General features: G+C 44.0%; 1 protein-coding gene and 1 pseudogene across 1 annotated transcript; both read right to left on the bottom strand.

Annotated features, from left to right (window-relative positions):
* Positions 1–19,270: 19,270 nt before the first annotated feature.
* On the bottom strand, positions 19,271–444,510 carry GALNT17 (polypeptide N-acetylgalactosaminyltransferase 17). The gene is made up of 11 exons (XM_053929821.2): positions 442,725–444,510; positions 291,894–292,077; positions 247,101–247,267; positions 222,995–223,169; positions 220,521–220,718; positions 126,284–126,401; positions 52,956–53,141; positions 50,431–50,568; positions 44,887–44,982; positions 21,738–21,905; positions 19,271–20,908 (listed from the first exon to the last, which is right to left on the bottom strand). The coding sequence occupies exons 1-11, from the start codon at positions 442,960–442,962 to the stop codon at positions 20,780–20,782; spliced, it is 1,797 nt and encodes a 598-aa protein (XP_053785796.1). The 5' UTR covers positions 442,963–444,510; the 3' UTR covers positions 19,271–20,779.
* On the bottom strand, positions 24,435–25,397 carry LOC112314702 (ubiquitin thioesterase OTUB1 pseudogene; annotated as a pseudogene).
* Positions 444,511–494,093: the final 49,583 nt, after the last annotated feature.

Raw genomic sequence — 494,093 nt, forward strand, 5'->3', positions numbered from 1 at the left:
AAATGAAAACCTACCATGCGATGCAGCAATTCCATTGTGGGGAATATGTCCAAAGGAAACACGTCACTGCCTCAGAGAGATATTGGCACCCCATATTCACTGCAGAATTATGCCTAGTAGCCAAGACACGGAAACAACCTAAGGGGTCATCGGTGGACGACTGGATAAAGAAGATGTAGTACATATGTGCGATGGAATATTACTCAGCCGTGACAAAGGGTAGATCTTATGCAAAGTGAAATAAGTCAGACAGAGAAAGGTAAATATGTGAAATCAAACAAAACAAAACAAAACAACAACTGAATTCAAAGATACAGAGAACAGCTTCGTGGTTTGCAGGGATTAGGAGTGGGGGAAATGAGTGAAGAGGGTCAAAAGGCGCAACTTTCCAGCCGTAAGATAAGTCCTAGGGATACGATATTCAGTATGGTGACTATTAACAATGCCACATGCGTGTCTGAAAGTTGCTGAGAGAGTGGGTCTTAAACGTTCTCCCGACGAGAAAACATTGGAACCACGTGAGGGCTGGATGCTAATGAGACTGACTGTGACCCTCTCGCAGTGCACAGGCATCAAATGGTTACGTCGCGCACCTTGGACAAATGCAATGTTCTATGTCAGTTATAGCTCAGTGACTGGAAGGAAAAACTGAGAGAGGAAGTTTAAATTCTGAATGACCCATTTACCTAAAAAGATTGTAAAGAGGACCCTGTCACTGTGAACTGTCAGGTTTCTTGTCACCTGTCCAGCCAGCCCTCGTGTGGGCCCAGAGCCCCAGGGGAAAGGGAGGTTGAGTAGAGGAAATAGTGTGCACCTGCACTCCCAAGACCTCTCGTCTCCAGTCCACCCTGTGTTTGCACAATCGCAGCTCATTCCCCCTGCAGACGCAGGCAAACTATGGAAAGCCTTGAAGTCATAGCACCCTGCCTCACACAGGAGATCTGAGGTGCATGTGGAGAGACAAATAATTTTCTTGACCCAAACATCCTCCCAGTCAAAGCCACCCCCTCCCAAATGCGCCCAAAGGTTTCACTCCTAAAACTTGGAATGAATAAAACTCAGGTCCATGTGCAGCTGAATCGGACCTGGCCCAGCTGGCTGTGCCTCGGCTCTCACCGTTGCCCAGATAGCAATTCTCTCGGCTCCGTTTGTAGAGGGGGTCCAGACAGCGCCCCTCCTCTAACTTCTCCGTGGTCACAGCACCACAGGTCGACCACCAAGGTGAAAGAAATGCTGTAGAATATTTGAAGAAATTAGAAATGGCTCTTCAGGCAACTGTCAACTTCCTAATCCTCTGAATTACTACTTCTGATTGACCTGACAGACTGTGGGGCATGAAGCCTGAAGCTGCAGACTGGGGGTGAATGATACTTTTACAGTGAGGCGGTGGGGGTGGGCAACGCCCCAGCCAGGGGACCGCAGCTCCTGGAGTAGACTGCTGTGGAAAGGGGGTCCTGCGGAACAGGTGAAGTCCTCACTGAGTCTTTTTTTTTTTTTAACATCTGATATCAGCATGTATTTATTTGTGAGGCTGTTCAAGCACAGCTTTGAGGATTAGCGAGTATCTCAGTGTTCACAAAATTGCTGCTAGGTAGGGCAAAGCACGGCGATTCTTCTCAGCTGTGAAGGGAATGGCTCTAGGAGAGCGATTTTCAACCCACGTGCAGTGGCACACTGGCATGCCACAAGAATTTTAAAAACACGCGATACTTGCCGCGGCTGGGTGGCTCGGCTGGTTGGAGAGTCGTCCTGTGCACCAAAAGTTTGCAGGGGTTCAATCCCCAGTCAGGGCCTGTATGGGAGGCAACCAGTCAATGCTTCTCTTTCACATCGACGTCTCTCTCTCTCCCCTCCCTTCCTCTTTGTCTAGAAAATCAGTAAGACATATCCTCAAGTGAGGGTTAAAAAACAAACAAAACAAACAAACAGCAACAACAAAACCAACACGCAACACTTGACTGTTTGGTCAGGGGCACTGACCTCTTTTCCCCTAGATTGTCAAATAAAACATGACAGCAGCCAACACAATAGACGTCTGTATGTGTGAATCAAAATTATACCTGTTTTTTTGTCATATGGCCAAAAAATGTACTTAACGGTGTGTCACAGAATTTTAGTGATCAGGTTGTGATTGCCATGAGATGAAAAAGCCTGCAGATCGCTGCTCTAGAGAAGCCGAGTGGCTTGTCCGGTTACAAAGCACAGACCCTGGTCCAGAGGGTGCTCTGGGCTCCTCATTGCCATCCTGGTGTGGTGATCTGTCTGTCATGGGTTGCCGGGTTTTTGTTAAGAACTATAAAACCCAATGCAAAAAGTAAAGTGCAAACTTGTTTGGTTAAATCCAAAGCCTCTGAACCCGGAAAATCCACTGTGGTTAAGAGGTAGAGTCAACTCATGAAGTAAACTTGAATACATGAAGGTTTTGTGCTAGGTTTGTAGGTTTAGACAGAAAATCTTGCTCCTTTCCTTTTATGTTTTCCTCATCTTCTTGCAGCACTGGGTGAAATCAGGGGAGGACCCCACGAGGCTGTCAGCCGAGTGGGAGCTGTGGCTGCTGTCGGAGTCACAGGGCTGCAGGGGATCCCGGTATGGGCTCCTGGAAGACATCACTCCTCAGCACACTGGGCCCAGACACAATCCCCTTCCTCACTTTTTTGAGGCTCCATTTCACACGGGCTAGATTCCAAGAAGGGAAGCACTTACCTCTGCCCTTGAAGCCTGTAGCAAACAAAGCTTTGCCCTCCAGGTTATATAGGAAGCACTCACTCTGAGCCCCAAGGACTCCCATGGGCAGTTGAAAAGGGGAAAGAAACAAAAAGACTCAATAAGGAGATAGGCAATGAAAGCTTCTCCCAGAGCAGCCTATAAGCTCCGTTTGTGACTTGCATGCCCTGGGGGGAAAAGGTTTCCCTGCCAGGCAGTGGCCTGAGTTGGGGCAGGGGGATGGGTAGGAGAAGCCTAGGAGAGCCAGGTGTGGACAGAATGTCTATCCTGATGGATGGGAGGAGAGTGGGGCTCTGCTGCTTCTGAAACATCCTAGAGCTGCTTGGGGCTCAGTACAGGCCCTAGGAGGGGGCCTCAGAAGAGCCGCGTCAAAGAAAAATTGTATCAGACAAAGCGGAACCGGCAGGGATGACTTTGCTCAAGACTATTGCAGTAGGAGAGAGAGGTTGAACTCAACTCTGCTGAAACAAAAGCTGGGAGAGTTTGAGTGCTGGGGTGAGCTGGTGGAAGAGTACGGCAGGGGAGGGGCATGGGGAGGTTGATCAATGGGATGTGTTTAGCACATTGAGTTAGTCCTGATTTTGCAAATGGTTTACTCTGTGATCGGGCCATCTGTGTTTGCTAATGGGCAGCCATCTGTTAGGCTCCTAACCCCTGCCCTGGAAACTGGGCCCTGAGGGCACACTGCCTTCCATGATGACTACGATTGATTCAAAGGGAAGGCTCCCGGCTCCTTGAGAAAGATTTCCCTGTGTTGTAAAATTGGCAAAAGGCTGGAGATCTCTATACATTTCAAAGCGGAAGAGGAAGGATTTCTAATGACAGGTTTTTAAAGTAAATGCTCTGTGAGAAAGGAAGCCAGGGGCCTGGAGTCAGGAGGAAGGCCGTTTGAAGTTGAGCTGAGGGGAATGCGAAGGGGGGGCTTGTCAGCCATTTCCCACCCCTGAAGCAAGAGGGTTCTCACCCAATCTGAGGATCCTCTCGATTGTGACACTTTGTCTCTTGCTCACTAGGTGGCACCACTGCAGTGTTTGCTCCTGAAACTTTTGGGAAGGATGCTCTCAGACCCAGACAGGGCCTGGAAGGCAAAGTTATCAAACCTCTCACCCAGTGGTTTGCTCCCAGAGGTTCTCTGTGGCATCCGTGGGGCCTCGAATTCTGCATATACTTACCACTAGAGCTCTTCTGGAGCACTTTCCCCGATCCTAACAGAAATCTTAGGAAGGTCAAGTGTTTTCCTGGCTATGCCTACCTGTGAGCCTTGGGTACAGTAAGTGGGCTCTGGCAGGTCCCCTGGAGGACAGAATTAACCAGCCCTGGATTCCTAGGGACCTTGAGACTCTGGCTATAGCCATAAGAGTTGATCCTTGCTCTGTGGCCTGAAGATAGAGCGGTTGTATCTAAAGGATATATGATCTCAGATGTGGACATCGTTTGCCTGGCTGGCCCCAGCCCTCCCCTGTAGTTTCTGGCAGGTGAGCTACAGCTTTGCCTTAGGGGAGAATTAGGACTGGTCATTACCTGAATTGCTAGAAGCTAGATGCTGTTATCCTTCCTAAAACCCTAAACTCAAGGAGGGGTCTTCACTGGCTATCCTGCAGGGAGAACTTGGAGCAATGTCTCTGAAGACATGGAGGTGGAGAGAGATTCTTAGCCCAGACTTGGAGAAGGCGTAAGTATGAGGAACCCTCTTCCTGACCCATAGATACACCCACAGTGTCCTCGGCTGATGACCACACACATAGAAGCTTTAGAAAGATCCCAACAAAGAGCTGACCCCTCGCAGTGTCTACAAAGGGCTGTCAGGGCCTGGGTTTGGGGTCCGAGGGTGGAGCCCGCTAACTGATTTCTCCTTCTCAAATAGCCAAGCGTTCTGAACTAGACCACAGTCCTTCCCCCAAATACAAGCCTTCCGGATGGGGGTATGGCCCCGTTTCTCTCCGAAACAGATGCTGAGACAAAGATTCAAGAACAGGTTGTTTATTTGGCATGGTCAAGAAACAAAAAGGAAGTGATAAAGGGATAAGGAAGGCAACAGATAAAGCTACCTACCACTGTGGGCAACTGGAGTTTAATCCCATGAGGGAGATTCAGAGAAATGGCCTGGATGGCCTCCAGAAATTATGTTGTCTCATATTTTTCCCACCTGAGCAGTGAGGGAGCTGGATGTTTATATATTTCTCTTGTCAGGCCTTGTTTGGTGGCTGTTGTGGCCTCCAGCAGAAAGATGGCAGTATTGCGTGTGGAAGCCGGCCCACGCTTCCTGACGTGCAACACCTGAGGGATAGAGGTGGGCCACCCACAGCATCTGTTACTCTCACAGTCTTCCTCCGCCAGCAGGAGGGCCTGAGCGGAAAGGCTTCCCCAGGTCCCGTGTGTCCAAGAGAAGGAACAAATGTTTCCTATCTAAAGGATGGAGAGACACTAGGGGGCAAGTGCTCAATCAGAGGCCAAACCAGAGAAACCAGGTTGAAATTAGGTCATCAGAAGACTAACATAGACAAGCACCTTTGGCCCAAGGAAACGTAGAGCAAAGAGCAGCAGGGGAGAATCAGTTCCCAGAACAAATTCCAGACTGAGAGTATCCTGAAGAGGCTTTCCAGGGCAGGCTGAGAGGCAGGTGCCCAGACCTCTTTCTGACCTGCCCCTCCAGGGACCTGTGTATGGGTGCTGGCTGTGGTGACCCTGGAAATCAGCACCATTCTGAGCTGTTGCAGGTCATCCGGGCTGGTTCTGGGGTTTGGGGTGGACAGCTTGAAGGAGGTAAAGCCCTTTGCATGGTGTAAGGTCATAGGCCCTTTGGGCCACCATTCTTTTTCTGAAGTGTATTGCTGCCACTGTTATCACTGATCGCCACGAGATCCTTTCTTTGGATTGCCACGTGCCTTTAACCCTCTTGGGATGTCCGCTCCAAGAACCCAGCCTGGCATCAGGCTGTGCCTTGGCAAGGTAAGACCCAGGAGAGGACTCCACCTCTGCAGCGTCTTAGCCTCAGGTCCATGGGCTCCTAAAGCCTCCGTCTGTGAAATTCAAGGAGCCCGTGACCTTGGATGGAAAAAAGTTATGCCCTTAGTTTCACCCCTAAATGAAATCTAGCATTTCCTACAAGTATCACAGTAGACAACAAACCCCAGTAGATGAAAAGTAACTGTACTGTACCTTCGTCACCAGTAGAAGTAACAGTTAAGTTTCATGTCAAATCCAATTGCAGCAGAAATTTTGTAATATTATCTATACTCATACAACTTTGAAGTAAAGTCATTAAACCATCACTTATATCTTATTTAATGCAATAACTAAAAGGTATATGTATATATTTCTAAATAATAAAATCTGCGTATTTCTATATAACTGGGTTTATTTGTAATCCTATGTACTTTGTTTTACACATTTCTAAAATGTTATTCTAAGAAGGGGTCCACAGGCTTCCACAGACTTCCCAAAGTTTCCGTGGCCTAGAAAAAGTTCAAAACCCTCCGCAGGCCCTCAGATGCCAGGAGGTAATAGATTAGCCCAGGCGGGGTGCCCCGGGGCAGGCACCATGCATCTCAGGTTTCTCCTGACCACTGGCTCCTCCTCCCCATCCCTGAGGAATCACTCCAGTGTACACAACCTGAGTTTTCTCTGAACTCATTTCAGAGGAAAGGAGCAGCAGAAATCAGAGTCAGGAGCCGGCAGAGGGTGCAGCCACACCGCTCTGAGCCGCCTTCAGGGGGCCTGACCCCCACCGAGCACCACGGCATCTTTTCACACATCCAATCATCAACACCCCACCTCACTGCACACCCTGCCACCGTCCTTGGCAATCACAAGTACCACTCCACACACTTGGGACAAATCTAGCTGTGGGCAACCCGGGATGGCTCACAGTTCTCTCTTTTCAAACCCCACAGTTTACTGTGTTTTCTACAGGTACCCAGATGCGGTGCTCATGCCATTGAGGAATACAATTCAAATTTCCACCAGGGGGCGCTGGGTATGCAGGTGTCAGGAACGCCCACCTGCGTTTCTCCTTCTCTGAAAAGATTCGCCTGGTGACCAGTCTGTTGACCCCACTCTCAGCTCTCTCCTTCCCTTCTCTTTCTTTTTTCCTTTCTCTTTTTGCTGCTTTTTCTGTCTTTTTGCCTTTCTCTCCTAATGTCTTTCCCCTATCTTCCTCTATTTTAAATTATCTTTATTTCTCCGGGTAGTTCTGTGCTTCTTTCTCTTTTTTCTCTTGTCATATGTGTCTCTTTCCCTGTCCCTTTCTGCCTCCCTTTTCCATGTTGTCTTACACACACCCTAATAATTCCCTCCTAACGCTGCAGGCAGCTCTTTGGGGTGGGGGGGGGGGAACTCCGCAGGTGATTGCAGTGGGTGGGCCCTGCTCTGGCAGGCTGTCACGTGATCGGTTGCTCCTCCAGGCAGCCTCACTGCCCAAAGGATGCACCTGCTGCCTGGACGGAGTTGTGGCAAGACAAGCACAGGTGCTGGCACCACACCAGCCACCTTCATCTACCACTGATGACCTGAGTGACTCTGGACAAGCCATTTGACCTCCCTGGGTCTTAGTTTCCTTGTACAAATGGGCCTAATCCAATCGGATTAAATATTGGATTTAAATGGGGTTCCTGTGAGGCCTAACTATGTGTAGTAGGCAGCCTTTGAATGGTTCCCAGTGACTGCTGCCTCTGGGCATCCAGGCCTTGGTGTACTTCCTCCCTGAGCGTGGCCAGACCTAGTGACCTGCTTCTAACAAATGGAATGTGGCAAAAGTGGTGGGATTTCACTTCTGAGGTTAGGTTACACGGGACTGGAATTTCCTTCTGGGAGTGCTTGCAAGCTCTGATATTCTCGCTTGCTTGCTCTGATGAGGTAGCCATGTTACCAGCTGCCCTATATAGAAGGCCACGTGGCAAAGAACTGAGGCCCTCAGTCTAACAGAATCGTCCCAACAACTTTGGATCTTGGAAGCAGATTGTCTCCCAGTCGAGCTTTGAAATGACTCAGCCATAGCCAATGTCTTAATTGCAACCTGTGGGAGGCCCTGGAGCAGAGGAGCCAGCTAAGTTGCCTTCAGAAGCTGACCACAGAAGCTGTGAGCTCATAAATGTGGTTTTATGTCACTCAGCTTTGGGGTCGTTTCTTGTGCACAAATAGATAACTAACACAACATGTAAATAATCTTAATTCGCTAGGTTTGGCTAAAGTGCAGTAACAAATAGACCCAAACATGGGCTGGCTCCACAAAACAGTCTTGGTTTGGTTTTCAGGTCAATGAGAGGGGTCTCTTTCATGCAATCATTCAGGCACTGAGAATGATTCTCCTTATGGCTCCAGTACCCCCTAAGGCCCCGCTGTTGTCCGCACCCAGCCCAGAAGCAGAAAGGGAGCATGGTGGAGGCAATCCCACTTCTGAAAAATCACAGCCCCAAAGAGATACTCATCACACATGCTCACACTCTCTGGGGGAAAATTTAGTCACATGGCCCCACTTCTTTTCAAAAGAGACCAGGAACTGCAATATATCTAGTCATGGTGGCTAGAATCTTAGAGAGAATGGACATAGGTGGCATAGGCCCAGCCTAAAACACTTAGTATATACTTACTGGTCAGTGAGAGCCTGGCCCTGGACTCTTCTTCAGGTCACCGTTCCTGACACTGGAATTGTCAGGGAATTATCTTGGAGAGGCTCTTGCCTTTCTCATCCCTGGTCCATGTGTCCTAACGTTGCCTAACCAAGTCTCTTCTTAACCAAGTTCCCCCTGCAGGGACACCCCCCCACCCTGCCTCTGGATGGGAATAAGTCTACCAAGACTTGATCTGCTTAGGGAGGAAAGGTGGCCAATCTCTCAAAGAAGGGCCAAGAGCCTTTTCCTCAATGGGCTTTTTTTGGGTTCAATTTACACAGGAATACAGGTAAAGCTCATCAATCATTGTCAGGCAGTAAGGATCAAACAATAGATAACAAACAAGAACTCTGAGGGCTTATTCTGAGTCAGGGTCAGTTAGCTAAAGGGCTATAAGACTTTGGGAAACAAACTCATTTCAGTCTTGGACCCTTATCATTTAAATTGAGGGTATTAGCAAAGCAGGTTTCACAGGATTTTATGCATTCTTTCTTAGGCCTGATTGCCCCAGGGAATCTGTCCTTTCCAGCACCGGACTGCACTGCCCCCTGTCATTGTTTCAGGCTTAAATGGAGGAAAGTAAGTAAGGCAGCCAAGAGATTAGGAGACTTCTTGCAGACAGAATGAGGACTCGGGCTATGTCAAAGCCAAGAGGCGAGGGTCCATCACCCCCTTTTTCTATAGCCCCCCCCCCAAGTCCTTTCCTATAGGCCTCTTCGTGACCATGCCTGACTTAGGTCACCCCTCCCTTGAGGATTCTCACCCGTCATTGGCTAACTGGTCAGGCTGAGGGCCAAGCAGGGTAAAGTAAAGTGGGCAGGGGAAGCGCCCCTGCCAGGGAGATAAGCTTTGTCTCCTTAGTGGCTTATGGTCCCAAGGTCTCTCACTCAGCCTTAGCCATGGGGGTTTACAGCTTCTGAAACCAGGCAGGGTGGTTCCCAACATCTTCTATGGTCTATTTCTATTCAGATTGTGAATTCTATAGAATATTTGGGTTGCTTCAGGGATCGGCCTTTGTATTATGCAGTGGTTGATTTATTCCTAACTCACCTGCAAAATTCTAAGCTCCGGAAGTTTCCCATACCACACCACATCTTCACCTTCTGGGTTTAACCATTGCTCCAAACATTGTAGACCATGGAATTTCCTTAATCAGGAGAAATTTTGTTTCCGAATCAGTCTTAACTAACTAATGGCATATATAAAGAAACTCAAGCAAAACTAAAAAACAAACAAACAAACCCAGCACTAAAGGTTTATTTTTCAGTTTACTTATCTCTCATGTAAAGAAACTCTTTAAGTAGCTGGCTCAGAGTTGGTATGGTTGCTTCATCAGGAGCCCAGGGTACCTTTGTTTTCTGCTGTAGTCATCAAGGTCACCCTGTAATGGCAGTGTGGTCATTGCAATCCTATCCTTCTTCCAGGCAGCAAGAAAGGAGGGGCAGGCATCAAAGGGGCCTCTTCAAAGACCATTCCCAGAGGCTCCACCCAGTGACTTCCACTTTCATCAGCTACCCTTATCTGCAAAGGAGCTGGGAAATCTAGTTTCCTAGCTGGGCACCTGGCTGTATACAGCATCACTGAGGTCCTCTTACCAAAGAAGAGGGCGATATTTGGTAGGCAGGGAGCAGAGATGTAGATTCTCCCAGATCCAAATCCCAATTGGCTTTTCCATAGTAGCCATTAATGAATGGTGTCAACTAAACTGTCTGTATCACTGTAATTTATGGCTCCAGCTGAAGAACGCCCCCAGGCCATGGCTCCATTGTTACTGCTAACGGCTGAGTGCAAGAGAGCGGCAGTGCTACTGCCTGGGCAGGTGGACAGTCCCTTCCCGGATCCTGGCATCCAGCACTGGCCAGGGCTGCCTGAGATGGCTGGGTGAGATGATGCCCCCTGGAGTGCTTTATCATCATTAGTAGTAGTAGTAGTAGTAGTCTTAGTAGTAGAGTTATTTTAGAACAGTTTTAGATTTACCAAAAAACTGAACAGGTAGTGCAGAGAGTTCTTATAATACACTCCCCCCAGTTCCCCTATTATTATCTTACATTAGTATGATACGCTTTTACCCAATGTTCTTTTTTTCTATTTGAGGGCCTCATCCAGGATCACTACATCCAGTTGTCCGGTTCCCTTAGACACCTCTTGGCTGTGATGTCTTCTCTGACGTTTCTTATTTCTGATGACCTTCACAGTGAGGAATTCTGCTTGTGTAGGTTGCCCATCTGTTACCTTTGTCTGATGTTTTCCTAATGATGCAGCGGGGGCTATGGGTTTTGGGGAGGAGGACCACAGAGGGGAGTTGCCATTGTCATTACATCATATCGGTGCGACACCCCATCGACATGATTTATGGCTGCTCTGCTGAACCTGACCCCTGGCTAAGGCAGTGTTCGTCCGGTGTCTCCACTGTGCAGTGACTCTCTCCCCTTTGCACATTCTGTGCTTCGGAAGTTATTCACAGTTAGGAAGTGGGGAGTTACGTCCCCTATTTAAAGTGAAGTATTTGCATAATTTATTTGCAATTCTTCTGAACAAATTTGCCCCTTCCCACAGAAACATTTTAAAAGTGTAAGTCAATGGGAGTTCCTTCTTTTCCTCTCCTTGCTAGACCTAACAGAAGCCTGTTGCAAAAACTCAGGGATGTGCATTTGGACTTTGCCTGTGATTAAATAATAAGCACTTAAATTTTTTTTTATTTATTGATTTCAGAGGAGAGAGAGAGAGAGAGAGAGAGAGAGAGAGAGAGAGAGAGACTGATTTGTAGTTCCACTTATAAATGCACTCATTGGTTGCTTCTTGTATGTGTCCTGACTGGAGATCGAACCCGCAACCTTGGTGTATCAGGACGATGCTCTAACCACCTGAGCTAAACTAGGAACTGTCAAGCCTGGTCCCCCCCTTCAAAGGTGACATGTAACAAGTGGAACTTTCATCTCCCAACTGGCATGTGCATCTCCACAAAGAGAGCTCCCGAGACCCACTCGTGCTACCCCAGCACACAGCTCACATTCTCACCAGTGCCGGAAGCCGGGGCGGGAACCATCAGGAGGTTCACCTAAAAACAGCCGAGTCGCATAGCGCAGGACCAGCAGTAACACTGAAGGGCACCCACTCTGCTGGCGCCTCTCCAGGAACAGAACTCAGCTCCTCCTGAGACCTCCACCCCAGCTTGGGCAGGATGGTTCTATTAGAAAGCAGATTCTTACGCGGAGCTCCGAGCCATAGGCCAGCTTCCATCCATGTGGCCCCGTTCTCTCTGAGTCATAAAGAACAGATCCAAACTTGGGCTTTTCTCCCATGGATGCTCTCCAACCCCCACCCCCACCCCCGCCATAGCCCACTGAATCTTTAAGGCAGTGACCATCTCCTCCATGCTCAACACACTTGGTTTCTTCCTTGAGAAGATGTAATTTCCAGGTTCATTACCACCCAGCTGTCCTCCGTTGTGGAAATCCAAGGGAGCAGGACAATTGCTTCATCCAGCATTTTCCACCCCAAGATCCGACTGGCTTCTCTTGGAAACTGCTGACCCCTGCCAAGGCGACTATTGAATAAAGCCCATTTCATTTTATACTCCCCTAGCGTACATTAGTGTGGCTGGCTTTCCAGACCAAAGTGCAGGAACCTCCATTTACCCCATTACATTAGGCATGCCAGGACCCCGTCATGTAGTATATGTGTGAAGTCATAGGGATTGATGTGCAAGGAAGAAATGGGGAAGGGTGTTCATAAATGTCTCTGGGTGGCTGGGTTGCTCGTGCTATTTTCCTGCTGTTATTACTTACTTCTACTTACCATCTGTTAATTTGTAAATGACCGACAGAAAGGGTTTTTTTTGTTTGTTTGTTTGTTTTGCTCTTGCTCTTGTTTGAGCGACACTGTTTTCTTAGCCTGCTGAGGACACATTGAACTGCTTCAGACAGAACTGGCCATTCTTTCTTGTGAGTCTTCCAAGTATGTACATTTGTAGGCACTTCAATCCCACCAGGGGGAGCAGATGTCTGGGGCAGGAGGCCAGGGCCTCAGACAGCACTGGCTGTTCCGCATCAGCTGCTGTCTCCCTGGGACAAGGTCCTCCCAGGGTCCGGGAGGTGCTAATGAAGTCAGCATGCTAAATGAATCTGCTCCTCTGGGCTCTAAGGTGCATGGCAGGGAACCTAGACGTAGCCCCGCTCCTCCCCTCGTACCTGAGGCTTTCCTGTTAGAACACAGACCCTGCCGCAGAGCCGCCGGTTAAGTTGTGAGGTCCGTTGGTCATGGACAAGCGGTTCTGAGTGACAGGGACTGAGTGTGAAACCCACACCTGCCGCTTACAGACTCCGTGATATTGGGACAGGTACTTGATCTCCCTGAGCCTCCGTGCCCTCATCCGTAAAGGAAAACAGCTGTAACTGCTGGGAACTTGCTGGGAGAATTGGGAGAGCGGATGCTGCAAACACCTTTGTGTGGTGCCTGGAACACTGTATGTGCTCATATAATGGAGGCGGTTACAGTTCTGGTGGCAATGACACTTTCCTTCCCCAGTCCCCCAGGCATGGTGCTGGCTCTGTACTACCAGCGTATACCACCGGCGCTGGCAGTGAGCACCCAAGGAAGGAACCAGCCCACCAACAACAGAAATTCCAGGAAAGCAAAAAACACAACAGAAAATGAAAATACCAAAACAAAACACAAATAACAAACCTGTAGCTGCTGATGTCAACCTCCTTACCTCTCTGAATAATTTTTCTGGGGTAAGAAAGATTTTTAAGAAGCTGAAAATTAAAAATAAAAAAAGAGCCCCAAAACAACAAATACATTCCCACCACAACAACCCAAAGCATGGACTTTCCTCCTTGGGCAGAGGTGGCAGCTTTCTTCCACCAGGCTGTCCTCACTCATGTTCTTCTCACAGACGTCAAGAGCTGGGCCCTGTCTGATAGGACAGCTCTTGGAGATGGTCACTCGCACTGGGAGCGCCTAGGAGAGTGCAGGCCCTCCAGCAGGGTCGGGGGCAGGTCAGGGGCAGGCTGCCGATGGCCTGAGCACAGTGTTGCTGGAAGCAGGGGTTTCTGGCCTTCTCTTTCCCCGGGCTCCCGCAAAGCCGATTTCCTCTGCTGTCTCCTACTCTGAGCCCAGCACTGGGCTGGCCACTGCCTAGAACCTCACAGAAACTCTCCAGGAAGAAATGCAGCTTCACTCCAGAGGTCCAGATCAGCGACTCCATCCTCTAAAAAAATTCTAGAAGCAGCCCGGAGACAAGCTTGGCATATCATTAATTTGGGTAAATTCATGGTAGGTTAGGGTTGGGTTTTGGAGGGCAAAAGGAAGCTAAATTATAAACTGGTGGTGAGCAAACACAGTTTCGGGGCACACGGGACCAGAACTTCCCTCTGCTTTCTACCCTGGCACCACGTGGGGGATCTTCTGTCCTTCCTTCCTCCCTCCCTCCCTTCTTTTCATCCTCATCTGAATATATATTTATTGATTTTAGAAATAAAGAAAAGAAGATTGATGTGTGAAAGAAACATTGATCAGTTGCCTCCCATACACGCCCCGATTGGGAACCAAACCCACAACCTTTGGAAGATGTTCTAACCAACTTAGCCACCTGGCCAGGGTTCTTCAGGGAGACCCTCGAAAGAACATCTAAGGAGTGGTACAAATATCAGAGTGGTATAATGTCAAGGGGGTTCTCTGAGACACATAGGAGCCATGCAGTTAGTAAATAGCTTTGTGTTTAAATCCTTCACTTTCTAAGCTTAGCTCGTTTGAGCAAAGGTACAGGTACCTTAACTCAATGATCAGGAATTCTGAATTGGAGAAGTTGCAGCTCATAATGACGCAGAGAAAGTCAAGTATGTGAACTTAGGCACCAGAAACATGTTTGGTTTTCTTGGGTCAGGACAGGGGAGTATCATTTCCCCTTGTGTGTTTTCAAGGGCAAAAGAGTCTGGAGAAAATGTAAAATCTGGGCAGTGTGTATTCTCCTTTTTGTTATTTTCATGTCCGGATTACGAACTCCATTTCTTTCTTTCTTTAATCCTCACCCAAGAATATATTTATTCATTTTAGATAGAGAAGTGTGTGTGTGGGGGAGAGAGAGAGAGAGAGAGGGAAAGAAGGCAACATCGATGTGAGAAAGAAACATTGATTGGTTGCCTCCTATATGTGCCCTGACTGGGATCGAGATTAAAACCACAACATTTTGGTGTATGGGATGATGTTCCAACCAACTGAGCCACCTGCCTGGGGCTCAATGCCATTTCTTATGAGGTTTCTGTAGACACCTCACCATCTGGAGTTCATGTGATGCTCACCAGTGCTTCCTATGATGTGCCCACTGGAAGCCCCATTTTTCCTGCCTTCCTAAGCTGGATTTCATGCCAGGTGAGAGCTCAGATTCCTGGGATAGTGGGAGGGTTCATAATGTTAGCTACCAATGAACTGATAACCTCACTCTGTCCAATGCTTTCCAAAATCCTTCCCAATGAGATTTTGCTTCACATTGAAACTGAAGAAAAAATCTCTGATTTTCACTTAGGACATCTGTTCTTTTCCAAGCATTCTAACAAGCTTGAGAATGACCCAAAGGTGAGCAACAGAAGCAAAGCAAGAAGTGAAAATAAGCCCTGGTTGGAATAACTGTTTTCTCATGGGGATGAGGGCTGTCATCAGCCCGCTGGTGCCGTGTCCTTATCAAACTCTGAAACAAGTTCCAGTTTCTGAGTCACATGGATTTGGTGACTCAGGCGGGGCTTCTGCATTAGGCGCTTCGCCAGCACCTGGGAGGCTCTCTGACTCCTGAGGTTGCAAGATATCAAGACAATTTTCAAATTTTGTGTCTTCATTTTGACAGTTATCTGAAAACTAACATAAGCATTTTCTGAATCGTCCGGATAACCAGGTTGGCACGGACGGTGAGTCTGGGACATGGGTTTATGGATGTGTCACACAGCACGAGCACAAGGTAATTGTACAACGATTGTCACAGATGGAAGAGAAGAGCGGTGTGGAGAGTGGAATCCAAATGCATTCACCCCTCAGGAAAGTTGGGGGAATACAGATTCCCGGAGAGCTGGGTTTCTGTCTGCTTTGCTCACTACTCCATCATTAGCCACGCCTTACTAGGCAGGTAGTAAGTAGTCAGTAAATAAACACTTTAAAAATACCTGGAGTTCAGAAAAGTATGTGGGAGGATCAGGTCCTCAGCAGGCACGGAAGAGCCTCAGTGAGAAGGTGGTGCCATCACCACGTCCAACACAGCAGCCACTCCCTTTCAGGAAACAGTGCTGCCACCAGATTAAATCCATGTTGTTAACTCACGTTTTATTGACTTTGGAGACAGATTTCTTTGTATTGACTTGTAAATTTATTTTATGTTATAGTCGTAATGGGCCTATGAGCAAAGCCATTTTATGTTTATACATATTTGAGAAACACTAAAATGAAAAATAAATTAGGTCAGCCGTAAAGGTCTGTGAGGAAGGCTTTTTTTTTTTTTTCCTTCAGAAGGATTCCATCTATTACTTTTCCTAAGAAATAGTGGATAAGCATTTTCTACAATATATGCCCAATCCTGTGGCAGATTGGGGTGTGGCTTCCCTAGCCAAGAAAGGTAACTGTTTCTCCGGCAATGTACTCTGTCCACCGATAAAGTTGCTGCCTGTGGAATACAGGTTGTTTCTCTCAGTTACATGCAACAGTGTTAACGCTTCAAGGAGGAGCTCTGACTTCGATGTGGGCAGTAGATTTGAACGGGCAGTTGATCTTGTTCTCAGAGCTCCAGAGGGCAGGACTGTGGAGAGAGGTTATGAGATTTGGGCTTGGCTTGGCTCACTGTGAGAAAGTTTTCTGCCCTAGAACAAACAAGCTGTCTCTAGACTTTATCAAGCAGTTATGGGGTGATTACCTCGATAGTGCGTGGGCATCCAGTGGGAGAGTAGATTACATGTATTGATCCTGCTGATAATAACCGCCTCCGCCTGGCAGTGTCCCGTGTTCTGCGACCATCAGCAGCATCAATGACCCCTGCCTGGCTTTCTTAGTTTCTCAACGTGGCTTTTTGTGCTTCAGCTGTGCTGGACGTCCACGGCGATACGCAGTAGTCAAGCTGGGAGCCACGCTGCAAGATCCAGCCACCAGCTAGAGCCTCTTGGGCAAAAGAACTCTAAAATCTGCAAATATGCCAAGACCCCCTATTCATGCCAATAGATGTAGACCCCCTTTCATGACTGCCCAAGCTCCAGGGTCCAGGGTGGGGAGGCCAAGTACATCATGTCTCCTTTCTTCTCTCAGTATAAGCTTTAAAGGCTAAAGGTCATGACATTCATCGTGTGCTTGCTTAATGTGCGTTAGCTCCTTCCTCCTCCCTTTCTCCCTTCCTTCCAAGAAGTCTTAAAGAGCAAACCACAGGACATGTGCCCACATATATTTGTTGAACTAAAATGAGCCTCTAGAGTTTGAGGCCCACCGCCGATCCCTCTACTCAGGTCTAAGAAACTTGCCCGATAAGTGAGTAAACAGAGTGGCCAAGAGACTGGGATTTGTGGTTCAGGAGAGGAAGGGGCAGCTGAGTAGGAGCGGATGATCGGCCAGCCCAACTGCCGATCGGAGCTCAGATCAAAACAAGAAGCCGCAACACTGGCAGTGAGCAGGGATCGGAACCTGATCGGGAACAGCCAGCTGGCAGTTCCTGGATTTCAAGGGCCACCTGGTTCCTGAGCAGGCTCCAGGCCCCCCGGCAAGCCCACTGCGCTCCAGCCAGCTGTCCCTCTGCCTTTCTCAGACCAGCAAAGTGGAAGGAGGAGAAACAGCATGCAAATCAGGGACAACTCCCTCATTCCCAGCCCTGGCAGAGTCGCCAGCTCTGCCCAGGCCTGACTTTTGCCCTTTGTGAAGTGGGGGGCAGGAGGAGATGTTTTTCAAGAATGGTGGGGAAATGTCAGCTGAGTAAAAAATGGCTTCAGAAGCTGAAGTAAAAAGGGTTGGAATGGCTGATGACGACGGCTTCAGGCCCAAATTGTGCTTTCCCAGTCCTTTCTATTCCTTCCCCTTTCCCAGCCACCAGAATAAGTATAAAGAACACATTAGAGAAATCACATACATAGATTCAAAGACATCAGCTTTGATGGCTTGGACATGTATCAGGAAAACCATCTGTGACATTTTTTTGCCATATAAATTGAGGGAGGGAAAATAGAGAAAGGAGAAAGAAATAGCGTCCAGACAGGAGCGGGGAGCAGCAAGGTGAGGGGACTGGGAGATTAGCACACGTTGTCAGAATTCAGCTGCCTCTGCAGCGTCCACCTCTGCTGCCTGAGTGGGGATTCGTCACTTCTCGAAGTACAGATGGTGCTGACTTCCACCAAAGGAGCGTAAGACTCCCCTTCAGCCGATGCGTAGAGTCTGCTGCCCACAGTCCCGTGCAGGGATGTGGGTCTCTGGAATTCCAAATTCCCCCAAAGGACCAGGGACTCCAGGCTCCCCCAGGGCCCTGCTTCTTTTCTCTCCACCATCTCTGGCTTTCTTAATTCTTCCCCTCTGCCTTGGCCCTTGTTGGCCTGCCACCCCCTGGCCTTCAGGCATCTGAGACCCTGCAGGGCAAAGAAGGTGCCGACAGGGGATGCTGGCCTCGCACTCTGGCCAGTCTCCCCAGGTAGCCTCTCACCTTTGGGAGGAAGTCCAGGTGAGTGCTGACAGCCCGTGCTGACAGGAATGGACAGCCCAGGGCTGCGGAACGCTGAACCAAGAGCAGGAGCTCACCTAGTCGTGTCTGGAGGCAGAAAGCCTCCCGGGGCTCTGAGCCAGCTCCCGCACTCCAGCCCCCCAAACAGGGAAACCACCTGAACATCCTGTGCTGCTGCTGGTGACACTCAGGAAGAGCGGGGTTCACCTTGCGAGTTCCAGGGCACTTCCTTCTGTTGTGTTTTAGGGGTGCAGCAGGAGTACAGGTGAGCCAAAGGGCCATGAGCATGCTGAGTGCGTTGGCTGGGACCTAGGTGTGGACTTTCGGGGAGAACAGAGCACGTCGTTCGGCTGCTGTGGTGTCAGGTGGTTTAGGCCCGTTTCCTGCAGGAGGGAGGATCTGACAGAGACCCACTGAGAACCTCACCAGGATTTGGGCTCAGTCTCAGCTAACGGTAAAAGAGGGTGTTGGTTTCTTTGAACTTCTACGCTAAGACCCGCACAGGAGAGAGAATGGCTCAGTCAAGGCAGGAGTCCTCCTGGAAGCGCCACCTTGTGATGTGATCTCAGCATCTCCCTGGACCCCACATGGGAACCCACAGACCTTCAGCTCTTTTCACTTCACAGTTACCCTCAGGCTCTAATATTTAAGGTTGATGAACTCATTACCAAGTAGCAGCATTTTCCATCAATGTGCTTGTAGACCCCGACTCTTGCAGAACCCAGCAGAAAAATGGCAACTGGGAAGCGTGTGTGTGTGTGTTGTGACACCAGACAAGATGGGAAAGAGGCATGGGGCTGTCACAGCCTAGGGGACCCCCACTCCGATTTCTTCCATGAGCATTTCTGTGATAGAAGGCCTGGAGTCCTTTCGGATTTCACTCTTCCATGAACCGAAGGGGCAGATGCTTCCACCACAGGCTCCATGGTCCCCAGAGTGGAAATGGGTGCCTGGCAGCAGGAGGGGGCAGGTCTGGATGGCTCAGCCAGGTCACTCCCAACCCTCCTCTTCCTTAGAAGTTGCTGCACCGGCCTGACCCTCCTAATCAATAGGGGTAAAGTACCAAATGTCAGCTCGTCCTGCTTTGGGGTTGGGGCAAAGGCGAGTGCAAGGACAGGCTGGATTTGTCTCAGCCCCAAGCTGTGAGGGCTTTTGCCTGTAATAAGACCAAACCCTCCAAACCAAAGGAGCCCTCTGCCATACCCTAGGAACTTCCCCAGCTCCAGCTTCTGGAGAAATCAAGAAGCAAACAAGGCTGCTTTGGGAAGTGCTCACATGTGTTTATTTCACAAGGGGGGATATGGGGGAGGCGGGCTGATCACCAACAAGATGCCACCAAATGAGACATATGAACCCCAAACTGGGCAACTATAGGGTTTGGTTCTGGGCAGGGCTTGGCCTTTGGGGACAGCATGAGGGAGAGAGATGGGAACTGGCAGAAGCACAGCCTTCTGTCTGGGGTACCACACAGGGCAAGGCCCAGCCACATCCTTCTGTCCAGACGTATGGCCACCCCCCAGCCCCCCAAGCTTCTCAGCAGCCTTGTGCTGATCCAGGCAAGCAGTGAAGCGGCAAGCCCGAAGCCACACTTCCACACCTGCTCTACCACACACTCAGACACACACCCAGACACACATGCCACGTGGTGTCACGCATGCATGCACGCACATGCTGCCACACACACCCTGCCACGCACACACCAGCACACATACTCGTATGCATGCACACACACCCATATATTAACTCTGATTTATCAGTGCACCCTAACCAGAGGGCAATCGAAAAAAAATTATTACTCTTCAGAGAGGAATCGACTGCCTTCTCCCCTGTCAGCCAACAGAGCATGGGCTGAAATGAGATGAGCACAGAGCATCCTCGAGGGCCCTGGCTCCCTTTGCTGTGCTGGTTCCAGTCCCTAGGCTCCAGGCGGAGGCCCCTTGCTGCGCCCCCTGGGCGGCCTCTGTGAGTCAGGGCTCCCTGGTCCTCGGCAGGCAGAGCTGCACCAGCTGACTCCAGCCTGGGGGCCCCACACAGGCCCCACACAGGGGGGCCACCTGGTGTGCTCCACCTATGTCTGTCTCAGCTCCCTCCAGACCCAGGCAGAAGAGCTGTCCCGGGAGCATAGGAGCTTCCTTAATGCCCAGGCAACCATGAAGTGTCAGCTCCTTACAGGCCAGCTCAGGGAGAGTCCAGAAAAACCCGGAGCTGTAGCTGCATGCCACCTAATGGGAAGGTTTGGAGTGGAGGCTGCCTTGGTTGTGAATGGACATCTGGACAGAAGCAACTTGAGGGGAAACTGAGTCTCAGGGCCTCACTGCCTCCTCTGAAATGGGGGGAGCTAGGATGTGGCTGAGACCTGCAGACCCCAACTTTGTTGAGGGTTGGGGTGGAATTCAGAAGCTGCTGCTGTGAGAGGTGAGAAAGAGGAGAGGCCCCTGCCAGGCCAGTCCTGATGGTGGGTGGGAAGATGACAAAGGAGATGTGAATGTTTCGCTCCTTGGTACCAGGTTCACATCTGGGCTGCAGAAGACACAGCTCCTGGGTTCCCAGAGAAGGGGGTTTGGGGGTGCTGTTCCAGGGTCCAGGAGCCTCATGGAAGCTGAGTGCCTGATGTGGACACGTCTCCATCTGGGGCCCCCATGCTGCCCTGGAGAAGCCCCAGACGCCCACAAGCACCTGCTGGCTCCCAGCTGTCTCTCCACCAGTGTGGCTGGTCCAGAACACGGGCAGACACTGTCCCAGCAAGCCAGGCTCCGGGGTCCCTGGCTCTTTCCCACTACTTGATGGAATTCTTAATCGTCCACCTCTGTCCTGTGCAGCTGCGGAGGATGAGGTCAATGCCAGCCAGGCCACGGTTCTCCACCTCCAGACAGCGCCCAGTGCCCTTGTTCATAATGGCTCCATTCTGGGAGGAGATGGGGGGTAAATGGATGAAAGAGAGAGAGAGGGAGGGAGAGGGAAGGAGGAAGAGAGAGGCTTAACCACCATAGTGCCTAGCACCCGGCTTCTCATGGGGTACAATCTCCAAATTCTTTGTACATGGGGAGGGATCACTGGGGCTTCCTCTGGAAATTCTAAAGCAGGGGTGTCAAACTCATTTTCACTGGGAGCCACCTCAGCCTCATGGTTACCTTCAAAGGGCTGAATGTACTTTAGGACTGTATAAATGTAACTACTCCTTAACAGTTAAGCGAGAGCTCGGCGCTGCCTCCGATTACAAACAAGGTGCCTGGCTGGATAAAACAAGGTGGAGGGCTGGATAAAACAAGGTGGAGGGCTGGATTCGGCCTGCAGGCCTTGTGTTTGCCACCTGTGTTCTAAAGTCAGAAAATAAATAAGCTTCATCAGGTTTGAGTGGCTGAACCAGGTAATGAGCATCGGTGGAGAATGGTGTCGGAATGAGGACTTTCCAGGGATATGTGAGGTCTGACTTTCTCAATCCTACTGGCTGTAGGTACTTAGCAGAATTCAGGAAAATCACCCTCCCATTCCCCCCGCCCCAAGACTAATCAGAGCCAACCCAGCCTGGTGCTGCTACAGGGATCCGGAAGGCTGTCTCCCATGGAAATCCTCCACCGATTCCCCCCAAATGTGCTTTGGGTCCAGGTGCCTGCCCCAGGGTTGGGAGACCTTCGATGCACTTTGCTGGGTGCCCTTGGGCAAATCAGGTTGCCCTGTGGTCAGCAGCACCCCTTCCTGCTCTGGGGTGTTGGCCCTGACCATGGAGCACTCACCTGGATGAAGGTCCACCGCTTGTACAGGCTACTCTTGACCTTGTCACAGTCAAGCAGCTGGGGCAAGCGACTCTTGGAGTTGTCTACTAGGCAGCGAGTGTCAGGGAGGAGCGTGGTGGTCCCCAGGGCTCCCAAGTGCAGAAAGCCTTCCTTGGTATAGCGGGCGAGCTGTGGAGAGAGCAGTGTGCCCGGAGAGCAGGGCCGGGCGGAAGGAAAACAGGGCTCAGGCCCGCAGGCCTCACCCATACCTCTGTCAGTGCTGCAGCCCTGGCCCCCCCTTTCAGGCCTGTCCCACCCACCGACACACACACCCAACTCACAGGTGAGCGCTGCCGGGAAGCCCCCTGGTTTGTAAAGACTGGGTATAGATTCCCCTGGGTTGCTCTCTGATATTTTTTTCTAAGCATGTTCTCGTCAATGTGTCAGGAATCTAGCCTTCTGTCCAGCAACACGGGGAGCAGGAGTAAGTGAAAGAGCAGGACAGCTGATTTCTGAGGCCTAGCTCTGCCTCCAGCTGGCTGGGCCACCTTGAATAATTCACTTAACCTTTCTGAGTCTCCACTTCCTCCTCAATTATAATCAGGGATTGACTAAATCTGCTCTGCTGCAAAGGGCCCACAGAGGCAGTACACGAAAGAAGACACAGACATTATTAAAAGACATTCCACCTCATAGATTTAAAAATAAATAAAATAGCAACAAGATACCATATTTTTAAAAAGGCCTTATTCCCATCTTGTCAAGGTTTGCATAAGACGGGCTGATGAGAGGGTAAAAAATGGATTTCAGAATATACACTTTGTGCTTTTAAAATGTTCCTCTCCTTTAACTCAATACATCCACTTTTAGAAATCTATCCCAAGGAAATGCTCAGAACTGTGAACATGTTTATGTATAGGGTACATACTGCAATATTTTTAATAGCATCCTGAATGTGCAACACAGGCCTGGTACTTGCTTTCGGCTCTGCGTACCGCAAGGAGTGCTGGGAGATGGTGGGAGATTGGAAAAATGCTCACATCCTTCACTCTTCCTTCTGTACACCACTGGTAACGTCAGTCAAATGGAGTCTAACTCCCCATGCCTTGAATATTGGTGACTTGCTTTGACCAACAGAATACAGCAGAAGTGTGGATGTGCCTATTCCTTGATTAGACCTTGCATGCTTCCACCCTCTGGAAACCCTGCTGCCACCATGGCAGTAAGCTCAGGATGGTCTGCTAGAGGGTGAGAGATGACCACCAGACAAGGGGATGAGGTTACTGGAGATCAGGTGGCCCTCAGCCAACCTGCTAGCTGATAGGAGATCCATGAATGAATCCCATCAAAATCTGCTGAGCCTGGTCCAGATCACAGAACCATCCAGCTGGCCTATGGACTCATGAGCAATAATAAATGCATATGATTTTAAGCCACCAAGTTTGGGATAGTTGTGATGCAGCAATAGCTAACTGATACAAAAATGGTGTTGCTTGCCAACCCTCCCACCCCCCCCAGCAGGGCTCATATGACTTCAGTGGCCTCCCCTCTCCTGCCTGACAATATTGTTTAAAGCTCTGTATTCCAGCTTTTGAACAAATGCTTTCACCTGCCATTCATACTTCTTTAGGGACAGGGACTGAGTATAATGCATTTCATTCCTTGCTAGGGGAACAATCACAGAGCAAGAAATGTGTTTGTGAATGAGCACATTGTAAATGTGCTGAACATCCTCATTTAAAAAAAAATGAAGCCCCATGTCTCCAAGCATGTTCTGAAGAATCCTCTGTGTGCCCAGCCTGGGGACAGGCTTCTGGAAATGTGAGGCTGGGGCTGTGTTCCCACTGGGATGATCCCAGTGCAGGCTGGGTGGGGGGTGTGGTCAGAGAGGCAAGCATGCTCTTCCTGTTTGTCCTTACAATCCTAACAGGTGCCTAGGGGTGGAGTGATGATCCCTAATATACAGCTAGCTCCTAGTAAAATAAAATAAAATAAAATTACCAGCTTGTACGCAGTGAAGGCATATTCTGTATCATTTCCGAGATGGTACAGAGGATAAATGTTGGAATTCTCATAAACCCCAGTGAAGCAGGTGCTACTGCCCACCCCATTTTATTTATTTATTTAATTTTGGGGTGGCAGCACTTCACATTTATTGAGGGCCTGCTCCCAAGGAGCTCATAGTCTAGGGGCTGAGCCCCACATGTACTGGGTGGGGGAGGAAAGGTGAAGGAAGAAAGGCAGTTCATACAGATACCGTGGCCCAAGCAAAGGGATTGTGAAGCAGGCACAGGCAGGGGTCCTAGGGTGGCAGGGGGGTGGCAGCCTGGCAAGTCCTGCCTAGACTGGGGGACTGGACCAAGCAGAGGCATGAAGGCTGCCCCTCTCCCACTCGGGTGGGCTCACCTAGGGGTGCACTGGAGGTGGCCCAGCCCCTCCAGCTGTGTGTTGGCCCTCTCTACCCCGTACTCGTTGAGCATGCAGACCCCTGAGGGAAAGCAGGTAGCCAGGGTCTGGGACCCTGGCCAAGACAGCAGGGTGGAGGTGGGTTCCTGAGTGAGAAGGTTGAAACTATGATGTTCCTAGGTCCCTGGGTAAGTCCCCAAGGAACTTCCAAATTTCCACGGCAGCCCTTGGGCCAGCTAAGGAGGGAAGGAGGAAGGAGCAAAGGAAGCAGAGCCCCAATAACCAGGGGCAGGCTGCAAGAGGCCTAGTCCCTCAAAACTGCTGCTGGTAGGGAGGTTTGGGGGTGCACAGGTGGAAAGCTGCGAGGAACCTACCTGAGGGGAAAGGGGACAGCCAGACACACAGCAGCCAGGAGGGCAGCAGCAGAGCAGAAACACGCATACATGGAAGGTTGTGTGACGGAAGTGGGGAGGGGAAATGTGATCACATACAACCACACAAAACCTCCATACTTGTCTAGCGCCTGGCAGAGGGGAGGGCAGCAGGGCAGTGGTGGGCGGGGCCAGCATGATTTGGAGAGGATGTCATAGTGTCCAGAGCACTCAGAGAGGTGCGGGTTGGTGGTATGGCCCTCACCATGGTGCATGTACTCCACATGTATGGGGATGCTGAGGGCTTGGGGCAGAGCGACAGTGTGGATGTGGTACTCTCCTTGTACAAGGGCTTCCACTTCCTGCTGGCAGAACTCCTTGACAGTCTGCCCACCCACTGCAGGTAGCCAGAGTTGAGCCATCGCAGGTAGACCACCAGGTAGTCCGAGGTGCTCTGGTTGTTGAAGAAGGCCAGCAGGTCGGCTACTGAGGTCTTCTGCACCAGCTCCATCCAGTCTGTGAACCGGTTGTGGAAATCCTCAACTGTGAACTCAGTGGAGCCCTGGACAGCAGGTCTTCTTTGTTCTTGGCAGACACAGCCTTGAACCCTCTGCTATTCCTTGCTATATCACCTAGCAGTGCCTCCAGTGGGGAGAACCCAAAAGCTCGACAGGAGCAGTTCCCATTGGGCTGGATCTTGCAGATGTACAAGTACGGTACTTTTTGTGGAGGTCCTTGATCTTCGGTTGATGTTATCATTCTCATCACACTCCTTGTACAAGACAGTGAGCTCTGTCTGCTCCGAGGCCAGAGGGTTCTGCATGGCAATCTCTTGCTGAATTTGGTCCTTCTGAGCCATGATGACTTCATCATAAGCAAGACTGTTGACACCAGAAACACACATGGCAGTCCTCAGGGACACTCACACCCCTGGCCACCTGCAGCATCCCCAGAGGCCCCGCCCAGTCCTTTGTGCTCTGCACCTGGTGTAACTTGATGCCCTCCTGGCACAACTGGAGAGGCAGGGCAGGGGACGTCACTCCATTTTAAAGATGAGGAAACCAAGCCATGAAGACATCTGGTCATCTGGATGGATCTTGGCCTCTCTTGGGTCCATAGAGACCTTGTGGTTGGTGGCCCAGGCCCAGCAGCTAAGGAGCAGAGGGGCCCCCTCCCAGATGACCCTCTCCTCCCCCTGAGAACCTGGGCATTTCTGGACAGAAATGGAGTAAGAAGACAGCTCTGCTGAGGGACATGGCTGCCTCTTCTCCAGGGGATAAGATTCTCCTCAAGAGCTCTAAGCTCCTGGTGGAAGCCTCTCAGAAGCCCTCTGCTTTGACCCTGAAAGGGGAGCCTACCAGATCCCCCCAAAACAAGTCACAGGGAGTTAATTAAGTGCCCTTGAGAGAGATGCAGTTAACATGTGCTTTCAACCCAAATTAGTTCCAAATCAGAGTAATTGTTAGAGGCAAAACGATAAGAAAATCAGAAACTCTCACCCATCCCTCCCTAAACAGTGTCTCTGAATATATTTAAATGCACTGAATGCAAAGTGATGAATGACAGCAAGCTGTCTTTATGTTCAGGGGAAAGATATACACAGCTGCTTATTGAAATTATGAATCAATCTATTATCCAGCAGGCAAATGAGTAGCGCCAAGAAAATTAATTAACTAAACATATCTGTGACCCAGATGTTTAAAGAGTGAAGCTAAGTGCCACTGGGAGTTAGAGTCTCTTCTTTCTGAGGCCTGTTAGGACATGAAAACAATGAGACCCAGGCTTCTAGGACCTGCCCCACACCATGCAGGCCTCAGGATGGGCAGGGTGGCCGAGGAGGGCCAGCAGGATTTTCGTTCTGGGGGAAGGCTGGTTCTCACACCAAAAGTACCAGGCCAGGTGCATAGGCTCTGTTGGCCTGGCCCAGGGGCCTGGGTCAGGGGAAGGGCACTGGTCTGAAAGAACCACGGGGTTTCACAAGGCAGGAGGGTGGTGAGTGCTGAGACCTGACATCAACGTTATCTCCCTTTTTGCTCTGCTCCTGGAGTGGGAGTCTGCCTAGTCCACCGCCCGCCACTTCCCATCCCTACACTCTGCCCCTGTCTTCCGCATGTCCAACGGGCTTTCCTGTCTTCAGGGCTTTGCTCCGCTGTTTGTCTGCTGGAAATGCTATTTGTTGGCCCTATTCTAGGACTCTCTGGCTTCAGCCTTCCGACACCTTAGTGCAATTCTCTCCACTCCACAATGTCTGTCTAACCCAGGCCCTCGTCTCCTGTCAAGTCTTGGGTGCAACCTGGGTTCATACGCTGAGGGTGTCCCACCTCCTCTGACCACTCCGCACCTCCATTCACCAGGTAATGAATGTCTGGTTGTTTCTAGTTTGGGCTATTATGAAATATGCTGCTATGAACACAAGTGTATTTTTTGTGTGAATGTATTTTCAGTTCTCTTAGGTATATATCTCGGAGTAGAATTGCCAATTGTTGGGTCATCCAGTAAATCTATGTTTAACTTTTTGAGAAACTGTCAAACTGTTTTCAAAGCAGCTGTACCATTTTCCATTCCCACCAGCAATGAGCCAGGGTTCCAGTGTCTCCACATTCCAGTCAACTCTGGTTATTGTGGTTTAAAAACATTTTTTAAAATTCTAGCCATCCTAGTGGGTGTGAAATGGTATCCTATTGCGATTTTGACTCATATTTACTTAGTAACTAATGACAGTAAGCATCTTTTCATGTGCTTATTGGCCATTTGTGTATCTTCTTTGCAGAAATGTCTATTCTGATCTTTTGCTTATTTTAAAATTGGGTTATTGTTTTTTATTGTTGAGTTATAAGAATTCTTTACACTTCTTGATGTTAGACCTATTTCAGACATACGATTTGTTAATATTTTCTCCCATTTTGATGGTTGTTTTTTCACTTTCTTGGTAGAATCCTTTGAAGCACAGAAGGTTAAAATTTTGATGAAATCCAATTAACCTTTTTTTTTTTTTTTTGGTTATTTGTGCTTTCGGTGTCATAGTTAAGAAACCATTGCCAAATCCGAGGTCATGAAGGTTTACCCCTATGTGTTCTAAAAATTGTATAGTTTTAGCTCTGACATTTAGGTCTTTGATCCATTCGAATTAATTTTTATAGTATATGGTGTGAAATATGGGTCCAAATTCATTGTCTCGCTGTATGAATATCTGGTTGTACCAGCACCGTTGGTTAAAAGCACCGTTCTTCCCCTATTGGATTGTCTTGTCATCCTTGTCAAAAACCACTTGCCTCTCGATGGGAGGTTTGTGCCTGCACTTGCAGTGCTGTTCCATCGGTCTGCGCTGTCCTCTGCCGTTCCCACACTGTCTTGATTATTAGAGCCTTGCGGTAAGTTTTGGAACTTTTTCTTCTTTCTCAATATTGTTCTGGCTATTCTGGGTCCCTTGCATTTCTTTCTTTTTGTCCCTTTTATTGAATTTATTAGGGTGACCCTGGTTAACAAAATTATACAGGTTTCAGGTGCACAATTCCACAGCACATCATCTGTACATGGAACTGTGTGTTCACCACCCCAAGTCAAGTGTCTGTCCTTCACCATTTATCCCCTTTATACCTTCCTCCATCTCTCCCCGACCCTCCCCCCGACAGTCACTACACTGCTGTCTGTGTCCAGGAGTTTCTTTTTATTTATTTATTTTTTGGCTTATATGAATTTTAAGATCAGCTTTTCCATTTCTGCAAAAAAGGCAGTTGGAATTTTGATGGTGACGGCATTGCATCTGTAGAGTAACTCGGGGGCACTGCCACCTTAACAACGGTGAGCCTTCCAATCCATGAACACAGCGGCCTTTCATTTCTTTCAACAGTGCTTTGTAGTTTTTGATATACAGGTCTTTGGTTACATTTATTCCAAAGTATTTTACCTTTTTTGATGGTATTGTAATGGTATTGTTTTCTTAATTTCCTTTTTGGAATATTCATCACTTGTGCAAGAAGTGTTGTCTTCTGGGAACCACTATTTTGGTGCCTCATGGTCACTCAGAACTGTGGGCTCTGCAAGTCCCCTCGGTTCCTGCTTCCATGCAGCCAGGGCCAGGTGCCGACTGCCAGCACCCACTGCAGACCATCGGTAGTCCACTGTGCCTGGGACTCGCCCCAGCTTCCTTGTCCTTTCATTCACCTCTTGTTACTCTGTCAGCCAAAATATTTTCCACCCCTTCAAGGTTTATATTTTAAAAATGTGTCTTTCCTTGCCCGGGCTAGTATGACTCAATTGGTTGGAGCATTGTCCTATAAACTGAAAGGCTGCAGGTTCAATTCCTGGTCAGGGCACATGCCTAGGTTGTTGGTTTGGTCCCTGGTCAGGGCACATATGAGAGGCAGCTCATTGATGTTTCTCTCCTTCTCTCTCTCCCACCCTTCCCCTTCTCTAAAATCAATAACCCTTTCCTCAGGTGAGGATTAAAAAAACATGTGTCCTTCCTCCTCAAGGTCCCTCACCTGGTATCCTGGGCCTTCCTTACCCTCAGAGGATCTTATGTCCCACTTTGGAAGTTATCTCTCCAACCCCTTAAACCCTGAGTCCCTTCACATTTCCTCACTTCCTTTCAGTCTCTGTCCTCTCCTCACTCAGCAGGTACCTTAACTCATTATTTCGCCTGTCTCTTTCATTTCTTTTAAGCTACAAACACAGCCAAATCTTTATGTCCAGAAAATCTTTGCCAGCCACAGTTCTTATTACCTCTTAATTTTGTCCTTGGATTTCCTCTCTCTAATTCCCTAGTGACTTGCAATTTGGTTTCTACCATGACTATGAGTGGCAATTGATCTCTTGAAGGTCAACAAGATCCATTAATTATCAACTTCAATTGCTTTTTCTTAGTTTTTATATGGGGCACCAACTGTGGGCCAGGTGCTATGCTGGGTGCAGGTGATACCGCCTCTTCTCTCTGGACCCATTCTCTTGGAGAACTTGCCATTCCCAGAGCTTTTATCTATGTGGTAACATTGCTAATTGTGCCAAATCTCTATCTCCAAACTAAACTTTCCCCTCAGTTCCAGACTTGTATACCTAACTCCCTACTTGACATACCACTTGGATGCCTAATAAGCATTTCAAATGTACACAACCCAAACCAAATTCCTCCTTCCCTTTTTTCCCTCCCCATACCCATCCAACATCTGTTCCATCTTGGTAAGGACAACTCCATCCTTCCAGTTGCTTAGGGCAAAACATGTTGGCTTCACTCTTTATTTGCCTCTTCCCCTGACCCACCATATTCAATCTGTGAGCAAAGCATATCCAGATCTCACCTCTATTACTACTGTCCTGCTTCAAGCCACCTTAATCTCTGGATTAGATTAGTACAATGGCCTCCTCATTTGTCTCCCAATTCCTACCCTGGCCTCCCTTGGTCATTTTCAATATGACACCCAGAATGATTGCTATTAAAACATATTATTTAAAATTATATTTCTTTAAATTGGATTCAGACTATTCAATGCCTCTGCTCAGCATCCTCCAAAGGCTCCCCATCCCACTCAGAATACAAGTCCAAACTCCTTCCTATGGACTACAAGGCCAACACAATCTAATAATAGCTCCCTGAGCTCGACTCCCACCACTCAGCCCCTTGCTCGCTCCACTCCAGCCACACTGGCCTCCTTCTTGGTCTGTTAACAGGATAGCTTTGCTCCTGCTCAGACCTTTGGCACTTGCTCTTCCTTCTCTCTGGAATGTTCTTCTCTCAGATATATGAATGGTTTATTCCTCACCTCTGTCAAGTTTCTACCAAAAAGCCATTTTCTTGGTGGTTCTTTCTCTTGACCATCTTATTTAAAATTACACCCCCACCACTTGCTCCTTATCCCTTCCCTTGCTTTATTTCTCTCCAAGAATACATTATGTTCTAATAGATTATGTATTTTCCTTATTTATAGAGCTTGTTGTCTGGCTCCCGCCCTCCAAGGTATTTGTTCATCTTATTTTGTTGTTGTCACATCCCTGTCCCTAGCTCTTAGGAGGGTGCCTGACACACAAGAGGTGCTCGATAAATTACCATTGACATCATGAATGAATGGCACAGTACCTGCCTTCAAGGAGCTCACACTTTACTTAGGTAGGCAGGGAAGCAAAGAGGCAAGAATGACAAAGTGTGAGGTAATGCTATGAAATATATTAAATGTCTTCTTAGAACCAGAACAGAAGGGGCCCCAACCCAGGGAGGGAGAGCAGAGAAGGCTTCCCAGAGGAGGAAGCACTTAGGCCAACCAGATGAGCAGGAGAAGGCAGACCAGACCAGATAAAGGCAGGAGAATGTCCCAAGGCCTGGACACCAGAGGAGATGATGGAGTATAACAGCTGTGATGGGGCAGAAGTAGGAAGGGGTGGGTACAGCTCAGCTGAGGCTGCACTATTCGGACAGAACATGCCTAGGAATCGGGGCTTTATCATGAGGGGCCATCTGAATTATAAGATGACCAGACTGGCTGTTAAGTGGAGGGTGAACCGTGGTAGGGCATGATGAAAGTCCAGGGCCTGGTGAAGGACTGAACTCAAGTGACAACACTAAAGAGGGAGAGAACATGACAGATGTGAGAGATGCATCCAAGTTAAGAAAGGCTTTGTCTTCCTGGGGAGTTGAATCTTCTATCATCATGAAATGACACACTTCGTCTTTAATAACGCGTTGTGTGTGGAAGGCCACTTTGTTTGACATTACTGTAGTCATCCCAGCCTTCTGCTCTTTAGAATTAGCCTGTCATTCCCTTCCCCATCCTTCTACTTTCAACATTTCTCTTTGTGTTTTAAACGTGTCTCTTGAAAACAGAATACCCTTGGAATTAAAAAATTTTAAGGTGACAGTCTCTGTCTCTTAACCAGAAAGATGAGTTCATTTGTTTTTATCCTGATAAATGATAAACTTGGACTTTTTCTAGTATCTTTCTTTGTACTTTCAGTGTATCTAGCCTTCTCTGTTTCCTCTTCCTCATCTATTCGCCTTTGCTTGGGTTAGTTGTATTTTAGGTGATTTGTTGAAATGTTATCATGTTTTATTGTTTCCCTCTACAAATTTGGAAGTTATATTTCGTTTCTATTTTTTATGGTTCACTCTCAAAATTTAGCCATTAACAATTTAGTAAAATGTAATGTTATTCAATATTTTAACAGCCACTTCTATTTAATAAAATTCATGGAAATTAGGATACAAAATCTGGTCACCTCCTTCTAACTGTTCAGTCTTTTGGATATATTTCCCAGAGGAACAAATAGACATTATTCTTATGATTTTATATAAAAATTTTTGTTTAGATTTACTTATATGTTTATAAATTTCTTTATTTGGAGTTCATTCTTGCTTCAAGACATTCTTCTGGTCTCATTTTCCTTCTTCTTGAAGTACATTCCTTAGAAGTTCCTTTGGTGACTGTCTGTTGTGATAAACCCATTCAGATTTTGTTTATCTGAAAATGTGTTGGGTTGATTTGTTACTCAGCAAAATCTAATGGCTACAATCACTCTTGTGCACCTAGAAAGGTGTTGTTTTTTTTTTAATTGGATTTATTGTAGATGATGTAGAATCTAATTATACAGTACCAGGGAGAGCCTTCAAAGCATCTAACCTGCTCTATTGTTGGAACCTATAAAATTATGGCCAAACCATTCTCTGTGGAATTTGTCACTTCAGTAGGATGCTCACTGTTGCCAAGTAACCCTGAAGCACATGTTCACACTTCATGTGCAACTGAGGGGCCCATGGGTGGAGTTTCCTCCTGAGTCAATGACTGCCTGAAACGTGTTGACTCTGACTCTTGCAGTTACGGTCAACAGACAACTGGCTCCCACAGCCCTGATCTTTCCTAGGCTCTGGGTTTGTAAGCTTGAATCACCTTTGCTCCCTCCTCCTCCCTCTTCAATAACGTTAAAGTCATAGTTTCTGCCTCCATATGCCTCTTTCATACATTTCTTCCTAATAGCCCAGATGAGACTCTTCTGGGACCTGAACTACCACAGTAGCTTTGTAACTGGTCCTCCTACCCCCAGGCCTTCCCAGTTCCCTTCTGTTCTGCCCAATCCTGCAGCTTCAAATCATATCATTCCTTGTCTCAGCCTTCAGTTGCTCCCACACTGCCCACTGATTTAAGAGGAAAGTTTTTACCACGACATTGCACTGCAGGGCTCCAATTTACCTTTTCAAGCTTAACTCTTAGCTTCTTGGCTTAATCTGACAGATGACTTGAGATTTCTCAAAAATAGCCAACAATCTTCCCTATGTAGTGGATATCCCCACCCTACCTTTAGCATCTCCACAAAGCTCTCACACGGACGTGATCTCTTTGACTTACATAATTGTGTATTTTATGAATGTTTCTTTCCTTGCTACAGGTTTTTCTTGTGACTGTTTTAGGGCATCGGCATCCTACCTACTTTTATATAGCATAAAGACCAAAAGTATCTTGCAAAAAGCTAATGCTCTATTAATGTCTTCTAAATTGAACGGAATTATTCTAGGTTTGGCTGCTGGGCCCAAGAGGAGAAATGAGTGTTATTATCCACACTAGCACATGAGGGGGAAAAAAACCCCCTCTGAGCTCAAATATAGTTACTTTAGGAAAAAAATTTTCTCTATTTGAGATGATCTAAGAGGCACACACAAGCATTAGCCCAGATTTAACAGACTTGAGGGAAAACTAAAACAGTCAGAGTATAGCCAGATAAACAAAAACCAGCCAAATAATTGTAGAATGACTCTGGAACATAGCAAAATCCATCGGAATGTCAATAAAAGCATGGTTTGCAATTACTTTCACGTGAAGAGTCTTTCTCATCTCTTTAAAATCAGGTTTAGTCGATGTAGAAAACCATGGCTACATGAAAAATGCAGGTTAGCCAGCTTCTACTCAGGCGACAGAGAGATGGGTTCTATTGACTCAGGCCTGCGTTGGGGTGAATTTCTTTGTTGCCTGGCTGAAGCCACAAGAATGGTTTCTGCATGTGTGCATGTATATTCTCAAAACCAAATAGCCTTTCTCTGTCACTGTCCAGGGGCATGCCAGATCCCAAACTAAATGCAGAAAAAAATGTATCCAGAGTGTATCTCAGAGTCGTCGAGTGGTGGCTGCCTAGGTGCTGGGGGTGGAGAAAGGGGTCAGAAGGAGTCTCTGTGGGAGGACAGAATGGAAATGTTCTGTGTCATGACTGGGGAGGCAGTTGCCAGATGTGCATACCTATCAAAACTCATCAAATTTAGCCCTGGCTGGTGTGGCTCAGTGGATTGAGTGCTGGCCTGCAAACAAAGAGTCTCTGGTCCCATTCCCTGTCAGGGCACATACTTGGGTTGCAGGCCAGGTCCCCAGTTGGGGGCGCATGACAGGAAACCACACATTGATGTTTCTCTCTCTCTCTTTCTCCCTCTCTTCCTTCTCTAAAAATAAATAAATAAAATATTTTTAAAAACTCATCAAATTTATACTTTAAGTAGATGCACTTCATTGTATTTATCTTATACTTCTATAGGTTAATTAAAATATATATCTGGGAGCTTAGAAGGCATGTTAGAGAACCAGTTGCTTTTTGCAGAGAGCCAGTTCCTGGAGGTGGGAGGGTCCCAACGGCCTCCTTCCTCAGTCTTCTCCCTTCTGTCCCTAATGACTCATCATGCTGGATTAAAGCATTATGGTTCTAGGAAATGCACTTGCTAGTTAGAACGAATGGGGAGAGATGTTTGTGCCACAGAACCTTGGGTTAATTTTCCTGCAGAGAAAGGTGCAGGTGAAGGTGGAGCAGGGGCAGTGCCAATGGAGGTGGGGTGGTGGCAGGGTCTGGCCCACATAACTTTATGGAGAAAGCCTGGGCCTCTTGGAGAGGAGGCATACATGTGGGGAGCACCAGCACGAGGGTCCGAAGAGCCACGTGGGAGAGGGGATGGATGGTGAGCAGTGGAGCTGACTCCAACTTCCCAGAGGTCAGGAGCAAATTCCTAAGCGTGCCTTCCAAGCTCACTCAGACTGCTAAATCATTTGGAGGGGCAAAGACTCTATTTTTCAATAAACAGATGCATTTCTTTCTTGTTTCTATGTGAAATAGGAAGGTAAGATTGTATCCTGGGTACATCGTGGAAGTGCTGGCAAACACTTTGCTCCTTTTTAAATGTGATCTTAGTTAAATCTGTCTCACTTGCTCATTTTGCCAGTTGAAACAGCATCCCTGGCTTTGTGCTGTGCCATCAAAGGGGCAGAATATGATATGGTTAAGGACTCAGACTCTGAAGCCTGCTTATGAAACCCAAGTTCTGCTACTTAATGGTTTTATGACCCTGGGCCAGTTATGTTAGCCCTTTGGGACTCTGTTTCCTTATCTTCAAGATGGGGATAATCATAGGATTTGCTGCATAGGGTAGTTATAGAACTAAGTGACTAATTGAGAAGGGGGAGTGGTGCATAGTAAGTCCTGTATGTTTGTTACTCATATTTCCCTGACCTTGTGCACCACCAATGGAAGATGGGCCTTGCTTCAGCTTCCTGCAGACTTCTGTTCTTCCCTACAGACGCCTATGTGGCCTCACACGGCCAGCATTTCCTATCCCTAGCGCCTTCCTAGCACTCAGCCACTCTAGGCTTCCTGTCCCCTCTCAGAGCCATTTGATCCCAAGGACAGGGGCTGCTGCCCCAAGTGCTTCTACAATACTGTTGGGCAGCAGAGCATCCCCTGCTGGCTGCCCAGCCCATCAGGCTCTCTTGGGCTCGTTCAGTGGGTTTCTTGTGTTGGGCTCCTGACCAGGGAAGGCTGGGGGGCCACCGCTTGTTCTGATCCTGCCCTTCTCCATCCCTGCTCTACTTCACTTCCCTGGTTTGATCCAGATCCTACGTGCCCTTGCCTGGAATGGTCCAGATTCCTGGAAGGCTCAGGACTTGCATTGGACTGGTGGTGCTCAGCTCTGTAGCCACTGTGCCACCCTGTTGCCCCCAGGTCCTTGGCTCTCATGACCTGTCGTCTCTGACTTGCACCCCTCCCTCACACTCCTGCAGTGGAGACAGAAGGGCTGTGCTTGTTTTCTGCCCCTGGCACATTTCCTGAGGAGTCTCGGGCAAACCATCTACTTGGTCAGCCTCAACCACCTAGGAATTCAGAGCCTTAACAGAGGAGTTAGACGCGGGCCTGGGAATGATGTTCATGCGTGAGTGGAGGTGAAGATGCTCTGAAATGGAACCAGCCCCTGAGACTCAGGCCCAGGTTTCCAATGTCACCAAACAGCCTTTACACTCTAGGCCTTGTTCTGTGTCTGTTCATTTGCATAATGTTATTTCAGCAAATAACAAGGGCCCTAAAAAAGTGGGGGCACATCCCCTTTTACACTCTTTACTGAAGAGACTATATCTTTTTTTCTTTATTCTAGAAGTCAGAACTCCCTCTTCATTTTGTGAACCTCTCCAACTGGACTGGTCTCTCTCATGCTGCTGTCCCCGCCTTCACACCTGAGCCCAGGAGCTTATTCTGGAGCTGTGCCAGGCTGTGGCCACCCTGGGCTCACCTCATGGCCATACCACAGGCCTGGCCAAAGCATCTGGGCCCTTCTCCACCAGTGCTACTACACCATTTGTGTGTCATCACTCAGCACTAAACATGATTGCTTGCCATGTGCCTCAGCCTCCTCAGTCGGAGAGAATACTTCCCTGGCATTTGTGGCTTATAGCTAAGAATTGTGGTTCTCAGAGGGGTAAGTCTGGGCTAGCAGGTCAGTTGATTCCCATATTTCTGTCAAGATAAATTCATATATTTTTCTCATAAAAGAAAAGGCTTACATTTCTGCTCCTATATCCCATAATTTGACCCGGGGGAAATTTAGTTTGCTCAAATTAAGATTACAGGACATCTACTTTCTCAACATTAATCCTCAGTGTTCTCTACATCTTCCACTAATGTTTTAGAAATGTAATTAGTTCCTTTGTGTTTAGTTTCCCTCTCCCCTCCACTCTGTCTTCAGCATGCCCTCTAGTTCCGGCCCCCCACAGCCACACCACCTGTCTTCTTGTTTTCCCTGAAAGTCAAGCTTCCAGAGAGCTCTCTCCAACATGTCTCTACCTCCTTGCCTCCCTTTATTCCCTACACCCACTCCAGGCTGGATGCCACTCCACGCTTCATGGAGAGTCTTCTCACCCTCAGTTCCTCTGCGACATCTAACATGCAGTGTGGTCTAGCTTACTCTGGGCAGCAGCCTTTGATGCTACTGCGTCTTTGGTGGTGTGACACCCATCTTTCCGGTGTCAACTGCTCTGCCTCTGTTGCTCACTAGATGTGGAGTTGCTCTAGGGTCTGTTCTAGGACCGTTGTACTGTGTCCCTTGGTACACACCCTGGATCCCCAACTGTCCTCAGCACTGGGTTGGAATGTTTGGCTGGAAGATGGCACTACTGGAATTCCCAAAGCCCACTCTCCCCACAATTCACATTGCCCCAGACAGAACTCATCTTCCCCCATGAAACGTTGTTCTGTTCACGGCAAAACCAACTATTTATGTGCCAGATACTGAGGTTGAGCTGAAGAGAACTCATCCCTGTGCACAAATTCTTCTTGTGAGGCTTCTTGGGATTCACCTTCAAGATTTGGCTGCTTGACACTTCAGTCTCCATGGAGGGGCACAGACTCAGGCCCTGCAGGAATTTTATAGACACAAACCTAGTCTTCTGAGAGCAGTATATGGCCATCAAGATGTTTGATAGGAGTCCCTTGAAAGCAGAGCAGAGCCCATTGCCTGTAATAAGCAGCCCTCTAAAGCTACAGGAGGAAGCCATAAGGAGGCATGCACCCTCGGTGGTCCCCATGTGGGTGAGGTTCTAGTGCATCGTCTGACCCATGGCACTTTCCATAACCCCTAGCTCCTGAGCCAGGCAAGTGGCATGATGAGGATAAGACACTCTGCTACCCACTCTGGCCTTCCTCTGGCCTCCTCCGGTGGGAACCCAGACTCCTGAGGCCCCGGCGCCCTGTACCAGTGGTCTGACCTCCACTAACCCTAAATTCTTCCAGATCCCCCCTTAATTCTGATTGGTTATCCTCTCAGACCTCCTCCATTCCAAAAAGCAACATATTTCAAAATGATCATTCAATGGACACTACTGATCTGGAGAAAAATCAAAACTCTGAACTAAATGGCTGACTAACTCCATGCACTAACTCTGCTGCACCTTGCAGTGCAAAAGCCCTAATACCTTCCCGCCGCAGCCTTCGCCTCCCGCTTTGTACCTTCAGAAGCAGTGGTATTGTTTCTTTACTAATTCGGTGATATAAAACCACCTGAAAAACAAAGGTATTTCTTGAAAAAAAAAAAGACTAAAAGCAAGCCTCCAAAATGATAATAGCTTTTTCAGGGTGGTAGGATTATGAATGATTTAGATTTGTATTTTTTAAACTCACTGTAATGTTGTTTGTCTTTAGTAAAATAGAAAAAGATTAGCAGTGACTTTCTTTGAATTTAACAGCTCTGGGCAAGGTAGGAACGTTCAGGTGATAATAAAGCCGCCACCACGTTGTTTAGTCTGAGTTCCTTATTCCAAGCCTAACATGAACACAAAACTTGCCTGTGTCACTTTTTGTGTTCGGAGAAAAGTCAACTAGAATCTAAGGAGATATAAAACTTTTAACTAAGGTTCTTGAAAACAATTTATGATTAAAATTCTGATTTTCTGGAAAGAGAAGCTCACCAGCCCATTCCGGCAAGAAAGAAATAGCGTAGTAATTCCTCCTTAATCTGAGTTCTCCTCAAGCAAGGCCAGCTTCACATGCATTTCCTTGTGTGTGCACTTTGGAAACCAAGCATTCCAGCTCTCTGTATGTGGATTGCATGACCACTTCCAGGGATAATTAGAAGGAGGGAACTGGAAACTGGAACCAGAAAGGTGGTGAAAGAGGCTTGGGTTCCCGGAAGCTTCCACAAGGCCTCTGGAAGCAGAAAGGCTAGCCCAGCACTCCATGGGGGTCTGTGAAGAGCGCGGGCACTAGGGAGGTGCACGAGGGCTGGATGGAGGCAGGCCCAGGAGGCAGGAACTAACAACCTAAACTAATAAAATCAGAAACGTTTTGAATATTTTTAGAGAAGATGAGGCAGAGGAACAAAAAGAGGCTCTTAAATATTCCCGCTATCTGCAACTAGGCAGAATGAACTTATGAGTGTCTCACTGGAAGGCAGGGGGAGGGCTTTTAAAATATTGCATAAGGGAATAGAAGTGAGCCGTACAGAAACTCCATGGAGTGGAGAACAGCACCAGCGTTTTCTTTCTCGTCTTCCCTGTCTCTCCTTTGTGCATGTGGTTGGTTTCCCTAACACAGAAGTTCCTGCCCTCACTCCTCCAACCCTGTTTGCCCACAAGTTCTAGGTTCCCTGCTACAAGTTCACCTCATGGTGCTTTCCAGGAATTGGAAGGATTACTGGGTTTGCTTCCTGCCAAATGTGGGAAGCCCTTTCCCAGAATCACAGGCTTGTTTTGTGGGGCAAAGCATCTTCCCTTGGGTGTTAACTCCAATGTGCTCTTAATGGCTCCATCCCTAAGCCCCAACACTTACATGACTTTGTTTGGAAGCCAAGAGGTTGCTGATGTCATTAACTTCTGTGTTTTCAAACATCTTCTACATGCTAATAGCTCACCAGAGCCCTGTCACTCCAGCGGGGCGCTGTGACTTATCGGCACAATACATCATCATGACAAGGTGTTGGATGATGTATCACTTGAAAGATGAAGCCATCACAGAGTAAGACCAAGATCAGATTAAATTTAATTATGGGATAAAAGAATTCTCATCTGTCATCCTGGTGATGAATTAACTGAGAGGAGGAATGTGAGCTTCACAGAAAAGAGGGGAGAGAAAGAATAAAAGGCATTGACAGAAGGACAAACAGAAGGGGCCCTGTAGTACCCTCCCCATAGTCCACTGAATCAGAAAGGTCCTCAGCACAGAGGCTGACACCCCTCAATTCCTCTCCGTGGTGCACACCACTACAGAGAGTAGCTGTTTTCAGAGTGCTCCTGGAAGTCCCCAGGGCCACTTCATTTAGACCCTGTGCTGGCCATGCCCTGTCCACAGCATGGGCTGCTGGGAGTTGTGGTCCTCAACTGATAAGAACCAACCTCAGAATCAGAGGGGACGTTTTGTGTTTGTGCATACGCGGCCATCCTATTAGCAGGGAACCTATTAGTAGGGGGTTCCCATGCACACTCCCAGTTAAGCTGGTCCTCAAATTTCATGTGTACAGAGCACTTGGGGCAGGGGCAGGGGTAACTACAAAGAAGCCCAGGGGATGTAGAAGGTGGCAAAATTGCTTTATAGCTTGATTGTGGTGGGGTTACTTGACCATGTGTTTGTTAAAACTCATGAAAGTATACATTATGAAGAGTAAACTTTACCTTAAAACCCCAAATATATAAAAACAAATAATATTATAAATTTAAAAAATTAGTCTGGGACATTAAGCATCACCTGGACCTGCCCTGAGCAAACAGAGACACACCATCACTGTTATGTCAAACACATAGCTTTGCCCATAATAGATGATCAATATTTGTGTTGACTGGAAAAAAATCACTTGGAGATGACTGAGATGAAAAAACACAGGCAGATTCCTGGGCCCCACTTTTAGCATGTCCGGGTAGGACTCAGGGATCATCACTTGTAATGAGTTCCTGGTGGCCAGCAGGCCCATGGACCATGCCTGAGATGCTGGGTAGGAAGCCCAGGACTCTCAGTACTCTGCTCCTGTTGGCCACTCTCAACCACTTTCACTGGCCAATTGCTTTATTGTCCTCCAGACATGGTGTATGCCCCTCCTACCTCCTCATGTTTGCCCTGATATACCACTTGCCTAATGTTGGCTCTGTGCTTGCTCAGTTCTTTCTACAATTGCCTTCTATGGCCTAAAGAACATTTGAGGGTGCAAGGACTTAAAACATGCCCCCCAGATGGCACAGCAGGGTATCCAAGTAAAGGAGTGACAAGACTTGAGTTTGAAGAGTGAGATAGTACTGCCTGAGTCTCAATTTTCTCATCAGTAAAAGGGGAGGTCACTACCCACCTGATTGGATTGAACATGTTACTAAAATAGAAATGGGTTTATTATCATCAGCATTTTGGTTTTCTGCCTCAACCCAGCCATGCCTGGCCTGGGCGCTCAGAGCTGTCTTATAGGCAGGGCTGGAACCCGTGACTCTGAACCACAGGCTTTGCAGCCTGTTACACTACTGGGCCCTCAGGCAAACGGCTCCCTTAGAACAGCCCCAGAGTCATCAGAAGACTTAAGGGGTGAGGAAGATGCTACAAGCTCCTGAGCTCCTCAGGACAGCACTGCCCACTCCCTTTTCTCCTCTTGACCTTTGCTGTCAGGGAAATAAGAAGCAGTGCTTGGGGAGGGTTGACGGGGTAGGCTGGAAGAGAAGGCAGGAAGGAGCTGGCAGAAGAGGCCATTCCTGCAGCCCGGACCCCTGTGGGGTGACCTTGGCTGCTCCAGCTTGGGGACCCACCTGACCTGGGCCCAGGATGGCAGTAGCCCGGAATGGGGTGGGGAGCTGTGGCATCCTTAGACTAGACTAGACGCTGCTCTAAATGGGGTCAAGCTGACACCAAATGCTGATGCTGTGTCCTTGACATCCTATTTTTAAATATAACTTAGGCTCAAAAAAGAAATGGATGTTTTTCTAATCCAAATTAGTAACCAGAAAAAAACAAGGCTGGTCATGAGCTCTTTGACACACACTCATGAGCAGGCAGGCGCTCTGAGTGGCTGAGAACTGTTTCCATCTTGTTAACAAACACATGTTGCAAGACAGGAAATTACCCTCCTCAGTGCCTATTTTAGCTCTGTTTAATTGCTGTTTGATAATAAATTACAACAGAGTCCATTAATTAAGCTAACAATGTCCATGAAACATCAATTCCTTCTTTTGGGAGTTGTCTTATTACAGAGCCTCGATTTCGTCTCCGTTAACCCACAGCGCTTTGTGAAACAGTTTGAAAAGACACACAGATAGGTGACTGGTGGGTACCACCTCCCAGCGCAGAGGGGGCTGTTTAGGAGGAAAGGAAGAAACTTTGATGAGTGGGGGTAGGGGCAGCCTGGTGGCTGGAAGGCAGTACCAAGAATGCACTCTAATTCTGAACATGTGGTAGAACGAAAAAACAACATTGATTTACTTTAACAAATTAGCTGATGGGCCCTGGCCAGATGGCTCAGTTGGTTGGAATGCCATACCATACACAAAAGTTTGCGAGTTTGATCCCTGGTCAGGGTGTGTATGGGAGGCAACCAATTGATGTTCCCTTCTCTCTCTCTCTCTCTCTCTCTCTCTCTCTCTCTCTCTCTCTCTCTCCCTCCCTCCCTCCCTCCCTCCCTCTCTCTCTAAAATCGATAAACATATCCTTGGGTAAGGCTTAAAAATGATCAGTTGACAGAAGACAACCATGGCCGACTTACAGGTGTGCATCCTGGACCTGGAGGGAGCAACGAGCAGTCTAATCTGTTCTGCCATTCTATAATGAGCCACATGGCAAGAGCATGCACTACCGAGAGTTCTGCATGCAGGTGGAACTGGTACAAGATAAACTCCAGTTATTTCCCATTAAAAGCCTGGGTCCTGGGCTATGAATGCCACTAAGCTCCCAGCAGGAGAGAGTATGTTTGGAGCTGTGAGCATCATAAGGGCATTAAAGGGTGTTCTAAGTAGCCAGGACAGATAGGAAGGGCAGGAGGCCTTGGAAGAGATAGCTACAGGGCACAGAAGACACACACAGCCACCTCAATGCACTGGTCATCAGGTTTAGCCAAGAGCTTCCCCAAGGCTTAGAAAACTTTCCCCTGAAACTCTCAAGCCCAGAGCCACCTGAAGAAGCCCTCAGAGCACTGGGAGACATTCATTTGACCATTCTTACTCCCTTTCTTATTCATAGGAGTTGGCTTTGCAGGCCAGTTTTTGATTATGCAAATATTGAAACGCAATAGTGTCTATGTCATAGATAATGAGTACTCAGTTCAAATGTCACCTACTTAGAAGATTGGACAAAGAAGCCTGGGAATTAAATGTTCTTCTAAAGCTATTCCTGGTGTATCCCCAAATGACGGTCATATACAGCAATGTGGCCCAGAAGTAGATATCCCCAAGGCTCGGTGTCCAGGTTCCTGCTGCCTTCCTGGCCCAATACCACTGTGTCCCCATCTTGCCCAAAACAAACTGTGGTCCATCGTTGGCTTGTCATTTGGTGTATCCCAAGATGCAGCCTCTTAAATGACTTTCTTGACCATTCCTTGCAGGCCACAGCTCCCCACCACACCCATATCTCCTGTCACCAAGGCTTTCTGGGCACTTCACTCCTTAGTCCCCAGGAGGACAAAACAGTATGTAGTCAGTAGCAGCCAAAGGCAAGGATAGCTCCACAGCATCCATCCTCCCTGAGCTCCTCTGGGGCTCTCTGTGCATGGTCTAAACCTATCATTCCCCTAAGGGAACCCCTCAGTGACTCTCCATTGCCCTCAGGGTCAAGTCCCAGCATCACTGGCATCATCTGGGAACTTGTTAGAAATACAAAATCTCAGGCCCGATCCCATCCTCCTAACTTGGAAACTCTGGGGTGGGGCCCAGCAGTGGGTGCTTTCACGAGCATTCCAGGTGATTCTGATGTACACTGGAGTGTGGGCACACGTGCCGTGGAGCACGCCCTTTCAGGCTGTTGCAGATCTGCCTCTCCATCTCACTTCTCTCTCAGCACTTCCTTCCCTCTTGCATTCTAAGCTCCTGACAAACAGGGCCACCTCTCTCTTCTGGCACCCAGCACCCCAAGCTAGCTTGTTCCTTCCACACTTACTATGCTGTAGGTTTCCTTCCTCTTTACTTGTCTCTGCCTCTCAAGTGTAAACCACTTGAGAGCAGGTGGTTTACACTTGAGAGCAGGGTGGATATCTCATCAGCTGCCATATACATTTGTGACTAGCATCTGCAGAAGGTGATCAAGATGTACTGTTGAGAGAATGAGTGAATGAATGAATGAAGACACTCACTGGATTCTTTAGTCCATGCTGCCTTTGATGCTAATGCCCCACTTCCCAATGTGCAGGAGCTAGTCTTCCTGGTCATTCTCCTGCTCCCCACGGGCAGTTTTAGCCAATTGTAAATGGTGGTGGGGCTCAGTAAATAATCTTAACTTAAATAGATTAGATTTGAATTTAAAATGCTTTGCTTGTGCTAGAGGGCCTGAGTTCTAGTCTGCTTTGTTAACAGGCACTTGCTCCTCCATGCCTCAGTTTCCTTAGGCTGCCTGCCACCTCCCAGAGATTTTACCTGTCTGGCATTAGTCCTTCAAATGACTCATCACCGTGAAGGGAGGCCAAAGGTCTGGACTATGAGAACTACCTGCGGTGATAGTAGAAGGATACACCTCTTCTCTTTCTAGGTACTGGCTTAATAGGAAAGCAAAGTTCTATGAGCAGAGAAAACCTGTGAGCCTTTATGAATGCATACACAAACATGTGTGTATACGTGTGAATCTGCATGTGAACATGTATGTTCATAGGACATGAGAGAGACACTGAGAGCTTACAGGCTGTTTTTTCCAGTGTCTTCCTTTCACAGGAGAATCTGTGAGACTGGCTCTGCACCAATCGTCTAATGCTCCTCTGGAATTGGATAATAAATGTTTTCCTAATTTGTAGCTTGCCTTCTATTACTGTTGATCGACATGAAAATGTTTTACATTTTCATGAATGTCAAGTGGAATGACATTTTTGGATACATTTATTCCTAATCTTAGAGAATTTCTGCTAAGCTCTGTGTGCACACACATGCGCGTTGGCTAGCACAAAGTTGTCAAAGGAAATTAATTTACCAGGCTGTTTTCACTTCGTTGGTTGATCATTTTGTCCTTTTTGAATTATCCTGTATGTTCTCCTGAGAGATCAGAGAACACATGTCCTTGGAAATGTACCACAAGCACCTTCCTCCTTCCCAGTCGGTGCCTGGCTTTTGTACCGGTGCTTACAGACCAGGTCATACTTACCACCAAACTTGAAGGCCTTTCAGGGTGAACATGTCAATCAGGTTTTCATGAGGGCATCTGCTATCTCTTTCTTTGAAGTTGTAGCAGGCGTATTTGGTTATAATTGCAACACAATTTTACTTGCCTGTAATTATATGTGTTGCAAAAGACCCTCAAGTTTATTCACACTTTCCTTTCAGTATGACACATGCCCACTGACCCTCTTAATGTCTGTGCTGATGTAACCACTTGTGAGCCTTTTCTCTGACTCACAGAGAAACAACCAGAAAGTCTCCACAGCACAGGTAACAATTACCCAAGTACAGGACAAAAGAAGTTAGCAGAAGTCCCACAAATCCCCTGAATTTACTCTTTCCCTGGTCAGAGATGGCTCCTACCTGGGGCCCCCAGCCATGGCATGGGTACAGTATTGCTGTGTGGTTCTCCAGCGGGCCCTGGTCCAAGCAGACGTCTTTTGCCTTGTTGTTGCGAAGCTGCAGGGATAGGTAAAAATATCACCCATGAGAACTCATCTGGTGGAGCTGCTGCTGCCCAACCACTGTTCCACCATGTCTTGGTCCCAACCACTCAATGGGAAGGCCGAATGACACCCCACCTGAGGACATAGGCCTGAGTCTGTGAGGCGATCCCTCTAATAGAGTCCTTCAGTGGATGCCGTGGGCACCAACCCTCTGCCTGTGGCCCTCACCCACACAGCTCCCCTGTCTCCAGCAAAAGATGTCAGGAAGCTTTGGACGTGGAAACACTGGTTATCAAAGTGGGCGTCAGCACCAACACTGGTTATAATAACCCTGGGAATCAGAGGTCAGCTTCTCAGGTCATTACCAGCGGTATGAAAAATAGTAATCAAAAAAGCAAACAAAAGCATCGCCATCATACAGAGTGCTGGCAATGTTTATTTATATATTCAAGAAATGTTTACTGAATGCCTACGCTGTGCCAGGTCTATCCTAGGTGTTCGGAATGCACCTGCGGAGGAACAGACGAAGGTCCCCAAGACAAAGCTCACTAATTTGGATCTCCAGGCGCACTGTGTTCTATGTGGGTGCCTGTCCCACCCAGCATCCTGCAATCTCAACCCGTGGGAAAACGGCAATGCTCTTCTTCCCCACATACACACGGTCCCCTCCAGATTACGCTCTCCATGGAAACCAAACTAACCGGGGATAAATCAAGAAGAGCAGTTCAGAGACTATGGGGAGGTGGCTCCTGAGCTAAATGGTGAGAAGGATAAGTGGAAATCATGCCAGAAGTGTTCTGTTTTTCAGCCAGGTGGTGGTTACATGGATTTTTGCTTTATATTATTACGCTACATGTGCGCTTTATGCACATTGTATATGTGTTGTGTTTTGTATAAATAATGTTCAAAGGAAAAAAAAAACAGCAAAAGTGAACTAGGGGCCGGGGCAGTTCAGGCTGTAAGGGGAGTGTGGGCCGACCATGAAATTTTGAGCAAAGGAGTTGGTGGCCCAGCGGTCCTGTGCACACTGCGGTGCCCTTGCGTGTGGAGGGCATCTCTCATACCTGTAAGAGTCAGGACGTAAAGCACACACATACCTTTCTTTAAAAATTATTTTAAGACATTCCAGCTAAGAGAGGTAAATAAAATTTTAAAAGTCAACAAAGAGTGAATTATTTAGTATCTAAGTCAGCCTCGGCACTGCCACTGGATGTCCTGTGAGGCAGAGATGCCAGGGCTGACTCCTGCTCAGAGGCATGTGTCTCCCCTTGTCACCGTGCTGCGGTCTGGTGCGGTGGCAAGAACTGGTAGGAGTGAGTGTCAAAGCACCACTGTCTTAACGCTGGTGACTGTTGTCACTAAACCGAATTTGACTACAAAGTTATTCTTAAAGAAGGTACAACATGCAAATAAACTGTAATAATGTTTGGGTCTGTCATCCCAGATAAGGTTAACAAAGCCTGAGAAGTTGATGAAGAGGTCGGGAGAAAGTGTGTCAAGGTTCTGGTGTTATATTACATATAATTTGACCTTTCATTTCGGAAGATCAGAGGTTTTGGGTTAGAGGTTATAATGTTATCAAGAGCAAGACATGAACAATTCAAATGACTAGAAAGATTTAAAAGACAAAAAACAAGCCAGGTTAAAAAAAAAAGAAATTAGGATAGAGAAAGGAGCATAAAACCCAGAAACGTTCATTGGCTTGGTGACAGCCTCTCAGACAGAACAGTACAGGAGAAACGAAGGGCGTGACCTGGGTGTACAGCACGGAGTTGTGCTGCCTCCTCCTCACCGCTGCTCAGGGGTCTGCTGCGGTGAAAAGAACCAGCAGGAGCTCAGTGTTAAAAATAAGAGTTGTCTAGATAATGGTGGATTTTGTTACAAACAGAATTTGATTAGTTTGATTTCTTGCATTTAATGCTATAGTCCATCTGAAATATACTTCAGTTTATGGTGAGCTCAGCAAACGGAGGAGTAATAGCAAATGCCTGAAATGTTAACGCTGATCATGCCTGGGAATTGGGAATTGGAGTAAGTTTTGTTTTCATCTTTATAGTTTTTATAGAAGGTGTGCTTTGAATTTATTACTTGAAAGAGATAGAAAATTTTGACCCTGGCTGGTGTGGCTCAGTGGATTGAGTGCTGGACTGCGAACCAAAAGGTCACCAGTTCAATTCCCAGTCAGGGCACATGTCTGGGTTGCGGGCCAGGTCCCCAGCTGGGGGGCATGCAAGAGGCAACAGATCGAGAAAGATAATTTTGCAAAGACAAGACTTCCACCTCCAAAAATCAGCTTTGCGCTCTATGTCACCTCCAAAGCCCCCACCGCTCAGCTCCAGAGACACCATTTGCACTGTGCGTCCGAGAGTGCCAGCCCTGGACTGTGCAATGCGCAGCCTGGGGAGTCTACCCTGGCCCCCTCCTAGCCTTTTCAGTTTAATTCTTCCCTTGTGAATACTACTTTTTCTTCTAATTACAGTATTATCACATAAACACTAGTGATAACTGGGAAACGTGTCAAAGTACCCACACAAAACTGCCTGTCCCGCTACCCAGAGGGAACTGTTAAAACTATCATTTCCATTTCCCAAGGCTATCCTCTCAGTTGATCCATCTAAAATAGTAGCGGATCCAATTTCACTATCCCCGACTTTTTGCTTTTAAGAATGATATCATCAATACTTTTCTCTTGTCATTAAACTTTGTGGCATAAATATTTCAAAAGGTTTGTACAAAATATTTCAAACCATTAAGATAGTATACAGATTAAACTAACTTTTAAGTTAGAGTCAAAATTTTTGATCCAAAAAGAAAGGCACTGAGAGAAACAACTCTTCTCTCAAATCTTTGTCCTCATTTCAGATTGTTTGCTTAGAACAAGAGTTGAATGACTATCATTAAGCCTTTTAATACATGCAGTTTAAATTACTTTTTAAAAACCTTATTTAAATTTGTGCTCTCACCAGAGGATATGTGGTTTTTCATATTACCAAGACCTTGCTGGCGAAGCACAAGCATATATTCTAAAAATGAATAGTTGTTCACTTGGTAGTAGGAGAAAAGCTATTGCAATGCACTTTAAAGTTGTTTATGTGTTCTTTAACTATTTGTATTTTCTTTTGGGATTTTTTATTTTCTTATTTAGATTTTTTAATTTAAATCAATTTTCAGGGCTCATTATATATTAATGGTATTATGCATTCATCTATAATATTTATGTCGCACTTATTTCCAGTTTGGTATATTATTTCTCTATTTGGTTGATGTATATACTACTTTAATATTTATGAGCTCAGATCCATTATCCTTTTCCTTTGCATTTTTTTTTCACGGCTTTGATTCTTAGAAAGCCCTTCCTCCTTCTTTCAGAGATCAGATTCATATCTGTTTCCGAATACTTCTATTATGTTTTTTTTTTCTTTCATTTAATGCTAGAGATCATCTGAAATTCACTTTGGGATATGGTGAGCTGTAAGACTCTAAATCGTTTTTGTTTTTTTTTCCCAAAGAGCTAAGCAATTTACCCAATTGTCTTGCAAGTAATCCATTCACTGCTCATCATCTTCCAATGTTTCCATTACATTTGATCTTACTTTGATAACAAAAACCAAACAAACAAACCAAACAACCCAAACCATGCTTCTACTTTGAGGAAGAAAAGACAAGCAGCTCGGACCTGTGAGTAGTTACTGCTGTGTGCCAGGCACTGCTGAAAGAACTCCACACGTCACCGTCCTTTCACCTTTCCAGCAACCCCATGCTGTAAGCCTGTTCCTCCCCCCGTTTCACAGATGAGGGAATGAAGCTGAGAGGGGCCACTCCGGTGGTGGACTCACCCAGCAGGCTGACTCCAGGCTTCACGTGCCCCTAACCAGGATCCAGACTGCCCCTGCAAGAAGCAAGCTTCCCATTCCAAACCCCTCAGGAGGGACACCTTGCCCAGACCCTGATGGTTTAATCTAGAGCTGATTTACAAAAGCCACAGTTTGGAAGCAGCCCAAGAGTAGATAAAAAAAGCTGTGGTACATTTACACAATGAAATACAAGTTGGCCAGAAAAAAGAAGGAAATCTTACCCTTTGTGACAGCATGGATGGACCTAGGGAGTATTACGCTATGTGAGATAAGCCAGTCAGAGAAAGACAAGTACCATATGATTTCATTCATACGCGGAATCTAATGAACAAAACAAACTAACAAACGAAGTAGAGACAGATTCATAGATACAGAGAATGGACTGACAGCTGTCAGAGGAAAGGGGGGTTGGGGAGCTGGATGAAAATGGTGGAGGGATTAAGCAAAAAAAAAACAAACCCAAACAAAACAAACTTCACAGACACAGACAATAGTCTGGTGATTCCCAGAGGCAGAGGGGTGGGGGAGGTAGAAGAGGACGAAGTGGGTTAAATAGTGACTGAAGGAAACTTGACTTGGAGTGATATATTACAGAATTATACTCCTGAAACCTATACAATTTTATTAACCAATGTCACTCCAAAAATTCAATAAAAAATAAAAGGCATCAGGCATCACATAGGAAAACTCACAATTGTAGAAAAAGTAAACACTTTAAGTCAAAGAGAGCTCTGCTAGCATCAGCTTAGATCTATAGATATTGATATGTGTGTATAAAAAGCATATATGTATGTATATAAAATAATTCTAGTAAAAAGATATACACACACATAGTAAAGAAGACCACACATCAAAATGCACACATTATCTATGGAATGAGAGTGCCTGTGTCCAACCCCTGCTTCAGGACTAATAGGCTCTGAAACCTGAGGCAATTTATTTAACTTCTCTAAGTCTTCGTTTCCTTATCAGCAAAATGGAAATAATACAGCTACCTCATAAGGTGACAGTGAAAAGCACTTAGAAAATGCGAGGCATTTTGAAACTGCTCAGTAAGTGTTCATTGCTATCAACGTTATTTTCAAATTTTTCTAAAATGCATATTTATGGTATTTGTAATAAGAGAAAAGCCAGGCTGTTTCACTGTATAGAAAGGTGATGTTATCTCATCACAGGGAGTTTGAGAAGAGCATCTGCACCCTTTCTTTGGTGGCAAACTGCTCCGGTCCACAGCACTGGACAAGGGGGTATTCCAGCCCCCTCCTCGTTTTGTACTCAACTTCCTAGTTAATGTCCCATTCACAGGTCCCAGGGTACCTCAAAATCAAAATGTCCCAAAGAGAACTCATCGTTGACTCCATGCCCCAGGCAGAAGGATGGCCCAGGACACATTATATTGAATAGCATTGCATTTGTCCCTCTACCAGTTGGTGAAAGTCTTGCTGTCAGGGACTGCATCAAGAACCACTTACTGACTGAATGAATGAATGAACGAATGAATTAATGAATGAACCAGCAAATGACTCTGGTCCTCATTTCCCCTGTCAAAGCAGTATACAGCCCATTGCATAGCCATCCAAGCTGAGAACATGCATGGTCTTAGTTACCTCCCCATATGCAATGGTGTTATTGTATCTTCTCATTTCTGGGTAAACGTGGTCCAGGTACCACTGGAAATTCTTACACTTTAAACTTTTCCTTAAGGCTCTTCTTTCAGAGACATCACCTATGTCAATTCCTGGATTCTGAAAGTAGAGAGAGGGCATTAGTGACTGGGGAGCTCTGGCCGAACAGCACAGGTGGCATCACCCTCGGAAAAACCATCAGAGAGAAATCTTCATTTCTCCGCGTGCTCACTCAGAGGTCAGATCAAGGGCACCTTTTTGATGACCTAGCCCCAAGAGAGACACTGCCGTCCCCTGAGCTCAGCACGCTGCTCTGATCATTGCTGTATGTAAGGAATCCGGGACACACTGATGTGGCAACCTATGTTCCCAGCCCCGTCTCTCCCACATTTCCTGAGTGACTATCCGAGCCAATTATTAGAGGAATTATTTGATTAAGACAAGAAAATAGGTGCCTATAAACCACCTCCTGTCTTTCTTTTCTATCCCTGTGTAATTTCCCCTTTTGTTGGCTCTTTGTGAAGTTCATTTATGCACAAGTGAAAATAATTTTCCATTGCAAAGCTTGTAATGATGTTCTAATGAATTATTCACTCTGCTTTTACAGAAATGAACCTGTAATGGGTGGCTGTGTGCTGACAGGGAGAAATAAAGTGGCTGAAATATGACTCCACAGACTCTGCCACAAGATGGCCGTGAACTGGCGGAGACGGGATGCTCTCTCCACAAAGGGGCGCAGCCAGGCAGCACCTGGAGGCCCCGGGGAAGAGTTCAAATTATTTCATTAAGATTTTTTCTTTGGCAGTCAAACAATGATTTCAAAGGAACATCCCTTTAAATGTCAAACATTAAAATTCAAAGGCAAACCCGGGCAGCAATATCGAACTCTTTGTTGTAATATACTCAGCATGGTTAATGAGAACAGTCATCTGTGGGAAGTGTGGGAGGGACACTGGCATTGGGGACCAGGGGTGGTTTGTAATGACAGAGGAAGCATTGGGATAGAGTCGGCAGCTCTGAGTTCTGAGAACTCTAAGTCACATCACTGTTCCAGGTCACAGATCCTTGTCTGCAAAACAGGAAAAATAACACCTATTCCACTGACATCACAGAGCTGTGGGCAGAGGCGAAGGAAGACTCGACTTCACATCCCTGCCCTGCCATGTGCTGTGCACAGGACCTTGGTTAAACAAGTCACTTTTAACCTCCAGAGCTTTGGTTTACTCACCTGCAAAATGGACACCACACTAGGGTCATATCAACCTAGCATTCATTGAGCACTTACTATTTGCTATGCTCTGTCTTAAGCCTCATTTCTAGCTTCACAGGAGCCCTAGGAGATAAATGTTGACAAACCCTTTGGTACAAGTGAGGAAACCAAGGCAGATGGTTCCTAAGTCATGAGGCTGTGATGAGTGGTAAATGAAGCTGCAAATAAGGAACTTGTCTAGTGCTTGGGACACAGTAAGGGCTCAACAAATGGTGCCCAGCTTTATATCATAACATGTAAAATCACTTATAGTGTAACAGCTCGAAAGTGTACCTTGCCATTGGGCATTTTCAATACTTTAGAACCTTGTTTCTATAATTGTAAGAGCAAGGATACAAATTCTTCACTTTTGTCTTCTTTATCCACAGACCTTGCACATATTCACCTGCATTTCTGCTGTCCTGGACTCCAGCCTCCTGAAACACAGGGGCTGTATTTCTCAGTAGGACCAATTCTAGGCAACTCTCTGAAGGGCGTGACTCAGATACCTGGCTGAGCAGATAAAACCAACTGTGGCTAATGTTCAGGTCGCCCTGCTGTGCTGTGGAGGACAACAAACACTCACCAACACTCCCGTATCCCACGCCAGGCACTGCTCTAAGTATGTCACACGTACTTAGATTTAGCACTTTTGATTTAGTTCTCACAACTGCCCAAGGAAGGAGGGCCTGCGAATACACCCATTTTATAGCTGAGGAACCTAAGGTACAAAGGCAATATAAATGGATTTATTCAAGATCTGGTAAGTACTAAGTGTTAGAGCTGGGACTCAAAGGGCTGTAGTAACACAGGACTTTTTAGGTGACATTCTGGGTGGAATCTGGAGGAGAGCTAAAGAGCCATGGAAACAAGGGATTCAGCACACAGGGATGTACATCATCCTGGAGGCAGCAGAAGCGCCAGAGGAGGGCACACAGAGCAGATGACAGGGTCTGGTGCCAGAAACTTCAGGCAAGAATCTTCTGGACACAATGTATGTTCAGGAGCAGGGCATCCAGATTAATGTAATAAGACTGGGACTAACATAATACGACCCTTCCAATCTTTGTAAATGGATTTTGAGATTTCTGTTGTCACCGTCCCCACCTGGAGTTATGTGGACTCCCTCAAAATGCATTCATAATTTTCCAAGTGTGAGCATCTTTCTGGGGAGGAAGCATCATCTTATTAAAGGGAGTGACCTGTCAAACACAAGGATGACATTTTTAGGGAGACGGGGAGGGCTGTTGGGCCATACCTCCAGCGGCAGGTTCCACGCTATGTATACATGAGACTTGTAATCATCCATCCAGACCTCAGCCACCCGGAGAGCATTCCTCTTAGTGTAGAAGCCAATGTTGCTGTTGTAGGGCTTCTTCTTCCGCTCAATGTGGGCCACCCGTGAGCAAGGCAGGACCTCCATGCTGCCTCCGCAGAGCCATACCTGGAGGAACAAGGACATCATCAGCCTGACAGAGAAATTCTTAGAGGTCACTGCCCTTCCCTGAGGCTCTAAGGTAATGGCTCAGGAGACTTAGCATGAGTGAGAAATAACAGTTTAATACATAAAGCCACTGAGATTTCAGGATTGGTTTGTTACTGCAGCACTGCCTAACCTAACCTGACTAAAATGGGTAGAAAAGAAGATTTGGGGACTTTTTATAGATATAATAGTTTAGGATATTAAAATCTAGTTCTGGATAAGAGAGGCCTATATACCTAAAATGCTCCTGATGACATATGGTTTTCTTAGTTCTCAGTAATACATTGGAATCCATGAAGGTCCCCCCCATCCCCAGCAGCCTAGTTGAAGCTCTGCCTTGCAGACATAGACTGGAAAATTCAAACTAAAAAAACAGGCTGTCTTTATTCAAATCAGCACAAAGTACACAGTGGTCTAGTTCTGCATTGTTAATATGTTCTATTTTAGCGTCCCAGCCTTCTGGAAGCATCCACCCCAACATGATCATGTGCAGGTGTCACTTGTTGCTGGAATATTCAGGTGGAAGGCTGAAATGGTAGTTGCCTGTGAGAGATGCAAAAGCCCAAGGAAGCAACACTTGCCATCCTTTGCCTGAGCCTGGCAGGCATCCAGGCTCCCAGGCCCTGCTCCCTGGGGAGGGCTACACCAGTCCCCTACTCTCAGTCCCAGGCAGGGAAAATCAAAGTATTTGTGATCATCCGGAAGGACTAATTTGTGAAAGAGAATGTCCTGGTACTGGTGGGGAGAAGAGGAAGAAGTCACAGAGAAGTTTTGGGGACCTCTGAGACTGTCCTGCTGTGAGGCTCCTGCACACTCTCCATGCATGACAGCGCGCTGGTGAGCTGACTCAGGTCGGCACAATGTGTGCTCGTCCAAACTGGGTCGTTTCCAGCCTTTCCACCTCTGGTTTCCCAGAAACCCTCACCTTGAGCATGCTGGGACGTTCTTAAGTATTTGTCCACCTTTCCTGGTTCTTTATTGATTACATTTAGTGGCACAATTCAAGTGTATGTGTGACCTATGTTTCTATTTCCCAACTCTGTTTATAGCGCAGGGAATCAGACAGCTGGAAAATTCTCCCATCACCAAGAATCCTCTCTCACTTTTCTCGTTTCTTCAATGAGGAGACTGTGAGCTCAGAGACTGGTAGACAGTGGGTGGTTTACACTAGTGTAATTTGGTACCTGAAAATTAGGTGCCCCCATGGGCTGGGGCAGACCCACTAGAAGGAAGCAAGTCAGGGGGGCAAAAAATTGCAAGAGGCCTATGGGAAATAAGAGCAAGAGACCTTATAGGGTAAAACGAGGTGGCTGAATTTTCAGGGGTGGGTAAAGACACAGAGTTCCACAGTTATGTGACAATTGAGAGTTTCAACATTCATGGAATGAATGGAAAAACACTATGTTCACTGATTAGAAAAGTTAACATTGTTGAGTATTGCCATCTTAAAAAAGATTGGGAAAGGCCCTTAACAAAGGCCCAAACTAATGCAAAGGTTCGGCTTTCAAAAAGGGTGCCAAGACAATTCAGTGGGGAAAAGAATATTCTTTTCAACAAGTTGTGCTGCAACAACATGCAAAAGAATGCATTTGGACCACAACCTCACAACATATACAAAAATTAACTGGAAATGGATCAAAGACCTAAATGTAAGAGCTTAAACTATAGAACTCTTAGAAGAAAACACAAGAGCAAATTTTCATGAAGGAAGTAACAAACAAAGGAATGAAGAAAAAAATGGAGGGAGAGAGGGAAGAGGGGAGGTAGAGAAAGAAAAAGAAAACATAAGCACTCAGTAAGTGTGGGAGGCAAACTGAGCTCCATCCCTTGGGTCCTGAGTGGAACTCCAGTGCTGGGATGGGTCCAGGAAGCTTCTCTCCACTCTATCCTTCTCCATCCTCCACTTCTGCAGTCACATCTCCTCAGAGGGGTAAGTGGCCCCATTCTGCCTTCTCCAGACCAAACACCAACTGCTCCATGAAATCTTCACAGATAAGGGGGTTGAGTAAATTGTCAATAATCCCCAATCAGTAAGTGGGGGAGCCAAAAACCATAACCTCAGCCACATGCCATATAACAGGCCAGCCCTTATGTAGTGGGCACTACAACTCTGATCCCTGCAATGCAGGGCAAGTTGACCTGTGGCCCTGGGCCCTCAAAGTTTTCTTCCTCAGCCACAGCTTGCACCGCACTCAGGGTGCCCGGCCGGCCCTCTAACCTGTGTTGCAGCCGGGGTGAGTGAGGGGAACAGGTGTGTGTGCACATGGCCTGAGGATGCTCATTGGATGTGAGGTGGCACCAACAACACCTCAAGGCGAGGGGTGTCATTGTCAGGGGGGTCAAGGTTAGGCTACTGCTGCACAAAGCAACCTGGCTGGGTGGTACTGTGAAGGCAACTGGAAGGAGCCAAGGAGTCAGCAAGTCCTAAGTCCCAGCAGGCTGTACTTCTAGTTGGTCAGAGATCATGGGCTGGCCACAGGTAGTGATGAGTTGATGTGAAGCCTGTCCATGGTCAAGTGACTGAGCCTGGACAGAAGAAGTGAAGTAATTCCAGAAAGCAGACTGAATACTTGAGAAAAAAGCAACAGGGTAGCTAAAACAGCAGCCAAAGGTATTCCAGAAGGAATGGTAGTCACCTCACCTCCGACTCTACCCGAGAGGTATGAAAGCAAAAGGGGAGCTCCTAAAACAGGATGTAGTCCAGGTTATTCTTCTGCCCAACATGAGGACTAGGTACATGAGTCCCAAGTACAGATGATCCCTAGCGAGGCTCCCAAGGATCTTTTCTCCATATCACTATTTATCAGCCAACATGGCAAGGTCCTATGGCGCCTGGAAGAAATGACACCAAAGAGAAACCAATAGAAAGTTTGGAGTGAAAGAGTGATTGGCATATCTTTGATGCCAAGGAGAAAAAAGAGAGGGAACTACACCCCTGGGAAAGCACTCCAGACTCAGGGCTCCTCCACAGAGGAGGGAGTAGGCCCTTCAGACTGGCCAAAATAGGCCATGAAAATGCACATTCTAAGCTCTGGGACCAGTTTCGAGGGCAGGGAATCTATGGCACTACTCTTGGTGACCCGCTACTAGGGAAGTGGGAAGGGAGCCATGCATAAATACCAATGGGCCATCAGGTGTAATCATTCCAGAAATAGGTATTAAATAATTTATTAACCCAGAAAATACCCACTTGGAGCCCACTTGCTAGCATGGGAATGAAGTGGACAACATCAAGACAGGTCCTTGATTTCATGAAGCTGATGATCTTGCAAGGGGAACACATTGATTAAATTAAGGTTAATCAATAAACCAATATTAATTGATTTTTATTAATTAAATAATCACTGAGTATCAGAAATGAAGCTAATTTCCATGAAAGAAAGCAATACACTGTTAGAAAAACTAGCATTCAACAAAGGGATGTAGCCAACAGGCTCAGAGAAAGCATCCATAAGGGGATACTCAAGGGGAAATCCGAAGGGCTGGACTAAGCTACCTCAGTCAAAGAAATAGAAAAAGTGCACACGAGCCCCAAGCACAGAGGCAGCCAGTACAGCCGCAATGACCTTGTGTAAGAAAACACATGGTGCCGTGGATGTCATTCAAAGACGGTAGCAACAATTCCTCCCATGCTTCTTTGTAATGTGAAGTTTTTGCTCCTCCTATCAAAAGGTTATATCTATTTTCCTTCCTCTTGGATCTGGGCTGGTCTTATGAATTGCACTGATCAACAGAATGCAGTAAAAGTGATGTTTTGCACTGTCCAAGACCAGGCCTTAGGAGGCTTTGCAGCTTCCAGTTTCTCCCACTTGTATCCCTGAGTCCCCCATGCTGTGGAGGAGATAGGGATGAAAGACCGTGGAACCAGGGAGGTCCAGCTGCTGCAGTCATCCTGGCTGAGAATCCAGAAGCATATGAGTCAGGCCAGGAGGGACCAGACACCCCCAGCCTACGCCACTGAGAGAAGACCCCAGCTCAAACTGCCAAACTCCAGAACTGTAAGCAAATCGGTATTTTAAGCTGCTAAATTTGGGTTTACACAAACTTTGCTGATACACACAGGATATTCAAAGGACTAAAAGAACAGCCATGTGGCTGGAACTCAGGGGTGGAAGAGAGGAGAGTAGTGTGAAAGGAAGGTGGGGGGCAGGTGGGGTTTGCACCAGCAGGGCCTGTAGGGCACATTAAGGAAATTGGTCTTTGTTCTCAGTGAGAAGCTGCTGAAAGATTTGGATTCAAAAAGATCAAGTGTGGGGAGCCTATTAGCAGCAGGGAGACGGGGCAGAGAAAACAGGAGGGGCTCACTGTCATCCAGGGGAGAAATGTCAGTAGCTGTGGCTAGGGCAGCAAGACACAGAGATACGGACAGACTGGTGGGTTAAAAGGCAAAATCACCAGGAACTGATTGTATGTGGCAAGGAGGGAGAAAAAGGGTCAGGAATGACTCCCAGGTTTCTTGTTTGTGCAGCTTAATTTCCAGTGGTAGTATTATTCACTGGACCAAAAAGCCTGCCCAAACCCACCCAGGCCTCTGGAAGCAGAAGATGTTAAGGTGAGTTGAAAGCAAGATGCTGCCTTGGGCTGACATGCTGGTCTTCCTCACTCACTGTGGGACACCCAGCTCCATCAGTCTTTCCTGCTGAGGTACACACAGGCCAAGATGACCATGACAGAATGTGTCAGTGTTCAGTGTCACTCATGAGAAAAGAAGCTGACATTTGCCTGTTTAACTGTCAAATGTGTGTTTCTTTGGTTTGGGAGATATGGACTTTTCTTGATCTGTGAAAGTCAGTTAATTAAGAAAGAAATTATATAATAAAATTAATTTTGTTTTGAACCCTCATCTAGCCCAGACCAAGGTCAATGTCATGTCCCTGCCCTGATCAGGATACTATGTGAGCCAGTGGGCCTGACTACTGCCCTTGAGCAGGAGCTTTGGGGAGCAGAAGCAAGCTGTTGCGGCATTATTGGACTTGTCTGAAGATGCCCCACAGAGAGCAGAAGGGGAATCAAAGTCACTGCTGGATATTGTCGGTGAGATCCAAGTCTGAACGAGGGTAGGAGATGCTGCAGAGTGTTTGTAGCAAATTGCCAAGCAGAACAAGGAGGAGATGCAAAGTATGGAGTGAGTTAACTCAGAGGACCACAGGCTGGAGGTCATCAGGTCTGCTGAAGAGGCAGTCTTAGCAAGTTAAGGTGTTTGTTCTTTTGTTTTTTTCTAAATATATAATGGATTTATTGAGATATAATCCACAAACTATAAAATTCACCTATTTGGTGGTACAGCCATCATGACAATCAATTTTAAAACATTTTCATCATCCACCTAGAAACCCCAGACCCACTGGCAGTCCCCCCAATACCCACCACCCTCCCCCAGCTCTAGGCAACAACTACTCTACTTTCTGTCTCTATGGGTTTGCCTATTCTGGGCATTTCCTGTAAGTGGAATCATATGCTGTGTGCTCCTTTGTGGCTGACTGCTTTCACTTAGCATAACGTTTTCAAGGTTTATCCATGTTGTAGCATGTATCAGTGTTTCATTCCTGTTGATGACCAAGTAACATTCCATTGTATAGATATACTATGTTTTGTTTATCACATGATAGAGATGTGGGTTGTTTCTATTTTGGCTACTATGAATAATGCTGCTAAAGCACTGGCTGGTGTGGCTCAGTGGACTGAGCATGGGCCTGTGAACCAAAGGGTCGCTGGTTCTATTCCCAGTCAGGGCAATGTCTGGGTTGCAGGCCAGGTCGCCAGTAGGGGGCACTCGAGAGACAACCACACATTAATGTTTCTCTCCCTCTCTTTCTCCCTCCCTTCCCCCCCTACAAATAAATAAATAAAATAGTTTTTAAAAAAATAATGCTGTTATGGACATTCATATAAAACATTTTTATATGGGTATATGCCTTCATTTCTCTTGGGTATATACCTTAGAACTGGAATTTCTGGGTCATATGTTAACTTACTGTTTCACCTTTGGAAGGACTGCCAGACTTTAGCAAAGGGGTGGCACCACTTCACATCCCCCCAGCAGTGTAATGAGGGTTCTAACATCTCCCCATCCTCACTAACCCTTGTCCCTGTCCATGTTATTGCTTATAGCCATCTCGGCGGGTATGAATAGCATGCTGTGTGGTTTGGATTTGCATTTCCCCGATGGCTAATGATGTTGTGCATATTTTCATGTGCTTATTTGTGTATCTTTTTTTTGAGAAATGTTTACTCAGATTCTTTGCCTAATTTTTGCTTGGGTTGTTTGTCTTTTTATTACTAGCTGGGGCCTTAATGCAGAAAATGAAGTTGGCTGCCAGTGACTTTTTTCTCTGCCTCCTCACTTTTCATCATCACTCTTCAGGCTCCATTGTTCAAGGTCTCTCAAATTATTCCTTACCAGTAATGTCTTCCCCGGCTCTGGGCAGAGCTGGCATGAAGGTGGCCACAAGGTGCACTGGAATGAACGGTGCCGCAGGGCTGATATTCCTGTTCTACCCCCACCAAAGTCCTGCTGTGTGGTGGTAAGCAAGTCACTTTCTCCCTCTTCTCCCAGGCCTCAGTTCTTCTTCAGCTCTAAGTTGGAGTTATACTACCACCTTATACCCGCCCACCTCACTGAGCTGTTGTGAGGGTCACTTGAGCGGGTGGGTACAAAAATGTTACACCATATAGTCCTCCAGCCCTTCAAAGGTAGATCAGAAACATGGTTCCTGGACTTGGACCTGGTTCCAGACTCCCTGCTGGCAACCCTGGCTCCACTGTTTATTAGTTGACCTGGGGACACTTAGCCCTTCTGTGTCCCAATGTCCTCACCTGTACACTAAAGAATAATAATAGTCCCTATCTCCCAGGATTGCTGGGAGGCTTAAATGAGATGTGCTGTACGTCAAGTGCTTAGAGCAGTGGTTGGTTCCGAGTAAGCACTCCGTACACATCACCATCACTACCATTACTCCCAGGCTAGATTTCTGACCCCACATTCTCATGTTCTCCTTATGCTTCCAGCACCACCTGAGAAGAGGAAGGTTCCCTGCCCCCGCCTCCCCCATCAAGCACTGAGTACATGGGCAGGACTGGCATGCTAAAGAGCTGCGCTGGCTTGTTGAGACTCAGCCTCCCGTCACGTGTCCAAGCCTGTGTCCAAGTGCACATGTGGACTGTGTCCTTCAGAGAGCTGGGATGCTCTCCCTCAGACACCCCTCCTTGCTCCCTTATCCTGCCTCTCCCCACTCAGGCCCCAGTCACGGCCACTGGAGACCAGAATATGCTCTTCCAAAATGTGCCTCTTTGGCATAAGGACTATTTTGATGTGACTATTTCGATAAACAGTAGGACACAGGAAGAGCTCTGACAACACAGTAGAAGTTCCCCTTTTGTAAGGGAAATTAACATTTATAAAGGAATCTCCATTGTGAGGGAGTCTCACCCTCTGTACCTGGAAGAGAAGGAGGATTCTAATTTTAGGCTTTTGTCCATGTAGAAGGCCTTGAATTACATCTGCATGACAAACCTTACTCTTGTTTACTGTATTTTCCTGGTCCCCTTCCCATGACTGGTCCTCCACACTCCTCTTCCTTTGTTTTAGTTGAAGATGGTACGTGAGCCCCTGTTCTAAGCTACCCTTTTGAGTTACTCATCCCTGAGTTTCTCCCAAGTATGTATGAGATATACGTGTTCTTAAGCATCTGTTTTATTTTCTCTTGTTAACCTGTCTTTTGTTATGGGGGCCCCAGGCAAGAACCTAGAAGGGTAGAGGAAAGATTTTTTCATTTTTGTCTTCTATACCACCCTCACCCACAAGATCTGGAACTGCTCCAGAGGTAACCATGGGCACCCCACACTGGCCATTCAGGTCTGTCAGCCAAACCTAGCAAAGCAACTCTGCAGTCCCCAGGCTAACCAGTAATGATGCAGCATCCTACTCTGCTGTCTCATAAGCTGTCACTGCCCACAAGCTATGTTAGCTTCTCAAGTTTTGTTTAGCTTTTCTCTTATGAACGTAAAAGGGACCACACAGCAGACCCTATAAGCTTAGGGGGGCCACATGATAGGCCTGACAAGCTCAGTGACAGAGAGTAACCACACAGGATGGTGTGATCACAAATTCCTAATTGGGCAGGTCACGCGGGGTAGTTACATCTATATCTTCCTAAACAAATGTCAATCTTTGCCCTAAGTGACTGAGCTCTGTTACGCATGTAGGATGACATACCCTTGAAACACAAAAGTAATCTTTTCTTCCAGACCCCTCTGAGGCACAGCGGCAGGCACCAGAGCACAAGCACCGTCTCACTGTTATCTTGTTGCTTGCCCCTCGCCTCTATGTGCTGCCAACGTTAGCTCTCCAGTGCCTAGCAAGGGAAGGAAGCATGCGTTTCTCCATCTTACTTTGTAATCCAGTCCTAAAGATTTCCCCTCTCTACTTTCTCCTGCCTCAACCTATCACCCACGGATTTCATGTAACCCTCCTCATATTTTCTCCCTTGATTCTGATGTATAAAATAATCGCAAAACTGCCATTCTCCAGAGCCTGTTCTCAATCCACTGAGATCTTGCTTCCTGAGCTGTCCTCAGACTTGGCTTGAATAAACTCTTATGAAGTTTCTCTATGGGTTTGAACTTTCTGTCATTGATAATACAAAAGAATAACAAATACTGAGACTCAAATGGGAGAATGCCAAGGGAGTTAAAACAGGTCCGGTGACCAGAAAGGGGTACGGGAAATAAAGCTTCTCCTTGAAGATCTCCAGTCTATGTGCAGTAAGCTTTCTTCCCAACCCACATACCTGATGGAACAGGAAATTTCACTGACACCTCTCAGGAGAGAAGAAAACATAATTTTCTCCGTACAGGTATTTTGTCATGGAGATTTGGAAGTCAAAGAGTCCGGAATTAAATGAACACTGTGATAGCTTCCTGTGGTTTGTGACCAGCACCTCCTGACATTCTGGATAATCAGGGGTTCTGGGGCCACACAGACTCCTGGACCCCTGTGGCCATCCCCTGAGGCAAGGTAGAGGTACCTGGCCTTCGGCTCCAGGATCCTCACTCTCAGGACCTCCTTTCCCTACCTCTTATGCACTCCTTTCAAGGCCTGACCTATGTATCTGACCCCACAGAACCTGGAAGTCCTATACTGGGGCCTCTCCTACTCTTCCCCTTAGTGAGAGAAGCCCTGTGCCTCTGGGGTCTCTCAGATGTCTCCTTCCCAGGGACAGGAATTCTTCCTGGTATCAGATTGAAGTCACTTCAGAAGCCATTTGAACCTATTTACATTGTTAAAAACAACAGCAGAGGAACATTCAACACAGAAATTACATGAATAACCCCATTCAGTAATAGAAGTGCAGGCAAATTTTAGCCTTTTGTCTGCAAGTAAAATCTGTTCAAAACAGTAGTGATTTCTGGCTACGAGAAAGTTTAATTTGTTACTCCCATCCCACCCATCTTTTTGGTATCTACCTGGTAACCCACTTCCCAGAGGCCTGGGCTCACCCCCTGAAAATCAGGGCTCCCAGAGATAGCCCTGGCCATCAGCACCCTCCCCCCTGACATCCTGGGGATGGTGAGCTGGCTTTTCCCAGTTTAAATGCACATTCCATCCCACAAAATTGGATGGCCACATGATGGCTTTGCTCCTAAAGTCCTTTTCTGAGAATTCAATTTCAATCTTCTACTTTATTTATTACTGTTTCTCACAAATAGGATTTATAAATATAGACCTCAAGACATATCTCAATTTAACTACCACAGTGACAAGAACCCCTAAATACCTGGATTCTATTGCCAGTCGATGCAAGTCATTTCTCTTAATACCAGATGAGGAATTAAAATGCAGCTTGTAAATGACATGTGATTCCGAGGAGGAAAGAAATGCACACTGAGAGCAGCTTGATTTATCGAGCATGGAATAGGTGTTGGGAGAGCTTGTTCCTTCTGATTGTTGTTGCTATTCCTTATGTACCTTAAAAGTATAATATTGGAGGGGGGAATGACAGAGGGTCCGTGCTCACCCATGTACAATTTACCCCAGCCTTGCAGCATATTATTGTTAGAGAGGGTCTGGGCTTCTATGGCAGAAATATAGACCCAAGTAGCCTCAATAAGGAACTTGTAGGTTGCGGGCCCTGTCTTCCCCTCATTTCTTTGCCTTCTTCTCTCTTTCCCCCCACCCCCTCTTTCCCTACCTCTTATGTATTTCCCATATCAGCTTTCTCTGCTCCTGTTCCTGTCCTCCTGTCTCTGCCCTGTTCACAGATTCCTTCCTTTGGACAGTCCCTCCTTTTGCAAGAGCAGCTCCAACTAAGCAGGTATTAATCACGTTGTCCTTCTTTGCACCCAGCCTGGCTGATGTCTTTAACTTGTAAATAATGTACCTGCCTGAGTCATTCAATTCAATACCATACACATGTTTACTAAGACCAGAGCTCAGAGCTAAGTGCTGCCAGGAATATAAAGATAATTTAGACAGGGATCCTACTCATAGTCTTTGCTCTTTCCTTAGAGCTTAAAACTGGAATTCTAGGCAAGTGTTGACTGCTTTAGAACCTTGGTGTGAAAGCAGGCGGAAGAGGGGCCTTCATTCCTACACCTGTGCACCCATGTTTTCCTGTCATTTAGTTTTCATTTTGTCTGAGATTAAAGAGGAGTTGGTAGGGTACAGTTACAGATAAACTGTGCTTAACCACAGCAGGAAAATGAATGATATTTAATTGTGTTTTTAACACCAAAGGGCCAAAGCTTTGTGATTTGGAAGGAAACTGGAATGTCCATGTGCTTCAGGGTGCATCCTATCCCCAGGGACCTGAAGGCCCTCAAAGGCAATCGCTCCCTCACTGGGACCACCTTGGTCAGGGCTAAATAAAAGGCCTTGCCAGTGATCACTCCCAGAAATCTGCAGAAGGGTACAGTGGCTGTAGGGATGCCAGCAATTTGGAACTAGGACTAGGGTAAAGCCAGAACGGATCAGCCTGCTATAGATCCACCAGATGAAACATCTGTCCATTGGATATCATCTACTAACGACCTTCCATTCATTATAATGCAGCCAAGAGGGCCTTCCTGAGACACGCCCTGGAAAGAAGCTTGGCTGGCTACTTATTTAACCCTTCTCTCTGAGGCCCAGCCTCCCTCCTTATTAGGGATAGAGATGTGAGAACCCTGTACTCAAGGTCACAAAAGTTGGATTTAGAAGGTGCGTACCAAAGTCTGGATCAGTGGAGATATCCTGATCAAGGCAGAATATGAGAAGTCCCACTTGACCTTGACTTGAACAAGCAGAAGTTCAGGTACCCAAGACCAGGATCTTAGGCCAAGACAGAGCCGATGGCAGTGAGAGAGCTGGGAAGTCCAAAGAGAAGCACAGTGGTGACAGCGGGCAAAGGGAAGGCAGGGACCACCTTTGCAGACACAGGAAGTAAACATGAGTAACCTGAATGACACCCCCAGAATGGAGTGCCATGTCCTGTGAGTCCACTGGCTCTGTGCTTCCCACAAGCAATTTCTGGGCAACTGTAGGGCATGCAATCATGAAAAGTCAGAGCTAGACTGTAAGCACTAGGCTCACCTAGCTCTGCTACATAGCAGCCTGGCTACTCTCATCCATGAGCTTTGGTGTCTCAGCCATAAAGGGCAGCTGAACTCAGAGCACCTGATCTGAGGGTTGTTGTGAGAAGGGAATGGGGTAATGTATTGAAAACTCTTAAGCATGATGGTGGCTCATAGTAAATGCTAAAGGAAAAAACCAGTTAGCTATTACTTGCTGACCACAATGCAGCTAGGAAGAGTTGTGTCCTGAGCAGTGACGATACAGTGACTTCTTGTGGTGCCCATGGGAAGGGCAGGTTGGAGATGACCTGATGACCATGCTGGTTCTACGGCAGGGCTGCAGGCCTCACCACCCAGACTCCATGAGTCCCTTTGAGCATATTCTAGCTTTTGTCCATGGCAGAGACCCACTACCTGATGGAGGCTCTCTGGTGGGTGGGGCCCCACCCTTCCTGACTGGGCAGACCCGCAACCCTCTTGTTCTCCCCTGAGGGTGAGGCCTGAGGATTTCCTAGAATGGAACTGTCGTAAAGTGGTGCTGGGCATTCATGGAGGCTCAGAGACTAAGGACATGCACTTAGGAGAAACGCAGAGGGATCCTGGGTACCACTTGCAAATCCAAGGTGACGTGAGGATGGTTCTGAGACTGTGCCACAGACACCTCCTGCGAGGTTCACACAGGGCAGCACTTGGGGTGAGTTGCTTACAGAAAGAGGAGGTGTGGGTTTCCAGGGCCTGCCCCTGTTCGGCTGCCCTAACCCTCTAACTAAGGCAGAAGAAGGCATCAACAGAGGATGTGAGAAGTTGTCACTCAAGCTCTTCCTCTCCAGTTCCCATCACCATCTATAAGTAGCATATTTGGACATCCCTGTCAGAAGAGCATCACCAAACACACAGGCCTTTGCGACAGGAGATCGTGAAGAAGCATTAGGTATAGGGAGGTTTTAATTTCTTCTGCAGCCGAGATGAGGAGCATGATCAATTCCCTTTCCCTGTGAATTGGTACCTATAGGGAACCACACTGATAAATACACACATATTCATGTTCCCAGGCTCAGCAAAGAAAAGAGAGAGAAAAATAATTATCACTTAAATTTAAAGAGAAGCTGAGTCTACCTCCCATTCCACTTAATAGATACAAAGACACTGTGTCCCTTCCAGGCAGCTGATTACAGAGAAGGTCCGTGGCTGAGGCTGCTGATGTGTTGGGAGCACTCTGGTCCTGCCTTCCTGAGTTGGGTCACCACTGCTTCCGTCAAGGCTGGAGCCACTCAGAGTCCTTCTAATGATTCTATACCAGCCTTTTCTTTTTGCATAAAATGCTAAGAACATCAACTCATTTTTAAAATCTTAGGCTAGTAATTGGGTTAAATGCCATGGATGTGGGGTAATGTGGGATTTCTGAAACTGATGATGAGGTGTAGGCCAGCAAAGGGAAAGAGCAGATGTTCTGTGTCACAGGTTGGAGCAGGGACAGGGACTTGGGACAAAAAGTGGTTGACCTTGAATTGAAACCTGGGTGGGGGTATTGTGGGTAAGCAAGCTCCCCCATAGGAGAGTCTGAAGACCAGAAATTCTTGGCCTTCATTTGATTCAGTCCCCTTGGGGATGTTGGATAATTTAAAACAGGAGAAATGCAAACACAAGTCCTGGTTTGCTTGGGTCTTGGCATAAAATGAAACTTCAGAACCATTAAATGAGCCTCCTAAGTGAATCTAGGCCAGCAGCTGGTGGCTTGCAGCTTGAAGAGTTACAACAGCAGTAGGTTTCACAATCTCTTCAATTTTTTAATGCAAACATTAGGGCTATGATTAGCAAAGGATCCTAACAACTGAAGGGAATACTCACATGCTAGGAAAATGACAAATCTCAGTCCCTGTCATTGAATTCTAACTGCTATTTTGGTCCCCCAAAGACAAATGAATCATGTGATGCTCTGTTTGGGCCATAATCATCTGTGGACAAACCTAACCCAAACATGAAAGAGATCTGGGCCAACTGCTCTGGGGCACAGGTTGCAATGTGGGCACCCACATGCCAGCCTCCCTTGCAGCTACATATGCTGGAAGATTCCTTCTCACCAGTGCATGTGAGCCTAGGGTAGGTGCACCACCCCAGGTCTGATGTGCTTGAGAAGCTGGTGTGCCTTCTCTACCCTCTCTCCCACTGCGCAGGAACCTTGTTGAAGGTGGAAGAACCACACATGGAAGAAACGGGGGGCCCGAATAACCACAAGGAAGGCTACCCGCCAACCATAAATATCTACAATGGGTTTTTTACTAAAATCCCAGTTAAGTCACTGAGATTTGGAGGTTTGTTTGTTCCAGTGGCCAGAGTGACTTGCCTGAGATACTCTCCATCCTGTATTTTGACTTTTAAGTGTATAGAATTTTAAAATGTACACAGGAACCCCATGCTTTGGATGGATTAGATGTTCTGAAGCAAGTGGCCTCTCTGAGGTTCATTCCAATCCAATAATCCTATTTCTGTTTTGCTCTCAGAAAACAATTCATTCCTCAGCTTGTGTGGAGGCTGGTTATTGCACCTGGATATTGAAAATGTCACTGATATGCCCCATTTCATTCTATTCTCTGCCCTGCTTGGGGCCAATTTCATGTTCTGGAAATTGCTGGAATAGTAGGCAGCAGCAGAGCTGATAAAGAGACCTGGTCTTTTAAATTTTTAAACAGTTCTTTCTGGCGCTGCTTTGTCGTGCTCTCTTAACACTATGTCCGACATCTCTTCCAGGCCTGCGGTCTATTTGAACAATGCTAAAATGTCATCTCCTGCCTGCTGACTGCTGCTGCTGCAAGCAGCTGGCGGCCTGGCTCCCACAGAGCCTGTGAGGCAGAATGCATATGCACGCTACCCATTCACAGAAAACGCAGTCAAAACGAGAGCGAGCTTGACCAAAATATGTCTATCTACTGTCTAGCTCAGAGACAACATAGGAAAAACATTGTACTATCTTGAACACACGCTCTTTTTTCCCTTTTGAAAGACCCTGGGTTTTGTGGGGTTGGGTTTTACTAGTTCTTAGACAGAGTACCATTGAATAGCATTGATCTTGAAAGCATAAAGAACCACCAGCTTAGGGCTCCTTCAGAGGCCACCCCGGGCCTTTGTCCTGGAGAATATGAAGCACAATCCAACCTGTGATTGAATTTCATCATGTCTGATGTTCCAAACAGATGCTTTGTGCTCCTATATTTTCTTGCCACTGCTGCATCCTGTGAGAAGTGCTTAGGGAGCAGAAAGAAATCATGTCTGTTGTGGGCTCAATTGTGTATTTCCCAAATTCATATGTTGAAGTTTTAACCCCCAGCACTTTAGAATGTGACCACTGTACTTAGAGACAGGGCCTTTACGGAGGGAATTAAGGTTAACTGAGGTCATGAGGGTGGGCCCTAACTAACATGACCAGTGAGTGTCCTTATAAGAAGAGACTAAGACGGAGATACACACAGAGGGAAGACCATGTGAGGACAAAGAAAGAAGATGGCCATCTGCAAGTGAAGGAGAGACATGTCAGAGAAAACCAAATCTAATCTTGGACTTCTAGCCTCCAGAACTGTGAGGAAATAAATTTCCTTTGTTTAAGCCACCCAGCCCTAGCTGACTAATGCAATATCCTCCCTGCATTTTCCCTCGATTTCATGACAGAATACTGCCTTGGGGAACCCAGCTAGGACTGACCAAGAGAAGGTTCTAGAGAATCTAGGAGAGGGTCTATAAAGGGAAACCTTCCTTCAAAGGATTTAACCTTTTAGGACTTGAGGCAGTCAGCTGCTCATGAAACTACAGTGCCTTCTGTTATTATCCGGGAGGCCCACTTTAGAAACACATTCTAAATTTCCTCTCAGAAACAGAAGAGATTGAAAGTGCTTCCACATGGAGAAAAAAATGTTAGCTTCTGGCCTGCAGACTGAAAGGGGCTTTCTTGGCAAAATGAGACACTTCGTTCCATGCAAAGAGTGGGGTCAGCCAGGAGTGACGCTGTACTCTGAGGACTGCAGAAGGGGCATCTGCAGACAGCCCCGTAAGCCTGGTGGCACGTGAGCGCCACCCCATGGGGCAGGGCACAGCCAGTGCTGGGGACCCTGGGAGCAGCTGCTCTAACCTAGCTGTGCTGTCACCTGCAGGAGAAATGTCTGAGCAAGCTCTGGAAGCCAGTCTTGCTGTCTGTCATTCTGTAACCACTGCTTCCCTTCTCAGCCTTGGAATTGCTGCCAGCTCACAAACAAGAGTAACATCGACAGTGGCAAGTGAAACTTGCTATGTGTCAGTCATTCTGCAAAGTGCTCTATGATATTTTATTTCATTCTCACAACAGGCCCCGTGAGGCAGGTCCTCTCCAGGTTATAGGTGAGGAAGCTGAGGCTCCGGGAGGTTTGACCATGCCCCAGGCACACACACAGTAACTGAGGGGCCCAAATGCCAACTTGACTCCCTTTAGCCCCCTGCACTCCTTCCCACCACACATACTTCCCGGAGTCTCTCTGCAGTGGAGGCTCTGCACAGTGCCACCAACCCCCAATTCTGAGGTCCTGGTTATTGGAACACAGGTGATCTAAGTCAGAGGTTTTCTCTGACCTGGGCTCACTGCATCCCCCAGATGTGGGAGGCTTTTGAAAAACATACACATCCCAGGTCCCAGTCCCTGAGGTCCTGATTTCTCAGGTTTGGGAAGGGGCCTGGACATCAGCATTTTAATGGGCTTTAGGAGTCTTCTTGTCTGGGGCTAAGCAGAGATCCTTACACGTTTGTGCCAGGGACATTTGTTCCATCTGGTCCAGGCCAATGGATCCCTTCTCATAATGAAAACACTTCACATACAACAAAATGCACAGAATTACAGGAGCCAAATTATGTCAAAATACAGTTATCAAATTTGTAAAAAGTCATGATACAGTAACATGTGCTTCTTTAACACGTTAAATAACAAGATATAAGGTGGGTTTAATAACCATCATAAATTTGAAAGCAGACAGAAGGATACCTAAGTATATTTCACAATACCCCCAAGAACTAGGATGTGATGTGTGTGTGTCTGTGATTAATTAGTACCGGAGATCTATGGTACTACATTCATAAGAGAAACAATCGCTAATACCAGTTGAGATGAATGAATATCAGCATGCATTTTATAATCCCGACCAAGTTTACAGACCCCTGGGCTCTATCACGGATTCCTTGCAAGTGCATGGACCCTTGTTTGGGGACTATGGCCATACATTTTTTTAAAAAATTAAAATATGGATTTCAAGAGATATTTGTCATGTCTCCATAAACAGGTTTTCCAAGAGGTAAAACCAAGCTGAAAAGGTGCTTGATTTTCATTGGCAATGTGAAGTCCGTGTGGATATTTCGATCTTTTCTTCCAGGCAGAGGGACTATATTAAATGATTGATTTGAAAATTAAGCACCACAAGTGGAACAGTAACCATGAGAAATCACATTTATGCAAATCTCACAGGGGGAAATGTTGCACGATTTATCTTTTTGTCTGCACTCTGGCATTCTGAGATGGAAGTTATTTTTCCCCCACTCTTGCTTTATTTTGCACTTATCTTAATTTTCTAAAAAACATGGTTTCTAGGTTGTGAGAAATGATTATCCTCATTCAGAGCAAATGGTGCCAAAGATACATTCATGAAAAAGGCTGAGCTCTTCCTGTAATCAACCACCATCTCCTTGGCCTTGATGAGATGACCTGAAGGGTCAGCTGGATAAAGCAGTAATGAAAAGCTCCGCGTCGCAGCTAGGAGCAATGCTCTCTGAGCACCAGGAAGTTTGCCTGCTTAGTTTTTCGGTAGATACTGGGGTAATAGGATTTGTGCATGCTCACCAAGCATTTAATAGCTGGAAGCATTTCTTGCTGGACACTTTCCATTGTGCTATAGTTTAGGCGACTTTCATGGTTCCCAGGGTGCACACAATGACTCATCTCCATGGCAGAGGTAACAGGGAGGTCAGCATTTCCTGCTGGAGCGAGCAAGCTGTCCCCAAGGCCCTCCTGGTGGTGGATTAGAGCCAGCCTGTTGAGGATGATGGAAAGCTGTCACCTCCAGGGCACTGGTGGGCACAGCCCAGACCACCTGGGAGATAGGTGTGCGAATTGGAGGCAAGAGTGTAGTTGACTCAGGCATATGTTCATCCATGGGAGGGTCTTACCAAAGAACCCAGTGTCATTTGAGTCTCCTCAAATCTTTGTTCTATTGATTCCTTTTAAAGCGATGTTCATCCCTCACAGAACACCACAGGCCAGTCCAGACTTCCAGGCCTCACCTAGACACTGAGGGTAGCACCAAAGCCAGGATATCAGAAGGTCTGTTTCATTGTGTCCACCTGTCACTCTGGCCTAAGCCTCCACTCACAGATTTATATCCCCACCATCCCTGTTAGACTTCCTGTTCATTCTAACCTCAGAGACTGTCCACGCTGTACCCACACGGAGACTGTCCAAGCCTCCCTCTCCTGTCCTCTCTGCCTGTCCAAATCCCATTCACCTTTCCAGGCCCAGGGACCCTCCCTAGAAAGCATTTTCCTAACCCTCCAAGGAAGGGGCAGCCTCCTTTCTTTATCTATTACAACACTCCCTATTTGTGCCACTGTTTCACAGATGGAGCAGATGGTCTAAAATGCCGGCTAGGCACGGGGACATTGTGCGTGATTCTAATTCGTGAGCTGCATACTGAGCCGGTGCTGAGAAATGTCCCAACCTTCTTATCTCCACTGACACTCATCCTCCACAGCAACCCCCTGTTCCCATAGTTACACCTTGGCCACTCTGACCTCAGACTCCTTTTCTTTTCTGCTGGGCCTCTCATTCATTTACTCCCACTAAACCTGTTCAGAAGGAGAGTCTCAGGCCACATAATGACTGTAAAAATATATAAAATAATAATAACAAAGTAATAAGAGCTAACAGTTAACTGTGTTTTAAGCACTTTACATTTACTAACTCAATCACATAATGAGATAATCACATTATGGGAAGTGTGCTAATATCCTCTTCATTTTAGAAACAAGGAAATTGAGGAAAAGAGAGTTTAAGCAAATTGCCCAAAGACACCCAGTGTCCTATGTTTCTTGGGTTCTGTATCTGTTTGGCAGCCATTAATCACAAGGCCAAACTAACGACCAAAGTCGTTTACAGCTCCCCTGTGACACAGAGCTCACTCTGAACCACCTCCTTATCTAAGTCCCACACTCCAAGCCAACACTCCCCCTGCCCTAAATCACCCAGCACCTGGGACCTGACAGGCGGGATGCTTGACAAGCACACTGGAATTCTTCAAACCAGTCCGTCCCAAGCCGTTTACCTGTCCTGCTTTGCCTTCCCTACAGGAACCGCTAGGCATTCCCCTTATTCCTCTGCCTCCTCACCAACCCTGATGTTTCTCCTGTGGCCAGGCGCCACGTGTCACACCTCTCATTTTTAGGGGAACTAGAGGCACATTAAGCTTTTCTTTCTATGGCATTGACCTCTGTGTGCCATCACTCAGCCATCTTTATAAATAAAGGCCCCAGCACAAACCACCCAGCTAGGTGGTGACTGAGCTGGGGTTTGAACCCTAGCAGTCTGCATATGCTGCCCCTCCTGCTGTGCGATGCCAAGCTCTTCCTTCCTCCTCAGCGGGCAGCCCGTTCTCCATCACTTTCAATACTTCTCATCCTCTCTCTGCATCACCGCCCTTCCACTGCACTCTCTTGGCGAAACCACAAGGTTCAATTGGACCAAATCTGCATTTTCAGAACCAATATCCAAACTACTCAATCAACTGGAATAAATCTTATAATCATTAGTTGTCATCATAAATGTATGTCCCTAAAACTCAAGAGGGCCCTTCATATGCCTAAGTGTCCCTGGAAAGCTCCGTCTTTGGATCTCACTGAAGCTGTTTTGGCCTTCCTGGTTCTTGTCAAATCTCTAGCTATAACTGAATGCAGGTCTGGCTGTCTGCTGCTACGAAAGCCAGTATTCTGGAGGCAGGTGCCGAGGTAAAGGAAAGTAGTTTATTTTCAGGTGCCAGCCACTTGGAAGATGGGAGACTCATCTCAAAACCCATCTTCTGAGAAGATGGGGGATTCATGTCTCAAAGCCCATCTCCCCCTCTCAATGGAAGCACAGGTTTTTTACAAGGATGGGAAGGAAACAGAACAAAGATCTAGGGAGGGGACTGAAAAGTTCTCCCTGTGCAGACGAGCACAGTCCACTCCAACAAGGCAAGTGATGGTCCAGTGTGCGTCATCCTGGTTTAGTCATTGTGGTGTCACGTTGTCCTGGCTCCATTGTTGAAGGTCAGCAAATATCCTGGAGTTTGGATGCCTCAAGTTCTGAGCCTGTATCTTTTGAAGTTACTTCCTAGAATTCTTATATAAACATGATGTTCATCTATAAGCTACACATTAGTCAGAGTCAGCACTTACAGAAACACCATCAAAAAATTGTGGGGTGGGTTACAATTTCCCATGGTTAAAATTTTCCGCTGTTACACAACCACCCTCACCTTCAGCTGATGACATGGCCTGCAGGTAACCAAGCAGAGAGAAGCCACCAGGCTGACTTGCCCCCAACCTGGCCAGCTCCCACCTCCCTCCAGTTATAGGGGAGATACAGTCTCCATACCGTGAGAGATGGCACTTTGCTTCTAAACCCAAGGGCACTTGTAACCCCTTGTATGATTGCAGTTCTTGGCCCCGTTGACCCATTCCATTCATTCACCTATTGAGCACTAACTATGTATTTGTCAGACACCAGTGAAAAAAACAGAAGATCCTTGCCCCCATGGAGCTGATATTTTAGCAAGGGCACGTAGATATTAAATAGTATGTGTAGTAAGTGATAAATTGTGTAGTACTTTGGAAGGTGGTAAGTCTATGGAGAAAAGTAAAGCAGTGTGGGGGACTCTGCAGGCCTGGGGTGTGGACAGGGGGAGAGGGAGGCAGAGTAGTATGAGATGAAGTCAGTTCCTGGAGGGTCTGCTGGGGACTGAACAGACTTTAGCTTTTATTTCAAGTGAATTGGGGAGCCATTGAAGGTTTTAGAGCAGAGGAGTGCCATGGTCTGACTTAAGGATTAAGAGCATCAGTCTGACTGCTGTGTTGAGATGGACTCTGGGGGGTGGAGAAGATGCAGGGAGACCTGTGAAGGGGCTCCTGTAGTGATCCAGGCAAGAGTAAAGGTGAATTAGGCAAGAAGGGAGGTAGTAGACATGGTTGGATTCTTGGGACTCTCCCATTCCTTGCCTCTCCCTTGGTGCTCCTACAAGCTACAAGCTTCTTCTACAAGCTGCTCTTTGTCAGCCTCCTTGGGGGGCATTTTCTCTGGACTTTACAACTTGGGGCTCCACAGGGCTCCTCTGACAAGCTCTCTCTGGCCCGTTGCTATCTGCACGCTGGTGACACCAAGTCTCCAGGTTGCATTTCTCTGTTGAGCGTCAAACCTGTGAATCCAGCAGTCTACTCATCCCTCTGGACGGGCTGCAGACATCAGACACTTAGCCCAAACTCACCACACATCTGTGCACCCTGTCCCTGTGGTGGGGGGCACCCTGGACCTCACCCTCTTGACCACAGAAGAAACCTAGGAAATGTTACTCTCCTTTAATAGCAAAGCCAACATATCACCAGGATCTGATCTTCCCTCTGAAATGGTGTTAGGAAAGCATCTGCTTCTCTCTAACCCTGCAGCCACTTTCCCAGTCCATCATCTTCCTGGGAGGGCTGTGGTGGCCTCCTAACATCCCTCTGCTGGAGTGAGCTTTCTAAAAGGCAAATCGCACCTGGGCACTCCCCACCTTCCATCTTCGTGGCTCCACATCATCCTTTAGTAAAGGTCTCAACTTTACCTGGAAGGCCCAGGAGACCAGGGCCCTGCTGATCTGCTCCCATCTCCCCCACTGATTCCTCATGATCCAGGCACAGTGAGAGTCTCTCCATTCCCCCGGAACCACCCTCCCTGGCCCATGGGCCCTGCTGTCTGCTGTCCATCTAAGGACAACACTCCTCAGGAGCCTCCACCTCTCCCACTCATCCACAGGTCCTATCTTACCATAACATTCTCTAGAAGCTGCCCTATCCCTCAGTTAGAGCTGGGAGCCCCACAGGTGCGACCTGCACCTCTCCAGCCAGAGCCTGCCAATCCTGCCTGCTTGACACAGGGTGCAGCCAGGGAGGCCCCAAATAGGGATTTGTAATGGGGTCCAGAACTCAGGGTGTCCAGGAAATATTAAATATATATATATATACATGTATATATATATGATGTCCTCACCCCTATAAGTCGGAGCTGGGGGATGGGATGCATGGAGCAGGGACATTGAGAGCTGTTTTGTGTAGCAACACTTTTGCAGATAACCAATAGAACAGCCATTTAACATATCTATAACCTTTAACTGGTTTCATGGATATGTTAAATAGCTGTGGCCATGCTTTGAGCCAGGGAGCTGGGAGAAACTTCAACCCAGGAGGGAACTGGGAGGGAACTCCCTCTGGTTATTGTACCTGCGGGAGAGAGAAAAGAAGGAAGGTTGGGGCCCACAGGACTTTGGAGTGAGTTGGGACCATGCGACTTTGGCAAGAGTCAGGACCACGTGGCTTTGGGGTGGTCCCTTTTGCCACGTGTCTTAGGAAGAAGGAGACACCTTGCTGGGAAGAAAAAGGGTGAAAGGACTCTTGCTGGTGGGCCATGAAAAGGTGCCACATGGTTTTGGATTCACTGGAGATCATGACAGCAACACAACTGATGGTGCTGGAACTGAGGACCTGAGCCACGGACTTCTACTTCTTTACCTGAGATATGGTACCCCGGATTGGGCAGAGGGAGAAAGAAGGACTGTATGGGTTTGTAGGTAACTTTTTAAATAAATAATTCCTTTCCTTTTCACCAATCTCTGCCATTGAGAGACTGCGGGCAAGGCGAACCTAGTATGGGGGCCCCCGGAGCACAAGGAAGGGGGGTCCTTTGGGTAATAGTATGTCGTTCACCCCTGTCTGTTCTGTAACATGCTGTTGACTTGTTTGTGGCCCCATCAAGGTGTCAGGTGACTGAGGACTGCCCTGCCACCCCTGCCCTCCCTCGCTGATTCCTCCTCAGAGTCCCAGCACAGAGGGAGGTCTCAGACATGGTCAGTGGGGGCAGGCTTCTCAGGGAGTCTGGTCTCTGAATATAAAAGGGGTTCCCTGAGCCAATCTTGTGATCCTTGAGGCCTAAGAAGTGACACCCAGGGGTCCTTCATGACCGTGACCATGACAGTCATCTGGAGAATGATAACTACATCTCCAATGTGCAAGACCCAGGTGTAGGCATCTTGTGGATCATTTCATTTAATTTTCACAGTTACTCTACCAAATTAGTTTTATAATTTCCATTTTATAAATGAAACCCCAAAGCTGTGAGAAAAAGAACTTTGGCTGTGTGGCAAATAAGTGGCAGAATGTGGATTGCCACTTTGGAGTTGGGTGTCATTATTATCGTTCATGACAGGGTCCCCAAAACACATAGAAAATAATTGTTTTCCCAATAATTATCTCTTATCCTCCTACCACGCCCAAATTTCTCAAATCCCCTTTCTTGAATACATCCTATTTCTAGCTTGCACAGCTTCAAGTTCCATGGTCTACAGACAGGTGTAAGGAAATACAGTCTCTGATTTGTGTCCCATCTCCTCTTTGTTTTAAGGTGAGGCTTCTCATCTGGGGAGGTTGGACCTATGGCATCTGGTCCAGGTGAGGCCTCATGGGGCCAGGCATCACCTGCCTCCAGCCCCAGCCTCCTGAGAGGGTTCTAACTAGGCAATAGGTCTCTCCATCAGCAGCTCCTGCAGTGGCTCTCCTCTAGGCCTGCCCAGCTTCCTTCTACCTTTCTCACATAAAGTGGCCCAAACTGGGCACCAGAAATAGCAGGCTGGCCAGTGGACTTCAGACCACAGAGGTTCAGCCTCAGGGCAGAGAGCAGACCTGCACCTCACCCCAACCCCTGGGATGGCGGCTGGGCAAGAAATGGACCCTGTTGGAAATAGTATTTGAGGGAGAAAATAGAATTTTGTGAAACTATGCTATTTATTTATACATGGGCAATGAACATTGGAAGGTTGAAGACACCCGAGTCTGGCTGCTTTGGCGACTGTGCCCAGGACAGTCCTCCAGAGAAAGCATGAAGAAGGGGAGTGCCACAGGAACAAAGACATCTGCAAACAACCCTGCCTGCAGCCTATGAAGTGTAATGAGGTGTCAGTGCTGAGAGTGCAGCCAAAGTGGTGGGCACATCCAGGCCAGAAGGCTGAGGGGAGGTACAGGAAATGCAGGGGCCAGCGCACGGGCTCTCCAGGAATCCCCAGCCCTCCACACAGCCATGCTGGCCAATGCCTCCTTGCCCACTGCTCAAGGCATCATATCCCTGGGGAGCTTGTCCTCTCTGCTAAGGCCTGTGTTAAAACATGTTCACTTGAAGGGGATGGGCATCTCATGGGCTCTTCCTGGGGGCACAATTCTAGGAGAGTCTAGGACAAGGGTGGGGTCTAGACTGGGGCAGAGACTAGCACTGGGGGAAGCCTAGGACTGGGCGGGGTCTAGGACTGGGGTGGTGTCTAGGACTAAAATGGTGGGCCTGGCAGCCTCACACCTAGGCAGAGAGTGGAAGGGACCTTCTAAGGGAGAGCTCCACTGGATGCTAATGTGCCCTCCAGACAGGGGCCAGGCCCGCTCCTCCTTTGTCTCTGCCTTGCATAGGGCTGTCACCCTCCCAATTCTTGATGTTGCTGAGCACAGGGCTCCGTTCAAGTGAAAAGTAAAAATGGGCTTTTTCCTTGGGTCCTTACCTGCACATGCCAATTATGCCTTGGATTTGCCACCAGCTGGCTTGCCTCTAATGTGTCGCACTTCCACTCTGGTATTTCCAGAGGAGCGATTAACCAGCAACCAGATTTCAAGAACAAATTCAACTAAACAAATGCTACAAGCAACCTCTCCAGGGTCTTCAGAGAGCAATGAGGCATGTTATATGAAGATTAGCGAAGAGAACAGCCAATCCCCCTTAATAAATAAGTAATGAGGTGGCACATACCGACGGTGTATTCATTTCCTCCCTGTAGGGGAAAAGTGTTTTCCTCCTGGTTCAGAGGGATTCTGGGGCGCCCTCCCCAAATGCATCTGCTGACAGCAGGACTATCCCACCCTCAAGATAAGCTGCCTAGACTCAGTCTGCCCTTTGCAAAGTGCCCTTTGCAAAGTGTCGGGGTAGGCGGGCCATGATTCTAAGGCCCTTCCTATGATTTTATGATGTAAATCTCCCATGTTGCTACCAAAAGCTCCACATTGGGAAACCTCTCCAACCCAGCATGAGGTGAGTAAGGCACTCCCTGCCCACAACATTTAAGGCGTACCACAAAAACTCAGGAATCAAGATAAATACTATGATGCAATATTTTAAAAAATAAAAAAATAATGCAAAAAAGTCCACAATGAGCAAAATGTCAAAATTTTAAGTAAAGATGGGTTCCCACCCTGGCCATACTCAGCTCACCTTGTGTACCTCCCCCTGGTCCTGGCTCCAGAGAACTTGTATATCTATGATATGGTGGCATTTTCTCCATCCCCACTGCTCCTCCTCGCTCACCACACTCCAGCCATATTTTTCATGTCGAGGAAGGTGCCAGGTTCTGTCCTCACCCCCTTACCCCCAGTGCACTCAGACTCACAGAAGCATCTAGGGTGGCTATTAGTGCTTGTGCTTCCAAGCTACTGTTCTCTTCCTCCTAAGCCTGGATGGGAGCCCCTTTAGGAACTCTCTCACCCCTCAGAGAACTCAACACTGTCTCCCCTCTCTGAGGACGGAGACTGGATCTTGTTCAATATTCAAACCCCAGCAGCTGGCAAGGGAACCCCACACATATCAGAGGGATAAATAAGTCCACAGGTGACTATGGTATGGGGTGGCTCCCAGTTTCAGGGGGCCTCACTTCTGGTGCCAGGAGCTCACCTTCGCTGAAGCAGCCTGTTCCGTGGTAGGAGAGATGGGCTGATAGATACCTTTCCATATCTAGAGCCAGAACAATCCTTCCTGTAAGGGCATCTCTTCAGGCATCTGAAGAAAGGGCTCATGGCCCCCAGTCCTTTCTATTCCTCTGTTTAGGCTCAACATCTCTGGCTCCTTGAAAGGACCCCCGTTTGCTGTTGCTCTCAGGCACTGCCAAGGGTGTTGAGGGTTACTTCAGGTCCTCAGAGACTTAGACTGGTAATTGACTAATCTTTCTCTTCTTCGGTTTGCTATCAGCTTCACACACCTACACTTACTTGCCCACCTGAGTTGATGCCACCTGGTGAGCTCTCACCAGGATTACTACCACCTTAACTGCCTCACCTGGCCCTTGTTTCTGCTCCTGTCCCAGCATGGTAGAATCCTCATATAGCCAGGAGGGATCCTTTTAAGGCATGAGTCGCACGTGTCACTCCTCTGCTCAAAACCCGCCATGCTTCCCACCTTACTCAGAGTACACACCCAAAACCAAACCAGGGATGACGGGCTGTCCTGTCATCTCCTCTCACCCTCACACCCATGTTCATGGTGCTCCACACACACTGGCCTCCTGCTGTTCCCTAGCTAGGCCAAACTTGTTCTAGCCCCAGGGCCCTTGACCTTGCTATTCCTTCTACATGGGATATTTCTAGGGATATTTCCCCTAGAAATTCACACAGCATGTGCTTTTGAAGCAGGGTGCAGCCAAGAGGAGGGCCCCAAGAAGGGATTTGTGATGGGGTCCAGGACCCGGGGTGTCCAGGAAATATTAGAAAAATGTATGTAGGATGTCCTCACCCCCACAAGCCTGAGCCAGGGGGGGATGGGACACATGGAACAGGGCCATTCAGAGCTGTTTTGGGTAGCAAGAGCTTTGCAGCTAACCCCTGGCACAGTCATTTAACATATCTATAACCTTTAACTGGTTTCATAGATATGTTAAATAGCTGTGGCCCTGCTTTGAGCCAGGGAGATGGGAGTGACTTCCACCCAAGATGGGTCTGGGAGGCAACTCCCCCTCGTTACAGGGCCTGCGTGAGAGCATGGAGATGATTGGCTCCATGCCATGGGGCCACACCTGCCCAGGCTTACTATGGCAGCCCAGTAAAGCTGGAAGAATACCAGGATGCTGGCAGGTGTAACTGACTGTAGGAGGAGTCAGAAATGGGGCTGCAAAGGAAGGTGGGCACTGGGATTTAAAACCTAGGTGCGGCAGCCATAGAAGGAGAACCACAAGGTTCTGAAGCAAGTAGATAGAGGTCCACATGGTTCTGATGAAGGGAAAGAGGACCACAAGGTTTTGGAGGAGAAGGGAGAGGATCAGGCAGCTTTGGTGAAGTGAAGAGAGGACCATGCAGTTCTGAAGGGAAAGGAAGAGGACCACGAGGTTTTGGAGTGCTTCTTTTTGCCACGTGGCTTAGGCAGCAGGAGAGACTTTGCCGGGAAGAAAAGGGGAGGAAGGACTCTTGCTGGTGGGCCATGAGAAGGTGCCGCATGGCTTTGGATTAACTGGAGATTGCAGCAGCCACACAGCTGATGGTGCCGGGAGCCTGAATCACAGACTTCTACTTCTTTTCCTGAGACACGGTACCCCGGACTGGGCACAGGGAGAGGGAAGGACTGTGCATCTGTGGGTATTCTAGAGGACTTTAGTATCTTATTGAAGACATTAAGTCATTACTCTAAGTTTGTGTAACTTTTAAATAAACAATTCCTTTCCTTTTCACCAGTCTCTGGCATTGAGAGACGTCTTTCCTCTGGCGGCGGGCATTTCGAACCTAGCAGGTGGGCGTGGGGGGAGGAACCTCCAGAGACAGAAAGGGGGAATCCTTTCTGTAATAATTTATCGTGAACCCCCCCCCCTTGCTCTGTAACACTTTTACTTCAGTCTGGTCTGTTTAAATACTTCCTTATCCCCCAAACATTCCCTGCCTGCACTATTCTAAACAGTCTCTCCCTCAACACCCAGCTTCTGTCCTCTTACTTCATTATAAGTATTTATTTGTTTACCATCTTCTCCATGAGGGAGGGAATACATCTGTTTTGTTCACTGCTACATTCTCAGTGCCAGAACAAGGCCTGGTATACAGAAAGTTCTCAGTGAATACTTATTTAATGAATAAATGAATTAAAGAATCTGTACCTGATTTTACAGTCCCAGCATCAACAAATAGTAGTCTTAGGTATGATTTCAGCAATGTGGCCTATGTCAGATTTTCTTTCTTCTCTCGCTCTTTCTCTCTTTCCTTCCTTCCTTCCTTCCTTCCTTCCTTCCTTCCTTCCTTCCTTCCTAATCCTCACCCAAGGATACGTATATTGATTTGAGAGAGAGAGAGAGAGAAGCTTTGATGTCCGAGAGAAACATCAGTTGGGTGCCCTGATTCGGACTTGTACCCACAACCTAGGTATATACCTTGACCGGGAATCAAACCCACAACCTTTTGGTGTATAGGACAATGCTCCAACCAACAGAGCAACCTGGCCAGGGCTGCTTTATTTCTTTACATCCGAAATTGCACCTCTCTCCTGAGTCCTCAATCTCAGACTCCATGATTTCAGGATTGCATTAGAATACCCAAACATTTTGTCCTTGCCATTTTCCACCCTTGCTGAGTAGAGTCCCTGCCCTGTCTTTTTCAGTGTTGCCCTGGTATTTTTAGAAGAACACTTCTTGTATGTTTGTGAGGGCCAATTATCCCAGATGCCTCTCTGGGTACATTTTCACTTGCTAGTTCATTTTTATATTCCGTACAAACACTGATGAAATTGCCCACTAAATATGTGCCAATCCTAACAAAACTCAATGACATTCTGGTCCTAGTGGTTTTGGCCACGATAGCTCATCCGGCGGAAGCTCACAGTAAGCCCACAAAAGGGATTAAAGTGCAGAGCTGGTATGACATGGGAAGTCGGGGAAGGGAGGACCAGATGGCACTGGGGGGTTGTCGGCATGCTAGGAGAATGCTGAGCACCTCGTCCTCACAGGATGTCTTTGGTTTAGCCTCTGCTCCTCCGGCATGGTGCTCAGCCAAGGGAAGGGTCTGGCTTTGCCCCAGCTCCCTGGGTTCTCAGCCACTCTGGGTGGTGACTGTCCCCTGTATATCTGACAGGCCTGATAGGACTGGGGTCAGCACACTGTTGGGAATCCATAAACACAGCTGCCTCAGTGAATGAGCACACAAGGAGTGTTCAGAGGGATTAGCTTGGAATATGGGAACTTTGGATGGACTTATGTGAAACTATCCCCTCAGACTGTTCATACAATGTGTCGAGTTTGTTCAATATTTGGGGAGGGGTCCATCAGTGCCACAAGAATCTCAAAGTGGCCACTGACCCCCAAAATGTTTAGTGCGACTTGGTTAGAACAGGGTGTGAATGTGGCCCAAAGGGCTGGAGGTCCTATCTCTGCTTGGGGCCATGTGCTCTGCCTTCCTACCTGGCCTCCCTTCCTCCTCTGGCCCTCACCTTCTGCTCGAGCCTTACCTTGCCACTGCCACCTTCACAGTTGGCAAGTGATTCCCACTTGGTTCCTTTGTCCAAGCTGTTCCTTCTGTTGAAACACTCTTCCCTTCTTCCCCACCAGCCAACTCCCATGGTGTTTCTAGACCCCTCTGGGTATCTTCCTCAAGGTCTGTCCCAAGCATCCCTGCTTCTCTCCTGCCCCAGGATCCCAGATCAGGACCACTCAACATGTAGCCCAAAGATTGCTCCCTGTCCTCTAGTGGGCTGCAAAAACAATTCATGTGGAAATTGTCATAAGCTTTAAAAGCAATTTGACTGAGCAATTTTGTGTCAGTTGAATCCCATAATAAAAACTTGGGTCTTGTGTTGTTTCTTTTTTCCCCATTTATTTTTCTAGTAATTTATTTTTATTGTGTTTTATAAAAGTATCAATCTGTGATGGACTGGAAATAAAAAATGTATCCCATCTTCCACTGTACATCAGTGTTTCTCAACCTTTTATTAGCCCCCCATGGAGCATTTTAGATACCCCCTCTCTCCCATTGCCATCCACTCTGCTCCCACCATGAAATTTTAATACCATAGATACTCTGTAAATTTGTTTGTGTGCTCTTTGTATATTTGTGCTTTATACATAAAAAGTAATACTCTTTTGCACCCCCCTCCAAGATCCAATTTCCACCCCGTTGGGGACCATGCAGATGAGAAGTCATGCCATAGAGGGTTGAGGCATGGCTGCAGTCCTGAGCTAGGCCAGCGCTGCCTGGAGGAGGGGTTTGGAAACCTGTGGAGTGTTCTTGTCGGCTAGTAGTTGTGCCACAGAATTGAAATATACATATTACTATAAATCACCTTTCTTTTTCCCTTTGTACATTATAGTTAGGGCATTACACTGATTTTGTTTTAACTGTGGATGTTGATAAGTTTGATTATCTATTATCTTCCTGTTGGATCTTATTACACTTTGACAGATGAGGAGGAGGAGAGTCATGCTTCCAGTTGGTCGTCTCCAACGTGCTTGCTCCTCTGGCCATTTGCCTGGTGACCACTCACTGATTGTAATTTGGACATCTCAGGGCAGCCACGGGGTGCCCTGCAAGCCATCTGGTGAGGCCGTTTCCTGTGTGTGGGCAGCCAGTGCAGCAAGCAGCTCTGCAGGAAACACCAGTCTGGGGATTGCTCCTCCTGGATACACCTGCATGGTAAAGAGCTGGGGAGCCATGGCTACTCAGCAGCCACGCCCACTTGTCTCTAAGTCAAAGGCTTCTAAAGTGTCACTACTTTTACTTTCACTCAACTCCTTTACATTTTGCAGGAGACCTACAACAACCCAGGGGGCTAACATTTCAAGGGACATACTTTGGAAAAAACTGAGCCTGAGGTTCATTTCCTGGTCCATTGCCCCAAGGTCACAGGTCACTGGAAATCAATCAGTAAGAATCAGAACATCTTCCTTGTCTGGGCTGATGCAGAAAAGCTGGAGGTTCCTGAGGTACCTGCACTTGTGCATTCAGACCCTATCACCCATCATGGGCCCTGGAACAAGTCTGAGGAACATCATAGGTCCTGAAATTACCATGCTCTGGGCTATGGTCATTCTCTCTCCCCAAGGATTAGCCCAGACTTGGCAGACACTGGAGATTCAAATTCATTACTTGATTTCTCTTGAACCAAAGGTGAATTCACTGTACTTGAAGATACTGAGAGTTTCTTCTGCTCTCTCCACTTGGGAGACAAGACAAAGTGTGGGTACACCACAATTACACCCAGATACCCCAAGCACTCGCTGGAGCTGCCCAGATGGATGATGTATTTCTCCAGAAATTGTGGTCATTCATCCTCTCCCAGAGGAATTGTTTCAAAAACAAAGAAGTCAGTCTGAGTTCAAAGTTACAGTCTGTTGAACTGTTGGACGCAGGCTTACAGAACACAATGGATGGTGCATTAGGCTGCTAGGGCTGCTATCAAAAAGTACCACAGATGGGGTGGTTTAAACAAGAGGAATTTATTGTCTCACAGTTCTGGTGGCTGTATCAGCAGATTGGGTTCCTTTTGAGGCCTCTCTCCTTGGCTTGCAGATGGCCATCTTCTTCCTGTGTCTCCACATGGTCTTCCCTCTGTGTGTCTCGGTGTCCCAATCACCTCTTCTTATAAAGGCACCAGTCATACTGGACTACAGTCTACTTTAATCACCTCATTGTAACTTAATTACTTCTGTAAAAACCCTACCTCCAAATACAGTCACATTCTGAGCTACTGGGAGCTAAGGCTTGAGCATATATATTTGGGGAGGGAGGAATAATTTAGCCCATAACAAGTTTAAGTCGCAGAGAAATGCAGACTGTGGGAGCTTTGGAAACTATTGAACTCATTCATTTTATTAAATGGAAAAATGAGGGCCAAGTAGTAACTGCACCCAGTTACCCAGCTCTGGAGACCTGGGTGAAGACCTAAGGTCTCCCAGGGCTGTCAATCCAATAACTTTCCCAGGTATCTTTCTTCCCTGCACTGCCACTGCTGCCCCCACCCCTGCAAAAAACAAAACACGAAAACACCAAAAAATTATAAGCAATTTAAAAAGAAAGAAGGCAAATAAATCTCTAAGGGCAAGGCTAATACTTTGACAGGGATTCTTTGCTTGACCAAACTTTAGTCAGGCTCTTGAACCTCCTCCTAGGCCCATCTGTGTACTTGCCTGCAAAATCCAATTTCAGCAGGAACCCTGCTGAAGTCAGTTTGCTGAGAACCCCTTGATCAGCTTCCTCCTTCTCCACCTTTCCCTGGTCATATGTGACATTCTAGCCTATCTTAGTGAGAGTCCTGTTAGGTCTCTTTACCCCTGAAGTTTCCTCTTAGGAATTTTCCATCCACTGATCCCCACCCTTCTCCTTGGCTATAAATCCCCACTTGCCCACGCTGGATTCAGAGTTGATCCAATCTCTTTCCCCCACTGCAAAATCCCAGTGCATAGGTCCCTACACCTATGGTGATGGTCCTCAATAAATTCTGCCTTTTATTTGACAACGTTTATAAAGGCTGGATACCGCAAAAGCAACACTGACTCAGGTTCTTCAGCTGTAGTTTTCAAAGTATGGTCCACAGGACCCTTTGGGGAGTCCCTGAGACCTTTCTAGGGGTCCACAAGGTCAAAACTATTTTAGCAGTTATGTCATTTACTTTTTTCACTTTCATTATCTCACCAGTGTGAGAGTTTTCCAGTGTGGTTTTCCAGAGGCTATATCACACAGGATGATGTCATTGCTCTGACAACGAATGGAATGCATGAAGCAGATATGAGAAAACAACTATTGTTTAAGCCAACCATCAAGAGATTTGTAATCTCTTAAGACAGGTAATAAGCACAGAGAGGGACAGTGGCTGACCTCACAAAGCCAGAGCATTTCTATGTGGCTTTGTGAGGTCAGCCACTGTCCCTGCTAAGGCAAATCACACTTCATGTGGTCAGCACTTGCACAGTAGTTCACACTCTGTGGTTGGGGTTGATTCTCAGTCAGCCAACCTGAAGGTCGACCCCACATGCAAACAATCCAATAGCAATCAAGAACAATTACAATAGGGGGGCACATAATCCACACAATGGACATTCCTGGGGCACCCAGCTCAGATGATCATGAAAACTGTGCCACTGGGTTCCACAGGACGCCTACTACACAAAGCCACATTACCAAGACTGGGAGTCATAGCAAATCTACCTAATACATAGAAACAAATACAAAGAAACAGCCAAAATGGGGAGACAAAGAAAAATTCCCCAAACAAAAGAACATAACTCTCCAGGAAAAGAACTAAAGGAAATGGAGGCAAGAAATTTATCAGACATAGAGTTCAAAAAAGGGTTATAAGGATGCTCAAGAAAATAAGAACTACAACTACATAAAAGGAACCAGTCAGAAATGAAGAATGCAATATTTGAATGAAGAATACAGCCCAAGGAATAAACAGTAGGCTCGATGAAGCAGAGGAATGAATAAGTGATTTGGAAGAAAAGGTACCAGAAAACACCCATTCAGAGCAGCAAACAAAAAAAAATTTTTTTAATGAGGATAGTTTAAGGGACCTTTGGGACAACATGAAGTGTAACTACATCTAAATCAAAGGGGTACCAGAAGGAGAAGAGAGAGAGCAAAGGATTGACATCCTATTTAAGAAATAATGACTGAAAGTGTCTCTAACCTGGTAAAGGAAAAAGACACTCAGGTCCAGAAAGTGCAGACTGTCCTGGAGTCCCACACCCAGACAAATCATAATTAAAATGCCAAATGTTAAAGACCAAGAGAGAATCTTAAAGTAGCAAGAGAAATACAATTAGTTACCTACAAGGGAACTCCCATAAGACTGTTAGCTGATTTCTCAACAAAAACATTTCAGGCCACAAGGGATTGGCATGAAATATTCAAAGTGATAAAAAGGAAGAACCTACAACCAAGACTACTTTGTCCATCGAGTCTATCACTTAAAATTGAAGGAGAAATAAAGAGCTTCTCAGACAAGAAAAAGCTAAGGAAGTTCATTACCACCAACCAGAATTACAAGAAACATTAAAGGGTCTTTTTTTAAGAAGAAGAAGAAGAAAACATAGAAGAACATATTTAAAAGAATAAAATGGCAATAAATACATACCTATTAATAATCACTTACATGTAAGTGGTTTAAATGTTCTAATCAAAAGACATGGGGTGCTTTAATGGATAAGAAAACAGGAACTATATATAAGTTGTCTAAAAGAGACACACATCAGAACAAAAGATACACACACACTAAAAGTAAAGGGGTGGAAAAGATATTTCATGCAAATAGAAATGAAAAAAAACTGGGCTAGCAATACTTATAACTGACAAAATAGGCTTTAAAACCAAGGTTGTAGTAAGAAACGCTATATAATGACAAAGGAAACAATCCAACAAGAGGATATAATCCTTGTAAACACTTATGTACCCAATGTAGCAGCACCTAAAGATGTGAAGTAAATCTTGATGGACATAAGGGCAAATATCAACAGTAATAGTCATGGTAGGGGATTTTAACACCCCATTATTATTTACAAACAAAATAAAGGATGAACATCACATGATCAGATCAATAGATGCAGAAAAAGCATTTGAAAAACACAGCACCCACTTATGATAAAAACTTTCAGCAAAGTGGGAATAGAGGGAACATACCTCAACATAATGAAGGCCATATATGGCAAACCCACAGACCACATCATACTGAACAGGTGAAAACTAAAAGCATTTTCCTTAAGATCAGGAGCAAGACAGGGATGCCCACTTTCACCACTCTTATTCAGTGTAGTACTGGAAGTCCAAGTCATAGCAATCAGAGACGAAATAAAAGGCATCCAATTGGAAAGGAAGAAGTAAAACATTAATTACTTGTAGATGACATGATATTGTATATAGAGAACACTAAAGATTCTACCAAAAAACTACCAGGACTGATAAATAAATTAAAGTAGCAGGATGCAAAATAAATGTCCAGAATTCAATTGCATTTTTATGTACTAATAATGAATTGTCAGAAAGGGAAACTAAGAAAATAATCCCATTTACAATTGTATTAAGAAAAATAAAATACCTAGGAATAAATTTAACCAAGGATGTAGAAGGCCTGTAAATTATAAGAAAATTATAAGAAACTGGAGAAAGAAATTAAAGAAGATACAAATAAGTGGAAGCATATTGACATCATTAAAATGTCCATACTACCCAAAGCAATCTATAGATTCAACACAATTCCTATCAAGATACCAATGGCATATTTCGTAGAACTAGAACAAATACTCCAAAAATTTATATGGAACCTGGAATAGCCATAGCAATCTTGAGAAAGAACAACAAGGTTGGAGGTATCATGCTACCTATTATCAAACTATAGTGCAAAGCCATAGTAATCCAAACATCATGGTACTGGCATAAAAACAGACATATAGATCAATGGAACAAAATAGAGAGCCCAGAAATACTTTTATGGTCAATCAACTTTTGACAAAGGAGGAAAAAAGCATATAATGGGGTAAAGATAGTCTATTCAATAAATGGTATTGGGAAAATTAGACAGATACGTGCAAAAAAAAATGAAACTAGACCATCTCCTTATACCATACACAAGAATAAACTCAAAATGGATTAAAGATTTAAATGTTGGACTTGAAACTATAAATATCCTAGAAGAAAACATAAGCAGTAAAATCTCAGACATTTCTCATAGCAATATTTTTTCAGATATATCTCCTTGGGCAAGGGAAACAAAAGAAAAAATAAACAAGTGAGACTAAATCAAACTAAAGATTTTATACAGCAAAGGAAACCATCAACAAAATGAAAAGACAACCCACTGAATAGAATATATTTGCTAAAGATACATCTGATAAGGGGTTAATATCCAAAATGTATAAAGAACTTATACAAGTAAACACCAAATAAACCATCCAATTAAAAAATGGACAAAGGATCTGAACAGACACTTCTCCAAAGTGGACATACAGATGGCCAACAGACACACAAAAAGATGCTCAATGTCACTAAACATGAGAGAAGTGTAAGTTAAAACCACAACGAGATATCATCTCACACCTGTCAGAAGAGTCATCATCAATAAACACAACAAGCCCTGGCTGGTGTAGCTCAGTGGATTGAGTGCAGGCCTGTGAACCAAAGGGTCGCGGGTTCGATTCCCAGCAGTAGGGAGAGTGTGAGAGGCAACCACACATTGATGTTTTTCTCCCTTTCTTTCTGCTTCCCTTCCCCTCTCTCTAAAAAGTCTAAAAAAAATTAACACATGGCAAGTGTTGGCGAGGATGTGGAGAAATGGAAACCCTCGTGCACTGTTGGTGGGAATGCAGATTTGTACAGCCACTGTGGAAAGCAGAATGGAGTTGCCTCAAAAAATTAAAAATGGAACTACCTTATGACCCAGCTATTCCACTTCTGGAAGTATGCCCTAAGAATACTGAAACATCAATTCAAAAGAATATATTCACCCCTGTGTTCACTGTAGCATTATTTACAATAGCTATGATTTGAAAGCAGCCCAAGTGCCCATCAGTAAGTGAGTGGATAAAAAAGCCATGGTACATGTGCACAATAGGATACTACTCAGCCATAAAAAAGGAAGGGAATCTTACCTTTTGCAACACCATGGATGGACCTGGAGATTATTATGCTAAGTGAAATAAGCCAGTCAGATAAAGACATGTACCATATGACCTCACTTACATGTGGACTCTAATGAACAAAATAAACTTAACAAAAGAGAAACAGACCCATATATACAGAGAACAGACTGACAGCTGTCAGAGGAGAGGGGTTTTGGGGGCTGGGTGAAAAAAAGTGAAGGGATTAGGGAAAAAGAAAAAACATGTCATAGACACAGACAACAGTATGGTGGTTACCAGGGGAAAGGGGGATGTGGGAGGTAGAAGAGGGTGAAGGAAGGATATTGGTGATGGAAGGAGACTTGACTTGGTGTGGTGAACACACAATATAATATATAGATGAACGATTATAGACTTGTACACCTGAAACCTATAGAATTTTATCAACTGAAGTCACCCGAATAAATTCAATTAAAAAAAAAAAGAGAGAAAGAAATGTCCTGGTGGGTGTGTCTTCCCTTCATCTGTGACAGGTCCTCTCTTGCCTGGCTTTCTTGATGTCCCCAGAGACATTCTGAGCTCTTGTTCTGATGATGGTTTGGGGAACCTATTGGTTCACTGCAGATTCATCGTTTGGGTCTTTCAGCAACCTAAGTTTTTGTCCTTCCTTTGCCATTGCCTGATGATAGGAGAAGGGAGGAGGGAGACAGTGGCAATGAGGCAAAAAGGTAAAAGGCTGATCACCCAGAGTGCTCAGTTTCCCAGGGATCTCAGCGCTAGGAGGTTTTATTGCTGATAGTAGTGACAAGAGCTTCCAGGCACCAGCATTTCCTCTGTGCTAGGCACTGTTTGGTCATTTGCATGTATTTATTTATTTAATACTCACAACCATGGGAAGTAGGTACTATTGTTATTCACATTTTGCTGATGAGGAAAAGGAGGCACAAAGAAGTTAAGCAACCTGCCTAAGGCCACGCAGCAGAAAAAGGGTTTGCATTTCAAAAGCCTGGTGCCAGCAGTAAAGAGTCTATGCTTTTCAGCTCTATGCTGTACAGAGAAAATGTGTTTGATATCCTTTGTCAGATGGCTGAGGAGCTTACATTCTGAAAGGAAGGATGAGGTCCAGACCTAGGAAATCGAGAAGGGGCAGATAAATGGTACTGCATGTCAAATACCACACTCATTCAAAAGAGAGAACTTGGCCTTGAATAAGGAATAAAAGGCAGACAGGAGATGTTGAGGAAAGGGAAGGGGCAGGTTGTTATGAACCGATGAGCCAGTGAGGAAAATCTGGGCATGAAGACCTTGGCTCATTTCCCTGGAAGTCCCTCTATGTTTGCAATGCTTTGTAAGAGACATTCCAAACGTTACCAAAGAGCCTACTGTCAACTCCCTGCTGTCACAGTGGCTCAGAACTCAGCTGGGAGAATCCACATTTATGGAGTATCATCTCAAGTCCTTCTCCCTCCTCCTGTCTCCAACCAAACCTGAAGGGCAGTCTCCCAGCCTATGAACAGGAGTGATGAAGTCCAAACCAGACAGAGTCCTGAAGATGCCACATCTAGAAAGTGTCAGATCCTGAAGTGACATGGAGAGAAACTTCAAATTGTAGTGGTCAAGGCAGGAGTCAGGGTGAGTGGATGCATTCAAGAACAAAGCCTGCAGAAACTAAGAGAGACGTGGTATGGTGAGAGCAGGCCTACAGAGGGCACGCAGACAAGGGCCACGGGTCCTGGAAACAACAGGACTGCTTCTGAGCTCCCAGGGTTCCAGCTGCTCTCAGTAAGTTTTAATGACCTCAGTGTCCAGTGTTTAAACTGATGTTCCTACCACTTGGGAAAGCGGGCTCCCATTTTCTATTCTAATATATAGTGAGACCATCATTTTGTGCTCAGAAAGCCCCAGGAAAAGAATGCCTAGGACAATTTAATTAATACAATGGAGCAATTTCATAATGTGAGCAGCAGAACAAGCCTTCTACATGCCCAATGATAAGGCCATCATGTCGTACACTCCAGGGGCTCCTGTCACGTAGATTCTATGTGGGGCCCTGCTCCCCCCATATGGTACATTGTTCCAAAGCTGTGAAGCCTGTGGTCCTGCCCAGCATGCTCTTTTGTTGCAGGACCCTCACTCCAAAGTACCAAGTGTCAGAAAATCCCTTGTAGTAAAGGTGCTGGGAAGATGGCAATGTGGACTCTACTGATGTCTCATCTCCAAAGGGTGTAAAACAAACACATTTCCAGGCATTGATCCAGGAAGAACATTCTCTTTTTCTTGTTGACGGATGAAAAAACTGAGCTCCAGAGACTATGATCAAAGAAAAATATTTTGCTGAACTTTACTAAAAAAAAGGACAAAAGTCCTTTCTTAGGAACACAGCATGTGGCCAATTTAGAGGAGAAATCAAAGGAATCCTTTAATGAAAAATGAAGGTTCTATTTCCAGCCTAGGATGCTATGATCTTATCAAAAATAGAAGACAGAAAAAATAAATATTTTTATCCACTGCCTGCACATCCATCCATCCATCCTTCCATCCTTCCACCCCTCCATCCATCCATTTATCTGCCCATTCATCCTACACATATTTATTTCTCAAGAGCCAACAACATTCCAGGCATGTTGTTGGTTATCAGAGGATACATTGATGAATAAAACAGACATAGATCTTCTTCTTTGGGATTTTACAGTCTTACAGATGAGGGAGCTAATGAAGCAGTTATAAGTTTCTCCAGTACACCAAGAAGGAAAGGAGATGTTCTGGGTGCCACGAGAGCACAAATGTATGGCAAGGGAGAAAAGAAAAAAGAAAAAGAAAGCCAGGCATTAAAAAGGAAGTCCGTTCACAGGGGGTTGTTCATACTGAATTAAAACCAGGCTCAAACCTTCTTTACCTAAGGATCCAATTAAAATGTGGCGATGCTGCATCTCTCTGCTGCATCTCTCGTGTCTGCATCTGAATATATGACTGAAGCCTATAATTAACAGAGTTTTTAAAAAATGCAACACAGTGAAACTCTTGGGCTATTTACTAACTCCCTGATTAGCACTCAGACAAAGGCCATTGTCCCACAGGCAGTAATTTGGTCTTCAGTGTGATTTGAATTTGCAAGCCTATGTGAATTGAGAATGAGAATAAACCTGATATTTATCCAAAGGGGGAGAAACAGTTGCTGATGCCAGGAAAGAATGAACCAGAATAGCTGAAGAGGTCAGCAGAAATTTGACATTGAAAAGGCTTTATACTTCTGACAAGTATCCCTTTTTGTCAGAAAGGTTTGGTGCCCTTTCCTATCAATTCTCTCCACCTTGTTTCAAAGTTCCTGTCTGGGTGATAAGAATGGTCTCAAAAAATGTTCACAAATTACGAAGCATGAGCAATGTGTTGATGAAAGAAGAAAACAGAAAGGTTCACATTTCTCCACATAAAACCCCAAGACAAAAGTGCACACTTCCACCTAATTTTAGGATTAAAGAGGGAAGAATGATGGTCCACTCGCTTGTTATGAATCTCATTCATAATTATGAATGACAACATCACTAGGGCCTCACCTCAGGCCCCTGTTGGAGTTCCTGGGCACAAGTGGCTCCAGAGCTGGCGGCGTTCTTGGTTGACAGCAGCAACCTTCCTGACCCACTCTCCAGAGAGTGATGCTTGTGACCGAATACATGCTTGAAGCATCTGACCCATGGGTGCAGTCTCACCCTAGAGCAAAAAGTCTAGTGAACAGGGTGTCAGCAGTCCTTTCTCCCCTGGGTCACTGAGTGTGGACACATGGGGACTCTACAGTCTATAGACCACCTGTGAAGGGGCTCTCCAAGGCTGCCCTGAGTGTAAGAATCAAGTGTTGCGCGCACAGCACAGATAGCACCCCTGAAGCCATCCCCCGTCGTGGTGGATGGGGGATGAAACTTGGGTGATCAGTAGGAGGGGGTGAGCTCCCATTCTTAAAGGAGACATGCCCTCTTCCTTCCCGTAGGAAATCCAGGTTTTTTACTTCTGGACCTTTAACCACCTCTCATAAAAGCTCAAGAACAGAACGTCTTTAAATTAATAGAGAAGGATGATTGAGCCCAACTCCTTTTGGCTGTTCTTGAACTAAAAAGCAGATTCCCTTGGGAGAAGAAGGAGAATGATGGGGTAGAGACGGAGGGGAGTAGGAAAAGGAAAAGGCCAGGGTGGCTCAGTGGGATAGGGACTCAAGATGTTCATACAAAGTCTCTGGTGACTGTAGAGAAAGCAGTTCCAGAAGAGTTACCCAGCAGAGACAGATGGAGGAACATTGAAGGTGGAGGAGGTATGTGGGGACCACCTTTTATTTCCAGGAGCCTGGGCCAGCACAGGAGGAGAGAAGACCACAGCTAGACAGGGAGGAGATCAGTGTGTTTATACAATGAAAAAAGGGGCCAAGAGAAGGAAAGGTTGAGGAAAAGGGGGGACAAGAGAAGCAAACAAGTTCCTGAGGAGATGGGAAGGGCAGGAGTCTTGGATTTAGTTGACTTCAAGCTTAGCCCTGAGGCACCACTGTGAACCGCCCACCTCAGGCTGCAGGAACAGTTTGATTCTAATAAGAGCCCCATTCTCTTCTGCTTGAGGCATAAGCTGGAGACCACCTGCCAGGCACACCCTGTGCAGACCTTGACAATTTACATGGTGCCCTGCAAGAATATCATCTCAGGGCATCTTGCCACCTCCACCTGCGAGGTCAACTGGACACTCACTTAATTTGATGCAGGCACCATCTTGCCCATCAAAACACCACGCTCGGAGCCAGAATCTAGCTTTCTGACCCGAAGCACCTGCTGCTTTCTGCTGCACCTACCCGTGTCAGAGGTGGGAGAGATTGGGGCAATGCCTCCTCCACCTGGAATCATCTGAGAGAATCTCTTGGCTTTCCTTCTGCCAAGCTGAGTGGAGGCTGTGCCTCTTCCCATGGCCTCATTCATTCTGAGTCCTTCAGAGAGGAAAGACGCTGATGCAGAATGAGGGAATAAGGAAGCAGAAAATACTATGATTCTAAAGAGCAGACAAAAATGGAAGCTAGGCTGCTTTAGTCTACTCTAAAGGCTAGAAAAGCTCCACCTGAGGCCAATAACCTAGGCGGTGGTGGCGGCAGAGGGTTGGGGTGGGAGTGGGCAGGGTGGGGGGACTAGCCAGTGGATGGAGGGCTGGGAAAGTAACAGAGTAATGGAGCCTGGGACAAGGGGATAGAGCAGGCTAGCAGGTTAGAAGCCACTCTGGATAAGGTCCTGATTGAACAATTACATCTAAAATTAAACATGACAAACAGCCTGTTCAGTTACACATAGTACTGGCAGTGAGATGAGCCTCTCACGTTTTGTCCTGATGCTCTGGCCTCATCAGACCCCCACCCCCTGCTGGCACCTTCTCTTCCAGGGCAATGTTATTCCCCACCAGAAACCACCATGGTGATGCTAGAAGATTCTTGCCAGTCACACAGGTCTTGAAACAGGCTGTCTTGGCAGGAAACAGCTGTCCATTTCCTCCCTAAAGAAAACTAGAAGCGTGAGGTTGGGAATGGTGCCAGGTGTAATCTCTCGGCCTTCTGCAGAAGAAATATTTGGGTTGGTCCAACGTAATACGATCATAAGAAACTGGAGCTTAAGGGACATTTTTTGTCTTGAAATACTGACTTTATAGGTGATGAGGTGGAATGGTCTTACTGTAAAATCATTAACTAGTAAGTCTAAAATTAAGTAAGCTAGTTGCAACTACCAATGAATGCCCACAGAGGTTCAATGACTTGCCCCAGGTCTAAAAGTGAGTAAGTTAGCCCTAAAATACTCAGGATTCTTGACTCTCGGTTTTACAACTTTTCTGAGATTATACATCTTTGAGCCAAACAAGATAGAGAGGGTTATTAAAAAATACCTATCCATGAGCATTGGACCAGTGGAGGAGACTGAAGGCAATGATCTGAAATGCCTCCTCAACTCTGTGTCCTGATTGGTCCTCCCAGGAAGCAGAGCCTGCTCCTAGGGAGACAGACGCTGTTTCTGCGCTGCGCCTGCAGCATGACTCTGCTTCCCAGCGCTGGTTAATGCTGACCCTTAACATTTTTTGCCTTTGATTTCCATAATATGATTGCTGTGTTTCCTTGCTGCCTGACAAAGGTCAATACCTATTTGTCCTCTAATAAATGGGCTGCTTAATGTTGAGGGGAAAGAAAAGGCCAACAGAAAACCTTCATGGCTGTCTATAAATAACTCCAAAGTCAATCATCTACTTTTGGTTTCTTCTTTGAACTTAAACATTTTTATCACATACAAATGTACCATCATTAGCCTTCCCTGGCAGCATCCAGCCCTTTATGGAGTAATTGCCTCTCAAAAAACATCATGCTTTTCTGAACATGCTATATTTTTGGCCACAGCCTTGAACTGCTGGGAATGCAATTGCTTTTTAATTGGAACCAACAACCAGTGTTGGCTTGGATTCAGAGCTGAGCCTCCCCACATCAAAAGTGTCTGCTGGATCAGGAAGCAGGTGGCCAAGCCATCCCCCTTCAGGTTCTGACTCCCAGGGAAAGCTGTTTGTGCCTGGGGACTGTGCTGTCTCAGAAAACAGAATTTCCCTTCTTACCAGAAAAAGAAGTACTTGTCATCCATGGGGACCACAAACAGAGACTGAGTGGTCCAAGTGGGAAGTGTCCCCTTGCCCAGCAGATTCTGTAAATGTGTGAATAAAACAGAAGCTCAAAGGAAAGGAAACAAAAGAATCACCAAGAAAATATTCAGCGTTTCCCATCAATATGCCAGACCAAACTGTCCTTTCCTTTCAAAAGGGAAGCGATTGTAGGAACAGGTTCTCTTGCCTTCTGTCACTGAGGGGGATAATCAGCATTCTGGAAACCCATCGCTTTAGGTTTTCATTCTATCAGGCAATTATTTAGCATTTACAGCTTATTAATACAGCAGTGCATCTCATTGACACGGTATGCTAAAAAGCTTACACTTAATCAGAATATCAGCACAATGCTTTGCTAAACACAATCTCTTCTCCACGCATTCCTTTGATTTAACTACTTTTAACAGCACATGAAGGGCGTGAGCTGACGGCGGGTCATCCACATTGAAATGCTGGCACAGTAATTATGCAGAATGTGAAGTGCCTGATCCTAAGTGTCTAAAGGACTATTTCCATATGCAAGCACTCAGATGGGTTATGTGTTGTGCCAGATTAAGCCGCTGTGCAATGTGGGATGAAAACCAACATAGGGGAAAAATACAAACAACTCAGTAAAATTCTTGCTTCGTGCATTCACACAAATTCAGATCTGACCTCAAATGTCTTTACTCTCTTAGTCTAAGATTGCAAACTTTAGACAAAGTCTTCTACATTGTGGGAACATTCCGTTTAAATTTATAGACATTATTAATTCTGGCTGAGCAAGGTTTCCAAGAACAAGGAAACCTACATTGGTCCAAATGATACCACTCGATTGCTTCAATCATCGGTGCTCTAGAGATGTGAGACGAAGCCAACTCTCACCCCCATGGTGACTGGAGGGTGGGTGTGTGGTCTGTCCCAACTCATCTCCTGTGCCCCTCACTGAGTACTGACCCCTACAGCTAAGGTGGCCCCTCCCCATGCCCGCACTCACTCCCTCTATCTGCTTTAGGTATTATTACTCTAACCACCAGCCCCAGGCCATGAACTCCTTCACTGTTCTAAAGTTTACCCTTCTGCAAAGCCAGCAACATATCAGGGCATCCTGAGTTATTCCACATGATGACCTCCCACTTTCCCTGAATTCCCTTAGCACCTTAATATGCTACTGCTTAATATACAGTTTTCCCCTTTTCCTGAGTTTAGTATATTAACTCCAGTGAGAAGTCGATTTGTTTTTGACTGCTGAAGACTGCTCTAGGCCCTGAGAAGAATTCTCTGTCATCTAGCAAACACGTGTTTTATATTTCTATGTTGATAGCATTGTGCTGGGGTTCAGTAAGGATGAAGAAGGACAAAGAGGTTTGTGAAGATGGTAGGACATGGGAAAGAAATGTAAGCTACTGGGGAGAAAAATAAGTCAACAGATGTGTATTTGTCTACAATATAATAGTGTTACAACTATGAGCAAGAGGGGAATGTTGGGCTGGAAGGAATGATTACTCATAAGTAGAGGTCAACTGGCCCTTGAGCTAGATCTTGAAATCAAGTACATTGGACTGAGGACCTTGAGTGCCCACCCACAGAGGACACATTTCAATCTGACAGCAGTAGGGATGTGTCTGATGTGGCAAATGTTTCTGATTTAGAAATAGGAGACTGCTGACAAGTCCCATGGGAGTGGAAATAATGTTGTAAATGAGGGTAGGCAATGGGCATAGACAATCTGTGGGTGCTCAGAGAGAATTCCTGGATGAACTGGAGGTGGAACAAAACACAGAAGTGCGACACAGGGTTAGAGACCGTGTGGCCACCAGCCAACAGAATTTTTGACTGAGATTGAATATTCATGATTCCCCCACCTCTGCATGTAATTCTAATGACTTCAGTGAAAGCTGTTAATTTGTCTTTGAGCTTTACTTTGTCAACATACTTTGGGTCTAATAGTGCTGTTTGCATTTATATATATTTTTAGTAGCTTGTTAGGATTTTCTTGGTGTTCTCCTTTGCCCAACAATGCTGTATTTAGAAAGATCTTTAAATGTCCAGGTTGTCTTTCACCAAAGGAGTCCTTTCATTCAATCCTACATTATTAATTTTGGTTTAGTTACACTGTGATCAGAGAATAAAATCCGTAAAATTTTTGTTTTTTACGATCCGTGAAAATTTTGCAGGTTAGGACATAATCAACTTTTGTGCCTGATCCATGGACATTTGAAAAGAAGTTATGTTCTACTTCTGAAAGACATTCAAGTTCAAATATATACCAAATATATACCATAATATTAATTATGTGTGCTCAATCATTCGTTCATCATATAATTGATAAATGTTAAATATGACTAAGTCAAATTAATTATATTCTTTATATTTGCTATGTAATTTATTTCTATTTTGTTCTCATTTTGCTGTGTGTTAAAAATCATGCACTAGCAATTTCTACTTTCTTGTGGCATCTCTGATTCACCTGATGTTTTGTACCTGGATCCTTCTTCATCTCCACAGCGGTTGGTCCTCTGCCCTCTTCCTCAAGCTCTCACTACTCACAAAGGAACGTTTGTGGCCCCACTCGTCCTATTTCAGGCTACTGTACTGGTACCTCACTATACTTCAAATGCTCATTCATTCTGAATCCGTACTCTCCACAGCTAAGCCCAGCCAAAAGACGCAGAATAAGTGAACCAATACCAGGGAAGTGGAATAAGGCACATCCTTCAGTATAGACATCAAGGCCGTAACGAAGGTTCTGGAGAACAGTTAGACAGGTGTACATCCTCTGTTGGCTTTGATGAGGAAGAATAAAGGGTATCCATGCAGCTATATGTGTGGATCAAAATACGAGCTGTTTGGTGTGGACCTGGGCAGGGAGTGGAGCAAACCAGGCAGAGTTCAGGTCTCAAATGCGGTTACTATACAGGAGCTAAAAATTATATGATGGTACTTGAATATTTCATTATTTTGATACTGCTTTTATTTATGTAACTATTGTCCTTTAATTTCATTTTTTCACTAAGGTTATTGTGACAGTGATATTTGTTTCCTACTGAGATTTTTGACTGAAATTTAATATCCCTGGTTCAATCTCAACGCACATGCCCTGGCCTCCCTGTGACTCCAATCAGTGGTGAGTGGAAATAAAGTACATCACACCTGGGCCAAAGCATTTAAGAACAAAAGTGGTACATGAGTCTCCAGTTTCTCTTTCCTGCTATGGTGACCTGGAAGCCAGTTCCAGGTGGTGTAACTGTAAGACGACTGAAGGATTGTTACTCACATGAACATTTTGAGGAACACGAGAGGCACTTGTCATCATCATGCCAGGACAACAGGGTCTTCCTGGACAAACAGAACTGTGGGCGCCCTATGTTATGCAAGTTGAAAGCAGATTGGCTCCCTGAACTACCACTTGGAAAGGAACTACTCTGAGGAGTCATCCAACTTCCACTGAACTTTACATAAGTGGCATATAAGTTTTGTGTGGTAAGCAAGAAAATTCAGGGTAAACTTGTTACCACAGCATAGCTTATCCAATCCTGACTCATATAGTTCTTTAGAAAATGTCATTGTGACCAAATGTGTGGACCACGAACAAAAAATGAAGAGGGTTTGGTTCACATTTAGTCTGTTCTGTTGAGAAATCACCAAAGGAAGAGTGAAAATCAAGAGACAAGGAGATTCTTCTTATCCCCTTTTAGTCTGAGGGCTTATTTTCTATTTTTCTTTGGGAATTTCTGTTATTCATAGATTATATCTCTGTGTTATATTACTATGTCAGTCATCTTCTCTCACATTCCTTTGGAAATATGTATTGTTTATCTGTTTATCTTCTTCAGTTTTCATTTTACTTTTCAGTGCAGCAACAAGAAAAACAGTACGTGGTTTCTTAGCTTTGTGATCCCACTTTCTTATTAGCTGCCACACTGTTCACGATTAATAGATATAAAGCCCTCCTCTGTCTTGCTGAGAATCTTTAATAGTTTTTTCCAAACTTTTCTGTGGGTTTTGGGTAAATAATAATTTAGGTGTACCTTTAAGCTCTTATGACTTTATTCTTTTGTGTTACAAAATGTTTTCACAGGCTTTAGATTTTTTTTTTTCTGTTTGTTCATATACTTTCCTGACATTGATGAACTGATGATATAACTTTTATTTCTCAGGCAGTATTAGAAACATTTGAATGAATTAGAAACATTCTAGCACCATCTTGGATGATATGAATTTGTATTTTAACAAGACATCCAGCTGATCCCTGGCCAGGTGGCTCAGTTGGTTGGAGCATTGTCCCATAAGCCAAAAGGTTGAGGGTTTGCTTCCTGGTCAGGGCACATACCTAGGTTGCTGATTCGATCCCCGATCAGGGTGCTTATGGGAGGCAACCAATCAATGTTTCTCTCCACATCGATGTTCTCTCTCTTTCTCCACCTCTCTTCTTTTCTATCTAAAATCAATAAACATATCTTTGGGTGAAGATAAAAAAAATTCAGTTGAAGAGAAGCTTCCATGGAGACAGGTCATTTATTTCTGACCACCCAAAATTTTTGTAGCTTTGCCTTTCCCCCACACTTCCCCACCTCTTTCAGATACACTGTCTGCTCTGTTAACACTTGTGCTTGTGCCTTCTTGAATGTATCAGTCTGTCTCATCCTGTTGTACAGACCTGTAGTTCAAGATTGTGAGCAAGATAAATAAAAACGGGACTTACACATGTGTACATGTGAGCATGTGTGTGGGTATGAATGAAAGCGAACAGTAATGGCTAAAGCTGACAGAAGTAAACTCAGCAAAACCAAGTACCTCCTAAGAAATAGTCACTAATCATATGACCATATACATACTGAAAGAGCAGCAGGTGGTAAGGGTTGGTATCAGGACACCTGAGAGTTGAGACACTGTAATCAGACCACCAGGATACCACAAGTAAGAACCTTTAGATCCTCTATGAAAGCAGAGATGTACTATTACTGCTGTGGGGTAAGATCAGGTGCTACAAAAAAATCAGTAAGAATAAAGCATCCCTAAGGTGGAAAAAGATAGGAGGAAGGACAATTTCACAAAAAGATAATGCTGCCAAGAGCTGTGGAGCCTCCCTTACACTCTTCATACCAGGCACTGACCATCTGCGCACCCCGGCCACGGGTGATGGCAGATTTGGAACACACAGAATGACATAGGAAAGAGTGTACACATTAGTTGCAGTCCATTAACATTTAAATTCAGCTAGCTTCTTCCAATATGATTTATACCAACTTACCACCCTTGATCTTGGGAAGTTTCCCTTAGGCTAAATGAATTTCTCTTTCCTCTGCACATGCTCTCCCCTTCCCTGGAACACCATTACTACTGCATGTCTTTAAGGTACAATCAGAAGTGATTCTGGGCCCAGGACCTATGAGTTCTTCAGGCTTATATCCCCAAAACCTAGTGCTCTGCTTGAAACCTAGTAGGCTCTCCTTTGCTCTCTAAGTATTGAATAATGAATGGGTGAGAGAATGAATACACAGAATGCTAGCACAAAAGCAAGTCTTCCCTAAGTTTAACTATATTATATTGAAGACTGGGGCAAGTCTGAGGGTGAAAAATGGGGACAGCTTTCTAAATATCCCTGAGCCATGTCTCCCCAGTGCAGCTTTAGTGATTAGTTTTGAAGGGAATTGCCAAGAACATTTCTTTGTGGGAAAACAGGTGGGTTTATTCATTCTGTATCCACAGTGTGATATGGTCTTCAGTTTTAAGCACAACTTCTAGAATAAGAAACAGGACATGTCCCTTACCCCCCACTCTACTGTTTGCCATATATGAAGACTTGTTCTTTTCTGGGCAACACAAGAGAAGGCCCAGGCAGTGGGAGGGAGACTTGAAGCATGAGATTAGAGGAACCAGGGAGCAACTAAGTACGTTCATCCTACAGAAGAGAGAACTGGGTGGAGGGAGGGGTAGTAGCACAGGACAGGCTCCACTACTGGGGTCAATTACCTGAAGGAATTTTGTGCAGAAGACCCGGTATCCCTGTATGAGAGCCACAAGGAGACACTGCATGAAAGCTACAGTATAATAAATTACAAGACAATATTGCACGGTGGATCATTATGCCTCCGAGTCAGACATCTTACGTTTGCAAGCTCTGAGACTCAACTTTCCTGTCTATGCAATGGTGATAATAAGACTCGTTGGCTGGGCAGTTCTCAGAATTAAATGATGAGGACTTAGTACAGTACCTGGCTTATGGTCAGCACTATAAAATGCAAGCTGCTGAAAACACTGCCTATTTCCAGTGGTGTAGGTAGTCCAGTGATAGAAGGGGTGTTAGGTGGTGAGTGCCTTGCACCAAGGTTTAAGCACAGGCTGGCTGACAACTGGCCCATGAACTTTCATGGGTCAGAGCAATTTACTGTAGACCTCCTGACAGACCTCTACAGTAAATCAGGGAGCCTGAAAAAAACCTGGTGGGCACCTCCCATACAACATGGCTGCAGGCACTCTGGACTCCTCCGCAGCTGCAGACAGAGACAGAGACAGAGTGCTTCCTAATCTGTGTGCAAGAACCACCTTGGAGAGAGCAACACACAGACTCAATTATCATAATGCCATTCCTAATTTGAAATGCTCCAATTACTGTACATTAAAGCAAGTTTTTCAAAGTTGAAACATCAAAGATACAGCAAAGGAGAGTCAATCTGTTTTGGGTGCACACCGGGGGATGGGATCTGCCTCTCAAGCAACAGGCCCTGTGGACAGGAACTTAAAACATTTCCTCAGCACAGATTGAAGATAAAAATAGCTAAAATTTTGAGTCTGAGAAGAGAGCAATAGTTGCCCCCAAAATGGCATGAAATAGTGTTATTTCTCTTTGTAGATATATGGCTTGGGTGGAAAATACTCTGCATTTCTTTTTTAAAATTGGATGCTCGCAAAATTCTTTCCTTAAAAGATGATGAGCTTAGGACAAGAAAGGAGTCAGCTGAGATAAGCCCAGAGGGAGGTCAGGTAGCATACTGATTTACTTAGCAAGTGTGAAAGAATATGGCAAAGGCCAGCCTTGCATGGGTCGGTTGGAAAGAATCCATTTGCAGCTGCCCAGCAAGCCTGCTTCAGTCCCGCTCTGCAGCCACTGTGGAGGAAGGAGCCTGCAGAGGCACCAGGAGAAGATTATATTAAGGATCTCGCCAAACCCATTGTCTCTGGAGCTCAAGGCATTATCTGTCCTGCTCTCTGTCTGGAGCACTCTGGCTGTTCTTTGCTGTTTCCTTCCCCCTTGATGTCATGCTTCAATATCATTCCCTCAAAAGGTTCTTCCTGACTACAATGTCCGCAGCCCACCACCCAATCCTTCTATTCTTTTTCCTAGCACTCAGTACTCTTTCTTCATATCACTTATTCCAATGCATTACTGTTCATTTGTGTGTGCGTAGTTACTTAACATCCGAACTCCCAACCAGATTGTTACATCTATAATGTTAGAGACCCCTGAATACCCCAGGCCTTGCAGAATGCCAACATACAGTAGATGCTTAATAAGTATTTTTTCAAAAACTCACTGGAGGATATGTTTTTTCATGATTTGAGAGAGAGAGAGAGAGATGAGAGAGAAACATCAATCCTGATTGGCGATTGAACCCACAACCCAGGTACGTTCCCTGACCAGGAATCAAACCTGCAACATTTTGGTGTACAGGGTGACACTCCCACCAAATGAGGCACCCATCCAGGGGTTACTAAGTATTTGTCAACTGACTGAACTCTAGGCATTGCCATAGGATTCTTTACACCTTTAATTACATGCTGAAATATCTCTAGAATGTTGGTTGAGAATCTCATTCCTATAGATGTACCTGTTAGGTCTTTCTATCTTAAATCTACACTAAGTTAAAAAGAGGGGAAAAATACTCCAAACAAACTGGAAAGTCACATAGGAAAGAAAAAACTATAATCAAATGCAGATTAGAGAAATGATACATACATTTCTCTGCTGCGTCTTCATGGGTGTGAGCTCAACACCCCCACTGCGTATTAGCCGTATGCCTGCTGACCCAGAAAGCCAATTGTTGGCCATGATGTGTAACGGACACACTTTGCTGCTTCTGAGGAGTCAGCCAGTACTATGAGAGAGACAGTTCCTTTTTAGAATGGGAGATGTTCCTGCCTTCAGGAACATCTGAAGTTAGGGTTAGGGTTAGGGTACATGTCCCCCCTCAGAGTTAGAGATGAGGCTGTGGTGTTGTTACAGTAGAGCATGGGGGGTCATGAGAAAAGATGATCACCAAGACAAGGAAAACAAGGATTTGGAGGGGCACAGAGAATAGTGGGGGTCAGAAGACCCACCATCCCTCCTTGTCAAGCCAGGCATCATGTGTTACTGGCACAGGGGTCCCTGAAATGGAGCCTACTGCCCCCAGGACTTCCTCCAGGAAACTGCATTTGGTCTCTAGGGTCCCTAGCACTTTCTTCCACCTGCTGTGCTGATCACACTTGGCCTTGCACTAGAGTCGGCTGCTTGTCTGTCATCATCCTCCATTGCTGCACCTCCTCTAGGCCAGGAACTTCACCTGCCTGCCAACACAGGGCCTGGCACAGTATTTAGATCACTTTCTTGCACTCAGGACTCAGAAAATGTTTACTAAACAGAATTTAATTCCTCCTTGGGGGAGACCAGACCGAGGATATGAGGACTGCATGTAGCAGCACAGACAGCCCATAAAGCCGATGGCAGAGTTGAAAGGGGAAAGGAGGGAGGACAGTCTGTTTCACCCTCGTTCCTTTGATGGGTATTTAATCCACCCAGCTGGGGGTGGGGTGCATTCTCCAATATGCAGACTGTATTGTCCCAAAATTGCCACAACTATCTCTCCCATTTAATGTGAGGCTCTGACATTCTGCCCATCAAGAAGTGGAGTCTATGTCCCTCCTCTTCAATTGTGACTACAGTAGACCCCCTTATTCAAGGTTTCACTGTCAGTGGTTTCAGTTACCCATGGTCAACTGCAGTCCAAAAATATTCAATAGAAAATTCCAGAAATAAACAATTCATACATTTTAAGTTGCACACTGTCCTGAGTAACATGATGAAATCTAGTGATATCCTGTTCCATCTGCCTGAATATGAATCATCCCTTTGTCCAGCGCTGTCATGCTGTAGACGCTCCGTGCCCATTAGTCACTTAGTAGTCGTCTTGGTTCTCAGATTGACTATCATGGGACCATCACGATGCTTGTGTTCAAGATCCCTTCTTTTACTTTATAATGGACCCAAAGCACAAGGTTACTAATGATAGCAATTCAGATATGCCACTTTGTTATGGAGCTAGGGCTGGAACATCAACCAACTCCCACAAACCTGTCAAACTCTTTCATCGTCTGGTCTCCAAGTGCCTACCACTTTCCTGTCCGAATGGGGACCTCTTCCTACCTTGGCTTTACTGGAATGTCCTAGCTGCTGGTTCTTTAAGTAGCCTAAGCATCCTGAGAACCCACTCCACCATCTCCCAGAGTAAGCCCCACAGGGGGCCCTGTGCTCTTAGGCTCAGGCCCGCCACCGTAAATTGTCCCAGACCCCTGCCATGCCTCTGGGATAATTTTCCTCTGATAACTTTCCAAAAAAGAGCTCCAAGGTTCCCCATAACCATTCTAAGCCCAAAGAACTGGCTAATTTTCTGGGTAAGCAAAAAAAGAGAACTTGGTGTAAGTGTCAATGGGGACAAAAACATAAAACAGAAAATGATAGCTTTTTCACTGCAATCTGCATATTCTTTTGGCCTCTTTTGCAACAATAGAATGGACCTTTGTAATTTCCTGCATGATTGTTCTTATAGGAGGAGTGAAATTGGTCTCAAAAAGGTTAAAGAGAGTATAAAATGCAAGTTTCAAAAACATGTGAGGCTCTAATTCTTCCCATTTCTGTCACACAGAGGAAACACACGGTTGTATTTCATAGCTTGAGCACTTTCAAACTTATGAAGTTGTCAAATGCACAATATATTTTCATTTTAGACTTTCAGATGGGGAGGGAATCAATTACAAAGTAGCCCAACGGGGTGCCATTTCATGCTCCGTGAAGCAGACAGTGGCTACATGTGGCTGTCAACTGGAAGAAGTCCCCAGACACAGCATTTTGCATGTGTATGGACAGCAGCTTCAAAGCTGAGGGTCACAACTGGCAGATCCATCCACCATACTTCCACTTAGACTTCTTTTCCCAAAACACACTGTTTTGAATAAGAGCTTCCAAAATAAGAAAGGCCATTAGCACAAAAAAAGATTTTTCGTGCTGAGCTAGGCTGATATGTAATACTTAGGAAATGACCTTCAAGGACAAATGGTTCCAATTAGGTAGAGCCCCAGGACAAACCTTGCAGATTCAGAACATGACAGTGATGTCAGACACACTTCTGCACTTGAATCCAGATTCCTCAGTGGGGACTGCAACCAATGATAGGTGGTACTATTCTGAGGGCCTTTGACTGCAGCCGGCCCACGCAAGCATCAGGAGGAACAATGGGTGGCAAAGCCATCTGTGGGCAGCAGATCTGGCCTGTTCCAGGTACCCCCCCCAGGATGTCTCTCCTCATTGATTGCTGAGCCCATCATTTCTCTCTCAGGTCTTATTGGCTCTCCAATTCCTTGGCTACCTATCCCAGCCTCAATTCCTGCTCATGCCCTTTACTTCCTGTTTTAGTGATTATTCAGGCCCTCTTTCCATTGCCCATTTCCCTGACCCTGGAAGCATCCAGGTTTGCGGGCCCAAACAGGACCCCAGACAGCTGCAAAAGGATATCTCCCGCCTTGACATCTTAGCAAAGTAAGGGGAGATGAAACACACTGATACTTCCCAGACAAGCCCTTGTGCAATGGGCCAAAGATTGGGGTGCCAAGAGGGATAACCTAGACCTGCTGTGGGCTATGCACAGGATGACAAGAATATGAGAGGCCCCCAGCCATGTGGCTACTTTCCTGTTGGGGCCCTGAAAATTTTGCAGTGGCCATTCCTGAAGGCTGAGCACACCCCAGGGCCTATGGAATGTCTGCAGACATCCACCCAACTACTGGATCCAGGGCTGAACAGAGCTGCTCAGGACCCTCGGGCTGTTCTTTGTGGCATGGTATCCAACAGGCCTACATACTACAGAAAATACAGCAGTTTCGACCCAAATAGAATAGCAGCAGGTTGATTCCTACCCCCTTCCTGTGGAAATAATGGAAAGTGGCAACAAACATACAAGGCCAGGATGCCACCTTCTAGAACCCTGCCCCAGAAACAGCTATAAATCACCCACATCACTACAGTTCCAATTGGAGAAGATGGTGTAAATTCAGGTTCACAATTATAGAGAATCAAATTATTGCTTTATTCCCAGGGAGATGAATGGGAGTGACAGACTTTTCTGAGTAGTAAAAATAGATGGATGCTTCTATAAAATAACTCACAGACGCCTACAGTAATTTACAATGGATCTGGCAGTCTGGGAGCAGGCAAATGAAATTCCAGCTGGAATACCACACTATTTTCTAGTGGTAGAGTAAATGGTTTGGTTATTATGATAATACATTTCAGCACAACATTTCTCCCCTTAATAGAAATACATTAGACACCATTTATAAAGATATCAGCATTGCAGTTCTGTTTCTTGAACTATAAGTTAGACATAAATATAACACAATTTATGGATGAGGAAATCCAATTTCATGCCGTTTCAAGTGCATTTTTGTTTATTACATAACTACAGTTCTCTCTATATGAGATAGTGTATTACATGAAATAGATGTTTGCCAATGATATCTATCTGTGTCTACATAGGAATTACCAACATTGGATCCATTACAAGTGGAATTATTTTAGGATATGTATTATGTACAAGCAACATCACAAGTGCCTACTACACAATGACATCACTGCACAAGCAGGCTATTGTTTTAGCTATTCCAAGGGTACAGGAATGAGGTGCTCTGGATGAATAAATACTCTAAAGCTGCAGAGAGCTTTAGAGTCAGATTTTGGTTGAGTTCTGGCTCTTCTATTTATTAGTTGCAAGATCTTGGACAAATATCTTGACTTCCGTCAAGCCCAACATCATCATCTGTAAAATGGAATCAATACTGATTAATTCTCATGAGGACTGAATAATATAATCTTTATATAGTGCCTAGCATAGTGTCTGGCACAGTGTTAGTGCCAATCAAAATAGATATTTTTAAGTACTTCTCTCTCCTATTTAAATGTAATGACACTTACAGGAACCCAATCTCAAACTTAATACCCACTTGCTTATCTTTTTTCAATCCTCACCCGAGGATATGTTTATTGATTTTAGAGAGAGGGAAAAGGAAAGAGAGAGAGAGAGATCAATGTGAGAAAGAAACATTGATCAGTTGCTTCCTGTATGCACCTGAATGAGGGGTCAAACCTGCAACCTATGTATGTGCCCTGACCAGGCATTAAACCGGCACCTGTTTGGTTTATGGGAAGATGCTGCAATCCATTGAGCCACCTGGCCAGGGCGTGCTTATCTTCTTAAGCCCCAAACATAGACTAATGGAATGCAGACTAACACAGTGGGACACAAAGAAGGCCTGAGGGCTCTTAGCACTGTTGTTTTTCTTCTCGTCTCCTTGGCGGCCATTCTATACTCTCTCCATCACTGAGGGCAGTATAGGTTTTTCTTGACGATTTTTTCCCACTTTTAGCATTCTGAAGCCTTTCTATGACCTTTACCCCTATTTCTTCTCTCTGGCTTACCTCTCTGGTATGCAAGGACTGAATTTAGCTTTGATAATAAGACACCTTTGGAGGGGGGTGGGTGTTTTTCTTATGCCTGGCAATTCTTGGATTTTTTTCCAATGCTCTGGCAATAATAAATATAGAACCCCCAGCTAATCAGATACACGAGCTTAGCCACAGCGAAGGTGGACTGGGACAGATTTACACGCACAGTACATCCATGTGAAGCCTCAGTCCAAACGTGCAGCTTCTCTGGTTGTGTGGGTTGCTGGACACCAAACCAAAGGCCTGAGGGGGTTCTGAGAAGAAATCAGCCCGAGTACGGTGTTTGGTACCCACTGCTACGACTATACAGCACAGCCATGGCAGTGTTTTTCACAATCGCCAAAGCGTGGAAGCAACTCTCCTTCGGTAGGTGAATGGACAAGTGAACTGTGATATATTTGGACAATGAAATAGTATCCAGCACTAAAGAGGAATGAGCTATCAAGTCATGAAACTCCATGGAGAAACCTTAAATGCACATCACTGAAAGAAATAAGCCAATCTGAAGAGGCTACATACTCTACAATTCCAACTATATAACATTTTGGAAAAGGCAAAACTACAGAGACAGTAAAATGACCAATGGTTGTCAGGGACGGGGGGTGTGGGGGTGAGTAGAGAGAGCACAGAAGAATTTAGAGTAGTAAAAATGCTCTGTGAGATACTATTATAACAAGTACATGTCATTTCACATTTGTCTAAACTCAGAGAGACAGAAAGAGAAATCTCACAGAATTTTGAGAACATGCAGTGGGTACTGAACGTTACAAAGTGTAATTTTATGTTAAGCCTATGTGTTAAAAAGTCCTTCTCTGGTAGCAGTGCACTCTGAAGTGTTTATAGGTAAAATGACGTGCTGTCTGGGAATTTGTTTTTAAAAAGCTGAGGGACAGTAGCTGAAAAAAACATAAAATGTTGATATTTGTTGAAGCTGAATGATTATGAGATTGGATTCATTAGACTGTTCTATTTTTGTGTGTGTTTTAATTTTCCATAATTAAATGTTAAATTAAAATAAAAGAAATTAACATAAAATATAATGACTAAATTCTTCATTCTCCAGTATGTTTCAAAGGGAAAAAATGACAAGAAAGAAAATAATCTAAACCCCTCATCCACTCAGGGTGGAATTCCCAGCCTTTATAAAATCAGCATTAAGGTTTCTTAGAAACTCTGTGGAAGCCATTTTATTCCACGACTGACGTCATATTGCTGACTGTCCTCCCCGGGTCTCCTGAGGGAGATCTCCTGAGGAAGATGTGTGCGTACATGCATATGTGTGTGTTTTCTGCTTTCTACACACAGTCTACTTTTCTTGTTTAAGAGGTTGACAATTCATCTCAATCAAGACAGCAAAACGGCCCTGATATCTAATGCCAGAAACTCTGGTTAAATTACCTTTCTCCTCTTCTTTCCATGTCCCATAAAGCACTGTTTTGCACGTGGGATGTCATGTAGCAGTGAAAGCAAGATGTCACTAACGATTTTCAAAATTTACAGGGAGGTGACTCATCAGCTGCAGCTCTAGAGGGGGCCTCACCATCTCCTTTTGGGAGGAGCCACAGAAACAAACAGGCGAACACAGTAGGACTGGACGAGCAGCTAGGAAATCCATGTGCTTGCACGAGGTGTGAAAGTTCTAAATATCTTTAAAAACTAAGATCTTCTCCCCAAAAAATTTCATCAAAGATGACAAAGACTCCTCAATTTAAAAACACACACTATTTTCCTAATTCTTTAATTCCTTAGGCAATTACCTGCTGTAAGCTGCTGGTCCGAGTCATAAAAGGGATCCCCACGTCCTAGCTCCTTTAAATCAGTCCAAACCCTAGGCACTGCGGTCTGCAGACACCAGTGTGGAATGGTGAACGCGCCATACTTGTCCTGGAACCTCTCTGCTAATTCCTACTCTTGGTTGGGACCCCATCCTACAACTACATTCCCTTGACCTCTCCCTGCCAGGTCACGGAGGACCTCTACTCTGAAACCCCAAAGTTTCTGAAATGGAACTTCTCCTGTCTCCACTGAAGACCTTCTCTTCCAGTGTTCTCTGAGTGAATCCTCCCTGGTGCTAAGAAACCTGGAGGTTTTCTTCCCACTCTCCTCTCATTCATTCCTCACGTTTAATCACCCACCAGGTCCTATTGGTCATGTCTCTTAAGTGGCATTCACTATCACCCCTGCTCTCCATGCCTATTGTTTCCACGTGCAACTTTGGGCACTTAATTCACTCTTCTCTCAGCTGCCACATGCTCACTCTTCAGGTCACTTCTTCCCAGTCTCCCTTCCAGCTGCTCCTCCCATGCCTTAAAGGTACTTTTTTTTCTGTCCCATCCCTTCTTCTCATTTCTTTAGGCAACCATTTCCCTCTCATAATTTCAGGTATGACCTATGACCATCCATGGCCAAGTCTATCTCAGGCCAAGTTCTCTCTCCTTAACCTGGTCCCCACACAGCCAACTGCTTGCTGGATGAACTGGAGTGTTTCAGAAACGGTAGAGTCACCATCTCTAAAACAGAAAACATCATCGCACTGCCTTCCCCCAAACCCCTTCCAGTGGTGTTCCTTATCTCGGAGAATAACACCAGTATCTCCCGGTTGCTCAAGCTAGCAACTTGGGGTCAGCCTTGATCTCACTTACCTTCAAAATTCTATTTCTGAATGTAACCATTTCTCTCCCACTGCCTCAGCCACAGTCCAAGCTCTCTCAATGCCCTTCTGAGCCTACTCTGTTTTATAATCCACTCTCCACATGGCAGTCATAATGATCCTTTAAAAAAAAGCCTGATCTTAAATCTCAATCCCCTTAAATCTTTTCAAAGAAACTGGTAATGGGTATATGAGACCCACACATGTAACCATACATAGTTATGTCATGCAACCACACACACATGTGTATATATGTGTGTGCATATATAGCACATGCATGTATACACACATGTATATACATACACATTAACGTGTGTGCGTGCAGTCACACACATGTGTACACGCATATACATTAACATATATATGTGTGCATATTTTCTTTTCAAAATGTTTTCATTGGTCCCTAAGAAAAAGTCAATTCTTGTTTACAAGTCCTAATCTAGGCCCCACCACATTGCCGCCACTACATCTAACATGTTTTCCTCTTCCTTTTTTGTCCAGCCATATGGAATACCCTCTAGTTCCCTGACACATTTTCCTCTTAGAATTATAAATATTTGCCATTTTTCTCTTTGACTAAAATATTATTTTTCTTTTTAAAACCACTTTATTGAGCTATGATCAACACAGAAAGAGCTGTACCATATGATCTACATAACCTGGTGAGTTCGGAAATAAGTAAACACACGTGAAACAATCATCACAATCTACACTGGCAATATACCATCACCCCCAAAAGTTTCCTCCTGCATTCTTTATTTAGTTTTACTTTATTATTTTTATTACTATCATATTATTATTATTTTGTGATAATACTTAAATCATATAATCATCTCAGTAAATGCAGAAAAAGCATTTAACAAAATTCAACATCCATTCATGATAAAACTGTTAACAAGTTAGGTATGAAAGAAACATACCTCAACATTATGAAGCCCATATATGATAAATCCATAGCTAATATACTCAATGGTGAAAGGTTGAAAGCTTTTCCTCAAAGATTAGGAGTAAAGCAAGAATACCTACCTTCACCAATCCTATTTAATATAGTACTGAAACTTCTGGCCAGAGCAAGGAAAAAAATGAACGGCATCACAATAGGAAAGAAAGAAGTAAAATTGTCTCTTTTTGCAGATTACATGATTATATATATATATATATATATACTCTAGAGACTCCACCAAGAAACTGTTAGCTTTAATCATGAATTCAGTAAATCGCAGGATATAAAATCAGCACATAAAAATCAGTAGTGTTTCTACACACTAACAATAACAAATTATCTGAAAAAGAAATAAAGAAAATGATCTCACTTACAATAGCATCAAAAATAATAAAATACTTAGGAGTAAATTTTACCAAAAAGGTGAAAAATTTCTATTCTGATAATGATAAGACATTGATTTAAAAAATTGAAGGCACAAATAAATGGAAAGTTATTGAATGTTCATTGGTTGGAAAAAATTAATATTGTTAAAATGTCCATACTACCAAAATCCATCTATAGATTCAATGCAATCCCTACCAAGATTCCAGTGATATTTTTTACAGAAGTAGGAAAAAATCCCTAAAATTTACATGGTACCACAAAAGACCCCAAACAGTAAAAGCAATCTTGAGAAAGAAGAACAAAGTGGGAGGTATCACACCTGCTTTCAAAACTGTAATATAAGACCCTAATAATTGCCCTTCCTGCTGTGGCTCAGTTGGTTGGACCATCCTCTCATACATCAGAAGGTTGGGGGCTTGATTCCCAGTCAGGCCACATCACAGATGGCAGGTATGATCCCCAGTTGGGGCGTATATGGGAGGCCACCAGTCAATACTTCTTTCTCACAAAAACTAAGGTAATACTAATCAAAACAGTATAGTACTGGCACAAAAACAGACAAATAGATCTATGGTACAGAATCGAGAACCCAGAAATAATCTCAAGCATATGTGGTCAACTAATATTTGACTAGGGAGCCAAAAATACTCAATGTAGAAAAGATAGTCTCTTTGATAAATGGTGCTGGGACGACTGGATATTCACATGTAAAAAAATAAAACTGAACCCCTGTCTTATACCACTCACAAAAAAATAAACTTGAAATGGATCGCATGCCTAAATATAAGTCCTGAAACCATGAAACTAGTAGAAGAAAACATAAGGAAAAAATAGCTCTTTGACATGGATCTTGGCAATGACATTTTTTTGGATATGACACCTAAATCACAAGCAACAAACTAAAAAATAAAAAGCTTATGCACAGCAAAGAAACAATCAACAAAGTGAATACACAACCTAAGGAATTAGAAAAATATTTGCAAAACATATATCTGATAAGAGGTTAATATCCAAAATGTATTAAAAAACTCATATAGCCCTGGCTGGTGTGGCTCAGTGGATTGAGTACTGGCCTGCAAAAGAATGGGTCACAGGTTCAATTCCTAGTCAGGGCACATGCCTGGGTTGCTGGCCTGGTTCCCAGTAGGGGGTGCACAAGAACAACCACACATTTATGTTTCTCTCCCTCTCTTTCTCCCTCCCTTCCCCTCTCTCTAGAAATAAATAAATAAAATCTTTAAAAAAAAGAAGTAAAGAATCCTTAAAAAAATCATATAATTCAATAGAAAAAACAAATAATCTAATTTTTAAAACTGGACAAAAGAACCAAATAGACATTTTTCCAAAGAAATACAAATGGCCAGTAGGTACATGAGAAGATGCTCAATAGTTATTAGGGAAATGCAAACCAAAACCACAATGAGATGTCACCTCACACCTCTAAAATGGTTGTCATTATGAAGACAAAAATAATAAATCCTGGCAAAAATAATAAATGTAGAAAAAAGGGACCCCTGGTACATATTGTTGGTAGGGTTGTAAATTGGTACAGCCACAATAAAAACAGTATGAAGGATCCTCAAAAAATTAAAAATAGAATTACCGCACGATCCAGCAATTCTACTTCTGGGAATATGTCCAAGGAGAATGAAAACACTAACTCAAAAAGATGTCTGCACCCCTCATGTTCATAACAACATTACATACAAAAGCTTAGACATGGAAACAATCTAAGTGCTCAGTGATGGATGAATAGACACACACACACACACACACACACACAGAATGATTTGTTATTCATCCATAAAAAAACGAGGAAATCTTGCCATTTGTGACGATATGGATGAACCTTGAGGATATTATACTAAGTGAAATAAGTCAGAGAAAGACAAATACTGTATCATCTCGCTTTTATATGGAATCTTAAAAAATGCCCCAAATTCATCAAAATAGAGATCAGATTTGTTACCAGAGGCAGGAGGTGAGAGGAGAGGAAATTGGAGAAAAGTAGTCAAAAGGTATAAATTTCCAGTTAGAAGATAAATATTTACTAGGGATAGAATGTACAGCATGATGACTATAGTTATCGCTGTATGATATGTATGAAAGTTGTTAAGAGAGTAAAGCCAAAGAGTTCTCACACAAAGAAAAATATATTTTTGATTTCTCCTTTTATTGTATCTATATGAAATGGGTGCTAAATAAACTTATTGAAGTAATCATTTCATAATATATGTAAATCAAACCATTATGCTGTATACCTTAAACTTACACAGTGATGTATGTCAATTATATCTCAAAATAAACAAAGAAATATTTTTAAAAGAATACAACATGTAAACCTTCTTAGCAAATTTTTAAGTATAGAATAAGCATTAACAGCAGGCATGAGGCCATGCAGTAGATCTCTAGGACTTAACTCATCTTGCGGGAGTGTAACCACCTGGAATATTCATACTCCCACACTCTACTCCCATTCTCTTCTTGTCTATCTAAAGTCAAATCATTTCTAAAGTATTAAACATCATTTCCTCAGGGAGGCTCATCCCAACTCCCTAGACTAGGTTATTTTCCTTTGATATATTCTTCTATAGCATCCCCCATCCTATCTTTTCATACTCATCACATTGGTAATTAATTGTTAAATGAATGGATTTTCTGCCTGATCATAAATTTCATGGAGCTAGAGACCATGTCTGTCTACAGGCATGCCCAGTGCAAGTGCCTGCTGGAGTAGAGAAGGCTCTCAGCATGTCTCCGTTCTATTCAAAAGCATTCAATCCAACTGTGGGCCACCTATAATGCATGCATCCAGATTAAAGTCCAGTCTGCGAAACCCAAAGGCCTACTCTATCCCCAGATGAGACCAGGAACTTTGCTCTAAATTTAATCATAGATATACTCTAACCCTGCACTATGAAGACATTCATGTACCCAGATCAATGCCAGCAGCTAAGGGAGAACCAAGAATCTAGAGTTTAGTAAAACTAAGCAGAACTTATGGTCTTGTCCCCTCCAGGCGGGGGTAGGGGGCATGGGGGGGGGTGGGGCATTTTCCAAATCATGACATTCAACGGATGTAGCAGACTTGAGCCCAAGGGGTCCAAATGGGAGACAAAGGTCACAAGAGGCTTCTGGATATTGGGATGTTGAATTCAGGGGTTTCAGAGAGGACAGGGGGAATCCACCCTGATTAAGACGGATGGATGCTGGATGACAAGTCCCAGACTCAGATAGAGGAGTGGCTGGGCGGGGATCAGAGCATCAGTCTCACGTTTCTGCTTGAGCTAAGACATCCATCTTCTCTTGCCCTCAGACATCAGCACTTCTGGTTCTTGGACTTTTAGACTCAGAATGGGACTGTATATACCCCTTGATTCTCAGGCCTTCAGACTCAGACTGAATTACACCACCCAATTCCCAGAGATAAGAGACAAGGTGGCAGCAAAACTATAAACAAGAGATGGGACAAAAGAGACCAGTGTGAGTGGCAGATTCCATGTTTGTTTGGGGGTCTGGGGCTTTAGCCACCCTAGGCAGCCCATACTTTCTAAACGACCCCTCTGAAGGAAGAAATTCTTCAAATTTATTGACGATGTTATCCTGGTTGACTTGGGACTATGCGTGACCCTGCAGATCTTCAATAACTTGAGCTCAAGTGAAATGGGCTAGGCAAAGTGGCAAGGATGCTAATCTTGGGCCTACCTGAGTCATAAGAATGGCATCCCAGATCTTCAGAAAAAAGGTATGGCCCAGGGCATCATGAACTATGCAACCAGCAATTGCAGCACCCAGGCCAAACTCCACTTTTTAAGATTACTGTTACCATGTGCAAACTAAAATACAGAAGTCCTTTGCCCATCATTCACCAGGACATGAGTCTAAGTACATTACCTGGGACTGTTGTGGAGCTCCTGGCAAAAGTTGTTCCCAGGGGAAGAACCCAGGGCTGGGATAGGCCCGGTAAGAAGGTTATCACATTTGTGGTCCCCACACCCACTTGTGTACTTCCCTTCATCATGGGTCCTTGGTCTCACAAATACTTTTAACAACAATGTACACACATATGAATCCTGTCTTTTACTCAGTCCTTGAGGGTCCTATTCGAGTCAAGATATTTTCTAATAGTTTGAGGGTCTGACAGTGTCTTTCTAGTGTCTTTCTTCAGGAATGGCTGTCTGACAGGAGTCAGCAGTCCGGTGTATCACTCTTTTCTGTGAGGGTTCAGAATAAGTAGTGCCTTTTCTTCCCAAAGAAGACTGACATACTGGAGGAACCTGAAGCCATCTGATTTTACTCCACTTCAAAGTGATCTATCTGCTCTTCTCTCTTTAGAGATTTGTTTCCTCTTAAAATTTAGATATGTTACAGTAATATTTCTTGTTAGAAGTTTCTAATTAATGCTACTCAGAACAAGACAAAACTTTTCCATTTCTAATCTTGTTCATTTTCTTGGCCCTGGGAAGCTCCTCCCACCCCCTTTACTGTTTTGTATTGATTGTTTTGGCCACAGGCAAGCCGTCTTTCATCTGAGCAGCAGCCCTGGATCAGCCCTGAACCACAGTAAGACTATCTATTCTTCCTATTCTTATGACACTTCTTTACTTACTGAGGAATTAAAAAGTAATAGTTACTTTTGGAGAATAGTTAGAAAGACTGCAGGTAGACCTATTTCTTGGTGAAAAAAATCCCAAAGAAAAAATGGTGTTCTCATATTGAAAACGTTCTATTTAACTAAACCACAGGATTTTGAATAATTTCTTCTAGGTTAATTTATATAAATGTATGGGTGTCCACAGTATTAAAATTATATATGTGTGTATATATTACACAGAGCTCAGTTTTTTCCAAGCAGTGGATATGGATTACTTAAAAATGTATTTATTATTCACTTAATTTGTGCTCTAAGCAGTATAAAATAGCATAAAATGAAAGGAGAAACAATATTATTTGTAACACAAAGCACCTTACATAGATTATCCCAGGTAAAAGGGAACCCTGTCTAGGAACCCTGTCCAGGAACCTTGCAGTCACCTGGTCCAGACACCTGCACATAAAGGAGAAAGTAGGTTCTGTTACCTAAGGGGAGGGGGGCCATACTGTGCGGGCTGAGAGTGAGGAGAAAGGACTCACTGTGGGCCTGCAATGGCCATGAGGACACCTGGAGGAAGGCCTTGAAACCTGGGCTCCTTTCTGAGATAAGCAAGTATTTGCCAGGAAGTTGGCTAAGGTCAGGGTATAGACCCAATGGCTCTTAAACTTGACCATGGAAATCTTATTAAAACACAGGTTACAAAGATGATAGAGGAGTAAGCAGGACTGTTGTGGAGCTACACTAACCTCCTCCCAGAACCAACCTGGAATTACAACTAAATTGTGGAGAAATCATCCAGATTAACCAACTGAACACTAGCTGGAGTAAGCCTTACAACCAAGGTCAGACAAAAGAAATCACTTTACCACAACGATACTGGTAGGCAGGTGAAGGTGGCACGAGAGAGCTGGTTGGGCTCCCACAGTTGGCAGCTGAAGTTCCAGAGGGATATTTCAGTGGCCAGCAGGGTTCCTCTTGAGAAGTGTGGGTTCTAAACCCTAAGCTGGGCTACTCAGCCTAAAGCATCAGACAGAAAGGAACCTAGACAACATCCAGCTGTAAAAAGCAGCAGGGTTTCTGTCTGCCAGGGAGAGACAGGTGGAGATGCAGAGACCTCTTAAAGGGTCAATGCACAAAATTTCATTTGCAGCCACATACCCTGGGCCTTGGTAGAGGAAAGGCAGAGTGGATTAGAGATGCTGAGGAGAGTCTGGTGCTGGTGGCTCTGGGAAGAGAACTAAAGGAACAGCTACCAAGATCCCTGTGCTGAGTCATTCCCCATACTGCAGGAACTATCTTTCTCAGGCAAAGCACTCCTTTCCCCCTGTCAGCCTGAAGGGAAGCAATAGCACTGCCTGCAGGAATTACTCTGCCCCACCCTGTGGAGTTTAAGCTCTGCTGCTAACCATGGCTTGATTAGATTAACAAACTGATCAGTTTAGCAACTGATTAGTTTAGTTGCTAGGGCAGAAAATACAAAGAAGCTCCAAAATGAGAATACAAAGAAACAGACCCCAATTGAAAGAATAAGAAAATTCTCCAGAACTATATAACATGGAGGGAAGCAATTTATCAGATAGAGAGTTTAGAGCAATGATTATAAAGATACTCAACAGCATGAAAAAAGACATAGTAATCATTAAAAAGGACCAGTCAGAAATAAAGAATGCAATATCTGAAACAGAGAATACACTGGAAGGAATAAACAGTAGGTTAGATAAAGAAAAGGATCCAATCAGTGTTTTGGAAGACAAGGTAGAAAAAAAAAAAAAAACCCAACCAGGCAGAGCAGCAAAAAGAAAAAAGAATTTGAAGAAATGAGGAGAGCTTAAGAAACATTTGGGCAATATGAAGCATAACAACATTCACATAATGAGAATACCAGAAAGAGAAGAGAGCAAGCAAGGGATCGAGAACCTATTTGAAGAAATAATGATTGAAAACTTTTTTAATCTGGTGAAGGAAAAAGTTGCACATGTCCAGGAAGGTCAGAGAGTCCCAAACAAGTTGGACCCAAAGAGGTGTACACTGAGGCATGCCATAATTAAAATGATGAGGCTTAAAGACAAGAAAAGAATCCTAAAAGCCACATGAGAAAAGCAGGTAGTCCTTAAATACAAGGAAGGACCAATTAGACTGTCATCTGATTTCTCAACAGAAACATTTCAGGCCAGAAGCGAGTGGCGTGAAATATTCAAGGTGAGGAAAAGCAACCAAGGCTACATTACCCAGCAAGGCTAGCATTTAAATTGAAGGAGAAATAAGGAGCTTCCCAGATGAGAAAAAACTAAAGGAGGTTGTTAACACTAAACCAGTACTGCAACAAATGTTGAAGGGCTTGCTTTAAGAAGAAGACAAAAAAGAGAAAGAAAATAAAACAGAGGAAAATAGTCTACCAATAAAATAGCACTACATATGTATCTATCAGTAATCACCTTCAATGTAAATGGCTTAAGTGCTCCAACTAAAAGACATAGGGTAGCTGAATGGATGAGAAAGCAAGACCTACATATATGCTGCCTCCAAGAAACCCACATCAGATCGAAAAATACACACAGACTAAAAGTAAAGGAATGGAAAAAGACATTTCATACAAAAGGAATAGGAAAAAAAGCTGAGGTAGCAGCAATTATATCTAACAAAATAGACTTTAAAACCAAGGCTGTAGTAAGAGAAAAAAAAAAGGACACTACATAATGATAAAGGAAACAATCCAACAAGAGGATATAACCATAGTAAACATTTATATACCCAACATTGGAGCAACTAAATATGTGATGCACATCTTGATGGACATAAAGGGAAAGATTGACAGAAATACAGTCATAGTCAGGGATTTTAACACCCCATTGACTTCAATGGGTAGATCTTCCAGGCAGAAAATCAACAAGGAGACACCAGTCTTAAATTACGCACTAGATCATATGGATTTAATTGATATCTTCAGAGCATTTCACCCCAAAGCCGCAGAATAAACATTCTTTTTCAAGTGCACGTGGAACATTTTCTAGGATTGACCACATGTTAGGACACAAAGCAAGCCTCAATAAATTTAAGAAGATTGAAATCATATCAAGCATCTTCTCTGACTACAATGCTATGAACCTAGAAATCAATCATAAGAAGAACACTGAAAAACACACAGAGACATGGAAGCTAAATAACATGTGATGTAAACAATGAATGGGTCAGCAATGAGATCAAGGAAGAAATCTAAAGATACCTTGAAACAAATGAAAATGAGAACATGACAACCCAAAATTTGTGGGACCCTGGGAAAGCAATCCTAAGAGGGAAATTCATAGCATTACAGGCCTATCTCAAAAAACAAGAAAAAGCTCAATTAAACAATCTAACTTCACAATTAAAGGAACTTGAAAAAGAACAACAAGCAAAGCCCAAAGTGATTAGATGGAAGGAAATAATAAAGATCAGAACAGAAATAAATGAAATGGTATCTGAAAAATGATACAAAAGATCAATGAATCCAAGAGCTGCTTCTTTGAAAATATAAACAAGATTGACAAACCTTTAACTAGACACATAAATAAAAAAAAGAGGAAAGACCCAAATAAATAAAATCAGAAATGAAAGAGGAGAAATAACGATTGACACCAAAGAAATACAAAGGACTGTAAGAAAAAATAATGAACAATTATATGCCAACAAACTAGACAATCTGGATGAAATGGATAAATTCCTAGAAACATACAATTTTCCAAAAATAAATCACGAAGAATCAGAGAATCTGAGTAGACAGGTTACACCTAACGAAACTGAAGCAGTAATCAAAAAAACTCCCAACAAACAAAAGCCCTGGGCCAGATGGCTTCACAGGTGAATTTTACCAAACATTCCAGGAAGAACTAACACTTCTCTCAAGTTATTTCATAAAATTCAACAGGATGGAAGGCTCCCAAACTCATTCTAGGACAGCATTATCCTACTTCCAAAATCAGATAAAGATACTACAAAGAAAGAAAATTACAGGCCAATGTCCCTGATGAACATAGATGCTAAAATCCTCAACAAAATATTAGCAAACCAAATATGGCAATGCATCAAAAAGATCATACACCATGATCAAGTGGGATTTATACCAGGAAGCAAGGTTAGTACATTTGCAAATCAAAAAATGTGATTCACCACATTAAAAAAATGAAGGGTAAAATAGTACATGATCATATCAATGGATGCAGAAAAAGCTTTTGATAAAATTCATCACCCATTTATGTTAAAAACTCTCAGCAGTGGGATTAGAAGGAACATACTTAAACATAATAAAGGCCATATATGACAAACCCACTGCCAGCATCATACTCAATGGGTAAAAACTACAAGTATTCCCCTTAAGATCAGGAACAAGACAGGGATGTCCACCTTCACTTCTCTTATTCAATATAATACTGGAAGCCCTAGCCACAGCAATCAGACAATAAGAAGAAATAAAAGGCATACAAATTGGAAAGGAGGAAGTAAAACTGTCTTTATTTGCAGGTGACATGATGCTGTATATAGAGAACCCCAAAGATTCTACCCAGAAACTACTAAAATTTATAAATGAATTCAGCAAAGTAGCAGGATACAAAATTAATATCCAGAAATCTGTTGCACTTTTATATGCCAGTAATGAACTAACAGAAAGGGAAATTAAGAAAACAATCCATTCACAATTGCTTCAAAAAGAAGCAAATAAGTAGGAATAAACATAACCAAGGATGTAAAAGACCTGTATGCAGAAAATTATGACTTTGAAGAAAGGAATTGAAGAAGATACAAATAAGTGGAATCACATACTCTGTACATGGATATGAAGAGTTAATATCATTAAAATGTCCATACTACCCAAAGCAATCTATAGATTCAATGCAATTCCTATCAAGATTCCAATGATGTATTTCACAGAACTAAAACAAATATTTCCAAAATTTATATGGAACTACAAAATGCCCCATGTAGCAACACGATCCTGAGAAAGAAGAACAAACTGGGAGGAATCATGCTACCTAGTATCAAACTATACTACAAAGCCATAGTAATCCAAACATCATGGTACTGGCATAAAAACAGACATATAGATCAATGGAACAAAATAGAGAGCCCAGAAATAAACTCACTTTTATGGTCAATTAACTTTTGACAAAGGAGGAAAAAAGCATACAATGTGGTAAAGATAGTCTATTCAATAAATGGTGTTGGGAAAATTAGACAGATACGTGCAAAAAAAATATAAAACTAGACCACCTCCTTATACCATACACAAGAATAAACTCAAAATGGATTAATGATTTAAATGTTAGACTTGAAACTATAAATATCCTGGAAGAAAACATAGGCAGTAAAATCTCAGACATTTCTCATAGCAATATTTTTTCAGATATATCTCCTTGGGCAAGGGAAATAAAAGAAAAAATAAACAAGTGAGACTAAATCAAACTAAAGATTTTATACAGCAAAGAAAACCATCAACAAAATGAAAAGACAACCCACTGAATAGAATATATTTGCTAATGATACATCTGATAAAGGGTTAACATCCAAAATTCATAAAGAACTTATACAAGTAAACACCAAATAAACCATCCAATTAAAAAATGGACAAAGGATCTGAACAGACACTTCTCCAAAGTGGACATACAGATGGCCAACAGACACATGAAAAGATGCTCAATGTCACTAAACATGAGAGAAGTGTAAATTAAAACCACAACGAGATATCATCTCACACCTGTCAGAAGAGCCATCATCAATAAACACAACAAGCCCTGGCTGGTGTAGCTCAGTGGATTGAGTGTGGGCCTATGAACCAAAAGGTCGCTGGTTTGATTCCCAGTCAGCACACATGCCTGGGTTGTGGGCCAGGTCCCCAGTTGGGGGTGTGTGAGAGGCACTGATTTTTCCCCCTCTCTCTTTCTCCTTTCCTTCCCCTCTCTCTAAAAATAAATAAATCAATTTTTTTAAAAAAGAGTATTTTGCCTTTGCAACAGTATGAATGGGCCTGGAGAACATTATGCTAAGTGAGATAAACCAATCAGATAAAGACAAATACCATATGATTTCGCTTATATGTGGAATCTAATGAACAAACTGAACTAATAAGCAGAACAGAGATAGACTCATAGATGGGGAGCAGGCTAACAGCTAGTGGTGGCAGGGGGTAGGTTAGGGGGCAGAGGGATTGAGCAAAGGAAAAAGGGCTCATAGACATAGATAACAGTGTGTGATAGCTGGGGGGTGGGGGGTATAAGGCGACTAAATGGTAAGAGAAAAAATGCAATAAAGATTAATTTTTTTAAAAAAACCCACAGGTTGTTGGTCCTCATCCTAGAGTGTCTGATTTAGGAGGTCTAGAACTGGACCTGAGCATCTGCATCTTTAACAAGTTTCCAGATGAGGTCAATGCTGCTGGTTAGGGACCACACCTGTGAACCACAGAATGGTGTGTAGATGGTGGCTAAGAGGACCCTAACCCAGGCCTTGGTCTTTATGACACCAATAGCACTCAACTCTTGCTTTAAGAATTGACAGAAACCCAAGGCCTTCCATGGAGTCAGCTTGTAGCTCACAGGAGGACATGGTCAATGGGAAGTAAGAGGCATAAACCTTCTCCTTCTCCATCATGGATACTGGATATGCCTGGATGTACAATAAGAGACAGGTAATTGCACGTGAGGGTGGTCTCCACATCTGATGCACCCACTACTCTCATAAAGGAGAGCAGGTAGCAGAGCTGAATTGCTGGGGAGAAGGCTAGTCAGAGGGCAGGCTCTGAGGCTGTTCAGCCCAACCTGTTCACAAGATGTGTTTGGAATAGAATTCACTAGCTCCTCAGCTGGTGCCATAGAAGCTTTGGTGTACTGGACTGTGCTTTGAGGTAAAAACAGATGCCCCCTCCTCCCCTTCTTCAGAAATGGGGACAGCAACACAGGACTTGGTCACCACCATCATCATGGAGTCTGACCTTTGCCGGGTCTAGGCTGATGCAAAGCAAATGGCTCACAAGTGTGGGGAGACCATCATCTCAGCAAGCCTTATCAGTGAGTTCCACTGTCGCATCCTCTGTCTCCCCACAAAACAGCCTATGGTGGCAACCAAATCTTGGAGTCCCCCCTGTCCCCATAACTCCCACCTGTGACCCTGACTCCATAGGAACAGCGCTCTACCCATTATCCTGTTCTCCTCTCTGTTGGTAATGAGGTCTTACCCTTCACTGGCTCACAGCATGTAGAGACATGCAAATCTCTCTTATCTGAAAAAAGAAATTTAAAAGTCTCAACTATCGCAGTGTAGGGCTTCCTTCAGCTCCTTCCTTTCACAGATAGGTGCCTGGAACCAGTTATCACCTCCCATTAAGCCATCAACTCATTCCAATCAGGTTTGTTTCCACCACTCCAGTGCTTCTACTCATGTTAAATTCCCAACAGGCATTTATTCAGCCATTAGTCTAACAGACGTCTATTGAACCATGTACCAAGCATGATTCTGAATGCCTGGGATGCGATGATCTGTGCCCCACAGGACTTACCACCCAGTAAGGGGAAGGTACAGAAAAACAATACACGTGGTAAGTAAATGCCATGGCGTGCTAGATGGGAGCTGAGGAAGAGAACAGCAGAGCAGCACAGAGAAGGATAAAAAGCTGGGAGAAGGGCCAATTCAACATGCTGAGTCCAGATCTTTGTCTTCAATTAAATTCAAAACTGATGAAAGAACGTGTATTAGCTATGATAACATATTTATGGACTTTAATTGCTGGGCGTGACCATGAAACCCCATGCAAATTCCCTTGAGGGAAGAACCCAGCCTGGAAATGAAAGCACAGAAAGAATTCTGTGGTCTCCAAAGGAAGGGATTTTAGAATCCAGAGAAGGTTCCCACCATTTCCTTCGTTCATGTAGCCTGGCCATTCATTACATCATGTGGGCACAAATCCTTTCATTCCACAAAGGGGGCCCAATTGTAGATGAGGGGCCGATGGGGTGTCTTAAAGGTATTGAGCAGCAAGGGATAAGCCAGTGAAATCATAAACAGAGCAGGCTTTGATTAGGGGTAGGAATTCTGCACTGAGTACCTGCCTGTTAGAACAAAATCAAGAATACAACAGAGGAAGGTGGAAGAAATTCAATAAACTTTAAGCCTTACAATTGTGTCCTGAGTCATTTTCAACAAGCTGACTTTTAGGGGCCTAGGTATGCAAAGGTTTGAGACAGGGGGCAACAGCTACAGAGACTCCAGCAAGGCATCCTCCCAACACTAACTGTTTGTAACATGGAGGAAGACTTGCACTCGGCAGGAGAAGCAAGTCTACTTGTTAAGTGGTTGCCAGGGCCTAAAGGAGTCCCCTTACCTGTTGGTGGAGTTTGCTTACCCGTTTAGCTCTAAAAAAAAGAGGTTGGAATACATCAATGTGTCCAACTTTTTTTAACAATGGAATTTTTTTTTCAAACAAAACCTTAAGCAAAACCCAGTGTATAAAATGTCTACCAGTGGAAGTGATCTGTGCCAGAGGCCTGGCAAGAGGCCCATTCTGCATCTTCCTCACTCCCCTCCCCTATCGTTCTCCTTAAAGGAATTTCTGAGACAAGGGAGGGTCCCGCAGAATGTGGTTCTTCTCTCCCCTGGCATCTTATGGTTCTATAATGTACATGAACCATTAAAATTCATAGAATGGCAATACTAATTTAAGGAAATAATTTAATTTTAAGAAAAATTTAAGGAGAGAATGATACTGGAAGAGAATGGGAAACAAATTCTCTGGCTAATGTCCAGAGTCACCTAGGTCTGAAGAAATTGTTCTACAGAGGGGGAAAGCCCAGGATTCCCTGTCTAAGGAGGGGTGACAATCTTGCTGGAACATCCCCAGGGACAGGGGTAGGACAGAGGAGTCTGTCATTCACCAGCTAAAGAAGCTTTAAGTACACATTAAGATGACCAGGCAGCTTTGCTCACAAATGTGAACGAATCAAGAGTAAAGGAGACTCCATGTCACAAACCTTGATTCCAAGTTCAATATTTTCTCCTCCGTACACATCCATCCCAGGGTCCAGAAGACCAATTTCACCAAAGAACTTCCTGTTGACCACGAAGGAGCAGCCAATCATGGCTGGTGTCCTGCGGAAGAGAGAGAGAAGCTAAAGTCATTAAAGACATGTGATACATACATGCACACGCACACACAAGAGAACTTTACTCAGCTGCTGGAATGAAGGAAATCACGCCATTCACAACATGGGTGGGCCTTGAGGGAATTATGCAAAGTGAGGTAAGTTAGACAGAGAAAGACAAATGTTCTCACTTACATGTGGCATCTAAAAAAGCCCAACAGTAGTAGAAATAGAGAGAATGGTGGTTACCAGGGACTGTGCAGATCTGGGAAGTAAGGGGATGTTGGTCGAAGGGTCTAAACTTGCAGTTAGAAGATGAACAAGTTCTGGAAATCTGATGTACAGCATAGCGATTGTAGTCAACAATTACTACATTATAAACTTCAAAGTTGTTAGGAGACAAGATCTTAAATCTTCTCACCACAAATGAAATGGTAATTAGGTGACGTGATGGAGGTGCTAGCTAATGCTATGGTGGTACGCACTGCAGTATACAGATGAACCAAATCAACATGTTGTGTACCTTGGACGTACATAAGGTTCCAGGTCAATTATATCTCTAGCAAACAAAATGGAGCTAACGTCATTAAGTATCAGTAAAGGCAATAGTACCAGAAGCCCTTCACAGATAGCGTCATAACAGGTGCTGAGTTCCACTCTGGCCAATCCAGTAACTTCCTGAAGCCCTCAATTCTCACATCGCCATTCTCCATAAAGCTGTGTTTTGGCTTCAGGCAAACTATGGTACCCAAAGCATCTAGGGATAACTGGCACCTTTGTCTCTAAAACAAGAATAGGTCTCACATATCATGTGAACTCTGCAAACATGTGGACTGGTTCTCACTGCATGTCTGGTGACAGCTGTGTGGCAGGATGAGCATCCATGGGCAGTCTCAGAGAAGCTCAGAGGGGAGGAACAGGATGTGTCTGTCTCCTGTTCCAAGAAGAACTTTATAAGTTGGGGGCATGAAGGAAAACTGGAGAAGGGAATGTCAACAGGAAGAGGTGTAGACTGCACATTCTGGTAGGAGACAGTGGAGCAGGATGCTGGTTCTTTCAGTGGGGAGAAGACTCAGGGGAGATCCCTGGTGCCCAAAGGGGTCAATAATAAACCACAGAGAGATTGCCTCAGCCCATAGAGAAAGGGTGCTGAATGGGAGAGGTGGAAGGTACCTACAATGTGGCCATTGGCCGTAAAGTCTAGAAACAAAGATTAACATTTTATTTTGTACATATTAATCCTCCTGATTAGTTTTTGTGAAGCAGGATAAAGGCACAAGTTGAACTCCATGGAAATCTGAGACAAGAGCCACCTGAGGCAGTACATCATGGGTGCATGTGCAAGAATCGATGGAAAAGCAGCATTAACCTACCACACTCCTTGCAATTTTGCATGAAGCATGGGACCATGTATTGCTAATCAGGGACAACCCACTAATACATTTTACACGTTACATTGTATTATATTATATTACATCCTGTACTGTAGTGAATATCAACAAATCCTTTATGTCTTTTTATCTCTGTTTCCAGCCTTTACAGGTACCCTTGTATAATAAATCCATTCAGCAAATATTTGCTCAGCACCTACCATATCTAAGGCATGTTACTGGTGCTGGAAGGGATAGAGAAACACACAGTATACTTCATTCAAGGAACTAAGAGTTGTTTTCATTATTACTATATTATTATTATTATTATTATTATTATTATTATTATTATTATTATTATATTGCAGCTATTTATTGAGTAACTACTATGTCTCAGGCACAATGCAAAGCACTTTCCTGCACTGTCTCATTTAAAAACTTCCACAGCCTTGTGAAGGAGGTAGGACCATCTCCATTTAAAAGCCAAGCCCCATGGGGATTTAGTGACCTGTCCCTGAGTCACACAGTAGAGCTCCGAAACCATCCAGCTTCAAAGCCCTTGAACACACTCTCTCAGTGGGGTGGCTTTGGGCACTGCCTCAGGGGTGAGAACACTGTTTCTCAGAGATTGGCTCAGGGCCCACCTGGGCCCACCTGCACCAGCATCACCCCATGGCTGCTTAGAAAATGCAGACTCCTGGGTGTGGCCCAGAACCACAAAACCAGATTACAGAGGTGACACTTGGGAATGTGTGTTTGTACCAGCCCTTGTGATCTGCGGCACTCTCCAGGAAAGGCTTCATGGAAGAGCTGGCAAACCCCAAACTGCCGAAGGCCACACATGTCATCAAGATGCTTTCCTGGGCAAAAGACGCATCTCATTCTGGAGGCCCAGAGAAACTCCCCTGGAGCCACTGGGAAGGCACTAGGTGGCGTTCTCTGGAGCTGAACTATATAGACATCAGTCTCAGGTCTTCTAAGCTCAAAATCTTTCTTCTAAGCTCAAAATCAGAAAGATTTCGAGCTTGCCTTTGACCTCAGTGTCCAGATTTCTGACTTCATGGAATGCCTGTTGCCACCCAGGAGATGGGGCAGCAGTGTGGCACACTAGGAAAAGCAGAGTTGAGAGGTGAAAGAACCTAGTGGGAACGCTGGCACCGCCACTGAAAACTCACTTGGGTTACGTTAACTGAGCACTCTGGATCCCAGCTAAGTCTCCACAGCATGCTGCTGCGAAAAGCTGTGAGATGAGCCCTATGTAAAGGGCAGGAGCTCAGGAAATAACGTTCCTTTGCCCTGCTCATCCACATTTTTCCAGAAATCTCATATGGATCATAACTATGCACACGGGATGCTGCCCTCTGCTGGTGCAGCTGTGCCACCCCAGCCACACCAGGGACAGCACCTGCTTCAAGTTGGCAATCATTTCCTCCAGCCCTAGGACCCCAGAGAGAAGCAGCAGAGCCCCAGCCTGGAAAAGCCCTGTGTGAGCCCATCCCCCCACCTCAGTTAACCAAACCTAAACAGTCAATCAAATTATGTTTTTCCTGAAATTTGGAATTGAGGCAGTGGTGGGAGCTAGAACTAGATGGTCTCATCCATATGTGGAGCACAGGCCACTCTGTGGGGCAGCTCTGGTGCATGTGGGTGATGGGACATAGAGAGGAGGCAGGTGGACAGTGGAGGAGACGGGGTTTGGAGCTGACTGGTGACTTCAGCTTCCCATCTGCTGAGAGGTGTGGCTCTGTTCTCTGCCTGGGGTCACGTGAGAATCCCCTGTGTCTTTGTGGTCTCTCCTCTTTGACTTAAACCCTGTTTTATAGGGGTCTGTTCTTTGCAACTGAACTGTGCTAATGACACATGTTATCCTCTCCTACTCAGGACCCAAGGGCAGGGTGAAGGGAGGTTATTCCACAGCCAGAAGAGGCAAACTTCAGGGACGATTCATTCTGGGAGAGCTAAATGCCAGGGTCCACCCTTGTGATGGAGAAATGCCAGAGACACGTGTGCTTGGAGACCAGAGGTGCAGCCTGGGAGTGTGGGAATCTGCAGAAAAGGGGGGCAGGAGGCAGCCTGGTGTTAACTATTTTCTATGGAGAAATTGCTGGGCACATCAAGAAATTCTAAAAAAAAAAATTCTGATAAGTCACCACAATCTCCTGTAAAAGCTTGTGCCTGGTGTCTGATGTCAACACCCCTGTGAAGTTAAGAGCCTGCTGCATGTTCCTATACTTTCTAATCTCTTACAGGCAAGAAGGACAGTTAAAAATCACAGGGCACAGTCAACACACTCTCTCAGCAGGGTGGCTTTGGGCACTGCCTCAGGGGTGAGAACACTGTTTCTCTGAGATTGGCCCAGGGCCCACCTGGGCCCACCTGCACCAGCATCACCCCATGGCTGCTTAGAAAATGCAGACTCCTGGGTGTGGCCCAGAACCACAAAACCAGATTACAGAGGTGACACTTGGGAATGTGTGTTTTTACCAGCAGATCCATCCTGTGAAGCTATCTTCCCCTGCAAACTGTCAGGCCCCCTAGAGCAGAGAGGCTAGCCCTGTAATTTCTCATCGTAGTCCCAGGGTTAGGGTCTTGCCTGACACAGACAAGCACTCACTAGATCCCGTTAAATAAGTGAATGACTGCAACAACCTGGGTGACTGCCCCAGGTGGGGAAGGGCTCTGTGAAAGCATCCACGTGCACCAGAGCTGCCCCACACAGCGGCCTGTGCTCCACATATGGATGAGACCACCTAGTTCTAGCCCCCCAGCACTGTCTCAGTTCCACACTGGCTGAACTGAACCAGAACCCAAGGACAGCAGAGCATGTGCTGTAGCTAGGGCCGGAAGGGATGGGGAAGGGAGAGAGATGAAAGATGGGAAGAAAAGGAAAGAGGGGGGAGAGGTAGAGGATGGAGGGGAGGAAGAGGAAAGAAAGGGGAAGGAGGTGCTGGAGGGAGGAAGAGGAGGAGAGGTGGGAGGGAAGGGTCCAAAGCATGTAACTTTCACAGTCATGGTGGGTAGACAGGATTCTTGTCCTTCCAGATCCTTTCAGATTGCCCTTTGGGAAACATCTTCCTTTGTTAATTGGACTGATAATTTAATATAATTGGCTTTATCTGGATGCTATTTTTGGTTGTGGTGGTGAGGAGAGAATTCCCAGTACAAGTCGCCATGGGTCCCCTGTTGGCTGGGCACTGCTCTCTCTGTTCAGCATATTTGACCAGGCTCTACCTCAGAAGCCCTGGGGTTCCTCAGGACAGAACTGAGAGGTCCGCTGGTGCCTCCTCATTAAAATCAGGTCACTGCAGGTGCCCAGGCCTATGCAAGAGCCCACAGGAGCCCCTGGCGAAGCAGGCCTCTGTCTGCATCTGGGCTGGTGTCAAAACCCAAAGACGGAGGGCAGGAGGCAGCTCCCCAGCAATGAAAACATGGAATGAACGTTATGACTGGCATTGCTATACGGCTGGCCTGTGAAATGATCCCTAAAAGCCACAGTCAAAAATCTGCCACAGTGTCGAGAAGAATGCAGCAGCATTGTTCCATGTCTCAGCTCCAGCAAGGCTGCCCCTGATGGGGATGGTGGAAAAGAAGAGGCTGGCAGTGGCCTGGAAACCAGCCCTTGAGAGGGAAGCAGCCTCCCCACTAAGCCAAGACCCCAGTTCTGCAAGCAGCGTGGCTCCAAGACCTGCTCCACTGTGCAGGCAGCTAGTGCATGGTTGGTGAATGCGGAGACTAAATAATTGAGAGACACATCCTCACCCACAGGGAAGCCAATTCTGGAACTACCTGACTGGACTGATGATGACTAGCTGTCCTCTCTGTATAGGGAGAAACAGGGCTCCAACAGAAAGCTACCACTGAGCCCTACCTGGGACCTGCCACGCCAGTTAGCTAGACTTGTCCTTACAATCAGTCAGCCCAAAGCCAAATGTGCCCACCTTCCCCTCCAAGGCTCCCTCGCCACCTGCCCAGCCACATAAGGTGCAGTCAATGGCACTTGAGGGCTGATGAAGTTCTGGAATGTGAGCCTACAGCCTCATTCTCCAAACACAATGGTGGCAACGCCACCATTCATGCAACCATTTCCAGTCAAAATCATTCAAAAATGCTAATCATATCAAAGGATCAGCCAAAGTCTAATAACTCTATTAGATAGGAGAAGAACAGAAATGAAAAACAATCACTCGTATTGTTGCTGGCGCACAGAATATATGCAACATACACAACTCTTGCAACTAAGATGAGGAATGAGGGACACGAGTGAGGAGAGGGTGGCAGTCCCGGGGGCGTTCACCAAGAAATGCAAAACTTTCTCAATGTCAATGCTTCCTCTTCTCATTGGTGACAAAGGCCCATCGGTGTTCCAGATATTTCTCCTCCTCAAAACCCTTCAGTGGCTCTTCATTCTTGCCTGAATTAAGTACAGGCTCTTCCTTGGGATGCCTGCCCTCCTCAGTACCTCCCCAGCCATTGCCCCATGACGCCATGGCCTGGCTACCCTGGGCTACGTGTGGTCCAGGAAATGTGTCCAGTCTGTGCTTGTACCTCCTTCTCCGGAACTGTCCTCCATGAAACCCCTGCGTCTATCCAAGTCCTAGCCACACTTCAAAACACACTTCTTTCTTTTTTTGAAAAAAAATTTTATGTTCAAAAACTAATTCATAGCTCTTAAGAAAATATACCTCAACAAGAATAAGATAATAATTTTAACAGATTTTTATACATAGTGCAAATATAATCTGTATTCTCTGACCATAGCACTCAACTCTGTGATTAACATCCATTCCCTATCACACAGCTTACCTCCTCAAGTATCTGGGACCTCCAGTCCACAGGCCCTCCCACCTCACAGTGCACACCCTCCCCTGTGCCCTCTGTCCCCTCCCCACCCAGCTCAAGGCTGGGGCCCATTGTTGGATGGTACCCTGGCACCCTCCTCTCACTCTGCTGTTCCGGCAAAACGGTAAAGCTGATCAATACAGCACTTCGCCTACTCTACACCTGTACCACACAGTTGCACGTGGTTAGAGAAAGATGTAACCATGTGGGCTGATTTCACTTTAAATTCAGGGCCACGAGTCTCCAGGGGGTCCTCAGGGTTGCCCTTCACTCCTGCCACAGGCCCCAAGCTGCTGCTCCTCTCCCACTCTCCTAGAAGATTCTGTGCAGGCCTGCTCCCTCTCAAACCTCCAACACCTCCTCCTCCTTCCTCATTCTCAACTGATGAACTTGCCTCCTACTTCCCTAAGCAAGGAGCAAAAAAGAGAGAATGTCTCACCTCCCACATCTACCCAATTACAAGTATCTGTCACCCACTTCCCTTCCTTTCCCTTTGCTATAATTGACTGTCCTTGCTCTTAGCTGAGGCCAACCTATTCTCTCTTGCTATGAAAGGATCTCCTCACTCCAGCAACCCCCTTCCCCTAAATGTACATGTATTAAGTATCTTTCCTTATTTCGTGTATTCTCAATGCTTTGGTACTTGGGGCCATGGTGCCCCTCCTAGGGAAGCCCAGTCTTAGAGAGACCAAAGACCCACTGGGGAGCATGACTTTCTGATGCAAACCCACCGGTCCAAAGCCCACAGCCCTAGCTACTTCTTCCATCTGGCTGTTACCCCCCAGGAAGCAATCTTCCTCTGCCCTAGTCACCACAGGGCCAGGCACCAGATAACTGGAGATAGCCCACCCAAAGTATTCCAACTAGCCAATCCTAAGCCTGATGAGCTGCGTTCCCTGCCTCGGTCATTTCTTCTTGCAATAAAGACTCAGGCCCCTGCCTTCCCCTCCTTCTGCCACCTGACTGACCCAGGCGCTTCCCCATATCGCCCTGTGAGGACTGGCAGGCCTCTTCCTCATGGGAACTGTGAGTAACAAACTATTTTTTTATGGCAATCACCTCCTGACCTGTTGTCCTCCACATACCTGAGTAAAATAATTATTGTAGCAAACATTTTAGAACAAACTGTACATCAGCAGCTCCCCTCCTGAGAAGTTCATTCCTAGTAGCTTACACAGCTTATCAGTCCCCATCATGGCCACCTGCCTTATAACTGCCCTCTCTCTTTGTGCTCCCTTTATAGCAAAGCCCTTTGAAAGAGCTGTCTACACCTGGTGCCTCTGATTCCTCCCTCTATTGTTCTTCTAAACCTGCTCAACTAGGCTTTACCCTCACCATTCCATGCAAGTACATTTGTCAACGTCAGAGGTGACTGACTCGTCCTTCGAAATCCAACAGTCAAGTCACAGTCCTCGTCATTTGCACCATACTAGCTGCACTGGACACAGTGGATCATTCCCTTTTTCTGGGAGCAGGATCCCCATTGGCCTTCAGGGCCCCACACATGCCTGGCTGTCTTCCCAGGTGCTCTTTTTGATCTCCTTGCTGCTTCTCCCCTTTCTCCCTGATATTTAAGGTAGGAGGACACCAGCGCAGAGTCGTCAGATTGCTTCTCCATCTACACTCACTCCTTGGTGATCTCATGGTTTTCAATAACATGTATATTCCAATAGCTTCCAAATTTACACTCCAGTCTGAATCCTTCCTCTAAATTCCAAACTGGCATATCCAGCTGCCTACTCAATGTCAGCATTATATGTAAGAGATCCCTCAGACATGGTTGAAATGGAATTTTTAACCTTCCTTCCACTCAAACCCGTCCCACCCAGTCTTTCCTATCTTAGGTAATGTCAACTCCGAATGCTGAGGTTAAAACCTCGGTATTTGCCTTGGTGCTAATTGGTTACAAAATATATCTACCTTCAAACTATATCTGGGCTCTGACAACCCCTCAACACTTTCACCACCTCAGAATACATGAATTTGCCTGAATTACCACAATATCCTCCAAACTGCCTTCTGCTTCCACCCTTGCTCTCCTTCAGTCAACTCTAAACACAGCACCCAGAATGATCTATTGAAACGCAGACCAGACTGTGCCTCTGCTAGAAAGGCTCTCCATTTCCTTCAGGGTGGGAGCCAGAGCTTCACAATGGCCCACGAGCCTTCATCTAGACAGTCTGTCCTTGGAGCTTCTCTGACATCCTCTCTACTTTCTCCCTGCTCCAGCCACATTTTTAGGTACACACCTAAAATAACTGGGAACAGGTGTTCTGACGCCAGCTTGTACTTGTACACTCATGTTCATAGCACCATAATTCACAATAGCCAAAAGGTTTAAACAACCCAAATGTCCATCAATGGATGAATGGATGGATAAACAAACTGTAGAACATCCACACAATGGAATATCACTCAGCCATTAAAAGGAATAGAGACTGTTACATGCTACGACACGGATAAACCGCAAGAAACACCATTCTAAGTGATAGAAACCAGAAACAGAGTTGCATATTTTTTATTCCATATGATGTCCAGAATAGGCAAATCCATAGAGATAGAAAGGAGATTGGTGGTAGTCAGAGGCAGGGGAGAGTGGGGGGAAGGTAGGTAGTAGGGAAGTTACTGCCTCATGAATATGGGCTTTCCACTCTGGGTGATGAAATATTCTGGGAGTAGATAGTGCCCATGGTTGCACAACCCTGTGAATGTACTTAATGCCACTGAGTTGTAGGCTTAAAATGGTTAAAATGATAAATTTCATGTGTATTTTAACAGAATAAAAATACTGAGCTGGTGATAACCATCCTCAAAATTGCTTTGACTGGCATATTACATTATAAATGTGCAAACAAAATTTCCAATTGCCATTAGAACAGAGGGCAGGAGACTGGAGGGTTGGTTCTATCTCCATTCTTACCTTCCATTCACAAAGACAGATTGTCCAGTACTCCGAAGATTAAGTCCCAGAATGTTTCAAATCTTAGCCCCAACACCATATTTTCACTCTGGAGTGAAGAGCACAGGCACCCGGTCCTCCCTCTAGGATGGTGGGGACAGTGGCCCCCCGGGCCCAGGGAAGGCACACTAATCTATAAGGCCTGCCCACTCTGGGCAGTCATACAAACACATGTGGCTCAGTCTCATCATTAGTGAACTAGGCAAGAGACTCTCCCCTGATGATCTAAGAGGGTTGTGGTGAGAGCCTGATGAGATGGTGAAGACAGATGCGCTCTGTGCATGACAATGTGCTCAACACATGAGTCGAGAACTTTAAAAAAATGTGGGCGATGAAGGACAGAAGGATGGGTGGGCAGAGTGGGGCGGGGGAGTGTGGACAGGGAGGGAGAAGCTGGTGAAAATACTGGCAAATGGTGTCACTCTAGGAAACAGTTCAGGTCTAGACAGAGACAAGCAGAGATGAAGTTCTAGGAGGAAAGAGGCAAGAAAGTCAGGTACAACGTGGCACAGAGGTGTGAAACCTGAGGTGAGTATTGAGAACAGGTGTGTGAGAACACCCTAGGGAACTGAGTGAGGCAGTCAAAGAAATGCCTGTCCCCCCTTCAGTGATAGGGTGGGGGACATCTGCTCAGCAGATGGCCAAGCCTGACCCAAGGTCATCTTCTCTCAGCTCCATGACTGAGTGTAGTCAGTGCCTGTGCATGAGGAGTCCAAGAGAACATGTGTGAAATCCACCTCCCCATTCCCCCAGGACCTGTTCAATTCTGAACACCTCCTCATTTGCAAGGAGGGGTTCTGAGTCAAGATCAAGTGAATTGCTCATTTGTGCATTTGTTCATCTGGTCAACCAGCATTGTGAGACCATGGAGATGCCTTTGCGGGACTAAGTCCCAAATACTTGAGGATACAAAATCACGTTATACCTTCCTAGTGACCAGGCAGACACTATTTTTTGTTGTTGTTCCTTGGTAAAAATGATTTCTGGTTGAAGCTATGGTACCCCCTGTTATTTTTTGGTGAGCAAGGCCGTGGGAAGGGGAAGAGCAGGCTTCACTAGTGGAGAAGAAAGAAGGAGCTAGAAAATGGAGGACTGGGTGATAAGCTGTCCTCAGAATGAGGCTTCCTTTGGGAAGGGTCTCCCCTCTGCTCCCACTCAGTGACTGCTCCTACTAGGGTATGTGCGTGTCATTGTGTGGCTGGCAAAGTATCGGGTCCAGGGTGTCTGTGTTTTGCTTTGCCCGCCTGCCTTTCACCTTCTGCTGCTCTTGTAGGTCCCAACCCACATTGATGGTACTGTCTACTTCTTCAGCAATACTCATAGGTAGCTTGGTTAATCAAAATGGACTTAATTTCAGCGCACTTGGTTACAATACTGTACACCACAAATTCTTTCATACTACTTCCTAGTCAACAGAATGAGTGCCTGATGTGGATGTTGCCCTTCCTCAGTCTCCTTCTAGCACAGACACTGATATGCTCAAGCGACCAAAAGACAGGCTAGGGAGGGAGAGGAAAGTGAGTGGGTACCGCATCACCCAGCCCAGCAACACCCAGTACCGAGCAAACGGATGTATCAGGTGCTGCATTGGGGCAATTCATATTTATTTCTAACCCTCAAAGCAGCTCTACTTGGTATTATTAGCCTCACCTTCCAGCTGAGAAAACTGAGGCTAACTAAGGGTTGGGTGAACTGCCCAAGGGCAGACACATGCCACTAAGTGCAGAGCTAGGAGCAGCCAGTGGTGTCTGACCCCACAGTCTCCTAAGTATCCTGCAGCCTCCCCAATGAAATCATTGAAAATTGTCAGCAGTTAAGAGCTTCACACCAAGTAGAATAAGTGGTCCCGCTCTGAAGATTTCTGGGAACTTGCAGCTGCTAAACAGTAAAAATACAATCTTGAGGCAGGAGTTTGTTGCTTGCATACAATCCTCAGCTGGCACAGTACAGTAATTTAATACTCAGAGTTCCATTTGCCTCTGCTATACATATAAACAACAACTGGTAAGTCCTGCTGCCTTTTTAAAAATCAAATGCCGTCTCCAGCACACAAATATCTCACAAGAAAATAGGACCCAGAGGCCGGTGCTTCACCTGTTAAATGCAGGTAGCATTTTCCCCTTTGTTGCTGAAAAGATAATTCACACTGAAACAACATCTTCCTCCAGATGGGGAAGTGAACCGTCTGGGTACGAAGAGCCTTTCCCTGAGGAGGATAAAGGAAATGCTCATCCCTCTGGAGTGTGATTTTTCAAGGATGCAGAAAGCACGGGTGGGGATTGAAGTTGCCAGTCCCAAACGCACTTCCTTGGCTGACTGTACAACAAAGACCATATAGAAACTCTCTAGTAAATGTTTTCTAAAGGTAATTTTCTCAGCATAGCACTTTGCTCTTTGCTAATTATATTTTCTTTGGGAAATTGATTTGCAAATAATCCTTTGAAGGCGATTTTTGTAAAAGCACAAACTTTCTAAAGAAGAGGCAACACATGGAGTTATTATCAGCCATGGGCACTGTGTGTGTGTGTGTGTGTGTTTGTGTGTGTGTGTGTGTGTCTGGTGAGCTTCCATATGAGATGAAACATATCTGTGTGGATGTTCGGGAGACAGAAAAAGAGGAAGGGTCTAGAACCTAAGTCAGCAAACGACACCACCTGCTTTTTGTCCAGCCAGACAGCTAGGAATGTTTGTTGGGGTTTTTTTTACATTTACAATCAATTTAAAGGTGGGAACACTAGCTTTGAACCTCAGTGAAGCAAAATGTCACCCCCACCCCAAACCAAATTCAATTTTCATCATTCATAGACCTGAACTCCAAAAAATTACATGCGTTATTATTACATTTTGGAATTCATCAGGAAAATATTTTTGGAAATTTGTTTTTGCCCTTGTTTATAAATACCTATATAACAGCCTTGATTTTGTCTTGGATCATAAATCCTAAAATATTTATTATTTGGCCCTTTACAGAAAAATGTTGTTGAAATCACGAAGGGGATCGAAGTCTCCACACGGAACAACTCGGTCCTCGGTGACTGGCAGGAAGGTAACTTTGAAAAGGCTAGATAAGGGACTCAGAGGGAGAGGCAGACTTGAAAGATGGATGAGCCTCCTTTTCATCAGTGAAGGAGGTAATAATCTCTTGGCTTCCAGGGCTGATGTAAGAACAAGTTTGATAAAGGCTTTGGGCCGTACACCCGAAAATGGTGTCAGGCTAGCAAAACACATGTTATTCTATAAAGAAAGGAAGAGCACTGAGATTTGTGCAAGTGAACAATTTTTTCCGAGAAAGTTTTAGAACATCCTATATTACAGGTGGCAAACACAGGGCCTGAGGGCCGAATCCAGCCCTGCACCTTGTTTCCACCTGGTGGCAGTGCCAAGCTCCTTGCCCCGAGTTAAGGAGTAGTTACATTTATACAGTTCTAAAATTACATTCGGCCCTTTGAAGGCAACTGCGAGGCTGATGTGGCCCCCAGTGAAAATGAGTTTTACAGCCCTGTCCTATATAAATGCAGGCACTCTGAGATAAAATAAAATTAAAAATAAGTAAATGAGAACAAGAAAACAAAGGGGGGAGTGAGCAGGATAAGATGATGCCAAGGGTGAGCTCAGTGTGCAAAATGTCCACTTAATAAAGGTGGGCCACAAACTCAGCTCCACACGTTCTGCAGGTAGAATCACTGGAATGCTCTGTAGTGTCTGAAAGATTTTTTAAGAGAAGTACAGTATAGCTACTTGGCCACAAAAACCCAAAAGAAATTTCTCTACTGAGTAACTTGGTGAACAGTCTCCCTGCCACACTGCTTTAGTAATAATACAACAAGCTTCACAAATTTGTTTTTTAAGTTATTCCTTGGCATTGGCTCATAGCATTCCCCCAATTATGCGATGAGAATAGTTGTTTCCAAAGCCAAAATGAGGCCATAACTTTCTGATGGCCTTGCTTATTTAGGGGCTAAATTCATAGAAAGATAGATCTAAGAGAGTAGCCAAATAAAATAACAATATATTTTGAAATATATGACTTGTCTATTCCACATTTGCTGTGTCATTCAGTGGCAACTTCACCTCTGAGGTAGTTAAATCTGTCAGAGCTGGGATGAAGGGGAACAAAGATGTTAGTTTTTGGTTGTGATTATAAAACCAAAACTGGAAGCTAACTTCTGAAACAGTCTTGAACCTAGGATTTCAAGTGCACAAGCCATACCTTGAATGAAAACATTTCTTAAATTCTGAACCTCCATTGAAATATCAGGGACAGCAGAAATATCGAGGCAAAGCCAGAAGATGGAAGTCGTGACACAGCTGGCCGTGGGTCTCAGTGCTGGCTCGCCTTAGGGTAGCCTGGAGAGCTTTAAAAAGTTACCTGTGCTCAGGCTCATTCCCAGGCACTCTGATTCAATTGGTCTACATTCATAATTGATTCAAAAGTGCAACCAGGGTTGAGAACCACTGACAGATGGAGCGTTTCCAATCCCCAAAGAAGGCTAGTTCTTCCTGACTTGGGGGCAAAGTCTGAAGAGAAAGTGGAGGAGGGGAGACAGACCTGCAGGAAGGCTGTTAGCTTAGTCTTACTGCTCAGAGGGAATTCGGGGTGTGGAGAGAAAAATTCTGCAAATAGATTGAGGCTAGGACAGCAGCAGAGATGACGCTGTGCTTGCTGCCTAGCCCTCTGTGGGAGGGAGAGTCTTGCAGAGTGCCCGCTGTGGGCAGTGGGGCAGGCATGGCAGAGTGATGTTCAGGCAGAGGACCCACAACAGTGCTCCCAGTACCCAAAGCCAGCTCCCGGCGTGCAGGAAATCCTGGCATTTCTGCACTCCCCAGGGAAGGGGTGGCAAAAAGCTAAACAGCCTGGATCACAAGAGGAGTTAGAGGATCAGAGGGCACAGGATAAGTGGATTTTGCATCCAGAGGTCAGTGAAGACAAAGGGGAAAAAACTCTGAAGTTGGCGCAGTGTGAGATGTCAGTAAGGGCCAGGAAGGTTCCAGAGGACAGTCTGCAGCCCAGGCCCCTCTCCCCGTCTCCACAGTGCAGTGCCTGCTTCCCCTTGCTTCTAGGTGCTATTCAAGAGGGGCCATGGGAAAGAGAGACCTTTTGAAGTGGAAGAGAGGCCATTACAAAGAATAGCCTGTTTTAATCCCAATTTCACTGAACAATTCACTTCAGAGAGATGGAGTTTTAAATTAGAAGAAACTCAGTTACCTTGAAATGACAAGATTTGTTTTCTTTTCCATCAGCAGTGAAATGGGGGCTAGAAACCAAGTTGAATTCAAATGTGGGGGAAAAAGTCAGCATTTTTTTACATCTGGCTTGCAACTACAAGTTAAACCTGCTCCATGTTTTAGAGTACTTAGGGACTCTAAGACACCAGCAGAAACTAGGAGGGAAAAAGAACAAAGGATTCATGAAGTAAACAAGTTTTTTGGAATTTGGGGGGCAATATGGCTCACGAGTCTTAAAAATGTACATGCCTCATACCTATAAATTCCATTGAGAGAATAATAATGATTTCCACCACTGAGAATGTCAGATTATGTGATGTGGACAAGTCTACAGCTGAAAACAATGAAAGAAACCAGGTAAAAAAAAATTAACTCTTAATAAAGCCATTAAAAGTGAAGAAAGTGGAAATGATTGAGTTGAAATCTGGCTGAGACTGGCTGAGAAAGAGAAACCCAGCACTGGGTTTGCTTCTACCCAGAGGAAAGTACCAGTCCAGGAAGGGTGCTGAGAGGCTGAGCCCCCTTTTGACATTGTATTTCTGGAAAGCTCAGAGGACCAGGGAGTTAAAAGTTAGACTTCAGTGCCTACCAATGATGGGCAACCTGACAAACCACCGTCCATTTTCACCTGGGATACTGAAAGGCTGTCCCTAAGGCCAACTCTCCACTCAAAATCAACCTGCCCTCCCACAGGCTGGAGGTCTGCTTAATTTCACCTGGGTGGCCCAGAGAACCTCAAATCTTTAATTTTAATTAAGGGATCAGGGCTGCTAGCATTCCTGTGTGCTTGACAAAAGGAAACAAAAGTTCTCAGGGGAGGCAGATAATATCGTCCTAGGTTTCAAATTAATTCCATAAATAAGTTTTCAAATATGATCTCTAGCACATCATCAAAGGAAATCAGAGACATCAGGAGTCAAGACACCAACAGTCAGACCCGTGGAAACGACAGACAACCGGCACATACCCTGCAGATGGCGGAGCTATCAGACACTGACTGCAGAATATCTGCTTACTGTGTTCGAGGAGGTGAAGCGTGAGCTTAACATTTCCATCAGAAAAATACAAACTGTAAAAAGTGACACAGAAGGTTTGAAAAAGAAAAAAGAGAACAATCTGGAATTGAAAAGTTGAATAAAATTAAAAACCCACTGGGTAGTTAAATAGCAGATTAGACACAACTGAAGAGAGTATTATTGAAGTAGAAGGTAGGCAGGTCAGAAGAAACTTTCCAGAATGAAGCGCAGAGAGGGAAAAAGATGGAAAACACAGAAAGAAGAGTGGATGACACAGAGAATACAGTAAGTCCTGATTCAGGTTTGTGAGACACCAGCGGACGAGAAACAGGGCAGAAGCAGTGCTTGAAGACAAAATGCCTGAGAATGTCCCAAACTGCAGAAAGACATCAACCTACAGGTTTAAGAAGCCAAACAAATATCAAGCACAATAAATAAAAAAGAATACATTTCTAGACACATCATAATAAAATTTAAATATCAGAGACGAAATCTTATAAGCAGCCAGAGGGGAAAAGAAAAAGAAACAGAGATTTTAAAAAATGTTTTTGTGTAACAAAACATTAGTTATCATAGAAAAAACTAAAAACCTTCTGAATTTCCATCAATAGACATAGTCAAATGTATTTTGGCCTATCCTCATGAAAAAATTTATGCATTACTAAAACATGTTTTTAAAAAAGTAATGAATGATACAGGAAATATTTATACTACAATGCTAATGAAAAATGTCAAAGTACTATTGTATCTATGTATGATCCCTTTATTTAAATATATATGTTATAACAAAAGGTAACATGCTAAAAATGTTGCCAATCATTATTTCTAGGTTGTGAGGTTGTGGGTTATTTTTATTTTCTTCTTTAAACTTCTTTTCATGTTTATACTGTGACCCCGCTGGCTTTTATAATCAGAAAAGAAAATGTGCTTTTGCTTAGTTTCAATTAAATACACAACACTAACAATCATGTTGTTCTCAATTTCGAATTGGGGCAGGACCCATTTGTGCTAGCAATTACTTTGCATATGTCACATTGTAATTATTCCACTTTGAGTACGCACTGAGAGACAGGCAGGGGATGGTTGTATGTTCAAACATGGTATTACTTGAACTGAGAAAGTCACATTTTTTTCCAGATGCCTCTGTGTACATTCTACCAAGATTATTTCCCTCTAAAACTTTTTTGTTGCCATCCTCGTAGGAGACCCACATGACAGGATAGAATTCTTTTCTCCCAAAATTCTTCCAGGGGTTTGGCATGTCCCCACCCGCTCCTGGGTCTGGCACATACCGAGCTGGGCTTTTTCTAACACAACTCAAGGAGAAAAAAAAAGTGCTCTTTTAGTGTGAGACATACTAAGTCTTACAACATATTATAGTAAGGTTTATATTAACATCTCTTTAGATGCTTGACCAAGAAGCTCATGGAGAGCTCCCTTCTATCACCACTTCAACCACATGGGTCTAAAAGCCTCTGAAATTCCACTCAGGAATCACACCAACAAAGGAGCAGATGCCCAGGACTGAAACCAAGTCCATGTAGAATTGGAGTGTGGGAGACTTATTGGAATAACACTAAGACCATGTTAAACGTGAACTGTGCTGTTCCTCTCCCAGAAATGAGAGCATGAGGAAGGGGCTATACATGGAGGCCACGTGGTTACGAGGGTCCAGAGACTGCTGAGGGACTTTACCCAGAACCCCCAGAAACTTGGACAGAAAGTGGTTTCTCGTTTGCTTCCTGGCTCAGTGAAATAAATTGCAAGCACAGTGAGTTGTTTCCTTAGAATAATACTTAGTTAATAATTACAGGGAGATATAACACATAGAATTAAGCAAAACTCTACAGGAATAGGGCTTTTGCTGCTTTTTTTCCTTAATGACAACATTCCTTTCTAAATGTCTCCGTTCTGAGGAGGAAGAGACAGGACACCAATTCTACTCACAGTGACACCAGTTGGCTCTGCCTCAAAACACTCTCCAATGCCTGAAACGTTTTCTCTCATCTGCCTCCAAGTGTAAAGACCATAAATAGCCTTTCAAAGGTCACTCCCATGCTCACTTCCAAGGTAGCCCCAACATCTGATGGATCCCAATCTCCTAGGCAACATTCAAGGCTCACTGAGATCTGACCCCTTCCTTTCCGAAGTTCTTTTCTTCATTCCTCTCTATGAATTCTCTGCTCCTTATGCCAAGAGCATTTGTGCTTCTTCCCCAGGTTTAGGCCATCCTCTGCTATCTCCTATTCAATCCTTATATGTATGGGGTTCGCTTCAGCCCAGCTGGCTGCATGAATCATTCCCCTAGCTCAGCACAGTGGCTCTCGACCTCCAAAGTACCTATTGTCTGTAGCACTCGTTTGGCAAGTGCATTGTTTAGTTTTTCATTCTTCCTGTGTCTCCCCACCCCTACCCCAGGCCCCAAGACTGGAAAATGGCCATCTTGATTTCTTCCCAGTAGTGGGCATTGGACACAGAGCTTTCAGTGAGAATGTGGGCACCACGAATGAGCAGTAGAGCACACTTCAGCCTTTAATGGATATGATGACTGCATTGTATCCCTGCCATCCACACTCATCAAATTGAGTCTGAAAGAGCAGAACAATTCTGTCATGAAGGGCTTTGAGAGGAGGCCAGGAGGAGATGAGCTAGCAAGAACAGCTTTGACTCATGATGTATTGGGAGCAGCTGGGTTGGAGGAGGGAGCTTGGCAGCAGTGGAGCATGAGCCTGGGTTGTGCCTGGCAGCCCTGCTGGTTCAGACTGTAGAGGATGGGGCTCCAAACGTTTACTAGTGAGGAGGCCAGAAAAATCCAAGTTCAGGGTCAGAGTCAAGTCTAGACTCAGAGGGAGGAGTCCCAGAGTGAAAATTAGAGCAGACGTGTGCATTCCCAAAGGGCTGACTGAGCAGCTGCGGTTTTGGCTGGTGTTTATGGGCCCGGAGGTGCTCTCCTCACTTGTCCACTGTGAGGGGCCTCTGCTGCCGGCTCGGACAGCAGGAATTTCTGGGCCACTAAATGCTGCTTTGCCACTGACACCATCATAACTGAGGTTTATCAAGTGCTTGTTAAATCCTAGGTATTTACATTCATTATTTCACTTAATCCTCCCAATAACCTATAAGTTAGCTACTATTAATATCCCGAATTTAAAGATAAGGAAACTGAGGCACAAAGGAGGTTAATCATCTCCACAGCATAAAACCACGAGTAGGTGGTATAGCCATGATCTGAACCCAGGCTCTCTCCAGGGCCTGTGGAGCTTCCTCTCACCTGACCACTCCACCAGTTTGCCTCACCTTTGGTGGGTGCTGGCCCTTGCCTCAGGAGAGAACCACATAGTGGGAGTGGTCCCTGGAGCCTCAGTGGATCCTCCCCTGGCACAGGCACTCCTTCAGGCAGATTATCCCTGCCCTGCCTCAACTCCAGCACCTCCCTGTTCTTCTAGAATCCAGACACTTATTCGCAGAGAATGTGTATCTCCCCAGCTCTTCCAGCCTGCATCCCTCCTGCTTCATTCAGCTGGGCCACTGCCCCTGTTCTTTCTCTAAGACACAGCCTGGTGAGGGTCACAGCCTGCACCCTGAGCCCTGTGTAGTCAGGACACTGGGTGCTGGGAGAAGGATAGCAGCCTGAAGTGTTTAGGGGGAGCCCTTTTGAGATTTGTTACTCAAGTCTCAGTTAATGACATTTGTGTCAGTGTCCCCAATATCACCCCAGATTTGATCATTTACTAAGAAGATTCACAGAACTCAAAATATGGATATACTCAGGGCTATGATTTATTATAGCAAAAGGGTATTTAAAAGAATCGTGAAGGGAAAGTGCATGGAACAAAGAGACCAGGCACAAGCTTTCAAGATCCTCTCCTAGTGTAGTCACATGGCACATACTTAATTCTCCCAGTAATGAGTTGTGGCAACACGTGTGACATGTTATCTTCTAGGAAGGCTCATTGGGGACTGAGTACCCCGGGTTTTTATTGGGAGGGTGACCGTGAAGAAACCCTCTACCTGGCATGTACCAAAACTCCATTCTCCTTGAAGGAAAGCAGGCATTTAGCATAAACTGCATTGTTTGTTCCAATAGTTTAGGTGCAGGGAGCTATTCTTACCAGAAATCCAAGTTCCTAGAGGCCAGCTGAGGGCCAGCCCTGTAAGCAGGCCTTTTTAAAAATAAGCACTTAGGCCTGCTATGTTGGCCCTTTCTGCACACAGTCCTACATAGACAATATAATAATACCACAGCAGACCATCTTTCCCTTCCCATTTGTGCCAGATTCCACCCTTCCTACGCTTGCCTACTTTATTGGAGCCTCATAATAATCTTGTACAGGAGACAGGCAGGAATTGGTCCCCTTGCAGATAAGCAGGCCAAAGGCTGAGAAGATGCTTGGTTCTAAGTCACTGAGGAAATGGCTGGGAAAGCCGGACCCTAAAGCCAGCCAGTCTCCTCCCTTCTGGCAAAGAAAGGAGGGAGACATGGCCCATGGCACAGGGCTGAATGAACCTGGATAACCCCCGTGAGCAAGGGCATAAGAAAAGGTTGCTGTCCTTGTTGTCATGTGGGGGTGGAGTGAGACAGGAATGTGTCTCCACCACTCAAGGAAACAAAAAGATGAACAGAGCTCCCAGTGCCCATGAACTTTTAACTCTTCCACACGGCCCTGAGCTCAACCTATTCACAGAATATTAGTGCTGGAAGTGTCCTTTAAAAATCATTGTGAACAACTCATTTTTTTATTTGAAAAATATGGAAAACAATTAGCTTCAGCCCTTATTGCATATAGCTAATAACTTATTGTTTAGAAAAGACTAGAGAATGGGTAATGAAAGCCATTATGTGAGATATCTTTTATTGTGCTTTCTTTAAAAGAAAAACCTTCATATTTTTAGGGAGAGGGGAAGGGAAGGAGAAAGATCAGCATAGAAACATCAATGTGAGAGAGAAACATCAATCAGCTGCCCCTCATATGTGTCCCAATGAGGACTGAACCAGAAACCTCGTGTTTTGCGGGATGATGCCCAACCAACTGAGCCACACTGCTCAGGCCTTACTGAGCTTTCTTCACCATTGGAGAACTGCCTTCATCATCAATGAACAGTGACAGTCCCTTCTCTGTCATCTCGGGTTTCTCTCCAGATGCAGGCTGAAGCCAGGGACCCAGTTCTAAGTTTGAGACAGAATTTAAGAAAGCAAAGACAAAAATAAAATCTTGGCTCTTCTACTATGTAAAGGCAGGCAAATTTACCCAAATGTGGTCAAGTGGGCCCATGAGAGGGTTTCTGAGAGGACGATAGGGCCCGCACATGAGGCAAGGACAGTACCCTGCCTAGTGGTGCCACAGCTGAGTCTTTCTGGACCTGAACTTCCCCACTTCTGAAGCAGGGAGACCAAGAGCAGCTACCCATAAACTGCTTCCTCTATGAAGGTCTGAGGCCCTGAGCTCCATATATATGTGATCCCATCTGATTCTCCCAGCAACACATTTAAGCAAACTAGCACCTGCTTTTGAGACTCAAGCACGCTGGAGCACTGAAGTTCAGAGATGAGAGCTTGCCTCTAACACGGCAAAGGATATGCCGACCTGCTCTTCCTTATGCCCAGCATAGTGATTACATCAGCTGTCAGCATTCAGAAAATCCGCTCCAGATATAAGTCACAAAGAAACACAAGGAAATCTGTCTGTCTCCTCTTGGGCTCTGGGCACCAAAAAAAAAAAAAAAAAACAAAGAGTGTCCCCTGAGAATTCTTCATGATTTGCCCATGATAGAGTTTGAGATTTTAATTTTCATTTAGCTACATAGTCAGGAAACAAGCAGCTTAGAAATTTACATGAAATGTAGTTCTCACTGATGACACCCAGGAGTGACTGGCAAAAGCCTCAATGGAGAGATACAGTTCAACCGAGATCCAGACAAAATAGAAGTCCAACCCGGGAGCTCCAGTGAAGGCCAGTTCATAATCTAAAATTACAAACATATGAGGAAACAATGCACCATGAGTGAGAGTCAGAAAAAACTTATTTGAAAACATAATGAAGGAGAACTTTCCCAATCTGGCAAAGGAAATAGACTTCTAGGGAGTCCAGGAAACCCAGAGAGTCCCATAGAAGTTGGATCCAAGGAGGAACACACCAAGACACATCATAATTACATTACCCAAGATTAAAGTTAAGGAGAAAATCTTAAAAGCAGCAAGAGAAAAGGAGACAGTTACCTCCAAAGGAGTTCCCATAAGACCATCAGTTGATTTCTCAAAAGAAACCTTGCAGGCAAGAAGGGGCTGCAAACAAGTGTTCAAAGTCAGGAAAGGTAAGGACCTACATCCAAGATTACTCTATCCTGTAAAGCTTTCATTTAGAATGGAAGGGCAGATAAAGTGCTTCCGAGATAAGGTCAAGTTAAAGGAATTCATCATCACCAAGCCCTTATTATATAAAATGTTAAAGGGACTTATCAAAGAAAAAGAAGAAGATCAAAACTATGAACAGTAAAATGACAATAAAAACAACTATCAACAACTGAATCTAAAAACAAAAGACAAAAACAAAAACAAAATAAGCAAACAGCTAGAACAGGAACAGAATCACAGAGAAGGAGACCACATGGAGGGTTATAAGCAGGAGGGTGAGGGGGGAGAATGGGGTGAAAAAGTACAGGGAATAAGAAGCACAATTGGTAGGTACAAAAGAGACAGGGGGAGGTAAGAATAATATGGGAAATGGAGGAGCCAAAGAACTTATATGTATGACCCATAGACATGAACTAACAGGGGGGGATGCTATTGGGAGGGGGGACTCAGGGCAGAGGGGAATAAAGGGGAAAAAAATGGACAACTATCATAGTATAACCATTAAAATATACTTTAAAATAAATAAATAAAAAGAAGATAATAAAGAATAAGTAAAGAGCTGAAGGCAGCACACCTTCAGGGCTCTGGGGGGAAAAAGATCAGAGCCCCCAAGAGCTTGAGATAATAGAACTATCAAATGCCATAAAATAAAAATGTTCAAAATGATTAAAAACATAAAAATAGGGGTCAAAAACATAAAAATAAGAGCCCATGAAAACTAAATGAGCAGATGTGAAAAATAACCAAACATAACTCCTAGAAATGAAAAATAGAGTCTTTGAAACTTAAAACACAGCAGGCAGGCCAAATAGCAGATGACACAGAACTGAAGAACGAAATAGAGTGAACAAAGGGCTATGCTAATGAAATTACCCTCAGAGCATATAAACAGAGAGCAAATGTAAAAAAGGGATGAAGAGATACTGAAGGTGGACCCTGCCATGCAAACACTAGCCAGCAAGCTCCTGGAACCTGGGCAGTGTCTCCCGGTTATCAACAATAGTGGAAATTACTAAATTACTAAATTGAAATACAGCTTTATAATTTATAAATCAAGCTTTTGAGGTTAATTCATATAATTTGCTTCATCCTCAAACAATCCATGTCAGGTATTAAATTACTTATCGTAGAGATGAAGAAATGGAAACTCAGAAAGATTTAAGGAACTTGCACAGATACGGCTCATCAAAGAGGAAGATGAAAATCAAAGGGAATCTTCAAAAGGGCCTTCCCTATCTACTCATCCCCTCTTGGTGAATATTTCCAATGAAAGAGATGTTGCCTTCATCCTTTTGCGCTGCTGTAACAAAAATACTACAGGCTGGGTAGCTTATAAACAACAGAAATTCATTTCTCACAGTTTTGGAGGCTAGAATTCTAAGATCTGGGTGCCAGCATGGTCCATGGAAGAACCTCTTCCAGGCTGCAAACTTCTCATTGTGTCCTCATTTGGTGGAAAAAGAAAGAGCACTCTTTCAGACTCTTTTCTAAGGACATCGGTGTCATTCATGAGGGCCCTGCCTTTATTGCTTAATCACCATCCAAAGGTAACACAACTTTCCTTCATTGGCTTTGAGAGCTACCCCTATCTGCTTAGGGGGAACCAGGCTGCAGCTGTAGAGGATAACAGACAGAAAGGATGGGGTGTCTCGCATATAGGTGAATTGCTGGCTGCAGCCAGTTCTCAGAATAAACTCCTATCACCTTGGACTTCACCATTTTGGGTGGAAGGAAGAAAATGCACCATTCATTTCCTCCCTATTTTAGGGGGAAATAAACTGGATGGTAACTATATTAGGGTCAACTTCATAGGCAAGGCACAGGATGAGAAATACATCCTCAGCCATGGCTTACTGAAACTCTTTGACCAAAGGACAAGGAAAAATGAAGTTCTTTTAGACAATGGACTTTCTTTTGAAAAGGTCAAGCATCTCCCTCCAATGACACTATAAAACAAATTGCTTGGGAGTCTTGTTCCTGTGAAACCCTCCTATAACAAACAGGCTTCATTTCTACACTCCAATAGCTCAAATTTGTAAGTTATTGGGACTCAACACATCTGCCAGGTGGGATCTTAAATCTGATGAGGCTCTGGATTCATTAACCTTGGCAGAAGGAGTCTGGGTAAATCTGCTTGTGAAAGATCTGCCGTATATTTTAGTTCTCAAAAGGGCAAGGAAAGTAGACTACAGGTCTATGTATATGGCTTCAGTGACATCCTTGGCGGTTTTAATAACCTTCTCAAGATTATCATTACCTTTCATTAAGGAGGAGCGGCTTCTCCTAGAGTTAGAACATCAACTGCGAAGTGGAGTGATGCTGCCTCCTCTGGACCGATCAAGCTCAGCCCCTCACCATTCTTAGGCTTGTATTTCTTTCCACCTGAAACTGCAGTTGTTCACCTACGTGGTCTAGTTCTCCTGCTCTACAGATATGCTCATGTTTCAGTCCTCTTGCCTCTCATCAACAGCATTTAACATAAAGTCTTTCATTTAGTAAGTGTTCTATAAATATTTGTTGGGTAGCAAATGAATGAATGGGCCTGATTGGGACACGCTTTCTTCAGTAACTCTTCTGCTTAAAGAAGTCTTCTCTGAAAAGGACCTCCATGCGTATTCATGAGAGAGCAGCTGTAAGTCAGAAAGAAATGATGTGCAAGTCAATAAGCGGTCATATTTATAATTAAGTTGTTCTTTCGGTTCTTGTTTCAGATTTGCAGTATGATCCCATTGGGTTCTCAGGAAGAATTCGTAAGAAGGTGCTCCAGCTTCAACTCAGATCTCCTTATGTTGGCAGGGGTTGGAAAAGAGCAGAACAGGTTGTACACAGAGTACACAGGGTACACAGCTAGAAGGGGGGTTGTGGATGGGAACTGGATGGGACGGGAGATTGAAGAATTAATTCTCTCGCCTCCATACCATTCGGTAGCAATGGCCACTGTTCTTTCAGCTGAGCACTGTGCTGTAGCTGAAAGAATCCGGGGCAGGCAAGTGCAGCGTAGGGGTTCAGGGCAGGAGAAGTGGACCTAATGCAGCTGTTGAGGGTAACTAGCCTTGTGTTAGAGAAGAAAATGGCGCATTGGCGAATGCTGCCATCACGGGCAGTTCAAACTTCCCGTTCTGGTTTGTGAATTATAACACTGTCACGCTCACCTGACTGAACAGATTACTTCTGCTTCTAGGAAACGGGCCCAGAAATACATCTGTGCAGTGAACTATAAATATACATTTAAGGTTATTAACCGTTGCATTTATTGTAATAGAAAAAAAAACAGAAATAACCCAGTGTGCATCAATGGGTCTTGATTAAAATGCTGCACAGGGCAGATGGACTCCTGTCTGTCCTGTGTACTGCTATAAGGCCAGGACCTGGAATACTGCATGGCATACACTAGGTGCTCAATAAATATTGGTTTATGAGACGAATGGATGGCATTCACCTGTAAAGAAGACTGAGGTAGCACTAAATTCCAGATATGGATATGGGCCTCTGGTGTATTTAGTGGAAAAAAAAAAAGTAAGTTGCAGGATAATAGGAGAGATGTACTCAGAATTTGGCATGTCATAGGTGCTATCAAAATATTTTTTGAAAAAAGTTTGTTGAATTTATGTAGAATGGGAGTCGTGTATGTTTATGAGCACATGCAATGCACATGCACACACACGCGTGTTGGTAACTGCATAAAGAAAAGGGTCTGGAAGCCCAGATACCCACCTGTTCAAAGGAAGGGACTGAGATAAGGAACTCTTGGCTTATATCATTCTCAATGGGGTCAACTTTTTTACAAGAAATATATTTTTATACATTTTTATAGTTCAAATGATATTTAAAAAATTTCAACCTCCAGGAACCACCACCCCACCCTCCATGCAAAGGGCCTGGCACAGTGGGTTATGTAAGAGACAATCCGTAACCACAGTTGCCCCTGCGCTGCCCCCTCCCACCCCCCATAGAATGTGAAGAACAAGTTCCTGGGTCAGCTCCTGAGCCCATAGAGAGAGCAGGGAAGAGGCTACAGAAACCTTTCAAAAATGAGGGTTAATTTGACAGCAGAGAAGCTATTCCCGCTGCCACATTACCAAAAAAAGGGAGGTTGATAAGGGCGATTGATCATTTTATTTCATCACTTCAAGGGACTAGAAAGATCTTTCACAGGCACTGAACTCACTCCCAAGTTTAAAGGCCTTTAAATCAATTTTATTAGGTTAATTGATGATGTCTTCCGTGCACTTTTGCTCTGCAATCTGCCATGTCCTATCAGGTTGACTGGAAAGCTCAAAGTGCAGTGCTTGGTCCTTCATCCCTGCTGAAAACTGGAAACGGAGGGATGAAGCTGCGCTCCATGTGCCGCTGGCCTGTGGGCTAAAGCGCTAAGAGGCCACTTCATCCTTCACGGAGGAGCACAGTGCTTGAAACAGCATTGGTGAGCTCTGATTTCCAGGGTTTCGAGTGGACTCATAAAATGCGATTGGGGTGGAAGACACATTGAGAATTTTCTCTTTCATTTGAAACATGCTTTCTCTTTCCTTTTAAATATCTTTAACCACTTCGTGTTCTAAGTTCAAACTTATCACTGTTTATTCATTTAACAGCGAACCCCTGACTTTGTAATAGTCACTCTACCTAGAGATAGGTAGGTAGGTAGGTAGATTGATTTAAGTTTCCTAGGGCTGCTCTAACAAATTACCACAAACTGGTGACTTACATCCCCAATTTTTCCTCTCAGCATTCTATAGGCCGGAAGTCGAAAACAAGGCAGAGAGGCAGGCTGTACTCCTTCCAGAGGCTCCAGGGAAGAATCTGTCCTTGCTTCTTTCAGCTGCCGGTGGCCCCAGGATCTCCTAGGCCTGTGACTGCAGAACTCCCATCCCATCCCTTTCCTCTGTGTCTGGGACTTCTCCTCCTCTGTCTCTTATGAGGACTTTTGCCATCAGACTTAGGGCCCACCTGGACAACCCAGTACTGTCTCATCTCAAGATTCTTAACCCAATTGCACCTACAAAGAACCACCCACCCCCCTCATTCCACACAAGGTCACAGTCACAGGTTCCAGGGGTAGGATGTAGATAGATCTTTGGTGGGGGAAGGCACTATTAAATCCTGTACCCTATACTAAGCACTGAAGATCCAAAGATACATACCCACAATTCTTTCCATAGAAGAGTTTGTTATATGTAATCAAATAACAGTGATACAATGCAATATGAAATCTAAAGGGTGGATGGAAACAACACCCTTAAAGCAGAGAGACAGAATTAGGGAGAAGAGTAAAGGTGGAGAGGGTGTTTGGGCTGAGCCTTAAAGAATGAATAGGCCCCACCAGGCAGACAGACGCAGTGGGATGAGAATGGACATCCAGACAGCAGAGAGATCGATCGCAGGCTCATGGAGGAAGAAATGGGAGCTTGAACATGCATGGTGTGTTCAGGGCATGCAAAGGAACCTGAGGGGACAGAAGCATAGGGTCCTTGTGCAGATACCTCAGGAGAGGAAAAACCAGGACATGAGACTGACCATGTGGGGTCAGGATGTGAAGGATCTTGTTCTTCCAAGTTCATGAGTGACACGCACTTGCCATCATTCAACCCTTAGAGGGCAAACTTTTAGTCGCCTCAAACTTAATGTGTCTGTGTGCTCGCCATTACACAAGAAGATCTTCACAGCTGAAGGCCCATTTCTTTGTTCTGCCTGAGCAATGAACAGTGTTCAGGCCACAGCTGTGTCCAGGGCTCAGGCATCTGTACAAGGCCGCTCTAGCTGCTGCTGAAAAAAGGTGAGGCCCAGATGTAGGAGGCTCCCAAAAGCAGAGTATTGAGTGTAATCAGAAACCTGGGGGAACGTGCTTGCTGACCAGCCTTCTTAGTGATCTCTGGGAAAAGGGGCTTACTGAGAAGAGCAGTGACTAGACTTAACAAACAGCCTATCCTTATATTTGGTCTTTAATCTTTGATAGCTAAATGCCCAAATAGACTGACTGTTAAAATAGTCAGCTGGATTATAAAGTGAATTGTTAGACTGAGTTCATTGATTTTTATTACTAAACAAGCTCCAGTAACAGCCTGGCTGGGTGTTATACAGACACGGCTTCAGTGGTACCAGTACACAGAGTCACAAATTCCAACTGTTGGAAATTAAATGAATTTCTTTCTACAAATTCAATTGCCTTAGGAAATCAGCCTCAGGTGCAGAAATACTCACTGCTTACCAAGTAGTGTTCCATTTGCTAAAGTGCCCTGTTGGGTCTTGACACGAGTCCCAGAAATGACAGCTGTCATTCTGATGAGCAGATTAAATGAAATCATGGCCACACCCCACCACTTTTCCTACACAGATGCTTGATGCAAACTGTAGAGACAAAGGCAGTGCAGTCATTATCAGACCATATGTGAGAAGGAAGCATCACAAAGTGGAATGACTCACTGTACAGTCATCTGTTGAGAGCAAAACTTAATGGTCCCCAAATAGAATTTTGACATTGTTTTACATCACAGGTAAAAATACATAGAAATGATTTTACTCAACTACCCTTCTTCCATACAGATCTCATCTTGTGTCCTCATCTGTCAGGCAGCATGGACCTGGGTAACATTTCAGAAGAAGGAGACAGAAGAATAAGAATAGAATGAGCCAGATTCAGATGTCAGTGAGCATCTGGCTAGCACCCCCTCATGCTCCATTCTCAACAGGTGGCAAGATGTATGACAAGCAAAATAAAATAAAAATTTCTAATTATTCTAAAGCTTGGATTCAGGCAACCTACTGCTAGAAGCTGGCAGAAATATCTGTTAAGCACAGGTCAGTGGGGCTGGCTACAGAAACACAACTGTGGCTTCCTTCTCAAACAGCATTCTTGCCCTCTCGTAGGATGATATGAAAACTGTATGGCCCTTCCTCACCACCTCCCCACTGGACCAAAGGCTCAGAAACGGAAAGAAACAGAACACTGGGCAGGTTGGCTCCCACTACTTTGAGGGACAAGATACTGGGTTTGTACCACTCTCCTTTGGGAGTCTGAAACTCCTGGAAAACAGTAGGCTGGAAATGGGGCTGGAGGGAACGTGACACACATATCCCCAAAGTGCAGTTCTCAGAAGTGAGCCGGGAAGGGAGGAGGTAGCACTGATTGTGTCTATGTGCAAAATGCCCACAAAGAAACCCAAAATGAACATGTAGGAGCAAACCTACAGAGCCTCAGAGACCCCATGGGTGGGGTAAAGAAACGATGCCACCTCAGCCCAGCAGAGATGTGTGAATGAAGCTTCCAGAGGTACACCTGTGTGCGTCCTTCTGCCCCCAGCTGTAAGGATGGAAACAGGCTCTGACTGGCAACTCAAGCCTAGATAATCAACCACCTTGCCCAGCATCTCTTCAGAGGGTGAGAGTCTGTGGAAAGAGAACACCTTCCTGAAGTCTCCAAGAAGGAGTATAGCTCTGAAATTATTTGCTACAGGAATCAGAATATTTTTTTTAAGTTTATCATCATCACCGGCAATATGTAAAATACGTGGTCTCATGATCTTCCCTAATCTGTTTCTAAGGCATCATACTTCATATTTACTTTGTGGATTCTGGCAGGGAAGATGGACATATTTTTGTTCCCCTCCAGTTTAATAAATTCATGAGCTAATCACTCATATTACTAACTCATGTTGGTTCCTGCCCTAATTCCTTAGCTTGGCTTCCATGTGAGGGTATTTGAGCCATGTGATGAAGATATGTTCCCTTAGATAATTCAAATTTTTGTAAGAAAGATATTTATAAATATCAAGTGATGGGTAAGAGAGAAACTTGAGTATCAATTACTCTCCTCTCTACCACAGTATCATGGGTGGAGATGGGGCACACAGTCTGCCCCACCCAGCTGCAGAGGTGAAGAGATCCGCACACCCCAGGCCACAAGGGGGAGACACAGAGGCCCTACTAAGGGGACAGAGCTTTTACTGGAAGAAGCAGAGAACCTGTAAACAGGTGTAGCAAAGGCATCTGCCCTTCCATGTATTTGTTATTTCTTTCTTCCTCCCTACTTGGGAGCAGTGAGCTTTGGACAGGAGAGGACAGGGTTGTCTCTAGAACTTGAAGTTCGGCACAAGGCTCATCAGAGAGGAGGCCAGTTAGCAAAATAGGGGTGGAAATTGACCATTTGTCAAAATGTGGTCCTCTAGACCCAGGCCATTTCAGGAGGCCTTGTCTGACCTGTGTTACTGAGCTTGGAAAGCACTGACATCATTCATACATTTAGACATGTGTAAGTTTAAGAGAAGTGCTAATCAAAAGACTCCATGCAGGTGGTTTGTCGTTTCTCGCCCAGCAACGCCACACTGTGATACTGGGGCAGGGAGTCCCCCAAACGACATTTTGCCTGATTATATTCTGATTAAATTTCTGATTAGATTCTGATTAGATTAGGTTATACAGATTATATGTGCCGTAAAATTAGATTCTGCCAATTGGAGTTACTGCCAGGAGGCTTAAAGTCTGGGAGAAGGAAACGAGATTCATTCCTTGTGTTCAGCTTGGGTCCACAGCTCTCGAGGAGCAAAGGGAGGCAAGAGCTCCAAACTCCAGTGAACCTCCGAATTCCTGGCACTACCCGCGCAGACCCCAGGTGAACAGAGCACCTGCCATTAACACACAAGCTAGGCTCGAAACACCTAGTTTGGCTTCTGTGTTCTTGACTGGATTAACTGATCCATTACCTTTAGGAAATATCCTGTAATTTTGTGAGGTTTACATGTTATATGGAAAATACTGAGAATAGGGTCTGGCACACAGTAAACTTGAAAAGCCCCAAAGTCAAGTCATATACAAGTATTGACTATGGTTACTCCTATTATTCCATCTGCTACTGTTGTTGAATTATCATTTAACTCTGCACCATCCAATACAGTAGCCACTAGCCACTCATCATTATTTACATTTTTTAGTTTTATTTTATTAAAATATTTTAGTGTGTGATCCAAATTTTTTTATTGTTGCTCAAGTACAGTTGTCTCCATCCCCCCACCCCCATCACTCTCCCTCACTCACCCATCCCCACCTCCCACCCTTGATCCTACCCCCTTTGGCTTTGTCCAGGGGTCCTTTATACACGTTCCTTAATTACCCTTCCCCCTTCTCCCCCATTATCCCCTCCCCACTCCTCTCTGGTTACTATCAATTTGTTCTTTATTTCAATGTCTCTAGTTATATTTTGCTTGCTTGTTTGTTTTGTTGATTATGTTCCACTTACAGGTGAGATCATATGTTATTTGTCTTTCACCACCTGGCTTATTTCACTTATCATAATGCTCGCCAGTTCCATCCACACTGTCACAAAGGGTAGGAGTTCCTTCTTTCTTTCTGCTGCGTAGTATTCCATTTACTCCATTGCACTGGTTACATTCGAAGTGCTCATGGGGCCACATGGGGCTGCACTACCAGTCAGGGCAGATACGGAATATTCCATCTGCACAGAAAACTCTGTTGGACAATGCCTATCTAGCTCACTGCGTACCTAAGAATCAACTGGAGAGCTTGTTAAAAGTAAGACCCCCGTGCTCCTCCAAAACATGCTGATTTGGAGGGTTTGTGCAATCAGTGTTGATAACAGTGCCCCACAGGGGCTTCTGGGTTCCCCAACCACACTTTGAGAGCAACTAGATAAGTAATGGGGTATTTATTTCCTGGCATTTCTCCTAAAAGTCTTTAAGAGAAGAGTGTGCGTGTATGTCATATTGATGAACACAAATACTTTTAATTCACGATTAACCAGAAATCTATATTTTTGGATGAGTCTAACTCAAAACAAAACCCCAGTCAACCCAGATGATCAGGATCTTACTGCCTGTGCTGAAGGGACATCGGGGGCCCAGACTCACCACCTTCTAACCAGGAGGGCAGGAAAAAGGATGAGCAGAGCGACAGTGCCTGAGCCACAGACTGGTTAATTATTTGCTCCTGTTCACCTTTCTAATCACAAAGCCACAAAGCTCGTTGTCTATTAAATGCTTCTACTTTATCACAATTAATCTTTATTTTTCATTAAGAAGTTTGTTTACCTGTATAGGTATTTATACTTCAAAAGCTTTTCCAAAGAAAATCCCAGGAGTCAAACTTATTAGCAACACTTTCATAACAATGAATTCTTGATTGCATAATTGCCACTGCAAGTACTAGGGTAAATATACCTAAAATTCATGGCTTATTAATTACGTAGCTGTGCTCTAACACATGTACCCAACCTTCCCCTCTGACAGAGGAGGTGCAGGTGGAACGCATGATCTGCTACTGAGGGTGTTATTCAACTAACTGGCAATCCCTTTATGCAAAGACCCAAATAACAAATGGTTCTTGAAACGCAGGGCGGGGAAAGTCTCTCAGAATGTGCTTCTGTGTATCTCACTGCCACCAAAGGGGAGGGAGGTGGTCCATCCTCCTCTCTTTGCCCTGACTGCTGGGTGGGCCATTTCCATCACTGATGCATTCTATTTCCATTTTATGTGTAAATTTACTTTTTATTTTACAGTCAATCTTTTTTTTTTTACATTTAATCTCATGTCCTATGGTTTAAGTCTTTTATATCTGTTCTTTTACCTCAAGTTTTCTTGCATTTTTTTCCCTGCAAATAGATGATTATTAATTTATCCATCCCTCCACACATTCAGTGACACTATTCTTCCTTGCTGTGGGTGACAGCTATAACTCAGTAACTAATTTCATTAGGATTTCCAACCCCCCCCCTGAACATGCTGGAGTTATAAAGGGAGATGGACTGTATTAATGGAACATATTTGTGTTCTCCTTGCTCTGACCATGCTTTCCTGGGTACTTCCTGACTCACTGACCATTAGCTTGGTTGTATGACTTGATTGGTCCAGTGGCATGTGACAGGAGGTGATGCAGGCCATATTCAAAGAAAACTTCACGTGCCTTTGTTGTAGTTGGCTCCGATTGCCCCCTCCAGAAGAACAGCAGGTCCCACATCAGTACTATCCTTTGTCCTGGGTCCCCAAATGAGAAGACATGGAACAGACACCCAGTCAACCCATAGCCTGGAGAAGAGTTGATGGATTGTCTCCAACCTATAAATGACACAGGACATGAGCAACAATTGGTGAAGCCACCAATATTTGGGGTCACTGGTTGTGCCACCTAACAGTGTAGAAGCACTCTCCTTAATTTTCCTGCTGCTGACGTGGAGGGATGGACTGGAGCACTGGTCACACCTGGTGGGGCACTACCCGCTAGGGTCAGCTCACAGGACACCAGGCCTGACATATGGTCAGAGACACACAGGTTACATGTGTTAGGCTGGTCTAAAATCTTCCAGCAAAGAACACAGAAGTATGTGAAACAGAAAGGATCCCTGGACAGTGAGGGGATACCAAAAACCACAACAATGAAATTCAAGGGTGCGAGGTAATCCTTGCCCTGGACTGCAAGGGGAGGGGAGAGCCCCTATCTTGTTATGGGTCCTTTTCAGGCTCTCGGCCTATTTAATGTCACTCCCGCAGAGACCCTCTGGGTTTGGCACACTGGCCTTGATGACTTGGCCCCTCAAGCTGAAGGGAATTTTGGAAAAACCTTCATTCAACAGTCACATTTCAAAAGTGAAGAGAAGATGGATAAATACAGAAAGGGGATTGCAGTGGGGGTAGTAGTGGTGGTGTGTATTTAAGGAGAAAATTCTCTTCTTAAGAATTGCCAGGTTCCTTCTCTTGCTTTTACTGTAGACATTTAAAGATTTTTTACATTTTGAGATTTGCTACAGATGGCAAATATTTATTAACAAACCAACTGTAAAGTGAGCACAGTAAGAAGATAGTTAAAGGTTTATGCAAGCTTTGATGTCGAGACTCAAGTGAGCCTTCATTGTCAGCCTGAGGAGAACTGGATAACAATCAGGCCAGAAAGGAGGGAAATGGATCTCCATGTCCCTGCAGGTTTTTTTCAATGAGTTACCAACCTAATGACATTCTTGCAGGGCTGACCTCACATAATCAGGGGTCAAACAGTAGTTCTTCACACTTAAACGGTTCTGGTACATGAGGACTTTTCTTTTCTATGAATTTGTATTGCCTAATGACCTGTATAATGGTTTTTCTGCCTGATTTTTATAAATCATACTTATCTATCTTTAGACCTCCCTTCCCTTTTAATATTTTACTGAAGGAATGTCTTTAAATATGCTAAATTAACTTTATTCACTCAGAATTTAACAGATATCTCTGTGAACAATCATAATTTTTGCAACCACAATGGATGAAATGCCTTTTATTTGTAATCCATTGTGTTAGATACAAGCTGAACACAAAAATATTGTAAATAGGACCAGATTCCATCATAAAATTCTAATGAAAGAATCTAATAGAGCCCAGAGGCTGATGGAAGTGACAAGGATATGAAATTTAATAACTAATAAGGCAAAGAAAATGCTCATTGCCAGAGTGGGGGGCAGATCCAGGGGCTGTGGGGAGATGACCTTGAGTGTGGAGGTGGCAGCCGGCTGCATGGAGGTGGCACCCGCAGGGCTGAGGCTGCTTCTGGGCATTGGTGGATGAAAAGGTCACTTGAACCAGATGTAACCATGTCAGTGAAGCACTGGAAGCAGGCGGGTGTCTGGAAACGTGGACAGCGTGGTGTGGCTCCAGCATGCAGAAGCATGTATTTTGCAGTTCAGTGTGAGAAGCCTTGCCTGGCCCCTTGACTTAGGCTCAGCCAGTTTGTGGGGAATTAGCTGAAGATTGCAGAAAATATGTTGGAGGGAGGAGTGGAGTTGTGGGGGGGTGGGTGAGAGAGAGAGAGAGAGAGCGAGAACGAGAGCAAGAGAGAGAGAAGAGGACAGAGAGAGAGAGGAGGAAATTGAAATCCCCTAGGTCCTATCCCCCTGGCACTGTATGTAAGCAGCAGTCACATCAACTCTTTTCGTTTTTTTCTATTTTCTTTTTTTAATACTTTTTTATTCTTGTTCTATTACAGTTGTTCAAATCCCCCCCCCCCCCCCCCCCCCGGTTGTTCTCCCCTGCCCCCCCCCAGTCAATCCCCACCCTGTTGTCCACGTCCATGGGTCATTTGTAGTTGTTCTTTAACCAGGCCCTTCCCCTTTTTTCCTCCCTTATCTCCCTTCCCACTCCCCTCGGGCCCCTGTCAGTCTGTTCCTTGTTTCCATGCCTCTGGTTCTCTTTTGCTTGAGAAAAGTTTAACATCCCATTAAGAGAAGAATCAAAATGAAGAAGGAAAACTGGGAACGTTTTGGATTAAGAAAACTTATGGTTGGCACTTAAAACATCTAAGCAGGTAAGTGTAATAATTAACATACATGTGGTCACAAAAGTAAATGTGACTGTCCAATAGTTGTCAAGAGAAGGTAGGTGATGTAAAAATTAATAACCTGATAATAATATAGGCCTTGACCTTAGATTTTATTAACAGAGAGCAGGAGAGGAGGGAAGAAGAAGGCAAATTTTATATGAGTTCAATGCTTTGCCCTGGTCAGGTAGCTCAGCTGGTTAGAATGTCGTCCTGTTATGCCAGGGTTGCGGGTTTGATCCCCGGTCAGGGCACAGGCAAGAGTCAACAGTGTATGGGTTGCTGGAGGGAGGTATAAGAGGACTAAATGGTAATGGAAAAAAATACAATAAAGATTAAATTTTAAAAAAAACACAAGAATCAACCAATGAATGCATGGAACAACAAATCATTGTTTCTCTCTCGTCCTCACTTTCTAAAAATAATCAATAGATAAATGAGTTAAATGCCTTTTCTCACTTAGAGAGAAGTCAACCAATGGAGATTTCTTTTTGACTCTGATCATTTAAAAACAGTTGCCAGCTGCGAGGGGGTTGGGGGATGGGTGGAAAAGGTGAAGGGATTAAGAAGGACAAATTGGTAGTTACAAAATAGTCACAGGGATGTAAATTATAGCATAGAGAATACAGTCAGTAATATTGTAATGACTATGTGTGAGGCCAGGCAGGTACTGGAAATATCAGGGGGAACACTTGTAAAGCATATAATTCTCTCACCACTATGCTGTACACCTGGAACGCATACAGAATAATACTGAACATAAACTACAATGTTAAAAATTAAAAAGATGATTTAGGAATACAAAAAAAAGTTAAGTCCATTTATGGATGGGCTTCCTAGGACCACGCATCTGCCACTCCACTAACATCTATGCACTTACGAGGCACACTCAGAGAAGCCTTTGGTAGAGATAAATAAATAAGCATGTATTGTTTTAAAAATATATAGGCTTTAAGCATTAAAAAAATGAAAGTGATAGAACTAAAAACAACAACAACAATAAAAACCAAAACATGTACTTTCCAAATCACCAGAGAAGATAAAAACAAAGAAAACATATATTGGAGAAAAAGAAAACCAAGGCCAAGGCCAAGGAAGCTTTTAAATAGAAGGTACAAACCCAAACACAGAGTGAGGGCAATGGCATTGATTCTAGCGATAGTCACGTGCAGTTCAGACTGCTGTACCAAGGTGAAAAGACTGTACTGAGTTTAAAAATAAATTCCATCCATGTACTACTGTCAAGCAACATGCTGAAAAAAAAACAAAGCAACACAGAAGGATTAAAAAGGATGACAGAAGTAGCCCATGGCACCACTTTCAAGAGAAAACAAAACTACAGTTTACATATTCCTGTTTCAAAGTGTCGATGTGCTCCTTTCCAGAGAAAAGCTGGTAGTACTGGGGGCGGTGCCTTGGCAGCGCCACATTCCACTCTGGGACCTGGTACAGTGACTGATTTTTTTGGTAGTTTTTGCTTCCCATGATGGGAAAGTGAGAAGCTCAGTCGCGTGGGCAGAGAGCCCTTCCACAGTGCAGCCTCTGGGCTTCATGTTTCTGGCTGTCGAGCCCAAGATGGAATGTGAATGCGACCACAGGCCCATTGTTGCTGGACAAATAGAGAATTAAGGATACCAAAAAAAAAAAAAAAAAAAAAGGCACAGGTTGATTGGGCAAAAGCAAACAAAAAGAAAGCAAGGGTGCAGTGTTGATTTCAGAGCGATGAGAGTCCATGCTTGCCACCCCCTATACACCAGAGACCTGTGCTGAGAAGGGTCACTCAGCAATTTTCATAAGACGAAAACAGAGAAGTTATATACTCAGGAACAAAAAGACTTCACTTTTGTGAACATCTTTCTCTGAGGGCAATTACCAAGTGTTTTAGGAAATGCCATCTGCTCAGCCAGTTAGAGACTGAGGTCATGCGTAGACTTTGGGTAGTTCTGTCATAGCTCCGCCACTGAGGACAGCCCAGACCAGTGGCCCTCAGGTGTGGGGGACAGACTTGTTGGACCCACCTTTAGAGTTTCTTAGTCAGTTGGTCTGGGGGGCCTGGTTATCAGCATTTCTAATATGTTCCCAGGGGATACGGATGCTGCTGGTCCAAGGAGCAAAGTTTGAGGACCACTGGCTTAATGACGTATTGCCCTACTGATCCAAACATCCCCACTGGATTGAGAAACAACCCCAGGGGAAACGGATTCCTCCAGGTAGGAGGCCCTGGCTTTTTGGCCACCTCACTGGCCTGAAAAGCAGGGCTGGTGGGTGTGGTCAGTCCCTGCCTGCCGAGGTCCCAGGGATCACCTGCATCAGCTGAGAAAGGGCCAGCCAGGCTCATGGTGGGGGGGGTGAGTGAGGACTGACTGCAGCCCAGGGCTGACGTGGTGCCAGAGTCCTATCAACCCCATGGCCTTCTGCTTTCTTCTTCAAGAGAAGACAAAGCCAGGATCCAGAAGTCCCACTGTGCTGCACAAAGAATATTGGAATGAATGTTAGGGACCCAAGTTTTATTCTCAGCTACATCACTAACAGGCTCAGTGACCTTGGGCAAATCACTCATTGTCCCTGTACTTTGGCTTCTTTTCAAATGAGACATTTGGATGAGAAGCTTTCCAGGAGCCATAACAGCCTAATGTTCTATGATTCCTTCTAGAATCAAAACTTTGGGGGGCAAAGTCTCTATGATTATGGGAATACTCACTCGACAGTTACACTTTTAATACAGGCCATCTGTTACTGCTTCAGCTGTGCCTTGAACGCAACAATGGCATCAGCTGGTAATCTCTGTTCTTTCCTTGCAGCATGATTGATGGCATTGAACCTGCCACCAAAGGTATCAGGAAGAAATCATTTTCCAAGAAAGCTAGTGTGGCGAAACATGCTGGGCTGTGAGCCTGGGTGTGAGAAGTCCAAGAAGAACAGAGTGGAGCTGCCTTAGTCGGCAGCAGGCCCAGACTTGGGTTCAGCCACACTGATAGGATTACACTGCCACCCTCATCCGCTGGGGGCAGAAAGGCTGGCATGTGGGGTTCCCAGGACTTACATGGAGAAGGCATGGGTAGCCGCAGTTAATACAATGATGCGTTCCTAGGTAGGCCCTGGAAATCTGTGGTCTAGATCCCCAGGAAAGATGAGCAAGGGCTGGTGGAGATTCTCTGGCAGATGATTAAGAACGGGGAAGAAGGCAGCCTTTATATTGGGCAGGCCTGGCTGCTCTGACGACCGGGCACAGGTGTGCTAAGGCTGGCTGTTGACTGTTGTAGCCCATAAACGCACAAATGCATGCCAGCCCTAGAACCTGCTTTCAGAGAGAGAGCTAGCATGTATCTGAGCACCCACAGTCACAGCTCTGTTGTGCTACAAAGTGTGACATTCTGGACCCCAGCACCTACTATGCGTGCACACACATGCGTGTGCACACATATCCAGAATCTTCAGTTGCTCCCCATGGCCCTCAGGAATGTCCCACAGGCAGCTTTTGCTCTTCCCCTGCCCCACTTCCCTGGATACCAATCAGCTTTGCCTTCAGAGAGTGCCAAAGGTCAAACTGACCCCTTAGCAGATGTTACTGTAGGTGCTGTGGTGAAGCAGAGGGGAGTGACACCGTGTGCCACTCGGCCAAACCGTCCAGGCTATCTAGTGACTGCTCCTGCTGGTTCTCTCCGAGTCTCTCTTCCTGACGGTCCTCTTGCTGGGTCCCTGCGTCCCCTGCCCCATCTTCTCCCACCATGCTTCCTCCAGACTCCTAGCCCCGCTCCCTGCCCAGTAATCCTCCCGGATACACACTGACCAAGAATAACATGGTCAGCCTACTGGCATCAGGATCCAGGGCAAGGCAGGCTCGCCCTCCATCGATCTGCCTTTCCCGCCATCCACTTCACGTGTGTGTTTGCAGCTTCCACACACACCCTCCTGCTGCCCACTCCCTGCTCTTGCCCCTGTGGATCCTACTGCTGGGTTCCGTCCACCTCCTGTAACAGGGAATTCCAGCACCACTCTCTTCAGGAGGAGTCCTGGACAGGCCAGGTAGGACCAGAAGGCCCCTGTGCAGAAATTAGCCATAGTTCAACCCCGCTATATTATAACTACCTATTTAAATAATGTCTTCCCCTTGACTGTGAATACTTTGAGGGCCAGGACCACAGCTTACAGACTTCTCAGAGCCTCATACAAAGCTGAGCACACAGTAAGTGCTCAGTAAATGTTCACTGAATGAACGACTATGCTGCCTTCTGGTTGAACAATGGCCCCAGTTCATTTCTGCCCTTTGTCCTCCTTGCTGTCCTGCATCCTGAATTCACATGGTGATTATACACACCCCTTAGAGAACTGCTGTACCCACTTATAGACCACACTTCTCTACTTCTCATACTCCCTGGGGCAGCTGGACTCACACCTGGTCCCTTCTGGCTGCTTCTGCTCTGAAGCCACCCAACCTGATGCTGACACAGTCACCTGGCAATCAGAAATATGCCTAAACGGTTGTCAGCCACGACGCAGAAGAATCCTTGCTTGTTCCTGAAGGGAAGAAACAATGTCTTTCTCCCCTCAGTGCTGCCCAGGACATTTGGCAGAGTGTGTGGTTACAAAATGAATCAATGGGAGAATAAATTACTGAATTGGCCAACATTTGCTGATTAAACCATTCACTTAATCTAAGCAAGAGACAGGGAGAAATAGGCATGGAACCACTCTCTGGAACCCAGAGAATCTTCTAGCTTGATTCCAGACAAAGGTTTTAATCTGTCTGGCGGTGGCTTGGAGAAATACGTGTTGTTCAGAGCATCACCTGTACGTTCCCCACCCGAGGCGCAGTGTGACAGTGCATGCACGTCGCGTGTGGAGAGAGCTGCAGCTGTCGGAGCTCTCCCGCTCTTCCAAAGCTTCCTGGCGACTCACGGAGTGAGGAGGCATTCTGGAAATAATAGTCTCAGGCCATCCTGATTTTAGTAACACATGCTGGCCTGTGTCTTTTGGGTGATTAATGCTATTCTGGCTAAATCCCACAGCTTATCCAGGGCTTTCAGAAACACCACATTCAAATCACAGCAGGTTATGATGCCTTTAAGGGATGGCACCCAGTCCGGGAGCCTTGGAAAAGTGATTTCTGGTTAGAACTTGGATCCCACAGGAAAAAACCAGTGAACACTACAATGTGAAGATCCATCATTGTCTTCTCCAGAAATCAAGAACACAGGAAATGTGGAGATTCAGTAGAAAATAAGGAAGAAGGTGCATACATGAGGGGGCAGTTACCGATGAGCATCCTCACACATCATTTTTATTTTTATAAACTAATGCCATGGCTCTGCTTAAAGCCCTCTAAAGGCTTCTGCTTGAGCTAAGAATAAAACACTACCTGCTTGCCTGGCAGAGAAGGCTTGTACAGGCTGGCCCGACCACCTTCTCTGTTCCCGTCACACACAGGCTCCAGCCTCCCTGCCGTCATTGCAGATGAGAACTGCTGGCCCCAGTCCCTTCCCTGGGACCGGTCCTTCCTGTCCTTCACACCGGCAGCAGTCTGCATATCACAGTCCCATCATCCTATTCCGTTTCCTACATAGCATTTATCACAGGCTTAGGTTTCTGTGTGTACTTACTTGGGAGCTGGTTGGTCCCCTGTTTTTCCCAACTGTAGTCTGTAAGTGGCATGAAAAGAGGGGCCTTCTCTGTACTACTCACCACTGAATTCCCTAAACCCAGAATGAGCCCTGGCACATAGCTGCACTTAATGAATATTTTTTTATTAAGTGATTGATTTTCATGATCCTATATTTATCCTGAAGTCTTATGTAATGTCTAATCTAATAGGAAAAACAACCACAAAACTAAAAAGTGAGTAAAAAGAAATAAAGTAGCTAAAAGATACTCTAAAGCTGTGTCATTTCTTAAAATGCTGCACATGGAAATCAATAAATGGAGCAAAAAAGCAGGGGAATGGAAGTTCCCTACTGAGGTCTGTGGCATCCCTGTGTTAACTGTCAGCAGCCCCTGGGGTAACTTCAGGCTCTGAAGAATGGGAACACCAGAGAGAATATAAATACATTGGCCAAGTCGACACACATCCCCGGTGGCCAAGGAAAGCCACACAGGGCGCTGTGCTCCAAGCCTGGACACTTGGCCAAGCATGAGGCTGGGGGGCTGTGGCTGCTTGAAGCTAGGACAACACAGCATGTTCAGCCCCAAAGGACAGAAGCAGTTCTCCTGGGGGGGAGCCTGGGATGAAACGGGGACTCTGCCATGGATGGGAGCTGCAGGCAGAACAGGAGGAATGCGTTCAATCCCTGGTGGGAGCCTGGAGGTAGAGCTGCTCTGTCAAGCACATGGGCTGACCTCAGGTAATTCCTGCACTTTTCCATCTCCCCCGAGGAATGCTACAGAGCTGAGGTGTATCCCGCACCCGTCTGCTCTATGACAGAGGCTCTGGATCTAAAGCAAGCTACCCAGGGGCAGGCACGATGAAGAGGACGGGCCATTTCTTCCCCCCTCAGATGGCCGATCCCACAGCCCTGTGAACACATGCTAAGAATTGCTTCACCTCACCTCTAAAACCATGAGACCTGAGTCCCAGTCCTTCTCTGCTACTACTCACTGTAGATTCTGTGCTATTACTAAATTCCTCCATTATCAGAATGAGAAAGGTAATAGCTCTCTTCTCCCCATGGGGAAAGCAAAGGAGAAGAACAAAAGATGAGCCAATTTAAAGAGGGCTTATAGCCATGAATGAGAACAGAGCACCGTCAGGGGCCTTGTCGCAACCTCAGGGAGTGTTCCTAAGAAGCCCAACCTCAAAAGGCCCTGCTGCCAGCCCTGATAAAATCCTTTCTAGACAATGAAGCCCACAAGTGGGGAAACAAAAGACAGACAGGAACATGGGTGATGGATGTAGCTTGTTTTACAACGGACACGCTTCAGTAGGAGGTGAGTAGTAACATCTACACAGCACTGTCCCTTCACCCCAGTCTGCCTGCATTCTGCTGGCAAGAGTCTCTTGGCTGCACAGTCCAGAGGATTCAGGGGGAGGGAAGATGTGCACTCCTGGGGGATGCCAACCCCAGACGCTCACAGGCTCCTAGGGCAATTCTCTCTTCACATCCTTTGCAAATGGACCAGAGGGTAGTCAGATTCTAATGGGAGGGTTCTTACTGCCCCACTGAAACTGATCAAAGCAAGGAATTTTGTGCCTGTAAACCGAGGAACTTAGATTTATATCGGTGGAGAAAGGGGAGTTGCTGGAGGCAGAGCAAGGCTGGGCAAGGGAATGACAGAATTAGAGCATGTTTCCGAAAGATTAATTTGACATCCTGGGTGGAGGTTGGACAGGTGTGAGACTAAAGGTGGTGAGACAGCTAGATTTTAGCAAAAGAGAGGGACCACATGAGCATCTAATGAGGGTGGGGGTGGAGGAGAAAGGGCAGACGGTAGAGATGGACAATGGCAGATCCCCAGCTCTCAAGGAAGGCAGACCTGACAGCAAGGGCCCAGGTCCAGCAAAGGAAGGGACACTGTATTCAGCTTCCCCGATCACACCGTGGCTGGTTGGGGACCATTCATTCCCTTGTGCTTCTATAACGCCTTTCAGGGGAAATAGCAGCGACCACATCCTGGGTTTTTCTATTTGACTCATCTGATTTCCTAACCAGACTTTAAACTCCTCAGTTCATGGGCGCCGCTTACCTTAGTCATCTCTGCACCCACAGTCCTGGGATACAGAAAGTTTTTAGTCCATGCTGATTCCTCTTACCAGAATTTTCCTACATGTTTTTTTCTCTTTAGTAAAATAAATAAATAACCCAGGGCACATAGCCCATGAGTTGGTATTTGTTGAAAATGGGTGATGGTGGTGGAGGGGTGTTATACTAGTCTTTCGACTTTTGGATATGCTTGACATTTTCCATAATAAAGAGAAAAAACAAAAAAAATAAATGGCAATTGCCAAGGGAAGAATAAACGATTTAGAATTCAGGGTCCCTTGCCTTCATGGAACGGCTCAATGTGTAAAAAGACAACTCAGCCTTTAGTTACAACAGTCATCCTTGAAAAACAACACAAACAGCCTAATCAACCCGGGAACATAGAGAAGGCTGTTTGTGAGACTTAATTGCCATTTTAATGTGCTTTAATTGCACAGAAATGCTATTTAATGTAGTGTTTCAGTTGCCGTTTGCCATTTGGGAAGATGGCAGCACTCAAAAAGAGGAGGCCAGGCTGTAGCAAAAAGCACTGTGGCCCATTTGACAACAATAAAGTATTTCCCTCGGCCGGTGACCTGAGGCTTGGCCTGCTTCTCCCCGTGGCCCCCCACCCCGATCGCACCTCACCCCTGACACAGGGAGTCCAGTCCGTGCCTGGCTGTCAGAGGGAGAGAGAACAGTGCTCCGGGCAACGCTTGGGCGCAGTCACTACCAGAATAAATAGGTCACAGCCAAAGTCGGCCACCTCCCAGGTGGTGGAGCTGAGAGTCTCAAAAACCTCCCCAGCCTCAAAGGTCTCTCACATCAGTCTGCAAAGGGGCCCCAGAACAGGGCGAAAGGAGCTGCACAGCAAAGCTGCCCTCTGAACACTTGTGCTGATGACCCAGGCAGACACATTTCTCACAGGGCACCTTCCTAAATGCTGGTGAGCCTGCAGGCCTTGTGTGAGGCCCAGGCAGCCAGACTGACTGACACGCTGGAAGGCAGAGGCTGTCCACACAGGTGACTAGATGAGAGCCACCCGAAACTACTTCTCACTGTCACATCTCATAACACAGCTGCACAGGGAGGGCAACCTCAGTGAGGCCAGGAGGCTGGATCCCAAATTAGCTGCACATTGACGAACAGTCAACGGTGGAGAACAAACTCCAGTGCAGATAAGTGAAGATGTGATTACATTTTTAAAAATGCAATATACAGACGATGTAGGGTACATTGTACACTTGAAACTTCTATAATGTTGTTAACTGATAAATTTCATTTAAAATGTCAATTATACCTCAATAAAAATAAATAAAAAACAGAAAAGAAAGAATTCTTTCCATCCAGGCAGATGGGACATGGATCCTAAGAGAGTGGTGTGTGGCGGTGACGCCAGAGAGGTCTAACAGAAGCAGGACTCTGGGATGTCAGACAAGAGAAGGGGACCCTGGCTGATCTGGGTCACAGCACCAGAGCAGCCTGTCATGGGTGGCAGGCAGGACCGCCACGGGTGGTTGTGCAGGTTGGGCACTGTCCCCTGCTCATCGTGCACATTAATTATGACGGCTTTCCAGCAGATGGCAGTAAAGTGTCTTGTGCCTTCTAATTTGCACAAAGTGCTGCTTGGGCCAGCAAGGGTGCTGGAGTCGGTGCCTGTGTTGCAGCCTGGGGTGTCATGGCCAGATGCAGGCCAGCTGGGGGTGGAAAGGGCCAACAGAAACCCAGTGCCAAAGTCCTAGGCAAACAGGCACAGTCTAAGCAGGAAATCAGATCAGGTCGCCTTCCTGCTCACCATGCTTCAGGGTTTCCCATTGCTTTAGAATGAAAGGAACAAACTCCTTACAAAGTCACCAACAGCCAGTGTGCAGGATCTGCGGCTCCACACTCTTGTCCCACTTCATCCCGCCCTTACCCCGCGCTACCCCCATTTCAGGCCCCCACCCTGTTTCCTGTCTGATCCTTGCAAGCTCCTTGCTGATTCCTGCTTCCCCAACTTTGCAAGTGGGTGCTCCTCCTCAGAACTCTGCTCAGTTCAGTCTCCTGCTTCAGGTCTCAGCGTAGAGAGGCATGCATGCCCTGCCTATCCTCCCCGAAAGCGCGTTACCCTCCCACCTGGGAAGAAGATGCAATAAAAGAAATGAGTGGGATAAGGAGAGACTGTTCACAACAGCTTTCCTGGATCTTGGAAGAAGAGAGGTGTGTGATTTAATGGAGGGAAGCTAAGAAGAGGGTAAGAAGAGGACCACAGGCGGCACAGGGAAGCAGCATGATCAGTAGATGCTGTCAGAGCTGGCCCATGCGCCACACACCCACCACGGCCTTCAGCTTCCGGGCCTGCCTGCCGGGGTGTGTTCTATGTTCTCTGTGGGGACGTGGACTTGGCCTGTGAGCCTACACCCTGGGCAGGCTGGACGTGCCAGGGAATCAGCACCAGGAGGGACCCAACTGATGGAGGACAGGATTTTGGTGGACAAAAACCCCAATGTAGGGCCAATCTATATAGAGAGAAAGCAGAGTGGCGGTCATCTGGGGCTGTGGGTGGAGGGGCTGGGGGACGATGGCTAACAAGTACCAAGTTTCTTTTGGGGATGATGAAAATGTTCTAAAATTGACTGTGGTGATGGGTATACAACACTAAAAGCCCTTGATTTGTACACTTGAAATGGGAGAACTGTGTGGCATATGAATTAAATTTCAATAAAGCTATTAAAAAAAAAAGATCCCAAGTCCTCACCTCTCCTGGGAAAATGCTATGTCCCACTCTGGGTCTGGAGGGTCCCCCAAGGCTGAACCCAGCAATGGCTTGCTCATGAAAGCCCCCTTCACTGCCTTGGCTCCCCCTTTCGTAGTGCTTTCTAGGGCCATCCCCCCAGTAGACTGCTTGCCCCAGATCTTAGCCTTGGGGTCTGAGGGTCTTGGTGGCCTCCCACACTGAGATGCAGGCTCTGGTTTGCATCCTGGCTCTGCCACTGACTTACAAGCTTTAGGCAAGTTTAAGGCACAAGGAAGCCAAGTGTTTCCTTAACCACAAAATGGAGATAATTAGACCCACTTCATAAACATTCTTGTGAGGATTAAATAAGACAGCAAATATAAACACCCCGAACAGTGCTGAGCACAAGAACTAACAGAGGTGGGAGTTAGTAGAGTGGGTAGGCGAGTGGCTGGAAGGTAACTCAGATAAGGGACTGTGCACACACACACACACATACTCATGAACACGCACACACAAAGGTGCTCAGGGCCCCTTCCCGGGTCTGACACTCCAGAAGCAGGCAAAAGACTCAGAGCAGAGAACTGGAAGGCAGCGACCCTGTCACATGCTAGCCCCTGGGAGTGAGGGTTGTAACTTGGGAGGGACCAGTCCCCTGGGGGAAGTAAAGCAGGGAGTCTGTAAAACCAGGGCTACAGGACGTGGGCAGCCATGGGCCGGGGACAGTCACCTAAACCAGCAAGCACAGCAGCTCCAGCAAAACACCAGGGCTCAGCTGCCGTGCTGGGGCAGAGCTGCCTGCGTTCATCTCTCTGGTTTTTAATTAATGCCTGCTCTAGCTTCTAAGGAGCCTGGGAAGAGGGCAGACAGTATCCCTGTTTATGTGATGAGAGCCAGGTTTCTGTCTGAAAAAGTCCACTGGAAACTACACAGTGTCATAGATGCAAATACAGGACCGGCAGTTTTGCGTCCTGGAATCCTGAAGCTGAACTGCCCCAGCATTTCCAAGTTGCCAAAGCCCAGATCCAGGATTAGCTGGCTTAACATAATTGCAACAGAGACTTAAAATGACTTTTTAAACTATGCTGATGGATGTCACATCCCTGTGGTCTTCATTGAGGTTTCATTTCTTTCTTTCGTTACCTGGGAACAAGGTCCCCAGCTCTGCAAATCACCCCAGGGAAAGGAGCAAAGCCGGAGGTGAAGCCTGCGCGGACCTGTCAGAGGCTGCAGACTTGCAAACCTGGGCCCCCAGCCCGCAGCTCAGCCCCGTCTCATTAAGATAAGGGAGCCCAGTACAATTAGAATGAGGCAGCTTAATTTCTTTGGGGTGGACTAGTGCAGCTTAAAATAGTTAATATTTTGTTTTATCTTCATTGACTTGTCTAATAATGCAGAAAATATCCTCCTCGGGCACTGAACAAAGGAGATTATCCTGTCACACAAGCTTAGGAAAGCCTGTGAGCTGAATGCTGATCCCAGGTGTGTGCAACTTGAAATCCCCTGCTTAAAACAATTAGGCTCATCATGGAGGGAGATGCTTCCTTTTTTTTCCTCCTCACTGGTTCAAACACTTCCCAGCCCCGCAGCCCTGCACCTCGGCTCCTTGCCTTCCGGGGGGAACCTGTGCAGTGTTCTAGATCACTCTTTCATCTGACAGGTAATAAACAGGTAATCAGAAGATGCAAATGACGACTGTGGGAAAGGGACACAGCTCAAAGATTAAGCAACACATTGGCTCGGGGCCCAGCTGTGTGCACAGTTGTGAGCCGGTTTCATTGTCTTGGTGTGTCAAGGCTGGCCCACGAAAAACTCAGACTCAAGGATCGGAAGGGACTGTGAGTGTCTACTTCCAGACAGCAGTTTCAGCAGGACCATCTCAAAATATTCTGGACCTACAACAAGGTTCCCCTCCTGCCCCCCAGAAATCACCTAGGTTGTATGCATAAACATCAAGTAAGTGTTTTCATCATTTGAGCTGAATTTAACTTTCATTGTATACAAAAGTAAGTGACCAAGTAAGTTCAGGATCGAAATGTGTGTGCTGGCAGGGGAGGGCGGGGCACACAAGGAGGGAGGACGGAGACCTAACCTCAGACCTTCTGGGGCACAGAGCATGCCTTTTAGAGCCTTCCTTCTCGGCCCCAGCTGGTGTCCTCCTGTTTGGCTTTGATTCTTGGGTTTGCCTTAGCCACGGGGTAGAAAGAGAGAAACTAGAGCCACAGAGCTTGTGGCTTCCACATTCTAGGTGTGTATACATGGTGTGTGTTAAGGAGCTGAGAGCAATGTTGGGTTGCACAATCAGAGAGATAAATATTCAATGCCACAAAAACATAAGTAATCACTTTCTGTCCTCACATTTTTTGCCAATTTCTTTAAGGGTAGGCACCTATGGCGAGTCTTCAAGGAGCTTACATTGGGACAGGGGGTGGATGGGCAGCAGATGGGATCAAAAATAATCACACAATTAACTGCAATTGAACACTTAGAAGGAGAAGCACATGCTAGAAGCATATAAATGGAGGAATCTGATCTGTCAAGAATGCCCTGGGGGTTCTCTAGAAGAGAGATGAGAAGGAATTAACGGGTGGAAGAGGGAGCAGAGGACATCCCCGCAGGGGGACCAGTATGTGCAAAGACCCTGGGGCAGGAGGTGATGTTGTAGGAAGAAGAGGAGGGCTGGTGTGGTGGGAAAAAATAAAGCAAGGGTTGAGACTGTTCCAGCTGGGGCTGGAAAGATGAAGATAAGAGCACCCAGCTCTGTGGGCCAAGTAAACAATTAGACTCCTAATCCTAAAAGCCAAGGGAGGCCACTGCATTATGTAGTGTGTGAGCAGCTCAAGCCTGTGGGATGTGATCCAATTTGTATTTTGACAAAAAGCCTGGGATTGCATTTCGGGATAGGAAGGAGAGAATGTCAGGAGAGGATGGAGGTAAACTGCCATGAAGACTACAGCAGAGGCGCAAGTGAGAGATGCAGTAACTTAGTCCATGGTGGCTACCACAGAGTGGCAGAGGGGCAGAGAGGTTGGGGAGATACTCAGGACAAAGCATCAGTGGCTGAAGGGGACGTGGAGGGTAAGGGACATGTTTAGAATGATGTTTCTGGCCGAGTAGCTGGCTGGGCAGCAGGACCACCCACTTTTCCTTTGATCAAAGGTATCTTGCACTTTCCTCTTCGCTCTCAGGCTGCTCCTCTACCTGTCGCTGTCCCCAAGGCTCTGTGTGGTGTCTCCTTTTATCTGTATGTAACTGCCCATTTTCCTTCCGTGAACTCTTCAGCCCCTTGGGTTTAAATAACAACACTGAGCTGCCAAATCTCTGACATCAGCCCTGATTTCTGCAGACCCATATATCCAGCCAAATACTCAGCATTTCCATGTGAATGGCCAATAGGTTTCTCAGATTTAATATAACCAAATAAAACTCTTAAATCATCCCCCAACATATATCCCCCAGTCTCTGCCATTTCAAGAAATGACACTGTCATCCTCCACCCCACTACTCAAGCTAAGGGTGTGGGGATCACCCTCATATTTAATACCCACAGACTCTGTTGACAAAAGCTCCAAAACACGTCCCAAATCTACCCAATTCTTCCCATCACCATCATTCCCACTGTAATCCGACCACCACCGTGTCCTGCCTGCCCACTTGCAGCAGCCTCTGCAGTCTCCCTGCCTCCACGTGTCCTCTACAGCCCACTGTCCGCCCGGCAGCTGGAGGGATCTTTTCAAACCAGATCGTGCCACTACCGGTTTAGATCACACCATGGGTTTCCTCCCATTTAGGACACAATTCAAGTCCCATTTCTGGCTTTCCTGCGTGACCTGGCTGCTGTCTCCCTCTTTGTTCATCTCAGACCACCACTCCCTTCACTCTCTAGCGTGCACCATGGAATTCATTAAGCTCCCTCTGAATTCCGAGATTTTGTTTCCATCTCAAGTTTCTCTCTGCCATGAAGGCTCTTGCCACCTAATCTCTACATTTTGGCTCAGTTTTATTTTTACAAAAGCTTTATTGAGATAGAATTCACATACCTTACCATTCCCTCATTCAAAGTGAATAACTCAGTGGTCACTAGTGTTTTCAGAGTTGAGCAATTATGACCACAACTGAGTTCAGAACATTTCCATCACTCCAAAAATAAACCCCACACCCATTAGCAGTCACTCCGTATTTCTGCTCAGCCCCTTAGCCCAAGGCAAATCACAGCCTACTTTCTCTCTGTATAGATTTACCTCTTCTGAACATTTCCTATAAATGGGATCATGTAATATGTGGTCTCTTGTGTCTGGTTTCTTTCACTGGCTTCATGTTTTCAAGGTTCATCTACCTTTTGGCATGTACCAGTACTTCATTCTTTTTCATTGCAAGGTGGCTCTTTTTGTCACTCACATCTCAGCTTTGTCACTCATGTCCCCTCTTCATGACCACTCAGACCTTCCAGCACTCTATCGTTGTGAAAGCTGCCATCTGATGTTTGCAACTATCTTTTAGTTTGCTTATTTATTACCATGTTTACCATATTTGATTGTCTGCCCCAAGCATCTAGAAAAAAAAGCTCCATGAAGGCAGGAACTTTATCTGTCTTACTCAAATACTAGGTAGAAATGGCACCCCCATAATGACCAAGTCTCACCAACCCCAAGGCAGTGCCGGTGTGGGGAGAAGCAGATCATGAGAATGGTTTTGAAATCTTGGTCATGTTGAATTTCAGGGGTCTTTGACAGTCCCAGGAGGGAATGACTAGTAACGGGTCAGGAGCTCAGATGAGTGACGTGCATTTGACTCATGTGCACAGAAGCGGTCACTGAAATGTGACCATGGAAGAACTGCCTAGGAGAGGGCACAGAGTTAGAAGAGAAGAAAGTCTGGGCTTGAGTTTTAAAGAATTTCAGTATTTAATAGTTAGGGAAAGAATGATATAAGAAAAGGAGGTGGAAGAAGCCTGAGAAGTAGAGAGAAATATAAGAGTCCAGAAGAGAATTATACAATTGATACCAAGAGAACCCAGCATGTCAAGGTGGGAGAGGTCAACAGTATAGATGGCTAATTGCCTGGAAAGTGGAAGTCTGAACCATATTTGTTAGACTTAGCAATGTGGTGAGATATATCAAGCATATGACAAGGCAAAGGTGGTTTTGAGTAGGTTTGGGAGTTGACTTGGTTAGCTAATGCTGTGTGACAAATCACCCTAAAACTTAGTGGCTTAAAACCAATACTTTTGCTCACAAATTTAGTTCACAAATCTATATTTTGGGCAGAGTTCAGTGGAGATGCTTTGTTTCTGCTCTGCTCATTGTGAGCTGGGGCAGTTCAAAGGCTGGGGACCTGGAATCATCCAAAGCCTTCCTCATGGCTATGTCTAGTGTTTGATACTGGGAAGACTTGAACAGCTGGGCTGGAACAGCAGGTGTTCTTGGGCATCTCTCCCAGTGTCCATGTGGTCCCTCCACATGGTCTATCCCGCATGGTGGCTTTGGAGAACCCAGACTTCTTACATGTTGGTCAAGGCTCCCAAGATGTGTGTTGAGACAGACAGATAGAAAGAGGCACCATATTGTCTGTTATGACCAAATCTCAAAGGTCAGGCTGCAATACTCCACCACATTCTATTGACTGAGACAGTTGTGAAGGTCCTCCCAGGCCCCCATGTCTCCATGCAAGAGTCAACAGTACAATATAAGAAGAGCATGAAAGATGGGATTTATCCTGGGGTTATCTTTGGAAAAGACAGTCTGCCACAGGAATGAATGGGAAGTGAGGCAATAGTGAGCAAAAATTTAGAGGATTCATCCTGCGGAGTAAGAGGGAGTACATGTCCACAATATGACATTAATTGTTTTGTTTTTTTTTTTTAATGTGAGAGCTCAGCATGTTTAAAGGCAAATGGGAGAGACCCATTTAAGGGCAGAAGGTTAATAAATAAATAGGAGAGCAAAAGGCTCATCAGTTCACATGCAAAGTGTCTGCAAAGATGGGGGTTGAACCCCAAGTGTATGTGAAGGAGCCTAGTTGTGGACAGATTTCCAAAAGTGTGTACTTGCAATCCTGAGGATGAGGATGGCTCCTGCTTCCTCTGTGCAACAGAAAATGTGCTCACTTGCTGGGAGCACATGGGAGAAGGGAGGTCACAGACTTGGGAGGGTGACTAAACTGAAACACTACCTCTGGGGAGTTGGAATGGCTCTCACACTGTGGCAGAGGGAGGTCTGCATGGGGTTGGTGATCAGGAGCCCACATGCCCTGTGGTAAGGATCCTTAACACCACTTAGGGCATGAGTTCACATAGGAGGAGACCCATCCAGGGTTGAGGCTTGGCCATATGTTTATAAAAAGACACCGGAAGAAGAGCATTTCATGTGTAGTGAGGGTGTGATTGAAAAAATGAGTCCTGGAATCTAAACTAGATAAGGAGGAAGTGATGAAAAAAGAGTGCCCCGGAAGGAAGAAGAAGGGGAAGTGCTGCAGGTTCTGATGCTATCAAAGGACACTCAGAGTGGTGAGCCAGGGCAGCAAGCCACGAGGTGGTGGAGTTACTGCTTTGTTAAGTTACGACGAGTTCTGGAATTATGGCCATGGGAGTGGATGGCTAAGGTCAAGTGCAGGAGATCAACAGAGAGAAGGAAGTTGAGAGTCAGACAAGTCAGCATACGAAAAGGGGTGTCTCTTAGGTGCTGGTAGTGTGGAGGGGTGAGGAAGACACCATCAGGGTCTGCCTCAGCTGAGTATAAAATCATTGTGCAGTAAACACTTACTGCTTACAATAATAGTGGCTTTCCAAACAAATCAGAGAATCTTTACTGAATGCCAATTGTTTTCACAGCATTTTACTAAACACTATGAGGAGACATTAGCATGCAAAAATGTTTAATAGAGGTTCAAGACTATAAAAGACAGCACGAAGCGGTGCAATCAATTGTCAATAATTGCTCTAGGAAATTTACAGAAGAAAGCAATCAATTGGGAAGGATGAGGCAGAATTGGGTTTATAGAGGAAGAATATAGATTTGAAATGGTTCTGGAGGAGTAGATAAAATGTGAGTAGGTGAAGAGAAATTGGGAGAGCATTTCAGGCAGATGGAAGCTAGAGCAAACACCCCTTTTCATGATTTGTCTGATTTTTAAAGATGTTTTTCCTTAGAATCTTTAAAGCACTCATAAAATGATTATACCATTAATGCAAATGATGCTATATGCAGTACCTTCTCCTACTAGTGATCTGAGCCTACAGTCTGTGAGCAAGTTTGAGTTACAGTCCATCTCTCCCACTTACAACACTGTCTATAAATCCACCTCATTCAAGATAAAAAATGTTATAGGTTCATGCAAAATACCGGTAAATGATAAGCCCGCCCCCAGAGCCTGCCAACACTGGGGCCCAACTACAGGTAATGGTACAGTATTTAGATGCAGGGAAAGGGAAAATCTGAGAAAGAAATTCCATTTCATTAAATGAACATGAGGTTCAGACATGAACAAATAACAGCACACTGTCTTTCTGCCGTTGCATTCTCCTAAGAATATACTTCTGCCAAAAGAGTTACTGTGGAGATTAACAGAGTATTCCAACATCCTGTAGGTCATCCTTACCGGTAGAGTTGGCACAGTGTAGATTTCAAAGAAAATATCAACAACTGCTCTTTAGTATCAAATGTCAACCTGTCCTCAAAGATAGCTTAACTCATGGGTTTTCGTTTTCACAGAACCATAGAATCTCAGGGTTAGAGGGGACCTTAAATGTCATCTGTTTCAACCTTATGCATCTCTTGGATGCAGGTATCTGACTGGAACATCCATCCCCAGGGTTTTGTGAGGTGGCTCAATCCTTCGTTTGTTGCTGCTTCACAGCTGTACAGAAGGGTCCTCTACTCCTACTCTCCACCATATCCCCATCCTCTGCTTCCGGCCATTGTAACTCTGGGTAATGGCCAAAGTCCACACCCCATTCTCTCTGTGCCCCCAAGCCCATGACTCTGACATCTGTTAAAATTAAATACAAAATAGAGACCAGACTCGAAAATTCCCTGAGCACACAAAACCACTTACACCACAGAAGCAAAACTAAATCTAGCTTATTTCATGAATATGAGCCAAATTTAACTTATTTATTGTAATTGCTTCTGATAACCATAAGAGAAAGCAGTCACACTTGTAAAAATGGTATAACAACTTCAGCCACTCCTCAGTCCTCTGGAAACCCGCATTGTGATAACCAGTCAACCAGTCTTTGTAAAGGTTAAACAACTAACGTTTTCACTTTGGAAGCCATCCTGTAACCTCATGCCTCTGAGCTCCGCATCAGTTTTGGTTTTGGAAGCTCCAAGTTTGCAAACTATTGTTATATATACAATCGATTCTTATTAAATACTATTTTATTGATCTGGTGGTTTTCATTTTGCTATTTCTGGATATTTGACACCATTTTAAGTCCTGACTCAGAAATCCAAATTCTATTCACTGACCTCAACTCTGAAGCCAGGTATTCACTTCTCCAAATCTGCCTTCTTTGTTTCTTTGTTATGTAGCCCTTTCTCCCTTTTATATTACCAAGGTAATATATAAATTCGTTGCAGAAAATTTGACATATATAGGTAAGAATTTTTAAAAATGGCAATCCCCCCCTTCCCACCCCACTGTGGGCTGTCACATCAGACTCTTTGCTGGCAAGGACTGGAACACGCTCACAGGTGCATGTGCGCACACACGTCCTTGTCAAGTAGAATCGTGCGGTACCGTCTGCTTTACAAAACTGCCTTTTCCAAAGTATGTTGTGAACGTTCTTCTTCCCCGAAGTCCCAGCCATCTGTGGGACGAATTGCTGCAAAGAGCACCTGGGTTGCCCACGCGAGCTATTCCCGCTGGAGTCCCACAGGTGGTATTCCTGTCACTCTGGCCCTGCTGTTCCTCAGCAGCCAAGACAGCAGGCCTGGGCGGCAGCAGTGATGCAACTGACCTTGGCAGGCAGTCCTTTGAGTGTGTGCTCTCCAGGAAGTCAACGCACTTCCCAAAGGACACGGCACATGCACATATAATAGAATGTTATGAACTGTGTCCTCTCTCCAGAAAAACTCATATTTTTTGACTCCTTGCCCAAGCATACCTTTATTGATTTCTTTTTTTTGAGAGAGAGAGAAACATTGATCAGTTGCCTCACTTATGTGCCTCAACTGGGGTCCAAACCCACAATCTAGGCAAGCTCCCTGACTGGGAATCAAACCCAGACCATTTGGTTCGGGGGATGAAGCTCCAACCAACTGAGTCACCCAGCTAGGGCCAGAAAAACTTGTATGTTTAAATCCTCAGTACCTCAGTGAGAATGAACTTGGAGATAGGGCCTTTAAAGAGATAATTAAGTTAAAATAGGTCATTAGGGTGGGCCCTCATCCAATGTGGCTGGTGTTCTTATCAGAAAAGGAAACTCGGACACGCACACACACACAGAGGCCACACCACACAGAGAAGACGGCCATCTACAAGCCAAGAAAAGAGGCCTCAGAAGGAACTAACCCTGCCAACACCTTATTCTCAAATTTGCAGCCTCCAGAACTGTGAGACAATAAATTTCTGTTGTTTAAGCCGCCCTGCTTGTGGTAAATTGTTATGGCGACCTGAGCGAACTAATGTGCAGCAGAAGGTCAACTCCTTGGAGACAGAACATTAAATGATTTATTTATCCAGTCTCTGCTCCCTGCTCAACAACAGGGATCCAAATTCCCCTCCCAGGGAAAGATTTCTTCACTTCAGGCCATTTTCATTTAGGGACATTTAGATCAGTCCAGTGGAGAACATGGATCCCATTCTGCTTCAGTCCTCTGCGCTATCCCAGGACGGCTGGAAGGGTCTGGGACTAGGATGAGGGCATGTCAGGCTCTGAAGTACCTCTGTCCTCATCCTCCGTGGCCTAACTCCTTAACCCTCTGAGGTTGGGCCTTGGGGACAGAAAGGCAGGATGGGGTGTGCTGGGAGAGGAGGCAGAGATTGTCTTGTGTCACTGGAGGATGTCAGTGCTGGAAGAGGGCCCTCTCCTCATTTTGGGTCCCTTGGATCAAGCTGTGGCCAGTGGCCTCACCGATGTGGTGGCCACTAAACAGGCTGTTTGCCATGCAGTTTTCCTAGGGAAATGCCCCCTCCGATGCTAAGGACCTCCTCACCCCCCCGAGAGGGCCAGCCCTGTCTCCCACTGGCTCCACCAGGTCTCTGTGCCTACGAACACTCTGGCCAACTTACCTTTTAAATCCAGGTCCCCCAGTCACCAAAACCTGTCTCCTCTGCCCTGCCAGGGAAGAACCACCCATCAGATATTATCCAGGGGTGTCCAACCTGCAGCCCACAGGCCTCATACAGCCCAGGATGGCTATGAATGTGGCCCAACACAAAATCATAAATTTACTTAAAACAGTATGAGTTTTTTTGTGATTATATGTCTCAATATATTTAATGTATTACCCAAGACAACTTTTCTTCTTCCAGTGTGGCCCGGAACACCAAAAGGTTGGACTCCTCTGCCAGAGGATTAGGATGCTGGCTCCGGGCAAGGCTCTGAGAATAAGAGCCAAAGAACTGAGGCTTTCTACAGGTAGCAGGATTGGAAAGTTCTGGCACACGAAGCATTAAGGAAGGTGTGTATAAGTGAGAGGCCCCTGGAAGCTCTGTGGGTGGGAAAGAGGACCTAAAACAGGCCCTGTTATTCCCAAAGCATGGACACAGAATCTGGTTCATGCTTACAGAAGAGAGAACTTAGCATAGGTTTCCCAGGTCAGTGCTTCTCAAAATGCCTCCTGACCAGCAATATTGGGAAACTTATTGGAAATGCCAACCCCCAGGTTGCCCCAGGCCTTATGAATCAGAAAAGCTGCATGGGGCTCAGCAGTTTCTGTGTGAACAGGTCCTCTGCACAGCTGCTCCAGGGATCTTCCCCCGGCTGCGCCAACATGGTGCTGGGTCTGCTCCTAAGACCACTCTGCTAGGCCAACCTGCCTGGGCTGCTAATGGCACTCTGCCTCTCTCCACAGGCACAGAGAATGGATTAATATACTGGGGTGTGTGGGCGCTCTAAATCTTCCCAGAGCAAGGCAGAGAACAAACATATAAATAAGACTTCGTGCTTCTCTGCCACGATGGCCCTCACTACAAATCATTGGCTGTGAAATGCAACTAGTGGAGAAATGTTGTTTTGACAGCTTCTTACATTCCCTGCCTAAGGAAAAATACTGAAACACCTGTACCACCGCCCTTCCCCTACTCCCACCACCATCCCCCTTTCCCCAACTACTTAGCAGTACCATGAAGGCCAGGCAGAAAGAGCTTGACACAGAGCCCAGGGCTCCAGAAGGCCAATGTTTTGAAGGGTCTAACTCCCCTTGCCCGTGACACTCAAGTTGCTGTTCCCCTGACTACATCCCCCATGGGCCCTACAAACACTTTCTGGGACCTTGCTATCATGCCACCATTCTACCATTCTACTGAGTTATCTTTCTTTCTACCTAGTTATTCCATCTGGCTGTCATTCCATCTAGTGAGAGCTTTTTCTGGCCAGACATCATGCCAGCACCTTCTGTACTTTATCTCTGTCACTTCTCACAACAACCCTATGTGATAGCTGGTATCATCTCCCTCTTTACAGGCTCAGAGCAGTTGCGTCACTTCCCATAGTGAGTATCTGTCTCCAGAGTCTGTTGATTATAGCAGGTTGTCTATTTTGTCTGAATCTCCTGACCTTATTTCAGGCTTCTGGGCCTAATTCTCTCTTTGTCTAGAATAGGTGGGTGTGAATGAGGTATTTTAGGGCTAGATTTAGGTGTCTCTGTCAAGCTGACCTATCTTCTGGTCTTGCTCTCTGCCAAGGTTCTCAGGGCATGGCCCCAGACCACCACATCAGCATCGCCTGGGAACTTGTCAAAAATGCAAATCACCCTTGACCTGCTGAATGAGAAAATCTGGGGGTGACACTGAGAACTGTCCCATGTAATCCTGGTGCTGATCAAGTTCAAGAATCTGGGCTCCAGGTTGCATTCCTATGAGTAACATTGACAGGTCTCAATTGCCTAAGAAATCATGAAAATGATGTCTCTGCCACTACAGGGACAGTCAAGACCAGGAGAAAATATATTAAATTCACCGTAAGTCATTCAGATCTGTTGAAAATTGGTAGCTTAGCTAGAGCTTTATTTGTTCTATTACTGTAAAATTGGGGTCAGTGAAACATGATTTTGCTCCAACCAGGAATGGGCAACAATTAGATTATTAATTTCTAAGAGGAAGTACTATGCCCTATTGTAGCTGGAGTCAGCAGATGAGCGGCAACGAGTGTGAGCTACAAAATGGCTACTGCCTCACCTCCAGCTGCCACATTTCCCATACAAAGAGGTTTCTCTTTGGTCCATCCTACGGGAAAACATCTAGGGGAGGGAATACCAGGAAGTGTAGTTCAGCTGGGCCATGGCAAAATATCACCAAGTCATTACACCCAGCTTTCAAGTAAGCTGAGTCTGTTAGGACTCATCAGGTGAGCTTTTATAAGGGACTCACAGCTACCTACTGAACAAGTACACAAGTTTGGTACAAAGCTGGGGGCCACACTCAAAGGGAAGAGGTAACTGCAAGCTCAGGATGTGGGTGTATGTCTCATGAGCTTCACAGGCAAGCTGCAAAGGCTTCTTCCCTTGAGCTCTGTGCTGACTGGGCTGCAGTGAAAGGGATCATTCAGGAAAATCCCCACTGGGTTTTGAAAGCACAACGTCTCAGTGGAGTAGCACCAGCCCCTTCTGCAATGATGAGAGACACAGTGGTGATCCTTGACATCAGATACCAGTGGCGGGCAACATGTGTCCCCAAAGCAGCCTGGCCAAGTGTGGACAGCTGTGCCTGTGGTGGGCACTGTGCCACCCACGATGCTGGCATTTTGTGTGCCACAGCAATAGGAGACTTCCCATGGGAGCAGAAGAGGCCATGGAGGGCATTGTGCTGGTAGCCCAGAGGACTGGCAGCAGAGATCCTACCTGGGAGGGGCACAGTCAGGACCATGGACAAGTCCTCAGAAGGGTTTCCCAAGAGCCACAACCTGTGACTGACACCAGGGACCAAGTTTCAACCATTGGACCAACTGGTGTTACGATGGCCTAGAAAACATGAGTTAGGGTCACTAAAAGATGGAAGCACACCAGGCAGCAAAATCATCTGCAAGGACAGGCCTGCCTGGTTAAAAAGGGATTCACTTCAAAGGAGAAAGAATATATATGGCTCCATCAGCATTAAGGAAGATGTGACACCGCTCATAAAAGCAGCTCTGTTATAGTGTTTCTGTTTGAACGCTTTCTAGAAAAATAGCAGGAGTGGCCACGAAGTGGGTCCTGTTGCCTGAGAACGTCAGAGCAACCCTCGACTCAGACACCATTAGCAGCTCTTCAAGCCAGGCCCACTCAAAAGCAATTATGTTATTCATCTGAACACGAGCTTGATGCCATCTCTGCAAACATAATCTTAGATTATACAATCTCTGGACATTTCTACTGATGTTTAAACAACTTCCTATTTGCAAATAAATGAGTTCCAGCAAGAAAAAGTCATCCTCTAAGACTGAATTAGGAAGACTGCTTTCTCACTAACCAGCTGAAAAGAAAAGGTCTGTTCTGTTTATCAGTCACCAATTCTCTCGTCTGAATCATCAGTTAACTACTTGAGTGTCATTTGAAGCTGGGCTGAGCTGTAATCAAGGCAGCTTTCTCAGCCTATCATGGCCCTTTTCTCGGTGGCACCTTCCGAGAATCTATTAAGACTGAGCCCACTTGAAGCCATGTGTGCTGAGCAACATGGTGAAAAACTGGGTGAAAAAAAAAAACTTGTTGCTTTTACCTTACTTGAAACATTTTTTTTTTAATTGAAGTACAGTCAGTCATGTAAATGGTTACCCTAGGCAGTGCAAAGCCCCTCTCATAAAACCACTGGTCTTGAACTCAACTGTAAAAGACAACTTCTAGTCTATGGACAAGATGCTGCTGTTAGTGAGTTCTTCCAAAATCTGCCCAATTAGTGAGGGCAGCATAGAGGAGGTAGGAACAGTGAAGGTTTATCTAATGATTACAATGCATATTTCAGGAAAATATGCAGAAATGGTAAGTGATTTGGTCTCTGAGATGCTTCTATTGTACCATTTCTCCTTCCTCATCAGGCAGAGTTCTGAGTTGCGACACACAGACCCTAGCAGTTTAGCAGAACAGGAATGTATTAAAGAAGGTCCTAATCCAGGAGCCATTTGGTCATGCTAGAAACAAAATGCCTTTCAGGGTTTTCTCCTCCCTGACACCGAAATGGATTTCCTGTGGTACCACCTTCTCCCTGCCCCAACCTTCGCACAGGTGAGCCTGATTGGAGAAGCTGGCTCTCATGGCTGACCTTAGTTTCACGGGAGGTGGGCAGGTGGGTTTCTGTGTGACCTTAGAAAGACAGGATGCATGGTGGAAACTCCCCCAAACACAGTGCCAGGCAGCCACCAAGCAGGAAGACAGCAGGACACCCTGTGTGTCCTTACCTTTCCTGGCCCTTACCACTCTATGTTTGGAGGAGGCAAAATATAGGCTGTGGTTATTTAAATCTCCAACTTCTAGAATATGTACTGGAATTGGGTAATTTCAGCTGTAAATCCTATTCCCTCTAAATGTTCAGAGACAACTGCAGGGTAGGCGCAGTAAGTACCTCTGTAAATAGTCTCCATACGATTCTCAATAAATGAAGATCTCTTTTATTGTATCCAGTTATATGTGTTCATTATGGTCTTTCACACTTCTGCTGAGCAGCAATAACACCCAGCTGAAATGTTTGGTCGCTCACCCCACACAAGAGCAGAGGGAAGGAGGGCCTGTCGTCTGGTGACGTCTGGAGACCCCCCTTCCCCACTGCTCCCACTGGATCTCCCAGGGCCTCCTCACTCCACTCTGTGGAATCTGAAGGATGTCACTCAAAAACCACATAACTTTATGATCTCTATGGTCCCCTCTGGGGCTCTGATTCTATGAGCCTCGAACTCTCACCCTAGATGCAAACTTCTCAGCCTCAGCACTATTGACATTTTGGGCTGCATAATTCTTCACTGCGGGGCCATCCTGTGCATTGTAGGAGGCTTAACTGCAACCTTGCCCTCTAACCACTGCATGCCAGCAGTATCCCTAGTTGTGATGACCAAAAATGTCACCATACATTACCACATGTCCCCTGGGGGACAAAATTCCCTCCCACCCCCTTGAGAACCACAGTACTAGATTAATTCAAACTTCTATTAAATGTCACACTCCATTTCTTCAGCATTCTCATCAGCCTATGGCTTTTCCTCATTTATTAAAAAAAAATACAGTCTCCTTTTAAGCTAGCAATAAAGCACTTGCTTCTGCTATTCAGGTGGTTTGCAAGCCAGCATTTTTATATTCTATTGGCACTCTCCATAATTTTTGTTCATTGAAAGCCATGCATCTTTCCATTAATTGTCCTTTTTGCTATCTGTATATCCCCAGGAGCTCAGGACCTCAAGCTGGGAAGCTTGGGTAATACAAAGCCCATCACTGCCAACACCTCGCTCTGTTCCACTCCCACAGCTAAAACCTGAAACACTAATCTCCAACTAGAGCAACCTTCCTTTCGCTCATATTCTCATTATTCTCTTCCACTGGGACATAAACCCCAATCAGTCAAGTGACTCATTGGTTCCCAATCAACACAGACCATTAAGTGAAAAGGACCAACCAGGACATGAAAGAAAATTATGATGATAACTATGATGATGAAAATGCTGATAACTAATTATTAGTACCAGTATTAGAGCTAACACTTACACAGTAATGCTTACTATGAACTGGATGCTTTGCATATTTCCCAAGCACTTTAGACTTTATATATATCCCAAGACCATTGGGAAGACTTGTCCAAATGTGGGAATGGATAGGAAGTTCCTGTGCATGCAGTGCTGGGTCCAGTCCAGCACTTGAGAATTAATTAATTAATTCAAAATTAATCTAGGACTGTGCCTACAAGGAGCATGCGCCTTTGAGCGGCTCTCTGTTGAGAAGACTATTTTACAACTCTGTAGCCAACTCCTGTGGCTGCTATAACAAATCACCACAAACTTGGTAACACCAGTGCTTAAAACAACGGAAATTTGTTTTATGTCAGGTCTGGAGACCAGAAGTCTGAGATCAGTTTCACTGGGCTGAACCTGTGGCACCTGCAGGGCTGCACTCCCTCCCCACTGCAGCGAAGAATCTGTTCCCTGCCTCTGCCGGCATCTGGTGGCGGCCAGCATTCCTTGGTGGGTGGTCACGTCACTCTGCTCTCTGCCTCTGCGGTCACACTGCCTCCTTGTGTGTGTGCACACACCTGTGCATGCCCGCCAGACCTCCCCTGCTTCTGTCTTATAAGGATACACATAAATGGTGATGGAAAGTGACTTGACTTGGGGCAGTAAACACACAATACAGTAGATGATGTGTTATAGAATTGTATACCTCAAACCTACAGAATTTTATTAACCAATGTCACCCCAATAAATTCAATAAAAAAATGATTCCATTTAGAGCCCAGCAGGATAATCCAGGATAGTATTTCATCTCAAAATCTTTAATTTAATGACATCTACAAAGCCCTCCTTTGCCATATAAAATAACAGTGACAGGTTCCAGCAATTAGAATGTGAATACCTTTGTGTGAATGTGAGGTTAGGGGTGAGAGGCATTATTCAGTCTCCCATCTTAGGGGCAGCTGTTGCATTGCAGAAAGCTGAGAATAGTGGAAAGGCTATCTGTAATGAATTATTTATAGTAAAGAATATAAATTCCTGTAAATCAAACTTTCATTTGACTAGACTTAACATTTTATTGATTCTTCCATGATTTAATAACTTGAATAAAATGTTATGTTTTCACTTTATATTCTTATGCAAAACATGATTTTACCTTTTTGAAAATCCTACTTTAGTGATATTAACTCATTAATCTTCACAAGTCCATGAGCGAGGTGCTGTGATAAATCTCCATTTTAAAGATTATAAAACTGAGTTCCAGAGAGGATAAGAGAATTGTCCAAGGCCATACAGCTAGGAAGGGTGGTCTGGCTGGTGGGCCCACTGTACTGTATTGTCCTAACGAGATGGCCGAACTAAGTGACCTGTAATGCACCGTTAGGCTGGCTTTGCCATGAGTCCATTAAAGCTTCTGTTTGCTTTGGGAGCTCAGCAAACATCTTCCACAGCAATCACGTGGAGTATGAAGCATGGGTCAGTCTCTCTGAGCGCAGACTCAACAACGAGCCCGGTTGAGGACAATTGGGTTGTTTTGCTCCTACTTCAGAACACAATCATAAAATGCAAATATTAGGACTGAGCCAACACACATATGCAAACTGAAAAATAAATATCTGTGATGGGAAAGCGTTATTTGTTGTTTACAATACCCAACTGCAAAAGGTGGAGCACTGGAAGTGTCCTGTGTTTGCTGAAAGAAAAAATGGGTTTGAGCAAATCCGATAGGAAAAGCAGAGCTGATGTGCTTAGCATAAGAGGAGAAATATAGAAAGTTCTGGGGGAGGAAGAGAGAGGAACTGGGAGCCAATGAGGAAACTGAAGGACAGAAGCAGGTATTTAACAGCAATTTTAAGGTTTACTGTGGCATATGACATGCATGGCCTTCTCTACTGTCTCTTGCATTAATCTCCTGTAAAACCTACTTTGCATAAAACACGCTTTGTAGAGCTGGACTTGTTATTTGAAGATACAGTGCTGAGTCCTATTTCTAGAAGGACAGAGGGATAGGAAAGAAGCGGCCAATGGGGCGCAGTCATGTTGGAGTTACACATAATTTATTTAAAAACTACATGTATGCTTTCCAAAGTGTCTAAAGGGTTCACTATGGTTTGAGGAATCAGACTTGGCAGGATTTCAGTGTAATACTGCATCTCAAATTTAATGAACTTGCATGACATTTAAAAAAGTTTTTTAAAAAGATAACAGGGAGAAATAATGATCTGTCTTTACAAAAAAATGATACTAACACAAATATTACTCAATATGCAAAACACATACCCTCATTCTCTGAAGTACAAAAACCAAATCGCTGACTTAGTCTGTGACTCCCCATTGCTTATTTTCATAACTCTCAGTTCCTCTGGGTACCTTTCAGTTACCAGATTCTCTGGTCTGTTCATCTTCTGATCCCATTTAAATCTCTGCCTGGGTTGTAATTTTTATATCATCTCCTTCCTTCTGCTTGGATCAGCCTTTTAATTTCAAAAAGCCAGCAGTTTAAAAAGTTTTTCTTTCCTGAGTTTGAGTCTGAACAACCAGAGAGAGAGAGAGAGAGAGCTACGAATACTCCAGATGGGCAATGCCAGGAAGAGGACTTTCACTTACAGCAGCTCCCTTGGCTTCTTGGCTTCTTCTGCTGGTGTTTCACCTCCAACCACAGGAGAGACCAACACCAACCAACCAACCAGCCAGCCAACATGACCCCTAAATTTAATACTGTATTCCTACCTTTCCTCTTATTTTGGGGTATATATCATTGGTATTAATTTCTTAACTAGACTACAATATTGAATTTAAGGGTAGTGCGTACCTTAAGACCAACCTTTTTCCCATTGGACAATATAATTGCATGATGAAGTGCTGTTGGTCGTCCGGTTCCTGGCCTGTCTTCAAAGGCCACAGACAAACACTGGCTGGTATTACTGGCAATCACTTTAGGTGACAGGTATTACTGTTATTTTTTTCCCAGCTTTATTAAGATGTAATTGGCATACAGTACTGTGGAAGTTGAAGGTATACAACATGATGATTTGATACCTGTATACACATATTGTGAAATGATCACCAAAGTAGGGTTACTTAACACCTCCATCACCTCACATCATTATCGTTTCTTTTTTGCAGGGAGAACACTTAAGATCTACTAACTCAGCAACTTTCGAGTATACAACACGTGTTGACTGGAGTGACTGTGCTAGTACCACTGTTAATTCACAAATGAGGAATCTGACAGTCAGGAAGTTTGAGTAACTTGCTCCAAGTGACACAGTAGAGCCACCAGTTGAGCCCAGGCCTCTGGAACTCCAGAACCTTCTTTTACAGTGTTTCTCTCTCCCTCCTCCCTCCAGGACACTGACCTCCTAGGGATTCCTGGAAACTGATTCTGCTTTCCACCCCAGAGCTCTCAATGACCATTCCCTGAGCCTAGGACATTCTTCCTCCTCTCCCATTTCTTTGCTTATTTGACTCTTACTACCTGCCATCTCTACTCCAATGTCCCCATTTTGAGGACACCTTCCCCAATCACCTTCTCCCATCACCACATTCTTTACCAGCACAACACTCACCTCAGTTTTCTTAAGAGGCAGGAACTTCTATTTTGGCTTACAATTATGACCCTGAATCCAACAAACAATAATAGCTCAGTAAGTTTTTATTGAACAAATGGAAGGATAAATGAATTACAGACTACTAGGTGGATAGATGGAAGGAGGAAGTAGCCCCAAATGGAGAAGGTGAAGTTCACTGGTGCAGGGACAGACATCGCAAGCTCTCCTGTCCAGATGGGAGGAGCATGGACCAGGGAGAGTTGGGGGGGGTACCACCTGTTATATCAAGAATACCCCAGAACATGCCACAGTCTCCCCATGTGCCAAGATGCAAGGCCCAGCTGGTGCAGACACCCTGGGTACTTCTGCCCACCTGCGTAGATACTGGTCAGTGTACTTCATCTCTGAGACCCCTTGGTCCCTGTGTCAGCCATCATCCATGTCTGATTTTCCCAGAATTTGAATTTCAGGTTTCTGCATAGACTTTGGGCTCTTTCTTTGGCTTTCCTTGTATTCTTCTGTCTAGAATGGAACTCTATGCCTAAGACTCAGGCCCCCAGAACCTCAAATCTGTCTCCCACCACTAAGCCAGTAGCTCACCAGGCCAAGGCCTGCCAGGAGGAGTGGTAAGATTAGTAGGATTCTGATACAGACATGACTTTAAAGGCCATTTTTTTCCCAAGCACACACCTCTTATGTAAAACAAGATGTTTCTGTACCTTAGATAAAGCATAGGACTTCTTGCCTTTGTGTTTTAGATGACTGAGTCCTCCATTGCCCCAAATTAACCCAATTATTTTTAAAGAGTAATGATTTTGTATGCAGACAATCAGCATTTACTCTCCCATGGGTCTTATATACATAAAAACTTTTTTAGAAACACAGGGTCCTCCTAATCTATGAGACAGTATAGCTGGCATGCAAGTGGCTCTAAGACATGTTGCCTAATCCCACCCCAGCCCCTTTCCAATCAGACAGCAGTCCCTGGGTTGGAAAGGGACAGATTTCCAACTTCTTTATAGATGCTGCCATTATTGCTGTCTGCCCAAGAACTGCCTAGATACAAAACTTGAAAGAGAGAATAGGCTTGAATAAAAGAGAAAGTAGGTGAATAGAAGGCAAAGCAAGAGCTAACGCTTTCACTAAGAAGTCTCAATGAGATAAGGAAGCTGTTCGGGAAATTCACTCCCATGTGTGTTGGGCCCTAGTGGTTTAGACACAGGAGGAGGAGACGGAGCTCTGTCCCATTCATACATGGTCTATCTCACAGTCATCTCAGGGTGAGTGAAGGCTATCAAACCTTACATTATGAAGAAGTAGTTGACAAACTCTCTCTCAAGAGAGCAAGCTCAGTAGGTTTAATCAAGTTTCTTTAAAGCTTTTCTTCTTTATGTGATGTCGTAACTCCAGAGCTAGGGTGTATAGGAGGCTAGAGACGGCCATAGTGGGGAAGTGAAACAATCAGAGAAGAAAGCAGTCTTCCCTCTGTCTCTCATCGGTACCCCAGCACCAGGGTTCTGGGGATCTTCATGATATCCATGGACTTGGTGGGAGTCAGGATTAGCACAAAGGACTGCCAAGGAATGTTTCAATCACTGTTCTTTTCATTCCCACAAGAAATCAGGCAAGAACGAAAAAATAATTTTCCCAGCAAATCTTTGTGGACTGAAGGTTATTCTGGGAAAGCGGGAATGGACAGTCAGTAAAATAGCTTCTTTTTGTTTTAGAGGCATTTCTCAAGAAACCTCCTACCCCACCCTTGTTCAGAGGTTAGGTCCATTGGTGGCATGGAAGGAGAGGAGGGACTATAGGAGGATGTCCCTTGATGAAGACTCTCTCCCTTGACCAAACTTTAGTTAGGTTCCTCTGAACCCTCTTCTTCACCAGGCCTTGGCCTTGACCTTCCCTGTTGATTTTTGCTGAGTTCAGTTTTAGCAAGGATCCTGCAAAGTTAGTTTAGAGAACCCCCCCCCACCCTTCATATCTAATCGAGTTCTTCACCCCCTACTCTTGATGTCTAAGCACTGGGCCTGGCCTTCAGCAAGAATCTGGTTAGGTCAGGTCACAAGTTCCCTCCCATCCTGATGTTCTCTTGGAAATATTCCGTTCACTGACCAGGTCATGCTCTTCCTTGGCTATAAATCCCCACTGTCCTTGTTGTAGCCAGAGTAGCACTTGATCTTTCTCCCCTATTACAAGAAAGTCAACTTCCATTGCAATAGGCTTGAATAAAGTCTTCCTTACCATTTTGACAAGTGTCATAAAATATTTAACACCTTTAAGTGGAGGAGATAAAATGACTGGGGGTGGGGATGAGCATCTGTGAAACTGAAAAGATCTCCACTATAATAGGCCCCCTTATCTGTGGTTTCACTTTCCATAGTTTCAGTTATTCATGGTCGACCACAGTCCAAAAATATTAAATGGAAAATTCTAGTAACAAACAATTCACAAGCTTTGAATTGCACACTCTCCTGAATAGTGGGGTGAAATCTTGTACTGCTCTGCTCCATCCTGCCTGGGATGTGAACTGTGCCTTTGTCCAGCGTATCTAAGCTGTATATGCTACCCACCTGTTAGTCAGTTAGTAGCTATCTTGCTTATCAGATCAACTGTCTCGATATCTCAGTGCTTGGTTCAAGTCATCCTTATAGTAGCTCAGGCTACATCACAACGCCTACATTATTCACCTCACTTTATCCCATCACGTGGGTACTATGTCCTCTCACATCATCACAAGAAGAAGACTGAGTACAGTATATTTTGAGAAAGAAGTCACATTCCAATAACTTTTATTACTGTTATAATTATTCAATTTCATTTTTTGTCATTGTTGTTAATCTCTGACTGTGTCTACTGTATACCTTAAACTTTGTCATAGGAATGCATGTATAGGAAAAAATAGTCTATATAGTGTCTGTTATGATCTGTGGTTTTAGGTACCCATGGGGGTCTTAGACCACATCCTCTGAGGACAAGGGGATATCCTACTCTATAGGGAGATCGTTGGCCTGGTCCGCACAGTGCCTGAACAGAGGAGGGCTGCTTGGATGCCTTTGGAAGGCTGAGCAGCAGAGAGAACCCTCTGGATCCACACGAGGGAGGTATCTGTAACCTAGAGCAGCTCCTATCCCCATGGGCTCTGAGCACAAGGGTATGCTCTGCTTTCCCAGGATTTTAACCTCCTTGACAAAGTGGGTGAGAACAGGGGAGCCAAATGATGGCATTCCCAGACATGAAGCTGATTAAGCCAGTTTTCAATTGATCCAAAAATTAAAGATATGCATCATTTCTTATCCCAGAGGGTCACAGATAAAGTTCATAGCAATTATATCATAAATAGACCAGTTGGGAAACCTGTGAGAGAGAGTGCCAAAATGAGGGAACCTGCTGGGAATGACACTCTAGAATAAGACATAGAATGATGGCGAAAGGCAGAGAACCAGGAGGGGCTCAGCAGGGGGCTGGTCAGGCAGCCTGGATCCAAGGAGGGAGGCAGCAGCAACAGGCAGTCATGTGGGAAGCATTCATTCCCCCAAGGCTATGTTAATGGAGGTCCCATTTCTGCCTTTGTATGTTAATTTCAATGATGTATATTTATGCCCCACTGAGCAAAAAGGATATTGAATTAATACACACATGAAAGAAAATCATAGCTCTCAGCAGTAATTCTCCAAATACTCTTCAAAAACCTTTGGATGAAGGACTGCTTTACTCTGCTTCTAAGAAATCTTTCTATTATTACCTCCCTGGTTTGAATACTTACCATGAAGTCTTGGTTTAGTAATGAGAAAAGAGTGTAGTAGGTCAATGGTTTAGTTTACAACTCCTCCTGCTTAAGAAAAATGAAAGGCCTATTCCTACATTCTCTCTCCATTTTTTTTTCGCTCAGATGGTTTTTTAAGAGTTTGTCTAACATCTGTGAGATAATATTTCCAATGTTCACAGTAAGGTTTGGATTTGGCTTTCCCTTGACAAATCTATGGTGTCATCTGTTAAGATCTAGAAAAACAGGGTGATGATGTTCTGACTAATGCATTCTCAATGCCTGGGTTTCAGCCATAAGCATGAGAAGTTTGCAGGAATGTGAAATTTGATATCTCTCTAATTTCCCCTGTAAACCAAAATTAATTTTAAACTGTAATAAAGAATTTTTTAAAGCATTTATTTGAGCAAAAAGGAGCTGCAGCGCAGGAAACTCAGATTCAGGTAGCAACCTACATGGTGTTCCACCAAGACCAACAGGAGGCCATCTTTTACAGCAGAAGTTCCTACTCAGGTTTTTCACTCGGTCTTTTTTAGGTACATGAGGTATCCAGATTCATACAGTTCTGAGAGGTTGGTATATATATACAAATAAGGATACAATTTGTGTAGTTCTGAGTGGATGGTGCAGGTCTTAGTCCATTGGTCAAAAGAGGAAGGCAGGAACTCCCTTAGGATGGTTGATTCAGATGGTGTAAATGAGCAGGGCACACAAGGTGTGGGAAGCCAGAGTTCAGTCTGCCGTTCCTCTGAGTATGCAAAGTCTGTGAGGAGCCTCTGTCAGGCGAACAGTCACTAGGATCTTATTATTCATAAAATTTGGGGCTTTGGTTGACTATGGAAAGTCCACCTCAGTAGGTGAATTCCTTCTTTGGGTTCACATCCAATGAATCTTTCTTCTCGGGACCCATAGCCATACTCCCTACGTTTTATGTTAGTCCCAAACCCAATCCCTTGGTATGTGAGCTACTTTGTCCCCTGTTCTTCAAAGAGATTTGGCTGATCACACATGGAAAGTTGCCACCCAAACTCTGCTTGTAGTTGTTGTTAGCATGGTAGTGATTTAGTTTTGTAGGAGACCCTAATATGCCACCCCAAAATATGCTTCTTTGGCATGAGTTACTTTGAGAATCAGTGGGACACAGAAAAAGCTCCAACAACAGAGTAGAAGTTCCCCTTTTATAAGGGAAATTAACATGTATAAAAGAATCTCCTGTGTAAAGGTCTCTCACCCTCTGTACCTGGAAGAGAAAGATGGCCCTATATCACAAGACACGCTTATCCGCTTAACTGGGTAGAAAGCACTGGCTTAAATCTGCATGACAAACCTTACTCTTGTTCACAGTACTTTTCCTCGTCACTTTCCCTAACTGGTCCTCCACACCCTTCTCTTGTTTTAACTGAAGATGGTATTTAAGCCTCAATTCTAAGCCACCTCTTTGAGTTTATTCATCCCTGAGTTTCCCACAGGTATACAGTGGACCCTTGTACAACAGGAGTTTGAACTGCCTGGGTCCGCTTATATGCGTGAAAATAGACCCACACAATTGCAACTGGCTCGTTCAAGGGTCAGCTGTTTTTTCAGTTCACAGTTGGGAATCCCTGTATGCAGAAGGCTGACTTAAGTTATACGTGGATTCTTGGCTGCACTGGTGGTCAGCACCCCTAGCCCCTGTGTAGTTTAAAGTCAGTTGTATATGTATATGCAACATGTATATGAGATATACATGTTGATCAAGTTCTGTTTGTTTCTCTTGTTAATCTGTCTTGTTACAGGGCCCCAGTAGAGAAACTTAAAGAGTTAAAGGAAAGATTTTTCCTCCCCTATAGTTTCTATTTATTTTTATCTGATGTATGTGACCAAAAATTCTACTTAATGTAACTGCAGAACCAGCTCAAAATGGCTCTACCCTGTTTCTAACAAGACACCAAAAATTTTTCAGAGACAACAGACCAAAATCACAAGTCATGCAGCTGAAGCGTGTGCTGAGGAGAGAATTTTGACTTCCAGCTGCACCTGGAACCAAATCTTGAATCTCCCCCTTCACCCTGAATCAAAGGACCTGGACATAACCAGAATTGAACACCAGAACCCTTTCAGAAGCAAAGGGTCCATTGTCCTGGAAGATTGGGTGCTGAAGCCCTTACTGTAAATGGCCAAGATCCAAAGCTGTTCAATCAAAACCTGCCCAACCAGTACTTCCTAATAACAGCCTGTTCCCTCTAACCCCTTAAAGCTCATTTGGAACTCTGGATTGGGGACACAGATTCGAGCCTAGCCTCCTGTTTCCCTGCAGGTCAACTTAGCAATAAAAGTTTTTTCTTTTTCCAAAAGCTGGTGCCATAATATTGGCTCTTATACCTGTTGGACAGCAAGCCCTTGCTTGGTGACACTAAGAAATCAGATTCATATGTCATTTTATTATTCCCTTCCCCTGTCCCCAGTCCAACACTGCCATCCTTGTCTGTTTGATGGAAATCTCTGATTCCACCCGTGTATCTGATGTGCCTATCTATTGTTCCATGCAGCTTTTAACTCAGTGGGAAAGCTCTGTTTTCTTTGTTCCTGGAGTAACCAAAGATCAATCAGATAGTAGTCTACTAACTCGCAGAATAGAGTCCCACTACACCTGTGATGGAAAAGGACCGGCCAGCCTCAAGGCCTGGCAGCACGTCTGGGATGACCCCTCCTAATGAGATCTGCTGCCATACTCTGTGGAAGGACAAGCGTAAGAGAGAACAGCGAGCCTACTGAGGAACACAGTGTGGCTGCACAGAGTGGCGTGGTGGGGGTGGCTGTGTGCTCTGCCTCCTGTTTATGCCTGCGGTTCTAGATAAATTGTCACTGGCTCCTTTCTATAACAACGCTTATTTAAAAATGTAAATGCAATAGCACAAACATTCTTTTCCTCCCCTCGCAGCTATCACACTCAATTTTCAGAAGAGTAGAAAAGAACTAACAGACCACTGGCTCCCATGGTATGCTATGGATGCAGATAAATGGCATTGTACTTGTCATCTACATTACCCTTCACAGAGGAGCTCTGACACAGAGCAATCTCTCCTGAGACTTCTCATGGGATCTGGGGCTCCCTGAAATTAACCAGGACAAGCAGTTGGCAAGTGCTGGGACTTATCAAACTGAGGTTTGATCCAGTCTACTTGGTTTTCAAAGTCTGACTTGTTCTCTTACACAAACAGGACTATCCCTTAAAGAGAAGTCATCCCCTGCCCAGAGTGGTGTTTGCCCAGTGGGATCTGAGGTTCCAGATGGAAGGCTGGGGGGTGTGGACTGTAAGCATTAGAGCTAGCTGTCTCCTCTGGGAGTGGGAATTATTGCTTGTCCCACAGGGTCTGGTACAGTGCCTAATTCCTAGTGACGCTCAAGAAATACTTGCACAATAAATGAGTGAGATTAATAAAGATTAATAAAGACTGATTGAAATGTTAAGGACATACTCTGAAATGTGTTAATACTTTGGGGACATATTAACTATGACACAAACTTTTAAAACTGTAGTGTGAACAAGTGTATAGGAGATGAGCAAGGCAGGGAGCAGGGCTTGGACGGATAAAGCTCTTAGAAGAGGCTATGGAGAGTTCAGTTAGGAGCTGGAATGACAGAATATAAAGAAGCAACTCAATGTGTCTGCCATCAGACAAAAGGAACCTTTGTGAAGACACTCAGTGCCCAGTGGGTTTGTGGAGAAGGGGAGAAGGTGCTGCTGAAAGAGATGAAATAGTCAAAAGGAACAGGATGGCAGAGCACCCAAGCATGTTACTCACTTTATGCCCCTGCACTGCTGTGCTATCTTATGTACAACAGATGGATATCACAGAACATCAACAGGAAGTCTTTCCCATCCAGTTTGCTGGTCATGCTAAACATAGACAAAAATATCTGGAATATAGTTATGAATGATGTTCAAAATGAAATCTGGAAGCACTCACCCTACCCCCGCTCCCACCCAGGTAGCCATACTCAACCTGAATTCATGCACAAAATGTTTATTTACTATGTTTCAGGCAGGGGCTAGTGTGATAATGCACAAGGTAAGCATGACTCTTTTCTCCTGAGTCTGGGCCTCACTGAACCACCAATGAGAACAGAAAAATATGATGGATCAGACAAGTAATAATACTGAGAGTGACAGAGAATCTAGGGTCAGGATCTAGGCAGAACTGGCAATCATTTTAGGCAGATGGAGCAAAACTGAGAAAAAGCAACCCAGGATTTAGCAAAGTGAATACGCTGACTACATGTTACAAAACAGAACTTGACAGAAAAAAATTAAATTGCAAGATGCTTCATGCTTCTTCCAGAGCCCCTGGGCCTGCACCTCCCAGAGATTCCCCTTTCCAAGAGGCACCACCCCTCCTCAGCTCAGCTCAGCTCACACTGCTCTTCAGAGACAAACCAAGAGGCAAATACCATCCTGAAAATGCATCCCAACTTTCTACCAATGGATAATACAACTTTTCCAATAAATATCATAAAAATTGACCATATATTAGCCTTCCCCAAAATTTTAATACTTAAAAAAATCACCACAATGCAGTTAAAACAAGAAATTAAGAATAAAGGCTTACAATTTAAAAACCTAACCATTGGGTTATAAAAAATACTTCTAAATAACTTTTAGATCAAAGAGGAAATAAAAACTAAAATTATACACTATTTAGAAAATAGTGACAATTCAAACACTACATATAAAAACTTATGAGCTGTGGCAAGATCTGTACTAGAAGGAAAACACATAACATTAAATGCTTTTGCTATTAAGCAAGACAAAAGGAAAATAAATGAACTGAGATTTCAACTCAAAAGGGTGGGAAGCAAGAAAATAAGGGTAAAAGGGCAAAAGAAAAAGCAGATTGTAGAATTCATATACTGGGAAGGAGGAGGATTGATAACTCAGGAGTTGGTTCTTTGAAAAGGCCAACTAAAATTAAACCTAATTTTAAAAGGAGAGAAAAACACATAAATGCCATCAGGACTGAGAAAATGGCTTTGACCACAAACATAAAGAAGCTTTTAAATGTTTTAATGATAAATGAATGGAAGAAATGTTGATCCAGGCAGCTCTCTGAGACAGTAGAAAACTGGTGTAGACTAACCGCTGAAAATCCTGGAAAAGTCATGAAGAATTACTGTCCAAAAAGGCACCAGACCCAGTTTGCACTATAAATAAATTGTCTTTTTTTTTTTTTTAGGAATAGAAAAACAGCATGTGATCCGAAGTACCCCAGAGCACAACTTGAGGTCATTGTGCTAAGTGAAAGAAGCCAGCCACAAAATACCACTTTCCATTTACATGAAATGCCCAGAAGAGGCAAATCTACACAGACAGAAAGTAGATTAGTGATTACTAGGGCTCTGGGGGTCAGAGAAATGAGTAAGGGGTTTCTTTTAAGGGTGATGAGTATGTACTAAACTTGTGGTGATGGCTGCACAACCCTGAGAATATACAATACTAAAAAGCATTTAATTGTACATACTTAAATGAGTAAAAGGTATGACATTAATTATATTTCAATATGACTCTTTTTTGTGTATGTACTGCACCAAAAAAACCCCCTACATACATAAAAAAGAAAACTACATACAAATTTCACTAAGCAATTGAGGGCTGAAATTTTTAACTAAAATGCTGGCAATTAACACACCCGAACAAATAGAATTTATTACAGGAATGCAAATATGGCCCTATTGTATACTCCATATTAATATGATTCAAAATAAAACATTAGTATCCTCTTAATAAATGCTAAAAAAAAGCATGTGAAAACATTCCACATGTGTTCCCCATAAACTCCCAGTAAATTAGGAAGAAAATTTCCCCAACCTCATGTCTATTTAAAACAAACCAATATTAGCCATAACAGCAAAACGCTCAAGGCATTGCATTAAGTGAGGAATGAGATAAAGATCTGCTGTCACGGTTAATATTCAGTATTGCTCTGCAGATCTCAGCTGAGACCATCAAAAGGGCAGAATGAAAAGAAAAAAGGCACAATTATGTATGTTTGTTCATAATAGGATCTATTTTGAAAAATTAAAATAAAAAATCAACAAAAATTATTAGAACTTCTAAAGACTTCAGAAATGTGTCCAGTTGTTATTGACAATCAGATTTTTTATCGAAGTAGGACAGACATACAGAAAATCACAGAAATCTCAAGCATTCAGCTCTGCTTGTTTTCACAAACAGAACACACACATTCAACCATCACGCATGTCCAGGCACAGATAACCAGTCTCCCAGAACCCCCCGATGTGCCCCTCGCCCTGTGATTACCTCCCCAAAGATAATCACTACCCTGAGGTCCAACACCATAGATTAGTTGTGCTTGATTTTGAAATTTATATGAAAATAATAAAACAGTATGTACTCTTTGGGATCTGGATTCTTTGATTTAACATATGTTCGAGAGACATGCCTGACTTTTGTTTTGAAAAAGCAGCATCACTATCCTCAGATAAACAGACAACATGTGGTAGTCATCAAACAGTGGGTGCTGTGACCAAAGGTCGTTAGAAAACCAATAAGAGTCCTTGAAAATTAAAATGCAAAGATAGAAAAGGAAAGTTTACAACATAAAACTAAAGACGTTTTTCAGAAAGTATAGCCAAAAAAGCAAAACCTGATGAGTAAGAGAGGAAAGATAAGAAATTAGACAAGTCCAGGAGGTATGACACCCACATGAAACCAGTGTCAAAAATGCAGAACACACACACAGATGAAGGAAGAATATCAACCACGAACCTGAGTTTCCATTGGAAAGTTTTCTGAGTTTCTAACACAATGGAAAAAAGTAAATCCCAACACATTACTATGAAATTTCAGAACACCTGGGTTAAAAGGATTTCTAAAAAGGTAAAGACAAGTCGCCTTCAAAGAAATGGAGGCAGAAGAGCTCTGGAGTTCCAAATAGCCATGTAGGAAGTTAGGAGACAGTGAACCATGGCTTTCAAAGTCTGAGGGAAAATCTGCCCAAGTGGAAAGTGGGAATCCTGATATTTTTAGATATGCAAGGACTAGAAAATTTCCTCAAGAATATGCAACACTAAAATGAGAGAGCAAGCCAGGGTGGGGGGAAGGGACATGGGATCAGGACACAGGAGTCCAGCACAGGAGAGAGGTGAAGGGAGCCATGAAATCCATAATCTGTGTTACATTGGGCAGCCAGTCCTGATTGATGGAAAAGGCTGAAGCACTCTGGAGAGTTTTTTTCAAAAAGATGAAGTGGACAGAATGTGGCTGAGAGGACTGAGAGGGAACCCAGACAAGAAGCAGAGAGAGGGTCTGGGGCTGACGTGGTGAAATGTAAGCGGAAATCAAAGCAGGCAACCAGACAAAAAGGCAATGATTAAGTACAGGGAAAACAAAAAGGGAAAGTAACCAAAGTATACCATGTGGATGAGCCATAAGGAGTTACAATAAAGGTAAATATTTAAGAAAACAATTTAAACAAAACTATAACATAACTATAACTGAGGATGGGGAAAGGAATGAGAAGTATGTGGAAATGTGGTAAGGGCAGGTGTGGGTGACCTCACTTTCCATAGCAGAAAGTTAAGAAATCATGCCTAAATCTCCAAAAAAGAGAACCCCCCCAAAACAACAAAACAACAACAACAAAAAGAACAAGAAGTAGGAGTCTAAGTATGTTATTTAGACATAGAGAGGTAAACAAAAGGATTATTTACAAGGGTGGAGGGTAGTGCCTCTAGACAGGGAGTAGGGCCTTGTAAAATATGTATTTGATTTTTGAAATACAAATATACATAATTTTTATAGAACTGCAAAATAATTTAAAATGTGTTAGATACTAAGGAATCTTAGATACTAAGGAAATATCAAGAGTGGTTGTCACTGGTTGGTATGATTATGAGACTTTTGATATTTAAAATTTTTTTACAATAAATATTAAATTTACAATAAATACATGACAAATTTTATAATAAACATATAATGAAAAAATATTTTTATATGATTTTGAAATTCTCCAGTCTGTGTCTTCCTTAATTTCTTTCTTCAGTGTTGCATAGTTTTCTGAGAACAGGTCTTTTACCTTCTTGGTTAGGTTTATTCCTAGGTACTTTATTTTTCTTGTTGCTATAGCAAATGGGATTTTTTTCCTGATTTCCACTGCTGGGATTATACCCTAAGAACCCTGAATCACCAATCCAAAAGAACCTATGCACCCCAATGTTCATAGCAGCACAATTTACAATAGCCAAGTACCGGAAGCAACCTAAGTGCCCATCAGCAAATGAGTGGATCCAAAAACTATGGTACATTTACACAATGGAATTCTACTCAGCAGAGAGAAAGAAGGAGCTTATACCCTTTGCAACAGCATGGATAGAACTGGAGAGCATTATGCTAAGTGAAATAAGCCAGGCGGTGAGGGACAAATACCATATGATCTCACCTTTAACTGGAACCTAATCAACTAAAGAAAAAAGCAAACAAAATATAACCAGAGACATTGAAGTTAAGAGCAATCTAACAATAACCAGAAGGGAGTGGGGAGGGGATAGTGGGGAGAGGGGTTTTCAGGAACTACTATAAAAACACATGGACAAAACCAAGGGGAGGGTGGAGGTGGGGGAGGGAGGTGGGTTTGGCTGGGGTTGGGTGGAGGGGTGGGGAGAAAATGCAGACCACTGTAATTGAACAGCAATAAAAAAATGTTTAATTAAAAAAAAAAAGAAAGAAAAGAAATTCTCCAGTCTGTTCATCACTGCCCTTGTTCTCTGCTGGGCTGCAAGACAACATCTGGACCAGAAACAGGAACAGAAACCATTCTTATTTCCCCTCCTCCCAAATGCCTCCAGACAAATTACTGACCTCTAATGCCATGCCTGTCAGCCTCTCTTCCTCCCCCCTCGTATTCTTTCGGATTTGAAGTCTCTGCAATTTCAAGTGTCTTCAAGCAAATATTCCATTTTTTCCAGAGGTGACTATAAGATTTAGGGATTTTTTTTTCTGTGCATAGTTATTTTAAGAAACTCCTATAGGGTTTGGTGGAGAAGGGTATATATGTCCAAGTCACACGAAATTTATAAGCAATCACACCACCATCTTTCTCCACTTAGGCATGAGAGTACATTCAAGGGGCTCCACAGAGACTGTGGTTAGAAAAGTGAAGGCAGCTATTTGGAGTCAAGGAATGTCATGTACTCACCACAGGGACATAGAGTGGACTGAAGAAGTTGAGCCCTTCAGGCAAAGTTACTGCGCTGAAGGGTTTCAGCAATCTACCATCAGAGCTCAGTGACCTGAGCACCAGAAATCCAAAGGGAGACCATGGAGCTGGGATAGGGGCTCAGCAGGGCAACAAAGAAGCAGGATTCAGAGAGTTATTCCAGGGCAGGCAGGTACAGCAACAAGTTCCAGGAGCCTAGGACTCTGAGTGGACCACTCGTGTTCTGGAGAGGGGCTGGTCAAAGTAAGAAAGGCTCCTGGGAAGCCAGGATGCTATGAACAGGGTGCAATGCTCTCAGGATGGAGCACCTCGATGTGGAGTGAAAGAGACAGGGCGAGAGTGCCTGCCTCGGGGGCTCAGGGTTCAGGAGTTGAACACTGCTTCTCAGCTCACCCTGAAGGGGCTGGAACTACATCTTGACCACCCATGTCACAGTCCCTAGCCCCGGACTCAGAATGGGACTGAGACTGCAGATAAGAGGGCAGGGCAGGGGTCTCTGAGGAGCTGGAGAAAGAATAAGCTTGGAAATTGAGGATAAGGCTGAAAAAAAGACAGAGGTCCTCACTGCTGTCCCCACGTGTCCTCTAAAACTGGGATGAAGCAGAGCCTGGGGAGCAGCTACTCTTCTGAAATCCCCTTCTTTTTGCTCCAGAAAAGGCAAAACCTGTTCAATGCAGGTGACCACTTGAAAACTGCTCACGTGTTTTCCTGTTTGGGACTACATGATCTCTGCTATAAATTGCAATACGGGTAACTGTGAGTTGTCTTGGTTCCCTCACTTCTGCCTTCAGGAGGGGATGATGCACTGGAAGGAAGCAGACATGGGCTCCTACAGTTGGAGAGAAAGCCCTTTTGCTCTGCTAAAGCTGAGCACTGGGACTGGTGCTGAGAAGAATTAAGCAGCGCTCTAAATAAAAGGCCAGTCTTCCCACTTATGGTCCCACAGGAAGGAGACAGGGGAAAGGAAGGTGGTGAGAGGTGACGTGTACCTGGATTCAGCCCAGAGAGAGGGAGGGATGAGTTCCATAGTGAGATTAGCCCAGAGGGCAGAAGGGGGCCTTTTCCACAGGGATTGTGGAAGGAACCTACCTGACGGTAGCCCATACCCATCTGGGGCCCCCCTCACCAAAGTGAACATGAGGGCGCACAGTGGCTGGTGGCAGGAGCTCAGTTCCCATGGTGGGAAGGGGGAGGAGCTTCTGAGGGTCTCCCTTGAGGGCCAGATGAGCCTGCAGCCGAGGCTGGGATGATTGAGGAGAAACATGACCCAAGCTTGGGTGTCTACAGCCAGCACAAGCCATGTGGAGCCCAGGCAGATGGGACCTGACCAAGAAGAGAGGTCTGATCACAAGCTAGGTAGCTGGAGCTGCCTGCTAATAACCCCTGCAGGGCAAGGAGCAGCCAGGTGGGCAACGGACGCTGCCCGGGGAGGGGAGACACACTAAGACCCTGAGGCTTGCACTAAGCCACTAGGAGGAATACTCTGTCCTACCTGTCCCCATACACCCAGAAGCCATCTGAGACTAAACATTCTCGCTGAGGAGGCTGAGCATTTCCCAAGGGATAGAGTATTATCAATAACCCAAACAGCCACAGTCCTTAGCATTTCGAATTGGCTGGGCCTGGCATATAGTGAGAGCTCAATAAGTATGTGCTGGTGAGTGAGTGAAGGACTGAGTATTCTGTACTTCTTAAGACATTTGATTTAAAACTAAAGAAATTTCATAACATCTTAATAACAGGTGTGATATTTTATCATCATCTCCATGTCTCAGCATTTAATTGAAACTAGGGTGTCAGAGACAGGGTGAAAAAATTGACATTCACGGACTTTCTTTGGCCTCACTGCCTTTTTTCTTCCATTTAGTTTATCGTATAGATCAGTCACTGCTGGGAGTGGGGCGGTGTATACGAGGTAACGGCAGCCTCTGGATTAAGAGTGTTTCTCAGTATAAGCAAGCAAGCTTGCAGCAAACCTTTACGGAGCGACAGCAAAAAGATAAAGACATACAGAGATGCATAGTTACGTATACACATTCACAAACTAGACCGCATTGAATTAGGAATGGAGATCAAGTTGACCACTAAAATGAAAAGCTGCGACTTGCCCAGAGTCATTCTCACAGCCCTTCCTCCAGCTGAAACTTCGGGTTTGGCTGTAGCACAGGGGTGGCTCACTCCCTGCGGGTCTGTCTACAAAACCACCCGCAGCCACCGCGGACACTGTAGTCAGAAACGCAGTGTTAATAAAGAACACTCAAGGAACATTTCTCTCTTTCTGCCTTTAACTTAAACTTCTTAGGAACCTGGGGGGCCATTGAACTTTACACAAAGAAGTCAGACTCCAAAGTACTCATGTGGGCACCCTCCCAGGTCTGTGAAGGGCTTCCCGTGGGGCGTCTGCTCCCCCAACAAGGCTGGCAGCTGGGTTGTTCACAGCGGTAAGGCCAGCCTGTCACAGCCTCTCTGCTGCTATGAGGAAGTGCCACTACCAGAGCGGTTTAAGGACACTGGGGTCTGGACTTCTCAGAGAAAGTGAAGACCCGCTGCTCCCACCTTTCTCTGTGCCTGGCTGCAGAAGCTATTTATAGAGCCCCCATCTTGAAAGGGCCACGTTGACAGCAAAAAGACTGAAGATGGTGACCTAAAACTCCATATAGATATTGCAAAGTAGCCCAAATTTCCCTACTTCGGGAGAGTCCGGATAAAACTTCACTGCCTTCGCCCTGGTCTGGTGGTTCAGCTGGTTGGACCATCGTCCTGTCCACCAATCGGTTGTGTGTTTGACTCCCAGTCAGGGCACATCGCCTGGGTTGTGGGTTCTACCCCTGGTAGGAGCACACATGGGAGGCAACCAAATAATGTTTCCCTCTCATATGGATGTTTCCCTCTCTCACTCTCTCCCTTCTCTCTCTCTAAAATCAACAAACATATCCTCAAGTGAGGATTTAAAAAAAAAAACAAACTGTGCTGGGTCAACAGACTAAACATGCCTCAGAATCCAGTAAAGTGGCGGCAACCGGCCATTTGTGTCTGTGGGAGTCCGGCTCATCATCAGGCAGTGAAGGGCACCGCAGATTCCGCCGTCAGTGCTTACAAGTGAACTTCCCAAGCTCGGCGAGGAAAATCTATTTGCTTCCTCCGTAATCTAAGAGAAATGAAATAGTCATGTGTTTCTGTATTTCCATAAAAGAGAGGAGGAAATGGATAGGGGTTGGGATCCAAATGGGGCCTCAAACATAGCAAATGCCACGCATCTGGGTAGGCCTGATAAGAAGTGAGCATCTTGGAGGATGAAACCTGGCAAGTACAACCAGAGAGCTGGGCGAGTGGAGTACGCTGTGTGGGCTTGAGAACAAGTTACAGCCTGTGTCTTAGCCATCTCATCCAAAGCACTCCCCAAAATCAACTGAGGGATAACAATACCCTGAGGACAGGATGGGCCAGGAGATAAGGAAAGAGTTCTAAACTGTGCTGCAGAGAAAACGAAGGGCCGCGGGGAAGAAATGAAGGCAGGGCACTTTGTGCTCTGCACTCAGTCCCAGCGTCTTCCACAGTGACTTCTTGGGCTTTGAAGGTGGAGTGGAAAAGAGAAATGGGAAGGCAGGAGAAGGAAGGAATATGAAAGGGCCCAGAAGATGGCATATTCTGGAATCATCTAGGAAAGGGGGGTTAAAGCTACCAAAATAATGGCTGGAGCCAACCCCTTCCCACTCCATCCACAATTGTACCCATCCATCCAGCTCCAACCAAAGAGGAAGCCGAGCTCTTCCTGCCAGATCAACCTGCTAAAATTAATGGTGTTGCTGCTCCCCTAGGTACATCCAACAATAACCCAGAATTGGGCATTTAACACAGAAGGAAAGCATCTTATGTTTTTTAAGTCTTAAATTTAAAACAAAATTTATCTGCTCTTTGGCAGCCCACCATATCAAACATGTTTGTGAATGAGGAGGAAAGCCGTTCCGACATTATTCAGATTCACCTACTTGCTGCTGTGAGCTGTCACAATGCATGTTGGTTGATGGAGGCAGGTCCCTGCTTGTCATCGCAGGAGCAGTTACCCTGCAAGCCCTGCTCTAGCTCCAGGGCACTGCCTGGGGCTTGGCTTCGCCAGGAAAGATATCTAGCAGTGACAGCATTGTGTGGTGCAAAGAGGAAAACTGATCTACCCAGCCAGCACTGAGGCGCATAGGTGATGTCAAGAAACACCCTTCATTTCACCCAGAAGCAGTGTGTTCACCATTGTGTCAGCACACTTCCTTTAATGAGGAACAGCCTCCCTGAAGGGGCTGACCGGGCATGCGGGCCCCTTTTCATCCTGTGCAAATCCCCTGGCATTAAAAATGCCTTCCCTCTGCTAGCACCTGTGGTTCTGCTCCATAAGTAGGGTACCAGTCAGGGGTAACCCAGTGATCGTGTTGTTTGTCATAATCGTCTGGTGGCATGAATGGGCCAGATAACAAGAAAAGGGCTGTAGATTCCCACGGTGAAGAGTAAGACTTGCCTTGGTAGGATGCAGAGGGCAAAAATAACAGCATCAGCAATCATAATAGCTAGCATTTACATGTTACAAACATGTAGCACAAACATGTTACATGTATTACCTCACTTAATCTTCACAACAGCCCTGTGAAATAGAGTTGCATCCCCATTGACAGAGGAAGACTGAGGCACAGAGAGGTTAAGTAACTTGTCCAAGGTCTCAAAGAATGGGTCTGTAGTGAATCTGGTTATTTAATGCAGAGTAAACTGAGGCTCAAAGCCAGTGGTCACATCTAGCCTAGAAAATTAGTCTTAGGACCCCAGGCACGTTGTTTCTGTCCCATCATAGAGCCAACACTTGGGGTCATCTGAGAACCGCATGCTCCCAGCTGTGGAGTCTGGCATCCTGCGAGCACCATGAGAAGGCAGCAGTCAGCTATGGACGGCTATGCTTAGCAGACAACTGCACAGCGAGCCATACCTGCTGCTTTCCCAGGAAGTGACGAAGTGGAGGATGACGCTCCTCCAAGGTCCTGACAACTGGGATTGTTAGCAGGCATTCTTTCCAGCTAACTGACCAAGCAGCAAATGTTTTAAAGAAACAGATGTGTCTTCCATTAGACCATCTTACAGAAGGGCAAACTCCCATTCTTGCTTCTCCAGCTGTCATTTTCATTCACTGAGTCCTATTTGGGGTCTCAAACATGTGTCAACATGGGTAAATTGGAATAGAACTGAAACGCAAGGAGAGTACCCTCTATTCTGCTTACAACAGAGATTCATACATGATAGGAATCAATACGTGCTCATAAAGCAAAAACATGAACAGATGCAGCGCTCCAGCGCCAACCCCTATTCCCAATCCTATTTTATAATGATGCTTCTTCCAGAGTGAGAGGAAAGCCTGCAGTATGGACTGAGACAACACCTTCCACCGACTGGGCTCCGCCAGGATTTTCCCCTGAGGAAAGCAAGTAGAGTTTTGTAGAGGTTTTTTTATTTTTCCCTATAAACTGCACTATGTCTTGTTTCTGTAGTAGAACTCTATTAACAAAAACATTTGATTTTCTACAGCACCTCATGCCATAACTTCGGAGGGTTTACAATTAGTGCTTGCTTTTTATCTGAGGAACCAAAAGCTTTGCTATGGAAAATTTCTGCTACAGGAACAGGACTCCTTTAAACACTGGATAGGTTTTATGGGTAAGAGAATTAAGAGCTCATTTATACAGATGGCAGGTGACCTGTTGGTGGCAAAATTAAACAGGTCATCCCTCAGTTACTGGAAGGCAGGAAAAGAAGGTAGAGAATGTCTAGGTTTTCCACTACGGTTTTTCTCTTCCTGAATTGTGACAGGCTTCACCTGGCCCCTGAGCTAGGTTCTTTTTCCCAGACTCTCCTTTGCCAGTCCCCACGTGAAGTACTAACCACTGTGGTGTTCAGCCTGTCCTTACCCACGACGTGCTGCAATGGGCCAGCATCAAAGACACGGCTCAGGTTGGGTCCGTCCAGCTCGGCGCAATTCTCACTTCTGTCCAGGATGCTCCTCGGTTTCTTAAGCCCTGCCTGTGACTCTACCTTGACAAATTCTGGGATTTGACCCCAGTTCAATGGCCCGTTGTACTCTGTGCTGCCCTGAAACTTCCCGTGAAAGGGGGACCACCCGAGGCTCTGAGCCAAGAATTAAACCGTCTTCATCTTGTTGCAAGATTGGCCATCTGCTGCTGGCCATCAGCTCCTAAGATAGAATCCACATTCCATTAATTCATCTATTTAAAGTATACAATTCAATAGTTTTTAGTATGTTCAGAGTTGTGCAATCATCACCAAAATCAATTTTAAAACATTTTCATCTCTCTCCCCCTCAAAACCCCATACCCATTAGCAGTCACTCTTTTCCTCACCTCTCCCCACAGCCCTAGCCAACCGGCACTCTACTTTTTGTCTCTCCCAATTAGCTTTTTATTCATTTCATTGAACCACTGGATAGAGTCCGTACTCCTCGTTTCGGCTTTCAGAATTCTCCCTGAAGTGACCTCCTATTTCTATCTACTCTGTTCTTTCCTCTACTTTCCTCCCCCGCCCCTGCTAATTTTTAATGCACATTCCCTGCCTTCAGTCCCCATCACCAGATCTGAAATACCCTCTCCTATTGGGTTAACTCAGTGGACCTGGGTGCCCAAACCCTGCACATTCCAAAGAAAGAACTGGCTCCTGCCAGGCTCCTGAAGACAACTGCTCAGCCTCAGAATACCCTACCTGATAAGAGTGTCTCTAGCCCTGGGCCATGCTATCTTAGTCCAGCCTCTGGGGTGGTGGCGGTGCTGGAGACGCAGGAGCCAAGGTTAGTCATATGGGTGCTGCATGCCTACATGACTGACCTCCAGTAAAAACCCTGAACACCTAGGCTCAGGGGAGCTTCCCTGGTTGGCAACACTTCATTCGTGTCGTTACATACCATTGCTGGGAGAATGGAGCAGGGTCCATGCAACTCCACTGGGAGAGGACAGCTAGAAGCTCATGCCTGGTTTCTCCTGGACTCTTTCCTATGCCTCTTTTTCTTTGCTGATTCTAATCTATACCCTTTAAATGTAATAAATGATAACCTTGAGCATAACAGATCTCCTGAATATTTTGAGTCCTTCTATGGAATCATCAAGCCCAAGGGTGATCTTGGGGAGCTCACACACCCTTGGATTCCCTACTACCCCCTAACTGTGTTGTCTCCCACAGATGCTGCCAGTGCCAATCCCTCCACTCTGTGAGGTCAGCAAGTCACACCTCTGCCAAGAAAGACAGCACAGGGGGTAGGAGTGCAGACTCTGGACCTGGCTCCCAGCTTCACCTCTTACTAGGTGTATGACTTTGGGTAATGTGCTTACTCTTGTGCCTCAGCAGCCTGTCTGTGAAATGAGGAATATAATATTTCAAAGAGCCTGTATGAGGTGTAAGTGGATTTGTACTGTGTAAAACATAAGAACTTTGCCTGGCACATAGAAAATTCCAGGTTAGGTATGGTCTTTATGAGTTTTTCTATGTGCTCCAGTCAACAATGTTCCCAGTTCCTCACGAATCCACTCTTACTGATTATGTGTATTTGGGCCCCGTGTCACCAACCAGCCTGCGACAACCTTCTGCAGGATCATGTAATTTACTAAAACTGTCTCCCTGGAAGTTCTACCACAGGCTGAGCATATAATTGGTTCCTAAAATATATTTGCTAACGCATAGGGAAGCTGTCTCTATTACAAAGTCTAAGAAAATCAGATTCTTCACTTAATTTCCTCTGTGTAAGCTAGTCATAGTCCTCTATGGAGGAAAAAAATAAACTCCTTTTATATACATTTGTGCACAGAATTTGAGATCCCAGCAACTATATATATCCAGGACAGCCTTTTCAACTGAAATTATCTCACAGGCTCTAATGGTTCCTGTACCTTATAATTTATTATCAAATTACATTTTGAATTAGGATTGCTAATTGTTAATCATCAGCTTGAATGAGTTGTTAATGAGTAATGCTACTAATTACAGGGCCACCTAACACAGAGCAGGCGGGCAGCACGGGCACCCCACAGGAGGCGGCTGACTCAGCGCACAGGCAGTGCCCCGAAAGCAGTATGCTGTGAAGTGTCCCATCTCCGATGACACTGTAGACCTTCCCTCCCATGCTAAAAGTCACAGGATTCACAGCTGGACGGAACTGTAAAGATCAGTGATCACCAGGCTGTGGGCTTCAGACCTCCGAAGCCTGCTGATGTAAGCCAGGTTTCCATGAATTCGTGGTGCACCCAACCAAGGTGACTTTAGGCTAAATATATTATATCCTTCATTCTTACCTTTGCTACTGTTTTGCACATACAAGGGTGGGCAAGAGTAGGTTTACAGTTGTGAGTACATGAAGTACAGAGTTCATTCTTGTATTATTATTTGTTGTTATTATTAACCTACTTTTGCCCACTGTTATATACAGACATACTGTTATGAATAATAAAATTTAAGTTTGTTTCAAAGCACAACTGAATTCACAGTAGTAGTTGTCAAGAAATCCTTGTGGAAAATTTGTCAAATCTATATTCCTGGGCCCCCAGAACAGCCAGTAGTTAGTTTTTGTGTTCTTGGCCCACTTATCCATTCCCATTCCTCTCGGCAATTATTCCAGACCTTTTCCACTTTTCCATAGCCCCCTAGCCAAGGCCTATCTCTCACTCTTCATGGAGACTTTCTCCTCCCAATTCACAAGGAGGATGTGGGTCAAACAGCACAAGCTCTCTTTCTGTTCTTCAAGACCAAACTGCTGTTCAAGTTCTTGACCCCACTCACTGCTCCCTCTTCAGGGTCCTTCTTTTCCTCTCAGCTCCCTCTGTCTAGGGCTTCAGACCTTCCCTCTCTCCTCGTTCCATGCCCTCAGCTGTAGCTACTATTGAGACCTTTCATGGTCCCATTTGGGCTGAGCACCGTTCAGACAATAGGTGCTATATTCAAAGAGATTATGCAAAAAGTTCAAAGCAGATAACCAAACAACAGTTAGCTGACTAGTGAGGATGACTGAGTGAAGTCTGGGACAGGAATGTGTCAGAAGTTTCCCTGGAGTGAGCTGTACCCTGGATCTCCCTCCCCAAGGACAGAGGGTGGGGGTCCTCCTATCCAACCCTAAGCCTGGAGTTTGGCGCTCCTGGCGGTGGAGAAATGTCCTCTCCAGTGCCTGAGTCATTTTAGCAAAGGGAAAGTGGCCAGTGGAGCCCGTGGAGCCCTGTGTGTGGCAAGTCGCCTCTTCCCTCCCATGCAGAACAAAGGTATGTAAATCATGGCAATCAGATATGGAATCCAGAAGGGATATTGACCTATGGCCACTTTAAAAGTAGTCACTATAAAAGCTCCCTTTTAAAAAGGGATGAAGTACTACATGTATGAACATGGATAAATCTCATAAACTATGCAGTAAAAGAAGCAAGGCACAAAACCCCCCACATATTGTGTGATTCCACTTGCATGAATTGTCCAGAACAGGCAAACCCATACAGACAGAAAGCAGACTGGCACCCGTCAGGGGCTGGAGGAAGGGAGGAAAATTCTGGAACTAGACAGTGGTGATGATTGCACAATATTATGAACATACTTAATGCCACTGAATTCTACTTTTTAAAATGGTTAAAATGGTAAAATTTATGTTATGTGTGATTTACTACAATTAAAAAATTATCCACAAAACAAAACAAAGGGGATGTCCAACATTGTAGTGTACGAGAGTATAAAAAAACCCTAAGCAGAATGGATAACAAATGTGGCTGCATGTACACACTGGAATACTACTCGGCCTTTGAAAAGAAGGAGTGGCGCCATCTCTGACAAAGTGGATGGACTTGGAGAACACCGTGATGAGTGAAATGAGCCAGACACAGAAAGACAAATACTGCATGGCCTAACTTGTATGTGGGAACTAAAAAAGTTGAACACATAGAGTGTAGAGCGGTGGTAGCCCAGGGCTTGAGGTGGGGGAAAGGGGCGGTGCTGGTTAAAGGGCGCAGACTTCAATTTAAGAGACAAATAAGGTCCAGAGACCTAAAATGCAGCATGGGAACAATAGTTAATAATAATATACTGCATACCTGAAATGGCTAAAAGAGTAGATAATAACTTTTGTCACCTCACCATACAAAAAGGTAACTGTGTGAAGTAATGGATGTATTAATTAGCATGATTATGATAATCATTTCATAGTTTATATATGTACCAAAACATCACATTGTATACCTTAAATATACACAATATTTTAAATCCTAATTAAAAACTGAGGATTTAAAGGACATGTTTATTGATTTGAGAGAGAGAGAGAGAGAAACATTGATTGGTTGTCTCTGTTCATGCCCCAGCCTGGGATCAAACCCACTACCTTTATGGTGTATGGGACAACCCTCCAACCAATGAGTCACCCAGCCAGGGCAAATACAAATACTTTTTATTTGTCAATCATACCTCAATAAAGCTGGAAAAAATAAATGTTTTAAATGCATGTCTAAATTAATTAATTAGGAAAAAAACACTGGCTTGCTGGAGTGCAGGGATCTTGCTGGACCTAGCAGCAAGAGGGTGTGGGCGCAAAGGCAGAGGTGGAGGGAGCACAGAGAACAACGAGCTGAGCAACAGTCCCTGCTGCATGAGAGGCATGGAGGTTCTGACCCCCCACCACCCACACTTAGCCATCAAAAGCACCTTCCATGTGCCCCAGAGTAAAAACCAGCTTTACCCACCTGCTGCCCCAGAGAGCACAAAACCACTATGAGACAATGTCCATAAAACAAGAATCCTCCTGTCTCCCTCTCTCCCCCTTCCCCCATTTGGCCCCTGTGGGGTCAGACACTGCACCTCCCAAGGGAAAGATGAGTGAGGGAGAAAAAGAATAAGGGTTCCAGCCTGTCTTCCACTGCAGAGGGTCAGCGAGCAGCAGACCACAGCCGAGGGAGAGGAGGACAATTTCAATATCAGAGTGAAGCCCGTTTGTGAAGGAAAGTGAGCCTAGGACTTCTATTACCCAAGTGACAACAAACATTGGGTGATCTTCTGGAGTTTTCCTGATGAGGAGGGAAAGGAAGACTACTGTACCAAACAAGCTAAATGCAACAGGAGGGAAGGAGAGCAACTCGGGTTTTACAAAGATAAACCCTGAGTTCTCTTTCATCATTGTGTTAGAGGCACCTGCTCTGTGTCTCCCATTCTAAAACAAACATGTCACTCTATCTTGTCACTCCATCCAGTTGCTGCCCCTCCTCTACTCCAAGTCTCCCTAGCCCCCACATCTCATAAGTATAATCCACAATCACTGTCTTCACTTCTTCTTGTCTAATTCATTTCTCCACCCACTGCCATCTAGCTTCAGACACACATATTTCCTTAAGATGCTTTCACTGAGATTATGACCAGCTCATCCCTTAAACCAAAGGGTGTTTCTCATCTTCCTGATATTAAATCTTTATGACACCACTTTTCTGGTTGTCCCCATACCTGTCTGAGCATGCATTACTTGTCAGCCTCTCTTATGAAGGCTCCCTTCACCCCAGAAATATTGGAGTTTTCTTTCTCCTTCTCTAATGTACCTTTGGACAATCTTATCCTCTTTCTCATGGTTCACTAACCCTGACCTCAGTTCTGAGCCTCAGACGTCACTCATCCATTCATTCATTCAATAAATATTTTTGGCATGCTTGCAAACGCCAGGTACTCACTAGGTATGGGGGATACAACTGAAAAAACCGCAGTCCTGGCTTCATAAAGCATATAGACCAGCAGGCGATTTAAAAAAATGGTAAAGAAAGGTTTTCCACCTGGGAAAGTAGAAATATCTAGGAGTCATTCTGAATACAAGCCTTGTGGATCACTAAGAAGTTGGCTTCGTGGCACCCACCCATAAACTTCATAAAATTATATGCAAAGTCTGTCTGTTTATCCATGTTTAAGGGTGATATGATCTCTGGTTTTCATTAGATTATCAGAGATTTCCTTGACTCAAAAAAGCCTAACCTCAACTGGTCTAATGATAGGTTTTTGATGTGACGTTGGAGATGATGCCATTTTGGAGAAAAATCAGGGCTTAAGACATAGATTTGAGAGCCTTCTCCGCCCAGAGGCAAAAGCTGGGTCAATGCTTCCCCAAGCCTGTCCCTGAACAATCTCAGCCACAGGCAGGGGGCAGTGGCACACAACAGAGGCAGGAAGGGGTCTCTCAGGCCTTCACTCACACTCTAGAGGTCCAGCCACGTTCTCCTGTCGCTCTGAGTCATGCTCTCCCCAAATCCCTAAGCCTCACAACAACATCATGTGCAGCAGGTGCCCGCAGCTCCCAGCATGAAAAGCGTGGAGTAAGGCTGTCCTGCGAATGACAGGGGTCCCCAAGGGAGCCAGTGTGGACCAAAGACCAAATCCTAGGGACCTGCATGGTCAAATCCAGTCTCGAGACATGTTGTTCGAAAGAAGAGGGATTTATCACCAACATTCAGAATTCAGATTTTTTGAAATGATCTGGATTTGTGTCTTTTCTTAAAAGTCTGCTGGCTGTGTGTCCCCCAGCACCATCACCTGGATGGGCAGCAGCAGCCTCCTTGGTGGTACATGTTCTTCTGTCCCCATCCCCACGCCACACTTGGCCCTACCTTCTGTAATGGCACCTGCCCACTCTCTACACTGGTGTAGACAAAGAAGAGCGGAGGAAAAACAGAAAACCTTGGTTTACCAAGCAGAAGATACATAGGAAGAAAGAGGGAAAGAAGTAAAACAGAAAGGAAATTCCTTTAATGCAAAATCTCTTACATTATGTTGCCTACTAAGAAAGTTCTTATATAAAGACTAGTGCAAGCCAATGCCGTTTGGATTGTGAAAAAGTTCTTCTCATCCCATCCTATACCAGAATAAAAGCATTACTATTAAAATATTGGGACCACAGTGGGGACGGGAAACCACCAGGACCTAATGTTTACGAATCCTATCTGCTTAGTAACGTCAGAAGGGCCATAAAAAGGCCTTCTTACAATTAAATATCTCCATCATTAACAAGTTAAGCATTTTATAAGTGATGATACATGAAAAGAGATTATTGGTATGTAATTCTATTTTGTACATCAGAGATGCATGTAAATTAATGACTCATGATCACAACTCAATTTTCTTGAGTCTTTTTAAAATGCATATTCATCATCTATTAATGTTACCATAATTCATAAAATACAAGCTAAATTTTCACTTTAGTGCCTTCCCTACGCAGGGACAGCCACGTCTCCCGGGAGTGCCACGGCACTGAACTGCCGTCACTGCCTCCCTTCTGCCTGCCACTACAGCAGCATCACACCCTCCCTCCCGGATTTATCAGGGTCAGAGGTCAGCCTTCCTGTACGTCACGGAGGAAGCCAAGAATCCAAGAAGCCATATCATTTGGCCAAGAATATGAAACTCACTGTATGTCGGTCCATCATCTGAACTTCATCCCTTCAAAATCTGAGAGCCAAGTAATCTTTAAAGCACTCTGCATTCACTTTCCTTAATCATGGTAAAATACACATAAAATAAAATTTACTATCTCAACCATTTTTATATGTACAGTTCAGTAGTGCCAACCAATTTCCACAGCTCCTTTCATCCTACAAAACTGAAACCCTATGCTCACAAAACAATAACTCCCCGTTCCTCCCCCTCCCCAGCCCCTGGCGACCACCATTCTATTATCTATCCTGTCTCGATGAGTTTGGCCGTTTGAGGTGCTTCATTTGAGCGGAATCATATAGATGTGTCTTTTGGTGACTGATTTATCTTATTTAGCATAATGCTCCCAAGGTTTATACATGTTGTAGCATGTGTCAGAATTTCCTTCCTTTTTTAAGGCTGAATAATATTTCATCGTATGTGTATACCTCATTATGTCTATCTGTAGATGGACACAGGAGGCCTTCCACCTTTTGACTATTGTGAATAATTTGTACATGGGTGTACAAATATCTCTTTGAGTGAGATCCTGATTTTGTGGGTATATACCCAGAAATGTAATTGCTGGATCATATGGTAATTCTATTTTTTAATATTTGAGGAACTGATTTCCACAGTGACTGTACTATTTTATATTCCTATCAATAATCTACAAGGGTTCCAATTTCTCCACATCTTTGCCAGTGCTTTTCTTTTCTGTTTTTTTTTTTTTTTTTTTTTTTTTAACAGAAACCATCCAAATGGGTGTGAGGTTGTATCTCACCCACTGAAATTTAAATATCCCAGTGGTTATGCTTTGGCTCTCAGATGCCACCTTAGTGATGAATCTACATTATTATTTGCAAACAGCCAAGAGTGTGGCCCTATAACACTGCACAAAGACATCGAACATCTAGGCTGGGACACACACTGAGCCACAGGCGCATCTCCCACTGAGAAACTTATTGGCCCGAAAGGTCACCTTCCTTGTTACAAAGATTTGCCCATAGGTGGCTCTACTCTAATGCTGTTCTTCAGCTTTCAATTTGAGTAGAAAAATAAAAGAACACAGAGCGGCGGTAGGGGTCCTGGGGGGGGGCGGGATTCTGTACATTTCACAATCTTACTCTTGTTTATTAAAACTTTGTAAACTGAGAAAGAACTTCATGGATCCCTGTAGAATGTTCTCACTCCTGTTCCACTATTGGTTCTTGCTATCCCCCTTCATACCTAACTAGGACAGAGGATGCCTCTCCCATCTCCTCTAACTTAAGACAGAACCAAGAAGATTTTAAATCAGTTTGGCCCTCAACTAGAAATCACAGAAAGTATAGAACTATCATCTTAATTGAAAAATCAGGGCATTTGTAGTGGGCTGAATAATGACCCCCCCCCCAAAAAAATCCACCTGTGATTGTGACCTTATAAGGGAAAAGGACTAGGCAGATGTGATTAAGGATCTTGAGATGGGGACAGTATCCTGGATTATTCGCGTGGATGCCAAATGCCATCACAAGGGCAGGCAAGAAAGGCAGAGAAAGAAGAAGTCCATGTGATGAAGGAAATTGGCGGGGGGGAGTGAGATGCAGGTGTGGGACAAGGAATGGGGAGAGCCTCCTGAGGCTGGAAAAAGCAAGGAAGTGAATTCTCCCCTCGAACCTCCAGAAGGCCCCAGCTCCGCAGACACCTTGGGCTTAGCTTTGTTAAGGCTCATTTAGGAATTCTGACCTTTAGAATGTAACAGAATAAATTTGTGTGCTTCAAGCCACTAAGTTTGTGGAAATTTGTTACAACAACCATAGGAAACACACATGGCCTCAAAATCCGCCTACTTCATTCAATACCCTTTGTATGTGAGCTTCGCAACCAGAACGCCATGAGGCTGTGATCTCCTTTCTCCAGGGAGGCTGGCTGGGACCCAGGGCAAGGCTCTTGCAGAGCCACCCCAAGGCCCTCAGTCACCCCAGGTGCCACATAAATACCGTCCTTTTCTACTCCTGTATCATGAAGAAGGGTGGGGAGCACTGGAATAATAAAGGTTGCAAGTATGAAAGAGCCCAGGAATTAATGTTTCAAACCTCAGACTTAAAAGGTCCTGAACACAGTTCATCAGATATGAGGAAGAATCAAAACGTGCGAGCATTCCTACCGACACCCCACAATAGGCTGAAACAGCTGGGCTACCCGCTTCGCCTCCCTAACTGTTTATCTCGAAGAAACAGGGTGGCCTGCAGGTAATAGCTCCTTCCTAAGAAGGAGTCAGTTAAAACCAGCTGAAACCTAGATGGCCACTCAACAACCTCAAACCTCATTACAATCTAACCTCCATGCCAAGTGACACATCCACCAGCGCCGTGACGACAGCGCCGTGACAATTGGCAATCACACGATGACAACCAGAAGGGACCATAAAAGGACAGAAAAGAGGTGGAACCCTGTTTCTGGAGAAAACTACCCTCCCTTTACCAGAAAGATGGTGAACATTCCTCCTTCTGTCCCCCTGCAGGTATATACACCTTGTCCGCCCCAAGCCAAAACGAGAAGTTAACCCGAGAGCCGATGTGATTCCACTTCTCCATTGTCTGGCCACTGAGTTATTATTTTTTGCATGCCCCCACTTTTAATACTAGATAGAACAATTGAATTAAGCTTGCACTGAACAAAAAAGAGCCCTGCTTGGGGTCTCAGAAAGGGGACTTTGACACCCTGGGCTACACTGTGAATTCAATCTTTCAGTATTTCTGCTTGGTAAGCTGTGCTGCAAAACTGTAGCTGAAGGAGCCAAATGCTGTGACCGTCAGGCACCCAGATTTCCTAAAGCAGCCATTCACACTCTGCTGCTCGGTGCCCAGGGGTCTCTCCCAGCCTCCCTCCCGTGGCTCCTGTCCTCTGGGACCTGGGACTCACTGGCCACCAGAGCTTGCCTGCCACAGACCTGATGGGGAGAGAAGGGTCTCCGGCGTCCCACCAGTCTTTCGGGGGGCTGATGTACATGCACCACAGCTCCCAGCTGTACCCATGGGCCGAGTTCTCATACCGCTGCACCTCAAAGGTGTCCTGTTTGATGTTGTCGATGGACGGGAGGATCACTCGCTTCCGGTTCTCCTGGATGCGGGAGAGAACCGGCTCGGCCCTGAAACAGAGAAGTAGAAATAAAATCTCTCTCCTGTGGTAAACCACACCTCAAGGTGCACAGACCCCCAAGACCACAGGAAATGAACGGAAGCCACATAGACAAAGTGGGGGCCTTGGCAGGCTGGAACTCAGACGGGAACTGCGGCTCCCGAGCAGCCTGCCCCAGTTGCAGCACATAACTCAGGGCCTTGCCCATGGGGGATGCTCACATGCTGATGCCCGCAGGAGAGGCCTGGAGTGAGGCTTCACAAAGTTCTAGGCCTGTCTTTTATGCCAGCCGTGTAGGAAAAAGCAAGGCCGTCTGACTCTGTGATCGCATCGCATTACAGCTCTACAGTGTTTTCAGTTCCCCCTCAGGGCGCTGGAGGATGCCTCTTGTATTTTCTGTGGGAGCTGAATTCCCTTTCCCAAAATAGGTCACTTCTGCTCTTGATGGCCTGGTTTTAACAAACTTCTTTGTGTGTGTGACTATTTCAGTTGTTTTAATTGATTATTTAATTGATTTCTTAAAAGGGATCTAATTGAATTGGTTAGCTATGGCCACCAGATGAATTAAATGCAAACGCAGGCAGAATCCTGCCTCCTAGCGAAGCTGCCTCTTAGGGCTCCACTGGAGATAGGCAGGGAGCTGGCTGGATGTTCTAGGTGTAGCCCTGCTGGCTTAGGAAAAAGCAGATGGTAAGACACCCTGCCAGTGTGTGTCTCTGCAGCAGATGCAGGAAGGGATCATTCCCCACATTCGGGAACGAGAAGATGGCTCTCACAAGCCAGGATATTAATCTCCCCACTTAACTTAGAGCGCAAGCTCTGGAAAAGAGTCAAGTGAAAATCCCATTCCTCTGCATTATTTGGAAAAATAATGAGAATGCTCGGCCGACATCCCATCTCTTTTCATTTGCAGCTATTGAATTACCTGTTGGCTCACCTCATCTTTCTATTTAAAATGAGCCATAAAATATAGGCTGGACCATTTACTGCCTCCAATACTTCTGCTCACACCATCTAGGCTGAAGCCAAATGGGACAGACTTTCCACAGCTTTCAGCCATGCTTCACTGCTGTGCCCCCTCCAAGTCTTCACTCACACTGCTCTCATCTAGGAATGCCCTTTTGCCAGTGGCAGGAAGTCTGGCCACCTACCAAGGCTTATTAGATCATATACCACCTCTTCCAGGAAGCCTTCCCTAATTTCCCACAGTAGGAAGGCTTTCTCCTCCAACACTTAAACGATCTTCTCCATCTTTTTCAAGTGACTCTGACTATATGATGTATTTGCTAATCTTTGAACACACATTTTTCCTAATGAGCTAATGATAGCTCATATTTATAATTACTATAACTTGGGCACCATTCTAAACTTGTCACATGGGCTGGCTAATTTAAATCTCGCAACAATCCCATTTCAATAGATACTATGGTCACCATTTTACAAATCAGAAAACAGTTCCAGGGGGAGGTTAAGTCACTTGTCTCAGGTCACATACCCAGCTGGTGGCAGAACCAGGTTTCTAACCCAGATGGTCTGGCTTCAGCCCTAACCCCCAAACCTCACTGCCTCCTTGAATAGGCCACACTTCCTCCAGGGTGGTGTGGTACTGTTCATTTAGAAGCATCCAGCTCAGTCTATCTCTTCGTGGTAGAAGCTATTGAGCATGGGGGCAGAGAACCATGTTCAAATATTGCTTCTAAAGTGAGGAGTTTGATCTCCAGTGTGTGATAGAATGTACAACTGTTCTCAGTAATTTGCTCCCTACTTCCAGGGGACATCCTGATGGATATACTCTCTCCCCTAACCCCAGTCAATGCTTAGCTTGAACACATGACTGGCTTTGACCAATGGGATGCGAGCCGAAGTGATTGTCACAACAGAGCAGGAACTTTCATAGCCATTGCAAGGTTGAGCTGTTGTTCTTTTCTCTGAGCCACAAACAACCCACAGCTGACCTGCCACATGGACAAGATAGAAACCCCTGTCACCGTCAGTCAGGAGGTTGGAGATGATTGCTGCAGGAAAACTGAGTGAAAGCTGAGACACAGTGCCTGCCCCAGAATGAGGAATCACATAAACATATGACGACGACAGTGATGGATGGGGCAGCCAACAGACAAATTTCTCCCTGCTTCCCAGTCTTATCCTAGACTACAGTCTCACCTTCTTTTCCAACCACCCCCTTCTCCATTCTTCCAGTGGCCTCAGAGGAATCAGGCTCAGTGCCCCAACTCCTCACCCTTCCTGACCACACTGCAGGCCCCTAGGGTTCAGCTTATGACCTACCAGCCAGCAGTGAATTCCACGTGGGCATCAAAGAAGCCAGTGACCTGGCCGGTGGCGGCCTTCCAGCCCTCGATGCGCGCTCGGATCAGGCCCTCTCTTTTCTGATTGCGCACCACCTTCACCAGCCCCGGGTAGCGTTTGTGCACGTACTCCTCCAGGGGGCCCTTCAGCTCCTCTGTAAACAACAAAACACAGGAAGGTCCATAACTTGTCATTTCAAATATGTGTCCAACCCACTGTGATGCCAAGAGATCTTCAGGAAGTTCAGGGATGGCAGAAAAACTTGTGTGTCAGTAACTTTAGTAGAAAAGGCTACTCAGCCAGCGTGAGTCAGAAGACTTCTGGCGCACAGCCCACCACAGCAGCCCAGAACAGCCATGCTTCTTCAGCACCCAAGGTGTATACCTGGGTAGAACCGAGGCCTGGCTTTTAGGTCTCCACTGCTGCCGGCTGGCAGATGTCCTCTAAGGTTTCTTTTCTTTGTGGCCCCCTGTCCTTCCCTGGCCAGCATTCCTGTCCTCCCACTGCCCCATGGTCCAGTTTATCAACTGCTGTGTGGGCGCTTCCATCTGCACATACACCGGTTCTTACGGTACGTGTGCTCAGTGACCCAGACGCATAGTCATGCACCCGATGCAATGTTAACAGGACTGGCGCTTTGCTCTCAGCATGTGAAATAAACCTTTGCCCAGTAATGAATATGCTACCATGGGGCAGAAGTGACACTGACAGAGCTCGCACATATCTCCTGCAACAAGCACATGGTGTCGAGTGCTTTATTTATATGATCTAATTTAATCCATACAGCAACCCTAGGAAGTCGCTAGATTAATTCTATTAATTACCTAGATTAATTCCTGCCTTTCAAAATAAGAAATAGTCTCAGGGATGCTAACCTGCCCCAAAGTCACACACCTAGTAATGGAAGAGCTGAAACACAGGCCAAATTTCACAGACTTAAAGGTTGATGCCTTTTCATACAAAGAATCACCAGATGCAGGAAGCCAGGAGAGGCCGACAGAAAGGGGGTTCTTAGATATGCACACCCCACGGATCCGCCCTTGGAGAGTCAGGCTCATGCGATAGGACACTCACGGGTTCCGGGAGCAGCCTGGGTGATTGCAGTGACAGAGGTCCACAGGAATACTTTAGAGGACTTTTTAGAAGACCTCCGAGTGTGCTCTAACCCAGGAAAGCTGTATTTACAGATACTGTGCAGAACTCTCACATTCTAGTTACACAGGGCAATTTTTGGCAAATTAAAGCCATATTTTGCAGCATACATAGAGGGTGACCTCGCTAGGTCATGGCTGTTGTCCCTGGGAGTGATGCAGCCTCCTGAAATACGAGAAAGTAAATTTCTATTAAGACACCCAGCCTCTGGTACTTTGTTATGGCAGCCCTAGCAGACTAATACAGCTTCTTGGAAAGGATTAAAAATGGAACCTGGGTGGGGAGATGGTAGAAACCTCTAACGAGGCATAGCGTGTGGCTGGGAATGTAGACTGGAGTCAGATGGCCTTGGGTTCAGAACCTAGTGCCAGCATTTATTACCCTGGGAAATTCAGCCAATCAGTTTGTGCCTCAATTTCATCATCTGCAGAAGGTGGACCCCATAGGGTTTTGGTGAGCATTAAACAAGTTAATATACACAGATGTCTAGAGTTATCCCTGGCATCATAAACATGCTGAACACTGAGTACCTACTCTTCGTAATTATTTTCCCTCTAAGTAAGTATAGGACACTTGAACAGAGATTTCAGAGCAGCCCAGGGAGCCTGAGGAAGCTGTGCCCAAGATGAAAAAATAGACCTATTTGCTAGAACTATGGTCCTTAAAAGGGAGGGCACATCAGCATTACTGGGGGTGTTGAAACAGATTGCTGGCCCCTTCCCCACAGTTTCATTTTCAGAAGGTTAGGGTGGGGCCTGAGTATTTCTGTTTCTAACAAGACCCAGGAGCATCCATCCCCTAGTATGGGGACCCACACTTTGAGAACCACAGAATTGGAAATACACAGGACAGGCTTAACCCATGCTTAGCACACAGTATGCCCTCAAGGGGTTATCTATGTCGACGTTTTTGCAGGTATGGCTACCATCTTTGCCATCACCTAGAATTGGTAAGGAGGCTGGTAAAGAAGCCAGGCTGCAGGCACACTCTGCTTCTTCACTCACCATGAAAGAGAAAGATAACCAAGTAAAGGAGACTGGGGTGGCCCAAAGAATGTTCAGCCTCTAGAAGCTATCTACTACATACTGGCTGGGTTTTTCTGTGTGTTAGTTAAATTTCTTGGAACAATAACTAGCAAGAAGGTTAGGCAGGCCATGCCTATTTGGTTTTTCGTTTATTCCCCATGAGTGCTGGGGCTGAAAAGACAGGCCTTGGGAGGCAATGCACCATGGAAGGTGCGGTGGGATCCTGCCCTCTCACCAGGGCTGGCCCGTGGGAGCAGCAACTTGCAAGAGAATGTTTGGAATGCTGAGCGCTGAGCACCATGCCAGGGGACCCACAGGCACTGTTAACCCTTAGCTGCCAGGGGACCTGGAACCCCTGGATGCCAGTCCCGGCCATGCCAGTCACCATGTCTACGTGTCAAGTGGTCTCTTCATTTGTTTAGTGGTTGTGACTGAGACATTTCAGGGGAGAGAGAGGGTAGAACAGGCATTTACAAGTTTGTCAAAAGATAGTGTGGCTCACCATCACCGCCCTTCTACATCTCACAGCTCCTGAGATATGGACCTGAAAGGCTCCGAAACACATAAGGGCACAAAAAATAGTATCCTATGGCTTTTAAGAATAGATGAGATTTTACATAAAATTATATGCATTCCATAAATGTTATTTCTAATAATAATTGGTCTATTAATATTATTCATATAGATCATTTTGATAAATTCTCACGAACAACAGCTTGTCTTTCTAGTTAGTCAATATCATTTTGATGTGTGTGGCCCACTGTGCATGGGTGACACCAGCTTCACTCTTACATGGTCAGGACACATTGTTTCACATGCAACTGAAGTGATGGCCTATGGGATTCTGAGGGAGATGGCACCATGCCACTAGCAAGGCTTGAGAACAAGTGACCTTGAGCAGGCTTTTCTTTCCAGCCCCTGCATGTGAATCTGCACCCCGTAAGGTATTGGCCTGGGTTCCTGCCCAGACTCAGAATCCACTCAGACACAAGTGCTCCTTCCAAATGCTTACAATCTAGTTAAGGAGATGAGACATGTTCAAAAAATCACAATATTCAGTAATACAAGGGAAAGGAAGCCAAAGGGGAAAAAGTGGCCATGGAAGAAAAGTGCCATGTGGGGTCACCGAGGGAGAGATTCTTTTGGCTGCAGGTGTTCGTGGAGAAGGTTCTGTTCAGTTAAGCAGAGGTTTGAATGGGGCCTCTCACTCACTATTCCAGACAAAAAAACATAAGCATTAAATTGGATCTACAGAATTACCAGTGTCTGTGAGACTGGGAAGATGCTATTAATTAGAAAAGAGAAAAAAAGAAGCAGAAAAACAAGTTGATGAGTTCCCCTGGGGACAGGTTGAAGTGCCTGAAGATATTCAGGGGTTGACTGCTGAGCTGAGTTAATGGTCCAGAGGTGAGAAGAAAAGGCGCAGAGTGTTGGGGACACAGTGATGAGAGATAATGGCTATGAGAGGGTGAGAGTCCCAGAGAGGGAGTGAAGAAGACTAGAACCGCACTTTGGGAAACGCGTATTGAGGAGGCAGGAGGACAAGCTAGAGGTTAAGACTGGTTAGAAATAGCATCAAAGAGGCTGAATCATATCAAGGGCAGAGTTTAAAAAAGGAGGAAATGTGCATTCCTTTCACAAATGTGTATAGAGCGTCTGCATGGCTGAAAATGATGCAGTTCTTACCCTCAAAGAGTCTGTGTCCAATGTCAAGAAAATCAATGCATTAGAGAAAATAATAGTTGAGAATGGACCATTGATTTAAGCAAATAGTAGGTTCCTGATGGGACCAGTGAGAAAAAGGAATTCCCTTCTGGATGCATCTGGGCCCTGTGGCAGAAGAGGGTGGGTAGGACAGCCCAGGAGAGAGCTCCAGAAAGGCGGTCCGGGTGGAACAGGCCTGTGACAGCCCGAGGGCATTGATGTGCTGAGATGCGGAAATTGCCTTAAAGTGAGAGAACCCACAAGTTAACCAAGTAAGAACAAGTCCCCAGGCTCACAGGGGAAGGAAACAAATCCCCAAATGTCACACTTAACAAATCAACCCATTCTAAGACATTACAATAACAGTAAGAAAAACACTTTGCATAAGAAATGTCATCCTTAACAAATGAACCCATTCTGCCACAGTACAATAACAGTAAGAAAAACATTTTACATAAGATTTTTCTCGCTGACAAACTCAGAGAGGAAAACAAAAACTCATTTCTGCAAAAATAAATGTTTACCTTCCAGTGTTATAAAATCCAATACTAAATGGGTCTAGAGCCATTTGGGAATCCTTGTGTTTGTTAGCTTTTGGTAAATAGCATTTGGAGAGGTCAACAGGGAAGAAGCAAATACTGCCTGTGATCAGAAAGGGCCAGGAGGCAGATATATCTGCTCCTTAACAACAAAAGAAACACCTGTCATCCAGGCTTAAGGAGTACACATTGACAACCAGAAAGTTACAAACAGAACTACAGCAAAAAAAAAAACCACCCCAAAACCATTATTATGGAATTATATTTAGATCCTGCACTTTGAGTGATGTTAGAGAATAAACAATTAGTCCACTCCCTTGTCGGTAAGCCCTGCTCAGAAGCAAGTGTTGACCGAGCAGATACAACTCCACCTGCTCCCTAAACCAGTGCAGGAACATCAGTGCCACACAGATGTACATTTGGAAGTAGCCATGCCTGCTAGGGTTGGACCATGTCTGTGCTACTGTGGTAGTTAACTAGTTATTAATAAAGGGGGCAAAGGGAATTAGATATTGAATTTAATAAACTGGGGAGCATAAGCCTATTTACTTCACCAGGAAGCTACAGATTCACACCCCAGTGGATCATAATATTGCTCTTTCAAGGGGCATTAACACTCCTCCCTTCCCCACTCTGGTACCAGATTGTTGAGGGCCAGAGAGAGGGGATTGACTGTGGAGGCCTGGCAATCTAACTAGGGGGTAGACCTATCAAAAAAGCCTGAAAAAGCTAGGGAAGGTGATTGGGTATTTTGAAAAAGCACCTGGTCCTTCCCAAACTCAAGCTAATATAATCCCAGGGTAACAAAGAAGTGTTTCTCTCCCTCTCTCTCCCTCTCTCTCCCTCTCTCCCTCCCACCCAGTAAGGCACTCATCCTGTGCCTCTGCGCATTCTCTCTCACCCAGGAGCATGTGACCATGTAGGCCCACCAGCTACCGGGGCCTGAGGCCAACTGCATGGGCTCCAAAGCACTAAGCTTTAGTATGATGTAGAAACTCTGGACACTGGCTTATGTTTTGGCCTTGCTGAGGACTTGGTTGGACTTTTTCCATGGTGGGATGGAGAGAGGTGGGACACTGGAAATGCAGGGGCAGATTCTAGACAATTGAACCATCTTGCCACACCACAGTCTCTGTGCGTAGGTCCTTGGAATGAATGCTTTCCTTACCATCCCATGGAAGATCCTGATTTCTACCAACGACATTTGTATCTCTCAACCTTCACAGGTATCAGGTCTTGATGATGAGACTTACTGAAGGTTCTAATTCTCCCTCAAGGTATGGAAACTTGGGAGAATCAGTCCAAGCTTAGGTGAGTGTTTCTCAAACTTTAACCTGCACCAGCGTTACCAACAAGTTTGGGGTGTGATCCAAGACCTTGCATTTCTAATAAATTCCAGGGGGCTGCTGTTCTGGTGAACACATTCTGAATAGGTCTGGCTTAGAGTCGGCCCCCTACCCAGCCCTATCTGCAATGAATCAGCCCCTGTGTGTGGAAGTGGACTCATCCTAACCAAGCAGGTGTTCCAAAACCCCAATGTTGCCACTGCCCATCTTGTCTTGTCTCATCTGCAAGACTGAGCTCCTTGGAGATGAGCACAGTCTACACAGTGAGGGTTTGTCTTATCATTTCCCAAACTGGCATCCTGATTGCTGGCTGTGCCTGGATGGAACACCCATATACATAGGTGAGTCCCTGGACTAGAACTCCGTATGTTCATGGCGCTGCTGTTGCTCTCACTATTCTTCTTACCACTGCTACTAGTGCTACAATTCCACCAGTATTACTTCTGCCACCGCCAGCACCAATGTCACCACCACAGCCCCACATTACCAACCCTTCTCCCTGCCAGCAGTTGCTGAGCTTGGGCATGCTCTAGCTGGGAATGCACAGGGTGTGACAGCTAGGACAAGAACATAGCATGCATAGCATGTTCTCATTAAGAACAAAAGATGGCTGCCTCAAAGCCAGTGTTCCTCAGAGTGTGGTCCCCACCTGGCAATCAGCTGGGAGCTTGTGAAGATGCAGGTTCCCAGACCTGCTTTAAGACTTTCTAATTTAGTGGCATTAGTGGGGTTGACCAGCACTCCATGGGATTCTGACAATCCCTGATCTTTTCAAAAGCACTGGTTGTTTTGTTGTTGTTTTTAATTACTTTTACTGCAGTCAATGTACTCAACCTGAAAGTTATCATTTTGACCATTTTAAAGGCTACAATTGAGTGGCACACAGTACAGTCCCCATGTGGTACAACCATAGCGCTGTCTAGTTCCAGAACTTTGCCCTCGGCACCAATGGAAACCCTGCAGCCAGGAAGCAGTTGCTTTTCATTGCCCACCCTCCCTCATCCCCTGGAGATCACCAATCTGCTTTCTGTCTCTATGAATTTGCCTCTTCTGGATATTTCAAAAAGTGGAAACATACAATATGTGGCTTTTATGTCTGTAAGCCCTCGTCAGTTTTGAAGGTGGGGAGGAAGAGGTAAAGGGAATTTCTGGTGTGAGCTTAAACCCCTAGGCCTTGCTGAAGATCTGACTCCATGTTGTGTTGCCAGTTACCTTCTCTGATCCCCGTTGTGGTTGTCGGTCCCTGACTTCTGGGAACCAGATAACCAAGATGGGAATCAGAGAAGCTAACTCCCAAAGCTCCCCCAGACTCAGCGAAGGGGTTTCTGACCGCTCTGAGAGGAGGATCCAGACCTTGGATCTGTGTTCATCCGTCTCCTCCAGCTCCCTGGTTCCCTGATGGGATCTTTCAGCTTGAGGACCTTAACATAATAGCTCAGGGGAAAACATGGTCTTCGACACAGAGTTTCAGCCCAGACGTTAGTCGTGATGCTCTACAGTTCTGCTGTGTCTTTTAAACCAGATGTATAAAATACTCAATGTTGTACACATGTGAATATAATGCCAAAGAAAGAACACAAAAATAGTCTTAAAACACCTGTATTTTCAAGTATGCCTGGTAATATCATTATGTTTGTAATAACCAGCAAAATAAATGTATAAAAGTAACCATATAAAGGCCAATAATGAATTTTTTAAAATTATATTTCCAACAGAGAAAGACAAATATTGTATGGTGTCATCCATGTGTGATCTAAAAAATTAAACCTATAAAATACAGAGTAAAATGTTGGTTACCAGGTGGTGAGGTGGAGTAGAGAATAAGATCGATGGTGTCTAAGGCTACAAATTTAAAACAAGTAGTAAATAAGCCACAGGCCTCTCATGCCCAGCAAGATAAATATAGACAATAATGCTGCCCTACATACATGGTGCCTGACTTACGATGGCGCGACTTACAAGATTTTGACTTTTGGTGGTGCAAAAGTGTATTTTGAACTTTGAATTTCGATCCTTCCCAGGCTAATGATATGCAGTACAATACTCTCTTCTGATGCTGGGCAGAGGCAGCGAGCCAGAGCTCCCAGTCAGCCACGCGACCAGGGGCTAGACCTCTCATGCTCTATGGTGGGCTGTGTTGTCAGTGTCTCTTGGATGTTGTGTTCTGAGCATGTTTTAGGTAGGCTGGGCTACGCTATGATGTTTGGTAGGGTGGGTGTATTAAATGCATTTTTGACTTAGGATACTTTCAGCTTACAATGGATTTATCAGGATGTCACTCCATTGGAAGTGGAGGAATATCTATAATTATGTAACATGATAAATAACTACATCAGCAATCATATGACATATATAAATGTGTCTAAGTAACACACTGTGCACCTTAAATATACACAATATTACATATCAAGTTTATTCAATTGAAATTTTTAATTAAAAAAAATCTTTTAAAATTAAAAAAGGAAAGGTGGAGAAACCTGATGCATATACTAGGCATGCCACATCTGGGTTTCTCACCTGTCAAATGGAGCCAGAAAGTTCCAGGAATCAATGCAGGTTTTGTGGGACCTGAAGTTTATATAATTTAGAGGAGCTTTTTAAGAAAAAGGAAAAAATCTCTCTTCTATAAATTCCACAGAAATAAATGCACATGTGAACACGTTGTTAGGCCTCTTCCCTCCTGAGGGCCCCAAGGGGTGCTGCAAGGGGGGGTCCCTCAGCACAAGCTTTATGTCCATTACACCCTGGTGAGACTGGCTTCCCTGATGTAAAGTTCCTTTTTTGCTGACAATTAGCTACTTTTCAAACATTTAAAATACTGTACCCATCTGCATCTAAAATGAAATATTTATATCCAAGAATTGCTAACCAAGCTGACACAAAAAGTCAACTCATCGTGAATTGCTCCAAAACACTCTTCAGATTAATTCCCCTTTCATATGTAACCAGAGAAGAATCTATCTTGCAAACTCATAGAATTCTGCAATTTTTATTTTCACATTTCCTGAGTCCTAATTAAGTGAGACTTACCTGTCATAACTGCTTGACCTATATCAACTCTTTTTACCGTCACAACAACTCTGTGAAGTAAGGGGTAGTGTCAGCTTACTTACTGTTTTATGGGTGAGGAAACTGAGGCACAGAGAAGATAAGGACCTCAAGGAAAGCTTGTCGGTAACGTGCCTGCGCCGCCTGCCATTCTGCCTCTGATTCCTGTGGATGTGATGCTGTGAAATCTGCAGCTGTCCGTCTGCTCATGTGGAACCACGCCTTGCACGTCAGAAGCCGGACCTAGGCTTCTCCTGGAACTGGCTGTCTCTGCAACTCCCAGGCCCCCACACTGGGGCTCTGGCCTTGGCCCACGTATCTGCCCTTCCAGGCTGGCTGGCTGACGGTGGTTGGGCCTCTCCAGAGAAGAAGCCCATGGCTGATGGAGAGGCTCAAAAGGGGTGGGCATTGGGGAAAACCTGCTGGGCTTCAAACTCCTCCAGGCAGTCCCATCAAACTCTGGGGGACAGCAGGAACATGAGAGCCATAGTTCCACCTCCACCGCATGGGCCTGTCTGGCTCTGAGATTCTGGCCTTTAAGGGCACGGATACAGAGGGAGGGCACATGTGAGAACGCAGGATGAAATAACACGGAAGGCGGCTCTAGTGAGTTTTTTATTCTCTGAGCATCTCTCAGCTTTGTGGATTAAATAATACATGCTCTGACTATGGGAACAAAAAAAGAGGTGAGAACAAGAAACTTCAGGAAGAATGGGGAAGATTAAAAAGGGATGTTTTTGCTGTGTATGAAAGCATTTTTAAAGGCAAATCCATGGTGAGATCAAAGCAAGGACGAAAGAAAGCAAGAGACGAAAAGAAGTAAGAAAAGAGATGTGAGGTGCAAATACCAAAGTGTTAAACTAAATATATCACAGGGAGTTGTGCATTCATGTGAGGCAGCTTGAAGAGGAAAGCCATCTCTGCTTTCAATTGCTTTGTTAAGAAATTCCTCTCCACCACTTCTTCCATTTAAATTTCACCTTTAAAAAAATAGATACAAATAGCCCAAACCAATGGATAAACAAACAGCGTGATGCCTATAGGTGATTCCTCTAAGTTGTTACCCCAAATTGCAGGAGTGTTCTCTTATCTTGCCCCATCAAAAGGCAGTTGAAAGTATGGTGTTAGCAGCTGATTCTAATAATAACATGTGAATTTAAGCGATAAAATTTCCCTACAGGCTCCAGTGTGTTTTTCTTTCATTATGTTTCTTATTTGCTGTGATATTGATTCTGAATGCTCTGAAGCTAGCAAACCTCTTGCTTGAAATAGCAAAAGTCACAGTCATTAAGGGGGGGCGGGGGAGAGAGAAACTGCACACAAGACAAGTGAAGTCCCAGAGAGAACAGGGTCACGTCTTGGCGCTTGGCCACTTGAATTTTCTTTAAACACAGTTGGCAGCCAGAAATGGAATAACTAGGGCAAAGCATCTGGTCAGTCCACCTTCTCTAGCATTGGGGGACTTCTGTATGCAGATCCCTGAATTTTCCAAGGTCAAAGGCAGCGTGGATGCCAGGCACAAGGATTTTATGCATGCTCACACAAAAACGGTGCATGTTAAAGTGTTATGTAGCACAAAGGTGTTCTATAAAGAGCAGCTTCTAATTAGAGTCCAAAAGGCCTATAGAACCTAACATGTCTCTTCTAACCAGGAAACTCTATCATCCAGAAGCACAGTCACTGACCAGTCAGAAAAGATGCCACCTGGACCACCAAACCCGAACATGCTGGCTGAGTAGCAGCTCTGCTAATACCAACACACCATCACACCTGACATTCCCGCACTTTGCACTCATTTGGGCTAAAGATGCACAAAAGTGCTACTGATTTTAGGTGCACACAGAGAGTGCACGTGGCAGGAACGTTTTGATCTAGAAAAAGATGAAAATGGGAAGGTCTCGAGAAAAAGGGTGCCATGGGGCCAGGTGCATTGTGTGACTTTACACTGAGTCAGGGTCACCTGGGGAGGTAGGGACATACCTGGTCAGGGGCATCCACCTTGAGCTGCTGTATGACATCAGGGGAAATAGTTAATAGTCCCTACCCAACAGGGCAATTTGGGTATTTCATAAATAAGATAACACATGCTAAGTGCTTTGCTCAATGCTTGGCACATAGCAAGCATTCAATAATGCTTAAAATTCTTACCCATTTTTATTATGCATATAGTTTTTTATATAGGTGAAGGGAGACTAGAGATGTCTTGGGAAACAAAAAGATGAATCATAAGGGTGTAGGAGGGGTGCAGGGAAGGGACTCGGTGGTAAGCTGGGAAGGGGAAGCACAGACAGGAGGAAGGTTTGGAGGGGGTTGCGGGATGCAGGGAGGAGGCCTGGTTCCAGGACTGGGTCTGCTGAGCTGCGGCGTCAGCTCCTGTAAATCCTGCCTGTGCCGCCACAGGCAAGGCACTCACCTCTCTGAACGTCATCTTGTTTTTAAAAATGGATATCAGCGACCCTCTCCCAGTGTCAGAGGGTGTGGACAAGACCCAAGGAGAGATGAGTGAAGTTAGCCCAGGCAAGGGGCCAGCTCGTTGTGCCTGCTCTCATCTGCTCCAAAGCCTCAGGTGTTCCTGGATGTCCTGCAGGGGCAATTAACTAGCAGGCCCCACCGAGGCCAGGTGGCTGACTGTCCTGCAGTCGTTGTGCTGTGTGCCTCAGAGAAGTAGGGAATTGGGGGCCAGGCAGGACTCTGAAGGCAGCCATCCCACCCTGAAGAGTTTGCTCTGGGCAGAGTGCCGGTCCCCCCCACAGGCCCTCCCAGACTTCCAGAGCACAGCCTGCAGCCAAAGAGCCTCTGTCCAGCAAGCTGACCAGAGCTCACACGTACAGTGATCCAAAGACACTCATGTCAGCCCTGGCTGGTGTGCCTCAGTGGACTGAGTGCAGACCTGCAAACCAAAGGGTCCTGCCAGCTCCATTTCCAGTCAGGGCACATGCCTGGGTTGTGGGCCAGGTCCCCAGTAGGGGGCGCACGAGAGACAGCCACACATTGATGTTTCTCTCCCTCTCTTTCTCCTTCCCTTCCCCTCTCTAAAAATAAATAAATAAAATCATTTTTTAAATAAAAAGACAGTCATGTCAATGTCACTTCATGTTTCCAATGCAATAAGAACAAAGTTGAAACGCTGCTCTTCCAAGAACAAAGGTGAGAATGGCCATGCCTGGCCTTCCTGACAACTACTGTCCCCAATCCTGGCCCCACCTCTCCCTCTGCCTCTTTGTCAGCCTTGCTGATCCCTATCCATGGCAGGGCTGTTCAGGGGCCTTCCTCATCCTTCCTGCTCTAAGGGTTGTCAGAAGAAGGGTTGAAGAACACTTGCCTGTTCATACTGTCCCTCCTTAATCCTGTGGCCCAGCAAGGCAGTAAAAGAAAAGGACACAGTTACCTACAAAGAGGTTCCCAGAAGACTGTCAGCTGATTTCTCAAAAAAAACCTTGCAGGCAAGAAGGGGCTGCAAAGAAGTATTCCAAGTCATGAAGGGCAAGGACTTACATCCAAGATGACTCTATCCAGCAAAGCTATCATTTAGAATGGAAGGGCAGATAAAGTGCTCCCCTGAATAAGGTCAAGTTAAAGGAGTTCGTCATCACCAAGCCCTTATCATATGAAATGTTAAAGGGACTTATCTAAGAAAAAGATAAAAAATATGAACAGTAAAATGACAACAAACTCACAGCTATTAACTGAATCTAAAAGAAAAACAAAAACAAACAGAGCAAACAACTAGAACAGGAACAGAATCACAGAAATGGAGATCACATGGAGGGTTATCAGCGGGGGAGTGGGTGGGGAGAGAGGGGGGAAAAGGTACAGAGAATAAGTAGCATAAATGGTAGGTAGAAGATAGACAGGGGGAGGTTAACAATAGTACAGAAAATATAGAAGCCAAAGAACTTATATGTATGACCCATGAACATGAACTAAAGGCAGGGAATGTGGGTGGGAGGGGGTGCGCAGGGAGGGATAAAAAAATAAAAAGAAAAGGAAAACTTGCTTGAACATGCATTAAATATAATTCAAGCAATTGTACTCTTCGGTACTTATCTCAGAGAAATGAAAATGTATTTTCACACAAACACCTGCACATGAATGTCCATAGCAACCTTATTTGTAAAAAACCCAAACTGAAACAACCCAAATGCCCCTCAACAGGTGGAGGGTTAGACAACCTGTGGCAAACCCAAAGCACGGAACACCAGGCAGAAATAAAGAGGAACGAACCCGCGGTGCTCACAGCAACTTGCATGGACCTTAAGAAACTTACGCTGAGTGTAAGAAGCCAGTCACAAAGGTTATGTACTGTATAGTTCCATTTATAGAACATTCTTGAAATAACAAAAGTATAGAGATGGAGAACAAATTAGGGTTGTCATGAGTCAGGGTGGGGGTGGGGGATGGGAGTGGTTATAAAAGAATAGCATGGGGAAGCTCTGTTCTGTGTCTCAATTGTGGTAGTGGTTACAGAAATCTACATGTGTGATCAAATTTTACAGAACTACCCACTACACACACACATATACACACGTTAAACTGGTGAGATCAGAGGGAGCTCTCATTGTCCAACGTCAGCTTCCTGGTTGTGATGCTGCACTGGAGTTCTACAAGGGGTTACTACTGGAGGAAACTGAGAGAAGAGTACATAGTACCTCCTGTATTCTTGCAGCTTCTTGCAAATTTATAATTATTTTAAAATAACAAGGTTTTCTGGTTGTTATTGTTTTTTTTAAGCCAGTATAGCATATGAAGCTTTAGCTGGGGTTCTCAGGTTATCTCTTGTGTAAAGATACACGCTCTCCTTCTTATCCTCTCCTCCACACAGCCTGAAAACACACAAGAAGAAATGTAAATGCACAGCCCATTCGTGATTACAGACCTACAGAGCAAATGCTGTCACGCTGCAGTGATCTGGTTGGGGACAAAAACAAGTATTATTTCTGATTAAGCAGCTCTTTACAGGCAGGGGGAAAGGCAGGTGATGTTCTAATAGGGAAGCCTGGCCCGGCATGGAAGTGTGTGATAAGGAGGTGTCTCTTGGCTACTTCACTAGGAGCCTCAACAACACTGGAAGAACGTTATCTTCCCAAAACACAAGACTCCTCCTATCTCTGCAATTATAAGCCAAGCAGAAAAGCAAACAATGCCAGCGTACTTCTCCAAAATCCCTTTTGAAAGTCCAGAGGGTATATCCTTTCTCTCTAAAAAGTTTCCTAACTCAAGCCTTGTTGCTTTTGACCTTTGAGCACACCAACCAAGAGAAGAGCTCGATCGGTGTGCTTGCTCCACAGGGAAATGTCAGTGACAAGGTGTCCAGCTGTCCAGATCACTAAGAGCTGAATGATAATTACTGGAGATAGGAAGTTTGGGAGTTCTAAACTGAAATGACTATAGAGTAGAAGCCAAAATATGTACAATAATGCCAAAGACAAAAATTCCCAAGACGATGTCAGAGAAAGTAGAAAAAAGAAACCTGTACATGTGCAGTATATGTTAACCTGCTCAGCAACCGCTGTAACTTAGCTGTGTGCAAGGCCTTGAAACACAGCACAGGAAGAGCTACAGTTCTCGCCCTCAAGGGTCTTAGAGTTTAGAGATGGGCAAGTACACAAATGCAATACAGAACTCCAAGTGTTGTGCCAAACTACACACTGGTACCCTTGGAGCGGAGGCTAAGGGCCCCCAATGTGGCCACAGCTGGGAAATCTGGGAAGACTTCCTGGAGGGGGTGAGACAGAAGTAAAATGTTGAGTAAAGAGCTCAAGCTACCAAATAAAATATTGCCATGAGCAAATATTGCCCTTTAATATACTGCCAGGGAATGAACTATGAGCTTTTGCAAGTATTGTCTCTAAACCTCACAATTTAAACCTTGCAGAAAATCCACTATTATTCCCAATTTACTCAAGATCAGAAAAGGTAAGTACCTTGTCCAAGACCACACAGGATTTGATTCCACTTTTCCCTCCACATGCTATTGCTGAAGCACAAAGGAGGTGAGGAGGCAAGTTTAAAAAAAAAAGTTAAAAATTATTGATAAGAATTACTAAAAAATTTATTAAGGATTATAATAATAGAAATGAAGACACTTCTAATATTATTTTAAAGGGGACTAAGGGGCTAAAGTTACCCAGGAGGTTTGAAGACACATTAAACATCCATGGGAATTTGGACTTAACATACCTAAGAAAGTGAACCTGATCCCTTTCCCAAACCCACCATTCCCAGCACATTCCTTTTACTGATGACCATCGCAACCTGCCCTGTCACCGGAGCCAGGGCCCTGGGCGTCCTCTTTGACCCCTCCCTCCTCTTCACCCTCCTTTCCAACCAAGCAGTCTTCCTGTGCTTCGGCCTCAAAGGCTCCAGATCTAAAGTGCTGTCGTGCAGGAAAACAGGAAATTCCAAGTCAGTGGTTAAAGGGTGGGTTATTAAATAAATTGAGATAACCAGACTTTGAGACAAGAGTCTCTGAGTTAAAACTCTCACACCTTAATATAAAAATACTTAATTAATTTGGAATTTATTTTTAAGGAAATCTTTATCATAGAGAAGACATTCATGAATATTTGTACCATCGAGGGACAGTGAATGACTTTCTTAGGATATCATCAGAAGAAAACTGATTGACTTGACGATATAAAATGGAAAGTTTATGTTTGTTAAAAATACTTTAAACAAATTAAAGTAAAAAATACAAATTGAGGGAAATACCTGTAAAATTAATATAAAGTAGTTTCATATATAAAACATTTTAAAAATCAATAACATAAAGATAAATACCTCAAAAGAAAAAGGAATGAGGGGTTATCAATAGACAAATCCCTCAAACAGAAATACAGTTAAGCAGATGAAAAAGTGTTCACCATCACTAATATTCAAAAAATGCAGATTTAAAAATGACATGCCAGCTTTCACTCCTCGTAACAGCAAAGATGACGAGGATGAACAGGACTCCTGTTGGGGAGGAGACTGAGAACACACTTTCATGTGCTTATCAAGGGACAGCATCACGTATCTGGAGAACAATGCACCAATTCACGTTAAAAGTTCTTAAAAATGAATATGGAACTTTCAGGATAAGACAATAAATTTGAATCAGATATTGTCCCCTACTCAAGAGCCACTGAAAAGTATGGTAAAGGGATTAAAAAATAATAATAAACCCATAATCTTCCAGGGCAGGGAAAACGAGAGAGATACCAACCACACCAGGAAAGCTGGAAAGCAGATTCACAGCGTAAGCACAGCGACAGGTGTGTCAGACCGCCGTGCTGTCAAAGCCAGGATGTCCAACCCAAGCTCTCAGACAGAGAGAAAATCAAAAATACAATGTTAAATTTTCCATTTTAATTATTTTTTAGTTTATAGTTTGGTGGCATTCAGTATAATCACACTGTTTGCAAACATCACCACCATCCATCTGTAGAACTTCTTCTTCCCAAACTAAACCCATTAAACAATAACTCTCTATTTTCCCTCGTCTACCCCTGGGGCTGTCTAATCACCTTTAAAGAAAGAGGTAATCATGAGCAAACAGGTTCACCGCACATTCAAAGAAAGCATCCAACATGGGAGATAGAAACTAAACAACAAAAAGAAAAAAGCAACTTGTGAAAACAGACTATGCAGGGAGAAAACCTAAAAAACAAAATAAGACATTATTAATATCCTCCAAGGGATAAAAAATATATTGCTTCCATTAAATAAGAACAATATGCTATAAAAAGGAACTTCCAGAGAATAAAAAGAGCACTTAGAAGTAAAATCATGATAGCAGAAATAAAAAAGTACTGAATGGAAGAAAGATAAAATTGAAGAAAGCAAGCAAAGTAGAGCAACTGATCCAACAGCAGAGAAGATATAAGAAAACTAGGGGTTCAATCTAGGAGGTTCAATAATAGAAAATGGGAGATGCTAAAAGAGAGAATAAAAATGGGGAGCAATTATCAATTCAATCTTCTAAGGAATTTTCCCATGACTGGTAGACATTAGATTCCACAATGAAGCCACTGAATGCCCAGCCCAGCAGATGATAATTGACCCACCCCAGGGCTCATCATTGTGAATTCCAAAACTCTGGGGACAAAATGAACATTCCACAGGCTTTAAGAAAGGAAAAAGAAATTGTGAAGGATCAGGAATTTGGATATCATTGTTCTTAAAAAAAAAAAACATTGAAAGACAAAAGATAATGGAACAAAAAAATCAAAATTCTGAAAGAAGGTGAACTTTCTTCAGACATAGGTGATCTCAAAAGATTTTGGTCTTCCTTGCAGTCTTTCTTAAGAAAGACTTCTAGTTGTGTGTTTTACCAAAATAAGCATGTAAACCAAAAAAAGAAAGGCATGGAACCCAGCACAGGAGGGGAGCAGAGGAGATGCCGGGGAGCAGAGGAGATGCCAGGGAGCAGGGTGAGGGGAGATCCACAGTGACAAGCATGCACAGGCCCCAGGGCCACACGTCCACAGCAGAGCAGTGTGACGTAAGGCGGACGCGTTGAGAGTTATAATGATGATCTCTCCTGCACTTGCCTTGCTTTAGGCTAAGGATTGACTGTCTAGATGAGACAAGGACTTCTAACATGAACTGATAATTTGTTCTCCAGATGTGTGGAACTAACCCGCAAAAAGTATATGAAAGTGTCTTTTTCTCTGTATCTTCACTGACACTGAACTTTTGTCATCTTTGCCGTCCTGATGAATGAAATGATGTCTGAACGAGGATAGATTGTCCCCATTCTCTTCTATAATTGGATGTTCTGAACACAGGCTAATTTGAGCTCTCTCTACATGCCTGCTGCCTGGATCAGTTGAGGATACTCATTTCAGCCTCAGATATGATCTACTTTGACCTCCACCTGGAGGTCAGAGGCAGAAATCACGGAGCAGCCACTCCACCTATCCGGATTTTTGCCTTATACCCAGTAACTAACGGATTCACACAATAGCCCTGCCAGATGCCCCCACTGGAATGAGCCCGTGTTTCATTCCAATGGGGGCTGTCTCATGACTTAGCTGTCTTTTGCAGAAGAGGCTTTTGTAAACTCTTAGAAAAGCACATATATCAATGTTCGTGTTCTTGACCTGGTAGGTTAAGAATAATTTTTTAATAAGTACAGTTAAAAAAATAAAGCATCCAGGAGAGCTGAGCAAAAAGAAAATAGGAAGAAAGAAAAGGCATCCAGATTGGAAAGTAAGATTATCGCTATTTGAAGATGGGGTGATATTATATATAGAAAGCTATAAAGAATACACACACACAAGGCTATTAGAGATAACAAAAAAGTTTAGAAAAATAAAAGGATATAAGGTCAATGCACAAAAATCAGCTACATTTCTCTACACAGTGGCAATGAACAGTCCAAAAATAAACAATCTGCTTAACATAACATCAAAAATAATAATATATTTAATAATAAATTTAACCAAAGAAGTGAAAGATTTGTATATTAAAAACTACAAAACATTGAAAGAGATTAAAGCATGCCAAAGTAAATAGAAAAACACTCTATGTTTATGGATCAGAAGCATTTATATTGTTGTGGACAATACTCCACAAATTGACCTTTATATTTGATGCAATCCCTAACCAAATTACAACTGCCTTTTTTTTTGCAGAAATGAACAAGCTGGTCCTAAATTTCGTGTCAGTACACAGGACCCAGATACACAAAACAATCTTGAAAAAGGAGAACAAGATTGGAAGACTCACACTTCCTGATTTAAAAACTTACTACAGAGGAAGTTATTGAGACAGTTTGGTACTGGCAAAAGGATAGGCACCTAGATCGATGAAACAGGAATCACAGTCCAGAAATAAACCCTCCTCACATTGGCAGTCAGTTGATTTTTGGCAAGGGTGCCATGACCATTCAGTGGGGAAAGAATAATCTTTTCAACAAGTGGTTCTGAAACAACTGAATATCATCATGGAAAAATGTGAATTTGGACCCTAACTTAAATTACATACAAACACTAACTTACAGTCAATAAAGACCTACATGCAAGAGCTAAAATGTTACAATTCTTAAAAGAAAAAAAATAGGTATAAATCTTTGTGATCTTGGAATTTGGTAACAATTTCTTAGACATGATACCATTAGCTCAAGCACCCAAAGGAAAAAATAAACAAACTGAATTTCATCAAAATTAAAAACTTTTGCATCAAAGGACACTATCAAGAAAGTGAAAAGACAACCCATAGAATGGAAGAAAATATTTACAGATGCACTTGCAAAAAAAAAACCCCTACAGAATATATTTAATAAGAGTGCATACCTGGAATATATAAAGAACAATTACAACTCAGAAATAAAAAGACAAATAAGCCATTTTCAAAATGGGCAAAGGATTTAAAGAGACATTTCTCCAAATAAGACAGACTAATAGCAAATAAGCACATAAAAATACACTTAAAATAATTAGTCGCTAGGGAAAGGCAAATAAATCCACAAGATACCACCCATTATGTTGGCTATGACTTAAAGAAGAAGGAAAACAAATGTTGGTGAGAATACAGAGAAATTGAAACCTTCATACATTACTGGCAGGAATATAAAATGATTCAGGTGCTGTAAAAAAGAGTCTTGTTGTGAATTCAAAAAATTAACCATAGAATTATCATATGGTCCAGCAATTTCATGCCTAGGTACATATCTAAGAAAACTGGAAATAACATGTGTATGAATGTCCATAGCAGTAATATTCCTAATAGCCCCAAACTAGGAACAACCCAAATATCCATCAACTGCTGAATGAATAAGATGTGTGATATGCATACAACAAAACATTATTTAACCATAAAAAGAATGAAGTGCTCATACACGCTACAACATGGATGGACGTAGAAAACAGTATGTTAAATGAAAGAAGCCTTACACAGAAGGCCACATATTGTAGACTTTGTTTATATCAAAGGTCCAGAATAGGCAAATTCATAGAGACAGACAATACTTTCATGGTTGTTCTAGCAATTGAGAGAGACTGCTAGAAGATTCAGGGTTTCTTTTGGGAAAATAATCTGGAATTAGATAGTGGCAATAGTTAGAAAACTTTTTGAATATACTGAAAGCCACTGAACTGTGCACTTTATAATGGTGTATTTTATGTTATGTGAACTATATCTTAATTAAAATAATGGAAAATAAACAAAAGCTATAGGTGTGTCAAGGATAACGATCCATATAATTCTGTGTACTCTTAACTCCTCAAACAAATTTCAAGGCAAAAAACGCTGAGGGCCTGAAAAAAAGACTAACGGCCTGGGATATGGCCAAGTAGGACCACTCTCAAGAGTAACTAACCGTTTGCTGTGAACCTAAAATTGCTCTAAAAAAACTAAGTGTGTTAATTTTTTAAATTAAACTTGGACTAAAAAAGAAGTAACTAACCAGATGCTTCTGGGAAAGGGAGGAGGAAGAGCGTGAAAAGACTTCCGGTCTTTGATGATGAGACACCTGAGAAGGTGAAGATTTATTTCCTGTCTCTTCACTGAGACAGGAAATAAATGACGAGAAAGAGTATTCTGAGACTGAGAGTAAAATGGTAAGTCAGTCACTGGACCAGTTGAGCTTGTGGTTTCAGAGGGGTCCAGAGTAGCCACCTAGGAGATGGAGGACGTGGGGAGGGATCTCAGAGGAGAGGCTGAGTTGCTCTGGGCTGAAGGGACAGATTGGAGGATCATCAAAAGGTACACAGTGGAGGAACTACCCAGTGTCCCAATGGTGAGGATCATGGGTGCTGAGATCCCAGTGGAAGCAGGGAGCTAAGGAGGAGGAAGGAGAGAGGAGAGTCAGAACAGAGTAGTGCAAGGCCTCAGGAAGAGAAGAATGCCAGGAAGGGAGCTGCCAGCAACACCCAACATGGCCAGACTGGAGCAGGGAGGCGCCCACTGGATTCCGTAAGCAGTGATCACTGGCAGGCTTTGCCTGAGTGATTTCAGTTTAATGTAGAAGAGTACAAAGAATCATGCCTTACTTGGGCTTAACGTCAGCCAATGTCAATATTCAAGTTTAATAAAACAAATTACTTAAAAAAAAAACTAAGGGAAAGATCCTGACTTGCCTGTGCACACAGATCCAGTCGCCTGGCTTCATTCACACATTCCCTGAAACAATCTTTTTCTTCTTTTCTGAAAAAGCCTTTTACCTTGAATGAATGTGATAACTTACGGAAGTGGGAGGGGCTATCGTTCCCGCCTGTACCAGTCTTGCCCAGCCTGAGAATACACCATTCCACCCTCATTAAACTGCTGTTCCCGGAGCTTTGTTAATAAAAAGGGAAATGTCACGCTTCACAGTTCAAGGGGAACATGAGAACATCAACTTCTTCTCACTATAGGACCTTAACTACGTAAAATGTGCATTACCAGAGGGTGAGAACATGGGCAAATGAGCAGTTGCCTCTGGCCAGTGTTTGTTTTTGCCCAATACGTGTTTTTTGATACATTTAAATTTTCCTACAAAGAACATGCATTACTTTTAAGATCAGAAAAATGGTAAGGCTGGGGAAAAAATGTTTTAACTCAAAACAGAAGGTAAGCAAGGATAAAAATATTAATGATACACAAAGTAAATGCAAGGTAAGAAGAAAGGGGTTTTTTTTGAAGATAAAAGGAGCATTACATAATGGTAACAACGACCACTACTAATGAAGCCATGCAGATACAAATCTATGCTGCCAAAGAAACTGCAAAGATATATAAATCAAGCATTATTAGGATTATGGAAAGGAACAGTCATTGTACAAGGTAATGTTAAAACACCATTATCACAAAGACTTAAGAAGATAAATTCAGTCTATCTAAATACACATAATTGATGCTGGGCAGGAATTCACTGCCGTGATTACAGTGTGAGGGTCTTTGCAAGTATATACGGAACATTTACAAAACTCAGTAATACTCGTCTTAAGGAAAATCTCAATAAAGAAAAAAATGTTAAATTTCTCTTTCCATTAAAGAGAAATTCTGGCTTGGAAAAAAATAGAGAAGCTAGAGCTGGAGAAAGAAAAGAGAGGAGTAGGGTTAATATAGCCCCCTCCTGGTCCCCTAGGTATTTGGGGGACAGGAAAGGATGAATGGGAATTAACTTTATGGTCAAAATGGACCAAATTCCTCTTCCTGCTTTTTCTCACCCACTCAACACTTCATTAAACCCGAAGGGTGAACCACTGAAATGGCACTTGACTCAACGGTTCTCAAAGTGTGGTCCCTTCTCTAGGAGAGTCACCCAGGAGTTTGTGATAAATGCAAATCCCTCTGCCCCACCCCAGGCCTCCTGAAGCTGAACTTCTTCCTGCACAGGGCACCAGAAGGTTCCCATGTGAAAGCATCTGATTCTAAAGGTGTACAAACACCCAGGTGTCCTCAGCCCTTGAGCAGGTCGACTCTGAGGGGTGGGTTTTACATTGGCTCCCAGAGTCCCCATGGGATAAAGCTCCTGTCACCCAAAGTAGAAATCCACATGACACCCACTATGAGGGGTACCTTCCCTTCCCAGTCCTAGGTTCCCACTCTCCTCTCCACTTCCCAAATAAACCAATGCACTCACTTTGTCTCAGGGGGAACCCAAGCTAAGACCCCTGCTCTCAGGAGTGCATGTTCTACTGGAGGCTGGCTTGGTTGACCATTCCTTCCTCTCTGGCCGGGCTCGGCAGAGATTTCCTTGGGAGAGGGAGCCCTACCGGCAGCGAGTCCCCACACCAGTTCAGTTGAGCGTTCACAGTCCCCTCTCTCTTCTGGGTCTGCCAGCTCTTCTGAGTGGCACCTCTGGCCACTCTGCCGCTAGCCCCTTGCCCAAGGGTCAGCTACCAGCCAGGCCCTGAGGAGCAAAGTGATGCCCAGAAACTGGGGCGCAGATGTGCAAGCCTTGGTGGTACCACACGCTACAGTGGGGTACAGGGTGCTGAGACAGCACTAAGCCTGGGTGTCAGCAAAGGCTTCGAGGATACGATATGCATGGGATGTCTGGGGAGTGAGTGGGACTTAGCCAGCAAATGAGGGGTGGTGGGTAGCAGCAGGGACCCCCTGCAGGGGTCTGAACATGCTGCTGGAGCAAGAGGTCTGCAATGGGCTGCAGAGAGGGGTTCTGTGAGCCAGCTGGGGACAGAGACTTTGCCAGAAGGCTTAGAGAACTGAAGAAACCTCCTTCTCACAAGACTCTCAATGTTAGTTTTAGAAGAATCTATAGATAATTAAATGGCCAGAGGTCAAGGGAGAAAAATAGGGATGTGAAAAATTCAGCAAGTGACCCATCTGTTCTCCCAACCTGGAGGCCTGGAGAGGGCAGTGCCCTGAGCAGCATATTGCCGAGTCCAGGCACATAGGCCTTTCACTGGTAACTGCCATGCCGGTTCAGAAGGGACAGGGGGCGTCAGCTCTGGGGCCAACGAAACGTGATAAGTTCATCCTGGAGCTCCTGAGGATTTCAGGCTTCAAACAGAACCTGTGGTTCATCCTGCCACCTCCTCGCCACTCCTGACCAGGCACGCACAGGGTAATCCTTCTGCACTCAGCATGCAGAGAGCGAGGGGGTTAGCTGCCCCTTAACCCTGCAGTTGCTCAGGGATAAGCCTTCTTGGCCTTAAGCATGCACACTGGCTGGCTTTCTTTCCTGTCATCAACTTCTGGGGGTTTCTCCCTGTAGCGAGCACGGTGGAGTTTGTGGGCTAGGAGTCCATACAAAGCCACAGTTAGCCAAACCGGCCCCCTCCCCACCTCGACACCGGGCCTTCCTCTCCAAGGACCTCAAAGGATTTCTGCTACTGCCGTCCAGTATTTGCTTGCTTTATATTTTTTAAATTGAGCCATTATTCCTAACATACCCAAATTCCAAAAGGCCTGCAAACAGTGCCATTTCCATCCGCAGCCACTGCGGGCAAGTGGCCCAGAGGGGAGCCCTGAGATAAGACGAGAGTTCCCATCACAGCACAGAATTTCACCTTTCCTTCTGCTTCTCAGAAAAGGACAATGGAGATGGGGTTGGGGATGGGGAGTGTGGGTGAATTCAGCCCTTCGATGTCATCTCCTTTAGTAACAGGAAGAGGGAAAATGACTCTAGATACATAAACAGCCATTTCTCCTTAGAGCCCTGGAGGACTCGCGGACCAATGAACCAGAATTTGCCTAGACCGCTTCCTCTCAAGCATCTCCCAGGGGCAGGAGACCAGGACACCTGGGCTCACATTGGAAGGCAGTGGCATCTCCCCCTCCTGATACTGTGAGTCTGCACCTTCCTCTCCGAGAAGCCTGTGCCAGTCGGCCGCGCCCGTACCTTCGTCACTGTCGTCATCCACCAGGATGATTTCCTTCAGCAGGTGTGTCGGCGTGTGGTTGACAGCGCTGTGGACTGACCGCAGGATCACCGACAGGGCCTCGTTCACAAAGATAAATATGATGGATATCTGGGGCAGCTCCTTGGAGTACTTCAGCTCCTTACACCTGGGGAGGAGAGCAGGGGGAGCGGGGTCAGAGGAAGGAGGAAGACACAGGACTGGCTGGACACAGCGAGGATGTCAGCCCGATGATCCTCATACACGCCCTCCCAAGGCACGGATCATTGTGCCCTCTATGTCTCTCTTCGTTAAGGACTGAGAATAAAACCTAAAGAGGAGAGTGTTAAGCAATCTAGCTCCACTTCTCCCAAATTTACCACCCTGTACAAAGTGGGAAGCATCAGTCTTGGGCACACACCTTCTGTGTCACAGGCTGCTGTGCCCACAGGTATCCCCTGGTCCAGTCAGGCCCACCTGCCCAAGTGTAGACTCAAGACCTCTGCATTTCCTTGTGTGGAGCTCTCTTGTTTTGATGCCACCTAAGCAGTTCCCCTCCCCCCATCAGCTCTCATCCAGAGACTGCTAGGGGTTGATGCATAAACACCCCGGCTCCCTCAGCCCTTCAGCAGGTGGACTCTGAGGGGTGGGCTCCCAGGATCGCCCAGGGATAAAGCTCCTGTCACCCACCGTAACAATCTGCATGACAACGCCTTTAGGAGATGCTTTCCCTTCCCAGTCCTCCTTCCCACTCCCCTCTCTACCTTCCAAATAAACTAATGCACTCAAATCTTTGTCTCAGGGTATTTTTCTGGAGGAACATGTACTAAGACATCTACCAGAGAACCCTGCTCTCCTGGAGCTTACATTCTAGGAGACATAAAATGCACATGCAAATAATCATAATCAAGGAAGCGAGTCCTCTGCCTGTGTAGGAGTGTGCTGCCTGACACAACCCAACTCTTCCTGCCAGTGTTCCTAGAACCTCCCTGGGGGCAAGAGATGACACCACTTGCCTAAGAGGTCCTCCCTTCTAAGACTCAGTAACTCCCTCATCCCCAACCACAGGTGTGAAAGGGGAGGATCCTTTTCACCAGGCTGGACTGAGGGACAGAGAGCTGGTGACGTCAGAGATGGTAGAACACCCAAAGAACGTGCTCTGCGTGGCTCAAACACGGAGCACACACTCTGTCCAGGGAACACTGGGAATCTGGCTTTATGCTTAGCCTGAGCCCCATTGGAAATACCAAGTGGAAACAAAGTGGACTGGAATCCGGAGCCAGTGCATTTCCGTGCACCCCCGTCCCTTGCAAGATTCTGCACAACGTACGGCGCAATGTGGAAGAAAGCAAAACAAAGGCAACAAGAGGAAGGAACGGAGTGAGCAAAGCAGCGCTGGAGAAGGAGCAAGAAATATGGCTGTTTTTTATGCTTAACAGCTTGGCCTGTGTCGGGCCATATTAATCATGTAGGCAATTTTCGGAAGAAAATAAAGTTTTGTTACAGTATACATTTGTGTCTCCAGGAAGAGACCGTCCAGGGATCCATTGATCATGCAGCCTCATTTTTACCACATCGCTGTAAATTCACTTCTGGGGCAACCAGGGAGATTAGAATGGTTATTGACGGGCTCCTGGGCAGTCAGCGGGAATGATCTCATTTACTGCGTGGTGATCCGAGAGAGGAGGGCACTCCAGAAGATCCCTCAGAGCCCCCTCCACAGGGGGCTGGCAGTCATCCGGAGCCTGGCAGGCTGGCAGCTGCTCCTTCTCAGCCCATTACTCATCAGCCCGTACACGTGAGCACACATACCTTCCCCAACCACCTACTCTGAGCATTCACTACTGGGGCTGGTTTCTTTGGTCCTTTGTTGTTAACAGTTTCTGGCCTGCGAAATGAAGAAGCAAACTGCCAGACTGCACTGTACCTGCACCGACTTCTCCAACCACAGGCATTGGGGTCGAACTCCCATCAAGCCTGTTGTGAGTCAAGCCTCTTGGCCAGAGCAGACAGTGCCTCCTGGTGAAATGGAAACATGGGAGCCTCAGGGAAACAGGGAGCAGAGGGGCTGATCCTGCCTCTTCGAGAGTCAGGGTGGCCACTCAGTAAATTGTGGGGGAATTTCAGAAGTGAGAAGTGCTCTGCCACCTATTGGACATGTTACCCTGGGCACACTGCTCATGTTTTTTCACTCTAAAACTGTCACACACAAAAAGAAAAAAAAAAAAAAAAACCTTCTCACCATAGCTCTGGGTGCCCAGCTAGGGTTCTTGTAAGGATCAAGTGAGACCAGATTTTGGAAGCCCTGTGAAAAGGCTACATCACAGCTAATGGAAAGACATGGTCCACCTGGTTGGCTCCTCCCCCCTCCCTCCCAGCTCTTCTGTTCCCTTTTATATATTCTCCAACCCCATTGGCCAGGCTCCCAGACTTTTCACTCAACGCAGGCCCTTCCTGCAGAACCCTCCCAGGGCTCTCTTCCCCAACAGCACCCAGGTCTCTAACCTTGGCCAGCTTATGATTCACTTCTCCTGTGCCTGACATCCTCAGGGTCTCACCATAGGCAGAAAATACAAATATAGTCATTATTATGAAAATCAGCATTATTTTTGTTGGTCCCTAAACTCCAGGATGGTAGCTCTGCCTTAAAAAAAAAAAAAAAACTCTAACTGGCTTATTGCCTGGTGCACAGAAGATGCGTGATGCATAGAAGATGCTGGAGAGATGGACAAGTAAAGTTTTAAGCACCTTCTGTAAGGAGTGAGTACTGACAGGTACAACGTTACTTCCAATCAAATGCCCAATGACCAAAAGGGCAGCAGATGAGTGCAGGGAGGGAGATTAAGAGTGGATGGTGCAAAGACAGAGAGAGGGTCCCAGGCCACAGAAATACCAGAGACTGCACAGAGGAAGAGAACAGATAGGGATCCTGCGCCTAGGAGTTGGTGCTGAAACAACTGTCGCTGTGGCCGATGACCCTCAGGACAGTATATGCAAACACACATATGTGGGTACCCCACACCCTGCAGACCGGGGCTTACATGGCAGGAGCCCCTCCCCTCACTCCCGAGTTGCACCATGCTTATGACCTGCTGGGGGCTGACAGCGTATAGACCAGGAGAGTTCCCTTCAAGTGGGATGTGGGTGAGCAGAAGTCAGCCCTTCAAAACCCAGGATTAATAAAGCAAGTGGGAAAGTGGGCAAAGATCCTGGTATTCTGGCTGTGAATCTGGGCAGGATGCAAGCTCAGGCAGTGCCCCCAGGGAGCTGTCAGAAGCTTAACTTAAGGGCCCTGGGGTCAGAGAGCTCCAGGACCAATGAGGGCTGGGTGTGGACGATGTACCTGTGTGTGCACTCTGTATGGCTGGGTGGGGACGATTCCCGGCAAGTGCACAGGCCTCTCAGGCTCCAGTTCTGTTCCTTTTCCCCTTCCTGGCCATCAGTCCCTCAGGTCCCATCTAAAGTGAGGGCTCTCCTGGTTTCTCCACAGCACTTGGCTCACATGGCCCATCACTGTGAGGCCAATCTGCAGGGTATTCCTGGCTGTTCACCGCTGCTTTGGCTCCCAGGTGCAACGATGCCCCTCCCTAATGAAGGAACCAATTACCAAGCACCACCCAAGCTCTATTTCCTGTTGGTAACTAAGAGTCCTGGTTTCTGACGGCTGAAACACACCCAGTACTCTAACAAGGCTGTTCGTAATGCAATGCAGTAAATGGTAAGTGCCCAATGGCTACACCTCCACCAGCTGTGATGGGTGAGCTGAGGTGGACCAGGAGGGCAGGGAAGAAGAGCTGTGAGCTGGACTTGAAAGACGGATCAATGGATCAAACTTCCACCATCAAGAACAGAGGGAGCAGAGGGCAATTAGAGCTCCTTTGAGCATACAGAGGCTCTGGGGTCCCCTTAGTTCTTTTCCAGGGCCTTCCTGAAGAAATCTAAGTTTGTTTAGAGATGGAGTGGCAGAGAGCCAGATGTCGGGACCACAGACTCACATCAAACTCCACAAAGTCCTACAAGGCTGATCTTCATTTTCAAAATGCTTCTAAGACAGGCATAAGGTCGTAAAGATCCACGAGTAAAGATTCTACAGCTAATGGCATTCTGTGCTCTCAGTGCTAGGCCTCTCGCTGGGTGCCGAAAGGCAAGATGAATGGAAACGAGAAGGAGGAAAGTTCAGGGAATCAAAAAAATAAATAAATAAATGAGTGAAACACCGCCTTGCCACTCCGAAAGCAGCTGAGTTCGAATGAGAAAACTCTTGATCATCATGGCAGACTCGCGGAGCGGGCGTGACGCAGCTTCACAGCCACTCCTCGCACTGCTGCAGGCAAACGTGGGAGGGGAGGACTCCTGTGAGGGCCTCACCATCCTCATCACATCCATACATCACATCCACTTCCGAATGGAGAGTCCAGGCCCTTGAGTATCTACCTTGTTACTTCTGAATGTGTTTTATCTATGAAAACAGACTTGGACTGTACCTCGGTGCCACCTCCCCTGCACTTCCAGGACTGGCGCACCTGTTGCCACACTCTTCCCTGGTCTGGCCGCACCCTCACTGGTCAGTGTTGCACATACCCAAAGCCCATATTCTCAAACTGAGAGGCAAAAGGGCTCTATCCCCAAGAAGACATCGGTGTGGCCCAGCCACTTGGGGATAGCATTCATTTCTCCAATAGTGGCATCCAGTTGCCAGGTTGAGGCCATCAGAGAGGAAAGGCAAAGGCGTGCAGTAGTAATCTCTTGGCTGCTGCCTCAATTACATGTGGCCATGAGCTTAACCACAGCCATGGCTGGTGCGTGCCAGTGTAAACAACACCAAGCCATAGATTATGACCAATAGAGGATAGAAATGGGGCTCCTCCTTGGAAGCCCTGTTGCAAAAGCACCCACATTCCTGACCCTGGCAATGGCCATGAACATGATGCCTTGCCTGCTGGCAGACACAAACCATCAGAATATCCCACATGCTTTCCATGCACACCACTGCCAAAAACAAGGAGATCAACTCCTCACTCCTCTCTCTCACTCACTGTGGACATGGGGCTGGATGATAGGCCAGGTCACCATGCAAATCTAATTGCCTGTGAAGGTTAACTTCATGAGACAATGTGGCCAGGCCACAATACCCAGCTATTCTGCCAAACATTATTCTAGATGTTTCAGTAAAGGTATTTTCTAGATGAGACTAGCATTCACTTTATAAACCCTTCTTGGGAGACCTCATCCAAGTCCACAGCCCAGTCATTACCCTGAAACTTCCAAACCCACATCTTTAGCCTGGACCTTCATTCAAACCCTGCTCCCTCCTGGACTTCTCCACTTGGATGTCTCCTATACCTTCCAACTGACGTCTGCTCCCTCTGTACCTTCCTGTCTTCATTCAAGGGCATCCCTCTTTCTCTTTGGGAGTCCAGTTAAAATCATGACCGAGTCGACATGTCCAATAGTTCACCAAATCCTGGAGATTCTGCCACCATTAGGATTCCTTATACACTCACCCCTTCCCCACTACACCATCCCTACTGCCTTAGCTTCACTCTCATCGATTCCCTCCTGCATGACACCAAAAGTTGTAACTGGTCCCCAGCCTCCAGTCTGCCTGCCCCTCTGCAGCCAAACCCCATTCTAACCACATGGCTGCCACAGAGGGAGCTTTTGAAAATGCAGATGTGATCACAGCACTCCTCACACTATCTCTTTGCCTTTCCAGAGCTTTTGGAATTTGGCTCAGATTCCTTTGCTTGGCGACCAAGTTGAGCTCCAGCTTCTCTCTCCAACTTCCTCTCCCACACTGCTGTCCTCCAGCCGCTGTACACTGCTCATGTTTCCCAGGACTGGGGATGCTGGCTCCCAATACACACACACTCTTCTCTCTGCCTGATGTGCCCTTCCCTCTGCCTAACACACCCTCCTGTCTCCAGCCCCAGCTCCTTCCACCTTCCCAGAGGCCAAGCAGGAGGGCAGGCCCTCTCTTTTGTTGCTCCCTCCGGCTCTGCACACGGCCATCCTGGCACTCTTCTCTCTGTTCTCTCCCACTGAGGGGCAGCTAAGTGGGACTTCTTGGTTTTCTTTCCCCAGCACAATACGTGACACACAAAAGGCTACTGAATGAACGAATGAAAACCCTCCTGCCTTCTCTACTTATTCCTTCTGCTGGGATCAAAGGCATCACTTATCTCCTCCCACAATCATAACATTGGTGATGGCACCTCAGCACTTAAATGATACCATCTGAGCACAACTGCCTGCTGTCTCCCTGGATTTACTAATCAGGCCTCAAATTCTGAAAGCTGCTTGGGTCAAGTGCACTAACCAGCCCAACACTCCTTTTTTTCTCTTCCCTCCTCATCAAGCCTTTCCCTCAATCCTAGGAAAGAGTGGTATCATTTTTAGCAACAGCAAGCCTTGCAAAACAAGATGTGGGGCTACATACCTGAGATGTACAAGGCCCCTTCTTTTAGAGCTCTCATTATTAGGGAAAATGCACACCTTGCTGAGTGGTTTAATTTCCTCCTACTGAAGGAGCAGCATCCCTCATTAGCTGGGTTCCCATAGAGAGCAGTCTCTGGGACAAAACGCCTGCTCTGGCATTTGAGTCCCTGTGTGTTCTGCCTGCCCATCAGTGGCACTGGGGCCATTTTTAAATTTCTTTTTTCTTTTTTATTTATTGATTTTAGAGAGAGAGAGAGGGAAAGGGGGAGAAAGGGAAGCAAGGGGAAGAGAGAGAGAGAGAGCATCGATTTGTTGTTCCACTTACTTATGCATCCATTGGTTGATTCTTGCATGTGCCCTGACTGGGGATCACACCTGCAACCTTGGCGTATCACAATGACACTCTAACCACCTGAGCTCCCTCGACAGGGCCCTGGGGCCATTTTCATGAATCAAGATTCAGCTTGCTCTGTGCATCGCATGGGTTCTTATCCTGGGGTCTATGGAGCCCCAGGAAAACCCTAAGAAATTAAATGCAAGATGTTGTGGACACAGGCATATCTGTTTTTTTCTGAGGCAAGAATTCATACCTTCCACGGGCTTCTCACGGGAGCATGGGTGGAGGGGATGAACCCAGGCCACAAGTCTCAGACCACAGTCAGTTTGCAGCCCCTGGTCAAAGCCCAGTGGCCACGCCCTGTTTCCAAGCAGTGTAGGGTCCACAGAGCTCTGTGTCCCCCTTTCCAGCCGGTTCCTATAGGCATTTATTTTGGAATATTCCCCAGGCCATTTTTGCTTTTCCGGACTGATTACCTGCTGGCTCCATGGCCTCTCGGGAAGTCGCCTTCTCTGAGTTGAAAAGAGTTGCTTTTCCAAGGACAAGGCAATTGTCATTAGCCAGAAAATCCATGAGACTCCGCTCTCCTTGGCCAGGTGGCAGCTATGCCAGTTTCAAGGTATAGGAGGAGGTGGTAACATGGGCAAAATCCTTCCCTGTCTCTATCTTCAGCAGGTTTTTTGGTGTTTTTTGTTTTGTTTTGTTTTTTTACGTGCTAGTGGTGGGTTCACCTTCTTTAACCTTCAGTTCTGACCACAGTGCCCTTCTCCGTGCACACATTTGGGGCTTGGGGAGGGGTAGCCTTCAGAGGCTCAGCTCCGGAGATGAATCTGTGCAGGTATGAGGAAGCTTATCTTTCTGTATTCAATGGATGAGAACACAAAAAGAAAAGAAAAACCCTAGAGTTTTATTAAGCAATGGCTCAGGAACAGAATTTAAACAATTAAGGGCAAATTAATGCAGACAGTTTCAGGGCAAAGCTAAGAAAACCTCAGTGCACTTAAGGTGCAGGAAATGCCGCCTAAGTTATTCATACATCGTGTTTATCCTATAACTTTTCAAAGGTGAGTAGAATGAGAGGGGACAGCTCCGACCACTGCTGGAGGGATGAAAATACATTAGGAAGTGATGCCAATTGGAAATAATAAATAACTGTATTCCAAGGCCCACCAGATCCAAAATCTGGTCAATAGGATTCTTCATAGAAACTGAAGGCCACAAACACTGTTCTCAGCCAGTCTCGCCTCCCCCACCTCCTGCCCGCACAGAGCTCCGGTTTGTTCTAAAGGTTGTTGTTATCCTGTAACTTCAGGACAGCAATGAGAAACATATACTGAACTAGCTATTTTCCTTTTAATGTTCCAGCCAATTGGCCAGTCAAGCCTCTCTTCTTTTACTGACACTGACCCTGAAAACACTTCTGTTTATTCCCACGTCTGGGCCACTGGTCGGCCCTTGGTATTATTGTTGTTACTTTTATTATTCTTACCTCCACCCGCGAAGTCTTCCCGAAGGCCAGCCCCCTACCTCTCGCCCCACGCTCTGAGTCAAATCCCACACACCAGCCCCTCCAGGTCCAATTTGGTCCTAACCTGGCCCTGGCTCTCTCACTCGAACTGAAAGTGCTTTCTCCCTCCCTGAACAGCTGGTGCGATTCAGAAGATTCTGCTTACACTCTGATAAATGCATTCATTCCCAATCCTTGCCCTCTATGTATGCACTTCCTTTGCCACATGACTTCAAAGTTTTTCTTACTAAAGAGGCTAAGTCTACTTCCCCATATCTTGGATCTGGGCTCAGCCACATGACATGCTTTGACCAGTAGAACAAGGTGAAGTGCTTGTGCCAGATCTAAGCATGAGCCTCAGGGGGGCTTCTCATGCCCCTGCCTATCACCTGAGAACTACTGGGCTAGCTCTCTGGTCCCAGATGAGGACGGAAGATGAGTGGTAGAAAGACAACCCCTGCAGGTTGCACATGCATGGGGAAGCCCAGCCCCTGCAGCAGCTCACTAGGCCAAGAGCCTGACAGTGCACACATGATCTCATTCCTGTTCACAGTGAGCCAGTAATGCAGGCATCCCCATTCTGCAGTGGAGAAAAGCAAGACTCAGAGACACATGCCCACAGTGGTAAACAGAGCTGGACTTTAAATACACCTGTGCCCGACTCCATGGCCCTTTGTTTTAGTCTGTGGAAAAAGAAATGATTTATCAAGGAGGATCTGAATGGAGAGATTTTTGATGGCTTCTGTTTAATTTTTTATTTTTTATTTTTAGACAGAGGGAAAGGGAGGGAGAATGAAAGAGAAACATCAATGTGTGGTTGCCTCTCATGTACCCCCTACTGGAGACCTGGCCTGCAACCCAGGCATGTGCCCTGACTGGGAATTGAACCAGCAACCCTGTGGTTCACAGGCTGGCTGTCAATCCACTGAGCCACACCAGCCAGGGCTGATGGCTTCTGTTTATTCATTTGTATTTCACTGTAGTCTGCAGGTTCTACATCAAACATGCACAACTTTCATAACTTGAAAATACTATAAATGTTACTTTTAAAATACTTCTATTTTAAAAATAATTTTAGCACTTGACTAATGATTTTGACATTGACCTGAAAAAATAAACAGGTAAGAATGACGAAACTATTGAAGGGAAAAGGGTTTAAGAAAACCTAGAGACATAAATGATGTTAAAATCCAATCCAAGCTAATGTAATTTAATCAAGAGCAAGCTGACTGAAAAGTGAAACAGAACCAGGAGAGCAGAAACAGACCTCGTCCTAGAGTCTTATGCCAAGAAGGCACCACAAGCCAGAGAGTAAGGAAATCATTCCATAAATCATGTTGGAACCATGGCCTCTCTCTTGGGTAAAATAAATAGAGGCTCCCCTTCCAAACACACTTCAAAACAAATTCTAGCCCTGACCATTGTGGCTCAGTTGGTTGGGCATCACTCCTCAGAGTGAAAAGCCACTGATTCAACAACCGGTCGGGATACATGCCTGGGTTGTGGGTTCGGTCCCTGGTTGGGACACATGCAAGAGGCAACCAATCGATGTTTCTCTCTCACATCGATGTTTCTTTACCTTTCTTTCTCCCTCTCTTTCCCTCCCTCTAAAAATAAATAAATAAATAAAATCTTCTAAAAAATTAAAAAAATAAATTCTAGATAGATTAGAACATCAAATGTAAGTAAAATAAAAATGTAAGTGAATACTATTAATACTCTGGATATTGGAGAAACTTCAACAGTTTGATAATAATTGCAAACCTCTGATAACAAAAATTAAAAAATTTAAAACAACAGCAAACTGCAAAGATATTTTGCAGCAAGTACAAAAGAGTCAAAGATAATGAAAACCCAAAGAACACAATTAGACAAACAAAAACACAAACACCCAATTCAGAGAACAAAAGAAACAAATAACAGACATGAAAATAGGCGGACCCTCACTAATAATAAAATAATTTCAAATTAAAACAATGATGAAATGTCCTTTTGCCTCTACATGATGAAATGTTTTTCTTGCTTCTTCACACATTTGCTATTTCTATTTTCTATAGTGAGCAGACACAACACAGAAAAGCAGCAGTTTGGATGATCGCACGGACGACAGAACCACACTGCAAAGTTACGGAAAACTACAGTGCTTGACCACAAGTTCTTGGATCTTCACTCGGGCGAGAGGTCAGTCGGCCTGAGTGCGAGACACCCCAGGTCAGCCCGCAACGTGCACCCCGCGGCCCCGATCCGAAATGGAGTTCTGAGTCACAACTGAAATCACACCTACTCTACCTTTTCCAACGCAGATGCGGAGGAAGGATGCCATGGCCTCACCTCATGCTACCCATTCAAGAAAACAAACATACCCACCACTGAAATGGACCTCCAACTTTTCTCTCTACCCAGAAGCTGTTCTGTGACAGTTTTGTATTATTAACATAAACCCAATCACTTCCAACTGGAGTCCTTCCCCTGGTAGTCAACATGCAGCTTCGAAAGGGCCTGAGAAACTTAAATATTAAATGACCATAATTTTCTTTAAAAACTGACTTAGCTCCAGTGTTATGCCAGTTTCTGAAGGTTATGGGAACTGCCCCTCACAACGATAATAAATACTGAGCAGGACATGAGTCCAAGCCCAGGTATTTTATAAAGTATCTGAACCAACCCACTGAGCTTACCAGGCATCCAGTCTCATTCATTAATTCCCATTTACAAAACATCCTAAACTTTTGTGACCGATTCCTAACTTTAGAACATGCTCTGGAGCCGTCCGTGTTGACACAATTCCTCACATCTCAGCTGGTACAGAATGGTCGTGCATACATGAAGCACAGTGGTAATAATAACTCTTACCATGGGGCCTTTGGCCCAACACTTATCCTTCCCATCCCTAGCCTGTAGGTTTGATGGAGTCAAGGACCATATCTCTTTGGCTGATATAGTTCTAGCACATAAGAATGTTTAATAAATATTTGTAAGTACATTAATACATAACATAGAAAAAAAGAAATTCTAGTCATTTGTGGCTTAAAGGCATTATGTGGAGCATACAGTTCTGGAACTCCAGTGATTTCGTGAAGAGCCCACCATCCTAGGAAGATGGAGCCCCCTCCCAGGGGACCTCCCATGTCTGCTTTGAAGACGCCATATTAGAGCACAGGAGAAGCCGCTCAGCTTGCTGAGGATGGTGACTTCATCTAATTTCAAATATTTTCTGTCCTACTAGCAAGAGCCAGGAGAGAGAGAACCCCTAGAAAAGCAAGCAGTACAAATATGCCGCAATGCTTGTGAAAGATGGAAAGAAGGACCTATCCCTCAATTTTAATGTAGATCTTTATACATTAAAAAACCTGTTCCTTTTTTTTTTTAACACACCAAAGGACAGGTGTATCACCTGATATATCACCTGAAAACATTAGCTTAACTGTGACATTTGCACACATTGAAGAGCAACATGGACAAGCAAAGTGTTGAAGACAAAGAAATTTTTTAAATCATTACTGTTACCCTGCAAAATCTCACAGCTCTGTAAGAAATAAAGTATACGTAAATCATAATTATGATTACAGAATGAGAAACATCCCAAGGGGGGGTTGCTCAGGATGCCGTGGAAGCTTATATCCTCCCTGCAAGGAGGTAGATGGGGCGCACCCATGAGGGGTTCACAGAGGAGGTAAAATTTGATCTGGGTCATGAAGCCTGAGTATGTAATTTCCAGGTGAGGGCCTGTGAAGAGAGGGAGGAGGAGAAGGAGAGAAAGGCTTTAAGCAAAAAGAAATGAATGGCATGTGCAAACGCAGAGGAGAGAAAGTGTGTGGTGTGTCACCAAGAAACAGAAATGGGTGTTTCGGGGCATGGATGAAACGGGTACTCGGAAGGCAGTTTGTAAAATTCAGACTCGATCCTCCAGCAATGCGAAGCCACGATGTCAAGGATTTCTGAGCAGAGAAGTGACAAGAGAACACACAGCATGTATCAAAGATCGGCAGTTGGGCCAAAATGCAACCTCAGAAGCAGAGATCCAGGCTCTCAAAAAGGACATGGGTGTAAACATTCTCTGCCCAAGGAGCGCATTCATGTCAGACTGCGGGATCTAAACCCTAGCTCCTCACCCAGTCTGTTCATCTGCTCCTCACAGGGCCCCAGAGATTCTGCCCCACTTGGCCCTGGGCAATTTGGGTAATGCAGAGACCCCCACCAATGGTGCCTGGGACTGGCTCTGACACTGCAATCCTCTCCTAAGTCCCAAAGCTCTGGCCTACCCGCTAGTTCTCAGAGTGGATCTTTGACAGGTCCTGCCTACCACATCCTGAACAAAACCCACAATAAAAAGTACTTCCTTGTTCACATAACCTTACAGCTCACTGCCTTATTGGCAGAAAATAATGTTTTTTAGTTCAAGTCATCAGAACTATGAACAAGGCATTTTATCTTGTAGGCAAGCACCAAATGGAATGGGGCTGACCCCTGAAATTAAATTTAGGAGGAGGTGGTGGACTCATCAATGGTTGGTGAGACCTGTCAAAGAAGCACACAACTTGCCCGATTTGATTTCTCGATTTCCCAGTGGCCTCAGGCATTAGGAGGCCTCACCCTAACCCAGCCCCACCCCTTAAAGTCAAACCTACATAACTCTGGGCGCCCCTCCAGAAATCACCAACCAACAGGTCAAATACAAGGGCAGCTCTGCCTATCCCAAAGGCCAGTGGACCACAAATTTAAATGGTGAGGATTAGGATTCAGGGTTTCCATCTGCACTCTTTTAGACCCCACACGTCTCATCCATTAATCTTTGTGCTAATTCCCAGCTACAACCAAATCTACATTTTGGGAAGATACTCTGAAGGCACCAAGGAAGAGGTTTTGAAAAGAGGAGGCAAAGGAAGCAGGAAGATCAATTAAGATAACTCCAGTGGTTTTCCAGGAGACATGGACGGATGCAGGGTCAGAGGAATGAATGCTTTCTTATTGGTAAAACGTACAACTTAGGATAATTAAAGAGTTATGAGTGTATGCACTTAACAACATAGTCTGAAAATATGTTAAGCAAAAATGTATTGCAAATCCAAGAAGTAAAAGACAAATTCACAATCGGAATGAGAGATAGCAACATATCTTTCTCAGGAATCAAGAGAAACAAAAGTATCAAACACACAAAAGAATGGTCAATCTCTATGGTAATCAAAGAAATGCATCCAAGAGCTATAAGGAAATATGTCTTTTTTCCTTTGAGTTGACAAATTGAACACTGATCTGGTAGAGGACTATCAAGTATGAAAAAAGACCCTCACATACTGTTGGTTGAACAAATAGACAAAGTTCTTTGGAGAGCACGTGAGCAGTATCTATCAAAATTAAAAATGAGCACACCCGGCCTGTCCACACACACGGCCATGCCAGACAGGTGCTCAGGAAGCAGCCGACAGGGGCCATCCTGGTTGAGGAGAGTGAGGACTGGGGCCAGAGCTTGCAGAGGGTTGTTGTTACTGGGTTTTTACATTGTTTCTTGGTTTTTGTTCTCTATATACATTTACATCGTTAAGTAACATGCTCAACTGTCATTCTCTTTCAATTAAAAAAGAATAAAACACATTCAATCCTGCAGTTAGGAATCCATAGGAGACACCCGTAAACTTCAGCACAGTTTCCTGTGATGTGGAGAGAATGGCAAATGCAGTGAATTAAGACCACTCCTCCCAGGAGCCTGGGAGTGGGGAGAAAGCAAGCACCGGAAAGTAGGTTTAAGAAGAGGAATCCTCACTTGGCATTCAGCCCCAGCAAATGAGTCCCTCTGGTCCCGCGCTCCCGCATCCTTGAAGAATCTTGGTCCCAGTTCCGCCAGCAGGACTGATTGCAGGCAGGAATCCTGTTAAGGTCTAGCAGCCAAACTAACGGCTTTCAGAATGAGTGTCCTGGCATATCTCTTTCCTTCCTGAGATCTTACTCCCTGCCTCTGTATGTGTGTGTTTAAAAATTGCTTTGATGAATAATTGCAAGTGGGTTCTAATGAAAAATATGTAGCAAAATGTCTGCAATACTCTATAAAATGGTCTGCTTTGCACAGTGGTCCAAAGGAGTATTTATAGGGATGTCATTTTTTGGCAAAATGATGTTGCTATATTGGGAATTCCACCCTCTCACAGGCACCTCACAGAAAAGGGGCTGGTTAGGGCTGGCTGGGACACTGACTCCTGGGAGGACAGGGCCGGAGCCAGAGGCAAAGAAAAAACTGTGCAGGAGCACCAAGGTTCAAAATGCCATGAACTGAAGGAGGCAGATGACAAACCTGTGTTCAAGGAGTCAGAATAGGCATATTAAACCACGGGTGTGCGTCCAGGATTCACAGTATTGAGTTCAGTATTTGGGCCAGCCAGTATATGAGACTCGGGGAGACTAAAAGGTCAGATATTAGACCGACCCCAGCCCCAGGTACAATGCTCCTCCTCTTCTGTCCCGATGAATGTGGAGCCTTCCTGAAGCAGGAAGCTGGTTCCAAAGGTTCTTCCTCACCTGGCGCAGCAGCTGGTGGTAGCACTGCAGAATTCCCAAAGTTTTCCTCATGTACTGTCTCTGTGCCTAGATGAACATGGGAGAGACAGCAGGAAAACTGCAAAAAACACAAAATACTAGCAAAAAGATGGGGCTTCCTAGTGGTGGAATGTCAAATGGATTCTGGAGATATAAACAGCTCCCAACAGCCATCTTCAGTGTCAGCAAGAGAGATCTGTACACGTGTGGAGACAAGTGTTGGAGGGCACCCCCAGCTGGGATTTCTCCTGCTGATGTCCAGTACTATCTAACAGACCCTTCATGCTGCTCACCCTGGAACTTCGGAGGAGCCTCTCAGAGCCCCCAGGCAGCCTGTGCACCCTTCTGGTTCTAGCCTGCTCAGGGTGGGCAGTGGGAGGGAGTAGCGGGCTTGTTGGTGAGAAGAGCAGTATGTAGGGTACGAAATACTCATCAATCTGGAAAAAGTCAGTGAACGGTGCCTCAGTATCAGTCTGTGCATGATAGTTCAGCACCTTTGGGAACGCCTTCACTGCTGCTCCTTAACTTGGCTGGAAGTTTCTGAAATACAGTTCTTTCTGTTGCCCTCTCTACACTGCTGGTTTTAACGATGTTGGCTATAGCAAAAGCCTCAGGCCTGGATAAGACTGGGGGTAGCACAGCCTCTCTGCCCTGGGATATCTACTCCAGGGGTCTGGCTACCAGGAGCACAAACGATGGGCAAGTCAAGCCATTTGAAGAATACAACTCACCTGGCTAGTGGGGACTCAGCCAGAATGTCTCGCTGCTTGCTCCAGAAGGTGAGAAGAATAAAGGCTAATGAGAGGCTGGTTGGTGTACTGGTCTAACACAGGGCTTCTCAGACTTGACTGTGCATATGGAGCATCAGAGGGTTTTGTTAACATGCAGATTCTGATTCAATAGATCTGCAGTGAGGCCTGAGACCTGGCATTTCTAACAAGCTCCCAGCTGGTGAGAAGGCCACTTGGGGTCATAAAGACTTAGAGCAGGCCTGACTTTGAATCCCAGCTCTGCTACTTACTAGCTGTGGGCCAGTTACTTAACTCCTCTAGGCAGGAGTGAGGAATGGGAAGGACCTGGGAGAGGAAGCAAAGGAAGGCTTGTTTGAAGTTAGAGAATCAGCCAACAGGAGAGTTCCAAGCTGGGGAGATGAGATTGGGAACAGAAAGGTCTAGATCAAAAGGGATGGAGGAGGCAGGGCTGTCTAAAATGAAAAGTGTCTAAAATGGCAGCAGCATTGGCAACTGGCCATGACAGAGTGACCAGGACATAAAGAGAGTTTGAAAAAGACTTCTCTGCTCTGAGGGCAAAGACTTGGCCTCACAGTCACCCTGTACTTTCCAGCGCCTGGTGCAATCCAGGACACATCATCCATACTCCAAAAATATTGGTTCTGAGTAAATTAACACATTGGAAATGGAAGGAGACTTGAAGAGCCACTTGTTCAAGGCCCTGTATTCACAGTTGAGGAAAAAGTGCCCAGAGCAGCTGAAATCTGCCCAACATCAGACAACCAGGGTATGATCTTGGAACTGGGACCTGAGTTGCCCTTTCAGCAGCTGCAAATTGGCCATGCTTCCTCCACAACCCATTGAGAAAGCTGGTACTGGGGAAGGGTTAGGTGGGGCATTTCCTATAAAATACACATAAACTGATTTGTTTTCTTAAAACACTTTTGCCAAGAGAATGCCAGCAAATCAGCATCTTGGCCATGAAAGAAAGCAACAGCAAGTCTTCATCTGAATCATAGAGCCACGTGTGATGCACTCCCTTTTGGCCCATGCACAAGCTTCAAGGAGGTGAAATGGAATCAATGAATTTCTTTGTTAACCTTGATATTTGCAAGAAACAAATGAACGAAGCATTCTGCAAATGACTGGATTTAATCTTCAGAATTACTTATTGTACCATTTAGGAGAGGTTTTTTTTTCCAGAGAGATTTGCACACAGCAGGAGGCAAACATTCTAATTGCTGTTAAGTACATTTGCTGTAATATGTTGGGGAGAAATGTGGTTGTTGAATTAGTTAAGCATGAACACACGGGCTCACAGGCAGAATGAAAGTTTGCACACAGACATCCTCACTGAAGTGTTTTAGTCCCAGAGACAAAATCTCACATAGGAAAAGAGGCTGCCTCTTCTAGATTTTAACAGCACCTGCATCCAGCCATAGTCCAATCTCATAAACCACGGCCCAGACAAACTGTGCTCGGCCTCATATGCTCCTCTCTGCCCACTGCTCTCTGAATTCATATGCAGTCAAGACACAATGCTATTTGCTATTTAAAGCATTTATTTTGCTGCAGTCACCAGGATTTGTAACCTGAAGCAAAAGACATTCAATCTGCGTAACAGGAGTAAAACACAATGGGAACTCAGTGTCATAAATATTTTATTCCGCCACATATTAGAGCCACACACGCCCACCTCTCCTACCAGATTAAAAACTCCTTGCGGTCAGGCAGCGCGTCTTACTCATTTTCACGTTCCTTAAACTGTTAGCTGTGAATGCATCACATGGTAAATAAGCAATTACTATTTGTTAAACTAAATTGAGGATTCTTCCCAAGAATTAGAATGAGAAAGAATACAAAAAAACAACATGAAAAGGGAAAGGGACCTTTAAGACCATCTTAGGTCATGGAAATTATAGTTTCAGCTGCTAAATTAAAATTCAGTTGCTAAATTGGAAAATTAACGTTTCCATCACTAAAACTTACCAGGAGAGGCATACAGATAAAACTTTTTGACTCTCAAATCACAGCTGAAATACAAGACCAAAAAAAAAATTTAATGATAATCCAATCCTGGGTTGATTTACATTTATATTGCTGAAACCATTTAAGGACTTCCATTCAAGTGTAAAATAATTCATTTAGTCTTGGTACAAAAGAAGAACTTTCTAAAAATCTGAAAACTTTTAGCTAAGTAAATAATTTACCCATAATGAAGAGAAAGATATATTGTGGTTAACTTATTATTCTGATTAGTGGGAAACCATTAATTAAACCACCATAGGACCAAGTTTAAAGAACTAAAGTTGAAGGTTGCAACATCTGAAATTATCAAATAGCAATTGCAGATGGCTCAACCAAATACAATGAAAACACTCAAAGTACTAAACTAAATCAATCAAACACAGTTTGATATCTTAGCTGTTTTATAAGGACCTTAAGTGAACATATTTGTTTAAAAATGAGTTCATCTGCTGATCATCCAGAGACTAAGACAAACAATTCAGATAAGATGTGACCTCCACCATCAAGCCTCATAAGTAAAAGAAAGAATTGTGACTTCCAGTTCGGATGAGTCCCTGAAGCAAAAACCCAAAAGGAAGAACAGTTTGTAGTGAAACTTGAAAGTTTCCAGAAACATGGCCTTATAGCATCAGATATCACTCTAAATATAGCAGACAGATAGGCATAGAAAAAACTGGTCTGATCCATATATGATATAAAGCCACCTGCTAAGACTGGGAGACGTCAATCATCTACCTCATATATAGAAACAAACAGAGAGGCAGCAAAAATGGGAACACAAAGAAACATGTACCAAAAGAAAGAACAGGAGAAATCTCCAGGGGAAAAAAAAACCCCAAAACCCTAAATGAATGGAGGCAGGCAATTTACCACATACAGAGTTCAAAACACTGTTTATAAGGGTGCTCGAGGAACTTAGAACTGCAACAAAGAGAGATGGTATGCATAAAAAAGGACATAGAAACCATAAAAAAGAACCAGACAAAAGTGAAAATATGTTAACTAAAATGCAGAATACACTAGAAGGTATCAACAACAGACTAGGTGAAGCAGAGGACCAAATCAGAGACTTGGAAGACAATGTAGAAAAAACACCCCAAAAGAAAAGCAAAAAAATTTTTTTTAAACGAGGATTGTTTAAAGGACTTCTGGGACAACACCAAGCATAACAACATCTGCACCACAGGGTACCAGAAGGAGAAGAAAGAGAGTAAGGGATTAAGAACCTATTTTTAAAAAATAATGCAAAATAAGCCAGGTGGTGAAAAACATATACCATATGATCTCACCTTTAACAGGAACCTAATCAACAAAACAAACAAAGAAGCAAAATATAACCAAAGATACTGAAATTGAGAACAGGCTGACAGTGACCAGAGGGGAGAAGAGAGAGAATTTCAGGGGAAAAGGGTGAAGGGTTTGTAGGAACAATTATAAAGGACACATGGACAATAATGGGGTGGGGGAGGTGGAAACAGGAGGGAGGTGGGGAGGCTGCGGGTTAGGCTGGGGTGGGAGAAAAGGCAGAGGACTGTTCTTGAACAACAATAAAATTGAATAAATAAATAAATAAAATAATGACTGAAAACTACCCTAACATGGCGAGAAAAATAGATATACAAGTCTAGGAAGCACAGAGAGTCTGAAAGAAGATGAACTCAAATAGGCCCACAAGAAGACACATCACAATTAAAATGCCAAAGGTTAAAGACAAAGAATTTTAATGCAGCAAGACAAAGATAGGTAGTTACCTACAAGGGAGCTCCCATTAGACTGTCAGCTGAATTCTCAACAGAAAATTCGCAGGCCAGAAGGGATTGGCACAACATGTATCCGAAGTGATGAAAAGCAAGGGTCTAAAACCAAGCCTATTCTACCCAGCAAGGCTCTCATTTAAAATTGAAAGAGAGATAAAGAGCTTCCCAGACAAGAAAACACTAAAGGAGCTCATCAGCTCCAAACCAGTATTAAAAGAAATATTAAGGAACTTCTTTATGAAAAAGAAGGAAAAAAAGAACATAAATATTTTGAAGGGGGACCCCAAAAAGGGATTATTTCCTGGAGGGTGGGCCCCTTGTAGTACAGGTTTCCCATTAGGTGAGTGTTCTAGGAACCCATCTTTGTTTTAATAGATTTTAAAACAAAGGCTGTCTAAAAGACATTACTTCATGATAAAGGGACCTATTCAACAAGAGGATATGACCCTTGTACACATGTATATGTCCATCCTATAAGCACCTGAATATATAAGGCAAACCTTGAGGGACGTAAGTGGAGAGATCAACAGTAATATAGTCATAGTAGGGGCTTTAATACCCCACTGAAATCAATGGGTAGATCTCCCAGACAGAAAATCAACAAGAAAACAGCAGCCTTAAACACATTAGACCAGTTGGATTTAATTCATATTTTTAGATCTTTTCACCCCAAAGCAACAGAATATAAGGTATGCTTTTTTCAAGGACACATGGAATATTTTCCAGAATCAATCACACATTAACTCATAAAACAAGTCTCAGTAAGTTCATGCAATACAGGCCTATCTCAAGAAACAAGAAAAAAAAAAGAACAATCTAACCTTGCATTTAAAGTAACTAGAAAAGAACAACAAACATACCCCAAAGTGAGTAGAACAAAGGAAATAATGAAGATCAGGGTGCAAATAAACAAAACAGAATCCAAAAAAGTACGAAACATGAATGAAACCAAGAGCTTGTTCATTGAAAAGATAAACAAGAATGATTCACCTTTAATCAGACCCTTATGATAAAAGAGAAAAGACCCAAATAAACAAAATCAGAAACAAAAGAGAAGTGACAACGGACACCACAGAAATACAAAGAATTATAAGAAAATACTGCAAATAATTACATGCCAACAAACTGGACAGTCTGGAAGAAATGGGTAAGTTCTTAGAATCATGCAATCTTCCAAGACTGAATTAGAAAGAGACAAAAATTATCTGAACAGACCTATTACAACCAATGGAATAGAAGCAGTAATCCAAACATTCCCAACAGAAGTCCTGGACTGGATAGCTCCATAGGTGAATTTTACCAAACATTCAAAGGAGAACTGACACCTATCTTTCTCAAATTATTCCAAAAAAATTTCAAGAGGGAGGACTCAGAAGCTCATATTACAAAGCCAGCATTATCTGGATTCCAAAACTAAATACACTACAAAGAAAGAAAATTATAGGCAAATATCTCTGATGAAAATAGATGTAAAAATCCTCAACAAAATATTAGCAAACCAAATTCAACAATACTTTAAAAAGATCATACACCATGATAAAGTGGGATTTATTCCAGGGGTTGAAGGATGATTCATATCCACACATCAATTAATGTGATGTACCACCTTTTAAGAATGAAGGATAAACATCTTATAATCATATCAATAGATGCAGAGAAACCATTTGACAAAATCCAGCACCCATTTATGTTAAAAACTCTCTGCAAAGAGGGACTAGAGGGAAGATACTTCAGCATAATGAAGGCCATATATGGCAAACCCACAGCTAACATCATCAGGAAAAACCTAAAAGTATTTTGCTTAAGATCAGGAACAAGCCAAGCTTGTTCATTTCCAACACTTTTATTCAACAAAGTATTGAAAGTCCTAACCACAACAATCAGACAAGAAAGAGAAATAAAAGGTATCCAAGTTGAAATGGAAAAAGTAAAACCGTCATTATTTGCAGATTGCATGATGCGATATAGAGAGAACCCTAAAGATTCCATGAAGAAACTACTAGAACATAAATAAATTCAGTAAATTAGCAAGATATGAGGGGAAATTCCCCAAAACTTAACTTATTTATTAAAAATCATGTATTTATTCTTACATGTTTAAACTTAGTCACCTTTGAAGTACTCTCCATTTGATGCAATAAATCTTTTGAGACCTTTCTTCCACTACTCAAAACAGTTTTTGACTCATCAGTTTTGATGCCTTTCAGTGCTTCTGTTGTTGTTGTCTGTTTGTTTGTTTTCACCTATTCCACATCAGCAAAATGTTTCCCTTTGAGGACATTTTTCATCCAAGGAAACAACAAAAAAAGGTACTCAGGGAGAGATTAGGTGAATAGGGAGGGTGGGGTCATGCAGTTTTTGGTGAAAAACTGCTGAACATTCAGCACAGTGTGGGTAGGCGCACTTGTAAGTCACCCATTATGAAACAGGCAAACACACTGAAAGAATCTTCTAAAAAAAATTCACTGAAGCTGAATGCAGCCTCTCACGCCAATGGCAGCTGGTACACTGATACAGATGGGTTCCTAGAACACTCACCTAGTGGGTGAAACCTGTATGACAGGGGCTCTGCCCTCAAGAAGATGATTCTGCTTTTTGGGGGGTCCCCCCTCATATAAAATTAATATTTATAAATTGGTTGCATTTTTATGCACCAATAATGAACTATCAAAAAGAGAAACTAAAAAAACAATCCCAACCCTGGTGGGTGTGGTTCAGTGAATTGAGTGCCGTCCTGTGAACCAAAGGGTTGCTGGTTTGATTCCCAGTCAGGGCACATGCCTAGGTTGCGGACCACATCCCCAGTGGGAGGCATGCAAGAGGCAACCACACATTGATGTTTCTCTCCCTCTCTTTCTTGCTTCCCCTCTCTAAAAAAATAAAGAAATGAAATCTTTAAAAATTTTTTTAAAAAATCCCACTTATACTTGCATCAAAAACAAACAAACAAAAAACCCTTGGAATAAATTTAACCAAGGAGGTAAAAGACCTGGACTCAAAAAATTGCAAGACACTGAAGAAAGATATTGAAGATAAAAATAAATGGAAGGATATACCATGCTCATAGATAGAATTAACCTTGTTAAAATGTCTATACTACCCAAAGCAAGCAATAGATTCAATGCAACCCCTGTGAAAATACCAGTAGCATATTTCACAGGACTAGAAGAAATAATCCAAAATAACCCCAAATAGCCACAGCAATCTTGAGAGAGAACAACAAAGTTGAAGGTATCATGCTACCTATTATCAAACCATACTACAAAGCTATAGTAATCAAAACAGCATGGTACTGGCATAAAATTAGACACATACATCAATGTAACAGAATAGAGAGTCCAGAAATAACCCATTCCTATATGGTCAATTAATAAACAAAAAAGAAGATAAGAATACACAATGAAATAAAGACAGTTCAATAAATAGTGTTGGGAAAATTAAACAGATACATTCAAAAAAATGAAACAAGACCACCTTCGTACACCATATACAATAATGAACTCAAAATGGATTAAAGACTTAACGTAAGACCCCAAACCATAAAACTCCTGAAAGAAAACATAGACAGTAGATTCTCTAACATTGCTCTCAATAATATTTTTTTTCTGCTGTATCTCCTTGGGCAAGGGGAACAAAAGAAAAAAAAACAAATGGGATGATATCTAACTAAAAAGTTTTGGCACAATAAAGGAAGCCATCAACAAAACAAAAAGGCAATCTATTGAATGGGAGAAGATAATTCACCAATTACCCTCCATTAACCTATAAAGGGTTGATTTCCAAAATTCATAAAGAACTCATACAAGTCAACACCAAAAAAAAAAAAAAAAATCAATCCAATTGAAAAATGGGATAGAGGGTCTGAATAAACATTTCTTCAAAGAGGGCATATGGATGGCCAATAAACATATGAAAAGATGCTCAACATCACTAATTATTAGAGAAATGCAAACTGAAACCACAATGAGATATCAACTCACTCTTGTTCGAAGAGCTATCATCAATAAATCAACAAACAGCCAAGTATTGATGAAGATGTGGAGAAAAATGAACCCTTGTGCACTATTTGTGGGAATGCAAATTGGTGCAGCCACTGTAGAAAACAGTATGGAGGTTCCTCAAAAAATTAAAAATAGAACTCCTTTATGACCCAGCAGTTCAACTTCTAGGTATATATCTGGAGAAATCCAAAACACTATTTTGAAAAGATGCATGCACCTCATAGTTCACTGTGGCATTATTTACAATAGCCAAGATGTGGAAGCAATCCAAGTTCCTATCAACAGATGACTGGATAGAGTGGCACAAATGTACACCTGAATGTTATTCAGTCATAAAAAACAATGAAATCTTACCACTTGTGACAACATGGATGGACCTAGAGGGCATTATGCTAAATGAAATAAGTTAGGCAGAGAAATATAAATACCATATGATGTTGCTTATATGTGAAATCCAAAGAAGAAAATAAACGAACAGATAAAAACAAACTTGAAGATATGGAGAAGAAACTGAGGGCTGCAGCAGGGAAGAGGGGTGGGGTGCTGAATGAAAAGGTTAAGGAGGTAAGAAATACAAATTGGTAGTTACAAAACAGTCATGGGGATGTAAAGTCCAGCATAGAGAATGTAGGCAATAATATTGTAGTAACTATGTATGGTTCCAGGTGAGTACTAGAATTATTGAGGTGATCACTTTGTAAATTATACAACTATCTGACCACTATGCTGTTCACCTGAAATTCACATACAGTAATAATGAATGTCAAAAAGTTCATAATCTTCTATGTTATTAGTCCACAGAACTTGAATGGGTATATTACAAAAAAGAAAGGAGTGATCCTGATAGAAGTTATTGGTGGCCAGTAAATTCTTGTTGAATGAGTATATAAATGAATGATACATTGGGCTCCATAAATATTATGTGAGTTGTCCAAAGTCTCCAAAATTCCTGGTTTGTAGTTCTGTAGCCAACAGTAGTTGTTCCCACATCTGATTTTATAGCCTTTACCATATATCAGTAATTCTCGAACTTTAAGATCCTAAGAATCATCTGAGGTGGTAGCACTTGAGTGACATATTCCTGGGCCCACTTCCAGAGGTGTGAACCCAGTCTATGTAGGCTGGTGCCTGGGTATCTGTAGCACAACAGGGGCCCCAAGGAATTTCGATCCGGTTGTCTCACTGATGTAGGTAAATACCCCCACTAGCATAAACCTTGAATCCAGTACCTCCCGACTTAAAATCAACATGAATATTTTGGACTCTATAAATCTCTCAACACATTCTCGAAAATAATAATAAATAATGACTAACACAAAAAATAAAGCTATAGTGGTACTATAAGACAGAGAACTCCTAAAGCTTCAAAAATGAAAAAGCAGGGTTTGTGATCCTGATACCACAAACAGTAGAATTCAAGCCAAAAAGCATTAAATGCAACAAATTAAATGTAACAAAGAAGGTCATTTTTTTAATGCTAAAAGTAAGAGTTTACAGTGAAAATGCAACAGATTTTCATATCTAAGTACCAAATAATATAGCGATCATCTCTCTGAATCAATACGGTAGATACAATAAAACATAGGCAGAACTCCCAATAATAGGAAATATCACCACCTTCCTCTTAGCACAAGCAATGAGTAAAAATACAGAAATAATATAATTGATGAGAAGGAACTTATACATATGCATTGAATTTTACTGCCAGGAAATAGAAAAGATACCTCCTTCTCAACCTCAGGGTAACAGTTGTAAAAAATAATCACAAAGGGAGCATCAGTGCATTTCAAAAAATAGAAATATTACAAACAACACTCTGATCACAATGCAATAAAATTAAAAATTTTGTAAAGCCATCCACCTGGAAATTACAAATCTTGACTCCAGGGTAAATACATACCAAAATTAAAGAGTTCCTAAAAATAATGATAATAAAAAACCACACAAAAGAATCAGTTGAAAACTTCCAGGCAATAAGAATACCGAAAGCCTTAAAAACTTTTAGCAATAAAAATACTTGAGTTTCGTACCAGGAAAGTATCAGAAAGCCAGGAAAAGAACAAGAAAGTAAACCAAAAGGAAATACAAGGAAGGCAGTAACAAATATAAAAGCAGAAATCAGTGAGTTATCACATAGAAAAATAGTAGATCTAATTAATAAATCAAAATTTTAGTTTTTAAAAAGCAATTAAGAAAATAAAGCAGTTTAGCTAATTTAATCAAGGGAAAAGGGAGAAAGCAGAAATATATAAAATAAGGAATCAGAGGGGATAATAAGCATTGAAACAAGATTTTTCCGAAACAGAAGCAGGGCTAATTTGCAGATGTGTATGCAAATAAATTGGAAAGCCTAGATGAAAAAGACAATTTCCTAGGGAAAGGCATTTTTCAAAGCTTGACTTCATTAGAAACAGAAATCTTTGTCAGACCTATTTCTCTAGAAGAAACAGAAAAAACTATCAAGGAATTACCACATATAAAAATCATCAGAACCAGATGGTTTAACAGGTGAATTCTACCAAACTTTCAAAGACCAGGTGGTCATAATGCCCCATAAACTGTTCCAGAGTATTGAAAAGGAAAGAAAGCATCCTAATTCATTTTATAAAGCATTGATACCTAAACCTCTTAAGGACAGTATAAACAGAAAGAGAGAGAGAATGAATTTCAAATATTGATGCAAATGTTCTACATTGAATATTAGTGAATATTGCATTAAGAACATAATACCCTATGACCTAGTGGAATTTATTCCAGGGATGCAAATTTGGTTCAATATTAAGAAACCCATAATACACAATATTAATAGATATGGGAAGAATAAAATCCATGACTATCTGTATAGATACTGAAAATACTGAAAAGCCTTAAACAAAGTTAACTCATCCTAAGAAAAAACTCAAGAAAATAGGAATTAATGGATACTTTCTTAACATGGTAAACAACTGTACTATAGTTACATAGACAGCTTCTTCTTTAGTGGGGGACAAGGCATTTCTATTAAGGTCAGAAACAAGACGAGGGCACCCACTCACTTTCCTGACTCCACATGGTACTGGAGGGGGCAGGAAGTGTAACTGACTGCCGGACAGATGCCACCTTTAACCATGCGATCGGCATTAACACCATCAGGACTGAGACAAACGGATCGTCTGTGCGTCCTTCTAAGATGGGCTTGAGACGAACAGATCATTCTTGTAGTATCCCTAAACAATAGCATAACCTGAATCGAATTCTGAAGAAATAGATAAATCCAAATTGAAAGATATTTTTTAAAATAACTGGACTGCAGTCTTCAAAAATGTCAATGTCATGAAAGACAAAGAAACACTGAAGGACTGTTTCAGAACAAAAAATCCTAACAATGAATATAATAAATTACCTAGGGCTTTCTTTTCATATTACACACAGTATTGGGACAACTGGTAAAACATGACTAAGTTCTGCAAATAGATAATGCTATCGCATTGTACTGTGGTTACGCAAGAGAATATCCTTGTTCCTAGGATACATGCAGGGAAGTACTTAGACATAAAGGGGCATCATGCCTGCAACTTATTCTCAAATGGTTCAGAAAAAAATATGTATGTATGGAGAGAAATAACTATTGTAATATGTTAATATTTGAGGAATCTGGGTAAGGGGTAGGTAGAATTCTTGCAACTTTTCTCTAAGTCTGAATTTATGTTAAAATGAAAAATTGTTTAAATGAACAATAATGATAATAACAAACTGCTTTGGTTCTCAAAGCCCTGAGCTACAACCCCATGACTTCTCGCCTTTACAGTAAAATCTGTCAAGAGTAGTCGATTTGCTCTCGCCATTCCCCTCTCCCAGTCACTCTTTGACCAACCCCAGGCAGGTTGTATACCCTTGAGATCATCAACGAGCTTCCCGTTGCCCAACCCTCTGCACGCTTGTTTCGCCATCTCAGTACCACTCATGGTAGTGGCCACTTCTTTCTGGAAACACTCTCCTCTTCTGGATCCCATGTCCCTACATTTCCCTGGATTTCTTCGCCCGTCATTAACTCTTCCTTCTTCACATCTTTTGCTGAATTCCTCTCCTCTTCTACGTTCTGAATGTTGGAGTGGGATAGCACTCAGTTCTGGGTCCTGCCTCATCACCAGCTCTACCCAGTGATCTGTGTCAGCGAAATGTGTCTCTATGTTGACATCTCCAAAAGTGTTACATCCAACTTCTCCCTCCCTCCTGAGTGCCAGATTCACAAATCATTCAGCCACCTGTTCGATATCTCCAATTGCATGACTAGAAGTCAAATGATCACCCTTAACACGTCCAAAGCAGAATTCTTAAACCATTGCCCAAACCTGTTTGTTTTTCAGGCTTCCCCACTAGTAAATAGCACTAACATCCACTCATATGTTTCCATCTAAAACCCAGCTTTCTCCCTTCATTACCTCCCATGTAAGACTTCTGTCTTCTTTGCTCCATTTCACTGTCCTCTCCGGAGTTGGAGCTCCTACCTGAACTATCCTCCAGACTGGGCTTCTTGCTTCACTCTTGCTCGATGCAACCCATCCTCCCACAGAACTCAAACTGGCCTTTTCCAAACAAAAACCAGGTCGTGACACTTCCCTATATCAAATCCCAGTTACTACACATATTACTACAAATCTTAATATCCTAGAGCTGGTAACAAAGTACCATAAACTGGGTGGCTTAAAACAGCAGGAATTTAATCTCTCACAGTTCTGGAAACTATGTGGTTGGCCAAGAAGTTTGTATGGTTTTTTTTCTGTAAAATAAGACACATTTTTCCTTTTCACCAATAATTTTATTAATGTAGACATTTTGAGTATGTCAGCCATCTCTCCTACATGGTATAACATTGATTGTTCTCAATTAATGTCTTGATTTGATCACTATCAACTTCAACTGGTCTACCCAACCATGGAGCATCATCCAGTGAGAAATCTCCAGCATGAAACCGCAAACCACTATTGACACGTTTGATCACAGCACCTTCTCCATTCAATTGTGTTTTACTTGCATTTTTACCTTTCTTGAAATAATAAAGCATAGTATGCCAAAAATGTGGCTTACTTCCTTCCATCTTAATATCAAAATAGCTACACAAAAATTCACCAATTTTGATACTTTTTTTTAAATGCACGCTGATATGACAGCTGTTACAATACAATCTAACAAAATTGTCTTGAATTAAGTTAAGACAATTAAGTGCTACTAGAGCCATCATACAGAAAAAACTAAATGGACTTTTTGGCCAACTCATAGAAGACTGAATGCAAGGTGTCAACAGGGCAAAGCTTTCAAGGTCGTAGGGAAGATGACAGCTGGTAGTCCTTGGCATCCCTTGGCTTGCACCTGCATCCCACCATTCTGCCTCTGTCCCCCTGCCACCGTCTTCCCTCTGTATCTGCCTTGTCTTTTTGTCTCTCCTCTTCTTATAAAGACATCAGTCATCTTGGATTTAGGGCCCATCCTAACATGACTTCTTAACTAATTTCTTCTACAAGGACCCTATTTTCAAATAAGGTCACTAGCTGAGGTTCCAGATGGACTTGAAGTTTTTTGCGGGGTTACACTCTTTGACTCAATATGCCAATTTTATTCCCAGTGGAATAAATCCCAAATTCTTTATCATTGCACCCAGTCTTGCACGATCTGGTTCTTACCTGCTTTACCATCCTCCTCAAACCCTTTGCCAGTATCCCCTAGCAGCTCCTAAATACAGCCAAGCCCGTTCCAAACTCAGGGCTTTCCTAAGGACCGTTTTTTTTTTCTGTCAGGAGAGTGTTTCTGCCAGGTGCTTGACCTGCTGGCCCATCCTCATCTTCTCTCCTTCCTCAGTGAAACTTCGCCAAATTACACCCCCATTTCCAGGTACTCTGTAATTAGCACCCTGTTTATTTACTTCAAAGCACTTGTAACAATCTATAATTATCTAGTATTTACTTTTTTGCAGTTTGTTATGTCTCCCATTATAACCTCAGCATGTAGCATAGTACCTGGTGCTGGGAGTGCATCACTGAGTATTCACTGACTGAATCAACACATTGAAATGCATGCAGAGACTGTACCACACACATCTGTTATGACTCCCACAGGACATGCCCATGGCTATCTACACAGCCCTTGGACGTGTTTGTTGATAGCAATTAACTAATACGTTCCATCAACTTTCTCTAAACCACAATTTCTGCCTACTCAAGACCGCTCCTGATCAGACTTTGTAAGACAAAAACAGTGCCTCTAACTCTGCCACTAGATTCCAAATATTTATTGGAATGTAAATAAAGACTTATGGGGGGACACTGGGTGAAAAAGGTAAAGGGATTAAGAAAAATAAACAAACCCTAATAGACAACATTATGGTGATTACCAGAGGGGAAGGGAGGCAGGCAGAGGTAGAAGAGAATAGAGCGGAATAAATGGTGAAGCAAGGAGACTTAACTTGGGGTGGTAGTGAACACACAATATAATATACAAATGATGTATTATAGCTTGTACACCGGAAACCTATGTAGTTTTATTAACCAATGTCACCCCAATAAATTCAATAAAATAAATTAATTACATTTCAAAAAGGAGTAAGTATCTAGCGTAGCACAGCTAAAGACTCATCAAATTTCTGATGACCAGACATTGCTTAAGGAGACCCATATGCAAAGTGGGACTGTATTCATCATGATGAAAACAAGCTATAGCTTATTTAACTCCTTCAAGGTCACGCTGTGAACAGGATTATACTATTAAAAAGTATTTTGAGTCCATATAATATTTGAGAGCTAGGAGAGCTCAATATTATTATTAAGGGTCAAGTGTACAACAAGGTGCTGCCCACGGAGGCAGCAAACACACCATTAAAGGAATTTTCACGGAACAGCAATTTGCAGTACATCTACTTGAAGCAATTTTGTATTTATTTATTCAATGGAATTATTTATGTTATTCATAATGAAACAAAGCTCGCACAGCATTGATGCCATCACGTTTGGCTCTGCTTCCATTTGCTTTGCTGCATACGACTATTTTTATGCAGATGAGGTTATGATGACATTAAACATTTCCTACTGATTTTCTAAGAACAAATATGTTTTCTCCATATGCCACAGTCTTCTTTTTCCTGCATCCATCCTCAAAGCTCTGTTGGCTGATCAGAATTTCTTCTAAATTAACTCTGAGGACACTCCATCTGTAATACTGATGAGCCTGTCTCCCTCTGCAGTGCCCATGGAGCACTCCCATTAATACCTGAATTTAGCCCATTTTGCCCATTCCTCCAGAAGCCTTATTTATCCCCCCAGCTCTTACAGTACTGTGAATCTCTCCTTGTTACAAAGCATCATGGCACTCCCCTGTTTTACTCACAGTACAGAGACAATGGAGAATCCCACATGTAAGAAAGTGAAAAAGTGAAAAGGCATTGTAGTTGCAGAGACATTCACCTCTGTTGACTATATTCAGGGCTGAGGAACAATTGTTTTCAGGACAAATCAGAGTGGAATTCAGCAGGCTGCCTACCCTGGGCTCATGTAGGCTAGCTTGGGCTCTCTTATAGGTGTAGGGGGGGTGTGTATCTGAATTTGTTTTAAATTAAATGCACTAAAGGGTGAGGGGCAGTGGAACTGGGCAGGGAGAGTAATCCCTTAGAAACATATAGGTTGCAGAGCCTACCATATAGGTTCCAAGTCTAGAGTAATTTCTGTTTGTTACATGAAGGGAGCTATTCTAGTCTCAAGTGCCTACAACCCTTCCATAAAGCATCAATGGGCTACAGGAGTGAGAACCACCATTTATATAAATTCCAACATTGGTTTGATTTAAGTTTATAAATCCAGAATCCCATTTCTCATAAACACTTTTGGGGAACCTGATTTTGGGGAACATGAATTTAGAGGTCAGCAACCCTAGAGGTTGTGAACAGGCCACAGAAGCACATCCATTTGCACAGATAGGACAAGTTCACATTGGTTTCTCCCCACTATTTCAAGTTCCTCACGTACAAAATTGAAACTTGTCCAGAAAGCTCTCTAGAACAGAAATGGAAGGCTATTTTCTGTGGCCTCACTTTAATGAATTTAGATGAGAATCCTCTCGGGTCCCAATAAAAGACTGAATTAATTTTGCCAATTCATAAACTTTGGGGCCCAGAAAGCAGTGGGAATCCTTTCTTAAAAATTAGCCAGGCCTTCGACCCCCATCATGTTATGGTGCTTCTCATACTGCAAACGGTCAGTTGGTTTCATTCCGTCCTACATCTCCGTGTTTGAGACACCCCAGAGAACTGTCAACCATTCATGGGGTATAATAAAATTCCAAAAAGAAGATAATTCAAAATGAGGTTGATTTCCATTAACTTTCATTTGTTCAACAAGTGAATGCAATGTGAGAATACAGGATAGGAAGGAACAAGTCAGGAGAGGGAAGGGACACAAGCTAAACCACCAACGAAGGACAGGAACTTCCCTGAGTGTGGGAACCCCTTCCCCATCCTGAGCCTCATTTCTCTTCCACCTGCCTCTACACATGGAGCATCTCAGATGGCGGGGCCCCGGGATGCTCAAATTTTAAAAATAAAAATCACTCAGGGAACTTGGGGAAAAAATACACATTTACAACTTCTGTTCTGGTCTACCAACTCTGTAGCAGGACAGACGAAGACATTTTAACCAGCAGCCCTGGCGATACAAATGCAAGAACCATACTTCCCCAAACATTGCACGCCCGCTAGTTCTCAATCTTGTGGAACATTGGGGGCATCTGGGGGACTTACTAAAAATAATACAATACTGACGCTTGGGCCCTACTCTCAAAAATTCTGTTTGCTTACTCTGGGGTACAGTCTGGGCATCCCAATCTTAAAAGCTCCCCAGTGATTTCAATACACATTTGAGGTTAGGAACCATTGGTGTAGGGACATGAGAAGCCTTTAATCGAGCAGGCGGGATGTAAACCCTATGGGAGCTTCTCTCTTTCACTTTTGCAATCTGACGGCTTTACCCCAAGAATATTCCAGGCCTCTGTTTGAATAATCATATTGATTCCAAGAGTCACATCCTTTCATAGCAAGCAGGAAATATGATGAAAACTGAGTCATTCACTTCTTATCTGTAACATTTGGGGATATTAAGACAGGAGCATCTGATTGAGGCAACAAAGGGTTTTCTTTGTGCTGCTCGGATCCCAGACCAGCCTGTGAGACGAGGAAGCAGTGCCTTCACCCCCACCCGGCTGCCCCCACACATGCTTTGGAGGCCCAGTCAAGCTCCACATTGGAGCAGCTTCACACACAGTCTCAAAAATCAAAACTTCCCTGAGTGCACAGGCATTCTGCAGACAAGGCCACAGCTGAACAATGCCCCATCTTTCAAAATCCTCCTCTCCCTTTCAGAGGTTCTCAATGGACAGAATTAATTCATGGAAACTGGCCAAGACCTCAGACCAGGAACTCTGTTGGGCTTGGCAACCAACATTTTTAGCAAGCCCCAAATACCTCATTTTGAGAAATAATGTATAATGTGTTTTTAAATATTCAACCCTTTTCATAAAAAATTATTTTCCTATGTGGGGGAAAAAAATCACTTCAATTCGTGAAAAAGTAAGAACAACATCGTACTGTGTCTTTGATCTGACCATAACTGATGATGGCAAAGAAGAAGCAGGCGGCAGCTGGCCCCATCCCAACAGCTTTCCCAAGTCTCTCTGGCCCTCAGGACACCTGGACTGAGCCTCCTTCATACGGAAGCTGTGATGAACCCCAAAGCCAAACCTTCTGATCCCACCAGGAAGAGCCTTAGGGAGCTACGTGCCCTTCCCAGGCACTCACCACAGCTTGGTGTCTCAGGCCCTGGGTTTCTGGGACAAGTTGGGGACAAGGAATGCTAATGACCCAAGATCTAAGTTTTTCTTGTCAGTGAGACATACAGTTATAAGCCACTTTCCAGGAAGATACTTTCCTGAAGATCCTGTCATTCCATGCAATGTGTTTTAAAGATAAGAGTCACGTATGGTAAAGGATCTCTAAAAATGACTGCAGCTAGTGTTTACTGATCAGATGTCATTAATCCATGAGAAGGGCTGAGACTAAAGCCTGGTATATTAGGCTATGCATTTCCCATGTAATAACTTACTCCCCACAAGAAGTCCATTAAGTAGATATCATTACATTGCCATTTTACATATAAGGAAACAGAGGCACAGGAAGGTTACATAACTGACCCAAGGTTGCATAACCAATAAGAGGCAAAGCTGGGATTAGAACACACAGTTCCAAGTCCATGCCCTTGACCTCTATGAAAAACTCTCTCAGTAAGGATTTTTCATTGATCTACACATGCTCTTCAGACACAGGAAACTCACAGATGTAGGATCAACATTCACCCACAAATACTTCCGCAATTATCATCCTCACATATTAAAAGGGAGGACACCCCTACTTGCAAATTTCCCTTCACCCCACAGCTAGGAGAGGACCAGGTCTGAGAAAAGATATCCCTTCTGCTTGTGCCTCTAGGTTAAATCAACTCTATGGTATGACATTTTCTAAACCGAATAATATTTTTTTAAATGTATTTTTCCTGAATTTTACAAAAAACAATAGTATATCCCTTAAAGAGGATTCCAACTATATTACACTACATAACTACATCCTAGGCGACCTAATCCAAATGAAAATACAGCCCCTGTAGTAGTAGAATTCTGTTACAGTCTGAAGGGATAAACGAGACCAAGAGAAGAAAACTAAGGAAGTCTACATGCACGGGCGCGCGCGCACACACACACACACGATTCCTCAGAGACTTGTGTTGTCTCTAAGATTCGGAATTTCTTTTTCTTCTGGGGACACCAGGGTGGAGGAGGAGGTTCCAGTCCCTCATAGGGAAGGATGGGCGGGGCACTTGGTGTGGGGGAGGGCACAAGACACACACACACATACACAGTTGGGTGTGAATCTGGGCCCCAGCCCTCACTAGCTTTGTGACCTCAGGCAGGTTGCTCAACCTCTCCAAACCCTCCTTTCCTTGTTTATAAAACAGAGGTGGCAACAGCTATTTCAGAGAGTGGTTAAATTTAAACAAGATCAATAAAACATACAGCACAGTGACAAAAACATAAAAGGCAGTCAATAAAAGGGAATAATTATTGTGGTTAGTGATTCAGAGACACTCCTAAGCTATACTTATTTATTATTTCAACCAACAAGTATTTATTGGATAGCTACCCTCTGTGCCCACCTCTGTGAAAAGAAAGTTTAACACAGTGTTCCCGTCCCTCTTTAAGGTGCTTTCATTCTACATGAAAACCAGCCTATGAGCCACAGGATAGCTATTGCCCAAGGAATGATACAGGAAAGGAAAAAACAAAAAAAAGCCCAGTCACAGCTTCCATTACCAGACATGTCCTCTGCACAGGGTCAGGAAAACAACTTGAGTCTTGACCAATGAGTAGATTCATCTCCTAAATTAAAACACCATAACTCACATAGGCACAAAACTCACATAGACACACAACTCTCAAACACACACAGACCCAACCTAAAATACCCCCTAGGCAGGGGTGATTCCCAAATTTCCATGGTCAGTCCAGGCATCAGTTCTGACCTCCAAACATGCAGCTGTCTGCTGAACATGATGTGAGATGGTCCCCAGACAGCTCATGTGGAAAGTGTCTAAATCAGACGCTGTTGGAATATAACAGGTTAGAGTTTGTGGCAATAAAGGGAAGAGGAGACTTTCTGAGTGAAGCAAAATGAATTCCAAAGAAATGTGACATCTGGATTTATAAGCAGGAGGCCAAAGGAGAAATTGAAGATAACAGTAGTAGAAAATGCCCATAAATTACCTATACAGTCTGGGAGGAGGAGGCAAGCCATAAAGTACGGTCAGGGACCTCAGCAGTGCCTTTAATAAGCAGACAGATTTCTATGCTGCTAGGTGGTCCCTCCCCTACATTACAAGATAATTGGGCAAGCAGATAATTAACATGCCATTATATAATAGAGAATGGTATGTCTCAGCACGGGGAAGGGGTGGGGGTTTGTAAAGCCTTGTCAGGCTTCTGGTGTCATCAAACGTTACCTTCTTGCTCACACGCACAGAGCCAAAAAATGAATAAAGCTGGAGAGATTCCTCTTGTGTTGTGACCTCGAGAAACCCATAACTAGCAGGGACCCTGCCCAAATGGAATTGCGATCTTCCCCACAAAACAGAAACCTCTGCAGGAGTCGCTCTCCTGGTTAATGAATTCACTTCCTCTTCATCTCCTCCCCAGCTAGAAACTTCTGATTGCCCCAATTCATCCATATCCAATTACTTGCTTCCTTTTGCTGATTCTCAGAAAATTTCTCTTGAATCTGGCCATTCCACTCCGTCTCTTCTTAGTCCTTGGTTTGTTACAGAGAAATAACTGTGATCCTTATAAAATACCCACTGTGGTATTAGAAGTCTCTCTTCTCTCCATTGGGCAGTGCCTTGCACAGAGCTGACACTCAGCAAACGGGTGGATGAAGAAGAGACTTACCATATTTTTCAGACTATAAGATTCACCCCCCCAAATTTGGGAGGAAAATGGGGGTGCATCTTATAGTCAAAGCATAGCTTACCTGGCTCGCTACAGGATTTCTACTTTAAAGGATGTTATTAAATATTTTACCACACTTTTTGCTTCAAAAATTTTTTTTCCTATTTTCCTCCTCTAAAACCTAGGTGCGTCTTATGGTCTGAAAAATACAGTATATTTAGCCATCCTGCCAGCAGCCTTCACCTCCTCCAACCTATCCCCCACATTTCTCCCAGAGTTAGCCATAATTTTTAAAAATCAGAGTATAATGACAATACCATCTCGCCTCACATCTTTCACTGGTGTCCATTGAAATAGTAAAGTCTCCGCCTAACACAGGCTGGCACATGAGGTGCTTTGCAGGGTTACCCCTAACCCCCCAAACTCTTCCACAATTCACTCTGGAAACTCTAAGCTCAGCCGAAAGATTTTGTGCTGTTCCCCTGACCCCTAAATCCAAGAACTTCTCCAGTCCTCTTCCTTCACATGCTCTTCTCTCTCTCTCTCTTTCTCTCTCTCTCTCTCTCAAATGCCCTGTGTTCTCTTTAAAAGAAAAATTCCTGCCCATGCTTAAGACCGAGGTCACCTCTGTGCTGCCTGCCCTCTGACTCCCCCAGGACAGCGCATGCCCTGGTCTTAATGAGAGCAACCCTAAGGACTGTGAAGAGTCACTGCCACCCGCCCTCTCTCTGAGTTCTCAGGAAGCCCAGATGCGCCTGATCCTCTCCTGGCAGCCAGCACAGTGCCTGGCAGACAGGAGATTTCAGCCAACAGTCATTTTTAATAATTTTTAAAAAAGAAAGAAAAGAAACAGACCAAAGGAATAGCATAGAGCCTAGAAAATAAGCCCACTGACATATATCAAAAGCATAAAATGTGTTACATTTAGCACTTTCAAATAAAAGAAAGAAAAGAGTTATTTACAAAATAGTTTTTGAAAAACGCCACTTTGAAAAAACATGGGCAAAAATTTTAAACAAAAGACACATACCATGTACTTTCAAAATAAACTCTAGTTGGATGGAGGAGTGAAATACGAGAGTCAAGGAACACAGCAGAATGGAATATTGATAAGTGTTCTGAGGGATGCTATCTCCCTCAGCTTTGAAGCAGTGAAGAAAGGAAAATGAAAAGAGTGACAGTTTGGGATTCATATAAATTTAAAATATCTGTCCAGTGGAAAAAATAAAAATCACAGAGTTAAAGTAAAATGAAAAGCAGCTTTTTGGAATCCATTTGCATGAAATATGACCAGCAAATGGTTAATCCCAGTACTACCTGAAAATTCATTCATATTAAAAAGAGAAACAATTTTCTCAAGAGTAGTCTAATGATGATAAAACAATAAAAATTAAAGCAACATGACGTTTTGCATAAAATTTGCAATGGAATTAGCCAATTTAAAGCCTCTAAACTTGGGGAAGCTTTTGGGAGGCTTCACAAGAAGGCTCTTGCCCACTGGGAGTGGCTCTGGACCCAGAAAGCTGCCTCCCCCCCTATCCACAGGGCTCAGATATCAAGAAAAAGCAGCTTCGAAAGGCAAGGCCTTTACCACTCTAGGACGGCAAGGATTAATTTGCAATTAAAAAGGTTAATTTGGTAATGGCTGCTGTGAAGCCTACAATTTACAATGGTGCCTCTGGTTATGGCCTCTGGGAAAGCTCTCAAATTTATCTCTAATTCTACCCTCAAATTCCTCCTCCAAAGAGCTGCCAGAATAACCAAACAAGGCCAACATGGTCCTGTCATTTGACTTACAGTCTCCAACTCTTTCTTCTACCCTACTTTCACCCTTCCTCTCTTGTACTTAATTTGTTGATATAGATTTACACTTATTGCTTAATTAAACTGCTGTCTTATTAAAACAAGACACATATGGTCTCATCCCATTTCTCTAAGCTCCATTTCTAGGTAACAATGATTATGCTGCTATTTCTCGATGTATAAATTTTAGACATTTGCAATTGATTTTCCATTTCTAAACATGAAGATTTAAATTTCTTACACTACCCACCTCACACACACATTTTGCCTCCTCTCTCTTCCAATATAGTTCTACCATAACTTGTAGTTAAGTAAATATCCATTATTACATTTGCACGACTGTATTGCTTGCAGCTCAGCCACAGAGTGTATGGGATTGCAATTCCTTTCCTGAGGAACTTTTGTTTTTTGTGTAGCTAATAATTGCTTTGCTTTTTCACAAGGTTTTTTTTTTCTGTGTCAACCTCTAATTCAGTCCCAAACTTGCTGAAAGAATGGTTTAAAAAATCTTGCAAAGGCAACAGAAGAAAAATAAACAAGTCAGATTACATCAAACTAAAAAGCTTCTACACAGTAAAAGAAACCATCAACAAAATAAAAAGGAAACCTACTGAATGGGAGAAACTATTTACAAACCATACCTAAGATAAGGGGTTAATTTCCAAAATATATTTTAAATAGTATACAACTTAAAGCAAAAAAAAAAAGAAAATCTGATTTAAAAATGAGCAGAGGATCTGAATTTTTCCAAAGAAGACATACAGAGGGCCAACAGGTACATGAAAAGATTCTCAACTATCACTAGTCATCTGCAAAATTCAAATCAAAACCACAATGAGATATCACTTCACACTGTTAGGATGGGTATTATCAAAGACACAAGAAATAGTAAGTGTTGGTGAGGATGTGGAGAAAAGGGAACCCTGAGGCACTGTGGGTGGGAAAGTAAATTGGTGTAGCTACTATGGAAAACAGTATAAATGGTCCTCAAAAGGTAAAAATAGAACTACCATATGACCCAGAAATGATATTTATTGACAGAAATTAAAAACACTAATTCAAAAAGATGTATGCACTCCCATGTTCACTGCAGCATTATTTACAATAGCCAAGTTGGAAACCTAAGGGTCCACTGATAGATGAACACATAAGGAAAATGTGACACGCACACACACACACACATACACACACAATGGAGTACTATTCAACCATTAAAAATGAATGAACATTTGCCATTTGTGACAACATGAATGGAGCCTGAGGGCATTATACTAGGTGATATAAGTCAGACAAAGACAAATACCATACAATCTCACTTATATGAGGAATCTAACAAGAACAACAAACAATCTCATATATACAGAGAAAAAGATTGGTGGTTGCCAGAGGTGTGGGAGTGGGAGAATCGGTGAAGAGAGTTAATAGATACAAATTCCCAGTTATAAAATAAGTCATGGGGTACTAATGTACACTAGGGTGACTGTAGTTAATAGTACTATATTTCATATTTGAAAATTGCTAAGAGTAGATCTTAAAAGTTCCCAAGAAAAATATTCTGTAACTATGTGTGGTGATGGATTTTAACTAGACTGATTGTGATGGTCATTTTGCAATGACAACGAATGTCAAATCTTTATAACATGCGCCTGAAATAAATAAAATGTCAATTATACCTCAATAAAATACTATTTTTTAATAATTTTAATATATTCAAAATATTAAGTACTCACATAACTCTAAGCCCTGCTCCCCTTGAATACATACTAACTACAGCCCTCCATCCTCCTGTTCCAATGCGAAATGGTTGATCTCTTGGCCTGCTACACAGCTATCACCCTGGAACAGCCCTTCATCATCTTTCTAGGATCTGCTTTTAGTATTCTCTTGTTTAAACTATCCTATTATCATTCTCTTTCTTATTTTATTCCCTTGTTTTACTGGAGCATATCCTCAAGTAACTTCCTAAAAACAGATTCAGGAAAGGTAAACTTGTTGAGACCCTACAGAAATGTAATTTGTTTACTTTGTGCTTGTTCTTGGTCCAAACTATTCTGTGGCTGCTATAGAATTCTGAGTTGAAAATATTTTTTTCAACTTGTCTCCTAGTTTTTAACATTGCTACTAAGAAATCCAATACCAACTGTATTTAAGGCACTTTTCCCACTAAAAGCTTTTAGGACTTGCTCTTCATCCATGCTGTTCTGAAAATTTAGATTTACATTTCTTAATCTGGGTTTAATTTTTTTTCTTTCATTCATCATGTAGGTATTGGGTGGGACCTCCCAACCTACAAACTCTATAGTTCCAGGAACTTTTCTTGTATCATTTGTTTGATGATTTTCTTCTCTGTTTTCTTTGTTCATTGTCTGATTCCTATTAGTTGATGGTGAACTGCTAGACTGATATAATTCTTTTTAAGTCTTTTCTCTATTTTTATTTTTTATTTTTTCTATCTTCCAGAAGAGTTCCTCAATGTTATCTTCCAACGTTTTAGTGAATTATTTATTTCTATCTCATTTATAACTTCCAAGACTTTTTTTTTAATTCTGTGATTATTACTTTAACTTAGCACTTGGCTCTTGTTCTGTGAATAAAACACAACATTTCATGATATCTCTATGTCATGAATTATAGTTTTAAAGCTCATAGTCTCTGTTTTCTCCAAATGTGTTTTCTGATTTTGTTGTCGCTGAGGCCTTTTATAACAGAGACTCTCCTGAGGTGTCTGGGGATCCTCTCTCTCCTTTCTTATTTCAGAGTAAAACAGCTATGTGTAGTTGAATGGAGCTTTAACAACAGGCCTAACTTACTAATAATGGTTAATGAGCAGAACCCAGTCATTTTGGGAGTTACCCCCAAGTATCAGATATATTGGCCTTTGTCTTAGGCTAGATGGGTTCCTCAGAGTGGTTTCTTCAAACACTTACTATGAAGGTCTAAAAAAAACCTTGAGGGATAATGAGGCTGAGGGTGTTCTCATTTAGTATGCAACCTTATCTTCTGTCCTAGGCTACATCTCATGAACTGAAACCCAGCGTGCACCTTCTCCAGAGAGTAAACTTCCCATACTCCACTAGGCAGAAAAGGAAAGAGTCTGGTGTGCAGAGTTGAAGAGAGGATCTGGAGATGCAACTGCAGTCCTTCTGATTCAATCCACCTCCCAGCCATCAGATGCACCCAGAACCTTTGGTGGTGTTGTGAGGTATAACTAGACTGCATTCTTCTGCTCTTACCCACTCTCCACCCAGAAGATTGGGTCTCAGCTTCATCCACTTTGCTGCCCTTCTATCTTCTTTCCATCTTCTAAAACTTTGTAGGTGATTCTTCCCCACTGTCATCACCTGTTTAGTTGTCCCTTACAGGTTGCCAGCCTCTCTAGTCCTTTATTCTTAGTAAAATTTTGGGAGTGACCAGAAATAAGTGGTATGCTGAAGGCACCATGCTACACTGCAGAGCACGATGGAGCTGTGTATTCTTCCCTGAGCACATCATGTTTTTATTTGCACCCCTAACTCTCATCTTACTGTTCCCCTGGCTAGTCTGCCTTTACCCCTCTCCCTTCTTCAATTTTCCAACCTTTATTGGTCCTTCAAAATTAAGCGCAGGCTTTATCTTAAGCAGGAATCCTTCCCACATTCTCCCTGCACAAGCGCTGTTTATCTCTGACCTGATACACATCATACAGACCACCACACTGTGCTGAATAGGTCTGCCTGTGCATCTGTCTCCCTCCCTAGACAAATAGTAAGTAGGTAAGACCTGTATTTTATTTGATGTTCTGCCTCTAGAGTGGGGAAGAACATCTGGCATATAATAGGTACTCACTAATATTTGTTCAACTGACCCATTTCTAGTAGCTCCACATTGGAAGCATTTTTATTCGTGTAGGAGTGAAAAAAATATGACTCTGTTTATTTGCCAATGTCCAAATAAGGAAGGCTAATCAGAGAGTACCAGAAAATGAAAACAGCCAGATGTTTTTGAGAGCAAAAGTCCAGGAATACAAAATAGCTTCCAACAGGGGTGATGTATGTTTTCCTAGTTATTCAAATGAATATATGCTTATTAGGCAGGGAGAGAGACTTTAACAGGTTCCTCGGCTAATCCTGCAATTTTAAATCCATTTAAGATAATTTTCTTTATCTCAAATCTATTTTTCTCAGTAACCAGGATACTTAACTGATTTGTACAAAGCCCATTTGAAAAAGAAATAATCTGCCCTAAACAAGGGCACACTCTGAATGGAAAAAGAGAGACACTACAAACCTTACAGAAAATGAAAAATCTGTTTGAGATGCCAAAGTGGACTCCTGCCTAGAAAATAGGTTTTCCTCCAGCATCTTGATTCTATGAGCAATTTCATTTCTCTGTTTCACAAGGAGCAAATGAATAATTCTTAAATCTGAGTGCACAGAACAAAGACCTTCCATAAGATAACTAAGGGGCAAACAAGCTGTTTAAAAAGTAAGAATCTCAGACAAAACAATATAAGCAGAAACAATCATGGGAGGTACTTTCTAACCTATCAGCTTGACAAAACATTTTTTAAATGGTAGCACCCAGTTTGGGAAGAGCCAACTAAAATTCCAAAGGGGTAGAGATTGCCATAAACTTTCTGCAGGACAATATCACAATATGTGTCTAGAGCCTCCAAAAATATTCCTATAATGTATGAATTATACTTTAAGAAGTGTGGATTAAGAAAACAAATATGAAATTAATACACATAAGGATTTAAATGGAAAATATTCATCAAAATGTTATTTATAATAATGAAAAATTAAAAATAATGTAAATCCTGAACAATGAAAATAATGATCATAGCTAGTAACATCAGGAAATGCTCACAAAATAATGTTGAATGGAAAGAAAAGATAAAATAATATATCACATACTCATAATCTGTAGAGAAAATAGACTTGAAAATAATATGCTAAGATTTTACCAGTTGCTATTCTAGGTAATGAGATCATAGTGATTTCAGGGTTTTTTTTAAGCATATATATATATGTATATATATATATACATTTTTTAATATATTTTACTGATTATGCTATTACAGTAGTCCCATTTCCCCCCCTTTATTCCCACCCACCCTGCACACCCCCTCCAACCCGCATTCCCCCCCTTTTGTTTACATCCATAGGCTGTACATATAAGTTCTTTGGCTTCCACATTTCTCATACTATTCTTAACCTCCCCAATCTATTTTCTACCTACCATTTATGCTACTTATTCTCTCCCTTTTCTCCCATTCTCCCCCTCCCCCACTGATAACCCTCCATGTGATCTCCATTTCTGTGATTCTGTTCCTGTTTTAGTTGTTTGCTTAGTTTGTTTTTGGTTTTTTTTAGGTTTGATTGTTAATAGCTGTGAGTTTATTGTCATTTTAGTGTTCATATTTTTTACCTTCTTTTTCTCAGATAAGCCCCTTTAACATTTCATATAATAAGGGCTGGGTGATGATGAACCCCTTTAACTTGACCTTATCTGGGGAGCACTTTATCTACCCTTCCATTCTAAATGATAGCTTTGCTAGATAGAGTAATCTTGGATGTAGGTTCTTGCCTTTCATGACTTGGAATACTTCTTTCCAGCCCCTTCTTGCCTGTAAGGTTTCTTTTGAGAAATCAGCTGCTAGCCTTATGGGAACTCCTTTGTAGGTAACTCTCTCCTTTTCTCTTGCTGCTTTTAAGATTCTCTCCTTATCTTTAATCTTGGGTAATGTAATTATGTTGTGCCTTGGTGTGTGCTTCATTGGGTCCAACTTCTTTGGGACTTTCTGAGCTTCCTGAATTTCCTGGAAGTCTATTTTCTTTGCCAGATTGGGGAAGTTCTCCTTCATTATTTGTTTGAATAAGTTTTCAATTTCTTGCTCTTCCTCTTCTCCTTCTGGCACCCCTATGATTCAGATGTTGGAACATTTAAAGACGTTCTGGAGGTTCCTAACCCTCTCCTCATTTTTTTGAATTCTTGTTTCTTCATTTTTTTTTCTGGTTGAATGTTTCTTTCTTCCTTCTACTCCAAACCATTAATTTGAGTCCTGGTTCCCTTCCTGTCACTCTTGGTTCCCTGTAAGTTTTTCTTTATTTCACAAAATGCAACCTTCATTGCTGCCTGGGTCTTTTTTATGCTGTTGGAGTACCCAGTGAGTTCCTGGATCATCCTGATAACCAGTGTTTTGAACTGTGTAGTTGATAGGTTGGCTATCTCTTTGTCACTTAGTTGTATTTTTTCTGGAGCTTTGAACTGTTCTTTCATTTGGGGCCATTTTTTTTTTTTTTGTCTTGGAGCACCTGTTACGACGTAGTAAGTGGCGGAGCCTTAGGTGTTCACCAGGGTGGGGCAGCCCATTTTGCTGTGTTGTGATGCTGTATGTGGGGGAGGGAACTGTGCCACTTGCTCCGCTCTCTGACGGTTTTCCACAATCAAACTGAGCCCTTCCGGTGCTGATTCCCAGGTAGGTGGGCTTGCGCATGTTCTAGGACCTTGTGGGTCTCTCCAGCGAACTCTCCTGTGAGGCTGGGAGTTTCTCCCGCTGCTGCCTCAACCCCCACATGTGTTTTCAGTCAGAGGTTTTGAGGCTCTATTTCCCCATGCTGGAACCCTGGGTTGTACTGGCTGCCTTGCTCCCCAGTTGCTCCTCCTGGTTTATCTGCACGCGAATGTACTACCACCCAGTCCACCAGCCTCCGCCTTGCCACGAGTTCTCTCTGCCCAGCTGCCCATCTCTGCCCCTCCTACTGATTTGCATGAATATTGCTTCTTTAACTCCTTGGTTATCGGACTTCCATACAGTTTGATTTTCTGGCAGTTCTGGTTGGTTTTTGTTTTTAAATTTGTTGTTGTCCTTGTTTTGGTTGTGCAAGGAGGCACAGTGTGTCTGCCTACACCTCCATCTTGGCCGGAACTGATTTCTGTTTTTATTTAAATTATTTTTGCATTGCAGACCTTTCTACATGTTTCTGGCTTACTTTTATAAAAATGTACATTTTTTACTTAGCTATTATTTCATAATCAACAGTACTCAGTTTATTGGCTGTGGAGGAGAATGAGATAAAAGCCACCTCACTAGTTACAAGTAACACGAGAAAATGTCACGACCGGGCCTGCACCGAAGAGCAGCTAGCTCCTCTGTGTGACTAAGTAAGAACTTACTTGGTGGGACGATAATCCGGAATGGAACGATCCAGTGAGATTTTTTCACTGAGGTAGGAATTGTAGCCATATTTCTCATGGGGTCCCTTGGCTTTCTCCTCTTCGGCTGGGGAAAGGGTAGCAGGAAGGCCCCCTTTGCCCCGCCCACCATAACCTTCAATGAGCCCAAGGGATTTGGATAAGCCTAAAAGAAAAGAGGAGAAAAAAGAATTATTTGAAAACCACCATACCAGGATCGTTCAAGTTCAGAGGCAGCTTCAATGGAAACTTTACCGTTATCTGTCACAGGAAAAAAACCATATTCTCATTTTATCAGTCTCAGGAATATGCTCTGAACACATTTATATTGAGAGGAAGGGCAAAGCAACTGTGAGTTGTGGGATTAGGCCCTGTTACCAGTGAGAAAACTCTCTCCATTTTTGAGAACTGGGATCTATAAAAGAGAGTTTGTAGACTGGGAGAAATGGGAACCGAGGAGGATACAGGACACGGGACAGAACTGGGGCCTGTTGGCCTCTCTCCACCAATGTCAGCCAGGCCAGGAGACACTTGATACAACACAGGACAAGAAAAGTCAGTAACAGGAAACTGCAGAAATGCAGGTGTTTTTACTTCGTTTAAACAGAGGACAATATACAGATTGATTTCATCATGAGTTTAAAGTGTGTAACAGCCTGACACAGTTCTTTACCTTATGGTTTTACTTACCTTACATCTAAATGGCAAAGTGAATACAAAATGCTTGAGAATAAATTACAGAGGGTGAAACTCCATAAGAGAGATGACTATGCCAAGTAGAGTAGGAGGCCCCTGTCACCACCTCACTGGGCAACTGTAAGCTCCCTGGATGGTGGCAGCTTTATAACTATTGTTCCATTATATGATAAACAGTTTGATGAGCAACTTTTAAATCCTAGAGTTATGGGAGGTTTTACTACTTAGCTAGAAAACTTTTGTTGTTAAGGGCTCTTATTCCCTTTGGCCATTTCAAATGCCCAAGCTATTCAGTACACACATACACACACACACACACCACAGGACTCCACCCACAAAAGACTCACTGCTGCCACTGGCAGGAAGAACACGGACTAGGGTTGAAGACAGCTCCCTCAGCCTTCACAGTGGGTGGGGCCCACCTAGCCTAGGAGGATCCCAGCCTCTCAGAAGGTGTCCCCAGGCAAGTCAAAAACCCATAGATCTGCTCAAATCACATGGGCCTCTATCACATATCGGTCCTTTATCACATAATGGCAAGACTTATAGTCATTCCCTTTCTTGCTTCTCTAAAAGTGGAAATTTATTTTTTATGATATCAAGATTAGAAAGCAAAGGTTGAGCAAGCATCTCAGAGTCTAACTCAGTTAAACATTATTTTTCTGCCTGAGAATCTTTTCCATTGTCCACTATGCTCTTCGGGAACTCTGACATCTTTTCTGCCTGCCACCGTCCAAATAGAAGCGCCATGAGCTGAGAATTCAATTACTCCTGCACTTCCTACAAGCTTCCTGGTCTTTAATCTCATGTTCCACATCAATGTGCAACAAACATTCCAATAACATCACTTTCACCATGCTCAAAAAATCTATGAGAACTCTTCCCACATCGAGTACAAATACCTGTGCTATGTTTTAAAACTGCATTATTAGGGGGATGTAGAAAGGTGCAGCTACCTTGAAAAATAGTTTGGCAGTTCTTCAATATGTAATATGACCCAGCAAGTCCATTCCTAGGTATATACCCAAAAGAAATGGAAAGATATGCCTACCCAAAAACTCAGACACAAATGTTCAAAGCAGCAGAATTCATGTAACTAAATGCCCATTAACTGATGAATGATAAACAAGATGTGACATATCCATACAATGGAATATAATTGGCAATAAAAAATAATGAAGGGATGATATATACTACAACATGGATGAACCTGAAAAACACTATGCCAAGTAAACAAAGCTAGTCAGCAAATACCACATATTGTATGATTCTATTTCCATGAAATGTATGGAACATGCAAATCTTTGGAGACACAAAGTAGATTAGCATATGCTTAGGGGGTTAGGGGAAGAAATGGGGAGTGACTGCTAACATGTATGGGGTCTTGTGAGTGACAGAAATATTCTGGAGTTAGATTGTGGTGATGTTTGCCCAACTTTGTAAATACACCACAACTCACTAAATTGTACACTTTACGTGGATGAATGGATGAATGATATAGTATGTGAAAAACTTCAATGAAACTATTTTAAAAACCTACTCTGATAGACAATTCTGTTTCCAACAAGATGGAAGGCTCAAAGAACATGAAAACTTCCCAGTAAACCACCTAGAACTGCTGACTAAAAAAACTTTTAAAATACTTTAAATTCATAGCTCAGCTTGCAAGAAAGAAAGGGAAACTCTCAGAGGTAAGTTAAAATCAGAGTGGAGCCAGTATCTGCTGGGATGGGATGAGGGAGGGATTTCTCATTAACTAAAGGCCAGAGTGTTAGGGCTCATATATGCACAAGACATGAAACTTTTTTATACCTTAAATGTTTCATAATAATTTTTAATTATGAAGGTATGAGTTCCCCTGTCTACCCAAGAGCTGTTTTGAGAACCTATTTGGATATAGGTCTTTGTATAATCAAATTAAGATTACTAATATCCTTATATGAAGAGAGAAATTTGGACACAGAGATAGAGGCAGTCACATAGAAGGAAGAAGGCCATTTGACGAGGGAGGCAGAAATTGGGGACGCAGCTGCAAGTCACGGAATGCCAGAGTCTGTCCACAAGCCCCAGAAGCTAGAAGAGGCATGAAAGGATTCTTTCCCAGAGCCTTCAGAGGTCATGGCCTGGCCGGAAACTTCATGTTGTTTTTCTAGCCTCCAGAACTGTGAGATGATACATTTCTGTTGTTTTAAGCCACCAAAACTGTGAAAATTCATAAAAAAAAAAAACCCAACAACACAGGAAACTAATATAATGAATATATTTTAAAAAAGAGAGAGAGAGAGAGAACAGAGTGAAAATGGATAGAGAAAATATATACCAGGCAACTACCAAAAGAAATGTGGAGTGGCTCTCTGAATATCAGATAAAATAGAATTTAGGGCAAACAGCCTTATGGGGATACACACAGTCCTTACCTAATGGAAAAGTAACAGTCCATCAGGAAGCTGGAAAGAATTACAAACTACCATGCACCTAGCAGTATAGCTTCAAATTATATACAGCAGAAATGGACACATTACAAGACATCAACAACAGCACAATCGTAGTGGGAAATATTAACACATCTCTGAGTGCTCAACGGAGCAGAAGGACAAACATTTAGCAAAAATACAGAGGAACTGAACAACGGAATTAACCAGCTTGAGCTGATGGACCCTGCAGCTGACTTAGTAAGTGCACGTTCCCTAGAAGGGCATATGGGACACTCAGACAATTGACAGGCTACAGATAAGTCTCTCTATCTTACAGATCATCTCTAAACATAAAGCAATTAAAAAAACAGAAACCAATAGTAAAATACCACAAGGAACTCACACATGTTGGCAATTTAAAAAGTCTTTTAAAATAATCATGGGTCAAATAATTGATCAGAGTGCCATTAGAAGATACATGAAACTAACAGAACTTTTAGGATAGTGCTAAAATAATACTCAGAAGGAACTCTATCAATGCATATATTGGCGAAGGGGAGGAGAGGCTGATAATTAATGAGTTAAGTATCTAATCCAAGTAGTAATTGAAACACGAGAGGAAACCTAAAGAAAGCAATAATGAACAACAGAAAAATCCTTAATAACTTACACACACACACACACACAGGAAAGACAGACAGGAAGGAAGGAAGAAGTAAGAGGGAAGGAGGGAGGGGGGAAGAAAGAGAGAGAGAGGGTGCACATGTTCCTTTCACGGAAGATTTATCTATTCGTCACAGCAGACACAAGGCTTAGGAGCCCCAAGATTTTTAGGGGCCCAGAAAAAGGTTTGATTTTTTTTTAATCATAACAATGCAGTCATACAACATAATTTTTAATATTTCTTTATTGTAGAAGAAACCCATGAAAGCCAAAGTTCCCAGGGCCCACAGAAGTCAGAAGCCAGCCCTAACTCTACTGAATCTAGAATTTTACCTGGAAGGTGGATAGCACAAGGACAGGCCTGGGACTAACAGTAATGACCAGTACTGTTTATTGAGCATCTATTGTGTGCTGGGCACCCTAATGAGTGGATCAAAAAAAAAAAAAAAAAAAACTATGGTACATTTACACAATGGAATTCTATGCAGCAGAGAGAAAGAAGGAGCTCCTACCCTTTGCAACAGCATGGATGGAACTGGAGAGCATTATGCTAAGTGAAATAAACCAGGCGGTGAGGGACAAATACCATATGATCTCACCTTTAACTGGAACCTAATCAACTAAAGAAAAAAGCAAACAAAATATAACCAGAGACATTGAAGTTAAGAACAATCTAACAATAGCCAGAGGGGAGTGGAGAGGGGATAGAGGGAAGAGAGGTTTTCAGGAACTACTATAAAGGACACATGGATAAAACCAAGGGGAAGGGTGGAGATGGGGGAGGGAGGTGGGTTTGGCTGGGGTTGGGTGGAGGGGTGGGGAGAAAATGCAGACAACTATAATTGAACAACAATAAAAGATAATAAATAAAAAAGCACTACTTAAACTCATTCATTGTGTCATCTGATCTCCTGACAACTTCATGAGGAAGGTATTAGAATCATGTCTAGGTGACAAATGAGGACACTGAGGCTGAGAATGTAGTGACTTTGTTAAAGTTCCATGGCTGGCAAAGGAAGATAGGCCTGGGTTCTGGATATAGTCAGAGATATAAAGCAGGACAGACCTGAGCTCAGTGACAGATAAGGAGACTAGTTCCAGGGCTTTTGCAGCAGCTCAGACAAGGAATGGGAGGGTCCCCTTTAAGGCAGTGGTGGTGATCAAAAGGAGAGCAGAGACTTGAGAAATGTTTAAGAGATACCATCACAAGAGACAGACAAGGGTAACGGTGAGCGAGAGGGAAGAAGTGAATGGGCCTAGGATTTCCAGTGGAAGGCCTGGGTGGTGAAACCACTCACAAGGATGAGCATACAGAAGAAAGCTTGAGGAGTTCCATTTTTCACATGTGGTATATGGGGCACCCACAGGACACTCACATAGGATCGGTTCCGACGTGAGTGTCCAGTGGGGAGCTGCAACACACAAGAATGGAAGTTCAGATGGCTGAGGAACCCCAGATATGAACCTGGCACCATCGGCATGGAGGGGGCGGTAGGCACAGTAAAGGGTGGGGGGTTGGGAGGGTGAATGTTGAGCAGCAAGAAGGAGAAAGGTAGACACCACTCAGGAAGTGTTCTCTGACCACACTCCTCGGGTATACTTCCACCATATCTACAGTAGGAATCGTGCACTTCAGAGCTTATTTCTTCTCTGCTCTGCAGTAGGAATCGTGCGCTTCAAAGCTTATTTCTTCTGTGAGGCCTGTTCTGTCATCAAAGCTACATTTGAAGCTCAAGACTTCAAGGAACTGAGGCTTAAAGAATTACAGACTCATTTCACTATGAACTGAGTGGTTAAACTACCTCTTGTCTTCATACACGCATTTGACCACTCTCTCCACTCAGTGATGATTATTGTTTGGACTTCCATTTTTTTCAATGCTTTTATATCCATTTTCCTATTATATATGCAGGGTAGATATGACCATGATCATTTTAGAGATAATGGAGGCTCAGATGGATTAATTACTTGACCATCCAAAAGTAACGGAGACAATACAATGTTCCTTCCAACCCTGAACACACACACAAATGATCTATTTGAGAAAGCCTGTAAGAAAGAAGAGCCTAACACCAAAAACATGATGAGGAGTGGCAAATAAATGGTAGGAAGCTCATAAAAAGAATATTATACAGCAATGAAAATGAATGGTTTGCAGATAAATGGAAGAATATCATAGACTCAATGTAAAGCAAAAAGTAAACATCAAAAAATGTGCCTAATTCCATTTATACAAGGTTTCAAAAACTAATTAAAATATGGTTTAGGGATATAAACTTATGTAGAAACTATGAACATCCACAAAAAAGAGAGTGTATTATGACTGAGGAAGGACATACAAAGGAACTTAAAAGTTCTGGTGATGCTCCATTATAAAGCCGGGGGGTGGCTGTGACTAGTAGTCATGATATAATTATCATCTGGCATGTATGTAATACATACAAGCTGTGAACTATTGCATAATTTTAAAAAAGATTATAAAGAGAGCACTGATGGTGGTTTTTCTTCTGGTTTTATCTATTTCTGTTCATTCACCCTGAGTTTCCCTTTTCCTTCCCCAGTACTTGCTTCCTTTTGTTACAAGTCACAAACTCAGCCTTCTGTGGTTCTCCTGCCAGCATGGGGCCCAAGAGTCAAGGAGGGAAGGAGGGCAGAACTGGCCTTCAACTCAGCAGCTTCAGTGGAAAATATCTGATTCTTCCTCTTATTTCATCTGTGTGGTTTGGTTGGCACACCTTTTTCTTCCCTTCATGGTGTAGCATTTTTTTGTCCAGTCTAAAGAGACAGCTCCCAATCCTAAGTCATCAAATACTACCTCGGAGCGAAAGTGCATGTCAGATGTGCTTGCCCAGCATGCTCCCGTGGGCAGCCTTCCCAATGCAGACAGAAGGGCCAGGGAGGGAATTTATTATAAAATGATATAGGAATTAAGACCAGGGGTGCATGCTAATCCCACCAAGGATACACTGGGAACAATGGTTCCCAGTGAGATTTTATTCTCCTTCCTGTGTCATTATTTCTTCCATTATCAAAGTCACCCACTTAGCAGCCTTAAAAAGATCATTCCTCACAGTGTGATGTGACAATGGGGAATTATATGTTTTGTGGTCCACGTGCTCCCACTTCCCTCCAATCTAATCTGCCAGAAAGGTTCAACAAGGCAGCAAAAATTTTCACTGGCATTTTAATGTGCTTACTTAGCAGGTCCAGGAAACTGTTGGCAAAGATAAATAAGAGTTCAAGATCACCAACAAGGCTCAATTCGGTCTTCACTTTGCTGGGAAAAGTTGCCATGGGAGCGAGTTGGGATGACTCCATGAACCAGGGAGGGAGCCTTCTTTTCTCAAAGAATCCTTTGCTCTTTGGCCAGAAGCAGTGGCAGCCACTACAGACCATAGGAACTTGTAGGCATGGAAGTTGCCATTGGCAAAGGGAAGAAGAAGCCGCAAGGAGGGAAAGAGGGAAGAGAATGGCATGGCTGCTTGGCACCAGGCCTTGGAGGACTTATGATTCCCTTCTTCTGTGTCAGGCAGTGCCTCCTGATTTATCTTAGCTGAAGACAGCAGAGCCAAGGAGTGTTAGTGGACAAGAAGATGATGTCAGTCATCTCACAGCACCTATACTGAATATTCTTCATGTTTCTCTCTATATCCACTCTCCACCTTTTCCCCCGCTATTTGCTCCAGGAGTGAGACCTGTATAGACAGCATCAAAGCTCCCTTGCTTTGGGCTGAGTTCAACCAACAGGTGACAACTTGAGGAGACTGATGAATAGAAAGAAGAGAGGTTGGGGCGTGTATTCCCCCAGCTCCATCCCAGTGGGCAGTGGTGGTAGAGGCTGCATTCTTTCACACCCTAGCTGTAATTAGGCAGCCTTCTCCTAGGCTTCAGCCAGAGTCACAGCTAAGCCTGTGTTCTGTCATCTGCTCTCTCCTCTGGCCCCTTCAGCCCTTGGCATGGCGACTCCCTCCTCCTCTGTTGCCAGCTTTAGAGTAATTCACTGTCCCTTGTCATTCCTTGCTGATTTCCCTTAACTCTGCCCAAACCTTTGTAAATGTCTTGCTAAATCTCTTCACTCACACATTCTAGTATGCCACCTGTTTCCTGCTGGAATCCTGACAGACACAGAATCTTACCTATCCCTGTTGGGAAGACTTCTAGGTATTCTCCTTAAGGGCAGGGATGTGGTCGCCTTGGTGCCTGACACATTAAAAGGCCTTAAAACCTGTTGAGTATATAGATGACTACAGACAAGATCTGGAGGTTGAATTTGGGGCCATTTATTATAAAGTGATGTCAAGGAAGAAAATTAAAAATCCATGAGAAAAACATCTACTAGGAGAAGAGGGTAAGATTACTATGATGGTATGTTTGTATTCATAAAGAGGAAGAGAGTCTGCACTGATGTCACAGACAAAGCAAGTCTGGGAAAGGTCATTTGCTTTGGCAGTGGAAAGGGTCCTGGTGACCCTGCAGATGGCCATGTCAGGAAAGTAAGTGCTTCCAGGGTGCTAAAAAAAGGCAGGATGCCAGGTCTGTCCTGCAAAAGCCCAGCCATTGTTAATATAATGAAAACAGTTTGCATGACATCGATATAACATGGCAGCCAAGGAGAGTGGACTGGAATGTGCACACATGAACAATGACAACTTCATTGCATTAGTCATTGGGGATGGTAGATGCCACTGAGTGAGCATGTGTACTGTGTGGCCATCACATTCAAAAAGACTGAGCAAGTAGAGCAAAGAATCTGCATCACATTTTGCATTAACCTTGAACATTCCTCTGTGGAAACTATTTGGATGATTCAGAAGGCCACAGGTATGGGCAGCTGGTGATTGGCAGCTTCATCATGACAATGTGCCCACTCATGGTCTCATGTCTTGTGCAGAGCTTTTTGGTGAAACATCAGATTACCCAGGTGACTCAGCCCCCCTACAACCCAGATTTGGTGCCCTGGGACTTCTGGCTTTTCCCAAAACTGAAATCACCCTTGAGATTTCAGACCATTGATGAGATTCAGGAAAATACAATGGGGCAGCTGATGGCAATTGGGAGAACTGTGTGAGGTCCCAAGGTACCTACTTTCAAGGGGACTGAGGCATCATTGTCCCATGTACAATGTTTCTTGTATCTTGTATCCTCATCAACAAATGTCTCTATTTTTCATAGTACATGGCTGGGTACTTTCTGGATGACCTCGTATATACTGGGAGTGAGGCTCTAAATTTTTTTTTCTCAAATAGTCATCAAATTTTCCAAACATTAAGTAATAAAAAGAACCTCCATTTCCAAAATTTTAGAAATTTCCTAGTGCATTTGAGTCAACACCTACTATCTGCACATCTCATGTGGATGATGGAGCAGCTCTGTTCCATGGGGCTGGAGGTGCACACGCTTGATGCTGGCACAGCGAGAGTGAATCACTCGGCCCACACCTGTCAGCAGTTACTCCCAAGCTACGAAGGCTCCATAGTGGTGGCAAAAGTAGAGAGCCAAGGTTCTAAATCAGCTCCCAGCTGCCTTCCTTTCTCCCTTCACACAACTAAGGACATAAGTTTTTCTGGGGTCACAGTTTAAACTTATGAGTTTAGAGGTAGCCGGCATTATTCTTTCAGAAACAGGGATGGTACTCACAACAGATGGAACGGATGTTTCCAGAAGAGATAACAGCTGCATCAAATGCAACCTGGGGCCTTGTCAAATCAGGAAGCTGCCCATCAGCTCAGCAGCCACAGCCCAGTGTGGGAAAACCACACACACACACATACACACACACACACACACACACAGCCATAGAGCCATCATGTCGCAGGGCCTTTAGTTGGGCGAGCGTGTGTTAGGTGGTCTCCGCAGGAGGGCCCAACTCCTCCTCAAGGCTCGAGAGCCCCAGAGAGAGCCCACAACGCTAAAGCATTTGGAAGTTGATGAAAGTTATAGACAATCAGGGTGCTGCAGCCATAAGCTTAATAGAGAGCAATAATTCCAGGTTTATTCCTGGCCCACTTCCATGTCTGCCTGGGAGAGTGCACAGTCTTTCTGAGGAAGCCAGCCTCATAATAGAGATAAATAGGACATCTGAGAAATGCTTGAAGAGGGGCCAAGAAGGGACTTAGCCTACCAGCTAGTAAAACATACTGAAAAGCTCTAATAATGAAGATAGTGAGATAATGGAACAGGAAATGACAGGCAGATCGATGAAACAGAAAAGCTAGTCCATAAATATTGCTGAAAAAGGAAAAGGATAGCACCATTTTGGACATGAATGTTAGTGATAATTAGTTAAACTGATAAATGTTTACTAGATACAAAGCACCATACTAAGCATTTTCATTGTAATATACCATATATACAATATTTTCTAAACACATATGTTAACTGTATATTTGTGTTAAGTCTGTATATTTAAATTCACTTAATTCATACACATAAAGTTTTTAAAGTCATTACTCAAATGCCCCTTGGTGCTAGTTCTTACATCTCTGGACTCTGTTCCCTTCCTCGCCATCCCTCCTGCCACCACCTGGATTCAAGCTCAAGTCGTTTCTTCCTGAAGTTATTGCAGTCGACTGCTAACGCCGTCTTCAGAGTGAGCTTTCTCACCTGCAAATCTGATTGCTGCTTGCTTAAAGTTCATTAGAGCATTCCTGCTGCCCATGGGGGAAAAAATCCAAAAATCTTCATGTAATATGCAAAGCTGCTCATTAGCTGATTCCTTGCCCAGCCTCATCCCCTGCTTTAGAAGTCCCACTCTCTTCTGATGCTTCTGAAGCTGCTGCCCCTCTGTGTGGCTGCCAGTTATCCTTTCTACTTGCCACAGCTTTACGAATCCTTTCTGAACGCCACCCTACCCAGAGAGTCAGATGCTGCTCCTTGGTGGCAATCTCAGCCTCAGCATTGCTCATATCATATTACATTCGGTGACTGTTCACTCACAAGAGCATGGGCCTCTGTGAACAGGAAAACATCTCTGTCTTATACGTGGTCGGGCATAGAGAAGCACCTCTTACATGATGTACCATGAATGAATAGCTGAATGAGCAAAGTGAGTGAATAAGTGAAAAAAGTCAGTGAATTACCAGCTGGACTGCCCAAATATATTAGCATGTTCCAGGAGGTTGGCAATCTCCTGGAGACAGCCGGAATTGGTAAGCATGCTTCATGAACTCGGGTCAAATCATTATTGATTCCCCAGTTCATATGTTAGTACAAGGACCTTGACATTTGTTGACATCTACATTATGATGATTTTGACATTCTCTGTCCTATACCCTCAGTATTTCCAGACAAGATGGCCCAAATCTTATGCTAGTCTTAATATTTTGAATGAGGTCATAAGAGTTCATCTTGGTGAAAGAGAACTGAGTAAATTGTTCCTGAAGTCTGGGACCAGAAGTACACCTGGGGTCCAACTTAGAATCCTGAGTTGGAAGGAAGGAGACGTCAGCTGGCCAGACCCCTCGGATCCGGTGCAGGAGTTCCAGGGAGAGGCCACCCCACCTGGACTGTGTTCCTCCCAGAACAAAGAACTCACCACCTTGCAGAGCAGGGCTTCCCTGATTTACAGCTCAGATAGATAAAATTTCAAAAGTATGTAGCTCAGTTTCTTTCACACAGTGGTCTTATTTCCTCCTCTCCATCTATCATGCATATAATTACACTTTCACGTAATTCTGAAATATTGCAAGACATTCTCATGACCTGTCCTCCTATCTTCTTTTTCACGGGCTAAACATACCTGCTCTTCCAACCATCTTTATATGATTGTGTTTTCAAATTTCCCATGATTCCTTAGTGTCTTCAGGCTTCCATAACAAAATACCATCGACTGAGTAGTTTAAACAATAGACATGTATTTCTCACAGTTCTGGAGGCTGGGAAGTCTAACAACAAGGAGCTGGCAGGTCTGATTCCTGGTGAGGGCCCTCCCTCTGGGCTGCACAGCTGCCTTCTCACTGTGTCCTCGCATGGTGGGGAGAGAGCACACTTTGGGGTCTGCTCCTCCTTTTATAAGGGCACAAATCCCATCACGGGGCCTTACCCTCATGACCTCATCCAAACCTAACTACCCCCCAAAGGCCCCACCTCCTAATACTATCACAATGGTGGGTAAGGCTGCAACACGTGGATCTGAGAGGGGAACACAAACACGCAGTCCATAACACATGGCCATTCGCTGCAGAATTCGGTCCTGGAAGACAGAACGATGACTAATAGGTCTTTGGGTGTGTGCTCCCCACCCCACCCCCTACCTCAGTCCTCCGAGCCCAGAATATTGAATGTACATTTTTGCCCATTAACCAAACTGTTCATACAGCATTTGCAGTTCCAAGAGATATGAATCATTGTTATGTGCTTAAAGTGTCTTTGGAACAAACTGTCCATAAATTTTCAAATTGCAGTTTTATTCAAAATGACATGTCTTACATGTATTATGAACTTTATTCTTCCTGGAATCTTTCTACAAAGATTATTTAATTTGTTCCTCAGAAGAGCCCCAGCCACATTCAGCAGATGAGAAAAGGGAGGCCCAACAAGGACAAAAAAAAATGTTCCTGAGGTCACTGAAGACAGCCAGAAGTGGATTTAGAACCTGTGTCAGTATTTCAGGTCACCAAGCGTGGCTTCGGGAAATGCACTCTCGGATTTCACGCCACCGTGATGAAGAGGATTCAAAAGGCCGCTCTCAGGGCGCAATTAACACAAGCACACACTTCCCCCTGTGTGGATGTGATAAACACAGAGCCCCAGCCAGGTTCCCACTCTGGCTGATGCATGCGCCTGAGTGTGTGGGTGAAGGGAATATTTCTAACCAAACAAAGACTTTGGCAATTGTCAGGATGGCTTGGAGCAGGTGGATGAAAGACGCTGGCTGCACAGGTTAATTGTGTCACTTAGCCCCACGTCACTTATAAAATTACCTAAGGGGTGAAAAGCTAACCTAGAGCCAGGTGGGAAATGTGCTGAATTGAAAGACGGCCCTGCCAAGACCTAAGAAATGTGCTGGAGTCAAATGTGCAAGGCCCTGCAGACCAGGCTGCGGGCCACATTCACTCAAGCACCTGCTCAGCCCAAAAGCCTGCAGAGGAAATTTCTGCTCCTTTCTTCTCATGCCCGGGGCCCTAATGCAGGGGTTAATGCAAGGGGTCAAAGAACAGGGACAGAGAGCAGTGAAGGTGCAGCCCTAACCTCCACCAAATTCTGCAAAAAGCCTGTAATTTTTTAATATCCCATGATCTACAGATTTAGAGTGACAACAACTGTGTCGTGTCATAGAGGGTAAATTATGAAAGCAGAAGAGAGATGAGAAAGAATAAAACATAACAAAAATGAACCATAGTAGGAAAATGTTGTTACCTCCTTCAGCCCCCAAAATCGTCAGCATCACCTTCCTTCCGCACACACCCACCACCACCGTGACCACCCCTAGTTTATCACTGGAACCTGGAAACAATAAAATACCTACTCTCAAAGAGCTATTCAGAAGCACCAAAAGTTTAAAAAAGAAACACCCAGCTCCTCAAAAAAAGTCTCTGTTGACAAAAATGCCATTATATTTTGGGTTGGCCAAAAAGTCCGTTTAGTTTTTTCTGTAAAATAAAAGATACATTTTTCATTTTCACCAATGACTTCATTGATTTAGATATTTTGAGTGTGTCAGCTGTCCCCTGTGGGGTATAAAGTTTATTGTTCTCAATTAACGTCTCGATTTGATCACTATCAACTTGAACTGGTCTACCTGACCACGGAGCATCGTCCAGTGAGAAATCTCCAGCACAAAACTTCACAAGCCACTTTTGACACATTCAGTCAGTCACAGCACCTTCTCCATACTCTGCAGAAGTCTCTTTTTTTTGCATTTCAATTGCATTTTTACCTTTCCTGAAATAATAAAGAATAATATGCTGAAAATGTTGCATATTTCCTTCCATCTTCAATATTAAAATGGCTACCCCCAAATTCACCAATATAGATAAGTTTTTTTAAATAAATGCTGATAAAACAGCTACCACAATACAATCTAACAAAATTGTTTTGAATGAAGTTAAAAACAAGTAAGCACTACTAGAGCCATCCTATGGACAAACTGAACTAACTTGCTGGCCAACCCAATATAAGTAAATTTCCTCCTTTAAGCTCTTCTCCAAGGGGGTATATGAGATTCCTGTTCAGTAAATATACAATTTCTGCCCTCCACATCCCCACTCAATGGATGCTGGGCCTGACCAGTTTTTTGGGCAGTGTTCTTCCCCATCCTTAACTTTGGACTTGGCCATGAGACTTGCTTTGACTAATAAGGTACTAGTGGCTGTGACATGAGCAGAGGCTTGAAATGTGCCTGCACAGTTGGTCTAGGCCTCTTCACTCTGACGTCATCACGACAACATGCTTGGGTGGCCCACTGGACCAGTGAGGATGAGGGCCAATCTGTAGTTTAGAACCAAGCCCAGCTAAACTCAGCCTGGACCAGTTTACGCAAAGACACACAAGAGGATAAGGAGCTCCAAGAATAGCTTACTTTTACAATTTTGACCTGAGCAACAAAGAATGTTAGATATTGGTGCTATTCATTCAGACGCAGAAATGGGGGAAGAAGAGATTTGGGCTATGATTGGATGTAACACACAATCAGGAGTTTGGTTGGGACATCTTAAGTTGGAGATTCCCATGAGACATCAAAGGGGACATGTCAAGCACGTGATAGGGGATGAGGTCAGGCTTGGAGATATAAAATTGGAATGTACTAGTGTCTCAAGGGAATTTACAGACACATTTCCTGAGGAGTCACCTAGGCAACAGGGATACACAGAGAAAGAGGAAGCCTGAATACTGAGCCCCAGGCACCCCAACAAGAAGGGGAGCCAGCAAGAAAAGAGCCGAGAAAAGAAAACTGAGAGGAATATAGATGGGACTCCTCAGAAATGGTGGCGTCTGAGAACCACCCTTTGGATTTGGGGAGGCTGAGGCATCAGTTGAGCTTGCAGGACGAATTTCAGGGAAGCAAAGCCTGCAGGAGGTTCAACAGAGAAGAGGCGAGGAGATGGAGCAGCAGGTAGAGGCAACGCTTCCAAGGAGTCTGCTGTGAAAGAGAGCGAGAAATGTGGAGCTGCTTCTATTCTAGGGACCATTAGGTTAAAACAATTACCCTGTTAAGAAAAAAAGATACATAAGTAAAGCCTGGCACAGGTGGGATGTGGTTCTGTAGTTACCAGGGCCTGCTCTGCCCCAGTCCGCCGAGGGCCTCAGACAAAAGCCCACCACCAAGCTCACATGTGTAAAATGGGGACAAGGACTGAGGAGTGTCGGAGACGCCCTGCAGCCCCCAGGTTTCACGCTGCTGTCTCAGCAGCTCCAGTGTGCAAACACGACAGAATGAGGACATGAGCCACAAAGCACACCGGTCGGCACACAGAGAATGTGGAGTAGCGAGACTGCGTCGGGATCCGTCGGTTCCTAAAGGTGTTTGTAACCGAGGTTTTATGCTTCTGTGTATCTCAGGCAGTGGGAAATTGTGAGGTCTCAACACCTGACTCAAATCTCAGAGCACCGGGCATCCCAGCAAACCAGAAGAAAGCAACTGGAAGGCAAAGGTCTTCCTTATCTGAGCAGGCCCAGGAGGCAATACAGACACTAGGTTAGGGTTTATCCGCTAGATGTACAAGTGGTAAAATCCAGCTTCCCGAAAATTTGGTAGATTTAGCAGAAATGAAATGGCTCTCCCACTCTGCCCCGAACAAATATGAAATGACCAAATACACGAACACCCAGACTCTCAGGATCTCCCAGGGCCCCTCCAGCCCTCCACCTACTGCCGTGCATGACCTCCACGCTGCGGCCAGGGCGGACCCAGCCTCAGAATCCACACACCCAGAGGTACAAACGCACTCCTGAGCCCCCGCGAGCCCACTCCATGGGGCTCCTTTCACATGTTCTCTAAACAGAGCCAGCGTCAGCCTCATCATTCTGCCTGTGCACACAGAGAAAGCTGGCTTCCTCAGAGCTCCAGGGCTATCATGTCCCCACGATCCCCAGGCACAAGGCATCAACTGACCAGAACAGATTTCCCCATTTCACTCTCCCCAGTTCTTCCGACATGCTCCTTGCCATGCCATGGGGCTCAGTTACTCCGCTTGCTGAAGTTCCCAGATGAGAAAAACAAACAGCAGGCACAAGAGAGGTAAGTGTTCCGTGGAGACACATACAGTCTGTGTGTCGTGGTTAACAGACCTGCCCGGCTCAACCTGGTGGCTGCAGGTTTATGCAGGTGAACGAGCAGAACCATGTGGATAGTTCCCTAAAGAGAGATTAAAGTGGGTATAATAGATCAAAAGAAAACGTGGCCATGCCCCAGTTATTCTCGAACTCTCAGAAAATGCCTTTATGGCCAGAGTTTGTGGAAATAATCTATGAGAACACCCTGAATTTATTGTTCTTGGCTTGAGAACATCTGGAAGCCTTGGGGGGTTAATGACCCACAAAACTAGTGCATCCGAAGAGGCCCCAACAGTGAAATGCCAATTTCCATTAGCAAAGAGCTGCAGCGAATGCATGCGTATGTGAAAAGGATGTCTTCATTGCTCCTGTTTCTGGCAATAGGGCCACTCTGCCCAGCATGTGCCTGTCAAGCCCAGGTCAGGGCCAGAACATTCAGGAGGTGTAAGACAAGTACACCTGTCCTGGTGTACAGGGGTAGGTGGCACCACCCTTGTCTCCCTCTGGAGGGTTGGCAGGAGGCAGCTAGGTTACACAGTACTCATTTGACTTGGCCTAAGGGAGCACTTTAACTTGGGTTGTATTTATTTATATCCCTCTTTCTGCAAAAAATAACAGCAACACTAATAAAAAAGCAAAAATTAGGAGTACGAGAACAATAAATGAGAAGGGACAAAGCTAAATCATGGATCAATACTATTCTGGTTCCTGATCGCGGGCAGGTATGGGCAGGGATGGGCAGAGATAAGCAGAGTGTACTACTGGTCCTAAGGATTGCCCCGCCCCTCCTGCCTGATGGGGCTCCAGTGACCACAGTCAGGGACTGGGCCCAGACCATTCTGTCCTCTCCCTGGCTCTGACCTGCGGTGTCCTCCTGGGCCCCAAGCAGCCTGTGAGGCTCTAAGCTTCCCTTGGCTTCGGCTCTGGTCCCAGCTGCAGACACAGCGGAGGGCTTGTTACTCCGCACAGCTCCCTCTGCTGCACAGGGTGCAGACTCCCGCCCAGTGCTGGTTTGTTGCATTAGTTGACGCTGGGCTCATTTCCCCCATGCTCTGCTGGGTCACAGGCCTCTCCATCTGCCCTCCTGGATATACCTACACTTTGTCCTCCATCCCCTGGGGCAGGATCTCAGAGTTCTGGTGTTAGATAAAGCCCCACAGTTGCCATATAACAATAACCTCAGGGATTCCTCTCTGTCTATCTGTATTTCTCTTTCTCTGTCTCTGTCTTAAACTCTCAGAGCCTCAGTTGCTAATGACTCTAAGCTCATACAACACAACATACACTAAGAGGACAGCACGGTGCTTGGCAAACCGTAGGGCTCTCACAGAGAAGATGCTCTTGGACGTTGCTGGTGTAAAATGTGCAGCCATTTCAGAAAACAGTTTCGCAGTTCCTCAAGAGGTTACACATAGTGTTGCCACATGACGCAGCAATACCACTCCTAGATACAACCCACATGTCCATCCACCGTTGAACAGGTAAACAACATGTGATCCATCCTAAGAATAAATACTCTTCAGCCATAGACAGGCATGAAGTGCTGATACATGCTACAACATGGACGAACCTTGACAACATTATCCTAAGTTAGAGAAGCCAGACCAAAAAAAAAAAAAAAGTATTATATGATTCCATGTATATGACATGCCTAGAGCAGGCAACTACATAGAGAAAAAAGGAAGAAGGAGGAGGGAAAGAGGAGAAGGAGGAGGAGGAAGAGGAAGAAGTGGAGGAGGAGAAGGAGGAGGAGGAGATGGAAGAGGAGGAAGTGGAGTAGAAGGAAGAGAACATGAAGATTAGTGTTGCCAGGGTGGGTAAAATGGGCAGTGACGGCTAATGTTTATCAAGTTTCTTTTTGGGATGATAAAAAATTCTAGAATTAGATAGTGGTGATTAGTAGACTTTAAAAGGGTGAATGTTATGGCATATTAATTACATCTCAATAAGAATAATGGAAAAATTAAAATAAGTAAAAGTAGATAAGCAGCAAAAACCAAAAAATAGTAATGACTCTATGCCTCTTTCCTGAACTTTCTTGCTTCCATTTCAAAATCACGTGACCATCGAGCTCGGAGCAGCCTCTTCGCACCCTAACCCGGTGGGCTAAGACAAAAATAGAAAGGCCTGTTGCTATTTTGGGGTCATATATCTAGCTCTAACCCTCTATCTACTATTTGTCCATCCATCCGTCCACCCATCCATCCATCCATCTTAATTCTACTTCATGGCGTTTCTTTTCCTCTGCACAGTTCTCTAACTGCCATAGTTGTCCTGCCTAAGTCAGTTGCTATGGCCAAATAAATTAGAAGCAGTTTTGCATCCTGGTTACACACACAGACACACACATACACGATTTTCTGATCTTCAAGAGTAGTTAACCACTATCACTTTTCTGTTCCATTGTCTGCAGAAGAATAAACTACAGACCAAAAAGATCTCAGTTATGTTTTGTTTTATAAAGGCAGAAAAACTCACCATCCCAATAAGAGTAAAGGTCTGCCTCTCCCTGCCCATAATGGCTAATAGTGAGCCAAAATTAAATAATCTTCATCCAAATCCATTAAGGGAAGGTTATTTTCAAGTAGACAGCTTAGGTAAGCTCCTCCTCAATTTTCCTGGCATCCCACATGACAAAAAGTCCCCTTTAAATAAACCCTTCCCAAGGCTGACAACTACAGCAACTCAACCCTTCACATTTAATTTCCTTTTAAAACCAGGTTCCTGAGGGGGCTCGGCATCCACCACAATGGTTCCTTTGGGAGGATTCCAATGAGCAACAACTGCTTCAAACCCAACGCGTAATCGCTGTTATGCAAACTGCCATCACATAGAGAAACTCGAAGTCCATATGCATTTTCTCCCCAGACTAGCTTGCTCTGTCCCCTAACTAGCTTTTTCTGAACTAAGGGTCACCACTTTTTAAGGTCAAAAAGTCTCCTTTACAGAATATTCACCTGATACATTGAACATTTTGTTCTGAGGCTGCTTTCATTCTCGGTAACTATTGTTTCCTAAAGAGAAACAAGCAAGTACTATGGCTTGTTTATGTGTCTTTGTTGCACTGGACAGCTGGCCGCATGCAGGAGAACCTTTGTTCCTCTGTTACTGCCCTGTCTCCTTTACTCTTTCAAATGTCATCTCACTGAAAGAACAGCATTCCAAACACTCAGACACCTGGAGGGAAAAAGCCCCCCCCACCCCAGGATGGAGCCTTGCCTTTCTGTAATCTACAGTCTGGGCAGGGAGCTGAGAGGCACCCACGCTGCTTCAGTGGTAACAATAAAGACTCCTTAGAATGACTTTCACAGTGATTCAGAGAATTGAGAGATCAGTACAGGCTTCGAATAAGGTATTCACATTCATAATATCCAAAGATGCTAAGAAATGATGCTCTTAATCCAACAAGTGAAAATTCTGAGGCTCTCCCCAACTTGAACTCTGAGTTGATTTCAGAGATCTCTCTTTGGAGAAGCACTCACCCGCCAAGCCCACCCCAATGTGCACTCCTCCAGTGAGCACAGGTATGAGGGCGCTGGTCCAGGAGACATGTGGCAAGCATGCAGCAAATGGAACAGAAGAGGAAAAGAGTCATTCAGCCCATCAGCAGTTGCAGATATACTGGGCACATACTATGCCCCAGGCCTAGAGATCTGGCCACAAATACAGCAGACACAATTCCTGGCCCCCTGAAGGGGAAGATGGATATTATGCAACTAATTTTGCAAGTAATTAATTTCAATTACAGAAAGTGTAACAAGTGAGGTGTACAGCATACTAACAGAATATGTAACATGCCCTGTTACATACTGTTACATGTTGCAGTCCCAACTCCCAGACCTCAGAATGTAACCATTTATAAACATCTCTGAAGAGGTGATTAAATTTAAATGAGGCTGTTAGGGTGAGCCCGACTCCAATCTGGTGTGCTATAGAAACAGGAAGAGATGCTAGGGATGAGCACACACAGAAAGACCATGTGAAGAAGACGGACATCGATACACCAAGGAGAGAAACCACAGCAGCCAATCCCAGCACATTTTGACCTTGAACTTCCAGCCTCCAGGACTGTGAGAAAATAAGCTTCTGTTCTTTAATCCATCCAACCTGTGGTATTTTGTTATGGCAGCCTAACAAAATAATACATGATCACAATTCTGCTAAGTTTTCAAGGGCTTTTCCGTAGTAGTGACCCAGAGACAAGGGTTAACGAACACCACGGTTTTCACCCAGGTCAATGGGTGATGATGAAAGGAAACAGGGAGGAGAGCTGTACGGTAGACCAATGTTCTCTGACTCTCGGTGATCTCAAGGTCCTTCTCAGCTTTTGCACTTTACACTTCTCCCACACAGGGACCAGTGAGCAACTGCATCCGTACCCTTAAAAACGAACACTCCTGTTCCTTCTCTAGCCTACCTCAAGAATTATAATGAGTCCAGGGAAGGCTCTCCCAACTGTGTCTTCCTCATAGCTCTACACTGACAAGCTGTGCTGCCCTGATTAATTTCTCCACGGCCCTGGGTGTGAGTTCCCTCATTTATAAAATGCAGACGTTGCCCTAGACCACACGTTTTCCATTTGTGCTCTGGAGAAAAGAGAAGCTTGAGCTGCGATCCCTCTCAGCATTTTCCATTTTTCATGGTATTCACACTTTAAAAAAAAAATTCTTCCCCTTCAGTCTTTGGTTTTCCTAAGCTTAAATATTTATTTTTAAAAACTCTATTTTATTCTTTCAAAAGTATTCTTACCAATGTATTTTTAACATTTATCTTAAATATTCTTCCTTTTATTTTTATTTTTTAATTTAATGCTGTTCTAGCTTTTTCCTTTTTCAAAACTCTTGATTATTTTGTCTTCATGTTTTATTTCCTATAAACATCGTATTTTCCTGTTTTACTTTCTTTCTTTTAGAACTAATTTAACCTCACCCTCCTTATAGTATACTACCTTTTATAGTCTTGTTTTCCTATTAGATTATTGACCATTTATTTCTATAAGCAGAGACCAAACTCCCCCCCAGAATTTATTTATTAAAAATTGTTTTTTTAAAGATTTTTAAAATTTATTTCTACACAGAGGGGAAGGGAGAGAGAAAGAGAGGAAAGGAAATATCAGTGTGTGGTGGCCTCTCAAGTGCCCTGCACTGGGGAACCTGGCCCACAACCCAGGAATATGTCCTGACTAGGAATTGAACCAGTTACCCTCTGCTTTGTAGTCCAGTGCTCTGTCCACTGAGCCACACCAGCCAGGGCCATTCTTAAATGTTTAAACTTTAGTCACCTTCAAAGCACTCTCCATTTGATGCAAAGCACCTATGGAGACCTTTTTTGTACTGCTCAAAACAGTTCTTGAACTCTTCAATTTTGATGGCTTTTAGTGTCTGCCATTTTTTGTTTCACCTTTTCCACGTTGTCCAAATGTTTCCCTGTGAGGACATTGTTCATCTGGGGAAAGAAAAAACGTTGCTCTGTAGCAGATCAGGTGGGACATGGGGATCATCCTGTTTTTGGTCAAAAACTGCTAAACGTTCAGCACGGTGTGGGCAGGAGTGCTCGTAAATCACCCAACATGAAATGGGCAAATGCGTTGAAAGTCTTCCAAAAAAATTCACTAAAGCTGAATGCAGCCTCTCACAACAATGCCAGTTGGCACAATGATAATTTTGGTTTTGGGGGGTCCCTCTTTGTATATTGGCCAACACGCTGGTGGGAGGGAGGATGGGCAGGCTGTTACACCTCCAGATGGGCAGGGACACTGGAGGCCTTCCTTCTCCTAACTGCCCTTAATCCACCTGCGTCCAGGCTCTCCCAGCCCTCCTAAGGCAGCTCTCAAGAAGTCCACTGCCTCAGAGGGTTCTGAAGGCCTTCCAAGTGACAGCGGCACAGCTGAGCTACCAGACAGGGGGTTCAAGAAACACAGCAGCTTTCCAGTCCTTCTACAAGGGACTGACTAAAAATTGATACCGTTGGATTTGGGACAAACTAGGCCCCAAAGCCTTCAGAGCACAGAAGTGGGGAATGGAGGCCACTGGCAGAGAGCGCAGAAACCGGGAGACGGGCTTTGCTTTCATCCAACCTGCCCGCCTCTGGGGTACTTATTTCTGAACTGCACCCTGTCTTTCCTCCCTTCTTGGCTGATTTCTGGGAAGGTATCTTTGTCACAGAGAAGGGGATGGAAGTGGGGAGAGGCTGGGCTAGAGGTGGAGACCATTTTGCTCTGGCTGTGCTCTGGTGAACTCTTTGGGTCTTGGGGGCTAGGGGAAGGCTGATTGGGCCTCTATAATCCCTACATTATCCCCCAGCTCCCAAAAGAACACACACATTTCTCTATGGGGTTTGCATCCCTGATGGATGATTAAATCTATTTGCAGAGCTCAGGTCATAATTGCAATACCTGCAATTAGTGGGTTTTGATTCTATTCTACTATATGTTCTTATTGATTTGCCACATAGAAACCAATGAAAGGGAGTTCCTCACCCACATGGGACCTTACTAATTGCTCACAACCTGTCTGACTGTGCCTCCCACCTGCTTCCATAACAGCACCCTTGGCTCACTCTCCCCTGAGGGCCTTGACCCTCATGCTGTCTCCAACATAAGAAGCTTCCTCATCTGGTTGAATCGCCAAAGAGCCCCACCCCAGCATGGCTTAGCCTGGAGGCCTGAACCAGAGGAGTTGTTGCCAACACTAGGGCGTGCTGTTCCTCTGGGAGCTACCCTGCACACATCCGGGAACCCAGCACCCTCACTGTGTCCATCAGCTTTACTGAGAAGATCATGGTCACTCATCCCGATCCTTGCAGAGGGACAAAACACAGGGTCAGCTGATCAAATAGCAAGTGATTGTCAGGAAGCAGATACTGTCAGGAAGCTTAATTTTCAAGCTCCCCACTGCTCAGGTTATGGGTAAGATCAGTGCGGGTTGGGGGGGGGGGAATAATATCCACAGAGGCTTGCTGACATGAAATACAAAGTGGCCATTCCTTTCAAGACTCAAATTATTTGGGGAATAAATCGAATCATCAGTGAGCTACATACTGGTTTTGCCACCTGTAGAACAAGGTGTGTTAGAGGCCTGCTGTGGCCGTCACTCTCAGCGGTCTTCGCAGGAGCCCTCCCTCTTCTTCTCCCACCTTCATCCGTGCTAACAAAACACAGACCATGTGGCATTTTGCCCAGTGCCAGGATGACCATGGCTGGCCGAGGCAGTCACACCTGTCTGTCCAACACCTCTCCAGCCCTCTTGCTGCTATGGGTTCCATGACTTTGTTCAGACCAACATAAAGAAACGTCTTCTAAAGAGACTCTGGAAAGGCTGTTCCTCCCAGAAAGAAAGGGAAGCCTTTTTCTACCTGCCCCGCGTGGGATGCTGGCATCCAGACACGACCTTTGGATGAACTGTGAGGGCAAGAGTACAGCCGACCGGCAAGAGAACCACTCTCCTTACCCGGCAGTTGTGAGCGAACCTGGGACCTCGAGAATTCTTGTTGAGTAAATAGTAAATGTCTTCATGGCTTCAGATACTGCTAGGTGTTCTGTTATTGCAAACAAATGCAATCAGGCACATAAAAATGTGATGTTATATTGACCTCGTATGCCATTGGAGACATGATCCAGGATGTCCTTTATGACAACTTCAGGGAAATCTCTCTAACGTTTCAGTGCCAGGCACAGCTGTGCCACCCCCTCTGACTGGCTTTATCCTGCGGACGCCGTGAACCACAGGGGTACTCCTCGGTGCTGGCTGGTAGGAAGCCCAAGTGAAAACCCGTGCTCCATTTCCAGCAAACATCTTGACCTTCGCAGCACACGCATTCATGTCCATGTGACCCCAGCTTCTTCCTCCCTCTCTCTTTACCCTTTATCACCCATTTCTTAACATCACTGTTCTCATTATAATTGAGAGAGAGACAGAGAGAGACAGAGGCAGAAAGGAAAGGTCCTCCCCGAGCAGAGCCGAGGGGTGGCCACAGCAGCGCTCCCAACAGCCACCACATCCCGTCATCCACGTGGCCATGTTTACTGGCCTCCTGCAGAAGCCTGACACTGTGGGGGCCGGGACACAGAGGGGCTCCTCATCTGCTCTGAGACAAACACAAGCTTCAAGGGGGCCTTACAAGGAGAATATGCTAAATATGTGAGTACTAAATCAAACTGGTGGGGGGGAAGAACTTGATTCAGAAGTTCAGCAAAATTATTCTCTCTCTCTCTCTCTCTCCCGCTATCTCTGTCTCGCCTCATGCCGCCAGGAAGACACACAGATCTTGTGCCCCTTTAGGAAAAAGCTCTATAAGAAGCGATGCAGAGGAATGGGAACAGGGACCGAGCAGTCTGGGCGCCAGGCTGCCCACCTCCAAGCTGCAATCCAGCCCTTCCTTCTTCCTCTGCATATACCCTCAAAGACATGACAAGTGTGAGTCACCACACCAAGAATAGCACCATTCCTAAATAGCAGGCCTTTATATACTTTGTTTCCATGCCCATCTTTGCCATCCTGTCACTGCACCTTGCCCATGTGACAAACTTCCCTGAAATGAATGAGGTGGTAAACACACATCAACCCAATCAGGCCCAAAGGTCACATCTCCCCTACTTACCAGCTATGCACATTTCCCCCAGAGGTCTCACTTTGGCCTCCTTCTGAAAACCACAAACTATGGCCTAAGTAACCTGTACAATCTCTCAGAGTCAGAGAGACACACACACCAAAAGGAAAAAAAGCTTCAAACATTGTTCTATTCCAAAAATATTGCCCTACTCCAAATCCATCAACCACATGGAGTTTAGATTTTGTTTCTCATCTTCTGATGGCTTCTACTAAGTAGCTTTACTAAGAGTGCTTTAAGAAGTAGCCCCACCTCAGAGAAGCCTTCCTTGATTGCACCCACCCTGCTCTCTTAAGACCTGTCTCTATCACAACACTTATCATGCAGTATTATAATTTCCTGTTTGGATGCCTCTCTCCTCCAGCAAACCATGAGATTCCTTTTTCATGGCAGAAGCTGGGTCTTATTGTCTCTGTGTGCTGGCACCTGAAAACGTAATAATGCACAGGCAGCAGGCATTCAAAACTGTGGCACAAACCACAACACCCCCACACGAGATACCCCCACATACCCATCAGGATGGCTATGTAAAAACTAGGAAAATAGCAAGTGTTGGTGAGGATGTGGAGACCCTGGAACGCCATACACTGCTGCTGGGGACGTAAAATGGGGCAGCTGCTGTGGAAAACAGTACGGCAGTTCCTCAAACAATTACAAATAGAGTTACATATGACCCAGCAATCCCATTTCTAGGTATATATCCAAAAGAATTGAGAGCAGGGTCTCAGAGAGCTATTCGTGTTCACACAGCAGCATATGCATAGCTCATTGTTCACAACAGCCAAAAGGTGGAAGCAACCCAGGTGTCCATCAAGATGAATGGACAAACAAAAGGCAGACTGTATTATTCAGCCATAAAAAGGAAGGCAATTCTGACACATGCTGCAACATCAATGACCCTTGACAACATTACACTAAGTAAGATAAGCCCGTCACAAAAAGACAAATACTATATGATTCTTTTCATACGACGCACCTAGCGCAGTCAAGTACACAGAGACAGAAGGTAGAATGGTGGCTGCCAGGGGTTGGGAGGAGGGCAGAATGAGTCACTTCATGGCTTTGGGTTTCAGTTTGGGAAGATGAAAAAGTCCTGGAGATTGATTGCACAACCATGTGAATGCACTTAGCACTACTGAAATGTACACTTAAAATGGTTAAGAAGGTAAACTTTATGTTATTTTAAATAATTAATCATTTTTAAGCATAAACCAAATCATAATACCCTCCCGTTTATAACATCCATTGCCTTTCCAGGGAATATGGAATTTAAAAAAGAACAAGTGACAGAATGAGTCACGCTGTGTCACGGGAACGGTCTTCTGCAGCCGGTCAGTGAGTTAATAACTATGATCTCTGAAATCCAAAACGTGCATTGAAACATGGGGACAGGCAGGCTCCAGGGCCAAAGCCCGTAATGGCAGATAACCAGCCTGACATGTCCTTCACCACTGAGCCCATCATCCGAGACAGGGGCCCTGCCCTGGCTAATGTCGGGGTGTTTGCTAAAAACACTGGCACTGTGAGGAGAATGAATGGCAGATTTCAAACAGGAGACACATCAAAGGCACAGTCTCTGCAAAACAGATAGGACCAGATCTTAGAACAACTGCTAACGATTTCACTCCTGTGAATTTCCCGGACAATCTGCCAACCCAACGGAAAAAAAGGTTTATTCTTGCCAGTGGGTCAGTCAAAAAAAAAGAAAAAAGAAATCTTGGTGCTTTTGCCTGGAGCTGTATTTAATCTCCAACTTAAAGAGCATCACCCAGGAAGAAAGACGTAGGGTAAATATATGCTAATATATAAAGTTTTATATTATCACTTACTAATTTTCTAGTCCTGGAAGCAGGAGTGTGAACAAATAAATAAGTAAATGAACCCCTCCCAATATAGTAGCAAAATTAAAATCACTCAAAACCTTTTTGTTCCAAATCACATTATGTTTGATAGAAGAAAAATAATGGAGGTGGGGATTAAGGCATTTAACTTTCTATATCCATACACTTGTATCTTCAGCCACATCTGCATCTCCCCCAGCCCTGTTCTTTTTGCTTCCATGTTGTGTTAGTCAGCTCAGGGTGCCATAACAAAATACTACAGACGGAGTGGCCTGGACGACAGACGTCTATTTTCTCACAGTCCTCAGGGTGGAAGTCCAAGATCAAGGTGTGGGCAGGGTGGCTTCCTTGTAAGGCCTCTCTCCGTGGCCTCTAGATGGCAGTCTTCTCCCTGTGTCTCCACATGGTGTGTGTGTGAGTGTGTGTGTGTGTGCATCCTAATCTCTTCTTACAAAGGCACCAGTGATTTGGATTAGAGCCTACCTTAACGACCTCATTTTAACTTAATTACTTCCTTAAAGACATCTCCAACTACACTCACATTCTGAGGCACTGGGGGTTAGGACTTTAACATATGAATTTGAAGGGGACACAATTCAGCCCACAACATCCATATAGGGAAGATACTAAATTTCTAAGAAAAATACTGAACCTTGAAGTAAAACTAGTAATGGGTGCTCATTTAGCAGACCATTTACCAACAAAAACACTGGGATAAGAAGCACACGCCAACGCTCTCCAGACTGCAGGTATCCCCTTGGCAGTTTGCACAGGAAGGCAAACGTAGACAATTTGCATCTTGGGAGCCCTGAAAACTGGGCGGTCTCCTGTAGACCAGGCCTTGATATGGCCAAAGAGTGATGCCCTTGGAGCATTTCCTAACAAAAAACACTCGTAATAATCCTGAATCAAAACCCTCTCCATTTTCAGTGGTTTACCCATTGACTGAATATAATCCAACACTTCCAGACACCTCTTCAGGGTCATTAGGGTATTTTCCAGAGATTATGCAAGCTTTACAGGGAGAGAACCAATGCCCAAACCCATGCTGTCAATGCCCCCCTCACCTTCAGTTTCCATCTGTACACCAGTGAGGCCCCCACCCAACCCTTTCGGGCAGTTTAGTGTTAGACCTGTGTGTGCAATTACGGACTCTTCCAAAGTGGAAGTCGGTGTTGTTTATCCCTCACTTCTCTTCCTCCTCTATGCTTTTTCTTTTCCCATTGGGGAAAATACTAGATTTCTAGGTGGAGAGAGTGGATTTGGCACACACACGTAATTTTGCTCTCTCCCCAACTAACCGCCCAAACTAACAGTTCAGAAAGTGGATTTATTTCTGAGGGTACACGCCCTGATGGATGGGGCATGCAGAGAGCAGACACCAGGAACAGGATTTGGGAAGCTGGCAAGCATGAGGATGAGTGGTAGCAAACCAGACCCAAGTAACAAAGCTGCATCTTAAGCCAACAGTGAGGAAAGGTGAGCACCAGCCCAGCTCCTTCAGAGTCCTAGAAGTTCACAGGGGACATTGGCACAGGGGGCGGGGGGGGGGGGGGGTGGCAGCAATGCAGGTGCCTTCTGACTGCCTCTTCCAGAAAGAACTTGTACAATGGACAGCCTCTGGCTGTGAGCACCTTTGGGATCTGCCTTGCCTTTGGGGCTGTGGCCATGCTCTTCTTGGGCTTCCCCACCAATGACCGAGCATGACCAGCATGGGACAGACAACCAAGAATCAACCAAGAGTCTGACTCTCTCAGATTTATGTCGTGGTCAGAGGTTCTCCCTGCTCATCCTTGTTTCTGCTCTCTTTCCTTCCACAGTCATCAGATCTGCACGATCCCACTCCCCTCTGCTCCCCTCCCCTTCTCTCCCTTCCCTACCCTCCCCTCTTTTTCCCTCCCATTCTCCTGTCCTCTTCTCTCCCCTCTCCTACCATCCCCCTCCTTCCTTTCTCTCTTTCTCTCTCTCATTTCCCCTTTCTAAACCACACTAAGTCCTGAATTACCACAGGATTCTATCACTTCCTACCGGAAACATTTATTTTCCATTGCCATCCCAGGACACAAACTTCTCCTGGTTTTGCTCTCATCTTACCACTGGCTTCTTTTAAGTCTCCTTTGGTGATTCCTTCTCATTTTCAGGCTTCGAAAGCGGGCCCCAGTCTCAGTCCTCAGTCCTCAGTCTCCTCCTCTCCTCAGGCTGCCCTCATTCCCTAAGTCCATAGAGTCAGGCCCCTGGCTTTAAACGTCCATACACTAATGATCTATCCATCCCAAACCTCTCCCTTCAACTCTGAGTGCAAACATCCAAACTGAAAGCAGAATCTATCTCATCCTGAGTGTCCAACAGGCAGCCCAAACTCAACATATCCAAACCCAAACCCCAAGGCCCCTCCCACACTTGCTCCCGGACCTCCCCATCTCGTCACAGGGCAGCTCTGCTCTCCAAGCTGCCCGCCTTGTTATCTGCTCCTTCACTCACTCCCACAGAGGCCTTAGGAAATTCTGTCAGCTCTTCCTTTGAAATACATTCAAAATTGACCACTTCTTCCCACCAAGTCACCACCATCTCCCCCAAAATCCATCTGCTCATCCTCTCTGCTTCCCACCCCCACTCTCTTTCCCTGAATTTTCAACACAGAATTCAGAGTGACATTTTTAAAATATAAATCAGCTCATGAAATACACTGGTTCACATCCCTTACCACTCACTCAGTGATCCAGTCCAGCCTCGAAGTAAGACAAAGACCTGCACAGCCCTTGGGAAGGAGCCCAAGGGAGGACACAGCCCAGGGGAGGGTAGATGTGCCACCCTCCCTTGCCTGCCCTCCCCCTAAGCTACAAAGGCAATCCTGTCTATCCTGTGGTTCCTTACTGGGACCAAGAAGGGTCCTGCCTCAGGGCCTTTGCAAGTGCTGCTCCCTCTAATTAAAGTCATCTTTCCCCAGATGTCTCTATGGCTTCCTTATATATCACTTTAAGATCTTTAAATGTCACCCTAAATAAGACAGCACCTCCTACCACTCTCCATCCTCTGCCCTGTTTTATTTTCTTTCCAGCCCTCCTCATCACCTTACACAGCACGTAGATATCTGTTTGACAGTCTCCCCAGAGAATAAGCTCCAGGAGACCAGGAACGTGGTGGTCCCAGAGTCTTAGGCATGCTTGGCACTTTGTAAATGCTCAAAAATTGGGGGGAAATAGCAAATGAATCAGTGAATGAATGAATAGTGCTTGAGTACTGCAGATTCTCAGAAGAAAAGCTTATGTGGGAGGGGGTTCGAACAAACCTCCCCAAAATGGGCCAACTTGGCATGTGAATTATTTTGAGCTGAAGGCAGTCAAGACCCTGCACACTCACAAGAAAAGTTTACCTCTCCCTTAAAGAATTTAAATGAGAGGACCTGCCCACAATTAGAGTTGTCACCAGAAATAACTTTTTAATGACCGATCTCTACAGCTGGGAAAACTTCTAATTACTGAACATCTGCTGTAATGACCTTCCTCCCCTCCGAAGCCCCAAGGCCCCTTACCTCATCCTTCGCTCAGGATGTTGCATACGTGCCATATATGTCGTTTTAACTTCCTGTCCCCGGAACCTCATGTACGTGGGGCTCCCATGCATACAAATGTAGTTAAGTTCAGTTATTCCCTCTTGTTAACCTGTCTCATGTAGGTTTAATTATTAAACCAGCCAGAAGAATCTAGGAGGGTAGAGAAAAGTTTCTTCCTCCACCACACTTGGAAACTCAAGTATGTGGCTACCCAAAGAGCAGGGAGTAGATGCGTTTTTGTTCAAACCAGCAAGACATGCTTTAGAGATGAGTCAGAAAAATGACAGTGGAAGACTCTTAGTACATTCTTGACGGGCAAGCTAATTTCGTATGCTAATGGACCCCAATGCACACACGTGCTCCCTGCGACATGTGAGGAGAAAGAAAAGCCAACCCTGTTAGCAGTCTCCAGATAACTTTAATGTGGCTGTTTGTGAAATATTTGCCTTACAGAGGCCCCTGAGGAGCTCAGCTATTGTTTGGATCCTGGAGAGAAAAATGCACTAAGTTTTGTTGTCAGACTTCTAGAAAGAGAAATTCAAACGGCTGGTCTCCATTGTCTCGGGTCAAGTCTTGCAAGGAAACGTGGCTCTTCATCAGATCTAAGGGCCTCCTTCCTCTTTAGAGGAAAATCCAACCTAATCTGAGTCATGAAGAAATAAAGAGAGTAATTCCCCAAGACCAGAGAATACGTGAATCATTTCCAAGTACCAGATCGATGTGCTAACTGACCATAATTACCGCATTAACAAGAAAGATTAGAATCAGACGTTTTCCAACACAAGTCAGAAAAAAGACTGGATTTGTGCTTGACTGTGAACTCTTTCCCCTCAAGCGTCCCCACATATATTCAAGCAGACTCCGCCAGTTCATACCTAGAGATCATTCACTCCAGAGAGGCTGGCTAATTTCACCTTGGTATAATTTATAAAGAAAATAAAGAGAAAGAATTAAATGGTATAAATAAGACTGGCACGCCTAACCTAACAAGCCATCATATTTTTAAGGACCTTAGAATATTACATGAATGAAAATTGTTGCTCCTAGTAACAAATGAGTACCCCTCGTTGAATGGGGCAAGTTTTAAAAAGTCTCAATTTAGACATTTTTTTTAACAGCAGAGTCATGCTGTGTTTCTGAAAATGATGCATTTATTAAAACTAACAAAATTCAGTGAAACAGTGTTGCTGGGTTTTCACTGACTCAGACCGGCTTCCCCGGCCCACCGCAGCGGCATTCTGTGCGTTCACAGTATCTGAGCCGGGAGGCGAGAGACAGGAAGGCTTCGGTGCTAAGAGCAACCGTGGAGGGTGTGCATACACAGGGCTGCCATGTGTACTTCGTGCCTTTCAAGTCCTGAGTTACTGTCTAGTCTCCCAAGGTAACTCTTTAAAGTTAGAGAACTCTCACTTCAAAAATATAAATTTCAGTATACATTTAAGTATAAGTATATGTAGGATCCCATTGTTCAGTATCAGAATAAGTATGATCCCATTGTTTGTGATCACACTTTGTACTCACTTAGACTGCTTTTTCCAAGTTACTGTCCACAGGAAGTTCATCACCTTCCTTCCCCTGAGTAACAAGGGGAAGCTACCAAGAAGAGGTTAACTCAAATGATATTTAAATTCTTTTTCACTTATGTGCACTCCTTAATTTATCTACAATTTACACTGTTTGTGTTTTTAACTTTTATCTTATTGCACTATGAACAATTAACAGGAGATCTGCCCTCGTAACAGAGTTTTAAGTGCACAATGTTGCACTGTCCCCTACAGATCCAATGTGGTGCAGACCTCTGACCCCATCGTCTGCCTTAACTGAGACTTCCCACCTGCTGGAAGACGAACAACAGAGCCACAAAACTAACAGAAAACATTGAACAAAATGGCAACAGTGAATCTTTCCCTATCAATAACTACCTCAAATGTAAATGGATTAAACATTATTCATTTAAAAAAATAATATTCTTTTACTCTATCCAGCAAAGCTTTCATTTAGAATGGAAGGGCAGATAAAGTACTTCCCAGATAAGGTCAAGTTAAAGGAGTTCACCATCACAAAGCCCTTATTATACAAAATGTTAAAGTGACTTATCTAAGAAAAAGAAGATCAAAAACTATGAACAGTAAAATGACAACAAACTCACAACTATCAACAACTGAACCTAAAAAACAAAAACTAAGCAAACAACTAGAACAGGAACAGAATTACAGAAATGGAGATCACATGGAAGGTTATCATTGGGGAGGGGAAGGGGAGAACAGGCAGAAAAGGTACAGGGAATAAGAAGCATAAATGGTAGGTACAAAATAGACAGGGGAAGGTTAAGAATAGTATAGGAAATGGAGAAGCCAAAGAACTAATATGTACAACCCAAGGACGTGAACTGTGGGGGTGATGCTGGAGGGTGAGGAGGATGGTGCAGAAAGGAGGAGGATAATGGGGAGAAAAAAATGGGGACAATTGTAATAGCATGATCAATAAAATATACTTTAAAACAATGAAAGTCAGTAATCCTAAAATAATAATAATAATAATAATCTTTTTGAAATAAATGGCCAATAATAGGTTATGGAAAAGGACCCAGTCCAGTTTTCAAGGTCCTCAGAGCAGCTGATGTCTCTTTAGCCCCAGCAGGAGGATGGAGGGTGGCCCCGAAAGCTCACAGCCAGCGTCAAGTGCACCTTGAGAACATGCTGTGTATGCCAGGATGTGTAAACACAGCATGTGCTTTGTGAGGTTGCACAGCAACAGAAAGTGCATTTGGATCTCTAGAGATCCCTTTTCTCTTCTTTCCCTTTTAGAAATAGTGTGTGCAATTTTTAATTTTGCCTGGGAGCATGTTGTCAATGCTGTGTGTATGCGTGTGTGAGTGTGCATATGTGTGTGCAGAAAACAAACGACTTGCCTTCCAAGCTAGGAAGAACAGCTGTTTCTCACTTATTAGGATCAGAAAATAACCCCCTTCCATTTGTTATCCTGTCCAAGCCCATGAATGTCCAATAGTCAGTGAATCGAAAAACCTCAGGCCTGCTTGCTCTGCAGAGAGGGACACGCGAGAGAAGACTGCCACGTCTCGCTCAATGTCATCTCATGTTTAAACTCAACGAGCCTCCTTGTGGGAAGGAGAACCTCAAGGCCAGAGCCCAAATCCACCTCCTCTCTTTAATGAGAGCACACATTTATTCCTCCACCCTAAATTCTTAAAAGGAGCCCCAACTCCCACGGGTGTTATGAAGGCAATTTAAATCATCTCCCTCAAAAGTGAGATGGAACGTAGCAGTTTTCAGGGCTGGATGCATGGGCGTGCAGGCCTGTGATGCTGTGATTACGGGGGCAGCTCATCCCACCTAGAGAGCTAACCTCACAGGCACGTCAAGGACACACGGCTCCATGTGACCCATGGCGCCCTCCTCACCACACACTACTCTGCCCTCGACCCCCTCCATTCCGCCGCCGTGGAGGTCACGGCCTTGACTGAAGCCGTGGGGCACCTTGCACACCCCACGAGGGCGGAGGCATGCTTCTGCCTGGGCCAGAGCGGACAGCCAGCCAGTACCCACAGATGAAAACTAAGGTTGTACTACCCTGGAGGCACAGGACTGGGGCAATCAGTGTCGCAGACCCAACGCCTGCACAAGCCGCAGTGTCCTTATTGGTTCTCCACAGGTGTGCTGTGAGGAATTTGTGAGGTGACATATGTCAAGCCCCTGGCACATTGAAGGTAACTTTCCATACTCTCTGCAGGCAGGGACTTACGACAGAGTAATTTAATCCACGCGTACCAAAACAACATCCAGGAGAAAACTTAGTGATATGTCAAGCACACAGGTCTAGGTGGGCCCCCCTCTCACCACAGGTCCTTCACCAGCTGGGGACTCAGGTCTGCTCACTCATCAGATGAGGGGCGGGTCCAAGGATCCAAGGTCCTGTGAGCAGACTCCACCTTCCTTTGTCTGTGTGTGGCTGAAAGGCTCCACCCTCTCCCATTCATAACTCTGCTAGTCAGCTACAGGGGTGGGGACTCGGCCTGTACCAGGCACCAGTGTGAAAACCCTCGTGTGCTCACTCGCAGAGAGGTAACAAATCCACCGCCACACCATCAACACTACTCCCCCGCCAAGGTCCCACACCAGCTACTATTTTTGAAAATCATAGTCCGCATTTTGGGATTCAAACGGCATTAGTTTGCCCACCTCTGAAAAGTCCTCCTCACACCCAAAATAAAGTTCTATCAATACCCTATAGAAGGCAGCACAGGCCCAAGCACACATGGCGGACGCACACACTGAGCTCACAGGAAATGAAAGTGATGTACAAACCTGATGGATCTAGATTGAAAACCATAATCAGCGACCTGAACACAGCCTTGCCCTTGGTAATAGAAAAACTCAGCCACTCGGAACAAAGACTGGAAATCTGGCTGTAACTGTCATCTACGGTCAGCTCAGAGGAAAACCCAGAGTCTGCGCCGGAGGGACAGAGGGGCGGCCCGCACCGGGGACCAGCCCCAGGAGGGGCCAGGACCCTCCGTGACCCCTGGGTCCTCCACTTCAACTTCATTCACTCTTTTTTCTTAATCATATTCATGTTTTATTTTGGTTAACATGCCTCTTTGTTCCCCCAGTATTTTCTTGTTTAATGGTGCATTGATTTTTTTGTAAATTGAGGTGAAACCCGTATAATACAAAATTAACCATTATAAAGTGTTCAATTCAATGACACGTAGCACATTCACAATATTGTGCACGCGGCACCCTCTGTCTAGCTCCAGATTAAGGAACTCCATACCCATTAAACAGCCACATTCTGCTCTTCCCTCCCCAGCCACTGGCAACCCCTACTCTGCTTTTTGGATACTTCATATAAATAAAATCATACAGTATATGACCTTTCGTCTGGCCTCTCTCCCTTAGCACGATGTTTCTGAGGCTCATCCACATTGTAGTGGGCATCAGAACTCCAGTTCTTTCCATGGCTAAACAGTGCCCCATTATCAGCAGAGATTACATTTTTCCCCCCGTTAACCCATTTATGGACATTTGGCTACTGTAACAGTGCTGCTGTGAACGTTTGTACAAGTATTTGTTGCAACACCTGTTTTCAATTCTTTTGAGTCTACACCTAGCACTGGAATTGCTGGGTCATATAGCAATTCTGTGTTTAACCGTTTGAGGAGCCACCAAATTCTTCTCCACGTGATGCATCACTTTACATTCTTACCAGCAATGTGCAAGGCTTCCAATTTTTCCTCACATCCACACCAATACTTGTTATTTTCTGCTGTTTTGACTATAGCCTAGTGGTTGTGAAACGGTATCTCATTCCCTTAGTTTTTATTTTTGCAAAAAATATGGTTTATTGATATATAATTTACCTGCAACAAAATACAAAGATCCAAAGTTCGACGTGGTTTGACAACTGTAAAGACCTGATGTGTTACCACCCACGACAAGATCTAGAGCACTTCCAGCTCATGAGAAAGTGCCATATGCCCCTCCCAGCCAACTCTCCCCTCCTCCAGACACACACAACACGTTGTCACCCCATGCCAGAGGTTACTGCTGCTGTTCTAGAACTTCTTATCCATGGAATCCCTCCGTAGGTGCTTCTCTTGTTCCCTCTTCCATTTTTCATGTTTACCTGCTGTGTTGTACGCCCTGGCTGCTGATCCCTCTGTGTTGCTGACGAGTACTTCTCAGAATGAAGGGACCAGTTTGTTTATTCACCCCTCTGTTGATTGACATTTGGGAGGCTTGCAGTTCAGGGTTGTTCTGTGTAAGGCCTCTATGAACATTTTGATCCAGACCTCTCTTGTTTTGTAGGATCAGCTTTGAGAAGGTGGCTCCCAGGAGACAGCATGGCCAAGAGCAGAGGCTAGAGCAGTGCCCCATGCAAGATGTATTGGGTTGGCCAAAAGCCCATTTAGTTTTTCCCATAAAATAAAGGACATGTTTTTTAATTTTCACCAATAACTTTATTGATTTGGATATTTTGAGTGTGTTGGCTGTCTCCTGTGTGGCATGAAGTTGATTGCTCTCAATTAATGTCTTGATTTGATCGCTATCAACTTCTACAGGTCTAGCCGACTGTGGAGCATTGTCCAGCGAGAAATCTCCACCATGAAACTTCACAAACCACTTTGGACACGATCAGTCACAGCACCTTCTCCGTACGCTGCACAAATCTTTTTTTGTGTTTCAGTTGTGTTTTTACCTTTCTTGAAATAATAAAGGATAAAATGCCAAAAACGTTGCGGATTTGCTTCCATCTTCAATATTAAAATGGCTACACAAAAATTGACCAATTTTGGTAAGTCTTTTTAATGCACACTGATATGAGAGCTGTCACAATACAATCTAACCAAATTGTTTCAAATGAAGTTAAAGACAATTAGACACTACTAGAGCCACCTTGTGAAAAACAAACTTTTTGACCAACCCAATACCTTCCTAGGGAGGGGTGGGGGAGGAAGAGCCTGAGTTTTCACTAAGTTCACCTGGAGAAAGTGATGGAAGACTGGGCAATGGCATCAGGAGAGGCCTCTCCTTTGTCTGCCAGGGCAACAGCAGAAGGACGCCAGCAGGCAGGCGGACACGGGCCAAAGACCTGGGCTCCTATCTCTCCTGACGTTTGTGGCCTTGAGAGGAAGAATCTATGAGCGTGGCATGTGCGTGAGCCATGGTTGTTCCAGGGCTGATCCACGCAGCACAAATGCACACAAGTGTGCACATGCATGCACACATACATATATATATCACGTGTGTTGTCATGCTATATTTATATGTGCATCAGTAAGATGTGTTTATATATTACAGTATGTAATACTAATACACACACGCTGAGTCTGAAAGGCCAAGGATTCGTTAATCAAAAGTATGTCTGTATGCCTGTGAGGAAGGGAGTGAGAAACACTAAAATACCTCCTACATAATGAGGAATTGAAAGAAATTACCTCATTCTTGCCTCTGATAAACAGGGACACAAAGTATCAAGACCTGATTTTTAAACTTGAAAAATGATTTCTTTTTTTTTCCCCTTTATTTCCCTTGCCCTAGAAGATATATCAGCAAAAATATTGCTGTGTGGGATATCCGAAATTTTACTGCCTACATTTTTCTCTAGGACTTTTATGGTGTCACAACTTATATTTAAGTCTCTTATCCACTTTGAGTTTATTCTGGTGTATGGTATAAGTTGGTGCTCTACATGCATTTTTTTTGCATGTACCAGTCCATTTCTCCCAACACCATTGATTGAAGATGCTATTTTTACTTCAGTGTATGCTCATGCCCCCTTTGTCAAATATTAATCAACCATAGAGACATAGGTTTATTTCTGGGCTCTCTATTCTGTTCCATTGATCTATGTGTCTGTTCTTTTGCCAGTACCAGACTGTTTTGATTACAGTGACCTTGCAATAGAGTTTGACATCAGGTATTGTGATCCTTCCTACTTTGTTTTTCTTTCTCAGGATTGCTGAGGCTATTCGGGGTCTTTTTTTGGTTCCATATAAATTTCTGAAATATTCTAGATCTGTGAAATATGTCATTGGTACTTTAATAGGAATTGCATTGAATCTATAGATTGCTTTGGATAGTATGGACATTTTAATGTTAATTCTTCCAATACATGAACACAGTATATGCTTCCATTTATTTGTATCTGCCTTAATTTCTTTCCTCAGTGTTCACACTTCTCAAAGGAGGACATACAGAGGGCCCATAGACACATGAAAAGATGTTCAACACCACTAGCCATCAGAGAATGCAAATTTAAATTGCAATGAGGTATCATCTCACACCTCAGTAATAAATCAATAAAAAATCAATAAACAACTGCCATTAATAATAAATCAATAAACAATTACTGGCAAGGATGTGAAGAAAAGGGAACCCTCATGCACTGTTTGTGGGAATGCAGACCAGTGCAGCCACTCTAGAAAACAGTATGAAATTTCCTCAGAAAAACTAAAAATGGAAATCCCTTTTGACCCAGCAATTCCACTGAAGGAAATATACCCTAAGAATCCTGAATCACCAATTCAAAAGAACTTTATGCACCCCTATGTTAATAGCAATGCTATCTACAATAGCCAAGTGCTGGAAACAGCTATGTGCTCATCAGTAAATGAGTGGATCAAAAATCCGTGGTACATTTACATAATGGAATACTATGCAGCAGAAAGAAAGAGGGAACTCCTACCCTTCACAGTAGCATGGATGGAGCTGGAGAATATTATGCTAAGTGAAATAAGCCAGTTGGTGAAAGACAAATATCATATAATCTCACTTATGAGAGGTCTCTAATGAACAAAATAAACTAGTGAGCAAAATAGAACCACAGGCATGGAAATGTGGAACAGACTAACAGCAACCAGATGGGGGAAGGAGATAATGGTGGAAAGAAGGGGAAGGGAATAGCCAAAGAACATGTGTGAATAACCCCTGGACAACAGTGTGGGGATGGACTGTGGGAGCAGGGTGGGGGTTGGGCGGAAGAGGGCAAAGGGGGAAAAACTGGGACAACTATTATAGTACAATAATAAAAAAATTTTTTTAAACAAATTAAAAAAATAAACTTGAAAGACAATTACTAAGGAAGCAAGAAAGGCAAACAAAACACTGTCCATTAAATCAGCAAAGGAAACAGCACCAAGTGTGAGGAAGAGGGCAAAAATAAGATGTCAGAGGACCATGCACATTATTCAAAACAACTAGTATAATTTGGAAATGTCTTCCATAAAGGATAAGAACTCTAAGGATTAAAAAATGTAATTCCATTATGTGACCAAGAAACATATGTAAATCGGATTAAAGGCTGGGTGAAGTGAACCAAAAGGGCAGACTGGGAACTCTGCCTCACAGGCATAGACACCCATTGGTGGAGGCAGGCTGGGGCATCTGGAGGGGGACAAGCCAGGCGACAGACCACATAGTTGGCCGCCAAGTGGAGTGCTGGGAGGCCTGCTAGCTGTGTCCCAAGGAGGAGGAAGCTGCCTGCCAGTGTAGGAGCCAATCAAGGACGCCTGTCAGACACGCAGAGGAAAACAGGGTTGGGAAGGTTGACAGGAATGGAATCAGAGGAGTTCCTCGGTCCCCCAGAACTTAGGAGGAGGACCCTGCAGAAACACAGCCCTTGGCCCGTCCACAGGAAGCAGGGGGTTAAGGTCACGGAGTGAGTGTAGAGTGCAGAAGTGAGACTATCCATTTAACCCAAAGCATCCCTGAGGAGAAAAGGCACTGCACTAGGAAAAGAGAGGCATCATATACACTGATAAAAGGGAAAATTCACAAGCAATATAGAGTATCACTGCATTGGTGGGAAGTGTCAGATAATACGTCAAATTATATAAAGCAAAATTGTTAAACAAAAAGGAGAAAATGAACAAAACAACTCTTTCCAGTAGTCATAACTCTTAAAATATGTGAAGGACCAAATTAAAAAATGCATACATAACATAAAGCATTTGAATGTATAAGCTGAATTAACAGATGTATACATACATAGGTATACTCTATAAACTGACACTGTGCTTTTATTCTAAGCATCCATGGAACATTTATAAAAAACTGATCACCTATTAAACCACAAAAAATAACCTTAATAAATTTCAAAAAGCAAAAACTGCCCAGTCCACATTTAATTCACAACACAAGAAAACAGGAAAATAATAATATTTCAACCAAAAAAATGCAAACCACATGAAGATCTGAAAACAATCCTTCAATGAACTGTTGCCTGTATAAACCTGATGTCCTCAGCAGGCTTCTGTAGCCCTGCACCCAGAGCCCCACCTGCAGTCATGTGGCCGCGGGTGGCCGGCCCTTCACCCCAAGCCAGCCCTGCGTCCATGCCGGCTTCCTTCCTAACAACGCTTTCTAGACTGTTTAAGTGACTGTTGACTTCACTCTCCTAGGGCCCCAGTGCAGAAAGAGAATCAGGAAAGCCATTCGTTCAAGAAGAGGATCAAATCTACATTTGTAAACAGGTTTGAAAATACCTAAAATGGTAATCATCCAGAGTTATGTGTACTCAAAATATAATTCATGGCCTTAAATATTTTTATTATTGAACCACAAAAATTACAATAAGTGAACCAAACATTTCATTGAAGAAGATAGAAAAACAAAGAAAGAACATGAGAAGAGAAAAATAGGGATAAAGAGCAGAAACTAATGAACCGGAGAACAGAAAAAAAAATTGCTCATATAAATAATGATAAATAAGTGCAGAAATTTATTTAAAATAATAAAAGAGGCAATCTTCTGGCAAATCAAATGAATAAAAAGATAAGTTATCATTATTTGTATATTCAATCATTATGTCTAGAAATTATGAGATAATCCAAATAATAATTTTGAAAATTAGTCTGTAAATTAGTGACATGATTGAACAGAAGTAAATATAATATAAAAATTAAAAATCAATACCTCTCCTAAAGCAAAAGCCAATAGAATACATAATGGGGAAAATACGAGTCAAAATATTAACAATGAATTAACTGCCTAGGAACCACCCTGACAATAAATACTCAGAAAGGCATAAAGCGGTTGAACCAGTGCAGAGACCCACTGTCTGGGCAGCCAGCAGGCACTCCGGGGAGGGGCTCTGGCGCTGGGCCGCAGACGCCTACCACGGATGTCAGGCTGTACAGGCAATAGTTAAAGAATTGTTTTCAGATCTTCATGTTTTCTTGTGGTCTCTGGTATTAAGTGCACTTCGAGTTGATAACATTATGAGTATTCTTGGAAACTATTTCTACTTTAGGGCAGCTCAACAATACATGGGAGACTGGGAATCATCATAAACCTATTCCACTGAAATTTGTTAGAAAGCCAGTTTTCACGAACCAAAAAATAGACAGATGATGACTGGATCTAATACTCCCAATAGAATATGGGCGGAATCCAACAAAATAGCTCTAAAGAATATATACAAGGGACCTGGATGGGTAGTTACATGGTTAGAGCACTGTCTCAATGCACCAAGGTGGAGGGTTGATCTCCAGTGAGGGCACAAACAAGAATCAACCAACAAATGCATAAATAGTTGGAACAACAAATCGATGTGTCTCTCTCCAAAATCAATCAATAAATAAAAAGGAGTAAATAAACAAATAGGAAGGTAAACAGAGTTAAAATTCTTTTAATGATGATCATTTAATAACAATAATAATTAAAAAATTGTTATTTTAAGAAAACGATCAATAAACCAAGAAAACAAAACTGAGTGCAGTAGCAGGGTCAAAGGATACAGAAAAACTGGCCCTGGCTGGTGTGGCTCAGGGGATTGAGTGTCAGCCTGAGAACCAAAGGGTCGTCGGTTCAATTCCCATTCAGGACACATGCCTGCGTTGTGGGCCAGGTCCCCAGTAGGGGGCATGTGAGAGGCAACCATACATTGATTTCTCCTTCTTTTTCTCCTTTTCTTCCCCTCTCTCTAAAAGTAAATGAATAAAATCTTTTTTAAAAGGATACAAAAAATTGAATATATAATAAAGCAGGTGTTAATAAGTTGAAGTGTCATGAATTATCAACAGGTGTTGTAGAAATTGGCTATTTGACAGTTAGTTCTGGCTGGATAAGCCAGTTTATTAAGGTTAATATATATAAATTATAAGTATATTTCTATTAATAACCAGCTATTGAGCACTTAAGCTGTGTGTCAGGCATTGTGCCGAAGGATTTACTTTCATTACCTCCTTTAATCCTGACAACTTGTCTGAAGTAGGTACTACTACTTCTAGATCACCGGTTCCACCAACCCTCTTAAAAAGGAGCAAACCAAGGCCCAGAGAAGGTAAATGACTTGGCCAGGGTCACACAGCCAGGCAGACAGCCAATATGAGTACCAGGTCCATTACCTCATCTATCAAACCACACTGCTTCCAATCATCATCTTCAACAAATGAACGCAGCCCTCTGGGGCCTGCACATTGGAGTTTGTAAAACAAGAGTAATCCACAGCAGAGAGACACAAAAAGATTCAAATATCACATGTAAATCAACTTCAGGCAGCATTTTCAGAGACAAAAACTAAGGATCCAAATCAGGATGTGACCAGCCAACAACAGGTGCTTTTGCTGAAATTGTTGAGTAAACCTTTACTAGACAGCCTTCAACCACCTTGGCTCCCTGCCCCTTTTTGCAGACAGCCCCCTGCAGCTCAACTCCTGTGCTGCGCTGGGTCTGACTCATCAGGGCTCTGAAAGCAGGGGGGCTCCAGGGGCACTCCGCCACCCCCCCCTACAGTCTATGCTCAGGGCCTTCCTGCACGACTTTCCCCGGTGCACTTGTCCATCCTCAGCCAGAGGAAGGAGGCTTCACAGTCCATGGCGGGTTCAAACAATGAGCATATTCCTGGTCATGCCACCTGGAGGGATACCTTCCCAGGACGCTCACAATGAAGTGAAAGCCTACGCCCCGGGGGAGTGCACTCCTGCAGGCACAGCCTGGGCATGCAAATTGTTAAAAACGGAATATTCAACTGTGGACACATGTGGGGTTTCTGGGAATGATAAAAATATTGTGGAATTATTAACAGATGGTGGTGATGGTTGTACAAAATTGCAAAAATACTAAAATCCACTGAATTGTACTTATAAAATGGTTAAAAAGATGAATTTTATGTTATGTGAATCTTATCACAATAAAAACAAAAATTTAAAAATGGAAAAGAGAAGAAATAAACACTTAAATTTAAATATCAAACTACATATAAATGAATCTCTATATTTACATGTAATAAATAAGTAAATGTATGTAAAGGCAAGACCCTACAATATTCTAATTTGATAATTTCCCTATTAAATATGCCCAACGGTGATTCTGATAATAAGGCACAAAATAAGACTGCAAAGAAAATACGTGTGGTCCAATGATGGACACACAGGATGGACCAATCTCAGCACCTGCTCCAGGTCCCCACTTCCCTGTCTGATCAGGGCTCCTAACCTCTCTTTCCTAACTTCTCAATCTCCCCATATGTAAAATGGGCACGATGAAGTATGTAGTTTATGGCCTTTTTCAACCATATGAACCAAATCATGCTTTTGTGTTATTTTAAATAGAGCATTTAAAGAAAAACCTAATAAACAGCTAGTCTCATCAAAAGAAGTATATCCAGATCCAAAATGTTCCCAGGCTCAGTCCACACCCCTGTTCTTCACCCTCCAATAGGACCTGCTCCAGCAATGTGTTTTGCCCTAAACCAGTTCTGAAACTGTGGGAACCTGTGAAAGTCAAGGTGAATGGGTGCATCAAAGCAGAGGAGGAGGCAGCAGAACCGCAGTATAGGGACCTGTCCAAAATGCAGGGCCACCACATTGCCAGTGGCCAACAGCACGCAGCACAACCACCCTGGGGAGACCCTGGGTGCTTAAACACCTGTGGGCCTGAGATCTGCTTCTGAAATCAGAAGAGCATGAAAACAATTTCCATGATGATCCACCAGCTCAGGGCTTAAAGTCAGGAAAAGGTACACTGATAGGATATCAGAATGCGTGCAGGAAGTAAAGGGTGCTGGGGACTAGAGAAGTAAGAAGAGAAAGAGCTCCGTTGCTGCCTCGTGGGTGTGAGAGAACAGGCAATAGCCCTGCTCTGGATCAAGTAGGGGAGAGTGTAGAAAAAGGGCCTTAAAAATCACCTCTAGGAGATGATTTCTTCTTGACAAATAAGGAAACTGAGGCTTGGTGAAGGCTAAACACAAGGAATCAGGGCCAGCTTCCCTGGAGCTGGCACTGTCACAGCCTCTGGATTGGTGCCCAGTGGTCCCTAGTCAGACCTAGATGCCTCCTGCTGTAAATGCTCCTCCTGAGAGGAGGTGGGAGAAGCCCTGGCAAGCTCGGAGCCTGTTTCCTTATTTGCCAACAGGACTAATACTGGTCCTGTGTAGCTCACAGGGCTGGAGTGGATATGAAATAAAACATCGTGAATGCTTGCAAACCACTACACAGATGGAAGGAAATGTAATTATCATTTGGGAAAGTATTCTTAGAGCCTATTTCAAGAAAAATTTTTAAGAAAAACTTTAAAGGCCTGTTAGAGAAGAGAAAACACCAGGGTGTGCTATTCCAGTTCCTTCACCCAGGGGACTGAGCAAATATTCACTCAGAAGTAATCTACGAGGTGCAGAGCTGGATTTACCAAGAAGCTGTTGCAGCGTAAGCTTCAGGGCCCTGCACTTACATGGACCCCTTCTAAAGCCTCGAAAGGGTCCTAGCAGTATGTTCACATGGTCAGATATTATTGTAAAATTTGCAAAAGCAAGGTACTTTCATTACAATCAGCTAAGATGACTGTCTCTTTCCACTCGCGTTTTCCCTGTGTCGCGGTCCCTCCATGTGCTGTGGGAGCCTAAGGCAGTTATGTGGAATTTGGTTTGGGGAATTCAGATGGGGAATACATTTAGTTTCGCTTTCGTGGACTATGTTTATGATGGTTCCCCGTCTCCCACGTATTGTTCAGCTGCCCTGGAGTAGGAGTAGCTTCCAAGAACACTCATAATGCCATCAATTCAAAGTGCATTGAACACAAGTGACCACAAGAAAATGTGAAATGTCTTCTAACCTTATAGCTCATATAGCAAATAGATGGAGGTTGCCCCAAATTTGAGAACAATTAAAAAATTTACATGACATTGACAATATTGAGCTGTGAAGCTAAAATTAATTTTCTAAAAGATCAACTCTTTGAAAAAAATGTAGCAGTCAATCAGTCAACCACAGTGGAAAAAAGAACAAATTACCTTTCTATTTTCTCAACAGAAAAAGATATTCCAAGTGGCTGTCACATGTAGAGTCAGTCAGATAAACATACAGTCAAAATATGTAAGAGAAAGAAAAGACTGCAGAGGTGTGTCAGGTAGCTGATAAAAATATACCATTTTCCTGGATTTTGTGATGTTGGTGAACTGCCAGCTTTTTTAACATGGCAATTTTTTCTTATTCTAAATATTTGCTTTTGCACCTAATATCACTAATTTTACATTCTTTTCCTTAAAGAAGGAGCCAAAATTGAATAAGCTTCCAGCCCCAGGAAGCCTGCATGCCAAACCTGCTGACTGAGTGCTTGCAGGTTTTTCATTTCTCATATTTACTAATTTAGGGGGGAGAAACTCTGAATTTCCTTTCATAAAAACAAATGCATTGTTTTTAAAGCATTTTCACCAAGGACCAAAGCAAAATGGACTTGAACAACCATGGATAGAACAGTTATACAGAAGAAAAAGAACCTTCTAACCACAAAAGCTCATAGGACTCCACCTAGAACTCTCTGAGAAAATACTTTGTCTGAAATAGATGGAAAAAACTTTCAGTTGAGTGTACACTGATGCTGACTCCCACACAGGAGCACCCGGATTTTTAAGTTTGAGGAAGAGCCCAATTTTTTTTTACTAACTGATTTATATGCATGTGCTTACATATGAGAATAGTCACAATGTGGCTTATGATACAATAAAATTATTATGATTTGTCCAACACAAGCATTTGAACCACAAATTAGAAGGGGAAGGAAAGAAGAGAGCTGTTCCTGGGAATCACTTGACTAAGGAACACCACAGCCGCTGCCCCCACCCCCTCCCCTCTCGAAGGACTCCCTCCAGCTAATGCCTCCTGTGTGTCCCGGTGATTCTCAAAGCCTCTCCCGCCATCAGTCCACTCTTTAACCTTTGCCCCCCCCCCAGCCAATCTGCCCCTTTTCTTCTATTGGCAAACCCTTCCCAGGTGGCCTCTAAGACCCTATCCTTCAGCATGTAACTCAGCTTCTTCCCACTGAATTACTCACACCATATTTGCTTTCCCAGAAACCTGATCCTGCCCCAAGATGCAGACACCCTCCTCCAGGTGGACTCTCACCCAAGCCCTGAGTCTATACAGACTTTCTCCCCAACCCCCAAGCTATTTGCACACAGCCCTCCCTCCTCTTCCCTTGTGCTAGGCTTTTCCTTTGGCATATAAACATGCTCCAGACTCTCCCATCCATCCATCCATCCATCCATCCATCCATCCATCCATATAAACATGCTCCAGACACTCCAGTTTGGCTGAAATTCGCCCATCCATCCATCCATCCATCCATCCCGCAAACATGGACTAGGCATCCACCACGTGCCTGGCATAATGATCAATGCCAGGCCTATAATAGAGAGCCAAGAAAAACACACCATTTTCTTTCCTTTCTCCCCAGCACTGCTCTGCCCACACTCTGCTGATTCCCTGATTTAATCACTGTCTCTCCCACAGGGCTCAAAGGTCCCCATGTGACTGCCTCTCAAACCCCAAATGTTTGCTAAACTAAACTGAAAATAAGATAAACTCTGCAGATCTTACTCTCTCTCCCTGTCAGGAGTGGCAAGCTTGCCAGTTGTCACCAGGATGGAAAGCTTTGCCTGGGCTTTAGCTCACAATAAAAAGCACCCCACTGAACAAGTTAGGGATTTCACGCAGGGGCCTTAACCATGCAGATGCTTCTTGGGTTTGCCCCCTTGAAAGCAAGGTTCAGGGAGGACACAGGAGCCCTAGGAAGGTGGTATCCTCATTTATTAACAAGGAGAACCTTGAAGAAAAACAGTTCACACATCAGGAGACCACCTGTGACCTGGACCTTAGTAGGCATGAGGAAGAATCAGGTTCATTCCAGAACGGAATTGGCTCCAGCAGGTACGGTCTTCATCCCAGGAGGCTAACCTGAAATCTATGGGTCACTTTTAAAATTCAAAATGAATTTTCAAACAACAAGTATAGAATCATAAATTGTTCCTACACAGGGAGATGGTCCAGTCAAAAGGGATTTTTTTCTGATTTCAGAAAATACATATAATTTTCTCCCAAATTCAAAACTGCTGACACAATTTCCAGCACATGGAAACACTGGTGCGTTGACTTTAGAAAAGGCTCAATTCAGTGACATGATCACAAAGGAAAAGGTGAGGGATGGCAGAGGATCACAAATAAAAGAGGCAATGCATGTGTAGGCTATCCATCATTAATCCAAAATTAATCTATCCAAAATTAAGTCATCAGTTTTTATACATTCCCAAGCTAAAACATCCCACTGGTTCACCTAAGAATGGGTTCTCCTTGTTTGGCCTGGCTATTGCCAGCCCTCTGCTATTGACTAAATATTTGTGTCCCCCAAAGATTCATAGGTGAAGCCCTAATGTGATGCTACCTAGAGGTGGGTCTTTGGGAGGTATTTAGGTCGTGAGTGTGCTATTCGTGTTCTTAGAAGGAGGGGAAGAGAGCTAGTCCCCTCTCTTCTATGCATGGACACCGTGAGAAGGAAGATGGCTGCACACCAGGAAGCAGCCCTTCCCAGAACCACCCCGCCCTGATCTCAGAGTGCCTGGCCTCTAGACTGCTCCTCAAACTGCTCCTCGAACCTGTAGCCCTGTGGTTCCTGCATTTCCTTCTCTTTGTGCACTCTGCGGGCTGAAGCCATCTGCTTCCTGGGCCAGACCACCATCACTCCTAGGCAGCATCCTGTACAGCATCCTGACCACCTTCTTAGGGAAACAGAACTCCTCTTCTCTGTACGAACCCCACCCCATGCGGACCAGAGTGATGCCACCCCACTAAGGCAGATATGGGCCAGGCCAATCACAAACCCTAGGCCACTGTCCCCTGTGAGGGGTTAGAGACAGGCATGTGCTTCAAACCAGACCAGAAACTTTCCTGAGACTTCTCTGATGGAACTTTCCCAGAAGGCCTCTTTCTCCGGCTGCCATCCTAGCTATCACATGGAGAGAGCCTGTCTATGACATAGAAAGGGGGCAGAGTCTTCAAGACATGGCTTGAACCCCATGGATTTGGCCTTATCTGAAACCAGACTCCGCCCTGGACTTCCCAGTTATAGGAGCAAATAAATCCCTAACTCCTTCCTCCTTTTCATGTTTAATCAAGGATAAATTGGTTTTTCATCATTTAAAACTAAGAAGGTCTGGATAACTAGGTAAGTATACTCTTAAATCATGTCTTCATTATAGTCTTTTTCCTTTCGCCCTCACCTGCTGCCTTCCTCTCTTGGTGGAAGTGGAAAGTAGAAGCAGGCTGATATAGTGACTTCATCCTGCTGTGCCACTAATAAGCCACATGACCAGGGAAGTTACTTAACATGACAGCCTTCAACGCGGTAAAATGGGGATAATCCCACCTCCCTCACAGGTAACCATGAAGACGGGAGAATACGGGGAAATGAGGACAGTTCTCCCAGTGCCCTCCTGCGCTCCCTTCCCTCCACTGCAGGGGCTCCACTCTCTCTACAACTCCCTCACATCCAAACACAAAAATCTGCCATCGGGGTAGGAAAGGCTCCTCTCTACACCTGTGCAAAGCACACTTAAAACAACATAATCCAGACATCGACTGAAATCATGCCCCGAGATATAGTGGCCAAACACAAATAGAAAGTAAGAACCACGGGTTAATATCACAAAGGACAGAGAAACAAAAATCATTATATGGGCCAGACAACTATTTAATTTTGATAAAAGGTAAAATCCCCAATGAAGACACGACAGCCAAAAAAGTTTAAATGCCAAATAACATGAAGAGCCCGATCAAGGCCAAACATCACCCCTGGGTAGAATATTCTCCCTGCTCCTGGGCCCACTCTGCCCAGCCTTCCTCCACTCCTGCGGGCTGGGCACACCCGCACGGGGGCCTCCACGCGAGAGCCTGTGCAGGGCACCCAAGAGCACACGGCTCTGAAGTCAGACACGCAGGGCTGCAGTGGCTGAATGCTGTTCCCCCAAAACTCATGTTTGCCAGAACTTTAGAATGTGACCTTATTTGGAAATAGGGTCTTTACAGATATCATTAAACTAAGGCGAGGTCATGCTGGATTAGAATGAGTACTGAGTCCAACAACTGGTGTCCTTATAAGAAGAGGACGCACAGAGGGAAGAAGGTCAGGCGAAGATGGAGGCAGACACTGGAGTGATGCAGCTACGAGCCAAGGAACACTAAGGCTTGCCAGCAGTCCCCAAAAGCTAGAAGAAGCGACGAAGGATCCTTCCCTAGGGAGCCTTCAGAGGGAGCACAGCCTTGGGGACACTTTACCTTCAGACTTCTGAACTCCAGAAACCCGGAAGAGTAAGTGTTCATTGTTGTAAATCACCCAGTGTGTGGCAATGTGTCACAAAAGTCCTGGGAAAGTAATACAAAGGATGCAGGTGACCTGGGACAAGTCACCTAAACACTCTGAGACTCGGTTTCCTCATCTGTGAAGAGGGAAACTAATAATAGGACTGAGTCGTAGGGTTGTTAGGAGATTTAAGTAAAAGCATAGTGTGATGGTTAATTCTGTGTCAACTTGATTGGCCACAAGGTGCCCAGGTTAAACATTATGTCTGGGTGTATCTGCGAGGGGGCTTCTGGGTGAGATTAACATTTGTAAAGGAGATGGCCCTCCCCGATGTCGCATCATCCAATCCATTGAAGGGCTGAACAGAATAAAAGACAGAGAAAGGAGGAATTCCTCCCTTTCTTTCCTGCCTCCGTGCTAGAGCTAGCATTTCTCATCTTCCTCCCTCAGACTCGCATTTATATCATTGGATCCTGTGGTTCCCAGGCCTTTGGATGGGACTGAACTACACCACTGGCTTTCCTAGGTCTCGAGCCAATTCCTATAATAAAACTCTCTCATGTGTACATATCTGTATATAATATACAATAAGTAATAATAATACAATTTTATTAAGTAATGATATAATTATACATGTGCAATAAGTAATATTTTATACAATATAACGTATATTCATAAGTTAATATTTTCCATTACATAAGAATTACTGTATTATATATTGTAAGTTACATATAATTATTGTATGGTACATTATATACAATAAGCAACAATATAAATATACCATATATAATTACATTATATTATAGATTATGTATGATGTTATACATTTAAACATCAGGTATAGATATATATCATATGTATAGTTATATATGATATAAGATGCTGTTATTACATATAAACTAATAATTGCATTTTATTAATTATTACATATTACACGTAGTATCATATGTAGTATTCCTATTGTTACTCATTGCTGTCTCCCTCATCCATCCCTCCCCTGGGCACAACTCAAAAGTGAAAATGAGCAACTAGCCTGACTTTCTCTTAAGAATCAGAGAGAAGTTAGAAAAAAATGCCTAATTATCTTAGGCTCAAAACACAAGCTCTGCTCACAAATTAATTTTTCAAACTACAAAGAAACAATGAATTTCGAGTTTCTTTCCCATTTGTGTAATTGAAATACTTTCCTTCGCGGGTGACCATGCAGGGCACAGAAGCAACGAGAAAATAAATCACAATGAAGACCCGGGGTGGGGCTGGGACGAGAAAGAATGCAATTGTTATGCCTAAAAAGGAGGGAATACTTTCCCCACATCAGGACTGCTATCCACTTTCTTTGTTTACAGCTTTACTGAAGTATAACTGATATATGCAAAACCGCACAGTTAATGTAAACGATTTGGTGAATTCAGACATAGACATACACACATGAAACCATCACCACAGTCCAGGAAACAAACATATCCATCAGCTCCAGAAGTTTCCCTATGGCCCTTGGTTTTAAGGGTTTTTCTTTGGGGGAGAGGTAAAGCACATTTAATATGAGATCCACTCTCTTACCAAACTTTTAAAGTGCACAGTACAGTATTGTTAACTATAGGCACTAGGCTGTATAGCAGATCTCTAGAATTCAATCATCTTGCGTAATCGAAACTTTGTAGCCATTGAACAGCAAACACACCTCCCCCACCCCCAACAACCACTTTCTACTACCTGCTTCTAGTGTCTGAGTCTGACTATTTTAAATACCCCATATAAATGGAATTGTGCAGTATTTGTCTATGACTGGCTTATTTCACTTATTATGACATCCTCCAGGTTCTTTCATGTTGTCACAAATGGCAGGACTTCCTCTTCTTTTTAAAGGCTGAATAATATTCCACGGTGTGTGTGTACCACATTTTGTTTATCCATCTGTTGACAGACATTTAGGTTGTTCCCCTCATTTGGCTATTGTGAATACGCTGCAGCGAATATGGGGGTGCAGATACCTCTTCCATATGTTGACTTCAATTCTTTGGGATACGGATATGTTCCCCAAATGGGATTGCTGGGTTGCATGGTAGTTCTAGAGAGTTCTATATAATTTTGGGAGGAATCTTTCCATACTGTTTTCCACAGCGACTACACCATTTTACATTCTCAGCTACAGTGTTACCAGGGTTCCAATTTCTCTACAACCTCACCAACAGTTACCTTTGTTTTTTTGATAACAGCCATTCTTACAGGTGTAAAGTGATATCTCATTTGACATGCATTTCTCTGATAATTAGTGAATTTGAGCATTTTTCATAAACCTGTTGGCCATCTGTATGTTTTCTTTGAAGAAATGCCCTTTATAGTCCTTGTCAGTATTTTTAATTGGGTTATTTAGGGTTATTTTGCTATTCCTAAAAGTAGAAAATTCTCTCCCCTCATTGGAACAGTTGTCTTCCTTCCTTCCTTCCTTCCTTTTTTCCCTTCCTTTTCTCCCTCCCTCCCTCCCTCCCTCTTTCTTCCTTCCTTCCTTCCTTCCTTCCTTTCTTTCTTTCTTTCTTTCTTTCTTTCTTTCTTTCTTTCTTTCTTTCTCTCTCTCTCTCTCTCTCTCTTTTTCTTTCCTGTATTTCCAGCTATATTAAAGTATAACCTAGATACATAAAACTGCACATATTTAATGTTTTGCTATTAAGTGGTAGGAGTTCCTTATATATGTTGGATATTAAACCCTTACCAAATATATGACTTGCAAGTGTTTTCTCCCATTCCACAGGTTGCTTCTTCATTCTTCTGATTGTTTACCTTGCAGTGCATAAGCTTTTTAGTATGGTATAGTGCCACTTGTCAATTTCTGCTTTTGTTGCTTATGCTTTTCAAAAGACTTTATTTATTTACTTTTTATAGAGAAGGGAAGGGAAGGAGAAAGGGAGAGAAACATCGATGTGCAAGAGAAACATCGATTGGGTTGCCCCGGTCCAACCGGGGACCTGGCCCACAACCCAGGCATGTGTCCTGACCAGGAATCAAACCAGCAAAGTTTTGGTTTGCAGGATGACACCCAACACACTGAGCCACAACAGTCAGGGCTGCTTGTGCTTTTATTGTCATATCCAAGAAATCATTGCCAAGACCAATGTCAAGAAGACTTTCCCCTATATTTTCTTCTAGAGATGTTATAGTTTCAGATATTACATTTAAGTCTTTAGTCCATTTCAAGTTTATTTTCATATAGGGAATAAAATAAGGGCTCAGTTTCATTCTTTTGCCTGTGGATATCCAGTTTTCCCAACAACATCTGCTGAAGAGACTGTCCCTTCCCCACTGTGTACTCTTAGCACCCTCAGTGAGGATCAGTTGACTATACACATGAGTTTATTTCTGGGCTCTCTATTCTGTTCCATTGGTCTATATGTCATACTGCATAAAGCAGCATGCACGTACCATACTGCTTTAATTACTATAGTTTTATAATATATTTTGAATCAAAAAGTATGAAACTTTTAGCTTTCTACTTTCTAATGGCCTTTTCCAGTGCTTCCCAGATCACCAAAGAAATTTTAGGCAAACTGTGATGCACACCCAGTCTCTTGCCATCTGTGAGGTACCCAGGTTTGCACATTTGCTGGCTCTCAGAACACTCACTTACCCTCCCACCCATCCATTCTATAGATTTACAAATTGTGAGCTGGCCACTGTTCTAAGTTGCTGGGGAGGTAGTATAAAACAAAACAGGTAGGTGTCCCTGCCTTCATAATGTTTAAACTCTCCTGAGCAAGAGAGGCAAGAGACAAGTAAATATTATAATAACAAATGTTAAAGGTAAGTGCATGGAGTAATAAGTGCTACAAAGAAAATGAAACAGTAAGAACATAAGTCGGGGGGGGTGACAGGAGCTGATGGGTGTGGACTCTAGGCAGGGTGGTCCATCTCTCCTTCCTTTCTACCTCTATGCAGTATGGCCCAAATTCTCCTAGGGCTCCCTGAGTTGGGGCAAAGCACTGGGTCCCAACTTAGGGAAGAGAGCTTTGTAAGCTGAGTAACAATAGAGTAAGGCAGCCCATGCCTGAAAACAAGAGGGTTCTATCATGTGGCCCTGCAAAAGCAGCCCTGCTTCCTTCCCTCTCTTGGCTGCACCTCAACACAGTCACCACAGTAGGGCTGGCAGCATTACCTGTCCCCCTTCCTCAATAAGCAACAACTGGAAACGTTTTCTCCTCAGAGTGTCCTCCATGAAGCTGCTGCTGATGGAGCCTATATGCGTGCCAGTCCCTGGACTAAGTGTTCACACACATGGACCACAGTGGTCCTCAAATCATGCCCTGACTCAGTGGGTCTCACACCTGAGTAGCGGAAGCATCACCTGCAGGGCTCAGCACACACAGGTCCATCACTGGGCCCAAGCCCAGAACCTCTGGTTCCAGGATCTGGGTTGGGGTCCAAAAACCTGCATTTCCAAAAAGTTGGCAGGTGATGCTGCTCTTGCAGATCTGGGGACCCCCACTCTGAGAAAGGAAGGGATTATTACACCTACTTGACCAAGGGGGAAACTGAGGTGCTATAGACTAATCCATTGCCCCAGCAGCAGGAGGCAAACACATACCCTTCACATTGCTTCTATGTTCATCTTATAGGGTCTCCCAGAAATGAAACTACTCAGCCATCGGCTTGCGGACCTGATTCCTGAGACTCTGCCTCCCCCTCCTCACCCATGGAGACCAAGGACAAAGGGCATGGGCTGTGATCTGCTCATCTCTGGACCCCCAGGGCTCAGGCTGAATGAACCCTGGCACCCCACTGCCTCAATAGCCACGTCCTTTGCTTCAGGGAACTCTTGCCTTCACTTTGAAATGCAAATCAGAAGAAAGCCGTGAGCTTTCAGGTCCTGGAGCATCCAGTGGGCCCACACAAACCACGAGGGCTGGGAGATGAAGCTGTTTCCAATCAAGCCAAACTCTGCCAGGCGGCAGCCTCTCATGTGTGCACCCACGTGAAGTGCAATGCTCTTCACAAGTGTCTTAGGAGGAGATCGGTGGGACAATTAACCACGCGGAAGTGGATCACTGATAGAAGCAAAACGTGCCTGGAAATGAACTATATGCTGGAGTCAGCTCTGCCAGGCGGCCGTTAAATACTCAGAAACTTCGCATGAGCCTGTTGCCAAACGCTGTAGCTTGAAATCGACCACAGCAGGAATATTTGCACCAAAAGCCCCAGCCCACCACCCAGGCCCTGGCACCTGGCCCCCCTCCGAGACCCTGTCTGCCAGCACAGCGCTGCCTGGCAGCAGCGTGAGGGCTCTAAAGTGTGGTGCCTGCTGCACTCGGACGCCAGCCGTGCTCTGTGGGCACATCTCTAAACAAATCCCTGAAATTGAAACGGAGGTCCATGGGGGCCTATGATGCATTCACACACTCACACAATACCGTTAGCAAATTTCTTAGGAATGCCACTATTCACCTTGACAGACAATCAGTAACAATCAAACTTTTCATGGCTGATCAAAAGAATGCTTAGCCAAAGGCTCTTTATTCTGCTCTCTTTTTCTACTCCCCCAAAAGAAAAAGTACAACTGAACGCTAAGCTCCTAAGAAATTTTGCTCCCCAAGAACTTTGAACGTAAAACTCCGCTGCACAGAGGAGAGAAACCATAGACCACAAACAGGAATATCTCATTGTCTACCCTCATTCAACTCTTTGCTGACTTTGCTAACAGAGCAAAGAGGGATAGCATGAATAATTCAAGTCCCCAGACACCCCGAAAACTACATTTTAGCCAAACTTTCAACTACAGCCATAACCAGAGAGAAAATAATCCAGTCTACATTTCATTATCTTCCATTTCTCCTGCCTGTCTGAACCAACTGAGAATGGCATTGAGCAGTAAAACAAATGGCCCAAGAGGGAAAAAGAGTAATCCACAAACTATATAAACAGCTCCTTTTATGAGCAAGAGTTGACAGTGTTTGAAATTGGAGCAAGGTCTCCAATAACATCACAGAGGACCTGTATCTGGGAAGTGAGGCGAGTGATTACAAGAGGTTGTCTAGGCCCAAAAAGAACTTTATATTAAAAGTCACAACAGAACATGCAGCTTCTAACTCCAAGCAGTTTGTGTGGCATTTTCATGGAATTAGATGTGTATATAATGGTTTAAAACAACAAAGCGGATGAAAAACAGTCTCATCGATCTTCATTGCTAATAACAGTAATGCTTCCCTTCAGTCCTGGGGATTTAGCCAGCGGCAACCTCGGTAGCAATAAAAATAACCGTGCCTATCTTCCTTCTCTGATTGCGCTTTTCCATTTTCAAGGTTCTTCTGTGCTTGCTGGTAGGGTGAGCAAGCAGCCATGATTATCTTCGTTTCACAGAAGGGGACAGGTAGGCACAGGCTTCAGATAATTTGCTGGGTGTCACTGGTGTGACAAGTGGAAGAAAGGGAATTGGTTCCAGGCCTTGGAAAGCGTGTTCCTCCAGTCACGCAACACCGGCCTTCATCAGCCCTTATCACCACGCCCGCCTCACCACCCGGCACACCAGCATCGGGCTGCAAAGTCTCACACCAAAGCGTCACTTCGGTGGCACAAAGTGCACCCACACCCGGGGAATCCTGTAGGCCACTTTCTGAAGCAAATGTTTAAGGCTTGCAGTGGAGACATGGGGGCGATAACTGAGGCCAGGCTTTTGACAGTACATTCTTCCCCTTCCACTCGTGAAAATCTGCATGCCCTCTACGCACATAATGGAATAGCTAACAAGATACCTGAGGATACCAACTGCTGACAAGGATGTGGAGCACCTGGAACTCTGCTACATTGTTGCTGAGAACGCAAACGCTCACCTTATAGCCCAGCAATCCCACTCCTAGATCCTACTCCTCCCAAATGAAAACATGTTAACACAGGACTGTATATGAATGTTTAATAGAAGCTTTATTCATGATTGCCCCAAACTGGAAACAAGCCAAACCACTGGTCCATACACTGGAAAACTACTCAGCAATAAAAAAGAATGAAGGTCTTAATAGATGCAACCATGGAGATGAATCTCAAAAGCATTATACTGAGTGAAAAAAGCCAGACTCAAAAGTCTACATGCTGTATGATTCCATTTCTATGACATTCTGGAAAAGCAAATATAGAGCAGGGAGCAGGTCAGTGGCTGCCTGAGCATGGGATTGGGGAGTGAGTATGAGAGGGTGTTTTGGGGGGTTAGAGCGGTTCTGGGTCTCAACTCTGGGGACAGATATATGGCTGCATACGCTGTTAGAACTCATGGAACCGGACACCTACAAAGGTGAGTTTCAGTATATGTAAATTAGATCGATAAACCTCACCTAAAAGAAAAATCTGAACGAGGGCTAGAGGGTTGTTTTTTTTATTGTTGTTCAAGTACAGTTGTCTCCATTTTCTCCCTTCCACTCCCTCCTTGTCCCACCCATCCCCACCTCCCACCCATGATCCTACCCACTTTGTCTTTGTCCGTGGGTCCTTTATACATGTTCCTCGATGACCCTTCCCCTTTTTCTTCCATTATCCCTTCCCCCCTCCCCTCTGGTTACTGCCAGTTTGTTCTTTATTTCAATGTCTCTAGTTATATTTTGCTTATTTGTTTGTTTTGTTGCTTAGGTTCCACTTATAGGTGAGATCATATGGTATTTGTCTTTCACTGCCTGGCTTATTTCACTTAGCATAATGCTCTCCAGATCCATCCATGCTGTCGTGAATGGTAGGAGCTCCTTCTTTCTTTCTGCTGAGTAGTATTCCATTATCTGGCAATTCCACTGCTGCAATTATACCCTAAGAATCCTGAAACACCAATTTGAAAGAACCTTTGCACCCCAGTGTTCACAGCAGCACAATTCACCGTAGCCAAGTGCTGGAAGCAACCTAAGTGCCCTAAGTGCCCATCAGTAAATGAATGGATCAAAAAACTAGGGCTAGAGTTTTTAAATTCACTCCCATAAGATCAGATTCTTTAAACAACTGCTTCTGGAACTTTAGTAAAGCCTGTTTCCTAGACACAAGGTGTCTGGGAGTGAACTGAGTAAGTCGGTAGATGAAGAGGATGTGGGGCCACTTGGCCATGGGGTGGGGGACCCCTTGGGAGCCCAGTGCCTCTCTGAGCTTCAGCAACCTCCTGTGGGAGTGCTGTGCCTGACGAGTTTGGTGGTGGGGGGCACTTCTTACATAGGACCTAGGACCAGGTAGGTATCTGGGGCCAGGGTGTATGGTTTATGCTATAAATGTGGGGTTTTTTAAAGGAAAAAATGCGTCACCCTTAGGCACAAAACATTAACAGGAACTGAACTGGCAGCAGATCGTTATAGTCGGCTTCTCTAACACATTTGAGCGAGTGAGTCTTTAAAAGCTTTTGTCAGCTTGCTTTAGAAATGAAATTTGATATTATTAAGACCATCCAGTATGACAATTATATACATGTAAATGGAAGATGCATTTAAAGGGTCACAATGAGATGAGATCCCTGGAAAACGCCTTCCTGATCTTTTCTTTCTTTTTTTTTTTTTTGGTCTGACTAATACAGTCAGATAAGATGAAGACAGAACTAAGTCAGCATGCAGAATTTAAATTATTTGAATTACTTTTCTTTCCTTTTCTTCTTTTTCCCCCTCTGCAGCTGAACTTCAGAATGCAGGAGGGGGAATAAACAGCTTAAACCAAAGCTAAGCTCCTCTGTTCTGTATCATGTTTTTATCTATCCGCTCAGCAAACATCCACCTCCTCAAACAAATTTGCTAAAAGAGGCAGAAGAGCATGGAGGTTCAGAACCCAACTTATAAACTTAGAACTTCTGAAGCTGAGTGAATGTATATCAAGTCCATTACATTATTCTCTCTACTTTATGTTTGGAAAATTCTGTAATAAAAAATTAGAGACAGAAATGACGGGGGGTCGTACAGTGAGAGAGGAAGAACAGTGCGGGAGCCAGAGAGCCGGGTGCAGACCCCGGGTCCTTCACACTAGCTGTGTGCTCTTAGTGAGTTTCTTAACTTCTCTGTGCTCTTTGTACAATGGAGCTAATAACAGTACCTACTCACAAATTTGTTGTGAGGATTCAGTGAATTTAAAGCACATTCATTAAATGTGCAGAGCAGTAGGAAGATACATTCATAAGGAACTACCATGTGTAGAGTAGACACTCTACAAAGAGAGATATCATATATACAAACCTCGTATGTGCGCACACACACACATTTCCTGAAGCCTCTACGTCAGCACAAAGCAGTTCACACAATATATGAAATCTCTGATCCTGGGCTGATACCCTGCGTTGTGTTCCTGTTGGGCCTGATGACAAATTTATCGAATGGGCTGAACTCTGTGGGATAGGAGGCAATGGCTTCATTTTTCTTCCATCACTGCCCCGGCCACACAGTGCCAATCTCCATCCCTTGCCCGATGATAATCTCAGGCAGATCCCACAGCCTTCGAACAAAATACGTTAGGAAATTACAACCTAGCTCAGGATGTAAAAGGTGCAGAGCAGCCCCATGTGAACACTTCCATTCACGTCTGATTTCCAGCTCAGCCCCTCCCCACGGCTTAGGCCCTGCATGAGGGTCACGGGCCTACAGCAGCAGGTGCACCTCGGTCCATCCTCCAGGCTTCCTCCTCCCCCACCCCATTTCCGGGCTCCTCCAAGACCAGGGAGGAGGAAGAGTGAACTACATAGACTGGCGTCTGCAGTTTAAAGCCTTTGCTGTACCTCCTGGTGGGTGATGCAGAGTAGGCTCTCCAGGCCCTAGTGGGAAGCTCCCCACCCTACAGGGCTCCGTGATACAGTGAAGAGCTCTCCAGCCCTCTCCAGAATCTCTTCCTGGGACTTTTGCTGGACATGACCTTGGCAGTCCCAGTGTCCAGACCCCTTTCCCGCCTGCTCCCCCCTACCTCCATGGGTTCACAGGAAACTCACACCTGCCTGCCATGCAGTGGGTTTGGGGGGACACTGCAGGCCTCCTTGCCTTCAGAATTCCCTCATGTCCATGTAGCCCCAACCCCCGAATCCAGAGAACTCATGTTAATTTCTTGCACATCCAGAGGCTCCCAAGAACATTCTTATCAAACTAGGCTCCCTGGCATGCAGCCGGGCCTATGAGAGCTAGAGTTCAGCCAGCACCCATCCAGGGGGGCAGGTGCCAACCTCCTCCTCTGCAAGGCACCCCAACTCTATGTGCGGTCTGCTTGGATCTTCCCATTCAGCCTGGGTGAGTCACTCCTGTTGGGAGAAAAAGAAAAACACCCCACCTCTCCTGTAAGTCTCTCCTCCCTGAACTCACCTGATCCTAACAGAGGAAAAGTGTCCCGGAGCATGCAGTAGGTCCTCCCCTAAATAAGGAAAATCCTCCCTTACTGCTTTCAGCTTTGGGACAAAAACCAGAATTCCCAAACAAAAGGAAAAACCTCCTGCAACATCCCATTCCTCATTTTTAAATAAAGAGCTATTATATTCTCCGTCACTTTAAGGAATAAGCAGGATAAAGGGCTAAGAAAGAGCCAGAACACACAGGAGACAGAAAGCTTCAAAATCCATCAGCAAATGCACAGAAAGATATTTACTGAAACAGATACAAGAAATATTATCTCAAGGGAGAGCACATTATAAGCAAGTAGCCTTGAAAATTGCTTTCTGATATTTCCAGCTGAATTTTCCTTCTTGATAAATTATTTCCAAGTCATTTTCAGCTATTAGGTTTATTTACACCCATTTCAAATACTACATGACATCCTGAAAGATACATGGCTTCCAGAAGGGGAGGAAACTAAAATATTATAACCAGGGAGATCAAGGTTAACAACTCAGCCCTCATCACCATTCCAGGAAGGTGTAGAGAGACAGAAAGGTGTCCTAGCAACAGCTGATCTCCCAGTGGCTGGCCTCCGCTACTGCCCACGTGCACCCAAATCTCTACCTACAAACAGAGGAACCCAACAGACAAGAACCAGAGCCTACTATGTGGCCAACACCTTGCAGCCTAACCAATGAGGCAAGGTGTTAATGAGGCAGGTAAGTTAAGGACCTTGCCCCAGGACGCATGGTGTCTGCTAACAGAAAGTTCAGTGCTTTGGTAACAAACAGATAGCACAGAGCATGCCAGGGAAGCAGTCCTTAAAGTTCTAAAAAAAAGTAAGCCAGGAGACAGAAGGACCTGTATCCTTCTCTTGATTAATGACACCATTAAAAATGACACAATTTTAAACCTGAGTTACCTTCAAGGTTTCCTATTCTTTCATCCTCCACTACTGAATCCCCACCATTTTTCCCCTTTCAATTCAAGCCCCATGTCCTCTCCACACCAATGACACCATTTGGTGACATGGCTTTGGGCACCAGCAGAGCTGCTCTTCCACACAGGATTTCTCTCACTTTGTCCAGCTGACTTAAAATTCCTCAGTTGCCCTGTGGTAATCTGAATAATGACTCCCCAATGTGTCCACGTCCTAATCCCCAGAACCTAAAAATACTATTTTATACTGCAAAAGGGGCCTGCAGTTGTAAATTAAGGATCCTGAGATGGGGAGACTGTCCTGGATTATCCAAGTGAGGCCTATGGAAACAGAATGGTCCCTATGAGAGGGACATGGAAGACTGAAGTCAGAGAAGGCTGTGTGAGCACAAAAGTGATGCAGCTACAGCCGAGGAATACCAGCAGCCTCTTTAGGAGCTGGTAGAGGTGACACCAACCTATCTCCCACCTCAGCTCCCACCCACTGACCTCATGCTTCAGCCACCTTTGACCCCAAAGAGGACGGATTGCTTCCAGCCACTGGTCCTTTGCACACACTGCTCTCTGAGATGAGAGTGTCCTGTGCCCTCCTTTCTGCCAGGAAAATCTCTGCTTATCAGCCACACCCAGGCATCAGCCACACCCCAGGCCACACCCCAGGCATGATGCCACCACCTCTGCTGAGCCTTCTTTTCCCCCCTGTGCAAAGTCGGCCACTCCACACTCTATGGCCACATGGTACTCCCCACAAAGATGTTCTTCAGAACTTAATACATTTTCATAGTAACTTTACTAATGTGGCTGCTGGCCTTCAATATCTCCAGGTAAGAACAGAGAAGAGCCATAACAGCTCTGGGAGAGTGACTACCAGACTAGCTGAATACAAGACCTTATCTCTACATGTGGTATCAAGGTTAGGACTTCAACATATAGATTTTTGGAGACACGATTTAGCCCATAACAGTCCTCAAGAATTAAAATCATGCTATATGAACACCTGCAATTTTGCTGGCCAATGAGAAGTGACACGTATTTTCATAAGGGACAGTGAATCCTCACATTCTTCTTCTTTACCACCATCATCATCATCATGTATAAGGGGGGACCCACCAAAAAAACAAAATTTGCTTATAAAAGATTGTGTATTTATTGTTACATGTTTAAACTTCAGTCACCTTCCAAGTACTCCATTTGATGCAGTACACCTATCAAGACATTTTTTCCACTGCTCAAAACAGTTTTTGAATTTGTTGATTTTGATGCCTTTAGTGCTTCTGCTGTTTTTTTTTGTTTCACTTCCTTTATATTTGCAAAATGTTTTCCCTTGAGGAATTTTTTTCACCAAGGAAAAGAAATAAAAAGTTGCTCAGGGCAAGATTGGGTGAACAGGGAAGGTGGGGCATGGGGGTCATGCCATTTTTGGTCAAAAACTGCTGAACACTCAGTGTGGTGTAGGCAGGTGTGCTCATAAATCACCCATCATGAAATGGGCAAATGCATTGACAGACTCTTCAAAAAAATTCACTGGGGCTGAACGCAGCCTCTCACAATAACACCAGCTGGTACACTGATGCAAATGGGTTCCTAAACCACTCACCTAGCAAGGGAAGCCTATACTGCAAGGGGCCTGCCCTCGAGAAGATAATTCTGGGGTTTTGGGGTCCCCCCTTGTGTAAATGGCAGAGCCTCCCAGCTGAAAGCTGGAATTTCAGGGGTACCCAAGATAGCGATCCCTTTGGTGCTCACGGCTCCTGGAACAAGGTTCTAGGCTCATCATCTCCACCCCCTGCGCTGTCACACTTTTACTCCAGTGTGCTGTACAAGTGCCATTATTTTCATGGAGGTGGCAACGTGGAAAAGGAGAGCCACCACCTATCATTATTGAGGGGAGTACACAAAGTACACATGCGAAACACCTGGCACAGAGGTCACACCTGCACAGGAGAATAGCCATTTGTGTTTATTATGGTTGTCGCCATCATGGACATCATCAGCATCATTGTCATCATCGACACTGTCATCATCACTGTCATCATCATCACCATCATTATCATTGCCGCCATCATAGCTAACAGTACCAGAGTGAGCTCCTTGCCAGGCACCATATCAAGGACCACACGTATAAAACTGACCTTCTGGGGGCTCTGTACAGAGGCATCGGGAAGTCAAATAACTTACTCAAGGTACGCAGGCGGCAGGTGGGGAAACTAAGCTGCTTCATTCAATGCCTTGAAGGTCCAAAATGGAACAGGAACCCAGAGGTCCTACCAGAGAGACCCCAGAACGTATTTTAAGCCACAATTCACAGGTTTGACTACATGTTGGAGCCACCCCGGGAGCTTTAAAACCTTCCGGCGCCCAGTCCCACCAAGGGTTTCTGATCTAACTAGTCTGCATGCAACCTGGGCACTTGGATTTTTCAAACCTCCCCGCATGATTCCAAAGTGCAGATAAGGCACAGAGCCCTGCTCCAAAGCCAGCTGCCCACTTGGGAAAGATGTGTGTGACAATCAACAAGATATAGTCTCGCCCTGGCCAAGGGGCTCAGTTGATTGGAACATCATCCCACACACCAAAATGTTGTAAGTTTGATTCCCGGTCAGGTCCGGGCACATACCTAGGTTGCACGTTCCATCCTCAGTGGGTTTTAATCCTTCTGGAATCAAACCCGTTTAAGAGATAAAAAAACAAACAAACAAACAAACAGTCCAAATAGCATCCCAAGGAGTAAAAATCCTGGGCAATAATGAGGTATGGCACAACAGAGGAGACATAGAGCAATTTCTAGGAAATTGGGTCCCATAAAAGCAAAAGCCTTGGCTAAAAATATGTTCTCTGATTTCCCTTGGCAAATGGATCCCACACACTGAAACAATGAAGGAAAGGCTAGATGTCAGTCAGCCTCCCTCTCAGCTTCTGATGTCTTCACAGAGCCACCTCTCTGGGAGCCAGGGGAGAATGGCAGAATTACAGACATGTTGAGAGCTTTACAGAACCTGAAATTGAAAGAGACACTGCAGATCATTTGGTGGGATCTCCTACTCAGAGGAGGGAACTCCTTGACAATACTCCTCTGTTTTTCCTTTCTTCCGGGGACCCTTAGTCTTGCTAAACACCCTGTCGCAATCTTACTCAGCACCATTGTTTAGGGGGAGATCTGCCTTAATGCCACTTCTGTCTAGGAACCCTGATGTCACATGGGACAAGATATCCTTCTTCTACATGAAATCCCCACAAATATCCAATGACAGGCCCCCCTGGCATCTTCCCTGCTCCCTTAATTTTTTTTCCAGGAACAAGACAAAAGACAGCAGGTCTGCATCCTCTGCATGCACTTTAATTTGTTAAATCCCTTCTCACATGTGACACTATCTGCTAAGCACATCCTTTATTTGAGATCTGACCCTGAGACAGGGACCATTATCTACTTTCATCTGTAGGCTGCTGTCTTAGTCGTTTTGTACTGAAATAACAGAATATTATAACAGAATATCACAAACTGGGCAGTTTAAACAGCAAACATTTGTTTCTCACCATTCTGGAGGCGTAATCTCACCAAGATCAAGGCACTGGCAGATTCGGTGTGTGGTGAGGGCCCACTCCCTGGTTTATGGATGATCATCTTCTTGATGTGCTATCCCATGGTAGAAGGGATGAGGGGGAAATCTGAGACTCTCTTATTTTAAAAGGGCACTAATACCATTCACATAGGCTCCACCCTCATGACCTAATCACCTCCCAAAGGCCCCACCTCCTACCATTACACTGGGGACTAGCTTTCAGCATATGAATTTGGAGGGGACACAAGAGTGACCTCTCATATGCTTTAACAATGTTTTATTAGGCCATGGCATATAGAACTTGCAAAGAAATTTAAAGCCATCCCCTACCTTCAAGTGGCATATAATTTATTTGACAAAACATTTATGCATAAAGCAGAAAAATGCAATCCTTCATTCATATTTGGCTGAAACAACCTCCTCCTGCTTCTTCTCACACTCTAGCTCCCTCTTCTGCTCAGATACCTGCGTCTTTGATCCCTGCCTTTAACACTTCTGGGTATGGAATCTCCTAGACATTCAGACTCAGTGTCCACTCCTCCAGAAGGCGGGAACTCCCAGCTCCAGCCCTACCCACGGATTCATCCTGCCCCCCCCCCCCACCGCTCTCAATGACCCTCCCTGTGGGAACTGCATGCCAGGCTCAGTGTCTAAGGTGAGTGTGATATCACACAGCACAGCCAGGAAAACTACAGGCTCATCCTCCATGACACATACTCTAAGCATCAGTCTCAAGAAACACATTGTGCCCCACTCCACAGCCTTTCAAGCCTTTATCCTTTCTGCTTCAACTCTTTTCCCCAGGCCTCCTGTTTTCAACTTGGAAAACTGTGAAAGCACCAGTACCCAACATAAATAACATCTTCTCTGTGGAGGTTTTCCTAAGCTTTCAAAGTCTATGGGAATGCCTTGCTCCAGGCTCCTGAGGCATATTCTTGAGTCCTCTCTATAGCACTTACCATATGATTCTGTAATCTTCGCATACACTCATCTATCAGCAGACTGAGAACTCTTTGGGGACAAATCCATGCCTCATTTATCCCTGCATCCTCAGAGTGCAGCACAGGGCTTGGCATACAAAAGTGCTGTATACATATTTGTTGAATAGAATTGACTTGTAAGCTAGCATTATCAAGCCTTCATGAAAGATACCGTACTTGAGCTAAGCCTTGTTAGGCTAATATGAAACCGTGGAAGAGTTCGTGAAGCGTGACATGTTCATTCTTGGCCGTGAATCAGCATTGCACTGTGGGAATTCTGAGCACAGTGAATGGCTTCAGATCTGGGGAAAAGCAAATGCTTCCTGTTGTCACAGGTGATGGGGAGTCACTCTCCTGGTTCTTGAAAGCCTGGCCACCATGTTCTATATCCAGGAAGAAGCACCAGGGGCAGCAGCTTTTCCCCAAGGAGGGACTTTTGGAGTCTGAGTTCCTGTGAGCTCAAGGGCAGCCCCGAGTCCAGAGGAGTTCCCATGATGAATCCCATCTGCATTCCTAGGTATCAAGGGTGGTGGGACGCCAGGGAAGGGGCGCAGCAAAGAGACCATCTGGGTTTATGTGTAAAAAGACCAACATAGAGGTCCAACAGAGCTGGGCCACAGTGTCACATGGGTCTTCCAGGAGTCAGACAGCCTGTGCATGCCCAGGATGCTGCAGGAGAGAGTGATTCATGGAACCCATCAGCACATGGAGCTTACCCACTACCAACATAATGCATCCTTTTGTCAAATCCCGAGTAGCCCTAGAATCCACAGGGGGACCCACGTAGAATAAACTGAGGCCTCTGACACACCCCTTCTGCAGACCCATGTCTTACCTCCCCACCATGGACTGGAAGCAACCGGGGGTGTTTTCCAGGCACCTCCAAGGGAGCACCGACTGAACGCAGTTATCTTCCTGAAGCCCACGGCCATGCCACCCTAAGTCCATTAACATTAGAGGGAAAGTACAGTGCAGAAAGAAGCCTTGCAAAAACCGATCAAATCTACAGCTTTTACATGGTAAATTATACTGACAAGTCATTTCCATTTTCACATCTACTTTTTCTCCCTTTGATGAATGGGCAGTGGAAGTATGGCTGTGCTGGGAAAATACCCTCGCCTTTGGAGAAGAAAAATTCATTAGCTAATCCACCTACTTGGAAAATTCATTTCCAAGGCTGAACTTTGGAGAGATTTTATAATGGATGCCCTGACTAATGGGAAGCATGAATCTGTTCCAGATGGTTAATTACTTTTTATCATTCCTTTTAATAATAGTTAAGAATAATACGACAACTGGTATGAAAAATGAGAACACAGAAGGAATTAAATTAAAGTATCTTGCACCCATTTCCCCCAAAAAAGAACATGAAGTTGTGCAGAAAGCCTTTAAAATACCAGGTTTAGAACTAGGGGAGGTTACAAATCTTGAGCAAGATAAAAGGGATTAAGTTCTCTGTTAGCCAAGTAACATCCCAGAAGTGGGCAAGCTCAACCGTGGAGCAGAAAAGCTGCAGAAAAAGTCCTGCTGGTCAAGGGTTAGGGAGCACTTTTAGACAAACTCGTCCTCTCCTGCTCAAAGGGCTTCCCTAGCCCCACGTTGGAAATCTTCAGCCCTCAGCACAGGGCCTGGGATGACAGGACTCCTGCCAAACAGGCTGGATTCATTGCCCACCTTGCTTACTTCTCAGGTTAACCCCTGATAATTCCAAGTCAGATACAGTGAGACACAGCAAGTCTCCCAGTCAGCTGCCATGCCTTTACCCATGCTGTTCCTTCAACTGGAATGCCTTTCCCAGGCTAGTTCACCTGAAAAAGTCAACCTTCAAGTTTCCCTTGAAGAGCTACTGTCCCTGTGAGCCCATGCTCACTCAGTCTGCAGGAGGAGAACTTTCCCTGGAGTCCACAAGTGTTCACCTTGCAGACTGGAATTGCCTGCACGCATTTGCACATCTGTCCCACAGGAAATTGTAAACACCTTCAGGGCAGACTAACAGACTTTTCCTCTTGGCATTCCCAGCCTTAGCTTGATCCTTAGCACATGACTGATTAGCAAGTACTTTGTTTAATGGGTGTGTGGCATAGACAGGAATCCGTTGACAAAATGTTCCAACTTGAACATTCTGTGATTCAAGATCCATCCCACTCGCTGACACTGCCTCTCACAGCTGATGCTGGCAATGAATGAAATCCTCTCTTGGCAGAAAGCCACTGATAGATTAATACGTGTTCTCTTGGGGAAGCTCTTGTTTTAAGCAGACCGAATCTTCCCCTCAGATGGGCAACAGGATATGATTCTGTGAAGCAGCATTGGCCCACTCTCATTTCCTGTTGCCAGCTTGCTGGGTGACTTGGAGCAATTAATAACTCCCCTGGGCTCCAGTTTCATGCTCAACATGCTCAAAAGTGAGTGTAGGCACACCAGGGACAGCCAGAACCACCCACAGGGCGATGGAAAGAGCACGCAGGGTCACAGTCCCATCTCCAGAGCCTTGAGTCCAGCTGCATCTCAGAATCAGAATTGTGGGGTTACAGAAAGGTAATATGTTACTTTTACATATAGGACCTAATACCCTCCAGTGAGCCTGGGACAGCCCCCTAAATGAACACATGAATATTTCTGCTATATACATAGTAAACATACCCACACTACATGGGATACATACCATAAATAGCCATCTTTTCAGTTAGGGTTAGGTTTGCTTACCTTTTACAAAATGTTATTAAAATTTTTATTTTTCAGAGCAGTTTAAGGTTCACAGCAAAATTGAAAGAGAGGCACAGACAGTTCCCACACACGCCCCGCCTCCCGCCCAGCCTCCCCACTACTCTCTCCCCACGAGTGCTGCAGTCTGTGAACAAAACGGGGGCTCTGTAGCAGGCCTGCCAAGCTCAGAGACTGAGAGTAACCAACAGGATGGTCATACATTCCAAAGTGGGCAGGTTGTGAGGAGTGGTCACAGATACAGCGTCCTAAGCAAAGGTCAATCTTTACCTCCGGTGAGCTCTGTCCGTTGTTCTAATGCAGCGAGGATAACACCCCTTTGAAATGTCAGAGTAATTTTCTTTTCCAGACCCCTCAAGGCAGGGCCGAGTACAACTCCAAAACATCCCATTGTTATCTTTTTACCAGCATGCCATTTCTATTTGGTTTAAATGTTACGTGTTCATGATCTTGTACCCAGTACTGTACCCACCAATGTAAAAGAGGGAAGTACCTCTCCACTTTACTCCTCAACCAGTCCTAGAGATTTCCCCTTTTTACTTTCTCCCCCCTCCTTAATCCACTACCAATGGATGTCATATAACCTCCCTTATGTTTTCTCCTTTGATTCCAAATGTATAAAAACAAAAACACAACTGTCATGCTCCAGAACACTTTCTGCAATTCTTGGCATGTTCTCAGGCCTGGTCCGCAGCCTTAGGTCAAATAAACTCTTTAAAAAGTTGTCTTTGGTTTGGACTTTCTTTCATCAACAAATCAATGAACCTCCATTGAGCATCATTGTCATCCAAAGGCCATTGTTTACATTAGGGTTCACTCTTGGTGTTGTGAATTCCGTGGGTTTGGAAATCACCTTTACTGGCATTTCAGAACTGCAGATAACAGATTAAAAGCCTCTATTACAAATTCTGTTACAGTAATGCATATTGATCTGAAAACAAGACAAAGATATTGGGTCTAACTATATGCAATTCATGCACTGACAGCGGCACCCCCCCACCCCCGTGGGCTGTCACATGTCATAAGAAGATGTGGTGCCCCAGTGAGTCCAGCACCTCGCAGCCCAGAGGAGGCACCGGGAACACCCTCCCTCTCCTAGGGCTCGATCCCAGCCCCCCACTGACACACAGCGCACATGTGCCTGCCCTCACAGCAACTGTACCGATGCTGGGACATGGGTTTAACAGAACTAGCTCCTGTGAATGGATCAGAGACTTTGATTTTTATAATATGCATTGAGGATGATGGTAGTAAGGCCAACGGTCAAACACAGCAAAACTGACACTCTTCCTCCTGATGAGAGCTTGTCTTTAGCCACTGTACGAGGCAAAAACAGTGACAATTTGATACAGGTCCAGTAAGAAAAAAATGGAATGTACAGGAAGAGTACTGTGGGCGCCAATGCATTGTCATAAACCGTGACCATCACCTAAAGAACACATTGCGCCCTGAGCTATTAGCTAAGCATGGGAGAGACCACCACACTTCAGATGACATTTTTAAATGAAATAAAATTGAAGATAAATCTCCACAATGTTTTCAGTGATATTTAACAGCATATTAGATACAATTCAAGTGCCTTCCAAATTGTCCCAAACTAAATGATATGCATTTTGATTGTCTTTTAAGGTTTCTCAATAGCAAAAAGAAGTCAACCTGGAAAGATGCTTGTGCTTGGATGGCAGGAAAAATTAGCTGAATGTGCTAAACAATTTGGCCACACATTAAATGCTTTTCTTTGTCAGCAAAAACCTTTGGAAAACATATTGAAAACATTGGTGACTATTTGAAGAGAGAACATTGAGAGAGATGCGTGAACGTGGAGGTCAGCTGCGCCCCGTGGTGAGGGTTTCTCAGCAGGTCCCAGCATGTGGCATCTGCTAGAGGCCATCTCCATCATGACCGGGGTAAAGTGCTATTTCCTATGGGTCAATTAACAAAAGATATGTAGTAATTTCACATTCTGAATTAAAGAACTTCCTCAATGAGAACCTTGTTCCAGTGTAACTTCTGATGGAATAGCTGCTATCCCTGCATAAAAGCAGGGTGTAAGGGGAGCAGGCGTACAGAGACGTCATCAGCACAGTGAAGTCCATTCACTCCGTCATCCCTGGCAAGTGCCTGCAGCAAAGGGCCCCAAAGGCTTCCGGATATCAGTTGTAAGAACATGACATACTTAAAATGTACTTAACTTTACCAAACTTCTTTAATAAGAAGGGCAGTGACCTAAATCTTCTGGAAAACCCAGAATTTTCCTGGTTATGTCAAAGGACTTGAGAAGAGTTATTAATTTAAAAATAAATTACGGTAATCACCCGGCATCCAAAGGCAATACATACCAAAACCCCCAGTGGATGCCTGGCCTCTCAGATAGTAATAAACCCCATATATAGTATGTTTTCCCATGCATACATACCTATGATCAAACTTAATTTATAAATTAGGCACAGTAAGAGACCAACAACCGTAAGTAATATAAAATAGAACAGTTATAACAACATACTGTAATACAAGTTATGTGAATGGCTTTGGGGCCATCGCTAAGTAAAATAAGGGCTGAACACAAGCTCTGTGATATCTTGACACTTGATCTGATAACCAAGTGGCTCAGCGACTAATGGGGGTGGGGAGAGAGAAGCAGCACAGATATGCTGGAGAAGGGGGTGACTCCCACCTTGGGTAAGACACAGCAGGACAGGGCAAGATTTCATCATGCTACTCAGAATTTAAAATTTATGAATTACTTATTTCCGGAATTTCCTATTTAATATTTTCAGACTGTGATTGACCATGGGTAACTGAAACCACAGAAACCAAAACTGAAGATAAGCAAGACTGAGGACTACTGTATGCATCTTTTTAAGTTCAAAATTTGAGTTCAAAATGCATGTTCTTGGATGACTGGTGATTCTCAAGAGCATGTGGCACCCAGCAGATATTTGCAGGAAAAGCAAACATACTTAATTTGTCTCTCAAGGTAAATATGACATTTTAACCACGAATGAAAGAGCAATGCTTTCCAAAAACAAAACAAAACAAAACCCAAACTTGTACTACTGGAGAGGCATTTGGAAAATGGATGTCTGGAAACATTTCCATGATTATTTGTGGCTGAAAACACTGTAATTTTTTTTAATCCTTACCTCAGGGCATTTTTTCATTGTGTTTAGAGAGAGAGGAAGGGAGGCGGAGAGAGAGGGACAGAGAAAGAGAGAAACACTGATAGATCAGTTCCCTTGTCATAAGTGCCCCAACTGAAGATTGAACGCACAACCCAGGCATGTGCCCTGATCAGGCATGGAACCCTCAGCCTTTCATTACATAGGCTTTCATTGAGCCACACAGGCCAGGGTGAAAATGCTATAATTTGATTTATAAAAACTCATTATCTCCCCACTTTAAAGACTTGGAAATGGATTTTTCTAGTCTTTTTTTTTTCAAAAAAAAAATTTTTAATTCATGCTGGGGCGACCCTAGGCCTGGTACCCATCCCCTACCCTGAGCAGACTTGTTTTGCAGTCCAGGGTAAGTGATTCTCCTTCTGTGGGGAAAGGAGACTAACCCATCTAAAATATGTGGGCTCAGATGGCATGCCTTTTGACCTCACACTCAGTTCTAAGAGCCCTCTCTACAGAGCCCTTTAGAAGGGAGTGCCAGTCCTTGCGTGAGCACACCTCACAGGGTGGCCTCTCCATGTGTGCAGAGCTCTCATGGTTGCCAGGTACCCCAACGACAGCCTCCCTGCATTTCGATTCAGTTTGACTCAATAAACAAAACCAGTGCACAGGGTTAGGCTCTGAGAAGATAAGACATTGTCCCTGCTTTCAGTATGCAGGGACAATAGGGGAAGTTAAGACTCTTCTAACACAGGGCAGAATGTGATTTCGAGTTTGACAGAAAGGTCAGTGGTGTGGGAACATGGCAAAAAGAGACCATTACTATGGGTGTGGAGAGAATCAGGGAAGCTGCATGGAGGAGGAGGGTATTTGAACTGGACTTTGAAGACTTCAGTAGATGTTCCGACTGTCCTTGGGTGTCCCTCAAATTCATCCCTCCTCACCAGGCTCACTGCTCTGCTCTGGTTCTAGCCTCAGCCCCTCCTACCTGTGCTAGTCCCCTTGGGATTTTTCTAGTCTTTTAAACATCTTCCAAATGAAGAATTTCAGTGGGTTTAAAACCCATGTGTTAAAAATATAAAAATGCAGCACCTTTCCAGTTAGTTTGCAAAAACAAGTGGGTGACATCATGAGAAATGGAAATTTACTAGCTGATTTCAACAAAAACCTTTGCATAATACATGGATAGAGCTGGAAAATGAATATCATAACTTAGTAAGCGCCACCATCTGTGAACTTCTTCCCCTTGGGCCTACGTACCTTCAAGAGGTACATTTTTAGCTACTGAAACCAAGAATAAGTGAATTAAAACCAGACATTTGAACTACTGAATCTCAAAAAACTAAATCAAGATTTTGAAAATAATAAAATATACTCACTAATGTTGTCCTCATTGATAATATCACCAGTAATGATATTTTAATGAGATAAGGTTTCTTATCTATTAAATAAAACATTATAAAACTATTCTTAAACATTGCTTATTTGATCTTAACTCATGTTTTTGCACATAACCATTCAGCACTGTGATGCACACATATAATTGATCAATAAACAAATATACAGTTATTAAGTATGTGTGCTCAAAAAATTTTACCAATAGGTGCATACAATAAAAAAAAGAGATCACAATCTGTTAAATGGGGAGACCACTTACATGACTCGCCAGTTAATGAGAGAAAAAATAAACATGAAAATGCTTTCAAAGAACGTAGTGCCAAAGCAAGGCAAAGCATTATAAATAAAGGGAGGGGTCTCAGCTAGAAAGAACTGTTAGTATTTCTGACCCCACTGGTCAAAAACCTGTGCCACTTTGGCTTCATCCAGGCTGCAGGTGCCCAGTGTTCATTATAACATGGCTTCACTGAGCAAAGGCAATAGCTTAAACACCATTGCAGGAGGTATGTTGAACCCACGTAAGAGGAAATCTGTAAGGAATGCTATTATTTAAAGAGGGACCTTAAGAGCTCATTAAAATAGGACTCATGCTTGGAAATCCTGCCTGGAAGTTTTACTCACCATATGCGATAACCTCAAGGTACTGGTTCTACTTTTGGGTTTTTTTTCCTTCCTACTTTATTATACAAACTTTATAATGATGTTGGTGATTAGCAGCTACTGTTGCTGAATTCCTACCTAATGCCAGGCCCAAAGGGAACGTAAATTACCTCTACTTCTCACAACACATTTAGAAAGTGTCAGGGAAGCAGAGTTGAAGGAGACTGAATGGGGAGGTAGTTACAGGTGTCACCTTTGGATTCAAATGCACGGGTTTGGAAGCCCAATTCTGCTCCAAGTGACTGATGTATGACAAGTTATCCAGCTCTCTTGCCCGTCTGTAAGTACCTACCCTGTGGGGGACAGGGAAGACTAAATCAGTCATCTGATGTGTAGAGAGACTAAGAACAGAGGCTGTGGGGGAAGTGAGCAAGTAATGTTATGAAGTGCTGTTATACCCATTTTATAGATAACAAAACTGAGGTAATTCAATGACAAAAGTGGGAATTGACTCTCAGCAGCATTACAACAATAATGAAGATATCTAAAAAAGGAAAACACTCACTCCTGCTTTTTATACATGAACCCATCAAACACTCTGCATGTTCCTTCCTGGTCCTATTCATATGTACATACCTTTATTTAATATATAAATCATAGCATGAACAACATTTTACATTATGCTTATTTTCACTTATGTCATAAAAGGTTATTTCCGATAGATTTATGCTTCTCTGTGGTATTCATAATTATAATCTTAATGAATGGCGAATACGCTGTGATTCGATATACCATAATTTAAATGACCATTCCATTCCCGCTGGTCTTTTCAGTTGCTTCCAAATTCTCAGCATTAAAAGCAATGAGGCAATCAGCATTTTCATGCATGTGGCACTTTCCTCCTTTCAGATTGATTGCTCTAAGATAAATTCCCAGAAGGGAGATTACTGGTTCAGAAGACATGAAATACTTTTTATGGCTCTGATATGTACTTCCAAATGTCTTTCCAAAACTGTGACTCTGAATTTACAAGGCCACCAGCTAGCCATGAGCCTGTGGGTCTAGGCAAATGCTCTACCATATTGGTGGCAAGTATCTGCTGGCAAAAATTCTGCTCTCTGCAGACTTCGCAGTCCATGCTAGCCTTCTCCTGTTGGTTTCTCTTGCTTTCAACTGAGTTCTGTACTTTTTTGTCTTTCAAATTTTCCATCTCCAGAAAGCTAATTTGAAATACTAATTTACACACAGACCTTCCTTTCATTATCTCTAGCCTTTGCCCATCAGAAAACCAGGCAGACTAATTCCCAAGCAGTTCAGTCCCCGGCATCTACAGAACAGTTCACCATCACAGACTCCTACTGAGAAGTGGCCCTTGTGTGTCTGGGGTGCCTGCAGAGCCCCCACACACTCATGGCAGAGTGATGTTTCCCCAGCTGCACGGGGCCTGGTGCTATGTGCTCTGCTGCTTGCCTCCTCCTTTCCAAGCAGCCCAAGAACAATGGGATGTGCCCGCAGGGTCAGCACTGACGTGGCCTCCTTCAGACCTGCGCCTTGCTTTATGTCCTGGGTGGCAAGCAGTGCAAATTAAAAATGGCACAACAGTCTGTCTCACAGAACCAAGATGGCTTTTAAAACAGTCTGTCTTTCAGCGCCCATTCTTAGCATAGCTCCCATCAAATCCTCCACTTACTTACCACACAATGTCTGTTCAGTTAGAAAAACCCACAGGCTTTGGTCACATTATTTGTAGACTAGGACAAAATTTCCACACAGTAGGTGGATAGAAGACAAGGGTGACTGGGTGCCCAGGAATTAGAATGTAATTACTGAATGGTCTATTGTTTGTGAGTCAATAAACAACACAAATACTATGAGGCATTTGGGAGTGTCTAGGGTAGGGCTACGTGGCACAGATTAATGGCTTTACCTAAGAAATACTCACTTCTCATTGGGGGGCCTTCCCAGTAAATAGATGGTTTATTTGGTCAATTTCTAATCCAAGTTTTAGCAACAGTAGGGATCCCAGTCTCTGTTTTCATCCTAAGATTTTATTCCCATGAAGGTCTCATGTAATCTCTCCTTTTATTTATCATCACAAGCCTAAGAGGTTGGCACTTCTATTATCCCCATTCTACAGATGGAAACAAAGAGGCTGAATAACTTGCCCAAGGTCACACAGCTAATAAAGGGCAGAGTTAAGGTTCAAACTGAGGTCTGTGTGACTCTAAAATCTTAGCTCCTCACCACCACGCTCTTTGTCTCTCTTAATGGAATGAATGAGCAACAAAACCAAACACCGTGGTGCTGCAACTCTAAAGGTGAGGAATTGTTACCAGCTCCTTGGTGTTCAGTCAATGACAATGACAAGCTTTGCCCTGGGTGGTGGCAGACCTGCGGTGAGGCTGGACAAGTGGGAGAAAAGAAGGATGTACTGAACAGAAGAGTTCAGAGTGTGGCTGAACTGCAAGGAGAAATCTTCACTGAGCAGGGCTGGGCATGGAGTGGTGGGGGTTGGACCTCAGAGCAGGGTTGAGGACAGGGAGACAGGAAACTCAAGGAGGAGACTGGATTGAAGACCAAAGGTGGGTGGCCAGAAAGCACACAGGCCCATCCTAATGGGATGGAGACAGCACCTCCCAGAGTCAGAAACAAAGAGAGGGGTGGCTTCTTCTACACCGGGAAGAAACCTAGGCCAAACCTTCCACATATCCCTGTATCTCCCCCAGCTTAACAGGAAATTGCTCTAATAAGCCAGTGACTCGTATAGTCTCCTTTCTCTGCCAGCCTAGAGCCCAAGGTTGACTCCCCAAACTGTTCTCTCACTTTCATTTCAACTCTCAAGTACCTCATCCCCCCAGAACACCATGCACCCTGGATCAAGGCTAAAATCCACCCCCTCTGGGCCTACACCACTGTGGTCTAGCACTTCCAGAATCAATCACAGCGGCACGTGGAATGCTGCTACAATTCATTTTGGAAGTTCGAGCTCCTCAGCTGGGCACCTTGGTCAACACTTACGCAGGTCTTTTTTTTTTTTTAATTGAATTGATTGGGGTGAAATTGGTTCACAAAATCATACAGGTTTCAAGTGTGCAACTCAACAAAGCATCCCGGGCCCATCAGACCGCTGGTATCAGCACATGCCCCTGCCACCTACCGCACTGGTTCCACCAAGCTTATCTCCCTCCCTCAGCTTCTGGACATCCGCCTAATACAGATCACTTTCAGCACATCTCTCCCTCCCACCTTCTGGTCTCAGAGGATGAAAGGTTTGTCCATGTGTTCATTAATCAAGCAGCCCAATTTCATTCTTACCACCCTCCCCGCTTCTCATGGGCTGTGCTCTGTCAGCCAGCCTCCTCTTCCCTGCATCTTCACCTTTTCCCTCAGTCTAACTCTCTCTTTGCAGCCTCTAGATCTATTCACATCCCTCCTTTCCCAAAGAAAGGCACAGCACACACTTTTTGTAACCCTGTGCCTCTGCCTCCCTTCCCCTCACTTTGCAATCCAATTTCTTGAACTAGCCATCCACATCAGCTCCATTTTCCCATTTCCTCACCTTTCATCTCAACCCAGTTCAATCTGGCTTCCACCCCTGTTCCATGAAGCACACCCATGAATTGACAAATCTAGTAGCAATATTTCAGTCCTTATATCAATGGACATTTTTCATTTTTGGATGAATTTGGACACTGTTGATCAGTATCTCCCTGAAAAAAATCTATTCCCAAGTGTATTGAAGGGACTCAAAGAGGAAAACAAGGGTAAGAACAAAGGGTAGAAGTTAGAAAGCAGCAGATTTCTGCCTGCTGGAAAGATCTTTGGTGCAATTAAGAATGACCAACAGCCCTGGCTGAGTGGCTCAGTTGGCTAGAGCATTGTCCTGTGCACCAAAAGGTTGCAGTTTTGATCCCTGGTCATGGCACACACTTAGGTTGCAGATTCGATACCCAGTTGGGACATGTTTGGGAGGCAACTGATCAATGTTTCTCTCTCTCTCTCTCTCTCCCTTTCTCCCTCTCTAAAATCAATGAGCATATCCTCAGGGGAGGATTAAAAAAAGAAAAGAATGACAAGCCCAATGCGGTTACATGATCATGCTGGAAACCAGACTGGCCAAACAACATGCAGAAATTGGTATCAGTGAAGACTGGACTATAGAGATGATCTGGAAGATTTTTTCTAACTCTAGGACCCTAATGGCTTAAGTGAGTGGAGGCCACAGACTGAAGAAGGAAGGTGTCATTCATTTCCAGTGGTTGTCTTTACCTGAGTGAGGACTTGGCCAACTACATAATTCAGTGAACACTAGGTATCTCCTACAGCAGCCCCAGTGACAGGCGCCCGGGCAATCTAAAAGGGAGTGAGTTAGGATACAATTTCTACTGTGCATGGCAGAGACAAAATGACACTAGTTGCAAGAAGGCAAGTGGCAGTCTTGTTTGGGCTCAAAACTACATCCGCATCCAGCCAGTGGTAAGGGGGGCAGGGAAGGGGAGCGTGTTCCCCTTCCCTTTAAGGACAGCTGTGGAAACGACACATGGCACTTCTCTACATACTCCATTAGAGCATGTCCCTGTGACCCTCTGCAAAGGCAGCTGCAAATGCAGTGCTCTCTGGGTGGCCATGTGCCCAGCCACAATGTCTGTCTCTAGGGAAGATGGGGAGCTCACATGAGGGGGCAGGGAGCAACTAACAATCCTTGTCACAAAGGGTGAAGGACACAAAGGAAGCATGATGCCGGTCCCCAAGGATCTTGCTTACCCAAACAACTCTCCCATCAGAGCCCTTCCCAGATCAAACCCAGGAGGAGAGAAAGGCCCAGAGGCAAAGTTAGTCATGCAAAGTCATCCCTGGGAATGTTAATTTTTGAAATATGCTAAGTATGTTGGCAAAACAAGCACTTGTAAAGATCTCATGGATAAGCTCAGAACCCAGGAAACAGAACCCCTTGGTCCTCCAAACGCTGCTAGAAAGCATATTTAATATATGAGAATGTGTCTTATCCAGTTCTAACTGACAATTCCAGCTGAGACAGCCGGGGCAATGCGTGTCTATTTCAGGCCCTTCCCCAAGCACTGCGCAGGAGCTCCTCAGTAAGGACCCCGAAGGGAGCCTGCTTTTAATGTTCCATCCTCAAAGGAAAAAGTGGGAGATGTCAGTTCTGTATAACTGTGAGGCATTCTTTTATTTCAATATGCCCAAGATCCCTTAAAACACCCAAATTTAAGGAATCTGAGCTGTAGCTCCCAGCAACTCCAATGTAATATAGGACAAAAAGATGACAGCTTATTTTTCATAAACTCTGCAAACAACCACTTCCTCTGACTTCAAAGTCACTTATCACTGTGTTCTTGAAGAGTAATAATGTAAAAATCATTTTCTACACTCTGTATTTCCTAAGTGGAAGGCTTAAATTTCAAAGTATGAGCTGGTAAAGTTATCTTCAGATCTGTTTGTGGAGCTTGATCGCATGGTCCAGCTCACCTGTATGTCTAGTCTGGGGTCTGGGGTGAGAAAGAATCCTGGGCTCGGTGCGGCTGAGCTGCTTCAGAGGCAGCCTCTGCTCCTTTTAAATAAAAGACCATGGGTTGACCCATCACTGGTCATCCTGGTAATAATACCATGCAGGGACCCTTGTGTAGGGCAGGAGAAAGGTTTTTCTATCAGTTATCTATCGTTGCATGACAAATCACTCCAAAATGTAATATCTTAAAGCTACATGTATTATCTCATAGTTTCTATGCATCACAAATTTAGACATGGCTTAGCTTGGGGCCTCTGGCTCATGGTTTCTCTTTAGACAGCAAGCCAATCAAAACTGTCAGCCAGGGCTGCTATCCCATCTGAAGGTTCGACCCTGGGATGAGTGGAATTCTGCAGACTTATCCACATCTGTTGGCAGGTCTCCACCACTTGCCACATGGGTCTCTCCACAGGCCTGTTTCATGCGTGGCATGGCAGCCAGGTTCTCCCAGGTCCAAGAGAGTGAGAAAGAGTATGTCCCAGATGGAAGTCACGCATCACTTTTGCTGCACTGTGCTCATTAGAAGGAGTCAGTAAGTGTGGCCCAAACTCCAGGGGAGAGGATTACATGAGGGTGCAAATGCCAGAGGCAGGGGATCCTTGGAGGTAGCCTCCCACGACTTCCTTGTGATGACACAGGCAGGGCTTTCACTGCACATAGAGGCATCATTTCATTGTTTCACTGGGGGCCAAGATAAAACACAGAATCCAAGAGATTCACAAGGCGGGGGAACCTGCACTCCACAGGCCTTTGATATTTAACCCATTGATTTAATAAAGAATGAATGTAGCTAGATGTAAATGTAAAAGACTTCAGAAGCCACCTCTCTCCCCACTCCTCACATTCCCTGCCTTCACCCCAGAACCAGAGCGACTGTCCTGACTGCAGTAGTGGAGAAGAGTGATTGCTCCAGGCCGGGCCCTTTGGGCTCTCTCTCTCTGTTCTGCGTGCCACGGAGAGGGTGTGGCTCATCTGCCCTTTGCCACGGGGAATGAATGTGCTGTCCCACAGGGAAGCTGGCCAGCTCTGGCTGTATTTGGTAGATAAGTTTAATTCTGGGGTCAAGTATAGGAAACCCACTGTGGCCACAGATCTAAGCCACACCCTTCAGGCTAGCTTCTTTTTCTAATAAAGTGGATTTTTTTTTTTTTTACTCCATTGGCCTGGTTCCTTTGACTAATTCTCATTTGATTTCAAACTCAGGAGGGGTAGAAAGAAGTGCCAACAATTACCCTTGCCAACCATCCCCATCACACACTAAGATCCAGTCACCTAGTCCACATCTTTACTTTACAGGTGAATAAACCAAGACACTATGAGATGGAGCAGAGCTCAAATAAACACCCTCAAAACCCCCAAACTCCTATTCAGCCACCAACTACTATGTGCTAGGCTCCGTGCCAGGCCTGAAAAGAAGAGATCTTCACATTCTGCTCCAGGAAAATGACTGGATTCCTCTGAGCCTCAATTCTCTCACCTTGAAATCGGGAAGCAAGTGAAATGAAGCACATGAAGTTGGTGTAGAGTACACAGTACACATCAGCAAATATCAGCTATTCTTCCCACCATGAAGCTATAGTTGGGGAAGCCCATTCAGGTTACAAATGGGGACAAAAAGACTATCTTTAAAGGTCAGTGCGAAGGAGGATTCAATTTGCCTACTATCTGATGAATTTGGCATTGCTGCTCCCTTCCGTGACTTATCACCCCACCTCCCACTCTCCGGCCCCCTCCCCAAAGAATGCGCCAGTATGTCTGTGTGTTGTTGGGAGGTTGAGATTCCCTGCGGGTGCTGGCAGCACCCATGGGATTTTTCCATGGTACTAGCAGCCCCAGATGAAGAACCGTGACCACTCCCTCAAGGACACTCAGAAAGCATGTAGCAGAGACAAAAATAGATCTGAGTATGGATCATTTCCTTCCCTGGGCTGGCTTTCTTTCCTTTTCTCTTTCTAATGATTTAGATGATTATTTTTTCCCCAGCATGGCCATCAGCTATTACAGCAGGTGCAGTTTCTGTAAACACCCCACAGAAGTGCTATGAGTGAGGTCAAGGGCAGGTGCCCCCACTGAGGGCTGGCCCGGATTCTTGTGTTTCTTGTCATTGTCAGTGCGTTGCCGATCACCAACACAGCCTAGAGGTTTCATCTGGAGATCCAGACGCCCTTGGTGGTAGAGGGAACATAGGCTGGCCCCTCCCAGGGGACATCTGGAGCTCTGGGGCAAAACAGTGCCATTACCCAATCCTGGGAAAAACAAGCAGGCTTAAGGACAGGCAAGGGTGCCAGGGTGCATGGTGTGCAGAGCCCTGAAAGCACCCCACCAAGGAGACTGGGCCCACCCAGCACTGAGGCTGTAAGGAGCATGGCCCTCCTGCTGAATCCCTGGATGCTGGCCTTGAAAAGGCACCACCACTGCCTCTGACAAGGTACAGTCTGCTTTCTAGTGTATGAAGTTCCTGGTTTCCTAATTCAGCCTTTGGATCTTGATTTCACACCAGTCAAAATAAAAATACCCCAAGGGAGTCAGCAATGAAGCCTTATCCACGGTTTAAACCTCAGTGTGCACAAGTGTGTCATCGCCTCTCCTGAGAGAGCAGACTTTCCAAGGCAAAGGAGACAACAAGGGCACAGGGAACTGGGTAGCAGGAAGGTTGCCCCAAAGTGGGAGGAGCGCAAAACACCCCTTCCTAATGCTCCCTTGTGCTGGCCCCTGGGGACATAGGCCATAGGCCCAACAAAGTGGAAGTCTGCTTTCATTTGGTGGAAGATCCACTTTCCATCTCCGGGAGCCTGAAAGGCATGATAGGAGCTGGCTTTTCAGTAGAAATGGAGAAAAATATCTGATGATGCTTTGTCTTTGCCTCTGTGTTTTCTGGCTGTATTAGAACTAATTCTGCATAACAGTGGTTTTGTCAAATGCCTTCTTTTCTCCCCCGCCCCTTGCAGTGCTGGACAAAGATTTCTCATTTCATACATCATTTATTCCAGTAGTAACGCCATCCAAGTCACTTCAGGCCCTTAGCAAACAAAAAAGCAAAATGAAATTCTATTTCAGTAGTAAGAGTAGAGACTCTGGGGGACGGGGACTTCTGTGTAGTCAACAAGCCATCAGCAGAGGGTCTTATTCCCGACTGAGGCTAAAACCCAAGATGAACAGACTGCATGTTTTACCCTTATGGTCAAAGTCAAAACTTAGTGTCCCCTCAAAAGGTAGGAGACCCAAGAGTCACTATGTAGGAGAAGGCATGGTACAAATTCCCCCACCCCCAAACTCAGGAGCCAGCAACCATAATATTGAAATTTGTTTCAACGAGGGGAATACAGCAATCTGGTACGATACTGTGGTTTATCACTGTAGAAAGCTCCATAAGAACATGGTTAATTATTACCATGGATGAAACTAAGACCCATTCCAGAACTTTTGGCCAGTGTATGGGAGTTAGTTTAGTTTCTCTCCCTTCACCCACCCTGCCCTTCCTATTCAGCTTGTCCTCTAAGATTAAATGTAATGTCAGCATACACTAGCTCAGAAATCCATTGTGCAAAGTCACCTGAAAGAGAACAGATAGCTCCCAGACTACAGTCTGGCTGACTGTGTTAACCCATCTAAAGCAACAAGTATGTCAGCATGGAACAGAAGCCTTAGTGTCAAGACCACTCCTCCACGAGGCTACACAGATGCAGCCACTATCCTAGACCGCCTGCCGTGACACGCTGATTCATCTGTCTCCCCGGTACGGGTTCCAGGCTCACAAAGTAACCTTCTGGCTATTCTTTGGCTTTCCATATGGTCAACAGAGAGCTCTTGGTGCTGGTCATGCCGACACAAGCCTTCTAGGCCTTGGAGCAGTTATATCTTTCTGTGCCATGTAACTCATCAGCATTCTAGACTCTGTCTCTGTTGAGTGCGATTTTCCCTCACACAATCATGGTTTTTGGAGCTTCCAAACACAGAGCAAATTTTAAAACAATCATAATAGCCAAATATAAAAGACAACTTTATATATATATATATGTATATGTATATGAATATGAATAACATAGGACAAGATGCTGATAAAGGATGGACTGTCTGAGTAAGGGACTCCTCAGTCTGCTCTCTCCTCTCCCTCTTACACCTCACCCCAATTCTGTGAAAACTGGATGTAAGCCTCTGAGGTGGAGAGTGGCCCACACCCCTGCACTGCTATCTTCAAAGCCCACAGCCCCAGACCCGTAGACATCTCCATAACTTAGACACCACCCTTGGAAAAGAAGGTGTGAGAGAGGTGTGTGGAAGGAGTGTGCATGGTGGAGAGGCTGCCAGGGTTAGCCGAAGAGCACCTGAGCACATAAAGCTCGGCTTTCTTCCTGGTTGGCAGAGCAACTTTCAGTTCTCTGCACCTCAGTCTCTCCACCTGTGATAGAGGAAATATAACCACTTCACAGGGTAGTGGGGGAGTAAACAAGAGATGTGTGCGAATTTGGAATTCACCGTGGAAACTCATGCTGCTCTCAAGCACCTGTGAGATCCCCCCGCCTCCATTCCTGCCCCTCTACCGTGTGTCTACGACCCCTTCCCTCCTCACCTCTCTTGCCGCTGCTAAAATACAAGTAACCCTGAGGCTGTCAGTGGTGACAGAGTGTGCTCGGCAAGGCCGTGAGCCCCCACTGACCTTGACTGCCAAGGCCCTGAGAGGAGCTTTCACCTCGTGCACAGATGAGGGTGACAACAGAAAGAGGGACAAGAAGTCTGAGCGCAGAAGGCACAGAGGCTTTGCCTCGGGCTTTTAGCAGATGACCTCTCAGTCACCCATCCCAAACTTCCTTAGTCTTCATGGACACCCACTCGGTCTCCCAGTGCTCACCGGTTTCTGCAGAAATCCCAGAATTCTCCAACTTGAATGGTGACTTAGAGTATAACTCAAGAAATGCTGGGAATACTTAAGAAGTTCATAGGCCCCAAAGGAGACCAACCACCTAGACCCTACTTCCCCATTGCTATGGACTGAATGTTTGTGTCCCCAAATTCATATGTTGAAGACCTAACCCTCAAATCCCAGGGTGTTGGAGGTGGGGATGGAGGTGGGGCCTCTCTCCTTCCTACTCACTCCCTCCCTTCCTCACCATGTGTGGATACTGAGAGAAGGCAGCCATCTGCCAGTCAGAAAGAGGGCTCCCACCAGACCCCACTATGCTGGTACCCTGATCGTGGACTTCCCAGGCTCTGAGTCAGTGATTCTCAAATTTGAGTGTGCAACAGAATCCCCTTGAGGGCTTGTGAAGACACAGATTGCTGGTCCCCACCCCAGAGTTTCGGATCCTGTAGGTGTGAGTGGGGTCTAAGAGTTTACATTTCTGACAAGTTCCCAGGTGCTAGTGATGATGCTTGTCCAGATATCACACTTTGAAAGCCTCTTTTATATGTGACACATCTTTGGACATACCCATGTGGGGGATCTGCAGAACCAGAAGTCCATTGCCCCCAAAATTCACCCAGGGGTGGGTCTGGATACCCTTCCTACTTCCTTGGCAGAGTCTACTGCTCATAATGCTCTCTTCCTGCCAGTGCCCAAACATCAGTGTTCGCTAAGTGTGCTGCTAACCCAGCCTCATTCCCAGCACCCAATTCTACCCATTCCAGCCTCCTCTGCAGATAGGTGTAGTCATGAGATAGCACTCTGACCAAAGGAACAAAGAGAAAGTCTGCTGGAGGGAGAGGGTGATTGAGAGAGCTGTTATTCCCCTGATGCTGGTGTGAACTTTCCTCCCTCTTTCATGAATGGAGGCAGAATGGCTGGAGCTATGGCAGCCTCCTTGCAGCCATGAGGGAATCCCTGACATTCAGCCCCAAGAGATAGGAACATATTCTGAAATTCTTGGTCATGGGTAAAACAATCTCTTATTTAATTTGCTCTTAGTCAGTTTTTTGTTTCTTAAAACTGGAAGCATTCTTAACTGATATACTGCTACTCTTTTTAATTTAAACCAATTATCTCATATTTAGACATTCAACATGTCTCATCGGCGGTTGCAGAGATGCACAGAGCAGAAGCAGCAATAATACAAGAAACACCCTTGGCTTTCTCTTCTCTAGTCCAAACCCACTTCACTCCTGGCAAACAGGCCCAGCTGGCCTCTGGCATGGTCAGTCTGAACCCATCAGACCTGTAGGTTGCTGCTCTTGGCTTCATCCTATTATTCTCCCTCTACTTGTGGAATGACCCAAGTGGGAACCCACCCCTCCCTGGGCACAGCTTGTTACTGACATGGAGCTGAACGAACAGAGCAGGTGGATTCCATGACTTCTCGCAGCCCCCCCACGTAACTAGGAGCCAGTCACTGCATTCACCTGATGTTTGCTGCGTTGAATTAGGAGCCCTTCAAAGAGTCCAGCCATCCTATACCTCTGTTTGTCTGGACATCAGGGACTGATGGGCCAGGAGACTCCCCTCCACAGCAAGTATAAGAATGGCTCACGTGTGCCCCTACATTTGCTTCACATTGTGGATTTCCCTGGTTGACCTTAGCCTTCAGACCCACTGGCTACCAGACAGGGAAACTCAGAAATAGCACAGCCCGTGGCCAAACCATGTGGCCAACAGCTGCTCAAATGTGCTGTGGCTGCTGAAAGAGCCAAAAAAATAAGAGATGACTGGGATCCAGACTGGGCCCATCGTGCCCTTACCCCAAGGCCACTAAGGTCAGGAGGGCCTGTCAGTCAGGGTGGGAGGGGCCTCCCACATGAATTCTGGGTCAGTGAACAGACCTTCTGGCTACAGCTCTCAATAAGCAGTGGCTTAAGCCAGAGAGACATGGAGGCAGGCAGTCCTGTTGGAGCTGTGGATTGGATTTCTGTGAGTCTCTTGGACATCCACCCATGACAGTAAAATTACTACATCACCTCCAAGAATCATGTCCTCCCACAGCAGCAACCATGCAGAAAAGCAGGAGAAAGAGCAAAAGGACGTTTTCCTGTGCTGCTCTATTTGTTAGGGAAGGAAGTAAATCCCAGATGCCCACTGCTGACGTGCCCCTCACCTCAGGGACCAGATTGAGCCACATCACAGACCAGCTAGGTGAAGGGGGATGAACTGCAAGAGAACTGTTGGCCAACCAATTGGGAGCAAACAGGGGCCCTGACAGAGAGAAAGAGTGCTATTGTAGGCTGAAGAATGCCTCAAAGATGGCAGGTCCTTATTTGGCAAAGAGGTCTCTGCAGATGAGATCAAGTTAAGCATCTTGACACGGGGAGATTATCCAGGTGGGCCCTAAAAACCATCACAAATGTCCTTACAAGAAGAAGCAGAGGCAGATTGAACAGATGCATACAGGACAGGAGAAGGCGAGGCAGACACAGAGCAGAGAGATCTGAAGATGCCAGCCTTGCGTAATGGAGCGATGCTGCCATGAGCCAAGGAATGCCAGCAGCTAGCAGACGCTGGAAGAAGAAACAAATTCTCCCCCAGAACATTCGGGGATCGCAAAGCCCTACCAACACCTTGACTTCAATCCAGTGGTACTGATTTTGGACATCTGGACTCCAGAACTGTGAGACAATAAATTTCTCTTGTTTTAAGTCACTAAGTGTGTCATAATTTGTCACAGCACCCGCAGAAAATGAATACAGGGGAGAAAGGCTTCTAACAGGAAACCAGTTGTCAGCCAAGTTTCCCTCCCTGAGATTCTGACCTCTCTCTCCTTCCCACCTCAATGCCCCCCACACATGCACACAAATGCATGCATGGGGCAAGGTCCTCCTGAATCTCTGCCCAGATATATCCTGAAGATGGGTCCCTGGAGCAAATAGCAAGCAGGGGGCCACTGTTTCCTTCTCCATTGGGCTCCACAATACCAAACGTTTTCTATTTGTGAGATTGAAAGGGAGTCTTGGGAATAAGGCATTGGACAGGCCACCAGCATGGAAGCAAAGGAAATGACTGTAGCACACAGCAAGAGAAGCCAAGCAAGCCGAGGCCAGCGGTATCTTACTCTGTACTTGCTCAATCCATGTGCTGGAACTCAGATGCACTCAACCAAATGCAGGATGTTACCATTTGATGTGCTTTTCAGCAAATCACTCATAAAAAATTCATCACTGCAGCTGACCCTCATTAGAATGTGTTTCATTAAATTAAAACATCAATCCCAGAAATATATGTTTGCTTAACAGGCAGAAATGATTTGGGGACCTCATGGTGCACACCATCAAATCAAATCAAATGGTGGGCACAGACGAAATTAAGCTATCAAGCACAGGGGGCAGGAGAGGCAGCAGAGTTCTCTTGCCAAAGGAACATAATCATGGCTCATGAAAAAGGCCCAGAGCTTCCAAATTGTGTGTCCATGCAAAGCAGTAGAATGAGATGAGGAGTGTAGCCAGGCAGGGTGCCCGATGGAGGCAGACAGGCTGGCCTTGAGAGCACCAGGTCTGTCCCAAGCTGTCCCAGGAACCTGCCATTCAACCTCCAGGGTCTCCCTTCAAAAGCCTTGAAGGGCTGATTCTGAGAAGGGGCTCAAGGGCTGGAGAGGACATGGTGATGCCCCCAGCTTCCTCCCACTCCAATGTTCCTTAGAGGCAGCCCAGGATGGGACTATAAACCTAAGAAACGTAAGGGGCAGAGCCAACAGCCTAGCTCCTTCTCCAAACAAGACCTGAAAGGACACAGAGCCTTTCCAATCATGTTTCAAGTATATTATCTCATTTCTTTTCTTTAATTTATTGTTATTCAGTTACAGTTGTCCTGCCTTTTTCCCCATTGCTTTCCCCTGCCCTGTCCCCCACCCCCCACTCCCACAGTCAATCTCCCCCATTGTCCATGCCCATGAGTCCTCTATTCGTGTTCCTTTGCTAGCTCCTCTCTCTTCTTTCCCCTATTTTCCCCCTCCCACCTCCCCTCTGGTCACTGCCAGTTTGTTCTTTATTTCCATGTCTCAGGTTCTATTTTGATCATTTGTTTGTTTTGTTGATTAGCTTCCATTTATAGGTGAGAACATGTGGTATTAGTCTTTTACCACCTGGCTTATTTCACTTAGCATAACGCTCTCCAGTTCCATCCACACTATCATGAAGGGTAGGAGTTCTTTCTTTCTGCTGCGTAGTATTCCATTGTGTAAATGTGCCACCGTTTTTTGATCCACTCATTTACTGATGGGCACTTAGGCTGTTTCCAGCACTTGGCTATTGTAAATAATGCTGCTGTGAATATTGGGGTGCATAGGTTCTCTTGAATTGGTGATACAGGATTCTTAGTGTGTCTCACTACACTGCTGTGAAGTAGAGAAGCCATTATCCTGCCCCGAAGGTAACAGAGGAGTGACCAGCCTAGACCACAAAGATAAGAAATGAAAACTCCCAGATTAGAATCCATGTTCACTGTTTTCATACTTGTGTTTGCTCTGCTGCTCTCCAAAGAAGTCTTGTCTCCCCACATAGCTAGCTGCCTGAGCCAACCACTAAGAAGGGCAAGGTGGGTGGTCAGAAAAATATCCAAATCGAAGACACTTAAGACCTTAGCAGTTCGTTAAATGACCAAAAATTAAAGAAGAGCATCATACACACAGAACTCAGTGTTCAGAAATTTAAGTTCCTAAAGAAGAGCACAAGAATCAGGAAGCTAACTTTTGTTTTAATTTGCTTTTAATATATTATTTGTAAGCAATATAAACTTATTTAGATAAATAAAAAACAAATCAAAATTGACAAAATGACAAAAATATGTGCATGCCAATCTGAAAATATAAAATAAGATGTGCTTGATTCAAAATATTTGCAGAACAATTGAGTATTATCTCTATTGCATTCCCTTCTTGCACATTTAAGGTGTTAAGCACACCTTCGGTAAGAATGAGATCATATTAGGAGTAAAGGTGCCAGAAAAGATGATACGCAATGGCTTCAACCATAAAGGGAGTATACTGGTACATGGGTTGGATGTCCAAACGGAAGTCTGGTGAGGCTTCCTATAGCAGCCACACAAAGTCCCGAGTGCTGTTTCTGGCTCCTCTCCCTTCCGGGGTTGGCTTCACCCTCAGGCTCCACATGGAGATGGCTCCTTACAGCAGCTCCTGACTCTCAGCTCATGGTGGCAAAATGGCTGCAGCAGTTCGAGACCTGAGGTTTCAGAGCATGTCTACATCCAAGGAAAGGGAGAACACTCCGCCCCGTCTCTTCAATGGCATAAAGGGAAGGCTTCCATGGAAAAGGCTTTCTTGTGTTTTTGCTGCTCTGACCAAGATGTAAGGTACCAAATGGTCCAAGTAGGTGCTCCTGTGCTGGAGTCAGCCATTGACAGTCCCCTGCGTACCAGGCTAAGGATGGGGCTGGGGAATTCTCGTTACTGATTCTAGACAAACAGGGACTGGAGGCACTCCTTCACACAGATATCTACTTCAGAGATTATTTAGGCAACAGTGGATAAAAATTAAACTAACAAAAACATCGTAAGAAACAAAATCTTTATGATCAAAAAGTATTGGGGGAAAACATTGTATTGAACACATGCTGCTTCTCTACTTTCTTCTGAAAACTTATCAAAATAAAAGTAAAAGAACTTTAAAATCTATGAACTATACAAGATGAGCCTAGAGCATTTTATGATGCCAGTAAGAAAGAAAGTTCTTTTAAAACACAGCTGTAGTTACATCCAAAGTATATAAGAACCAATCTGACAACGTGAAAGAGAATACCCAACACTGGAATAATTTGAGCAGCAAAAGAAAGAAACATAGTATCAGATATAGCCCAAAGAATAAAATAAATATTCACAAATCCATACCAACATAAATAAATGATTGAATAAAAAAATAAATGGAGGAGAAGGAACAACTTTCTTTACAGAAGAATTCCAATTAAGAAGTGTGGGAGGGCTCTAGCTGCTGTGACTCAGTGGATTGAGTGCCTGCCTGAAAACCAAAGGGTCGCTGGTTCAATTCCCAGTCAGGGCACATGCCCGGGTTGCAGGCCAGGTCCCCTGCTGGGGGCACCTAAGGACAACCACACACTGATATTTCTCTCCCTCCCTTTCTCTAAAAATAAATAAATAAAAATTTTTTAAAAAGAAGTGTGGAAGGAATAAGAAAAGTAGAAACTCTTCTCTAGAAACCAGAAATAATCATTGCCACAGGCAATGTCCCCCAGTGAATGCTGCAACTCGGGGTCAAGAGTTTAAGGACAAGTAGATATTTGCATAGCCTCCAAGTGTCCCCCAAATATATATTACTCATAAAGAAAGAAACTGTACCCTACACCGGAACCTTCCAGGAGAGAAAACCGGCAGATGCTCCCCAAGCTAGTGGTCACATAACCTCACCCCTGATGTGAAAAACTGAAAGGGGACATCATCTCAAATCCGAAACTTCAATCCAATTCTAGAAAATGCCAGACCAGCCCAAATGAAGAGACATTCTACGAAATACCTGGCTGATCCGTGCCCTTCAAAAGTAGCAAGGTCATGAAACGCAAGGAAATACTGAGAAACTCAGACAGATTAGAAGTAACTAAGAGAACTTGACAACTAAATACAATGTAGGATCCTGCGTTGGATCCTGGGACAGAAAGAGAACATTTTAGCAAAACCTGGTAAAATCTGAATCGAGACCAAAGCTTAGTTGTTATATATAGTTATTACATTTAGTTTAGTAAATTTGATTTAATATTGGGCCAGTGTTAATGTCTTAGCTTTGATAGTCACGCCACTGTTATGTAAGATGTCACCATTAGGGAACTCACTGTACTATTTTTGAAACTCTTCTGCATGTGTCTAAAATTATTTCAGAATACAAAGTTTAAAATAAAGCTCACACCATAGGCAACAGCACAGAGAGATGGAAAGAGACACGTTTTTAGATCACATCCTTCCATTCTTCCACTTTGCAAGCATGCTGAAGGCCCCTGCCCACTGGACCATCCACTGGCTTGAGCCAATAAATTTCTAATTGTCCAAAGGGATTTAAAAAACCTATGGACCACCTTGGCTGGATGGCTCAGTTGGTTGGATCGTCATCTAATACACCAAAAGGTCGCACGTTCGATTCCCAGTCAGGGCATATAGCTAGGTTGTGGGTTCGATCCCCAGTCAAAATGCATACAAGCGGACCAATCAATGTTTCTCTCATATCGATGTCTCTCCCTCTCGCTCTTTCTCTCAAATCAATAAAAACATCTCCTCAGGTGAGGATAAAAAAAATCTATGGACTTACAAGGACAATAAGTAGGAGAGGAGACTACAGATAGGCAGCATGAACTGAAATTTGAGAGAAGAAATGAGGGAGGAGGTGCCAGGGGGGTAAGATACCAACTGACTGCAAAGGGAGCTTGCAATTCATGCCCAGGAACCAGAAAGGAGGCTCCAGAAGGTGGGGTGAGGTGTGGGGTTGAAAGAGAAGCATGCCAGTAATTCTGTCTAAGGAGCAGCCATGCCCCAGCTGACTACATCTTCTCTGGAGGCTCCAATACCAGGGTCCCAGTAACAGAGGAGGGCAAGGGGTCAAAGGGTACAGAGGGAGGTAACACAAAAGTCTAGACACTGCCCCCCCCCACACTGCCCCAAGCCTCCTAATGAGCTCCCAGAATGCACATAGGCAGGCCTGCAATGGGCAGAAGACTGGATGTTCCTTCCCTAGGAAAACTGAATGGCGCCAGAGCAAAGATCTACAAATACTGACACATGAGCTGTGCCCAGAGTATTCGTCTGCTCGGGCTGCCGTGACAAAGTAGCACAGCCTGGGTGGCTCAAACAACCAAAATTTATTCCCTCACAGTTCTGGAGGCTAGAGGGCTCAAATCAAAGTGATGGCAAAGTTGGTTTTGTCCTTGGCTCACCGATGGTCGTCTTCTCCCTGTGTCTCCACATGGTCTTCCCTCTGTGTATGCCTGTGACCTAATCTCTGCTTAAAGGACACCAGTGACATGGCATTGGGACCCATCCTAATGACTTCACTTAGCCTTAATCACCTCTTTAAAGGCCCTATCTCCAAATACGGTCACATGCTGAGGTACTGAGAGTTAGGACTTTAACATATAAATTTGAGGAAAACACAATTCAGCCCATAACTCCCAGCAAAATAGCCGTGCACCTGCCTAAGCACCTGCCAGGGAGGACCAGGGGCTGCTCCACCCCAAAAACCACAGAAAGCTCCCAAATGCCTCAGAGCCTTCCTCCTAAATCCTAAAGAACAAAGCATCACCAGGCCTTGAGGAAAACTAAAATGACATGAGGTCAGGTGCCAAAACCAACAAACAGATAGTAATGCACTTGGAACTCAGAGCGTGCAGACCATTGCAGAGGACGGGAAACTCCCTACAACCTTCAGAGAGTCACGGGAAAGGGACCACACTCGCAAAACAGAAGCGGCATATTCAGAAGAGGAGCAGCTAGAGAGTATGGAAATGCTTTGGAAATTAAATATGATTATAGACACTTTAAATTTTAAGAGAAGAAATGGGAGACCAAATCTCCCAGAAAATTGAATAAAAAGACAAAAAGGCAAATAATTTGAGAGAAATAAGAATTATCAGGGGTTCAGTGGAGGAGGTCTAGCACCTGATGTAGAAACATTCCAGAAAAAGAGAACAGAGAAAACAAAGATTTAATAAAGGAATATATACCAGAATCAAAGATCCCCAAGGAGCCAATCAAAGAGAAAAAGAGGGAGGCTCATAAAAATAGGGTGCTGACCCCAGCATGGAATCCCCAGGGAGAGGGGTGCAAAGCAGGGTGCCAGGAAGACCCTCTGCAAGGAAAAAACCAAACACAACTGACAATTGAACTAAATGCGTGACCATGTGGAAAAGAGCAGCATCCAGATGGGTTTCCAATCTTGTTGGAATGTACGGAATAGTAACCAAAAAGCACAAGTAAAAACATCCAAGCAAGGAAAAGAAAAAGGTGAGGCATTATTATTTACTCCAGAAGTTGTACAAAATTAAAAATGCAATCATAGTTCCCCAGGGTTATCAGTGAATAGTACATAAATAGTCACAATAAGGTAAGTGCTAAACATTGACTCAATCAACAGCTATAACATGCAGGTATCAACCAGGAGGGAGTGGGGAGAAAGACAGGTGAGAAGATAAAGTGACAACAGCAGTGGAGCAGGCAGGCGCTCTTGCAAGCAAAGGGAGCTCAGCCACTGTGGTAGCCCTTATGGGTGGGTGGCTTTCGCTTCCCTCTGGACACAGTCTTGAAGGATGGGCAGGAATCAGCCAAGAAGAACCCACACAAAGTACCTAGAGAGAATGTCTGGCACGTACCAGCTGCTCAATAAATAGTCATTGTTATTACTCATATTCTTATAAAATTAGTAATGATCCATGAGGAACATAGGAGTTTGCCATGCAGAATGTGTATATATTATATACACCGTGCCTGGACCACTGTAGACATTTCACTGAACGACAGCTATTGTTGGTATTGTTACTAACTGTCCCTTAACTCATCTCTAGCCCTTGGATACTCCGAGCAGTTATTTGGGCCTCACCATTTCAGTTATTTATTGCAGCATAAAAATCCACACCCGCACCTATTAATTAAAAACAACCACCATTTTTATTATTTCTCATAATTCCGTGGGTTGACTGGGCTCAGCTGCTGGTTTTATGGCTATAGTCGGATGGTGGATGATGCTGCGGCATCCAAGAAGGCCAGGCTCAGCTGCACAGGGGCACCGCTGGCCCTTCTCTCCCTTGCTGTTTCCATTTAGTCTCAGGTCTCTCCCTTGCACAGCAGCCAGCCACTTAAGGGCATATAAGCCTTGTGAAGGCAAATGCCCAGAACTGGCATGGCCTTATCTCTGCCACACTGTACTGGCTAGAGCAAGTCACTGGCCAGCATGGGATCAGTGTGGGAGGGCACCAGATGCACCAGCAGCATACCAGGCAGCATGGTTCTTTGAGGGTCACCCTTGGAGAGGCACAGTGGCCCCTGCAGGGGAATGGAAAAATGGCAGAAAGGACATATTTGAAGTACCTAGCAGGGTGCCCCGCACAATCTAAGTACTCAGCAAATAACAGCTAAACAGAAACAGGACATATTCCATTTAGAAAACAACATGTACACAGGCACAGAGGCATGAAACACTGAAGGGATTAGAAAGCACAAAATACTGGTAGCTGAATAAAGAGTCCAAGAAAGGAGCCAGACACAGGCAAGGGACCTCTGTTGCCCCTGGAGCCTTCCTTCCCCTCAGACCTCTCCAGAACTCTGGAGAAATGAGGAGACTGGTCATGAGTATTCATGATGGTGGAATTAAATGACAAAGATGTCAAAAAACTGTGTTTCAGACATTCAAATGTCAAAAGTATGTAAAAACACAGAACCTCACAGAAAACATTTTAAAGGGATCGAGAAATTTTATTGCAGTAAACATTAATTAACAAGTTCTAAAAGCTTAAAGCTACTGACAAAGCTAAAAGCCACACAAAACACTAGAAGCAATTACTGGCATTGAAATAACTGTAACAAATGATTGATATCCAGAATGTATAAGCAGCGCTTACAAAAAACCCAATGGGAAAATGGGCGAGAGAGAACAGGAAATTCCCTGCTTGATGCAACTTTGGGCAGAACAACTTAGTGGTGTCTATTGCAATCTAAAATGTACAGGACTTTTGATTGAGTTTTCCTATTTCTACATTCCCATATGGACAAACCTTATAAAGATCACACAGGCAGCAACAAGAACATTAATAGTGGCAGTGGTTGCCATAAGAAACAATGGACACATCTTAACATCCATCAAAAGCAGGTCGATTAAATAAACCCTTGTGAATCTACAGCAGCACCTAAGAGAATGCAGCCAGAGCTACTATACAAACATGGACAGACTCTCAGGTTCAAATACAAAAAAAAAAAAAAAAAAAATGCAGAAAAATACACAGTATACATACCCATTTATAATTTTTTAAAAATTTATATTGTTATTCAATTACAGTTGTATGCCTTTTCTCCCCATCCCTCCACCCCACCCCAGCCGAACCCACCTCCGTCCCCCACCTCCACCCTCCCCCTTTATTTTGTCCATGTGTCCTTTATAGTAGTTCCTGTAGTCCCCTCTCCTCATTGTCCCCTCCCCACTCCCTACTTGATAATTTTTACAAACTAAGCATTTACTTTATTTCCATGTGTGCCAACTTTTTCTAAATGCATAGAAAAAGTTTTGTAAAGGGACACCCTAAATTGTCAACAATTTAGCATGAGGTAGGGAAAAGTTTGTACTGAGCTTTTGCTTTTCCTCCTGCCCTATTATTGAATTTTTCAATAACAATGTATGTATGTATGACTTAGGTACTTTTGTTTAAAAAAATAAAAAGAAAGTCATGACTAAAGAACTAAAAGGTGAAAAGAGTAGAATGATATAAGGTATTTCATATATAACAATCAGAGCCCTAGATGCAAACAACCCAATTAGTCTGATTTAAAAAAAAAAAGAGAGAGAGAGAGAGAGAGAAAGGAAGAATAGCCCTGGCTGGTGTAGCTCAGTGGATTGAGCGCGGGCTGCAAACCAAAGGGCCACTGGTTCAGTTCCCAGTCAGGGCACATGCCTGGATTGCAGGCCAGGTCCCCAGGGGGGGCCATGTGAGAGGCAATCACACATTGATGTTTCTCCTTCTCTTTTTCCCTTCCTTCCCCTCTCTCTAAAAATAAATAAATAAAATCTTTAAAAAAAGAATAAAATTCTCCTTCTGAGCTAAATCAAATGCAACAATGTGCTGATTACAGAAAGCTTATGGAAAAATGGAAACTCTACACACCAAGGTTAAAATACAAGATTGGGTTAATCAAATTCAAGTGCAGCATTATATCCACAAATGAGAATTTAAGCCAAAAAATTAAGTAAAACAAAAAGAAAAAAACCCCCTAAAATATACATATACACAAGGAAATTACATAATAATAAAGAAAAGAAAATATTAAAGATGCATCCCCAAACAATACAGTAGTAATATAAAAAAATTTTCACAGAACTAGTGGGAAATCATAATACCCAATATCATGATATGATAATTAAGTGAAAAATTAAAATATTTAATTTAATTAAAGTAATTGAGAAAACAGAACTAACTATTAGCATACAACAGGAGAAACAGAATATATATTTTTCTAAAATGTACATGAGACCTTCATAAAAACCGGTCCAATTCTATGGCCTTACCTACAACCATGGATCAATCTCAACATCAGTAACAGGGGACAACCAGGCCTCACATGCCCTGATGGGATCAGTAGAAGCACATGGTACCCACTGAAAGGTATTTTTGTCCTCCCCACCCACAAAAAGATAAATCTGAATGTATACAAGCCTCTAGATCAGAAGCTCTCAAAGTGTGGTCTGGGACTTCTGGGGCCCCCCAGGATCACTTCACAGAGTCCACAAGATCAAAACTACTTTCTTAATAATACAAGACACTGTCTTTTTCACTCTCATTCTCTCCCAAGTATTCAACAGAGTTTTCCAGAAGCTACATGACACATAATGACATTATCAACGGCCAATGGAATGTAAGCTTGTGTCTACTAGTATTTTAAAATTTTCTCAGTTTCTGTTTTTTATATCCTGAATATCAATAGGTAGAACCCACATAAATAAATCATTTGGGTCCTCAATAATTTAAAAATTGTAAAGGGGTCTTCAGGCCAGAAGGTTGAGAATCACCAGCCCTTGATCTAACTATAGACCACGGGGTCTAGAGGAGCAAGTTAAACGACACCGTGAGGAAGCATCAGCCACACCCAGGATTCTAACTTATAGGTGAAATGATGGTATTTGGGATTTGCTTTCAAATACTGCAGGACAAACAGGGGGTCTGTGAGCTGGGAATGAGACTGAAAAAGTGATCGTTAGTAAGCATGCATGGGTATGTACATGGGGCACGTGAAGGAGCATTGCACAATCCTCTCTACTTTTGTAGAGAATTTTCAATTTTATTGTCACAATGCAGTTAAGATAGAAATAAATGTAGAAAAGTCAATAATTTGCAGTAAGTTATACCAGGGGAAATGATAAAACATAACAACAGACATTTTTTAAAATAATGATAATAAAAACACTTTCCAAAAATTAATGATGATGAAACAGGCTCTGCCACTAAGAATACCGATAAAACAGAAAACAAATAGAACAGAAAAATAAATTTTAACAAGGTTTTAAACAATCAAAAACCCAGGATTGATGAAAATGTATTATGTGGCAGAAGCTCAAAGCCCTGGGCACCGGCCATGGGGATGGCTGGGAACTGCACTTTGGGAACCAAAATGCAGCCGCTCCGGGAATCAAAAAACACATTCAGGAAACTGTTGGCATCTATTCGTGAAAAGACGAGAGGCAGCATTACGAAAATCAATCAAGATTAAATTGGGGTTTGAAAGAAGACTGCAGTAAAATGATAACACGATTGAGAACATCCCAGAAATGCAGTCAAAGGCGGAATTGGTTCCGTAACAACACATCCCATCAATGAAACAATATTCCAAAGAATGGAAGAGCACTGTAGGAATCCAGGGGAGAAGCAAAGCACATGACAATGGGGAGCCTAACCTTCAAGTTGCAAGGGTGACTGTAAAAGCTGATCAAGAACTAGAAGGAAGCAGCGCCCTAGGAGGAAACGGGTTTCCTATATTGCTTGAAAACTCAGTTTGGAGAGGAAAGGGTCTCATGACATTTCTTCCAGAGACCACACACCAAGGAGGAAGACACCTGTCTGTCTCCTAGGAAATGCCCCCTTCATGCAATGAAATAGGAAAACAGGTTGCATTTAAAGCACAACATATAAGCCTTTTCTCTGGCTCCTCATTAGCAATACGCACAATCCCTCAGAAATAAAGGCAGAGGATTCCAGGTATTCTTTACCCCGCAAAGCTGTCACTTCACAGCACCTGCGACAGAAGGACCTAAATGTGTCCGACGCCCGAAGGGATCGTTTATTGCTCACATGTCTTATTGACAAATTTCACATCTAAAATTACTGAATACTTCCAAGCAACAACTGAGTTTAAATGCCACCTCCAAAAGATAAATAAGGGACACTAATGGGAAGGGCTGTCGTATTGTGAGGAATAAGAACCACAGATCAATGAGAAACATAAAATATGAAAGCAAAGACAAAGCTATTAAGAAGGGAAGAAAACCTGAGCTTCTCTAAGTGTCAGCGTGTGAAGGAAAAGACGGGAATGGGGAGAGGGCGGGAAACACAACTGCTCTTCCTCCACCACAAGGATCCAAAATTGCTGACATTATGCTAAGTGAAATAAGCCAGACACAGAAAGAAAACACTTCATGATTGCACTTACATATGCAGTCTAAAAAGTCAAATACACAGAAGCCGAGAGAACAGTGGTGGTCACCAGGGGTGCTGGGGAAAATGGGGAGATGTTGATCAAAGGGTACAAAGCTGCGGTTACGTAGGATGAGTCTAGAGACTCAATGCACAGCATAATGACTGTAGTTAATACTAACACTGTACTGGATGCTGAGAATTCGCTGAGTCTATTTCAGGTGCTCTCATCACACACACACAATAGTACCTGTGTAAGGAGACACTACATTAAGTTAGCTTGACTGTAGTAATCCTTTATATATATATGATTTGAGATATATACATATATGATACATATATGATATGTATGTGCATACATATATGATACATATATCTCTCTCAAATCATCATATTGTGTAACTTAAGTTTATAAAATTTTATTATAAATTCTTTTAAAAAACAAAAGTTGCTGGTTTGAATTAAGTAGTTAAAAATTTAAACATATGTACATAAAAATAGCACTTGCTGACCAATGTGGCATAGTCGTATTACAGTAGAAAGAAGCTGGTTACCATAAGAATAAAATAAATAGATGTGGGGGAAAGAAGGAACAACGCCCTTGAAGAATGGCCATGGTTCTATAGTCCTAATTGGAAAGAGATGTCGAAAGAACTGTAAACATGCAAATAAAAATTAGGGTGGAAGAAGATAATCCAAATGTTACTTCAAAAATAAAAGAACTTAATTACTATCTGCTGGCCAGGGGAAGAGAAGTTCCTGACTAGATTAGTAAGCACAATCTATTACACACAAACAAAATGTGAATGTTAAAACATGTGTGTAGTTTTTTCAATTTAAAAGTAAGAATGCCTAGATTACTGAGTGTATGAGTTAAAATTCACTTAACAAATTACATATGGTCATTATAAAATGTTAAAGGCATACTAAGTTCTAAAAACCAAAGAAGGTTTAACATTTTTCAAATAATAAATGTCAATGAAATATATAAAGAAAAACTGATCACCAATGTAGAGAACTTGATTGAATCTCTGTTGCAGTGATTTGCCACTCAACCATGCTGTTAGAATTCAGTAATCTAGAATACTAAAAAGCAAACAAATGGCTCTGAACAATATAATTAATAAGACTGAATTAATAAAGAATTAGAACAAACAAAATGAAAATGGAATATTTCTTTTTAAAAAGGAAGAGAATAATAATTGAGAATATATTCTATGCTATTACACACAAAGAAATGATCATTATGGAAGTCAAAATCTCTGATCACAGTACAATGTATGTGTGTTAAGAAAAGGCAGATGGAAAAGTTGTGGGGAGTGATAAATAAAAATAAGATCTGTTTCTTTCAAAACTCTAATAAAACAGAAAATCCTGAGGTAAATTTAAACAAGAAACAGAGAAAACACAAATGTACAATGTCAGAAAAGAGAAATAACAACGCATAAGATGGAGAAAAGTCATTTGAGAATGCTATGCACAATTATTCTTGTATACCACTGAATTGATTAATATAATGGTAATTTATGATTTTCTATTAAAGTTTACAATATCAAGCCAATGAGGTATATAAAATTTAAACAAATCAATAATTGGGGAGAAAATAAGCAATTATAAAAGAAAAGAATCCTATACACATATAGACAGATATACTTTCAACCCTTCCAAATCTGAAAGATCTACAATGAATTTAGTAAGTTTAAGAGTTTTGCTAAGCACTGCAACATAATTCCAAACACAGGGAAAAAAGATATTGATACACATCTTCCCGAAAGACATCATTCTGCAACCATTAAAATTTAATAAGGATTGTATACACAAAGAAATTATTCTGTAGTTTCATTTTTGAATGTAGGGAAAATATATTGATCATGATACTAGTCTATTAAATATAAGCTTTTTCTCCCAAAACAAGTTTACAAATATAGAATGGGGGTGAAAATATTTAGCAGCAGCATGAGTTTCAAACAGCTCAAAAGAGTAACAACCTTCCCATTTACCGGCCGTGTACCTTTGTGCTGCTCACTTAGCCTGCCCAGCTCATATCGTCCTCTTGCCAACTCTAGAAGGGAAACACTATTTTCACTTCCATTTACAAATAAGGAAACTGAGGCAGAAAAAGGATAAATAACGTGAAGGTCACTGAACTTCCAAGTGGGGGAGCCAGATTCACATCCAATCTCTCCTCTCTCTTACACTCTCATTTTTTTAAATTAAATGCATGGTCAATGTTTTCATGATGCATTTCCAACAACATGACTTATATAAACATACATCATTTCAGCATGACGTCCTAAAAGGTTTCAGACCTGCTCAGCTGACCGACTATATCCTATATCCTCTAGGACGAATTGTGGTACTGTTCTGGGTGTTTCACTTTTTTTCCTTTTTTGCTTCTCTTCCTTTTTTATTAGAACATTTTTAGACATTTATATAACTTACAAAGTGATCACCCCAGTAAGTCTAGTTAGGACCCATCTGACAACACACATAGCTATTACAATATTGGCTATATTCCTGCACTATCATTAAGAGTGATGAAGAGCCCAAAAGCAAACTCATCCTAGGCTTTATTCACAGGTTGTATCTACGGAATTTATTTATTAGTTGAATTATAATGACTTTCTAGTACAATTACAAAATTGTTTAATTACCTACCCCACAGCTCTGTAAATTTTTCAAGAACAGGAATTTTATAGTTAAAACTAAATTCAGGCAGAGCTCAGTTCAAAATGCCATTGCACCGTTCCACGACTATTGCCATAATTTGCCGTGTATAATGCGTACTTTTTGCCCAAAATTTTGAGGGAAGAATAAGGATGCACATTATATGTGGGTAGTACTAAATTCTATATCTATATAAATGTTTTTAATTCTTTTATTTATGATTATCTGTTAAAAGTGTAACTCTAGAAAGCCATAACAACACCTGTATGCAAAATAATACCCTGGAATACAATAGTTTTGTTTCTAAATATAAATAAATTAAATTTTAAATTAAAAAATTAAAATGAAATATTTTTTTCCTAAAAGTTTGGTCCAACAGTGTGGGTGTGCATTGTATATGGGAGCACATTACACATGGCAAAATGCAGTATGTCACCTTGAGCGAGTCACTTAACCTCAGTAAGCCTCAGTGTTCCCACCTGTTAATAAACAAATACATAATTATAAGTTTCTGTGAGAATTATGTAAGCTGAGCTATGAAAAGCATACAGCACAGTTGTGGCACATACAGTGTGTTAAGTAAATCACAGCTAGCCAGACAACCCGAATTATGACTTGAACCAGGAGTCAATATATTATGGACCAAAATCCAGCCCACGGTCTTGTTTTGCATGGCCCACAGGTTAAGAATGGTTTTGTATTTTTAAAGGGTTGGAAAAAATATCCAAAGAATGATAATATGTTGTGACACATGGAAATTATATGAAATTCAAATTTCATTGTCCAAAAATAAAGTTTTATTGGCACACAGCCATGCTCATTTGTTTACACAGTAACTATGGTTGCTTTCACACTCCAGTGGCAGAGTTGTGTGATGTGACACAGACCATATGGCCTACAGAGCTGAAGACATTTACTCTCCAGCCCTTTTCAGAAAAAGTGTGCAATCCTTGACCTAATCAATTATTGGACAAGGTAAGAAGTCAAGTATTTATAAATTAATAATGTGTTTCCTGTGAGTATAATGTTATAAATGGAGATTCCATTCCTGGAAGCCGATACCCTACCACAAAAATACTGAAATTGTTCATAGGAGAAAGTAATTACAAATATATGTGTTGGGTCATAATCCCCTTGGGGCTTCCCAGGTACGGGCTGGAACTGGGCCCCATATGTAGGGCAGGAAGAGACTGACAAAGAGGCAGGCCCTCCAGACTGGCGAGTGGCAGTTTTAACTAGTAAGGGAACTTACATACAAAGCTTATCCTGGGTGACCAAAAGACCAGTAGGTTTTTTGCACCCACCCACCAGGATCTTAAAAAGTTTATGTAGAGGCCTTAACTGGGTTCAGTCGCATACACCATCCAGGTGGTCTCAGCAAACCCACCAGGATCTTAAAAAGTTTATGTAGAGGCCTTAACTGGGTTCAGTCGCATACACCATCCAGGTGGTCTCAGCAACACCTGACTTCCTCGGATGGTGTTCTTGGGCAGCTTCTAGCTTGGGGAAGGCAGACACAGTGTACATGCAGAATGTATATTCCCCCGGCAGGGGAGGGAATGAGGAGCCTCAGTTGCCCAGGTCCAGTGCACAGGTCAGCTGGTGGTCACATCTGCCAGCAACGTGATTGTACCAGCACTTACTGTATAAAAACAAACACAGTGTGAAAGCCATGCCATATATGTTTCCTTGCGTTGGGGCGAGCGGGGCGGGGCGGGGGGGGGGGGGGCGGTGTTGTCTGCATGGCTGAGTCTGGCTGAGGCCTGTGGTTACAGTAATCTGTGGAGGGGCGGCTCCTTCTCCCTTGATCAATCTCCTCTCTGGTAGTAGGTATCCGTTGCTGTTCTGGGGACCATCCAGAATTATGGCCCTGTGTCCATCTCATTCCCCGAACATATACAAATGGTTCTACATGTGTGTTTAGGACAAATGACCAAGCAACAGCAATGACCAGAAAGCCTTCTTCAATGAACCTTTGCTCCTCCATTGCAAAAGGTGCTGATGGCTTAGCTCCAATGACTCATCATATCTTTAAGATCAAGTTCACATTCATGAATATGGCACAAGACAGCCCCCTCGGACTGGGGACTGGTTCTCAGCTCATTTCTCACAGACTCCTCCCTAAACTCCAGGCACTGGTGACACTTACTCATGGTGACATGTCATTTCTTGCCTCGGGGAGCCTTTGCTCAGACTGCCCACCTGACATGACAGACCCTACCCTAGCCCACCCCTACACCAACCAGCTTCCATCAGCCCTACTATTCACTGAGCCTGATGAACCCCTTGTAGTCCTTAGTGCATACTAGTGGGATAAGGAGCTAGGATGTCTGTCCTCCACACCACAACAGAAGATGAAAGTAAATGAAATTATTCTGACTCCACACAGTAGAAGATGAGAGGGTACGAAAGAAGAATGTGGTAGCACAGTAATAAAGATGTCAAAAATAAAACCAAAAGAATGATAAGGCTTGATAATAAAAGGGCACAGTTTAAACTTATGAGTTTTTTAAAAAGCCATTGAAAATGGATTAAAATCTGCCCTGGCTGGTGTGGGTCAGTGGATTGACTGCTGGCCTGCGAATCGAGGGGTCGCCAGTTCAATTCCCAGTCAGGGCACAAGCCTGGGTTGTGGGCTGGGTCCCCTGTTGGGGGTGTGCGAGTGGCAACCACACATTGTTGTTTCTCTTCCTCCCTTTCTCCCTCCCTTCCCCTCTCTCTAAAAATAAATAAAGTCTTTAAAAACAGAAAATGGTTTAAACTCTAAATACTTGTTGCTTACTAAAGATACAATACAATTGATAGAAGGCAAAATTCAGAGAAGGGCTTTATTTCATGGGAGGAGAGAAAGGCATCAAAAGTTAGGCTGGTAGATTCCAGAAAAACTGATCAGTCTTGAGAAGAAAAGTTTTGCTCTCTTTGTACGGAAAGAGCAAAACCAAGAGAGAACAAGGAGGAACCCAGAGACTGTCTGAGACCTCTGCCCACGAAGAGGTCTGCATCAGAGCTGCACTGGACACCCACCCAGGTCATTCTAACAACAGAACCTCTCTCTGCTCCTCACAGAAATGTAATCAGCCTGAGAACATCCTGCAAATAAAACAATGCTAATTAGAATCGGGGCTACACGTAGTCTATTTAGCTCTATTATAGAATCTCTGGAGAGGAATTTGGGGAATGAGTTTTTACCTCAAAGACTAATGTTAATGTGACTTAGTAGAAAAAGATTAACTTGGGCCTTCACACTCAAGAGAGTTTCTGGTGCCGCTGCTTCTCCTGCTGCCTCTGGCCAAGTCAGGGCAGATAATACATCACTTGGTTTTATTGTCCTCGTGGGGTCACCTGGGTCTATTCATCACTTCTGCAGTCAGGAAGGGATGGTGGACTGGGGAGCGTGGGAAATCTTGGTCCAGTCAGGTGCCCAGTTGTGTGTGACCAAGCAGCCTTCGTTCCCAGCTGTGGCTCCTCTTGCAACTGCTGAATCGTACACTTCCTCTCCTCGGAGTGGACATCGCTGCCCTGTGGCTATGTTGAGCAGTCTCTGCACATGGCCTGGCCCTTGATGGACGCTCAAGAAAGCTCTGTTGAAAGGGTAAATTGAACAGGGGACACAACTCATGCAAGAAGGACCATATAAATGAACAAAAACGTTCAATCCCATAGAAATACAAATTGAAATTGTATGGTCACCTTGTACTTGGGAAGTATAAATACTGCTGATTCCACGAGTACAAGGCGACTATTGCTTTACACACACACAGCTGTGGTAAAATTCCTCCAGAGAGCATGGAATTATGGGCAAGAACTTGTTTACATTATACAATTTATATAAATTCTCAAATGGAAAGCAACTTGGAAATTCGTATAAATACCCATATGTCTGTATGCTTTGGTCTATGACCTCCCTGTAGTGGCATATCCTAAAAAATCATTCTTAACAAGAAAAGCCATATGTACTACAAAGTTTATTACTGTATTATGTATAGTAGCAAAATGATGGAAACGGCCAAATTATTTAACAAAAGAAACTGGTTAAGTAAATTATTGAATACTAACTCAAATTCAATGGAATAGAGTTTCCTGACTCATGGAAAATAATAATATTTAAAACTTAATAATATGAAGACATTTTTGTGCTATAAAGTTAAATCAGTACATTTAAAATTTGACACTAAAGTTTAGCTATATTTAAAACCATTTAAACTTCATATAAGTGTAAACAGAATTATGTATGTTTCAAGAAAATATTACAGGTGACTATGGGTGAAATTTTCACTTTCTTTACTATTATTGATACAGAGAGATCTGATCAGATCACTGGGGAGAAGTAGGGAGGGGCTGTAGGAGGAGTTTGCTGAAGCAATTGTGGGCAGTCTAGGACGGGATTGGCTGAGAAGCGAAGTGCCTCTGGAGAGCATGGAATTATGGGCAAGAAGATTTGAAATAAAACAGGGGTTGTGTGGCTTCTGGGCTGGCTTTCTCTGGCTCTCAGGCTCTCTTCCTCCAGGATGCCTGCATGATTGTGCTGCAGCTGCCTGCATTTCCCAACGGATGGTGTTTTAGATGAGAAAGAACTCCGAGCACAGCCTAGGATCGGCTGGCCTGGCGGAGGGTGGCAGGTTTATTCTTTGGGTGTTCTAGAGGGGACAAACTCTGTGGCAGAAACCTGCCATTCTTCCAAAATTGTGTAGCTTTTGCATCTTATGTTGTTTTAGTTTGTAAACTAACCCTATAGAAATAAGATAATTAAAACTAACAGGGGGAATGATAGGAGAACCCAGGTGTTAAAGAGTTTAGCCTTCGTTGATAAGCCTAAGTGACTAATACACGGGGAAAGCTGCTGTTCCAAAATTGTGAAGCTTTTGAATAAAGACTCCTCTGCTTCATCACCAAACCTCTGCCTCAGGGATTTTGCCTAGAGGGCGGCGGAGGGCAGCGGGACCCCAACGGCTATTTGGTAACATTATTATAATATCGTCTGTGATGTTTTTTTGTTACGGCTATGTAATTGATACATAAAATTATACTAGTTTTAGATGCACAACATAATGATTTTATAAATATTATATAGTGAATAAATTACCATGGTCTGCTATGCAATGTATTTTTTCTAAATAGACTGAAAACTTCTCTAATTATATTTCACTGGAACTAGAGAAAGGAGAGCTGCTCTTTAAAGATCTATTTGCTCTGTAAAACTTTTCATTATTTATTTATACTGTTGTGCATAAAATGCAATTAAAAACAGCAAAAAAAAGGAAAAAATGTTACTATTTAGGGTAAAGGGATAAAGAGGATTTTCTCCCTTAAACATTAGAATATGTTCAAAACAAACATAAAATAAAAGTAACAATGGCTTGAAGCCAAGCCAAAACCATTGAGGCAGAAATGGCACCCCAGAAGTAGATCCAAATTTTTAAAGAACTAAATAAGTGGGAAGATAAAATGTAATATCATACATTTTGACAATAAAACAAATAACAAAATGGAGAAAAATTAACTTAGATCCATATCCAATCTAAATTCAGTGGCAAAAATGGTAACTATAAGAAATCAAATGTAGGAAAAACTAGAAAAAAACAAAGAAACTTTCTTCTCCCAAATAAAGGGCTTTTTCAGTCATTGTAATAGAAAAAATTTTCAAAGGAAAGATAAATATTCTTACCAGGTATCTGTTATTATTACACGTAATTGTATAAATATTACCTACATTTATGAAGCCTAAAACACCCTAACTAAAGGAAAAACAGTAGTATTGGAAAATTCAAAAATATTATTAATGCACACACAAACAGTATACACACACACATATATACATATATACATATATATACACACACACACACCTCATTCAAAGGGAAAACATTCCACCAGTTTCCAGCACAAACACGGACATGGGTGTAAACAGAACCCCTTTCATAAATCAATAACTAAAAATGAGTTTAACATGTTCACGATTAAAGAAATGCAAATCAAAAGAGTGGGCACACTCCTTAAAATCACTAAATTGGAAAAACAAAAAAATATTAAGCCTAATTTTGGCAGGGAGATAATAAGTAAACTGGCTCGATACTTTGGGAAGGAAGTCTGACTAGTTGTATCAAGAGTAATTAAAAATATAACAAGAACAATAACCCAATCATATAAATGTATGTAAATAATTAAAAGAGTTTGCTTGGGTTTTTTTTTCTGTATATAGATGCTAGGAATAAAATTACTTAGTTATTTCTAAAAAATAGAAATGACCTAATATCCAGCAATGGGAAGTGGAAAAGCAATAAAAGTATATTAAACCCTGGACTACTGCGGAGTCATTATGGCCACATAAGAGCAAGAAAGAGCATTTGTCAAATAATGTGAAGTAATAGAAGCTGAAAAATTTGAATATCCATAATGACTACAACCATGTAAAAAGTTCCATGTGTTTAAATAAAGATGGTACAAGGATAAGGAGAGATGAAAATAATTCATATATTCTAATAAAAGTTCATAATGCAAAATTTTAAACACTTTTGCAGAATGAAAGGAAACACAGCAAAGATACCATGTTAAATCCTTCATGACCAGGCTCTAGGAACCTTTCGGGCAGTTTATACCCACAGACGTGTTGTTACCTGAATTACCTCACCTAGTGAAAGGCCAAATGGTACCTGGTCAAAGGGTCCACGGGAAGGTGCTCTGGTGCTCACAGGAGTGCTCACTAATGTTATGAGTACACAGTGTAAGCAGAATCAGCCGGGGCGCTGCATCACTGCAAAAACACCTTCCACAGCCGTCTTGCCCAGAACTGCGGGCCAGGCTTACTGAAACATACATAGGTCTTTAAGATCGCCTGATAACACAGAGGTTTCTAAAAAGTTGCATTGTTTTCAAGAGAAAACCTTTCTGTCATTTTAATCAAAAGGCTGTGAAAAGCTTCTTTGAAATAAAATGCTTTTCAACACAAGGTATTGAGTTAAAGACACTTATGCCTCACTTCAAGAAATCAGCAGCGTTCTCAAAACATTTTCTGAAGAGATATATATTTGCAGAGAAGCAGCTGTATTAATCCAGTGGATTCAACTGTTAACTCACTAGGAAAAACAAAATGCCCATTTTTCATTAAGAAAGACAAAATAGAGGAGTTTCTATTACAGTACCATAAACCTCTTGAGTGCAGGCACAGGGTCTTATTTTTCTTTATAACTCTGCAGCCTACCAGTACATTGTTGAGTGTGGGGGGAGGGGTGGGTAAACGCCTGGATGGCTGGATGGGTGGGTCAGTGAATGGGTGGATGGGTCAATAGATCGATTGCTGGCTTAAAGGCTGGGAGGGTGACTGGGTGGGTGGATGGATGGATGAATGAATAGGTGGGTGGATGGATGGATGAAAGGATGGATGAATGATTATGAATCTTAATCTCTAAGGATCTGCTCAAAACACTGACACGTATCAGAGGGATACAAAAGCTACACTGGTAGGAAGAGTGGTGTTCTGAACACAAGCCAAACAAGAGAGCAAATAAAAGGCTTGTAAAATCAGTCCATGAAAAAATAAATGAATCATTTGTGAGAACTTTCAAGGAAAACTTCAGGGTTTCTTGCCTTATAAATTCAACATAAATTCCTTAGTCATTTAATCAGGGTAAATCAGTGTAATAAAGTTCCTGAATGAGTCACTCTTGACAAAGAAGAGAGGAGTCTCACAGCCAAAGCCAACTTTGCTGCAATAGAAGCTGCAGTCCAGCAGAGGTTTGCAAAGTGTGCCCAGGACCAGCAGCATTAGTGTGGCCTGGGAGCTGGTTAGGAAGGCAAATTCTCACGTCCCACCCAGACCTATGAATCAGAAACTCTGTGGGTAGGGCCTGAGATCTATGTTTAAACAAACTCTCCAGGTCATGCTGAAGTCAGGTCAAGTGTGAGAACCCACGCAGGCAGCACATAAATGAACAGAACTCCACACTTAGTTCTGAACCACATTTCTTTTTTTAATAGTGGGGAGGGTAGCAAAATATAGTTTCTCCGAAGTAAAACACAGAGACCTTCTAGATGAAATGCAGATTTAAAACTCTGGCATACTGTAATTTTCAGTCCCAACACCCACAGAAACCAGGAGCAAAGTGGCTTGCCACTCTTAGGTATACCTATCTTCCCAAGCCACCTAAGCTAGAGTGTGGTTAATCACGAGGTTCTTCTTTCTTAGAGTGTTGTGTTGGCCATTCGTCACCTATGGCTAGCCAAGATGCCTCAGAGAGAATTCTGGAAGTTCAAAGTCTTTTGGATTCCTCTCAATCCCCCTTGTACAGGGCCAAGTTTAATAGGTATATTCAAGATCAACAGAGAGCAAGGAACACAACTTAATGGATTCAGGAAATGATAACAGGAAACTCAAGGTCTTCCCTTTCTTGCAATGATGCCCATCTACTCATCACACTCATTTTGGTTGTTATTGCTTCTGAATGGGAGAGCAGAAAAGAACTAATATTTGTTGAGGACTACTATGTGCATACTTCTCACTTATCCATTTGAAGTTGGTATTTTCATCCTGTTTTACATGTGAGGAATAAGCAACAGTCTCAAGGCCACACACTGTAAGTAGCATAATCAGTTGTTAACCTCTGGTGTGTTTCAGGTCCCCAGGTCAATGACTGACTAGGTGGACTCATAGGACTCAGCATCCAGTCATCTTCATGGCTATGGCTTATTGCAGTGAAAAGAAACTGAGCAAAATCAGCGAAGCAAAAAGGCACACGGACCAAGTCTAGAGGGCATCTGGCACAAGCTTCCAGAGTCTTCTCCCAGAGGAGTCACACAAAATACACCAAATTCCCCCAGGAAGGAGCTGTGACAACACAAGTGAAACCCCTGCCACCAGGGAAGCTCATGAGAGACTCAGTGCTCAAGCCAGCCATCGCAGGCTGCTCTCACAGGCCAGCCGCGCCCAATTTCCAGACTCTCAGAAGGAAAGCAGGTGTTCGGCACAAACTGCATTACTCACACAAACAGTTTAGGCATAGCAGGCTACTTTTATCAGTTAGGAAACAGTGGGAACCCTCCCGAAATCCAAGCGCTCAGGTGCCAGCCGGGGGGCCGGCCTTGCTAGCAGACCTCTGTCAGGGCAGCTAGTCTCAGGCCATCTGGGTTAAGTCTTTGCTGCACACACCCCGTGAGCCAGGTGCAAAGCCTCTTCTCTTTCCACCGCTGTGCCAGACAGAAACTTCTTCACACATTGCCCTAAAGCCCAAGCTGCTCTGTGGCAGTTTTTAAATGTATACATGCCTAGAGCCAATGATTCCATTCCCAGTGGAGATCCCCCAATCTCTTCTTGGAACTAGTCTTTGGTCAGCAAAATTTGTCCAACTGCCTCAATTGTACCACAGGTTTTAATTTACGGAAGTGACTGACAACAAAGAGGCTAATGCCATTGAAAGATTTTTATTACCTTTCCCAAGGGAAGGGGGTGTGCCATACCATACAAGGCCACCTGGCGACGTACTAGGAGTTGGTCAGGAGACAGAAGGAGGAGTGAGAAGGAAACCTAGGCCACCCTTCACTGAGGAAGGCAAGGCAGGGTAGATAACAGTTTGAGATTGACTGGTTTCAATAATTCCAGCATGCATGGGGCAGAGGGACTGTCCCAGCTGTCTGGTCCCTGGCTCTGGGTGATTTAGGGCAGGGGGACATGGGCTTGGAGTTTGAGAGTTAGGTAAGAAGGCGTGAGCTCTAGATCTCAGGGGAGTTGTAAACCACTTTGGCCATTAGTTTGGCCCTATGATTAGTGGCTGCCAAATAGATACAGAATCTAAGAAAACAGAACATCAATCCATTGTGTGCCCCCTGCCCTAGGATCTGCCCCCCCCCAACCCCACCAATTGACCTGCTTCTCTCTCTGACAGCTTTCTAATGCATGGACAGTGCTCAGCATAGCACTCAGCCAAAACCCAGGGTCGAAAAACATTGGCTTATCCACATGGTTATTTTGTGGTTACTCATGAAATAATACTTAAGATCCAGGCTCCAGAGTTAGGCAACCTAGGTTAAAATTCCAGCTGTCACCTTAGGTGCATCACTTAAAGGTTTTAGAAAGCACTCATCTGTAAAATGGGGTTAATCATAGGACCTCTCCCACAAAGTTGTTATGAGGGTATAATGCGGTGATGGGCATAAAGTTCTGGGCAGGTGCCAGACACAGACTATGTGCTCTATCTAACATCAGCTACTATTTCTTCCTCGTCTATCCCCTTGACCCCCCCGCCAGAGCTAGGCAAACAGATTTCTACATCAGCTCACATCCGGGGACCTACAGATGGTGCCGTGGCCAGAGGCCACTATCATACATCCAGATACAGGGACAGACAGCTCTAATCTATCTCTTGACCCATTTAATTCCTTAAGGACCTTCCTCCAATAGGACCATACAAATCCGAGACAGCACTGGGAGTCGAAGGGTCCTAGTATTTTGCTTGTAATGCTACCAAGATTACACTCTTTAATTCAAGGGAGTAACTAAATGAAGGAAACTAGAGAGGCTTTAGGTAATGAGTGAAGTTTAGAGCTGGAAGGAAGAAAGAAGGTCACATGCAGATGAGAAAATGGAGGTGCAGAGGGATTAAATGACTGATCCAGGACACATGGCTAAGCAGAACTCTTCCTCAGGGCGCAGGTGTCACCCCCGCCACTGCGTGTCCCCAGGAGTAAGCACCACGCCAGTGGCAGGCTCGGTTTCATCACAGCATGAATCTCTGTATCGATTTCTTCTCCCAAAACCTACTCACCCCTTCTTCCTCCAATTCCAATATTGTACCTTCTTGGGAACAGCATTATTTGAACTTGTGGGTCCCAAAACTTTTTTCTTTAAGATTCCATTTCCCCTTTTCCAAAGTGAGGGAAATATTTCAATGAAGTACTTTATGACAAACCAAGAAATTTGCAATTTCAAATATCTATTCATCTAGGACCACAGTCCAAGCTAAGTTACCTCAGGTAAGTTATTACACTACTGTGGACTTCAGATTCCTGGTTTTTATAAAATGGGCATCATATCCGATAAAACTACTTTACAAAGTTATTTTTATTAGTGAATAAGAAAGTGGATACAAGAATGCTGTGTATCTCTAAAACACCACGTCAATACAAGAAGCCAGCATGTTTTTTGTCAATGCACACCAAAAGAAAGTAAAACATTATTCCTTTTCTAACTGCACACGGACAACAATACATTATTTTATTATTCACTTGCTATTTTGTAGCTGATTTCCCAGCTTTTATTCTTTCCTTTTATAAAGGGAGAAAAGGAAATCAATGAAATAAGAATACTGCTATTTTCTCACATAAATTAAACTCCCCATCCAAACAAACAGAATAGCCAGCAGCATATGGGTCTGTTTTCTCAGTGTTCCTCCTCACTCCCAGGGAAAATCAACCATATGGCAGGAAGGAATCGGCTGGTGGCCGGCCTGGTCTGAAGGAGGAAAGATGTGGCATTTGTAAAACCAGAAATGATGTCGCTGTTGACAGTCTTATCCCAGCTCTGCTCCACCAATTGAGCCAAGAAAATAAGAGTGTTTACACCAAATAACACAAAGGAGGTATTGGTGCAAAATCTGACGCATGTGAACAATTAAAGTGGATGATAATTAAAGACAAAAATGCATTCTGTCCAAGACTTTGGGTGTACACATGCCTCTTAACTCATCCAAGCTCTGTGTAAAGCGAGGCTATTAAATGCCTGGGAGATTTATAGCAGTGAGAGGTGCGGTCTCTCCAGCCACCTCAAAAACAAAGACTAGCCTTGAACGGAACCACAGCAGTCAAGACATATTCAGAGCACACATAGGATATCATTCCACACCCACTATCAAGGCTGAATGGAAAAAGACAACATCAAACATTGGTGAAGATGAAGAACAACCAGAACTCTCCTGTGCTGTTGACAGAAGTCTAAATTGGTACAATGACTTAATATAACTGTCTAGTAGTGTCTTTAAGAGGTCAACGTGACAGTACTCCAATCCTCAGTGTCTATACAAGAGAAATTAAAACATGGGAGCACAAAAGTCTTACACAAAACATTCTACTAGTAGCTTTATTCATAATACCCTAAAACTGGAAATGGTTGGCATGTCCACTAGTAGGAGAATAGACCTGGCTGGTGTGGCTCAGTGGATTGAGTGCCGGCCTGCAAACCAAAGAGTCTCAGGTTTGATTCCCAGTCAGGGCACATGCCTGGGTTGTGGACCAGGTCCTCAGTAGAGGATGCACAAGACGAAACCACACATTGATGTTTCTCTCCCTCTCTTTTTACTTCCATTCCCCTCTCTCTAAAAATAAACAACATATTTTTTTAAAATAGGAGATTAGATAATGAAACTGTGATATATCCATACATGGACTATTACTCAACAGAAAGGACTGAAACTCCAGATAAACAAAATAACATAGATCAGGGGTCAGCAAATTATACCTGCAGACCAGCCACCTGCCATTGTTAATAAAGTTTTCTTGAAACAGAACCTCACCCGGTCATTTTCATATTGTCAGAGACCTTGTGGCTAGAAAGCCTAAATTACTTAACTATCTCCTTCTTTAAGAAAAAGTTTGCAAACAATTGACAAAGATAAATGCAAAAAAAATTACACTGAGTGAAGAAAAAACAGAAACAAAAAAGTGTATATTGCTTGATTTCATTTCTGTGAATTCTAGAATAGGCAAAACTAATCTAAGGGGAAAAACATCAGAATAGCGCTTGTTTCTGGTGGGTGTGGAGGACTGACTGAGAAGGGGCACAAGAGAATTTTCTGGGGTGACAGAATTGTTCTATATGCTGGTGACGTGTGGGTTACACAAATGTATGCAGTTTGTCAAAACTGATCACACAGTACAGTAAATATCTGTGCATTTCACTCTATATGTAAATGACACCTCAATTTAGAAATACCAAAATAAATTTTTTTTTCCCAGAAACAGATATGCAGAATCTTAGCTCTAAACTGGGCCCTCTTATCTTTTCTCTTTGGACGCTCTGCATTCTTAGCTTCACATTTGAAATTCAAGTTCAAGCTCATCTTGTGCAGCTGCTTCTTCTTAATTACCAGCTGTTCCTAATGACCAAGCCTCAGACCTCTTGGGATCTCTCAGAAGACTTGGTTTTTAACTTGATTTTGTCTCCAGGCATACCTCGGAGATATTGTGGGTTCAGCTCCAGACCACCCCAATAAAGTGAGTACTGCAATAAAAGGAGTGGTAATCTTTTTGCCAGTGGAGGGTCTTGCTTTCAATTTGTAAAAAGCGCAACATCTGTGAAGTGCCGTAAAAGGAGGTATGCCTGTGCAGGCTTTGTTCAAACGGTCCTGTGGGACATGCCCAACACGGAAAAAGCTCAAAGCAAAGGTGCTCTGGCTGAGACAAAGGCGAGGTCAGGCTGACTCTTCTCCCAACTCCCCTCTCAAGATCCTTTGAGGGGCCCCCTCAGACCATGGGCACAGCACCAGTGACCCTCACACTTGCTCTGTCCCTGCACTAACTACTGGATCACACTGACTGGTCAGCTGTCATGGACAAGATCTCTCCCATCTCCCTTGCTCTGACTGCCCCTTCTGTCCAGGGGCTGAGGATGCAGACTAGCCGGTCCTCAGCTCTCATCGATCCCTCTGGTGCCTACACATCCTCTGGGCGACCCCACAGACTCTGTTGGCAGAAACGTCCGCGTTAAGGACCATGAAAGAGGCTCTCATCCAAGGAGCTTCAAACCCTTTTTTTTTTTTTTTACACACATCCCCTCTTTGTTGTTTCAAAACCGCATTTTTTTCTTCAAGAGCTGTGGAGTATGAATCAAAACACACATACTTAATATACCAAGAGGTATTTTACACTTAAACTGGGCTGCTCCCTCAGAAAAACCCATGTTTTCACTCCCCCCCAGGCCTACTTCTTGTGAGATACACTTGTATGCAGAGACGCAGTGATGTGTCCAAAGCTTTGCTGTGGACGTTTCATCATATAAAGTGACGTGGCTCTGGACAGGCAGCCCTGCCCCAGCCGCTTCCCAAGACAGACCCAGCCAACTGCACCCTACGTGCAGGTCAGCGTCACCCAACTTTGACGTACAAACCACACTCTCAAAAGAACAAAGAATTCCACAATGGAAAACGGACTGAGCAGGGGAGACATTAGAAAACAATTTATTTTTATGGCTTCTTTAAAAACAAAACTACTGAGCAAAACTAAAACTAACAAGAATGATCTAAGTAAACAAAGCATACAAAAGTGAGTATTAACTCGGGAGAGATTTCTACCTGTCCCTGGCAAGTTCCTCCATATTTTTATTCCAGATCTTCTCGTTGACTTAATCATTTTGAGGTGCCTACTAAGATTTGGAAATGTCCTCCCTTTTTCATGTCTTCTGACTGTGGCTGAGTCCATTTGTCAGAGCTTTAAGCTTTCCTATTCAGGGCCAAATCCAGAGAAAATGGGAAGAGGCCCTGGGGAGCAGCGGTGGGGGCAGCTGTCTGCTTGTGTGTTTACCTTCAGGAGATAAAAAGAAAATAAGAGCAATGCAGGCTCTGTCTGTGGGAAGGAGTTGTGGGCTGCAGCTAGCCCACAACTTTCTTGAGTTAGGTGATATTTATTTTCCCATTACAGCATCAGTCTTGACTGACATGACTGGGCAGGTGAGTGTGTTTGTACAGGCCCATTTCACTGTGGTACTGCCTGGGGAAATCGTAGCTATAAATCCCTTTGTTAGGGTACTGAGTTTGGAATTTTGATGACATTAGGCTGATTGCCCATCCTGTCCATCATGCTCCCAAGGTTGATGTGTGCCCAAAACGTAACGCCAAGTGTGAAGTGAAATCTATAGTCTGCTGCGTGAGACTTACAATCAAGCTTTAGGACTTTCTCCCAGTCTCTAAGCCCAAGCCCAAAACATGAGCTCTTACACTCTCTGCTTAAAGTATGAAGGCATGGAGTGCCCACAGGAGAAGAGGAAACCTGGCCGATAGTGGACCCACCCCAAGAGGTGGGTCCTCCTGGGGCAGGTCCTCCTGAGTTGGGTCCAGCACAGGTGAGGGCTGCAGCACAGGGAGAGAGAGGAAGAGAAGCCACACTCTCATGCACAAGGTTTTCACAAGCCATGACCCAGGACACCATAAACCCAGACCCATCTGGGTCCTGGAGTCTAACCCAAGTACATAAGTGTTCCCTCCTCTTGGAGCAACAGTAGGGGGATGGAAGGGGGTGCAACAAAAGGAACTTAGCTAGAAAATAAGGACTTAAAAGACCAAAGCAAAGCAGAATTTTCTTTGTTCAAAAACAGGTTGTGTACGGTTGCTGGACATAGATTACCATTTTAGGAGGACCTTCATACAGTGACTTGCGCTTAAAGTCAAAATTATAATTACCATTATCGAACACATCTCTGCGATTCAGAGGGCACACAGGAATCCTGAATTATCTTAGAGGGCTTTCCTATGGACGTAACAATCGGAATAGCTAACTAACCCTTTCTAAGTGTTCACTCCAGGCGGAGCCTGTGCTTCATAACTGGTATCTCTACATTGCACAGTGACCCTATGGCTGACTGCAATTACTACCCACATTGTGAAGACACAGAAACAGATAATAGAAAAACAGATAATGCCCCCAGGTTTCACAGTCTGCGCAGCAGGCTAATTCCAGGTGCAGGCCTCTTCATGCACTGCCTTAAACTCCCTCCATCATCTCCCATGCAAATTTTAGTGCTGCTGTAAGAGTTTATCAAAATTTTCAGTTAACACCAACAGACAAAACTTGCAGGGGTGACTACATATAGAATAATGTAACATGAGTCTGTGGTAATACCCACCACACAGTAAAGCCAAGTGTGGAAGTCCTTTTAATGGAACTAGCTGCTTTCCATCTTGAGAGAAGAAAGGGATTTCTGACAGCTGGGCTGGGGATGGCAGTCTCTAACCCAACAGAGCCTATCCTAAGAGGGTAAGTCTCTTAGATGGCTGAGCTAAAGATGGGGAGGACTTACCTGAGCTGAATTGTGTGTCATTAAGACAGAAACCAGCAGATGGGCTGCCTCTGACCACAAGCCAGAGCTGGGGAATGTGGTGCAATTCAGCCCCAGCGCCCAAGCTAAGAGAGATCAAGTCATCCAGAGGCTCTGGGTGACTTCACAGCATACACTGTGTATTAGTTTGTTAGGGATACCTAGCAAAGTACTGCAGGCTGCGTGGCTTGAACAACGGAAGTTTATCTTCCCACAGTTCTAGAGGCTGAAAATCTGAGATCAAAGTGTCAGCTTGGTTAGCAGCTTCCTTGGCTTGCCAATGGCTGCCTTCTCACTATGTCATCATATGGCCTTTCCTCCGTCTCCGAATTTCCTCTTCTAATAAGGACTCCAGTCAGATTGGATTTGGGCCCACCCAGATGCCCTCGTTTGAACATAATTACCTCCTCAAAGACCTTATCTCCAAATGTACTTACATTTTGAGGTACTAGGAGTCAGGACTTTAACGTAGGACTTCTGCAGGGATACAAGCGGGCCCATCACACAGCATGTGGCAATTCTTAGTGAAGGTGTGGTTGTTGCTGCCACTGCTTTGCTGGTTTTTACAGACAAGCAGCAGACACTGGTTTCTAGCCTGAGACAAGTTCTCCAAGGGGTCAAACGACAGGGTCTTGGCAAATAACACTCAGAATCAACTCTCACCTGGGAAAACCACTAAAGGGAAAACTCCTCAGAAAGAATTCCAAACTCCCAGAAGGGCCCTTATCTCAAAACTCTGGGAGTGGGGGCCTTTGTAAAAGACATGCCATCTGAGTGGAGAGGGAGGAACTGGGAGAACAGCCGCATCTGAACGGTGTCCCAGGCCCAGGCCAGGGGTGTTTGCTCAGGGTGACTCTCCTGCCTTCAAGAGCTACACTGGGAGGAAGTAAGTGTATGAGGACAGCAAAGCCATCAGCCACATTGCATCGGATGGGCAAAACGGTTCAATGTCTGGCTAGAAAATGGACGCATTCCTAGATGCTGAGGCTGAGTTCCTGGAGAAAAGACAAAGGCGGCCAAGTCACTGTCATCTTTTCAGGTATAGTACCTGCCACGAACTGACACTAAATTGAAGAAAGCTGAACCCCCTCACTTTGCATATCTGGGCCATAAAATCATAAAAGTCACGAAATTCCACAAGCTCCACAATTCTCCCACAGCCCTGCAGTTCACTGGCATGAAGGGCACATGGCTTTTCCAGGAAGCAATTTCCCTCTGCATCCAAAGGTCCAGCTCGCAACACCTGAAAACGTGAAGTGGTTCATTTATAGAAACATTCTTTTCTTTGCAAACCAAACAGAAACCCAAGAAGACCGCCCCCCCCCCCAACCCTTCTCCCCAGCAAATTGGCAAGATGTTCAGGATGCCCTACCCAATGATACGTGAGGTTGTGACTCTGCAAATTAGCTAATGAACAGAACGTAATCCCAGGAGTACTCCCAATCTGTCTGCTGCTGGAGCCAGCCGGCTCTGCCCTCCCCAGGACGCAGGATTTGCTGTAACACTTGGAAAGCTTCCTCGTTTGCTCACAAAGAATTTGTGGCAGAACATGCGGTGCTCTCAAAATGTTACCCAAGAGGCTCCAGAAACAAGGTTCCAGAGTTTAAGTGAAGTAATAAAGTAGATTTCTTACAAATGTTAAATCATGATTTATGACTCTCTGAATGTCGACTCCAGCAGACAAGACTGGGAGAAAAACATTCCTATACAGTCAGCCTTTAAACATAAAGGGCAGACAGCAGAACTCGTAAAGATTCTCTTGACTTTGAGCTGTTGATTCTCAAAGCATGGCCCTGGGCCAGCAGCAGCAGCTCAGCTTGTTAGAAATGCAAACTGGGGGGCCCACTCCAGGCCTACTGAATCAAAAACTCAGGTGGGACCCAGCAATTACCCTCAAGGTGATTCTGGCATACACAGAAGTTAGGGAACTGTTTATTTAGGGGTTTGTAAGCAGGCTTCACCTCTGAGCCTTCTGCCCATCACCTTTCAATTTCTTTCAACATTCACTGATCACTTATACATCAGCTACACTGAATGGCAGAGGTGTCAAGAATTAATAAAGAGGCTACCCTTGACCCTTTCTCCCCTTTCTTCTCTTACATCCAGTCTCCTGTCTCCTCGCAGTTCTTCCTTTGAACAGGCTCTAGTGTCTGTTTCCTTTCCATTTCCACAACAGCCAGGCTCATCACATTACCCTGGCTTATTGCACCTGCTTCCCACACTGGACTCCTTGCCTCTGTTCTTTCCTGAGCCTTTCCTCCGTCACCCACACCACTGCCCTTCTTGTCACAGAACTCTCCTGCTCAAACCTTGCAGTGTTCCCCACTGCACCCCACATCTGGTCCAAAAGGCTTTCATTTGGCATCCAAATCCTCTGCCCAAAATCAACCCGCCCCTATTCTGAGCCATTTTTCCTCTGTAGTCAAAATAAAATTGAATTCCCGAGGCAGGACTAAGACTTACATTCTCCCCAGGTGTGCAGTGGTGTAAGAAAACCAGGGGCACATCATGAAAAGGGCAAGTCACCTAACACATCCACCTCAATTCTTTACCCACAGAAGGGTGATTTTAAGAGCCATTGTACAATAACAAGGTATCTTAGTCAGTTTGGGAACAAAATTACCATACACTGGGCAACTTAAACAACAAACATATACTTCTCACAGTTCTGGAGGCTGGGAAGTCCAAAACCAAGGTGCCAGTAATCTGGTATCTGGTGCAGACCTCTTCCTGGTTTGCAAATGATTATCCTCTTGTATCCCCATCGTGGGCAGCAGAGAGAGAGAGAGTGAGCTCTCTTGACTCCTCTCATATGGGCACTAATCTCATTCATGAGGGCTCCACCCTCATGACCTGATGACCTCACCTCCCCAAATTCCCCCACTTCCTAATACTATCACACTGGAGATTAAGATTTTGACATATGAATTGGAGGGTGAGGGAGCAACTCTTCAGCCCACAAAGCAGGGCTATTGTGAAAATCAAAAGGAGATATTGCATTTGAAAGCAATCGGTAAAGTATACAGCATGAAAGGGGCTTCTTTCCCACCATTCATCTCCATAGAAATCTTAATAAAACTCAAAAACTCACTGTTATCTTGATTGTAATGATGGTTTCAAGGGTGTAAACATATATGAAAATTTATAGTTATTTACTTTAAATATGTACAGTTATAATATATCAGTAAGTCTGTAAATACCTCAATAAGCCTGTAAAAAAATATCTTATTGTTGATTGACTCTGGCTTCTAGTAATGTCAGAATAGCCTGTATAGACTAACCCTTCTGCAGGTAAAAATTATCAAGTCTGGATAAAATGTATTTTTTAATGTATTTAAAGGTACAAGAGAGAGACCAAGAGCAGCAGAAACTAGACAGAAGCCTATGCTTGAAAGACAACTGCAAAAGGTGAGATTTGTGAGTTTGCAGCAGACATTTGCCTGAGGGTACTCCCCAGCTTGCATGCATCTAGGGGTAGAAGCCCACGGCCTCAACTGGCTTGAAGTACCAGAGGAAGATTTGGTAGCTAAAACAACAAACATAAAACTAGAGGTGACATCCTAGGAGGGAGGCAACTACAGAAGGGATGAGCACACAAAATCTGTGATAAATCCACCCAGATCATTGGCTGGCTACTAACCTACACATGATGTCAGAGAACACAGAGGGTATGATGGAAAAGCAACAGCTGGAGGCTGAAAAAAAATAGGTAGAGATGTCAGCTGCTGCGTAGTGCAAGGGACTGACTTCAGAGTTTGAGTCCAGCCAAGTTAACTGTTAAAACAAAATCCTGTTGAAAGAAATATAACAGGATCCAGAGTCTCTATAACATATATTTAATAATACCCAGGAATTGATCAAAAATCACTAGGCATGCAAAGAGGAAAATATAACCCATGCTAAAAAAAAAAGTTTTCAGCCCTGGATGGTGTGTCTCAGTGGATTGAGCACCAGCCTGCAAACCAAAGGGTCATTGGTTCAATTCCCAGTCAGGGCACATGCCTAGGTTGAGGGCCAGTTTGCCAATATGGGGTGCAGGAGAGGCATCCACACATTGATATCTCTCTCCTTTCCTTTCTCCCTCTCTTCCCCTCTGTCTAAGAATAAATAAATAAAATCTAAAAACAAAAAGTTTTCAATCAAGCCAAAGATGACCTCTATATATTCAATATATTTAAAACTTTAAATAAAAACATATACACAATGAATGAATACATGGGTGATTTCAACCCAGAAATTAGGTGCTATGAAAAAAGAACCAGAAGGGAATCATAGAAATGAAAAGTACAACAACTGGAATGGGATTAACAGCAGATTGAAGATAACAGAAGAGCCAGTGAACTTCAAGCTACATCAATAGACACTATTCAATCTGAAGAACAGCAAAGAAAAAAAATGAAAATTGAGCCTCAGAGACCTGAGTGACAAAATCAATCAGTTCAGGAGAGGAAACAGAAAATAGAGCAGAAAAAAATTAAAGAAATAATCTTAAATCTCCCCAAGTTGGTGAAAGGCAAACTTATAAATTAAAGAAACTCAAGAAAACCCAAGCAGGATAAACATTAAAAAAAAAAAAAAACTACATGAGGCAAACTGCTGAAATATAAAGTTAAAAATTTGAAAACAGCCAGTGAAAAATGGCACATCACAAAGACATGTGAACTAATTACAAGTTGCAGTGAACTTCTCATCAGAAACCATAGAGGCCAGATGACAATGGAACAGTATCTACAAGCAGCAAAGCAATCCTTCAAACGGGAAATGAAATAAAGTCATTTTCAAATAAACAAAACTATAGAATTTATCATAAGCAGACCTGCAGCACCAAAAATACTATAGGAAGTTCTTCAGCCTAAAGGGAAATGACTCTAGATGGTAACTTAAATCTACAGAAAGGAGTGAACACACATTTCAGAATATTTTCCAAATCTTTAGGCAAGCAAACTCTACCTTCCTGATTTATTTTTCTAGAATAAATTTTAATACAAGTTTTATTGTATAAAACTTTCATATTGATTTAATAGTGTTATAACTCTTTCCAAAACATCTCAAGTTCTGCCTAAAATCAAGATGTTCCCAATCTGCTGATTGTATTCACATAATCTATAGTCTAGATTCAGCTGGATGGCTCTACTTAAAGTATCTTGATAAAACCAAATGCTTGCTCATAGGCAGAATGAAATAATGAAATCATTTTAATAAGAATTTTAAAACATAAAGGCAATAACCACACTGAAACTCTATGCATGCTCTTAAACAGATTACCGGTAAAAATAATTCAGAATGAAACACACCTCGGTCCTGTTCCCCACTTTCCTTCCTGCTGGCACTCTAACTAAAACGCTTTTTCCGTGACCTCTGTCACCTCCATATATCCAACTCCATCTGACTCTCAAAGCACAGCTCACACACCCTATCTTCAAGGAAACCTCCCCAGGCAGAGGCACTCCCTCCCTCCAGGGCACTCTGTCAGCATTTCAGTGCTTTCTCACTTGAATTACACTGATTTGTGTATAAGCTACAGAGAATAAGATTTTCAGTCAGAGTTTGCAGAATCATCCCATATCAGAACCAGCCAGGCAAGATGATGCTAAGTCAGAGTCCAGAGCCAGGAAGTCAGGAGTGAGGAGTGAAGCGGGGTATTCTCAGGGGAGCAGGCTTTCGGGAACACTGGGTGACTGGAGACAGCAACATTAGTCAGGGGCAGATGGGCACTGGCTCTGCCTTCTGCCCCAGAAATGGAGGAGGGAATGTAACCTTGTTAATGTTGAGTGATTTGGGAACGTAGAGAGCCCAATGCCTGTAAATGTCCCATAACGCATAAGGACAGCGGTTTGGCCTGTCTTCTCAGACAGAACCCTACATGCTTCTAAAGAAACTCCAGCAACAGTGCACCCCATGGGGAAGACAGGCAGGGGAAAGCCCAGCAATCACATTCTAAATCTGCTTCTGCTCAGGATCTGTCTCCTTGGGGCTTAGCACCAGCTCCCCTTTGAGAGACTGAGCTCTTTAGGGCAATGTTGGCATTTAGCTTGTGCATTAATTCTTTAGGTCCCAGCATACCACAGGCGCTCAATAAATGCCTGCGGGCTGAATTTGATAAATGCTGGGTCCTGAATGGCTGCTCTAACCCCACTAAGGGGAGCAGAGGCTACAGGCCACGGCATTGCTGGTGGGCTTGGGGACACTTAAAGAGCCAGCTGCCTCCACTTGGCCTCAGAATACACAGCAGCCTTCTAGAGGACCCAGGGAGGCCAGAAAATTGAACTCGGCTCAAAGGTATCAGAAAACTTTGGAAAAGTTCAGTTGTCTGTCCCTAGAATAATGCCACATTTGTGGGTTTCTAGTCTAGGAAACTGTTCTGACGCAGGATTTCTCAACAAATCAATGGGACCCAAAACCAAACGCCTTCTTCATCTCTCCTCTCCTGCCACAGCCTGTCCCTCCACCACACTTCCTTTTGGTGAATGACCACCCTTACTCTGCAGGTCCAGATGTCATCCCATGCTGTTTGCTCCTCCTCTTTCCCCACATCCTCACATCCAACTATGACATCCTGTCATTTTAGCCCGTGGACAGACTGTGTTGACCAAAATGGCCAACGGCAATGTTTCCAGATCCACATGCTCTTCTAGAATTATGCCATTCCCCATCAAGAGGTAGAGACTATTTTCTCTCCCCTTGAACTTGTGACCATCTCCATGAACAGAATGCGGCAAAAACAATGGGACATGAGTTTCAAGGCTACATCACAAAGTTCAGTATCATTCCACCTGGTGTTCTCATTTTCTCTCTCTCATACATTCTCTCCCTCTCCCCTCTGTTCTCTCCCTCCCTCTCCACTCACCCTCAGGATCCAGACATCCTATTGGGAAGAATCCCAGGCCACGTGGCAAGGCCACACATAGGTGTTCCCAATGATAACCTGTCCAAAAGCCGGCATCAAACAGCTGGAAGTGAGTGAGCGAAGGTTCAGATGATTACATATCCCTGCCTTTGAGTCATTACAGGTGGCACTGGGTAGACCAAAAACAAGCCACCCCTGCCCAAATAGCAGATTCTTAAGCAAAATAAATATTTTCATTATTTTACGTCATTAAGTTTTGTGACACCTGTTTCAGAGGTGTAATCACTGAAGTAACCTCATGAATATATCTCTGAGCTCTCTACTCTCCAGCCCAGCTGTCAAACTTTAGTTCAGCCACCATCACCTCTCAGCTCAACAATTTCAAGACTCAGTAAGTCTTCCCAAAAACTCTGTTCCCTTCCTTTAGTTCATCCCCTGAGCTCCTTCCGGAGGGCCCTGTAAAACACAAATCACTCCCTTGTTTAAATTCCAGTAAATGATGATAAATGGATGGATAGATATATATAGATAAGCTATAGAAACATGGATGAAGCAAATATGAAAAAATATTAATTTTAGAATCTAGAGGCTGAGTTTTATGAATATCATATATTATATACTTTTATGCATTTTAAAATTTCTCACTTAAAAAGAGTTTTAAAGATGAATATAAACCTCCAACTGCTGCCCATAGCTCCTCCTGCTTATGCCCCGTTCCATTCCTGGACCCTCCCTGCAGGCTCCAGAGCTCCAAGTCCCGCATCTTAGTGCCGATGCCCTGGCATCGCCTCTGCTTACAGGAACTCCACCCAGTTTCTTTCTCTGCCAACCTATCACAGGGATGTTCCCTCCACTGGGGGTCCTCCCTGCCCCTGGAGATCCCACCTGGGTCTCCCTAGCAGACCCCCACAGCACCACTCCGAGTGGCTATGGTTTATTCACCACCATCTCCCTCCTGCTTAAGTAAGAGCTCCTGGAGGGCAAGGCTGGCCTTACCCTCCGCCCAATCCATGCCTAGTACTATGCTGGGGCAAAGCAAGCACTGAAGAATCTGCTAAGTTCTAAAGAACCTCAGAGAAATGATTTCAAACAGACGGAAGTTGGTTCAAGTACAAATGTATTCAGGCCTCTTCTCCCTCTCCTACCCTCGCCTGACCCCCATTCATTGCAACTATGCAATGTACAAACTCAGCTCACATCTCCTGAGTGCCTACTGTGTGCCAAGCTCTGCTCTAGGTATTTTGGGTACAAGGTGAATAAAACAAAAGAACCCCTGAGCTCATGTGGCTTACTTCTGATGAGAAAGATACTAATCAATTAGAAAGACAAAATATTTAGTCACGTCATTAGACTCTCTAATGACTCTCCCCATGAAACGACGACACCTATCACTTTATCAAACTATTCACAGCCCAAGAGCTGGAGCCTATGGTCACAGCATGACCCCAGCAGCACAGGCTCACCATCTCATTTCCAGCTGACAGGGCTGGGGATTCCAGGGTCCACCTCCAGAATTATTCTGCCAAGCCTAGACGTTCCTGAGGGCCCTGCACCCACTACCACATCTGAGGCTCATAGAGACATCCAAATAAGTGTGTAGCGCCCTCCCAGGTTCTCCTGGAATGGGCATTACAGCGTCCAGCAGCTACACTATGCGTCATGTTATGAAAGAAGAATAAGACTCCCAGCTCTTAAAGCAGACTAATCATCATCATGACAGCAAGAAACAGAGCCGCTTTGCAGTTCCACAAAACCCAAATGCTACTGTAGCCTCAGCTCTTTTCCTGACCCCATCTTCTCCCGCCGGTTTGCCTTCACCTGCTGTCAGTTCCTCCACACTCCCTGATCTCCCCACCTGCAGGACAGAACAACATCCTCGTTTCAAACCAAACAAGAAGCACCAGAACACTTCAAAGCCTCCCTAACTGCCTGCCTCAGTAATGAGGTTACTCCATTTATTTTAAAAAATCATGAAGTTTGAGCACAATTTCAAAGCTTAGGGACTTTTATTCATTCAGTGAACATCGATTAAGCTATTGTGTACAGGGCATTGTGCCATTTGAAGCATGGTGACATATGCTCTCACTCTAGAGGGCCTGGGCCTTATGGAGTCCTCGGCACCAAAGAGACCAACATGGCATTTACCCACTGCTTTCGGGGGTAGCCAAGCATCTTAGATGAGACTAGAAACAGTAAATGATTATTTGAGGAGCTCAGAATCCATTCCTAAACCTGGCTGACCTCATCAGTAGTTCTGATGAACACATATGCCTTCACCTCTCTTTTTCACTTCTTTGCCCACGTCCAGACTTCTTCCTACATTCCTGTATCCTGTTTTCTTCTGTCCTGTGTGGTTCTCTCCTACCCTGTCCTCAATTCACACGCATAAAATCACTCTCACATTAGCACACCCAGGTAACCTGAACAGCTGAAAAGAATCAAACAAGAAGATAAGGCAGGTAGGTGGGGGCGGGGTGGGGGGGCGTCCTTTCTAGAACGTAAATCTAAACCAAATGGAAAATTTTAAATAGTCAATGAAAATACTCCAGAAGCTTTTTGTTCTAGCTGCAAAACTCCCATAACCCCACCTTCTTCACAATATTGCCTGTCCCTTCCCAAAAGGGATCACGAAATCAGTTAGAAGAAGAGCCGTTGCCAGGCCCAGCAACGACTCTGAGAATGATTTATAACGTAAGCAGCTGCACTTCCACATTCCACCACGGCGTGTGGCTTTCCAACAGGGGTTGATGAGCAGTTCCCAGTTGTCTTGGGAAACATCCCAGAATCTTTTTCAAATAAAGCAAAAAATAAATAAATAAAAGCACAAAAACTTCAGAATCAAAAAGCCTTTGGCACCACACAGCAAATTCCACTACAGTGGGATGCAAGTTCCCAAATTGTTCAAATGGATTAAAAATGGAGTCTGCATTCATTTTAACATTTTCCATTCTGTGATAGCAACAAGCACTAATCACAGAAAATTAAACAAAGTACACGGCAACAATAATAAGTTCACCTCCCCAAATCATTACCTTGCAAGTAATTGGAAATCATAAATGTCTGATGATATATTTCTAGTGAGACATAAATTCTCTTCCTAAAATAGTTATTCACAGAGATACCCCGTCTGCTGAGTTTTTACTCTACTGCTGTTCCCCCCTCAAATGCACTAGATACCTTAAGGGTAGAAAATTCCCACAGAAGCCTCCTATTAAGCATCTATTTGGGCAATTCTACCCTGTCCCATTTAGCAATAAAAATGAAAAAGAATTAAACAGCACAGATTAAATAGCTATAAAGCATAATGACATCTGTTTAATAAATTTTCATTAAAAAGCAAAGCTCAGGATCATATGGTTCCCAGACCTGCATCAACTGGAGAGAAATGTGTCAGAGACCATTAATTATTTTGGAGGCACTTTAACTCCCAGTGAGCCATCCCTTCACCAGTGCTAAAAACCAAGCACCCCATCGTTACTCTATGCATGCATACAAACACACACTCCACATTCAAAATAAGCTAAATTTTAAATAAAGCTTCAACCTTTCCATAAACATACCCTTTTTTCATCTACTCCTTTGAGGGAGAGGGGGAAAACAGCATGCTATATATTTTTATTGAAATGGAACATTTCATTCACTTCCATTCATTCATTATATAAACAAACATTTACTCTCAGGGCAAGATATAAATAAGAATCAGCCATAATCCTCAAGGATATAGTCAAATGGGAGAGACAAATAATTTTTTTTAAGTGACAGAAGCAAAGGAAGGGGACACTGGGTGGACAGAACTTGCACTCACATACAAAAGGTCAGATGGCCTGGCTAAGGCAAGATCCCATCTAAAAAGTAAGCCGAACAATACAAGACACCATTATGTAAAAAACCCAAGTAAGTGACTTCGACTTCCAACCCAGGTGAAGTAACAGGGACCACATTTACTTTCCCACCTGGAACCACTAAAATAACAGACAAAATATTCAAAAGAACTGTTTTCAAGACACTGGGTGTCAGGCAACAAAGCACAGTGATCCCAAGGGACAGGGAACAGGTGAGATGAGCCACTACCTTGAGAGAGTTTCCAGACCAAAGAGAAGGAAAAGAGAACCCAGGCGAAGGCCCACAGCGCCCCCTGAGTTGAAGGGACAGGGATGGGGGTCCAGGGAGACCAAGGCAGCTAGAATTCACAGGCCAGAGCACAGGGGAGGAGAGAGCTGCACAGAAAGAGAACCCCAGAGATCTGCACAGGGCCCCCTGTTGGCATCAGCAGAGCACAATGCATTAGGATGAAGGACAGAGCCAAGGCTGGGGGAAAACCACCCAGAATAATCAGAGCTAATAATCGCGCAGGGCCAGCAAAAGTGTCAGTTGTTACCCACCAACAGATACATAGATGCAGTAATTCTACACAAAATTTCAACAAGTTGAATTCAACAATAAAGTTAAAAGATGGCCACACTTGCGGAAACTGATGGCTTCCAAAACTCACACGGAAATGTAAAGAACCTAGAACAGCCACAAAGTTGGAAGACTCACACTACCCGATTTCAAGGTTTTTCCTAAATACTAACTACTGGCATCACGGCAGCGTGGTGGCATTGTAAATGCAGAGAGCACAGCGGTGGAACCGAATAGGGAGCCCAGACACAGACCACACATACACGGACAGCGGTTTTTGACTAATGTTCCAAAGCCATTACCGAGGAAAGGATAGTCCTTTCAACAAACGATGCTGAGACACCTGAATATGCATATACAAAGTTTTTTAAAACATACTTCATTCCATAATTTGCATCATATACAAGGATTAACTCAAAGTGAATCACAGATCTAAATGAAAAACCTAGAACTATGAAACTTTTAAAATAAAACATAGAAGAAAACCTTTCGATAATGGGTTATGCAAATTTTTTGTTTGTTTGTTGTTGTTGTTTTAGCTATGCTGCCAAAAGCATGATTCATGGAATGAAGTGATAAGCTGGACTTCGTCAAAATTTAAAACTTCTCTTCAAAAGACACTATTAAGAGAATGAAACCACAAGCCACAGACCAGAGAAATACGTGAGACCACACATCTGATAAGGTACTTGTATCCAGAATATCTAAGGAATCCTAGAAACTCAGTAATAAAAAGAAAATTAAAAAAGCAAAATATGATAAAAGGTTTGAACAGAAACTTCAAGAAGACAAACAGACGATAAATAAGCACACTGAAGGATGATCAGTGTCATTTATCATCAGGGAAATGCAGGTTATAACTACAGAGAGATGCCACCACACACTTTAAAATGGGTAAAATTCGAAAGTGCAGACAAGGTTCTAGAGGAACAGGAGCTTCCATTTAAGTGGGAAAGAGTCTGACCATTTCTTAAAAGTTAAGTGCACACCTACTATGTGGTCTACCCATTGTGCGTCTAGGTATTTATTTACCTAAGAGAAGTAAGAGCATATGCCCATGCGAAGAACCGCGCGTGAACGTTCAGAGCAGTCTTACTTGGAAGAGCCCAAATTTGGAAACAACCCAAATGTCCATCAACGAGAGAATGGATGAACGGTGTTCTATCCATATAATGGAATACACTCAGCAATAAAAAGGAATGAATTATTGATATAAACTGCAACATGGAGGAGTCTCTAAACAATTATGCTGAGTAAAAGAAGTCAGCCAACAAAGAATACACACTGTATCATCTCCTTCATGCAAAACTCGGAAAGATGCAAACTAGTCGACAGTGACATAAGGCAGGTCAGTGGTCACCTAGGGAAAGACGGGTGGGAGGGGCGGGAGGGCAGTGTTACAGAAGTGTGCAAGGACATTTTGGGGGATGAATATGTTTATTTTCTTGATTATGGTGATGGTTTCACCAGAGCATGCATACGTCAGAATTTACCAAACTATACCCTTTAAATATGTGCAGTTTCTGGCATGTAAATTATATTTCATAAAGCTATTTTTAAGACTTTTAAAAAGTCTAAGTAAGTATAAAGAAGTGGAGATTCATGAGCAAATCTGATGGGCATTATCTCCATTTTATGCATGAGGGAATTCAGAGTCACTTGCCAGGTAAACAGAGAACTTTACTTTAGCTGTGTCAGGTACTAATATTGAGCACCAACATTTTCACTTGCAGAAAAAGGAAAAAAATCGATGGATGTGCCCACTGTGCTTTAACTACGAAGTCAGTGCAATTCTGCAAAGGACACTGTTCAGAAGGAAGGAGGTCCGCCCAGCCCCTTCCTGAACACTTGTTTACTGCATGGTGCGTGACCGCATTTGTAGAGAGCCCCCAGGCAGGAGGGGAGTTTCCGGTGGGGAAGAAGAGTGCTTTCGTCCATGTCCTTGCACAGCTCGGTGAGGAGGACTGCCGGGCACTTCCACAGAGGCCATCACTTCCCATACTCGCCTGTCCACTCTACACATCCAGCTTGGCCTGAACTCCTAAATTCCTGGTTCATTGTACACCTAAAGAAATTAAACAGGCTTAATTTCTACATTACAGTCAACTCAAGCAAATTCCCTGTGCAATACAAAAAAAAAAAAAAAAGAAAGTTTTAAGGTTCAAAACAAAAGCATACATTTCAAATACATTAATCGGCAGTGCCAGAAAAACCAGACGTTCCGACTACAAGTCCAGTCTTCTCCCAGGCCTTCTGTGGTACCTCCAGCACAGTGCCAGGCTTTTCCGATCCCAGGAAAGCCTGTCTTTCTGTTAGGCTTCCTTCTTATTTTGAGCTTTGGTCCATCAGTGTGAAGAGAATTATTTTTCAAGCTTTTATTTTAAATATTCATCTTCTTGAAGTAGGTCACTCTTCTATGAGCCTCAGCTTCTCTTTGAACTGATTCCCCGTTTCTCCCTATCTCTCCTAATAGGAACGCCTAATGCTTTCAAAGTGTGAAATCCAATTCCAGTTAATTTTATTGATTCCTTTCACAGCCTCCTTATTTCGTATGCTAATTCATGTTTATTTCAAAAAGAGAAAACAAAACAGCCTTTTTGGAGGGAATGCCTTCAAAATTTGTAAAGAGCCACCATATTTTTATTCAATTATGAATGTGTTATACAATATTTAAATCACTCACTGGAAATAAAGGCAGGTTTTAATCCATTTCAGAATGCCCCAAATGTCCTTAGATAACATGACCTTTTTTTTGAAAGTGAGTGAATGACAGAGATGATGATAAAATAAATACCGCGTCCCACCCACACTCACATTCGCCAGGCCACCCAGCTGTTTTAATATGTGTTTTCTCTGTCATCCCTGTCCCCTCATTGAGTTTTGTACTGCAGACAGAATACACATGGCAAGTCCCACTTAAGGGCACTTCTCCACTACTTCCCTTCTCTACAAATACTTCTCTTATTTTTGAAAGGGGACAAGTATGTGCATTTTTTCCTGCATAATTCACCACCACGCCTAGGAACAGTCAGCCAGACATAGGGAAAATTGTCCTGCAAGGTTGGACCAGAATGGCCTGGGTCCCCTCCAACTCTTGCTTGCTTCTTGAAAATGTTCTGTTTCAGTTCCAAATCCACTGATTTTAGAGTGACCAGCTTTCTCACCAGTAATGGATTCTGTGAGAAAAGAAGCCTCTAAAATGTGCTAAGTGTCATAAGCAAATTAATCCTGGACTTGCTTCCAAAATCACAACTGTCCAAATTCAACCCCCCAGAAGGCCACCACAGTACCCCTTTGCCGTGCATGTCACCTCCTTATGCCTGTCCCTGAACGGGGTGATTTACTGCCTGGCCTATAGCTGACAGGCTTTCAGATTTGGTGTTTCTGAAAGAAGTCATTTCCTTCTAAATCATTAATAATTCACTATTTAAATGGCAGTGATTCTGTCCTCATCGTAAATAAATGTCAAGAAATTACCTTCATCATCTCCCACAGGAAGCTGAACTAGAAGAAATAGTCTTTCCAAAAGAAGGAAAAATGACTCCATATTCCAGAGCCCCTGTTTGGCTAAATGAATGAGGGGGGGAAAGACCTTAACTTAAAAGCTGGTGAGTTCCATTTTCTAAGTCTGTTTCCTTCTTCCCTGTATCCAATCAGTCACCAAGAATATTTTATTGACAGTTTCTTTTTTCTCCTCTCCAACAATCTCCTTGGCAAAGCCTCTTCCCTGCCTTCTCTTCCTGCTCTGACATCAAGCCCAAATCCATAATTGCACACTCAGCTGTCTACTTGACATCTCCACTTGGACGTTTAATAAGCATCTGAAACTCAATGTGTCCATTGTTGGATGTTTCACCCCCTCCCAAAACTGCTCACTTACAGGTCTTCCCCATCTCTGTGAATGACAACTCCATTCTTCTAGTTGGTTAGATAAAAAACATAAGTGCTTTCTCTCCTACCTTCTATCTGTTTCATCCATAGATCATCACAGAGCTATCTGCAGAATATATTCAGGACATGACAACTTCTCACAACTTCCACTATTCGAAATAAGTCCAAGCCACCATTTCCATCTTCCCTTGCTGGGATTATTGCAATAGCCTCCTCAATGCTTCCAGTCTGACTTTCACCCATGTCCCCTACACCATCATTCGCACGCAGCAGGGTTATTGTTTCAAAGCATTTGAATTGAGCATGTGACTGCTTGAACTCAAAACCCCCTGAAGCCTCCCTGCGTCACTCAGAGCAAAAGCTTTAAAACATCAGTACAAGCATCCTGTCCTCCGGAAGCCTGCAGCAGCTGGTCTAGTGGAGTAGTCTCTCCTCTGTGCATGCACAACATCCGGTGCACACCTCCACCAGCACTGACAATGCCACGTGTGGCTTGCTGGTGTCCCCCATTGGACTGTGAGTATCTTGAGGGTTCTTTCCCTTAAAACACACAACACATTGTAGGTGCTCAGTAAGTGTCCATGAAATGAATGAATGCAGCGCCAACTTCACGGGTGAATCATGCTAATGATACTAATTGTTACTAATTGTTGAACAGGGTGACCAGTATTTTTGTTTTTTATTGGATCCCACAAATTACATAGCTAGTCCTGGATGGGTGGGTGGGTGGATGGATGGATGGATGGATGGACAAATTCAACATATGCACTGCAATACTAAATGTCAGAATATAATGTCGTAGCTTACCGGGGAAATAGTCTGACAAAGAAATTTTATAGTTAGCCAAAGCACGTATGTGTAAAGGGAAAAAAGACCCACAAGATCTCTGACAGTCTATCATCTGTGCACCTTTCCTCCGGGGATGTTACTGGTCTTTGAAAGACAAACAAAATTTAGAATTCCAGTATGTGGACCTGATGACCAGAAAGACACATACACCTTTCAAAAGAAAAAAAAGGAAGCAAAGAAATGATGAGGATCAATATGATCATATAATTAATACAACGTGGCAGTGGTTCAAGTATACATATAACATTAGAGCAGAACAGACACCTCAGAAATATTGTCATTCTTTCCGTACATAACAACTGAGAGCGTGACAAAGACCGGTCATGAATCAGGGGGACACAGCACTACTCGAGCAATGGAGTTGACATAACTAAAATAAATGGAAAAGATCAAGTTAGAATGTCAACTCCCAAGTGTAATTCCTATTATAATGCCCATGTATATTTTTAGTTATATGCTAAAAATTCAACTTAATTTTAAAATAAAGCCAGAAAAATATACATGTGAATATTTTTTCAAACACTGAATGACAGAAAACTTTACAAGATTAAATTCTCTATGAAAATACCCCACCCCCCAAAATTACCAACATTAAAATGTAAGCAATGAGTTTGGAAAGTGTATTTGTAATAAACATTGAAGACAAAGATAATTTCTTCACTACATAAAGAAGTACATGCAAATGAACAATTGAATTAATCAACAAAAAACTCTTTTTAATAGCTAAATCAGAACTTTAAATTTAAATGAGAACTAAAAATGCAAATGCAAACAAATAATTTTTGGAAAAATATTCATTCTTACTACCAATCAAGAAAATGCAAGCTAAAATAGGAAAATGTGATTGTTTATCAAATTAGCAAAATGTTGTAAATTATGATATCTACTCACTGTGAAAGAGGATAAGGCAACAGAAGGATTTTCTTGCATTGCTGGTGAAATTATAAATGGATACAAACCTAATGGAAACCAATTTGGCAAAACATATCAAAAGCCTTTAAAAAGCCCATAATTTTGTCCTAATAATTACACATGAGACTATTTCTATCTGATTCTGGATATAAAGTTTTACATATAAAGATATTCATCACACCATTATTTAGAATAAATATTTGTGCCCTGCCTGGTATGGCTCGGTGGATTGAGTGCCAGCCTGCAAACCCAAGGGTCTTCTGTTCAATTCCCAGTCAGGGCACATGCCTGGGTTGCAGGCCAGCTCCCCAGTTGGGGGCACATGAGAGGCAACCACACATTGATGTTTCTCTCCCTCCCTTCCCCTCTCTAAATATAAATGAATAAAACCTTTAAAAAATATTTTAAAAGAATAAATATTTGAAAACAATCTACATCTTTGCCTATAGTGAAGTGAGAAATTGACTTATGGTCAAACCATTGCAAAAAAAAATAACAGAACAACTAAATTTAATGTCTATAAGCAGTTTAGTAAGTGGAGAAATATTTATATTAAGAGAAAACATAGGGTACAAACATTTATATATGAGTGTGATATTAAAGATGTAAAAATGTTTACAGGGGAAAAAGCAAACCACTGTTATTTTAATGCTGTAAAATTATAACCATTTTGTTTTTTAATTTCTACTTTCCCTGTTTTTCCAATTTATCACAATGCACATGCTAATTTAATACAATGAACACTCTCTTAGCTGATGCGCAGACTGGCTGGCAGTCTCCATCACCTCTGGCAAACAGAGTGAAGACAGACGCCGGGCACGCTGGCAGCGTGGCTGGCAGCCACCCCTCCTGTCTCATCTACCTGCGTCTGCTCTCAGCAGTTGGGTTGTATACCTGCCAACAGTTCTTTTTTTTTCCTCTTCATGCCAGCTGTGCTTGTTACTATAATTACGTAATTCTATTAAATTACATAAATTGATGACATTGTGAGCGAGAAAAGAAAGAGGATTACTGTTGCAGTAAAAACCAAGTTGAATGCTTTAGAACGACTCCACAAAAAAAGCTAGAAAAAGGAAGGTAAGCAACTAGGTGTGGGCAAGACAACCACATCAAATTTGGAATAATTTATAAAATAGATAAGATTTCTGCATACTGCATCACAAAGTTGACATATTAAAATCAAGGGTATCGTGCAACACAGACTGAAAAAGAGCAGATCTTGGAAGCAGAAACAATTTCAGAGTCAATTCCTGTAAGACGGAGCCACACTCAGAAAAGGCAGCAGGGGAAACAGTATGGAGGAGACGGGAATTACCAGGGGTGGGCCATGGGTAGCCACTGAGTGTTAGAAGAAGAATGAGGTACTGGCTTGTAAAACCAGCAGATTTGTACTATGATAAACTGATTTGGGAAATGCCCAAGGAGAAGCAGGTTTACATTAAAAGGTAAAAACTGTACTCACAGTGCACAGAACAAAATATATTCACCCAGATCCAGCTTACCAAACAAAAGACATCCCAGATGGCATGAGATGAAGTCATGTGTAGGCAGAACAGGAGGCACCATAAGCCCCGGAGGGGCGCCAACAGCCTTGGCCACAACAAGAACTACAGTAACACCCCTTGGTCAAGAACGTAGATCTCATGCTGTGTTCTTACCACAATAAGAAACACAACATGATCAAGTTTTGAAGGTACGTTTTTAAATCTTGAAATTAAAGAGGCAAACACTGGTAATAAACTTAATGGAGTGTAGGACAGGAAAGGGAGGAGACGGGCTGGGAGAGGTGAGGAGAGACTGGAAGGGGAGGAGAAAGGAGGAGAGGGGAGGGTTTACAAGAAGCCAGGCATATATCAGACATCCCACATGAATAAACTCGTGTAATTTCCCAACAGCTCTATGAAATCAATAATATTTTTACAGATGAAGACATTGAGCCCTGGCTAGTGCAGCTCAGTGGATTGAGTGCTGGCCTGCAAACCAAAGAGTTGCCGATTCAATTCCCACTCGGGGCACATGCCTGGGTAGAGGGCCAAGTTCCCAGTGGGGGGTGCATGAGATGTTTCTCTCCCTCTCTTTCTCTCTCCCTTCCCCTCTCTCTAACAATAAATAAATAAAATCTTTTTTTAAAAAAAGACATTGAAAGTAAGGGTGATATCCGCCCTCCAAGAAGTGGTTCAGAGGTATAAGGGCTTGAAAGCTTCTGCCAGGAGGAAAGGACTAAGAAGTACTTCAAAGCACAGGTGTCAGTCATCTCAGTGGCTCCCAGCTGCTCAGCAAAATCACGCACTGAGCTTTTGCAAAGTAAGGATTTCCAAGTCAAGTCCCACCCTGTATCTGCAAAATGTGAACCTCCAGGGTGAAATCTGGGAACTGGTACTCAGATAGACACAGAAACCACTGGCCTATTGCATCCCGCGCTCTTCAGTAAGTATGAAAGCTGTAGGCTCTGTGCGTGTGTCCAACTTAACACAAATAAAAATGTTCTCAATCTGAGAAAAGTGAGATGTTGATTTGTTCCTTCTGTTATAAAACCATAATTCAGGCAAGCCTGTTACTTCGTACCCTACTTAACTAGAATAAAAGTCTGCAGTATTTGCTTAAACTTCTGAAGAATAAGGTGCTCTGGAGCTTTGCAGTATATTCTTTGTAGAAGCACCAAATTCTCCAGGTTCCATAAAAACTAGGCAATCATTTGTCTGCTGTAGAAACGGGCTCTGTCAAATGTGCCTTTGTCTCTGCTAAGAGACCTGAAACATTGCCTTGTCCGAAGCTTTGGTTCAAGGGTCACAAGACTGGACAGAATGTTGTATGTTAGCTAAGTTAAGTGACGCCCTCGTGGGAGGGGGCCATCACAGGCCAGCCACGCTTCTTTCTCCCACCTAAACACAGCAGCAGTGCACAGAGGTCCAGACAAAGTCACAAACTCAGCTAAAAGACGCCTTATGCTCTTGGTCAACCTAACCCCCTCTACAATAGTTAGGCTGTTATCCATACCCTGTCACTGGCATATAAACCCAAGACTGAGAAAAAATATTCATTACTCACTTTTACACCCTTATAAAGTCTTCAGCACAGTGCTGGGTGCTTTAAGCAAGTGCATAATAAGTCTTAGCTATTGTTATGTTTATTACTGTTAGCACTGTTATCATCATCATTATCATTAGGAATCCCCTATTTCTTATGTTTAAGAGAATAAAAAACCACCTCATTAAACACAAGCATACTGGCCTAGTGATCCGGTTATTTATTGCTATATAACAAACCACCCCAAAAGTTAGTGGCTTAAAAGAACAACTACATTTCTTTTTTAAAAGATGTTATTTATTTTTAGAGAGGGGAAAGGAGGGAGAAAGAGAGGGAGAGAAATATTAATGTGTGGTTGCCTCGTGAGCGCCCCCCTACTGGGTACCAGGCCCGCAACCCAGGCATGTGCCCTGACTGGGAATCAAATCGGTGACCCTTTGGTTTGCAGGCTGGCACTCAATCCACTGAGCCACACCAGCCAGGGCACATCTACATTTCTTTTGCTCATGAATCTGCAATTTGGACAGGGCTTGGGGGTGGGGACAGCTCCACTTGGCACCAGCTGAGGAGGCTTGGGGGCAATGGTGGGTGGGTGGAGTGGATTGAAGCTCGATTACTCACATGTCTGGAACCTGCACAGAGAAGACAGAAACAGTTGGGAGCTGGAATGACTGAGACTTCTTGGACACATCTATCTATATATTTAGCTCGAGAGCTAGCTCTCTCTCTCTGTCTGTCTCTCTCTCTCTCCCTACCTGGTGTCTCCCAGCATGGTAGCCTCAGGGTTGCCTGACTTCTGACTTGGTGGATCAAAGCTTCAAAGATGCACATCCCCAGAGTCTCCACTGCCCTTTATGGTCCAGCTTTGGAAGTCAGTCAACATCATTTCCATTGAATTTTATGCACTAGAAGCAAGTCACTAAGGCCAGCCCATAATAATCGATGGGAGGGGAATTAAACTCTACATTCTGCTGGGAATACTGTCAAAGAATTTGCAGATGTGTTTTTAAACCACCACGCCTAGGAAAATCATTTCTCATTCCTTTAGATTGGGCTTTTTATTGCTGCCAAACTATGCAAATCCAACTAGTCTTGGCCAGTCATCGTTCACAGGAAAAGACATTCTCTGAATCATTGACTCTACCTATCCGATCCATAAAATTACCGAAGTTGGAGATGTTTCAGATCTTGTCTAGATTTCACTGAGGAGAAAACTGAATCCTGGGGAGGCTAAAGGGTCTTGTTTCAAGGAGCAGTAATGATTCTGCCTAGCACCGCCATAGTATTAACAAAATCATTTATCAGCATTCTCTTATATTTATTGGCACTCTTCAAAGTATTCTTCAAATAGCACCTTGCACAGTCTTTACCATAGTTATAAGAGCAGCTGCCATCTTCCTGATGGGTAAATGGGAGCTCAGCAATGTCATGTGAGTTGCCCAAAATCCAAGCTTTGGCTTGGCTTTGTTAAGTAGCCAAGGGAAGTTTGAGATTCCCTTTGTCTGACTTGAAAGCCTGTGCTCAGTCCATTGCATGGCAGCCCTGGGAGATCAGTTGGTTAGGGAGGTCTCGCTGGTTAGGGGAGCAGGGCTGCAGTCTCTGGCTCTTGTCTGGAATTTACTGCTATGGAACTTTCTCTACTGAAGATTAGGCTTTCAACCAAACTGTCCCTGAGAGGTACCCATGAAATTATGCTCTAATGAAAATGCACACAATTAACACTAGGTCCTTTCTTGTGGAGAAGAGGAAGGACAGATCTGGATCCCCAGGGGCCTGGAGTTTTCAGATCCCTAAAGAGGGGGCTGGAGCACCCACCGAGCAGTGATGCTGGAGAGGCTGCAAGCCCTTCACTGGCTGCAGTGGGAACAAGCCAAGCTCTGAATAAGGAGGATGAGGAGGAAGAAATGAGAGCAGCCTACTCTTCCCCAAGTGTCTATCTCTGTGTAAAAGCTACCGGAGAGCAGTAACAGACAAGAGTTTAATTCAAACCACACATTAGTAACTACTGTTTAGCTTTTGTTTTCTCCCCGAACTGCTTTGTGCAAGTAAACACAGGCCAAGGGTTCTTATGTCTTCCTGATTGTTCACCTTCAGCTAATGAAGGAGGAAAAATAAGCTCTTGAAAAGATATTTCATGAGATTTGTGTGTTTTAATATTGTTCTCAGCCCCTTTCTTCAAATCTCCTGGAATCAGTTCAACAGCTGGAAGATGGGTAGGCAGGAAGTAAGACTGAAGTGGATTTTAGGACAACTTGGCAAATTAGCAAAGTTTGTAACATCATTAAGAGCTCTTAAATATTCTTCCCCAAACTACATTTTTATCTTGTGGATGCATTTCAGTAATTGCTCTAAAGGAAACTGTGCAACTTTGGCACAAACATAAATGTTTGCATGATTTAAAATTCAGTGGCAGCAAAGATCATGATGTTCTTTAAATTGCTAATTCTTAAACTAACCTTTTCGGTTTGTCTCATCTTGAAAAAATGCCAGTTCCTATCAGCAGAGGCTGTAGTAAAGACAATGCATATATTATTTAGTTGTTTATAATTGCAAACAACTTAGCTGTATTTCAATACTTAACCCTCAGCTCCAACACGGAGCATAAGTAGGGTATGATTATAATCATTCTATCATTCTGTAAATAGAACAATAGAATATTGCGATGCAAGACTATTTTCTTAAAGCCAACAGCACAGCAGAGAGAGAAGCAGGTCTAGAACTAGGAGCTTTCAATCTAACGACATTACCACATGTCACTTACTGTTTAGCCCAATCAGTACCTGCTGATCATATTAATCAAGGACAGAAACCTAGAGTAGATAGACTGGAAATGTCACTTAGGGAGACAAGTGTTCTAACCCTGCCTAACTGAATTGGGATAACTAACACTAGCTGCTGTAACAGTAAGCTCCAAAATCTCAATGTTTAGCACAATGGTCCAATGCACAGAGACATCAAGGCAGAGCTAGGGAGGACAGTGTTCAGCTCCATGCAGTCATTCTGGGAATGACAATCATTTTGTATGCCCCCCAGAGGGGGACTCCAAGGCCACCATAGAAAGGTAAAGAGAGAAGGCATGGAGGACCCCACAGGAGTTTATGTGAGCCAGGCCTGACAGTGGCAAACATCATTTCCACCCATCCTCCACTGCCCAGAAGTCTGTCTTGTCATACGGCCCCACCTAAGTATGGGAGACACTTAAAGATTAGCTCTGTGCCAAAGAGGAAAAGTCCACAGTGAACACAGCACTGCCTCTGCCGTCCCAGCTAGAGACAAGGGTAGTTCTTTGCTACCTGATGCCAACCTCCCTAAAATTCAGACCCTGATCTGATATAAATGATGCCATAAAAAAACTTTGTCCCCTACATTCAAGGAAGCTCAAACTAAAGTTCAACCCCAGATAGGAGGCATAGATCAGGGTGGTGAACAGGAATGAGAAGGGTGCACTAGAGCCAAAGGGTTTACCTTCTGGACACAAAGGAACCACATTGGCCAACTGCATTAGCTATATGTTGACACGCAAGCTCTGAAGCTGCCTATACACACCTCTAGGGCCTGGATCCTCAGCTGGATGGTGTGGTTGTTATGCAAGGCTTGGTATCCATTAAAAAAAGGACCATCACAAGACTATACTGGATCATACCCAATGAAAGCTACCATGATACCAATGTAATGCATATCTGATTGGAGGGAGGGCACAGGACAGAAGCCAGGGACAAAGCCGGCCTGAGGTCTGCTGAGAGTTGCCCAAATGAGGGAGAAATTAACAATGTGCACTTGTCAGCATTCCTATTGTGCTAATTTCCTTGCAAATATAAGCAAAGCCTTTTAATTAACTTAATATCAATTTCACTTTTCTCATATTTTGTTTTAATTATGGGCTAGATTTAAAGCTCACACAGCATAAATTATAGCCCTAAAATTAACAGCTTTACAACCTTACACACTAGTAACTGCTAAACTGGAGGGAAGTGAGGTTCCCTGCCACCATCCTGTCACTGCATCCCCATGCATGCCCCTCTCCAATCCCTGTACCAGCCGCCCATGCTGGTCAGGACTGCGTTCCTCACCCAGGAGTCAGCGAGTGCCAGCTTCACAAAGGAAGGTCCAGAGAGGCAGCTGGTGGGTGTCTGTTCTGGATCAGTATCAGTCTACAGACAGCGATGCTATCAGCTAGAAATGCCGGGGAGCTCTCACCTGTGCCCCTACTACTTGCTGCAGTCCACACAGACATTTCTCTGATTGGAGCTGTGTTGAGGCTGGACTAGCCCTTGGGGTTCTTATTATGATTGCAAGAAGCACCTCAGCAACCACCAGCAGGGAACTTCAGAAAAACAAGGTTATTACTCACAAGTCCTGGAGGGTACACTGTACATCCCAGGCCACACAACAAGGTTGCAGATAGAGAAGCAGAGAGAGGGCCTGGGGATCCGCCTTTATTGGGGTCAAGGGTGGGGTGCCCAGGCTTTCCTAGGTTCACTCTTTATTGGCAAACTTAAAACATAAGATTGGGAGTTAATAGTGCAGGAAAGGAAAAGCAGGGTCACTCAGGTCAGTTGTCGAGGTCACCCAGGGGGCTGCCTGGCTCTCTGTCTAGTTGTGTGGCTACCAGTATGCTCATTCAAGATGGACGTCTATGAAACAGATGCCTCCGCAATCAAAAGCTTAATGCCAGGCCTTTACATTAGAATTTTTTTAAAGCTTATCATCAGGCAATAGTAACTGTGATTATACAACAGTGTCTCTGAACAACTTACTTATGTCTCTGAGTTTCAGCCTCCTCATGTGTAACACGGGTACAATAGCATAAGAAGGTCTGATGTAGAATTAAGTAATGTGATGCACTTGCTATGTATTAATTAGATGTTCAATACGAACACTGTGTGTGATAAACCGTGGTGTACACATGTATGTACAAATATCATGTATATCATCGAATCTAAAATGCCTTCAACTGTTGGTTGTACCATTTTTATGTACCCATAAGGAAAAAAGTGCTAACAATTAAAATGTGACATGCCATTGATCATAAAATGAATCTCAGCTTCAAAGATATAACAATATGCATCTAGCACTGGAAAAATATGGTTATATTTATGGTAGTTTCAATCTATGAGATGTCTTCAAGTCAAATCCAAGTTAACCAGAATGCCCAAAGAATTGAGAATTCTAGTTAATTCAGTTTCTAGTAGCAGAGTCTTGCTTCATTTTAATATTCATTAAAAATGTACTGGGGATATAGAGAAGATGTGGATTCCTAACGCAAATACTATTTCTTCTCCTCCCTGTGGCCTCCACTGTATTTAGTTTCTCTGGAAAGCAACTATTTTCTTGGAGGCTGGTCAGGGACACTTCTGGAGATTTTCTTTCCTGATTAAACAATAGGAGGAAATGTGGCCAGTGATACAGGACTTCCTACCCTGTATAAAGATGCAATGACTGGAACTATAGCAGCCATCTCGCAACCATGAGGAACAGATCAAGAGAAATGACATTATAATGTCATCATAATGACCTCATAATTCTGAACCTATCCTACCACTACTTCTGGGCTTGTTAAGTGAGAACAAATTCCCGCTGATGAATTAATTCCTCAATGATCTAGAGAGGGATTTTTTTAAATGAATAAAATCTACTGTCTTGCAAAGTATTGAGTCTGACCGTGTAAACAATTTATTATAATGAAAGACAGAGATAAACAAGGGCTAAAAGCAGACCCATGCAAAGCAGAGTCTAAAGTCCAGAAGAAGGAACAATTAATTCTGACATGGTGGCCAAGGAACGTTTCAGGAAAAAAAGCATTTCTGAATCCGGTCCTTGGAGAATGTATGAGATTTTAATAAGATGGGTGGATGGGCATTACTCATAATCCGATAGTTAAAGGACCCTAAAGTCTTGTAGCTCTCATTTTTACATGCGTAAGCTTTGGTCCCTAGAAAAAGAGTAGAACTGGAACCCTGGCTCCCTGACCATTAATTAGTTCAATACTCTTTCTACCAGGGAGGGACAGCACCTAACAAGCCACGGATAGCCATAATACACCCCTCAGTGAACACTAATCACACAATTAGCCATCGTAGCTGAGACTGGGGTAGAAGGAGGCCCTGGTGGAACCCAGCTCCCTATTAACTGTCAGCACGCTTGGATGCCGGTGTCTGGATGCGGCCGCCTGTAATTACGGCAGCAGTTTATTACTCATGCATGGCAAGGCTGAGGATCTGCAATGACAGGAACATTATTAAAAGCAAAAACTTCTCTATCAGTGGGTAAGCCGATTGTCATCCACATGTTAGAACAGTCTAAAGACCTGTGAGGAGCAATGATGAAGGCAGAGGAAGGTCTTTCAACCAAGTGAATCCTGTATTTTTTTTTTTTTAAGTATTACAGGCATCAGAAAAGGAGGGAGAAACGGAGGGGACAAAGGAGGGAAAGAAGGAGGGAGGCTCTCCTGCTGGGGTAGGGGGACAATTTATCTGCTTTTTTGTGGCTCCTGTTTCCCATGGTCAAAGGCTACCCTATGGGGAGTTGGCTCCCTGAACTTCTTGGTTTCATCTTCTGGTCTCCCAGCAAGTGCTGAGGAGTCAGCTCCTGCCATGCAACATGCCCAGCATTGCAGCTGAATCCAGAAGGGGCAGGCGGACCCAGGTGCCTGGCAGGAGCCTCAGGAGGCAGACCCATGTGGTGGTTGCAGCAGCCAGAGCTGGGACAAAGCTTGGTTTGGAGCAGACAATTCCTCTGCTCTCGTCACCAGGGCCTCCCACAGACTCCCTCCAGCCCACCTATTTTCTCTTTGTCTTGGGAAGGCCTGGAGAACAGAAAGTGAGGCCTATCACCAGGTGCTGGACAAATGGGCCCAGCTAAGCCTGCAGAGCATGCATTGTCAGGGCACCAACCTCTGCCATGAGGGGGCCTTCTTCTGGAATGAGCTGATTAGGGAGTCACTGGGGGGACAGAGCAGAGGACACAGAGATGAGGACCCTGGAGGAGCTCGGGAGGGAACTCCTGCCGGGCTCCCCATGGGAGGGGCTGTCCAGGCTGAACAAGGAAGGATGGAGCCACTGGAAGCTGGACAAAGGGCATGGCTGGGGGGCGGGGTGCCCCCATGAAGTTGGGGTGGGGGCAAGCTGGAGGGGAGCACTCAGGTCAGAGCTCCTAAAGGCTGATTCAGATTTTCCAAAGTGGGCAATTGCTAACTCTTAGCTTGGGATGTGGCCAAGGAGGGGACTCTGAAGTGAGGTGCACCTGAGATCACTGAGGTTCGGAAGGCTGGTTGAGTCCTGAACCAGAGGCTCGGCTGGGCCAGTAACGCCAGCACTTTATACCCACTCCTGGGTTCTAACCCATTGTCCCGCCTGTCCACGCATAAGCTGAACCCCAACATCAGGTCTCCAGGTGATCTCATTACCAGTCTCCTCTGGTCCATGTGTAAAAACTGCTGTGTTCTCCTGTTCAAGTACAACACTCATTGGTTAAGCACCTACTGTGTATGAATTCAAGCCTCAGTGTTTGAATTCTATGAGTGTTTCCATACTCATTCTAATACTCTCCTGGGACCTAGTGTATACTACAAACCCATCCCTCCAACCAGGGCACAAACGTCTAGTTGGGTGTAATGTCTGCACCTCTCTGCAATCTGGGCCTGTGCCCAGCAGTGAGGAAGGGCTCACTAACAGATGTGAAGGGTCAACATGCTCTGTAATGAGACTTGACCTGTACAGGCTGCCGTTTCCTCTCTTAGGCTTCAAAAGTGATGACCGAAAGGCCTCATCATTATAAGTAAGTGGGGTGGAGGGGGGGGGAGGTTTAGAAAGGAAAAGGAAACAGAGTTGGCCTCAAACATACATGAAAAGAAGGATCTCAAGTTAATTCAGAGTCCAAGCAAGTCAAAGAAGAAGGACCTCCTCTCACTCCCTTGAGACTTCCGTGTCCGATAGCAATGACCACCCTCCGCCGCCACGCAGGGCTAGCTGCCCAGTCACTCATTCCAGAAAGATTTGCTAGGCACCTACTATGAGCCAGTACAGTTCTCAGCATCAGGGATATGACAGGGAGCAGGCATGCAAGGTTCCTACCTTTAAGCAGTTGGCATTCCCCCAGCTTCCATGCATCGGGCCCCACGGCTCCTGCAGGACATTTTGAACCCCAATTCACCCCGACTTAGAACAACCTTGCTGCACAGTTGAGAGGTGAAGTGATCTACCCAAGGTCACACAACTAATAAATGATACAATAAAAACCAAAGCCAGTCTGCCTGACCCCTAACAACCTTTCTTCTAATATTATATTCTTAAAGAGTGGGAGGCTGTCTAATCTTAGGTCCTCTCTCCACTTGATGTGGGCCTCACTGTGCCCACATTCCTTCTTCCCCTTGTCGTTGTTAGCTCTCATTACTGAGCCTTCTTCCTGTCCACAAAGGACACTCGTGATTCGGCAACACCAAAGGTCGGGGGGTTTGGATTGCCTCCTGGGAAGGACACTGGTGGCCTCTCCTAGGTACCGACGGGCTGGGCTCAGAGGGTGCCTGCAGCACACACCCTGGTCAGTACAGATGTTCCTGCATCGGAGGACTGTCCAGGAACTGCCTTCCCCACCTCTCCAGGAGGAACTGCTGAGGCCAAATGCTATCAGTCTGTCGGTGGTACATGAAGTGAGCCTCCCTCCAGCACCCAGGCCCTGGCTTCCCCACTTCCCTGATTGAGCCTTCCTCACACCTGGGCCCCAAAGAGCCCTGCTGAGGGCCTGCAGGCAGGAGGAGGAGACTCACACTGCCCTGGTTTCCTCTGATGCTCATTGCAGTGATGGACTTTCATACCAACATTGGTCCTCAGCTCCCCCGCCTTACCTCCTTCCCACAGGAAATGCTGGCACCACCTCACCCTGCAGCCCATAGGAGCACATCTATATCCCAGCAGGAAAGAGGCAACAGCTGTGGGCCAGTCTGGCATCCATGAAGAGATGCCTTCAAACATCATCCCTCTCTTTCTGATCCCACCCTGGAGGTCTATACAGCAAATCTCTACCGCTGACTCTCTGCAGCAACTCACTCTTTCTGTCTGGTGGGTTTGGCTTATGTGTCAGGCTGGGTGGGCTGCACTTGGGTTATTTAGAGACATTTTGGTTTTCTGCAGCTCAGATTCCAGCCTTGTCTGCCTATGTAGCTTGGGGGCAGGCCTAGGATAGGTAATTTTGACTTCTCTCCATTCCCACAAAGACTTTCAATTTCTTCAAGCAACTCTGCTTCTATTCAATATCCTTCTGAAATCTAAATTTGTAACCTAACCTGAATCGATTGCAGTTCCACTTACGACAGAGCTGCCCTGGGCACGGTGAACGAAGCAGTGGCGTGTGCCTTTCCAATTCATTGCACGGGGGCTCTGATGAGGGACAGGATTGACAGCCAGAGCTTAGGGCTTGCGTGGGGCAAGTGGAATGCCACACCCCTCCACTGTCTCCCCCCCAAACCTCTCCATAGGGTGCTGGACTAGGGAAAAAGTACCGTGGGATTCAGGAATCTTGGCTCTGCCCTTCACTGGCTGTGTCATCTAGGCTAAGTCACTTCATATCAGCTTCTCACCTTTCTCAGCTCTAAAATGACAGAAACAAATAAATTCCTCGGAAGATGATAGAAAGCCAAAAGTCAAGGACGGAGTTGCATGGGAATCTAACAAGAAACCTGCCTGCCCCGAGGTCCATTTTCCTAATGCTGGTGCAAAACCGCCTTGTCACCATTTTCAAAAATATTTTAACACATTATTATTTTCCTTTGTGTGACTTACTCAGATTTCCCAAATTCTTTACAATAAATACAAATTAGTTGTATTCTACAGAAAAAGAAACATAAAACATATTCGTATTATAAAATTACATATTCAAAGAAAATATACTGAAATGTGCTGGACCCTAATCTGGCTGACTGCTCCACTTCCAAGCTCCTCAGAAGAATCAGATGCCCTTCAGTCAAGCGGATGAAGGACGAGAGCAGCCTCAAGGTGGTACAGGCAAGATAATGCAAGTAAGATGGTGCAGCAAGATAATGCAAGCAAGATGGTACAGGTAAGGTGGCACAGGCAAAATGGTGCAGGTAAGATGGTGCAGGCAAGATAGTACAGATAAGATAACAAGGACAAGTCGGTGCGGGTAAGACGGTGTGGGTAAGATGGCTTCCTCACACTTGGTGTCCCCAGCTAAGGCTTTCCAGCTCCTTCCCCTTACCATATTCACCCAGCCCAACTCAGCCTTTATAGTGTCAAGGTTATTTCCTCTGTGGCTATCAATTACCTCCTAAAACTAGCTCCCATCCAATCAATCAACCAATAAACCTTAGGTGCCCACATTATGGGCAAGGAGCTGTGGCAGGTGCTGATCACATTAATCGAGGACAGAAACCTACAGTAGATAGTCTGGACTGTCACTTAAGAAAACAAGTGTTCTAACCCTGCCTAACTGGTGTTAGTCAGGATAACTAACACCAGCTGCTGTAACAGATAAAACTCCAAAAGCTCAATGGCTTAACATGATGCTCCAATACACAGACATTAAGACAGAGCGAGGGAGGGTAGTGCACTGCTCATGCAGTCACTCAGTGACCACGGACCATTTTGTATGCCACCAAGAGGGGGCTCCAAGGACACCACAGGAAGGTAAAGAGAGACCACAGAAATGTAATGAGAGAAGGCATGGAGGACCCCACAGGAGTTTATGTGGGCCGGGCCTGACAGTGGCAGGATAGAGGTGGCATTAAAAAGTCCAAAATATGGTACAAAAAGTCACTGACAACAAAGTCTCAGGTAACTCGGAGCAGGAATAGCTCAGATCATGCGGCCTGGCACAACTTCCCCATGCCCAGCCTAGGACTTTCAGCCAAGCTTTAAAGGAGGAATGTGGAAAGGGGCTAGGAGAACAAACCAGGGGACCTAGTACTTCTCAAAGACTGGGGCTAAAATGTGGAGGATACAGTCTGAAGGCCAATGAGACGTATTTCAGCAAGTCCATCAGTCTGGTTCGAGGAGGCAGAGGACACTGGGCCAGGGTGGGAACTTGGGAGAGGTGGACTGGAGTGGACTGCGACAGGCCCTGTCAGCCTCCAAGCCTGACCATGATTCCTCAGGAAACAGAGAGCCCCTGGAAGGTTTGGGGGCCTTAGGAGGTGGTGCTTCCCCCTCAGATAGCTGGAGCCAGCATGCTCAGTGGAACAGAGGGGTGCGAGACCAGAGGCAGGGCACTGGGTTAAAGGACACGGACACAAAGGTCAGGGCCAGCAGTGGGGCCTCACAGAGAGACTGGAAGAGCAGATACAAGAGGGAATCTGGAGGGAAAACACAAATTCATCTCCATGTGCTCTCTCCTCCATACCAGCATCTTCACTGTCACTTTAAAATGTCATTCTTAGCCTGTATTAAGAAGAACAAAAACAGTAACAAACAACTACAACTTGCAACTGTTTTTCAAAAGGTGGGATTCAGGATGTTGGTGCTGAGAGTCTTGGCAGAGAGGCAAGTCCTGAGGAAGTCTGGGTCACCGAGAGGCCCCGTAGCCCAGGGGTCCCTCTCAGGACCTCCAAGGAAAACAGCACGAGGGTGGCTGTGCTCATAGCCAGGAGGTGGAACCCTCCAGGAGTCCCTGCTGCTGGGGCTTCATAAGAGTCCACAGGAAAGGTTTGGGAAAGATGAGCAACCTTTAAAACGAGAGCTCCCACTTTGTACCCAATGGCTGGACCCAGGTGGCCTTGCTCCCACTGAATGCCCAATGCCTGGCTCTCGCAGGTTCTCCAAAATCCTGAGGAATAAAGAATGCAGAGGTCAAGGTGTCCCTCTCCTCCTTCAGTAGTAAGGGATGGAACAGGTTGCAGGGCAAATGGACACAGAAATCCAGGCCCCATCACCGGGAGACCTCTCTTCCCTTTGCCACCCTCCCACTGCAGCAGGTGGCCCCTGCAGGACTAGGACGCCAACAGGTGGGACTCCAGCACCGGAAACAAGCACAGGTAAAGGAGGGCGTGCTGGGAATTGGGGTGGAGAGCAGTGGGTCCTCTCCATTTCACAACTCTCCCTGCTCTCTTCCTCCAGGTTTCAAGTCACTACAGATTACACCCTTCAGCCAGGAAGAAAACACCTGCCTAGCTGCAGCTGAATTTCTAGCTTGCCCTGGAAAAGCTCTCAACCCGGCCTTCTTCCAAGTCCTCCTCAGAGGCTTAGTCAAGAAAACTCAGTCTTCTCTCCCCACAGCCCCTGACCCCACCAGTCCCAAGTGCAGGTCACCTGAACTAACCCCACGTGCATGACAGAAGCCAGAGCCCCCAGCCCATCAGTAGCAAGCTTTTGGCTTCTCAGAAGCCCCCACCCCCACCAGCTGGTGTGGGCAGGCAAACGGGTTTTCCCCTTTGCTGGGTGTAGGCAGTAGAGTAGATGGCAGTGGAACACGGGCCAGGCCACAAGCTTGTCGGAGGTACAAAGTCTTGGGTCCTCACCCCAGATGAACCGAATCAGAGACTCTGGTGGCGAGGCCCAGAAATCTTTGTCTTAACAGGCCCTCCATATGACTTTGAGGCACATGGGTCCAGACTTGCTGGTACAGCAGCTAAGAGCCTCAATTCCAGAACCAGACTGTCCAAGTTCAAGTGCCAGTTCTTCAACTCCCTGGCTGTGTGGCTGACTGTTAACCATCTACTTGGCAGGTGGGGAGAATAGCAGCACCTATCGCCCAGGGATGCTGTACAGACTAAATGAGTCCCTGCATGTCTGCAGCATTTGGTTAATACCACCTGGAGTTCCACTTTCCTATGTGGGATACTTAGGGGTGCGTGCCTATGTTATATTTAGTTTCTTAATTGAAACCAATACTAAAATGATGTGGGTCCCTGAGTACAGCCTGACAGTGAAGGAGCTCAGGCTATCTTGCACTGTTTTGGTTTCCTATGGGTACACGTGTGGGCACCCCCAGGTATCTATGTAGAATAATAAGGCCTGCCTCATAAGCTTCTAAGTCCTCCAGAAATGAACTGTGGGTTTTGTTTCATTCTGTGCCTCAATTTTTTGACACTCAGGACAGGAGCTAGCTTCCACATGACCCCCACGGCCGGCTACGTCGACAGCCAGGCCACATCGTCTGTGAGGGGCTGTGAGACTGGAGCTTCCCACTGCTGTTACAAGTTCAAGGCACTCCCTGGATATTTGTTGAATGACATGGAGAAGACCAAAAGGTCCTTTCAGAGGATGCCCAGAGGTCTGGCCATGTCCCACCCAGAAGGACCCAGAAGGACCCAGAAGGGATCATTGGAGAGCAGAAAGAGAACAGTGTGGTGCCATCCTTCTCCCTGCCACAGGCCTGGTCCCTCACTCTAACTGCAGGGAAGACGGCTGAGTTGGATCTTCCTAATGTAGAATCTTCTTGTCATCAAACTTAATACTCCTTAGAATTAGGAAGAGACAATAGATAGAAGTTTTCGAGAACATAGGCTCTGGAGTCAACCAGAGAACGGGTTCTGATTCCAGACGCGACCGCTTACTAGCTGCAGGACCCCAGGCCACTTAACCTCTCCCAGCCTCCTTTTCTCATGTTTGACACAGGGATGGAATGGAACCTCCTTGGACTGATGTGAGCATTCACTGAGATAATGCACTGAAGACATCTCTGCACAGCGCCTGGCACAGGGCACAAAAAATCCACCAGCTATTGTTATCTTCATGATTATCTGTAATTCTGGAACCCCCATGAGAACGTGTGGTAGAAACTCAGGAAGGGAGGAAGCAGCCTTGATCTGACTTGCATACCAGCTGTGGGCACCCTGGAGAGCTGCCTGTACTCGAGTAGGGAATTCTCAATCTGACCTTGGGGATGGCGAGGGTACAGTGACCTACCTCTCAGTCCCCAGACCAGATGTGACCAGAGCACATTAAGTCTTCCTCTGTTCCAAAACACCGAGGAGAACATTTTAGCTGGCACAGATTCTGACAACTGTCATTACAGTTAAGTCCTCACCTCACACCGTGGATAGGTTCTGTGACTTTAAGAAGACCGGTAGAACGAAACATATTTTACCACAGGCTACATGATGTATAAGCAAGAGTTAAGTTGCTACAGCATCTCAATGTTTTAAGGAAATGAGGTTGAAGGAATCCACGTTATTGGAGGGCCTGCCGTAAGTGGGTGGCACGCCTTGCTTTACAATACTGTAAAAACCTGCTTCCCCCACCCACTGAGAACTTTAGCATCGCCCTCAGGCAGCTCTCTGGCAGAACCCAGGTGTGTGTTTGAGAGCAGCCTCCACCTAGGCTGCGGAACAGAGGAGACCTCATTATTAGCTGCTCAGCCCGCCTCATCCAACTTACTACCAAAGTGCATTCGCTCCAGACCTGAGGCCTTGACTCTGCAAACATTTAAGCCTATCGATGTTCCTCCCTGTCAGATTCCACCAAACGCTAAGCTGCACGAGCTATTTCCTCCGTCTAAGTCAGTCTGTGCCTCCAGTCCCATTTGGCCGCACGACTGGTTTCTGCACTTGGGATGGAGTCACCCGCTAAGCATTCCTGCACGCTCGTGCACACGGGGACCGGGAGCCAGTTCCACTGGCACGTTTCCACAATAAAAGCAAACTTACAGATAAATTCTTCCTAGCAGCCCCTGCCTCCCAGCCAAGACAGGACAGAGTGGGCAATAGGAACGCTCAGGAGCCAGGAGGTGCCGGCTCTCCTGAGCCGCGTGCAAGGCCCCCGGGGTTTACCGAGCCCCGAGGGCACCGGCTGGCGTCCTTACCATTCAGTTGCCGGTAGACGATGTCCTCTAGCAGCGACAAGCGCTTCAGGACCGCATCCTGGATGGGGCTGGTGCTGTGCGCGCTGAGGTTGGTCACCTCCGCACGCGGCCGAATCTCGTGGAAGGCGTCCCCGCTGCGCACCGCGATGGGCCGGCACTTGGCCAGAAAGAGCACGAAGCCGGCCACCGCTATCAAGTTCAACACCAACAGCACTTTGACTCTTCTCAGTGAAGCCATCAAACACGCCCGGCCGGCCCTTGCCCCGGACCCGCGACCTTTCGGGCTCCGACGAGGCGCGGGGCAGCCGGGGCCGTGCGAGCCTCACGCTCTGGTCAACCGGCGAGAATTCCAGTCGCTCCCGGCCCTGCAGCGCGGATGCTCAGGCAGCGGAGACTGTTGAGAGAACAAGGCGCTCAAGAGGAGAGCAAAATCGCTCGCATGGAAGCCCTGGGTCTGTAGAAGTGTCCCCAGAAATGCCTGCTTAGTCCACGGCGCGCGGCCCCTTCCAGGTGCCTCGTCTTCTCAGTGAAGGGTCCGGGGCACAGGGGCCTCTCTTCCGCACCAGCAAGTGGTTCGCCGCTGGACCTCAGGCCGCCGGGAGTGGGGCTGCGGGAGCAGCAGACCTCTGGGGCCAGCGGGCCGGCAGGCGGGGCTGCCCCGGCGCCGGGGTGGGAGCGTCGCGCAGGTGCCCTGCTCAGGGTTTGTCCTCCGCACACCAGGGAGCTAACCACCCTAGTCCGCAGGCGGCCGTCGCGACGCGCGACCCGTGGTCTTCAGCCTAGGACCCACTCCCCAGGGCGGGCTCCTTTGTTCCGCTCACCAACCCGCCCCATCACTCCGGGCAGAGGGAAGGAAAGCCCGCGCCCGGCACCCGCTTCCTCGCGGCTCCGCAGTCACGCTCAAGTCTCAATTACTCTCAAAGTAGGGACAACACTAGGGGGTGGGCAACGGGGCAGAGCGCGCCGTCCTTTCCGCCCCTCTCGCACGGGGACACCCGAACCCGCTCCAAACTAACCAGCGCACATTGAGCTGCGGGCTCCGGACACGTTCCAAGTCCTAACACCACGCCGTGAGCCTTCGGGGCCTGCCGGTCACACTGGCCTCTCTACGGGCTGGCGCGTCAGGAGGCTGGCCGGAAGGAGGAGTCCGACCTTAAAAGTCACAGCAGTTCTCTGCCCCCTCCGAAAACGTCGCGGGGAGCACGGCGGGAGGGACTCGCGCGGCGCACCCTCCGCTCTCCGGAACGGGCAGCGCCGCTCGTCCCGCGCCCCTAGGAACCAAATGCTGAGTCTCCTAATTATCGGACGCAGTAATACTGCCGCTGCGGCACCGACAGCCCACACGCACCGGCACTGGAGAGTCCGGGCGGGGGCGTGATGGGGGACGCGCAGGTGGCGGTGGGGCGCGGCCCGAGGGGACTGGCTGCAGCGCTACCTCCTCTGCTGCCGCCGCCGCCCCTGGCCACCCACTCCCCGCGAGCCTATCGGCTGCCGCCCGCAGGCTGCCGAGCGCACAGCTCCCCGGCTTGCCGGCTCTGCGCGCGCACGCTGAAAGGGTGGGGGCGCCTAGAGAGTAGGCGCCGCGCGGGATGGGGGCAGTCAAGTCATGTTGGCTGCTGCGGGCGTCGGAGGGACCCTTCGGTTCTCAGCACCGCCTGCACGGGCAGGTCCGTTCCATCCCGGGTGACGATGAAGACATCCCTTTCTGTGTGCTCGCAGCTCCGTTTTGCGTGGCCAGGAATGGCTAGAGGGAAAATCTGGCCTGGAGACTTGGATTCTGTTACTTTGGGAGCCAGGCCAGGCGTTAGTGGGCTGGGTGGGTTCCCTCCGTGTGAAAATTCTGACCGTCAAAATCACAGTTTCTGTGTTCACCACACCTCTAAACACATTTCATTATAAGAAGCATATTTGGGGTCCCGGGTTTCCACGATCTCTTTCTTTTCCTAAAACCAGGAGTTCTAAACTAAGGGAATTCAAAGCCCCTGGCTGATCCATTTAATTCCTTGGGCCTAAAAATGAAGTACAGCTGCCAGTGAATAAATAGCAGGCAATGAACCTGATGGTGTCCACCGCATCGTTTTGATCTCATTAAAGTTTTTATTTTTCTTTTGTTTTGTTGCTTATTTATTGTTTCAAATATTGATTTTTAACATAGAAAAGTGCGTGGAAACATATAACAAGCATTATATTTCATCCCTTCAAACCCTAGACCCAGGTTCAATATCATTTTTACGGTTTTTACTATGAATAATGTACAAGAAAGTGAATACAAACCAGTTAAATGAAAAAGCCACGTCGGAAGCAGAAGGAACAGTTTTAACCACAGGTGCTGGACACAACATGTATTGAGTAGAAAGAATCCTGAGTTACTGAGCAGTTCTGATACAGCGGGCCCTGGCCCATGCATGGTGCCCACAGTCTCTCACTGAATACCCAGTTGAGTTAGGTGTTGTTCCACACTACAGATGGAAGCTAGCACAATCGACGGTAGAGGGGTGGGGAGGGTCTGCAATGATAATTTTTGAACATTCACTGGGCCACAGGACTGAAACCAGGGAGCCTGACGCAGTGGGCTACAAAGTCCCCCATAGTAAGTGGCTCTAAACAGGTCGTTATGACTCCCAGGCATGTGCCGATTTGGGAGTAGGAGACAGGAAGCAAAGTAGAGGAAATGGCCTCAGAGTAATGAAGTTTCCAGGCAAGACTCAACTTCAGAGAGCTTTCTCTTCTCCCTGTAAAGTCAAAGAGGGAGAATTAACTAAATTAACTGATTATCTTATCATGAATCTTAGGGGCTTCTCACCTTCTTCTTGCATCCTGGACAGCTTCTTCGCTCATCTGCCGCTCCAGACTCATGGTCACTCCCTAAAGCCTGTCACCACACAGCAGTGCTCCATTCCTGCAGTCCTGCACTAAAACCCCACCCTGTGGCCGCCACTCCTTAGCTTTTTACCTTTCCTTTTCTCATTTCCAACCCTTCTCCCCCATTAGCCACTACTCTCTCCCTCCCTCTTAGGTATCTAAGCCCTTTTATCCCCTCAAGTTCCTTATCTACCTTCCCTAGTAACCCTTGAGTTCTGGGTAAGCATTAATTCAGACACATTCCCAGTAGTGGCCACAATTCATACACACTCATATACATGGTCTCCCACTGCACCAACCTGGCCATCCCGTCTCCGAATCAATCTGACCATCTTCTTTCTTGCACCCATGCACTCAGGCAACTGAGTGTACCTAGGGAAAACTGTATCACCTGAAAACTTGGGGACATTACCAACAGGCAGTCTCTCACTTGAGCTGTATCTGCAATTCTTCTCAAAAATGCTGTTCCTTGTCTCTAAGCAGCTCCTCTCCACAGAGGTGCCCAGAGTAGACTTCAGAAGTTCACGAACACCCCTCAACCAGATACAAAAAAAATTGTGTGTATATCATATGGTCATTTTTCTAAGGAAAAGATCCATAACTTTCAACAGATTCTCGCTGTGGTCAGTCACACCAAAAATTTGAGAACCTGCCTGATATGTGTTAGGAATGCGAGAACATAATGAGCTAAATATTTATTGTGCGTCAGTTGCTTATGAAATCAGTAGTGACAAGTCACGAAAGGTTGGTGGAGCTCTCCAGTAGTTTGCATACCTTGGTAGAAGAAAGAAAACTCTAGGCTAAGGCTAACAGGTTTGTATACATGAAGAGTGAAGAGTGAACGGATATGAAGGAACTGAATTGAACAGGTTCAGCCCACTGAGTAAATTCTCAAGCCCTAAAGGAGCACACCTAGCCGCTTCAACGACGAACACAGAGATTAGAGGATCTGTGTACAGAGCCATCAATTGCTCTGTACCCAGAGGCTCCCAAAAGGATGAGCGACCTCCCTTCAGCAATGACTGCCATCGGGCTGCACACCATTAGCCTCAACCCGGCTAGTAAAACCAACAAGACTACCCCTCAGTGCCTGTGTGGCCTGCTCACCAGGAGATCTGGGTCCTGTTCCACCTCTGGTACCCGGGAGCTTGACTTTAAAATAAGAAATTTAACCTGCATGGCTCCAAAAATCTTTCCTGACCATAAAATTCAGTTAAACATTTTTAAAAGAGATTCATTGGCATGTTCGTGTAGCAAATTGAAAGGAAGGAGACTGATGTATTTCTGTCCATAGGTCACCAAGGATTTTGATTCCAAATACATTTTTCACTTACACCACGGTTCGTGTGACAGGTAGTGCTGACTTGACTCTCACCTTGGCTTGCCCGTTAAAAATCTCTCGCATCTCAGCCTAGTCGATCACAGGAGTTACAAACACTTGTAGGCTCTCCAGGGAAAGCCAGGGAGTGTGTCCCTATAGAGCTTTGCCAGCCCACTTGCTCTGCCAGAAGCACAAAGGTGGCGCCTTCACTCTCATAAACCCCTGGAACAGATACTGGAGTTTTTTGGGTTTGTTTAAAAAAACATGAGTGTATGCCTTCAAGAAGTCCCAGTGCAGTGGGGGAGAGCGAAGAGGGGGATAAATAAGTGGGGAGAGACCAAGCGGTGCGGAGCGTGCTAGTGTGTGCATTCTCTGCTGCAGTACCGGCTGCCAAAGTGGCTGCGCAAGGCCACACACTGCGGTAGAGGGCGAAAATATCAGAACTTCTATTTAGTAATGCAAAATAAGAAAGAACTCAAAATTCACTGATATCTAATATATGAAATGACAGTCACACATGTATAATTTCTAAAACTGTATCTATAATGAGTAGGCATGTTTCACATCTTTTCCAAAATGGGTCCATCACGAAAATGCACTAGGAACTCACTGCCAAGTTCGGGCAGCCCTGGGGTTGGTTGCTTTACACTAAAATGCTTTCTTTCTGCTGTTGGATTCCTTCTAAAACTCCAAGACCCTTTTAAGGCCCAGCTTAGCATCCAGTCCTCTCTGGAGCCCTGTCAGGGAGCGCCAAACATATGCAGCTTTGTGTCTACAAATTATCCATGAATTTATCTGCAAAAACTACAAAGCAGCTATTTATTGCCTTACTCACTTACTGAAATTTCATCGAGCACTTGCTGTGTGTCACTGTGTACAGGTCATGGAGGATACATGTTCCCTGCCTTTCTGGGGCTCATTGTGTAGCAGGAGAGGTAAATAGCAAACAAATGGTAACACCAAATTCTTCCATTGCAGTTAGGAGAAACAACATGGCCTAACCATGGGGGACCGGTGGGCTGCGTCAGTTTGCAGTCATAGTGCTTTGGGGATCCAGTCTAACGAGCTGCTCTGGGGAATGACCTTGCCTCCAAACTGTCCTTGGACTCTCCTCATTCTCACTCAGGGACCCTCATGTGGCTCCCACAGACAACTCAACAGCTGGGGAATGCCTGGGCCTGGGAATGTTCTTCTGAAATGTTGATGAACCCTCGCTACCATATGCAGAAGCTTCTATTTTATTTATGCATGCAACTTTTCTTAATTTAACAAACGCTCATCACAACCAAAAGTTTGTCCATCACTGATGCTAACTGAAAAAAGGAGAAAGGTGGGAAGGAGGAGGATGGAAGGTAACTTTCCACCGTCTGTTCATTGTCCATTGTTACTATGAAGAAAAGCCCTTATAGGAAGACCAGTGCTTGCTTGGGCTTTGGGGTGACTGTGTGGAGGAGAGGCCAACAGACCGGGCGCTACCTGCCCTTGGCCTCACAGATGCAGTGTGATGCTGACGCTGCTCAGGAAGATTCTGACTGAGTAGACAAGGCAGCTCGGACAGAAAGCCAGGGACCAGGGCCTCAAATCATCCACAAGAGTGATAGTGATGAAGGTTCTCTACCTGCAGTGCCTTGGCCACACTTCCTGACCCCAATCAGCCCCATGCCAGCTCCAGTCCTGCCTGGCCAGTCCTGCTCCAGTTAAGAAGAGAAGATCTAGGTGTTCGGGGTCAAAGCTGGAGGCATTTGTTAAACCACTGATCCCCATCCTCTTTTTCAAGGACTAGAACTTTGCATTTGGGTGTTTTAGACACTGCTTCCCTTCTACAATCTGATACCCAATAACCCATGCACCAGAGCCATAGGAAATGTATAGTCAGATATCCCATGATGCCCTTCTCATTATATATTTGCTGGTCAATAAGGAACAATGACCTCTCTATAATGGGTGGTGGCTTGGTCTCAAGACTAGCTCTGTTGGGTGATTTCATGAAGCCTTGAGAGGTGGCGTTTGAAAGTACTTCCTCCTAAGTTGTTTTGCTGAATGTAACAATTCATTTGGAGAAAATTCCCAGAAAAGCATAATTTTTGATCGTTCATATGAAACAGCCCAAAGTACTCTGCAAATATTTAGAAAAGAATAAGTCTCCTGAGTTCTCACAGTGCAGGTAAAATTTCTGGGATAGACAGAAGTTAATGGGATTTCGTCGTAACCATCTTTAACTTACTTCATGGCCAAGGACGTATAAACTGATTGTCCCCTAGTTTCCCAGGCCCCTGGGTTACAGTTTTCTTTAATATCCTCCATAGTACTTGCTGCAGGCAGCCCTGTACCCTCCCCAAACACTTCTAAGGCTAAGGTGCTCTGGAGTTGCTCACCTTCACCTGACTAGCCTCATCACCTCATGCTCATAACCCCTGGTTTCCCGGTCAGCATTTTTCCACGTCTCTAAACCCCTTCTTCACCCTGTCTTCTCAACCAAGGACATAGGTCCCTGAATTGGTTTTTATTGCTGCCATAAAAAAATCATCACAAACTTAGAGGTTTAAAACAACACAAACTTATCTTACAGTTCTGTAGATCAGAAGTCCAATATGAGTCCCCCTGGGCTAAGATCAAGGTGTTGACAGGGCTGCATTCCTTTCTGGAGCCTGTAAGGAGGAACCCATCTCCATGCTTTTTCTGACTTCTCAAGGCTGCCTGTATTCCTTGGCCCCTGGCCCCTTTCTCTGTCTTCAGAGCCAACAATGTCAGGCCGAGTGCTTATGCTGCCATCTCAATGGTTCTCTGACTGCAGCCAGAAAGGCTTCTCTTTGAGGGCCCACCTGGAGAATTAGGATAATCTCCCATTTCAAGGTCTTTAATCTTAATCACATCTGCGAAGTCCCTTTGCCATACAAACTAATATATTTATGGTGCTGTGATTAGGGTGACAAGATTTTGTTCAGGGGCATGATTCTTCCTATCACGGGCCCATCTTTGCCCAAGGCACCTCCAACTCAAGGCAATTGTATGTAACAGGTATTCTGTAAGAGCAGAATGTATCATGGGAATTACAATGGAGAAGACCGAAAAGGAAAACTCAGTATTAAGAGGCAGAGGGCCTAACACTCATTGGCCATCTCTGTCACAGGGAATCCCTTAACTGCCATCTCACTCCTTGGTCCCAGACCTACAAAGAATCCTGCCACCAACCCCAAGACCAATGTTTCCCAAACTTCAGTCATTTACCTTCAGAGTCAGCAAGTTATTCATCAAAACCCGGGATTCAGCCACATGGCTTTCCCCAGTCTCGAGGGAGGTGGGTGGGAGCATGTGAGTAGGCTCAGCAGAGCACGAGCTAAAGTGGTGTGGCCACACCCTGGGCCAGGCGCTTTAAGGCAGCTGTGGGCCCTCTCTTCTCCTTGTCTGTGTGCTAGAACCCAAAGGTGTCAACCCAGCCTTGACCATGAAGGTGATGACAAGAGCCAAAGGACAGAAATAACCTCAATGTAAAAAGACCCTGGGGCCCTGAAACACCACATGGAGCAAAGAACCTATTGGAAACACCTACCCTATATTGGTAAGAAAATAGTAAACTTCTTGTACTTTAAGCCACTGGATTTGGGGTTCTGTTCATTACAGCCACTTAGCCTCCCCTAATGGATATATTACCAATCTTTTAATGTTTAAATACCAACTGCTTTATTGTCACCATAATTTTTATTTAAACAAACTTCTCTTTTCAATTAGCTACGTGTTAGATAATTCTATTTACAAAATAATAAAACAAATTTTATGAGGTACTTACTATGTATGTGTCATGATTTTGTCGCATATGTTTTAACTTATTTAATGTTTTACACAAAATAACTCATAGGTATAGGGCTTCTAAGAACCATAAAAGGCAGGTCCTGTTATCTTCATGCCCACTTAACAAATGTGGAAACCGAGGCACGGGGACATTTATTAACTTGCCGAGGTCCCATAGCTGCTAAGAGAAAGAGCCAGGAAGGCTGGCGTAGAGCCAGTCCCGTGACACAGTCAGCCTCAGAGGGCTCTGTTGCTAACCTGCATTTTCAGAATATCATCACACAGTTTGCAAATGACATTTTTCTTACTGTTCTTTTTGCCTGGGAGGACAAGTAGGTTAAAGGTGTCTCACAGGAAAAAGGAAAACCAGAACAAAGGATGGAAATCAAGAATGATACCACCACATCCAAGCAGCACGAGGATTTGGGGAAATGTGTCTGTATAATGGCACAGTGGCAATCAATAAGCACATTTACACACATTAATAAATAAGGTGAATGAATAAATTATACCGAAGTGCTATTTTCCTCATACCCAGGAGATGGTTTATGCTTTAGTAGGATGAAGGAAATCAAATTGCCCAGCCTCTTCATCCCAGAACTGGAGACATTCTGGGCAACTTTCCTCCCTTACTCATTGTTCTGTCGTTTGCAGCCTTAGATGGATTTAGAGAAATCCACAGATAAGAGAGTCACCATGGTTTGTTGAAATAAGGTGGAGAGTCAGGGATTTCTCAGCACACTGGTCCTTGGCATCTCTGTGTGCGTGTGCCAGTGTGCACGTATGAGTGCGTGTGCAAAGTCTTCCCGTTCCCCTAGATTGTGTGAGTTACCCCTTTGTCTGCATTCCCATGGCTTTGAGGACACTCACCGCAAAGACTGCACTGCTTCATGACTATTTGTTCAAATATCTGTCACCAAGTGGACTGCGAGAGACTTAAAGTCAGAACCATGTTCTGTCTCTTTGATACTTTGCATGCAGAAGCTTCACAATGAATATTGGCTGAATAAGTGAGTGAATTAATGAACTGAAAAAATAAACGAACAGCCTCTGGTCTGAATGAGTCATGAGAGTGACCCACAATGGCCCGTGTTTTTGTTCTTCAGCCTGAAATATGGAATATTTCCACTGGCATTTGATTTGTGCTCGCGGTGGTGTATACAGGCTTTTGTTCTAAGAAGGAATAAAAGAGATATTTGAATCCAATAGGAGCTGAAAGTCTATTTGTGTCCAATACGCAGGAAATTTCTTTATTGGTATCCATAAAGCCAACATCAGAACATCTGCCCTGTGCCTTCCAGACCCACAACGGCATTCCTACGCTCAAAATATTCATGTTTCAGTGCAGACCTATGAAAGCATGTTAGCTGACATTTTCTGAGGTCAGGAACCTCTGATTCCCCATTATCATCTGACACTTACAAGTAACTGTGCTTTATTCTTAGCATGATAGATGTGATTTTATATAAAACGAACTAACCACTGTCTGTCTGTCAATCTTCACCAGCCAGACCATTGTTTTAGCTGCAGAAAGACATTTGTATGCAAACTACTGTGGGGTGGGGGTGGGGTGTCCCCTGGGGGAAAAATCCTTCCACCAAACATTTCTGTGGGCACAACTGATTCGCCTTCCTGCTGCAAGTTTGGTTATAGCACTCCACCCCCATGGCAATCCCTCAGCCTACTCAGAAATCTTAGCAGTATCTCTGGTTGTGTTTATTGATTTGGGCTCAGAGTTGGGCTGTCCTATTCTTTTTTTTAATTAATTTTATTGAGGTGTAAATTTTACATAATAAAAAGTAAGTGTTTAAGTGTACATTTCAATGACTTTTAGCAAATAACCACTCATGTAATAACCACCACTTTCAAGACAGAATATTCTTATTTATTTATATGGTTAGCAAAATTGTATTTATTGAAGGTGTACAACGTGATGATTGGATACGCATATGCACAGTGAAATGATTAGTACAGTCCAGCTAATTCACATGTCTTCTCCTCACATAGTTACCTTTTGTCTGTAGTGACAGCACCTGAAATCTACTCTCACATCAAATTTCCGGGATCAGTACCGTATCATTAACTATAGTCATCACGCTGTCCATTAAATCTCTGGACTTATTCATCCTACTTCAGTGTAACTTTGTACCATTTGACCAGCAACTCCCCATTTCCCCAGCACCCACCCTTGGCAACCACCACCGTACTCACGGCTTCTGTGTATCTGACTTTTTTTTAGATTGCACACGGAAGAGGGATAATGCAGTTATTTAAATACCTGTGTCTGGCTTATCTCACTTAACACAATGCCCTCTAGGTTCATCCATGTTGCTGCAAATGGCAGGATTAATCTCCTCACAAGATACAAACTGTGTTCATCACCCCCAGGAAGTTTCCTCATGCCCTCTAGTTAATCTCTTGTAAATCCAGTCCCAGGAAAACACTGGGCTATACAAATGAAATCATACAACACAGAGATAAATTTTTGTCCAGCTTCTTTCACTCAGAATAATTACTTTGAGAGTCATTCATATTATAGCACATATCAATAATTTATTCTTTTTTCTTGCTGAGAAATATCCATTGTATGGAGATATTCCAATTCGTTAATCTATTCACCTGTTGATGGAAATCAGAGTGTTTTCCATTTTTATGAGTGTCAATAAAATCGTTATGAACATTCACATACAAGTCTTTATGTGGGAACATTTTTATTTCTCTTGGGTAAATACCTAGGGGTAGAACTGCCAGAAGGTATATTAAGTGTATGTTTAACTGCATTAGCAGTTGCCAAACTGGCTTCCAGAATGGCTGTGCCAATTTCTGTCCTCATCAGCAACACAGAAGTGATTCAGTTCTACGTCTCACCAGTATTTGGTATGGTCTTTTTCATCTTAGGCATTTTAGTGGGTATGAAATGATAATCTCATTGTAGGTTTAATTTGTATGTTTCTGCATGACCAATGGTAATAAACATCTTTTTGAATGTTTGCAGGTCATGCATAGATCTTCTTTCTTGAAGTGTTTGTTCTTTTTCCTATTTTTAATGGATTATTATTTCATTGTGTTGTAAGTTTCTAACGTAATTATTCTAAACACAAGTCCCTCTTGGAGTGATTTGGCATATCCTACTTACCTGAATCTAGTTATCAGAACTAGCTGAATCCTAATTACCAGAACCTTCTTGTCTACAACAGTTTTGTGAACTAGGCGGGACTTCAGGATGTGGTTGACATCTGCTGCATCTAGTTAGTGCCTCGTGCTTTGCTTCTGGGAGAAAGAGGGATGGCCTAAACCCTTCTTCTCTTTCTCCTAAATCTGACTCCTGAGCATAGCAGGAGGGAAGTAGGAAAGGGAGGCTGGGAATAAAGAAAGGATTTCAGAAAAGCATTAGCTACCAACAGCTCCCAACAGGACCTAGACAAGGCTATTATAGTCACTCAGCTAACAAATAAACATCTTTTGACCTTGGCCACCTTTCTGCCTTATGAGTTCTACCAAGTCCAGAAAAATGGAATGTCTTCCTGTTACCCACTGATTTGAAGAAAAGGAGGCCATACCTCGTCCTTTCATAATGGTCCCTCCAGGTCTCATCCACCTCCCCCCTTACTCAAATAACAAGTGTGCAACAATGGAAGCAGAAAATAGAAATTGAAAGATTCTATAGGTTGTGGGTCAGCTGTCACGTTGGTTTACGCTTATCGAGGGAACAGCCTTGGTGCCAAATAAATTAGGGTTTCCCACCTGGAGCAGCAGGCGTTTTTCCTCTTCCTAGCATCTGGCCAAGCCTCACTGCACTCAACAGAGCTATAAACAAGACTGGGGTATAGATACACCAGCCTCCAAGAAAAGGATTAACGTATTTGGAGACTTCAGGTTTATTTAAATTAAATTAATCCCCTGGATCAAGTTCCAATGGGAAGAAGGAAGGAAAGGAAGTGTGGGGAGGGTGTGGAGACTTGCAGATGACTGGAAGCCACAAAGGCAAAGAGTATGGATGGGCTTTTTTTTTTTATTTAACTGTGTTTTGCTTCCCATTTTCAAGTTTGTTTCAGCACTGTCTCCAGGTGTTAAATGGAGAAAATGGGAACTGGTGGTTCAGGAGGTCTTGATGCTATCATGTAGGGAAATGGGAAGACCATGTCTGTTTGAGGTCACTGTATCACACATTATCAGCTTCTTGGTTGCAAGTCCAAAAAGCTGTCTGCCTGCAAAAGGACTCTGTGCCCGTCCCCCCTACAAACACCACTGCTCCTCTTGCAAAATGTTCCTGGGCTGCAGAGCTCAAGAGTCAGGGAGAGGAAGTCACAGATAAGACAGCGTAATGTAGAATATCTCTGCAGAATTCTCCTCGCTAGTCATGTGTCTTCCAGAGTCCTTGGCCTCATCTAAAATTCTGCAGATAACCATAGCTAGCTTTCATTGTTTCGTGACACACTGCAGAAACCCTCAGGAGAGCAAGGAGGCTCAGAGAGGCTCTGTGCTTTGCCTAACATCACCTAGTAAGTGGAAAAATCTGTATCTGAACACAGGTCTCAAGTTCAGAGACCAAGAAATTGACCACTTGCTTGCTTGCTGCTTGACTGATTAATTGATCAATTGATTGAAGAGAGTCTGTTTTATTCCAGAAATAAACCAACAAAGAAGCAGAAAGACGTGAAAAATCTTCACAAATGGAAATAGAAGAAACAATGCGGAAATCAAGGCATCTAGGAACAAGCAATTAACCTAATTTAATTCCCTAATTTGAGAAATTCCTCAAGTGTCTATGCCTCAAATTGAATAATTTTCCAATTTCCCCTGTAAGGTAATTTTTTAAACTACTGATTTTTATAGGCTTGAGCATGTGAAAAGCTGACTACTGTATGTCTTTTTAATTAGATCCTTTACATGATAATTAAAGTTTCTCTTTGCATCATAGTTATTCTTAAACTCTGCAGTAATGTTCCTCTGGCTGGAAGTTAGCTGACCATCTGGAAGCAATAAAATATGTTAACCTTAAAATGCAAACTATCAGTTACAGATACCACAAATTAGACCTGCTCGTCATTACTTTAATGGGTAAATGCCAGGGCTCCATCCTTCATTCTGTCTAAAAGAAAACTGCAGAATCTCACAGTTGGAACAGGGATTTTGAAAGTCGTGTAGTCCTTCTTTCTTTGACTTTTGGCCACCCCTCTAATGGCCCTGAGGCATACTCCTCCCCAGAGGAAAATTCCAAGGCTGTTTTTAGAACCTTCTTCCAAAGTTTATTTGTTGTTTAGGGCTAAGGACCAACACTGGTCTTGGAAGTAAAAGGGAGGTGAAAAAATGTTAGCTAGAAGCTTGGGAAGGGTTGAAGTGCAGAGAGGAGGAAGTAAGCAGGAACCAGCAAGAGAATGAATTATGAAAGACAGGTTCGTGGGTCCAGGTAAAGGTGGTAGAGGTAGTTAAGTAATGGCTGTGAGCACATGTCCACAGATGAAAGTATGATCAATATAGTTATTGACTCAGAAATATATTTTACTTATGCTGATGGTGGCTATTTTCTCTAAAATGCCCTATGCTATGACATGGTTATCACTTGTGAAAAAATAAATGAAGACCACCAGATGAAAAAAGCAAAGGCTGTTTATTCAGAACTTACTTTTGCGAGGGACTCAGCCACCTTCACTTGTGCTTGACAGAGACTCAAAGGCAGACAGAAGGTGGAAGAGCCTTAGAGGAGAAAAAGGGAAACCTTCCAATGTGGCCTGATTGACAGCTGCTGGCCTGGGGAAGCTGGAGGTGGGACAAGCAGGAGGGGGGATTCCATATGATTGGTTAGGGAAACATATTTTGCTTTCTCTCATTGGTCCTAAGTTGAAACAGGAATAAGAATTAGGGAAGCTATCAGTTATCAAGTCCTGGTCATTTTGGGTGAATTGTTTCCATTTTTTATTGTTTGGCTTCCTGGACCAGTTACCAGAAGTTAGTTGTCTGACTTCCTGCCAGTCTGACTGAGATAGCAGTTCTTGGGCTGGTTACTGTAGCTAATGGGTTTGTTTCCTGGGCTGGGTACTGCAGACTGTGGGTCATATTTTTACGAAAGGACTGCCCATTGCTTATTTGTATAACTCACACTTATTTTAATTCTACATATGTTTAAACAGCACATTATTATTGGCATCATATGCGATCAAACTGAAACCAGAAAAGCCAGCATTCATGCTGCCTGTCACTACCAGAACCAATAAGCAGAGACAGGGACTGAATCTACGGGCACTTTATTCAGATGGCCAGAGATCTGAGAAGATGGCAGGTTATGTACCCTAACAGATCATCTGACATTTATAAGGAGAAGAAAAGTATAGATAAGGGGTTTGGGGTTCGGGGAAAAGTGAGTCAGATAAAAGCTGCAGCATTCTTTCATCTGTGCCCTGGGCGGTAATCTGTATCTGTGTCCTGGGCTGTGGTCGTGTGACCCTGGAATACAATGGCTCAGATACAATCTCGATTGCTTGCAATCCTCCTGAGGCATAAAGGCAGAACTGTTTATAGTCTCCTGGAGTCAAGGGGGGCCATACCTTCAGTTCCTAGAACAAGAGTTTTTTACATGTATCGATTACTAAGCGTATTAACTATTGCCTAAGCTAAAATTTTCCAACTCTTGAGTCCCCTATCAAAATTATTCATTTAACCGTTTATAAGACAATACAGCATATTGATTAATAACATGGATTTTGAGGCCTCACTACGTGGTTCAAAGTCCAGCTCTACCACTTATTGGCTGTGTGATCTTGAGCTAATAGCTCAACTTCTCTGGTGCTCAGTTTCATTGTCTATAAAATAAAGATAAAAATAGTATCTTGCTTCTAGACTTATTCGGAGGCTTAAATGGGTTCATATACAGGTAAAACACTGAGGCATAACCACATAGTAAGCACTATATAAGTATTTGCTTTTATTAAAAATTAAAGAAAAAACAATAGCAAAATACAACATTCTTTAAAATCTAAGCTGTACTAGTAGGATGCTCTTCTGAGGAATTTCCTATGCCATAACACAAACATTTCAAGAAATGTAAAAGAACTTAAGTATGTGGAAAGACTCGATATCAAATATTTAAAATCTAATACAAGCGGCTTCTCAAAAAGCTACTAAAGCATAAAAATCTATATTCTTCCTACAATGAATTGTATCAGCGATAACCCTGGTCTGCAGTTTTTCTCCTGATGCTAACAATGAGCGGCAATTGTGTTCCCCTTCTCAGAAAGCAATTGGTTGAGCACAAGTCTTTGGGGAGGAGCAAAGCCAGCATTGGTTTTTTTAAACCCCTTTTTAAAATGGTGAACTATAACACACCTTCAGCACTGTTTAGGAACCAAACATGGACAGCTCGGGACTCCACACAAAGTGGTCACTTGTATAACCAACAATCTAGTCAAGGAATAGAACTTTAGTGCCCAGAGGCCCTCTTTGCACTGGCTCCCAGTTCTATGCTCCCCTAACCCTTCATTTTTATGGTGTCAAAGATAAGCAAAGGCTGACAATAGTTATAGTGCTACAGATAGACGTAATCAGTTACATGCTATTGCAAGAGGGAAGCGGGTGCGGTTTGAACTTCATGTTGATTTGTCAGAGGTGACTGGATATTTTAACAGGAGAATGAGGGAGTTGGGAGAAGGGAAAGCACAGGCTCAGAAGAGTCAGGGAAGTGAAAAATGACAAAGGGTTGGTTGGTGTAAATGCTGATTAGGCCGGCTGGGTCTGTCAGCTGGCAATGGTCAAAGGTAGGCCTCTATCCTCCCACAGAGACTGGGAGACAGAGGCCCCATCCTTCCTGATGAGTTCATTTTCAAAGAATGGCTTTGAGGTCCTTGAGAAAGACACTCCTGAGTCATGAGAGATATATACACATCTCAGAAGGAAAGAGGAAAGATTCACCTCTGTAAGGCCCTTTTAATAAATGCTCTAAGAAAGGCTGGGGTTGGTGTCTGTGTTCCAGGGTTGCCTGGAACACAGTTAATTCTTTTGACATTGTGCTTTCCCAGGCAGGCACTTTAAGGGACCCCAGGGACACCTAGGGATGCAGCCTTTAGCTGCCAGAAACTAAGTTACTGTTTGTTTAAGACGTTTGATGTGAGGGATGGGGCTGAGATTCTGTGGTTTCCAATGCCAAGGTTGAGGCTTGAGAAGAGGCTTAGATGATCCTGGCCAGACTTTGGTCAAGGGAAGAATCTCTGTCAAGGGTAAGCATTTCCTTGCTTTTTCTTAAGGTTTTGCCACCTAACCACAGGTCTCTAATCACATTATTTCTGTTTTTCCTATTTGACTTCACACATTATACATTCTTGTGCCTGGAATCTTTCAACACTGTGTCAGTGAGGTTCATTTGGGTAGTGTGTGTAGGGTTGGTCTGTTCATTTCTGTTGCTGTTTAGTGTTCCACTGAATAAATATATCACAACCAATCTATCTGTGGGCTTCGGTTGTCTCTTCTTTTGGACTATTATAGTTAACGCTGCTATGAATGTCTCTTGGTGCATGTGTCCATGTTTCTTTTAGGTACATACCTAACAGTAGAGGAATAACTATGTCATATGGTAGCTTATGTTTAACTTTAGTGGAAAAAAATAGTGTTGCAAGAGCTTCAACTCCCATCCACAGTAAATGGGAGAGAGCTCTAACTGCTCCACACCTTTGCCAGCCATTTGAATTGTCAGTGTGTGTTCGCTTTTCTCTATTCAGGTGTATGTACAGTGTCATTGACCTGCAGTTTCAGTTTGCATTTTCCTGATGATTAACTGACTAATGAAGTTAACATCTTTTCAAATGCTTCCTGGCGCCCTGGCCAGGTGGTTCAGTTGGTTGGAGCTTCATCCCCACTCCCATTCCCCCAATCAAAAAGTTGCAGGTTCAATTCCCAGTCAGGGCACAGACCTAGGCTGTGGATTAGATCCCGGTCAGGGAGCCTACTGGAAGCAGCCAATTGATGTTTCTCTGTCACATCGATGTTTCTCTCTCTAAAAAATCAATAAACATATCCTCAGTTGAGGATTAAAGAAAAATGCTTATTGGCTATTTGGATATTTTATTTTTGTAAAGTATCTGTCCATATGTTTTTACACCCATATTTCTGTTGATTATTTTCATATCAGTTTACATGAATTTTTTATTCATGATCATTTGTCCCCCTTATATTCTTCTCCACCTCCACCCACCCCCTACCCTCCCCCTCCCCCAAATCATCACACTGTGGTCCATGTCCATGAGTCCTTTTTCTTTTTTGCTCAATTCTTCCACTCCCAACCCCTGCCCAGAGCTGTCATCCTGCTCTCTCTATCTGTGAGTCTGTCTCTGTTTTGCTTGTTAGTTCAGTTTGTTCATTAGAGTCCACATATGAGTGAAACCATATGGTGTTTGTCTTTCTCTGGCTGACTTGTTTCACTTAGCATAATGTTCTCCAAGTCTGTCCATACTGTAACAAAGGGTAAAATTTTCTTCTTGTTTTTATAGCCAAGTAGTATTCCATTGTGTAAATGTCCCATAGTTGTTTTATACACTCATCTGCTGAAGGACACTCGGGCTACTTCCATATCTTGGCAACTGCAAATAATGCTGCAATGAACATAGGGGTGGGTACGTTCTTCCAAAATAGTGTTTCAGGTTTCTCGGATACATTCCCAAAAGTGGAATCTCCATGTCATAAGGCAGTTCTGATACAATAAAAAAATGTTATGCCTCAAAAAACGAAAATAAAAACTAAAGATAAGCTGATAATTAAAATCCTAAAAGAAAATAATTTTTGTACAGTTTAACTGTCAGTTCTTTATTGGTGATATATTTTGCATGAGAAATGCCTTTCAGCACATATAAGGATGCATATATATTAATTGGGATTTTTAGGAGTGAAATTTTGGGGGCATAGGCTATGTATATCTTTTAATTTGATGCATAAAACATAAATAGTCCCTAAAGTGTCTTTTACAATGTTGTCACAGTTAGTAGAAGAGAATCCCCCTTGCTGCATCTCTGGCAGCAAACTTGTCAGACTTACAGGTCTTAACCGAGCTGGTGGATGTGTAGTGGTATAATGTTGCGGTTTTAATTTGCATTTTCACGATTACTAATGACATTTAATGCATTTTAATTTGATTAATGGGTGTTTAAATATGTTTTTTTGAAGTACTTGTTCAAGTCTCTTGCCCATTTTTATTTTCTGTTTTCTTTTTATTATTGATATGCAGAACTTATTTGTATGTTCTTTCACAAGCCCTTTTGTTGGTTATAAGTATCACAAATATCTTTTCTGTTGATTGCCTTTTCATTCTCTTAATGGTGTTTTTTAATCAAAGTTCACTTTATTAATGTTTAATCTTTTTTTATACTAGTAATCTTCACAGCCCTGTTTAAGGAAACTTTCCATACTCTAGGGACAGTGATTTTCAACATGTGTGTCACAAGAATGTTTAAAGCATTCATTGCCTGACTATTTAGTCAGGGGCATTGACCTCTTTTCCCTTAGATTGTCAAATTAAAAAATGACAGCAGCCAACACAACAATAGCCGTCCAGTGTGAATGAATATAAATTATACCTATTTTTGTCAGATCAGCAAAACAAATTTCTTTTTGGTGTGCAGCGGAGTTTTAGTAATTAGTTTATGTGTGCCATGCGATAAAAATGGTTGAAAATCGCCACTCTAGGGTCATAAAATATCTGCAGTATTATTTTTCTAGAAGCTTTGTTGTTTCGCCTCTCACATTTAGTTCCACAATCAGAACTTGAAATTGAATGTTATGTGTGAAGTGATGTCCCACCTTTATTTTATTTATGGCTCTGATGTCCCAGCATGGACACCCTCCCCCTGCCCACCTGGGCTCTGGCACTCCACGCCGGGCCCACTTGGCTCCCACCACAGACCTGTGTTGCTCTGACCCACCTGAAAGCTCAGGACCAAACTGTTTAGGGTGGCAAGAGAACAGAATGCACAAAAGAGTCTGGAAAGGAAGGAATGAGAAAGGAAAAGAAGAGAAGGAAAGGAAAGGGGAAAAAGAAAACAAAGAATCTTACTTAGTCTTCTGAGTACTCTTACAATACAGGTTTCATACAACCTTTGAAAATAATATGGTAACTACATTATACTATTTAAACTAATTATAACCATAGGAAATTTTTTGTTTTTTAAAATATGACCACGAATTAGACTTAGTGATAAAAGCGGTAAAACTTATGATAACAGTAAACAAATAAATAAGATCTGTTTTCATCAGTGGCCATTCACTATTTTGCTTTTGAGAACCAGAAGGAAATTGTCTTGAGCCTCAGATATTCAGTAAATCCAGTCATGGTTCAGTAAATCCATCTGAGCTTCTTCAGTATTATCTTGAGTTCCTAAAGTAAGTGGCTCTAAGGAATCATAGATCATGTCTGGTTTAATACAGCCAACAATGGTGCCATGTGGAAAATTACCTTGATGCAATGATAACCCCGAAGTGCACTATGTGGCAGGATCTTCTAGAGCTCACAGAGCAGAAAGGCTCAGAGACCAAAATAAGATGCTTAAAACACACAGAAAGAAGCCAGAAAAAAGAGATAGAGTGGAGTAGACATAGACTACCTCTCTCTCTCTGTCTCTCTCTCTCTCTCTCTGTGTCCCCCTCCCACCCTCCCCCATACTCCTGCATCAGCCTTCCTGGTAGATGATGTGGCTGCAATGACCAGAGTTGAGTTTGTGCATGGAAGCAAGAGGACAGGAGCCTGTGTTCAATAAAGCACATTCAGAGTAGACGACACCAATGAGAAGCCAACTTGGGGATACTATAGCTGTCATGCTTGTGGAGAGGGGAGGTTATCTGCACCTGAAGAAACTATTTCTAGCCCTTTGTATCCATAAGTAATGCTCTTAGGTGTTCCATCTCTTTTATCAGAGAAAAATGTCTTTCAGTTTACCACTTAAGTATTATCGAACCTTAACATTCCTTAGGAATTTGGGGTATACCTCACAAGCTAATAGATTACTCATTATGTATACTTAATATATCATTTTCATCCATCCCATTTTTCTTTCCTTTGTAGAAGAATTAAATATTTTCTAATAACACGAAAATATGGCCACACTGAGGACTTCCTCCACAAAACCCTCTTCACACATTATGAATAATGATTTCCCATGGACTTTTTAGTATTGCTGTGGTGTGAGCCCCTGCCTAGGCTGACTATCATCTTATGGACAACTTCATTACCAACATGAGCCCAATCAAAGAATCTTAGTATATTCTCCCAGTAAATACATGGGCTGGAAGATTGTCTGCTGCCCAACCGTGGAGAAGCTCATCTGGTGAGAGCTGCAGCCCAAGTCCTGCCCCACCTGACTGGGGCAGAGTACAGAATGTGCTTCATGGCCAGGCACAGGCAGCAGCCCAGTCCATGCTCCCAGCAGGGCTCCCTGGAGGCCAAGGGCTGGATCCCCCAACCACCTAGAGACAGAGCCAACTCATGAAGCTGGGTGCACACACACTGAGCCAGGTGGCAGGCAGCTCACCACTGACCCAACAGAGCTGATGGTAGACCTTGGTGCCATCATTTTCACTGACTACTTTCATTGGTCAATGCTGAACATCCAACCAACTTTGCATTTGTGGAATAACACAATCTAGTAGTGATACAGTATGCCTTTTTTACATCTTTTTTTGTTATTATTCTAGGTAAGATTTGTGCATCTGCAGTCATGAGTAAAACGGGCCCCTAATTTTTCTTTACCACAATGCCTTATCAAATCTTTAACTGATAATTAATTAATGTACTATGAAACTTACCTAATGTAAGTGTACAGTCACGTGATCTTTAGTTAGTTTATACAGTTGTACATCACCGTAATATAGTTACAGAACATTTACAGTACATCACAAAGTTCCCTTCTGCTCATTTGCAGTCAATTTTTATTTTCACTCCTAACCCCAGGTCTGCTTGCTGTGCCTAGAGAGACTGCACTTCTAGAATTTTTATATATAATTTTATAATGCACGTACATTTTTGTGTTTTGCTTTATTCCTTAACATTTCCATACATTTTTGAGGTTCAATCATGTTATGATATGTATAAGTAGTTTGTTCCTTTTTATTGCTGAATAGCCTTCTATTATATGCTAACACCACATTTTGTTCATCTATTGACCAGTTAATGGATATTTGAGTTTTTCCAGTATGATGTTATTATGAGTAATGCTGCTATGAAAATTCACATACATACAGGGTGAGGCAAAAGTGGGTTTACAGTTGTGAGTACATAAAACAGTTTATTCTTGTATTATTATTCATTAATTTTGATTATTGTATTATTTTCTAGACAAACAATTATAAACCTACTTTTGCCCCACCCTGTATCTTTTTGTGGAAATATATTTTCATTTCTCTTCATAGATATCTAAGGGTGAGATTATTAGGTCATAAGTGTAGGTTTAACTATTTAAAAACTGCTGAACTGTTTTCCAAAGTGCCTGTGCCATTTTACATCACCACTAGCAATATATGAGGTGTCCAGTTCCTCTGCATGCTCCCCAGAACTTGGCGATGTCAATCTCTTTGACTGAAGTCATTCTAGGCAATGTGAAGTGGTACCATGTTGTGGTTTTGATTTGCATTTCCCTAATGACTAACGATGTTGAGCATCTTTTCATGTGTTTCTTGGCCATCTGTATATCTTCTTTGGTAAAGTGTCTATTCCACATCCTTTGGCTGTTTTTAAATTGGGGCATCTTCTTATTTTTAAATTTTGATGGTTCTTTATATATTTTGGGTGCAAGTCTTGTATTAAGTGTATGACTTGCAAATACTTGCTCCCAGCCAGTCAGTGGCTGATCTATTATTTTCTTAAGGGTATTTTATGAAGAGCAACAGTTTTTAATTTTAAAGAAGTTCAATTTATTAATTCTTTCACTAAAAGTCATGTTTTTGGTATTTCATCTAGAAAATCTTTACTTAGCTAACTCACAGTTACAAAGACCTCACTTAGGTTTTAACCAAGAAGTTTTATAATTATAGCTTTTACATTTAGGCTTATGACTCATTTTTAAATCAGATTCATTGGGATAACATTGATTAATAAAATTACATAATTTCATAAAATGGTTATTATCAGGACAACAAGAAATCACAAGGGCTAAAGAGGATGTGGAGAAGAGGAAACACTCTTAAATTGATGGTGAGAAAGTAAGTTGGTGCAGCCACTGCGGGAAACACAACAGAGGTTCCTCAAAAAATTAAGCCTAAGACTACCATACAACTCAGCAATTCCTCTTCTGGGTATTTACAAAAAACAAAACAAAACAAAAAAAACACTATGGAAACACTTATTCATAAAAAATATATTATCCATTTTGAGTTAATTTTTGTATACGGTTCTAAGTTTCCTTTTAAAATAAAGGTAGCTGATTTTTCCTGCACCCTTTGTTGAAAATACTTCTTTCCCTCACTGAAGTGCCTTAAAACTTCTGTCAAAATCAACTGAACACAAATGTAAGAGTTTATTTCTAGACATTCTTTTCTGCTCCATTAATATATGTCTATGTTTTTTTAAACATTTTTTAAAAGATTTATTTATTTTTAGAGAGAGGGGAACAGAAGGAGAAAGAGAGTGAGAGAAACATCAATGGGCAGTTGCCTCTTGTGTGCCTCCTACTGAGGACCTGGCCTGCAACCCAGGGATGTGCCCTGACTGGGAATCGAACCAGCAACTCTTTGGTTCACAAGCCTATGCTCAATCCACTGAGCTACACCAGCCAGGGCTACGTCTACATTTATGTTAACACCATACTACCTTCATTATAATAAATTTTGAAATCAGCTACTAGACATCTCCAAGCTTTGTTCTTATTCCAAATTGGTTTGGCTATTCTGTGTTTTGGGGTTTTGTTTTGGGGTTTTTTGGGGGGTTTTTTTTTTTTGCATTTCCATGTTAACTTTAGTATTACCTTGTTAATTTCACAAAAAAAATATTGCTTGGGTTTGGATCAGGGTTGGATTGAATCCATTGTTCATTGTGGGAGAACTGCCACATTAACAATATTGAGCTTCCAACACATGAACATGGGCTGTCTCTTCATTCACTTAAAGCTTTAAGTTCTCTCTTTATACTGCAACTAGGTATGGTTCCCCTTGTGTTTATAGTAGTTAGAGTTCACCGATCTTCTTAGATGTGTTGATGAAAGTTTTTCATGAAATTTGAGAAGGCTTCATTCACTATTTCTTTGAGCATTTTTTCTGTGGCTTTGCCTCTCACCTGATTCTAAGAATCCATATTGGTATACTTGATGATTTTCCAGAGGTTTCTGGAGCACAGTTCACTTTTCTTCATTCTTTGTTTCTGTTCTTCAAATTAGATCATTTCTGTTGGTCTATCTTAAAGATAGATAGACCAATTCATACCAGATCTGCTTTTGTGCCCCTCTAATCAATTTTTCATTTCAGTACTATGCAGTTCCAGAGTTTTCATGTTCTTGTAATTTCCCTTATTCTATGTCTCTCATTGGATTGATATTTTCCTTGAGGAGAAATAATCCTCAGACTTTTCTTTAATTCTTAAACATGGTTTCTTTTTGTTTGTTGAACGTATTTATAATAACTTTTTCCAAGTCTTTGCTATTTGTACCAGCATTTGAACTTAACAGAGACAGTTTCTAATGACTGGGTTTTTTACTGGATATGGGTCACACTTCCCTGTTTCTTCTCCTGTCTCATAGTTTTTGTTGCTGTTGTCATCATCTTTGCAAACTAAATATTCTAGGAAATATATTGTAGCAAATTTACATTCTGATTATCTCCTTCTGGGATCATTGTTGCTGTTTTGTTTGTTCAATGACTTGCCTTGATTACTTCTGTGCATCCTGTCTCCCGCCCACCCCACCCCTGCCCCCACCCAGTGTGTAGCTACTAGCATGTCTGCTCAGTTTTAATGTTTTTGTTTGTCTGTTTGCATTTATGTTTAAGCTGACCTTCCTAGGATTTGACCGAAACAGCACAGCTTAGTGGTCAGCCAATGACTGGTCAAATTTTGGGCTTAAATGCATTAAGCCAGTGAGTCTTCCACTCTTTACCAGTGTGTGTACAGTTTGGGAAAAACATTCAAAGTTCAAACTATTTAAAAGTCAGATCCAGCCAGGGCCAGTTTTATGAGTATATGACCTGTGGAGTCACATGGGGTCCCTACTTACAAAGGTCCCATACTTGGTTTAATGCTATGTTGTTGCCACCTTGAAATTCTTTTTAATTTTTAATAAGGAGTTATGCATTTTCGTTTTGTACCAAGCCCTGCAAATTATGTAGCTGGAACTGGCCCTCATTCATAGTTTCTATTGGGCCCTATCTAGTCTCTCCAGTCTCTCTGGCTGCATGAGCAACCTTGAGCATGCATACAAACTTCCAGGTTACCAGGGATATGCAGGAGCTTACCAAAGTCCATTGCAACTATCTCATTCCCCCCATCTCTTAAATTTCTGGCTTATGTGCCTGATCTGTTGTTTGCCTCAACAATACGCTAGAAGAACATTGGCCTTCTCTGACTGTTTGGTACCAAGATCACTATAGTTTTCAGTAATGCCCCTGAGAATGGGTCTTTCTGCAGTCAGCCCCAAATTAAGTCAGCCCCCTTCAGGTGCAGAACTGCTGGATTTCTTAGCTTGCCCCAACAGAGTGGGGAGAGGAGCAGGGGGAAAAGAGCAATTCCGGGTAAAATACCATAGACGCCCAGGGTTCTTATCTGAGGTCCAGCGGTCTTTCTCAAGTAAGATGCAACTCAGTTTTGGGGGGTTTTTTTTACATCTTTGGCCAGTTTTCAGAATCCTAAAATTGTTATTTTTGACAACTGTGCCCAGTTTTATAGCTGCTTTTGGGGAAAGGTTTTGCTGATTTTTTCATTCCATCAATCTGGAATCCCTGTTCTCCCTCACCCCTCTTCCTACTTGCTTTCAAATACTATATTTTAAGTTTCGAGGATGACAGTTGGTCCTTGACATAGATTCAATTTGTTTAAATTCTGTATTTTGCATCCCCTTTTTGTCTAGATTTTCTTTTTTAAAAAAAATATCTATAATGATTATGTTAAGGTCCTCTGCTATTTCTAAAATCTGGATTCTCTGTAGGTCTTTTTCATTAGAATGTTATTTTTTTATTATGAGTCATATTTTCCTGTTTCCTTGAAAATCACTTAATTCTTTATTGCATGCCAGATATTGTGTATAAAAGAGCCATAGAGACTGAAACCAATGCTATTTTCCTTAGACAAAAATATGCTCTTTTCTCTGTCAAGAAATAGAGCTTCGTTGGCACTGGGTTTCATTTTAAGTTAGTTTTAGTTCTTCTTTGACTTCAAGTACATGGAGGGAGAGACGTGTGTTGTGTTTACTTCACCCCCTGTCCCCACAGTTTCCCAGGAGAGTGCGGGGGCTCTTTTCCTGCCTTTCCAGCCAGGTACCAGTCTTTAATCACAACCCCAGCACTCAGTAAAAGTCATGTGATAGAAAAGTGGCAGATAGAAAAACCCTTCTTCAAATTCTTTATCTCAGCCCACCAGGTCATTAAAAATTACAGTGGCTTCTCTTTCCCTCTTAGAGTTCTCCGTCTGAACCTCTGTTTGTGCCGACACTTGGCACACACCCCTAGGAAAGAAGCTTGTTGATCTCTGCTCGTCTAGGAAGGGCTCTCTCCGCTCCGGAATTTATCCCTTTAAACTGATTTGCACCACCATCTCTCTGATATCTTCAAAAATATGTCAAATTTTACTTTATTCAGTTGTTTTCTAGTTATTATGGCAGGAGCAATAATCCGCCATGACTTTCTATACCCTAGTTAGGGGAGAACTCAATGTTATCAATTTAAAAGTCTTATTTTTGCTGTGTTTTGTTTAAATTTAATTTGAACCTCTGCTTTGGCTTTATAGTTTCAGAGATATAACATAAGACATTTATGTCTCGTTTAAAGTTTTATATGTTTCAGTAACAAATTATAAGTAATTTGAGTCAAAGCGTGAAGTATGCAAGGGACTTTTCTTCCCTTCCTTTAAAGGAAATTCTTTACTTAAAATTGAAAAGTGCTATGCCACACTAAGCCGTCTCTGTTTACCACTCATAGCTGTCACAACAATTATTTCAAAGCTGTTTTATAACTTTGGTGCTGGCACAATGGCAGGTTACTTATATTTGACTGAGGACTGAATTCAGATAGCTGAAAAATAAGAATTCCCAGCTCAGACAAAGGTATTTCAGCATATTTCTAGAAGATAACTCTTGATGAATTTCTGAAATGTGTAACTCAAAGGTGTTTATAGCAGTTGGTACCAAGAAAGAAAGTCTAGGCAGCTGACAGTTTTCTCTTGGATTCTGCATGGGGCTTCAGATGGAGCCATCTTTTAGCCATAGAATTCAGAGCATCATTACCCACGGCACTAGATGCTAGGAACTTCCCACTGCCTACCGTCAGAGGGTACACAAAGTGAGTGAAAGAGAGAGTCTAGTTCCAAGGGGCAAAGACACACTAATTCTGGTACATGGACAATTAATCTATAAATTCTCCCTTCTTTTATCATTCTCAAGCTGTTGTCTTTTTTTTGTTTTAAAGTTGCTTTTTCACACGTATTTTAACAATTTTAAGTTGATGTGTTTAGTTTTAGGCAGATGTTCAGAGAAGCACACAGAAGTCTTTTCCTAGTGAAGCTATCTCCGAATAGCCTTGGATCCCACCTAAATGAGGAAGTAAGCGGCCGATCTACACCCTCTCTCCCTCCCTTTCTCCACATGTTTTAGTTTTAACCCTATTCTCTCATTCTAGCCCCTGCCTTCACCTTGGATCCAGAGGCACCACTTTCTACACTTCCTTAGGATTCTGCAGTATAGATCAGAGTTCACAGCTATGCCCACTGGGGTCTGAAGATTTATTGGGTCTCCTAAGTCAGTTACCACACATGTATCTGCTTCTAGCCATCTTCCAAAATTGTGTTGCTATCTTTTCTCTTGGTTTTCCCTTTTTTAAAACATCTCTTTTCTACAGTCTCAGTGGGGTTTAGGAAAGAGGTTTAAGTAAATGTACACACCCCATCCACACTTTAATCCAGGCATCTTAAGGAGCTGTATAAAGTACAGCTTCCCCTCCTTGTAGGAGGTTTGCTGGCTACCCTGAGTGGGCCTTGCTCAGTGCCTGTTACATGCTCTCCATGGGTAATGCTCCTTGTGGGATAATCAGAGCCCCACCTCCCCAACCCCACTTTCTGATCAGTATAAAATTTGAGCCTGCTATAATGGAAATACACAATCTTTCAATAGGAAAATGTTTAGATAAAAGTGTTGCTGGTGGAAATCAAGCTCTTCCATGGGATCACAAGAAAAGCATTTCACAGACCCATGCACAGGAGATTGTGGTGTAGCAAGATTTATTTGTGTGAAAATCTGACCCTGGGTTTCCAATGTCCCATCTCTGACTGTCCCACCATGGAAAAAGTCCAACTGGGTCTTCAGCAAGACCAAAACAAGGGCCAGTATCCATGGTTTCTGTTTCATATTAAGGTTTAGTCCTCTGGAGCCCATGGGGTCTGCTGCAGGCCCCAGTAGCTGCCAGACCCACATGGTTGCCTGGTCCCGGCAAGAGAGAGAATACATGAATGAAGGGGTGATTGCAGGGGAGACAGAGAGAGAGAGAGAGAGAGAGAGAGAGAGAGAGAGAGAGCTTCTTCCTTCCCCTAGGATTATTTATATATTTTAGACTTGGGAAAGACCAGAAACTTTTTAAAATTACCAGTCAACTTCCCAAGCTTTCAAGGGCTTCTACTGGGTCCAGCCCCTAGTTAGACTGAGAAACTCTATCAGTCACCTCCCCCTGCACCTCCCCCTGCACCTTTTGACTTCTATTGCACATGTGCTACCTCCCTCTGCTTCCCCCACCCACCTGGTACCATCAGAGGGGGGAAGGGAGGGGTGTTAATTCCCTTGGAGAAACAATGATAAGATTCTCTGGGGTGTGTGATGCTGTAGCTTCCTGGTGAAGCAAACAGGCTTATGCTCCCAAGTTTATTAAGCTCAATGTCCAATTCCCTTTGTTTCCTTCCTTATTGATAATTAGCTAACTATCTATGGTAACAAAAGCACTTTTGACATGCATAGGGTTGACTTCCCAGGATTTGGCAGTTTCAGCCAGGACTACACTGTCATAGTAAACAATAATGTCTGACACTGATTGGGAGTGCTGGTCTTGCAAGATGACACTTCCCGTGCTGTTCTAGGGATTGGATCTGATTCAAATATGAAAAACCATTTTTATGAAGGATTGGTCTGTGCTCATTGAGTTATGATTTAATAGTTCTTCCTTTAAGACTTTAATGATAATATCCAGATATTTGGATAACAAGACTTTCTTCCTATAAGATGCAATATATATGTCATATGTGTATATATAATACACACGTACATGTATATGTGTACTATTTATGTCTATGTTTAAGCACATTGAGCAACGTATATACCTCTGGGACAGCACAACTTAATACGATAGAGTTATTATCATAGAGCACAAATACCACAGTTGTGCAAAGACAAGCCTGGGGAGTTGTGATTACACAGTGTATTCTCCCACAGAGAAAGGAGAAGCAGTGAAAAAAGAATCAGTCAGAAAGGAGAAGCAGTCAACTTGGAAACCAACTCAGAAGCCAGCTCAGACACTGACTAATTGTGTGACCTGAGGTAAATTGTTCAACCTATCTAAACTAAGTTTCTTCTTATCTAAATAGTGGATAATGATACCTACCTTGGGGTCCCAAGACAGCAGGGGAGTAAGTAGAAGCTTAACTAACTTTGTCCCATAACCTATCCAAAACTACAACTAATTCTGAATAGCCAACTGACACTAGCTAGAGAGAAGCCCTATAGCCAAGGACAGACACAAGAAAACACTTCACCAAAACATAACTGGTAAGGAGTGCAGAGGAGGTGATAGAGGGTTGGCTGGACTCCAACAGGTGGTGTGAGGCACCAGAGGGATATTTCGGTGGCTGGGGGTTCCCCCAGAGAAGTGTGGGCTCTAAACTCCAAGTTGGGCTCCCCACCAGAGGCAGGAAAGGAACCCAGATAACATTCAGCTGTGAAAAGCAGCAGGATTTCTGTCTGCCAGGGAGAGACGGCTAGAAATGCAGAGAGCCTCTTAAAGGGCCAAAGCACAAAATTCCATTTGCAGCCACTTACCCTGGGCTCCAGCAGAGGGAGGGCAGAGTAGACTGGAGATGTGTGAAGAGAGTCTGGGTCTGGTGTCTCCAGGGAGAGAACTGAAGGAATAGCCACCAGGATCCCTGTGCTGAGTCATTCCCCATTCTGCAGAGTCCATCTTTCTCAGGCAGAGCACTCCTCTCCAAATGTCATCAGCCTGAGAGAAAGCAACAGCCCTGCCCACAGGAATTACTCCGCTGCAATCTGTGGAGCTTAAGCCTGGCTGCTGAGTACAGCTTGAGGCTGTATCACTGATTAACAACTCAGGTGGAGCTCTGACACTATAGCTGGCCCTCCTCCAGTCCTGTTGCTGGTAAAAGCAGGCCTTGGTGCACAGCATTGTTCTTTCTGCATGCAAACAGGCCTATCAGAGGAAGCCATATGCTGTGGATCACAAATAGCTCCAAACAGGTTGTCCAAGGCCAATCAAAAGCAGCATCTGACAAAAGTCTGCACCAGAGTCTTTTCAGATCTACCTAATACATAGAAACAACACAAAAATGTAGCCAAAATGGGAAGACAAAGAAACAGGCTCCAAATGAAAGAAAAAGAGAATACTCCAGAAGAAGGACTAGAAGAAATGGAGGCAAACAATTTTTCAGATACAGAGTTCTGAGTAATGATTGAAAGGATACTCAACAGCAAGAAAAAAAGACAAAGAACTTAAAAAAGGACCAGTCAGAAATAAAGAATATCCAAAATAAATAATAGAGTGGAAGGAATAAACAGTAGGTTAGATGAAGCAGAGGATCAAATTGGACAACAAGGTAGAAAAAACACACCCAGGCAAAGCAGCAAAAATAAAAAAAGAATGTTTAAAAAATGAGGAGAGTTTAAAAAGCATTTTGGACAACATGAAGCATAACAACATCTGCATCATGGGAATACCAGAAGGGAAGAGAGAAAGCAAGGGATTACAAACTTATTTGAAGAAATAATGATCAAAAACTTCCCTAATCCTTGTGAAGAAAAAAGATACAAAAGTTCAGGAAGCTCAGAGAATCCCAAACAAGTTGGATTCAAAGAGGCCTTTACTAAGAAACATCATAATTAAAATGGCAAGACTTGAAGACAGGGAGAGAATCCTAAAACCACAATAGAAAAGCAGGTAGTTACATACAAGGGAGCACCAACTAGATTGTCATCTGATTTCTCAACAGAAACATTTCAGGCCAGAAGGGAGTGGCATGAAATATTCAAGGTGATGAAAAGCAAGGACCTACAACCAAGGCTACTTTACCTAGCAAGGCTACCATTTAAAGTAAAAGGAGAAATAAGGAGCTTCCAGACAAGAAAAAGCTAAAGGAGATAGTTAACACCAAACCAGTACTGCAACAAATGTTAAAGGGTTTGCTTTAAAAAGAAGAAGAAGAAAAAGAGAAAGAAAAAAAACAGAGGAAAATAATCTAACAATAAAATGGCATGACATACGTATTTCTTAATAATCACTTTAAATGTAAATGGCTCCAACCAAACAACATAGGGTAGTTGAATGAATAAGAAAACAAGACCCATATATATGCTGCCTCCAAGAGACCTATCTCAGATAGAAAGATAAACACAGCCTAAAAGTAAAGGGATGAAAAAGACATTTGATACACATGGAAAGGGGGAAAAAGCTGGGGTAGCAGTACTTACATCCAACAATATAGACTTTAAAACCAAGGCTATAGTAAGAGATAAAGGACACTACATAAAGATAAAGGGAACAACCCAACAAGAGGGAATAACTAGTAAACATTTACACACCTGACATAGGTGCACCTAAATATGTAAAGCAAATCTTGATGGACATAAAAGGAAAGATCAACAGAAATACAGTCATAGTCAGGGATTTTTACACCCCATTGACTTCAATGGGTTGATCTTCCAGACAGAAAATCAACAAGGAGGCAGAGGCCTTAAATGACATACTAGATCAAATGGATTTAATTGATATTTTCAGAGCATTCACCACAAAGCAGCAGAATATACATACTTTTCAAGTGCACATCAAACTTTTCCTAGGATAGACCACATGTTAGGACACAAAATAAGTCTCAAAATTTAAGAAGATTGAAATTATATCAAGCATATTGTCTGGCTACAATGCTATATAACTAAAAATCAGTCACAAGAAGAACACTGAAAAACACACAAGGACATGAAAGCTCAATAACATGTTATTACACAATGAATGGGTGAACAATGCGATCAAGGAAAATATTAAAATATACCTTGAAACAAATGAAAATGAGAACATAACAATCCAAAATCTTTGGGACACTGGGAAAGCATTCCTAAGAGGGAAATTCATAGCATTACAAGACTACCGCAAAGATCAATAAAAAGCTCAAATAAACAATTAACTTTACACTGAAAGGAACTTGAAAAGGAACAACAAAGCCCAAAGTGAGCAAAAGGAAGGAAATAATAAAGATAAGAGCAGAAAATAAATGAAATAGACTCTTAAGAAATGGCACAAAAGGTCAGTGAATCTAAGAACTGGTTCTTTGAAAAGATAAACAAGATGACAACGCTTTAAACAGACCAGAAAGGAAAAGAAAAGAGGACACAAATAAATAAAATCAGAAATGAAAGAGGAGAAATAACAACTGACACCAAAGAAATGTAAAGGACTGTAAGAAAATACTATGAACAAGTATAGGCAAAAAAAAAACCCCTGGAGAACCAAGATGGCGGCGTAGGTAGACACAAGTGCGCCTCCTCGCACAACCAGAACTGACAGAAAATCGAACGGCAAGGAAGTCCGACACCAAGGAGATAAAAAATAAACATTCATCCAGACCGGTAGGAGGGACGAAGACCGGCAGCCTGGGCGGAGAGGACTCGAGTGGCCCTGGTGGGACCGAGACTGGCGGAGTGTGGGACAAAAGGGGCAAGTGGTCTGACCATTGGCAGACCCTGAGGCCCCACATTCGCGCAGATAAACCAAGAGGGCCAGACTCAGAGTGGCGGAGAACGGGGCAGGCAGAGGGGCGGGTGGCACCCCGCAGCCCCACATTCGAGCACAGATAAACCAGGACAAATGGCGGGGAGCAAAGGAGACCGCGCAACCCAGGGCTCCAGCGCGGGGAAATAAAGCCTCAAACCTCTGATTGAAAATGCCTGTGGGGGTTGGAGCGGCAGCAGGAGAGACTCCCAGCCTCACAGGAGAGGTCGTTGGAGAGACCCACAGGGGCCTGGAGTGTGCACAAGCCCACCCACTCAGGAACCAGCACCAGAGGGGCCCAGTTTGATTGTGGGTAGTGGAGTGAAAGATTGAAATCCGGAGGAGTGAAGCGGGCGCCATTGCTCCCTCTCAGCCCCTCCCCCACATACAGCATCACAGTGAAGCCACCAGCATTACCCCACCCTGGTGAACACCTAAGGCTCCGCCCCTTAAAGTAACAGACGCGACAGGACCAAAAAAAAAAAAAATGGCCCAAATGACAGAACACTTCAAAGCTCCAGAAAAAATACAACTAAGCGAGGAAGAGATAGCCAACCTATTGGATGCACAGTTCAAAACACTGGTTATCAATATGCTCACAGAATTGGTTGAATCTGTTCGAAAACCAGATGAAAAAATGAAGCCTATGCTAAGAGAAACAAAGGAAAATGTACAGGGAACCAATAGTGATGCGAAGGAAACTGGGACTCAAATCAACAGTATGGACCAGAAGGAAGAAAGAAACATCCAACCAGAAAAGAATGAAGAAACAAGAATTTAGAAAAATGAGGAGAGGCTTAGGAACCTCCAGGACATCTTGAAACGTTCCAACATCCGAATTATAGGGGTGCCAGAAGGAGAAGAGGAAGAACAAAAAATTGAAAACTTATTTGAACAAATAATGAAGGAGAACTTCCCCAGTCTGGCAAAGGAAATAGACTTCCAGGAAGTCCAGGAAGCTCAGAGAGTCCCAAAGAAGCTGGACCCAAGGAGGAACACACCAAGGCACATCATAATTACATTACCTAAGATTAAGCAGAAGGAGAGAATCTTAGAAGCAGCAAGAGAAAAGGGCACAGTTACCTACAAGGGGGTTCCCATAAGACTGTCAGCTGATTTCTCCAAAGTGACCTTACAGGCAAGAAGACGCTGGAAAGAAGTATTTGAAGTCAGGAAAGGCAAGGACCTACATCCAAGATTGCTCTATCCAGCAAAGCTATCATTTAGAATGAAAGGGCAGATAAAGTGCTTCCCAGATAAGGTCAAGTTCAAGGAGTTCATCATCACCAAGCCCTTATTATTTGAAATGTTAAAGGGATTTATCTAAGAAAAAGAATATAAAAAATATGAACAGTAAAAATGACAGCAAACTCACAGTTATTAACAACCACACCTAAAACCAAAACAAAAGCAAACTAAGCAAACAACTAGAACAGGAACAGAACCACAGAAATGGAGATCACATGGAGGGTTATCAACAGGGGAGTTGGAGGGGGAGAGAAGGGAGAAAAGGTACAGAGAATAAGTAGCATAAATGGTAGATAGAAAATAGACAGGGGGAGGGTAAGAATAGTATAGGAAAGGTAGAAGCCAAAGAATTTATATGCATGACCATTGGACATGAACTATTGGGGGGGAATGTGGGAGGGAGAGGGTGGGGAGGATGGAGTGGAGTGAAGGGGGGGAAATGGGACAACTGTAATAGCATAATCAATAACTATATATTTTTTAAAATATTCAATAGAGGAAGCAAGTGCATGCAATGTGCTAAAGATAGTTTGTTCAGATGCCAGTCAAGATGGAGGCATAGGTAGGCATGCTTCACCTCCTCACACAATCACAAGAATTAGAACTAACATTAAAAAAAAAAAAAAACCCACCCAGAACTGTCAGATAGTCAAGCTGTATGGAAGTCTGACAACCAAGAATTTAAAGAAACCATATTCATCTAGATGGGTAGGAGTGCCAGAGTCCCAGAGCTGGGGGGGAAGAGGATGCAGTGTTGTGTAGAGAGGCACTGGTGCCAACTGTGGATCAAGTAGTCCCACTTTCACATATGGTGGATAAAAATCAGGAGGATTACCATGGGAGCAAGCAATCCTAGCCCCAGTCCAGACCACACAGCCCAGGGTTCCAGCACCAGGAAGATAAAGCCTCATAAATTCTGGCTGTAAAAATATGGGGTTGGGGTAGCAGAAGAAACTGCCGGTCTCTCAGGGAAGTCAGTTTATAAGGTCCACACAGACTTAGAACATATGCAAACTACCCCACTCTGGGAATTACCACCAAGGCAATAGCTAGAATGGTGCCAGTCAAATACAAGAAGTGAGTGAAGTGACTGGAAATGGGGCAAGTGCCAGGCAAAGTTCCAGAAGCCAGGTAGTGGTATTGTCCCCTCTCCAACCCCTCCCACCATAGAGCCACAAAGTGGTGAAGTGGGTGGCCCCACCAGGGCAAATACATAAGGCTCAGCCCCATACAACTTAACAGATGCACTAAGACATGGAGTCAAAGCAGCTCTACCTAATACACAGAAATAAGCATAGGGAGACTGCCAAAATGAGGAGACAAAGAAATATGGCCCAAATGAAAGAACAGAACAAAACCCCAGAAAACTGGACTAAACAAAACAGAGATAGCCAACCTATCAGATGCAGAGTTCAAAACACTGGTAATCAGGATGCTCAGAGAACTCACTGAGTCCAGAAAAAACATAAGGGAAAAATAGGTTTTCACTAAGTAAACTAAAGAAAAATCCACAGGGAACCTACAGTGAAGGGAAAGAACCTGGGATTCAAATCAACAATTTGGAACAGAAGAAAAAAATAAACATTCAACCAGAACAGAATGAAGAAACAACAATTCAAAAAATTAGGAGAGGCTTGGCTTAGGAACCTCCAGGACAACTTTAAACATTCCAACATCCAAATCGTAGGAGTGCCAGAAGGAGAAGAACAACAGCAAGAAATTGAAAACTTATTTGAAAAAATAATGAAGGGGAGCTTCCTTAATCTGGCAAAGGAAATGCACCTCCGGGAAGTCCAGGAAGATCAGAGAATCCCAAAGAAGTTGGACCCAAGGAAGCCCATACCAAGGCACATCATAATTACACTACCCAAGATTAAAGATAAGGAGAGAATCTTAAAAGCAGCAAGAGAAAAGGAGACAGTTACCTACAAAGGAGTTTCCACAAGATTATCAGCTAATTTCTCAAAAGAAACCTTGCGGGCAAGAAGGGGCTGGAAAGAAGTATTCCAAGTCACGAAAGGCAAAGACCTACATCCAAGATGACTCTATCCAGCAAAGCTATCATTTAGAATGGAAGCTCAGATAAAGGGCTTTTCGGACAAGGTAAATAAATTCATCATCACCAAGACATTATTACATGAAAGAACTTATTTAAGACAAAGAAGATCTAAACTATGATTATTAAAGTGTCAACAAATTCACAACAATCAACAACTGAACCTAAAAAAAAACAGAAATAAAAACAAAAACAAAAACCAACTAAGCAAACAACTTGAACAGCAACAGAACCATCGATACGGAGATCATTTGGAGCATTATCAGCTGGGAGAGGTAAGGGGGATAATGGGGGGAAAGGTGCAGGGATCAAGAAACATAATTGGTAGGTAAAAAATAGACAGGGGGATATTAAAAATAGTATAGGAGATGGAGAAGCCAAATAACCAATATGCATGACCCATGTACATGAACTAAGGGGGGATTGCTGGAGGGAAGGTGGTTACTGGGTGGAGAGAGGCAGAGGAAGAAAAAGTGGGACAACTGTAATAGCATAATCAGTAAAATATACTTTAAAAAAGATAGTTTATTCAATAAATGGTGTTGGGAAAATCAGATAGATCCATGCAGAAAAACAAACCTTCTTATACCACCCACAAGATTAAAGTTAAAATGGATTAGAGGCTTAAATGTTAGACCCAAAACCATAAAAATCCTAGAGGAAAACATAGGCAACAAAATCTTGGACATTGCTCGTAGCAACTTTTTATAGGATATATATCCACAGGCAAGGGAAACAAAAGAAAAATGAACAAATGGAACCTCATGAAACTAAAAAGTTTTGCACAGCAAAAGAAACCATCAACAAAATGAAAAGTCAGCCTACTGAATGGGAGAGCATATTCACCAATCCATATGATAAGAGGTTAATATCCAAAATTTATAAAGAACATATAAAACTCAACACCAAAAATACAAACAACCCAATTTAAAAATGGGAAAAGGACCTGAATAGACACTTCTCCAAAGAGGACATACAGATGGCCAATAGACATATGAAAAGATGCTCAACATCACTAATCATGAGAGATTGCAAAATAAAACCACGAGAGATATCATTTCACACCGTCAGAATGGCTATCATCAATAAATCAACAAACAAGTGCTGGCGAGGATGTGGAGAAAAGGGAACCCTTCTTCACTGTTGGTGGGAATTCAGATTGGTACACCTACTGTGGAAAGCAGTAAGGAGATACCTCAAAAAATTAAAAATGGACCTGCCTTTTGACACAGCAATCACACTTCTAGGAATATATCTGAAGGAATTCAAAACACTAATTCAAAAGAACATAAGCCCCTCTATGTCCATTGAAGTATTATTTACAATGCCAAGATATGGAAACAGCCCAAGAATCTATCAGTAGATGAGTGGATAAGACAACTATGGGACATTGACACAACGGAATACTACGCAGCCATAAAAAACAAGAATATTTTATCCTTTGCAACAGTATGGATGGACCTCTAAAACATTATGCTAAGTGAAATAAGCCAGTCAGAGAGAAACAAATACTATATGATTTCACTCATTTGTGGAATAATGAACAAACTGAACTAACAAGTAAAACAGAGACAGACCCATAGATAGAGAGCAGGTTGGCATCTGGAGGGTAGGTTGTGAGAAGCTAGGGAGTGGAAGGATTGAGCAAAAAGGAAAAAGGACTCATGGACCTGGAAAACAGTTGTGGTGATTTCAGGGGGCAGGGAGGTATAAGAGAACTAAATGGTAATTGGAAAAAATACTATAAAAATAATTTTTAACAAAATACCTACTTTTCACGACTTTGAATATTTCTTGCCAATCCCTTCCAGCCTACAAAGTTTCTTTTGAGAAATCAGCTGACAGTCTTATGGGAACTCCCCTGAAGGTAACTAACTGCTTTTCTCTTGCTGCTCTTAAGATTTTCTCTTTATCTTTAACCTTTGATATTTTAATTATGATACATCTTGGAGTGGGCCTCTTTGCATCCATCTTGTTTGGGGCTCTCTGTGCTTCCTGGACTGGTGTGTTTATTTCCTTCACCAAATTAGGGAGGTTTTCTTTCATTATTTTTTTTTAAAGTAGATTACTAATTTCTTGCTCTTTCTCTTCATCTTCTGGCACCCCTATGATGAGAATGTTAGAATGCTTGAAGTTGTCCCAGAGGCTGCCTACAGTATCTTCTTTTTATTTTTTTATTCTTTCTTCTTGTTGTTCTGATTAGTTGTTTTTTGCTTCCTTTGCTCCAAATCATTGATTTGATTCTAGGCTTCATCCACTCTCCTGTTGTTTCCCTATAAATTGTTGTTTATATTAATTAGTGTATCCTTCATTTCTAACTAGATCTCTTTTATGCTGTTCAGGTCCTCACTAAGTTCCTTGAACATCCTTATAACCAGTGTTTCAAACTCTACATCTGATAGATTGCTCATCTCCTTTTGGTTAGTTCTTTTTCTGGAGTTTTGATCTGTTCTTTTATTTGGGCCGTGTTTCTTTGCCTCCTCATTTTGGCTTCCTCCCTGTGTTTGTTTCTACTTATGAGGTATAGTTGCTTGGACTCTGTGTCTTGCATGGCCTAAGTAGTAGGTGTCCCATAGGGTCCAGTGGCACAGCCTCCCCTATAACCCAAGTGGGGTACTCAAGGCGTTCCCTTTATGTGGGCTGAGTACACCCTTCTCTTGTAGTTGAGACTTGATTGCTGTTGGCAGGTCAATGGGAGGGATTTACTTGGGCCAGTCAAGTACAAGCACTGGCTGTGACCACTGTCTATAAAACTCCATCCTCCATGAAGGATCAGCTATGCAGGGTGGAGGTGTTCCAATGTGGTCTGTAGCTGTCCACTGGGTGTGCCAGCTCTGGTATTTTCTGGGTTGTACAGGCCAAGGTCAGTCCCCACCTGCGCTCTGCCCAGGGTCACCCTGTATTAGGTATAAAGCTATCTGAGATGGCTGCTACTGTGCTACTAGAGATTCCCAGATGAAGCCAAGCTATGAATCTAGGCTGGCTGCTGCTAGTTGTGGGCTTGGGGCCACTTAGCAAGTGCTTTTGTGGCTGGAGGCTTACTGAGGCCTGCTGTTGCTTGTTTGATAGGTATAGGAAGTTGTGAAGCAGGAGCCAAGATGAGCCATTTATATGCAAATGTCAAGGTTAATAGCTTTGGTGGACTCTACCCAGCAAAGCTATCATTTAGAATCAAAGGACAGATAAAGAGCTTCCCAGACAAGAAAAAACTAAAGGAATTCATCATCACTAACCCATTATTATATGAAATGTTAAAGGGACTCATTTAAGAAAAAGAAGATCAAAACTATGAACAATAAAATGGCAATAAATACAAATCAATCAATAATTGAATCTAAAAAACAAACTAAGAGGCTGGTCCAATGCTAGTGGATTATCAAAACTCAACTAAAGTTAGTGTCAGTAAAAAACAAACCAAGCAAACAAGAAGAACAGACAGAATCGTGGATGCAGAGAGCATTTTAAGGGTTGCCAGATGGGATTGGGTTTGGGGGAAATGGGTGCAGAGGTGAGGGGATGAAGAAGTGCAAATAGGTAGTTACAGAATCACCATGGGGCTGCAAAGTACAGTATAGGAAATGGAGTAACCAAAGAAATCATACGCATGACCCATGGACGTGAACAGTGGTGAGAGGATTGCCTGTGGGACTGGGGGATGCTGGGGGGAGGGGAGCAAAGAGAGAAAAATTGGGACAACTCTAACAGCATAATCAATAAAGTATAATTAAAAATAAATAAAATAAAATAAATGATACCTACCTTGTAAAATTTTAACAGGATAGGAATAGTATCTGGAAAGTGCCTAAGAACTTGGTCCAATAAACTCATGTGATTAAATGTATTAGTCCCCAATACATTGGGGCACAGGGAGTCCAGATGCCTCTGCCAGGGCTGTACTTGTGCCAGACCAGTCCCCAGCACACCCGTTATCCTGCAGTTCATGTTTACCAGGAGCCATGTCCCACTGGGGAGACCACACCAGGCTGCCGCTTTCATGGGTTGTTCAAGCCAAAATAGGCCCGCACTCAGAATGTCCAAAGAAGGGCTAGGTCCAGGTCCTACTTCATTCCATTGCTTACTCTGCACCTCGGCACCTCTGCTGCATCCACAGAGCCAGTTCCAGGAATTCTGAATGCTGCTGTAGGTTTTTGCCAGGTCTTCCAGCCCTCCTGGCCTCTGTGCTCTCAGTATTAGGACACTGTTGTTTACTGTCAGTGCTTGCTCTTCTGCTGGAAAGGGCCCCCTCAACTCTATGAGCAAAGCCGTTCCTCCTTGCTCAAAGACCTAACTATTGGGTCACTCACTGTCTCACTCTCAATTGTTTAAAAATATCTATTAAATATCAACTCCATGTCAGATATTGTGTAGACGCTACAGATATGGTGAGCAAGAGATACATGATTCCCATGTAGTGGAATTTACAGCCTGGTGAGAAATTTTCAGCACACCTTTGTCTTCCTACTCCTCTCTGACATTTAAAATTGTGCGTGGGCATGTTCCCTCTCTCTCTCTCTCTCTCTCTCTTATACCTGCACCTTTCCTTCCCCTTCCTTCTGTCAAGGGGCATTACCTTTGCTTTCTTTTTCCTAAGCTCCGAGGGCCCTACTTTTGCCTCTTTAACTTGTTTCCTGAGCTTGCACAGCTCAGCTGGCTCATTTCTTCCAAGGCTCACTTCTTCTACCTCTGTGATTTTCTAAATAAACTTTCACTTGTATTAAAAAAAAATTGCTGTGTGTATGTGGTTACATTTTTAATCCTGGCTTGAATTCAAATTTTGTGAATGGATGAATAGATTCTTTTCTTATTTCTAAGTCCTCAAAATTCAGTTTGTATTATACAATTAAAGTGGTCTCAAATCAGAATTCCTAATGTAGTTAAAAAAAGCAGATCCAAATATCTAAACATAATTCATTATTCCAATCATACTTTAAACATTTCCAATAGAAAAGTTTTAAATTTTTTATTAAGATTATATTTATTTTATTAGGTGTGATGGTATTATTGATGTTATATAGATAAATGTCATTATTCTTAGGAAATGCATGAGAAAGTATTTAGGAGCGAAATGCCATAATGTCTGCAACTTATTTCAAATGGCTAAAGTAAAAAGGGTGTGTATGTGTGTGTGCACATTTGTAATGAAAGAGATAGTGTGGTATAATATTAACATTTGATGAACCTAGGTAAGGTGTATGTACTATTCTTTCATTCTTTCAACTTTTCTGTAGGTATGCAAAATTTCAAAATACAATTAACCTATTTCCATGTAGATTAAATTTTAGAGAAGGGAGACAGAATGTTAACCATTGAACAAATGCATGAACAAAATAATTTAGATTATTATGTACTGCTATTGCTCAGAAGTCCTTAAAAGACATTGTAGGCATAAGGAGTGATGGTAGGGTACAGGTGGGGGCAACTTTATGTTGACTGATAAAAGCAGGCTTCTCAAGAAGGTGACAGTTGGTTCAAATGCTGAATGATAAGAGGAGACCACCAAGGGAAAATGTGGGCACAGAACTTTCTGGACAGAGGAAACAGCAGAGGTCTGGAGGAGGAAAGGAGCTTGCTATTCAAGAAACTGAAAGAGGCCACTGTGTCCAGAACACAGGAGAGAGGAAGGGAGAGGTTGAGGAGTGAGGCCTGAGATGAAGAGCTGGCTGGTTCCCGCTGGCTGGTACCAGCATGAGATGGTAAGGAATTGAACTTTATCAAAAGTTCAATGGGGAACCACTGGAGGGCTTCAGGCAGAGCAGGAACAGATTGATGTGAGTCTTTTACATCATTCAGACTGCCGAATGGAGAATGATGATAGAGGATAGCAGAGAAAAGAGGAAGATCAACTGAGAGCCTGTGCAGTGGTCCAGGAGAGGTGATGATGGCTTGCATCAGGTGAAGCAATGGTGCTGAAGAGATAAATGGACCAATGGTATGCTTTGGAGGGAGAGCAAAGGGACTTTCTTATGCAAGAAGTATGGAAGACAAGGACATGGAACAAATTGAGGATGACTTGCAGGTTTTCACCTAAGCCACAGAGAAGACAGAGGTTGGAGTCAGGGAAGGAGACAAGAACTCTGTTTTGGCCCTATTAATTTGATGTGCTCCTTAGACCTTCTCCTAAGTGGAGATGGGAAGCCTGCAGTCACCTCTATGAGAGACGTGTATTGGGGTGTTATCAGTTGTATTTAAAGTGGGGAGCCCAGAGGAGGTCATAATTTATTAACTATCATCCTCTTTAGGAACATATAGGTCGTTTCTGATTTTTTGAAATTTTAGAAATAATGCTATGCTAGTCATCTTTTTATATAAACACTTTTATAGTTCAGATTATTTCTTCAGGAAACATTGCTGGAAAAGGATCTCCTGAGGTTCCCCCACCCCAACCCCAGGGATGGATTTTTTTGAAATTGTAACTTGAAATAATTTTAGATTTACAGAAAAGTTGCAAAAATAGTTCATATTGGTTATCTTGCATAACCATAGCATAATTATCAAGAATTTAGAAATTGGAAAAATACTATTAACTAAAATATAGACTGTTCAAAATCACCAGTTTTTTCACTAAATGTCCTCTCTCTGGGCAAGGATCCAAACCAGGGTTACACATTGTATTTAGTTATTAGTTTTTCTGTTTCCTCCAGTCTGTGGAAGTTCCTCAATCTTGCTTTGTCTTTCATGACCTTGAGACCTTTTTCTGTCTTCACTGAGGACATTTTTTCATTGCTTTTTTTTTTTTTTTTTTAATGAGAGAGGAAAGGAGAGAGAGAGAAACATTAATGCAAGAGAGAAGCATCAATTGGTTGCCTACTGTGTGTGCGCCCAGACTGGAGAGATGACACACACCCAGACCAGTGATTGCAGGGGCCTGGACCAGGGACCGAACCAGCAACCTACGCATGTGCCATGACCGGGAATTGAACCAGCAACCTTATGATTACCAGTTGGTGCTTCAGCCAACTCAGCCATACCAGTCAAGGCATGACCTCAAGACTTTGAAGGGCACTGGGAAGATTTTTTTGTAGATTGTTCCTAAATGTGAGTTTATCTGATAGTTCTCATGGTTAGATTGAGGTCATGCTTTTTTTGGCAAGAAAACCACAGAACTGACATGCCCTTCTCAGTGAATCCTATCAGAGGGTTCATACGGTGGACCATCTCATTTCTGGTGACATTAACCACAGTTAAGGTGATGTCTAGTGTCTACCAGGTCTGTCCACTGTAAACTTGCTATGCTTCCCTTTGTAATTAATAAGCATTTGAGTGAGGGGTGATTCTTTAAGACTATGCAAAAATCCCCTTTCTTCTCAAATTTTTATTTATTTATTTGTTTTTATTGTTTTTTAAAAACATAAAAATCACTAGCCTAACCATTTTTAAGTGCACAGTCAGTAGCGTTATGTATATTCATATTGTTGTGAAACAGGTTTCCATAACTTCTTGCAAATCTGAAAGTCTGTACCCAATAAACAGCAACTCCCTCCCTCCCCTCCCTCCGGCGTCTGGTAACCACCGTTCTCCTCTCTGTTTCCGTGAATTTAACTACTTTAGATACCTCCCATAGGTGCAGTCATGCAGGACTTGTTTTGTAAGCCCTTATTTCAGCTAGCATACTATCCTCAGGGCTCACCCAAATTGTAGCGCATGACAGAATTCCCTTCCTTTTTAAGACAATAATATTCCATGGTACACATGTAGCTTGTTTTGTTTATCTACTTATCCATTAATGGACACTTGGATTTCTTGGCTGTTGTGAATAAAAAACAGCAGAAGCACTAGAAGGCATTGAAATCAACAAGTTCAAAAAAATGTTTTGAGCAGTGGAAAAAAACATCTTGATGGGGTATTGCATCAAATGGAGGTACTTTGAAGGTGACTGAAGTTTAAACATGTAAAAATAAATACATAATATTTTATAAATAAACTGCAGTGTCGGGGGGGAACCCCTCGTATAGTCGTTTATTTGGCCTCTCTGTCTGTCCTAGATTTGACTATTAGGAGCTTCTTCAGTGTTCTCTTCCTTTTTTGAGCACTTCCCTAACTTCTGCCAGCACGAGGTGCTCCAAGCTCCTCTTGCATTTTTCCCTGCCCCAGCTCTGGAATCGGCCACTTCTCCAACAAGATCTGGTTCCTTTTCTTTGGAATCATATTTAGAAATAAAGATCTAGTTGCTAAATGGCCTCATTGCTACTAGGGTGTCATTCCTTCTGGGTACTCTCAGTGGACACAGCTAGAAAATCTGTGTGCATACACTGATCCACACATGCAGACAGCTTTACGTGTGTTTCTGCCTTTTTCTCTCTGAAACTGTGAGCTCATGTTGATAGCTCCAACTGCAATCCGAAGCACAGGGTTAATCCTAGCCTTCCCGTTTTCCTTATCTGTGACGTCTTTCTCTGACAGTGACAAACCCTGCAGGTAATATCTACAATGTATGTATTTATTTATCTATTTATTCAGCTCTAGTGCACCCATAAAGTAGTTTCAGAATTGTTAACCCACACCCCTGTGAGAAACACATCTACAAACTCGAACAGTGTTTGTCTACTATTCTTTTCGTCTTTAGCCTTGCGGTATCTAGTCAAAATCCTACTTTCTAAAGTTACTGAGGTTACTTAATTCTTTCCTTCCCTACTACCTTCTGTGTGATTAATAATTTGTAACACAATTCGGTTCATTTGCTACTACCTGTGTTCTGTTTGGAGTCTCTCCACATCCTGGTTGATGTTTAATTATTCATTTATTTACAGTACTACATAAAGCATTACTCTGTTTCTAAAACTCGAACATATATAATAGATAGATATATTCAGAGAAGTGTTACTCCCTCTCTGTCCCTACTATTTTTCCCAGTTTCCCTTCTTTACACCCCTCTCCACCCAAAGACAACCAATTTGTTTAATTTTTCCTATTATCCTTCCTGTACTTTTTTTTGTTTTTTCTTTTGCATAAATGAGCAAGGTATGGAGGTTTTTAAGGCTCTTTTTACATATCGGGAAATTGCTTTCCAGAAAGGCTGCTTCAGTAAACCCTCCCATGAGGAGGAGATAATAGTTCCTGTTTTACTGTAGCCTGAGCAACGGTGGATAGTTTTTTGTTTACGTGTTTGTAATTTGATAGGCAAAATTAACTTCTTGTCCTAGTCTGCATTTTTCTGATTTCCTTCGAGGTTTAGACATGTTTCAAATGTTTCTTGGCTGATGGTATTTCCTCCTTTCTGAGCTCTTTTCTTGGCCCACTCATCTTTTGGAGACTTATGGTTTTATTTTTTAAAATAGATTTTCATAGGTCCTTCACACAAAGAGGATATTAACTTTTTGTCTTCCGTCACTATTTGTACATTTCTTTAGAGAACCTACAAATCCTTCCTAATGTGTCCCCTGAAATGCTTTCCCCAAGGGGGTGCTAAAAATAAAGATCCAGTTGCTAAATGTCCTCATTGCTGCTTTTCCTCCAAAGCCACCCACATGGGTATGGGCAAGAAGTGGTCACTGAATCCAATGACCCCATTGATAACCAAGGCAAGAAACATTTCTTCTGTTTGCACATACAGAGTTTATGGAACTTAATGAATGATTTTGAGCTGGATTTGACATATGTTGCTCAGTTTCAACTGCATACACTCTAAATCATCCAAGATGTTACAATTGAAAAGAATGTTTGAGTTTGAGTCTGTGCTTGGTTTAATATAAATTTCTCAGTTACATATTAATTAGTTCTAATGAGCAATAAGAAGTTTTGTTTAATGTGAACAAGTGATTTTAAACTGGTTCAGTTCCAGTCAGGAAACATGTCTGGGTTGCAGGCCAGGTCCCCAGTCGGGGGTGTATGAGAGGCAATTGATCAATATTTCTCTCTCTCTCTCTCTCTCTTTCTCACCCCCTTCCCTTCTCTCTAAAAATAAATTAATACAATCTTTTAAAAAAGAAGAATGCTAGGTTCTGACATTGTTTGACATAAACAGCTTAACTTTGCCTAAACGTACTCTACATTTTTTTAAACATTAAATGTGTCATTTCCTGATTGTTTCAAATTGTCTGCTTAGTTTCCTTGAGATTTGCTCTATGTTATCTTAGGAAGTTACCTGGGCTAAAAGTGTGATTTTGACATTATTTCCACTCTACCTGCTTCGATTCATTTTAGTGTACTCTCACCTGCACTAAGATGGTACTTTCGGGTCCAATGTGCGTTTCTGGGTTTGTTTGCAGGTACAAAGTCCATAGAGCCCTTAAGGAGCTTTTGAAAAGAATGTGACACCTCTGTATTTGCAAGTGTTGATGCGCGTGTTTAGACAGTGACAGCTACACCGCGACTGCCCCCTGGCAGGCAGGGACTGTAAGACACGTCCCAATTTCACAGATGCTCAAATGTGGAGACAACAATGAGTGACCCCAAATTTAAGAAGCAGAACTATCAGTACTTGGTAAAGAGGAGTAAAAGGAGAAATGAGTCAAAATTTCCTCCTAGATTGCTGGCCTGGATAGATTTACACACTCTTGTATATTTTTTTACCACTATAATTGACCATGAATAATATCCTTGAAAATGAAGTTATGAGAATTCCTGGCCACTTCTGAAGGGTCAAGTCCTAGAATTTAGAAGATTAAAAATTATATTTCATTTACTACCTCCATCTGCATTTTTGCCCTGATGTTGCATTTGCGTCTCTAAGTTCACAAGTCATCTGTGTTCCCTTCTTGCCAATCGCCTAGTAAGGCGGTCACTCCGCCTTCCTCTCCTTGGCTCCTCCCACTGTCATTCCTTGATGAAAGCGCTTTATGTAACAAGAACCGCAGTCGCCCGTCTGACACATGATGCAATTATTCTTTCCTAATTTATATTTTTATCTATCAGTACCAGAGTGTTCGGATTTTAACATTTTCATTACAACACATTTAAAACACATAGCATTCAGCGGGGGTGGGGTGGAGGGATGGGGAGAAAAGGCATACAACTGTAATTGAATAACAATAAAAATTTTTAAAAAACACATAGCAAAAATTTTAAATAATAAAATGAACCCCCACTACTTTGCTTTATAAAATCTTAACATTATTCTATATTTAGTTCAGATTTGTTTTAAACAGTAATATTTTGCAGATAAACGAGGTCTCCACATGCCTCCCTAATCCCAGACCCTTCTCTACTTCCCCGTTTATTTAACCACTATCATGAATTTGGTGATTTCATTCCATGTAGTTGCTACAAGTTTAGACATCCACAGATTTTCAGTGCTGTTGTGTTCCATGTTTTAAATTTACGTTATAGGCACATTTTGTGTATTTGGCATATACCCTTCTGCACCTTGCCCTTTCATTCAACATTTTTTCCCAACATTTGTCAATGTTGACACATGTAGCTGTGGTTCATTCATTTTAGCTGCAACATATTTGACTATATTAACATGTCACAAATGATTTATTCATTCTCCCTTAAGTGGACTGAATCCTCATATCGTTTCCTCTTTTTTTCTATTGCAAACAATTTTGCGATTTGTAAATCTGTCTCCTGGATGGTAGAGAATAAAAAATCTCCTGTTTTACTACATGCAATCGAATTTACCTCTGGTTGTTACACCAGCCTACATCCCCAGGAACAGTGTCCCAGAAGTCATTTCTCCGTGTTCTTACCCACATTCTGTATTTAATTTTTGCCCATCGGACAGGTGTGAATTGACATTCATTGTTATTCTAATTTGTATTTCCACGATGACCGTGAGGTTGAGTCCTTTCATATGTTCACTCATAATTCAGCTTTCTTCTATAATTTGTTTATCTTGTTTGTTCCTTTTTCTATTGGATTATGTTTTTGCATTGGTAGTAGATGTTTTTTAAATGTTCTGTAAATAATTGTCTGTTTTACACATTGTAAACATCTTTCTCTCAATGTGTGGCTTATCTTCTAACTTCTTTTTCTATTCTGATTGTGAAGAAGTTATATATGAATGTAGTCCAATTTATAGATTTTTTTTCTTTATGGTTTGTGCTGTCTTTTAAATAGATCATCCTTTCCAAAAGATTATAAAGATATTCTTTTTTTTCTGAAATTTGTAAAGCTTTGCCTTTGAAATTCAGGTTTTTAGTCCAGTTAAAATGTATTTGGTTCACAGTTTGCGGTGAGGAGTTTATACTTTCTGTATTTCCCCTGCAGTAGTACTTTCTCCATCAACTTATTATGCTTTTTAAAATATGTTGTTTCCATATACCCGAAGGTACATTCCTGAGCTTTCAATGAAGTTAAATCCTGTTCACTACTTGGAGTGCATTTCTAAATTGAAGACTATTTTAATAAAACTTTAGAAAATATCTGAACTATTTCTTCAAAACATAGTCTTTCCATCATGCCCACCATTCTTCTGTTCTGGGACTCCTAGAATTCCTATCAGTTGAATGTTGAGATATCTCTCAACTTATCCTCCACATCTCTTAACTGCTCCTGTTTGGAATCCCTTTGCTTTTCTACAGTGCATTTTGTGTGATTTCTCAATTCTATTTTTTAATTAATTAATCCTTTTTTTGTATCTATTCTATAAAGTTATAGTGACCATGGTTTTTTTCTCTGTGATTATGTTGTTAAAATTGATTCTTTTTTGTATCTATTTGGTTTTCTTCATCCTTACTTGCTTTATTTTGTAATTTCTTGCTTTTTAATCAAAAGCATGTCTTCATTTTCCACCTTGAGCATCCTAATAATACAAAAATAATATTTTTGTAAATTAATATTATATTTTATAATTTAAAAATCTTTGTCAAACTGTTACTTAAATTTAAGTTCACATGCATGAGTTTATGCTGTGTTTTAAATGTTGATTTCCTTGGTTGTCTTCCATGAGATATATTTTTCTTGTATTTGACATTTGGGTTTATGGTCTAATTTTCCAAGGAATATGTTTAGTTTCATTCATTTTCCTTATTCCTGTCTGTCTCGTGGCCTGCGGTTGCCTCCCCTGGTCCTCCAGGATCCCAGACCAGGCCTTGCATTGATGTTGGGACCATCACCTTTCCAATCACAGAGTTGGTTCCAAGCTTGGCTAGCCTCCTAGTTTAGTCTCCCTAAGCCTAAAGCTCATCAGGAGCCATGGTCCTAAAGCAATATTTAAAAAATAATAGGTTTATTGAGATATAATTTATGTAGTAGAACATTTGTATTTGTAAAGCTTACAATTCAGCAGTTTTTGTACAGTCACAAAGTTGTGTGACCATCATCACAAATTCCAGGACATTTTTATCACCGCCAAAAGAAACCCAATGCCCATCAGCAGTCATTCTTCTTCCCCCTTCTACCTCCAGCCCCTGGCAGCCACTAATCTTTCTGTCTCTCTGGATTTGCCTATTCTGGATGTTGTATATAAAAGGAATCTTTCAAAATGTGGCCTTCTGTGTCTGGCTTCTTAGACTTAGCATAATGTTTTCTGTGTTGGTCTGTGCTATAGCATGTGTCAGTACTCATTTTTTATGACTTAGTAATATTCCATTATATGAATATACTATATTTTATTTACCTAGTCATCAGTTGATGGACATTTGGGCTATTTCCATTTTTTTTTTTTACTTATAATTCTCTTGTATCCGTCTTCTCTGGCTGCCATGACAAAATACCATAGACCATGTGGCTTAAACAATAGAAATTTATTTCTCACAGTTCTGAAGACCAGGAGTCTGAGACCAGGATGCCAGCATTGTCTGCTTCTTGTGAGAGTTCTTTTCCTGCCTTGCACATGGCCACCTCCATGCCGTGTCCTCACATATGAGAGAGAGCAAGCTCTCTGGTGTCTTTTAGGTTAAGGGCACTAATTCCATCATGAGAGCCTCACCTTCATGATCTCATCTAAACCTAGTCACCTCCCAACACCCTTGTGTCCAAATACTATCATATTGGGAACTAGAGCTTCAACACATGAATTTGTGGGGGACACTATTTAATCCATAGCATTCTGCCCCTGGTCCCCCCAAATTCATGTTCTTCTCACATGCAAAATATGTCAGTTTCACCTCAACAGCCCAAAAACCTTAATGTGTTCCAGCATTAACTTTAAAGTCTAAAGTCCAAGATATCATCTAAATATCATCAAATATAGGTGAAACTTGAGGTACTATTATTCCTGAGGAAAAATTCTCCTTCCTGTGAATCTGTGAAACCAGACAAATTCCATGCAGTAGAGTGGTGTGAAGGCACAGGACAGGAATTCCCATTCCAAGAGGGAGAACTTCCAAGAGGGAGGAAAGAAAGAAGAGGTAGCAGGTCCCAAGCAAGTCCAAAAGCGGCAAGACAAATTCCATTCAAGTCTTACAGTCTGAGGACAATTATTTTGTGGATCAGTAATCCAACATTTGTATGCATGGGGCAGCTGTTGTCTAACAATCCTACCCTTGTGGCTCTGCTAGGCAGGGGTCATGCCCTTAAGGCTCTGCCAGGTGAGAGACTGACTCCCAAGATTTGGGGCAGCCCCACCTTCGAGGTTCTGCAGTAGGAGTTGTCCAGCCTGTCAAAATTGAAGCAATGACCTTACTCTTTGAAACCAAGGAAGGAGATCTGATGATCTCTGAATCACTGTTGATGTCATTCTTCCATTTTTATAAAGAATAATGTACATTTAATAGAAAAATATCACTATAGTCCAGTGCTGTAGAATCCAAAAAGTCCAACAGCCTTCCTTCATTCAACCCTGCTTTTCCTGTCCCCTTTTGTTCAAACTAGCAGTGTCAGCCTGGCTTCTGCTGAGATAGCTGAGGAAGTCCACGAGTGGCACCCATAATCTCTTTATCCAAAGTTTGTGCAGCTAAACCCTTGGTGTTCTTTCCAAAACAAGTTTTCTCATTTTTTACAATATTGGATAGGCTGATAATTCTCCAAATCTTTAAGCTCTGGTTTCTTTTGACTTAACAATTTCTTCTTTAATACCCCTCTCCCCTTTGTATTTTACTATAAGGAATCAAGAGGAGGAACACTTTGCTTAGAATCTCCTTGGCTAAATATCCAGTTTCATCATTCAACAAATTCTACCTTCCACAAAACACTGGAACACAATTCAGCCTAGTTCTTTGACACTTCCTAACAAGGATCATCTTTCCTCCAATTTTCACTAAGATGTTTCTCATTTCCATCTGAGATCTCACCAGAATCATTCTTACAGTTCATATTTCTAGCATGCACCTCAAAACCATTCTAACCTCTATTCATTATCCAGTTCCAAAACTGCTTCCAAATGTTTAGGTATTTGTTATAGCAGTACCCCACTTCTTGGAACCAAAATCTGTCTTAATCAGCTTAGCCTGCCATAACAAAATACTATAGACTTGTTTTCTCATAGCTTTCTCACAGTTCTGGAAGCTGGGAATCTGAAATCAGAGTGCCAGCATTTGGATTTTGGTGAAAACTCCCTTCTGGATTGCAAATGGACACATTCTATGTCCTCGAATGGGCAGGGGATAGGGGTGGGGAGAGAGAGAGCAGACTCTCTGGTGTCTCTTCTTATGAGGTCGCTAATATCATCAGGGGACCCCCCACCCTCATGACCTCATCTAAACCTATCGTCTCCCAAAGGCCCCACTTCTAATTACCATCACACTGGGGATTAGAGCTTCAACATAGCAATTTAGGGGCACACAATTCAGTCAATATCACCTGCTATGAGCATCTATGTACAAGTTTTTGTGTGGGCATACATTTTCAGTTCTCCTGTGTATAGCTCTAGAAATGGAATTTCTTAGTCATATGGTAATTCTAGGTTTAGCTTTTTGAGAAACTGCCAAACTGTGTTTTCACAGCAGCTGCACCATTTTACATTCCCACAAGCAATGTATGAGGATTCTGCTTCCTCCACATCCTCATTAACATTTGTTATTATATCCTTTTATTATAACACCCATCGCAGTAGGTGTCAAATGGCATCTCATTCTGGTTTTGAATTGCGTGGCTGTAGTGATTAATGATGTTGAGCACCTTCCCATGCGTTTATTGGCCA

The sequence above is a fragment of the Desmodus rotundus genome, chromosome 1 (assembly GCF_022682495.2).
Source record: "Desmodus rotundus isolate HL8 chromosome 1, HLdesRot8A.1, whole genome shotgun sequence".
NCBI classification, from domain to species: Eukaryota; Metazoa; Chordata; class Mammalia; order Chiroptera; family Phyllostomidae; genus Desmodus; species Desmodus rotundus.

Bases quoted from the DNA above. Each gene is read 5' to 3' on its own strand.
- GALNT17 (XM_053929821.2), bottom strand. From the start codon at position 442,962: ATGGCTTCACTGAGAAGAGTCAAAGTGCTGTTGGTGTTGAACTTGATA. The intron at 53,142-126,283 runs GTTTGTGACATG...TTGTTCCTCCAG, and splicing joins ATATTGAACTTGGAATCAAG to GTATGGCTCTGCGGAGGCAG. The intron at 50,569-52,955 runs GTATGGCCCAAC...CTCTACTTTCAG, and splicing joins CGTGGAACCTGCCGCTGGAG to AATCCAGGAATTGACATAGG.